General features: G+C 40.2%; 2 protein-coding genes, 1 long non-coding RNA gene and 1 pseudogene across 16 annotated transcripts; 3 read left to right on the top strand and 1 right to left on the bottom strand.

The window, feature by feature from the left end:
* The first annotated feature begins 26,489 nt into the window (after nucleotides 1-26,489).
* Nucleotides 26,490-58,916, top strand: MSL2 (MSL complex subunit 2). 2 transcript variants are annotated; one of them, XM_027587230.2, is made up of 3 exons: nucleotides 47,418-47,428; nucleotides 54,279-54,282; nucleotides 55,563-58,916. In XM_027587230.2, the coding sequence occupies exon 3, from the start codon at nucleotides 55,644-55,646 to the stop codon at nucleotides 57,153-57,155; it is 1,512 nt and encodes a 503-aa protein (XP_027443031.1). In that variant the 5' UTR covers nucleotides 47,418-47,428; nucleotides 54,279-54,282; nucleotides 55,563-55,643; the 3' UTR covers nucleotides 57,156-58,916. The 2 variants fall into 2 exon arrangements, with proteins under 2 accessions (XP_027443030.1, XP_027443031.1); XM_027587229.2 differs by lacking the exons at nucleotides 47,418-47,428; nucleotides 54,279-54,282 and adding an exon at nucleotides 26,490-27,344 and having other exon boundaries at nucleotides 55,564-58,916.
* Nucleotides 58,758-273,149, bottom strand: PPP2R3A (protein phosphatase 2 regulatory subunit B''alpha). Of its 11 annotated transcripts, none has more exons than XM_027587224.2 (16): nucleotides 272,985-273,149; nucleotides 272,404-272,499; nucleotides 224,990-227,426; nucleotides 187,902-188,168; nucleotides 180,547-180,650; nucleotides 169,196-169,298; nucleotides 141,687-141,761; nucleotides 132,911-132,997; nucleotides 128,913-129,069; nucleotides 126,371-126,419; nucleotides 125,664-125,753; nucleotides 87,529-87,704; nucleotides 86,637-86,755; nucleotides 84,720-84,826; nucleotides 82,719-82,763; nucleotides 62,865-62,955 (listed from the first exon to the last, which is right to left on the bottom strand). In XM_027587224.2, exons 3-15 carry the CDS (start codon nucleotides 226,982-226,984, stop codon nucleotides 82,730-82,732), a joined length of 3,363 nt encoding a protein of 1,120 aa, XP_027443025.1. In that variant the 5' UTR covers nucleotides 226,985-227,426; nucleotides 272,404-272,499; nucleotides 272,985-273,149; the 3' UTR covers nucleotides 62,865-62,955; nucleotides 82,719-82,729. The 11 variants fall into 11 exon arrangements, with proteins under 11 accessions (XP_027443024.1, XP_027443028.1, XP_027443025.1 ...); XM_027587218.2 differs by lacking the exons at nucleotides 62,865-62,955; nucleotides 82,719-82,763 and adding exons at nucleotides 80,391-81,082; nucleotides 243,333-243,518; XM_027587225.1 differs by lacking the exon at nucleotides 62,865-62,955 and adding an exon at nucleotides 80,998-81,082.
* LOC113918628 lies at nucleotides 229,162-229,836 on the top strand (annotated as a pseudogene).
* Nucleotides 273,150-273,151: 2 nt separating the features above from the next.
* Nucleotides 273,152-336,683, top strand: LOC113918629. 3 transcript variants are annotated; one of them, XR_003518627.1, is made up of 8 exons: nucleotides 273,152-273,286; nucleotides 273,425-273,576; nucleotides 283,031-283,227; nucleotides 283,559-283,786; nucleotides 284,422-284,530; nucleotides 305,405-305,600; nucleotides 332,468-332,590; nucleotides 335,380-336,683. It is a non-coding gene; the product is annotated as an uncharacterized LOC113918629 (long non-coding RNA). The 3 variants fall into 3 exon arrangements; XR_003518625.1 differs by lacking the exons at nucleotides 305,405-305,600; nucleotides 332,468-332,590; nucleotides 335,380-336,683 and adding an exon at nucleotides 285,765-286,185; XR_003518626.1 differs by lacking the exons at nucleotides 283,031-283,227; nucleotides 305,405-305,600; nucleotides 332,468-332,590; nucleotides 335,380-336,683 and adding an exon at nucleotides 285,765-286,185.
* Nucleotides 336,684-482,675: the final 145,992 nt, after the last annotated feature.

The raw sequence follows: 482,675 nt of genomic DNA, 5'->3' as shown, positions 1-482,675 counted from the left end.
GCCTACTTGTGCTCTCTCTCTCTATCAAATAAATAAAATCTTAAAAACAAACAAAAAAAACGCCTCATCAACCTAGAGAGATGGACAAAAGACTGGCCTGGTAGCACGGGAGAATTTGGGCAAGCTGGATGCGTCAAGGAGAGTATCTCTGAAAAAGTAACTAACTGCATGCCAGGAGTAGTGGCATAGTCAGATTCACACACAGTTGTATCCCCAACTTTTGGGGAATGGTGGTAAATGAGACTGCAAAGCAGTAACGGAGTTAGAATGTGAAGAATTTTACCACGTTCAGAAATTGGGGCTTCATATGGGCTCGGGGCCTTGAGATTCTTTGTCCTAAAGTGTTTTGCAGATCCCTCTCCTGTGGCACATCTCATACTGTGGTAAGATTGTTTCGCTCTGTTCTCAGCTAGATTCCCAAGCCAGAGAGGGCAGAGACTGTAGCCAGCTTGCTCACCACTGTAGCCCCTGCACATGGAACAGGGCCCAATACATAGAAGCCTTCAGAATGTATTTGTGGAATTGAATTGAGCTAGCAGATAAACAATTACATGTGGTTCAGGAGGTTTTTCTCCTACACCTGTGCATCCTTCCAGGCTCTGCTCAGGTATCATCTCCTCAACGCAGTCACTCTGATCCTCCTTCTGCCTAGGTTAGGGAAAGTATCTGTCCCTCAGGGAAGCAAGGAAGTTTTTCTTATTTAACTTTCAATAAACAGTGCTTAGCAGAATGCCCAGGAGGGATCCATAAACAACTGTTAGACTGAACCTAAGTGCTCCCTCTGACTAGTTCTCTTTCTCTACTTGCTCTTTCTTTCCCTTCCTCTCATTCTTCCTCCTCACTGTTCTAGTGCCCTACCACAGGTATCCTATATATGGTCCTATAGATCTATACTGTTACTCTTTACCTTGGGTGCAAGTCCCAGCCTAGGATGGGTGGCGGTGGGGTAGGAGGAGGGTTGAACTACCCAGTAACTGCCCTCTGGAATCCTAGCATGCTCCAGGCTGTTTTCCTGCCCCTACTCCTCCTTGCTGGATTGCTATACTTGAGTTATCTCTCCATTTTGAGACAGGAGTCACCCCCATCTGGCCATTCTATCCCAGTCAGCGATCACCATCAGCAAAGCTGGGTGAAATGGAAGGAAGGAGTAAATTTGGAAGAGGTCACACATATTTAGGAGAGTGTGTGATCTGAATCTTCTGAGAAGCAGCTGCCAAGAGAGGAATTAAATGTGCAAGGAATCAATTAGGGGAACAACCTGTGAGAGAAAATGGGGCAGCAGCTGGGAGAGGCTGGGAGAACTATCAGATTGCAATGCAAGTCTGAACCCCATTCAAGGAGAGAGGGAAGGAAGAAAGGTGACTGGGAGCTCCTTAGACTACCGTGCACTTTTAAGGCAAGTTCAGCGAGGCTATCAAGGAGTCCTACAGTCAAAATATTCCTGCCCCTGTTTGGCGGGGGGCAGCCCATGAGAGGTGTGGCCTCAGTACAAATTCAGCAATTAATTTCAGAACAGCTGGGGCCCTCAGTCAATTACCCTTAATGCAATCCAGCTGTCTTGTCACCTTAGCAAGTTTGGGGCGGTTGGAAGTAAGGGGTGTGAGAGAGGAAATTTTGCTGCCATCCACATGGGAAGAGAGGATTTTTAAGATGCTCCTTATGCATTATGGATGTTCTTCTTTCCTTAATGTTTTTTTTTATGAAAAAAAAGTGAAGTACTTTAAATTTACTTTTCTTTTCTCTGTACCTTGTCTCTTTGACTGCTAACATTGGGTCATAAGAACCCTGTCTTAAATTTCAGTTAAAACTGTTATTAAGAACTGGAACCTGGTTATCCCCACACCACACACATTTTCCAAGCCATCTTGGAAAATCCTCATCTTTTATGACTCCTTGGGCTCTGTGGTAAATGAGCAGAGCTCTTCTGTACCTTTTTCCAGAGGCACTTCCAGACCATTCTTCCACCCTTGCTGAGCTGCTCTTCTTTTGAAGTTTTGGCCATGTGTTGGTACACCTTTCAGCATTCTCTGACCTCCACAACACACTCTCCTCTCCCTTCTCCTGTGATTTCCACATCAGGCTCACTTTCCTACTCTTCCCTGCTGTATTATTCAGGGTTCTCCAGAGAAAAACAACCATTAGGATATATGTAGCTATATAAGGAGATTTATTACAAGAATTGGCTTATGTGGTTATGAAGGCTAAGAAGTCCCACAATCTGCTATCTGCAAGATGGACCAGAACAAGTAGCCAAGAAAAAAATAAATATATAAGAGGCATCCAAATTGGGAAGAAAGAAATAAAATTGTCACTATTTGCAGATGACATGAAAGTATATAGAGAAAACCCTAAAGACTACACTGAAAAACATTAGAACTAATAAACTCAGCAAAGTTGCAGGATAAAATCAATATACAAAAATCTGCTATGTTTCTATACACTTATAATGGACTATCAAAAATTAATAAAACAAACCCATTTACAATTGCATCAAAAAGAATAAATTATCTGAGGGGCACCTGGGTGACTCAGTCGGTTAAGCATCTGCCTTTGGCTCAAGGTCCTGGGATCGAGCCCCTCATGGGGTTCTCTGCTCAGTGGGAGTCTCCTTCTCCCTCTCCCTCTTCTCCTCCCCCACATTTGTGCTCTCTCTCTCTCTCTCTCTCAAATAAATAAATAAAATATTTAAATAAAATAAAATATCTGAAAATAAATTTTTTTCAAGTGCTCCACACCCAGCGTGGGGCTTGAGTTCTCAGCCAAGGGGATTGAGAGTTGTGTGCTGTACCAATGGAGTCAGCCAGGCACCCCTGAAAATAAATTTAACCAAGAAAAAAGACCTGTACACTTCAAACTATAAGACATGAATGTAAAATTGAAGAAGACGTAATAAGTGGACAGATATTCCAAGCTCAGAGGTTGGAAGAATTAATATTTTTTAAAGATTTTTTAAAATTTGTTTAAATTTATTCATTTGAAAGAGAGAGCAGAACAAGCAATATTATTAAAATTTCCATACTACTCAAAGCAATATACAGATTCAGTGCAATCCCTATCAAAATTCCAATGGCATTTTTCATAGAAATACAACAAACAATCCTAAATTGGTATAGAACCACAAAATAAAAACAAACCTAGCCAAAGCAATCTTGGCAAAAAAGAATAAAGCTAGAGACATCATATGCCTTGATTTCAAACTATATTACAAAGTTATAGTTCTCAAAACAGTATGGTATTGGAATAAACACAGACAAATAGCTCAATAAAACAGAATAAAGTGCCCAGAAGTAAGCCCCCACACATATGATCAATTAATTTATAACAAAGGAGCCAAGAATATACAATGGTAAAAGGACAACGTCTTCAACAAATGGTGTTGGGGAAATTAGACAGCCACGTGCAAAAGAATGAAACTGGACCACTATCAAATACCATACACAAAAATTAACTAAAAATTGATTAAATATTTGAATGTAAGATCTAAAATCGGAGGGGGAGACGAACCATGAGAGACTATGGACTCTGAGAAACAAACTGAAGGTTCTAGAGGGGAGGGGGAGTGGGGGGATGGGTTAGCCTGGTGATGGGTATTAAAGAGGGCACGTACTGAATGGATGTTATATGCAAACAATGAATCATGGAACACTACATCAAAAACTAATGATGTAATGTATGGTGAATAACATAACATAATAAAAAAAATAAAATAAAACCATAAAACTCCTAGAAAAAAACATAAGCAGTAAGCTTTTTGACAGAGGTCTTGGCAATTTTTTTAATTTGATGCCAAATGCAAAGGCAACAAAAGCAAAAGTAAATAAGTAGAACTACATCAAATTAAAAGGCTTCTGTGCCGCAAAGGACATGATCAACAAAATGAAGACAACCTACTACATGGGAGAAAATATTTGCAAATCATATATCTAATAAAGAGCTAATATTCAGAATATATGAAGAACTCATACAACTCAATAGCCAAAAAAAACACCCTAATCTTATTTTAAAATGAGATTTGAATAGACATTTTTCTAAAGACATACAGATGACCAACAAGTACAAGAAAAGATGCTCAACATCACTCATCATCAGGAAAATGCAAATCAAAACCACAATGAGGTATCATCTCCCACTTGTTAGAATGGCTAATATCAAATAGATAAGAGATAACAAGTGCTGGTGAGGATGTGGAGAAAAGTACACTGTTGGTGGGAGTGTAAACTGGTGAAGCCAGTATGGAGATTCCTCAAAAAAAATTAAAAATGGAACCACCATATGATACAGCAATTCCATCTGTGGGTATTTATCCAAAGAAAATGAAAATACCAACTCAGGAAGGTATATGCATCCCATGTTCATTGCAGCATTACTTATAATAGCCAAGACATGGAAACAACCTAAGTATCCATTGACAGATGAATCGATAAAGAAGTTGTGTAGAAATATTATTCAGCCATGAGAAAGAATGAAATCTTGCCATTTGTGACAACATGGATGGATCTTGAGGGCATTATACTAAGTGAAATGAGTTAAATAGAGAAAGTATGATCTGACTTATATGTGGAATCTAAAAAAAGAAAGAAAGAAAAATGAAAAGAAAGGAAAGAAACCAAGCTCATAGATACAGAGAATAGATTGGTGGTTTTCAGCAGTGGGGAGTGGGGAGCTGGGGAGTGGGTGGAACTGGCAAAGGGGGTCAAAAGGTAAAAATTTTCAGTTATAAAATAAGTAATTCATGGGGATGTAATGTACAGCATGATGACTATGGCTAATAAAACTGTATTGCATTACTGAAACTTGCCAGGAGAGTAAATCCTAAAAATTCTCAACACAAGAAAAAAATTTTGTGACTATGTGTGGTGACTAGACTTGTTACACTGATCATTTTGCAATATATACAAATATCAAATTAGTATGTTGTACACCTGAAACTAATGTCAATTATACCTCAATAAAAAAGTGCTCTATAATATTTATAGTTTATTGCATGTTTTTCATATATATCAATGAATATTAAAGGTTATGTGGTTTTATTTTTTAAAAAAGATAGAGGACCATGAAAGCCTCTGGTGCAATTTAGTCAGAGTCCAAAGGTTGGAGAAAGGACGGCTGGAGTGTTAATGGTATAAGTCTGCATCTGAGTCCAAAAGAATTAGAACTAGGAGCATGGATGTCCTAGGGCAGGAAAAGATGGATGACCACCACCATTCCTAAAGCCATCATGCTGACATGTTCTGACTCCCTGGCCTCAGAATTCCTCAGCTTTCTCAACATGAAGGGCCTTCAACTCTGTTCCACTTCAGCCACCAACACACTGGGCCTTGTAATCACTAAGAGTTACTACACTTCTAGGAGCTGGAACCTGGCGGTCTTCTCTACTAGTGTTCCTCCTACTGTCCCCACACCTTTTCTTCTCACTGCACCTAGTTCATCCCTTCAACATAACCCTTTAATTCCCTCAGTTTAAGTATTTAAACTCTGCCCCCTCTAGCACTCCTCTAAGCCTCTCTCAACCCCTTGAATTTCCATCAAGATCACCATGCCAAGGCCCAGCCCTTGTTTTGGATTGCTCTGATTTTATTCAGAGACACCCACAGTTGCTGGCACAAGTCACAAAAGTCATACCGGTTATATCAGTTTCCTAGAGCTGCTGCAACAAATGACCACAAAATTGGTGCCTTAAAACAACAGCAATTATTCTCACAGTTCTAGAGATCAGAAGTCCAACATCAAACGTTGGCAGGGCCACTCTCCCTTTTTAAAAGCTATAGACAATTCTTTCTTTCTTTCTTTCTTTCTTTCTTTCTTTTTCTTTCTTTCTTTCTTTTTCTTCCTTTCTTCCTTTCTTCCTTCCTTCCTTCCTTCCTTTCTTAAATTTCTTTATTTGATGGAGAGAGCGAGCGAGCACAAGCAGGGGGAGTGTCAGGCAGAGGGAGAAGCAGGCTCCCCGCTGAGCAAGGAGCCCACCGCAGGGCTCGATCCCAGGACCCTGGGATCATGACCTGAGCTAAAGGCCTACGCTTAACCAACAGAACCACCCAGGTGCCCTAGAGAGAATACTTTCTTGTCTCTTCCAGCTTCTAGTGGTTCCTGGTGTTCCTTAGCGTGGGGCTGCAGAACTCCAACCTCTCTTCCATCTTTACACAGCCTTCTTCCCTGTGTCTCCATGTTGGTGATCTCCCTCTCCTTTTTCACCATTCATTGGATTTAGGGCCTGCCCTAAATCCGGGATGGCTTTATTTTGAGATCATTAACTTGATTACATCTGCAGGACTATCCTATTAAGGTCACATTCACAGGTACCAGGAGTTAGGGACTAAAACCTATCTTTTTTGGGGGAGGGACACAATTCTCTACACTATACTAGATCACTGCTGATTCTTGCCATTCCTTGCTGTTCTCCTCGACCCCATCTCTGTGTGTCCAAATCTGTTATCCAATTCTGAACATCACCTCTTCCATGAAGCATTTCCACGATTTCCCCTTAGAAGCAACTTCTCTTGTCTCTAAACTCCCATCTGCCCCCCCATTTATAACTTTTATCAAATTCTAACTTAGAACATGCTTAAAAGCATCTTTTGTGGGTGCTATGTAAGAGAGGTTTACGCTTTCTCTGGTTACCTGGATTACAGAAAGTGCTGCCCTCGTGTCTTACCAGCAAACTTCACTTTGGAAACTTTGGTCAGGCTAGAATCATTTATGTTGCTCCTGCCATCACTGAACATGCTGCCACCCTGCCCCTCTACCTAAAGGTCCCTGTCTTTCTTAACCAACAGAGCTCTAGTGATTCTTCTTCCAATCAGTTCCCTACGTTCCTGCCTCTTAGCTTCTCCTTTTACCCTATCTTCTGCTCAGCAAGCTGCCCCTTCTCTACCTCCACCTCTCAGTCTCCTACCTTGTTCAGATCTGTGAAGCACAATTCTGCCCCTCAGGTCACCAGGTGCCTCCTTACTCTCTTCTCCACCAGTTCAGTACTTCCTCGGAGGCTTTCTCCAACCTTCTGTACCTGGCCAACTAGAAATCTTTCACTTTCTCCAAGAACACCCTTCACCTTCTTTGCTTTTCCTGAGGTATTAGTTCACTTCCTTCTTATACCCAACAGCTTTCAATCCCCCCAAAGTGCTGCATTCTTCTCTTTTTTCCCTAGTTTGTCCCTACTTCTATGAGTACCTGCTGGATATGTTGCATTACAATTACTTATTCAGGTTTTGCTGACCTCACCCTTCCCACTCACATTGCACTCAAATTCAGTTTGTAGTTATAGCCGGTAATGGGATTTGGATGTATGTGTTCAGAACTGTGATACACTGGGTACACCTAGCTGGCATGGTAGAAGATATGAAAAGGGATGGAGATTCAAAGAAACAGTCTCTGAGCTCACGAGAACAGTTCCAATATTGCCTTTTGAATATAGTGATTCTGCCACCCTTGAGGATGCCCTCTCCCTTTCCTACCTCAACCAAAAGAGTCTTAGTGATTTTCTCCATTTCTGGATACTGGATTTTGCATTCTGGATACTGTATATTGCATTTAAGCTAAAATGCAGCCATGATACTGCAAGTACTCTTTCTTTTTCTCTCACCCTCCTCCTTCCTAGTCGTCTTTCAACTGCTTAGAAATTCTAAGAGTCATGGTACTAGATCAAGAAATGTTTCTTTTAGGGTGTGTGTGTGTGGCTCAGTCAGTTGAGCGCCTGACTCTTGATTTTGGCTCAGGTCACAATCTCAACGTCCTGAGATTGAGCCCCTTATTGGGCTCAGCGCTGGGTGTGGAGCCTGCTTAGGATTCTCTCTCTCCCACTCCCTTTGCCCCTCCCCCACTGCTCATGTGCACATGGGCTCTTTCACTCTCTCTAAAATAATAATGCTTCTTTTAATTAGTGACTTCTCCTCCTAACTTCTTTTTCTTTTATAATTCCTGTTACAATTCTAAAAGGCTCTATGGATTATACTAATTTCACAATTATTTCTATTACAGTGGATGATTTTATTTTTTTTTAAGATTTTATTTATTTATTCATGAGAGAGAGAGAGAGAGAGAAGCAGAGGGAGAAGCAGGTTCCCAAGGAGCAGGGAGCCCAATGCGGGACTCAATCCCAGGAGCCTGGGATCATGACCTGAGCCAAAGGCAGACGCTTAACCATCTGAGCCACCCAGGCCCCAACAGTGGATGATTTTAATCATTTGGTATGAACTATGCTATTCTAAAGCAATTAAGATTAACATCTAGAAACTGGAAAAATTAACTATATATGACACTCTACTGGATTATAAGCTTGTGTAGAATAAGGATTTTATAATATATATTTCTATGTTTCTACTGCCCAATGGGTTCTGATACATGAAAGATATTCGATCACTGAATGAATTTTGTTTCTCCCTACTCCAGTTTCTCTGGAAAAATGAAATTATCTGACCCTCACCTCCATCACTAGAGGCAGCTTCTTTCTCATGGAGCTTAGGAAACCTAGTTTCCTGAAGGTATTGTGGACATTTGAGGCATACTTACTGGGGAACATCAAAAGTAATGAAGATCATCAAAGTATAGTTCATACCACACCCCTCCCCCCAAATTCCAACCTTATAATCAATGCAAGTGTGACCCTGAGTAAATGAGAGAAAGAAGAAAAGAAGGTTGGGAAGAAGCATCTTAGATTGCAGTGCAGTCTAAGGAAGGTCAGCAAGAGAACTGATTGCCACCGTGTACTCGGCTATCATGCATGGTTTGTTATTTTGTCAAGAACTTAGGAAAGAAGGAAGGACAGAGAGAAGGAGGGAAGAAAAGAGAGAGAAAAAAAGCAAGGAAGGAGGAAAGGGAAAGGACTAAGTATGTGTTGATATAGTCTTCACTTACAGAATCAAATGGTCATAGGCTAGAAAAAACCCTAGAAGGAAGCACTGCAGTAATTACAAGTTGGTGAAGCATTTCTCATGCAATGTAAAAACATGCTTTGATGCCATCAAAACTGAATTCCAAGTGACACAAGAGCATAACTGGGAAAATCAGTTCATCTCTGAGCTACAATTGCCGTATTTATAAATGGCAATAGTAATACCAACCCTATAGAATACTTGGAAGAATTAAATTAAGTATGATAGCAGATATAAAGTGCCTATCACAGTACCAGGTGTGCATCAGGTGCTTAATAAATAGTAATCCTACTGACTTCAGTTTGGGAGGAGAGTCCAGTGCAGATGGGAAGGATAGTGTAGATGGAAATTGATTCTAGATATCTAAAGAAGAAAATTAACTATTGGAAGGAAGAAATTGTCAAGAAAGCTGGAAGAAAAATGTTGAAAAGCAAGTAAATCTAGAGGGAGGGAAACACAGCCAAGGTCATACCACAAGAACAGTCTGGTTAGGACATCGATCTAAAAAAACAGTTGCTAGGCCTTGCTGTTACTACCCCTAGATTCTCAAGGCCATACCACCACTGTGAATGGTTTCTATATTGTCATGTATCTTTGCATTGCTTCCACATTCATAGTCTTGAGTGGGAATACATCAGATTCTTAGAGACAAAGTAACAGACCCCACAGTGTCACCTGAGAAGGATCTAACCCATTTGGTATCACGAGTCCCATAATAGGAGACTTCCTCTAAATGAAAGGGAGTTAAGACAGGAGTAGCCAAAAAAAAGGGACAATGATTTCTGTATTATTTAGGATAATGCTAGCAACTGTAACAAACAAACCCCTGCATTTCTATGACTTAACATAATAGAAGCTTACTATTCACTCATGAAACATTCCAGTGTAGGTGCTTCTTTGAATGGCGGGCAGCTTTCCTCCATGTAATGGTTCAGGGTCAGAGGCTTTTCCCATCTTGTGGCCTCATCATCCCTAGAGTCCTCTGTATTCAACTGGAGAGTATGAAGGAGAGTGGTAGAGGAAGAGTTCTATTTCTTAAAGACCCCAGCTACCCCCTGGATATGGGGTCAAGCTTGGGAATGTAGTCCCTGGCTGACCAGCCACCTTCTAGCAACGACTTCACGCTATAGAAGGTATGTGTGTGGCGGGGGGAGTGGGTGGAATCCACAAACTTTGGGTGGAGGGATAGCTGTCTATGCCACAGCCTCTGCTGGGTCAATGTGTGTGGTAAAATATATGGGGAGTGGGGCAGGGACCTGGGGATTAAAGGACCCTGAGAAGATGAGGAACCATTTTGAGTAGGTGCCTGGGGAGTGGGAAATGAGATAGTACACTGAGAAGCTGAAATAGGTGGGGAACATTAATTCTGGAGTGCAGGATTGTCTAAACAACTCAGCACCCTTGACAGCTCCTTTCCTATGATGGTTGAGCTGAGCTCCTTCTATGTACAGGGCACTTGGTGAAGTGCAGAGGTTAGCAAAGGTGACATAATGGTAACTATCTCCAGGACACTTCTAAACTAATCGGGAAGATATATACATAGAAACATAAGTTTTGTTTTCTTGGTAGCATTTGGGAAATGTCAGGTAGGTGGGAAGTACTATGAGTTCAAAGTGAGAACTTATCACTGACACCTGGGAGCTTAGGGCATGTGTTTAGTCCAGGTTCTCCAAGAAGCTGATGTCAAGATAGGATTGAATGTGTAAGAAATTTATTAGGGTAAATGCCTGTGAAAGAAAATGGGGAGGGAGCCAGGGGAGAAACAGAGAGACTTTAGACTGCAAACATAAGGTAAATCTGACCCTGAGTGAAGGAGAGAGGAAAAAATGGAAGGCAGGCTGAGGGAAAGCATCTTACACTGTAGAGCAGGTTAAGGAAAGTGGAGCAAGACCATCAAGGACTCCTTGAGCAAAGTCACTCGTCAGATGAGTCCCACATCTCTCAAGAAGGACCCACTGCAGTTTCCCTGCCACACTCAGGCATTGGCTCCGTGCAGCCTGCAAGATGTGTAGCCTCAGAGCGAACCAGCCATCAATTTCAGAGGACAGCAGCTGGGGCCCTTGGTCAATTACACTCCCTGCAGGTGGAGATCTGAGAGGTACATTCTCACGGCCACCATAGCCTACCCTTTGCCCCACGCAGATCTACCTCTTCCCACAGGTTTGGGAAGCAGTTCCTCCATGCTTCCTGTGGGCCTTTCTTCCCAAGGGGAAATTCAGAAAAGAGCGTTTAGTGGAATGAACTATAGCTTCTCTTGCGGCAGTTGATTTCAGGGCCATAACTCGTGCTCATTCTCTCCTTCCCTCACTATCCGTTCTCAAATCCCCTCACCTTGGCAGGTCTTGGTGACTTACCTGGTGATGTGACCCAAACTTTCACTCTGGAAGGGTCTGAGCCATTGGTAATCATACCTATCTTAGGCCAGAGTTGCTTCCTATGTCCATTCATGGTTACAACAAAGCAAGAGAATACCAGGAGGCACCAAAGTGGACTATCTGGCTTCTATATGTGTTCCTCCTTGTCCTCATTGTGCAAAAGCAGCCCTCCTGCTGACCAGGGTCAATTTTACCCTTACTAGATGGTAATTCTTCTCGCCTGTTGGTTCCTGGGCACATGGTGTTCAAAGTGTTCTGGCAGCGGCTGTGGCTTGTAATTCAATGGGATCTTTGCTATATCCCCTGGAAAAGGATGTTCTCTTTGAGGACTACGACCTCTAATCCTGCAGAGTCAAGAGTTGTGGGGACAGGAAGCACAAAATCCCTCAGTGGGGCATCTGGTGTGATATAAGTAGGGTCACTCCTGTTTCTATCTCTTGGTTCCCAGGCTCGTATATTCTTACTATTGAGGACATAGCAATATATAGAGGTCTGTGATTTAAAACATACACTGTGTCCTGTAGGGGCCTGCTCCTCCCTCCAGACTGCTGCCTCTGTGCTGTACTTCAGTGCTGTTAGGTCATTTTAGACCTGCCTTGACTGAGCATTTTAATGTCTCTGGGGCTCTGCTGCTCTAACAATTAGGTCTTCATCCTGCCACTCAGCTGTGCATTCCCTTCCCCTGACAGAGATAAAGGTCTCTTTGTAAGCTATCCCAAAGGCCCTGTGGCTCGCTCACTTAACCAAAAACTACTTATTAATGGCCCTCAGTCCTTCATGATTTCTCTGCAGGACATCAATACAACTTAGTAGTGATCACCCAGTTTTACTATCTTTGTACGAATTGTCCCTCCCCCCAACTCCATGTTTTTCAAATGCCTACATCATCACATCTGCCACAGCATTCCTCTCCACTGGGACATTTCCCCAGGTTAACACTAGTGAAATCTTTAGCAGTTGAGTTACCACCTTGTGCCAGAAACTATCTATGTCTCATCTACTAACCAGGGTGACATCCTCTTCTCCTGATGGGCAGTAGATGAGGCAGTCCAAATTCCTATCTTACCAACTTTCTTCTTGGGCCACTCCCAGTACCACTTGTGTTTGTCTGGGTCCCTAAGAAATGGATGCCAGACAAGATTAACTATGCAAGAAATATATTAGAGGAAATGCCTATAAGAGGAAAGGGGGAGGCAAATAAAGGAGGCTGGGAGAGCCAAGAGACTGCAATGCAAGTCTGACCCTGAGTGAAAAGAGGAAAGCAGGAAGGAAAGGAGGAGGGAAGGAAGGAAGTTTGGATGGAAGCATCTTATGCCCCATGCAATTCTAAGGCAAGTTTGACAAGGCTGTTTGCGGTTTCTCAGTCACTTGTCAGAGGACTCTGGTATCTCCCAGGAATGGGCCTGCCTTAGTATCTCTGCCACGCTCAGTCATTGGCTAGGAGCAGCCCATGGGAAGCAGAGTGCAAACACAGTGATGAATTTCAGAAGGTAGTAGCTAGGGCCTCCAGTCAATAATGCTCACTGCAATCAGTGATCTGAGAGGTGTATTCTCATAGCCACCACATTAATCTTCATGGAGGAGGCAAAATAGGATTAGGGCCTAGAAAATAGGTAGGATTTAGCTAAGTGGTGATGCGCAGAAGATACATCCAAAGATGATAGGTCAGCAGAGTGTACTATTGTGTTCTAGATAAAATAAATAGGGCATATTATCTACAGGGCACCTTATCTAAAAGGCTCATTTTAGCAGTGTCATGGGACAAAGTATTGGAAAAGTAGGTACTGATAGAATACCTTGAATACCAGAATACCTTGAATACCAGGGTAAGAAATTTAGATTCTATCCTATAAGCATTGGGAAGCCATGGATATTCAATCTACATTTTACCTAATCTCTCCGTAGCATTGAATACTAATGATCATTCTGCCCTGTTTTACTTCCCCCTTCCAAAAAAATTTTACCGGTTTCTTTGATATAACGCACTCCTAGTTTTCCTCCTATATCTTTAGCCACTCATTGTCAGTATCCTTTGTGCAGTCCTTCATGACTTGAAAGTGGGTGATTTGTCCAAGCAATATGAATGGAGTAGAGCAAAAATCTACAGGTAGAATTAATTAGTTATTTAGTTAATTAATCCATCCCGGCACATATTTCGTGATTATGCCACTCTCAAACCTCAACTCTTTAATGGCTTCTCAATGTTCATAAAATAAAGACAAACATTCTTAACATGGCCTATAAGACCCTGCACAACCTAGACCCTACTGATCTCTCTGACTCATCTAGTACCATCCCCCAATCTCTGCTCCAGCCACATTGGTCTCCTGTCAGCTCTTCAAAATGACCATGTTTCTCCTTCTGATGGGTCTTTGCCTTCACTGGTGCCTTCATCTCTCCCCTTTATAGTAGTTAATCTCTATTCATCCTCATATTTCAATTTGACACTTGTTGGATAAGCCTTCCCTGATTTCTATATCTAAATTAAATCCTTCTTTTATATGTCTCCTAGCACCATGCTCCTTTTATTTGTAATTATCACAGTTGTCATTTTATGTTTATTTGTGTGAATATTTGATTAATGTCAGTCTTACCAATCTCTCCAACTATGCTGCAAAGGCACATGAAGGTAAGGGCTGTGTCTATACTCTGATTCTTTTTATATCATTTCAGACAACAACTAAAACATACTTAGCATAGTACCTTAAATAATGAATGCATGAATGAATAAACAGTAGTTCCTGAGCAGGGGAGGGTGGTGATGTTTGTGCAAAATACAGTTTCAGATAGCTTAATAAGAGAATACTGGTTAAGATGAATCATAGGTCTGCGAGACTTAGACTACAGAGTCTGACTAGAAGTCAACTGTAAGTTAGAGGTAAAGATGGTATATTAGGGTATAAGCTAAGTTGCTGTATAAAAGAACTCCTAAATACAATGGCTTAAATTAAGTAAAGGTTTATTTCCCTCTCATGGATGTCTTCAAAATTTACCTGCAAGAATATGCACGAGTATTATTTAAATAGTGATAAATGAATAACCTCAATATCCAACAGTAGCAGTGTACTTAAGAAGATTGTGGCATTGCTATTCAATGGAACAGCATCACCCATTAAAAGTTGCAATTGTAAAACGGGGTCTCTCACACTTATGAGTATGTCAGAATTACCTGAAGGGCCTGTTAAAACAACCTACTGAGCTTATCCCAGAGTTTCTGATTCAGTAGGTCTGGAACAGTGAGCAAGAATTTGCATTTACAAGTGCTTAGGGGATGCTGATTCTGCCAGGGACACAATTTGAGAATCACTGTTGTAGGAAGAAATTTAACAACGTGGAAAAATGCTTATGGCATACTGTCAACTGAAAAAAGCAGACTCCAAATAGAATTATATTTGTGATCTCATTTTGGTGGAAAAATATATGTATTTATGTACACATCAAGAGAAGTCTCTTAAGACAAATTGTTAACAGGTTTTAGATGGTCTTTTTTGTGTTTGTAAGTTGTTTACAGTTAACATTTATAATAAAGTAGCTTGTTGGTTTCACTTTTTTTATTGTGGTAAAATACACATAATAGTTACCATCTTAACCATTTTTAAGTGTACAGTTCAGTGGTATTAAGTATATTCATACTGTTGTGCAACCACCACCACCACCCATCCCTATAACTCTTTTTTATCTTGTAAAACTGAAACTCTATACCCATTAGACAATAACTCTCTGACATCTCTTCAACCACTATCATACTTTCAGTCTTTATGAGTTTGACTCTTCTAAGTACTTCATATAAGTGGAATCACAATAATTGTGATAAGGTAACTTTTTTTAAAGTTTTTGTTTTGTTTTTTAGAGAGGAAGGTGGGAGAGGGGCGGAGGGAGAGGGAGAGAAAGAATTTTTTTTAAGATTTTATTTATTTATTTGACAGAGAGAGACACAGTGAGAGAGGGAACACAAGCAGGGGGAGTGGGAGAGGGAGAAGCAGGCTCTCCATTGAGCAGGGAGCCCAACGCGGGGCTCAATCCCAGGACCCTGGGATCATGACCTGAGCCAAAGGCAGACGCTTAACAACTGAGCCACCCAGGTGCCCTAGGAGAGAAAGAATCTTAAGCAGGTTCCATGCCCAGCGAGGAGCCCAACATGGGGCTTGATCTCATAACCCTGAGATCATGACCTGAGCCGAAATCAAGAGTTAAATGCTTAACCAACTGAGCCATCCAGGAGCTCCGGGTGATATGTTATTGTTTTCAGAAAAAAAAAATTGGTAAGACTTGAGGGGTCAAAGTGGTAACTCCAAGGTTATACGCTTTAGAGAAAGAGAGTGACAAAGGCATGGACAAGAGTAAAGTGAGATCTGGATATTGGAAAAATGATCATGAGTTTGGTTTTGGATACATAAATTTTAAGGGGACTGCAGGACATCTAGGTGAAAATGGAAGCAAGAAGCTAGAGATGCAAATCTGAAGCTCAGAAGAGATATCAAAGCAGAGATATTGATATAATAGTTATTTAAGAAAAAGGGATAGCTTGAACCATTTGAGTGAATGAGTTTCCAGAATGAGAGTATGAAATAAGAAGGGTTAATGCCTGTGTCCTGAATTCATTCACTTAACTACTCATTCATTCACTCAAAAATAAATGAACTTTAGCCTCTCAAAAAAACTTACAGTCTAATAAGTGAGACAGAGATGTAAATAGCTGATTTCAATTTAGGGGTATCTTAAATATCACACTGAAATAGGAAGAAATAATCTGCAAATGAGAAAGAGAAAGAATACACAGAAATAGGAAAACTCAGTACAAATCGCAGAACAAAGGAGAATGTTTTCAGAAGAGAGATGTAACAATGATAAAATTTTTTCAGACAGAGCAGTGAAGGATCAAGGTTTGGTAAATTAGGTTGATACTGTTGAATGCTACCTACCTTTCCTTTGCTCCAGAATTGGAGATCACAGCCCACAGCTAGGGACAATGAAGCTGAGGACCTCAATTTTTGCAACCATCTTCCTCAGGACCAAGAGACAACAATACTAGCCCTGTCGCCACTAGCCACCACCCCAACCCTCTCTCTCTTCCTAGTTCACAGAAAAAGAGGGAGGGGATGGAGAGCCAGACTCTAGCCTTGTGGCTGTGTGTTCCTCTCACAGGGAAGCCATGCTTTTTCTCCATCCTCAACATCAAGAAAGTCCGGGGATGGGGGGGGGGGGGTTGGGAAGGGAAGCTGATTTCCTGGTTGAATGTATTCTTGGGCAGGGGCCTCAATCTGAGCAAAGGGAAAGAAACTGGAGAGAGATATCAAGCGGGGATTGGGGCTAGGCTATGGAATAGCCTAAAGTCCCACTATTTTTTCATAGCAGAGATGAGTATTTCCTGTTAGATGGGCCCTGAAGAAAGTAACTGAGATTGAACCATTTGGCAATACCCCACTCAAGGGAGCTATCACCACCAAGAGGGGCCTAGCATCAAAAGACCACGGGATGGAGAGCTGAGAATGGGAACAGAAGAGGCCCTGGAAGTGGCCAAGCCAGAGCTATTCCCCCATGTGAGGGCACATGTGAGTGAACACTCAGAAGTAGTCCTAGGAAAATGCAAATGCATACCCAAAGAGACACCCTGCACTTGGATGCCTGCCGCTAAGAACTTCAGTTGCTAGTTAATGTTAACCAGAGAGGCGGTGAGAGCTGCAGTCCTTCTCATTTGAGCAGACAGTTATACAGGTCCACCAGATCATTTGTAGGGCCCAGGGCAAGAGTACAAATGGCAGCCCTCAGACCCACATACCATATGTCTCCAAATCTACAAGTTATAAATCAAACTAACAAACTTTTAAATAAAATATGTTTCAGCCTCTTACTCTAACAAATAAATTTGCAAAACAACATGAAAAATCAGGTTTGAATTTAGAATTTTTGAAATCCTCAGAATTTTACACCAGATTGTGGCAGAATTTGTCTTCCAACCATGAATCCTGGCTCACCTCCCTTCTCTTCCTACTCTGACTTTCTCATTTTTCCAGGATCCTGACGGGCTTAGCTCAAACCAAACATCCAACCTCTATTATCAATTGCTGTCTCTTGACCACTTCTCAGCTCTTGGGCAAATCTCCTTTGCTCTGTGGACCCCCCAACCTGACAGGAGGAGAGGCATTACCAGAGTTGGCCTTCTAGTCTGGGCCTAAGAGTGCCACTGCACTTGTCCCTTTTCCTCTCCTCCTTATACCAACAGGTCAGAGGAGTTATATCTTGAAGAGAAAAGAGAGAGGAAAGGCTGAAATTTTAAAGCATTTTGAAATTGTAGTTTGTGGCCGAAATTGCAAGTGGCATCAAGATTCTATTCTCTCCTTCTTCCTTAATAATAGAACTTCTTCTATTTTACCTGGCATGTCCATGCACCTATGAAAGGACTATATTTCCAGACTCCCTTCCATCTGGGCATGGCAAAGTGCCTAAGTTACGGGCCAAAGAAATGCGTTATGTGGGATCTTAAAAATTGGAGGCTGCTTAAAAGGCATTGATGCAGCTGGGAGGTGGGCCCTTTTGTTCTCCCTTCTTCTTTCCTATTGTCTGAAGTGTTGAAGCTTCAGTAGCTGTCTTGAACTGTAATGAACTTGAAGGTAGATGTATTTGGATGGTGAGTCACAAAGACAGAAACTGGGTCCTTGATGACGGTGAAACTGTCATGCCAGCTGTGCCTGGCCTACCTCCAGACTTTTTTTTTTTTTAAACACGACAGAAGTAAATTTCTGTTTTGTTTCAGCAGTGTTACTTCGGGTTTTCTATGATTTTAGCCAGACTTATGCCTGATTCAGTTTTAAACTAGACCAGACTTGATTAACCAGAAAGTGAAGGAATCTACCCAAAATGTAATACAAAGAAAGGAAGGGACATTTTAATATAACATTATTGAAAGTAATGATTGGACAATAAGTCAAACAGCAGGGCCCTCTGTGGTTTTGAAGAATATAGTTTCAGCAGAGTGGTGGAGAAGGAAATCTTATTTCAAGAGGTCAAGTATTAATGGTTAACTATAAAAAGAAAAAAAAAAAGAAAGAAGGTTGAATTCTACCAAAAGTTTGACAGGTTAGAGGAAAAGAGAAAAGATGTGAAATGTGGTTTTTGAAGCATATGGCATAGCTAGACAGAACGAGGGAATATAGCAAGAGGGGTGGCAGGCTGAAGAAGTAAAATTTGGGAAAACCATTGAGGAAAGTCCTGGAGGAAGCCAGAAATAGAAGGGAAGAATAAGAGATGGGGAATTATGGAATATTTTGATGTAGAGAAGATCTTGACTTTCTCCTAAAAATAGAGATAAGGTCCTCTGCAAAGAATTGGAAGGCAAGGTGAGATGGGTGTTTAAGGACATGGGAATGTAGACAAGATTTGGAATAGCCCCATACCACAGCTAAGAAAGGGTTAGACCTTTCAAATAAGATTTTAATAGTAAAAGGAGCTACTGTTTATGATGCCAGTACTGCTTATTATGCTAGATACTTTATGCACATTACATCACTAAAAATGAAAAATCTTCTCAGTTTGCTACCTACCTCTATGACTTCTCCTTCTCAGTCTCTTTTGTGCTGTTTGTTAAATATTGGTGGTCATCAGGGTTTCATTCTTAGTCTTCTCTTCTTATTCACACTGGGTAACCTGTATCTCTCCCATGATTTCTATTGCCGTGTGTATGCTGCTGACTCTCAAGTCTATAACTCAAAGCTAGACTCCTTTCCCCTAAACACACAGCACCAGACTCAATGTCCAGAACTGCCTACTGGACATTCACCTGGACGTCCCAGATGACTTTTAATTATAGATGTCCACAACTTGCTCTCATCATTTCCCTCCAAACCTATTTTTCCTGCTGAGTTCCCTGCTTCTGTGAATTTTTGGAATAGTTTTAAGAGTAGGGATTCTAGAACCAGACAGCCTGGATTCAATTCTCATCTCTATTAGATCTATGACTTTGAACCAACCAATAGACCTCTGTGATTCAGTTTCCTCACATGTGAAATGGGAATGGTAAGAATAGCATTTACTTCATAGGACTGTAGAGCAGAGTAATGAGTTAATATGTTAAAATACTTAGATCAGTGCCTGGCACATGGTAAGGCCATGGAAGTGTTCATTATCATTGCCACAGTTAGAGAACTTGGATATCATATCATCTTTGTCCCTCATTCTCACATCCCAACATGCCCCAAGTCCTATTGATTCAGTCTCGTTATCTCTCATCCCTCACTGCCACCACCTTAGTTTGATGCCCAAGATCAAGGGTCAGCATTTTTTTTTATGTAAAAGGGCAGAAAGTAAATATTTTAGGCTTTGCATGTCAAAACTACTCAAATCTCTTGTAGTTGTGCAAAAGATACCCTAGACAATTCAAAAATGGTTGAGCATGGCTGTGTTCCAATAAATATTTATGGACACTGAAAATTGAATTTCATATAATTTTCATGTGTCACAAAATGTTATTATTTTCATTTTTAAAAGCCATTTTAAAATGTAAAAAAAGCATTCTTATCTTGTGCACCATGCAAAAACAGGTAAGGTGCCAGATTTGGCCTTTGGACTAAAATTTGCCAAACTCTGGGCAAGATAAGATCATTTTTTGGTAAAATACTGCAGTAGCTTCTTAAATGGTCTCTCTGCTTCTAATCTTGCCCCTGCACACCAAGTCAATTTTTTATGATGCTCCATTAACCTCAGGATGACCCTGAGGTTCTTTGTAATCTGGTCTCTGTTTATTATTCCAACTCATTTCTCAACACTTTTCCTCTGTATTTACTGTATTTTCTACTCAACTACATGAAGTTTCCCAAATATGCAAACTTCTTCCTCTGGCCTTTTTATATGCTCTCCCTTCTGTTTAGAGACTCTTCCTAACCTTCTTTTGTTTCTCCCATTGGTCCCTCAGGTCCCATTTTATAAATCACTTCCATCATATTTTCCTGAGCTTCCATGTCTGGTTGTGTCCCTTCTCATGCTTATATAGGACCATATTGAAATACTGTCTCATTGCATTACAATCGCATATTCATTTTGGTCTTAACCTGTAGACTGGAACCGAGACTGTCTTTTTCACTTGTATATCCATACTGCCTGTGTTAGAAAGACATTTGATGAAGATATGACTCCCCGTGGTAATCCTTCAAGGAAAGTATTATTGTCCCTATTTTATAGATGAGAAAACTAAAGCTCAGAGAACATGAATATTTTTTCCCAAGTCTACACAGTATGTATTGGAATAAAGATTTGTTCATGCTTATTCCACTACCCCATGTTACCTCCCAAAGTTCAGGAATAACAAGGAAGATAATTGCCTCATAAAGTCTAGTTTTCTCAACATCAGATTAGAAATCTTCATGCCTGGTCCCTAGTCTGTCTGTGAGTTGTAAAGACCATTTTGAAAATCTTATTGTCCAGGAGTGTATATTTAGATATTTTTAAGGATCCTATTCTACCCAAGTGATGTACCCTTTTTGACATTGTTCCTGCAATCCTTTTCCCTGTCCCTAAGCAGCTCCCTTTCTCATTTTATATAGCAGCAATTCCAAACTCTCATCACTTACTTGATGAACTTTTCCTACTACCTTCCCTAATAGGAAAATGTTGAGCAAATTAAGAATTGAGGCTCCTTTAGTCCTACCTGCTTGACTCAACCTGCTTGACCAGGTTGTAGCGCTGAGCCCTGTAAAGTAAGTTGGTGACTAGCAACCCTCAGCTAGCACCATAGACCATATGGAACAGGTGGGAGTTGTAAAAAGATATACATTGTCCTAAGACAGATAGGGATTTTAGATAAAGGAGAAATAGACAGCCCCCAGGGACAAATGGGCCGTGTTCCAAAAATTCAATTTTAAATTGACTGTTTGGAATGCAGAACACATTTTCCCTTAGACACAATGCTATGAATAATTGCAGTTATTTTCCCAGGAAAGTCCACACAAGCTTGTTTAACCCATAATGTTGCAGAAATATCTGCTAAGACATTTTGGATTTACATCGAGTGCATCCCTTAAATCCTTACCACTCTGAATTATAAATTAGCTACATGCATAGCTGCCACTTCAACTAAACTGTGAACTCTTTGAGGGCTGGAAACTGTTGAATTATTCATTTTTGTATTCTGAATGCCTGGCATATAACTGACAATAAATGTTGGTTGCATAAATTAATGAACAAATTTAATAGGCATTTGAATAGATTTGAAAATGTGTTAGGGAATAAAAATAGTAACATTTAGTGGCTACCTTCATATGTGTCTGGCACTGTACTAGGCAGATGACCAATAAAGGAAACTGCTTTGTTTGGGCTAGAGGTAGGGATAAAAAAGCTGAAGGCAATTTAGTATTTGAGATATAAAATAAATGGGTGCTAGACTTGCTAAATAAATGTTTTGGATAATACAAATGGATAGATGTACTGATTTGAAAAAAGTCACAGAAAAGATATCACCAGGAGTTGATATCCAAAGGGAAGCATTTCTTTTTGGGGGGGGGGCTCTAAGACTGAGTGAGAAGGGGAGAGGTAGGACCACAGCTAAGGAGCAGAAGATGGAAGATAAGTTTTGATAACAGAAAGCAGTGGTCAGAGAAGAATGGAAGGATTGGTTTGGATTAGGCCCTGTTTTAATTTCACCTGGTTTATTGCTCCCTGTAAAGAGGTAATTGCTCTGGCCAGTCTCTGATTTGTTGTTAGTTTAAATTGAATTATTATCACTCTCCCAAAGATTGAGGTTAATCAGACTGATTTCTTTCCACAGTGACAGTCCGCGCTTGTTAAAATTTGGTAGGGATGGTGTCTTAGTTTGGGCTGCTGTAACACAATACTATAAACTGGGGGGCTTAATCAGCAAACAATTATTTCTTACAGTTGTGGATGCTTGAAATGTGAGATCAGGGTGCTGGCATGGTCACTTGGTGAAGGTTCTCTTCTGGGTTGAAGATGAGGTTGATTTCCCATTGTATCCTCACATAGCAGAGAGAGTGAGGGAGGTCTCTGGAGTCTCTTTTGTAAGGGCAGTAATCCCATTAATGAGGGCTCTATTCTCATGACCTAATTATCTCCCAAAGGCCTCCACCTCCTGATACCATCATGTAGGGGTTGGGATTTCAGTACATGAATTTGGGGAGCCAGTGAGGGCGCAAAAACATTCCATAACAGATGAGTATAATGCTGAAGGCAGTGGAGTGGGGAGATCCTAGGCGGTCAGGGAGATACGCAACCTGGGAAGGCGGGAGAGGAAACATCTCTGGATAGTTTTTGGTGGAGAAAGAAAAAGCGGAGGGGTGGCAGAGAAAGGAGGGTGAAAGAGATGGGCAAAGGGAGGCAAACAACGATTTCATAATTCTATAAAAGGCCCAACCACTCAGAAACTCCCTCTCACTTAATGCCAGCCTGATCTTTGTTCTTTGAAAGTGTAACTACAACTACTTCCGTATTTTCTTTATTGTCCCCAAAGTGCTTGAGTATAATCAATAAATACTTGTTGATTGATTATTCTGAGTGTTTCAAATCAATCCACACATCTGGTTTTTATTAAGGATCTTAGAATTGACATTGATCAAGCTGAGATAAGAACTGTCTTTAAATTTATAAGATATTTTGTGTTTCTCCCTAAGGAAAAGCAAACACTTGTCCATGCCTATTTTGAACCATACACTGTACTGGGGAATTTACTTATATAATTGCATTTCTAATAATTCATCATTGTTTTAACAATTACTGAATACCCATTATAAGTCAAGCCTTATGCTAGACAATGATGATAAAAGTCAAAGAGGGAGAAACTCTGACCTTCTAGCAGTTGCTAAACCAACAGTTGCCACGTAGTTTGAGAAGTGCAATGAAAGAGGCAAGCAGTTGCCAATTTTGGAAGACAGAAAAGGGGAGCTTTAACTCAAAATGGGTAGGAAATACAGACAATAAAAAGAAAACAAGTATTTGTTGTTTGTCTGAAATGAAAATTTAACTGGGTGCCAAGAGGAGCCTGAGGAGACATGACTAAATGTAATGATATCCTGGATGGGATGCTGGATCAGAAAAAGGACATTAAGAAAAAAACCCTGAAGAAATATGAATAAAATATGGATTTTACTTAATAATAATGTATTACTATTGTTAATTGCAACAAATGTACCATGCTAATGTAAGATGTTAATAATAGGGGAAATGGAATATATGAGAACTGTCTTACTCTGTGCAATAATTCTGAAAATTCAAAACTGTTCTCAAATAAAAAGCTTATTGGGGTGCCTGGGTGGCTCAGTTGTTAAGCATCTGCCTTCGGCTCAGGTCATGATCCCAGGGTCCTGGGATCCAGCCCCACATCAGGCTCCCTGCTCAGCGGGAAGCCTGCTTCTCCCTCTCCCACTCCCCCTGCTTGTGTTCCCTCTCTCACTGTCCCCCTCTTTCTGTCAAATAAATGAATAAAATCTTTTAAAAAAAAGTTTAAAAATTTTTAACTGGCATCTTGTATTTTTGTTAGATCTGGCAACCCTAACACTTTTACTTTTAAATAATAATTAAATATAAAATATGAAAAAAATTACATTGATAGTTTGAGATTTGAGTTACATATGATTTCTCCTAAATATTTGATCCAAATACTTCATTTTCTATAAACAGTTCATTGTTTTCTTTTTAGGCAAGGCTCCAGCAACCAAATAGTTATTACAGACAATATACTTCAATGTGGAGATGCTTTGCTTCTAAATGCCATAAACTTATCAATTGCAAGCAATTTCAGAGGCTAAAAAAACAAAACTGGTTTAAGTTTCTTTCTCTCTCTCTCACACACAGACCATCAATAAAATTAATCTCAATTTAGGTTGCAAACATCTCAAGTGTTTAAAAAAAAATTCAGTTATGAGAAAATCAGCAAGGTTAAGGCCCTAAAAGTAATCAGTTGCCTGGGGTGACTGCTAATTTATGTTGCCTGAATGGAAAACAGTACTGATTATTTTACTCTCCGTGTTACTCCTCTGGAAGAAAACAACCTGTGGTTTGTGGAACAAGAATTGAGTCTGGAACAAAAATAGAACTGTATAATATAACAGTTTTATTTGAAGGTGAGCTTAGAAAAGATCACTTATCAAACAAACGACCCAAGGAAGATGGGGCTTTTAAACAAGAGAATGAATTTGAGAATATTTGTTATTTTCCCGATACAAGACGACCAAATATACTTTGCACAACTTTAATTTCTGCTTTGCTGCCTAACAAAATTAGGAAGTTAGATTCCCATTGCTTAATACGTAAGTGCTGATAATATGCTAGCCCTTGTAAAGAAAATAAACCCGTCATCATATGGCACTAGAAATTATATATCAGAAGTTATTGGGTTCCCTTATCTTAGTTTCTACTCTAAATAGAAAGTCCCTAAAACTAACTGTATTTGTGCCAAAAGATATATATGTCATAAATTTCACTTTGCAAACATGTAGATCATTTATTTTGTGCAAAGAACTATGCTGAAGAGCTTTGGTGTGTCCAGAGGTAAAAACGGTTCCTATGCTGTTTCTATTTGTGCTACTCAAAAAAAGTTTTGTACTTTTAGAGACGAGGGGAATCATACGTTAAGTTAGGTTTTTGTTTATTTATATCGCAGTGTCCCTGGTCTCCTGCAAAAACATAAGGTGAAAGCTTCTTTATAAAAAGCAGATGAATACTTTCAAGGACTTGGGTCCGTTCTAAAGCAGGACCGTGGATTCTTCAAGAGCTCTGTTCACAAAGAAGGGTTAAGTCTGTCAAAGGAGCCAAAAAGGGGTGTTTTGCTTTTAAATCGGACAGTTTTCCCGTACGAGCTCGGTGAGGTCCTGGTCGGCGCCCCAGAAGGCTGGGCGGCTCGCGTAGATCCGACTCCAAGGACAAGAGGCCGCGAAAGAGCCCAGTTCTGATGGGCGGGAAAGGGGAGGTGGGTCCGAGCCCCAACGGTTACAGACGGCCTGCCAGGGTCTTAGTGACCTCAGGCTGCCATCGACGCTGGCCGCGACCCTAATCTAGGAACCGTCGCCCGCACGCCGGCTGGGCGCGTGGCCACGCTGATTGCTGTCGATCTTCCCGGCTCGGGCTGTGCAAGCAGGCCGCGGCAGCGCCCTTTCGGTACTTGGAAAGCGCCGTTCCAGGAGAAAGGCCGCGAGGGCGGGGCTTGGAGCCGTGCGGGACTATTTCCTCATACAGTGGTCAGTTAGGGCGAGGAAAGGCCACCAAGGCGGAGCGCTAGCCACATGGCGCGACCCCGCCGGGCCTCAGCGTTGGCGGGCACGGAGGACGCAGTGTAGCGCGAGAAGCTTAAAGCCCAAACTGTGGAAGGATGGGTCAGCTAGCGAACGTTTCGCCACAGCCCACACGCCTAAGAGGGAATTTGAGAACGTATGGGGGAGGGGCGGAGAGAACAGGCGGCTTGCACAGAGCATGCTCTAAGAGCCGTAAGTGGAGAGCCACGCATGCGCTGTGAAGCCGGGGTGGGTTGGCAGCAGGGAGGGGCTGGCGTGAGCGGGGTGCTGTGTTTATCCGGTTTTCTGGGTGGGCGGTCAAGGCGCACGCGTAAGGGCGAAAGGCGGTGGAGTTTGATATTGGAGTGCGCATGCGCGGAGCGAGCCGGTAGCTCTGGGAGGGTGTAGAGGGAGCTCTTAGAGGGGAAGCAGGGGAAAAGGGAAGCGAAGGGAAAGGAAAGGGCGGGGGGAGGGGTGAGAGTGTGCTCTGCGCATGCGTGCGGGCGCTAGCGACGACGGCGGCGGGGGAGTCTCGGGGATGACAGTGGCTTTGCCCGTTGGGGTAACGGTCGTCGTCGCCGGCAGGGCCTGAGGCGCCGCACAGTCCGCGGGATTTATTAAGGTCGCAGGAGCCCGGGCCCTACCGAGTTAAGAGTGGCGCGTGGAGTCAGGGTGAGGGCGGCGAGGCACGGGGGGAGGGGCCTGCGGCGGGGCCTTGCTGTGTGCTCTGGGCGGCGGCGGGGCCTGGCGGTGTGAGCGCTCGCCTCAGCTGCGGCCGGGCGGGAGCCGTGGGCGGCGGCGGCCGTCGTGCTTGGCCGAGGAGGTCTCCGTGTGTGCGGCGCGGAGAAGATGGCCGGGTAGTGAGGGGGCGGTGCTTGCGCCTGGTGACCTCGCAGTGAGCGACTGAGGAGCGAGGGGCGCCGCCGCGGCCCGACCGGGCCTGCTCCCCGCCCCCTCCCGCCGCCGCCGCCGCCGCCGCCGCCGCCGCCGCCTCCGGCCCGCGCACTTCCTCCCCGGCCCTCCCCAATCGGGTGGGGGACTCTCCTGCCCGCTTTGCCACCTCAGGGAACAGCGGGGTTGTAACCACCGGGGCGGAGAGCCAGGCGCAGTCCGGGCCCCGCGTCCGATATGGAGAGAGCGGCGGCGGCCTCCGCCAGCCGCAACTGCAACATTCGCCGCCGCCGCGTCTTGGTGCACTAGATTGAGGAAGTCGACGCCCGAGCCGTCCTCCTTGCCGTCGCCGCTACCTCTGCGCCGGGCGCTGTGATGGAGTAAGGGCCCTGCAGCCCGTGCGAAGCGTGCCCGCCCCTCGGACCGGGCCGGGGCCTGCTCCCGCGCCCGCCCAGCTCGCCCTGAGGAGGTGCCTCCGCGTCCGGAGATGCAGCGAAGGCCGCCCGCCGAGCCGCGGGGCTAGACTGAGCGCCGAGTCCCGGCCCGAGCGCCGAAGCCCCCGCGTTCTTCGCTCCGAGGCTGCCTGGGACAAACTCGAACGCTGGTTTCTATCTTTCTCTTTCTCTCTTTTTTTTTTTGTGTCTGCAAGTCTCAGGGACGGAGGAGGGGCGCCAAGGCCCCATGTGTGGGAGGATTGCTTCAGCTCCACAAACTTGCACGGATTTTGGTTACTACTTTGGCCAGTGGTTCTCTGATTTCCTCCGATTTGTTGCAAATTCGCCATTGTTCCCTGGCTGCTTACAAAGTTGGATCCGGAATTTCTTTTCAACCGGGAGCCAACGGTGTCGAAGTGTCTGCAATGAACCCCGTGAATGCTACTGCTCTCTACATTTCCGCGAGCCGCCTAGTGCTCAACTACGACCCCGGAGACCCCAAGGCGTTTACAGAGATTAACAGGCTCTTGCCTTACTTCCGACAGTCCCTCTCTTGCTGTGTTTGCGGTGAGACGCTTTTTATTGTTCCCTTTCAGTGCTTGTTTAAAAAAAATCTGGGCATTGGTAACAGGAGCGGTTTGGCGGTGTGGTGGTAGTTTTTATTAAGCTTTTGTTATTTGTGTATTAGTATACGGTCATTAGTTTCGTCAAAGGACTTTTTCCCGGCATTTCAGAAAGACAGCTCTTCTAAACCGTTTTGTACGGCGGCTTTAACGTTCAGAACTGTTAAATCGCCTCGGGTCAATTCCTTGCCATTTCTGTTGATGGTTTTATAAATGAGTGACGTATGCTTGCATATTGGTGCTTTTTTTTTTTCTTCAGCCTTTGCTACAAGAGCTGACAACACTTATCTTGGTGAAACGTGGTTAGGCCTGGTTAAAAAATGTACATGTGGCGTGTTTGCATTTCCCCAGACTGGTGTTATGTGTGGGTAGTGGTATAATCTGATACATCCACAGCCTGTGAACTCGGTGCAGAATTTTCCTCCGTGTTCTTCAACAAATGCTTTGACAGTTTGATTGTGAACAGTGAGCCCGGGAAGACTGATGGTACTCTTGTTTTTTAGCTGGTGGGATTTTTACAGGATTGTTCCTTGTTTTGTGGTTTTAATATGTTGTGGCCTAGTAGACGGTTATTTTAGATGGTTGGTTTTTTCCCCCCAAAATATTTTGTGCAGGGTAGGCTACTTTCAAGTTAGTTTTGAGAGGTGAAGGTATGCTAAATTGTCTAATGGAAGTGTCTCAAAGGTGCTAATAATTTGGATTAATTTTGTACTCATTATTACTTTTTAACTTTGCACCTTTTTTCAGAAAACCTGGACTGAAAACATTAATATGAGGGAAATGGCAACTGTCAAAAAAAAACCCAACACAACAGTGCTGTACTCCATTTCGTATTCTTATTTTGCCCCAAGTTTTGAGGTTTTGCTGATGCACTTGTTTAGTCAGAACTTGAGAAATTCAGGCAGGTTTTCACTTTAATCTTAATTAAAAGAAATTTTGTGGCTGTAGTGGCTGAAGGAGGATACGGTATTCATTTGAGAATCTTGCATCATTTTCTGAATAGCATTGGGGCAAGGCATTGAAGGGGGTGCAAAGGAGGTGGAGATTGTGTTTTTTGCATACCAGGTACTTAATCTTATAAACATTTAAGTAACTGTTAGAATGTGATTAAGTGCTGCTGTGACTGGTAACAGACACTTAACACCTTTAAAGGGAAGCATTTGCCCTGGGCAAATCACCACTGCCCTGGGCCTCAGTTTCTTAATGTGTAAAATGAGAGCTTTGGGTTAGATTCCAGATTTCCTTTCAGCTTAAATTTTAGTACTCCCTTACCCCACTTCCACTTTTTACGGAGTGCTTCTTTTTATGTCTTAACAGCTTTTGATATTTTTTGAACTGAGGAGATAGAGCTCCTATAACTTCCTTTTCAACAAACCTTTCTTTTGGGGGGGATTGCTACTCTTGTGATGTATGGGAAAGAGGGCAAAGGGCAGCCCATCCTAGCCTGCTAGAACAGCAATAGCGAGTGATGTCATTATCCAGGTAACACTCAAAGATCTGGTAAGTCTCCTTTTTACTAGGGGCATGGGAATTAACTGCCTAATTTAAGGGTGAAATGGTAGTTTTGAATCATGTAGATGCTTGGGATTTTAAGTTCTTATCAATAGCTTCAGGATAGTTGTGATCTAATTGAACATTTTTCCAAATTCTAACGTGGGTTTTAAAAAAATGAGATTAAAGATAAAGCTACATTTAAAAAAACCCAGTTGTAGCTTTTTTTTAAAAAGCCAATTTTGGCAACACAAGGGGAATTTTTCTGACAGTGGGACTTTGCCATTATTATTCCTTTTTGTTCAAGCTGCTACTGCATCCTATGGAAAAGATTTGTGGTTTCTACTTTTACCCTAATTATAATTGAGTAGATGGCATAAATTTCAGCAGTCTGGATGTAGGTTCAGGCCTACCCTCTCTGACCGACCGCCCCCCCATCTCTTTGTACATAAGTCTGTGGTTATCAGGAGATATTTGAATTCAGTTATTTGAATTCAGAGCCAGCATTTAATCATCTTTGTATCAGGTGTTGTCCTAGACTCACTTTTTTTCCTAGCTGAAAAGCATAAATACATTCAAATTAATAGGGCATGTGCAATCATATTTCATGAAGATAAATACGTAAAAGTTTAATTCTATCTTCGTGCTGTAAATAGGGAGTTTGTTTCATCAGGTCCTCTGAAGTCTGATCCAATCCTACCTTTTCAGTCTTACATTTAACTGCTCTCATATAATTTCTGTGCTTCAGCCAGGCTGATGTTTTTGCCTTTTCAAACATACATGCCCTGTGTCTACCTTCTCTTTTCCCCGCCTTTATTCTCTGAAGTCTCTTCTGCCTAAAAATACTTCTTTTCTCGATGGTGTAACTCATCGATTTCCTCCCTCCTCAGTGAATTCTTCCTTGCTCACTGCAGCAAAAAGTTACATTTGTCCTTTGAACCTCTAACCGTTTGTCCCAGTCATAGGCACTTAGAGCTCTTTGGGTGCTGCTTTCATATCTAATTCTTCTGATATCTTAGGGAAAATTTTCTATTTTTTTGTACATTTTTGTGTTCCTCCTGCCAGTCACTTGCCTGTTGGTGTTTGTGACAGACTCAGAGAAGGAAAATGAGACTCTACAAACTTTGCAGTTAAGTTCAAATCTTGTTTCTTCTACTTTAACTTTTTGGCTCAGTTTCCTTTACCTACAAAAGGGGATAATTATACCTTCAAGTTTGTTTCTCCACATTTGTATTATATGTGGGCTTATTTTTTAAGTGGGGAAAAGCCTGTTTAACCCATGAGATCAAGTCTATGGACTTGTTGTCTGGCACATATTAGGATGTGGTATCTGGCACATACTATGTGCTTAATATCCCACCCTTGTACAGATGTAGAGAAAGGTAGGAGGTGAGGGAAGAGACTGTACTATTGTCAGAACAATTATTGTCAAACCTAGATTATTCACTGGAACTATGGGTTTTGGATCATGGTTCTTTGAAATGTTAATTAGCTGATTATCACTGTTTATCAGTTCTTTTGTATATTTAAACTGTCTGAAACTTCTCGTGCATGGGATAGCAGTGCTCCAGAGAATTACTGTACTTTCTAGGTCACAGAAACAGTGACCAAGACAGTATTCCTGTGGGTACTATTTTTGTGTCCTTCCTTTCCCCTTGTTCTAAATGTTGGACTTTATCATTTATCAGAAAGTAGAATTTCTTTTGCTGGCATGAGATTTGATAAATTCTGCCCTAGGGATTTTAAGTTTTTCATTAAATTTTTAAGTCCTCAAACGATAGAACAAGTTTGGTATATAGAATCAAATCCTGTTAGAACTGGAAGGACATATTAAGTGGAAAAATATTAGTCTTTGAGATATTTGGAGTCCTGTAAGTTTATCATGTTTGAATCTCTACTAAGGCATATGGATATTTTTTTTGGTGTTTTAGTTAGAAACAAGGTGGTTCTGACTTGGGATTTATTGAATTGTTGTGAAACCTTTTGGACATCCAGTTTCTCATAACATGGGAAGTTGGGGTACCTGGGTGGCTCAGTCACTTAAGCATCTGCGTTAGGCTCAGGTCATGATCCCATAGTCCTGGGATTGAGCCCTGGGTCGTGGGGGAGCCTGCTTCTCCCTCTGCCTGCTGTTTCCCCTGCTTGTGCACTCTCTTAAATAAAATTTAAAAAAAAAAAATGGAAAGGGGCTGTAGATTAATGTTTCCCACTGACCTGGGGTTAACGTAGACTGATCAGGTTTTTGTTTTAAATGTTAAGGACTTAACAAAACCCTATCATCTTTTCTTACTATTTGTATTCTTATTTTCACTAGAAAGGAGGTAGTTTTTTGAGGGTGAGAGCCTTGCTTCTTCTCTTGTTCACTCTTTTTAGTCTTGTACCTGAGAGTTACTGGCTCAACAGGTATTTGTTGACAAGAGAAAGTCCCAAGGTGCAGATGTATTCTCAGAATAAAGCATATGCCTTAACTTTAAATAGATTAGCTCTATGAAAAATTACTTTTCATTTTCCTTTTTTTTCATTTGCCATTGTTTATGGACCCACATTGGAATTAGTGGGGTGTATGATCTCAAGAATCTTTTCTAGTCCTAGAATTCTGATTCTCCTCTTTTAGCAGAAGTACTTTTTGACTGAGCAAACGATTTATAATTAACATGAATGAAATGTGAACACATAGTTTGGAGTGACTTATTTTATTTTTTATTTTTTATTTTTTATTTTTATTTTTTTTAAAGATTTTATTTATTTAATTGACAGAGAGAGAGACAGAGAGAGAGGGAACACAAGCAGGGGGAGTGGGAGAGGGAGAAGCAGGCTTCCCGCCGAGCAGGGAGCCCGATGCGGGGCTCGATCCCAGGACCCTGGGATCATGACCTGAGCCGAAGGCAGTCGCTCAACCAACTGAGCCACCCAGGCGCCCCTGGAGTGACTTATTTTAAACTAATCTTTTAGATGGAAGCTAAAGTAGAAGGCCATTTGAACTTTTTAAAGATTTTACTTATTAGTACGTAAGAGAGCGAGCAGGAGTGGTGGAGGAGGTAGGGAGAGGAAGAAGCAGACTCCTGCTGAGCAGGGATCCTGAAGTGGGGCTGGATCCCAGGACCCCAAGATCATGACTTGAGCTGAAGGTAGATGCTTAACTGACTGAGCCACCCAGGCGCCCTTAAAAGGCTATTTGAATAATTGTACATAAATGTTATGTTAATGTTTTATACCTACATTTTTTCAAGTGTTTATTGATACTTAAGAATTTATTTTTTTGTACTTATCACTGTAATTAAAATTTTTCATTGCAGTGAACATAAAATTTAACTGCTCTAAAGTGTATAGTTCTGTAATGTTAAGTATATTTACATTGTTGTAAAACCAATTTTCACAACTTTTTCATCTTGCAAATCTGAAACTATATCCAACTACCCTCTGCAGCCCTGGTAACCACCATTCTACTTTCTGTCTGAATTTGATTATTCTAGATACTTCATATAAGTGGAATCATACAGTATAGGTCTTTCTGTGATTGGTTTATTTAATTTAGCCTAACGTCCTGAAGGTTCATCCATGTTGTAGCATGTGTAAGGGTTTCCTTCCTTTTTAAGGCTGAATAATATTCCATTGTGTGTGTCTGCCACAAATGTCCATTCATCAGTTAATGGACTTTTGGGTTGTTTCCACCTTTTGGCTCTTGTGAATATGCTGTAGTGAAGTGGGTGTGCACATAACTAAAGACCCTGCTTTCAGTTCTTTTGGGTGTATACTCAGAAATGGGATTGCTGGAATTGTGTACGGTATTTCCATTTTTAATTTTTTGAGGAACTTCCTTACTGTTTTCCATAGTGGTTACACCATTTTACAATCCCACCAGTAGTACAAGGGTTCCAGTTTCTCCACATCCTTGCTGGCACTTTTTTTTTTTTAATGGTAGACCATTCTTATGGGCATGAGGTGATGTCATTGTGGTTTTGATTTGCATTTCTCTAACGATGTTGATTATCTTCATATGCTTGCTGGCCATTGTATTATTTTTGGAGAATCACTATCATTTTTTATCTTGAGAACTTACTCGTTACGTTCTTAATCTGTTTTAAATGCTGGACTAGAAAGATGAACAAGACACATGGTCACTACCCATACGTTGTTCAGCGTTACAAAGAAGACCGAGAAGTAGATCAGCAATTATTGGGGGAAGTGCTGTGTTAGAGGCATTTATATTATACCAAAATCTCAAGCATCATAATAGAACGCTTGTAAGTTTATTGCATGTGTAAAAGTTGCAGAAATTAACCATAAATGAGTTTTCCCCTCCATATAACTTGCTTTTGAATAGCTCTTTGGATCAAAGTTTACGTGAACCTGATTGGTGTTAAGCAGTTTGGTTTACCGGGTTTTTTTCTTGGGACTTAAGTTCACCTGTTCTCTCTGGGAAGAATTCTCCAGGGAGCATTTATTTGGTAGGCTGGTAAGGAAGAACAGTAGTAATTTGAGAGAGTACATGAGAGGGGGGAGGGTTAAAGGGAGAAGCAGGCTCCTCGCTGAGCAGGGAGCCCAATGCGGGACTCGATCTCGGGACTCTGGGATCATGACCTGAACCTAAGGCAGTTGCTTAACCACCTGAGCCACCCAGGTGTCCCTGACTTTTCTCTTTTTAAAGATTAATATTTTTGTTCCCTTATCAGGAAATTAACTTAGATAAATTTAATTACTGTATATCTGGCCATTTTTCTTATTTTTTTCTTGCTCTGACTCAGTCCATAATATTTTAGCATAATTATTTTCATTCACTGCCTTTGTACTCCAGAAACTTCAAATCTGCAGAGTTAGAATATCTCGTTTTCTCAAGTTGTTTTAATCTGGTTTTCTAGCTAGTGTATTTTGTTTGCTGACTTTAGTTGTCAGCATTTGTCCATTTTCTTTATTGTTATAACGCATAGAAAATGTGCACTTAAAATGCTGTCTGGTCTCAAATTTGGAAATACATTTTCTGGCAAAGTTGAGTAGTTTTGAAATTCTTTATGTAACAATTAAAGGCATACCTAAAGTGGGGGTGGGTGGTCAGTGTATAACCTAAGGGCTTTTGAACTTCTGTCAATCCTGCTAAATGTCATTCCTGCTAAATGTCATTTCTTTGAAGTTTATGTCTATCTGATGTTCTGAAATTTGGGACTCTGGTCAGATTTAATATAGAAATCCAGGATCAGAAGGGAGCATTCTAATTCAGGCATCCTTGTGATTTCTGAATACTCTCTACAGTTAATCAGTTGGCTATCCGGCCTGTCACTGAACATATTCAGGATATGACATAGGATATCATATTCATCAGAAGCTGGGACTGTCTCAGGTATCCCTTTATGGTGTCATTGAGCTTACCAGCTCAATTTTTACATAGGTCTTACAAGGAAGATGTTACTAAATTACTCTTTATGATGAGAATTTCTGCCTAAAGCTTTAGGCAGAAAGGACCATAAATCAAACAGCCATCTCTTCACATCATATAATCTTTTCTGTATCATTCTTGAAAGTTAATCCAAGCCTTTCTGGAATATCTCTAGGGTAGGGTTCTAAATTAAATTCTACTCTACAAAATAACCGTATCATTGACAAGTTTTTAAAAACTTTCTTTCTAGAAAGTTCTTGCTTCCGCTTTGCCTAAGTCTCTTTTGTAATTGTCTGCCACTGATTTTTTTTTTTTTTTTTGTTCTCTGGAACAATTCAGGAAGCCTTTGATAAAATTTTAACCTTCTACTATTGGAAGACAGTTTTCATGTCTTTCCTGAGAAGATAAGCATCACTAAGTTACCTGTCCTGGAAGCATCCTGGTTTCAGTTTCTTCTAAAAGTGTGAACTTTTGTGTACATGCCCAGTATGGGTGGATGGGATTATCTGCCTTCAAAATTGGGATAAATTACTTGATTTCTTTTTGTTTTGTTTGTGAGATGAATGTGTTGGACTAGAGCAGATATTTGTTTGTGAATTTGGCTCCCAGACATTTTTTTTGCTTGGTTAAAAATTTACTGTGTTGGTGGTCAGCATTTTAAAGCCTAGAGTTCATGTAAAAATCCAAATTTTAGGTATCTCCTGGAAAATCATAAGGTCTGGCAACAGTGGATCTATGTTCCCTTGTGGCATGGCATCTCTGGCTGTAGTTGAGAGGAGGTTTGTCTTAGGGGTGGAGGTATGTCCTCTCCAGATTACCCTTGGTCCTACCTAACTTTTGTCACATTTACTTATTTTTTAAACTTTGGATGCTTGCTCCTATAGGCATTTGGATTTGTAATCCTCAGGAATGGAAGATTTTGTGAAGTCTCTTGTTGTGTCCGAGACACTGTCTTGAGCCATAGAATTCTATAATGTTGTTGGGATCTTGAATTAGTTTGTAAAACCTTACCTGGATCAGAATCAAGATTGCTTTATTTTGTTATGCAGTCAGAGAACATTTGTTGGTTCACAGTATTTCTGGTCAGTTAAAACATTTTCACAAGTTGGTTGATAGTGTTGTCCAAATCTATTCTTATGATTATCCATTTTGTCAATTTTTGAGAGGTGTTGAAATATCTTAATTATAATTATGGATTTGTCGGTTTATCTCTGGAGTTTTATCTGTTTTTGCTTCATGTGTTTTGAAGCTCTTTTGTTAGGTGCATACAACAATTTTGAATATGGAATATGGTTAAAATAAGTTCAATTTTTAATGTTCTGCTCTACTAATTCTGTCATCTGTTACTTCGGTGTTTGCTGTTCACTGATTTTTCTGCTCATTATGGGTCATATTTTTCTGCTTTTTTGCATGCCTAGTTAATTTTGACTCAAAGCCAGATACTGTAAATTTTACCTTGTTAATATTTTACCTTGTTGATGGATATTTTTGTAATGTAAGTATTCCTTGTTCTTGGGATGAGGTTAAATTACTTGGAAAGAGTTTGCTTGTTTTTGAGCTTTTGTTAGGTGGGACCAGACCTGCCTTTAGGGACTATTTTTTTCATACTACTAAGGCAAGAACCTTCTGATTGATTACTCTATTTGATTCATCCCTTGTGAATTAGGAATTTTCTTACTCTTAATGATGGTAATAGGTGCTGCCTCTGAGTTATTAGGGATTGTTCTCTTTGCTCCTTTCTGGGGGTTCTTTCTCCAGCTTGAGGTAATTTCCTCATATACATGTGCTAATTACTACTCAAAGGACTTGAAAGAGACCGGGTATAACTCTTAACTATAGAGAACAAACTGATGGTTACCAGCATGGAGGTGGGTGGGGGGATGGGTTAAATAGGTGATGGGGAGTAAGGAGTGCACTTGTGATGAGCACAGGGTAATGTATGGAAGTGTTGAATCACTATATTATACACCTGAAACTAGTATTACACTGTATGTTAACCAACTGGAATTAAAAAAAAAAAGACCTATATTATTTCTAGCTCTCTTTCCCTGTGCAGCTATCTTATCTCTAGTACTCTGGAGAAGTCAAGCTGTCTTGGCCTCCCAGCTTTGTCTTGTCAACTCAAAAATACAAGAATTCCAAACCCTAAATTACATTCTCAATTTTTTATTTTTTTTATTTTTTTATTTTGTTTTTATTTTTATTTTTTTAAAGATTTTATTTATTTGACAGAGACAATGCGAGAGAGGGAACACAAGCAGAGGGAGTGGGAGGAGAAGCAGGCTTCCTGCTGAGCAGGGAGCAGGTTGCGGGGCTCGATCCCAGCATCCTGGGATCAGGACCAGAGCCGAAGGCAGACATTTAACGACTGAGCCACCGGGGCGCCCCGCATTCTCAATTTCTTAATCTATGTTAGCATTAATGAGTTTCCAAACAAGATACATCATTTTATTTTTTTTATTTTTTTTTAAAGATTTTATTTATTTATTTGAGAGAGAGAATGAGAGATAGAAAGCACGAGAGGGAAGAGGGTCAGAGGGAGAAGCAGACTCTCTGCTGAGCAGGAAGCCCGATGCGGGACTCGATCCCGGGACTCCAGCATCATGACCTGAGCCGAAGGCAGTCGCTTAACCAACTGAGCCACCCAGGCGCCCAAGATACATCATTTTAGAGTAGTCACCAAAATGCATTTTTTTAACATAATTTAAATAAGATGTAGCCCTTGTTAGTTAGAAGTCAGAATTTGTAGGTTTTATTAAAATGAACTTTATAGTATAATCTTTAATAAAATGCTGATTACATTTTTTTCCTTAAAATTATTTCATCACATTTCCCACTTAAATGATTAGAAAAAATACCCAGGAGTTCTTGTTACTGTAAAAGACGGCATCAAGGCAGAAAAGGTGAAAAGTATCTTCAGTGGTTCCTAATTCTAATTCTGTTTGTGCATAAGAATTACATGAGGAGGTTTTTAAAAATGTATATTCCTGGGCAGTTTCTCCAGAAATTCTGGAGGAGGCCACATAGGTGATTCAGTATTAACCCTGGGATGACAGTAGTGCTGTCTTGGAATTCTCCTCGTGCCAGGTTAACAGGTGCACTTAAAAAAAGAACACGTGCCAATAAATATAAGCAATGCTGTGTTAAGCAAGTTTCATGACAGTATTCAGTTTTAAGACACTGACGTGTTTTGGGATCACTGTCCAAGAGAATATGAGGACAAACCTGTTTATGCCTTCTGGTTCAGTGGAACACTAGTTGGGAAATTTGGAACTGAATTTATATTGATTAATTTGATTAATGTTTGGTTGTTCAACTTAATTGTGACTAACTGACCAGCCTGTATTATCTTATTGGTAATAATTTAATATGAGACCAGTATTGCTTTGCTAAAATATGAAAATAATGGAATATTACAAAAGTGCTCTGTAACCACAAAACACTATAAAAGTCTCCCTTAAGTGATTATTAAGATAAATGACATCTGACTTTCTCTTTTAATTCTTATTAGAATATGAAACGAGGTATGACTTGAGCTCATGACTGTGTTGTGGTTCTGAGTGATTATACGTCATCCATTTAATAATCTATGGTGTGTTTGGTTTTTTTAGTTTATAATAGTAGTTGACTGGTGAAGCTTATTACCTTTATAAACTATGACATCTCCAAGAGCATCAGGAAGTATTTTTCATAGTTTTAGGTTAACCAAAGACAAAGTTAAACTGAAGTTTAACCACTCAGATGTTTGGTAAACAGCTTGGCTTGAGTAACATTCATACTTTTAAAAATGCAGTGTTTAACTGTTAATTTTCATTTCACAGCAAACTAGTTGTATTTCTTTTCCCAAACTGGAAACACAGAATTTGTGTTTTTTTCATCCCACCATTTCCCTGGCATACGTATATTTAGCTGTCACTGGTATCATTGTAGTAGTACTTTGTTACTTAAAATGATGTAATTGATATAATGAATTTTTTAATAATTACTTGGTCAGGTGGCCAAGATACTTCGTTCTGTATCACCATTTTTATTTTTTTAATTTTTTTAAAGATTTTATTTATTTGAGAGAGAGAGAATGAGAGATAGAGAGCATGAGAGGGAAGAGGGTCAGAGGGAGAAGCAGACTCCCTGCTGAGCAGGGAGCCCGATGTGGGACTCGATCCCGGGACTCCAGGATCATGACCTGAGCCGAAGGCAGTCGCTTAACCAACTGAGCCACCCAGGCGCCCTGTATCACCATTTTTAGTGACTTACGCATATCTGTCATACTATTTCCTTCCTTATTTTAAATAAAAATGTGTATTTTTCTGTCATACTAGGGGGCTAATGGTGGGCTGGTGGTCTAGGGCGTAGCAGCTTAAATACTGAGAGAACTAAAAATTTCTTTGAAACCTTCTTTGTCCTTTGAACCTGTTACTATTTTGAGGCATGTATTTGCTTTTTGGTTTACTACTAAAATAAATGTGTGGAAGTTTAAGGGAACATATTTAAGTGATGCTCAATCAAAAATTTAAAGACCTGGATTAGGAATCTGTACTAAGAGGAAAATGGTGCTGTCTTAGGAGAGTTGTTCTCTGGTCTCAGATTCATTTCTCTTTGACTTGAGCCCATTATTATTTATAGTAGCACTCATGCTCATGAATTTTGCCTAATGAAAAGATTTTTAAGAGGTTTAGCCTTCAACGTACGGCACAGGGTTTTTGCAAGACTAAAAACAGGCTTTTTAAGAAGAACAGTTGTAGGGACGCCTGGGTGGCTCAGTCAGTTGAGCATCTGCCTTCCTCTCAGGTCATGATCCCAGGATCCTGGAATCGAGTCCCACATTGGGCTCCTTGCTCTCAGCAGGGAGCCTGCTTCTCTCTGCCTGCCACTCCCACTGCTTGTGCTCTGTCTGTATTGATAAATAAAATCTTAAAAAAAAAACCTCAAAAAAAAAAGTTGTAATTGTCCAGAACAGTCAATTCCCTGTGCTTATTGCTAAGTGATACATATGATCTTTTTGTGGTATTGTCATTTTTGTTCTTAACTGAATTCAGAGATTTTTTTAAAAATTTTATTATGTTGTGTTGGACACCATACACTACATCATTAGTTTTTGATGTGGTGATCCATGATCCATTGTTTTCATATAACACCCAGTGCTCCATGCAGTACATGCCCTCCTTAATACCCATTACTGGGCTAACGAATCCCCCCTCCCCCCCTAAAACCCTGTTTGTCTCTCAGAGCCCATAGTCTCTCATGGTTCATCTCTCCCTCCAGTTCCACCCCCCCTCATTTTTCCCTTCCTTCTCCTAATGTCCTCCATGCTATTCCTTATGTTCCACAGCTAAGTGAAACCATATGATAATTGACCTCAGAGATTATTTTCTTGTATATATCTAGGAGATATCTTCTTAGTTATTGTTTGAAAACATATTTTACATCTTTAATTTTGGTGCTGTAATTCAGAGATGTAAAAAAGGTCTGAGAATCCTTTTTTAAATGGGAGTGGTAGGCTCAAGCACAGTGCTTGGCATATAGCTGAGCCTCAGAAATTATTTGCTTAAATGAGGAAAAGGAAATGCTTTCTTAAGTGAAGATAGCCAAAAACATTAACTCTTCATTTAAAAGGTGGAAAATGGAGGTACTTAAGATATTTAAATCAGTGGGTTGAATTATGGAAGGATTATTTTTGAGGCCCTATGTCAGACTTTTGACGCTGGTAGAAGTATATTCTCCCGCTCTATGTGTGCCTTGATACTGCTTTTGGAGACTGAATCCAGGCTAAACCATCTCATCCTTATTATAGGAATTTATTACATATTTACTTATACATATATGTTACATGTATTCACACATTTAAAATATACACAGAATTGCCAGTTAAGGTTTCTAATGCTGCAAATTCTTAGACCGGTATGTAATAGCCTGAGCTTTTTCATTGGAATCTCTTTACAGAGAAGATGGTACAATTTTATATAGCTTATGTGTTTGCTTGGAACATTTAAGGTTAACTTTAGAAATTGAAGTTGGTAAATGGAGAATCCAGGCAGGACTCTTGCAGCTCCAGTTTCTGTGCAGTAAGGATTTCCTGACCCTCACAAAACTATAGTTGAACATTCTCCCCTTTGACTTTCCCTGGCTCCCGTTCCCTCACTATCCATTATTGCCAGTATCCATTCCTGTTTCTTCTTTTCCCCAAAAGGTTTTACATCTTATGGTTAATTATTGATTCTCCTATGGCCCAATTTTAGTGATCATTCTTTTTGATAAGTGGAAGGAAACTAAAATTGTCTCTGTGCATGCCATGGACTTAATAGCAGAAGTAGGGATGGTGCTGGTATAAAGAACTCTAGGTTGGGAATCAATAGATTCTGCTTCTATTCCTTATTGCCAGTAACGAGCTATTAATCTTGTGAAAGTCTTATCTTGGTTAAAATGCAACAAGTTAATTTCCAAGGTCACTCCCAATTCTAATGTGCTTTTTATGATTCATTGTACATTTATTAGGTCCTTGCTTATGTGCCAACACTGGTTTAAAGATAAAGAGATAAACAAGTTTCTGGCCTTGAATAAGTGAGACCCAGTGAATGGTGGCAATATAATGTGATAAGTGTTGTAATATGTTGGAGAATGTGCTAAGTGCTTTTTTGAACAAACTGCAGGGTAAGAATCAAGGAAGGAAGAAGGACATTCTAGGAAGAGCAGTTCACAGAGGAATGAGTAAGCATTGCATGTTTTGGAATGGTCAGTGGTAGGTGAGAATGAGTATGAAGTTTGTATGGAATGGAATGGAGTATGGAGAAAGCTTAATGGTATGAAGTTTTGGGTGGGGAGGTTGGGTGGAGGCCAGATTCTGAAAGGCCTTATATGTCTTCCAAAGACTTTGGATTTTAAAGGCTGCTTGAAGGTCGTGTGTGTGTGTCTGTGTGTGTTTGGCAGTTTTTACGCCTTTATGAGGGGTTTTGAAAAGAAAGACATAAGCAAACTTGTGTTTTAGAAACATTATTTGTGATAGTGTGGAGGGTGGACTGATTGGAGCAGGTGATGTCGAGGCAGGAAGATGTTAGAAAACTTGGAATATTTGGGGTGAGAAATGATGAGGGTTCAACTAAGGTAGTAGTCATGGGAATAAAACTTGAAGGGTGACTTAGAGGCTATATGCTGGATGTGGAATTCTGGTGAAGAGTCTAGATAGTTGGTACAAAGCTTATCTAGTTTGATTTCTGGGTGAATAATGTCAGCATCCAAGAGAATAAGGGATACAGGAGGAGGAGCAGGTTTTTAGGTAGGGGTTTAGGGGAGGTATGTTTATTTTTGCTCATTGAGTTGTCTGTGGGTGATCAAAGGAGACATAAAATTTCTAGTAGGCAGTTAGATAAGTGGGTCTGGGGTCAGCAGAGATTTGAGCTGGAGGTAAAGATTCAGAAGTCACCAGTTTATAAATGGTAATTGAACCAATTTATGTGCAGATCACTCTGGAAGGAATGTGTGGAGCGATTTTTAACTTGGGGTGTCTTATCTTTCCAAAAAGGTTCATGATCCCCATGAGATTCTGTGCAACAGTTTGTGTCTTTGCATATGTGTATAATCAGATTCTCGAAGGGGTCTGTGACCCAAGATTACTGTGGAATACTGGAATAGAGTAAGAAGGATAGATCTTAATACAGAAACATGGGGAATACTGAAACTAAGGAGAAAGTAGAGGAAGAGGATATAAAAGAGGTGGAGGAGACAAGTGTTAGGGGAGAAGGAAGGAGAGCATTTTAAGGAAGAATGAGCAACCAGAAATGCACATTGGTTTGGGATTAGCAATTTTTACCGTCTATTAGAAGACTGAATCTAGGGAAATACTTTACAAATACCTGGAGGGTACATTGCTATCGGGAAGGAAGGTTGAAGGTGAAAGTAGAGGGTATGAATACAGTTAGGTGGGTAACTGAAGGGAGGATTGGAGCCAGAAGCAGTAGAGGAGGGAAGGATTATCTTGGAGGAAAGAGGAAAAGGGTATAAATGGGTGTGTAAGTGTGTGTTTGTGTGTGTGTGTGTGTGTTGGAGGGGAGTGGGTGTGGGGAGAATGGGAGGTGGGGAAAGAGGGAGAATATTTAAATATGTAAAGCCTTTGGTAATTTGGAAATGTGAAAATATGAGGGGAAGTGGAAACATGCAAGTATTGGATTTTATTTTGTAACTTAACATAGAAAATGTCAACATACAAAATAGAGCTCTAATATACCTATCACCTCAACAATTATATCCAACCTTAAGACTTTTGATGCATTCTTTATAGGTCTTGCTATAAAATCTTAGAATCATCAAATTTTAGAGCTGGAAAGAACCTAGATACTTAGTCTCTTTATAGCTTTAAGAAATAGAGGGCCAAGTCACTTTTAAAGGCACAGCATTATTATTACATTTTTTTTTTTTTACTCAAAATTGATGAGATTTGGACAGTTACAGAATTAACTAATTATAGTGGATGCCATGTATGCATTACTCAAATCCCCACTTCAGGATTGAAGGACTTCATTCTGTTAATTACTGGGAATGTTGCTGGGGCTGTCAAACCTCCCTGGGAATTGCCCTTGGCTTGAAGAGAGCCAAGCCAAGCTCACATCCCCTTGGGAGTAGCCTCCGTCTAAAGACTAGTCCATTAAAGACCTGGCTCCCTTGCCCCATCATGGGACATCTCTGAAGTGCCATCATAGTTCCTAGCTTCATTCACACCTTCCAGTGGGGTCATCTGAGGCCTTTGTTGTCATTATATTCCAGTCTAACTTGTTCTTCCTCTGCTCCTTCCTTTCTCTGCTTGCAATAGTCCTGAGTGTGCCCCAGGTAAACTCCCAGGACACTAAGCTCTCTCCGGAGAGTTTGAGTGCTGTGGAACCTGACTTGGAATATTGAACTTTAACATTTCTTTTGAGGGCGCCACATGATCCCAGGGTCCTGGGATGGAGTCCCGCATTAGGCTCCCTGCTGAGCAGGGGCATCTGCTTCTCCCTCTGCCCCTCCCCCCTGCTCTTGGGCTCATGCTCACTCTTTCTCTCTCTCTCTTTCAAAAATAAAATGTTTAAAAAAATAATAAAATTTCTTTTGATTTGTAATGGATCTGCTAAACTTTAAAGGATTAACATCTACCAGTTTTTCATGTTTCTGAGACATACCCAGGCAAATGTTGATAGAATCATGTAATAATATGATAAAAGAAATTTTATAGTGCCAAACATACAGAAAAAAAATTGATCATTAGGACATGTTTTAGGAGATAACAAAAAGGAATGAATACTTTCTTAAACATGTTGAACAATCTTGTCATTTAATTAGCTTCTTTCCCCTTGCCCTCTATCATTCATTGTGTTTCTGCTTTTTATTGCCTTTTGTAAATTAAAAGTTGACCCCCCCCATTCAAGGTCACACTCATGTTTTCATTGATTTTTTTCTTGAGAATATTTAAAATACGGCCACATTTTTTTTTCCTTTTTTGGTCATGCTGTAGAGAATGGAAACCTATAAAGTATATTTGAAATAAATATGATTAGATTGAGTCTTCATACAAAAGACTTGCCCTCATGGTTCAGGAAAAATGTGCCTAGCAGAATCCAAGACTGCATTCCTAAACAGAATATTTGATTTTCTGTCTGCAGCATTTGAGAGTGCCTTTTCAAGATCAAATGTGCCACCTGTCATCAGTCACATGTTTTGTCATTGCTATAAGTTACCATCCTGTTTTGGATCCAAGAGCTTCAGAGCAATGTGATTTGGCTGGCAACAAAATTCTTACTGCTTTTATTTTATTTTTTTTTTTTTTAAAGATTTTATTTATTGGGTTGCCTGGGTGGCTCAGTGGGTTAAGCATCTGCCTTCGGCTCAGGTCATGACCCCACGGTCCTGGGATCAAGCCCCACATCAGGCTCTCAGCTCCGTGGGGAGCCTGCTTCTCCCTCTCCCTCTGTTGCTCTCCCTGCTTGTGTTCTCTTTCTCCCTCCCTCTCTCTCCGACAGATAAATAAATAAAATATATATTTTTTTGTTGGAGAGAGAGTGAAAGAGCACAACTGGGGGGAGGGGCAGGCAGAGGGAGAAGCAGGCTCCCCACTCAGCAGGGAGCCTGATATGGGACTCTATCCCAAGACCCTGGGATCATGACCCAAGCCGAAGGCAGATGCTTAACCGACTGAGCCACCCAGGCATCCCTCTTACTGCTTTTAACAAAGCTTCTGTAGTCAAAAGTGATTGAGGGAAGGCTTTAGAGTCAGTAACTAACATAAGTGAACCTAGAAAATTCCTACTTAAGAACTTTTTTTTTGAGTACTTTAACCAGTACTTTAAGTACTATTAAGTTTCTTTAGTAATGATTTTAAGAAATTCTCATGGAATATAATGATTCCATTTTATCAAGCAAAGTTTTGTCATTTATTCTTTTCCTCCCTTTCCTTAGAACTTTAATATGATTTTCTGGTAGCTTTTTATTGTCTAATTGGTTTCAATATGGGTCCACTTGTTGGGAAGCAAATTTAGGTTGTTGTGGAAACATTTAATTAGTATATAGGAATGTATCTTTTATGATATCCTTTGTATATAGGAATGTATCTTTTATGATATCCTTTCTATTTTATGTTGCTTGCATTATCAGCAAAAGCAGAAAACTGCTTCCTGTCTTTTGTAGGATGCCACATATTTTACATCTGATGGGTTCTGTACTCTTTTTATTTTTCTCTTTCATTATTTTGGTAAAACTGGTTGAGAGATTATTACAAAGGTTGATCTCTCCCCCCACCCCAGATATTTTCCCATATATCTGTATATATTGTAACTATTTAAGTATTGTAAAATTTATGTGTCCTTGTGGATTCCTTGAGTGTTTAATACTCTCATTTCCAAGAATGCTTCTTGGAGAACTGTTATGATGGTTTTATTTTATTTTTTTATTTTTTAAAGATTTTATTTATTTGAGAGAGAGAATAAGAGACAGAGCATGAGAGGGAGGAGGGTCAGAGGGAGAAGCAGACTCCCTGCTGAGCAGGGAGCCCGATGTGGGACTCGATCCTGGGACTCCAGGATCATGAGCTGAAGGCAGTCGCGTAACCAACAGCGCCCCCGTTATGATGGTTTTAATCATTACCCATGGCCTGCCTATGTGCTTTTTTTACCTTCTGATAGTGGTATTTCAGGATGTTGTTCATGTGAGTCTTGGCTAATTTTTCCTGATCCTCAAGTGTCATCTGAGATACAAGTAAGATTTATGTAAAATTACTTGCATTATTTGAGGTTATTGATTAGGCAGTCTTTGTTGCTATAATAGAAGCATTTCAGGGGCGCTTGGGTGGCTCAGTGGGTTAAGTGTCTGCCTTCGGCTCAGGTCATGATCCCAGGGTACTGGGATCAAGCCCCTTCATCGGGCTCCCTGCTTAGGGGGAAGCCTGCTTCTTCCTCTCCCACTCCCCCTGCTTGTGTTCCCTCTCTCACTGTGTCTCTCTCTGTCAAATAAATAAAATTTTTTTAAAGATTTTATTTATTCATGAGAGAGAGAGAGAGAGAGAGGCAGAGGGAGAAGCAGGCTCCCAAGGAGCAGGGAGCCCAATGTGGGACTCGATCCCAGAACCCTGGGATCATGACCTGAGCCGAAGGCAGATGCTTACCTATCTGAGCCACCCAGGCACCCAAATAAATAAAATCTTAAAAAAAAAAAAAAAAGCCTTTCCAGGAGTGGGAATTCTGGAGAGGAGATGGTGGTAAATACAGAATGTGTTGGTTCTGATAAATGCTCTTTATGTGCATATGGCATTTTACTTAGAATTATACATTTTTGTCAAATGCCAAAATTAAGCCATTGAGATAGTTTAATAAACTGTTCTCCATTTTTAATTGTTTTCATTTTACTGAAATTACTTTCATTGGGATCATTTCTTTTCCATATAAACTCTAAAATGAGGATTAATGATTCTTCAGTTCCTTTGTTATTCGTCTAATTTGTCTATGTTACATTTTAACCTTTTGTAGCTTTTGCCATTGTAGATTTTATTTTATGATCATTATTACTGCCAGTTCCAGTATTTACAGGATGATTTTTTAGTCATTAACAAATTTTGCTAAACATTTGAGTCATTATCAGTTTTACTTTTTCTTGTGTCCCCTCTCTACACCCCCTACACTTAATTTCCTCCAGTAATCTGGTGAAAATATTAGTGGAGTTAAATGCTGTCACAGTTAAAATGGAGAAGCAGAAAGATCTTCCTTTGGACATGAGTAAGATCTGATTTACTTGGTAGTCTGTCATGTCAACATAAGATTTATAGTATGACTACTTTCACCATTGGTATTTTGAAGTGAATGGTTTGCCAGTTGCTTTTTAAAAAATTGGGATCAGTTATGTATTTCAGAGTTTGCCGAGAGAGTAATGATATTCTTGTTTGCTTATGCTAGGGAGAAGTGCATTTTCCTTGAATGTAGAAGAGGCGACCTGATTTGAGACCTCGTTACAGTTGGTTTGCTTATTTATTTTGGCGCTGTGGGTCTTTCTCTCAAACTTAAACTGCTCTGATGCAGTCAGTGGTTCTTGTCCGTGGTAGGGATAAAATGCATGGTAGCCAATCCAAGTACTAGCTTTGGTATACTAATACTGTAATGATTTGAACGATCTGTGTTAAATCCATTTAATAATGGGGAAGTTCTGTGGCTAAAAAGCATGTTTATTCAGAAAATATAATTTATAAAATGTGTTTTTGATAGCTGAATTAAAGCCCTTTTCTAGTGCTTTAAAAGTTAAAGCTAAATATGGTTTAAAAATTATTTAAAAATTGTTGATTTAGGTGTGATAATGGCATTGTGGGTTGCAGAAGAAAATGTACTTTGTAATGATTTATACTGATGTATATATAGAGGTGAATTGATGTCTGGGACTTGTTTGAAATACTTAAATGAAAGGGTAGATGAAGCAAATGTAGCATAATCTTGATAATTACTGAATCTGGGTGATATATATGGAGGGTAATTATACTATTTTCTCATTTTGTCTGTTTGAAATTTTATTATAGTAAAAAGTTTTACTGGGGCGCCTGGGTAGCTCAGTTGTTAAGCGTCTGCCTTTGGCTCAGGTCACGAGCCCTGCATCGGGCTCCCTGCTCGGCGGGAAGCCTGCTTCTCCCTCTCCCACTCCCCCTGCTTGTATTCCCTCTCTTGCTGTGTCTCTCTCTGTCAAATAAATAAAATCTTAAAAAAAAAAGTTTTACAAAATTAACATTAAAAAAATCTGATATTAAGTATCTTAGTAAATTAATTACCAGCAGCTGCGTATTCCCAGAATTGCCATTGTGGTAAACTAAAACTAAGACTTGGTCTCAAATTATAAGTGACTGATTGGGGATGGAAAAAGTTAATGAGAGAGAGAACAGATAAGGAATTAGTAACTTTTTTTAGGTGAGGAGTAAAAATATTTAGTGTTTAGTCTTTTTGGGTCAATATAGCATCATTTAATATTGTTTAAGGCACATAGTTTCAAATTCATTTAGTTACAAGACAACTTGTGTTATGTAAAGGAAGAAATTCCTGTGATACATTGCAGGCTAAGGATTCAAGGCAATGCAGTGAGAAATTATTTTGTTATAAATATTACATTTTATTATTAATTTATTTTTTAAAGATTAAAGTAGAGAGCCTGACACAGGGCTCGATTCCAGAACCCTGAGATCATGACTTGAGCCAAACGCAAACACTGAATTGACTAAGCCACTCAGGCACCCCTCACACTATACATTTGTAAAGTCTGAGATGTTTGGGTTTTTTTTTTTTTTTTTTTTTTTTTTTAAGAGAGTCCGTGCGCGGGGCCCTTGGGTGGCTCAGTTGTTAAGCGTCTGCCTTTGGCTCGGGTCATGATCCCGGGGTCCTGGGATCGAGCCCCGCATCGGGCTCCCTGCTCGGTGGGAGGCCTGCTTCTCCCTCTCCCACTCCCTCTGCTTGTGTTCCCTCTCGCTATATCTCTCTGTCAAATAAATAAATAAATAAATAAAATTGCATTAAAAAAGAGTCCGTGCGCTGGGGGGGTGGTGGTGGAGGGGTGTTGTTGGGCAGAGGGAGAGAGAATCCCTAATAGGTTCCACACCCAGTGGGGAGCCCCTTGCAGGGCTGATTCCAGAACCCTGAGGTCATGACCCCAGCAGAAATCAAGAGCTGTTTGCCCAACTGACTCAGCCACACAGGTGCCCCAAGATGTGTTTTTTTGAACAGGTATATTTTTTTGTACTTGGATGTGAAAGTATATGGAATATGATATAAGGTAAAACTAAACTTCTCCTCAAATACTCCCCAGTTTTTACAGTACAGTCTGCCAGTGAGTGACACACTTCCCCTTGACTCAGATTGCCCACCCATTTTATTTTCTAGGATAAGATGTATTTTTACAATTCTAGAAGTGTTATGTAACATTTCTTAATTTTGCAGGGAGGAGTTTCCTTAGGGACGGACATATAATAGATATAGGCTGACACCCAGCTGTTAAAGAAATCTATGAATCTTCTAGAGGGGAGGGGGGTGGGGGGATGGGTTAGCCTGGTGATGGGTATTAAAGAGGGCACATTCTGCGTGGAGCACTGGGTGTTATGCACAAACAATGAATCATGGAACACTACATCAAAAACTAATGATGTATGGTGATTAACATAACAAAAATTATAAAAAAAACAAAGGGCTACAATAAAAGCAGCAATATTGGGGTGCCTGGGTGGCTCAGTTGGTTAAGCGACTTCCTTCGGCTCAGGTCATGATCCCAGGGTCCTAGGATCGAGTCCCACATCAGGCTCCCTGCTCAGCAGGGAGTCTGCTTCTCCCTCTGACCCTCTTCCCTCTCATGCTCTCTATCTCTCATTCTCTCTCTCTCAAATACATAAATAAAATCTTTTTAAAAAAAAGCAGCAATACTGTTAAAAAAAAAATCTATGAATCTTTTACTTTCTCCCTCCTATCACTGGAGCTGCCTTTGTTATGAAGTGTAAAGAGAACCCTTTGGGAAGCCTTTGAGGGTTAAGATGGTTAGCTGAGTGCATAAAACAAGTTTGGTATAGGCATCTTTAATGGTGGGTTAAAGTTTCAAATATTTGTGTTGGGGAATGGTTGGGCAGTCCAACAGGTAATGAGACTGGGTGATTGAAATTCTTAAGAACTCAGTAGTGGGTGGAGTTATAAATTGATAAATGAGAGTTTTTGATGTGTTTTGTAGCCTCTTCATTTCTCAGTATTAGGCATACTCTACTAATACCTCAGAAATACAAAGATGTGTACGGTGTAAATCCTTTAAGATGCTTGGTAGTTTAGGGGAAGTTTTGGTTGAAGTGACTGGTGAAAAATCAGTGATAGAATGAAGGCAATCCTTACTTACCACTTAGTTTGTACAATTTGCAAATCATTAGGGGTTATAAAATGATGACATTCAAATTACATTGTTTCATTTATTAGCTGCATTTTTTCTGTAAAGAGAAACTTTTCATCCATGATTGGGTTACTTGGTGGTATAATTCATATATACTTAAATCAGAATAAACACTTGATGCTAGCTCTTTATTTACCACTTTTCAAACCAGTGAGCTGATTCACTGGCATCTTGAAATGGATTTTCCTTCCTTTTTTTCTTCTTCCCTTCCTCCTTTACATCCATCCATGAACTCAGAGATTTGAACTTTTTAGATATGCTTCATTCCATTGCATTTATGCACGCTCAGATTTTCTTATGTTTGGCCAGCAGGAGCCTCTTCTGGTTTGCTCCTAAGTCCCTTTAACACAGTCCTGATCTTTGATAGTTTCCTTGCTTTCTGGTATAACAAGGTAATCAAAACTCATCTAATTTATGTCACAGATCTGGAATCAGTTATTTGTCCAAGAATCTGTGATTCCTTTGAACAGGAAATTGTTTTTTGGTACATTATCTGAGTTCATTACTACTGGGGTTAGTCCCTTGCTTCCAGGCTTTTTCAGTGTGTTGTGCTAGGAAATACGCATATTTAAGATGAAAACATGAATTCATACTGACAAATCCAATTGAAATTCCGAACTACAGGATTTTTTGCTTAACGTTTTCTATCTTACAACTTCTTTCTTCCTACCAAAAAAAAAAAAAATCCAGATTTTCGAGGACATCGGCATTTACTTTATCTGACAGTAGACATCAACACCTTCATAGTAACTGACATTACCATCACCAGTGTCATTACTGAAAAACAAAACTAGGATGCTAGCTAGGATCAGTTTTCTGTGTCACAAAGTCATTTAAAATAGTTAATCTCGGGAAGCTTGGGTGGCTCAGTCGGTTAATTGTCTGCCTTCCGCTCAGGTCATGATCCCCAGGGTCCTGGGTTGGAGTCCTGCGTCAGGCTCCCCACTCAGTGGGGAGCCTGCTTCTCCCTCTGCCTGCTGCTCCCCTTTCTTGTGTTCTCTCTCTCTGACAAATAAATAAAATCTTTTTTAAAAAAATAGTTAATCTCTGGTTATACCATCAATTTTATATAAAATTAAAGTTACTTTGCTTTTCATTTTTATGGGTTTATTTATTTTTTAAAGATTTTATTTGAGAGAGAGCACAAGCAGGGGAGAGAGGCAGAGGGAGAGGGAGAAGCAGGCTTAGGGAGTCCGACATGGGGCTGGATCCTAGGACCCTGAGGCCAGGACCGGAGCCGAAGGCAGACCACCTGAGCCACCCAGGTGCCCCTAGGGGGTTTCTTTTAGAATTTTAGTTTGTTACATAATTATGTAAAATATTTATATGGTTTGAGAATTAAAAGCTGCAAAACAAGTTAAACTCAGAATAGTCAACCTAGTCCTTTCCTTTTTTACTTTGTTCAGTCTCTCCTTCCCAGTAAAGTATTTTTTTAAACTTAACGTTTTATTCATTTAAGTGCATACATATGGGGGCTCCTGGGTGGCTCAGTCGTTAAGCGTCTGCCTTAGGCTCAGGTCAGGATCCCAGGGTCCTGGGATCAAGCCCTGCATCGGGCTCCCTGCTCAGCGGAGACCCTGCTTCTCCCTCTCCCCCTGCTTGTGTTCCCTCTCTCGCTGTGTCTCTCTTTGTCAAATAAATAAAATCTTAAAAACAAAACAAAAAAGTGCATACATATGTATCTGTTTTTTCATATCCCCTACATCCTGCCTTAAATAAAGTCAAGGGTACTCTAAGAATTCCTGTATTAGGTAGAAGGTTGGATTACATAACTATTGGTGCTTAAGTTTTTTTTTTTTTTAAGATTTTAGAGTTTTGCAACCATCACCCTGATATGATATTAGAACATTTTCATCACTGCTGAAAGTTCCATTGTGCCCACTTAGAGTTCTGCCCCTGGTCCCAGCCCTAGGCAACAACTAGTTCTGCTTTTCTGTCATTTCTAGACATTTTATATAAATGAAATAATCCAATAATGTACTCTTTTGCATCTAGCTTCTTTCAGTTAGCATGCTTTTGAAGTTAATCATATTGTAGCATGTACCAATAGTTATTTTAATTGCTGAACAGTATTCCAAATATGAATATACTACATTTTATCTTCTCACCAGTTGATGGACATTTGGATTGTTTCCAGTTTTTGTTGTGAATAATGCAGCTATGCATATTTCACATATATTTATATGGACACATATTTTCATTTTTCTTTGAGATGAAAGCTCCTTTCCCTAGGAGAATTGCTGGTTTGTATAGTAAATGTATGTTTAACTTTCAAACTGTTTTCCAGTGTGATACACGCTTTTACATTCTCACCAGTAATACAGAAGGGTTCCAGTTTCTCCCCATTTTTGCCAACTCTTGGTATACTGTCTGTCCATTTTGAATTTATCCATTCTAATAGGTGTGTAAGTAGTGTGGTAAGGTTTTACTTTACTTAATGATATTGAGCATATTTTTAAATGCTTATTAGACACTCTTTTTGATGCAGTGTTTATTCAAATCTTCTGCCCACTTTTATTTATTTTTTCCCGAATCCTTTTATTTAGTTTTTTTTTTCAATTAACATATAATGCATTATTTGTTTCAGGGGTACCGGTCTATATCATCAGTTTTACACAATTCACAGCACTCACCATAGCACATACCCTCCCCAGTATCCATCACCCAGCCACCCCATCCCTCCCACCCCCCTCCACGCCAGCAATCCTCAGTTTGTTTCCTGAGATTATGAGTCTCTTATGTTTGTCTCCCTCTCTGGTTTCATCTTGTTTCATTTTTCCCTCCGTTCCCCTATGATCCTCTGTCTTGTTTCTCAAATTCCTCATATCAGTGAGATCATATGATACTTGCTTTCTCTGATTGACTTACTTTGCTTAGCATAATACCCTCTAGTTCCATCCACATTGTTGCAAATGGCAAGATCTCATTTTTTGATGGCTGCATAATATTCCGTGTGTATGTGTGTGTGTGTGTGTGTGTGTGTGTGTGTGTACACAGACACACCCCATTTTCTTTTTTTTTTTAAAGATTTTATTTTATTTGAGAGAGAGAATGAGATAGAGCATGAGATGGGGGAGGGTCCGAGGGAGAAGCTGACTCACTGCTGAGCAGGGAGCCCGACGCGAGACTCGATCCCAGGACTCCAGGATCATGACCTGAGCCGAAGGCAGTTGCTTAACCAACTGAGCCACCCAGGCACCCCAACACATCCCATTTTCTTTATCCGTTCATCTGTTGATGGACATCTAGGCTCTTTCCATAGTTTGGCTATTGTGGACATTGCTGCTATAATAAACATTGGGGTGCATGTGCCCCTTCGATCACTATGTTTGTATCTTTGGGTTAAATACTCAGTAGTTCTTTTGCCCACTTTTAAAATTGAGTTGTCTTTTTATTGATTTGTAGGAAGTGTTTTTAATATGTCATGTTATAAGCCCTTTATCAGATAAATGATTTGCAAATATTTTTTCCCATACTGTGGATTATCTTTTCATTTTCCTTTTTTTAAAAAAGATTTTATTTATTTATTTGATAGCGTGCACAAGCAGGCAGAGGGGTAGGCAGAGGGAGAAGCAGACTCCTCACGGAGCAGAGAGCCTGATGTGGGGCTTGATCTCAGGACCATGACTTGAGTCAAAGGCAGATGCTCAACCGACTGAACCACCCAGGCACCTTTATCTTTTTGTTTTCTTAATGGTGTCTTTTGAAGCACACATTTTTAATTTTGTGGAATCCATTTTATAATTTTTTCCCTTTCACAGATTGTGCATTGATGTCACATAAAACACTTTGCCCGGCCCAGAGTCATGATTTTTCTCCTGTGTTTTTCTTCTAGAATTTTAGGTCTTACATTTAGATGTCGGTGATCCGTTTTGAGTTAATGTTTGTGCATGTTGTTAGGTAAGAATCTAAGTAGTTGTTGGTTTTTTGTTTTTTGGCATTTGGATATCAAATTGTTCGACATGATGTGCGGAAAATACTCTCCCTGTTGAATTATCTGGGCACTCGTCACACACATCAGTAGACCATAAATGTAAGAATTTCTTTCTGGACTCTCTGTTCTGTTCCATTGATTTATATGCTTATCCTTTTGCCATTGCCACATTGTTTTGATTACTGTAACTTTAAAGAAGATTTTGAAATTTGGTAGTGAAATTCCTCCAAATTTGCTCTTTTAAAAAATTGTTCTGGCTATACTAGGTCCTCTGATTCCATAAGAATTTTAGAATCAGTCAGTTTCTTTAAAAAGACATCTGGGATTCTCAGAGATTACATTGAATTTATAGATCAACTTGGGGTAAATTATTGATATCTGCAGTTTCAGAACTGAGCTGTTTGCCTTCTTCAGCTGGTTAGCCTCTGAGAAGTCACTTTTCAGTGATCATGTTTCTGGAGCTCTGCATCATCCCTCTGCACTACTAAATGGAGTGAGCCCCCTTCCATCACAGCAGCTTCTGGTCTTCAGGGTAATACTGATGGAACAGATGGAAGGGGAGAATTGGGCAGCCCCAGACTAGAACACCACAGATTCTCACTGTTGTTACGTGAAAATGAGCAGTTTTTCAAACATATAAATGCTTCTCAAATGGTTTTGTCTTGGGTTGTGAAAATGACTTGCTTTGTCAAAAATTTTCAGGTTTATAGTTGCTTTTAAGGGAGAGGGTTTGCTGATTTCACTTGGCTGTAGCCCGAAGTGTCTTCTTTCCCATGCCTGAGTCTTTTTGTTTTTCTTTTAGAGAGAGAGAGAGCAAGGGCAGGAACACAAGCGGGGGAGTGGGAGAGGGAGAAGCAGGCTTCCTTCCTGCCAAGCAGGGAGCCCGATGCGGGGCTCGATCCCAGCACCCCGGGACCATGACCTGAGCCGAAGGCAGACGCTTAACGATCGAGCCACCCAGGCGCCCCCCATGCCTGAGTCTTAATTACATAATTTTGTTTGAGAAACAGGTGCTACTTTGGGTTTATTACTAACTGTTTGTCCTAATTTGGGAACCAAGAACAGTTGCTTCTTTGTGGAGTAGGGTGGAAATAGCAGTTGCATCTAGTTGCTCTCTCTTTTTGGTACATAATCTACACAGGTCATTTATAATTTGGGAGACCACTTTCACTTTTATATGATATTGCTGTACTTAGGATACTTGTGGTTTATGACTAGGGTCATTTTGTATTTTGTCAGAAGAATTTGAGTCTGATAGTGTGCCCTTTTTTCCTTTTGATATATTTATATATAATTCTTTTTTGTCATTGCATTTTGATTTTTTGTAGGAGAGTTTGAGTTTAATGTATTACTCCCTTTTCTCTTTCAATAAATGAACATAGTTCTTTTTCATCATAACATTTCAGTCTTTTCAGTTTTAGATTAGTATATATAATAAAATGGTTTGAAATTATACTTTTTTTGGTGAAGATGCCTTTGTACTGATTAATGCCCCTAAACTATGTTTAATGAGGGTAGGGACTAAGTGTCTCTTGCTCGTATCTTTTTCCCAGTGTTTAATACAAAATAAACAGCATGATTTTGTTCAGTATATTGTAGCATTACTGTGTTGTATTGTGTTAGGTTGAGGTTCCAAGGGTTTTAAGCCAAGTTTGTGCTTTTGGTGACTGATCTTCACCTCTTTATAGCATTTGGAGAAGAGGATAAAAAAGTGGACCAGAACATATGGTTTGGGAGAGAGATACAGAGTCAGGGAAGATTCTGGTTTGAGATGAAAGGGGAATATGGCATGGAAGTGAAGTACACTATTGAGTATTTTTCCATTTCCTTTAAGATACATTTTTTGTTATCTGGTCTGGTGAGTTTAACCCATCTTAGTTTTAAAAGATTACTTATAATCTCAACTTCAGTATATGAAATTGTATTTTTACTAAAATCTTTGCTTTCCTCCTTTTTCCCTCTTAGGACATTTGCTACAAGATCCTATTGCACCCACCAACTCCACCTGCCAACATTATGTCTGCAAACCTTGTAAAGGCAAGAAAATGATGATGAAACCTTCATGTAGCTGGTGCAAAGACTATGAGCAATTTGAGGAAAACAAGCAGTTAAGCATCCTAGTGAACTGCTACAAAAAACTATGCGAATATATAACACAGACTACATTGGCACGGGATATAATAGAAGCAGTCGACTGTTCTTCTGATATTTTGGCTTTGCTTAATGATGGATCATTGTTTTGTGAGGAGACGGAAAAACCCTCAGATTCATCCTTTACTTTGTGTTTAACACATTCCCCTTTACCTTCAACCTCAGAACCCACAACTGATCCTCAAGCTAGTTTATCTCCAATATCTGAAAGCACCCTCAGCATTGCTATTGGCAGTTCTGTTATCAATGGTTTGCCTACTTATAATGGGCTTTCAATAGATAGATTTGGTATAAATATTCCTTCACCTGAACATTCAAACACAATTGATGTATGTAACACTGTTGACATAAAAACTGAGGATCTGTCTGACAGCTTGCCACCTGTCTGTGACACAGTAGCCACTGACTTATGCTCCACAGGCATTGATATTTGCAGTTTCAGTGAAGATATAAAACCTGGTGACTCTCTGTTACTGAGTGTTGAGGAAGTGCTCCGCAGCTTAGAAACTGTTTCAAATACAGAGGTTTGTTGCCCTAATTTGCAGCCCAACTTGGAAGCCACTGTATCCAATGGACCTTTTCTGCAGCTTTCTTCCCAGTCTCTTAGCCATAATGTTTTTATGTCCACCAGTCCTGCACTTCATGGGTTATCATGTACAGCAGCAACTCCGAAAGTAGCAAAATTGAATAGAAAACGATCCAGATCAGAAAGTGACAGTGAGAAAGTTCAGCCACTTCCAATTTCTACCATTATCCGAGGCCCAACGTTGGGGGCATCTGCCCCTGTGACAGTGAAACGGGAGAGCAAAATTTCTCTTCAACCTATAGCAACTGTTCCCAATGGAGGCACAACACCCAAAATCAGCAAAACTGTACTTTTATCTACTAAAAGCATGAAAAAGAGTCATGAACATGGATCCAAGAAATCTCACTCTAAAACCAAGCCAGGTATTCTTAAAAAAGACAAAACCGTAAAGGAAAAGATTCCTAGTCACCATTTTATGCCAGGAAGTCCTACCAAGACTGTGTATAAAAAACCCCAGGAAAAGAAAGGTTGTAAATGTGGGCGTGCTACTCAAAATCCAAGTGTTCTTACATGCCGCGGCCAACGTTGCCCTTGCTACTCTAACCGCAAAGCCTGCTTAGATTGTATATGTCGTGGCTGCCAAAACTCCTATATGGCCAATGGGGAGAAGAAGCTGGAGGCATTTGCTGTGCCAGAAAAGGCCTTGGAGCAGACCAGGCTCACTTTGGGCATTAATGTGACTAGCATTGCTGTGCGCAATGCTAGTACCAGCACCAGTGTAATTAATGTCACAGGGTCCCCAGTAACAACGTTTTTAGCTGCCAGTACACATGATGATAAAAGTTTGGATGAAGCTATAGACATGAGATTCGACTGTTAAATCAGTGGGTCTTTAACCCTACCTCTGGTAGGGAAATAGCTACAGTTTTACGGCAGCTATGGTTTTGTTGGTTTAACTTGCCGGAGCTCCTGCATATAGATCACTTGTATCAAGTGTTTTCATTGCTAAGTTATATGTGTTAGTGTCGGGGAAATAGTTTGCAGATAATGGAGGAGTAACCCTACAACTATATGTCCTTAGTTCTTACAGAACCTCATAGTTTGAGAACAAATGCTGATGCAACTGATTTATACAAAATGAACTTTGGCAAGGAAAATAACATTAACCTCATTGTTTATGGTCATGCTTTGTGCATAATCAAAGTTTATGATTAAATGTAAGGAAGTGGTATCTAGTCAGTCCATAAAGATTGTGCTAATTTTTTGTGAAAAAGTAGCCATTAGTTCAGGGGACTCAGTGCCACCTTCAGATGCCATTGATGCTTCTCTGTTGAAAAGCTGATGTGTCTGGCTCAACCTTTGTGCTGACATAATACCATTTCTGATCATGAAAATTGGCTACTGGTGTATGTAGCAGTTCTTAAATCAGCAGTATTATGAAAGAAAATTTGCCCCTCATTAGAATGTTGAAATCTGTCTTTTAAAAAGTGAACTGAAATTCCGTCAAGATGCAGATGTTTAGCTGTTTATGACCCTTCTGAGTTTGAATAACTTTTAATAGTTAGTCTGACTCATTTCTAGGGAAAAAATTTCAAAATCCTTCACTTTTAGCAGTGTTCTAATTAGATAAATGAAGTGGAGAAGAGCAGTTTTATTCTGAAGGTAATTGAATTTAGACTATAGGATGTGACAGAATTTTAAAAATTATAAAAATTTTTATTTAGAAATTGGGATTTATTTAAAATAATTTTGAAATAATGCCCCCAAACTTACCCAGGTTTATGCATTATATTTATTGCTATTGGCTACTTAATTTGATTTTTTTTTTTTGTTACCTCTAATAGTTTCAGACTTTATTTTGAATAGGCTCCTTTTCTCTTTTTTGGGGTGCTATTCATTATGAAGGCTTCTTTATAGAGGCCAAATAAAAAATGCATTTTTATGAAGTCTGTGCATTTAGGTAGGTTTGAAGCTAGGAGGATTTTCTTTAGAATGCTCTTTTGCATGTAAAGCACAAACTTGTATTTCAGTTTAAATGCATGTCTTCCCTTTAATTTTTATGGGGAAGACAAGTGAGTCACAAACATTCTGTTGAAGGGAAATCTAGTCAGTTGCTTGAAAGAGCACAGCCCAAATAAAACAAGGACTGACTAGGTTGTAAAGAAATGACCTTATGATTTAAAAGAAGAATTGCTGCTTTGACAGTGCTTAAAGAAAAATACTGCTGGAAAATTTCTAATTTCTACTACATTCACCATCTCTCATGAGATCTGACATATGTTGAAGTTTATGTTTTGATTTGGCACACAGCATGTTCAATGATGGTTACTCACTTAGTACAAGACATGGAGAAGAAACCTTTGGACACAGAGCAGATGACACCTCCTTCTGTTTTGTAGTGTATCCTGGTGTCATTTTCTGTGAATGTGGTCAGGTAGAATTGTTTTTGTTGTTGTTGGGCTTTCTTTCTTTTTTTTTTTTCTTTTTTTTTTTTTTTTTTGTCTCTTTTGGTGGGGTGGGGGTGGGCTAAAGCCATAGGAAGAAAAATGTGATGTATGTGTCCAGTATGTACTATTTTGTTTTTGTTTTGCAAGAAGAGTTGAACTATTTTTGATAACAAGAGTAAATGGTGGAAAATGCTTCTTAGTTGTCTTGTCTCTTTATTTGCTTTCCAAGTTTTGGACTTTTATTTAATTCCTCTAAGTGTTAGCAGTGTCTTATGAAACATGTATTTGCCTAAAGTTTGTAACAGTTTTGTGTTGAACCCAGATGCCCTGCTATATAAACTTGTAAATCTGTTCTTTATTCACTAATGATCACTGCAAAAATGACTAGAAATGAGATTGTACACATGGATGATTAGGATATATTTTGCAAATCTCCCAAACTTTCCTAATATTATGATCTTAAAATTCAGAGTACTTTATTTCTTCCCAAGTTTGATAATTTTAGTTTTGTGTTTTTTTGATGCATGGGAGGTTGGCAATATAGACAAATTGGAAATCATTAGTATGTGAGGGCCTTGATTGTTATGTAATTAATATTGCCAGTGATTAATTCAGGTTGTTTTTAGCACAAGTTTCTCTTTTTTATGCTGGTATTCTCACTGCCACATTTTTGGAAACCTGTATTACACCTTAAATCTATCAATAAATATTAGTTTTCTAATTCTATGTTGTAGAATACTGAGGAGTTTGGGATAGTATGCTCTGAATGGCCTATATTATATACATTTGGGGAAGAATAATACAGTGCCTTGATTTTTGCATTGTTTTTCTTTATACCATGAGTTATTTAGGAATGCTGACCAGTGGCTAACTAGGGATGATTGAGAAGTTATTACTGCAGTAACTGGATTGGACTTTATCAGGATTTGAAACCATCAAAACAATAACAACTTTTAATATGACACATTTTCATTTGTTCTTTTGAGTCTTTGTTATTAACATACATCAAATGATAGAAGTGTTAGAACTTGGTGATTTATCTTTTTGGTTAGCTTCAGTAAGTCTACATTTCTGTGCAGAGCTATAATATGGTCCTGGGATAAAGAATTCCTTTTATTTTACTGTGATCTTAGTATTCTTGAAACAACTATATGGTGACCTTGCTGAAGAAAAGTAAAAGTTTTACAACAGATGAAAAATAAAATTTCCTTTCCCATATCATAGGTAACAAATATAAAATGTTTTAGAAAATACTAAGTTGAAAGTATAGAGTCAGAATCTAATACTTGAATGATAGTTTAACTTTTCTCCCTCCTTTCTAAAAAATTAGGTTTTAGGTACCCAAATAACAATCAATTACACATTCTTTTAAAGGAATACATTATATATAAGGCTAAAAGTACATAAGGCTAAAGTCCCTTTTGATCCCTGTGAACTTACCGTTCCCTGTATCTAGTCCTCTTCCTTATTCCTCTGAAGAAAATAACTTCTCAGTTATGAGGTTTGTGTTATCCTTCTAGAAATTCCTTTATGATTTTCCCAGTGGTTCAAAGAGTTATTCTTTGAAACTCAAGTTTGTTTACAATGTTACTCTTTCAAATATAAAAATGAGGTGCACGTGTGAATAAAACCAAAAGTGTGTAGTGATTACCTTAGTGAATGTGGTTCATATTTGACAACTTGTCTCTTTATTTAGTTTTGCAAAAAGGGAAAAACAAAAACAAGTTAAATCATGCAGGTTTCTCCACCCAAACACACTTTCATAACATTTCCAAAAGTTGAGCAATGACTTACCTCATTTGATCAATCTAGAATTTTATAAACACTTTGAATCATACACAATGACAGACAAAATGCAGGGAAAACACACATAATTTCATTAGTTTGAGTACGTTGGCAATTAATGTTTTGCTGTGAAACTCATTTTTCATTGAATAGCATTAACACTATGATAACCCTCAATTTTTATTAAGCAGCCTGGGATATTGTAAAAACTTGAAATTTCCAGTTGGGCAGTAATGATTTTATTCATTGAGATCTTTACCAGAAAGTCAAATATATACTGTCCTAGTTCCTTGGAATTCACATTTCTTGCATTCAACTCTTAAGAAAGGACTACAGTGAAACACTTGTGTCTGAAAATAAACTTTGGGTGACCTAAAATAGCTTTATCTTAAATGGAATGATATTGGTAGCTGTTACTTTTTATAGTAATTACAGACTTTTGAAACCAAATACAGACCAAAGTAAAAGCAAGAGGATTTCAGTAAGGAGATACAAGGTAAAAAGGTAAAAGCCAAGTAGTAGTTAAAAAAAAAAATCCAATGTATATTGGAAAATTAAATTTTTTTTGCTTTTTGCTGATGAGTCTTAAGAATAGTTTAGATCATTATGGATAAAAAAAACCTTTAAACCATATCTGGCTTCTAAGAAAAATTCTACCTTTTTAATATTTTAATCTGAAATTTAAGTAATTGCTCTCCTTGGTAAAGGGTGGATGGAATAGATGGTAAACTTCACATATCACAAATACTTTTAATCCTAATTTACTAGTGTGTTTGGGTTATTACATGTAGTGTTTCCTAAAAATTTAGTCATTTTTAAGCCTTTAGTTTGTGAAGTATTGGATGCCAAATTTTAATATTTATCACTTAATGTAACCATTAAGTGGAAGATTAATTCTGATATGAAAAGTAAAATAACAGGCAACAGATACTGAAAAAAAAACTATTACTGTACCACTTAATGGTACATTTCCTAAATTGCACTTATCTCTACTTTTTGCCTACCATAGCCCAAGGTTTATTTCATTTTTTGACTTTCACATCCGTAAGGGGGAACCAAAGCAGATTGGCAGGGGACACTATTCTGACATTTAGGACTTGTGGTTAAAGCAAAAAACCCAGGGGAAAGGGTGATGACTGGCACGGATGTTATAGTTTCTTGCAGGTTTCTTTCATTTACACTATTAGAAATGTCCATCCATTTTCATAGTTTATTTTCAGTTTTATCTTTAAGGATATTGTAGAATTTGGCTGCACTGTGGCTTGCTGAAAAAATGTAAAATTCTGTAATGAACACATCTACCACTATAGTACAGATGAAACAGGTTTCCTTTATGGATGGCATCACTATTTTCTTCCATTTTTGTGATAAATATTGAGGTGGTGGGATATTTGAAATAGTTCCTTTTCAATATGAAGGGATAATAGATTGAGGCCTTTACTGTGGCTTAGTCTAATATTCAGTGATGAATACATCTGGTAAGAATTTTTGTATATCACTGTCTTCAAGTAGGCCTTTTAATAGGAAGTACAGATAGGGTATCAACTAATTGGGAGATAAGTCATTCAGTAATTCTCCACAAATGTTAGATAAAAGGAAACTTTTTCAAGTATGAGTCAAATTCTGTACTTAGAAGTTTTTTCATCATGTTTTATATAAGATCCACAGGATGGGGAGAGATTATTCAGAACTTGCCAGCAAGGTTGGAAGGCCCAGTGGTTACAATACCTGAGGATGTAAAGTGACTAGTAGTTTGGCAGGTCATTGTGAAATTGTTATTAAGTAAGTTCAAGATCTTTGAACTCCAGTACACATATTTAAAAAGTCTCTGAGATGTTTTGGCAGTGCTTTTATTACCAGGGGTAAGTCACTTCTGGAGGCCCTTAACTGCTTTTTTAAGTTCCAGAATGTTTTTGACCAAGTTTTCTTCTGGGCTCCATAGGAGCCCTGAGGGGCCTCAGGGATGCTGGACAACAGAGGCAACTCCTGCTTTTGTGCAGAGAACTGTGCTTGGCACTGTCCCCGAGATATCCTTGGTACATTCAGGGGTGAAGAGTGCTGATTCACAGACTTTGGAAGGTGTATATCACTGATTTATTTGGAGGAAAAACTCTGCAAGAGGTTTGAGGCAAATTGGAGGAGTCCCCCAAATTGAGTATGTGTATCCAGACCTATTGCTTAAAAATGTTTTAAAGATCCTAGTGCAGATACACACTTGTAGAAATCAAAGCCTTTAAAAAGCAGTATGCAAACTGGAGCATCTCCACAAGAAAAAGACATTTAAAATACGTATCTCTCTTTCAAGACATTGGCAGCTACTCTTCATCCACTGACTGAAGCTTTCCACATTTCTCTGAAAGGCTTGAGGTTACTATTTTACTTTTATTGCCTTTGTTTCCAATTTCAGAGGGAGAGACAGGTTCCTCTGTTTCATAATCTTCAAAGGAGCTGAAAGAACAAACAAAAGTGAGTTACTGATTTTTTTTTTTTTAATGTCAATGTTTGGGTAGGAGTCAATATGGCAAACTAGGGACTGAAGACCGCCAGCTTGCAAAAAGTACCCTCAGTTGCTAAATGACAGCTATAAACAACTAAGCAGTGCTGGAGAAAATGCTTCCATCTAGAACAGAAAACATATTCTCCCTGTTCCTTAAAGCTCAAGTTCATGGTAGAATTTGTTGAAAATGTGCTGTATCTAGCTTTCCCTAGGAACACTGGTGGGAATGAGAACATATTATCGATGGGGCTAGATTGGGGAGGGTGTGAGGTCCATAAAGTACAAGCTTTATATGAATGCCTTGATTGAAGTGGCTTCCATGCAGAGTGGGGAACATTCTCACCCCACAAGTGGCTTTATAGCTTCCATGGTTTCCAAGAAGTACATTTATTTTACTTTTTTAAAAAGATTGATTTGACAGAGACAGTGAGAGAGGGAACACAAGCAGGGGGAGTGGGAGAAGCAGGCTTCCCGCAGAGCAGGGAGCCTGATGAGGGGCTCGATCCCAGAACCCTGGGATCACAACCTGAGCCGAAGGCAGATGCTCAACGACTGAGCCACCCAGGCGCCCCAAGAAGTACATTTAAATGTGCAAGTATATACATAGAGCAGATTAAAGCCCATTCATGGATTTCCTTACATTCTTTACAGAACTTCACAGCATATTTCCTTTGCTTATTCCCCTTAGAAGTTATTGATATCCCCTGAGTTCCATTATCTTCTAGGCTATGCCTGAGGGTGGCCTTAGGCAGGGACAAAAAAGTATTTTATCTAGTGGGAATGATGGCTGCTTGAAATATTAAATTGATAAATACGCTGAGGCTACATCTGGGCCCAGAAAAATATACATGATAATTACCAATGTCTTACAGTATCTGGTATCATCAGCTTAATCTTTTCATCCTTTGCGAGGACTTTACACAGTATCTGTGCAGAAATTTCTAGACATATAGTCCCTTCATCAAAAAAGATACCAAGGCTGTCTAATGAGGAAAAATATGTTGAGGCAGGTATGTCTAGTAGTAGAGGTAATACCTATTCAACTTGGTATTGAATAGAGTGTAGAGAATGTTAAAAAAAAAAAAAAAGCCTATCTGATGTTTGGAAAACTTATCCTTGAGTACCAATTTTTGATCCTATCAAAAATTATTTACAACTTCATTTTGCAGAAATAGTCCATTCTATACTTAATTTCTGTTTCCACTCTTCCCCCACCTCCTTGAGGCCTCTGTAACTGGCATCTGCTGGGTAAGGAGGCACTAGGGAGGGTACTGCTTTAATGTAAGTGAGGCAGGGTTGATGGCTGAGCCTCCCATTTCTGGAACAAAATTCTCAAAAGTTAGTTCTAGCAATGCAGTATCAGTTACTGTGACTGCTTATTTCCTGTCAAGAGTGGAAGACATTTTCTTCCTCTTGGTGCCCAAACTTACTGAGCTCTCAGGATCTTCTCAGTGCAGATCTGCGAGTAAGTTAGGCCTGAACTGAGACTCAATAAATATGTGAGCTTCTGTTCCAAGCATGAGCCAAATGCTAGGAATACAACGGTGAAAAAGAACTAGCCCCTTCCTCACAGAACTTGTACCCTAATGGAGGCCATCTGGAATAATGGTAAAGTGTTTAGCCTTAGAGCATGGGCTTTGGAAAAGTCAGGTTCCAATCTCAGTTTGATCACTTAATGTGATTTGGGGCATGTTACTTAACCCCTCTGCATCAGTTTCTTCAACTAATGAGTTAATAGCAGTTCCTACCCCTCATAAGGGTCAAGTGGAGATTAAATCATAAACTCTTGGAAAATGTTAGGTATTATTCTCATGATAGAGAAATGCTGAGGCTTACTGGAACAAGATGGTGACATCTAATTCTGCACTGGGGGGTAGGTTCACATATTTTGTGTGTCATTTGTGAATAAGATTTTTACGAGAGACTATTTTTTCCCACTGTAGCCTCATACCAGAAATGGGGTTTCTAGTAATGGATTTGATCCAGTCTAGTATAGAAAAGATATTCCAACACCCTGTGTGTTGGTTATAGTGGAATATGACCGTTATATCTTCTATACTTTAAGGGCACCAAGAGCAGTACTATGCACAGAGACTTTGGAGGAATCTTCTGGATTGAGGGAATTCATTCAGAACCTTTTATCAGTGTCCTGGAGACTTCTCCTACTCTATCTCAGTGTTTCTCAAATAGGGGTGATTTTTCCCTCCTGGGGGCATTTGGCAATGCCTGGATGCATATTTGATTGTCAGAACTGAGTAGGTCCTCCTGGCATCTAGTGGGTAGAGTTCAGGGATCCTACCTACATCCTACAATGTGCTAGATAACACCTCACAACAGAATTATCTAACTTAAAGCATCAGTGCTGTTGAGAAACCCTGCTCTAACTCTTGCCCCTTCAATGTCAGTGCATCCCAGGATTCTGGATTAAGGTGTTCTTGTTTTGTACTTTCCTGGACAGTCAGTCTTTCTTAGGGCTTTATTCATTGCTTGTTTACCTGTGGTTTCTAAATGTTCATGTCCAGCCTCAGCCTCTTTCTAACCTGGAGACTGCCATGTATCCAACTGCCTACTCTATGGCTCTTCCATTATGGCAGTATATACAAAGCTGAACTCATCCTTCCCACACACCTGGCTCTACCATAATCTACCCACTTAAAGCCAGAAATCCAGTGATCCCAAGTTTCTCTTCCCTCCTCGTTTGCCCTACCTTCAAATCTAGCCAGTCTCTTCTACCATTTACAACAATACATGGACACAATCTTGCCTCTCCCTCCCTATTGCCACTGGTTTAGTTCAGGGCACTATATTTTCATTGCTTGGATTATTGCATTGGTTTTCTAACAGCTGGTCTTCCTGCCTTCACTCTTGTCACATACTCTTTGCTGTTGCCATACCAGGCTATTTATCTTGTCAAAATGGGTTATGGTCTTGGGACTGAATGCCACTGTACATGTTCTTTGGTGGCTTGCAGTGCCTTTACCCTTTGGTTAACTTGTGTTCATCTTTTAATCTGAGATGGCATTTATTTTATTTTTTTTAAGATTTTATTTATTTGACAGAGACGGAACACAAGCAGGGGGAGTGGGAGAGGGAGAAGCAGGCTCCCCGCTGAGCAGGGAGCCTAACTGGGGCTTGGTCCCAAGACCCTGGGATCATGACCTGAGCCGAAGGCAAGATGTTTAACAACTGAGCCACCCAGGCACCCCCTGAGATGGCATTAAAAGGTTCTTGATTCCCAGTGCCTGAGTAACCATCTTTTTTTTAAAAATTCATTTACATAATCTCTACATCTGCTGTGGGGCTAAAACTCATGACCCTGAGATCCAAAGTCACATGCTTTTCCGACTGAGCCAGCCAGGTCCCACATCTATCTATCTATCTAATCTATCATCTGTCTGTCTATCTAAATTTTTAAGTAGGCTCCATGCCCAGCACGGAGCCCAAAGCAGTGTTTGAACTCATGACCCCAAGATCAAGACCTGAGCTGAGATCAAGAGTGAGACGCTTAATTGAGCCACCCAGGTGCCCCATTAAAATTTTTTTAAATTTAAATTCCAGGTAGCATACAATGTAATATTAGCTTCAGGTGTATAATATAGTGAGATTCATCACTTTTATACAACACCTGGTGCTCATCACGACACATGCACTCCTTAATCCCCACCACCATCTCTTATTTAGATGTCTGCAAGGATTTCCTTATTTTGTCTCCCTGCTTCTATTCTTGTATACCCCTACTGATCTGAAGATTACTATCTTCAAAAGATGTAAGTGGGATTATATTACCTGCTTGTTTAGCTCTTTTTCAATAGCTTCCTGAGGCCCTGTATGATCTGGCCCCTATGAATCTTTCCAGCCACATTTTCCTCTGTTTCTCATTATATTCCAGCCATAGTAGTCTTTTAAAATGTCCTCAACACATTGTCTCCTGCCTCAGAGCCACTGCATATATTTCTCCCTCTACCTAGAACATTTTTGCTCCCTGGTTTTTTCATAACTATTTCCTTCTCAACCTTTAGGTTCTCAACACCTCAGGAAATTTCCTCAGCACCCTAAATTTCAAGTCCTCTCTCCATTATTGGTTCACTCTGTTTCCTTCACAATTATATAATTGTCTTCCCCACTTGACTCTAAAGTGTCCATTTTCCAACTCACTAATTTCCTTGGGCTATATATAGTATAGTGCTAGGCACTAGGTGCTTAAAATGATGAATAAAAACTGATGTCCTAATGCTCTTTGTGAAGCGATGTGTCAAGTTGTCAGGGAAGGCTGGAGTACAGTGAGGGTGCAGAAGTCCTCTTGAAGTTGCTGAAGTCAGAACTGTAAGAGTCTAAACTTTATCCTGTTCTCTAGGAATTCCTGAGGGCACAAATGAAGATTATTTTATGAAGTATTCTATTAATTAAACTGGCTATTTTTGAATGAATAGCAGGGTCAGAGGATTGAAGCAGAACTCCTAGGATTCACAAATAGTTCACTAGAAAGCCTAGGTATCAAATTGAGAACAAATTATTTAACCTAGCATAAGGGAAAATAATGGGTATTTTTGCTAGCAATATGTTGCCTTTGGAAACCTGTTTCTCTTAAGTAGTTTTTCCCTCTATTGATGAGCAATTTCTGGGCAAAAGTATTAAGGCTGGTTCTGCATATTCCTTGAATGAACAGAAATAATGACTGGCACATATATGGTCTAAAAAAGGAATTATGTGGTTTCAGGGTATTTCTGGGAATTGTGGTTTGATTCCATTTTTGGGATTCTATTTGCAGGGGTAAAGGGATAGAGTATTTGATTCGGGGTTTGTGTCTGAGGAAATCTAGGACACCTGGTGGCCATAAGCATAGAATAAAATGTTAAACAGTTCTTTAATTTGGAGTCTATAATGCTTTAGAAATAGGAGAGGATGAGTCTTACCTTTATACTTTTAAATTCTAACTTGCTTATATAAAATAGATTAACTGAAATACTTTAGAAGTTGGATATTTGGTTCAGTGCATTTCCTTGTTGACTCCATTCAGTAACTAGAAAATCTTTTGTTTCAACTCTTGTTAAAGTTTCTTAGTAATGTACCATCCACTTTCTTGCCTCAGAAAGTTGATCTCATTTCATTTTTGATCTCTTGCAGTTCCCTAGGGTCATGAGCTATCAGTTGTTTATTCTTATTTAGTTTGAATGTAGATAGTATAAAAATTTGGGTTAAATATATTCTAATTATGAACTTGAAGGGAGGGATAGGGTTTCATTCATTTTTATTACTAACCACAGTGCCTGGCACTGAGTAAGTACCAGTGAATCTCTACTGAAATAAATTAAAATTGGGCTTTGACTTGTAACGTTGAATGCAGGAAAAATTAAAAACATATTAAATTCAGGTCCACAGAAAGGTGCTGTTTACTGAGCACTATAAAACATGATTCAGAACTATTTTACTTGTAAGATTATAACACGCTTTGGAATATTAATTGCTGTCATTCCTTCTTTTTCCCTTCTCATGCCCCAGTATCCATCCACAGTACCTCCTTCTCTCCATTATACCTGCTCCTCTGTTAAAGTCTCCCACCTTGTTGAGCACAGTCAGACTCCACCCCTTATTCCACACTTGACTCTTACTAGCTGCATTCCTGGAAGATCATCTGGTGGGTTTTGGGTTGGTCTTCTTTGCCTATAGCACCTTATTTTCCAGTGCTGATAGAAGTGTACAACTCTTACAAAGAGTAATTCACGTAAGTTTATATTTAATGTAAAGGAAAAAACTACTTTTAAAAACATTCAGGAGTAAACAGTTTTAAATTTTCTAAATGTCCAATAATAGAGAAATGGATGGGAGTTATTGCTTGAGAGAACACTTCTGAAGCATTGAAAAGTCTTGTTTTTGAACATGCTAGTAACATTAAGCATCAAAAAGAAATACATTGAAGTGTAAATAATGGTTATTTCTGGATGACTGAACCAAGGGTGATTTTAGTCTCTTTATATTTTCCAATTTTTCTGCAGCAAGCCTCTATTTCTCTACTAATCAGATAAAGGCTCTCAGAATAAAAAAATTGTTTTTAATCTAGGTTAACAAATGTAAAGCTGTTGGTAAAACACCAGAAAATCCTGTAAGAAATATTTTAAAATAATGTATTCTTTTTTTAAAAAAAGATTTTATTCATTTATTTGAGAGAAAGAGAGAGCACGAGAGGAGGTAGGGTCAGAGGGAGAAGCAGACTCCCACTGAGCAGGAGCCCCATGTGGGGCTCAGTCCTGGGACTCCGGGATCATGACCTGAGCCAAAGGCAGCCACTTAACCAACTGAGCCACCCAGGCACGCTGATAATGTAAAATATTCTTGACTAAATATGTGAAGTAAACAGATGGCAAATTGGCAGAAAGGTTTGTTTTTGATTATTGTAGGTTTCAGTTTCCTAAGGTAGCAACATGGAGGACTCTTTAGCCTGCTTTACATAATTTTCTTATTGCAGGAATTGTAAGAATGTTAATTATAAATAAATTTGGCATCCTAACCTGTTATCTTCATATAGGTGGCAGCTGAATTAATAATGTAACTGGCACCCTGTTTCCCCCAAGAGCATTCATTACCTTGAATTTATGCAAATGCTATTGTATGCTGTGATCATGTTGTATGCTAGATGTGATAATTCACAGTGTTTGCAGCCTCAATGTTTGCAGTCTTTGTCTGGAGTCATTGCTAGGCTACTATTGAAGGCTTTACTGAAGTACCGGCCTTGAATTAGGTGGTACAGGTACCTGACACAAAGGCTACCTATGATGTTTGTTAGATGGTAAAGTAAATAGAGAATTTCAAGTTGTTTTTGGAGGGTCAAGTTGTCTGGATTCCTGCAGTTATCCTAGTAGTGAGGGTGGCGGCTGGGACTGTTGCCTTCTGTGCCACTCAGTAAACATTTGCTAAGGATCTCCTACATCTCCTAACATTTTGCCAGGTGCTAGGATTAAATGATGAATAAAGCAGTGTTCTTTGGGGGCACCTGGGTGGCTCAGTTGGTTAAGCGTGCGACTCTTGATCTCAGTTCAGGTCTTGATCTCAGGGTCATGAGTTCAAGCCCCATGTTGGGCTCTGCGCTGGGCACTGGAGCCTACTTAAAACAAAAAACAAAAACAAAAACCAAAAAACCAACCAAACAAAAAGCCAGTGTTTTTGCCCTGGAAGAAGCCCAGGTTCTTGTGGAAACACAAACAGCTCCATTTTTCCCAGCATTTATATGCCAGACACCGTTGGATACATTATATATAAATTCTCGGTATAGCGCTGTTTGTGCATCATATTCACTGTGTGCCAGATGCGTGCCATGTACTGTGCCCTGGGAATGAAGGGAACAAGGTAGGCAGTGGGACGGTAATGTTGCAGCCGATTAAATTCCAGCTCAGAGAGGTTATCTAATGTGGCCAAGATCACAGAAGTGGTAGTAACAATAGCCAGTGTTTATTAATTACATAGGTACTATCCCTAAGGGCAAAGGATAAAGATACCATACACATCGTCTTAATTCTTTAAACAGCTCTGTGTGGCAGGTGGTACCCTCACTGTATAGGTAATGCTGAGGCTTGGATGCCTGGGACTACACAGCTAGTTAAGTGATAAAGCAAGGATCTGAAATTATTAGGTTTGTCAACTCCAAATTCCATGCTCTTAACCATGATGCTATGTTGTATCTCTTCCCATATAGGGAGTAGTAATAACAGTAATAGCTACTATTTATCACGTATCCACTATGTGCCAGGTGTTTAGATATATTATCTTAGATTGTCAAAACCACCTTGGAATGTAGTTGCTGGAGTCTTCTGAAACTGAGCCTCAGGAGTCAGATAACCTGCCCAGCTGGTGAGTAGGAGGTAGAACCGGATCTGTCTGGCTCCTTCTTAAGCCTCTGCTCTTTCCGTTGTACCACCGTTCTTCCTCCATTTCTAATATTTTGAGTCTTGTAATTTTTGTTTGACAGACTCACCCTGATGTATCTGTAATTATTCCTGAGATGAAGCCCTAGGTCGTAGAACCTTGGGATTCTGGGTCTGGCCTTGCTTTTGAATATATCAGTCAGCTATTAACTACAGGTAAACAGGTCTTCCTTTTCCTTTGACATTCTAGTACTCTATAGGCTCTGGCTGTTGTAAGCCTCCTCTCCCCTAAGGACCTCATCACTCACACGTGCGCTATGGAGGCCTTATCTTACCTCCTACAACGTGAGCAGAGGAGTGTCCAGCAGAAGCTTCTTATATACACTGGTCGAATTTCATTACAGCTGGTCTCTGTGTCTCCTCTCATGATCCCTCCCCTTTTCTGCTGTCTGCACCCCTTTGCCTCTCCTCTCTCTCTCCGGGCACACCGCTGCCTTCTCCGAGGGCCACAACAGGAAAGAACTTCTGCTTGAGCCAGTTATTTATTCTCTTTAGCTGCCATCAGTTTTTCTTCTTTTTAGACTAACTTCTAAGTGTTTACACCTGCTATCTCTATTTTCTCCTTCCTTTTATAGCAGGTTACAAAACAATACATAGTATAAATTCCATTTTTGTAAAACATGAAATGTCTAGAAGGGAAGACAGGCTGTCTCTGGATGGTGGATTTTAGATGAAGTCTTTTGTTTATCTGTGTTTTCTCCCTCTTCTGCTGTGAATACATACCACCTATGTATTACCTATTTAAACATATTACCTATGTAAACAGATAAGGGAGAAAACATCTTCCTATTTATCAAAGTAATACATGCTTGTTTTATGAACCTTATAAATTATAGACCAGTATAAAAAAGCAAATTACTTGCAATCCCACAGCCCAGAGTTAATGGTCTGTAGCCTTATCTTTTAGCTTGTATATCACAGATGTACACATATGTCATAATGAAATATTACAATTTTCTAACCCTGTCATGTTTTTGTGTAAACACAAAATTTCAATATCTGCAAAATATGACACATAGATACCATGACTTATTGAACCATTCTATTACTGTACATTTTTGTTACTTTGAATTTTTTAATTTTGGAATGACCAGTGACCAATGCCAATTGTTTGGATAGAACAATTCTATCTAAATTTCTGATTATTATTTACAAACCGGAATTGAGAGTCAAAGGGTATAAATTCACGCTGTTGCTACATACTGTCAAGTTACATTCCAGGGAGGCTGGGCCAATTTGTTTCTACCGGCAGTATCTGAAAGTGTTTGTCTTACTGCGTAGTGAGCCTAGAGTGAGTTGTTACTGCAGTGTGCTTCCTCTATGAGAGCAGTTAAGATAGAATACTACTTAGCCATCAAAAAAAAAGAATTTTTTTTGCCATTTGCAACAACGTGGATGTAACTAGAGGGTGTTATGCTAAGTGAAATAATCAGAGAAAGAATTATCATATGATCTCACTGATATGTGGAATTTAAGAACCAAAACAGGATCATAGAGGAAGAGAGGGAAAAATAAAACAAGATGAAATCAGAGAGGGAGACAAACCATAAGAGACTCTTAAGCATAGGAAACAAACAGGGTTGCTGGAGGGGAGAGGGGTGAGGGATGGGGTAACTGGGGGCTGGACATTAAGGAGGGCATGTGATGTAATGAGCACTGGGTATTATATAAGACTGATGAATTACTGACCTCTACCTCTGAAACCAATAATACTTTATATGTTAATTGAATTTAAATAAAAATAAATTAAAAAAATAAAGCCAAAAAAAATTTGTGTATGTGTGTGTGAGGGGGGTTGTTTCTCTTAAAACAGAAAGAAGCAAATCAAGTATTTCCAAGGATTTTTCTAGTGGATTCCAGGAGGCCAGATCTGCATACCTATTAAAGAGGCTGCATGAATGGTTCCAATTTGCCATATCAATGTCATAGGGCAGTGATTATTCATGTCCTTAAATTTAAAACATTGATTTTAAGTTATCAATAACCCTTTGAACGCTGAAAAAAAAAAAAGGTAAGATACTTTATTTTAATTGCATCTGTCTGTTTTCCCCGCTTAGGGATCCTGTGTTCACCAATATCCAATAATGCTTAGTATATAGTAGTAATACAAACATTTACTGAATTCATACTATCTTTTAACAAATTATCTTTTAAAAAATTGTTGCCAATTTCATAAGCTAAAAACTTTTTGACTCTTCTTTTTACAAGTTTTACTGAAATATAATTTACATGTAATTCACTGATCTTACGTGTTCAATGTGTTTTAGTAAATTTTTACAATTGTGCAACCAACACCACAATCTAATTTTATAACATTTTCATCCCTCCATATGCCCCTCCTCTCCTTTGTGCCTGTTTGTATTCACTCTCATTCCTGGAACTAGGCAACCACTGATCTGCTTTAAGGCTCTACAGTTTTGCCTTTTCTAGAAATTTCTTACAAATGGAATCATATAATATGTTAGTCCTTAGTGTTCGTCTTCTTTCACATAGAGTGGTATTTTTGAGAGACTCATCCATGTTGTTGCATGCATTATTAGTTCTTTTACTGAGGTATAACTGACATACAATGAATTGCTCATACTTGTAAAATTTGACTTTTTGTATGTACCTGTAAAAGTATTACAACATTCAAGATCATGAAAATATCCATTCCCCTGCCTCCCAACCAAAGTCTACTCATGTCCCTTATATAATCACTGTTCCCCTCCCCAGGTAACCACTATTTGCTGTCATGATAGATTAATTTGCATTTTCTAGAATTTTATTTTATTTTTTTTAAAGATTTTATTTATTTATTTGACAGAGAGACAGCGAAAGCAGGAACACAAGCAGGGGGAGCAGGAGAGGGAGAAGCAGGCTTCCTGCTGAGCAGGGAGCCCGATGTGGGACTCAAACCCAGGACCCCAGGATCATGACCTGAGCCGAAGGCAGATGCTTAACGACTGAGCCACCCAGGCGCCCAGCATTTTCTAGAATTTTAAATAAATGGAATCAAATGGGTTATTCTTTTTTGTCTAGCTTCTTTCACTCAGTTTATTTTGAGATCCATCCATACTGTGTTTATCAATAGTTCATTCCTTTTATTGCTGAGTATCATTCCATCTTATGGATATACTATATTTTATCAATTCACCAGTTTGATGGATATTTGGATTATTTTCAGTTTTGGGCAACTATGAATAATGCTGCTGTAAACATTCATGTACAAGTCTTTGGGTGAACATTTTTCTTGGGCAGATTCCTAGGAGTGGAATGGCTGATGCATATGATGAGTGCATGTTTACTTGTTAACAAATTGCCAAACTCTTCTAAAGAGGCTATATAATTTCACATACCCATCAGTCCAATGTATGAGGTTCCAGCTTCTCCACATCATGGTCAACTAGTGATTTTAGTTGGTCTAGTGGCTGTGTGGTATATCTCACTGTGGTTTTAATTTGCATTTTCCTAATGTCTAACAATACAGAACATCTTTTCATATAACTATTTGCTGTTCGAATCTCTAATTTAGTTGTATTTAGATCTTTTGTCTGTGTAAAAGTTAGGTTATTAGTCTTTTTATTATTGAGATGTAAGAATTCTTTACATATTTTGGACATAAGTCCTTTATCAGGATGTTTAGGGAATATTTCCTCTCAGTCTTTTCATTTTCTTAATGGTGCCTTTTGAAGAACAATAGTTTTTAATTCTGAAGGAAGCCCAATTTATTTTTATTCCTCTTGCTTAACTCAAGGTCACTATGACTTTCTCCTGTTTTATTCTAGAAGCTTTAGAGTTTCTGCTCTCACATTTAGGTCTTTTATCCATTTTGAGTTATTTTTGTATATGGTATAAGGTATGGATTGGGGGTCTTTTTTTTGGCATGTGGATATCCAATGATTTCAACATCATTTTTGAAGACTATTCTCCACTGGTTGAAAACTAATTGGCCATCCATATTAGGGTCTATTTCTAGAGTGTTTAATCTGTTTTTATACATGCCCGTGCTACAATGTCTTGCTTTATAGTAAATTTTGAAATCAGGCAGCCTAAGTCCTTCGAAAAATTTTGTTCCTTTAAAAAAAAGTGTGGGGCGCCTGGGTGGCTCAGTTGGTTAAGCGACTGCCTTCAGCTCAGGTCATGATCCTGGAGTCTCTGGATCGAGTCCCGCATCGGGCTCCCTGCTCAGTAGGGAGTCTGCTTCTCCCTCTAACCCTCCCCCCTCTCATGTGCTCTCTCTCTCTCAAAAAATCTTTAAAAAAAAAAAGTGTGGCTATTCTAGGTATTTTGCATTTCTACATAAATTTTAGGATCAGTTTGCTAATTACTACAACAAAAGCCTGCAGGGATTTTAATATGGAATTCGTTAAATCTGTAGATTTGTGGGAACTGACATTTCAACAGTTCTTAACTTTCTAATCCAATTTAGGTCAGCATTATTTTTGCAGTTTTCAGTGGGCAAGTATTATAGTTCTTTGGTTATATTTATTCCTAAATATTTTGTTCCTTTTGATGCTAATGTGAACAATTATTCTTTTTATTTGAATTTCCCTACTGGTGTTCACTGCTAGTATATGGAAATACAACTAATTTTTGTATATTGAACTTGTATTCTGAGATCTTGCTAACTACTAACTCATTAGTTCTGGTAGCTTTCAGGTAGATTCTGCTTCAGGTCTTCTATCTGAAGTATTTTCTGCTTCAAGGTTACATAATTTATGAATAGATAAGTTTCCCTGCTTCCTTTACAATCTGAATACTTCCAAAGTCTTTTCCTTGTCTTACTGCAAAACATAGGACCCTCAGTTACAATGTTGAGTAGAAATGATGAATAGAAACATCCCTACTTTGTTCTTGATCTCAGGGGGAAGGCATTCAGTTTTTCACTGTAAGTATGATGTTAACTCTAGATGCCTTTTATCTGGTTAAGGAAGTTCCCTTCTATCCTTACGTGGGTAAACGTTATTGTGAATCGATGTTGGAATTTGTCAAATGTTTTTTTGTGTGTCCATGGAGATGACTGTTTTTTGTCATTTATTAATATGGTGTATTAATAGATTTTTGGATATCAGTGAGCCAGCATTCTATTCCTAGGATAAACCCTACTTACAGTATATACTCTTTTTTATATGTTGCTGGATTTGATGTGCTAATATTTTGTAATAATTTTTATATTGATGCTCTTGAGGGATATTGGTTTGTAGTTTTCATTTCTTGTATATCTTTGTCTGGCTTTGGTATCAGGGTAGTATTGGCTTTATAAAACAAGTTTGGAAGTACTCCCTCCTGTTATTGTCTGAAAGTATTTGTGAAAGATTGGTATTATTTTTTTCCCCTTAACTATTTGACAGAATTTATCAGTGAAACCATCTGGACCTAGACTTTTATTTTGGTGGAGACCTTTAATAACCAATTCATTATCCTTACTTGATATAGTCTATTCTGATTTTCCGTTTCTTCTTGAATCAGTTTTGGTACTTTGAGTATTTCTAGGATTTTGTCCCATTTCATCTAAGGTGTGAAATTTATTGGGATAAAGTTGTTCATATTTCTTTATAATTAAGTTCTGTAGTGTCTATAGTGATGCCTCCTCCATTCCTGATTTTAATATATGCCTTTTTTTCCTTGATCCAGATAAAGATTTATCTTTAAAAAAATCTTTACAAAGAGCCAACTTTAGGTTTCATGAATTCTTTCATATTGTTTTCCTATTTTCTATTTCACGGATTTCTACTCTGATCTTTATTATTTCCTTATTTCTACTTATTTTGGGTCTGGTTTGCTCTTTTTCTAGCTTCTTAAAGTAGAAGCTTATATTATGATGTTAGACCTTTCTGAGGCTTCCTCTAAACACTGCTTTAACTGCACCTCATACGTTTTCGTATATTCTTTTATTTTCATTTATTTCAAGATAATTATAAAGTTCCCTGTGGTTTCTTTTTGACCCATGTGTCTTTAGAAGTATTATTTAATTTCCAAATATTGTGGGATTCCTAGATTCCTGATTCCTACTTTAATTCTATTATGGTCAGACACTTTATTTACTGTAATCCATTTGAGTTTATGGGATCTTACTCATTTATCATATGGTCATGTGCACTTGAAAAAAATGCATATTTTACTGTTGTTTTGTGGAGGGTTCTCTATTGAGTAAAGTACATTGTGTTGTTCAAGTCTTCTCTGTCCTTATTGTCTCTAGTTCTATCAGTTACTCAAAGAGGAGTGTTGAAATCTCCAACTGTCATTGTTGAACTGTCTGGCAATTTTTGTTTCATATATTTTGGGGGCTCTGTTAAATGTTTAAATACATTTAAAATTGTTAAAATTGGCTATTAACTATTTGCAAATATGTATGCAAACTATAACTATTTGCATTTTCACTATTGGTGAAGTGGGAATTTTCATGTTTATTTCCTGGGTGAGATTTCTGTCTTTTGACTGTTTTGGAAGTAGTCATTATTTACGTTCTTATAATTGATTTTAAAGAATCTGATTTATAAAAGAACACTACTGGTCATATGATGCAATCCAATTTGTTTGCCTTTTGGTTGTGATACATAATTTGTCACTTTTTAAATGTACTCAAATCTGTAAGTGATTTCCTCATAAATTTCTCCCATTTCCTTTAAGCTTTTAAAGTCTATTTACATGCAGACATTAGTGTAATATGTACTTTTTTCACTCACCACAGAGACATTTTACTGACTAGTCTTTTCTTGACACATTTAAGATACTATCTTTATTATATACATACCCTATATCTCACCATACCTTTCTTTCCCAAACTCACTGCTATTCTTGTATATATGTGAATTTTAGAATTAGCTTATCAAGTTCAGTGACATATTCTGGGGGATTATATCAATTTAATAAATTAATCTTAACATGGCAAATGATCATTTTATCTTTTGGTTAAATTTTGTGTTCATATATATTTCCCAATTCACCTTTTTTCTTGATATTAATGAATGGGATTTTTTCCCTATTGTATTTTTAGCTGGTTATTTCTGGGGTGTGGGATTAATAACCTTTATCATTAACAAGTTACTCTTAAGTTTGCTTAGTTTTAAGATTTTTTTCCAAACCAAAAAATGTACTAAATTTTATCATATGCCTTCAAAGAATCAGTTTGTATTTTGTTGTTGTTGTTGTTTTCATATTCAGTCTGTTGATGACAGATTTTACAGTTAAACCACTGAAGCAATCTTGGGATAAAACCCACTTACTTATGATGTATTCTTTAATATATTGGTAGTTTTGACAAGTTAACCTTCTGTGGTTCAGTTTTCCTATCTATAAAATGGGGATAACAGCATCTACGAAAAAGCGTTTTTGTGAGCACCCAGTGCATTAAAATACTTAGAACAGTGCTTGGCACATAGAATGTTTGTGTGTGTGTGTGTTTGTGTGTGTGTGTGTGTGTGTGTGTTTATAAATTAATAGATTTACTTTTGTTTAAATAAAATGGTTTAATTCTTCTATGTACTTGGGTCTATTTTGTCATCCTTTTTCATGCATTTTGAGAGGATAGCCTAATCAATTTATTTTAGTCTATAGGTTATAAATTTCCCCTTGTCCAGATCCCATAGGTTTTAATAAATATAATGCATAGTTCTAGAAAGATTATAATTTGTATTTTGACTTCTGCTTTAACACTTATTTTGAAATATATTAAGAATATTTTTTAGCTTTATTTTTAACTTTCTAGGTATATGCATTTTAGTTTTTAGTTAATTTCAGTTTACATTTTTAAGTTGTTGCAATTCCCTTCATGCCTTGATTAATAGGCACTTCTGTGATGGTTCCATGTGTATTTGTTGGGTACCAGGTACACTTTTGAGTACCTCTATGAAAGCCTACTAATTCTATGTTATTTTTTTGGCCTATTTGATTTGTTGGTTTTTACATGGCTGCGGATGCTAATTTTCCCTTGTATTTCTATCAGATTTATATACTGCATAAAGTTCATAACTTATTTTCATGGCCAACTGTTGAAATACTGAAAAGTCTCTTTTAAAGCTTTGAATTCTACTTGTCTCATTAATGTTACCATATCTGATTTACCCGTTACTATTCATTTGACTTTTACCTCTGTGTTAGGGATGAATCTAAATAATAGTATACAGTTCAGTTTTTAATCCAATGTGAATTTTGTGATTGATACTATATTTGGACTTATTCTGGCCATTTATTTTGTACTGTCTTTATCTTTGTGTCTCTTCTTTCTTACTGTAGTGGACATCTGTTGTTCCTTTACTGGCACAGCATTTCCCTTTTTTAAGGCCATATTTTCTAATTTCTCTTGGGAAAACATATGGTTTGGATGAACCTGAATCATGTACAAGCCTAGTTCTAGGCCTCACTTCTTCAGAATTGGTTCAGGGATTGGACCCAAACTAAGCCAATTAGAGTCAAAGAGACACAAATCCTAAGCTTCCGTTAGGACACAGGGGACAGGGATTTTCTCTTTTATTTGAACTTGAAGCTATCAGGTGATCATCTTGCTGCCACATATGAAAAACTTACTAAGAGTGAAAAGATGAAATGAAAGCATTATGAAAAAGATAAAGCCTGAGTCTCTAAAGTCAGTACTACCCCTGGACTTTACAGTTCTGTAAGCCAATTATTTTTTTTTGTTTGTTTGTTTATGGCAATTTGAGTCGAGGTTAGGTCACTTGCCACCAAAAGAATGCTGATTAACACATATGTCTTTTAGTAGATTGAGTTTTCTTTACTAATTTTTTTCCCACTTAATCTATTGTCTTTTTCTAAAAATTGATTAGAAAATTTTCCATTTCACTTTTATTCTCTTAGTGATTGACCTTATATTTTTAACACACACACTTTAACTCTAGTCATTGTTAGAGAAATATAAATTTATCAGTATCAATATTCTCCACTCTAATAAAGATTCATAGTATATTACCCTGACCTCCTTTTACTCTTAACAGTATAAATGTGATCAATACTTATTTAGTTCTAAGAATAAATTTTACTATTGTTGCTCATGATTACTTCTTGCATCCCTGTTTCCTCTAGAATCCATTTACCTTCTTGCTGAAGAATATCCCTTAATATTTCTTTTAGAGATAGATAGTCTGTGGATGGTAAACTTTTTGCATCTTTGGATGTCTGAAAATGAATTTATTGGGCCCTCACATATAAATAGGGATAGAGTTCTAGATTCAAAGTTATTTTTTTGCAGTATTTGAATGATATTGGTCCATTTCTTTTTCCATTCACTTTGTGGATAATCTGTTTTTGTCTCTGGTAGATTTTCAGTTCTTCCTTATACCTTTTATGTTCTGAAATTTCATTCTAGTACAGGATTGGCAAACTACAGTCTATGGGACAAATCTCTCTTTCCACCTTTTTTTGGTACAGCCCAGTGAACTAAGAATGGTTTTGCTTTTTTAAATTTGAAAAAAAAAATCAAAAGAATATTTCATGACGTGCAAATGATAGCAAGTTCATATCAGGGTGCATTAGTAAAATTTTATTGGAAAACAGCCACATTCATTTGCTTACATATTCTCTATGGCTACTGTCATACCACAATGCCAGAGCTAAACAGTTGTGACAGAACTGTAAAACCTAAAATATTCACTACCTGGCCAGAAAACTTTGCCGATTCCTGTGTATATTTATATTTTTAAACAGAATTCTGTGAGTTATCTGGCTATTATTTCTACTGGTTTCTGCAAGGATTTCTTACCCCAGTATCATAATCAATATCCCACATCAAAACCTTTTTAGCTGTGCCTTTTATTATTCAGCCCAGTGATTGTGTTTTCATTTAAATTTTTTTCTTTTAATTTCCAAGAAACTGGTCAGTCTCATTTCAGGAGTGCAATATTCTCTTACCTCTCTAAAAATGGTAAATACACTCAACTTGAGGTCTTGTTGTGATTGCTGTAGTCTCCTTCCAAGGGTTAGAAGTTCTTCCATTGAGTATTTTATTGATATTTGCAACTGCTTGATATTTGTCCACTTTTCTGTGTAGTTGGAAACAGACTTCTGCCTCTCTTTGCATTGGCTGCTTAGGAGGGGGCAATGTGAGGTTACTACTATTTTCAATGTGAGAATGAAGAGATGGATGGGCCATGCTGCTGGTGTGGTTATTTCGGTGGTCTTGCTTTCTCTCTGCTCCAAGATCCCACACTCTTGCTTTTTGTCTTTCCTTTAGGGGTAGGATGAGATATATAAGAGTTTGACCTACCTGGCTGCTGCTTCTGGTCTCCCTCTTGCTCTTGGTTTCAGTCAAATTCAGGTATGGATTCCCCCTTCAGTGCTGCTTCCTTTATTTGTAGCAATTATCTTCTCCATCCTCCTGCATAGAACCTAAGCTCTGGTTCCCTCTTCAAACTGACCCCATCTGTTTTCCTTCTTTTGGTCCACTGAAAATTTCTCTTCCTAAGTGGTACTCTGTATTTCTTATTTTTAAATGGCATGAGAGATTGAAACTATAGTATGCTTTCAGACTACCTCCTTAAATGAGAAGCTGGTCTGAATTGTAGTTACTATTTAGAAGTCCACTGTAGTTTTGTTTCTAGCCTAATACATATTTTGTACATGGTCTATGGACAAAACCCACAAAGGTATTTTATCTGTTTTCAGGAAATATTTTACTATGGCTGCAAATAATAGGCTCTAATTTCTTTTATATTCTTTTTGGAGTTTTTCTTTCAAAAATCTATCAGATGCATAGCTTTTTTTGAGTGTTCATTCTTTTTTAATTCACCCTTTGTTGTCATTCCAAAATGGAATCCTTTTCTAAGAGAGATCATTCCTTTTACATTCACTGATCTAAAAATACTTGCCTTAGTTCTGTCATCTTTATGCTTTGTGGTCTGTGTTTTTCTTTTGTGTGTATATGTTTTGTGATTGAATTAGAACACTTAGAGTCTGGCTTTGGTTTTTCAAGTGTTTAATTAGTATTCCTAAACCCTCGACTTACAGCTTTAAAGGATATCTACGGAGGCTTTGCCAATGAAATTTACACACAAATTTTCTTTCTCCTCTTTACCTCCCATTTTCAGTTTTTACTTCTAGGATGTTTTACATATATTTCTTCCTCTTCTCTACATTCCTCTAATACATTTAAGTTAGATCCCTGTTGTTTTCCTTACATATACCTAAATTTTCTTTCTTATTACTTTATTTTGTTCTTTGTTATTCCATCTTTCTTCATCTTTTAAGGCCTTTCTCCACATCTTTTTCTTTATGATAGTCAAGAAATATATATACACAAAATGATTTTTAATATTTACATGGAATTGCACTATGTATATGTAGGATAATTTTATCAATCTTCCTATTAGTGAAAAATTGGAGGCAATCTATTTATTCTAAACATCCACACATGCTCTTAACAGTAGTGATGCTGCTTCGTAAGTAAATTTAGTCTAAGTCCTACTATGGAAGCTCAATGCCAAAAAAATTTTAGATCATTCTTGTGAATCCACTTGCCTGTCTTCTCTTCTGATTCAGTGAGACTTAAAATAATCAGTGAATGATGAATGATTTTTATGGGTTTCAGGGTCAATGACATAAAAATTCAACCCCAGTTTTGTGGTAAGCATATTAAGGAAATCTTTAAAGAAAGTGGTTTGGCGATGGCTTCTTCAGTACTCTCCAAAAAGATATTGAAGAATTAATGGTATGGGTGTGAAATGTACAATCTCTGTAGAGGGCTATTTGACATTATGTACGGAGCTGGATATTTTATTTGATGTTTATCCTTCTAGATCTACTCTCTGCCTAGCTCTGTGCCCCAGGAGGCTGATCCAAATGGACCACATAATTCATTGTCTTACCTTCTGGTTTCTTATTGCAAGTCAATGGGAGGTGCCAGCAGGATACTAAGGGATATGAGGAAAATGAAATTGGGTATTTATTCTAATAGCTCTTAGCTGATTTGCCATAGTTTGACTAAATTCTGTTACTGAAGGTTACAAGTCCTGTCAGCTGACTCTCTCCATTGTACTTATTCTCTTTGGGTTCTGATGATGGTTTTATCTCCTTGTCCTTTCAGGCCCAGGGGTAGAAATGGCTCCCAACTGTTTCTAGTTCTGGGTGTCTGCATTATTTCTTGTGGGTTTCTCTAAAATCCTATGTTTTTGCAAGTATGCTGTTTGCTATACTTCTGGAAATTTGTCCTATATATGTATAAAATGACATGTATATAAGATTATTCACTAGAATGTTATATTTCTAATAGTGGCATAACTATTCTAATAATGGTGTAACTATACAGTAGAATATTGTGCAGCTGTAAAAATGTAGAACATTCATTAGATACATGTATGGAGTAATCTCCAGTTTATTGGTTTTTAAACTTTTTTTCATGCACTCAAGGCCCCCAAAATATTTGTGAAGCCTCATTTATACCTTAGCAATCATAAAATACAAGTGTTTTTGGTTTATGATGCTGTTTTCCCAATCTTTGTTGTGTTTTTTTAGGTTTAATTGTTACACAAAAAAATGTATGCATTTAATGAATACATCTTGATCAGTTTGGACATATGCATACATCTTTGATACCACAACCAAGGTACTAAACATACCCATCACCTCCAAAAATTTCCTTGTATTCCTGTGTGTATTTTGTAGGAAGACTTAACATGAGCTTTATCCTCTTAACATTTTAAAATGCATAATACCACATTTTTAACTATAGGTACAATGTTGTACAGCAGATCGCTAGAACTTATTCATCTTGTGTAAAAGAAACTTTATACAAGTGTGGAAAAAGCTAGGTACCAAACAATGAATGAATGTAATATGTTACATATGTGTAAGGGAAAAAAGAAATGTAAGAATGTATATGTGTATTTTTTTTTTTTTAAATGTAGGCTCCATGCCCAGCATGGAGCCCAACGTGGGGCTTGAACTCATGACCCTGAGATTGACACCTGAACTGAGATCAAGAGTTGAATGCTTAACTGACTGAGCCATCCAGGCGCCTCTGTATTTGCATGTATGTATGTGTATGTGTGTGTGTGTGTGTGTGTGTGTGTGTGTGTATGCATATATATGTGTGTATGTGTGTATATATACATATATATGAGATAGAGTGGGATAGAGAGTGTCTTTGGAAGGGTACATAAGAAAATGACCACAGTGATTGATTGCTTCTGGGAAGGAAAACTGGGCAGCAAGAAACTATACTATTTATCCTTTTGTTTCTTTGAATATTAAAACATACGAATGTATTACCTACTCAAAAATGTATTACATTAATAATAAGGATTAATTAAGAGCCTTAGAGGAACTGCTAAAGGAATCCTGAGAAGATGATGGAAAAAGCCAACAAATTATAAAGTTGCTGAAATCTTCTAAGCAGTGAAAGTCTTAGATAATTTCTTACCATGGTCCCTTTATGGAATTATGCCCTATTATAAATTCCATGTAGAAGTAACTTCTTGTTCAGGGTTGAATGCACAAAACCATATATGGTAAAGATCTGTTTTAAACATGATCATCTTTATTATTTGAAAAAGCTTCAGTTCTTTTAGCCTCATCCTGTATTTACAGGGCTTGTAGTATGACTCCACAATGATCTTAGCTTCCACTGAAAAGTACAACTCCATGAAAGGAAATGGGACATGAGAAGAGTTTTCAGGAAATTAGTGAAGAAGGGAAGAGAAGACTGCTGGGAAAAATATTCTTTCAACTAAAGTTGGTTATAATCACTCATTTTTATGATATTCAAAAATAAGGATTACTAGTTTGATTTTTTAGGGTGGTTTTAATATTCCTGATATGGTTACCCCTGTTAAAAAAAAGTTTTACAAGAACCAGGGAGACTCACTCACCCTTCCTGGAACTGTGCTTGGGCAGATTCCTCTGCAACAAGAGTCTCATATTCCTCAGCTGCAAACCTGTCCCAGTCAGAAGGCTCAGGCCCCTCATTCTCAACATCCTGATTGCAAAGAGGACAGGAAACAAAAATAATCAAAGACAAAGAATTGGAGATAGGTCTTCTTTATAGACAACATTTGTGATGACCTACCCAAAAATGGTTCATCTTAACGTGTAAAAAGAGGTGCTAAAGTAACACTCCTAAAGTGATTTCTGTGCCTCCAATCACAAAATTATAGTGAACCCCTGGGCAGCTAATTCTTGAGGCCTAGATTCTTTTGCCTTATAATCAGAGAACTTTCCCCGGGCCCTTCTCTCTGGCACTTTGCGTAGCAGCTATCTGGAGTGACTTGTGGTTTTTGCAAATGCCCACCTGAAATAATATACCATCCCTTCCTCTGACACATTTTTACTGCTTCTTTAAAAGCCAGCTCAGATACCATGTCATCTGTGCTATCTGGAAACAGCCCTTCTTCCCCAAATTGCTTCATTGCTACTTTTTGTTCTTTTTTTCTTTATTTGACCATATGTCTCTTCAACACAGTGTCTGGAATTTCTTGAGCACTTTCTGACTAAAAATGTTCTTTGCAGATCAGAACAAATCTTGATATACTGTCACCTCTTATAAAGTAAAATTTATAACACAAACAGAAGAAATGAAGGGGGGAAAGGCTATACATTTTCTTTTCCTTCTACAATATGGACAGGATCTTGGATTATATATTCCAGGTAAAATAGTTTTTCCATGATTAAAATGAGTTAGCACTGCCCTCAGATGTAAGGTTAATTATACCTAGAAGAATGCAAATACCTAAATATTGACCATACAATGTGTTATGATATTTAATCCATTTTAAGAACTCCTACCACATCCTTATAACATCTTTGAAACTGACACACATCTTAGATTTATAATGGCAATTTTTGTTTGCTTGTTTAAAAGTATATAAAATAATGGGCACCTTTGAGTCAATAAAACATAATTCTGACTTTAAGCTAGTGATAATGTGCCATGATATGCCCCAAGATCAGGTGCAGAATATTTGTTTTTAGAAGGTGATCTTTGTATTGTTACTACTATTTAGGGCAACATGTGGAAGAAAAAGAAAAGACTGTGCAAGTTTCCTGCAGTTATACTCCTGTAGGACCAATGGAAACAGTCCTTTTCTATCAACATAATTTTTACTTTTTAAACAAGGGAATAGAAGGGAAGTGTTGATATTCTGCACCCCCCCCCCCTCTTTTTGGACATAGACCATATGATGTTCAGGGATTTTTGAGGGTCCACAGATTTTTGTGTATGGGGAAGGGTGCTCATCTCTACTCAGGTATAGAATGACTTCACGGTGATAGTCATGCACAACAATCATTAACACTTGAAAAAATGTGTATATTATCTGAGGGTTGTCTATCATGGAGAATGTCTAGTTTTCATTATGATGGGGAAAGCTGTTTACCATGTCATCCTGGAAATGGGTGGTTTTAATATTCCTGATATGGTTATCCCTGTTAAAAAAAGTTTTACAGTTAGTTAACCCCAATATGCTTTCTAGTACAGATATGCCTATTGATATATTATTTTAAAATATGGAAGGACTTTTTTTTCAAACTTTTGTAACTAGTTTCTAATATATATGTAAGTACACAGGCCATACAGTTCACTCAATGATAGGCAGATGGAGGTTACCTAAACGTGAAGATTAGTTGTGGAGAGAGATGTGCTCTAGGTCCATTCTTCTCTTCTCAGTATGTGATGAAATGTTTTAAATGTTACCTCTTTAAACACAAGATTCCTATAGGCAGAGATCATTTTTATCTGTAGCACACAACCCCTGATACTGCAGCCCTCAAGCAGAAGTTAAAACCAGTACCTTCTGGACCGCAAAGGGATCTCTCTGTTCATGGTCTAAGTATTTCTCCAGATTAAAGAAAGTGTCATAAAAGATATGTGCCATTCTGCATCTCTTCAGATCTCGTAGCGTTATTTTGCCTACGTAAAAAAAAAAAAAATCTAGTAAATTTCAAGAAGTGCTTTGGCAAATGAAAAAAATCTTTTACTGAAGTTTAAAAGTATATGTATATGCTAATTTTATTATACAAGATCCCATTTTTTTGAGGTAAAGCTGACATAAAATTCACCATTTTAACCATTTTAGTGTATAATTCATGGCTTTTAGTACATTCACAATGTTGTGTAACCACCACTACTATTGCATTCCATAACATTTCTTCACCTCAAAAGGAAACTCCGTACCCATCAAGCAGACCTTCCCCAACTCCCCTTACCCCAAGCCCTGGGCAATCACTAATCTGCTTTCTGTTCCTAGGGACAATTTTTTTTTTTTTAATTAAAGATTTACTTATTTATTTGAGAGTGCAGTGGGCCGGGGCACAGGAAGGAGAGAGAATCTCAAGCAGACTCCGCTGAACATGGAGCCCCATGTAGGGCTTGCTCTCACGACCTTGAGATCATGACCTGAGCTGAAATCAAGAGCTGGATGCTTAACCAACTGAGCCACCCAGGCTCCCCTCTATGGAAAAATTGAGCCACCCAGGCGCCCCTCTATGGAAAAATTTCTTAAATAGGATTTGCCATCGATTGTTGGTTCCACACTAATAGTAAAGGAGAAATTTAGATATTTCTGTATTTGGGAAGCCAGTATGGAAGACTCTGGAAGTTAAATAATTTAGGACAATCCAGGATTAAATGCCCCACTCTGTTACGTAGGTGAAAAGTGCAAATGGCCTTTTACTCAATCTTACCATCAGTGGCTGGCTTCACCAGGTCAAGCATCTGGCAGAGCAAATCATGGAATGGCAAGGGCTCAATGCCCATGGCTTCCATCCGTTCACACTGCTCTTCATAGAAGTATTCTAGCTCATACATGGAGAGTACACCATCCCCATCCACATCCATGCAGCGGAACCAATACTCAATGCTAGGAGATAAGGATACTCATTAGCAATGGCCTGGTAAAGGTCCTTTATTCACCCAGATTTATTACCGCCCATGTTTCTTTTAAAATAAGTTAGGTATGTGTATATATACTTGAGACTTAGAGAAACACAGTTTTACAAAATTTGTTAGAAAAACTGGCAGATCCCTTCTTCCCTTCCCCAAAATCAGCTACTTTTAACACCTGATTATTTTTTTATCTTCATATTTTCAGATAAGATGCCTATATTACTTCTTCCTTACATTTCAGTTTTAAGAACTGTATATTATTTTCATACTATGAAAGATGAGGTTTTAGCTCTTTTACCTCTCATTCCACTTTACCTACATGCCCTTCTGGACCTCTTAATATAAATTACTTAACATTCAGAGTTTATAACTTTTTATTTTTCTTTATCTCTTATTTGCTTAGATTTCTGTGTACATGTTACTATTTAACGCCCATATCTGCCAATTTTCTACATCACAATTAGTCTCATCAGGGTTCTATCAACTGGATTTTCTTGATGAATTCTTTTTTGCTTCCTTCTGACCTACTCTAGCCTGGACTTCTTGCCCTCTAGGTTGGGTTCACAGTTTCATCCCAGGGATTCCTTTCAGCTTTCTCCCATTTCTTGTATTTCACACTTTCCTCATTCTTGGTTGACTTTGTTTGGTGTAACACACCTTTCAGTAGCTTCCTGAAAAAGGGAGCATGGCAGGTAACTTTTTTGAGATCTTGGATAGTTGAAAATATCTTTTATCTACCTTCTATCTTGGTTCCTAACTTGGTTCATATCTACCTCCTAACTTGGTTCATAGTTATAGAATGATACCTTAGTGATGCTTTTCCTTCAGAACTTTAAAGGCAATGATTCGCTGTCTCCTATCTATCCATTGTTTTTGAAAAGTCTAAAGCCATGCTGATATCTGATTCTTTGACTGTAATAACCTGTTTTTTTTTTTTTTTTTCTTTAAAGCCTATAAATGTTTCTCTGGGTCTCTGGTGTTTCAAAATATCATGATGAAGTATCCTGGTCTGGGTCTAATTTATCTATTTTATTGGGCTTTCTGAGAGCCTGCTCAATTTGGAAACTACTCTCCCTTAGTTCTTGGAAATCTTAAATTTATCATTTCTTCCCTGCCTCTTTTTACCCTTATCCATTCTTTTTCTGGAACTCCTGTTATTCACATCTGCATGGTCAAATATGGTAGCCACTATCCACATATGGCTAGTCCAATTTTGTTTTTAAAGATTTTATTTATTTGAGAGACAGTGAGAAAGAGAGCATGAGCAGGGGGGATGGGCAAAGGAGGAGGGAGAAGCAGATTCCCCACTGAGCAGGGAGCCCTGTGTGGGACTCAATCCCAGGATTCTGGGATCATGACCTGAGCTTCCAAAGGCAGAGGCTTAACCGACTGAGCCACCCAGGCACCCTGACTAGTCCAATTTGAGGTATCTTTAACTGCAAATACATAATAGATTTTGAAGACTTAATATGAAAAAAGTAAAACAATATTTTTATATTGATTACATGTTCAAATAACATTTCACATATATTGGGTTAAATAAGATACATAATTGCAGTTAATGTTTCTCTACATTTTTACTGTGGCTAAAATTTTTTTATAATTTTTTTAACATTTTAAGTAAAAATTGTATTTAAGATGTACAATGAGATAATATATAGTGAAACAATTATGACAGTAAAACCACTTAACATACCATCTTCTCACTTAGCATTTCTGGGGGGAAAGGGGATGAGAAGACCTGAAATCTACTCCCTTAGAAAATTTCCAGTATTCAGGACAGTATTATTAACTATAGTCACCATGTTGTATGTTTCATCCTAACTGCAACTTTGTACCCTTTGACTAGCACTTCCCCATTTCCTTCTCCCCTCAGCCCCTGCTAACCAAAATTCTACTCTATGCCTGTTTGTGTTTGACTATTTTTAGATTCTACATATAAGTGAGATCATGCAATATTTGTCTCTCTGTGCTTGCCTTATTTCACTTAGCATGATGTACTCCAGGTTCATGCACATCACTGCAAATGACAGGATTTCTTTCTTTTTAAAGGGTGAATAATATTCCATTGTGTGTGTACACACAGAACATACTTTATCCATTTATTCACTGAGGGACATTTAGGGTGATTCCATATCTTGGCTACTGTGAATAATGCTGCAATGAACATGGGAGTGTAGGTACCTCTTCATGATATTAATTTCAGAGCTCTGATTCAAGATGATGATGTAAGAAGATCCTGAGCTGACATCTTCCCACAGATACACCAAACTGACAGCTATATATGGAGCAATTTCCTCTGAAAAGAACCCTTAAAACTAGCTGACTCCTATACACTGGGCAAACAAGAAAAACCCCACATCTATGTCGGTAGGACAGGCTGAGACACAATCTCACTATAACTCCCACCTCTGTCACGGTGACACGCAATCAGGAAGGGAACTTAAAACCTGAACTTCTTCCAAGGAGTGAAGGGTTTGAATCTCACACTGAGCCACATAACTTTTAAGACCTGCAACTAAAAGATGACTCCCTAAAACATCTAGCTTTGGAAACCAACAGAGCTTGTGTCCATGAGACCCACAAGGCTATAGTGAAGTGAGAAATGGCTCTTAAAGGACTTGTGTGCTTGGACTCACCCACCCCAGGAACCAGTGCAGAAGCAGCCAATGGGCACCCAGACTTTCTGTGAAAGAGACTCATTTCCTTATCTTAAAGCCTTGGTCTAGGGGCAGGCATCTAATTTAACACACATCTAGGGATGTGTAACATGGAGCCCCATGTAGGGCTTGCTCTCACGACCTTGAGATCATGACCCCTGCTGGGGTACTCTATGGGGACAAAGGCTAGTGGATACCATCTTCACTTTCCCCTCTTTGCTGCACTACAGAGTGCCAGTATCTCCTGGAGGGAGATTTTACACACATCTGTTGCCCCTGTTTTTATGTCTGGAGCCCTTCCTGGTATGTGCAGTTGCCACCCAGGGGACACTCACTGATGAGCTGGCTCTCGTGGCCAGGAGGGCTTGTGTTCCTGGGCCCCATGGGACTGTAACAGTAGGAGACACAGTTTTTGACAGGCTACTATACCCAGGGTACCACACAGACATGAAAGTCCCCAGGCTTTCTGTGAAAGAGACCTATATGCTTGTGTTGGAATTTTAGCCCAAAAGGCAGGTTTCAGGTTTGGCACATATCTAGAAGCTTATGGAGTTATTTTCATGGAATGGAGGCCAGTGGATGCCATCTTTGTGCTCTCCCTTTGTCTTGCTCCAGCTTGCTGGTATCTTTTAGAAAGGACTGTATGCACTTGCATGGTGCCCCAATTTTGGGGACTGCTGCCCAGGAGACACTTCCAAATTCCTTAGCATTGATGTCAGTGGGGCTTATGTTTGTGGTTCCATAGGATTGTATATATATATGTGCATACTTTAAAAAGATGACAAGCCTACATTTAGGTCCTGAGAGCCTCCCCTTTGGGACACTGATAGCTCTTGGCACAACCTCAACTACTGGGAGCTGTTTAAAATAAAACAGGATGCTTGGACAACTGAAAGGTTTAAGAGACAACAGCTAGGGCAGGGTTGAACAATAAGATTCACTACTACATGAGGCTGCTATTCAAGACTTGGAAAAGTGACCATTTTATCTAATGCACAGAAACCAACACAGAGTCAAGCAAAATGAAGAAACAGAAAAATATGTTCTGAACTAAAAGCAAGATAAAAACCTCAGAAAAAAATCCTTAATAAGAGTGATTTACCTAATAAAGAGTTCAAAATAATGGTCACAAAGATGCCCACCGAACTTGGGAGATGAATGAATGAACCCAGTGAGAACTCAAAGAGATGGAAAATATAAGAATGTACCAAACAGAAGTCAAAGAGCAGAAGAATACAATAACTGAAGTGAAAAACACATGAGAGGATTTGATAACAAGACTAGATAAAGCAGAAGAAAGGATCAGTAAACTTGAATACAGGGCAGTGGAACTCAATCAGAATAGCCAAGGGAAAAAAGAATGTAAAAATGTGAAGATAGCTTAAGGGACTTATGGGACAATATTAAGTGAATCAGTATTCATATTATGGGGCTTCCAAAAGGAGAAGAAAGAGAGAAAGGGGAAGACAACTTATTTGAAGAAACAATGGCTAAAAATTTCCAAAACATGGGGAAGGAAACAGACACCCAGATCCAGGAAACCGAAAGAGTTCTGAATACTAGGAATCCAACAAAGCCCACACCAAGAACATTATAATTAAAGTGTCAAAAGTTAAAGACAAGGAGAGAATCTTAAAAGCAGCAAGAGGAAAATGACTTGTTATGTACAGAGGAGCCCCCATTAGACTACCAGCAGACTTTTCAGGAGAAACTTTGCAGGCCAGAAGAGAGTGGCATAATATATTTAGGTGCTGATAGAAATTTCCATCAGTATTACTCTACTTGACAAAGTTGTCATTCAGAATTGAAGGAGAGATGGAGTTTTCCAAACAAGCAAAACTAAAGAGTTCATCACAGCTAAACCAGCCTTACAAGAAATGTTAAAGAGACTACTCTTAAGCTGAAAAGAAAAGATGCTAATTAGTAACAAGAAAACAAAATAGAAGTCTCTCTGGTAAAGGTAAATATACAGTAAAAGTGATGGATTAAAAGACAAACGTAGTAAAAAGAACTATAAATTATTAGTCATGAGAAACACAAGATAAAAAGAAATAAAATGTGATATCAAAAACATAAAATGTAGGGGGCAGAGTAAAAATGTAGAGCTTTAGAATCTGTTCAAACTTATTATAATTTAAAATAGACTGTTTTTAGTATCAGCTGTTATATGGAAGCCACATGGTGATTACAGAGCAATAACCTTGGTAGATACATAAAAGATAGAGAGGAATCTAAGCATATCACTAAAGAAATTCATCAAATCACACAGGAAGAGAGCATGAAAAGAAAAAAGGAAAGAGAAACTACAAAACAGCAAGAAAACAATTAAGATGGCAGTATACTTGTCGATAATTTAAATATAAATGGGATACATTCCCTAATGAAAAGATGAATGGCTGAATGGATAAGAAAACAAGACCTATCCATATGCTGCCTAAAGAGAGACACTTTATTATTATTTTTGTTATTTTTTAAAGACTTTATTTATTTGACAGAGAGAGCAAGCAAGGGAAGCAGCAGGCAGAGGCAGAGGGAGAAGCAGGCTCCTGCTGAGCAAGGAGCCCAGTCAGGGCTCAATCCCAGGACCTGGGATTATGACCTGGGCCGAAGGCAGACATTCAACCGACTGAGCCACCCAGTCCCCCCTGAGAGACACTTTATTTTTTTTTTTAAAGATTTTATTTATTTGACACAGAGAGAGACAGTGAGAGAGGGAACACAAGCAGGGAGAGTGGGAAAGGGAGAAGCAGGCTTCCCGCCGAGCAGGAAGCCCGATGTGGGGCTCGATCCCAGGACCCTGAGATCATGACCTGAGCTGAAGGCAGTTGCTTAACCAACTGAGCCACCCAGGCGCCCCTGAGAGACACTTTAGATGTAAGGACATGCACAGAATAAAAGTAAAGGGATGGAAAAAGATATTCCATGCAAATGGATACCAAAAGAAAGCTGGAGTAGCTATACTTACTTTAGACAAAAGACCTTAAAACAAAGACTGTAATAAAAGACAAAGAGCATTGCATAATGATATAAAAGGGTCAATACAACAAGAGGACATATTCCTAAGTATTTATGCACTCAAAATACAGCAACACCTAAATGCACGAAGCAAGTATTACCAGACCTAAAATGGAGAAACAGCAATAAAATAAGAATAGGGGACTTTAGTATCCCACTTTCATCAGTGGATAGATCATCCAGAAAGAAAATCAATATGGAAACATTGACTTTAAATGACATGTTAAATAAGAAAGACTTAACAGATATATACCTATTATTTCATCCAAAAGTAAAAGAATAAACATTCTTCTCAGGTGTACAGGGAACATCTTCCATCATGTTAGGTCACAAAACAAGTCTCAATAAACTTAAGATTGAAATAATATCATCAAGCATCTTTTCTTGTTTTAAAAAAGAATTATTTTAGAGAGTGTGAGTGAGCAAGTAAGCAAGTAGGGGGGAGGGGCAGAGGAACAGAATCTTCAAGCAGACTCCCTGCTGAGATCATGACCTGAGCCAAAACTAAGAATCGGATGCTCAGCTGACTGAGCTACCCAGGCACTCCTCAAGCATCTTTCCTGACCATAATTGTATGAAACTAGACCAACTATTAGAAAAACCAAGAAATTCACAAATGCGTGGAGATTAATAATATGCTATTGAACAATCAATGGGTCAAAGAAGAAATCAAAAGAAAGCAAAAAATGCTTTGAGACAAATATAAAAATGAAAAACAACACACCAAAAACTTATGGGATACAGCAAAAGCAGTTTTAAGAGGGAAATTCATAGTGATAAAATGCCTACATAAAGAAAAAAAAAATTCAAATAAACTAACAACACCTCAAGGAATTAGAAAAAGAACAAATGGAGCCCAAAGTTAGTAGAATGAAGGAAATACCAAAGATTAGAGTGGAAAAAAATGAAACTGAGACTAAAAAATTAGAAAACATAAATGAAACTAAGAGCTGGTTCTTTGCAAAAACAAAATTGACAAACCTTTAGCTAGACTCACAAGGTAAGGAAGAAGACAGGACTCAAAATAATTACTTTAAATGTAAATGAAATACATTCTGTAATTAAAAGACAGAATGGCAGAAAGGGAAAGAAAACAAGACCCATCTATATGCTGCCTAAAGTGAGACACATTATATGTAATGATATGCACAGACTGAAAGTGATAATAGTTACAACCAATACCACAGAAATACAAACGATCAGGGCGCCTGGGTGGCTCAGTTGTTAAGCGTCTGCCTTCAGCTCAGGTCATGATCCCAGGGTCCTGGGACTGAGTCCCACATCAGGCTCCCTGCTCAGTGGGAGGCCTGCTTCTCCCTCTCCCACTCCCCCTGCTTGTGTTCCTGCTCTCACTCTCTCTCTCTGTCAAATTAATAAATAAAATCTTAAAAAAAAAAGATTGTTTAAAAAAAAAGAAATACAAACGATCATAAAAGGCTACTATGAACAATTATACATCAACAAATTTGGCAACCAGAGGGGATAAATTCCTAGAAACATAGAATATCCGAAGATTGAACCATGAAGAAATAGAAAATGTGAAGAGACTGAATACTTGTAAGGAGACTGAATCAGTATTCAAAACCTCCAACCAAATGAAAGTCCAGGACCAAATGGGTTCACTAGTGAATAATACCAAACATTGAAAAAGAATTAATGCTGGGGCACCTGGGTGGCTCAGTTGGTTAAGCATCTACCTTTGGCTCAGGTCATAGTCTTGGGGTCCTGGGATTGAGCCCCACATTGAGTTCCCTGCTCAGTGGGAAGCCTCCATCTCCCCTACCTGCTCCCCCGGCTTGTACTCGCTTGCTCTCTCTCAAATAAATAAATAAATAATAAATAAAATCTTAAAAAAAAAAAGAATACTAATCCTTTTCAAACTCTTCCAAAAAAAATAGAAGATTAGGGAATACTTCCAAACCCATTTTACGAGGCCAGTATTACCCTGATAATAAAACAAGGACATCACAAGAAAATTACAGGCCAATATTTCTGATGAACATATATTCAAAAATCCTCAACAAAATATTAGCAACTCAAATTCAACAATACATTAAAAGGATCATACACCATGATAAAGTGGGAATTATTCCAGGGATGCAAAGAAGGCTCAACGTACTGCAAATCAGTCAATGCAATGCACCACATTAATGAAATGAAGGATAAAAATCACATGGTCCTATCAATAGATGTAGAAAAAGCACTGGATAAAATTCAACATTCATGTATGATAAAAACTCTCAATAAAGTGGGTACAGAGGGGGGCACCTGGGTGGCTCAGTCATTAAGTGTCTGCCTTTGGCTCAGGTCATGAGCCCAGGGTCCTGGGATCGAGTCCCACACTGGGCTCCCTGCTCGGCAGGAAGCCTGCTTCTCCCTCTCCCACTCCCCCTGCTTGTGTTCCTGCTCTCGCTATCTCTCTCTCTGTCAAATAAATAAATGAAATCTTTTAAAAAAATAAAGTGGGTACAGAGGGATTTATTATATAATAAAGGCCATATATGACAAGCCCAAAAACTTATAAGATCTGAAACAAGACAAAAATACCCACTCTCACCATTTTTATTCAAGATAGTACTGGAAGCCCTAGCCAGAGCAATTAAGCAAGAAAAAGAAATAAAAGGATCCAAACTGGAAGGGGAAGAAGTAAAACTGTTAACTCTGAAATGACATATACAGAAAACCCTAAAGACTCCACCAAAAACCTGTTAGGATTAATAAACTCTGTATAGTTGCAGGATACAAAAATCAATAGGAAGTAGCAGAAAGGTAAATTAACAACCCCATTTACAGCTACATCCAAAAGAATATAATATCTGGGAAGAAGACACACATAAATGCAAAGACAGTTCACGTTCATGGATTGGAAGAATTAACATTGTTAATATTACTCAAAGCAATCTACAGATTCAGTGCAATCCCTATAAAAATTCCAATAGCATTTTTTACAGAAAGAGAACAAATAGTCCTAAAATTTGTATGGAATGACAAAAGACCACAAATAGCCAAAACAATATTGAGCAATGAGAAAAAAGCAGGAGACATTACACTACTTGATTTCAAAATATACTACAAAACTACAGTAATCAAAACAGTGTGGTATTGGCATAATAACAGACACACAGATCAATGAAACAGAATAGAGAGCCCAGAAATAAACCCATGCATATATGGTTAACTGACGTAGGACAAAGGAGCCAAGGACATAAAATGGAGAAAGGATAGTCTCTTCAATAAATGGTATTGGAAAAACTGACAGCCCATATGCAAAAGAATGAAACTGGACCACTGTCTTATACAATACACAAAAATCAACTCAAAATGTGTTAAAAACTTGAATATGGGGCACCTGGGTGGTTCACTTGGTTAAGTGCCTGCCTTTGGCTCAAGTCGCGATCCCAGGGTCCTGAGATTGAGCCCTGTGTCAGGCTCCCTGCTCAGCAGGGAGTCTGCTTCTCCCTCTCCCTTTTGCTCCTCCCCCTGTTCATGTTCTCTCTCTCTCTCAAATAAAAAATGAATAAAAAATCTTTAAAAAACTTGAATGTAATAAAACTATAAAGCTGCTAGAAGAAAATACTGGCAGTAAGCTTCTTGATACCATCTTGGGAATGATTTTTTTTGGATCTGACACCAAAAACAAAGGTAACAAAAGCAAAAATAAAGTGAGACTACATGAAACTAAAAAAGCTTCTGCACAACTGCTGGGTATTTACCACAAAGATACAAATGTAGGGACCCGAAGGGGTACGTGCACCCCAATGTTTATAGCAGCAATGTCCACAATAGCCAAACTGTGGAAAGAGCCAAGATGTCCATTGACGGATGAATGGATAAAGAAGATGTGGTATATATACACAATGGAATATTCTGCAGCCATCAAAAGGAATGAGATCTTGCCATTTGCAACGACGTGGATGGAACTGGAGGGTGTTATGCTGAGTGAAATAAGTCAATCAGAGAAAGACATGTATCATATGACCTCACTGATATGAGGAATTCTTAATCTCAGGAAACAAACTGAGTGTTACTGGAGTGGTTGGGGGTGGGAGGGATGGGGTGGCTGGGTGATAGACATTGGGGAGGGTATGTGCTACGGTGAGCGCTGTGAATTGTGCAAGACTGTTGAATCACAGATCTGTACTTCTGAAACAAATAATGCAACATATTTTAAGAAAAAAGAAAAAGAAGAAAATAGCAGGAGAGGAAGAATAAAGGGGAGTAAGTCAGAGGGGGAGACGAACCATGAGAGATGATGGACTCTGAAAAACAAACTGAGGGTTCTAGAGGGGAGGAGGTAGGGGGATGGGTTAGCCTGGTGATGGGTATTAAAGAGGGCACATTCTGCATGGAGCACTGGGTGTTAAGAACAAACAATGAATCATGGAACACCACATCAAAAACTAATGATGTAATATATGGTGATTAACAACAATAAAAAAAAAAGCTTCTGCACAGCAAAGGAAATCAACAAAATAAAAAGGCAACCTCCTGTATATCCAAAATATATAAAGAAATCATACAACTCAATAGCCCCCCAAAAAATCTGATTAAAAAATGGGCAGAGGATCTAAATAAACATTTTTCCAAAGACACACAGATGGCCAGTAGGTACATCAGAAGATGCATGCTCAACATGACTCAGGGATGCTCAACATTTCATCAGGGAAATGCAATGCAAAAATATGAGGTATCACTTCACACCTGTTAGAATGACGGTCATCAAAAAAGACTAGAAATGAAAAGTGTTAATGAGGATGTGGGAAAAAAAGGGAACCTATGTGTACTGTGGCGAGAAAGTAAATTGGTGCAGCTACAATGGAACACAATATTGAAGTTCCTCAGAAAATTATAAACAGAATTACTGTATGATCCAGCAATTCTACCTTTGGTTATTTATCTGAAGAAAATGAAAATAGTAATTTGAAAAGATATAACCACTCCCATGTTCAATGCCATGTGGCATTATTTACAATAGCTAAAATATGGAAAAAACCTAAGTGTCCATTGATGGATTAATAAAGGAAATGTGGTATATACACAATGAAATATTACTCAGCCTAAAAAAGGATCTGATTTTAAAAATTACATTTGTTCATAAATCAGTCATAATTTGAGAAGATAGATTCTTTGAGCCTCAGAAATTGTCCATTGGCTACCAGCATATTTTCCACTTTGGCACAGTAATAAAACCATATTCAGAAAGTGAAAAAAAAAAAAAGACTGATTTCACTGTCTTTGGATACATATCCAGAAGTGGGATTATGGGATGATATGGTAGTTCTATTTTTAATTTTTTGAGGAACTGCCATATTGTTTACCATAATGGTTGTACCAACTTATATTCCCATCAACAGTCTACCAGTTTCCCTTTTCTCCACATCCTTGCCAATACTTATTTTATGACAGACATTGTAATAGATGGGAGGTGATATTATGGTTTTGATTTGCATTTCCCTGATGGTTAGTGATGTTGAGCATCTTTTTTAAAAAAAATATTTACTCATTTATTTGAGAGAGAGAGTGTGCATGAGGATGAGGGACAAAGGGAGAGGGAGAGAGAATCTCAAGCAGACTCCATGCTGAGTGTGGAGGCTGACATGGGGCTTGAGCTCCAAACCCGGAGATCATGACCTGAGCCGAAACCAAGAGTCAGATGCTTAACCCAATGTGCCACCCAGGTGCCCTGATGTTGAGCATCTTCAATTTATCAGTTGGCTATTTGTTTTTTTAATAGAATTTGAAATTTTTAAAAAACTTATTTTTATTATTCAAAATTTTTTTAAAATTTAAATTTAGTTAACATATATGCATTATTAGTTCCAGGGGTAGAATTTAGTGATTCATCACTTGCATATAATACCAAGTGCTCATTATATCAAGTGCCCTGTTTAATGCCCATCACTCAATTACCCCATCGCCCCCACCCAACTCCCCTCCAGCAACCCTCAGTATATTTCCTATAGTTAAAGAGTCTCTTATGGTTTGTATCCCTGTTTTTATCTTATTTTCTTTTTTCTTCCCTTTCCCTGTGTTCATCTGTTTTGTTTCTTAAATTCTACATGAGTGAAATCATATGGGATTCGTCTTTCTCTGACTTTTGCTTAGCATAGTACCTTCTAGTTCCATCTACATAATTACAAATGGCAAGATTTCATTCTTTTTGATGGCTGAGTAATACTCCATTGTGTGTGTGTGTGCGTGTATGTACATATATATATATATACTACTTCTTTATCCATTCAGCTGTCTATGGACATCTGGACTCTTTACATACATATTTTGGCTATTGTGGACATTGCTGCTATAAACATTGGGGTGCATGTGCCCCTTCAAATCGCAACTTTTGTATCCTTTGGATAAATACCTAGTAGTGCAATTGCTGGACTGTAGGGTAGTTCTATTTTTAATTTTTTGAGGAACCTCTATACTGTTTTCCAGAGTGGTTGCAACAGCTTGTATTCACACCAACAGTCTAAGAGGGTTCCCCTTTCTACACATCCTCACCAACATCTATTGTTTCCTGAGTTGTTAGTTTTATATTCTGACCAGTGCGAGATGGTAGGTATCTCATTGTGGTTTCGATTTTTATTTCCCTGAGGCTGAGTGATGTTGAACATTTTTTCTTGTGTCTGTTAGCCATTTGTATGTCTTTGGGGGAAATGTCTCTTCATGACTTCTGCCCATTTCTTGACTGGATTTTTTATTTTTTGGGTGTTGAGTTTCATATGTTCTTTATAGGTTTTGGATACTAGTCCTTTATCAGATATGTCATTTGCAAATATCTTCTCCCATTCTATAGGGTGCCTTTCAGTTTTGTTAATTGTTTCCTTTGCTGTGCAAAAGCTTTTTATCCTGATGAAGTCCCAATAGTTCATTTTTGCTTTTGTTTCCCTTGTCCTTGGAGACATGTCTAGCAAGAAGTTGCTGTGGCCAAAGTCAAAGAGGTTACTGCCTGTGTTCTCCTCTAGGATTTTGATGGATTCCAGTCCCATATTTTGGTGTTTCATCCATTTTGAATTTATATATGTGTATGGTGTAAGAAAGTGGTCCAGTTTCATTCTTCTGCATGTTGCTGTCCAGTTTTCCCAACATAATTTGTTGAAGAGACTGTCTTTTTTCCATTGGACATTCTTTCCTGCTGTGTCAAAGATTAGTTTACCATAGATTTGAGGGTCCATTCTTGGGTTCTCTAGTCTGTTCCATTGATCTATGTGTCTGTTTTTGTGCCACTACCATATTGTCTTGATGATTGCAGCTTTGTAATACAGCTTAAGGTCTAGAACTGTGATGCCTCCAGCTTTGGTTTTCTTTTTCAACATTACTTTGGCTATTCAGGGACTTTTCTGGTTCCATACAAATTTTAGGATTGTTTGTTCCAGCTCTGTGAAAAATGCTGATGCTATTTTGATAGGGATTGCAGTCAATGTGTAGATTGCTTTGGGTAGCACAGACATTTTAACAATATTTGTTCCTCCAATCCATGAGCCTGGAATGTTTTTCTATTTCTTTGTGTCTTCCTCAATTTTTTTCATAAGTGTTCTGGAGTTTTCAGAATACAGATCTTTTACCTCTTTGATTAGGTTTATTCCTAAGTATCTTAACAGTTTTTGGTGCAATTGTAAATGGGATTACTTCCTTGATTTCTCTTTCTGCTGCTTTATTGTTAGTGTATAGATATGCGACAGACTTCTGTGTATTGATTTTATATCCTGTAACTTTGCTGAATTCCTCTATCAGTTCTAGCAATTTCTTGGTGGAGTCTTTGGGTTTTCTACATAGAGTATCATGTCTGTGAAGAGTGAAATTTTGACTTCTTTGTCGATTTGGATGCCTTTAATTTTTGTTTGTTGTCTGACTGCTAAGCCTAGGACTTCCAGTACTATGTTGAACAACAGTGGTGAGACTGGACATCCCTGTTGTGTTCCTGATCTTAGGGGAAAAGCTCTCAGTTTTTCCTCATTGAGGATGATATTCCCTGTGGGTCTTTTGTATATGGCCTTTATGATGTTGAGGTATGTTCCCTCTATCCCTATATTGTGGAGGTTTTTATTAAGGACGGATGCTGTATTTTGTCAAATGCTTTTTCTGCATCTATTGAGAAGATCATATGGTTCTTCTCCTTCCTTTATTAATGTGGTGTATCACACTGATTGATTTGCAGATATTGAACCAACCCTGTAGCCCAGGAATAAATCCCACTTGGTCATGGTGAATAATCCTTTTAATGTACTGTTGGATCCTGTTAGCCAGTATCTTGGTAAGAATTTTTTCATTCTTGTTCATCAGGGATATTGGTCTGTAACTCTTTTTTATAGTGGGGTCTTTGGTTTTTGGATCAAAGTAATGTTGGCCTCACAGAATGAGTTTGAAGTTTTTCTTCCATTTCTATTTTTTTGGGAAAGTTTCAGAAAAATAGGTATTAATTCTTTAAATGTTTGGTAGAATTCCCCTGGGAAGCCATCTGGCCCTGGACTCTCATTTGTTGGGGAGATTTTTGATTACTGATTCAATTTCTTTGCTGGTTATGGGTCTGTTCAGGTTTTCCTATTTCTTCCTGTTTCAGTTTTGGTAGTTCATAATGTTTCTAGGAATTTATCCATTTCTTTCAGATTGCCTAATTTGTTGGCATATAATTGCTCATAATACTCTTTAATTGTTTGTATTTCTTTGGTGTTGGTTGTGATTTCTCCTCTTTCATTCATGGTTTTATTTATTTGGGTCCTTTGTCTTTTCTTTTTGATTAAGTCTGGCTAGGGATTTATCAATCTTGTTAATTCTTTCAAAGGACCAGCTCCCAGCTTCATTGACCTTCTCTGTTTTTTTTTTTTTTTAATTTCTGTATCATTGATTTCTGCTCTAACTTTATTATTTCTCTTCTCCGGCTGGATTTAGGCTTTATTTGCTGTTCTTTTTCCAGTTCCTTTAGGTGTAAAGTTAGGTTGTGTATTTGAGACCTTTCTTGTTTCTTGAGGAAGGTCTGTATTGCTATATACTTCCCTCTTATGACTGCCTTTGCCGCCTCCCAAAGGTTTTGAACTGTCATGTTTTTATTTTCATTTGATTCCATGTAGTTTTAAAATTCTTTAATTTTCTTGTTGGCCCATTCATTTTTTAATAAGATGTTGTTTAATCTCTATGTATTTGTGATCCTTCCAATTTTTTCTTGTAGTTGACTTCAAGTTTCATCACACTGTGGTCTGAAAATATGCATGGTATGATCTCAATCTTTTGTACCAGTTGAGACCTGATTTGTTACCCAGTATTTGATCTATTCTGGAGAGTGCTCCATGTGTACTTGAAAAGAATGTGTATTCTGCTGCTTCAGGATGAAATGCTCTGAATGTACCTGTTAAGTCCATCTGGTCCAGTGTGCCATTCAAAGCTCTTGTTTCCTTGTTAATCTTCTGCTTAGATGATCTGTCCATTGCTGTAGTGGGGTGTTAAAGTCCCCTACTATTACTGTATTATTTTCTTTTATTTATTTATTTTTTTTTAAGATTTTATTTATTTATTTGAGAGAGAGAGAATGAGAGACAGAGAGCACGAGAGGGAAGAGGGTCAGAGGGAGAAGCAGACTCCCTGCCGAGGAGGGAGCCCGATGTGGGACTCGATCCCAGGACTCCAGGATCATGACCTGAGCTGAAGGCAGTCGCTTAACCAACTGAGCCACCCAGGCGCCCTATTACTGTATTATTTTCAATGAGTTTTCTTAATTTTATAATTAACTGATTCATATATTTGGGTACTCCCAAGTTAGGGGCATAAATATTTACAATTGCTAGAACTTCTTGTTGGATAGACCCCTTTATTATGGTATAGTGTCCTTCATCTCTTATTTCAGTCTTCAGTTTAAAATCTAGTTTGTCTGATAAAAGGATGGCTACTCCCATTTTTTTTTGATGTCCATTAGCATGATAAATTGTTCTTCACCCCCTCGCTTTCAATCTGGACGTGTCTTTGGGTCTAAAATGAATCTTGTAAGCAGCATATCGATGGGTCTTATTTTTTTTTTTAAGATTTTATTTATTTATTTGACAGAGACAGTGAGAGAGGGAACACAAGCAGGGGGAGTGGGAGAGGGAGAAGCAGGCTTCCCGCCAAGCAGGGAGCCCGATGTGGGACTCAATCCCAGGGCTCCGGGATCATGACCTGAGCCGAAGGCAGATGCTTAATGACTGAGCCACCCAGGCGCCCGGGTCTTATTTTTTTAATCCATTCTGATACCCTCTGTCTTTTGATTGGAGCAGTCTATTTACATTCAGAGTAATTATTGAAAATATGAATTTAGTGCCACTGTATTACCTGTAAAGCTGTTGTTTCTGTAGATTGTCTCTATTCCTTTATGGTCTTCGTTACTTTTGGGCTCTCTTTCCTTTCAAAGGGTCTCCTTTAATATTTATTTTAGGGCTGGTTTAGTGTTCACAAATTCTTTTAGTTTTTATTTGTCTTGGAAACTCTTAATCACTCCTTCTATTCTGAATGACAGCCTTGCTGGATAAAGTATTCTTGGCGGGAAATTTTTCCCATGTAGCACATGGAATATGTCATGAGGGTCTTTCTGGCCTGCCAGGTCTCTATGGACAGGTCGGCTGCCAACCTTATGTGTCTACCCTTGTAGATAAAGGACCTCTTGTTCTGATCTGCTTTCAGGATTTTCTCTTTATCTTTATAATTTGCAAGTTTCAGTATAATATGTTGAGGTGTTGACCTATTTTTATTGATTTTGAGGGGAGTTCTCTGTGCCTCTTGTGCTTGAATGCATTTCCTTCCACAGATTAGTGAAGTTCTCAGCTATAATTTGCTCAAATAAACCTTCTGCCTCTTCTTCCTGCTCCTTATCTTCTGGGACTCCTATAATATAGATATTATTTCCCTTTATGGAACTGCTGAGTTCCCTAAGTCTACCCTCATGATCTAAGAGTTTTCTCTCTTCTTTTCAATTTTATTTTCTGTATCATTGATTCATTCTTCTGCTTGTTCATTTTCATTTTTATGGCCTCCATTTGAGACTGTATCTTGGTAACAGCATTTTAAGTTTCAGCCTGACTAGATTTTAGTTATCTATAGTAAGGGATTCTCTAGTGTCTTCTACGCTTTTTTTCAAGTCCAGCTAGTACCCTTATAATCGTTTTAAATTCTAGTTCAGACATCTTACTTATATCCATATTGATTAAATCCCTGGCTGTGAATACTATCTCCTGTTTTTTCTTTTGGGGTGAATTTGTCTGTCTTGTCATTTTGTCCAGAAAAGGAAAGAAGAAAGAAAAAAAATACAGAACAACAAAAAACAAACAAACAAAAAAATTAGATCCTGGGTGTGTTCTGGTCTGCTTGTTAAAAGAAACTAGTTCCCAAAATAAAAAAGAATAACATATATTGTATACATATAGATAAAATAACATACAATGAAAGGAAACAAAAAATAAAATATATATATGAAGTATATGTAAAAATAATTTAGAAATAAAAAAATTGAAAAAAAGATTATAATTGAAAAAAGAAGACTAAAGGACTAAAGAATAAAAACACAAAGAATGTTATATACTGTTTTCCCCAAGAGATGAAGCTTTGCAGCCCTCTATGATCAGTTAAGTTGGCTCAAGTGAGTTGGTTTTGTTGGTGTTCCGGGGGAAGGGGCCTCTTGTTCTTATTCTCAGGTGGACTTGCCCTAGTGGAAATGTGCGTCCAAGTGTGCAGGGAGGCAGAGCTCTGGGCTCTGGGCTCCAGTAGGTGGTGCTGTTTTGCTCCCTGAAGGTTTTCAGCACTGAGGGGGTGGGACGAGGATGGCAGCGCTGGGCTTTCTGGCCCCAGAGCTGAAAATCTGCACCCCCTAGTCTTCAGTGAGCCCTCACAGAAGAGCAACCAGTCTTGTGTCCCTGGTTCCCATCAGAATTTGTGTTCATCCAGCCTATGACCAAGCATTTTTATCTCAGGCACATGACTAAGTTTCAAAACTCCAAATTTTAGGGATTGCTGTGGCTAGGACTGCATTGTCTTTCAGGAAGGGTCTTGTCTCACTTCTGCCTTTTGTTGGACCCATCCCAGGAAAAGTGATCATACAACTCTGCAGCGGCTCCCAGTTTATGGCAACACAGAGCAGAATGCCAGCACATAGACTCACTGTTCTCAGCCGGCTTCCCCACTCCTATACCTGAGAATTCTGCTGCACTTAGGCATGACCTGTTTGTCTTCTGACCTCAGGGAACCTCAGACCAGGCTGTCACACCTGGGATTCTGCCCCGCTTCACCACTTGACCACCTTTAAGCTAGGCATGTCCCCCACTGTAGCAGACTTCTAAAAGTTTCGATTTTGCACTTTGCTACTTATAATACTTTGAGGTAGGCTTCTTAAGCAGGCTCCCTCCCCTCTGTGGTATCCTTAGCTATATCACACTGGATTCAAGTCTCCGTACCTCCTATCTTCCAAATAGTGGTTGTTTTTCTACTTGTAGACTTGCAGCATTTGTTTTCTCAGATCCCTGATTGATTTCTTGGGTGTTCAAAATGATTCAATAACTATCTAGTTGTATTTGAGGTATGAAACAAACTTAGGGTCCCCCTAGTCCTCCGCCATCTTAACTTTTCTGTGGGCTATTTATGTCTTTTGAGAAATGTCTATTCAGGTCCTTTGCCCATTTTACTTTTATTTTTTATATTTTTTTCCTTTTTGCCCATTTTTATGTAAATTCTAGCTAGTTAACATATACTGCAATATTAGTTTCAAGTGTAGAATTTAGTGATTCATCACTTACACACAGCACCTGGTGCTCATCACAAGTGCCCTCTTTGATACCCATCACCTATTTAACCCATCCCCTTGCTCACCTCCCCTCCAGTAACCCTCAATTTGTTCTCTATAATCAAGAGTCTATTTCTTGGTTTGCCTCTTTCCACCCCCCATGTTTGTTTTGTTTTTTAAATTCCACTTAGGAGTACAATCATATGGTATTCTTCTTTCTCTGACTTATTTTGCTTAGCATAATACTCTCTAGGTCCATTCCAAGTCATTGCAGATGGCAAGATTTCATTCTTTTTATGGCTGAATAACATTACATTGTATAGCACATTTTCTTTATCTGTTCATCAGTTGATGCGATGGGCTCTTTTCATAATTTGGCTATCGCTGATAATGCTGCTATAAACATTGGGGTGCATGTGTCCCTTTGAATCAGTATTTTTGTATCCTGCCCATTTTTTTAATTGGGTTATTTGTTTTTCGGGTGTTGAATTTGATATGTGTAAGAGGGTTCCCCTTTCTCCACAGCCTCACCAGCACCTGTTGTTTCTGGTGTTATTAATTTTAGTCATTCTGATTGGTGTGAAGTGATATCTCATTATAGTTTTAATTTGTATTTTTCTGATGATGAGTGATGTTGAGCATCTTTTCATGTGTCTGTTAGCCATCTGTTTGGTCTTCTTTGGAAAAATGTCTATTTATTTCTTCTGCCCATTTTTAAACTAGACTATTTGTTTTTTGAGTGTTTGATACGTTCTTTATATATTTTGGATATTAACCCCTTGTCAGATATATCATTTGCAAATATCTTCTCCCATTCTGTCGATTGTCTTTTAGTTCTGTTGATTATTTCCTTCACTGTGCAGGTTTTTATTTTGATGAAGTCCCAATAGTTCATTTTTGCTTTCATTTCCCTTGCCTCAGTAGATGTATCTAGTAAGAAGTTGCTACAGCTGAGCTCAGAGAGGTTACCACCTGTGTTCTCCTCTAGGATTTTGATGGTTTCCTGTCTCACATTTAGGTCTTTCATCCATTTTGAATTTATGTGTATGGTGTAAGAAAGTGGTCTAGTTTCATTCTTCTGCATGTTGCTGTCCAGTTTCCCCAACACCCTTTGTTGAAGAGACTGTCTCTTTTCCATTGGATATCCTTTCCTGCTTTGTTGAAGACTAATTGACTATATAGTTGTGGGTTCATTTCTGGATTTTCTATTATGTTCCACTGATCTATGACCATGTTTTTGTGCCAGTACCATACTGCCTTGGTCACTACAGCTTTGTAATATAGCTTGAAGCCTGGAATTGTGATGCCTCCAGCTTTGCTTTTCTTTTTCAAGACTGCTTTGGCTATTTGGGATTCTTTTGTGGTTCCATACAAATTTTAGGATTGTTTCTTTCTAGTTCTATGAAAAATGCTGGTGGTATTTTGACAGGGATTGCATTAAGTGTGTAGATCGCTTTGGGTAGTATAGATATTTTAACAATATTTGTTCTTGCAATCCATGAGCATGGAATGTTTTTCCATTTCTTTGTGTCATCTTTAATTTCTTTCATCAGTGTTTTACAGTTTTAAGAGTACAGATCTTTTACCTCTTTGGTTAGGTTTATTCCTAGATATCTTATGGTTTTTGGTACAATTACAAATGGGATTGATTTCTTGATTTCTCATTCTGTTGCTTCATTATTGCATACATAGAAATGCAACAGATTTCTGTACGTTGATTTTGCCTTTCCCTATTTTTAAAAAAAGATTTACTTATTTGAGAGAGAGAGAGAGAGAGAGAGAGAGAGAGAGTGAGGGGTGGGGGAAGAGCCAGAGGGAGATGGAGAGGTAGAGAGATAATCTCCAGCCAACTCCCCACTGAGCAGGAAGCCTGATGTGGGACTCAGTCTCACAACCCTGAGATCATGATCTGAGCCAAAATCAAGAGTCAGATGCTTAACTGACTGAGACTCCCAAGCATCCCTGCATTTGCCCATTTTTAAAATTGAGTTATTTTCTTGTTACTGAATTGTTTGCATTCCTTATATATTTTGGATGCTGACTTCTTATCAGATGTATGGTTTGCAAATATTTCTCCCATTCTGTACGTTGTTTTTACTCTTGATTCTTTCCTACTAGACACTTTTTAGTTTGATACAATCCCATTGTCTAGTTTTGCATTTTTTTCACCTGTGCTTTCGGGTCATATAAAAAGAAATAAAATTGCACAGACCAATGTCAAGAAGCTTGTTCTCTGTGTTCTTCTAGTAGTTTCAGTTTCAGGCCTTACATATAACTTGTTAATCCATTTTGAGGGTTTTTTTTGTTTTGTTTTGTTTTAATGAAGTGAGATTAAGTGTCCAACTTAATTCTTCTGCATGGAGATAACCAGTTTTCTCAGCACCCTTTATTGAAGAGACTTTCCATGTGTGTTCATGGCACTGCTGTCAAAGGTCAATTGACCATAAATGCACGGATTTTTTTATAGGCTGTCTACCTGGCCTAATAGTCTATAGTTTTGTTTTTATGTCAGTACCATACTTTTTTGATTAGTGTAGCTTTGTAGTATATTTTGAAATCAGGTAATGTGATGCCTCTAGCTTTGTTCTTGTTGCTCAAAATTGCTTTTGCACTTGGCAGTCTTTTGTGGTCCCAGATGAGCTTTAGGATTGTTTTATCTACTTTTGTGAAAAAAATGTCATTGGAATTGTGAAAAGGGCTGCACTGATCTACAGACAGCTTTGGGGAGTATTTTAAGAATATTCTTCTAATCCATGAAGATGGGATATCTTTCCTTTTTTTTTTTTTTTGGTGTCCTCTTCAAATTCTTTCATCAAGATTTTATAGATTTCAGGGCACAGATCTTTGACCTCTTTGGTTAAATGTATTCCTATTTTTAAAAAAAATTTTTTGATGCTATTGTACATGAGATTGTTTTATTTTTTCCAGATACCTTATTAGCATGTACAAATGCAACTGATTTTTGTAGATTGATTCTGTATCCTGCAACTTCACTAAATTAGTTCATTAGTTCTCATAGTGTTTTGGTGGTCTTTAGGGTTTTATATATAAAACTGACCCTCGAACAACATGGGTTTGAACTGCACGGGTCCACTTATACATGGATTCTTCTCGGTAAGTACAGTACTGTAAATGTATATTCTCTTCCTTATAATTTTTTTTTAACTCTTTTCCCTCTAGCTTACTTCCTTCTAAAAATACAGTATATAATACATGTAACATACAAATGTTATGTTATCAGGAAGGCTTCTAGTCAACAGTAGGCTATTAGCAGTTAAGTTTTTGGGGAGTCAAAAGTTAAATGTGGATTTCTGACTGTGTAGGAGAGGTAAGAAACCTAACCCTGTTGTTACAGGGTCAACTGTATAAGATTATCTCCGCAAACAGAAAACTTTTCTTCTTCCTTTCTGATTTGGATGCCTTTTCTTTATCTTGCCTAAAAATTCTGGCTAGAACTTCCAGTTAAGTAAGTGGCAAGAGTGGGCATCCTTGTCTTATTCCTGATCTTAATGTGCTGTTGAATTTGGTTTGCTAGCATTTTGTTGAGGATTTCTGCATCTATGTTAATCAGGAATATTGGTGTATAATTTTCTTGTAGTGTCTTTGGCTCTGGTACAGGGTATTGTTGGCCTTGTAAAATGAGTTTGCAAGTGTTCCCTCCTCTTTAATTTTTGGGAAGAGTTTGGGAAGCACTGGCATTTATTCTTCTTTACCTATGAAACCATCAGGTCTTGGGCTTTTCTTTTTTGGAAGGTTTTTGATTGCTGATTCTATCTCCTTACTCATTAGTTTGTTCAGATATTCTATTTCTTCACAATTCAGTCTTGTTTGTATGTTTCTAGGAATTTTCCTATTCTTGTATGTTATCCATTTTATTTCGCATATAAATCTTCATTGTATCTGTGATCTGATTTCTGTGGAATCAATTGTATTATCTTCTCTTTCACTTATAATTTCTAAGTCTCTTTTTCTTAGTCTAAGACTTGTCAATTTTATCTTTTCAAAAAACAACTCTTTCATTGATCTTTTCTACTGTATTTCTAGTCTGTATTTCATTTATTTCTGCTATGATTTTTATTTTCTTCCTTCTGCTAATTTTAGGTTTAGTGTGTTCTTTTTCTAGTTTCTTGAGGTATAAAGCTAGGTTATTTCAGATCTTTTTTTCTTACTATAGACATTTATTAAACTTCCCTCTTAGAAGTTTAATTTTTGCTTTTTAATTAATGCTTTTGTTGCATCCCATAAGTTTTGATATGTTTTGTTTCCATTTTCATTTGTCTCAAGATACGTTTTGATTTCACTTCTGATTTCTTCTTTGACTAATTGATCACGAGTGTTTTCACTTTCCACATATTTGCAATTTTACTCCTGCTATTGATTTCTAGTTTTTTACCACTGTGGTTGGAAAAGATACTTGATATAATGCAATCTTCTTAAATGTACTGACTTGTTTTGTGGCCTAACATATGATCTATCCTGGAAAATTCTCCGTGCGTGCTTGAAATGAATGTGTATCTTGTTGTTGTTGGATGGACATATGCTCTGCATATGTCTATTAGGTTGATTTGGTCTGTAGTGCTGTTCAAGTCTGCTGTTTCCTAATTTTTCATCTGGATGATCTATCCATTGTTGCAAGTAGGCTACTGAGATCCCCTATTATTATATTGCTATTTTCCACCTCAGTTCTGTTAATATTTACTTCATACACTTAAGTGCTTCAATGTTGGGTGCACATATATTCACAGTTGTATCCTCTTGATAAATTGACCCCTTTATTATTATATAATGACATTCTTTGTCTCTTAAAGAGACAGTTTTTGACTTAAAGTCTATTTTGTCTGATATTAAGTAATGTCACCCTGCTCTCTTTTGGTTACCATTTGAATGGAAGATCTTTTCCCATCCCTTCACTTTTAGCTTATGTGTGTCCTCAGAAGTAAAATGAGTCCCTAGTAGGCAGCATATTATGGGATCGTGTTTTTTAATCCATTTAGCCACTGTGTCTTTTGATTGGCTATTTTGATCCATTTACATTTAAAGTAATTATTTATATATAAGGACTACTGCCATTTTTTAATTGGTTTCGAGTATTGTACAGTTTTGCTATTCTTTTCTTGCTTTCATCCCTTGTCATTTGCTAATTTTTTGTAGTGGTGTACTTTGATTACTTAATCTTTTGTGTATCTACTCTAGGTTTCTTTTTGGTTAACATGAAGCTTCCAATAAAACATAGTTATAACAATCTATTTTAAGTTGGTAATAACAACTTAAATCTGTATGGTTTAACTTCTCCTTCCCTAACATTTTGTTATTGGTGTCACAATTTATTTCTCTTCTATACTCTGTATCTAGCATCAAATTATCATAGATATAGTTATTTCTGATACTTTTGTCTTTTAACTTATATACCAGAGTTAAAAGTGATTTATGCACTACCATTACAGTATTAGAGTATTCTGAATTTGACTATAATCTTAGTTTTACAATGAGTTTTATACTTTCATATGTTTTCCTTTTAGTTGGCATTCTTTCAACTTGAACTCTCTTTAGCATTTCTTGTAAAGCAGGTTTACTGTCATGAACTCCCACAGATCTTGTTTGACTGAGAAAGTCTTTATCTCTTTTTTCTGGAGGACAGCCCTGCCGAGTATAGTGTTGGCAGTTTTGGCACTTTGAATATCATTGTTTCCTGGTCTGCAAGGTAGTCTGCTAAGAAATCCACTGCTAGGGATTCCTATGTACGTGATGAGTTGGTTTTCTCTTGCTGTTTTCAAAATTCTCTTTGACTTTTGAGAATTAGTTTATGATGTGGGTCTTTGTGAAGATCTCTTTATATTTTATGTTTGGGGTTCCTTGGACATCATGGATCTGGATGTTCATTTCCCTCTCCAGATTATAGATTAGTAGTTTTCTGTCATTATTTCTTTAAATAAGTTTCTCCCTTTTCTTTATCTGTTTCTTCTGGGACTCCCATTAATGTGAATATTGTTTCTTTTACGTGTCCCATAACTCTTCTAGGCTTTTTGCCCTCTTTTTCGTTTTTTTTCTTTTCCTTTTCTTTCCTCTGACTGGGTAATTTCAGTTGACCTGTCTCCATGCTCACTGATTCTTTCTTTTGCTTGATAGAGTCTGCTGGTGAAGCTGTCTGTGGAATTCTTCAGTGCAGGCATTGCATTCTTCAGCCCTAGAATTTCCTTTTGGCTTGTTTTTATGGTTTCTCTTTTTGCACTTCTCATTTTCTTCGTGTATTGTTTCCCTGAATTTGCTTAGTTCCTTGTTTTCTCTTGTAGTTCACTGAGATTCTTTAAGACAATTACTTTGAATTCTTTGTCACACAGTTTGCAGATCTCAATTTCTTTAGGGTCAGTTACTGGTATTTTATTTTATTTCTTTGGTGGTGTCACATTCCCTTGCTTATTCATGATCCTTGTGGCACTGCATTGGTGTCTCTGCATCTGAAAAAGTAGGCATCTCTTTCAGTCTTTAAAGACTGACTTTGGCAGGGAAGGCCCTTTCACAGTCTGTGTGTTCAAAAATTCTGGGCAAGCTGTCTCATGGGGTCTGTGGGTGAGTTTGTGGCTAGAATCCTCAGGAGGCCCAGGTCAGCAGGTGAGCAGGCTTGGGGGTCGACCTGGTACTAACTGGATCTTGAGCCAGAGTCTGCAAGGTGTGGTGTGGCCTGCTGCTGGGACGGGTCTATGATGCTAGAAGTATAGGTCTGTAGTGGTGGACCTAGATCCTGGGTCTCTTGGGCCTGGTCATTGTTTAGGTCTACTAGGTTTTGCTGGAGCCTGGGGATCTCGGGACTGATCTGGCACTAGGGCAAGCTTGGGGTTGCAGGGGCCAATCTGGTGCTGGACAATTATGGAGGATGGTCTATAGTAGCCTGCTTGGAGTCTGGTGTTGTGAAGTCTGGCTTGGTGCTGGAGTTTGGAGCCTGGGTCCATGAGGGCTGGCCTGGCATTAGGCTGGGCCTAGTGGCTGGGCCCACTGGTGCTAGCCTGGTATTAGTGTTCACCGGGGCCCTGCTGCTGGGGTCCACAGTCAAGCTGGGTGCTCACTTCACTCTCCTTCCCCCATGGGGAGGGTGTCTCTCCATAATGGGTTGCCTGGGCTTTAGAGATGGGGTGACACAGGTAATATAAGATTTTCCTTTCTACCTTCTTCACCTTTTCTTATTTCTGTGCTCCATCCAGGTGCTGCCATCTCTTAACTGGAATCCTTAGCTCTTGTGAAGGTATTTTTATGCACAGATAGTTGTTCATTGATGTTTCTGTGAGGGTACAAGCAATGGAAACTTCTATTCTGCCATCTTGCTGACATCAATCTCTTACAGCTAAATTTTAAAACTGCATACATGGCTTGCATATTTCAATTTCCAGTTATGTTCGGATTTTTTGGACTGGTTCTCTAATTTTTGTAACATTTCTCTTTTTTCTATTGTTTCATCTTTTTTTTGTGGTTCTTTCTGTGAGGTTTATTTAGCTTTACCTTCTAAACATTTTGTTTTTTATTTCTGTTATCATAGTTTTGATTTTCCAGGGTTCTTTTTTGCTTCCTTGAATGTTTCTTTTATAAAAAGTATCATTCTGTTCATGTTCTGTGAACGTAATTTCTTCTATTATAGTGTCTTGTTATTGCTGCTGTAGATTTCTTTTCCCTGAAGTTGTCTATTTCATCCATGTTACTTTTCCCCTCTTCTATTTGTTTGGTCTCTACCTTTTATGTAAGAGGTTTTACTGAGATATTTAAAGATCCTTTGTTCTCCACTCATATTTAAGAGTAGATGCTAAAGGGCGCCTGGGTGGCTCAGTTGGTTAAGCGACTGCCTTCGGCTCAGGTCATGATCCTGGAGTCCCGGGATCGAGTCCCGCATCGGGCTCCCTGCTCGGCAGGGAGTCTGCTTCTCCCTCTGACCCTCCCCCCTCTCATTCTCTCTCTCAAATAAATAAAATCTTTAAAAAAAAAAAAAGAAGAGATGCTAAAAAGCTGATTGGAAGTTCTGATCTATGGGTTTCTTTACTGTAAAATAATCTGGTTGGGTTTGTTCCTTGGAAGTGATCCAGTGTCAAACCTTCATAGTCTTTATTTTTGGGCTGATCAGATTCTCCACAAAAGCATCTTTTATCACCTGCATAGAGGTTCAGAACAGGTTGCCTGGATTCTGTAGGTTAAGTGAGGAATGAAGACAGGGCATCTCAGCATTCAGTATGCATTCTGTTTTCAGTATGGTACCCAGACCTTCAGTTGTGCTCCCCAGTCTAGAGGCCCTCTATTTTATAATCTCCCGGGAATAAAGTACCAGTCTTCTGCCTGGGCAGAGATGATTTGGAGGTCAACTGTTTATTCAAACAAACTTTCTATAAACTCTCCTGATTTTTGGTTTTACCTTTATTCCACCCACACACTTCCATGGTTCCCCAAGTCTTGAATGTTTGAAGGTTTTTGCTGGGTATATCCAGTTGCTTGGTCTTTATCTCTGTCAACTTGGGATTTACATAGTCTGCTAAGTTTATCTACTTTAAGTTTCCAAATATTTATCCCTTCTCTTTTTTCCTTTGTTAATAACAAATTTATTTTCTTTTTTCTTAAAAATTTTAAAAGTAATTTCTACACCCAACGTGGAGCTCAAACTCATGGCCTTGAGATCAAGAGTTGCATGCTCTACCAACTGAGCCAGCCAGGCACCCCATGAATTTATTCTTTACAAAAAATCTCTTCACTGTCATTTTAAAGTAATTTCAAGAGGGAACAAAAGTACTAGAAGTAAATTGCTATCTTCACTCAGTAGGTTATTCATACTATATTATCCCCCCTTTATCACTTAGCATTGTCACTTGGAGTAGCAAGTTTAGCCATGGCATCAATTAATCACAAAATATGAAGCCAATAGCATTAACTGGTGACAGGGACAAATATTTTCTAAAAAACCACTAATTCCTGGGGGCAAAATAAAACTTCTCACAATAAGGTTCTGGGAGACCCTTGGTTAAATTCTCATTTGTAGTCCTTGAGGCATATTAAGAACCTCCACATATTTAATGGTTTTAAAAAATATCTTTTGAGGAGAGAAAGGTGAAATTAACTAAGTTGTGACTATTATTTTCAAGTAAGTCACATGAAAACCTATGTGTATCTTTATTCAGAGAGAGAAATTTTCTACTATTGCAACAAATTAAATATTTAATACTTGCAAAGTTCTTTTGAGAAAACTATTTTTTTATAAATTGTATCAGCTCGATGTTTAATGTTACCATTAAAGAACAGAAGAGACATTCATTGGATCCAATGAACATGTAGTAATAGTTTGGCTGTGGTGAGATCCAGTCATATCACACTACTTTGAGTTTTGTAAGTTTCAAAAGAATACTACCCCATTTTGAAATATTTCCTGATTATGAGAAAAACCTTGTAGAGATTTCATGAGCAGAGGGTTATAATAAATGTGGCAATAGTCTCTAAGGTCTCTTTAGCCTTCAAATTCCTTATTACTTATCTTAAGATAATAAAAATTAGGACAGTAGAAAGAAAGTAACTCTTGGTTTTGACAAGTACCTAATAGGAGTGAAGTGAAAGGCAACTTATTTTACTGAGAAATACAAGCTACTTTAGTCAGTTGCATTTTAAGTTAAGAACTAAGATAAAAGAGTCTATACAATAAACAAAGCTAAAGCATACACTTTAGTAAGTCTTATAACCCATAAGACAGAAAGAAAGCTAGAAGGCAAAGAGACAGACATATTGCCTTGATATTTGCCAAAGCCACATGATAGCTGTCTTTATTTATTTATTTTTTAAAAAGATTTTATTTATTTGTCAGAGAGACAGAGACAGAGGGAGAGAGCAAGTACAAGTAGGGGGAGTGGCAGGCAGAGGGAGAAGCAGGCTTCCTGCTGAGCAAAGAGCCCGATGTGGGACTCGATCCCAGGACCCTGGGATCATGTCCTGAGCCGAAGGCAGACGCTTAACTGACTGAGCCACCCAGGTGTCCTGATCGCTGTCTTTAAATATTTGAGAATATCATGGGTAGATGAATCAGATATAATTCTGTATTAGAGAGCATAAAAAGGATCAATGTACAAAAGAAAGATGTTTTTAGACCTAGAGCTAGAAAAAGGAAACAATATACCTTTAGTAGACAGTTATTTGTCCCTGAAAGTTTAGAAGCAGGGGCTGGCTGGCTGGTTAAACACATACAGGAGGACATGTTCAGAGGGGACTTTCTTATTAGAAATACTAGATACTTTCTAAAATTTTTCTTTTCCAATAAAGATTTTTTCCCCTTACCAAAGGTGGTATTTTCTGAATTTCTAGAAGTAATGACTTTCTAGAAGTAATGACTATTTGTTGTCAGAAAACAGAAAAGCACACAAAAGGAATAACCATCCACAGAGAACCAGTGTTAAATTTTTACTATATTTGCCACAAATTTTTGGTTTTAAAGCATAATTATATTCATGACAAACTGTACTTGTACAACTGTACACATAAACAAGATTAGTTCCTCCCCCTGTCCTTGCGCTGAATGAAATAAAGTTCTGGACCAAACAGTTCTTACCCCTGATAATTCCTATAAGCTACTGAAGAAGAAAGTTATAGGAAACTCCATTATTGCTTAGGGATTAGTTAAATATATATTCCTTTGAATAATTAGTATAAATATTTTAGCACCTACAACTTCAAAGGCAGTGACTGGCCTACTTTCCTCACACATAAAGGTGAATGAGATAGTTGCCACTGCGGACACCTAGTCAGAAGACCAACGTAGAAGCAGAATGTGACTTAAAAACAAAACAAAACAAAACAAAATAAAACAAAACGAAACAACACAACTCCCTCCTCCCACAAAAAAGAACAAAAAAACCAACCCAGGACAGAAGGGTGGTTAAAGTGTATACCAAAAGAGGGCTGCAAGAGCCTGGATACTTTCCATATCTAACCCTGACAGAACCAGGCATAGGAAGGACTCAAGATTCTAATTTTATAAACAGTATTTTACAAAGCACTCATCCTAGTTTAGTGAGTATAGTATTATTTCTTTCAAGAAACTAATTTTTTCTACCCATGTCTTTCATCAGGCACAAACCTGAACCCTGCAAAGTGTTGCCTGTTATGTTTTATTACCTAAGAGTTTGATTTTGATGTATAGACATTTCCCTTATTACTTTAAAACAGTAAGGTGTAACTGCCTTCTGCTCACATTCTGCTTTAGTGAGGCAATGTGAAGCACTGACAGTACACACACTTATGCCTCGTAAGTACCAACAGGAGCCAAGGAAACATATCACCAAGTCAAAATTAGGAGTTTCTTTCATGATTGGCCTAAGTTTTAGTCTCTTATGCAATAAAGAATTTCAGGACACCAAGAGAACTAACTCTCTTTTAGGGATTCCATAGCCTAGCTGTTAAGAAGATAAACATGCAAACATGCTGTCTCATATAACAGACCATATGTCATAGTGATAAAGAGCCCAGGATTTGTAGTCATACGGACCTGGATTTGAATCTAAGCTAGGTCACTTACTGTGTGTGTAATCTCTCAGAGCTTCTGTTTCCTCAACTGCAAAATGGGACCACTAAATTGATAGTGATATGAGAATTAAATAAGCCACTGCATATAAAACACTTGCCAGCTGGCAAAAAATAAAGCCTCAACAATATGCTAGCTTATTAAACAGGAGAAAGGCAATATGCAAGGCAGAAAAGGAACACAAAAGAAAGCTTCGGACCCAAAAAATCTCTTTAGGTGATGTTCCTTTAAGTAGAGATCCATAACTGGGTCTCAAGATATGAAAAGTTGACCTGAGGAATTCTGCTTCTAGTAATGATGAACTAAATATTTTGGATTAACTCTCCCACTGACAAAATCTGGAGGAAAAATACTGTTTGAGGGCAGTGGACTAAATTAACAGGGCAGTGAAGAACTACGATGTCGAGATCCAATAGGAAATCCAGAGAGGAGGAGCCTAGCACTTGGGACCATCTTTCCTTTGGGGCATCTGCTGATTCTGGATGAGGGGGCCTGAGAAGTTGAGAAGCTGAGCATTGATTTGCTATTATTTTATTAATGATTTTTGGATCTGTCTTCATGAGGGAAGTTGGGCTGTAGTTTTATTTTTTATTTTTTGTATGTGTTTGGTTTTGGTATAAAGGTAATAACTGGCGACATAAAATGAGTTGGGAATTGTTCTCTCTTTTTCTGTTTTCTGGAAGAAGCAGTGTAGAACTTGGTATTTCATCTTCAAATGTTTGGAAGACTACAACAGTGAAATTATCTGAGCTGACAGATTTATTTTTCAGAAGGTTGTTAACTTTGAACTCAATATTCTTTAATAGATATAAGATGATTATTCAGGTTATGTATTTCTTCCTGGGTAAGTTTTGTTAGGTTGTGACTTTATTTTTTAAAGATTTATTTATTTGAGAGAGAGAGAGAGAGCGCACATGCAGGGGGAGGGTCAGAGGGAGAGAAGCTGAAGCAGACTCCCTACTGAGCATGGAGCCCAAAAGAGAGCTTGATCTCATGACCCTGAGACCACCACCCGAGCCAAAATCAAGAGTAGGATGCCTAACAGACTGAGCCACCCAGGCACCCCTAATTTGTGACTTTAAAGGAATCGGTCCAGTTCATTTAAGTCACCACCTTTATGTATAGTGTATATAATATTCATAGCACTCCTCTATCTTTTGATTATGTAATTCTCCTTGAGACATATTTTTGGACCCATGGGTTGTTTAGAAGTGTGTTGTTTAATTTCCAAGTGTGTGGAGACTTTCCAGTCATCTTTCTCTTATTTTTACATCAATTCCATTATGGTCAGACTATATTTTGTATTATTTCAACTTTTTCTTTTAAACAGCTGTGTTGAATAATATTTCACATATCACATAAATAATCCATTTAAAATGTGTAATTCAGTGGTTGTTAGTTCATCCACAGAGTTACATAACCATCACCACAATTAGTTTTCATTGCCTCCAAAGAGAAACTCCATACCCATTAGCACTCATTCCTCATTTTCTCCTAGGTCCCTCAGAGTCTAGGTGACCATTAACCTACTTTCTGTATCCATAGATTTGCCTGTATGGGACAACTCACATAAATGTAGTTATACAATATGTTGTCTTTTGTGACTGGTGTCTTATAATTTGAATAATGTTCTCAAGATTCAACCGTATTTTAGTATGCATCAGTAATTCATTTTTTTAACTGACAAATAATATTTGATTATATGGATATATCACATTTGTTTATTATCCATCCATTAGTTGATGGATACTTGGGTTGTTCCTATCTTTTGGCTATTATAATACTGCTATGAACATGGGTTGTCCAAGTTTTTGTGTGAATGTTTTCATTTCTCTTGGATATATTCCTAGGAATAGTACTGCTGGGTCATATGGTAGCTCTATGTTTAACTCTTTGAGGAGCTGTCAGAGTGTTTTCCATAGTGGCTGCAGCATTTTACATTACCACTAGCAGCATATGAAAGTTCTGATTTTTCCATATCCTTGTCAACATTTGTTATTATCTGACTTTTTGATTATAGCTACCCTAGTGGGTGTGAAGTGGTATCTCATTGTGGTTTAGATTTGCATTTCCCTGGTGACTAATCATACCAAGAATTCTGTTATGGGCTTATTGGCCATGTATATATCTTCTTTGGAGATATCTATTAGATATTTTGGTTATCTATTTAGATATTTTGCTCAGTTTTAAATTGAGTTGTATTACTTATATATTCTAGATACAAGTCGTTTGTCAGATCATCTACAAATATTTTCCCCCATGCTATAGCTGTCTTGCTTTCTTGATGTTGTCTTTTGAAGGATGTAAGATTTTAATTTTTTTCAAGTCCAATTCACCCATTTCTTCTTTTGTTTGTGCTTTTGGTGTCATATCTAAAAAAACCACAGCTATGAAAATTTACTCCTATATTTTCTTCTAAAAGTTTTATAGTTTCAGTTCTTACATTTAGGTCTGTGATCTACTTTAGCTAATTTTTGTTTGTGATGTGAGGTAGGGGTCCAAATTCACTCTTTTCCAAGTGGATATCCAACTCTCAGTACCATTTCTTAAAAGACTATTTTTTCCCCATTAGAATTATTTTGGCATCCTTGTTGAAAATCAATTAGCCATAATGTGAGGATTTATTTTTACTTCTAGACTCCTAATTCAACTCTGTTTATCTAAATGTCAATCTTTATGCCAGTATCACATTGTCTTGTTTACATTAGCTTTGTATATTTTGAAATCAGTAAGCGTGAATCCTATGGTTTTATTTTTTCTCAAGACTATTTTGGCTACTCTGATCCCTTTGTAGTTTCATATGAATTCAGGATTCAGCTTTTTCATTTCTACAAAAACAACAACAAAAAGTAACTGGGATTTTCTTAGGAGTTGCTTTGAATCTACAAATCTATTTGTGGAGTACTGACATTCTAACTATTTTAAACCTTCTGATCCATGAACATGGGATGCCTTCATTCATTTAGGTCTTCCTTAATTTCTTTCAACAATGTTTTGTAGTTCTCACAGTATAAGTTTTATACTTCTTTTGTTAAATTTATTCCTAGGTATTTTATTCTTTTTGCTTCTATTGTGACTGGAATTATTTCCTTATTTTTGGCTTTTCATTGTGAATAGAAACAGAACTGATTTCTTATAAATTTGTATTATATCCTGCAACTTACCTAATCTTTACTGAGTTCTAATAGTTTTTCAGTTGATTTCTTGGGATTTCCTATATTCAAATAGATAGTTTTCCTTCTTCCTTTCCAATTTGGATGCCTTTTTTTCTTTTCTTTTCTTTTCTTTTCTTTAACTTGCTTAATAGTCCTGGCTAGAACCTTCAGTACAATGTTGAAAGAACAGACATCTTTGTTTTTTTCCTGATCATAGGAAATAGCTTTCAATCTTTCACTATTCACTAGTTGTTAGCTGTGTGTTTTTCATAGATATCCTTTATCAGGTCAAAGAAATGCCCTTCCACTTTTAGTTTAAGTGTTTTTTTAATCAAGAAGAGCCACTGGACTTTTTCAACTGCTTTTTCTGAGACTACTAGGATGATCATGTGGTTTCTATCCTTTGTTCTATTAATACAGTATAATATATTGATTGATTTTTACATGGTAAACCAACTTTGCATTTTTGTCTGGTTGGGTATCCGGGTAATACTGGCCTCGTAGAACGAATCTGGAAGTCTTCTTTACTCCTTTATTCTTTGGAAGTTTGTAAAGAATTACTATTTTTTCAGATATACAATTTAGTGATTCATCACTTACATACAACACCCGGTGCTCATCACAGTTAAGTGTACTCCTTAACCTCCATCATATATTTGACCCATCCCCCCACCCACCTCCCCTCCAGTGACCATTGTTTTGTTCTCTATAGTTAAGAATCTGTTTCTCAGCCTGCCTCTCCCCAGTGCCCCACCCCCATGTTCATTTGTTTTGTTTCTAAAAATGTTTGGTAGCATTTTCCAGTGAAGTCATATCATCCTGGGATTGTTTTTCCTATCCAGAGTTTTTATTTCATTTGAACGAGTGTCCCTCTAGAAATTTGCTCATTTTGTCTAAGTTATCTAATTTGCTAGTATAAAGTATACTAACTTTATCTATATAAATATATATTATATTTATTATATTATATATAATTATAATTAACTATATAAATATATATTATATATACATAAATAAAAAAATCCTTTTTATTCCTATAAGGTCAGCATTCATGTTACCTCTGTTATTCTGACCTTACCAACTTGAGTGTTATCTCTTCTTTTCTTGATCAGTTTAGCTAAGGCCTTATTAATCTTTTTAAAACAATCTGATTTTTGGTTCCATTGAGTTTCTCTATTGTTTTACTATTCTCTGATTTATTCACTTCAATCTCTCTTCTTTCCTTCTTTGTGTTTGATATGCTTAATTTGCTCTTTTATCCCCCAGTGTCTTAAAGTAGGTTAGGTTATTGATTTGAGATATTTCTTGTTTTTTAGTATATGCATTTACAGCTATACATTTCTCTTAGCACTGCATGTAGCACTGCTACATCCCATGAGTTTTGGCATACTGTGTTTCCATTTTCATTCATCTTAAAGTTTTGGTACTTTCCCTTTCATTTTCATTCATTTCAAATTATTTCCTTTGATGTATTCTTCTTTTATCCTTTGGTTATTTAAGCAGTGTGTTGTTTATACATGTTTGCAAATTCCCAAATTCCTATCTGTTATTGTTAATTTTATTCCATTATGGTCAGAGAATATGCTTTGTATGATTTTACTTCTTTTTATATTGAGGCCGTTTTATGGCCTGCCACATGTTCTATCCTGGAGAATATTTCATGTGTACTTGTGAAGAATATATATTCTACTGTTCTTAGGTTGAGTGTTCTGTAGATATCTGTTAGTCTATTTGGTTTATAGTTTTGTTTGTAGTGTTGTTCATACTATTTCCTTGTTGATCTTCTTCCTGGTTGTTCATCCATTACTGAAAGAGGGGTGGGTATGGCAGTCTTCAACTATTATTGTTGAATTGTTTATTTTAATTCTGTCAGTTTTGTTTCATGTATTTTAGGGTTTGATGTTGTGGGGTGCATATATATAATTGTAGTGTCTTCCTGTTGGACCTATTATCAGATAAAATGTCCTTCTTCATCTCTAGTAACTATTTTTGTATTAAAGTCTACATTCTCTGATATTTATAAAGCCACTCCAAGTTTCTTGTGGTTGTTGTTTGCATGACATATCCCTATACTTCCTTTTCATTTTTTTCTCCCTATTGTATCTTTAAATCTAATATTTCCCATGTAGATAGCATATAATTATATATTGGTTTTTTAAATCCAGTTTGAAAATCTCTGCCTTTTAAAGGAATGTTTAATCCATTCACATTTATAAATCATTATTATTGACATAGTTAGACTTATGTCTGCCATTTACTTTTTGTTTTCTATCTGTCTTGGCATTTTTCTGTTTCTCCATTACTGCTTTCTTTTACATTAAGTGAATTATTTTCTAACTGTAACATTCTAGTTCTTTTAATTTTTTTTTCACTATATATTTTCAAGTTAATTTTCTAGTGGTTGCTCTAGGGGCTTGCCATACACATTTTTATTTTTTAATTTTATTATTTATTTATTTACTTACTTACTTGGTGCAAAAAGGCAGTTTTATTAAAGCATGGGAACAGGACATGTGAGCAGAAGGAGGGGCCGCCATATACATTTTAAACTTCTTAGAATCTACTGCAGATTCTAGTGAGACGCTGAAATGTTACTCCTATAACTTTCCTCCTTCTTCCCTCTTCTTGTGCTATTATTGCTATACAATGACATCTATATATATATTGCAAACCCAAAACTACACTGTTCTATTACTTTACTATACATATTGTATCTACATATATTACAAACCCCGAACTACACTGTTCTATTACTTTATGTAATTTATTCTTTTTAAAGACATTGAGAGAAGAAAATAAGTCTATGTTCATAGAGTTTGTTACCAATCTCCCTCATTATCATTTCTAGTTCTCTTCATTTGTCCTTGTGGGATAATAGGGGTTCCAGAAAGAGGAAAACATGGATGAGGATTATTTGAGGAAAGCTTTTCATAATTGAGGAAATAAGAGAGATAAAAGATTGAGATTGAGGGTTAACAGAACACTGAAAAGACAAGAATTGGAAAAACGCATAGTCTTCAAATCTTTGGAAATTCAGGTGATCTAACTGAAACAACCTAAGCTTTCAAAATAGTGGACTAATGGTAAATTACAAAGATGCATACTTACTGGCATGGAAATACACTGTTATGTGAAAAAGTGTGTTATAAATCTATACAGTATGATACCATTTAGCATAGTATATCTTTTGGTGCAGGGAAAAAGAGTGAAGGAGGAGGGAAAGGAGAAAGAGGAGAAAGAGTGGGTAGAGAGGGAAAGAGAGGAGGAGTGGAAGGATATATACCAATGTTAAATATGGGTCATGGAATTATGAATGAATTTTATATTAAGGCTTTGAATGTATTTTATATTTTTAAAATACTTAATGTGTATTTGTGATAAAACAATAAACTTAAAAAAACTAATCCAGCAGAAATGAGCAAAAGACTTGAAAAAGCAAGTTGCCTAAAATGAAATAAAACTGATTGAATACATATGAAAAAAATTCAGCCTCATTAGTAATCAAATGCAAAATAAAATAATACTGAATTTTTTATTTATCAAATTGGAAAATATTTTTAAGAGGAAAATACCCAGTGTTAGTAGGGGTTATAGGAAATACGCTCAGTACCTTGTTGATAAAAGTATAAAATCATGCAATTTTTGTAAAGAGCAAATTAATAATTTTTATAAATGCCCTTTAAAATGTCTATACTCTTTTAACCTAACAATTCCATTTTGGGGAATTTATGTTAATGAAAAAAGTAGTGGATGTTACAACCATTTAGCTGTAACTATTGTTTTGGAAAGCATTCCATAAAAATTTTGGAGTGTATGGTAATTAAGACTTAATCCAATGGAACTAGTCTAAATATCCAAAAAGTATGTAAAAACATATGAAAGAGACTGTAGAATATATACCAACTTTTAATAGTCTCTTATTCTGAATGTTAGAATTATTAGTATTAAAATTTGTTTGCTTCTGGTTATCCATGTTTTCTACATTATCTGTAATGGACAACAAATTATTCTTTGAAATGGAAAACAAAGTTATTTAAAAATAATCTAATAAGCTGCCCAAGAAATAGCTTAGTTTTATTTCTACTTCCTTGATTTCCAAGCCATGTATCCAACATTTAGATAACTTCTAGAACGAACATGCAGACAGCTGAGTCAGTTACACTAGCAAGCAGCACCAAGGACCGTAGCCTCTCTGTCCCTTGGTACTAAGCACTAACTATGTGCTAGGTACTGTGTTAACTAACACAAGCTGGGAATAAAAAGAAGAGAGGGCCCTAGATTTTTGGCTTAAACAAGAGACAGACTAATGGCAAGAAACAGATGTGTATGTTCACAGCTAAAAATCAAGGTATGTTTGAGAGTGCCAAGGGAAAGGAGAGATGATTCTAATTTGTCTGTACCAATCATCTACAATTTGCTTCTTTCCCTCTCTAATTTACTACTGAACCATCAAGATCATAAAACAATGAAAACTCATAATATATATTCCCATATAAAGCTTACTAGTCCTACTTAACTCTCAGGGCCAGCTCACATGTCACTTCACCTTTATCTCTGGGGATAAAAGCACCTGTCTTGATATGCTGTGACTATGGATTTAGTCTGAGAGGGCAGACACTAAGTCTAATTCATCTTGGTACCCCCAGGTCAAGATGGCATCCACTGTGTATACATCATGACTTTTTCAAGCTTTGTTCAAGGGTTTAACATTCCTGGCAAAGGAAACTTAGAAGTCATACCTGGCTGAATCACTAAACTCTACCTCTGAAACTAATAATACACTATATGTTAATTAATTGATTTTAAATAAAAAAAAAAGAAGTCAAAGTCATACCTGGTTGGGTTCCTTTTGTCCTCCTCAGAGATCAAAAACCAAACAAAGTCTGCATAGCTCATTCTTCCCTCTTTCTGAACTGTTTTTCCCCTGAAGAAAACACATGGTTATGAAGTTCCCTGGGCAATTACTCAGATAAATTTAGTAGGATGACAGACTAAACATAAAGCAACATCTTTCTTTGTAAATTAAGTCAAAGGAAATCAGAATGCTGGAAACCTAACAAAGGGCATCCCTTCCATTGCCTATATTGTTTGCAAAGGACTGGAGGGTGAAACCAGAAGACATTTGTAGATATGAAGAAAGAAGTCTGGTTTCCAATTTGAATGCAAATAATCACCAGGATCAAATACTGTTACCTGTATTTAGGTAAAGGATTGATGCCCGTAAATTAAAGAAATACTACTGTCTTGTATGAAGCCATGGTGTGCAGGAAGCTGTGCTAAAATGAGATTGTTAAAGTGTTACCTGTAATTCATTCATTTTTCTTCAAAGATTTTATTTATTTGAGAAAGAGAGAGAGCAGGAGTGGGGGGAGGGGCAAAGGGAGAGGGAGAAGCAGACTCCCTGCTGAGCAGGAAGCCCAACATGGGGCTGAATCCCAGGACCTGAGATCATGACCTGAGGTGAAGGCAGATGCTTAACCCACTGAGCCACCCAGGTTCCCCATCTGTAATTAATTTTTAAACTCAGATGCTTTTTCTTACCTTGTTACTGCCCCAGAGAATATCCTTTCAATAATTCTGTTTGATGAAGCTAAATGTAAACAAGAGGGTACAAAGCTAGTTAGAAACATGTTGCATAAAGGCAATACTTTTGGCAAATTTATTTTCAATAGCTACAAGCTAAAATATAATAGTCTTCCATAATGAGAAGTTATGAGTATTTAAATTTTTACCTACATATAATTTATATTTCTGAAAGAATCTGAGGTGGCATAATCAATTAATTAATCACTAAAAAAAGAACAGGCAAATGATTACGCCTGATAGCTGGGATGTATTAATGTAGCTGAGTGCCAAGTTAGTTCTGAACATCAGAACAGCTAAGACAAAAATGTACAGAATTTGTATTGATCTTGTTATCCAGTAGGACACCTTTTCCTTTAAAACAAGACAAATTTTATCCTTTCATGAAATTCAAGGGGAACTGACTGGCAGCTCCTAATATAAGGGACTTTGAGTAAAACAACGGAGAATGCTTTCAAGTAGAATTTCATAGAAGATACCTAAACATACCACATACTTTTCTAATACTCTTATTTTCTAAGAGTACACTGGTACCTCACTGTTGGTTCAAAATAACCAAAGGCTTTAGTTTTAACAAAAGGATATGCCAGTACAGGTCAAACCTAGGGATCTGGTGAGGACAGGAATGTTCTCCTGTTAAGAAATTGTTCTTTTAAGAAGTGCCCCACGTAATGGCATGTACACTATAATTTCAAAACAAGTGATGAGTCAGTAGGGAGTCAGTAGCTACCAGCATCTAATTCTTCTGCACAGAGTTAAAAGGTAAAATTAGTTTGGCTGAAGATATTGGGAATATGGGGGTCCGTACAGCCATGCCGGGCCACAAAGCTTATATAAGGACCTTCTAATACTCTGTTGAACATTGGTTTATGGGGTTAATAATTTGTACTAGATAGACAAATAGAGGGCTGTATAGGAAAGGCATGGAATTTAATTTCAAAGCTAAAGTCTTTAAATTTGGAAGGTTTAGCCTAAAATTGAAGATCATGCTGTCCCATTTAGGACAGGTTGGTGGACTGGCAATTACATGGTCTCAGTGACCCCTTCAACATGCAGGCCTAGATGCCTACTTTTCTGGACTTCATTATTTTAACATGCCTCTACTGAGGTGCTATGTGTATATATACAATATCTGGGGACTTAGTGAGAATTATGGTATATCAGTCAGCGTGCTTTAGAGCCTGTAAGGTTTTGCATGACCTCATGTTACACAGATGATCTGGCCACTGGTGATTAGAAGGTGCAGAGCTAATAAAGCTGACCTGATACACCTGTGAATATTTCCATTTTTATGCTATTCTGGTGATGGGAAGGTTGTGACTACTTGAAGAAGGGAGGCAGAGTACTAAACCAAGTGCTGCTTGTTTATCAATAAGTACACCTGAGTATTTTCCCTCAATACCTAGTTGGCACCTGAGAATTGAGAGGTAGAACTCTTTCTTATATATGGAAAGTTCTATGAAACTGGACATCATATAGAATGAATCTTTTCTTAAGATGTAAACGGTTAATTACAGATATACCAAATAATAGAAGTGAAATTCAATGCATTTGTTTAAGATTTGTACTCTGCTACATTTAAAAGGCTAAAGGCTGATTAAAAAAAAAAAAATCAGCAGTGCCTGAGAAGACATTTAATAGAACAGGGCGATCTTTTTATTATTATTTTTTAAAGATTTTATTTATTTATTTGACAGAGAGAGACATGGCGAGAGAGGGAATACAAGCAAGGGGAGTGGGAGAGGGAGAAGCAGGCTTCCCGCAGAGCAGGGAGCCCAATGTGGGGCTTGATCCCAGGACCCTGGGACCATGACCTGAGTCGAAGGCAGACGCTTAACGACTTGAGCCACCCAGGTGCCACCAGGGATGATCTTATGAGAAAAAAATGAGTCAATGTATTTTGGTGTTTGGTGAAGAATATTAAAATCATCAGGTAATAGTTTCTAAGTTTACAACTGGTAAAAATGAAGCAAAAGGGGTAATATCATGTGATATGTGATATTTTTGCTCTCTGATAAAAGAAAGCACACAAAATTCATCTGCAAGGAAAATACTTACTCTGGAACTAAACTCCAAAAAGTTAAGTTTTTATGATTCCTGGAAAACCGGCAAGTTAGAAACATTTTCATCCTTGGCTGTTCATAAACACTGGTAAAATGGGAAATTTATAAGGGTGTATATACATTCTCTTTCAAATAAACTTTACTTAGGTATGGATCTTATTCAATTCATCATTAGAAAATAAACATCACTATAAAGACTCAGCAATTAATCAAAACAAAGACTCTAATTGCTTACTTACTGTAAGTCCCTTATATACTTGCCTTCTAAATAAAAAATTGATACCTTCACCCATTCCCACTTAAAAATTCTTGGCTCTTTAAAGAGGACTTGATTAGATAAAGAATTTAAGAAATGGGAATTGCCCATTCATATAACAATTCATATAATTCTTGCCTTTTTCAAAATAGTTAAGTTTTAACATCTATAAAACACTTACCCTGGTCATTGTATCGAGATAAATCAGCCTGGCTGATGTAGAGGTCATGATCACTATCTAGTTCCCAGAATTTACAATAAATAACATAGAAATGTTCATAGGAGAAGTAATCTGTGATTTGGTTTATATCTTCCTCTTCTTCCAAAAGGGCTAAAGTCTGAAATAGTATGAAGAGAAAGATTAATTTATTTTATAATTATGAAAACCAGCTTTGGCCGTTATATAGTTTAGTAAAGTTTAATTTTAAATCGAACTAAAATTTTTGGTTTGGGTACCAAACCAGGAACTTTAATAGGCAACCTCTTCCAACCTTTAATCAAATGATCAATCTATAAGCATTTATGAGTTCTGTATTATGCTTAGCAAAGGGTTAGATGCAGGGGAGGATTTAAAAGAAGGAAAGGGAAGGACTGTTACCAAGGAGATTATAGCCCATCAGAGGTCCCCAGACCACCAAGCCAGAACAATTAGACAACAGGCTGAATTACACAGTCATAAACTGACACTGCTTGTAACTTTCCAAAATTATGAAGAGTGAGCATCTATTCTATTATGTAGAGTGGAAATCCACATATAGGGTTTGGTTTTGTAATGAGATCAAGTTTACCATGAAGGTGACTTATGTATAGCATTGTGCTGACGTGTGGTGGCCTGGAGTAGAAGTCATGGGGATGGAGCTGCAGGGCCCTGAGCTGGAAGTTAACCTGGGGCTCCCCTGACCCACTGTGTCCCCTTATGGAAAACACCAAAAACAATAATTTTGAACCCAGAATTCTTACAATTCTTATAATTATCATGTAAGTGGGCAGATAAATGAAGATGTTTTCAGAAATGAAAGATTCAGAAAGATAAAAAAAACCATAAAAAAACCTTCAGAAATAGAAAAAACAAAATGAGATGGCAGAAATCAGATCAGATGTATCAACAATCACAGCAAAGATAAATGAATTAAGTCTCCATATTAAAGTATTTAAAGTATTTTCAGATGGAGCATAAAAACAACCCCCCCAAAACATATCTAGGTATATGTTATCCATAAGAGATAAATCTAAAATAAAATTTAAAAGGAGGTTTAAAAAAAAAGGACAAATATATGCTAGCTAAATCTTAACAAAAAGAAAATGTGTCAATATTATTGGAAAATAAAATGGAATTCAAGGTGAAAAATATTATAAGGGACAGAGGTGACTATTTCATAATGCAAATAAATTACTTTGATAAAAAATTGTGTTCCAAAATGTAAATACTAGGAAACCAATATGCCTTGGCAAGCTGAGAACATAAATTATTACAGTAAAACTTCTTAATGGAAGATTCTGTTGCCAGTAAAAATTATAAAGACTATACAGAAACAAAGGAAAACCATGATGTGGTTAAGTGCAAAATATGGGATTTAAGACTATACATACTAAAAACTCTGTAAAATCCTAAAATCTGCACTTATATGAGACTAGAAGAACACATACAAGAATGCTATTAGTTGTATTAGGGTGATGAAATATGATTTTTCTCCTGTTTTCCAAACATGGCTGGTAATGGTTTGTTTTATAAAAAGCTCTTTAACATGTACAACGGAGAATATGTACAATAAGACAAATCTTGAGAAGGAGCTCTCATTCTCCCCTACGGGATTATCATAGAATGAGAAAGACAGATAACTTGTGCTTTTAGTGAATGTGAAAGTATGAACTAGTACAGGTTTTTAGGAGGCTAGGTTGGCAGGATCTATCAAACTGAAAACCACACTGGGGACACCTGGCTGGCTCAGTTGGTGGAGTTGTGCAACCCTTGATCTTGGGGTTGTGGGTTTGAGCTTCACGTTGGGTGTAGAGATTACTTAAAAATAAAAAATCTTAAAAAGAAAACAACCCTGAAAATGACTTAAACACCCTCTACAGGAGAATATGTAATTTAGTTATGGTAGAGCCATGCCATAGATTATGCTGCAGTTAAAAGAATGAGATAGATTTATATGCATGGAAATGAAAAGAATGTTAAGATAGGCTGTTAGCGAAAAAAAAAAAAACACAACAGAATGATCTCATATATTTTAAAAAAACACCTCAAAAAAGCAGCCATACAAAATAAAACTGTTTACTCCATGTATATACTCCATGTATATAAAGGAATATAAGGGAATAAAACCATAGATAATATGGATGGGTTCCCTCTGGGAAAGAGAATGAAATGGTAGGGTGAAGGGATAAATAGTGACTTCTGCTGATTATTCTGTATATGTTCATATTATCTGAATGCTTTATGAGCATATAAATCATGAGCATACATTCATGAATAATGTACTAAATAGGAAGAGCAGGAGAGAGATAAGGAAGAAGGGAAAGAATTAAATCATGCTCCAGGAAGAACACTTGAGTTCTGTTTCCAGTTCGGCCATTTACTTGCTGTGTGATCTTATCTAAGTCATTCAACCATACCTGCACCTCAAATTTTATCATCAATTAAAAAAATATGTATTACAATAATGCCAGAAACTGTTACAAACTAATGTGCTTCAGGAATGTGAGGGATTATCATTCTTAAGGCGTAAGGCCTCTTTACGGAATCACTGCCGTCTCAACCCATCCCATGTTACCTACTGAGAGAGGCAGGCACCAGGTGTTCCATAAATACGAACAATGACTGTGATGATTACTATTCATTTTAGAATAAAAAAGGTTTTTATACGGATTATGGGTTGCTAATTTTGCCAAGTCTTCATTACTTTGTCCCAGATGAAGACAGGGAAAAATAAAGAGTACATAAGGTTGTATTATTAGCCTAAGCTTCATTTAGTATGATTCATTGAAAATAAAATATTTTCTTTCCTTTCAAGTATGAACAATTCTTTCTTTAGGTTAATGGAAGCCTGAATAATCAGGCATGAAGATTACCTCGGTAAAAGGCTCCCACTAGTGGTCACTACTTTCTCTCTTATTTGGTAAAATAAAAAAAATAATTGAATGGAATGTATGCTTTCGTAAAAGGACTTTTTAGTATTTTTCTCCACTCCAGTAGAGCTGGATAAAGAGTTGTTGCTGAAAGGATCAAGTTGAAACCCCTCCATTCCTTTCACAAGGCCTTTCCACACCCAGCTCATCTCACCCCTCAGGCTGTATCACTGGTCACTCTGCAGAGCCACTGGCCACTTTATTTTTATTTTTTTTAAAGATTTTATTTATTTATTTGACAGAGAGAGAGAGACAGCAAGAGAGGGAACACAAGCAGGGGGAGTGGGAGAGGGAGAAGCAGGCTTCCTGCCGAGCAGGGAGCCCGATGTGGGGCTCGATCCCAGGACCCTGGGATCATGACCTGAGCCGAAGGCAGACGCTTAATGATTGAGCCACCCAGGCGCCCCTACCACTGGCCACTTTAGACTGTGGTCTTAGAGTGTAGACACTTTCATGCTTCTGGGCCTTTGCTTATGCTGCTCCTGTTATCTGGAATCCCCTTCTAAATTTTTACTTTGATAAACTTCTGATACCCTCCAAGGTCAAGATCACATGTCAGTCTTTCTGTGAGGCCTTCTCTGCATATTTGTTATCCGTTTTTGTGGAAATTTTCGTCAGGTGTGACTGTGCACTTTTCTTTTCGTCCATGTGCCTTGATATAAAAAAATCCCTCTTATTCTTCTTTGTTCTCCCCAACACATCCCAGGTATCTGGTAAATGCTTAATGACTGAAAGTAGTGAAAGTGCTTTGCATACAATAAGCACTCAAATATTTGTTAAATGAAATAAGAATATTATTTAACTTGTTATTTATTTTTTTACATTTTTTAAAAAAGATTTTATTTATTTACTTGTCAGAGAGAGAGCACAAGCAGGGAGAGCTGCAGGCAGAGGGAGAAGGAGACTCCCCACTGAGCAGGGAGCCCGATGCAGAACTTGATCCCAGGACTCTGGGATTATGACCTGAACTGAAGGCAGAAGCTTAACCCACTGAGCCACCAAGGTGTCCCTCACTTGTTCTTCATATATGAATTCCAATGAGAGACGTACTTGCAAAAAGTTGCTTTTTCTTATCTCTGTTGAAGTTATTTTTCCACTCCAAGATCTGTTGACTGTGTAGAATATTCTCTGAATAACCTGGTTCCAAAAGAAAACAAATCAAATAAAAATACTGAAGATATTTATTACTTCACCAAGGGCCATCTTATGAATGTATCTTGAACCAAGCTATGTTTTGGTTTCCTGATTATGGCAAGTGTAATTTCTTTTTTTTTTTTTTTTTTAAAGATTTTATTTATTTATTTGACAGAGAGAGACACAGCGAGAGAGGGAACACAAGCAGGGGGAATGGGAGAGGGAGAAGCAGGCTTCCCGCCAAGCAGGGAGCCCGATGTGGGGCTCGATCCCAGGACCCTGGGATCATGACCTGAGCCGAAGGCAGACGCTTAATGACTGAGCCACCCAGGCGCCCCGGCAAGTGTAATTTCTAATAAAAACTAACATCATATTTTAAAAATCACATCCATGTCCCCTATAATTCCAAGAACAATAAAAAGATACTCTTTGCTCATATGCCTGCATTTCCCAATTACCTACATGTCACTTTATTTACCTCTCATCTTATACAGTGATGCCTGATTCAAGCATTTATTGGGCTGGATGTTTTGGGAAGGCAAATGAGGTGGGAAATACACACTGGGTTGGCTTAACAATCGGTGGGTCATAGGAATGGCTGCCTGGTATGACTCAAGAGGACATTATTCTGGTTATTGTAGCCTTATTCATTGGACTCTTAAAGACTTCTAGTCTTCCAGACTCTTTCTGGAAACTCAAATACATCTGGGATAACTCATATACTGAGTCCTTACTTGGGCATGAGCAATTTTGTTATTAGCTAGTCTTTAAAGGGTTTAATAACAGATGTAAAACTCTGGAGAAGACCCTGGACAGGATGAGAGAGGAGGGAACGGGTAGCACATGCGTCTGAGATTGATGACATGTGTGTGGTGGTGTAGTGGAGGGTTGGAGAAGGAAGACAAGGCTGCTATCCTGGAGGGAGGAGGCTGTACTGTATTCTTAACAATTTTACCTGGGGTTATGCCTATGCATTTAATTTCTCTTTGACCCACTGGTTTTGTTTTTTTCCTCCAAAAGGAAGCAGTAGTGAGAAGAGCAATTTAAGCAGCTTTCTTAAAAACTATTTTAATTTTTTTTTGTTTCAAGGTTTTATTTAAATTCTAGTTAGTTAACATATAGGGTAATTACTGGTTTCAGGAGCAGAAATTAGTGATTCATCACTTATATATAACACCCAGTGCTCATCACAAGCAGCTTTTTTTGACACTTTGCCTTTGATTTTGACTATCTAATAGAAATCCTGTATCCTTGATGGTTTTATCATGGAAGAGGTTAGATCCTTTTTATTTATTTATTTTTAAGATTTTATTTATTTATTTGAGGAGGGGCAGAGAGAGAGAGAGAGTGAGAAACAGCATGAGAGGCTCGGGGGAGGGTCTGAGGGAGAAGCAGGTTCCCCGCTGAGCCCGGAGCCTGATGTGGGACTCGGTCCCAGGACTCCAGGATCATGACCTGAGCTGAAGGCAGTCACTTAACCAACTGAGCCACCCAGGCGCTCAAGGTTAAAGCCTTTTTAAGTTATTTTAGTACAAGAACATAAAAGGGAAGACATTTGGACATCTATCCATAGAGTAGGCCTAATGAGGGACTAAACCACCATTCCCCTTCTGGATTCCTTAGCAAAGAGAGTGATTCTCAAACAGAGCAGGGAAAAACCAGCCTCAGAATGAAGGCCCAGATTTCTGCTGCCCAGCTTACCTTATCCTATAGCAGTGCTAATTCCTGACCCTTCAGAATCTAGCTCAACTGCTAACTCCACAGGAAGTGTCAGAACAGGGACTGGGGTAGAGCTCTGTCTCATGTGCTCCAACTGTCAAGTGAGTCTCCTTCAGTTCATCTTATATTCTAAACATTGGTGCACCTGACCACCATCACCTCCAAACTCCAAGGTACCAGGTCTTTCTTGACTTGCATCCCAGTGCTTGATATGGTGCCCTGCATATCAGGTGGTTAATAATTGCTTAGTAAATTTTTTATTTGAGGAATAATTGACATATATTATATCAGTTTCTGGTGTAAGACATGATTTGATATTTGTATATATTGCAAAACAATCACTGTAATAAAAGTCTCCTTAACATCTGCCACCATACATAGTTATGGAATGTTTTTCTTGTGATAAGAACTTTTAAGATTTACTCTTAGCAACTTTCAAATATGCAATATGTTTGTATTACTATATTATATATAGCATTAATTATACACAGTATATATAGTATTAACTACAGTCACCATGTTCTCCTTTACATCCCCATGACTTAACTTATTCTATAACTGGAAGTTTGTACCTTTTGACTCCCTCTTCACCCATTTTGCCTATACCCAGGCCCTGCCTCTGGCAATCACCAATCTGTTTTCTTTATGTACGAGCCTTTTTTTTTTTTTTTTTAGACTCCACCTCCGAGAGAGCTCATATAGTATTTGTCTCTGAGGTCTGACTTACTTCATTTAGCATAATGTCTTCAAAGTCGATCAGTGTTGTTGCAAATGGCAAGATTTCATGGCCTAGGGGTACCAACGCCCAGCCACGTGCAGTTGAAAATCTACATATAACTTGACTCCCCCCAAATTTAATAATATCTAATTATCTAATAGCTTACTGTTGACTGGAAACCCTACCAATTATGTAAACAGTTGATTAACATATATTTCGTATGTTATATATGTACTATATACTGTATACTGTATTCTCACAATAAAGCTAGAGAAAAAATATTAAGAAAATCATAAGGAAGAGAAAGTTTATTTACAGTGCTATAAAAAAATCTGCATAAGTGGCCCATGTAGTTCAAACCCATGTTGTACAAGGGTCAACTGTATGTATATACCACATCTTTATCTATTCATTCATTTATGGGCACTTAGGTTGTTTCCATATTTTGGCTACTGCTAATAATGCTGCAATGAACACAGGGCGCACTGATCTTTTTAAGTTAATATTTTTGTTTTCTTTAGATAAATACCCTGCAGTGGAATTGCTGGATCATATGGTGGTTGTATTTTTAATTTTTGAGGAACCTCATATTGTTTCCCATAGTGGCTGCACCAATTTATATTCCCACCAATAGTGCACAGGAGTTCCTTTTTTTTCTACATCCTCCCTAACACTTGTTATTTTCTCGTCTTTTTGTTATTGCCATTCTGACTGGTGTGAGGTGATATCTCACTGCAGTTTTGATTTGCATTTTGCTGATGATGAGTGATGTTGAGCAACTTTTTATGTACCTGTTGGCCAACTGTATGTCTTCCTTAGAAAATTGCTTCATAAATTAAAGAGATTTGACACTTGTTAACAAAAACTTTCATGCTTTACCTGTGATAAGAGACATATGGGTTGGAATCATAGCTAGTTGAATAACTCTCTTCAGAGTTGAAAATAAAGAAAGGTCTCTAATTAGTATTTCACATAAATCAGTACTATTCTCTATGATTTACAGATAGCATATAAAATGTACAGAAAACATAAAACAGAGAGGGCTAACTATATTCAAGATTATTGTAAAAGATACTATGAATTTAGTAATTTTTACTCTTGAGGGAAAAATAAGATTAGAGTGTACATGTGACCATGATCTGAATGGCTGACTATCTGGTGGAAGAAGTGGCCGACTTGTTCTGTGTTGCACCAGAAAGCAGAACTAAAATTATTGGATAGATAGTGCATTAGGTTTGAGCAGGGACTAGCTGGTGTCTAATTTCTCCGTTGGCTCTAATCACTCAGACTCTGAGGTGCTTCAGGGCAGAGAATGTGTCCTACTTGACAGTGTATTCTTTTTTTTTTAATTTAAATCCAATTAATTAACATATAATGTATTATTGGTTTCAGATTTTTAAAATTTTATTTTTAAAATTTAAAGGCAATTAATTAACATAGGGTGTATTATTGGTTTCAGAGGTAGAGGTCAGTGATTCATCAGTCTTATATAACACCCAGTGCTCATCAGATCACGTGCCCTCCTTAATCAACAGTGTATTCTTAACACTAGCTTTGCAGAAGTTCATATAAAAAAGATGGAGGATTTTAAGTACAGAAATTACATATACGAAAACAAACGGTAAGAATACCATTTATCATAGTTCCATGGCTCCTCTCTCAAGTAAAAGTCAATTTCAAAACATATTATTACACCAAAATTTTCTATGTTGAACATGATTAAATTTTTATCCTTATTATTTGATTTTGAATATAAATTTATCTAAAGTCTAAGTTTCCTATTTTATTTTCCTATTTTATATTTATATATTCAAATATTTTATATTATTTATGAAGGTACCGTGTTACACTTAAAATGATAAAGCTTTAATCTGTATTTATTTTTGCTTATTTTGTTAATCATTTTTTGTGTTTTTCTTTGATAGAATTTTTAAAATTCACAAATGTTTTGACTGTTAAGCGTTTTCCACTTTTAGCCTCTGCTAACTTACTTATCTAATAATATGAAAAAAAGTACTTGTAGTCTGTTTTTCCATAGCCTAAATCTCTTTATTCAGTAGCCCCACTTCATCAGAACATTTATTGGTTTCCACATTACTGATTCAGCATTTTAGCTCATTGAGGTACGGCCACCATCTAGTGGTGAGAACATGTAGCTGCTTGGTTCTACATCTACCCTTGTTTCCTCCCCCCCAATTTTGTTCTACCACTTTTAGGTAAATAAAAAAGAAATTAATCACAGTTTTTAAAATAATAAAAAAAAATTAAGAATTAGTAATGGTAAGAATAATTGTTTACTACCAGTGAGTGGAACAAAATTTGACAATTTTTTACCGAGGGATCTCTGGTCAACTTGATAGTTTGAATTTTAAATCAGTTTCCTTTCTTTTTCCTTATATCTATTGAACTGGAAACCTCTAATTCACAAGTGTAGGTCACCAGAAATGTGAGCAAGTGTTTGGTAGCTCTGTCAGACAGGTTTTGACAAGTGGATTGGAGGTGGACACAAAAATAACAGATTGCTCATTGTAGGTAATTTATGCAGATGAGTATTCAAAGGCTGGAAGCATGGTTCTTCTACCTGGCAGGGAATGGTGAAAAGATCCTTGAGCCACTCTGGTTAATACAGCTCTGAAGAGTATTTCTCCGTGGTCATCTGCAGAATTTGGACTTAAAAAAAAAAAATCTAATATAAATTTCCTCCTTTCTCTATCAAGAGGTTTGGAGGAAAAGTCAAGCTGTTAGTGATGAGCAGTCTCCACCACAGTTTAGTCATCTCAGGAAATATCAGTACCTTGTCCTAACAATTAAATTCCTGGCATTTCAGCCTAAAGTGATGGCTTCGGGCCAATCAAGACACTGAATCTATCACTAACACCATCTGAGCAAGCCAGAGAAATGTCTTTGCTGCCAGCACCAGTGTCACAAAGAAGTATTTTCAATCTCGTTTATTTTAAAAACTCACATGAGCACCTCTTTCCTCAAAAGGCAGCATATGCCAGCTAGGATAAGCAGAGTCTTTTATTCACTGGCAACTTCTCTGCACGGCATGCAAAACTGCAAACTCAAGGGCTATAATTTGCTAGTATTTCCAATTTTCATTTTCATTCAGTATCAAAAGACTTATTTCTTAAAGGAGAATATGGAGTAAATTTTGGTGTATTCTCTTATTTGGGTAGTGATATTCTTTTTGCTGTGTGCATAGTTGGTGCTCTGTCTTTCCAGCCTGAAAATAGCTGACAAAATAATTAAATAAACAAATGGAAAGTCTTTTCCTATAGCATAGGTTTTTCAGTGATAAATAGAAAATAAAAGTTGCCCAACTTTTCACTATATGAGTGCCACACTAAAACTAATATTTGAGCCATACTTTGTGTCAGCAGTTTTTTCCAACTAGACAGAGTGAAAATACTGAATAACTCTAGCATGCAAACAAAAAAAATATATTAATTGTTTTTTACTACATGCCACTGAGATTATATAACATTCAATAGGGTCAAATGACAAATTAATTTCGCTTTTTCTGAGATATTTATCTTTAATTCTGAGGCTGATCTAAGTTTCTAAGAAACAGTGTGACCTTATCAGTTTTTGCTCTGAACAGGATAGAGAATGATGCCTCTGTCATTCACTTTTATGCCATTAACAACATTCATTAATTTCACACTAGAAAACTTATTTTGATTTGTTCTAGAAAAACTCACTGTACTCTGAAGTAATGCACAAGTTCCAATGATTTCATACCATTATTTGGCCAGATTTCACAACAGAAAAGGCAGTCCTTTAATAAAATTCTGTTTCCAGATATTCATTTGATACTTTTTATTTGCACTTTCCTTTTTCAGACGGTACTATGAGGTTATCACAATAGGTACACTTATCTTAGTACACAGAGATTCACATTCTGTATTCTCAATGGGATCTTGTTTACTATTTATGTTATGATGCTGTTTTGAATTGCCCTATTATCATTATTCCATTGCAAGTATTTTACAGTTTAGTAATTATTTCTGAGTAATGGATTTATTTTTGTGAATTGGGGATAAAGCAGAATAACAAGAGAGTGTACATTTTAAAAATATAGATAATATGCAAATGCCATGAAAATGTATCAGCAGAGATAATTAATGATATCCTGTTAATTGACCAATTTAGTTCTCTTTGTTTAATGATTAACATAGCAGAATTTCTAGGAAAATGTGAATTACATGTCAACAAAATTGTTTCATGGCTTTTCACTCTGAAATTATAAATTCCTGGGGACCATTTGCTAGATGACACAGACCATCATGGGTCCATGGTACTTCAACAAATGCCAAACTAGAAAGTGTAGAGAAAGAAAATTTATCTCTATTTTATAATTCTGTTTATTTAACATTTTTTCTAAGAATAAATTCCAATAAAAAGTTCCTCTATAGAGAGTATTTTCCGAATTGGTAGAAGGTTGGGCTGGATTATCTCTAAGGTCTTTCCTAGCTCTTAAGATTTTCCATTATGCTATTAGCATGCCCTGAGTTTATAGAACAGTCAACAATCAGAACGCAATAATTCCCTATGGAATTGAAGCCACAGTTAATGTGTAGAATTCTTAAGCATGAATAATTTCACTTATTTATTCAATAAATACAGTATACCCAATATGTGCTAGGCACTATTCCAGGTATTGGAGATACTGTAGTGAAAAATATAGACAAACTCCACTGCTCCAGTGGAGTTTCTATCATAGAGAAGGAGAAGTTAAAATTTAAAATATTAGATGATGTAAGAGCTGAGAAGAAAAATAAAGCAGAACAAATGAATAGAGGGTACAAGAGGGAGGAGAAGGGTGAAGAAGGCAAAGGGTGTTCAGGGAAGGCCTTACTAATAAGGAATATCTGAGTTGGATGAAGTAAATAAAGGAGGAAGTCATGTGGAAATCTGTAGAAAGAGCATTTCAGGCAGAGAAAAGAAGAAGTGAAAAGCACCTGAGGCAGAAGTGGAGGTGGTGTGTTCCAGGAACAGTGAGAATGCAGTCGTGATAAAGCACAGTAAGTGAGGAGCAGGGTAACGGGAGAGAAGAGAGCACAGAGGTTGTAAGGGGGCGTGTGTGTGTTGGGGGGGATTGTGGGGAGTCTTAGCAAGGACTTTGGCTTTTCCTCTGAGTGAGACGGAAACCACTGGAGGGTTTGAACAGAGGAGTGACTTGATCTGACTTACATTTTCAAAGGATTACTCTGCTTTGTGGAGACTACACTGTAGGCAATGAAGGTGTAAGCAGGGAGACCAGTTCGAAGTAATCCAAGTGAGAAACCACGGTGACTGCACCAGGGTGACTGTGGTGGCGGTAATTGAGTACAGTGGTGTGGTTAACAGGCAAAAATCACTTCTGAGATAGTCTTAGAAGACAGTGACACCTTCTGGCTCAAAGAAAGACTTACAAGGTTTTACAACAGAAGAGAGCCAATGTAAAAGCCAAGAATGAAGTTCTGAAAGGAGAAAAAGAATGGGAGTATTCTGTAACTTGACAGAACCTAATAAATTCATGGCCAACAAAAAGTACCCTAAGAATGAGAGCGTTTTCCTCAGAGGTGACTGCCCTGTAATCTTACTGGGGGATTGTGCACCAGACGCAAGGGCTAACTCACTTGACTGTGGCTGTGATGGAGGGGTTTGTCCTAGGGGGCTCATCTTTGGAATTTCTCCAAAGATAATGTGGGAGCTAGGGCAAAGAATGCTGGACATGGCTGCAATGTGCACTGCAGGTTGGTGTGCTCTGACTCATCATTCATGCCTTACCTGCGACTCGTCAAATGAGGCCATGCATGAGAAACAGGGAATGGAAGCACCTCACAAAATGGGAGATTGAGATTATGCTATGTTAAATTCTTATGTGATTTGTTTTCTGATTATATGTAAGCTATTTCTCATTATCATTTCCAGTTCTAAATTTGAGACACATCTTTTTCTGGAAAAGGCTTTTGAAAATTCTTTTCAGTATTATTTGTAAATGCTCAGTATCAACTGGGTATCAATATTAAAAACAAAGCAAAAAGTGTACCTCCTAAGACCAAACAGAATGAAAATATTACTCTAATTCTGTATACACTGGTAGTTATAAGAAGGAAAGTAGATATCAATAACTAATGCAATTTTATTTTACCTTCCTCCCACTTAAAATAATCATCATAGCCCAGGTTATCTTTTGCATAAAGATCTGAAAGCCTGGACAAAGGAGACTTATAGATCTATATTAAGGAAAAAGAAGACTCAGCCTACCGTGGTGATATAGCGGGAGTGGAATTCTGGAGCATCTTTCAGGAACGTGAGGCCAGGGTGTGTATCCACCACATCCTGAAGAAGATTAAAACCAAAACTAAATTAACAAACATACCAAAGAGCAAAATAAAAAAACTAACACGCCAACAAAGTTTTTCCTTCCTGTAGAATAAGTAGCTAGTTGAGCAAACCTGCAATTTTTAGAATACTGAACAATGCACTTAAAATTTAACACTTTATTACATTCAAATTTTATTACAAGCATACTTATGTGTGCTTTTTGATATGCTAGTATACTTTAATAAAGCATTAATTAAAATTTTAATTTAGCTGGCGCCTGGGTGGCTCAGTCGGTTAAGCATCTGCATTCGGCTCAGGTCATGATCCCAGGGTCCTGGGATCATGCCACATTGGGCTCCTGGCTCAGCAGGGAGCCTGCTTCTCCCTCTCCCTCTGCCTCTCCCCCTGCTCATGCTCTCTCTCTCTGTATCTCTGTGTATCAAATGAATAAATAAAATATTTTAAAAAATGCTTTAAATTCAATTTAGTTAACATATAGTGTATTATTAGTTTCAGGGGTAGAATTTAGTGATTCATCAGTTGCATATAACACCCAGTGCTCATTACATCAAGTGTCCTCCTTAATGCCCATCACCCAATTACCCCATCCTCCTATCCGCCTCCCCTTGAGCAACCCTGTTTGTTTCCTATAGTTAAGAGTCTTTTACAGTTTGCCTCCCTGTTTTTATCTTATCTTCCCTTCCCCTATGTTCATCTGTTTTGTTTTCCTTTTTTTTTTTTTTAAAGATTTTATTTATTTATTTGACAGAGACAGCGAGAGAGCACAAGCAGGGGGAGCAGTAGAAGGAGAGGGAGAAGCAGGCTCTCCGCCATGCAGGGAGCCCGATGCAGGGCTTGATCCCAGGACCCTGGGATCATGACCTGAGTCGAATGCAGACGTTTAACCATCTGAGCCACTCAGGTGCCCCAACTGTTTTGTTTCTTAAATTCCACATGTGAATGAAATCATATAGTATTTGTCTCTGACTGACTTATTTCACTTAGCATAATACCCTCTAATTCCATCCATGTCATTACAAATGGTAAGATTTCATTCTTTTTGATGGCTGAGTAGCATTCCACTGTGTGTGTGTGTGTGTGTGTGTGTGTGTGTGTGTGTGTGTGTGTGTGTGTGTGTGTGTGTGTGTGTGTGTGTGTGTGTACCACTTCTTCCTTATCTGTCAATGGACATCTGAGCTCTTTCCATATTTTGGCTACTGTGGACGTTGCTGCTATAAACATCGGGGTGCATGTACCCCTTTGAATCGGTATTTTTGTATCCTTTGGGTAAATACCTAGTAGTGCAATTGCTGGGTCGCAGGGTAGCTCTATTTTTAACTTTTTGAGGAACCTCCATACGTTTTCCAGAGTGGTTGCACTAGCTTGCATTCCCACCAACAGTGTAAGAGGGTTGCCCTTTCTCCGCATCCTCACCAACATCGGTTGCTTCCTGAGTTGTTAGTTTTCGCCATTTTGATCAGTATGAGGTGGTATCTCATTGTGGTTTTGATTTGTATTTCTCTGATGAGGAGTGATGTTGAGCATTTTTCCATGTGTCTGTTGGCCATTTGTATGTCTTCTTTGGAGAAATGTCTGTTTACGTCTTCTGCCCCTTTCTTGACTGGATTTTCTGTTTCTTGGGTGTTGTATTTGGTAAGTTTTTTATAGATTTTGGATACTAGCCCTTTATCTGATAAGTCATTTGCAAATATCTTCTCCCATTCCACAGGTTGCCTTTTGTTGATGCATTTAGTTCTTGTGCCTCACTGGTCTCTCCCAATCTTCAATAGTTACTTAGTCTTGTATTTCATAATCATGAAATACGCCTTTTTTTTTTTTTTTTTTGAGAGAGAGAGCATCAGTGGGGAGAGGGAGAGAGAGAATCCCAAGCAGGCTTCATGCTCAGCATGGAGCCTGATGCGAGGCTTGATCTCATGGCTTTGACATCATGACCTCAGCCGAAATCAAGAGTCAGATAACTTAACCAACTGAGCACCTAGGCACACCTCATGATTTTGACACTCTTAATGAGTTCTAGTCAGTTATTCTGTAGACTGTCTCTCAACATGGTTTTGTCTGATGTTTTCTCATGATTAGATTAAGATTATACATTTTTGGCAGGTATACCACATAAGTGGTATTGTGTGCTTTACAGTCATATAAGAGTATGTGATATCAGTATGTCTTTTATCTTGTAGAGTTAACTTTGATCACGCTTGGCTGAAATGGTGACTTCTGGGTTCACCACCATATAGTTATTATTCTCCCTTAATAATTAATAAATATTGTGGAGGGGGGATATACTTTGAAACTCTGCAAATTTTTGCCCACAGATTTCAGCATTTTTTAAAATAAAGATTTTATTTATTTGAGAGTGAGAGAGGTATCACAAGCAGGGGGGAAGGGCAGAGAAAGAGGGAGAAGCAGATGCCCCACTTAGCAGGGAGCCTGATGCTGGGCTCCATCCCAGGACCCTGAGATCATGACCTGAACGAAGGCAGACACTTAACTGACTGAGCCACCCAGGCGCCCCTGATTTCAGCAGTCATTTGTGGAACCTGACTGTGATATTTATACTGTGGTGCTTATCTAATAGTGATTTTGTATTTCTCTCATTCTTTCTACATTTAATAACTGGAATTCTTCTGTAAGGAAGAGCTGTTCCTCCTCTCTCACATATTTATATGTTCAATTCGTATCAGTACAGACTCATGGGTATTTATTTTATTCTAAGGGTTATAATCCAACACTATCATTATTTATTTTGTTGCTCAAATTGATCTTGCTCTGGCCATTGGAACTCTATCAGGTTGGCCTCTGTGTCCTCTTGACATGCCCTATCCTTTTGTGAGCACTTTTGTATTTTCTGGTATCACAAGATGGTACCATCTTATATTTTCATCGTTCCAGCCCTGGAATCTACCTCCCCCACCCCCACAAATAGCCCTGGTTCCTTTATTGGAAATGGTATTTAAAAAACACTTAGAAATCTGGATGCTAGGTGTGCTTATTACCATTAGGGTGTCATTGCTCCTGGACCCTCTTGGCAGGAAGAACTAGGAATACTTGTATGTACAGCAGTCCCCCTTATCTGCAGGGAATATGTTCCAAGACTCCTAGTGGACGCCTGAAATTGCAAACAGTTCTGAACCCTATATATATACAATGTTTTTTCCTAAACATATGATAAAGTTTAATTTATAAATTAGGCACAGTAAGAGATTAACAATAACAATATTAAAATAGAGTAATTACAATATACTATAATAAAAGTTATATGAATGTGATTTCTCTCTCAAAATATTTCGTTGTACTGTACTCACCCTTTTACTTCTTGTGATGATATGAGATGAGAAATGTCTACATGATGAGATGAAGTGAGGTGAATGGAGTAGGCATTGTGAGGTAGCCTTGGGTTACTATTGATCTTCTAATGTTATGTCAGAAGGAGGATCATCTGCTTCTAGACTGCAGTTGACCATGAATAACTGAAACTGCATACACAGGTGGGGGGAACTCCTTTATACTAATCCAAGCATACACATTTTTATTTCTATTTCTATATTTATCTGTACATACTAAAAACTATGTAATCATGTAGAGAATGGATTCTAATACTATACACAAGGTTCAGTCTAAACTTCTCCCTTTCCTTTGTAACTTTAACAGAATCACCAACCTATATCCCATTGAGAAACAAATTTACTAAACAGAGTATAGTATTAGTGTATAGTTCCTTTTGTCTCTGGTCTTACAGTATCCAGTTAAAATAGTACTTTCCAAGGTTACTCAGGTTAGCTCTCTCCTGTTGTTCCTTTATTCTCCTTAATGCAGTTAGAGTACAGTTCAGTTCATTTGTTACTGTTGATTATTTTATTCTGAGTTTCTTTCCCACAGGTCCAGGTTGATTTTAATTCATTACTTATTTCTTGGAGGGAGAGTATTTGCACATTATTATGGTTCTAAGAGTCAAAGCTAATGTAGAACTGACATCTTAACAATATTGAGTTCTCCTACCCATAAAGAAGACCTCTCTCTCCATTTATATAAATCTTATTTTAAGTTCTCTCAGCAATGTTTTGCTGTACTTTGTGTGCAGGTCTTGCACATCTTTTATCAGATTCATCTGATAAAAGGGGTGGTATTTAATATTCGGGGGTGGTATTATAAATGGTATTTTTCAAATTTCAATTTTGAATTGTTTGTTGCTAGTATATAGAAGAAAATTGATTTTGTAGACTAATCATGTTATCTGTAAACTTGCTAAGCATTTAATATTCGGGGGTGGTATTATAAATGGTATTTTTCAAATTTCAATTTTGAATTGTTTGTTGCTAGTATATAGAAGAAAATTGATTTTGTAGACTAATCATGTTATCTGTAAACTTGCTAAGCTCACTTATTAAATACAGCTTTAGCAGCATCTCATGAATTTTGACATGCTGTGTTTTCACTTTCATTCAGTTCAAGATATTTCTTAATTTTCCTTTTGACTTCTCTGACTCATGGGTTATTTAAAAGTGTTATTTAGTTATCAAATACTTGAAAAATTTTCAGAGATCTTTTATTATTTCTACTTTAATTCCATTCAAGTCAAAGAGATACTTTAAGAGCTAACTTTTAAATTTTTATTGAGATTTTCTATGGCCCAGAATATGGTCTATCTTGGTAAATATTCTGTGTACATGTTAAAGGAATGTGTATTCTACTGTTGTTTGATAAAGTGTAATATAAATGTCAATTCGGTCAAGTTGGTTGATAGTGTTGTTCAAGTGTTCTACATCCTTACTGATCTTTTCTCAACTTGTTCATTATTGAGAACAGCACATGGAAATCTACAATTATGACTTGAATGTATCCTTGAAGTTCTATCAGATTTTGCTTCACACATTTTGAAAGTCTGTTACAAGGTGCACAAACATTTGGAATTGTCATGTTATGGGTGCCTGGGTGGCTCAGTCGGTTAAGCATCTGCCTTCGGCTCAGGTCATGATCCTGGAGTCCCAGGATCGAGTCCGGCATCGGGCTCCCTGCTCAGCAGGGAGTCTGCTTCTCCCTCTGACCCTCTTCCCTCTTGTGCTTTCTATCTCTCATTCTCTCTCTCTCAAATAAAATCTTTAAAAAAAATTGTCATGTTATTATATTCTTTTTTTTTTTAAGACTTTATTTATTTGACAGAGAGACAGCGAGAGAGAGAACAGAAACAGGGGGAGTCGGAGAGGGAGAAGCAGGCCTCCTGCCGAGCAGGGAGCCCGATGCGGGACTTGATCCCGGGACTCCAGGATCATGACCTGAGCTGAAGGCAGTCACTTAACTGACTGAGCCACCCAGGCGCCCCATGTTGTTATATTCTTTATGAATTGTTATATTCTTGATGAATTGATCCCTTTATCATTTTTGTTACATTCTTCATGAATTGTTATATTCTTGATGAACTGACCCCTTTATCTTTACCTAGCAATATTATGTGCTTTAAAAACTACTTTGTCTGATATTAATATAGCCACCCAGTTTTCTTTTCTTTTTGCAGCAAAAAACCCCATATAACATAAAATTCATCCAACAATTTCTGAGTGTACAGTAAAATACTGTCAACAACTTGCACACTGTTGTACAACAGACCCCTCCCACCCCAATCCCGAATGATCGAAACTCCCTTCCCACCAAACAACAACTCCCCATACAACCTCCCCCCAGGCTCTGGCAACTGCCTCTCTTCTTCCTAGGAGTTTGACTACTTTAGATACTTCATATAAGTGGAATAGTACAGTATCTGTCTTTTTGTGACTGGCTTATTTCACTTAGCATAATGTCCTCAAAGTTTATCCATGTTGTTGCATGTAACAGAGTTTCCTTTTGTTTTAAAGGCAGAATAATATTCCATTATATGTATATACCACATTTTCTTTATCTGTCCATCTACTGATGGACATTTAGGTTGCTTTTACTTCTTGGCTATTGTGAATAATGTTCAATGAACATGGGAATACAAATATCTCTTTGAGATTGTTTTCCATTCTTCTGGATATATACCCCACAGTAGTATTGCTGGGTCATATGGTAGCTCTATTTTAAATTTTTTGAGGAACTTCCATACCATTTTCCATAGAAGTTATACCCTTTTACATTCCAGCCATCAGTGTGTAAACGTTCCAATTTCTCCACATCCTCACCAACACTTCTTTTTTTTAAACAGTATCCATTCTAACAGGTGTGAGGTGGTATTTCACTGTGACTTGATTTGCATTCCCCTGCTTATTTATTTATTTTTACTGATGTTGAACATCTCCTCATATGCTTGTTAGACATTTCATCTTTGGAGAAATGTCTATTCAAGTCCCTGACCATTTAAAAATCTGGTTATTTTTATTGCTGTTCTTATTGAGTTGTAGTTCTTTATATATTCTAGATATTGACACCTTATCAGGTGTGTTTGCAAGTATTTTTTTCCATTCTATAGACTGCCTTTTACTACGCTCTTTCCTTTGCTGTCCAGAAGTTTTAAAGTTTGATATAGTCCCTTTTGTCTAGTTTTGATTTTGCTGCCTCTGCTTTTTTGGTCGTATCCATTGCCCAAACCAAAGGCCATGACGATTTCCCCCTCTGTTTTCTTCTAGGAATTTTATAGTTTCAGGTCTTCGGATTAGGTCTTTAATCCCTTTTGAGTTCATTTTTGTATATGGTGTGTACAAAATATCCAATTTTCCCAACACCATTTGTTGACGAGACCATCCTTTCCCTACTGTGTAATCTTGGCACCTATGCTGCAAATCACTGGTGTATATATGCAAGAATCTGTAGCTTTGTAATTTACTTGGAAGTTATGATGTGTGAAGCTTCCAGCTTTGTTCTCCTTTCTCAGGACTGTTTTGGCTATTCTAGGCCCTTTGAAATTCCATATGAATTTTATAATTGTTTTTTATATTTCTGCAAAAAACGCCATTGGTATTTTAAACTTTACTGGGGAATAAGCAATATACAAAAAATTGTACGTATTTAATATATACAGATTGATGAATTTGGACATATGTGTATATCCAGGAAACCATCACCACGATTAAGGTAATAACATACTCAGCACCTCCAAGTTTCCTTGTGCCTTTTTTTTTTCTTTGATCTGTTTGTTTGTTTTGGTAAGAATACTTAACATGAGATCTACCCTCTTAACAAATTTTAAGTTGCACAATATAGCACTGTTAACTATATGCACTACATTGTACAACAGATATCTAGAACTTATTTGTCTTATGTAACTAAAACTATATCCATTGAACAACATCTTCATGATTCAACTTATATGAGGTATCCCAAATAGACTCACAGAAGCAGAGAACAGAATGGGGTTGCCAGGGGATGGGAGAAGGGGACCATTTGGATTTTGACAGAACTTGAACTGATCTATATAGACTGTTCTGGGTTGACTGGGCATTTAACAATGTTAAGTCTTTCAATCCATGAACACAATATGTCTTTCCATTTATTTGTAAGAGCTTTCTTTTGATTAGTGTTAGCATGCTGTATCTTTTTTCTTCTTTTACTTTTAATTTATTTGTGTCTTTATAATTAAAGTACATTTCTTTCAGGCAACATATATTTGGGTCTTGCTTTTTTGTCTAATCTTTGCCTTTTGAGAGTATTCACATCACTTATATTTAATGTGTTATTGGTATTGATATGGTTAGGTTTAGGTCTATCATCTTGTTTGTCCCATCCATTCTTTGTTCCCCTTTTTTCTTCCTTTCCTGCCTCCTTTTGAGTTTACTGAGTATTCTTTATAACTTCTATTTTATTTAAACTGTTTTTGGCCTTTTAGCTATAACTGTTATTTCAGTGGTTGTGTCAGAGAGTACAGCACATATCTTTAACTTACTACAACCTATTTCCAAGTAGTATTAGACCACTTCATGGATAATATGTGAACCATACAATAGTATACTTCCATTTTTCTTCTCCTGGCCTTTATGCTATTGTTGTCAAATTGTACTTAGGCATATGTTATAATCATCACAAAACACTGTTGATAGTTTTGTTTAAACAGTTATCTTCTGAAGAGATCCGAATAATAAAAAATTATATACATTTATCCATTTAGTTACCATTTCTGGAGCTTTTCTTTCCTTTATGTAAATTTGTATTTCTATCTGGCATTATTTTCTTCCTTGACTGAACAACTTTCCCCCCAACCCAAACACATTTCTTGTACTGCATTTCTGCTGGTGATATTCTTTCAGCTTTTCTATGTCCAAAAAAATCTTTAATTCACCTTCATTTTTGAAAGATATTTTCACTGGGTATGATGCTCTAAGTTGATAGCCTATTTTCTTTGAGTACTTTAAAGATGTTGCTCCAATGTTTCTGACTTGGACTATTTCCAACATGAAATCTACTGTTATCTTCATCTTTGTTCCACTTTATGAAATGTGACTATTTTCTCTGGCTGCTATTCAAATTTTCTCTTTATTACTGGTTTTGAACAAATTTATTGTGGAGGTGACTTGGTATAGTATTTTTTTGTGTTTCTTGTCTTTGAGCTTATTGATTATCTTGGGTTTGAGCTTATGGTTTTTATCAAATATAGAAAATCCGGGGCTATTATCTCATCAAATAATTTTTCTGTCCCCCTGCAATGCAATTCCAGCACTAACTATCCAGAATTGGTACTGATTTCACAGGTTAGGGGCACAGTCCTTCACAAGACTTGTCTCACTCCAGACACCAGCCATTAACTCCGGGGTTCCTAGGCCATCCACATTTTTGACCAACTGACTATAAATTTGGGGGTTTCCACCGTCCCCTTAGGTTTAACAATTTGCCTGAGAGACCCACAGAAATGAGGCAAGTGCTACATTATGATTACTATTCTATTATAAAGGCTACAAGTCAGGACCAGCCAAACAAGAGATGCAGAGGAAAAAGTGGGAAGGTCTGAGACACAAAGCTTCTATTCTTAGGGCATGGCACCCTCCCAGCTCCTCATTGTGCTTCAGTGTCCAGAGATTTTATTGGGTTTCATTAGGTAGGCATGCTTGATTAAATCACTGTCCATATGACTGAATTCAATTTCCAGGCTCCATCTCCTCCTTGGAGGTCAGGTTGGTAACACCTGGCTGAAAAACCTAACCTCTAATCATGTGGTTGGCCTTTTTGGCACAATAAGTCCCCACTCTGAAACTATCCAGGGACCCACCATTAATGAGTCACCTCGTTAATAAAAACTCAGGCATGGTCCCAGGAGCCTGCTGTGAAAAACAAAGATGTTCTTATCATTTGGGAAATTCTAAGGGTTTAACAGCTCCGTCCTAGGAACTTGGGACAAAGAGGTGACAAATTCTTTATTTTAAATCCCCCCACCTCTCCCATTAGTTTGCTTTAAGTTATGTCCCAAAGCTCATGGATGCTCTTTATATTTTTCTTCCTTTCTTTGTGTCTCCATTTCTCATTTTTTTTTTAAAGATTTTATTTATTTATTCATGAGAGACAGAGATAGAGAGAGAGAGAGAGAGAGGCAGGGGGAGAAGCAGGCTCCCACGGAGCAGGGAGCCTGATGCGGGACTTGATCCCAGGACCCTGGGATCATGACCTGAGCCGAAGGCAGACGCCTAACCATCTGAGCCACCCAGGCGCCCTCCATTTCTCATTTTGGATAGTTTCTATTCTGTCTTCAAATTCACTAGTCATTTCACTTGCAATGTTTAATCTGCTGTTAATCCAATCTGGTGTATTTTGCACCCCAGACACCTTAGTTTTCAGCTCTACGAGTTCAACTTGGGTTTTTTAAAATATATGTCTTCCATGTCTTAACTTTTTGGGTAGATGGAATTCAGCTATGAAAGCTGTTTTAATGTACTCGTCTAATTCTAACATCTGGGTCAGTTTCAACTGATCTTTTTTTTCCGTATTATCTGTTGTATTTTTCTGCTTCTTTGCATGCCTGATGACATCAACTATTACAAATTTCACCTGGTTGAATGCTGGATATTTTTATGTTCTTATAAATATTCTCAAACTTTGTTCTGGAATGCTGTTAAGTCACTTGAAAACCCTTTTATCCTTGTAGGTCTTGCTTTCTAAATTGGTTAGGCAGGACCTAGCAATGCTTAATTTAGGGTTAATTATTCTCCATTACTGAAGCAAGACTCCCAAGAGTACTCCACCCAAAGTCCTGTGCACTATGAAGTTTTCCAGTCTGGCTGGTAGGGACAAATACTATCCCTGGGCCTGTGTGACTGACAGGTACTATACTGCTCCCTCTAATCATGGATAGTACTTTCTTTAGCTTTGGTTACTTTCCCCACATACATCTGTTGATCAGTATTCTGCTGAATACTCGTTGAGGAGTTCTAAAGATGTCTGGAGCTTTCTCGCTGGTACTCTGTCCCAAGTATTCTAGCCACCCTGGTCATCTAGCTCTTCACCTCTGCCTCCTAAAATCAGGGAGTCTGATGGACTCTGCCTGGAGTCCCCATTCCCACACTGTGGCTTGGGAACTCTCCCAAGGCAGTAACCTGAGACAATCATAAGGCTGACCTTGTTTGCTTTCTGTCTCTCAGCAATCACTATCTTTTGTTGCCAGATATCCAGCATCTTGAAAACCACTGTTTTGTATTTCTTGCCTGATTTTTTTTTTTAACTGAAGTATAGCTGACATACACTATTATATTAGTTTCAGGTGTACAGCAGTGATTCAACATTTATATATATTACAAATGACCACAGTAAGTCTAGTTATCATCTGCCACCATACAAAGTTATTAAAACATTATTGACTATATTCCCTATGCTGTACTTTACATCACTGGGACTTAACTTATTTTGTAACTGGAAGTTTGTACATCTTAATCCTGTTCACCTATTTTGCCAATCTCTCCAACCACCTGCCCTCTGGCAACCACCAGTTTGTTCATTATGAGTATGTTTGTTTTGTTTTTTAGAGACCACATATAAGTGAAATCATTTTCTTTGTCTGACATTTCACTCTCCAGGTCCATCTGTGTTGTTGTAAATGGCAAGATTCCATTCCTTTTTATGGCTGAGTAATATTCAATTGTTCATATATACTACATCTTGTTTACTCACTCATCTATTGATGGACACTAGGTTGCTTCCATATGTTGGCTATTGTAAATAATGCTGCAGTGAACATAGGAATGCATATATCTTTTTGAATTAGAGTTTTCATTTTCTTTGGAAAAATACCCAGAAGTGGAATCACTGGATCGTATGGTATTTCTATTTTTAATTTTTTAAGGAAACTCCATATTGTTTTCCATGATGGCAGCACCAATTTACATTTACTAATTTACCACCAATAGTGCCCAGGGTTCTGTTTTCTCCATATCCTTGTCAACACTTGTTATTTCTTATCTTTTTGATACTAGCCATTCTGGCAGGTGTGAGGTGGTATCTCATTATGGTTTTGATTTGCATTTTCCTAATGAATGATGTTGAGCATCTTTTCATGTGTCTGTTGGCCATCTGTATGTCTTTTTTGGAAAAGTGTCTTTTCAGGTCCTCTGCCCATTTTTTAAAAAAAGATTTTATTTATTTATTTGAGAGAGAGAGAGAGCAGGCACGAGAAGAGAGAGAACATGAACGGGGTGAGGGGCAGAGGGAGAAGCAGACTCCCCACTGAGCAGGGAGCCTGATGTGGGGCTCAATCCTAGGACTCTGGGATCATGACCTGAGCCAAAGGCAGATGCTTAACCAACTGAGCCACCCAGGCACCCCCCATTTTTTTATTGATTAATTTATTTGATAGAGAGAGTGAGAGAGCACAGGCAGGGGGAGCGGCAGAAGGAGAGGGAGAAGCAGGCTCCCTGCGGAGCAGGGAACCCGATGCAGGACTCAATCCCAGGACCCTGAGATCATGACCTGACCCAAAGGCAGCTGCTTAACCGACTGAGCCACTCAAGTGCCCACCCCCCCTTTTTTTAAATGGGTGTTGAGTTGTAGGAGTTCTTTATATATTTTGAATATTAACCTTCTATTGGACATATCATTTGCAAATATCTTCTCCCATTCAGTAGGTCGCCTTTTCATTTTGTTGAATGGTTTCCTTTGATGGTTTCCTTCACAGTGTAAAGCTTTTTACTTTGATATAGTCCCAACTATTTCTGCATTTGTTGCCCTTGCTTGAGGAGACAGATCCAAAATAATACTGCTAAGATTTATGTCCAAGAATTTACTGCTTATGTTTTCTTTTAGGAGTTTTATACTCTCATGACTTACATTTAGGTTTTTAATCCATTTGGGGTTTATTTTTGTATATGGTACAAGATAGTCTAACTTCATTCTTTTGCATGTAGCAAAACTTATTTTCATTGGTTTTCTTTCATTTTTTGATCTCTATTTCATTTATTTCCACTCTTATCTTTATTATTTCCTTCCTTCTACTAACTTTGTTTTTTGTTCTTTTTCTAGTTTCTTTAGGTGTAAAGTTATAATGTTCATTTGAAATTTTTCGTTTCTTAGGACAGGCCTATATCATAAACTTCCATCTTAGAACTGCTTTTGCCCTGTGCAACAGATTTCTGACGTTGTGTTTCCATTTTCATTTGTCTCAAGGTATTTTTAAATTTCCTCTTTGATTTCCTCACTGACTCGTTATTTAGTAGCAAGGTGCTTAGCCTGCATGTGTTTGTATTTTTTAAGTCTGTATGTGTCTTCGGATCTGTAGTGAGTCTCTTGTGGGCTGCATATAGATGGGTCTTATAACTTTTTCTTGTAATTGATTTCTAGTTTCATACCATTGTGGTTGGAAAAAATGCTTGATATGATTTCAATTTTCCTAAATTTACTGAGACTCGTTTTGTGGCCTAATGTGATCTATCCTGAAGAATGTTCCATGTGCACTTGAATAGAATGTGTATTCTGTTTTTTGATGGAATGTTCTGTGTTTATCTGTTAAGTCCATCTGGTCTAATGTGTTGCTTAAGGTCACTGCTTGCTTATTGATTTTCTGTCTGGATGATCTATCCATTGATATAAGTGGGGTGTTAAAATCCCCTACTATTTTTAAGAGAAATTAGAGCAAGAAAAGAAGATGGCAGTGGAGTAGGAGAATCCTAGGCTTGTCTCATCCCACGAACACAACTAGATAACTACTAAATCATCCTAAATACCCCAGAAAGTGACCTGAAGATTGGCAGAACTCCACAACTAAAGGGAGAGAGGAGGCCACATCGAAGATGGTAGGAAGTGCAGAGACATGGTTTCAGGGAGAAGCAGATCGCAGGTACTGCAGAGGGGAGGGAGCCGTGGTTGCAGAGAAGGGTGAGAGAGAGAGGAGCACACTGGAGAATGCACAAGGAGAATGTTTCCTCAAAGCCATTGGCTTGGAAGACGAAGAGGGGCTAAATTCTGTGAGTTCTTACAAGAGTGGGACTCAAACCCTGGAGTTTTAAAGGCCAGAGGGCTTGGCTAGGATAGAGGCCAATAGAAAATGTACTGCTCCTGGAGAGAAAGCAGACAAACAACCTGAGGGTACACAGCATGGAAAGAGTGATCTGAAGAACACCTGGGCCACACATTGGGGAGATTATTCACTCTTCTCGGAGCATGTACTTGAGAGGCAGCATTCATGGAGACACCTCTTCAGGAACGAAGGAGCTGGCTGGCACCATTTTTCTCCCCTGCCCCTCAGCATAACACAGAGGCACCTGTGGGAAGCAGGAAAGTGCTACTACTGGCTGCCTAACTTGCTTACACGAAGCCCCACTCCCCTTTGCTTCTGGTGGGACTTGCCCCTCGGTCAACTTGCCTCAGTCCAGCACAGCAAGCCCCTCCCCCAGGAGACCAGTACAAACCCCTGCCCAAACCATATCTCCTGACCAGAGAGTTCTACAGAGCCTCAGTTCTGGTGGAATTGGTGTCAGGTCTCATTGCAAAAGCAGACCAGAGCACACCTAGTTAAAACTCACCACATTCAGGCCCAGGACCAAACACTGCCCAGAGCAGGCAAGGAGAGCCTCTGCAGGCAACTGGCCTGAAGGACAGAGCAGCCAGAACACAACAGCAGAGCACACGCAGCACATACTGGAGACACTCCCTGAAGCACCAGGCTCTGGGCACTACATGACCTCTTCTTCATAAGGCCATTATTTTCAGGAGCAAGAGATATAATTGGCATCTGACTGTTGATCTTAGCTCTGGTCTTGATCTCAGGGTCGTGAGTTCAAGCCCCATGTGGAGCCCACTTAAAAGAAAATCTTACAAGCAGTAACACAAAATAAGTCCTTAACTTACCAGGGAAAACCCATAAGTTCACTGGAGATTTCTCAACAGAAACTTGGCAAGCCAGAAGGGAGTGGCAAGATATACTCAAGGTGCTGAATGGGAAAAATCTGCGTCCAAGAATATTCAGCAAGGCTACCATTCCGGATAGATGGAGAGATAGAGTTTCCCAGACAAACAAAAACTAAAGGAGTTTGTGACCACTAAACCAGCTCTGCAAGAAATATTAGAGGGGACTCTGAGTGGGGAAGAAAGGCCAAAAGTGACAAAGACTAAAAAGGAACGGAGAAAACCTCCAGAAACACTGACTTTACAGGAAATACAATGGCACTAATTCTTACCTATCAATAATTACTCTGAATGTAAATGGACTAAATGCTCCAATCAAAAGACACAGGGTGTTAGAATGGATAAAAAAACAAGCCCCATCTATACGCTGCCTACAAGAGACTCATTTTAGACTAAAACACCTCCAGATTGAAAGTGAGGGGATGGAGAAACATTTATCATGCAAACGGACATCAAAAGAAAGCCGGAAAAAAAAAAAAAAGCAGGAGTAGCCATATTTATATCAGACAAACTAGATTTTAAACCAAAGACTGTAACAAGAGATAAAGAAGGGCACTACACATAATAAAGGGGTCTATCGAACAAGAAGGTCTAACAAATGTAAATGTTTATGCCCCCAACATGGGAGCACCCAAATATATAAGACAATTAATAACAAACATAAAAGGAACTCATTCATAATAATCAATAATTGTAGGAGACTTTAACATCCCACTTATGTCAATGGACAGATCATCTAAGCAGAAAATCAACAAAGAAACAATGGCTTTGAATGACACACTGGACCAGATGGACTTAACAGATATATTCAGAACATTCCATCCTAAAGCAGCAGAATACACATTCTTTTCAAGGGCAAATGGGACATTCTCCAGAACAATTACATACTAGGTTACAAATAAAGTGTCAACAAGTCCAAAAAGATTGAGATCATACCATGCATATTTTCCAATCACAATGCTATGAAACTTGAAGTTAATCACAAGAAAAAATTTGGAAAGACCACAAATACATGGAGGTTAAAGAACATCTTACTAAAGAATGAATGGGTCAACCAGGAAATTAAAGAAGAAATAAAAAAATACATGAAACAAATGAAGATGAAAACATGAAGGTCCAAAACCTTTGGGATGCAGCAAAAGGAGTAATAAGAAGGAAGTATATAGCAATACAGGCCTACCTTAAGAAGCAAGAAAAATCTCAAATACACAACCTAACCTTACACCTAAAGGAGCTAGGGAAACAACAATAAATGAAACTTAAAGTCAGCAGAAGAAGGGCAAAATAAGGATTAGAGCAGAAATGAATGATATAGAAACAAACAAACAAAAAGCCCACTAGAATAGATCAGTGAAACCAGGAGCTGGTTCTTTGAAAAAGTTGATAAAGTTGATAATCCCCTATCCAGACTTATCAAAAAGAGGAAGAGAAAGGACCAAAATAAATAAAATCACCCATGAGAGAGGAGAAATAACAACCAACACCACAGAAATACAATTATAAGAGAATAATATGAAAAACTGTATGCCAACATATTGGGCAATCTGGCAGAAATAAATTCCTAGGAACATATAAAGTTAATAATACCTATTCTTCTCAAACTATTAAAAAAATAGAAATGGAAGGAAAACTTCCAAACTCATTCTATAAGGTCAGCATTACCCCAATTCCAAAACCAGGCAAATACCCCACTAAAAAAGAGAATATCCCTGATGAATATGGATGCAAAAATTCTCAACTAAATACTAGCAAATCAAATCCCACAGTACATTAAAAGTAATCATTCACCACGATCAAGTGGCATTTATTCCTGGGTTGCAAGGGTGATTCAATATTTGCAAATCAATCAACGTGATAGACCACATTAATAAAAGAAAGGACAAGAACCATATGATCCTCTCAATAAATGCAGAAAAGCATTTGACAAAGTACAGCACCCATTCTTGATAAAAAGCCTCAACGAAGTAGGGGTAGAGGGAACATACCTCCTAACATAATAAAGGCCACATATGAAAAACCCACAGCTAGTGTCATCTTCAATGGGGAAAAACTGAGAGCTCTTCCTCTAGAGTCAGGAATAAGAAAGGGATGTCTACCCTCATCACTGTTATTTAACACAGTACTAGAAGTCCTAGCCACAGCAATCAGACAACAAAAAGAAATAAAAGGCATCCAAATTGGCAAGGAAGAAGTCAAACTTTCACTATTTTCAGATGACATGATACTCTATGTGGAAAACCCAAAAGACTCCACCAAAAAATTGCTAGAATGGATACATGAATTCAGTAAAGCTGCAGGATACAAAATCAACACACAGAAATCTGTTGCATTTCTATATATTGCCAGAGAAATCAAGAAATCAATACCATTTATAACTGCACCAAAAACCGTAAGATACCTAGGAATAAACCTAACTAAAGAGGTGAAAGATCTGTACCCTGAAAACTATAAAACATTGATGAAAGAAATTGAAGAGGACACAAAGAAATGGAAAGATACTCCATGCTCATGGATTGCAAGAACAAATATTGTTCAAATGTCTACACTACCCAAAGCAATCTACACATTTAATGAAATCTGTATCAAAATACCACCAGCATTTTTCACAGAGCTAGAAACAAACAATCCTAAAATTTGTATGGAACCACAAAAGACTCCAAATAGCCAAAGCAATCTAACAAGAAAAGCAAAGCTGGAGGCATCAAAATTTCAGACTTCAAATCATATTAACAAAGCAGAGTGTGGTCCTGGCACAAAAACAGGCACATAGATCGGTGGAACAGAACAGAAAATCCAGAAATGAACCCACAACTGTATGGTCAATTAATCTTTGACAAAGCAGGAAAGAATATCCAATGGAAAAAAGACAGTCTCTTCAACAAATGGTGTTGGGAAAACTGGACAGCAACATGCAGAAGAATGAAACTGGACCACTTTCTTACACCATACACATACATAAATTCAAAATGGATGAAAAGACCTAAATGTGAGACAGGAAACCATCAAAATACTAGAGGAGAACGCAGGCAGTAACCTCTGTGACATCAGCTGTAGCAACTTCTTACTACATACGTCTCCTGAGGCAAGGGAAACAAAAGCAAAAATGAACTATTGGGTCTTCATAAAGATTAAAAGCTTCTACACAGTGGGGGAAAAAATAAACAAATCTAAAAGGCAACCTATGGAATGGGAGAAGATATTTGCAAATGACATGTCTGCTAAAGGGTTAGTATCCAAAATCTATAAGGCACTTATAAAACTCAACACACAAAAAAACAAATAACCCAATTAAAAAATGGGCAGGAGACATGAACAACATTTTTCCAAAGAAGACCAAACAGATGGCCAACAGGCACATGAAAAGATGCTCAACATCACTTATCATCAAGGAACTACAAATCCAAACTACAGAGAGATATCACTTCACACCTGTCAGAATGGATAAAATTAACAACACAAGAAACAACAGGTATTGGCGAAGATGTGGAGAAAGGGGAACCCTCTTGCTCTGTTGATGGGAATGCAAATTGGTGCAGGCACTCTGGAAAATAATATGGAGGTTCCTCAAACAGTTAAGAATAGAGCTACCCTACCATCCTGCAATTGTATTACTAAGTATTTACCTAAAGGATACAAAAACAGTAATTCAAAGGGATACATGCACCCTAATGTTTATAGCAGAATTACCTACAATAGCTAAATTATGGAAACAGCCAAGTGTCCATCGACTGATGAATGGATAAAGAAAATGTGGTGTATATATACAATGGAATATTACTCAGTCACAGAAAGAATGAAATCTTTCCATTTGCAATGACATGGATGGAGCTAGATTGTATTATGCTAAGTGAAATAAGTGAGTCAGAGAAAGACAAATACCGTATGATTTCACTCATATGCAGAATTTAAGAAACAAAACAAACGAGCAAAGGAAAAAAAAAGAGGTAAACAAGAAACAGACTCTTTAAAAAAAAAAAGATTTTATTTATTTGAGAGAGAGAGAGCACAAGTGGGGGGAGAAGTAGAGCGAGAGGGAGAAGCAGACTCCCCACTAAGCAGGGAGCCCGACAGGGGACTTGATCCGGGAACTCCAGAATCATGACCTGAGCCAAGGCAGACACTTAACCAACTGAGCCACCCAGGTGCCCCAGGAAACAGACTCTTAACTGTACAGAACAAACTGATGGTTACCAGAGGGGAGCTGGTTGGGTGAAATAGGTGATGGGGATTAAGGAGTGCACTTGCTTTGATGAGCACAGGGTATTGTATGAAGTGTTGAATCACTATATTTTACACCTGAATATCATATTATACTGTATGTTAACTAATGGGAATTTATTTTTTAAATTTTTTAAAAAATATTTTATTTATTTATTTGAGAGAGAGAGAGACATAGCCAGAGAGGGAACACAAGCAGGGGGAGTGGGAGAGGGAGAAGCAGGCTTCCTGCTGAGCAGGGAACCCAATGCACAGCTCGATCCCAGGACCCTGGGATCATGACCTCAGCCGAAGGCAGACGCTTAACAACTGAGCCACCCAGGCGCCTCACCTAACGGGAATTTAAATAAAAGCTTAAAATAATAAAACCCCCTAATTTTATATTACTGTCAATTCTTCCCTCTGTGTCTGTCAATATTTGCTTCATCTATTTATATATTATCCTATGTTAGGTACATAGATATTTATAGTTGTTATATTCCTATTGGATTGATCTTTTTATCATGATGTAATGCCTTTTTTTTTTTTTTTTTTTTTTTTAGAGAAAGAGCATGTATGTGTGTGTGGGAGGGGGGACAGAGGGAGAGAGAGAGAATCTTAAGCAGATTTGACACTCAGTGCAGAGCCTGACATGGGGCTCAACCTCATGACCCTGGGATCATGACCTGGGCTAAAGTCAGGAGTCAGATGCTTAACCAACTGAGTCACCCAGGTGCCCCCCAGTCTTTGTTTTAAAGTCTGTTTTGTCTGATGATAAGTATGGCTATTCCAGCTTTTTTTTTTTTTCTCTCCAGCTTTTTGTTTCTATTTGCTTGGGATATCTTTTTCTATCCCTTCACTTACAAGTCAATCTCTTGTAGGCAGCATATAAGTAGGTCTTGCTTTTTTATCCTTTCAGTTACCCCATGTCTTTTGATTGGAGCATTTAGTCCATTTACATTTAAAGTAAATATTGACAGGTATGTACTTCTGCCATTCTTTTTTTTTTTTTTTTTAAAGATTTTATTTATTTATTTGACAGAGAGAGAGAGAGAGAGAGAGAGTGCACAAGCAGGGGGAGTGGCAGGCAGAGGGAGAGGAAGAAGCAGGCTCTCTGCTGAGGAGGGAGCATGATGCGGGGCTCTATCCCAGGACTCTGGGATCATGACCCGAACTGAAAGTAGATGCTTAACCGACTGAGCCACCCAGGCATCCCTACTTACTGCCATTCTGTTAATTGTTTTCTGTTTTTTTTTTTTTTTCCTAATTCTTTGTTCCTTTCTTCTTGTCTTGCTGTCTTCCCTTGTGATTGGATGACTTTCAAGTTTATGGTCACTTAAGTCCTAACACATTCTAAAAGCACTACATTATTAATCTACCCCCCACCCATGTTTTAAATGTATTTGATGTTTTATTTTATAACTTTTTATTTTGTGTATCCCTTAACAAATTATTGTATATGTAGCTGATTTTACTACTTGTCCTTTAACCTTCATACTAGCTTTACAAGTGGTTGAGCCACTACCTTTACTGTATGTTCACTTTTACCAGTGAGATATTTTTTCTTTCATAATTTTCTTCTACTTATGGCCTCCCCCACCGCCACACACACACACACTTAAAGAGGTCCTCTGAACAATTCTTGTAAGGCTGGTTTATTGGTGATTAATTTCTTTAACTTTTACTTGTCCAGGAAACTTGATCTCTCCTTCAATTCTGAAATATCCTTGCTAGGTAAAGTACTCTTGGTTGTGTTTTTTTTTTTTTTTTTCCTTGTAGCACTTTAAATATATCATGCCACTCCCTTCTGACCTGCAAAATTTTTGCTGAAAAATCAGCTCATAGTCTTATGGGTGTTCCCTTGTAGGTAACTAGTAGCTTTTCCCTTGCTGCTTTTAAGATTCTCTTTACCTCTAATTTTTGACATTTTAATTATTATGTAACTTGTGTGGACCTCTTTGGGGCTCTCTGTGGTTCCTCGACCCAGATGTCTGTTTTCTTCCCCAGGCTAAATAAGTTTTCAGTTATTATTATTATTATTTTTAAAGATTTTATTTATTTATTTGACAGAGAAAGAGAAACAGCTAGAGAGGGAACACAAGCAGGGGGAGTGGGAGAGGGAGAAGCAGGCTCCTGGCTGAGCAGGAAGCCTGATGTGGGGCTCGATCCCAGGACCCCGGGATCATAAGCCAAAGGCAGATGCCTAATGACTGAGCCACCCAGGTGCCCTTCAGTTATTATTTCTTCAAATATGTTTTCTGCTACTTTCTCTTTCTTCTCCTTCTACGACCCCTCTAATGCAAATGTTGGTATGCCTGATGTTATCTAAGAGGTCCCTTAAACTATCCTCATTTTAAAATTTTTCATTCTGCTGTTCAGCTTGAATGATTTCCACTACCCTGTTCTGTAGATCACTGATCTATTCTTCTGCATTCTCTAACTGCTATTGATTCCCTCTAGTGTATTTTTCATTTCAGTTATTGTTCTTCAGCTGATTGGTTCTTTTTAACATTTTCTATCTCTTGTTGAAGTTTTCACTGTGTTCATTCATTCTTCTCTGTAGTTCAATGAGCATTTTTAGGACCATTATTTTGAACTCCCTATTAGGTATATTGTTTTAGTTCTTTTTCTGAGGTTTAGTTCTTTCCTGAGGTTGTTTTCTGTCTTGTTCTTTCATTCCTATCTCCTCATTTTGTCTGACTCTATTTGTTTCTATGTTTTAGGTGAATCGGCTACATCTGGTCATGAAACAGTGGCCTTATGTAGAAAGCATCCTGTGGGGCCCAGAAGCAAAATCTACCCTAATCACCAGAACCAGGGTCTCCAGGGATGACTGTAGGCTGCATGTTCCCTCCTTTTGTGGCTGGGCCACAACTGCTGTGGGTAGGGCTGCCCCTGACCCTCTGGGTAGGAGTAGTTTTTGGAGGGTATGGGTCCAGGCTAAAGCCACTCACTAGGTGTGGTGTAGTGGAAACTGCTTTGGAGGTGGGTACCAGTCCTAGCCTAGGATGCCTGCTGGGTGTAGCATAGTGGCAGCCACTTTGGAGGGGGCCTGCTGGGGCAGGTTTGCAAGGGAACACCAGAATGGGGTGAGTGGTGCTACCAAGGAAGATGGAGAGTGTCAGAACTGGTATCCACCCACACTGGGCCAGCTAGGCAGGAAGGCAAGAAAAATGGAGCCTGCCAGTGCTTCCATTCCTGGAGAAAGTTCCTACTTTCTTATTGGTCCAACATCATGTCCCTTGAGCATTCAAAGGAGAACTGAAGTTAAATGGACTTTCTTTTCTTATTCTCCATCAGTTGTTTGTAATCATGCCATATTTCAGTTTGCTTCAAGCTTAGATCATGACTGTCTTACACAGTTTTTTTTTTTCTTTTGATTTTCTTGGAGTTTTGAATTGCTTTTTTAAAACTTGTTCATATAGAATGCTGTGCTACAAGCATACCCTCCCAGTTTCCTTGTTCTCAAATATAATAGTAGTGCATGGAATAGCTCCACCCTCCCTATTCCCCTTTATGGAGAACTTCTTCCCAGAGAAATCCCATCACCTTTTCTATTCTGGACTGGCTGTTCTTCAGTTGCCATCTAAGGTCTTCCCTTCACTGATTCTCTGGATTGAATCCACTGTTCCATGGATCTCATGTATTCCTCTTTCTTGGTTTAATTTTTTTTGAAGATTTATTTATTTTAGAGAGAGAAAGAGCAAGAGAGAGAGCAGGTGCACGTGCATGCATGTGGGGGGGGCAGGGGCAGAGGGAGATGGGAGAGAAAATCCCAAGTGGACTCTCCGCTGAGCGTCTAATCTGATTTGGGGCTCGATCGCACAACCCTGAGATCATGACCTGAGCCTAAACCAAGAGTCAGGCACTTAACCTACTGTGCCACTCAGGTGCCCCTTGGTTTACTTAATTTGATACAGTATCTGTTCAAGTAACTCTCTAGAAAATAGGGAGATAAACTTTCTGAGTTTTTATTTATTTATTTTTAAGGTTTTATTTATTTATTTGACAGAGAGAGACAGCGAGGGAGGGAACACAAGCAGGGGGAGTGGGAGAGGGAGAAGCAGGCTCTCCACTGAGCAGGGAGCCTGATGCGGGACTCGATCCCAGGACCCTGGGATCATGACCTGAGCCGAAGGCAGACGCTTAATGACTGAGCCACCCAGACGCCCCAACTTTCTGAGTTTTTAAATGTCTTTATTATAATCTCATATCTGACTGACAGCTTGGCAGGATATTGGAAATCTGATTTCAAATCCATTTCCCTGGAGTTACTAATGAGAATCTAATACCACCCCAATTTTTGTTCTTATTAAAGGGACCTGTTTTTTTTAAAAAAAACAAAAAAGGGACTTGGTTTTTCTCTCTGGACGCTTTTAGTATCTTGTTTTCATCAGCGTTTTTCTAAAAATTTGAGATGATATGTTTATGTATGTTTCTTTCTTTTACTCATTGTACTTGGTTTTTTCAATCAAAAGACTTGTATTTTGTATCATTATCTTTAAATCTGTGGGCAGGACTGGAGGGAGCATGAGAGGCTGGTGTGGGAGTGTCAAATTCTATTTTTTTTAAGTTTTTACTTATTTATTTGAGAGAGAGAGAGAGAGAGAGCATGAGCAGGGGCAGGGGAGAGGGAGAAGCAGACTCCCTGCTGAGCAGGGAGCCCGATGCGGGGCTCGATCCCAGGACCCCGGGATCATGACCTGAGCCCAAGGCAGACGCTCAACCAACTGAGCCACCCAGAGGCCCCTCAAATTATATTTTTTATTATATGCTGGTTACACAAGCATGTCCCCAAGGAGGGAAACAGGGATCCTAAGGAATCCTACCAGGTTCTAGCTCTTTGTACCCATCTTATCATCCCAGTCCCTTGAATTCTCTCCATTCTGTATTATTTCTGTGATGATTTCCTTCTCTCTCTTCTTTCTTCTCCAGAATCCAGTTAGTTGTTGAAATTCTTGAATTAGTCCTCTATGTCTCCTCCTTCCCTCCTTCTCCCTCTCTCTGGCTTTCTTTCCCTTCCTGTGAGATATCCTAAACATTAGTTTCCAAGCCTTATGATGAAATTTTAAATTTTGGTACTTACATTTAAAAAAAATTTTTTTAAGTAGGCTCCATGCTGGGTGTGGAGCCCAATGTGGGGCTTAAACTCACAACCCTGAGATCAAGAGTAGGATGCTTAACCAACTGAGCCACCCAGGACTCCCCCACATTTTAAAATTGTAACAGCTCTTTCTGGTATTAGCTTTCTGTTTTCATAATATTCTGGTCTTATTTTATATAATCCATCTGAATATAGTAATTATTGTTTACAAAGACTTAATTTTTTAGAACAGTTTTAAAGAAAAATTGGTAAGACAGTATAGAGTTCCCATATACCCTGCATTACATTAGCATTTGTTATAGTTAATAAATCAATATTGATACATTATTATGTATTGATACTATTATGAGAGACCATACTTTATTTACTTAGTTTCTGCCTAGTATCTTTTTTCTGTTCCAGGATCTCATATTCCATTTAGCTGTCACATCTCCTTAGGCTCCTTTTGGCTGTAACAATTTTGCAAACTTTCCTTGTTTCTGATGACCTTGATAGTTCTGAGGACTACTGGCCAGGTATATCTAGGATGTTTCTCTATTGGAATTTGTCTTAGCACGCTTTATTGTTTGTTATTTTGCTTATGCTTGTGAGTAAATGCTAGGATGCACTTTACTTTTGGGAACCAAGTAGGGAGTCAACTGTTCCATTGTTCTACATACCAACCTTCCATGAATCCTCATTTCTAATACTTCCCATTAGAACTGCCAACCCTGAGTTTACAGCTGCTCTGGGATCCTGCTGAGAGAATGAGAAGAGTAGCTCATGTCTCTACTGTAGCCCATAAACAGCTCCTCATTCTGGGCTGTGGTTTCCTTAGCCTGCTTCTACTTTCTATTTTTAAGAAATTGGAAATCACTTGACATTAATTTTTTTCCATTCTTCTCTACCATTCCATTTATTTTCATGTGTTTATTCCCTTTAAATTCCTATACTTTCACTTTAGAGGAGTTTGGGACAGAATGGGAGGAGAATGTATCTATTCAGTCAACTTTTACTTGAAGACTCCACAAATCTTGTTAAAGAAAAATAGAATTTCTCCTATATAAATGAAATATAAATGTCTACTAACTCATAATTATAGTTTTGTTATTGTTTGTAATTCTTTTGATATGGACTTAATTTATATTCCTGTCAGTGGTTTTATTAAACTTCTAATAAAACTCAGTCAGGAATAGGGTGCCCAGAGGAAAAAGAATTTACCCATATGAACCTTTCATGAAGGGACTACATGTAAAGTCATGGGCAGGTAAAGGGAAAACACAGGGAATGGTGAGGCACCAGGAACAAGTAACAGAAGGATACCCTTACAATCTCTAGAGCCAGAGGGACAAGGCAAGGAACAAAGTTATAGGAGCAAGGTAGGCACTCGAACTATGGAGAAGAGGCCATCCAGCAGAAGCTGTAGTATACAGAGACAGTTGCTGTGCTGAAGCAGACTGGGGAAGAAATGCCCACTCCTGGCAGTACAATCCACTGGCCAGACCCAACCAGAAGCTAGCCAGGGAAGGGGACCCAAAAGATGCAGTTTGTAAGAGTCAGAGCAGGGCCAGAATGGATTGTGGGGGTAAAGGTAAGGGGTGGAGAGAGAACTGCTATTAAAATCTAATGTTTTTAAACAGACATTTCTCCAAAGAGACATGCACATGGCCAACAGACACATGAAAAGACACTCAACATCATCAATCATCAGGGAAATGCAAAGTAAAACCTAAGTGAGATATTGTCTCACACCTGTCAGAATGGCTAAAATAAAAAAGATAAGCAATAACAAGTGTTGGTGGGGATGTAGAGAAAAGGGAATCCTTGTGCACTGTTGGTGAGAATGCCAAATGGTGCAGCCACTGTGGAAAACAATATGGAGGTTCCTCAAAAAGTTAAAAATAGAACTATCATATGATCTAGTAATTCCACTTCTGGGTATTTACCCAAAGAATATGAAAACACTAATTCAAAAAGATATATGCATCCCTATGTTTATTGCAGCGTTATTTATAATAGCCAAATTATGGGAGCAGCCCAAGTGTCCATCAGTAGATGAATGGATAAAGAAGAAGTGGTATATATATATATGTGTGTGTGTGTGTATACATATATATGTATATATGTATACACACACACACACACACACACACACACACAATGGAATATTATTCAGCCATAAAAAGAATGAAATCTTGCCATTTGGAACTACATGGATGGACTTAGAGGGTATATTGCTAAGTGAAATAAGTCAGTCACAGAATGACAAATACCACATGATTTCACTCATGTGTAATTTTTAAAAAAAGATTATTTTGAGAGAGAGTGCACGTGCATACTAGAAAGCATGGGGTGGGGGATGCAGAGGGAGAGGGAGAGAGATTCCCAAACAGACTCTGTGTTGAATGCGGAGCCCAAGTTGGGGCTCGATCCTACAACCCAGGATCACAACCCAAGCTGAAACCAAGAGTTGGACACTTAACCAACTATGCTACCCAGGCGCCCCTCCTATGTGGAGTTTAAGAAACAAAACAAATGAACAAAGAAAAAAAAGACTACCATAACATAATAAATTAAAATAAAATTATATATATATAAAATATAAAAGAGAAGGAGAAAGAGACAAATAAAAGAGACTTAACTACAGAGAACAAACTGGTGGTTGCCAGAGGGGAGATAGGTGGGGGATGGGTGAAACAGATAAAGAGACTTAAGTCTACACTTACTGTGATGAGCACTGAGTACACAATTGTTGAATCACTATATTATACACCTGAAACTAATATAACACTGTATGTTAACTATACTGGAATTAAAATGAAAAAAATAAATAAAAATAAATAAAAAATAAATAAAATTACACAGCTTATAACAACAAAAACCTAATGTTTTAGTAACAATATAGTTCAAATACTGAATATTTGTGATTTGACAAAACCTAAGTAGGAATATGTAATGTTGGATGTTATGTATTGTATTAGACATAGAATAGTGATAACCATAGGGTGGCAGTGACTGGGAGGGAGCATGAAGAGCTTTGGGGGTACTGGTGAGGTTTGTTTCTTGATCTGGGTGCTAGTTACCCAGATGTGCTTACATTGTGAAAATTCATTGATTGGTGGGTACACTTATGACTTGTGTTTTTCTGTGTGTGTATGTTATATTTCAACAAGAAAATTACAAAAAAAAAATGATGGTAGCCATGAATACAACTAAAACAAAACCCAAACCAAAAAACTATGTCAATGTTATTTTTCTCTCTTTAGGCATCCTCACTAACAAGTCAACAAGGATTTATTAGAACAACTAAAACAATGACGAGCATTCAACAGACAGGAAAGGCAAACCTTAGCTTCAAGGAATTTGTGATCTGCTTAGGAAAACCAAATATTCAGACATGAAATTAAGAATATTAACAAGTAATATATCAGGCTATGAAGAATGCTACAGTAAAAACAGATCCAGTATTGGCGTGTAAGTGATTCTTACTGGAAGGCCTAGATATGAATACTCCTCAAGTGGGCTCTTTTTGTTGGAGATAGGTCATCTAGGCCAAGCAGACCAAACATCTGGTTTCAGAAGGTGTTTCAGTGTTTGCTGTGGTTGGGCAAGGGGGAGGCTGAGTGGTGCCCCCTCCTCTGCTTCAGTGGGAATAGCCCTGTCTTATCTGTTTTAAACTATGTGTTCTGTGCTAATTTTCATTTAACAAAAGGATTTTGTTCCTAAAACAAGCTTGAAAACCACTCTTCTAGAAATCTGACTTCTAGATTTGTATATCTCAACTGACATATCTTACAGTGGAAAAAATTTTAAAAACCTCTGCAACTCTAAAAAATAAAACCCACTTTTAGAAGGAAGTGAAAATTACCTGAAGTAAAGGGATAAAATCCTCCTGTTCTAGAGAATTGCAGCTGGGCTTTGCTAGAAGACAGATAAACTTGGAGGCATCATCATGATGGTCATTCAGCAACCTGTAAGAGACAACTGCTTAGGAAGACAGCTACTGTGAACAACGTCTACAATATCAACAGTTGGTAATTTCAGCCTGAACTGAAGGCCATTTAGATCCAGAATCAAGTTCTCTCTTTTCAATGATATTTTAAAAAGGGCATTTTTCCATGCTCTTGATTTTGTCAAAGGGACACCTCCATAAAAGCTCAACAACAAAACACCTTATTATTTTTGTAAAATGCTTCTGGGGCTGATACCACAGAGTCAACAGAACAATGCAGGTCAAAATACACTTGAGGGAGAATGCCCATTCAGGTTTAGCACAGGACATTCAGACCCAGAACTCCAGAGTTACCTACCAGCTAGCCAGGAGAGACTCCATCAGTTGGACTACTATGCACCACATAAAATAAAAACAGCTGTTCTCCCAGGTTGGCAGACATATTCAGGGCCAACCAGATAGGGGGCTTTTGAAACTAGATTTTGAAGGACCAGGCTGAAAAAAAAAGAACTGAATGCCCTTTTAAGTCTTTAAACTCTAAGAATCCCTCATGTCCAGCTAATTACTGGACATTTCCACTTAGTGACTGTACTCTGATAACAAAGTCAAAATATCAAAAACCAAATTTAAAATCTTCCTTTCACAGTCAGTCCTTTTCGGACATCGATTTTTGTTAAAGGTGGCACCATCCTTTAGTTATCTGGGCTTGAAATTTTGAAGTCATTTTAAACTTCTTTCTCTTCCTTATTTTCTCCACATCCAATTAGTCTCCACACTTTCTTGATTCTCTAATCATGTGCAGAATGCTAGCTGGGTGCCACGTACTTTGTCTGGAGCTTACGGTCTAGTGAGAGTGCTACACCAATGCTACTACCGTGTGACTGCCACGACCGAAATAATAAGCACGGGTGTCACCGAAGGGCACAGGAGGGCAGTGAGACTCCCTAAAAAGGGAAAGTAGGAAAGAAGTGTGCTGTGGGTCAAGAGGGTTGCATGTACAAATGCCTAGTGTGAGAGTGCATGGAATACTTTGGCACTTACAAACACAGGGATGGTAAGAGAAGGGGACGTGAACATATAGGAGTGGATCTTGGAGGTCCTTTTATGTTAGGTCAGGGAGCCTGGACTTTAGCCTACTCCACAGAAAAATTTTAACTTGGACAGTGACAAGATCAGATGTGCTTTTCAGAAATATCAAGCAAAAATCCAACCAACCTGAGCATAGACAGTGGCAGTGGCAGATGAAGAAAAAGGTACAAATCTGGTTGAAATGAAAAGGACATGGTAGTTGATGGGTGTGCAGGAGTGAAAGGAAGGAAGAAGTCCATGATGACTCCTAGGTTTCTAGCCTGGATCTCTAAGTGGTTGGAATACAAGATTGGAATACCATACCGGAGTCCTCAGGAATATTCCCTCAAAATGTTTTATTGAACCATTCCCTCTTTTCTATTTCTAGTGTACCTTCAAGTCTGGGGTCTTACTACTTCATGCTGAGACTGATGGAAGGGAAAAGGGTCAAAACAGAGTTCAGTATTCATCCAACCTTAAAACGCAGACAATTCATTCTTAAACATCCTTTGATTATATAATTCCCCTTTTCAAAAATGTTCAGTAGCTCTCTCTACCACTTATATGAGTAAGTCTAAATGCCTAAGTTGAACATTTGAGGCCCTCTGTAATTAGGTGGGAGCCTGCCTACCTATCTTACTACTTTGCTAAAGGAAACTTCCACTCCAGGCAGATGGCCTGATCCACTATTCTCTAAGTATGTCATATGCATTCTTGCCTCTCTGACATTTCTCATGCAAGTCTACTCTCTTAGAATACCACCCCTCCCAACTTTGCTATCTGAATGCTGGCTATTCTTTAAGGTCCAGCTAATAAACCCACCTCTTCAAAAAGCCTTCTCTCAGAACTAAATTCTTTACTGATCTTTGTACTGTTTAATTTAATATACCAGTGTAGTGTTAGTTTTCTTTTATTTTTCTGGCATTTAAAGGGCAGACACAGTTATGAATAGGTCTTTTCTTCCTTAGCACCCAGCACAGTGACTTTCACACAGAAGATTCTCAAAAAACGTTTGTGACTTAACAGATATATACTTAAACTGAATTCATTTGTGATTATTACAGCTACAGTATAATTTGTATATTAATTCTCCCTATCATTCTTCAGCATACTCAAGGCCCCTAGAATTAAATACGTATACATTTCAGAAAAAGATTAATACGTAATAAGTTCTAAAAAATGATTGGGATGATCAGAATAAAAAGGTGGTGAGATCTTTGGAAAGGAAAGGAGCACTTTTATAAAGGAAGCATGGCACAGATGAGAGATACTGAGAAGAAAAAGGCAAATCAAGAATAGCTCTTTCCTGGGCGCCTGGGTGGCTCAGTTGGTTAAGCATCTGCCTTCGGCTCAGGTCATGATCCCAGGGTCCTGGGATTGAGTCCCACATCGGGCTCCCTGCTTGGAGGGAAGCCTGCTTCTCCCTCTCCCACTCCCCCTGCTTGTGTTCCCTCTCTCTGTGTGTCTCTCTCTGTCAAATAAATAAATAAAATCTTTTAAATAAAAAAAAAAAACAGAATAGCTCTTTCCTGACATGTATATATGACCTCACTGATATGAGGAATTCTTTTTTTTACTTTAAATTTTTTATTGTTATGTTAATCACCATACATTACATCGTTAGTTTTTGATGTACTGTTCCATGATTCATTGTTTGTGCATAACACCCAGTGCTCCACGCAGAATGTGCCCTCTTTAATACCCATCACCAGGCTAACCCATCCCACCACCCCCCTCCCCTCTAGAACCCTCAGTTTGTTTCTCAGAGTCCCTTGTCTCTCATGGTTCGTTTCCCCCTCCGATTTACTCCCCTTCATTCTTCCCCTCCTGCTATCTTCTTTTATTTCTTAACATATATTGCATTTATTTCAGAGGTACAGATCTGTGATTCAACAGTCTTGCACAATTCACAGCGCTCACCATAGCACATACCCTCCCCAGTGTCTATCACCCAGCCACCCCCTCCCACCCCCCACCACTCCAGCAACTCTCAGGTTGTTTCCTGAGATTAAGAATTCCTCATATCAGTGAGGTCATATGATACATGTCTTTCTGATTGACTTATTTCACTCAGCATAACACCCTCCAGTTCCAACCACGTCATTGCAAATGGCAAGATCTCATTCCTTTGGATGGCTGCATAATATTCCATTGTGTATATATACCACCTCTTCTTTATCCATTCATCTGTCGATGGACATCTTGGCTCTTTCCAGTTTGGCTATTGTGGACATTGCTGCTATAAACATTGGGGTGCACGTACCCCTTCGGATCCCTACATTTGTATCTTTGGGGTAAATACCCAGTAATGCAATTGCTGGATCGTATGGTAGCTCTATTTTCAACTGTTTGAGGAACCTCCATACTGTTTTCCAGAGTGGTTGCACCAGCTTGCATTCCCACCAACAGTGTAGGAGGGTTCCCCTTTCTCCACATCCCAGCCAACATCTGTCGTTTCCTGACTTGTTAATTTTAGCCATTCTGACTGGTGTGAGGTGGTATCTCATGGAGGTTTTGATTTGGATTTCCCTGATGCCGAGCGATGTGGAGCACTTTTTCATGTGTCTGTTGGCCATTTGGATGTCTTCTTTGGAAAACTGTCTGTTCATGTCTTCTGCCCATTGCTTGATTGGATTATTTGTTCTTTGGGTGTTGAGTTTGAGAAGTTCTTTACAGATTTTGGATACTAGCCCTTTATCTGGTATGTCATTTGCAAATATTTTCTCCCATTCTGTCGGTTGTCTTTTGGTTTTGTGGACTGTTTCTTTTGCTGTGCAAAAGCTTTTTATCTTGATGAAATCCCAATAGTTCATTTTTGCCCTGGCTTCCCGTTCCTTTGGCGATGTTTCTAGGAAGAAGTTGCTGAGGCTGAGGTCGAAGAGGTTGCTGCCTGTGTTCTCCTTTAGGATGTTGATGGACTCCTGTCTCACGTTTAGGTCTTTCAACCATTTGGAGTGTATTTTTGTGTGTGGTGTAAGGAAATGGTCCAGTTTCATTCTTCTGCATGTGGCTGTCCAATTTTCCCAACACAATTTGTTGAAGAGACTGTCTTTTTGCCACTGGACATTCTTTCCTGCTTTGTCAAAGATGAGTTGACCATAGAGTTGAGGGTCCATTTCTGGGCTCTCAATTCTGTTCCATCGATCTATGTGTCTGTTTTTGTGCCAGTACCATACTGTGTCTTGATGATGACAGTTTTGTAATAGAGCTGGAAGTCCGGAATCGTGATGCCGCCAGCTTTTCTTTTCTTTTTCAACATTCCTCTGGCTATTCGGGGTCTCTTCTGGTTCCATACAATTTTTAGGACTATTTGTTCCATTTCTTTGAAAAAAGTGGATGGTATTTTGATGGGGATTGCATTGAATGTGTAGATGGCTCTAGGTAGCATTGACATCTTCACAGTGTTTGTTCTTCCAATCCACGAGCACGGAACGTTTTTCCATTTCTTTGTGTCTTCCTCAATTTCTTTCATGAGTATTTTATAGTTTTCTGAGTACAGATCCTTTGCCTCTTTGGTTGGATTTATTCCTAGGTATCTTATGGTTTTGGGTGCCATTGTAAATGGGATCGACTCCTTAATTTCTCTCTCTTCTGTCTTGTTGTTGGTGTATAGGAATGCCACTGATTTCTGTGCATTGATTTTATATACTGCCACTTTACTGAATTCCTGTATCAATTCTAGCAGTTTTGGGGTGGAGTCTTTTGGGTTTTCCACATAAAGTATCATATCATCTGCAAAGAGTGAGAGTTTGACTTCCTCTTTGCCGATTTGGATGCCTTTGATTTTTTTTTTTAATTTTTTTATTGTTATGTTAATCACCATATATTACATCATTAGTTTTTTGGTGCAGTGTTCCATGATTCATTGTTTGTTCATAACACCCAGTGCTCCATGCAGAACGTGCCCTCCTCAATACCCATCACCAGGCTAACCCATCCCCCTACCCCCTCCCCTGATTTCTTTTTGTTGTCTGATTGCTGTGGCTAGGACTTCTAATACTATGTTGAATAGCAGTGGTGATAGTGGGCATCCCTGCCGCGTTCCTGACCTTAGGGGAAAAGCTCTTAGCTTTTTCCCATTGAGAATGATATTCGCTGTAGGTTTTTCATAGATGGCTTTTATGATATTGAGGTATGTACCCTCTATCCCTATACTCTGAAGACTTTTGATCAAGAAAGGATGCTGTACTTTGTCAAATGCTTTTTCTGCCTCTATTGAGAGGATCATGTGATTCTTGTTCTTTCTTTTGTTAATATATTGTATCACGTTGATTGATTTGCGGATGTTGAACCAACCCTGCAACCCAGGGATAAATCCCACTTGGTCATGGTGAATAATCCTTTTAATGTACTGTTGGATCCTATTGGCTAGTATTTTGGTGAGAATTTTTGCATCCATGTTCATCAAGGATATTGGTCTGTAATTCTCCTTTTTTATGGGGTCTTTGCCTGGTTTTGGGATCAAGGTAATGGTGGCCTCATAAAATGAGTTTGGAAGTTTTCCTTCCATTTCTATTTTTTGGAACAGTTTCAGGAGAATAGGTATTAATTCTTCTTGAAATGTTTGGTAGAATTCCCCTGGGAAGCCATCTGGCCCTGGGCTGTTTGTTGGGAGATTTTTGATGACTGCTTCAATTTCCTTAGTGGTTATAGGTCTGTTTAGGTTTTCTATTTCTTCCTGGTTCAATTTTGGTAGTTGATACATCTCTAGGAATGCACCCATTTCTTCCAGGTTACCTAATTTGCTGGCATATAGTTGCTCATAATATGTTCTTATAACTGTTTGTATTTCTTTGGTGTTGGTTGTGATCTCTCCTCTTTCATTCATGATTTTGTTCATTTGGGTCATTTCTCTTTTCTTTTTGATAAGTCTGGCCAGGGGTTTATCAATCTTGTTAATTCTTTCAAAGAACCGGCTCCTAGTTTTGGTGATCTGTTCTACTGTTCTTTTGGTTTCTAGTTCATTGATTTCTGCTCTGATCTTTATTATTTCTCTTCTCCTGCTGGGTTTAGGCTTTAGTTGCTGTTTTTTCTCTAGCTCCTTTAGGTGTAGGGTTAGGTTGTGTATTTGAGACCTTTCTTGTTTCTTGAGAAAGGCTTGTATTGCTATATACTTCCCTCTTAGGACTGCCTTTGCTGTATCCCAAAGATTTTGAACAGCTGTGTTTTCATTTTCATTGGTTTCCATGAATTTTTTTAATTCTTCTTTAATTTCCTGGTTGAGCCATTCATTCTTTAGTAGGATGCTCTTTAGCCTCCATGTATTTGAGTTCTTTCCGACTTTCCTCTTGTGATTGAATTCTAGTTTCAAAGCACTGTGGTCTGAAAATATGCAGGGAATAATCCCAATCTTTTGGTACCGGTTGAGACCTGATTTGTGACCTAGGATGTGATCTATTCTGGAGAATGTTCCATGGGCACTAGAGAAGAATGTGTATTCCGTTGCTTTGGGATGGAATGTTCTGAATATGTCTGTGAAGTCCATTTGGTCAAGTGTGTCATTTAAAGTCTTTATTTCCTTGTTGATCTTTTGCTTCGATGTTCTGTCCATTTCAGTCAGGGGGGTGTTAAAGTCCCCCAGTATTACTGTATTGTTCCAATGTGTTTCTTTGCTTTTGTTATTAATTGCCTTATATAATTGGCTGCTCCCCTGTTAGGGGCATAGATATTTACAATTGTTAGATCTTCTTGTTGGATAGACCCTTTAAGCAGGATATAGTGTCGTCCTGATATGAGGAATTCTTAATCTCAGGAAACAAACTGAGGGTTACTGGACTGGTGGGGGGTGGGAGGGATGGGGTGGCTGGGTGATAGACACTGGGGAGGGTATGTGCTATGGTGAGTGCTATGAATTGTGTAAGACTGTTGAATCACAGACCTGTACCTCTGAAACAAATAATACATTATATGTTAAAAAAAAAAAAAAGAAGATAGTAGGAAGGGGGAAAATGAAGGGGGAGAAATCGGAGGGGGAGACGAACCATGAGAGACTATGGACTCTGAGAAAGAAACTGAGGGCTCTAGAGGGGAGGGGGTTGGAGGGATGGGTTAGCCTGGTGATGGGTATTAAGGAGGGCACGTATTGAATGGAGCACTGGGTGTTATACGCAAGCAATGAATCATGGAACGCTACATCAAAAACTAATGATGTAATGTATGGTGATCAACACAACATAAAAAAAGAAAGAATAGCTCTCTCCTATCAGAAGCATGAAAAAGAAAGAAAAGGTGGATTACGATTTTCAGGCAATGATAAGTGGCTGGTGAACTCTATATGGAAGAGAAAAGGAGATAAATAAGAGTTGTGAAAGGTGAAGAACGTAAACATAGCTATTCTAAACTGGTATCTTCCAGAGCCCTTAAAAAAAGACTGTTTTGTTAATAGACAAATGAAATGCTAACATTAAAATGTAAGGGAAAATAAAGCATAAAGAAGCTGGAAAAATATTACTGACTGTTTGAGAGGAGCCCTGTCACAAAGCTGGTAATCTAGCAACTCAAAAAGTTGTGGAACATCTTTCCCCTAAAAATGTCCGGACTGCAAGAAAACAGATGTCAGAGTACAGATAGGAAACAGGCAATGGGCAGGGGAAGGAGGGAGAGTGTAGGCAGGGGAACAAGAGCCTGTTAAGTTGTTTATCTTCAAACCATTAGGAGGAAGGCTAGGAAGCCTCCACCCCATGAGCACTGGGATAGCAAGGAAATTATTTCTTGTTATTTGGTGACTTTTACATTTGACTTTACTTTTCAAGATTATATAGAGCCTATTATTGGAGCAAGTCAGCTTGTATGTATATACCACTATGTTTTAATTCTGTGTTTATCTGCCAGTTATTTTTTGTATTTGAAAATTAAATGTACCATACTTGCACCCAAGTCATTTTATGCAAAGGGTAAAATTTGTTAAAAAATTGCAAAAATAAACACATATCTTCTTCAAGGTCAGTATAACTCAAACCATCATGCTTAGCTGCTTAGTCTCCCCAAATAGGCATACTAGGGTGTCCCTTAAAGCACCCTTGCTTTTATTTTATTTTTTATTTAGTATTTTTAAAAGATTTTATTTATTAATTTGACAGAGAGAGAGAGAGAGAGAGAGAGAGAGAGAGAGAGAGAGAGAGTGAGCACAAGCAGGGGGAGCAGCAGGCAGAGGGAGAGGGAGAAGCAGACTCCTTGCCGAGCCGGGAGCCCAATGCGGGACTCCATCCCAGGACCCTGGGATCATGACCTGAACCAAAGGCAGACACTTATCCGACTGAGCCACCCAGGCGCCCCATAAAGCTTTTTTAAAAGGCATTTTAAAAACCAAGAAACAGACTCTTAACTATAGAGAACAAACTGATGGTTACCAGGGGAGAGGCGGGTGGAGGATGGGGGAAATAGGTGGTGGGGATTAAGGAGTGCACTTGTTGCGATGAGCACCGGGAGACATATGGAAGAGCTGAATCACTATATTGTACACCTGAAACTAATATTACAGTGTATGTTAACAAACTGAAATTTAAATAAAAACTAAACTAAAAGGCAGTTTAAGAGCACAGAAAGGAGCTCCCACTAGAGGGCGCTCCAATCATTTTAGTATGGGGCCATAAGCTAAAGCTTCACTATAGAGACGTACAGTTACACTCACAGAAATTTTTTCCAAATGAGGAAAGATAGGGACAGGTGCCCATGCTATATGACTTCATAAGCAGTTTCCTGTAGTTACCTAAAATGCAGACTTGTGTTTCATGTCTTTTTTCCTCTTTTGCCTTTTGTAGAAATATCTTTTCCCTAGAGATAAAATCAACAGGGTCCATCTCAATAAAAGAACACGCTGTGTGGCGGCCATGCTGCTTCCGCCCACCGACATAAATGTCCGCCCTATGTTAGTGACTTACAGTCTTAAGGAAAAAAACACCCTGGCTGTTACTCTATTATTATGCCATTAACTGCAGGTAAATCAAGCTCGTTAGCAGTTGTCCTTTGCTATAGTCAGCCTCAGGCTCACAAACGTAGGGGCCTAGAATACTCAAAAAGTAGTTACAGTTCTTCTCTCTGGCTCTAATCTCTTCTAGAAGAGACTACTTTCTTTTTTTCAATCCCCTAGCTTGTTCAAAGTTTTCTCTTAAACAATTGTTAAGAATTCTAACTCACTTCTTGCTGCTTTCACGGATGGTTAGATGACCAACAATGCTGATCTCAATGGCTAAAGACACCTCTGACAAGAGCTGTGCAGTATCTCTTCTGTTTCCTCCTCTGGTTCATACTGAAGCTAAGGCCTTTTCACCGCCTGACACTTACCGGGGTGAAAGAAGCTAGCTGAATGAAAGAACACATACACATTTCAAGTTCTTGAATTCCGCTACTGTTACACACTGATTTAAAATAATAATTAATAATAGATAATTGGACCACCCAGCTGAAGTCTTGACTTTATGGGTGGGAAGAGGAGAGGGAATCCAAGCTGACTTCTCTATGGTTCAGGCCCTAGGCTCTATTTTCTTCCTGTAGGTTCTAGGGTGCCAGAAATACCAGTGATAAATACCCTAAGGGCAAATGCCAATTCTTTTGCTGGTTCATCCTTGTTAATTAGTGTTTATACTATTTCTAGCCTCTAAAGAATTCCCTTACTTTTATGACTGCTTATTCACACACACATTTTTTTTTTAAGGCATTTCTTAAGATTTTAACCAGCAGTTTTCTACTTGCTATAGGAAAGGTGGGATGGTGATCACAGCACTGACTTTGAAGTGTCACCTAGATGGTGTAAGAAGAATGATTCTCCTACGGTCCTTTCGGTTCTTGGTATTCAGACAACTTAGAACTATTCCTTGTAACAAAATCACTAAAATTTACCTGGAAAATGTGAAGCATTTTAACTTTTAGCTTTGGTGTCTTTCTTTAAAATAAGTTCATTAACTGGTAAAAGTTCTACATACTCTAATCACTGTAGTTCTAATATAATGCAGGAAGAATTCGGTGAACTCAACTTGCTGCTAGATTTTTAAAAATAAGAATAAATTTATTAATCAATAACTATGTTCTCAAGCATTATACTATTAAGGGCTTTTAGGTGGCATGAAGGGATTAGAAGGAATCTGTATGCTTAATTCTGCTATTATATGTTGATTTTAAATGATAAAAGGTGAACAGCATTTCCCAACAGTTTACCAGGAAGGGTATTTAGCACAAAAAAGGTGAGGAGAACATATGTAAAAAAAAGGCTGGTCAGTTGAAAGAGGTAGGAGAAGCAAGCTGTGACATTCTCTTAAAATGTATAAATATATCAAGAAATAACTCATAAAGAAGAAAGGGAGAAGAAAGAAAAGAAAGAAGAAATTCAAAAAAACTCATCAGAGGTGAAACAGGTAAAGAGGATTAAGAGTACACTTATGGAGGCGCCCGGGTGGCTCAGTCATTTAAGCAGTTAAGCGTCTGCCTTTGGCTCAGGTCATGATCCCAGGGTCCTGGGATGGAGCCCTGAGTCAGTTCCCTGCTTATCTGGAAGTCTGTTTTTCCCTCTCCCTCTGCCCCCCTTCCACCCCCCCCCCCCCCGCTCATGCTCTCTCACTCTCAGAATAAATAAAAATCTTAAAAAAAAAAAAAAGAGTACACTAAGGATGAGCACTGAATAATGTACAGAATTGTTGAACCACTATATTGTACACATGAAACTAATATAACACTGTAGGTTAATTATACTGGAATTTAAAAAAAGGGGGGTATGTCAGGATGTACATATTTCTTTGTTTCTTAACTGGAGCTTTCCAAGAATGATGATTAAAGTCTACTAGAATTCAGTTATTTTTAATAAATCAACTAGATATAATTTTAATGGGCTCATGAGGATGGAAGCTGTATTTCTCAGATGACACATGTGGTCTGCTCCCCTTAAAGGAGAGTCTTTACTTTTATGTCACTGTTACCAGAGTCAAATCCTAAGACCCAAATTTAACAAGCAAAACTAAGAAACTGTCAAACAGTTACTAGAAAGGTATCTTTGAAGATCTCTTTTACTGATTAAAGACTTGTAAGGTAAAGACTATGGGAAAAATTCGTGTGTGGTTATGAATAGTTGCAAATCACTGAATTTTACTTGTTGAAATAAAGGGCAAAGGAAAATTAATAAATGAGTAAAATAAATGACCTTCATAAAGCACGTTGTGAGAACCAGACAATGCTTTGCCCAGCCCTGGAGTGACTGCTCGTATACTTACTTTCTCCACATGGCAATGAATGACGGTGCTGACACCAATCCCGTCCTCTCTCCCCCGGCAGCCCTGAACATGGGGGCTTTCCAATAGAGAGGACAGCCACAGAGCTGCAAATAAAACACAAATACAGCGTAAGCCAAGGGGTGGTGAAAAGATGACAGAGCCAAACAACGGGCCTTTGTGGCTTTTACCCTTCGTGCCACAGTGGACAGAGGGTCCTGGAAGGAGCAAAACTGAGGCAGAGGCAAATATACAAGCCACAGGAGATTCAGAGAGAGACACAGGGGAAACAAGAGGATTACATGTTTAATGAAGGGAAGGGAAATCCATTTACCTTTTCTCCAAGTTCATTTACAGTGATGTGTCTTTCCCTTTCCTGATAGTTAAAGCAACCAGTTTCCCTTCCTACCACTCTCACATCATATATTTTCTGCCTTCTAAAAAGAATGACTGAATGTCTTGGTCGTATATGCCCTTCCTTCCTACTGCATAAAGATACAGCCACATTTATTACTTGGTCACTTGGTGTTAATACACTCTCCCACCCATCTCCCTTTCTCTTCTTTGCCTATTATGTTATTAAGCCCCAGGGTCAGGAAGAACCAGAAAAGCCTAGATTGTTCAAGAAAATAGCTATCTACTTAAATGGTTACAACAGGTATAAGATTAAAGATAAAAATCAAAATGCTATCATTTATTTATACATTAGAAACTACCACAAATGGCTACATATTATAAAAGCCTTAGGAGGAACTGGGAATGAATATACAACTACAATACTCTAAAAGGTGTTTTTTTCCTTCAATAAAAAGCACTTTCAATTAATTATACTCTCACAAGAAAGAGTTCTTAGCAAATTTATCTGCTTTTTTCCTACAGGGAAAACTCTTTTGAGTGATAATAGTTATCTAAATAATAGTAGAGAAATAGTCTCCAAATGTTCCCAATTTTGTACATGCATGTAAAACATATTCCCAAATTTGAAACCCTTCGAAGGAGTCGTATCTTGCTTTTAAGTAGGTAGTCTTATTATTCGTATTAGACACAGGATCTGCTGAGCCTTCATCATGCTACAGAGGGAAGCTTTTCCTTTGCAGGCTCACTAGAAGTGAATCTATATTAGGTTCTGGTGAAGCTGCTCCTGGTGTGAGGCCTCAGTGCATGGGGAATCTCCACAGAAGCGTGAGGAGTACCTGGTCTGAGGTTATGAGTCTGAGTTATGCTGAGAGAACACCCAAAGGCGTTCTGGATTCAGATTCTGAGATGAGGATCTGGAAGGTGAGATCCCAGCCAAGGGAGGTAAGTACAGGGCAGAAATAATAGCTGCTCCTGCTGGGGCCCTAAAGCATGTTCTGCAAATAGGGTGGAACTCAAGATTTCTCAAGTCCAGAGGTCAAATACCTCTACTGAGGTCAAGAATGAGGGAAAGGTGTTGCTTAGCAACCAAATGGACTTTGTTTATTGTGTAAATTATGATTGCCAAAGTACAAAGCTCACAATTAATATATTTTGGGTGGTAAACTGTCAAATCCACTTTCCAATCCCAATCCTCCCTTTCATGCAGAATGGTAGTTTGCCAAGAAAATGCTCTTCGATGTGACAGGCAACTGGCAACTGCTAGGAAAGCTTGAAAGAATAGTCTGTATTGTAGAGGTAGGAGTATAGAGCCCCAAACAGAGAAAGTAAGTACAGGGAGAGATTGGAACTGGCTTGCCAAAGTGCTTGAAACTCCCACCATTATAGTCACTCATGGATTTTTCAGAATTGGAAGGACTCAGGAATCTTCCAGCTCAACCTGGGGAAGTGGTCACCAGCCTTAGCTGAAACACTTCCAGGGACTGCATGCTTACCACATCCCGTGGGGCTACGTCCACTATTAAACAACTTTCATTCCCTTGGATTATAGTCTTTTCTCTAGAAGACTCCTGTTAAAATGCATACATATCAGATCCTAAGGAGTAGTAAGTTGGTAAGAGACTGACACATACATTTATTATGACTCAAAGGCAAAATCCTAAGAGATGAGGTATAGAATGGATAGGTTTTAAAATAGATTGGGGGGGGGGCACCTCAGTGGGCACAGTCAGTTAAGCATCCAACTCTTGCTTTCGGCTGAGGTCATGATCTCAGGGCAATGAGATCGAGCCCTGCATCAGGCTCTGGGCTCAACGTGGAGTCCGCTTAAGGCTGTCTCTTTGTCTCCCTCTGCCCCTCCCCGCCTACTCTCTCAAAAAATAAATAAATCTTTAAAAAAATAAAATAGATAGGAAAGGGCTGGCCTATTTTTCTCATAGTGGGGTACCCTAAATAGCCACATGTTAGGCAGCATGAGGGTATTAGCCCTTGGAGAAAATGCCAAAGGAAAAAAATGCAATGCAGATATTACATTTTGGCTATTTAAAAAAAATGTATGGCTGGCTGTATCTGCTTGAAACCAAAGAATTAAGATAAAGGGTGTCAGGAGATCAATAAGAACCTAAAAAAGTAAATGATATTAAGCTGAGGGCAACAGAATAGAGACTTCAATAACAGGAGAGAACAAGCCAGTGTCAAGACTTTTTACAAAGGAAAAGAATGGACGACAAGTGGTGATATGGAGGGAGATACAGAAAATGGGTTTAGGAAACTCAGAGGGGGAGGCAAAAGTCAGTCTATGGTAATCAAAGTTGCTGGAGCAAGGACAATCTAACACCTATAATTTGACCTAGGATGGCCCAACAACATAAAGAATTGAAAGCAAGATTATCTAATGAGTCACACAGGAGGAGGAGATGATTATCCAATATCTGCAATGTTCTTTAACATTTTAAAATGCCTTATGCCTGTTATTTCATTAGATCATCACATGATCCCCATGCAGAAGAGGGCAGGTATTTTCAGCCCATTCTACAGATGAAGAAATAAAGGTACAGAGAAGCTGCCTTACAAGACACAGGCATGATAGGTCAAGGCAGTGCCACCTCAGCCAGAAGAGAGAAGCGGATGGTCTCTGTACAGTTCAGAAGAGACTTTCACTCTTCTTCCTCAATTTTCTGCTAGAGGCTAAAACTCTGTGGTGAGTCTTCTGGCTCTGAAGACAAATGCTTTTCTTACTGTTCCTCAGTGTATGTTCCTCCACTGCTTTTCTCTCTCTTAGATTCATTCTCTATATTAATTTCTTCGCCATCATCACTTAAAGCTGTGGGAAAAAGTACACACTACACCCTGAGAATTTAATCAGATATGGGTATTAATCTCTCCAGGGCTGTTTGAGGTCAAAGAAGAATGAGCTAAACTTCAGCAAGAGATGCAGATTTCATAAACACAGCGTTTTCTCTGCACTTCAAAAAACAGATCCCAGTCTCTACAGCTACACAAGCTGGCCTTCCCAACAGCTTTATAGACTACAAGAATTCAGAGAAGTGTTCATTTATTGCTCCAACTACCTCTCCCTTCATTGTCCCTTAAAGGCTCTTTCTTCTTTACCTACAACCAATTTGTCATGAGAAAACAGACACATGCAGTGCAGATGCTACAGGCACACAGTTTACCCTGTGGCAGAGAAGACCGATGTGCATAGTAAAAAATATCTGAAAATAGGGTTGCTTAGTGAGTGTTAATAGACAGCCATAGCCAAGTAAAAGCTGGGTTAAATGGGGATTAGCTAAATGCCAGAAATGACGACATAAATCTGTCGAATGCTAGAGGACCACTGAACCATGGAGCAGGGCAGGGCTACCATGAGACAGGGGCAGAAGGGCCACAGCAGGAGGGTGGATATAAGGCTGTGGAAAGGCAGAAGACAATAGGATCCTTAGGTAGCAGCTGGGAAAATTCAGAGGAGGAAGGTTGACCTATAGGACTTGTTTTCCAGACAGAACAAGCTGTAGGTCTCTGACAGGTACAAATCGCTTGGATTGGCTCTCCAGATGTAGTGTGCCCAGCACAGCACCAGGAACTATTATGTCTCTTAATCTGGACAGTTTCTCCTTGTCTGCCTGCCTGAAGCAGTCCATGAAACTGCCTGTTTCTCTCACACAGACTGTTGGCATGTTAGAAATAACCCTGTTTGGCATTTATGCAGTTGACATGTTATCTCTAAATGCAGATTTCATTCAGCCTTACTAATTCTGTCTCTTAGATTTAGATTCATAGTTCCACCCCATTCAGATAATTTACCATCTTGGCTCATACAGTTGCCATCTCTCAAAACTTTGGGTGAGAAAATGCCAATGCCCTGAAAGAACCTGTAATTTATTTGGGTGGATACTGACTGGAAGTTAGCTAATAGTATGTTAGCATATGTTCAGGGGAGATAACATATGGTATAAACAGCACAATGCCAGGAGTTAGAGGACCAGTCTCCTGACATGTACTAGTTCTCTGACTTCAGGTTAAATACTCACAGAACTTCAGTTTCCTTACGTCTAAAACAGAGAGGAAATAGGTGAGCTCTTATTTCTGCAATGAGAGTTTACTTTTCATTAGAAATATCTAAGGGATCAACAAGCAAGTTCTAAGATGGGGGGAGGGGTGAAGAAGGTGGGAATAAAAAAGAACTCCTTTTTGTTTCTCCTAAAATCTAATTTGCAAATGAACTATTGGGACCTCATCAAGATAAAAAGTTTTGCACAGCGAAGGAAACAGTTGACAAAACCAGAAGAAACCAACAGAATGGGAGAAGATATTTGCAAATGACATATCAGATAAAGGGCTAGTATTCAAAATCTATAAAGAATTTACCAAACTCAACACCCAAAGAACAAATAATCCAATCAAGAAAGACATGAACAGACATTGCTCCAAAGAAGATCCAAATGGCCAACAGACAATGAAAAAATGCTCAGCATCACTCGGCATCAGGGAAATGCAAATCAAAACCACAAGGAGATACCACCTCACACCAGTCAGAATGGCTAAAATTAACAAATCAGGAAATGACAGGTGTTGGGGGGGATGTGGAAAAAGGGGAACCCTCCTACACTGTTGGTGGGAATGCAAACTGGTACAGCCACTCTGGAAAACAGAGGGGAGGTTCTTCAAAAAGTTGAAAATAGAGCTACCCTACGACCCAACAATTGCACTACTGGGTTATTTATCCCAAAGATACAGATGTAGTGATCTGAAGGGGCACCTACACCCCAATGTTTATAGCAGCAATGTCCACAGTAGCCAAACTATGGGAAGAGCCCAGATGTCCATCGACAGACGAATGGATAAAGAAGATGTGGCATATATATACAATGGAATACTACTGAGCCATCAAAAAAATGAAATCTTGCCATTTGCAACGATGTGGATGGAACTAGAGGGTATTATGCTATGTGAAATAAGTCAATCAGAGGAAGACAATTATCATATGATTTCACTTATATGTGTAATTTAAAAACAAAACAGAGGATCATAGGGGAAGAGAGGAAAAAAAAAGATGAAATCAGAGGGAGACAAACCATAAGAGACTCTTAATCATAGGAAACAAACTGAGGGTTGCTGGAGGGGAGAGAGGTGGGGGGGGATGGACATGAAGGAGGGCACATGATGTAATGAGCACTGGGTATTATATAAGACTGATGAATCACTGACCTCTACCTCAGAAACCAATAATATATGTTCAATAATGGAATTTAAATTAAAACAAAAAGAAAACAAAAGAAAATAGTGAATTATTATTCATTTTCATAGTGAATAAGAAGTAAAGAATCTATCTGCTTTACTTTTTCTAATTGTGGTGTTTTGCTTAACACAATGTGCTCAATAATTTGATTAAAGAGAAGAATGTAAAACAAAAAAACCAAAAACACCCAGCAGCAACAAATGTTCTGAACGCAGGTAGAGGAGAGGGCAGGGCATGACTGGGACTTCTCCAAAAACAAGATGGAAGGTAAGTCTTAAAGGATGGGTGAAGTGGGGGTTGGCAGGAATGGAAGCCCATTTTGGAGGGAAGAACTGGGAGAGCCCAAATGCAGAGGCAGTCCTGTGGGAGGGCAAATAGGTCAGGCTTAGGCAGGGAACAGTAGTTTGGGTTTTATCCTCAAGATCAGTAGTGTCCAAACTTTAAAATATTATTCCTGAGGGACATCTGGGTAGCTCAGTCGGTTAAGCATCTGCCTTCGGCTCAGGTCATGATCCCAGGGTCCTGGGATCGAGTCCCACATCAGGCTCCTTGCTCAGCAGGGAGCCTGCTTCTCCCTCTGCCTGCTCTACCTGCCGCGCCCTCTGCTTGTGCTCTCTCTGACAAATAAATAAAATCTTTAAAAAAAATAAAATATAATTCCTGAAAGCAGGGGAACTGTGAAAGTGCGCACGGGGTCTCAGGAGCTTCCACTTGGTCTCCTACTTGCCCACATGCAACCCTTAGTCTACTAAACCCCTCTGCCTCTTGAAGCACAGCCTGAACCACTGCTAAATCTCGAGATATGATCTGACTCTTCAATTTACACGCATGATAAAAATAAAACCCAAACAAAACAAAGCAAAGTGCTGCTATAGGTGGTGAGCTGGGGAATATTGCTGAGCTGGGGAATGGCATGATCAAATATAATCTGATGCTCATGCTTAGTATTAATTGTTCTAGGAGATTGGAGATGTAGCATCCAGTTACTGAAGATGTTCAGTAGTCCTGGCACGAAAGGCTAAGATCCTAAATTAGAAGCAGTTGAGTATATTGGAAAGTACCAAAGACTTGGTTCCTAGCAGCAAATCCATTTATTTCTGAGTAGAATTAGTGTTGAGCTGGCCCAATGGTTCCTTGTCTGGTTTCAGGGCAGAGTTATGATCAATGGGTGAGAACAAAAAAAGACATTCATATTCAATACAAGGGAAATTTTTCTAACAAGTGAGGCTATTTCATTTTTTTTTAAGACTTTATTTATTTATTTGTCAGAGAGAGAGTGCACAAGCAGAGGGAGCAGCAGAGGGAGAGGGAGAAGCAGGCTCCCCGCTGAGCAAGAAGCCCTATGTGGGACTTGATCCCAGGACCCCGGGATCATGACCTGAGCTGAAGGCAGATGCCCAACTGACTGAGCCATCTGGGCGTCCCCAGTGAGGCTATTTCATAATGGAACAGGTTGCTTGGCAAGATAGTGAGCTTCCTGTCACTGAAAGCATTCAAGCAGAGAATGAATTTATGTGTTGATGATGTCATGGATGCAATTCCTATATTAAATGGGAGGATGGACTGGAAGAACACTAAGGTTTTATTCGAACTTAGGAGTTCCAGGAAATGGGACCATAGATGATGTATCAGGATCAAATAAATTTTTTCAACAAGGGAAAAAACCTAGCCTTGCTTAAAAACAGAGAGCAAAGAGGCAGTGAAGAGAGAGACATTGGGATTGTTAGTGAAAGAGAGATTATACATCATTTAGTAGTTATATTACCTTTGCAATTTTTCCCATTTCATAGATGTCTGCTTTCTGATCTTCAATATCCATGAAAGCAGTTTCAATTTTGCTTAGAGTCTGTTCATAGTTACTGCAGGCATCGGGGAGTCCTTCAGGAAAATAGAACTGTGGAATGTTTACAGACAATGGTGCATTCACAACATTATTCACATGAGGAACTGGAGAGAGAGGTCGGGGACTACTTGGAAAGGTGGCTGTAGGTGGAAGAGGTGTCCCAGGTTTCTTTTCTGGTTTATTTTGAATCTGGAAGGAAAATGTGATTATGAGACACAAACATTCTAAACAGTATATATTTCTTGAAAGTCCTCACCAGTAATAAGTAATAAGAATAGAGACAGTAGAGATCAAGAGCTCATTCAACTCTACAAGGTGATAAGTTTGCTTCTAGGGAATGCCTATCCATAAAAAATAAATACATTATCTGTCAATACAGAGTTTATGCAGACTTATGCTTTAAAAATCCTATAGTACATCTTTCCATCAATTATGAGCCAGACATTTAAGAGCAATGTTAGCTGACATATTAAGGATCTTCAAGTGTATTCTTAATCTGCTGGAATTGGATTAGTAAATTCTTTTTGAAGACTGTTCTTCATCTTTCTGCACATTTCTACCTCTACTTCAACAGGTACATAGAATAAGTTCTTTTAAAATGCATAAATCTAAAATATATTGGGGGGTGTTCTTTCACCTTCTTCTCTCTAGTTTGACTTTGTCTAGGTAAAATCACTGTCAGTACCTGATGCAGAGGAAGTCTTTGTTAGGAAAATTAAAGCATTTTACTTTTGGTAAGTCTTCTACCAGGTTGATTTACTTGCCCCTGGGGGGATGCCATTTTTTTCTATAATACACATTTCTCTCATTTTTGGTACACTGCAGTAACAGGCAAGGATCGTGCTTATTAATTTCATCACAGTCCAACTTCCTTCAGAGTTTAACTCATTTATAGTTTATATCATTCCTTTTTCCAAAAAGGATTTGATGTGGTATGCCATCAAGAGACAGAAGAAAGGACAGTATATGGGGGGCGGGGCAGGTAATGAGGAGATTAAGATTATCCATGATTCAGGGAAAGGGGATGGGAGGTACACTAACATTAAGGCAGAAGTCTACTTTACCAATGAAGACTAAATTTAGTTCTGGGATTCCTAGCAGAAAAAGCAAAAAGGATTCTATGAAGATTTTCATAGTTTTAATTTCTTTTCTTAATTTTGATCAAATTATCTATCAAGGCTCATGAGCATGGCACTGTGTTAGATACTACATAAAGTATGAAAGAGGGACAGGGCTGTTGATCACTATGAACACAAAATATTACTCAAATGTTCATTTCCTTAAATTATCCTAATACCATTCCTAAAGTTTGAACAGTGATTTACCTCTAAGTAGTAGATCTGAATATCATATTACTGATACCTAATAGTAGATCTGAAATAGTAGATCTGATTATCATTTTGACATATGGGCTCATAATATATCTTTAAACTCAGGATGAAAATCTTGGCTACCCTTGAAAAGCATGAGTATTACAGGAAGATAAGCTTCATTCACATAAATATGTGATGAATAGGATTTAATCTTCTTTTGTCACACATGGCCCATTTCTCAGGTTAATATCTGACACTAATACATACCGTAGAGTCTGCTCATATATTAATACTACTGGGGATATAAAGTCCAGTTGGTAATACCAAGATTTTGCTGCACTATCAAGATGTCACCCCTGTAAAGTAATAGTCAAGGAAAACATGGCACAGACAGAAGTGAGGCTAATGAAGTATGAAAAACTTAAAACAGTGAAGGCTTACTAGTTCTGTGACCTCAGGAAAGTTACTTAACCTTTTAGAATTCAGTAATAAAACAGATTATAACTCCTACTTCTTGGAAGGTTGTTGTAAAGATTAAAGGAAATTACAGGATGTAACTAATGTAGGTAAAATGTTCAGAACAGTGCTAGGCACAGATATGTCCTTATTTAAGAAAATGAGCCGCAAGGCCAAAGGATGAGGTTCTCAAAAAGGTTAAACGTAATTTGGCGTGGTCCTTCAGATTCAACAAGAAATAAAATAATCATTTATATTTGTAAAACAATTTAAAGTTTACAAATCACTTTTGATTTAACAAATTGATAATCTGTATGTAAAGATTTCTTTGTTTTAATGCTAAGCTATAAATATTATTACAGAGTCCCATGAGTCAATAACAGTAGAAATTGTTGTGAAACTTCTACAAGAAGGCATCTAATTCTTAAGGGGCTTTATGTTTATATATAAATAGGTCATTTATATTAGTGTCATCCCCTTTCTATTATTCTATGCTGAAACAGGTCTGTGAGACTACAAGTATACAATCATAAAAATTATTTTTTTGTTTCCCCAAAATGTTTTCCATGGTGTGACATCCAGGCAGTTATACCCATAGGATTAAGACCACTGGTGCCAGTGGGGATGAAACCCAATAGTCTAGTGAACACACACTAGTGGAAAAGGTTTAGAGCAAGACCTTCTATGGCCTTCTCTATACTACACAAGGCCTTCTACTCTACACTTTTGCTTCAACAGAAATAAGTAACAATTGAGAACAAACCCTGGTTATCTGTCAAAGTTTTTATTTAAATGGGCATTCAATTATATAATCTACTTTGCTTTCCTGAGTGTACTTCTTAACATTAAGCAATTCACTGTAGGCAAGTATTTATCAATTCATTGGTTAATCCCATATTTAACAAAATTGATGTTAATATTTAAAAGGGAAAAAAAAGAATGCATTTATTTTGCACTTTTACGTGTTATCAATTACTTTCCACTGACTTCAACAGAAGACACATAATTTAGTTTAATAAAACTGGCCCTTTAAAATGCTATAGAGTAACAGTTATATAAAATTTGGCAGATTTACCAGCAAGTTCAGCATCTGCTCATTTTGAATAAAACTGTTTCATTCAAATTTAGAAACAGCGTTAAAATAGAACTAGCTGGAGAAAGTGTCTCAATTCTCCCTTTCAATTTTAGTCTATAAACAAACATAGTATCATTTAGTATCCTTACACTATTATGTCACTGTAGCATTTCCAATATTTGACCATTTTTTACCTGTTTTTAAAAATAAGCAATTTCATATGGTTCACTCAATCTGAAATTACTCCGGGTCAGAATAACTAAGAAACTACAGTTTCTTGCTGGATCTGGGTGGCCATCATTTGTATGACCCTTGATTTGTATTGTATTCAAGGTGATGCAAATTGTTTGGTAAAACACTGGCCCTACATTATAAGCAAGTAAGCATGGATTCTGCAAAGTTGTCATCACAGGCAGAAATGACTCAATACCACAGCTTGCTGAGGGAGGACATTCTTTCACAACCCAGAAATTGTCATCCTTTGTTACCTACATACATTATATCACACCCACACAACTGTCTATATATGAAATTAGCTCTTCCTGCAAAAAAAGATTACCAGGACTGATACTTTAAAAACAACTCATTACAGATGTATGTATGTTAATACAAACATAGTCTATTGATTCAAAGTGCAAAGACAGCTTTTAGCACAGAAATTCTAGTTTCTCAAAGATACTTCTATTTAAAATTTGTAAACTGTACGGTATTTGTTGAGGTGTATTTATTGTCTCTAAAACTGGATTCCCTCTCTACAAGAGAAAAATGTGAGTACTGTACTTCAGGTCCAGAAGGTCTATTTTTAAACCTGTTGGAATCTCTCTACAAATAGCTTTCTGCAAATAGCTGAATAGAGGACACAGATTAATTCCTTGATCTAATATCAAGTGAGCTGTAAAACTATTTGTAAGTTAGTTCACTGGGTGGTTTTATTAGTAATAAAAATATTTTAAAAGAAACACCCAAGTTCCAAACCTGTGTTTGCTGAAATGACTTCAGCCGCTTCTTAAACCGTGACGGGAGAACAAAATCACAGCCCCTTGCCAGGAAAGCTAACTCTCCCCTTAAATCCGGGTCCCTTCGTAGAGATGTTTCCTTGATCATCATCTTTGAAAAGTGGATGTTTACTTAGCCACTGTCCAGTACACTTCTGAAGATGGTCAGATTTAAAAAGCTGTCAATCTTGTCAGGTAGAGAGGTATTTTCTTCTTATCTCCAAAAGAAATTAAGTTCAGGCATTGTGCTTTCCCAGTCTCCAGGGACCACAATCCATGCTTGTACTGACATGCAACTGGTTCCCAAATATAGCCAGTGGCTCCCAATATCTGCTCATAATTTTCAAGTTAGAAACACGCCTGCAATGGGCCTGTTGCTCCCTGTAGAGAGCGTTATGTCAAATTGACCTGCACATGTTGAGAATACAGAGCCTTCTGGGAAAGGAAGCACCCACTACTCTAGCACCAAAGTTAGAAACATTACAGCTGGACCTAAAAATAGCAACTTCTCAGATAATGCTAACTTCTTAAACTCAGAGTATGTGAGGTGTCAATCCACATAAATCAGTTTCCCCTCAAACAATTAGAAAAAGAACATGTAGAGCATTTTTGGTTTTGCCATTTAGTATTTTATGAAAAAAGAACAAGCTACACTTCAAATTTGAATCTATCATTTTAAGAAAAGTTTTTTTTTTTATTTCTTATTTGAAGGGAAGCAAATATACAAAACCCTCTAGATATAACCAGCTAAAATACGGAGAAAAACTTTCATCCTCAAATGTAATATAGAAAGAGGTCTGTTCATCTTATATTTTAAAATCAAATCCTTTTTTTTGGCTTGTGTGCAGAAGACTATCTTAGTTATCCAACATACTTCGTTGAAGTGATTCTGGATCTAGACACATTTGAAAATTTATTGTCAAAGTGTGGGTTAAGAAAGTAGAACAACTGGGGGCACCTGAATGGTTCAGTTAGTTGGGTGTCGGACCCTTGATTCAGCTCCAGTCATGATCTCGGGGTCATGGGGTCGAGGGCTCTTTTCTCAGTGCAGTCTGCTTAAGATTCTCTCTCCCCCTCTCTTTCTGCCCCTCCCCCCACTCGCATACTCTCTGTCTCTCTCAAAATAAATAAATAAAATCTTTAAAAAAAAGAAAGTGGAACAACTGAATGCCATAAGAAAGCAGCTTTTATATACATGTAGGTGAAATTTGGCGACAGTAAAGGTACAAAAGATGAGCAAATAGCAATGACATAATGTCTTGAATTTGTGAGACTTTCTTCTTCAAGGAGCTTTAAAGAAATCATCTCAGATTTAAAAAATACTCTATTGTTTTATTATATACTAAACATCTGCCTCATGTAGTCATTTACAAATAAAACTTCAAACATCCTCTTCAATCTTTATTTTCGATCACATTATTCAATCAATATTTATTCTCTATTTCTAGAAAATATAAACCAAATATCATTACCAAATAAACCCCCAAACCAAAAATAACTCACAACTCTCTTCTACTGAACTTTTGTCGAATTTAGTGGGAATTAAATTCTTTGGATTTCCATTGTTTCCTACAACTTTTTTTTTTTTTTTAAAGATTTTATTTATTTGTCAGAGAGAGAGAGCACAAGCAGTGGGGAGCGGCAGGCAGAGGGAGAAGCAGGCTCCCTGCTGAGCAAGGAGCCCAGTGCAGGACTCAATCCCAGGACCCTGGGACCATGACCTGAGCAGAAGGCAGATGCTTAACTGACTAAGCCACCCAGGCACCCTGATTTATCTTTTTTTTAAATTGATTTCAAGACATTCTGACAACACTTCATAATGTGTACATTGGGTTTATATGTCTAAACCTATGGTTTTCAAGTTTTTTTCTTTTTGAGCTGTGGAATTCTCCACGCATACAAAATCTTACACGAAAGCTTTCAATATATAGTATGATTGACAGAAGATTATGATCGAAACCACTGGTCTAATTCTTTAACTTGGGCTCTTCCATTTTCCCCAACACTGGGCTTACATGTTAACTCTGAGCTCTAGCGTTCCCTGATTTTTTTCCTACACTCCTGGCCTAGAATGATCTTTTCCTCCTTCATTATTTACCTCCAAATTAAAACATCAAAAAAAATCCGTTATGAATGGCATTAGGTCTTAGGTTTATGACTTAATGCTTTTTCAATTAAACTACATCTTAAATTTATTCCCCTTGTTCTTCCCAAGCAATGTGTGGCCTTAGGGGGGAGACTTTTCATCCCTTTCCTGAGAATGCTCCTTCTCAAATCATATACACTCTAACCATCCTTCAAAATCCAATTCAAATTTTACCTATTTCATGAAAATTTACCTTCCCTATGTAAGCCCCCTTTACTACAATTCTCTTAATGAAATACCATTACTCTTAAATCACCTCCACTTAACCTATTCTCTGGTTTAGCCAATGATCTCCATTTCTCTTGTAAAAGAGAGAACCAGACACCTGGAACACACTGATCCATGACTAACAATTTAGTTTCTGTTATTCTCTCATATTTCTTATCACAGTAGTTGCTTGCTAAGAGTTGGTTGTGCCTGTATCCACTTGTTTATGTTGTACTTTTCATAGTAATTACTCATTTCAATTACATATTACATAAACTAATGAAATATGAATGTGGAAAAAAACTGTTGTTTCTAAAATTCCTAAAATTGAAAATAAAACGTCTATGTGGAATTGTTTTATAAAGATTCAGTAAAAGGGGGTGGCTGGGAGGCTCAGTCAGGTGGGCAGCTGACTCTTGGTTTTGGCTCAGGTCACGATCTCCCAGTCCTAGGATCTCTCCCAGTCCTAGGATGGAGCTATGAGGGGGCTGGCACTCAGTGGAGTCTGTTTGAGATTCTCTCTCCCTCTTTCCATACTCTGGCCCTCCCCGGTGTGTGCATAGGCACATGTGTGTGCATGCACCGGTGCACTCTCTCTCTCAAATAAATAAAATCTTTTAAAAAAAGATTCAGTAAAGGCAAGCTGTTATTAAAAGTTTTTTGCTGTAAAATTAGGTATGGGTGAGATAAAGGACAAAGTAATTAAAATCTAGGAGGAGTCTACATTCAAATTGCTTCACTACTGACTTAAGTTCCTTCTTCACTTTAAAGAAACTGAAACTGGAAATCAGTCAACAAATATACTGAATGTGATTTATTAAAGAAAGCTGTTATGGAATTCCAATTTCCAATGACACTCAAAGAAAAGCCTTTGGCCTTCTATCAAAAGATCCAAATAAATTAATAGTTTAAGATAAAAATTTTAATATATACATAGAGTTTATGATTCCCTACTATCAATCCCAATTGTGTTCAAGTAAAAGGGCTTCTACTGCAGTATTTTATAATCTGATAATTATTTTCTAAAGAGTCTAAACTCTAGGGATGCCTGGGTGGCTCAGTTGGTTGGGCGTCTGCCTTCAGCTGAGGTCATGATCCCAGGGTCCTGGGATCGAGTCCCACATTGGGCTCCTTGCTCAGCGAGGAGACTGCTTCTCCCTCTGCCTGCCACTCCCACTGCTTGTGCTCGCTCTCTCTCTCTAATAAATAAAATCTTTAAAAAAAGAGTCTAAACTCTTGAAGGTAAGGTCAATTTTACAGTCACTCAACAAGTATTTTCCTGGCCACTTATATACAGACACTTCACTAAGTGTTGAGGGCATGGGAATAATAAATAAATGGTCTCTTCTTTTCCTTACCATACCTAGCACAATGCTGATCTGGAGCAAAGGACAACAAATACTTTTCTTACATTCACTTTCCGTAAGTCTCTGAAGTTTCCAAGTCAGAACAGTAGTTTAAAAAGAGCCTGCTCTGCTACACTCTTAAGAAAACATTTCTCCATTTCTTTTGATGATGAAGTGAGCTCTAAGTTTTTGTTTATCTAACTGCTTTCCAAAGAAATCAGAGGGAGAAAAGACCAGGCCCCCTAAAGGGGCTTAGGAAAGAACTGGTCTGTGGCAATAAGTTATTGACCAAAAAAAGACTATCATGAGGTTGGTTTATTTGCTTTTTACTTATTTACTTGTGCTTCTATGGAAGTCAATGTGCTTGGTTCTAGAAAGGATCTCAGAATGACTTAGTTTCAAGAAGTATATAACTGGAACATAGTTGCAAAGAACAGGGTTTTTAGAGTGACCTCTTTTTTACTAGGAAAAAATCAAGTATAAGGAATTTCACTACTGACGCAAACATGACCTATGATCTACACTCTTAGCTACTTCGATCATAGAGAAAGTACAATTCATGGGGCTGGGTGTTTCTGGGTGAGAGTTTTCCCCTGGAGGGGCTAACCAGCATGAAGAATAGAAAACTATTAACACACAGTTTATAAATTTAGTTTGAGACCATGGAAAGGCTGGAACTGTGGGCAGTTATAATGGAGTCAACCGTAAGGGTCTTCCCAATGTCCTTCTGGAATAAACCAGGAGATCTTTTCTCCTGCCTTCTGCAGCATATATGAAATCCATCCAAATAAGATAACTAGCCAACAGTAGGTGCTTCCTGCTCAATGACCTGCATCTCTTCTTGGCTTGCAGATCACTCTGCATACCCTGAAGACAAACGTCTGTTCTGTCTGGAGAATGTGCTCAACCTGGGTCTTCAAGGCAACTGTGTTAAGATCCAGCTGCCTAGACTGGGGTTCCTTGTATGTTCCATATATGTTCCCCTAGAGCAAACATGCTTGAGCAAGGATGATAATCTTTCTCAAAGAGAACCAGCTGTGGTGGGTTCCTGGGTACAGAGTTTTACAAGTTCCTTGGCAGGATTAAATGGAAGAGAGGCTAGCCTCTGCTGTGACCTGAAAAAGTGAAGGATTTTTTTAAGAATAGCTTTCTAAGAAAAGCAAATAAAGGTGTTTCCTTACCATGTCCTGAAAGGACCTAAAGAACTGAGGAGTGAGTCTAGAAAGAGGCTGTACCCTCAAGGAAGGTGAGACTGGGAAGGATAAAGGAGAATAAAGCTGTGTGTGACACCCAACACATTCCATTTTTATAGACTTCATTCTTTGAGGCTTAGTTTCAAACTCAGGATTGATTCTCTAGAGCTTTCTGAATCCTCTTATAATTCCCTGCCGTTGATCCTTTTAGTGAAGACAATGGTGATATACAATATTAATTCTTTCTCTCTCTGGAAAGAATCAGCACTATGGGATGTTTTGAGAAAAAAAAAATGGGTTGATTACACAGGATAGAGAAAAATTTGAACAACTGCCTGAAGAAGTAAATCACTTATTTCGACTTGTAGAAAACTGTTCAACAGTTAATACCGTTATAGGCAATGTGTTGGGCCAAAATAAGTCTAGCCTTTATTTTATAAACAAACTTGTCCAGTCATTCACCAGCCTCAGCTGAAGATGGCTATGAAGACTGAGATATCTGATACCATCAACCAAGGCTTTAGAGTGAAGAAGGCTTATGGGGTAAAACAGGCAGCAAAGCTGTAAAAATCTAAGTGACAGAAATACATAGCACAGCAAACCTGGGAAATGAGCTCAGTTGTGTTGAATGTTAGAATAAGGTCCAGAAAGACAGGAGAGTCACTGTGAAGTGACACCAAAGATTCTGCTCAAAAGATGCTATAAGGAAAAAAAAAGTTACATATTTAAGAGGAAGCTCTGCTACATCAGGAGGGTACTTCTGATTTAAAAAAGGAAGCTGGCTGTTTTGAAAAACTTAAAACTATTAAATCAAAAGCCTTTCTCTGTCCACACAAAAACTTGTACATGAATGTTCATAGCAGAGTTATTCATAATAACCAAAAAAGTGGAAACCCAAATGTCCATCAGCTGATGAATGGATAAACAAAATGCGGTATACTCATACAACTGAATGTTATTTAACCATTCAAAGGAATGAACCACTGATACATGCTACATGATGAACCCTGAAAACATTCTGTTAAGTGAAAGAAGCCAGATATAAAAGACTGCATATTGTATGATTCCATTTGCATGAAATGTCCAGAATAGACAAATCCATATAGACAGAAAGTAGATTAGTGGTTGCCAGGGTCTGAGGGGAGGAGGGAATGGGGAGTGACTGCTAATGAATACAGGTTTTTGGGGGTGATGAAAATGTTCTGGAATTAGTGCTGATGGCTGCACAACCCTGCTGAATACACTAAAACCTACTGAATTATGCACTTCAAAAGGGTGAATTTTATACTATGTGAATTATATCTCAAAAAAAAAAAAGCCTTTCTCAACTTGGCTCTAATTGGCATAGTTAAAAGAGGTAGTAACTTGGAATCATAGACTTTGCTTAAAATACCACTGCAAACAAGCTTTAAGAGAAGAAATTGATTATAAGCTAATTAGCTAATTACTCTTAATCCTAAATTTTGATATCCTCCTTTAGGCTCTAACTTGGTGTTTTCACATTAATAGCTTGTTTTGTGTAACTGATGTTATTTTACTCTTAAAGAATGAACACTGAGGTGGGGGAAGAAGGTTGGGTGGTGGTGGTTATCTGTGGCTTCTTTGCTCCTGACCTGCTCCTTGAGCCTTAAGTTTATGGGTTGCAGCAAAATAGGAGATCTAATAAGCATTTTGTGTTTTGCTTCAGTTGCCTCCAAATGACAGGAACACACTCCACGAGAATAACAGAAAGAACCTACAAATCAAATCTTTTTGCACCTCAGTATTCCTAATACTTAGAGGTAGATGTTCTTTTAGGATGTGGGGCAAGAGGAGATAATTCAGAGTCTAAAATTATTAGGCATAATAATTCTTGGCTCTCTCTGTCCTCCTTAGTCTGCTTTTCTTCTTCCCACTTTCAGGAATTACTTCAATTAGAGATTGCCCATTATAGAGCACAAGAATTCAGTTTTAGCCTATAAATATGTCAGACAACTAAAGTTAGAAGGAATACAGGGTTTCCAATCCACTGACATTACCACATTACATGTCAATGAACACACAGTAGTTCTATAAAATACCTTGCCCCAGCGTCTTTGTTGGGTGTGTGTGCGTGTGTGCACGTGTGTGCGACTTCTCAGTAATTCTGGGTGAGGGCTCAATTCACAGATGTCAAATGAGAAGGCTGGAATTGATGGTCAAAACTCTAGTGATAAGCATTATATTGCAAATATAACAGCTGATGGAACTGTGCTTCTTAGATGCCAAGTGCCTTTTGGATGCCTTGTTTTAAAGCTGGGAGATGTAGCATGTTTATCTGCTAATGGAAAGACCTAGTAAAGGGGAAAAATTGATGAATGGGGGAGAAAAAAGGGCAATCAGGGAGGAAAGTCCCTGGGTTATTGGGAGAAGATGGGACCTACAGCACCAGTACAGGGGTTAGCCTTACATGGGTGCCCAGATCATTCACATATAGTAACAGAAAGAAAGGGAGAGAGTATATAGGAACTAATATGTTTAGGTGGCTAGCTAAAGATCCCCCTTCTGATTGGATCACTTTTCTTAGTAAATAGGAAGCAAGGTCATTAGCCGAGGGTGAGAATGGAAGAGATGTTAGAAAACAGAGAAGGTATGAGTCATTTGCAGAGTAGGAAAGTGAGGGAATAGGGAGCTGTAATAGGACTGCCAGACAACTCTGAAGGCCCACTGGAGGTTGGTGGTCATGAATTTAGTGCAAAGACCACTCAGTATTATTGTGTGATTTTCTACAGCCAAGGTTAGTTACACAAATAAAAGCTCAAAGCAGACAGAGAACACAATTTAATGTAAGCTGCGGTTTTTCCAGGTGAGTACTATGAAGTGAGGGTAAGGTAAAGAAGCTGAAAGTATATTCAGGAGGGTGATTTTAATGATGAACTATGGCAGTGGTTCTCAAACAAGATCATGCACCAGAATTACCGGAAGAGCTTGTTAAACCACTGATTGTTGGGTCCCATCCTCAGAGTTTCGATTTAGTAAGTGAGGGCTGGAGCCAGAAAATATGTATTTCTATCAAGCTCCCAGGTGATGCTGATGCTGTTGCATGGAAATCATACTTTTAAAACCACTAACCTAAACATAGAACTAGAAAATGAGTAGCTGAAGAAGGACAGAGGACAAATTCATTGGAGAGATCAAAGAACTGATAAGTTTGTATATTGGATGCTTCATCTACTGAAAACTCACAAGAATTGTAGCAAAAATAGTACTGGGAAATGTCATAGAGCCAGACAGAAAACCTTCAAAAAATAAGGGAGGGGTGCCTGGGTGGCTCAGTCAGTTAAGCGTCTGCCTTCGGCTCAGATCATGATTCCAGGCTCCTGGGGTCGAGCCCCGCACTGGGCTCCCTGCTCCTCTGCCTGCTGCTCCCCCTGCTTGTGCGCTCACACGCTCTCTCTCTGACAAATAAATAAATAAAATCTAAAAAAAAAAAAAAAGAAAGAAAGAAGGGAAATGACCTGGAGGTAGTAGATGACTGCAACCAGGAGGGATACTGGGTGGTGAGTCTGATGACATTAGTTCAAGTTGGAGGGGGTAGTTTCAGGGAGGTAGGAAAAAGAAGTTTGGAAGTAGCAATAAAAAGTAAGAGCACTCCCTGCCCCTTCTAGACCCAGCGGGCGAGGGGGTGAACTGGGAAAGAAAAAAAGCTGACATTTTACATGGCTATCCTGAGGGAGAGATGGATTTCAGTTAGAACAAGGAGGTAAAGGGAATGTTTAGAAGCAGTCTGATGACCTAGGAGATTCTGCCAGTGAATGATGAGTTCCAGAGGGCATGGGGAAAAGATTTTAGGAGTTGGGAGGGTTGGATATGGACTGAGAAGAGAGGATGTACAAGCATAGAGTGAGGAGAAGAGTGATGATCTGGATTCCTGGACTTCTTATGGTGATTGGTGCAAACAGCGATGAAGAACCAATTAGATTAGTCCTGCTGGTCTTAAGGCAGAGAGGGGTAAAGCTGTGAGTATTGGGCAGGCCTATGAGGGAGGCCTGAGGGCATAACAGGAGCAAGTTCTGGGAGCTCCTTTTCATTCCTGCCAAGGGTGGTGTGGAAGCTACAGAGGGACCACACTCATCAAGAGCATCTGGATATCTAGGACTCACATTTTACTAGAATTCTAGGTGAACATGCATAATTTGGAACATGTTTACCCCCCAATTTTCTTGTGTGCACACAAATATATTAAGAAAAAGGGATCACACTGGTACATCTGTTTTGCAATTTACATTTTTAATTACCCATTTTATCTTGAACATTTTTTCTACATCAGTATATACATATCTACAAATTCTTTTGAATACAAGTGGGGACATATCTGAGATGGCTGATGCTGATTCATTAGAAAAAATGGAGATGCAAAAGGACCTGACCTCAGAAGCCACGAAAGGTAGAGGGGGAAACACAGGCTGAACTCATTTTGCAAATTCATATTTGCTACTGGCCAGGTCCCATTACTTTTATTAATCTGCATTGTGGTTAAATGCAATAGGAGAAAGGATGGTTTCCAACTGTCTTGCTGAGTGTTTTCATTTCTATCCAAACATTCCCAGCACTGAACCAAAGAAGCCATCAGCACCTATAAAGCTAGGGGAGAATAAACATTTTCCCTCAATAATATGACTGTTTAATCTCAATGAAGACATGGATATCAACCCAGAAAGTAAAGACAGAGAAGCATTTATTTTAAACGCTCCAGAACAAACTTAATAAGGTTCCTAAAGTGTGCTTTGCTAAAATCTTAAATTTATTTTCATAATTATTATACATTTAAATATAGATATAATTATATAATATCTAAACTTTGAGAAAACCAAAATGTTAGATCATTAAGCTAGGAAGGCACTTTATTCCCCCCTGGAATGATATCTCAGACACAAATTCCTGATCAGGGTCAGAAGGAAGCAGAGTTCTAGTAACAGCACAAATCCTGCCTACCCCGAAAGATTTCTCTGACCCTCGTGGGCATCCCAAAGCAACAACAACAACAACAAAAACAAATAAAAAACAAAACAAAAAACCCCAGTTGTACTGAAAAACTAAATGGCCAGAAAAATTATTTTCCAACCTAAATTCATGGGGATGAAGATGGAACTTTTAAGAATGGAAAAAGGACAATTAGACAATGAGATGTATAGGTATTCCTGAAAGAGAAAGGACAGATTTTCAGAATTTAAACAGTTAGTATATGGAAGTTCTACATTAGGGCCTGGAGGTGCAATGGTGAAAAAGAGAGCACCCTCTCCTCAAAATGTCAATTGTCTATAATCAAGAGATTTCCATCCTGCAATAAAGGACAATGATCTATACTCTTAATGGGGTTCTCTCTTCTTACCAGGAAAGGTGACAGGACCTTCCCTAGAACACCACAGATATTTGGGTGTTAAAAGCTAGAGAAATAAAGAGGCCAGAGGCTGAATGTGATATTGAACCTTGCTGGGGCACCACCCTCATGTCCTAGAAGGGCACCCTGACCTCAGGTCCTCTTGTATCCATCCTTGAGAATCAAAGGACAGAGAAAGAGCTAGCTAGTGCTCAGGCAAGGGGCAGTTTCCATTTGAGGAGGCAAAGCAAGCAATAATCCATCATTGGATTATTCATTCACTTACTTGTTTATTCATTCAACAAACAGTTATTTAATGCTACTGTTTGCTAAATAAAGGCCAACAGAAGGTAGTGGCTAAAACACAGAAACCTGAGACGGATTCACAAATCTCCCCGCAAATTCTTACTTTAAGTTTTATTAGGTGTCCATTTGGGAGCTGGAGATCACATTTTTGGAGACTGAAGCGGAAAAAGAGAAGGCAAGGTATGAATTAGGTTGTCAGATAGATTATCTGCTTAAATTCTGACTTTAAGACTCCAGAAAGCTGATAGGAAACAGGTTAGAGTGGATTCTACTAACTTAGAATTCAGAATAATATAAGCAGAGCAACCTGATATTTCCCTTCATACTCTCTAGGAAGGAAAGGTCTGATAAACCAATTTTGGTCACCCTTGATCATTAAGATTAGGTTACCAAAGAGTTTAGCTGTGAGGGAAATAATGGCTTCGTGATATATCCATCTAGTCTCCCTTACTGGATTCCCCTGAGACCAAATGCTTACATATGTTAAGATAGATGGATAGGATTAAGGTACATTTTTGATGTCTTGGAATGGAATGGAACAGAATGGAATGGAATGGAATGGAATGGAAAGGAAAGGAATGGAATGGGATAGAATGGAACTGGTCCAAGCCACTGTGAGAAGTAAAACTCTCATCTTACTATCATTGACACTGATAACACCAAGAGCTAGCACCTTAAGTAAATTAGTTGAATAAGAGTATCCATATCCAAATGCTATCTCCTCCAGAGAAACTTCCTTGAATTCCACAAGCTGGGATGTTATTTCTCCCTCCTCTGAGTTCCTGTAGGACTTCATCTGTCTTTCTCTTCCAGAATCTATTCTTTCTACTTTGAATCACATAAATAGCTCACCTCCTCTATTAGACTGTGGGCTCCACAAAGGCTTTTCATGTCTGATTCATTTTTATCTCCTTCTGTGTGCTGTACACACTTATACTATTTAGAAACTATTTTATGCACTTAAAGCATTTTAGCAACTTCCTTTTTGCATACCAATTATGTATTAACTATATTGAAATACATTTCTGGCCCAAGAAAGAGCCACTCCTGCTTGAGTGCCATGTCAAGCAAACTCAAACTTAGATACCATGTCCCTGCAAAAGTTCTGCTTGACCATAAACGCAGTATATTCATGCAGCCAATTCTCCAATGCCAAGCCAACTCTGAGCCTTCTCACCCCAGACAAGGTTGACTATGTGGCCCCAGCCAATCAGATGTTTTCTATTTGCCTCTTTCTTGTTCTTTACTCTTTATTCTATAAAAGCTTTTTGCCTTATGTCCCATTTTGCAGTTCTCTGAGACTGTCCACTTCATAAAGTCTTAAAGTTTGTATCACCTAAATTGTCTTCTTTAATCATTTTTAACAGTTTCTGGTGACAAGGGATGAGATCCAAGGCTGACTGCTAACTGGCTATGGGACAAGTCATACAGGCAAGGCACCGCTGAACGTTTGAGTTCACTGTTCCTCTCATCGCTACTGAGAGCTGGGGTAAGTCACTCTCAGATCTGAGCTCCATTCCCCTGTGGGCAGCTCTCTGGTCCAAACAAACTTTATTTAAAAAGTATTTATGTATATATTGTTCCTGGAAAGGTTCAGGGATTGAAATTTCCAGGAGGGTTCTGGGATAGTTATATCAGGAGTTCACAATGGGTGGCAGCTGTTAGGGGACTCACAAAGTCTTTTTTTTTTTTTTTTTTTTTTTTTTTTTTTTTTTAAAGATTTTATTTATTCATTCATGAGAGACAGAGGGATAGAGAGAGAGAGAGAGAGAGAGAGAGAAGCAGAGGGAGAAGCAGGCTCCCAAGGAGCAGGGAGCCCGATGCGGGACTCGATCCCAGGACCCTGGGATCATGACCTGAGCCGAAGGCAGACGCTTAACCATCTGAGCCACCCAGGCGCCCGGGACTCACAAAGTCTTGAGGCAAGTTCACAGTATAAACTGCTGGGGGACTTGGGAAAATAAATTGAGAAGAAATTTGAACTGTTTTGACTATCAAAATAAAAATTTAAGTAGGCATAAGTCAGACTATTAAAGTCATCAGAGTGTCCACCACTATAAAGAAATCTTCTGGTGAAGGGAATACTAAATCTACTGCTAATGAGAACCTGAGAAACCAAAGCCACAAAATTGGTGGGCACAGGTCAAGCACTTAAAATCTGTTAGAGCACACATCACCTAACCCTAAGACTCTTGTGCTAGGATAAGTTGCTCATGGAACAGGTTAGATTGACACTAGGTCACCTGCCAACCTCAAGAAAACTGTGCAACAAGGTTCAGTGTAAAATACCACAAAGTACCCAACCGAGCAGCACATTCCTCTTAGGTATTAATTTGGCACCAAGAGATCCAGAATTAGCTAAATAAATGGGATCCTCATTTCGAAGAATTAAGCATGCAACCTTTCAACACACCTGTCTATTTTCTAAGAACTGTGGTCCTGGAAGCTGTAGGTATCTACAAAAAGGGCAACATCTTATGAAGACAACCTAGAATTACAACGGTCACTTAGACAAGATCATTCATTTAAGAAGTTCACTTAAAAGCAAGGGTTCTCAAATCAAACAAACAGAACGGGATGCCTATTTTAATTGGCATGTGGGAGCCTCCAAAAGACTTCAAAATTCCAAAATAGCTCCATTGAAAGATTCATTGCAAAGGGTTAATGAAAAATTAAAGACACAAGAAGTACCCAAAACAAAAGCAACTCCTACTGCTCCCCTCTATCCTCCTTTATTTGAATACTCTCTCTAGTAATCCTGTCTGGATTGTCTTTCCACTCTGAAGAGAATACAAGAGGGTAAACAAAAGTCTGCCAAGTTAGTGGCCTTAAAACTGCAACAGCTCCAAGGCCAAAGACCTAAAACACCTGGGCCTCCCCCATTATACCATCATAGGGGTCCATCATAAAAACACCAGCCCAGAAACTGGTGTCTCATTTGCAATCAATGGTGATCAGAAAAAAGATTGTCCTCAGAGGTCTTGTCAAATTTCCTACACCAACTCAAATGCTCCTGTATCTGCTGCTGAAGGAGAATCCCCATATGGGACCCTCCCAGAGTTAATGGGACTCTGAGGGATCCTCTAGTAGACTGCTACCAGTTACTCCCTTAAGCATTCTAAGGAAAAACTAAAATTAAAGAAAAACCTTGCTAAATTCTGGTAGATACTAGAACTATACTCTACTTTAAATCCCCATTTGCTCCTGAGCCTGCATCTAAGAAAGATCTTAGGAAAACTGGCAGAAGTCAGCAAAGGGTGAGAACTCTTACCACAGTCATTTCTGGATCTCTGTAGTGTTCAGTAGAGAAAGGAAGGTAAAATTTCACTCTGTCCCCTCCTCCTTTCTTCTCCTTTTTTTTAAAAGATTTTATTTATTTATTTGTCAGAGAGAGGGAGAAAGACAGACAGACAGAGAGGACACAGGCAGGGGGAGTGGCAGGCAGAGGGAGAAACAGGCTCTCTGCTGAGCAAGGAGCCCCATGCGGGACTCGATCCCAGGACCCAAACTGAACGCAGACACTTAACTGACTGAGCCACCCAGGCACCCATCCCCTCCTTTCTAAAGGCATACTCTTGTGAATTTGGTTTTGGGGTACCCACTGGTTGTCAATCCTTTCTCTCATTTGTCTTCAGAACTTGGCTTAGCTTTCGCCTGTCTTGCACACACAGGTTGTCTGTTACTGCGTATGCAAGCAGGTCAACCATCAGACTGGAAGCCCAATAAATGGCTGGAAAAAATACGGGTTGCACTCCATTTGTGGCTAGGGTTCTATCAACTGCCGCAAGCTCTTAGGGGGAGTTGTCTTTCTTTTAGCTATCATTGGGAGTGGCTCTGGATCTTGGGAGGGTAGTATCTTTTGCACCCTCTTGGGGAAGCCTCTTGCATCCAAGAGGTTGTTCAGTATTGCCAGGAATATTTACTGTTTGTCCCAGCTGAAACCTGACAAGATATTTGAAAACATTTTTTAAGTAGCTCTAAGGTCAGAAGTTGGCCAAATTGGAAGCTGATATTCAGAGCCTGATAGAACTTGTCTTTAGACCTTCTCCCCTAGGCTAAATGAAACTATGTACCTAGAGGGAAAGGAAAACATTCCAAAGACAATCAGCTCTCAATCTAGAACACAGAAATCTTTTGACATCTGGCTTAACTGAAGATCTCCCTGATACAAAGTAGCAAACTGAAGATAATGTAGTTGGACGGGTGTGTCAATACCTTAATTATTTAGGTTACAACTCAATTCTTTGAGAAATTAAAAGCAAGTGTCCTACAAATGGAACCTTTACAAGAACAGAAAAAGCCCATCTGTGCTTTTCACCAATTCTCAAAGCTCCCCTATTTATCTCAAAATCATAATGTAAAAATTCTGGCCTTAGGAAACAAGTCCTTTTTGGAGGAACTTGCATTCTTTCTCTGCCTTTGAGATGCAGCTGTTCTATCTGGTCTTTTCTAGGAACCAAGGTAATTCTTATAAGAAGGAGGCGGTGGGGGGTGGGGTGGGGAGGAAAGGCTATTGGGAAACTCAGTGAATGAAAAATCTTCAAAGTCTTCTCCACAAATATTAGCCGTCTGTGCAGGTAACCTTAAAATTTATCCCTTCTGCCAGAAACACAATTGGACCCAATTGTTCTTTTAAAAAACTAGTGAGTTGGGGCGCCTGGGTGGCTCAGTTGGTTAAGCGACTGCCTTCGGCTCAGGTCATGATCCTGGAGTCCCAGGATCGAGTCCCGCATCGGGCTCCCTGCTCAGCAGGGAGTCTGCTTCTCCCTCTGACCCTCCCCTGTCTCATGCTCTATCTCATTCTCTCAAATAAATAAATAAAATCTTAAAAAATAAAATAAAAAACTAGTGAGTTTTGCATTATCATACCTGTCTCATGGCTAAATTTTTTAAAACAAAACCTGTAAGATCCCTATTTGTGTCTAGCTGTATGTTTATGTATTTCTACAGTTATATGTTATAGATGGTTGATATTTTTCTACTTCCGACAGTATTGCGAAAATTAATTTGTAAAGAAGCTCTATTGGTTAAAAAAAACTTAAGTGTTTATATGAATCAAGAATATACTCTCAGAAATAAAGAAACTAACCCAAATGTTTTTCAAGTTCACATGATCTAGGATAATCTCTGGGGGGAAAACTAGTTTAAGTTTGTTGGTTTAACTAAAACAGGCATGTCTTTAGAACTGTCAATATTAAATATAATGCAGACATACAACTTTTATTCTTCCTAGGTTTACTAAAAGTCAAAAGAGCTCATGCTATCTCTGTTAAAATCTGTCAACAAGAAAGATAATTTAAGATGATGGCTGTTTAATGCCTCATGAAATTTTCATAATTGTTAAGAACAAGTAAATTAAATAGATGTAAGTGAAAGTTATAAATGGACTTTTCATTAATATTTATGCTTTACAGTATGTCTATTTAAAAATACTTTCCAAAATCTATTTGGTAACTTGAAACCTTAAAATTATACTGAATTAAGTTAAATTATAGATATTCACTGAATATCTAGATCATTTCCAAGTAAATTACTGAAACATTATTTACATTATAAACATTTTTTTACATTATTTATATCATAAACAGGTTTATCTATTTTTGGCTTCCTTTTACAGAGTAACTAAAATAATTGGGTCTATTAGTAAACACATGTTGTGCCACATTGAAAAATTTACTGTAGGAAGAATATACTTCTAGAAATTATGAAGTGTGCTTATGAATTTGCTAGGTCACAGTCCACTATTGCTTATTTCTTAGTTTTTATCAGGAATTAAAGGTTCTAAGGGTTAGGAACTTTAATCAGTATACATAATTAAAATTACTGAAATAATACGGGTAAAAGAAAACAACTATATTAAAAATTGGTAAGGAAAGTAGAATGTGTCTTTTGGATAGGGTATGTAGGACATGAGGTTTTGTTGTTGTTTTTGTTTTGGCAAAGGAAAAAAGAAAGTAATTTTGTTCAAAAGTAAAATAATTGTTCCAGAGTAAGAAAAAAAAATTAGGACAAAATCTGAATGGATATAAAAGAGTTGTAGAAAGTGTATGGAAAAGGAATCCTGGGAAAGGAACTTTATGTGTGGTCAATCTAGCTAAGATTGGAATGGATTTATTTAAGTTAAAAAAATGAGTTAAAAAGTTTTAATATCTTTGATGCACTGATGCAAAACTAGAATTTGGTTTTCTCTCTGTTAAAAGGACAAAGTGTTTTCTTAGATTACTGGTCTGCTCTTAATAAAAAAAAAAATTTAAATGGTTTTTCTTTCCCTTTAAGTAATCTGCCTAGTCAGCAAAAAACTTTTTTTACCAAAATAATTTACTATGTTTCTCATTGTCTTTATCAGTCTTTGATTACTTAAGAAAACCCAGTCTTCTCAATATTAAAAGGGCTGTTTTGTTCACAACCATGTAACCTTATGTATTCACCTTTAAAATCTACTGTCACTTTGGTTAAATAGACAAATATTATTTCATAATGACCTGTGATCCTATTTAATGTTCAAACCTTCTAACATCTTGATAACTTCCCCAAATCAAATTCTAAATGGAGTCTTTTTTACCTCAAAGTGACTTTAAGATTTGCCAGAGTCCCTTGAAAATCTCAAAGGAGTTGTCTCTCACCTTGTAAAAAAGACATGTTAAACTAATTGGGTTTATTTGGTATGTTAAATCACACAGGAAACATTGTCAAATATGTAATAAACCTTCTTAGGTTGTATTTGTATGGATGCATGCTATTAATATAAGTGTTCTAGAAATTTTATGAAATTCCTAAAAATCTGATATGTCCTGGTATAATATTACCAGTCATAATTCCAGTTATCTTAAAATGTTATATGTCACAGAAATAACCAAATTTCCTTGTCAATTCTAATATAGTGAATTCTCAGATCTTTAACCGTGGGCATTTTTAAGTCTTTTGTCATTTATGGATAGTTGTTGTTTTACTCTATTGCTTTTTTAAGGGTGGGATTCATGGAAAGGACCCTATCAGTACTCTGAACCACCAACAATGCTGCCAAATTACAAGGTATCAAACCTTGGGTGCCTATTTCACAACTGAAGAAGGCTCCACCAAACATCTGGTCCTATGCAAATGCCAGAGACCTCAAAATCCAACTGACTAGGAAAAAGTAGCTGACATGGAAGCAGACTGCTTCCTCCCAAGACATCAGATCAAGATTGTTTCTTCTTTCCCTCTCCAACCATCTTTTTCCTAAATCTTATACCATGAAGGTATTTATGATTCTTTTGTCCAACTTTTTCCTTGTCTAAGCCTGAAAAGATAATGACATTGTTCACATATTTCAGGCCACTGCTAAGGGAGGTAATCCAAACTCCAACTGCCTGTTAAATTTGCAAAGATGCTGATAATCCTGTAGTTCTTTCTGCCCATTACAAATTTTTCCCGGATTTCCAATGCAAGTTTTTCTGAAACAAGCTCACTGGATAAACATTTCCGGGGACATGGAGACACAATTACACAAAATATATAAACATGCCAACTGGCTTAAAGAAATATCTACCCTTTGGAGATAATTTCTTGACTTATTTGATTCTAGTTGGTTTGGGTTATGGGTACCCTGGCTCATTTGCACTGTCCAAACTATGGGATTGTTTTGTTGCCAATTATTATATTATATTCATATGTTATTTATATAAATATTATATATATTTTTAGAGATTTTTTAAAAAGATTTTATTTATTATTTGAGAGAGGGAGAGAGAGATGCTTAACCGACTGAGCCACCCAGGTGCCCCCAATATTGTAATATATTATAATAATTTTCTCCCTAATATACTGCATTCTCTCAAAAGTTTAAATGCATGTGGAGAGCCCTTGACCAGCTGACAGATGGTCTCTCTCAGACTGGAACGACAAAAGAGAACAGAAGAACAAAACAAGCTCCTAGAATAGGAGCCTGACATCATCTCTTGTGAAAACTATACCAAGACCTGAAGAGGTGATAGTAACTGAAAGACTGGTTTTTTGATCAAATCTCTAGAATGGTAAAAAGGATGATCAAACAAGGGGACTGTGGAGATAAATGTTTAGGCCCAAGATAGAGCTGTTCCTGCCAGGGGTGCCACCCAGCAAAGCAAAACTTAGATAACCGTGTCCCTATAAATGCTCTGCTTGACCAGAAACACAGTATATTCACATAGCCAATTCTCGAATGCCAAGTCAACTCTCGGCCTTTTCATGCCAGACAAGGCTATATGGCCCCAGCCAATCAGATGTTTTCTATTTAACTTTCTTTGTTCTTTATTCTTTAGCTTATAAAAGCTTTTTGCCTTATGCCCCATTTTGCAGTTCTCTGAAAGGAGACTGTCCACTGCATGAAGTGTTAAATAAAGTTTGTTTGTATCACCTAAATTGTCTTCTTTAATCACTTTTTGACGACTATAAGTGATCTCTACTTCATTATTGAAATAGGTCACACTTGGCAATACTTTGATGGTAGTTTTACTCTTTATTATTGAAATTAATAAAGCTATTTCTTAAAAACATTGAAATTTTAATTTGTGCTTTTTAGTAATTCACACAGGTTTTCCCCAGAATTAGTTGAAATTTTTAAGGTTTCACTAGACTTAAATATTATAGTAGAGCTTTAAAAAAAAATCTTCCTCTTTATTTACTTTAAATTCTTCTTTCATTAAAGAATCCTGCCCTGTCAAAACAGGAGAGGGAAAAGATGGTGGAGGAGTAGGGGACCCTATTCCAACTGGTCCTGGAATTGAGCTGGATATCTATCAGACCACTCTGAACACCCACGAAATCAGCCTGAGATGTAAGAAGATAGATCTGGATCTCTACAGACAGAATATTGCAGGCGTTTGGTTTCAAGGTATTAAGTGGGGAGCCGTGATTCCGTGGGCAGATATCGGAGGATAAATGGAAGGGGAAGGGAGCCTGGCCGTGGGTATCCTACATCGCTGGTGAGCAATAGCCTCCCCAGCAGACCCGTAGCAGCTGGGAAAGGACTTTAGGACAGACCCCGAAATGAAACCCGGAGGGTGGGGCCGCGTGTGCGAACTGGGGGTGGCTGGCGGTTTTAGAAGCACAAAGGGCAGAGACATGCCCCAACCTGTAGGGGAGGGCTGGGAGCGCTGCTGAGGGGAGCACAACCCAGGACACTGCAGTTTACAGCAGCACAGACAGACAGAAATGGAGATAGTGTGGCCTTGGAGAGCTCACCGATGAACAGACTGCAATCTCTCTGCTCTGAGGCAGAGGGCTGGAAATGGTCTCTTCTGCTCTGACTCTCGGAAAAGATGCGGAAAGCTGCCAGGGAAAAGCGGCCAGAGAACAAAAGCCCCCCAAAACCAGTTTTCACTGAGCCCATCCCCCACCACAGGGGGCAGGGCAACTCTGCCCAAACAGGGCTGCCTAATAGCATGGCAGGCCCCTCCCCCAGAAGACAGGCTGGGAAAACAATAGGCCAGCAACCCTAAGGTCCCTATAAAATAGGTGCATCTTGCTTGGGTTGTGGTCAATAATTTGGACTCTATACATTCCCTCAACCACCCCTCAACAGAATGACTAGGAGGAGGAACCCCCCAAATAGGAAAGACTCAGAGACTATGACTTATGCCACAGATTTACAAATGGATTCAGATATAACCAAGATGTCGGAGATGGAATTCAGGATAGCAATTGTGAAGACGACAGCTAGAATGGAGAAACTGATTAATGGCAACACAGAATCTCTAAGGGCAGAAATGAAAGCTGAATTGGCAGAACTTAAAAATGCTATCAATGAGATCCAACCTTATCTAGATAATCTAACAGCTAGGGTAAGTGAGGCAGAAGAACGAATTAGTGATTTAGAAGACTAATTAATAGACAAGAAGGGAAAAGAAGAGGCCAGGGAAAAACAACTCAGAATCCATAAAAAGAGAATCAGAGAAATAAGTGACACCAAGAACTGTTCCAATGTCAGAATTACTGGGATCCCGGAGGGGGTGGAGAGAGAGAGAGAGGACTAGAAGATATGTTTGAGCAAATCGTAGCTGAGAACTTCCCTAATCTGGGGAATGAAACAAACATTCGTGTCCTAGAGGCAGAGAGGACCCCTCCCAAGATCAAGGAAAACAGGCCAACGCCCCGGCATGTAATAGTAAAACACACAAATCTTAGAACCAAGGAGACCATCTTAAGGGCAGTCGGGGGAAGAGATTCCTTACGTACAGTGGGAGGAACATCAGAATAACGTCAGACCTATCCACAGAGACCTGGCAAGCCAGAAAGGGCTGGCAAGATATATTCAGGGTACTAAACAAGAAAAACATGCAGCCAAGAATACTTAATCCAGCAAGGCTGTCATTTAGAATGGATGGAGAGATGCAGAACTTCCAAGACCAGCAGAAATTGAAAGAATATGTGACCACTAAGCTGGCCCTGCAAGAAATATTAAGGAGGGGTTCTATAAAAGGAGAAAGACCCCAAGAGTGATATAGAACAGAAATTTACAGGGACAATCTATAAAAACAAGGTCTTCACAAGCAACATGATGACAATAAATTCATACCTTTCAATAATCACTCTCAATGTGAATGGCCTAAATGTTCCCATAAAATGGCAAAGAATTGCAGATTGGATAAAAAGACAGGACCCATCCATATGCTGTCTAGAAGAGACTCATTTTGAACCTAAAGATACATCCAGACTGAAAGTGAAGGGATGGAGATCCATCTTCCATGCCAACGGACCTCAAAAGAAAGCTGGGGTAGCAATTCTTATATCAGACAAATTAGATTTTAAACTAAAGACTGTAGTTAGAGACACAGAAGGACACTATATCATTCTTAAAGGGTCTATCCAACAAGAAGATCTAACAATTGTAAATATCTATGCCCCCAACATGGGAGCAGCCACCTACATAAGCCAACTGTTAACCAAAATAAAGAGTCATATTGATAACAATACATTAATTGTAGGAGACCTCAATACTCCACTCTCAGCAACAGACAGATCATCTAAGCAGAAAATCAACAAAGAAACAAGGGCTTTGAATGACACACTGGACCAGATGGACCTCATAGACATATATACAGAACATTCCACCCTAAAACAACAGAATACTCATTCTTCTCGAGCACACATGGAACCTTCTCCAGAATAGACCACATACTGGGTCACAAATCAGGTCTCAACCAATACCAAAAGATTGAGATTATTCCCTGCAATATTTCTCAGACCATAATGCTTTAAAACTGGAACTCAATCACAAGAAAAAATTTAGAAGAAATTCAAACACTTGGAAGCTAAAGCCCACTCTGCTCAAGAATGTTTGGGTCAACCAGGAAATCAAAGAAGAACTTAAACAATTGATGGAAACCAATGAGAATGAAAACACATCGGTCCAAAACCTATGGAATACTGCAAAGGCGGTCCTAAGGGGGAAATACATAGCCATCCAAGCCTCACTCAAAAAAATAGAAAAATCCCAAATTCACCAACTAACTTTACACCTTAAAGAACTAGAGAAAAAGCAACAAACGATGCCTAACCCACACATTAGAAGAAAAATACTTAAGATTAGAGCAGAGATCAATGAATTAGAAACCAGAAACACAGTACAGATCAACGAAACTAGAAGCTGGTTTTTTGAAAGAATTAATAAGATCGATAAGCCTCTGGCCAGACTCACCCAAAAGAAAAAAGAAAGGACCCAAATTAATAAAATTATGAATGAAAGGGGAGAGATCACGGAAACAATTATTAGAAAATATTATCAACAACGATATGCCAATAAATTGAGCAACCTGGATGAAATGGATGCCTTTCTGTAAACCTATAAACTCCCAAGACTGAAACAGGAAGAAATCTGAATAGGCCAATAACCAGTAACGAAATTGAAGCGGTGATCAAAAACCTCCCAATGTATCATATGACCTCACTGATATGAGGAATTCTTAATTTCAGGAAACAAACTGAGGGTTGCTGGAGTGGTGGGGGGTGGGAGGGAGGGGGTGGCTGGGTGATAGACACTGGGGAGGGTATGTGCTATGGTGAGCACTGTAAATTGTGCAAGACTGTTGAATCACAGATCTGTACCTCTGAAACAAATAATGCAATATATGTTAAAAAAAAAAAAAAGAAGAAGAAGATAGCAGGAGGGGAAGAATGAAGGGGAGTAAGTCGGAGGGGGAGACGAACCATGAGAGATGATGGACTCTGAAAAACAAACTGAGGGTTCTAGAGGGGAGGGGGGTGGGGGGATGGGTTAGCCTGGTGATGGGTATTAAAGAGGGCACATTCTGCGTGGAGCACTGGGTGTTATGCACAAACAATGAATCATGGAACACTACACATCAAAAGCTAATGATGTATGGTGATTAACATAACAATAAAAAAAACCTCCCAAAAAACAAGAGTCCAGGACCTGATGGATTCCCTGGGGAATTCTACCAAACATTCAAAGAAGAAATAATACCTATTCTCCTGAAGCTGTTTCAAAATATAGAAACAGAAGGAAAGCTTCCAGACTCATTCTATGAGGCCAGCATTACCTTAATCCCCACACCAGGCAAAGACCCCATCAAAAAGGAGAATTGCAGACCAATATCCTTGATGAACATGGATTCCAAAATCCTCAACAAAATCCTAGCTAATAGGATCCAACACTACATTAAAAGGATCATCCACCACGACCAAGTGGGATTTATCCTCGGGATGTAAGGGTGGTTCAACATTCTCAAATCAATCAATGTGATAGAACACATTAATACGAGGAGAGAGAAGAACCATATGGTCCTCTCAATTGATGCAGAAAAAGCATTTCACAAAATACAACATCCTTTCCTGATTAAAACCCTTCAGAGTATAGGGATAGAGGGAACATTCCTGAAGTTCACAAAATTCATCTATGAAAACCCACAGCAAGTATCATCCTCAATGGGGAAAAGCTAAGAGGCTTTCCCTTAAGATCAGGAACACAACAAGGATGCCCACTCTCACCACTATTGTTCAACATAGTACTAGAAGTCCTAGCAACAGCAATCAGACAACAAAAAAGAAATAAAAGGTATTCAAATTGGCAAAGAGTAAGTCAAACTCCCTCTCTTTGCAGATGACAGGATAGTTTATGTGGAAAATCCAAAAGACTCCATCCCCCAAATTACTAGAACTCATACAGCAATTCAGTAATGTGGAAGGATACAAAATCAATGCACAGAAATCAGTTGCTTTCTTATACACTAACAATGCAACTGTAGAAAGAGAAATTAGAGAAACAATTCCATTTACAATAGCACCAAAAACCGTTAAGATACCTCAGAATAAACCTAACCAAAAGGGTAAAGGATCTATAGGAACTACAGAACACTCATGAAAGAAACTGAAGACACAAAAAGATGGAAAAACATTCCATGCTCATGGATCGGAAGAATAAATATTGTTAAAATGTCTATGCTACCCAGAGCAATCTATACATTCAATGCCATCCTGATCAAAATTCCAATGACGTTTTTCAAAGTGCTGGAACAAACAATCCTAAAATTTGTATGGAAGCAGAAAAGACCCTGAATTGCCAAGGAAATGTTGAAAAAGAAAAACAAAGCTGGGGGCATCACGTTGCCCGATTTCAAGCTATATTACAAAGCAGTGATCACCAAGACAACATGGTACTGGCACAAAAACAGATATATAGACCAATGGAACAGAATAGAGAGCCCAGATATGGACCCTCAACTCTATGGTCAAATAATCTTCGACAAAGCAGGAAAAAATATGCAATGGATAAAAGGCAGTCTCTTCAATAAATGGTGCTGGGAAAACTGGACAGCTATATATAGAAGAATGAAACTCGACCATTCTCTAACACCATACACAAAGATAAACTCAAAATGGATGAAAGACCTCAATGTGAGATAGGAATCCATCAAAATCCTAGAGGAGAACATAGGCAGTAACCTCTTCGACATCGGCCACAGCAACTTCTTTCAAGATTCATCTCCAAAGGCTAGTGAAACAAAAGCAAAAATGAACTTTTGGGACTTCATCAAGATAAAAAGCTTCTGCACAGCAAAGGAAACAGTCAACAAAACAAGAGGGAACACGCAGAATGGGAGAAGATATTTGCAAATGACACTACAGATAAAGGGCTGGTATCCAAGATTTATAAAGGAACTTCTCAAACTCAACACCCAAAAAACAAATAATCAAGTCAAAAAATGGGCAGAAGACATGAACAGACATTTCTCCAAAGAAGACATACAAATGGCTAACAGACACATGAAAAATTGTTCATCATCATTAGCCATCAGGGAAATTCAAATCAAAACCACAATGAGATACCACTTTACACCAGTTAGAATGGCAAAAATTGACAGGACAAGAAACAACAAATGTTGGAGAGGTCGTGGAGAAAGGGGAACTCTCTTACACTGTTGGTGGGAATGCAAGTTGGTACAGTCACTTTGGAAAACAGTGTGGAGGTGCCTCAAAAAATTAAAAATAGGGCGCCTGGGTGGCTCAGTTGGTTAAGCGACTGCCTTCGGCTCAGGTCATGATCCTGGAGTCCTGGGATCGAGTCCTGCATCGGGCTCCCTGCTCAGCAGAGAGTCTGCTTCTCCCTCTGACCCTCCCCCCTCTCATGTGCTCTCTCTCTCATTCTGTCTCAAATAAATAAATAAAATCTTAAAAAAAAAATTAAAAATAGAGCTACCCTATGACCCAGCAATTGCACTACTGGGGATTTACCCCAAAGACACAGATGTAGTGAAAAGAAGGGCCATATGCACCCCAATGTTCATAGCAGCAATGTCCGCAATAGCCAAACTGTGGAAAGAGCCGAGATGCCCTTCAACAGATGAATGGATAAAGAAGATGTGGTCCGTATATACCATGGAATATTACTCAGCCATCAGAAAGGATGAATACCCAACTTTTACGTCAACAGGGATGGGACTGGAGGAGATTAATGCTAAGTGAAGTAAGTCAAACAGAGAAAGTCAATTATCATATGGTTTCACTTATTTGTGGAACATAATAACATAGAGGACATTAGAAAAAAGGGATAAATGAAGGGGGCGGGAATCAGAGGGAGAGACGAAACATGAGAGGCTATGGACTCTGAGAAACAAACTGAGGGGCCTAGAGGGGAGAGGGGTGTGGGATGGGTCAGCCTGGTGATGGGTATTAAAGAGGGCATGTACTGCATGGCGCACTGGGTGTTATATGAAAACAATGAATCGTGGATCACTACAACAAAAGTAATGATGTATTGTATGGTGACTAACATAATAAAATAAAATTTAAAAAAAGAACAGAAATTTTTTCCTGGCTTTTTTTAACCAAAATTAAGGAGAGATAATTTTCAAGGGAGGCTGTTTTATTATTTTAACTTGTGAATAACATCTAACAGGCTATTGCTCCATTTGGCTAAAAACAGACCAAAAATGACTATAGTAACATTTCCTATGGTAATAAAACATAGAATTAAGATATCATTTATAGGGATGCCTGGGTGGCTCAGTCGGTTAAGTGTCTGCCTTTGGCTTAGGTCATGATCCCAGGGTCCTGGGATCAAGTCCCACATCGGTCCTCGTGCTCAGCGGGGAGCCTGCTTCTCCCTCTGCCTGCCGCTCCCCCTGCTTGTGCTTTCTCTCTCTCTGACAAATAAATAAAATCTTAAAAAAAAAGGTATCATTTATAATGTGAATTACCAAAGCAGTATAGTTTCTAAGTGTTTTTAAAAAACTGTGTTATTGGGCACCTGGGTGGCTCAGTTGGTTAAGCAACTGCCTTCATGTCATGATCCTGGCTCAGGTCATGATCCTGGAGTCCCGGGATTGAGTCCCGCATTGGGCTCCCTGCTCAGCAGTGAGTCTGCTTCTCCCTCTGACCCTCTTCCCTCTTGTGCTCTCTACCTCTCATTCTCTCCCTCTCAAATAAATAAAATGTTTTTAAAAAACTGTATTATTTATGTCAAAACATGTTTTCAGTCATTCATTCATTCAAAATAATGAAACCTCTGAATGCTCCCACACATCCCCCTTTCCCTCCTCCACAGGCTGTTCTCTTCTTATTCAACTCATTTTCAGGCCCATCTTCAGCTATTCTAGAACCTCGTTGTTTGATGTCACCTAGAGGCTTTGTGAAGAAAGCATGTACTAAAAGTTCATTCGCTAGTCAACGGTATCAGTAACCTGACAGTGAGAAAGGGATGAAAAGGAAACTGTTTCAAGTGGGAAAATCAGAGATGGGTCGTGACTGGGGGCAGGGGGAAGGGAAGAGAAGCTATGAAGATCAAAACCCATGATCAGAACTCATGATGAAGAATTTCCAAATACTGGGCTTATTTATTTTGCTATTTCTATAGGTATACTATTTGACTGTTGACAATCACTGGTAGTTTTTACTGTTGATATTTAATGTTTCCAAGATTTCCAATGCCTTTAACAAAATATCACACTGAACCTCATCAAAAATCTTTTGCTGATCTACCATCAAATAATATCTAGCTGAAGAGCCCACAAACTTTTTCTATAAATGGCCAGATAGTAGATATTTCAGACTTTAAGGTCTCTAACTACTCAACTTAGTAGGTAGAGGACAAAAGCAGCCAGATCATATATAAACAAATGGGTGTGGCTGTGTTCTAATAAAACTATTTACAAACACAGGTCACAGGTCAGATTTAGTCCTTGGGAAACAGGTTGTTGACTCCTGATCTAGACCAGTATCTAGATATCAATCTCTCAATATCATACTAGTATTTTCTATTTGATTATCTCTCCCAATATAGGTTTGAGTTTTATTTCTGGACAAAAAAAAGTCTGGGACAACAAATACTGGTAACTCCTGAGAAATTATTTTGAAACAATGTTAAAATACTAATGACACATACTATCATCAAGTCAATCTTTCTTCTCAGTCACCAACGCACTTCCTATATGCCCCACTACATAAAGCTTTTAATTGAAATGTTTTGGACAACTGGTAGATTTGACTGTCTAAAAGGTTGGAAAAAAAAAAAGAGCCTAATTTAACATTTATTATCCTTTTAAAAATGTATTATTCTTAAAAAAAAAATACTGTGGGACTTCTCTACTTAAAAACCTTCTTTAGCTCCTCACTCTAAAGGTTTAGAATACCATACAGGTCATTCTTAAGTTGGCCCCAATCTACCACTCAAATTTTATTTCCTACTACTTTTTGTTCACTCCCTCACTATAAGAATAAAAACACAGGGGGCGCCTGGGTGGCTTAGATGGTTAAACATCTGCCTTCGGCTTAGGTCATGATCCCAGGGTCCTGGGATCAAGCCCCGCATGGGGCTCCTGGCTCAGCAGGGAGCCTGCTTCTCCCTCTCCCTCTGCCTCTCCCCCTGCTCATGCTCTCTCTCTCTCTTTGTATCTCTGTGTCTCAAATGAATAAATTAAAAGAAAATAAAAATTTAAAAAAATAAAAACATGACACATAATACTATATAAAAACTTGTAGGAGATAAACACCAAATTCAGGGCAGTGGTTACTTCTGGAAAGGGGAAGGGATACTAGGTTAGGGACCCCTGGGATTTCAACTACATCTGAGATGATTTTTTTTAAAAACAATGATAATGATAATTAAAAAAATACTAAATAAAGATATGAAGCAAATATGATAAAATGTTAATATTTGACAAAGGTATGTGGTAGGTAATAAGACGTGCTTTTTCTGTCATTCACTACACTTTTCTATTTAAAACAGGGATTGATAAAATAAACTCTGTGGGCCAAATGTGGCCCACTACCTGTTTTTTAAGGCTGGGGCTAAGAATAGTTTTACATTTTTTCTTTTTTTAAGATTTTATTTATTTATTTGAAAGAGAGAGAGAGAGAGAGCACAAGCAGGGGGAAGAGCAGAGGGAAAGGGAGAAGCAGGCTCCCCACTGTGGAGGGAGCCTGATGTGGGGCTTGATCCCAGGACCCTGGGATCATGACCTGAGCCGAAGGCAGACACTTAACTAACTGAGCCACCCAGGCGCCCCTGGTTTTACATTATTAAAGCGTTGTTAAAAAAAAAAAAATACAAAGAAGACTATGTGACAGAGAACTTGTGACCTTGCAAAGCCTTAGATATTTATATCTGGCCCTTTATAGAAAACATCTGCCAATTCCTGATTTAAAAAATTTCATAAGAAGCAAAGAAAGATTAAAAAAAAAGAATAAGCAGGAAGGCAACTGAGTCAAGAAAAATGGTTTTATTTTCTTGCATTAAGTATCTTCAGTAATTAAACATTTTATATTACCTTTCTCTCTCTCTTTTTTTAAAGATTTTGTTTATTTGAGAGAGAGAAAGGATGAGAGATAGAGAGCACGAGAGGGGGCAGGGTCAGAGGGAGAAGAAGACTCCCTGCTGAGCAGGGAGCCTGATGCGGGACTCGATCCCGGGATTCCAGGATCATGACCTGAGCTGAAGGCAGTTGCTTAACCAACTGAGCCACCCAGGCGCCCATTACCTTTCTCTTTAAATTAGCTTTTCACAACTATTTTTTCAACTTTATTTTATTTATTCATGAAAGACAGAGAGAGAGAGAGAGAGAGAGAGGGAGAGAGAGAGAGGCAGAGGGAGAAACAGGCTCCCAAGGAGCAGGGAGCCTGACGCGGGACTCGATCCCAGGACCCCGGGACCATGACCTGAGCCGAAGGCAGACGCTTAACCATCTGAGCCACCCAGGCGCCCCCATTTTTTCAATTTTTATCAAGAAGAAATCTCATCAAATTTTATTCTTCTCTGGGGCGCTGGGTAAAAAAATTTTTTAAATTTTATTCTATTTAAAAAATTTTATTCTAGGGGTGCCTGGGTGGCTCAGTCATTAAGCATCTGCCTTCGGCTCAGGTCATGATCTCAGGGTCCTGGGATCGAGCCCTGCATTGGGCTCCCTGCTTCGCAGGAAGCCTGCTTCTCCCTCTCCCACTCCTCTGCTTGTGTTTCCTCTCTCACTGCGCTCTCCCTGGTCAAATAAATAAATATCTTTAAAAAAAATAAAAAAATTTTATTCTATTCTATTCTATGATAAGGGGACTTATTTAAAAGAGTGATGGGAGAGTCTTAAATTTTGTGTTTAAATTCAATTTAGTCGGGTCACCTGGGTGGCTCAGTCGGTTAAGCTCCTGCCTTTGGCTCAGGTCATGATCCTGGGGTCCTGGGATCGAGCCCCGCATTGGGCTCCCTGCTCAGCGGGGAGCCTACTTCTCCTTCCCCTCCCCGCTCATGCTCTCTCTCCCTATCTCTGTTGCTATCTCTCTCAAATAAAAAAAAATTATTAAAAAAATAAATTCAATTTAGTTAACATATACTGTATTATTAGTTTCAGGAGTAGAATTTAATGGTTCATCAGTTGCATATAACACCCAGTGCTCATTACATCAAGTGCTCTCCTTAATGCCCTTCATCCAGTTACCCCATCCTCCACCTACCTCCCCTCCAGCAACCCTCAGTTTGTTTCCTAGAGTTAAGAGTCTTTTATGGCTTGCCTCCCTCTCTGTTTTCATCTTATTTTATTTTTTCTTCCCTTCCCCTATGTTCATCTGTTTTGTTTCTTAAATTGCACATGAGTGAAATCATACGGTATTTGTCTTTCTCTGACTTATTTTGCTTAGCATAATTCCCTTCAGTTCCATCCACGTCATTGCAAATGGCAAGATTTCACTCTTTTTGATGGCTGAATAGAACTCCATTACATATATATACCACTTCTTTATCCATTCATCTGTCAATGGACATCTGGGCTCTTTCCATATTTCGGCTATTGTGGACATTGCTGCTATAAACATCAGGGTGCATGTGCCCTTTTGAATCACTTTTTTTGTATCCTTTGGATAAATACTTGGTAGTGCAATTGCTGGGTAGTTCTGTTTTTAACTTTTTGAGGAATCTCCATACTGTTTTCCAGAGTGGCTGCATCAGTTTGCATTCCCACCAACAGTGTAAGAGGGTTCCCCTCTCTATGGGCGAGTCTTTTAATACAATTTTGATCTCAGTCCATACTTGTCAAAAAATTGGAAAGCAATAGAGCCCAGTGTGGGATTTTTAGTTGGGCGTACTTAGATTGGGAAGGTTAGAGGGGGGACATGCTCACGAGCTGTCAGCCAGGGACATAGGAGAGATGCTACAAAGGATTTACTCTTGGCCTCAGGCTCACATTTTCTACTTTCTGCAGCTCATTTCCTTTAGAAGAATTTTTCTCCCCTTTTTTCAGAGAAAATAATGGGGGAGGAGGGTTAAATAAAATTCAAAACACTATATTACACTAAGTTTCTGCTTATAATGGTTGTTAGATGTTGGAATAGGTCAGCAGAAAAGGTGAACATTTTTTTTTTTTAAGATTTTATTTATTTTTTTGTCAGAGAGAGAGAGCACAAGCAGGGGGAGCGGCAGGCAGAACAGGTAGAGGGAGAAGCAGGCTCTCCGCCAAGCAAGGAGCCCGATGTGGGACTCGATCCCAGACCCTGAGATCATGACCTGAGCCGAAGGCAGACGCTTAACCGACTGAGCCACCCAGGCGTCCCTGAACTTTTTTTTTTTTTTTAATGAGCAGACAGGTTATTGAGGGGAAAATTGTGAGACAATACACCTAAATGTCTTAGGTGTATTGTCTTAGTTCACAAGAACAGTTAGTTCTTATGTTATTACATTTTGAGATTGCTGTATTGTATTTTCTTTATAAAATATTAAGCACATCAGTATTGCCTGTGTATGTGAAAGCATTTTTTTTTCTTTTTGTAACTAATTTCCAGTTTCTTGCCCCCAGTATTGACCAAATTAACTAAAGTTATTACCAACTGTGAATCAATGAATGAGGAGACTCACAGAAATGCTCAGTGAATGTTTGAGAATATTTAGACCCAAATCATCATTTTGTAACCTTAAGTATGTATAGTTTTAAACTTAAGTACTTGTCACTGGTAACTAAAAATGTGCACAGCACAGCCACAAGATAAATACAATGTAAAAATTATTCATCTGATCACAATATACCTTAAATGAAAATATTAATGAGTATGTTAATATTAACACTAACTTACTCTTTAACTTGCCCACATATATGCCATCTTAATATCTAATTTTTAAAAATTGACTATATTAAAGATATACAAAAAGGCATAAAAATAATATGAAAAATACTTATGATCCACCACCAGATTATGAAATTACGAATTACTAACACTGCTGAGGTCCCCTGTACATCCTTCCTCAGTTCCACCTCTCTTCTTTCCCTGGGGATTAATCATTGTTCTGGACATTATATTTGGTGTATCCATGTATTTCTTCATACTTTTTGCACGATGTACATATCTCTAAATAATTCATATTATTTTACAACTTGTTTTGTTAATTGGCTTTATGTATGAATTCATACGTGTTGACATATATGGTACATCATTCATGTGGTAGAAACAGTGCTCACCAAGTATATTCTATGTGCTTCCCTATGTTTCTTAGCTTTGGGGCTGGAATCACTGGACTGTGAGTGCAAAGGAAGTGTGTCACAGGTGGGAATAAGGCAGTGAAAAGCAACATCTCTTACTTTCCCTTCCTTGGTGAATTCATAAACCATATTCCAGATGGAGCAATGGGAAAGTTGTAGGAACATGGAGCACCTATCACCCTGAGCCCCTGAGTGAGGTGGAGCAGAGCCTATCGCCAACCCATGTTAGAGATATAAAATGAACAAGAAATAACTATTGTGCTAAGACATACACACAAGTGGGAAGATAACTGCCTTTCTGGGATTATTAAGGCAAAACTATCAGTAGCAGGGTAGAGTCAAAGCCTTTTGAAAATACTACTATCCTCTGACCCTAGATTGGTATTTATTCCCACTTGCATGAAGAAGCATATCGCATACACTAGTCTTTACCTTCTTTGAAGACCCTATTGCACTAAAAATACTTTTTTTTTTTTTTAAAGATTTTATTTATTTATTTGAGAGAGAGAGAATGAGAGATAGAGAGCACGAGAGGGAAGAGGGTCAGAGGGAGTAGCAGACTCCCTGCTGAGCAGGGAGCCCGATGCGGGACTCGATCCCGGGACTCCAGGATCATGACCTGAGCCGAAGGCAGTCGCTTAACCAACTGAGCCACCCAGGCGCCCACTAAAAATACTTTCATAGAAGGGCCTACACGTTCATGAACTGCTTCCGGTATGTTAGTTTGGTTTCCCCAACTAGATTTTAAGGTCTTTAAGAAATCACGTCCTCTCTTTTTTTTGTACCCCACACTGCACCTTATAGTTTACACATGCATGTATTAATGCCTGGTCTACTGATTGACTGGGGAGGATGAGGCTAATATTAAATGCCTAATTGTGTGAGGAACCTTGCTTTTATTTCACATAAGTTATCTTGATCCTTATTATTTCCATTATATAGGTGAGGATATTAAGGCTAAGTAACTTTCCTCTAGTCACAGAACTAGGAAGAAGATAAAACATGTGAGGAGGGCAGTTGAAACCAGTCTGCCTGACTCTAGAGCCCTTGCTTTTGTTTTTTTTCACTGAACTGAGTGAAAAAAAAGTCTAAGGCAGGAACTTTAGTGGAACATAAAATGACCAACAGAAATAGTTTTTCTTTATAAGTTTTGCACACATTAAAACATTTCTTTGGATACTTCTTAGGACTCAAGATTGCTGGGTCTTACCTTGATCACCTCTGGAGTCTGTTGAATCAAAACCACTGAAGTAGTATCTTTGGCTTTATCACCAATAGGACTTCTGCAGACTGATAAATTGGCTTGGGAGGAAGTTGTCAAGGTTTCCTGTAGAATCTGCATCATTTCCTTTTCTTGTGATAGGCTCCCTCTGCCTGATTTGCATTCAACTAGTTCTTGAGCAAAGTCTTCAATGCTTTCTAGAATTCGCAGTAGGAGGACTCTATCCTCTTCCTCTATTTTGTGTCCATTGGTTTCAATAATCCTTGTTAGACAAGAAGGGGAGACTTTTTCGGTGGGTGAAGAGACTTTAGATTTAGGCTCAAGATCTATAGGAAGCTGACCAGTCAACGGACTATGACTATTTACAGAGTTAGAGCTTTTACCTTTGGCAAGTGGCTCCCTTAGAGAGGTCTCCATTTTCTGTGAAAATGATTCCAAATCCATTAACAATTTATCTATCTCTTCCTGACTGTTAGAATTCATAAAATCTCTGTGGTCTCCCTCTTCAACTTTAGGAACTTTTGATTTAAGATCTTCCTCAGGTAGGTTAACAATTGGTTTCTCAAATATCTTACCACTTCCATTTTGTACTGAGGCAGGACATTTTTTAAGAGGAGTACCACAGTCTAAAAATTCTGCTCTATCTTCATTTACCTTTAACAACTTCTGACTGGGTCCATTCTCTGTCATTTGTCCTTTATCTAATGCTTTCTTTCCATCTGACTCTTCTTCAATATACAGGGTTTCCATTAGGTCACCAGAAGAAACATTTTCTAAAGAGTTCATGGTTAATGACTGTGATTGAAGCTGGGCATCTTTTAGAGTTCTGGGATCATTTATCTCAGGGTTATATAAGGGATTTATAGAGTTGTTTGGAATGGATTTTACTGGGTCTGTTTTCTTAGAACTGTGTTTGTCATCTTGCAGTGCTATAGTTTGAAACTGTCCAGAGTCAGGGGCTGAGAGCTGGACAACATCTTCATATTTAGGGGGCTGTTCAGTGCCAAATACTGGGGAAAAGGGAGTCAGTTGTAAACTGGGCATATTACTGACCAGTTCTGTTAAATCTATAGCCTCATTATTCCCAGGCTGCATGAATTCAAATGGTAGCTTTTTCAGATAGGATGCTAACCTGGTCATTACAGTCACATAGACAGCATCAGAGCTAGAAATTGCATCGTTGCCATTTCCTTCATTGATGCTACTCCCTGACTTTTTCTTTATGCATTGTTTTATGATATCTGTACATTTTTTCAAATCCTCAGAGCATTTCAGCAAGATGTCCAAGCACATTTTTATGTCTGTTCCAGAAGAAAAATTATCTATTTTATGTTTTTCCAAAATCTGAGTAACCAGGTCTTCTTCAGAGAAGTTGTGAAGAAGCACTGAAGTTAGGTTTGTATCAAGCGAGTTTCTATGGGACAAAGATTTTTCCTCAACTGAGGCACTCCGGAGTAAACCAAAGGATGGGGAGCTCCCATCATTGTTATAATGGCCACAGAGCAAGTCAAAATCGACTGACCTCCTATTAAATGAGTCAGACTTAACTTTTCTTCCCTTTTTGTAGGCTGCATGGTTAGAGTTTTTGAGCTTTTCAAAGGAAAATTCTTTTATTTTCCCGCTGGCAAAACTGATTGCTTCTCCTGCAATGTCCTTTAAATTACAGGTGTTCTGAAAGGTAGACCCTTTCTTAACCCTGGGTATGCCTGTTAGGGCCTGCTGGTGATAGTCACCCTCAGCTGAGGAAAACCCATTTTCATGGGGTAGAAACATAGAGTCCAGATCCGCATCTTTGAACTGAGACACAGGGATGTGCAAGAGGTCTGCACAAACACTATGATGTACCACAATGCAGTCAACTCCATGTGTAAAGGTGTGGCAGGTTCCAGTGCAATAATGTATAGCTTGCTCAAAACGCCGGTCTATCACCACACTGCTGTAGTGGTTCACAGTACTGACCACAAGTCTGTAAGTTGCTGCCATAATATCAAATCCACTCAGTGATGTGAATTGGAATTTTCTAGAACTTATTTCAAGTAAATTCTACTCACTTACACTCTGCTGAAAATATACTTGATGACAAAGTTCAGTGGTTTCTTGCAAATATAATGACCTTTCCCACAAAGAAAAACCATTTAAATTTGAGGTTTGGTAACTGTCAGGATACAGTAGCTATTGCACATGTGTGCTTGTATTAGAAAGTCTAATAATTTAATAATCGTGCTCTTTAGTTTTATTTAGTAATATCATGATACTGTAGGATTTTTATAATATAAAATCCTCTTTTAGTTCTTCAGCAGTTCTTTGATGCAGAAATTTATTGTCATTAATTTACTGTCACAAATCTCAGTTGGCAGTATAGAAGTACTGTGATAACTGAGTCCTCCAAAGAATTAAATGATCCATTTTTTTGTGAATGAGAAACCTGTAATGAAAAAAGAAAACAATTTTAAAAATGATTTCTTAATCCTGAGAGAACCTTTTATTTCTTTTGCATCCCATATGTAGTTAGTCACCAAGCCTTATTCTTTGCCACATTACTGCTTACCTTTGATTTATGTCTTCGTATCATCACACCCTACACTTCTTACTACCTGTAGTATTATTACCTTAACTTTGCCTTGTTACAACTGCCTCCCAGTTGGTATTTCTTACTCTACCCTCCTTGTTACCTTACATGACACCAACAAGCTTAGATTCAGAGATTTTTTTTTAAGCCCTCACAGTTCAAGAATTCACAGTGCTGATCTCCATCAGACACCATGCATCCTACCTCCTTTGACTTATTTTCAAGACTTTCAACTTCTGTTCCCATCCATCTACAACCTTATTTTGTGCTACTACCCTGCACCAAACTTTTGCTTCCATCAACTTAATCTTCTCAGAAGTTGCCAACATATAGCGCTTGTTCTTGATTCTACAATTTCCTCTATACTTGGAAATTATTATCCCATCATCTTCTCTTTTCTTACTAAGAGAAATGACTGTCATTACTGCTCTTGATCCTATTCTCTCAGATACTACCACATGCAGAGCTCTCTCGTTACCAAGTGGATAGAATTTACTTAATCATCCTCTTACTTAAAAAAAAAAAGGCTTAAAACCATGCTGTAGTTGCTTTCTAAAAAGGTTCAATCTACTCACTCAAGAAATATTGAGTGCCTACTATGTGCCAGGCACTTGTTAAGTGCTAAGGATACGGCAGTGAATAAAATAAAGTCTCTGTTCTTATTGAGCTGATAATCTAGTTGGATAAAGGAAAACAACATGCATGTAAACATATAACTTAGATGGTGACATGTGCTATGGAGAAAAATCAAGCAGGGCAGGGGTTCAGAAAGAATGAGAGGGACTGTGTTATAAAGGGGGGTCGGGGGGGCGTCTGGGTGGCTCAGGTCATGATCCCAGGCTCCTGGGATCAAGCCCCGCATTGGGCTCCTTGCTCTGCAGGAAGCCTGCTTTTCCCTCTCCCACTCCCCCTGCTTGTGTTCCTTCTCTCACTGTGTCTCTGTCAAATAAATAAAACCTTAAAAAAAAGGGGGGGAGGTCAGGGAAGATCTCCCTGACATTCGAACACAGACCTGAAAGAATAAAGGGAACAGGCTGAGGAGGTATTTTGGGCTAAATCATCTCAGGCACAATAGCCATAGGTGCAAAGGCCCTGAGGTGGGATGTACTATAAGAAAGACAAGGAGGCTAAAGTGACTGGGACAGAGAAAGCAAGTGGGGCAGTGTGGGAGGTGAGGTCAGAAAGGAAAGGTGGGAGTTTAAATCATGCAGGATCTGTAGATTTACGATGAATTTGGCTTTATCCTGAGTGAGCTGGGAAATAACTGATGGCAACCGAGCAGAGGAATGACATGATCAGACTTATATTTTAAACTGGTAATTCCGGCTGCTATGTTCAGAAGAGACTGTGAAGGATCAAGATAAAAAGCAGAGAAGCAAATTACGGGCTACTGCAATAAATCGGGCAAGAAGGCTTGGGGGCTCGGACCAGGATAGTAATAATGGAGAAGTTTAGATACTGTATATATGTCAAAGGTAGAGCCAGTAGGATTTGCTGAACGATAGGTGTGCAATACTACTAAATCAAGAATGATGCAGCAATCAGTTCGTGGGGAACCAACGTAGGCCTCAGGCAATCTGAACAGGATAACATGGATAGCAGACCAAATCATACAACTTACATCAACAATATGAATGACAAAATTAAAAAAGGAGAGTTGAAGAGATCCCTGTATGACCTGTTTTCTCAGTTTGGCCACGTTGTAGATCTGTAGTTTTAAAGACCATGAAGATGAGGGGGCAAGCCTTTGTTATTTTTAAGGAAGCGGGCTCATCCACAAATGCCTTGAGACAGTTACAAGGATTTCCATTTTATGGTAAACCAATGTGAATCCAGTATGCAAAAACAGATTCTGATATAATATCTAAAATGTGTGGCACTTTTGCTGACAAAGAAAAGAAGGAAAAGAAAAAAGTGAAAACTGTGGAACAGACTGTGACCACTGCAAACAAAAAGCCTGGTCAGGGAACACCAAATGCAGCAAATACCCAAGGAAATTCATCACCAAATCCTCAGGTCCCTGATTACCCTCCAAACTATATTTTATTCCTCAATAATTTACCAGAAGAGACTAATGAGATAATGTTATCCATGCTGTTTAAATCAGTTTCTTGGCTTCAAGGAAGTATGTTTGGTACCTGGGAGTCATGAGATTGCTTTTGTTGAATTTGAAAATGACGGACAGGCTGGAGCTGCCAGGGATGCTTTACAGGGATTTAAAATCACACCGTCCCATGCCATGAAGATCACCTATGCCAAGAAATAACATATGGGATAGTTGTCTTTAAAGGACTTGGTGTTACTTATAGTGTTTGTTTTGATAACATTTGGTCAAGCCATTTTTTAATAGTTGGGATGAGGGGTAGTGAAAGTGAAATTTTTGTGAATGATTTTAAAAAATACCTAGTCTTTCTTTAGCCTTAGTGAACTATGAAATATGAAGGCCTCAATTTTGTATAATAAACTTTTATTTTTATTCTTTAAAAAAAAAGGATGATGCAGTAAAGCAATGAAAGGAAGGAGATTATGACTGAAAAGGAGAGCATCAGTTTCACTACACCATTGATAGCAATGGCATTTTAACAATAAAAATCTTTACCCCCCTTAATGAGAAACAGAACTTTATTCTTTTCACTTTTATTTCTTCAAGGCTAGAAAACTGTTTGTTTGTTTTTTTTTCTTATTTGTTATATTTCTTTTCTGGTACATTGTCTCTTCATATCCTTTGCTCACTTAGGTATTAGAGACTTAATGACTACATACACAATTAATTCATGAAGAACCCTTTCTTTTGTTGAATTCTTATGCTAGAGTACATTTCCTGGCCTTCTGGATCCAATGATTACTCTGTTTTTATGCCAGTCCTACCCTTTTGTAATTACTGTTGTCTTATTAAGTTTTACTATCTGGTTTTCCTTCCCTTATCCCTAATTATGATTTTTTTTTTACACTCCAAATGTTCTTTGATGGTCTTCCAGACGACTTTTTGAATAGTCAAGTTTTAAGAAAAATGCTATTGGAATTTGATTCCAATTGCAATAAACTTATGAATTACTTTGAAAAAACACTGGTATCATTTTAATATCAGATTTCTCTACCCAGGAAGATATAAATCTTAATTCTCTCTTATTTCTCTCTTTGTGGTTTTCCTCAGTGGGTCACCCCCCCCATTCTTCTTGTCCTTCATTGTCTTAACTTTGTTGCTATATGAATGGATCTGGAGTTACTGTGTCATTCTCCACTTCCTCACCTTCAAATCTCAGATGGTGGCTTATATAAAACTCTAAAACCTAGATCTCATGAAGGATGAAGATGAAGCAGAAAGAAGTTTTACACTAAAGGAAGTGCCCAGTAATTCTTAACTTAAAATGCAAAGAAGCCAAAGAGGAACTAGGTGTTATGGGACAAAATCCTAGAACATGGCAATAGAAGGAATTACCTTTCCAAAAGATGCACAAAAGACAGGGAAGAAATAGCACCAAACATGAAAAACTATACACCTTTTCAGAAATCCAAGATTTTGAAAGAACTTTTCAGTAAGGATAAAAGGAAAGAAAAATAAAGGATATTACTAAGAAAGTATATCAGGATAACTATGTGAGAGATACTAGGACTATATCCTAATACCGTTGATAATATAGGAGATAAAACTGGTGCAGAGGCAAAATATATGAGTGTTAGAAAACTTAAATATCCAGACACCTATGAAAACATGTGATAAATTCCTAAATTAACATAAAGACTATTTTATTTCTCTGAAATTTGAGAAATTAAAGAAGTATTTCTCTAAGCTTGGATATAACCAAAACAGCCAGTTTATAAGGTAACATGACAGAAAATACAAGTATTAGTGTGATATTAGAATTTGAAATAGTCAAGGAAGAGAGAACACTGGCCAAAGACAGACATGTGCTTTTAGACCACAGCTGCCCTATAAAACATGCTGTGTTGATGGAAATATTCTCTATCTGTTCTGATATGATTGCCATTAGCCACATGAGGCTATTGAGCCCTTTAAATTTGGCTAGTGTAATTGAAGAGCTGAATTTTAATTTTATTACTAATATAACATAATAAAAAAAAAAGCCTGAATTTATTTCAGTAAAAAAAAATTTTGAAATTTTGAAATTGTTTTAGACTCACACAGAAGTTGCAAAAGTGGTAGAGAGAGTTCCTGTGTACTCTTCCCCCAGTTTCCTCCAAAGATAACATCCTACATCACATCACCACAGTACAATGAGCAAAACCAGGAATTGACATTGGTACTATTAACTGAACTACAGACTTTATTCAGATTTCACCAGTTTTACTTGCACTCACTCCTTCCTTCCTCCCTTCCTTCTATAATAACTACCACCACAATCAGGATACAGAACTGTCCCCCATCACCCCCCAAAACCCCTCCTATTACCCTATGACTTTATATACCCTGTGACTATAAAGTTACAGTCACCCTAATCCTAACCCTGACAATCACGGATCTATTTTCCATCATTATAGTTTTGTTATTTCAAAAATGTTTTACGTATGGAACCATAAAGTATATAAACTTTTGATATTTTCTTCTCTCACTTAATAGAATGATTCTGAGGCATTCACTTCACCACATGTATCAACAGTTCATTACTTTTTATTGCTGAGTTGTATTCCATTGTGTGGATATACCACAGTTTGTTCACCCATTCACTCGTTCAAGGATATTTATGCTGTCTCCATTTTCTGGCTATTACAAATAAAGCTGTTGTGAATACTGGTGCACAGGTTTTTGTGTGAAATAGTTTTCATTTCTCTAGCATAAATATAAGTCTGTTGGGTTGTATGTTAATTATATATATATATTTTTTTGTTGTTGTTGTTTGTTTAAGATTTTATTTTTTTAGAGAGACAGACAGGGAGCATGAGTTGGGGGAGGGACAGAGGGAGAGAGAGAGGGACAAGCAGACTCCACTGAGCGGGAAGCCCCACACAGGGCTTAATCCCAGAACCCTGAGATCATGACCTGAGCCAAAGTCAGACACTTAACCAAGTGAGTGACCCAGGCACCCCTTAAGTATATCTTTATAAGAAACTGCCAAACTATTCACCTGAGTAACTGTACCATTTTACATTCCCGCCAGGACAAGAGATATGGTTGGTTTCACATCCTTTTCAGCATTTGGCATTGTCAGTATTTTCCATTTTAGCCATTCTAATAGGTGTGTGCTGTTATCTCATTGTGGTTTTAACTTACATTTTCTTAATGTCTAATGATGTCAAACATCTTTTCTTGTGCTTACTGACCAGCCCCATATCTTCTTTGGAGAAGTGCTGTTTAAATTTTTTGCCCATTCTAATTAATTAATTATAACTTAAAAAGCTGCATGTGGCTAGTAGCCACTATATTACAGTGTAGTTCCAGATAATAGGAATGTAGCTTTCAGAAATGTAAGACTTTAAAAGAAAACATGAAGGAAAAAAAGGAGGTATGGCAAAAATGAAGATTGGTAGGTTTTAAAAATGCAATCTGATGAATTTGCCATAAGTAACCTTACTGAGAAAAAAAAGTGGGAAGAAGAGTTAAAGAACTAATTGCAAATTTAGGTCTCTAAGTTAAAGTTTTGAAGGGACATAACTGGAAGAGGGAGGAAGCATATAACAAAGCCAAACCCCAAGGGGTGGCACCAATTTCAACGAGAAGCTTACAGTCTAAAATGATTTGAGCTTTTTATAAAAATGCCAAAGAGACCAAGATTACTTCCCCAGTATTTGGTTCAGATCTGTGAGTGTCAAATTCTGCCTTTTTTGTTCGGACCATGATTAACTGATGCCCAACTGTCTAGCTGGAATCCTAGACATGGAATCTAATCCAACTAGTCTCAATCAGAGATAGATCATAGTCTATCTAATTCAGAACCACCACACTATCTTGTGTTTCTAAGTGAAAGCCAGGCTACATGGGTTGAATCCCCACCCTGCCACTTACAGCTGTGTGGTCTTACATAAGCTGGCTAACTTCTGTCAGCCTCTTTCACCTGTAAAACAGAGATAATAACACTACCCATCTCACAAGGATTAAGTGAACATGTCAATGTCAAATGCTTAGAATAAGGCTTACGACACAAGAAATGTTCAATCGCTGTTACTGGTATAATTCATTCATCAAACATTTTCTAATTTGAGCCAGGCCCAAAATAATTCATTATGATGGCCCTGAGTGTACTTCCTGTGTGAGGGCAATGAGAGAAGCAAGCACAGTGGGAATCAGGAGCACTAGGGCAGGGCTTCCGTTGTCCCCCATTTGCTCTCACAATTAATACACATTCTTTTCAGAAAAGTTAGAAAATGTTCATAAGTAAAAACATTTTAATTACCCATTCAAAAATAAGCAGTTAATGTTTTTATGGGTATGTATCCTGACATTTTCTTATGAAAATTTATAAATGTATATTTTTTACAAAAGTGTGACCATACTATGTATTTTAAAACTTACATCAAACTAGCAGTATCTCATGAATATACTTCCATGTCAGAACAGATCTAGATCATTTTTTTTTTTTAGATTTATTTATTTCAGAGAGAGAGAGAAAACGCATGAGTGGAAGGGGCAGAGGGGAGAGGGAGACAGAATCTGAAGCAGACTCTGTGCTGAGCATGGAGCCCGACTAGAGCTTGATCTCACCACCATGAGTTCACAACCTGAGCCAAAACCAAGACTTGGATGCTTAACTGACTGTGCCACCCAAGAGCCCCAGATCGAAATCATTTTTAATGGACATACAATATTTTACCATATGGATAAAATAATTCAGCCATCTACCACTGATATACAATTAGGTTACTTATTATTTTTTTTGTTTTAAAATAAACAGTGATAAGCAGTCTTACACATATGTTTTTCAGAGTTGTCTAGTTATATTCTTAGGATATATTCCACATAGTAGAATGCTGAGTCAAAAGGGGTAGTGTATGTATGCATACACATTTTAAAGATTCTTAGATATGTAAGGTCAGTCTTTCCTCCAGAAAAATGACAAATTTCTACTTCCAATATCAGGATAGGATCAGATCCATTTCCCCATGTTCTCCTTGAATGATACCACTCTTTAAATCTTTGCTAATTTGATAGATGAAAAAAAGGAGGTGCATTATTTTAAATTGTGCCTAAACATTGTTTTATTTACCTCACAGACATTTTGTGTTCATTTGTGAAGCCTTTCTTCACGCTGTTGGCCTATTTTGAAAGAGAACATCCAAATTTGACTGAAGAGTCAGGAAAGATTTCCCCAAAGTAAGGAATGTATGTACCTAGTTTTGAAGGACCAATGAAAATTAAACAAAAAGGAAGGGAAGGGGGCGCCTGGGTGGCTCAATCGGTTAAGCGTCGTCTGCCTTTGGCTCAGGTCACGATCCCAGGGTCCTGAGATCAAGGCCCTGCTCCACGGGGAACCTGCTTCTCTCTCTCCCTCTGCCGCTCCCCCTGCTTGTGCTCTCTCTCTCTGTGTCAAATAGATAAATAAAATCTTAAAAAAAAAAAAAGGGAAGAATAGGCAGAAGGGAACATACAGGTGAAGGCTCAGAGGCCTAACATGGCACAGCTTTCAGAACTACAAGCAGTTCCAGTTGATTTCACTGGGGGGAGTAGAAAGCAAGAGGAGAGGACACCAGGAGAGCAGCAGGAACTAGACCACAGACTGGCCTGTGTGCTAAATTAAGAGCCTGGACTTAATTCTGAAAACTACAGTAAAACAAAGACCTTTTAGGCTGGGGAATAACAGGATGAAATTTATATTTTAGAAAGATCATTCTAGCAGCTGAATGGAGGCATGGAAGTCAATTAGGAGACTACTGTAATAATCCATGCAAGAAGTGGTAAGAAGCAAAACCAAGTAGGTGGCAGTAATTAACAAAGAGGAGGGCACTGATTAGATAGTCGAAGAGGAAGAATTCACAGAATAGGAGAAAGTGAAAGGGAAGAATCTTGGGTTTCAGGCTTGGGTTTTGGGGGACTAGTGTTGCTATGCCCAACACAGAATTTTTGTTTTTGTTTTAAGGAAAGTGGCCATACAAAACAGAGAGTGTTATTCTGAATGTGTTGTTTGAAGAGGTACCTGTGGAATATCCAAGTGGTGATGACTGGATGAAATGTGAATACAAGCACCTGGAGGTCAGCAGAAAGAATTGGGTTGATGATGCAGCCCTGAGGTTACTCAGGGTGAGTGCACAAAGTGAGAAGAGCTCTGGGCTGAGGCATAGGGCTCACTGGCATTTCTGGGTTAAACAGAGGAACAGAATTCTTAGAGGGAACCTAAGAAGGAAGAGCCAAAAAGGTAACATGGAAACCAGGAGAAAACAGTTTCAAAGAGGCTGAAGGAGAGACTCAAAATGGAGGTCACTAGTGTTGGATACTGCAGAGAGGTGAAGGCAAAACAAAAATTACCCATTGGGTTTGCTAATATGAAGGTCACTGGTAACCTTAGCAAGTGGAATTTCAAAGGAATCCCAGACTATGGAATAGTCCCAAAGACAGTGTATGCATAAGAGTGATATAGAATTAAAAATACCTGTCAACATTAAGTCTAAAAGAACTCCTTCAATAAGTAAAAAAAGTTCTAAATGATAAAAAAGCATTGTATAATAGTTTGAACTTTTTTTGTCTTAATGGCACATGAAATGAGTGTTTCACCATTTTTAAAAAAACTCATTTGAGAGTGAGAGAGAGAGAGAGAGAGAATGAACACAAGCAGGGGGGAGGGTCAGAGGGAGAAGGAGAAGAAGACTCCCTGCTGAGCAGAGTGACCGATGTGGGGTTCAATCCCAGGACCCCAGATCATGACCTGAGCCACAGGCAGACGCTTAACTAACTGAGACACCCAGGCGCCCCTCACCATCTTTGACTTGATGAAATATGCAGTACAATTTTTCAGTCTAAACATCTGTTGTTTAGAGAGAATAGATTTCTCAGGAAATTACAGTTAATTATTCTGCATATTTACATTTATTCCACCTCAGGTCTTGTTATATGCTGCTTGCCCACTTCCCAGGCCTTTTGTCTCTCTTTTCATCCCTACAAACTGCCTAAGTGGTTCACATACAATTTCAGAGTTCATTCAGCACTTACTATTTCTTCCACTTTAAGCAGTTTACAATTAGTCTAACAAGTATTTTCCAGTGGTTCCAGGTAGTCCTCCACAGAAAACTGCTATATAGCCATTTCTGATGAAGATTTGTTGTGAAACAAAGTTACAGAAGCAGCAGACAAGAAAAGTTAGGAGGGAGAGAACTGGATTTTGAAAGATAAGAGCCTTACCAAGTGAAGAAGGGATTAAACTACACCTTACAAGCAAAAAGGAATTCTACAAAGGCACAGAGATATGAAAAGGGCTTGGGTGTGTTTGGAGAATTGTAAGGAGCTTGATATTGCTGAAGTTAAAAATGTACAGGATGGGTTTTACAGTTTTAAGGTATCCTCCAAACAGTAAGAATAAAAATAGGAATTTAAACTCCATATTCAAAGAACCTAAGAGACACCTGTAGCCCCAAATCACAATATATGAAGATAGAAAGCAGAAGCAGGAATGATACATAAACGACTTACAAGAGTAGAGGAGGAAGGCATACTAATGGCAAGCAAACCAATTCACCCTGCATAACCCAATAAAGGCCTAGGTTTGGAAATGGGCTAGGATAGAAGACTGAACATACGGGGATTGTTTGAAAAAGTCTGCAAAGGAATAGCCCTCCCTACTCGCACTCCACAAACTCAGAACCAGAAAAGCACCAACCTCGGGGGCAGACAGAGAAGGTGGTAAAGACTGAAATTTGAGTAAAAGTCTATACTCTGAATAAGCCCACTTTCCCCAGCCCAGATCCAGGTCACTAAAAACCTCTAGCTCCCATTCCCCAATGTGGATTAAAGAATCCTTTACTAGAGATTAGAAATCCCATCTAATCACATGATCCCCTTACAGTGAAACCCACTAATTGACATATTCTACTCACAAACGGAGAGCTTCCTCTCAGCTTTTTAGAGCCTCACTTTTATTTTATTTTAAAGATGTTATTTATTTATGAGACAGAGCGTGCACCAGCATGAATGAGGCGGGGGGGGGGGGAGGCCAGGGGGTGTGGCGGGGCAGAGGGAGAGAGAGAAGTAAACTACCTGCAGGGGGGGCTCCATCCCAGGACCCTGGGATCATGACCCCAGGGGAAGGCAGACGCTTAACCTACTGAGCCACCCAGGTGCCCCCTCACTTTTATTTTAAGTCAATTTTATTTGGGCACTCGGGTGGCTCAGTCGGTTAAGTGACCACAACTCTTGATCTCAGCTCAGGTCCTGGGATGGAGCCCCAGAGTCAGGCTCACTGCTCAGTGGGTAGTCTGCTTCTCCCTCCCCCCCACCCCACTTGTGCATGCGCATGCACAGGCGCATGCTCTCTCTCTCTGTCAAATCCATAAATCTCAAGAAAAAAAGAGTTAAATCAACTTTATTGATGTGTAATTTACATATAATAAAAATGTACATATTAAGTATAAAATTCATCGAGACTTAAGAACCATGTAACCACTGCCCTAAAAAAGACAACATTTATGATACCCTAAAACTATCCTTGTGCCCTTTCCCAATCAATTCCCCTAACCTACGGTGTTTGACAACCACTGATCTGATTCCTATCACCATAGATTAGTTTTGCCAGTTGCAGATCTTCATATGAATGTAATCATACAATATATATACTTTTGAGTTTGGTTTCTCTCACTTAGCACAATGGTTTTGATATTCATCCATGTTAATGCATGGATTAATTGTATATTCCTTTTTACTGCTTAGTAGGTATTTTACTAAATGAATGTATCAAAATTTATCTTCTCTGTTCACCAGTTGATTATAATTTGAGTCATTTCTGGTTTGGGTTGTTAATGAATTAAAAGCTGCTATGAACATTCAAGTAAAAGTCTTTGTGGGTATATATTCATTTTTTTCTGGGTAATTAATAGTGGAATTGCTGAGTCATGGCAAGTGTATGTTTAATTTTATAAAAACATGCAGAACTGTTTCCCAAAGTGGTTCTACCATTTCATATTTTCATCAACAACACCTGAGAGCTGTAGTGGCTCTAAATCCTTTTGGATATTTGTCAGTTACTTTACTTTTACCCATTTTAGTGCATATGAAGTGCTATCTCACTGTGAATTTAATTTCCATTTCCCTGATGACAATGATATTGAGAATTTTTTCATACGCTTTTTAACAATTGATACATATCTTCTTTTGTGAAGCATTTATTCAACTCATTCAGGCTGTCTTTGATTACTGTTCTAAAAATTCATTTGTGTATTTTAGCTATAAATATTACCTCGTGGTCTTTAGCTTTCCTTTCATTTTCTTGGCAGTAACTTTTGAAAAGTAGGAGGTCTTAATTTTACTACTTTTAAATTTTTAATAATCCTAAATTTTAATAATCCAATGAATCAATTTTTCTTCTGTAGTTAATAGGCTGAATTTGAAGATCACCCAGCACCATTTGTTCAAAAGACTATCCTGTCCCCATGTTGGAGCCTTTGATGAAAAACAACCATATATAGAGGTTTATTTCCGCATTCCCTACTCTTTTATCTTTATACACCAATACCATTCTGTCTTAATTATTGTATTTTACATAAGTCTTAAAATACCTTTGACCCTTGAACAACATGGGTTTGATCTATGTGGGTCCACTTAATATGCAGATATTTTTTCTTTAAAGATTTTATTTTTATTTATTCAGAGAGAGAGAGAGAGAGCATGTGAGGAGGAGGGAAGGAGAGAGAGAACCTCTAGCAGACTCCCCACCAGGCACAGAGCTCAACACAGGGCTTGATCCCACAACCCTGAGATCCTGACCTGAGCCAAAATTTAGAGTCGGACACTTAACCAACTGAGCCACCCAGGCGCCCCTGCAGATATTTTTCAACAATATAGTGGAAAAAATGTTGATAATTTGTGACAATAGGAAAACCCTCACCAATGAACCACAAAGTCTAGAAATACTGAAAAAACTAAGAAAAAGTTAGGTATGTCATGAATGCATAAAATAACATGTAGGTACTAGTCTACTTTATCATTTACTACCATAAAACATCCACAAATCAATTATAAAACATTAAAATTTATCAAAACTTACATACACAAACACAAACCATACATGGTGTTATTCCCAGTCAAGAGAAAAATAAACATAAATATGCAGTATTAAATCATAATTTCATAAAATTAACTATAGTACATACTGTACTGTAATAATTTTGTAGTCACCTCCTGTTGCTATTGCAGAGAGCTCAAGTGTTACAAGTATCCACTTGAAACACCATGTGACACTAATAATATCCATGAGAGTAGTTCCTCTCTCCAGTAAATTGCATACTGCAGTAAAAAAGGATCTCTATTAGTTCTTGCTATTAGTAAAGTTTTTGGAAAACCAAAAGTTATACTCAGATTTTCAACTGCATGGGGGGTTGATGCCCCTAATCCCTATGCTATTCTAGGGCCAACTGTAATAATGTAAATCCTTTTTTTTTTCTTTTTCAGAATTGTTTTGGCTATTCTAAGTCCTTTGCACGTCCATGTCAATTTTGGAATCAATTAGCCAATCTTCACAAATAAAACCTGCTGGGATTCTGACTGAAATTTCATTGAATCTAAATCTCCATTTGTTAACTCAACACCCAAAGAACAAATAATCCAGTTAAGAAATAGGCAGAAGACATGAACAGACATTGTTCCAAAGAAGACATCCAAATGGCCAACAAACACATGAAAATATGCTCAACATTACTCGGCATCAGGGAAATATAAATCAAAAACACAAGGAGACACCACCTCACACCAGTCAGAATGGCTAAAATTAACAAGTCAGTAAATGACAGATGTTGGCGAGGATGCGGAGAAAGGGGAACCCTCTTACACCATTGGTGGGAATGCAAGCTGGTGCAGCCACTCTGGAAAACAGTATGGAGGTTCCTCAAAAAGTTGAAAACAGAGCTATCCTATGACCCAGCAATTGCACTCCTAGGGATTTACCCCAAAGATATAAATGTAGTGCTCTAAGGGGCACCTGCCCCCCCCCAATGCTTCTAACAGCAAGGTCCACAATAGCCAAACTATGGAAAGAGCCCAGATGTCCATCGACAGATGAATGGATAAAGAAGATGTGATATATACACACACACACACACACACACACACACACACACAAAGGAGTACTATTCAGCTATCAAAAAAAAAGAAATCTTGCCATTTGCAACGATGTGGATGGAACTAGAGGGCATTATGCTAAGTGAAATAAGTCAGTCAGAGAAAGACATGTATCATATGATCTCACTCAGGTGAGGATCATAGGGGAAGAGGAAAAAATAAAACAAGATGAAATCAGAAAGGGAGACAAACCATAACAGACTCTTAAGCATAGGAAGCAAACTGAGGGTTGCTGGAGGGAAGGAGGGTAGGGGGATGGGGTAACTGGGTGATGGACATTAAGGAGGACACGTGATGTAATGAGTGCTGGGTATTAATATAAGACTGATGAATCACTGACCTCTACCTCTGAAACTAATAATACATTTTATATTAACGGAATTTAAATAAAAATTAAAAGAATTAATAAATCTCCATTTGTTGACAACAATATCAAGTCTCTAATCCATGTAACCCATGAACATAATACAGCTCTCCGTTTATTTAGATGCTCTTTAATTTCCTTCAGCAATGTTTATGGGCCTTTCATTAAATTTATTCCCAAGTAATTCATGTTTTTTGATGCTAATGCAAACGATACTGTTGCTTTAATTTCATTTTTCATTTGTTTGTTGCTGACAGGTAGAAACATAGTTGATTTATATATATTGATCTTGTCACTTGCCACTCCATTAAATCCACTTATTATGGTAATTTTTGGGTAAATTCCTTTGGATTTTCTACATAAACAGTCATGCTGTCTGAGAACAGAGATTGTTTTAGTTTTTCCTTTCCAATATTTACTGCCTTATTGCCTACTACACTAGCTAGGATCTCCAGAACAATATTGAATAGAAGTGGTTGGTTCAGAAATCCTTGCCTTATACCCAATCTTAGGGAAAAGTATTCTATCTTTCACCATTAAGTATGATTAAGCTGCAGGTTTTTTGATGCTCTACCAGATTGAAAAGTTCTCTTCCATTATTAGTTTGTTAAGAGTTTTAAAAAATCTCACATGGTCGTTTAATTTGGTCATATACTTATTCTGCATTTATTGAGATGATCACATAATTTTTACCCTTTATTTTGTTAATGTGGTGAAAAGGGGGTGAGAGAACTGAAATTTATATTAGGAAGGCGAGACACAATGTTTAAAATAAATGAATGATGAATTTGCAATATATGCATTCATAAATATTGAGGCAAATAATGAAAGAAATAGTTAAGAAAAAATTCACATCTCCGAGGAGCAGGCCAACTTGGGAGTGGAAACTGATATTTTTTAGAAGTCTCAAGCACTGACACTTTAATATGAGAATTAATATGCAATATTTGATAACAAATATTTAAAATTAAAAACAGGTTCTAGAGATGTGAAGATGGGGCTAGGGTGATTATTGTGTGCTACGGCCAGGGAGCAAGGGCATAGGGGAGATAAATGCAGCTTCAGGCATGGGTTGTTTTGGTGGGGTATCCAGAAGGTATTTCCCATGCAGATGGATATACTTGGCAGGGAAAAGACAGGAGTTGAGATAAAGATTTGGGAATAAGCACCAGATTTTGTGGTTTGTGCTCAAGACTGATCATGCACATGGTAAAAAAAACAGTCAAGGGCAAAACTCTGAGGAAGGCTGTCATGTATGGGGTAGGGAAGAGAAGGATGCAAGCAAGGAGACAGAGAATGAATTTTCAAAGGGCAGGAAGAAAACCAGCCCAGAAAACACAGAAGTCAAGGGAAAAAAGTATTTCATTCTTTCAACAGGCTGAATTCCAAAGACTGTGTACCAACGAACAGAGTTATACTTTTCTTTTACAGGTGTTTCTCCCTAATTTCAGGAGAGATTTGGGAAGTTAAAACTTTAAACAACATACATGTAATGATGGAAAACAGAGAATGGTGTTACACATATTTTTTATGTTGCTATTTATGTGTTCTATTTCAGGAAACATCTGCAGCAGAGAGTATGAGGTACAGAACTTCCACTGCTTATCTCAACTGCTGAAAGGGTTCAAGAAGAAAATGAGCAACAGAAATCACAGACACAAAAGAAAATTGGCTAAATATCCATGCCACTTAGATGGGACATGTGAAGACGCAGAAGAGGAAAAATTATAGAAAAATGCCTAAAAATTTATTTAACAGAGTACACAAGGTGTGATGATTCAGAAGTAATGAGTCATTTAGAAATAATAAAACTATCAGTTTGCCTGGAAAACACAGGCACTCTTTGGCGGATGACTCAGTATGGAAACTGACCCCAAGAGAACAATTTAGAGGCATACAAAAACATATACCACTGAACTACTTTACTTGTAGGAGATAAAAGGAGACGTGGAATATTTTATTTGTTGTGTTCACTTCAAAAACAGGTGAGAAAATAAATTAAGAAATTTCTTAGAAGGGAAGATATTTCTGATGCTCAAAGAAGCCGTATACGTGAATATGAAAGAACAAATTAATGCTTTAGGTTTAGGGCTAATGTCTTAATAATGAGACTCAAAGTAAGATAAGAACATCTCAGCAGCAGACCTAATTTGAGCATATGGGAATTAGAAAGAGCTTAAAAATTTACCTTTATTTTTACTCCAGTGGAGGAAAGGTAATGTGGCTGAGGGGAAAAGCACCAGGTGGGTGGTCAGGAGCTCCCCATCCCAGCTTTGCTTTGTACTGACCAGCTCAGGAAGTTGGTCAAGTTGCTTCCTTTACTGGGATTTGACCTTCTCTTCTAGAAAAACAGGACAAAAGCTGGCCCCGGGGTCTAGAAAACATGAGGAAAACCAAATTTTTTTCTTGTTTTGAATTAGGAAATAGCTATATTTTATAAAAGCTATTTTGTATTATTTGATGCAGGAAGAAGCACAGTGAACTGGCTACTAATTTTTAATGCATGTAATTTGCAAAGCTACCGATTTCCCTGAGTAGTGGCCCTGAAAGGAAAATTTATAAGCTAAAGTTTTAACCTCTTTATAATTTTTAAAAATTCTCTATTATATATTCTAAAACATCAACAATAGTTCTGTCTGTTGGTAGTATTTTAAGTTCCTTTAATTCAAATATTTTCCTTTCTAAGTCTTTTTCTTATTTTGGAGGAGGTCATATAAAAATCAAATCACATCCAACACATAAAAATCATTTGACATTTTAGAAGAACATAAATTCAATACAATTCAAGAGCCAGGTATTCTTCAAGATGGGGAAACTAAGAATTCAGTGATTTTGCCTCGAACAGCTTATAACACGAGTAGGCAGAGAAAGAAGATACCTAACCTTTGTATCAAGAAAGGCATCCCAGAGAGGAAGATTGCCGGGCACAGTCCCAGAGCAGAGCAGTAGTTGGCTACAGGAAGAAAGGGAAAAATGCCTTGTGGACAAAAGGGAGCAAGGCGTGGGAAGTGGCATGAGATGTCTGAGAAGCTACCAGGAGTTTGGCATTATTTCAGGGTCAAGTTTGAAGACAGGCTTTGAGGCACCACAGCTGAAGGGATGTAGAGGCAACAGAGAGCCCTTGAGAGGTTGAGGGAATGAAGGGACAAGGTCAGATTTACATTGTAGGCCTATCACTTGGTGAAGCACTGGGGAGGACAGACTTGGAGAAGCAAGACCAAAGCTAGGCAGATCAGGGAGAAGGCCTCTGCAGAGTCTGGAAGAGAAATCAGTGAGGCTATAAATGGAAGGCAGCTCAGAAGCTTAAATGACTAACCCATGATCACAAATCTATAAGCAGGATCTGAACATAAGTTTTTTACCTTTAAATCCCATGATTTTCTACATCCCTGTCTAAGCACAAATTCTCGTCAAAGTTGACAAGAGATCTTAAGTTCATTTTTATTAAGTAAATTATGGATCTTAAGAGACTTTAATCATTAATGCATATTAAGTACCCCAAATGTTCAGGGCATTACAGAAAACAAACAAAGCTCCTGTCTTGTAGGAACTTATGGGATAAAAGAAATGAGACAAAAAGAATAGATCAATTTATTCAATGGGTATTTATTGAGGCACTCCTGGGCCCTGATGAAGATCACATTCTAGTGACAGTTCCTTTTAGAACATAATTTTTACATCTCCCTTTCTTTCCCTGAGAAGTTTATTTTGGTACAAGTTAGCAGAGAGGCTCTTCAGAGCCAAGTGGGCAATTCTAGAAGATGACCAGGAACATGGGGTAAAATAAATGGAAACATGGGTTGGGGGAACTTTGCTTGAATGGGATGATAAGAGAATAGGAAAAAATCCCAAAGGATGGAATGGCTGGAAAAAAGCTGGGGAGGGGCCTGGAATTGCCTTCCATGCAATTTGGATTTGACAGATCAAAGTTGTTGCTTACTTTTTTAACAACAGTTTTAACTTTATAAAACTAATTACTATAGAAATAAAACATACCTGCTGCAAAAAGAGAGAGAGGGTGCACATGATTAACACAAAGAGGGGGGAAAAAAGGATCACACCTAGAGGGAGTATCAATGTGAACATTTTTGTAAATGTCCTTTTTTGGCTTTAGACATACATATACAAGTGAACAGACACAAGGATTTTTGTGAATTTTTGTTTTTTAGAAACAAAAGTGAGACTTAATTATAGTTTATTACCTGTTTATTACTTAATATAGGGAAACATCTTTTTATAAAAACAAAACCTACATCATACATCTTATATACATTGTCTGGATATACCAAATTTACTTATTCAATTCTCTATTAAGGCAGTTAGGATGTATGATAAGGTACAGAAAGGAAGCAAGCAAATGATAAAATAGACTTTAGCTGTAGCAGCATTCTGAATATTCCAAAGGTGGAAAGAGATAAGACATATGGGAGCTCATGAGACTTTAGTGTTCCAGACAAAAGATGAATAATGTCTGAATCTGGAATTCTTTGTGGATGAAAAATTTCCAAAAGGGGAACAACAACAACAAAAAAAAAGAGACTGCAACCCAACACACACTAAAAATGAAGTAATTTCAAATCTTCACATCTGCAGAACAGATAAAATGTCAAAGAAAGCACTCAGACAACTTAAAACAGTGGGGGGACTGCCAGGGAAAAACCAATCGCCATTCTAGTGGTCATCCATAACCACAGCTTTCCAAGGAGGTGACAGAGTCCTCCAAATTGTGCTCTAATAGACAGTGCACTGAGCCTTTCTTGTGAGATGCTGGGGGCCTTAAGACGTCATGTATCCTCTCTGGGCCTCCATTTTCTCATGTTCAGGCAGGCTCTGTAAGTTGCAAACTATACTTGTCAGAGTTCCCTCAAAAGCTGCCAATACTAGGCATTTCCCACTGCAACCAGAATAGCTCTGCTTTCATCTGTTTTATATATTGGATCTCCAAAAAATATTTTATTTGGGGAAAAAAAAAAAGAGTTCCACAGCTAAAAAATACACTTAACATCACAGGATTAAAGAAACATAACATTCGGGGCACCTGGTTGCCACAGTTGGTTAGGTGTCCAATTCTTGGTCTCAGCTCAGGTTGTGAGATGGAGCTCTACGTTGGGCTCCCCGCTCAGTGTGGAGTCTGCTTGGGTTTCTCTCTCTCCTTCTCCCTCCCTCTTGCACTCTCTCTAAAATAAATAAATAAATCTTTTTGAAAAAAGAAACATAACATTCACCCTTCGGATTATGTATTAATCACAAATGTAAAACTGTAAATTGATAATGGAGGGATATGAAAGTCATCACCTCACACATAGCATCACTAACTGTGGGACAAAAAAATAGTATGCACCTCTCTTAATATGATGAATGTGAAGATGAAAGTATCACAGGGTTTTCTTGCCAGAAATATTTAGCTTTAACTAACCTTTTAGATCTAATGTCCAGGAAATACAGGCAGTAGAGAAATATGTTACTACCATGAGGAAGTGAGAAATTCAAGATATGGATCATTTTAAAGACAGTTGGTCTGGTCTCTTCAATAAATCAGTATCATGAGAGGAAATGTGTGGAGATGAGTCAGGGGGAAAAGGGGCTGGAAGAAACACCAACTACAAAGTAGGCTCTGAGGTGGGAGCACCTCAGAGTGCAGAGTTAAGAATGCCACTGTGACTAGACTCTGACTTTTGCTAGGTGAGATGGGGAGCTACTGAAGAACTCTGAGCAGAAAAATGACATGATCTGACTTACTTTTTAACAAGATCATTCTAGTTGGTTACTCTGATAAGAACAGACTACAGGGGATTAGGAGAGAAAGCAGGGACACCAAAAAGGAGGCAAATATTCCTGGAAAAATCCAGGCAAAACACAATGCTGGCTTGGGCCAGGTGGTAGCAGGGGAAGAGTGAGAAATAGATTCTGGATATAATTTGAAACAAGAGTCAATGGAACAGATGTGTGGGCTTTGTGGAAAAGAGGGAAGTCAAGATGAGTTTATGAGTTGATTTTAAAAACTGTTGTTGTTTTGTCTTTGTTTCTGCTTGAACAACTAGAAGACTGACATTAATTGAGACTGGGAAGACTGCAGGAAGAACAGATTTGTTGGTAGGAGAGGGAGTGGTGGTGGTATGGTCAGTAGTTCAGTTTGGGATGTTATTTTTGAGATGCCTGTTAGATACTCAGGTAAAGATATGCAGAATGTTGTTGGAGAATCAAGCGTAGACTTTAGGGGAGAGACTCAGGCTGATGCAAATTTGAGTCATATTTAAAGCCTTAAGCCTAGAGGAGATGATCAAGGGAGAGAATATAGAAAAAAAAGAGAAAGAAATATATAGAAATATTTATTTTATAATAAATCATATTCTGTAAGATTCTATACAATTCTGTATTTTATGTAGGGATATAGAAAAAAATATCCAAAGCCTGAGCCCTGGGGTATTCAAACATGCAGAGCAGGACTATACAATGGAACTTTCTGTGATGATGAAATATTTATATATCTGTGCCATTCAACAGGGAGCCACTATCCACATGTGGCTACTGAGCACTTGAAATATGGCTAATGCAACTGAAAAATTGAAAATTTAATTTAAATAAGTACACGTAGCTAATGGCTACAGTACTGGATAGTATAGACCTAGAGTTTGGGGAAGTTACGAGGAATCAGCAGAGAAGACTGAAAAGAAGTGGCCAGAGAGGGAGGGTCCATGGATCTCCCATGTTTCTGCATACGTTGCAAGTGGAGGCACTGACTATCTTGACAGTCAGTGATACGATATTAGAAGCCAAGTGAAGAGGGTGTTTCAAGGAGAAGAGAGTGATCAATTCTGCTCCTGAGTGTTAAGTCAGATAATTGAGAAACGACAGATGTAGACATCATTAGTAACTGGTAAGAGCAGTTTTGATGGAATTGTGGGGGCAGAAATCTGTTTGGCTTGGGTAAAAAAAAGAAATGCAAAGAGAAAAAGTAGCAACGAAGTACAGACAACTCTTGCAAGTTTTGCCGGGAAGTTTAAATGAAAATAGACATAGGAGAAAGTGGTGTCCATGAAGATTATTTTGTGTTTTTTTTTTAAGATTTATTTATTTGAGGGAGAGAAAGAGAGAGCGAGCGAGAGAGAGAGCACAAGCAGGGTGAGGGGCAGACGGAGAAGCAGGCTTCCTGCGGAGCAGGGAGCCCGATGCGGGACTCGATCCCAGGATCCTGGGATCATGACCTGAACCGAAGGCAGACGCTTAACGACTGAGCCATTCAGACGCCCGACAAGGATTATTTTGAAGAGGGGAGAAATAAAAGCATATTTTCTCATGTATACGACAGTGATTAAGAAGAGGGGAAAACTGATATGAGAGAAAGAATTATGAAGCACTTAGGCTGATTCTTTCACAGCAATGAGAAAGAGAGTATATGAATACTGCTGCAGATAGTGGGCAGCTGGAGTGCTAAAAGCCTGTGAAAGCTCTTTTTTTCCTGTTTCTTTTCTGAAATAGAAAGCAAGGTCATCAGTTGAAAGTGACAAATGGGGAGGGGATGGTGAAGACACGAAGAGACTGAAGACATGCAACAGTCATTTAGGAGGAGATGAAATAGAAAATGACTGGAAATCTAGTATGATTGCCAGGCAACATTATGGGCCCACTTGAATGGTCATTAATTGAATGCAAGCTCAGCAGCATGGTTTCACAGGAATGGACTAGGCAAAGACCTGGATTTAATCAGTACTATAGTCTAGCCAGGCAAGGCTTGCTGAAGTGAGAGAAAGGCAAAGGAATTAAGGATGTATGCAAGGGACATACGGTAACAACTGATGATGGAATCTAAGCCTCTACCCTATCTCCTGGAATCCTAACCCTTCCACTGAGCCCTGTGCGACTCCTGGGTGGATAGCAGCAAAAACCTCCTATCCCGGACCTCTTCTTGAAAGCCTTCCTTTTCCTTCTTATTCAAACTGAAACTGGGCGCTGGGCTTTCCCCTGAGGACGCTGATTTCCCTGTAGCCCTCTCTTTTTCTCTTCCATACCCTTCAGACAGGAGGCCTGGTAAGTGCCTTTCTGCTTCCTCATTCCAACTTCCAGTGCATTCTCCCTCCACCCTCTCCCCAAAATCCCCTGCTTTGAGTCATGTATCATTAGGCTCTACCACCCACTGTCCTTCCTTATTGTGGTATTTAAGTCTCCCTTTTATTCCTTGATGAGTTTAGCTTTTGGCTCACTGTCACTCCAATACTATTTCTGTTATATTCTAACTGATTTCTACATCAAATAGATAATCCATCTGATATCCTGGCCTCTCGGTTTCTTGACCTTTCCTCCACAATGATAATTTTGTTGATACTGTTTTCTACCCTGATTCAGCCACTTTTTCCCATGGTCATACCTTAAGCCTTTAGAACATCTAAAAGTATATTTTAATAACCATATACCCAAAGGAGTATCTTTTACCAAAAATTTACTCTGAGTTCAGAGTAAGACCACCACTCTGCAGGCCCCCACTGACAGAGTCGAGGGAATGGTCATACATCAGGCACAAGACTACCTCTGGAGCAATTCATGCTACCGTTAACAACAGGTTAACAAGGAGCTCAAGAAAGTAAGAACTAGGTATGCTTCCTCTTTTTGGCCTCTTGGGCTTGTATTCCTTAGATGAGAGGGAGAGGAATGTGTGAAGGGCAGGGGTAGAGGCAGAGGCATGCTGCTATGGTGACTGACCCTTCTTATACTGGGTTAAAGGGAAGATTAATACTATTACGTTATCATTTTTAAAGTACTTCTATGCAAGGTATTGTACTGAGCACTTAAATGCATTACCTAATTTAATTCTTATGCCAACACTGAGGTTAATGTTATCTGCATTCCACAGATGAAGAAACCGAGGCTAAGAGAAGTTAAAAAAAACGGATCTGGGCCCAGGTTTCTTGAACATTAAAACCCCTCTGTCCCATACCGTATCCATATCAAGACTAAAGGAGCTGGGCTGGTCAGTACCTGAGTCCCTGCCATAATCCCAGATTTCCCAATTTCTAGGAAAAGTATTATCTCGAAATCTTAGTAGGCATTAAGAAGAAGAAAGGAAGAACAGAAGGAAGGAAGGAAGGATGGAAGGAAGGATACAGAACACTGAAGTTACTGTAGTAACCTGAATAGAAAAAACAAGGGTTTTTTTTAGCCCTAATTTTGTTTTTTAGGAAGCTTGAAAACCAAATAAATTTATTAGCGAGTGATGAAATTGTGACACATAAAATAGGCATATAAAAGAAAATCACAACAGATAAAGTTAATGGAGTAAAATTTAAGTCAGACTCATAAAACCAATGAATAACATTAATGCTACCTATCTGAACTTCAGACTGTAAGTACATTACCAGACTATAAGTATATTACTGTAAGTATATTACCAAACTTTATAAGCATAATTAAGACAGTGAGCTTGTTCAACAATAAAACTGATTGAGACATAATTAAAAGAATATTCACAAAAGGCATCATATCCAGAATAGAACTACATACAAGACATGCCATAATGCCACAAATAAAGCATAATTTTTTTTTTTCAGAACAAGTGACCTGTGAGATTAAATCAACAGGAGGGAAATGGAAAATGCAGAAGATTCTAAATGTGGAAGAGCTGCAAATATAAGGGGAAGAAAAAAAATTTAACTTAAAAACATAAGAGTGAAATAGATTTGGAGAAAACACATAAATACAAAGACACAGTGCAAAGATTCTCTGAATAGAAGAAACGTGGAAATAATTTCCATTTATTCATAAAGTATTTATTAGGCATTTATAGCACTGCTATAGTTTCTCAGGAAGGAGATGATAGGATTTGGGTGGCAGTGTGATAAATCAGGGATGAAGCAGAGATGAGTCAGAAAGCCACTGCAATTTACTCATCCTCATCTCTGCCACATGTAGCCAGTACACAGCATAAAAGAGGATTCAACAATTTTTTTTTATGTATGAACTGTCAGATGCTGTGGAGTGCCCCAAAATTCAACTGGGGCAGGGGAACAGGGCAAAACCCCAATGGAAATATCTCCAGGTAAAAAGGATACACAGATTCTTCTGAGCTGACAACTTTCAGTTTTTACATGCATTCCTTTGGGTCGCACATGTGTCCCTCAACAGAACCCACTGTTTCCCCATTTCTTAGTTTTTGTCCTGGATACACCTTGGGATCTTATTTCTTGGCTCCACTGATACCCTCTAAATAATCAACCTTGACATATCTTAGGTGAGATCTTATCACAAACAAAATCATTAATTTATTTTTGCACTGATCCAATGAATCTCTGAGCTTGCCCTCTGAAAGAGCTCATAAATCACTGTCTGCCTACAAGTCAGTTTCAGGCAAAAGGCTGTAGTCCTGTGGGCTCAAGAGTAGTACCTAAATAAAAAAACACCCTTGAGGCACAAGTCTGAATCACCACCTCTAGTGAGGTTCTATGGCTATGATTTCAGCAGAAAATTTTTCATTCGATATCATGATAGGAGTGTTGGGGCGGGGATGGGGGCAGCTGGGGAAGACGATACTGAGATCAGATGGGAAAGCAAAGCTGAGAGCAAGGTTCAACTGCAAGAAGCCAAAGAGAGACATAATAGGAGTCTAAACCAACAGTCCAACAGCAGCTATGGAGGTTGAGCAAAGAGTCAGAAATTTGAGAGCAGGAGGGCTGAGGATAAACAGAAAGCTATCTGCTATAATAGAGCAAGTGAGGTTATTGCTTTTTATTTGCTGGTCATACATCTGGTATGTCAGACTGAGCTGACAAGTCCAAGTCTAGGGTCAGGGAAGCCACCAAGCCTACCTCATCAACTTGTTATTTGGCCTCAGGTACCCTGACGAGTATGATAAGACCCCTGAGACATTCCCAACGTTTTTATTCAGCTGACATTCTGCATGTAGTACTGAGGGATCCCTGTATCCTGAAGATCAGGCCCAAGCAAGGGTTGCTATTAATTACTTATTGTACAGACAACCCAACAGCCCAGTACGTACACAACCAGAATACATTATTGCGGCATTGTACAGGTATCTTGGTAGGTGTTTAGAAGTCCATAAAAGTGGAATGGCTATCTGCCATAAATGTAGGCCATATCTGGAATATAAACTCATTCAGTAAGGCCTGTCAACCCAATCTCCAATCTCTCTCAATTTTGACTTTCTCACTGCTAGAACCTGGTCCAAATGACCATCTCTCACCTGCAACTACTGTCATGGCCTTCGCTTCGTCTCTGCTTCCACTCTTGCCTTTCCATACCCTAATCATTCTCCAAACAGCACAAGAATCATAAAAATCAGGGTGAATTGCTCTTCTGTTTAAAATGCTCCACTTCGAACAAAATCTAAACTCCTCGACCACAGCCTAAAATAGCTCCAGAATCTGCCTACCATTTCCTCGACTTCATCTTGTCCTGCCTGGCCTTTTTTCAGTTCCTCCAACAGCCTGTACCTCGCCTTTGACCAAGCTCATCTCATTACTTTCTACTCCATTATCCAGTTTACTGTCTGTATAGCACCTATCATTACCTGAAACTGTTTTACTGTTTACACATACTGTATTATCCTTGCAATAGAATGAACACTCCACAAAAGCAAGGACCTTGTTGCCTTGTTCACCACTGTCTCTCAACACCAGAATAGTGCCCGGCATAGAGAAAGCACTTAATGAGGAAGAGAAGGAAGAAGAGGGGAGGCAATTTGCTAATATGCTACCATTTCTGTTTTCCTTGGCCAAGACCTGGACTAGGAAAAAAGTCACCTTTTATAACCAGTTTAAGGAGGGACTGATTCAATTCATCCTACCTAGGATGAAGTAGCCCTCTTGGACATTTCTGATAACTGCTCAGCTTAATCTTGCATTTTACCTGAAGAAAAGGTTTAGCATATGCTTTGAACCTAAGACCAGCACTCCTGGCCTCCATCACAAATGCCCTAGTACCGAGAGGCAAAGTACAAAAAACAATCCACTAAAAGTGCATGACCCAGCACTCCCTCCCAACATACACACTCAGAAAGACAGCAAACAAGAGGCTTAATCATGCTTGTACTAGAACTAGGCAAGTTCTTTTAAAAAGTCTACACATCAAATTGATCTCTGGCTCACCCAGTAAGGACGGCCCTGGATCACCATGATCTCCAAACTTATAGCTAACCTACACCCAAATCCCCGGAGAATGCGTTTCTGCATAGGTATTTGCTTACCCAAGAATCTCAGAACATTTTGTCAACCAGGTCTTGGAAAAGCGACACATTCATACTGATAACTGGAGACCATTAAGAATTTCTGCTGGTAGCACTGTCACTCAGTACACCTACCTGTGGTGGTGCTTCTCCTATGAATGCCCTTGCTACTACTCTATGGTGCTATGCATGAAGGGGTCAAGACAAACCAATTCCCACTATACGGGACTAGGACATTTGATTATCAGTGGTTAACAAGCTAGGTGATATGAATGGAAATTAAAAGGTATCCCCAGTTTTGTTTGTCATCCACCAAAATAGACTTTTATCATGACTGTAGCCAGGTAATGGGCTTTGGCCCAAGGTATATCTTGACAGTCATTACAGTACAGGTAGTATGGAGATGTTTGGTTATATTCCTCAAGTTAGTCATTTACTGCATCTCATCTCCTAGGGTTCCCATTCCTGTTGGGTAGTAATCATCTGCAAAGATTACTGGGGTAACGAAGCTGCCTAGGGCTACAGAATGGGCAGTTGTTCATGTTGTAGACTGGCCTAATCTTCCTTTCCTATTATACTGCTGCCATTCTTCTCTTGGAGGGATAGATATTTTACACTTCTCTCTCTTTTTTTTTTTCCCCAGAGCTCAGGGAACCAATTAATTCCTTTTAAAACAAGTCTTTTCTCTTCTATAACTGAATAAGAGATGTCATTACTTTTTAGAGATCTACCTTGTCTAGAGGCTCAATGGGGCAACTCTATGCATCATATACTTTCCATTCCTGGTTAAATTTAGTTGGGACACTGACTTAAGGCAAACCAATTACATTTTCTCTCCTGGGGATTTGTAACTGAAGCACGGAAACACTGTCATTAGCTAAGAGCTCTAGGTCTTAAAGGTCCTATAGATTTGATGACTAAGGCCACTGTTTTGGGGCATCCATGATAAGCAACACGGTAGGAGAAGCTGGTGTTAAGTAGAGCAGACATAATACAGAGAGAGAGACATGCATGTTTCATTTCCCTGTATATTTTTACTATAAACACCTTTTACTTGGATATTTATTCCTTAAAACCAATTTCTCTGACATGCAAACATACATCTTCACTGATTCTATTCATACAACTTCATCCTCTATTTTTCTTTCAGCTCTTGCTTTCATAATACTTTATTTCCTTCCATTCTTGGTCACTCTCTTCATTAAATCTGTAGTCAAAAAAACCTCCATCATATGTAAATGAACACTTACCATGGTTTTTAGGTGCTCAGAATCTTTTGAACATTCTAATCTTTGATTATAATGAAGGAAGGCAGTTGAGCAATACACATGCCCATCTGCCCACTCTTAAGACCAAAGCAACAACATGGATCGAAAGGGGGAAATTATTACACTCTTGAAAGTGAGCAGCAATGCTATGCCCTTCAGTTAAAGGGCCTCATCCTATGATACATCCTGTCCCTCTACACCTTTTCCAGGCTGAACATTCTAAACCTAGGCCCAATCTGACATCAATCAGCATAATTTCAGTAATCAGGTCTACAGTGCAGATCAGTGCTTTTTTGACTAATGAACAAAAAGTAATACTGCTACCCTTAGTAATTTTTAAAAATCATTTAAAAAGTTTGTATGACACGATAAAGCAAATTTAAGTAAAAATATTCTATCTTAGATCAATATATTATTAAAAGATTTGTTATAAAGTTCACATAGCAAAGTCTTTGTACTGATAACATCTAAGGACAAATTTTGATTTCTACTCACTGAGGAACTGTTTTGTCATGTAAAGAAAATCATATGTTGTCCAATGAAATTACCAAGAAGTTAAAAGATGGATTTCCAACCAACCAAATGTATTAAATTTTTTTTAAAGATTTTATTTATTTATTTGAGAGAGAGAATGAGAGAGAGAGAGAGAGAGAGAGCATGAGAGGGGGGAGGGTCAGAGGGAGAAGCGGACTCCCCGCTGAGCGGGGAGCCCGATGTGGGACTCGATCCCAGGACTCCAGGATCATGACCTGAGCTGAAGGCAGTCGCTTAACCAACTGAGCCACCCAGGCGCCCCCAACCAAATGTATTAAATTAAAGGATGGGGACTTAGCACCAAATGTATGTTGAAATGTAGGCTGAAATTTAATTTGCATTATAGCATCCAAAATAAACAAACTGATTTTTTAAACCTGATACTTGGGATTCTTCCATAAGTTGGAGGTTTAGTTTTTAAATGTCAAGGTAGGAGAAATGGTTTCATGCTACTCTTTGAGAGAAGTTCTCAGCAAACAGTACACTGTAGATCTTTATTACCAATAAATGAAAAGCCAAATTGGATAGAATAACCCCATATTTTTTCTTTGTCATATTTTCAAGTGTTTAAATTTCTCCTTTTTAGAATTTTAAATACCTAAACAGAGGATGATCAATCATAATAAAATAAACATCCAGCTGTCTACAATACCAGCATATAGTAAGCTGAAAAATTTTAAAGCAAACCTCTTCCTTATTTAATACCACATGAAGTCTTTCAATTGACAATCCATCTTAATTTGATTAGGCCCCTTCTATATTTCATGAGATTCAACAGCATAATCTTTACCTTGCTATTTATATTTACTGAACCAATCTGAAATTACTTTCTCTAGAGTGACCTTAAGAACAGGAAATAGCAAATGCCAATTATATGCATGTATGAATACAGGTATACCTTTAAACATAAGGTATGCCTGGCTAATGTTTCTAAACTTATAATAATTTTTTTAATTTTTTATTTATTTGAGCAAGAGAGAACATGAGCGGGGGGGGAGGGAGGTGGGGGGAGGAGCATCGGGAGAGGAGGAGGGGGCTATAATAATTTTTTTCAAAAAAACTTTTATTTTGAAATAGTTATAATTTCCAGAAGAACTGCAAAGATAAAACAGAGAATTCCCTTATTCCCTTTACCCAGCTTCCTTTAATCATGTAGTTTGTTTAGTATTAGAGACATCTTGATGTTTTATAAAAATTTTGATCAGATGAATACAGCTTATGTATTCCATAAAGGACATCTTGAAATAGTTCTTCAGAATTATTTTTCATGCTCCTCACTAATTTATGATGTTTTGACATGTGTTTCACACATGTTCCACTTTTAAGCAACAGCCAATTATGAGTACAAATTAAACTTGCGACTAAGAACAACAACTAAAAACAGCATAATGGTCCTCTTCAAAGTCTTCCAAAAAAAATAGAAGAGGAGAAAATGCTTCCAAATTCATTTTACAGGACTATCATTATCTGGATACCAAAACTAGCCAAGGACATTACAAGAAAAGAAAATTATAGGCCAATATCGCTGATAAACATAGATACAAAAATCCTCAACAAAGTATCAGCAAACCAAATTCAACAATACAACAAAAGGATCATATACCATGATTAAGTGGGATCTTTTCCAAGGATGCAAGGATGGTTCAACATCCATAAATCAATCAATGTAATATACCATATTAACAAAATGAAGGATAAAAATCTTATAATCATCTTAGTAGATGCATGAAAAGCATCTGACAAAATAAAACATCCATTCATGATAAAAACTCTCAACAAAGTGGGTGTAGAGAGAATGTACCTTAACAAAAGAAAGCCCATGTATGACAAGCCCACAGCTAACATCATACTCAACAAGAACAGGAACAAGACAAGAATGAGCACTCTTACCACTTTTATTCAGCATAGCATTAAAAGTCTTAGGGCAATTAGGCAAGAAAAATATTTTTTTTAAAAGATTTTATTTATTTATTTGAAAGAGAGGGAGAGATAGTAAGAAAGAGCATGAGTGAGATGGAGGGGAAAAGGAAGAGGGAGAAGCAGACTCCCCCCCCGAGCAAGGAGCCCAATGCGGGGCTCTATCCCAGGTCCCCAGGATCATGACCTGAGCTGAAGGCAGACGCTTAATGACTGAGCCACCCAGGCGCCCCTGGAATAAGAAATTTTATAAAAGGTATCCAAATCAGAAAGGAAGAAGTAAAACTGTCTCTATTCGCAGATGATACATCACATATATAGAAAACTCTAAAAACTCCACCGAAAAACTGTTAGAATAAATGAACTCAGTAAAGTTGCAGGATACAAAAATCAATATACAAAACTCAGTTGTGTTTTTATACACTAATAATAAGCTATGAGAAAGAGAAATTAAGAAAACAATCCCATTTACAACTGCATCAAAAAAGAATAAAATACCTAGGAATTAATTTAACTAAGGAGGTGAAAGACCTGTACACTGTAAACTGTAAGACACCAATGAAAGAAATTGAAGACACAAATAAATATAAAGATATTCTATGCTCATATACTGGAAGACTTAATATCTTCAAAATGTCAATAACTACCAAAAGCAATCTACAGATGAATGCAATCCCTATCAAAATTCCAATGGTGTTTTTCATAGAAATAGAAAAACAATTCCAAAATTTGTATGGAATCACAAAAGACTGTAAACGGCCAAAGCAATCTTGAATGAGAACAAATCAGGAGGCATTACTCCCTGATTTCAAACTGTATTATAAAGCTACTGTAATCAAAACAGTGTAGTATTAGAATAAAAACAGATACATAAATTAATGGAACAGAGCCCAGAAATAAACCCATACATGGCCAATTAATTAAGGCAAAGGAGTCAAGAATAAACAGTGGGGGAAAGGACAGTCTCTTCAATAAATGGTGCTGGGAAAACTGAACAAACCACATGCACAAGAGTAACTGTATCAATATCTTACACCACACACAAAAATCAACTCAAAATGGATTGAAGATTGAATGTAAAACCTGAAACTATAAAACTCCTAGAAGAAAACACAGGCAATAAGCTCTCTGACATTGGTTTTGGTGAAGATTTTTTAGATTTGACACCAAAAGCAAAGGCAATAAAAGCAAAAATAAGCAAGTGGGACTACATCAAACTAAAAACTTTTATTGTACAGCAAAGGAAACCATCAACAAAATGAAAAGGAAACCCAGAAAATATTTGCAAATTATATATCTGATAATGGGCTAACATATATAAAGAACTCCTACAGCTCAATAGCAAAAAACACCAATTAAAAAATGGGCAGAAGATCTGAATAGACATTTTCCCAAAGACAATGTAGAGATGGCCAACAAGTACATGAAAAGGTGCTAAACATCACTAATCATCAGGAGAATGTAAGTCAAAATCACAATGAGCTATCACTTCACACCCGTTAGAGCGGCTATTATAAAAAGACAAGAAATAAGTGTAGGTGAGGATGTGGAGAGAAGGGAACACTTGTGCACTGTTGGTGGGAAAGTAAATTGGTGCAGCCATTGTGAAGAAAGTATGGAGGTTCTTCAAAAATTTACAAATATGACTACCATATGACCTAGCAATTCCACTTCTGGGTATTTATCTGAAGGAAACGAAAACACTAACTCAAAAAGATATCTATATCCCCATGTTCATTGCAGCATTATTTACAATAGCCAAGCCATGGAAACAACCTATGTATGTGTGTCCATCAATGGATAAATGAATAGAGAAAATGTAGTGTGTACATACGTACACACACACACACACACACACACACACACATAATGAAGTATTATTCAACCATAAAAAGAAGGAAATCTTGCCATCTGCAACAATATGGATGGCCCTTGAGGGCATTATGCTGAATGCAGTAGGTTAGACAAAGACAAATACTGTGTGATCTCACTTAATGTGAGATCTAAAAAAAACCTCACAAAAAGCAAAAACCCAAACTCATAGATGGGGAGAACAGACTGGTGGTTGACAGAGGTGGAGGGCAGGGGATGGGGAAAAATGGGTGAAAGTAGTTAAAAGGTACAAACTTCTAGTCATAAAATAAGTCAGTCCTGGGTATGTAATGTATAGCATGGTGACTACTGTTAATAATATTGTATATCTGAAAGGTGATGACACTAAATCTTAGAAGTTCTTATCTCAAGAAAAAAACTGTAACTATATGGTAATGGATGTTAACTAGACATTGTGGTGATGATTTCACAATACGTATATCAAGTCATTATGTTGTACATCTGAAACTAATATGGTGTTATATGTCAATTAAATTTCAATAAAAAAATAAAAACACTGTAATGGTCACAAGCCACCGAAACAGATGCTAAACTGACAACTACTGGAGATCATAATCACATTCAACTAGTATCTCCTAACCACTGTTCACATCACATCACTCAAATTGCTGTTTTTAAGTGGGAAAAGCATTTAAATAATTAATTTATTAATTCCCAAAAGCAGTTAATACTGCCCTTATTATTATTATTAATATCAATTATTACTGTCTTAAATGATATGAATTAATTCTAAGATCAATTTATAAGCTAACTCTAAAATTTCACACAGAAGAGAAAATGTGCAAGAGTCAAGACAACTTTGGGCGGGGGGGGGCGTGGGGGGGGGCAAAAACAAAAAAATGTTTCCCTTAACTGAGCAGTGGGTAACAAATGTTCATTGTATTGTTATACTCTTCACCTTACACATTTTGCAAATATTGTGCTATAGCTATTTAACATTTAATTTCTAAAAAAGAAGAAAGAAGACCTTGCCTCACCAAAAACCACAGTATAAAGCTATAGTAATTAAAAGTATATTATTGGCCACGTTCTGCATGGAGCACTGGGTATTATGCACAATGAATCATGGAACACTACATCAAAAACTAATGATGTAATGTATGGTGATTAACATAACAATAAAAAATTAAAAATAAATAAATAAAGTATATTATTGGCAAAGAACCAAAGATCAATGAAACTAAACAGAGTTCTAAAACCAATCTATGCATATATGGCAATTTATTAACTGATAATTTGACATGCTACTTGTTATAAAGATTATTCCAAATGAATGGCCAACTAAACAAGATTCCTCTGTTACACTATACATAAAAATAAACTCCAGATGAATTAGAGACCTAAATTTTGTATAAAAGTAGAAAAAATGAAAGATTCTATGTTTTGATTTTCAGGGCAGGAAAAAGTGTTGATTTAAGTTAATAAAAAAAAAAAGTCAGTAAAATCAAAAGCCATAAAGGCAAAGAAAGGTAAATTTGAGATCAAAATTACAGACTATTACAAACAAAGGGAGAGGATTTAGACTGGAGGAAACTGTACCATTTTTATAATAAAGATGAGCATCTAGGACACAAAGAACTCCTATAAATAAATATTTGTTACGCCACATATAACAGAAAAACCAAAAAGAAGAGTGCTTAAACAAGATAGAAGTTAAATTTCTCGCTCAGGCAAAAGAAGTTGAGGGTCGATGCAGCGGCTCCACCAACGGCTCAGAGACCCAGGTTTTCTGGCTCACTGAGCTGCAATGACAGTCCTCATTTACTAGGATGGCTATTAGAGCTCCAGTCATTGTATCTGTGTTCCAATATAAGATGGGTAAGGAATGAAGAAGAGAGTGCCTTCTCCCTTTAAGGAGATTTCAGAAAGTTATACCAAACACTTCTGCTTATATATCATCAGCTGAAACTCACATGGTTATACTTAGCTCTAAGGAGGCCAGGGAAAGTTGTCTTCCAGATGGGCAGCAATGGGCCTGGCTAAAAGCTGGGGTTCCCATTACTAAAGATGAAGGAAGAATGGATCATAGGTAATTAGCATTCTTTGTTGTGCAATCCAAAAAAACAGAAAAAGAAATACAAATGGTCAAAAACTCAAGAGAAGATATTCAGTCACAGGGAAATAAAAGCAAAAACAAGGACACGTGAGGTGTTTGTTTTAAAGGAGACATGAGTTTTTAAAACTTTTAAAAGAGGCGAAATTTGTAAATTGGTAGAAGGCATGAGGATTTTTAGCCTTATGTTAATTTTTTTACAAAGAGAATGTATTCAATTATTACTAGTATAAGTAAAAAATAATGGAAATATTTTATTTATTGAAAAACTGGAACACATTACTGCTTTTAATTATATTATAGATAATATTAGTATAGACACCTTGTGAACCAATTCACAGCATCTATTAAAATTTTGGTTATTTGATCATATGATCCAGCAATTCCATCTTTCAGAATCTATGCAATACAAACAGCATACATTTGCGTTAAGTACAAAGATGTTCATCACAGTAATGTTTAAAAGAGGGAAAAATCAGAAACAACCCAAGTGTTCATTATTATGGGACATTATTTTTCTTCATAGCACTATTACCACTATCTGAAATTACATTATTTATCTACTTGTTTGTCATCTAGGGAATTAGCTCATCTAGGAAAAGGGCCAAGGCAAGGAGAATATATTTATATAATACTTGTTGGTTATAAATTCATTAGAAATAATGCACTGTCTTTTAAAACAGCAAATCAAAACAAGCACCATGCCAGCCTTTAATAACAATAACCGGTGAGAAGGCCTGCAGGTTTGCAGATAGGCTGAGAAACAATGAGCCAAATGAAGCCTCTGAACTTGCTATCTAGGGAAACTATCACTGGATGTGATGTTTGCCCTTTTCTTTAGAGTCTGAAGCATCTCACGGTAGAATCAACACACTCTACCGTATATAACTCGTAACTGCCTTTAATTCATGGTTCCCAATACTGCTACCAGCACACCAAATGAGCCTCCTCTGCTCACTGAGCAGGGCCTACCATGGGGAAGGGGTTCCAACCCAACTGCCAGAATAACAAGACATCATGTTGAAGGAAGACAAATGCTGACATCTGAGCTACAGTGCTTGAGGGAAGGCTTGACACTAATAGGAGCACTGTGTTCATCAGTAGTCACAGCAGCAGTATTATAGGGCTCCACCCCCAAGACTGTAAAATAAGGACTGTGCCTATGATCCACAAAATGGAAAGGATAAGTGTGCCCTTGCTATGATTTCTAAGTCCTTAATGACATCTCCATTCACAGCCGCTAATCTCTGCTTTTTATTTCTAACCTCGTAGACAAGCAGTTTTCAAACCGCTTTTTTAACTGAAGGGATTCTGTTCAAATATAAGCTTAAAGATTAAGTAAATGGGGGGGGGGAGGGATAGCTTTAGCACTCAGTCTCAGGGGGTAGGGTAGCAGGAGCACCCAGACTACTGAGAAGCAGGATTTGAAAGGGAAGGAGATAGGGAGTGCTTGAGAAAGTGAACTTCAGCAAAGACCCGACGGAAGTGAGGGAGTGGGCTTTGTAGATATTGGGGGAAAGCAAAGGCCCTAGGGCAGGAACTTAGCTGGTTTATTGGAGAAGGAACAAGGTGCCTTTTGTAACTTGGACAAAGTAAGCACAGGGGTGAACAACAGAAGATGAGGTCAGAGAGATAAGTGGGGGTTTAGATTATATAGGGCCTTGTATACAAGGTAAGCATAAAGCTTCTGAGCTAAGAACTTACTTTTAACAGGGTCCCTCTAGCTGCTGCATTGAGAACAGGCTGTAGGAGAGCAAGGACAAAAGCAGGGAAAAAAGAATTAGGCTATGGCAATTATTCAGGTGAGATATGGTCGTGGTTTGGAGAAGGCAGAAGCTGGAGAGAGAGTGGCATTGCGACCAATTCTATTTTTTTTTTTTTTTTTTTGGTGACCAATTCTAGATACATTCTGAAAGTAAAGCCAACAGGGTTTGCTGACAGACTGAATATAGGAAGAAAGATGACAGTCAAGGATGACTCCAAGGTTTTTGGCCTGGGCTACTAGAAGAAGGGAGCTGCTATTTACTGAGATGGGACAGGCTACAAGAAGGGTGGGTTTTGGAGGGGAAAAATGAATTCAGTTTTGAGATGTCTATTAGATATTAGAGTATGAGATTCAGAGGAGAGGTCTAACTTGGAGATAAAATCTGGTAGTCCTTGGTATGTGGTTGTTGGCGTATAGATGGTATTTAAAGTGATGAGACTGGGTGAAATGCAAGGAAATAGTGTTGATAAGGAAGAACTGAGGTTTGAGAAGTAAGCAGCATCCCAACTTTTAGTGATCGGGAAGATGATGACGTACTAGCAAGAAGACTGAGACAGAATCCTCTAGTAAGGTGGGGGTAATCCAGAGAAAGTAGTGTTCTGGAAGCTAAGGGAAAAAAGCATTTCAAAGAAAGAGGAACAATCACTGTGCAAAATACTGCTGAAAGGTCAAGTAAAAGAAAGACTGAGGACTGACTCACTTGATGGATTAGCAATGTGGAGGTCTTGGTCGGGGTGGGGAGGTAAAGGCCTGATCAGCAAGGACTCAAGACGGACTGGTGGAAAGGAACTGGACTCAGTGAGTTAGACAACTGTAGAAAGGAACAGATTTAGAAGGGGATGCAGGGCCGAGAGTTTGTTCTCGTACGTTAAGGCATTATATCTCTAGTATTTAGTACAGTGGCTGGCACTTAGTGGCAACTCAAGAAATATTTGTTGATTGAACTAAGCAAGATCACTAACCATTGAACCAGGAAAAGTCTTAGTTCTAGACATTTAAAAGCTGATAGAGTGAAATGTGATGATTCTTAGTTCAGTAAAAAGAACTGCCTTTATTTTCCTACTATGCCTGAAAACTCTTTAGTTTTAAAGACTAAAAAAATTAAATTAAATTAAAACTATGACTTACACACCTAGAACACCTAAATTTGAGAGGAATAGCAACAGAATCTGACAAACACATGCCCTACAAGAAAATATACTTTCAATTTTGGACAAGTACAATCTCTCCAACTACCTCCTGCATCAGGGCCATATGACTTTGTGCTCAAGGGTACAATATGGTCCCCAATCCTCTATGTCATGACTCACTATGCACTAGATGGAAGACTTCTGGTGGTTGTTGAAGGACACTAACTTACAGGGGCCTTATACAAATGAAATATATATATATATGATATATACAATATATAATAATCATTAAAATAATCATTTGTTCAGTCATTTTTACTGTTCAACATACATCTTCTCTTTTTAATCTTACAACTTTGTGAAGCAAGTATTCACTTTCATTTCACAAATGAGAAAACACAGCGTCTGCATAAGAACACACATCTCGGGATGTCTGGGTGGCTCAATCATTAAGCGTCTGCCTCTGGCTCAGGTCATGATCCCCGGGTCCTGGGATCGAGCCTTGCGTTGGGCTCCCTGCTTGGCGGGAGCCTGCTTCTCCCTCTCCCACTCCCCCTACTTGTGTTTCCTCTCTGTCTGTAAGATTAAATAAAATCTTAAAAAAAAAAAACAAAACACATCTCTTTCAACAAATGGTGCTGGGACAACTGGATAACCACATGCAAAAGAATGGAGTTGGACCCTATGTCACATACAAAAATTAACTCAAAACTGATCAAAGACCTAAATATAAGAACTAAAATATAGACTCTTAGAAGAGAACACAGGGGTAAACCGACATGATCTAGGACTTGGCAATGGATTCTTAGATAGGACACCAAAAGTAAAAACAACAAAAGAAAAGAATAGAAATTTGACTTCATCAGAATTAAAAGCCTGTGTGCCAAGGACACTATCAAGAAAGTGAAAAAGCAGCCTACAGTATTGCAAATAATATATCTGACAAGGGTCTAGTATCCATAAAGAACCCTTAACAACTACTTAACAAAAAGACAAGCTATCCAATTAAAAAATGGACAAAGGACTTGAATAGACATCTTTCCAAAGAAGATAAACAGATGACCAAAAAGGACATGAAAAGACGCTCAACATCTTTCATTAGTCATTAAGAAAATAGGAATCAAAATCATGAGATATTACTTCACACCCACTAGGATAGTTATAACCAAAAAAACCCCCCGAGGGTGGCGGGAGGGGGGGTTAAATAGGTGATGGGGGTTAAGGAGTGTACTTGTGATGAGCACTGAGTAATGAACAGAACGGTTGAATCACTATATTGTACACCTGAAATAATCTAACACTGTATGTTTACTGACTGGAATTAAAATAAAAACTTAAAAAAAAACAACCACCAGTGGGGCACCTGGGTGGCTCAGTTGGTAAAGTGTCCGAATGATTTCTGCTTGGGTCATGATCTCAGGGTTGTGAGACTGAGCCCCGCATCAGGCTCGGTGCTGGAAATGGAGCCTGGTTAAGATTCTCCCTCTCCCTCTCCTCCTCTTCCCCTCTCTTGCTCTCATTCACTCTTTAAAAAACAACAAGCAGGAAATAACAAGTATGGACAAGGATGTTGAGAAACTAGAACTTCAGAACATTGCTAGTGGAAATGTACAATAGTGCAGATGCTATGGAAAACAGTTTGGTGGTTTCTCAAAAAGTTAAACATAGAATTATCTATGGCCCAGCAATTCCACTCCTATGTATGTACACAAAAGAACTGAAACAGGTATTCAAGCAAAAAATTATACACGAATGCTCTTAGTAGCACTATTTACAATAGCCAAAAGGAATAAACAACCCAAACACCCATCAACTGATGAATGGATAAACAAAATATAGTATATTCATACAATTGAATTATTACTCAAAGAAAGGAATGATTATTATTCAAAGAAAGGAACACATGTTACAACATGAATGCACCTTGTAAAAAATTATGCTAAGTGAAAAAAGCCAGTCACAATAAATCACATTTGTGTGATTCCACTTATATGAAATGTCCAGAATAGGCAACTCCATAGAGACAGAAGCAGATTGGTGGTTTTCAGGGAACAGGGGGAGAGAGGAATGGGGAGTGACTGTTTAATGGGTACAGGATTTCCTTTTGGGGTGACAAAAATGTTCTGTAATTAATGGTGATGGTTGCACAACACTGTGAATGTACTGAAAGTCCTGCATTGTATACTTTAAAATGGTTAAACTGATTAATTTAATGTTATATGAACTTTAACTCAATTTAAAAAAAAATCACACACAAAAATCACACAGCTGACATTTGACGGATCAAGACTTGGCATCCAAGAACTGACTGCAAGTCTTCTGCCCACTCAACCACCCTATTTCTTCTGCAAACCAAAGAAGCTCTGGCCCACCTTGGCAATGAACTTTTCCCTCCATCTACCTCTATCTTACCTCTATCTACTTTATTTATGATGGTGGAATTCCTACAATTGCCCAAGCACATAGAAGTTTCTAGACTAAGTATTTTCTTATCATAGACTCCCAGTATAAACCTTTGTAGACCAAGGGCTGTTACTTATATCATAAAGGCATCCTTTATACAGAAGTCAACCATCATCCACCTAACGGATGAACTAATAGCAGCTATGAAGGCTAATCCCTCACAGGATGACACTTTTATTTGCAAAGAGTATAGCAATGTGGCTTATGCATTCAACTAACAAACCCCACTGCTCAGTAATATATCTTTGGCATTTTCCAACCCCTATGGTTTCTGTTCTGCTGTAGATCACAACTCTTTAAACCTCTTATGCCAGGTTAAGGTTGCCAATGAGGCAGAAATGAGACAGATGGGTAGAGGTCATGGGCATGACAACCCACTCTGGACAGCCACTCTAATCCAAGGTCTTCAAGGTAACTACATTCCAGCATTCACACAACCTTTTGGAAACCAGGTTGTTCAGTGTTCTCTTTGAGCTCAATGAGGGTCTCCTCCAACTTCTATCCATACCCTTTAATCAGCATCAATGATAAAGATTTCAAAGTACGAGAAATTTTACATATATGCAACTGGAAAACCAGCTATAATATCAAGTTAAATGGAAAAAAATACAGCTGCTAAAACTGCTCCTGAGAATCTGAAAGCTAGATACATATTCCCTGACATAGCCAAGTATTCCATTTTCAACATGACAACAATTTGATCTTTGTTCATCAGTTCAGTGGTAGGATGATGTCAGGGTCACTGAAGCCCTGCTGGCCTTTAGGAGCCCTGTGGCTTTTCAGATAAGAAAGAGACTAAGGGCCTAATCACTAACATCTGAGTCTCAAAGGTCCTGGCAAAATATCTCCTCAGTGGAAAGCACAAAGTTTCCAAAACAAATACAAGCAAGACCCCTCTGAAATGTGGGGGGGGGGGGGAAGGGTAACCAGTTACCTCCCTCAAGAGTCAGAAGCATTTGGGTAACCAACACAGACTGTACCTACCATACATATAAGACACATGACCTTCCCTCATCACTCCCCTTCTAGGGTGAACTCAAAGGATTTCCCCAACATTTACCCTTTCCATTTCCTTACTTTCTACCCACTTCAATCTGCTTTCTGCCTCTTCCAATCTAAAATGGTTTTGCTGAGGTCAAAGACTCCATCTTGCCAAATTCAACTGATCATTTTCAATCTACATCTTTACTTGGTAACTCTTTGATTTTTAAATATGCCTTTTATGACACAACTTAAACTGGAATTAGATTCTAAAGTAAACACCTAAGACAAAAGTCAAGCATAGATTAAATTACTCCTGAATCCTTTAAATGGCCCATTAAATAAAGCATAGCTGTTTTTTTGTATACATAACTCTAGGCAGTTATGAACAGCATACACATATACAGGTATACACAAAACAAACAGTAAGTATACATGCAAAATAAACTTTGTTCTCTCTCACCTAATTAAAAACATCTTCAAGTGTATTGGGTTAAGTTTGCATATCTTAGCTGCAAGCAAGATCCCACTCCACTGTACCTTTCTGGCCACTTCTCATCCCTTATCCTGGAGCCACCCTCCTCTACTCAAATTTGAAACACTGGGCCTGAGCTTTCTTCTCTTCTTAATCTCTGTCAATGGTCTCAACACAACTTCCACTGCTCAGTGGAATCACCTGAGGAGTTTTTAAAACTCCCAGGCTGCAATTTAGAACAAGTAAACAGCAATAGAAGTTTCTGGTGTGGATATGAGCAACAGTATTTTTAAATTATCCAATATTTCCAATGTGCAGCCAAGATGAGAATCACAGTTCTATATTCTCTTCCTAGAGCAGGGATTCCACACTCAAATGCCTACAGGGTCAGAGAAGTAAATAAACAAAGCAGGCCTGGGCACCTGGGCGCCTGGGCGGCTCAGTTGGTTAAGCGACTGCCTTCGGCTCAGGTCGTGATCCTGGAGTCCCGGGATCAAGTCCCGCATCGGGCTCCCTGCTCGGCAGGGAGTCTGCTTCTCCCTCTGACCTTCCTCTCTCTCATGCTCTCTACCATTCTCTCTCCCTCTCAATAAATAAAAATCTTTAAAAAAACAAAACAAAAACAAAGCAGGCCAGGCATAAGTTTTAGGGAGTGGTGGACTCTCTGGTCAATTAGAAAGCAGCTGGGGTCAGTGGTGACTTAGCTCCAATCAACTGTTGCCATACAGGAAAGCCAGCTCAGTAGTGCTACATCTTCTCACTTTTAAAGAAAAGGCCCAAATCTAGATTTTCATGGGAAATCTTCAGATTTTAAATTATTGGCAACTCAAAATTAAGCAACAAAAAACACTCCATGGGAAAAACAAAACACATCTGTAAGCCAGATTCAGCTGTGGGCTACAGATTCCCAACCTCTGCTCTGGGTAATTCCATCCACACCCTTCAATTCACACCTAAATATGGGTCCCCAGTTCAGCCCACTCCTCTGGGCTCTGGATTTGAATTATCAAAAGCTTAAGTGCAATCTCCACTCAGAGGTCTCACCAGTGTGAGACCAGGGCAATTTATACCCACTTCAAAACTATCCTTCCAGTGTTCTCTACCTCAGATAACAACCCCCCCACTCACCTGGTTGGACAAGCCTGGGAGTCATCCTACTCACTTATTTCTCCCTCAATCATTGAGTCCTTTCAATTATGCCTCTTAAATGTATCTCCTGTATTCATCTCCATCTCCTCTGCTACCACCATGGTCCCAGCTACCATCTTTTCTCTTTTACCTCTCCACTGTGTATTAGTTGGCTCAGGCTGCCATAATAAAATACCATAGCCTGGATTGCTTAAACAACAGAAATGTATTTTCTCACAGTTCTGGAGGGCAGAAGCCCCAAGTCAAAGTATGGCAAGGTCAGTTTCTCTTCCTGGCTTGCAGATAGCCACCTTCTCACTGTGAGCTCACATGGCCTTTCCAACTTCCTCTACTTATAAGGCCACCAATTCTATTGAGTTGGGGCCACACCCTGTTGACCCTGTTTAACCCTAATTACCTACCAAAGATTCTATTTCCAAGTTTAGTCACATAGGGGTAAGGGCTTCAAAATTCAACTGTGGGGGGGGACAAAATGCAGCCTACAGCACACAGTAACCTTAATTAGGGTCAGTTGTTTCCCACAAGCACTCATTTCTCTCCAAACCATTCTCTCCAACATGACCATACTGATCCTTTTACACACCAATATTTATGTGCATATGTACATATTAGACCCAATGATTCCATTTCTAGGAATTTATCCTACAGATATATTCACACACATGAACTGGCAATATGCCTGTACTATTCCTTATAGTAAATTATTAGAAACAATTTAAATGTCCACCAATAAAGGAATGGTTAAATAATCTGTGGTTATATCCATACAATGGAATACTATACGGTCATTCAAAAGAACAAGGAAACTATATATTGAAATGGAAAGATTTCCAAGACATTGTTGCAAACACTAATAGTGTGTACAGGAGTGCTTGGATTACACAGTCGAATAAGCCGCTGCCTTTCACTCAGGTCATGGTCCCAGGGTCTTGGGATTGAGCCCCATGTTGGGCTTCCTGCTCAGCAGGGAGCCTATTTCTCCCTCTCCACACCCCTCCCCCTGCTCATGTGCTATCTTTCTCTGAATAAAATCTTTTTTAAAAAAAGAATAGCGCATACAGTATGCTACCATTTGTGTAAACAAGAGGAGGAACTAAGAATATGCATTTCCTTGAATGCCGACAAAAAAAATGTCTAGAACGATACACAAAACTAGTACTAGTGGTTATCCCTTTGGAAAGTGTGGGGAAAATGGCAGCTGGGGAGGGAAGTAGGATCCACTGCAGACATTCTGATTTAATGGGCCAGGCACTAGTACTGTTTTAAGTTCCTCTTGTGATTCTGATGAATAGGCTGGACTGAGAACTGCTGCTCAAAGAAAGCCTTTACCAACTTTTCCAGATTCATTTTCTCACCCTGTTCCTATCACTCTCCATGTTCCAGCCACATTGGCCTCTGAGTTCCCAGAAAAGGTCCTATTCCTTCTGCCTGAAATACTGTCCCCCTATGCTTTACTTTGTAACTTCTATTTATCCTTCAATGTCCACCTCACTTTAAAGGTCATTTCCCAAGGAAACTTTTCCTAGTTCCCAAACTAGGTCAAGACCCTTGTTTTATGTACTCAGAGTACCCTTATTTCTCCCAGAATTTATTACAATTGCAATGAGGTATCTGTATCATTATACATGTGTGCATCTGTCACTCTCTTTAGACTATAATGTCCAGGAGTGCAAAGACCACACAGCTGCTTTTACCACTACATTCCCAGACCTGAACTAGCCATCTGGCTGGCAAAGTATGCCCTTCCTCAGATGAACGACTGTTCTGCCCTCAACCTTAGGACAGCAGAGAAAATCAACACATAAGCAAATGAAGACAATGCAGGGTCACTGGTGTTATGGCAAGAGCTTATTTAGGACAGTGGTTCTCAACTGGGGGTGATTTTGGCTCTCTCAGAGGATATCTGGCAATATCTGGAGGCATTTTGGATTGTCACAACTGTGTAGATTGTGTATTTGTTATAATTGTGTGTGGGGGGAGGTACCACGGGTATCTATTTAGTAGAGGTCAGGAACGCTGCTAAACATCCTGTAATGACCATGATAGCCCTCCACAACAAAAAATTACCTGGTCCAAAATGTCAACAGTACCAGAGATGAACACCCCTAATTTAAAGAACGGTAATACCCAAAAGGGATCAACTCTACCCCAGGCGGTGGGGTGGGTTTTTTTGAGGGGTAAGGTGTGTGTGTGTGGGGGGGAAGATGTTAAGAAAAGCTTTAGCTGTGTATTGAAAGGTGACAGGGACTAAATCAGTAGAGACTATGCTTGCCAAAGGTAATGAGCCTATGAAAAGTTTAAAAGCAAAGTCATGGTTTGAACAAGTGCCCCCCTCAAGTACTCCATACTCCAAAATTACTCATCTCGTTTATTCCCCTTGCTGAAACAAAACTCTCACTCTCTTAGCACAGCAGGTTTCAGCTAAACATTAAGGTAAAATTAATTTAGACTAAGATAAAGTCAGATAACCCCTTCACTGTCCGGAATGTCAACTACATTTTAAAATATGCAAATACTTAAGAATACAAATAAATCTTTAACTTACTAATATTCAGGTTGTTAGTGGATACAACTATTTTTGAACTAAACAGCCAGGTTGGTCCTGATAAAGACTTCTTCAAAGCTTTCTATTTTTAAAAAAACTTTGTTTCCCCTGTCCTCAATTTCTGAGCTCCCAGATTTATAAAAGATCCAAGTTTCCCCACACCATCTCAAGTTCTTCCGTCAGAGAGGATAGGAGAGCCATTTGGATGCAAAAATATGAACAGATTTTATGTATAAATTAGGAGTGGTCCATAGATTTTTTAAAAGGCTTTCACTAAAAGTCATGGATATTTCTGAAAGGAATGAAATTGAGATAATTTTAATGGTATCACCAAGAAAGAAAACAGTGCTGCTGCCTACTGAGCAGGATCCACATGCCCTGACCTAGTATGGCAATTCTTAGGGTCTCAGCACTGGGTGCTCTGTTTACAAGAAACTGAGGCCTGAGACTAATAAAGAACAAAGAAAAATGCCTGGCACCAAAGGTTTGGGGGGATGCTTTGTACACATAAATGATTTCAGAAGGAACACGTCTTCAGATTTTGGAAGGCACTACAAATCACTTTTTTGCTTACGTGTTAAGAATTTCTTTTTCGTGTTTTCAGACCATTTCCTAATAAGAAAATACATTATAATTTACAAACAGCAATTTATCCTCCCTTACATTTGCTGACCACTAAAACTGGGTAAAATTTCCTTAAGCTTTACCAGAGTTGGGGGGATTGGGAATAATGTGAGCACAACAGAGTTCAGATGCAACATCAGCTCCAAGCCCGGCCAGCTGGTTTCCATCGAGAGGTCCCCCGGGAAAAAGCCCCTCCGAGGCGGCGGCCAGGGTCGGCGCGGGAGAGACCCACTGAGGTGGTTCGAGGGCGGCCGCACCGCAGGGCCGGGGTGTGCCCGGCCTCCGTTTACCTTTGTTTCAGGTACTCCTGCTTTCAGCCAGGCCGGGGATCCCGCCCGAGGCCCCAAGCTGGTGACACATCCTTCTTTGGCCAAGTCGGGCTGAGGCTGGGCAGGGGGCGGGGAAGGAAAATAAAGCCTCAGCGCCTAACGACGTGACTCTCAGTTCTTCCAAAACGTTGGCATTTGTTTTTCTGCCAAGCTTTCCTGTTAACAAGTTCCCGAGGGCTGTGCGGGCGAACTGGCCTGGGAGCCCCAAAAGTGGGAGGGACAAGGCCGTCCCCCGCCTTCCTTGCTCCGTGGGTGCCCCCGGGGCAGGCGGTTTCCACACCTCCCGGGCTGCCACGGCCCGGGACCGAGCTGGGCGTGCACAGGAGCCCGCGCCACCCCAAACCCCGACTCCCACGGCTCTGCCCGCTGGCCCAGCGCCGCGCTGCCCCTCTGGCCCCGCCGGCCAGGTCGGTCCCCGCCCCCAGGCCCCGGCCCCGCCCGCTCGGGCCTCCGCGCGCCGCCCTCCCGGCCTCGCCACCACCCTCTCGCAGGGCCGGAGGCACCCGGGCTCCAGGCCGCGAGGCGGGCGTCCCCGCGCCTACCTCAGCGCCCGCGGCTCCTCCTCCAGCTGCTGCCTCGGCTCGCGGACGGCGCTCGCCACCAGGACTCCCGGGGGCGCGGGATCTGGGCTGCGAGTGGGGCGTGTGAGGAGCTGAGGCCCGAACGCGCCCCGCCCAGCCGCCAGTCCGTCACCTCCTCCTCCTTGGGCCCACCCTCCGCCGCGGGCTTGGCGCCCCGCCCCGCCCCGCCCGCCAGGCTCCGCCCACCCCGCCGTCCGGATCCGGGAAGGGGGCCTCCAGGGGCGCCACGAGAGCCGCGGTGTCCGCTGCCCGTGGGGTCTTCGGTATGGCGGCCCCGTGGTGACAGGATTTGTGGTCTTTACAACCGTCTGTCGAATGCGAATCTCTTGCTCGGATTTGTTATTACTGTGGTTTTATTGCCATTGTCATTTTGTAATCGTTGCTATTGTTACCTTCATTAGTTCTTTAACCCTCATGGAGCCGACCGCTTGATTCTGTTGAGGGGGGAGATGGCAGACACCTAGCCCTTGCTACTGACCGACACTCCTGGTCACTCCGATACTCCCAGTGGCCCGCACCTGTGCCACATTTCCTTGTGAAGTGAACAAGTTGCGTAAGTTTTGAAGGAAGAGATTTATTTTTAAGTGTTATTGTGAAATTTAAGACAAATTGAGAAAGCCATACAAATCCAAAGCGCAGCTTAATGAATTATTCTGACACACACCCTTATAACCACTCCCCAGATTTAACGCTATGTAAAGTGGGTGAAAACAAAAGTTCATCCATAGCAGGGAAGATGGCGGCTGGGAACGGCGTCCCAAAATTATCCTCCTGGTGACTACCACAGGAAGTCAAAGGCCACCTGCCCATTATCATGCCCTCCCCAAGAACAAATGGAAATTACCCCAGAATTAGGAACCTCCAATCAGGACGTATTTGTAAAATTCTTAATTAAAAATAGTAATCAATAAATACATAAGCAAATGAATAACTTAATAAATAAGTCAATCAGGAGATTGAACAGTATGAGTAAGGAGCACCTCGGAGCCAAGGATTAGGTTTTCTATGAGGAGAGGTCCTGGGCACCTGGGCTGTCCTCACTCGTTGTTACCAGCACCTAGCACAACATGGAATAGGTGCTGTGTGTATATTTATATTGCAAGGAAACAGACTTTGCTTAATGAAAAGTTCATCTAAGTTCAATTTTTCCAGTAGCTAAACTGATGTGTTCTCTGAGAGGTCTCAATGCTTTGGGAAGAGGCCATAACGCTTTAAAACTTTCCAGTTTTAAAAAAAATAAACCCTTTTAAATGCATTACAGTATCATATTTAAGACTTAGAGCAGTACTATGAGAAAGGCAGGGCAGGACAGAAGGACTTTGCAAAGGTCACAGTGCAATGCATACCTGTAAGAAGAGGAAGTACATAGTGAACTATAAAACAGTTTCAGTACTGCTGACCCTGCCAATCCCTGCTGGATTCCTGGTTTGTCTTGACAATTTTATTGCCTGAATTTTTACGTAAGGACTCCTTTGGTTCCTTTGCCAACATTTATATGCAATATGACTTAAATTTATAAAGGACAGAGCGCCTAACTGGAAATTTGATTTAATAGGATAGAGTCAGCCTCTCTGTCATGGGCACCTTGGTGAACTGGGGCTAGAGAGCTGCCAATTTGCTACCATTTATTGAGCACCTTGGCTCTGTGGTTGGTGGTGGGAATACAAAGAATAGAAAATTAATAAGACAACTTTTGCTCTCAAGGGTCTATAGCCAATTAGGGAGAAAGATTTGGAGATAAATGAGGGTTTAATTTATTTGGACGGTAGGGGAACAGTCCTGAGCACAATTGATTCTATTAGGAGTAGGGAGAGGATAGAGCAAGGCTTCTCAAACACAGAACATCTGATTTTTTAAAATTGTGAAAAAACATCAAATATTACAAAAGTAAAGAGAATAATATAATGAACTACTATGTATTCATTACTCAGTTTCAATAGTTATCATCCCTCGACCAATTTGTTCTATCTGAAACTCACCTTTTCATTCCCTCCTTGGATTATTTTGAAGCAAATCATAAGCAGTATATTATTTTACCTGTAAGTACTTTACTATGTGTCTCTAAACAATACAATTTTTTATAACAGCCACAAAATCATTATAATATCTTTAAAAATTAACAATTTCTTAACATCTAGTCATGTGTTCAAATTTTCCCAATTTTCTTATAAATGTCTTATATAGTTCATTTCTTCAAGTCAGGATACAAACAAGGTCATCACATTGCATTTGGTTAAAATCTCTTAAACTTTTTTCTTTCCTTGCGTTTTATATGTTGACGGAATTGATTGCTTGTCCTGTGGAGTTCCCCACATTCTGCACTTTACTGATTGTATCCCTGTGTGTTAACATGTTTCTCTACCCCTTTTCTTCTCATAAACTGATAATAGAACTAGAGATTTGATCATATTTAATAAAATACAACCCATAATAAAAAGTTAATTGTTCAAAATCAGACCCAGAACTTTCACAGATGTTAGAATTGGCAGACAAGGACATGAAAACAGTTAACTGTAACTGTATTCCAAATGTTCAAAAAGTTAAGAGACATGAGAGATATAAAAAAAGAGCCAAATTGTAACTCTAGAGATGAAGGCTATAATGTCTGAATAAAAATGCACTGGATAGGATTAATGGCAAATTAGACATTGCCAAAGAAAAGATTAGTGATCTTGAAGTCATACCAAAAGGCAAAAACTGGGTTAAAAAGACGACACAAGATGCTGCTTATGAGGAATGCACTTCAAATGCATAGACACAAATAGGTTAAAAGCAAAAGAATAGAAAGAGATTTACTATGCAAACAAAAGAAAACTAGTCAAAAGAAAATATTTCAGATAAAGAATATTACAAGAGTAAAGTCATTTCATATTATAAAGGGGTCAATTCATCAAGAGGACATAAAAATTGTAAGTCTTTATGCATTTAATAATTCATGAAGGAAAAATAGATATGAGCGAGGAGAAATAGACAAATCTACAATCAATAGTTGTAGATTTCAATACCTTCCTCCCAGTAATTGATAGGACAAATTGACAGAAAATCAGCAAAGATAGAGAAGACTTAAATAACACTATCTGGCAACTTCACCTAATTGACAATTGTATGACACTCCTTCCAATAACAGAATTCACATACTTTTCCAGTTGCACACAAAATATCTATCAAGATAGACCAGATTTTGTGCCCTAAAACAAATCTCAATAAATTTAAAAGAATTCAAGTCATACAAAGTATGGTCTCTGACCACAATGGAATTATATTAGAAACCAATAATGTATAGAATTCAGTGTATTCCCTTCTTCTTCCCCTAATTCCCCAACCTGTTCCTCATCACTTGTTCCTTTCTTAACTTAGGTCAAGATCCCAATATCCACTCAGTTATTTAGGCCAGAAATCCTTAACACCTCTTGCTCCTCATCTCTCTTATGGAACAAATCTCCAAGTTTTGATTTTTCTTTCAAATTGTTTCTCAAATCTGGTTGCTCCTCTCTGCCTCTATTACTGCTTCCTCAGTTATCGGTAGTTCAGGTAATCACCATGTCTCTCTGTGGGCATGCTAGCCACCTAACTGGTATCTCTGCCCCCCATCTTGTCCCCTTTAACCCACTCTCCACATGTGGCTGAACATAGTGAACAGTCTGTCACATTCTTATAGTTTCCCAGCACCTGCTGCATAACTTTCCTTTATTTGGGGAATCTCTACTGTTAGGAGTCCTGACTCTCAAGGTGGAAGCCAGAACTCCCTTTCCCCACATCCTTTGTAGCTAGGGGAGGGTATGTGACCTAGGCTCACTCAGATGCACCACACAAGATTTTAATAAGAGCACAATGTGAAGAAGCAGGACATCCACAACAGAATAAAGTCGTTGGGTATCTGTGCAAGAGACTCCAGAGATACTGTTTCCCTATAGGGGTAATGTGGTTATTCTAGGAAATCTGAAAAGTCCGAAGCTTGTGTTTGATTTTCTTTCTTTTCTTTTTGTTTTCTCCTTCCCTCCTTCCTTCTGTCCTTCCTTCCTTCCCACCTTTCTTCCTGTAACAGCTTTTTCAAGGCCTAATTCACATACCATATAATTCACCTATTTAAAATTTACAATTCAATGGTTTTTGTTATATTCACAGAGATGTATAATCATCATCAAAATCAATTTTAGAACATTTTCATCAACCCCAAAAGAAACTCCATATTGTTAAGCCACTCTCATTTCCACCCAACCTTCCTCCTGGCCATAGGCAACCAACTGATCTACTTTCTGTATTGATAAGTATTCTGGACATTTCATATAAATAGAATCATATAACATGTACCTTTTGTATCCGGCTTCTTTCATATATGTGGCATAATATTTTCAGGGTTCATCCATGTTGTATTGATTTGTGTATCAGTACTTTATTCCTTTTTATTGCTGAATAATAATCTATTGGATGGCCATACTATAGTTCATTTATTCATTTACCTCCTAATGACCATCTGAGTTGCTTCTGGTTTTTGCTATCACAAATAAGGCTACTATGAACATCCATGTATAAGTCTTTGTATGGATATATGCCTTTATATCTCTTGGTTATATATCTAGCAGTGGAATTGCTGGGTCATATGGTAACTCTGTGTATAAAGTGTTTGATTTTCTTTGCTTGAATGTTAATGAGCTGGTTCTGTGAGAACCAGAATGTGGGAGAAGTTGATTCTTTATTTCATCATTTGAGTTTTTTAATGTACAAGGCAAGCTTTTGTATACTGAAAGAAAAAAGACCCAAAAACACGTAGAGCTACTTTTGTTTAATAAATGTCAAATTTATCAAAGGTATCCAGTTTTAAAATCTAGTTTTTCTCAGACCTTTAAGTTTAACTTTAAACTTTATGGTTTTATTTATAAATGTATCCAAGTATAACTTAAAATTAGCTTATAAATATGGTAGATTAAGTTCCCTAAACATTTATTATTAACTCGATTAAATTCTTGGATTTTTCAAACTACAGCTACAAATGTAATATATTTGATCTTTAAAGCACTTCAAACATTCAAAAAGCAAGCTTACAATTCTAATAAACCAATATTCCTAAGCACTTAAACTCTATTTACAAACCTAATAACTCAGAAGTTATAGATTTAGTACCTCAGATTCTCTGAAAAATTCAGACACAGCTTACAAACATAATCGATTTAACTTTTACATGTCTCAAATTGAAATCCCCAGTCTACTGTCAATTAAGTACCTTTAAACATTTAAAATTAAAATCACAAGTCTAAATTCAACATTTCAAGTACCCCCCGTCAAATAAAATATATCCAAATTGCAAAGGGGATTAAAAAATAACTTATTCTAGAACTCAACACAGAAAGTGTTAAATCTTAGGTTTGAGTCACTTCTTCACTCTTATTTAGAGACTGTAAGATTGGCTGGTAAATTCAGCAAAAGTAAGGAATCATAAGTAATAGTTCATACATAGTTCAACATTTTCAGTTAAATGTTAAGAAGATATAAATGTTTAGTTTAGAACGTGTAAGTATGCTTCATTTTCCATACTCTTTCTTCGAGTATGAGTCTGTTAATTGGAGTTCCAAAACATCTTTGTTGCATAAACCACTCTCATTTAGTATCCTTCATGATTTCTAGTTTGGATTATGTGAAAATGGAGCAAAAACTTTAAGCCACTTGCAAAGCAATGTAAGTGTGGATTGATTTTTAGATTTTTATATTTCCTTGCAATCTTTCATTAACTTAAACTTACAGTTTAAGAATATTTTTAGGGGCACCTGGGTGGCTCAGTGGGTTAAGCATCTGCCTTCAGCTCAGGTCATGATCCTAGGGTCCTGGGATCCAGTCTGCATCAGGCTCCCTGCTCAGCGGGGAGCCTGCTTCTCCCTCTCCCTCAACCCCTCCCCCCTGCTTGTGTTCTCTCTCTCTCAAATAAATAAATAAATAAATAAATAATTTTTTAAAGAACTTTTTTAGGAGCACGTGGGTGGCTCAATCAGTTAAGCATCCCACTTGTGATTTTTGGCTTAAGTCATGATCTCATGGGTCGTGAGATGAAGCCCCACATCCGGCTCCGTGCTCAGAGAGGAGTCTGCTTGAGATTCTCTCTCTCCCCCTCTCTCTCTCTAAAATAAATAAATATGTAAAAAAAATTTTTTTTAGTAATTTTCCATTAGCTAGTCTTTCTAAAGCATTCATCCTAATTTTCATAGAAACAATAACCCTTCCTTTCCACACTTAGATTTCATGGTCTTTTGTCATATTTAATTATATTAGATAATTATAATAGCAAACACAACTAACATCTGTAGATTTGGAAACAAATGCAACTGATTCTTGGTATGTGTCGTGCTCAACTAGTGGGAGCAGAAAATGCCAGTACACTAGAGAGGGACTAGCTGTAAGTGCCCAGCTATAAGTGTCCTGGGTACCAACTGGTATATTTTACAGAGGGAATGGGAAATGTTGGTTAATCTAGTAATTGAACTAAGTGGAAGTTGGTTTTAAAGGCTTCTTCATTTTTCATGTTTTTAAAAATTAAGTTACAATTTACATACAAAACATACCCTTTTTGAGTGTAGAGTGTACAGTCCTATGAGTTTTGACAAACACTTGCTGACATATACCCACGACTACCATGATCAAGATAGAGAATATTTCTATCACCCCTTGAAATTCCCTTCTGCTACTCCTTTGTATTCAATCCCTCCACATCTTTTCCTCCAACCCCAGCTCCTGGAAGCCACTGATCTCTGTATAACTCTCTGGAGATTCATCCAAGTGTTGTGTATCATTAGTTTGTTCCTTTGTATTGCTGAGTACTATCCCATGTTATGGATGTACCACAATTTATTTGACTATTCACCTGTTGAAGGATATCTAGATTATTTCCAGTTCAGGGTCATCATGGAAAAAAAAAAGTTACTAGAAACATTTGTATACAGGTTTTTGTGTGAACATATTTTTCATTTATCTGAAAGTGATATGTCATTATTGTTTAAATTTTCATTTCTCTAATGGTTAATAACACTGAACATTTTTCATGTACTTATTTATCACCTGTATATTCTTTTTGGTGAAACGTCTGTTCGTGTCTTTGGCTTATTTTCTAATTAGATTCTTTGTGTTTTCACTGCTGAGTTTGAGATTTCTTTGTATATTCTAGGTACTAGTTTTTTGTCAAAATGTGGTTTGCAAGTATTTTCTCCCACTCTCTAGTAGTTTGTGTTTTCATTCTCTTAATAGAGTTTTTGCAAAGCAAAAATTCTAATTTTGATGAGGTCCAGTTTAGCAATTTTTCCTTTTATGGATCATGTTGTAGTGTTAAGTCAAAGAACTATTTGCCTAGTCCTAGATCCTGAAGATTTTCTATTATTTTTTACAGAAGTTTTACAGTTTTACATTTTACATTACATCCATGATTCATTTGAGTTAATTTTTTTACAAAAATACATTAGGTTTATGTTGATTTTCTTCCTTCCTTCTTTCCTTTCTTCCTTCCCTTCCTTTCCTGTCCTTTCCTTTCCTTTCCTTTCCTTTCCTTTCCTTTCCTTTCCTTTCCTTCTTTCCTTCTTCCCTTTTCTTTCTTTGCCTTTGGATGTCCAATTGCTATAGAACCATTTGTTGAAATGGTTATCCTTCCTGTATTGACTAGCTTTTGAATGTTTGTCAGAAATCAGTTTGGCATCCAACAATAGCAAACAGTACACCTGATCCCCAGATTGTGGTTTCTAATACCATGCTCTGGTAAGAGGAACAGGGTTCCTTAGAGAAATAGTTTATCCTAGAACTAGGGAAGAAAATATATAAGATGATCCAGGAGCATTTTGTAATATCAGAAAGTAAGGAAGTGATTAAAGAAAAACCAAAAACACCTGGATAGGGATATGTCAAATGTGCACAGAACCCAACTAGAAGAGCTCCTAATGACCAAGGTTAGAACAATTTGAATAAAAAATAAATAAAGTAGAATTAGATTATAGTCCAAGGTACAAAATAAATATCCATGAACCCATACTGAGATAAATGATTGAATAATAAATAAATAGGAGAGAATAGACAAGTCTCCTACTCAGAATTCCAAATGATTGATGCAGATACTTTGTCCTCAAGGAGAGGAACATAAATCCCTAGTTAGGGATGGGCTGTCCATAGTGACTTTCTTCCAAAGACTATAGTCTGAAAATAGGGGAAAAGTAACTTTATAGTAGAGAAATCTGACAAACACTACCTCAGCCCAACTCAATATCAAAATCATAAATCATGTTGATAAATATTGACTCTTAAAATGATGTGGTAACAATGGCACTTTACTTCTGTAATCTTCCAATAACCAATCACTCCAGTCCTACCATGAGGAAAACATCAGACACATTCTAAAAGTGGGGCATCCTACAAAGCATATGACCAGTACTCCGCAAAGCTGTCAAGGTCACGAAAAAAGGAAAGTCTGAGAAATTGTCATAGATAAGAGGAGCCTAAGGAGACATGAAAACTAAAAACAAAGGGAATCTGAATACACTGACACTGAATACACTATTAATTATAATGTATCAATATTTATTGTTTAATTGTAATAGATGTACTATACTAATATAAGATGTTAATAATGAGGGATACTGGCTAGAGTATATGAGAACTTTTTGTACTATCTGCTTAATTTTTCTATAAATCAAAAACTGCTTAAAAATAAGTCTATTTTAAAAAATTATTTGGGCATATTTGTTTGGCTCTGACTCTGGGTTCTCTACTCTGTTCCATTAATCCATTTGGCTATTCCTTTGCCAATAACTCACTGCTTTGATTACTGTGTGGTATTGTCAGAGAGATAGCTATCTAGTGGGTTTAGGGGTGCCTGGGTGGCTCAGTTGGTGAAGTGTCCAACCCTTGATCTTGGCTCAGACCTTGATCTCAGGGTCGTGAGTTCATGCTCTATGATTGCGTCAAGACCAGCATGGAGCCCACATTAAAATAAATATATAAATAAAATGATTGGGTGGGTTTTGCCCTATTTTTAAGAGAGTTATTTGTTTTCTTATTATTGCATTTTGAGAATGTGCCAGTGTGCTAGAGAGAGACCCACTGGCTGCAAGTGTTCAGTGTGCCTTAAGACCAGTTGGTAGGTTAGAAGGTATGGAGAAGGTTAGTTAATATAATAATTTAAGTGAAAATTGGTTATAAGAGCTTCTATTATTTTTATTTCTAGGTTTCTTCCCAGAGTGGAAAGGATGCTTACCCAACTGAGTTACCATTAGTGACTTGGAGAAGATGAGACACTATTATATATTTATAGATTTGAGTTATTTGTTAGTGGTTAGGGCACTGGGCCCTGGATCTAGGTTCACCATCTAGAATTATTCCTACACTCTGACAAGTTGGATCCCTTCTTATATAGTTGGGCTTTTTACCAAAAGAATCCCTAAATACATGCCTTTCAGCTGGAATTTAACTTGTTTCATTCCTTAGTGAATTGCATAGTCCCTAGGCACACCTAAGGTTATATCTTGACCCCTCTCCACCTTTTTTCCCCAAAACCTTTTTCAAACATTTTTGGATTTGGATTGATAGGATTCTGCACCACCCCCCACCCCCTCTAGACTGCAACTGCTTAATGAAAGAGTTCTTAATGTTTTTGCATCCATAGACCCCTTTGGCAGTTTGATGAAGCCTATGGATCTCTTCTTAGAATAATGTTCTAAAATCTATTTCATAAAATACATAGGATCACAAAGGAAACCAATTATTGAAATATGTTATCAAAATATTAAAACAAATGTGTAGAACAATTTATATATGCTTCTTTTTTAACAGATTAAATATCAAGATCTCATGACAAATTTAATTACTATCATAATTTCACAGTAATGGTGAACAAAAATGATAGTTCAAGGTATTTGCAACAACCATAAAGATTATTAATTGAAAATACCCATAAATTCTACTAGTGACAAAGTCATCAGTACTACTAAGATTGCTGTGGTTTATTGCCTCCATTTATAATTGAAGGAAATGTTACATTACAGGTTAGTGAAAATAAAGATGCGATTTTTTTTCTCCATCTGAGTTTATGGCGCAGTGGAATTCCATTTCTGTACTGTGAGATTCTTCATGCTTTTCGCATTTTTTAAAACTTGTCTCATCTACCACCATTTTCTGTTCATTTTTATTAATCCCTCTGGGACGAATATTAGAAGGAGACTGAAGGAAGTGAGGGAAATTGGTGAGTACAGACTTGATTCCTGCCACAGATGCCTGTCACTTGGCCCATCCCCCTTCCGTTACTCCCACACTCAATGCTCTGCCTCCCAGGCCCAGCCAGCTGTTGCAAGCAACTCCCCAACTGTGAAAACCAGCCTTAGTCCTGGAGGGTGTAGAATCTGCATTGGTTTTTGTGGATTTATCTGCAATATCTGCCCACAGCTAGCTGTTTTCTCTTCCTTGTGATCCCAAAATTTGTCATGTTGGAAAAGTTGCTTCAGACATCCTGAATCTGGGCAGGCCCTTTGGAATGTGTGAGAATTCACATTGTTTCCCTGTTTCAACCTCTATAGATCCTTGAAGGCAAAGTAGAACTACATATTACCAATAAAGCAGAATATTGAAGACTTGGTATGGAAAATGAGCGCTCCAGGATATAAACAATATATCCCCAGCATTGTGAAGCTAAACAATGCAGGCAATTATTTTGCTAAAGTGGGGACAACTGGTTAGACTCTGCAACATTCTTCTCTCTTCAGTTCCAATGCCTGGAGACAGGCAGTACAGTGGGACTCTCAGTGGTGAGTACAAATGTTTTCTGCCTTTGGTGGCACTGCTGTTTTTACAGTGTCTTTCTTGCCCTGGGACTCTTGTTGATTTCTGCCTTAGAGGTCGAGGGCAGAGATGTTCTAGTTCTCTTGACGAGTTCCCAGGGGACTGGGAGTGGACTGGATGCTAGCCAGGGCCATTTATTCTTGAAGAAATTAGAAACCAGTGGGAGAGTGCTCTGTTTTTTCAGAAGGAGTGAGAAATAAACTAGCATGTGACAGGGCAAGGAAGTTTATCTTCACCTAGACAAACTTATTTTTATAGGTCTATAGAGGTGATAAAAATGAAGGCCAGGAGAGCAGGAATGGCTGGTAGTAAAATGAGAGAGAGAGAGGGAGGGAGTGTGTGTGTGTGTGTGTGTGTATGTGTGTGAGAGAGAGACAGAGAGAGAGAGAGAGAAAGAGGGAGGGAGGGAGGGAGAGGAGAGAGAGGTTTCTATCCAGCAAAGGTTTTCATGTAGAGTTGGGATTCTCCCCCCTTATTTTCTCTCAGTTCTTTAAAAAAAAAAATTAAGAAAATTTAGAATATATAAAGCATACAGAAAAGTAGAGTTAATGATATAATAAACATCCATGTACCCACCATACAAATGGGACAAACATTCCAGACACCTGGAGGTAGAAGGAAGCACTGATGAGCCAATGAAGATGCCCCAAGGAGAAGAGGTCCACGTTAACCATCTTTCTGGTCCAGAGAATGTGAAGCCACCCAGTCAGGTAAGAACTAATATATCTCCTTCTTTCCTTCACCGACAAGTCCTTACCAGGTGGGGGGAGAATAAAACAGCAGGTATTAAGTGGGTGAGGAAGACCGATAGAGAGAGCAGACAGCAGAAGGCCTACTTCTTTTGTCTGTTGCCGGCTGCCAAGCCTGGGCTGGTGGAGGGGGAGATTTACCACTAAGTGAAATTGTGAGTTTTGATTATCTCAGGGGATGATGCATTGTAATTGCTAAACTGAGATGGTGTTTGTGACTTAAAATGACTGTGGGACTTGTCCATTATTTAAGAGTGAGCAGAAAAGCCATGAGACTCAGAGCATTCAGGAGCAGGGAAGGTGACTTCCACTGAATTCATGTTTGGAAACGGGGGGAGACAAAGTCAAGCTGAGTTTGACTGCCAGGAGTCATGCTTGTTCTACATACCACATGGAAAACATTTAACCAAACTTAAGATGCCCCTCATACTAAGGCAAACTATAATTTTAGGTGCTACCAGGAAAGAAAAAAATCGCTATCTATGATACATCAAAATTAAGGCAAAAATCTATGAGGCACAAAAAAGCAAATCTTAAGACAGGGTTAGTATTACTGATTTCTTCCTCTTGCCTCAGGCTTCAATATGTCCTGGCATGGCACTGCCACTGATTTTAGTTAAAATTTCGATGTTTTGCTCATCATGGCTTTTTGGCATTAATTTTGTTTTTAAAAATGTTCGTTAAAATATATTTATCCTGGAGTGCCTGGGTGGCTCAGTCAGTTGAGTGTCCCATTCTTGGTTTCGGCTCAGGTCATGATCTCAGAGTCCTGGGATTGAGCCCTACTTCAGCCTCTGCACTCTGTGGGGAGTCTGCTTGGATTCTCTCTCTCTCTCTCTCTCCTGCTCTCTGCCCCTCCCCCTGCTCACACACATGTGCTCTCTTTCTCTCTCAAATGAATAAATACATCTTTTAAAAAAATGTATATGGGGCGCCTGGGTGGGTCATTTGGTTAAGTGTTTAAGTGTCTGCCTTCGGCTCAGGTCATGATCTTGGGGTCCTCGGATCAAGCCCCAAGCCAGGCTCCCTGCTCAGCAGGGGAGTCTGCTTCTCTCTCTCCCTCTGCCCCTCCCCTCTGCCTCCCCCGCCTGCTCATGTTCCATGCTCTCTCTCTTTCTCTCTCAAATAAATTAATAAAATCTTTTAAAAAATAAAAAATAAAAATAACGTATATATATTTATCTTGATTTTTGAGGTTTTTTGGCGCCCAATTAAAATATTCATCCCAGGCAAGTGCTTCACTCACCTCACCCACATCACACAGTTCGTTTGGGAGATAGAAATGGGAGTAGAAAAAAAAAGGAAGAAAGAAGACGAGGAGAAAGACAGGAGGAGGAGGAGAAGAAAACAAAGAAAAGAAAGAAAGAAAGATCCTTTTGTTTATTTTCTTGTCCCTGTAATTGCAAATGGGAGAAATAGTTTGATAAATTTCTCTAACAGGGATCTCTTTAAAGTTCTTGCTGTAAAATATCAGAGATGGTCTGATGGATAGCCTCAGATAACACTGAGGAGGGGAGCTCTAATCTTCTTGAGAAGACTCCAATTTACTGCCTGGATGACAAAAGTCCACAATAACTGGCTAAATTGGTGCTTTCAACGCTGTTGATATTAAAGTATGAAGCAAAATTCTTGTTGTGTTTATTTCCTCATTCCTGCCATTTAAGGAAATTCCCTGTAGTACCAATGAAAGCATAAAAAGGAGATTTATGATCCTGTGTGTAATGGTAATACCTGGTACACAGCTCTCTGCCATTTTCATCACCTCGCTTAATTTTCATATTTCTCATTCAGTGCTCAAAACCACCACAGGGAGTGGGCAAGGAAGGTATTGCCCCATTTTATGGACAAGGCATCAGCCTCATTTTCCAGATGAGGCTGGCCCAAGTCACATGACAAATTGCTACAGAATGGAAACCAGATCCTTGATCTTTCTACTTCAAGGACAGTGTCTTTCCAGCACAGTGTTGTGTGCCACTGAAGACAAGTGGAGAAACTTCTAAGTGCCCGCATTTGAGGGATTGCAGCTATAATCTGAGCTGGTTAGCAGCTGATCTCCCTGAGGCTATATCCAGTCTCCTAATGCTGTTTCATATTAAACAGGTTTGAGAGTGAGTCACTTGGCTGGCGCAAACCAGTAAAGTGATTGCTTCAGCCCTGCTTGGAAACTCTAAGTCCTCCCTTTGCCTGGGGGTAGCAAACTCAATGCAAACCTCAGCTATAATATTGCAGCAGCTCTGGGGCTGACTTTGTGTTTCACATGTATAATTTCAGGCTTCATTTAGCATTCATCCGTTTTCCCCTTCCATGCTTACGAGATTTGGTACTGAGTTCTCTTATGCTAACACCTCAGTCTACACACATTTTCCTTTGTTTAGGTGATACCGGAGTAGAAAAGAAGATACGTCCTGCCCAGGGAGCTCTCAGTTGAAAAAGGAAGCCCTCAGTGAGCCCAAGTGGGCCTCTGCCCAACACTCTGGTGAGCATAGGAGGTGATAGAATTCTGATCAGTTTGAGGAGAGAATTTGGATTTTTTTTGCTTCTTCTAGTCCAACACTGAGGCATAGGTTGCTCTTGGTCATTGATTTGGGAGCTAAAAAAAAAAAAAAATCCCCTCCTAAGCTTCAGTGGAGAGAACATCTGGCTATCCTTGAGCTAGGTGGCCTCTCTCATTTGCCACCCCATGCCCTATATAGCTGTAGAACACAGCACTTGCAAGGTTTTATTGTTTTATTTTATGTTAAATGACTGTTCTTCTGTTTGACTCTGAGCACCTGGAGGGCAGGGACCATGTCTTATTTTGTAAACTCCAAAAAGCGGGGTCATCTTGTAAGCAGTTTTATCATCATGTGGCATCCAAGAGTAAAACACAATTCTAGTCACAAAAAAGTCTCCAAGAGACCATGGGCAGAAATTACAATCTCTCTCTCTCTTTCTCTCCCACCATGCTATTCTGGCCTTTAATGATCTGTCTCTCCAAATCCACAAATCCATTCATTGACCCACCTGTTCCTAATTTTCTCACCACCTCAACTCCATCCTCACTCATGTGTTTTCTGTTTCTCTGTTCCCCCTCCTCCAGATCTCTGCTCTCTACTCCTCCAGTCATCTGTGCCTCAATTCTTTATCATATGGTCTCCCTTGACGTCTTCCAGTTTTTCTCTTCTTTCCATTCTCCTGATCAGCACAACAAGGCTCCACAAATTTAATACATGAGCTCCTTAAAGGGGCTAGGAGTGTTGGTAGAAGGACAGCAGGTGGCTGTGAATACCTCTACATTAATATATTTGTCCTTGTCTCCTCAGCACCTAGCTCTGCATTTAGCACATATCAGGTTTTCAGTAAATGATCCATGAATGAATGAAGATTAACCTTTACCCAAATGTATCATCAGAGCTGTTTATGAGTGCCACACCTTTCAAAAGGAGACTGGCAGATCAGTAGTTTTTGTTTTACAACATTTTGGCTCTTTTAAACCTGCAGGCAGAGGTGCCATGCTCTCTGTAGCCATCTTCCATCAGGGAGGGGGTAATTCCTCCCAAGCTCTCTTGTGCCTGGGTACCCAGGTCACAGATGCCATGTAGAAAGCCTTGTCCTTGTGTGTCTGCCGGGTGGATGGGGCCTGCTTCATACCTTGATCCTGCCAGTCTGTTTCCTGAGACTGGACTTGTGCTCCTATCCTTCTTGTGCCTCAGTGGACAGAAGGCCTCAATGAGCTTCTTTTACACAGAGCCCCTTACTGTTGGTCCAGTTCTTTTGAGTGGGCTCTTTCCCATGACCCCTCAACCCCTGTCCTGTAACAGGGCTCAGCCTGTTACATTTGGCTCAGATTTTTGTCTTTTGTTATTGATCCCCTACTGGGTCTCCCTTTTCCCTCATCTCTAGCATTTTTGCCCTCCATTCCTATTCTTCATTACAATCTCCTAGCAACCATTTGCCTAAGTCTTTACTGGATGCAAACTTTGACAGTTGTGTCATCATAACATTCTTGGAATCAGCTTTAGAGGGTCACAGCTCAAAGCGGAGAAGGAAGAGGGAAAGGTGCCTGTCATCCTAACAGCAAGGCCTACCTGTTATGGTCAAGGCTTCCTGCAGAGATGTGATTTGAAGGTTAGCATTAATACATTTTGGCAAGAATATTGCATATAAACGGCTTTTTATAGTTCGATGTTAAGATACGTTTCTACGTTATATGGTAAAAGAAGAAAGGTGATACAAGATGGATGGAGAGTTAGGTTGAAATGGAAATAATTCCCTGAAAACATTATGACAATTCTTTGAGAAGGCATTAGGATAGGGCTGATGGAAAACACATTTGTTGGATAATAAAGTTTTAAATTGTTCCCAGATAGGATATTCTAAGTTCTACTGCTCCAACACTGCTCAAAATCCAACTGGGAGGTGATGTTAGCATCTTGGACTTTATCAGAATCCAAGTAGAGTTTCCCTACAGGCTTCTGATGTGCTTTTTGTTCAGACCTGTTAGTCATTAAATATTAGCCAGCACCTGGGAAAATCTTAAGATTATCTGGATAATGGGAACACTAGTAGAAGTGTTATTTTATTAATATTTATTTTATACAGAGCGCTGTTCATTATTTTTAGTGTTCCTGAGTTTACAGATAAGCTTGCCTCTTCTCAGGTGTTGCCTTCTCTGACTGGTTCAGTGGAAGACAGTGGTGAAATGCTAGTTTAATGAGCAGCACCTAAGTAGGTGAGATAGTGAGAGCAGATGGGAGATAGATTAGAATAGAATCAGGGAACCCATGGCTTAGTACTCTAAATGAGGCTAAAGAGTAGTTGTTTTTGTTTGTTTTTCTTAAAAGAGAGAACTAGAAAGTGGTCTGGTAATGGTTTTTCGTGGGGTATTAGAGTTTAAGTTAGCAGAGTTGAAACAGTTGTGGGTAATGATCACATTCAGGGCAAAGCCACAGGAGTGGCTGGTGAAAGGGAAAGGAGGTAGAGGTCACCAGCAACCTTGGCAGGACTGGGAAGGAGAGTTTCACTGAGCTCCAGTGAATATGGAACGAGCGACCAAGAGAAGAACAGATGAAAACCAGGGGTACAGCAAAGGGTGGAGAATTTTTATAACTGAATGAAGAACAAGGGTTTGGATGTGGTAATGTGGAGCCAGAAGAGAAACCAGGCCCCTTTTCCCATAGCTCTGGGGTGTGTGAAGAATGGAAGGATAAGCATCCTCAGCCCAGGGTGCTACAGGAAAGGCAGGGTCCTTCAACAAGGGTCATGTTTCAGTTAAGACAGGAGAAGAGGGACACCTGGGTGGCTCAGCCGGTTAAGCGTCTACCTTCGGCTCAGGTCATGATCCCAGGGGCCTGGGATCGAGTCCTGCATCAGGCTCCCAGCTCAGCAGGAAGTCTGCTTCTCCCTCTCCCTCTGCCTGCAGCTCTCCCTGCTTGTCCTCTCTCTCTCTCTCTCTGACAAATAAATAAAATCTTGAAAAAAAAAAAAAAAAAGACAGGAGGATAAAGGAGCCCAGTAGGCTCTTACCTCATAGGAAAGGGAGTTTATCAATGGATGAGGGCTCCAGAAGGCCAGCAGAAAGGGTTGGGTTATGGGAAGGAAAACATAAGAGGCTGAGCCAAGGGGAAGATGGAGGTGATGGTACCAGGGAAAGACAGTCCATAGGAGGGGCTGCCATTCAGGGTGGACGTGAACCATGCCAGTGGTGGAGAGGTCATAAGACACCATTAACTAGTCTAGAGAACCTGTCTGGGACTCCAGCATAAGGGATTTCTAAGCCCCTGCAGAGAGGGTGCCAGGTGGTGTCCGAGGCTAGATGCTGTCCACTCTCACGGTCTAGTCAGCAATGAGAGGCCTCTGCCTGGAGCTGGAAAGGGATACAACATGGCTGTAAGTTGTTTGGTGCTTCAGCATGAGCCAGCCTCAAGTAAGGAAGGTAGAATTGGTGGACCTGGGGTAAGTACCAAGTAGACAGCTTTGAGCACTCCTGGTGACCTCTCCACCCAGACCTTGGTTCTTACACATTCTCAACATTGTGTCCCCCTAAGTGAATTCTCATGGGTTCTTTCCAGACCTGGTTCTTACTCTTGGAAAATGCAGCAGCTTGTCCTTCTTTTGATCTCTTTCAGGTGACAGACTGGTCCTCCCTCAGCCCTCTCTCTCCCTGAACTCCTAGCTCAAAGATATCTTTCTCCCTTCTCTCCAGGAGGAGGACAAACACAAAGCAGCTCTTTGTTTTGGACTTGAAAACTCAGTGTTTCTTTTCACCTAATTAGAAGAAAGTATTTTTCCATTCACTACATTTCTTACTGGAATTTGCTAACTGAAGCTGAGTAGGCTTAGTTTGCATGTAAGGTTTGTTCATTAATTAACAGCCTCCACTTCTTATCAGGACTTAATATCTAACCGAGCACTGGCTAAACCAGAAAGAGGGCTCAAAATTGCTGGTAGATTCTGCTGTGATGGGACAGAACCTTCAAGGTGGTGTAGCACTCTGTTTTCTCTGCTGGAGGCTATTCTGAAGACTGAGACCCTCCAAGGCATATACCCTGAAATGTCTGGGGATCCTTGACAAAGATCAGGGATAGCTACCATTGGCCCATTTCTCATAATGATGAAGTGAGACAAATGACTCGGGATTCTAAGAGAAAGAAAATATTCAAAAGAGGTTGTTTTTAAATTTTTTTTTCCCAGTAAGTCCTTTTTATTTTCTACTCTAGAAAACACTAAATAATTGCTAGCTATTGTCTCACTGTTTTCTCTGCTATTTGGTGGTGATAGGCAGATTTTTGCTTCCAAGGTTTTTGTTCCCTGATAATACTCTTGTGCTTATGCTATATTACAATTGGCAAAAAAGGTTTTGCAGATGTACTTAAGGTGACTAATCAATTGACCATAAATAGGGAGATTATGTGAGTGGATCCAGTGTAATTATGTGAACCCTTCAAAGCTGAGGGCTGACAATCAGCAAGCAAGCAGAGACCTCAGTTCTACAACAGCAAGGAAATGAATTTGGCTGACAACCTGAATAAACTTGGAAGCAGATTCTTCCCCAAAGCCTCCAGAAAGGAATGAAGCCCTGCCCACACTTAGACTTGGGCCTAGTGAGGCCCTAAACAGAGAACCCTGTTGACCTACGCTGTACCTGGACTCTGACCTACAGAAACTGAGAGAGTAAATGTGGGTTCTAACCTTCAAGGTTTACAGTAATTTGTGGCAGTAATAGAATATGGTTACACATGGGCTTTCTGTTTTTTTGTCCAGAAGGTATGAGCAGTGGAGACCCTCCTTTCTTAGGAGGAACTAATGAAGCAAGGGTCTTCATGGCAAGGTTCTATGGGCAAACTTGGTCACTGTGTTCAAAGGGGTGAAGTGGCTTGGCCTCTTGTTTTATAATCTAAATCTGTGCAGTTCAATATGGTAGTCACTAGCCACAGATGGCTTAAATTGAAATTTAAATAAATGGAAATTAAATAAAATTAAAAATTCTGTTCCTCAGTTTATTAGCTACATTTTAAGTGTTCAACATCCATATGTGACTAATGGCTACCGAATTGGAAAGCACAGACAGAATATTTCCTTTATTGCAGAAACTTCTATTGGATGGTTCTGGTTTAGATGAGTAACAGCAATGACATTTGATTGCAATTTTCTCATTTGGAACACTGAGGATTCTCTTACTCTCTAGTAGAACTATTACAAAGCAGAATGCATGCAAATTTCTTCCATCTGAAGCAAGAAATGAACTTTGTGAAAACTTTCATGTCTCTACTTTCTTCCCGTATCACTTGCATAAATAGCCTCCTGGGGATAGAAAACCCTAGACTTGCAGTAGAATACTCTGGGAATACCAGAGACAGGGTATCAGGCCTCACATTTTTCCAGATGAAGTACGGGGTTACAATGTGGTAAATGGTATGGGGAGCCTGGGTTGCTTAGTAGGTTAAGTGTCTGCCTGGGATCAAATCCCACATCCGGCTCCTTGCTCAGCAGGGGTCTGCTTCTCCCTCTCCCTCTATGCTCTCTGTCTCTCTCTCTCAAGTAAATAAATTAAAACAAAACAAAACAAAATCTTTAAAAAAAATGGCAAATGGCCAAGAAGTCCCCTGGCCTGTGCTACAGGATTCTCCACGGGTATCCTGTTACCATAAGACAAAGGTAGCTGCTGGGGCAGGCCACTAATGATACCCCGGAAGTAAACAAACCCAAATAGGCTTTAACTGTTAGACTTGACTCTTCACGTTGGTTTTCAATGCCCCAAAGTGACACTAATCTATAAGAGTGAAAAGAGGCTTATTCTCTCATAAAACTGCAGCATTTAGCCTCTGGATCAGACTTCTGCTTCAGGCTCAAACAACAAAAGTTGAGCCATAAGACTTCCTGGTCCGCCTTGTTTGTAACTTGTCATGGACTAAAGCTTGCAGGTGAAGTAGTTGGAGAGGTGTGGCACAGACACAGGAAAGAGTCTGGCTCTGGGATTAGAAGAGCCAAGTCTGAATCCTGTATCCATACTGTTGTATTACCCTGAGCTAGTTAACAAAAATTTACGAGGCTTTTTTCATTTGTGATTCTTCGGGTTGTTGGAGGGTTTTCATGTGGATTAAAGGAGAGAGATGTACAGATTGTCCGGCAAACTCGAGTTGCTCAGGGAACAGTAGCTAAGGTTGTCCCTTACACATGTGTCAGCCCCAGATTGTATCAGGAAAAACCAGTCACATGTGTGGTCTTGTCACCATTCTCACCTCAATCAGTGCTCCTAGAGCCATATCCTCAACCCAGTCATTTCAACAATTGCACTCCCCGCCACCACAAAAAAAATTCAAACGTCCTACTCCCTCACCTACCCAATATATTCCTTTGAACATCAGATACCCTTCTATTCCTTCATGTTACCAATACCTCCGACTGATTATTTCATTAAGATAGAAGCAACCAGAAAAATCTCCCACAGGCTCCTACCACCACACTTACAAACCTTCTGGCATAGACTCTGCCTTTCTTCCTGCTTATGGGTGAATTGTTTGTGCTTTTATGTAAGTCAGTCTCACCACCTCTGCACTGGATCCAGCCCCTCTTCCCTACTCTAGAACTTCATTCCTGCAATTGTTCATCTCTCCTCCATCATTAATTTTTCCCTTTTCACTGGATCATTTCCATTGCATCAGAAATACTATAATATTTCTCATACATAAAAAAATCCCTCCTTGGGGCTCCTGGGTGGCTCAGTTGGTTGAGCGACTGCCTTCGGCTCAGGTCATGATCCTGGAGGCCTGGGATTGAGTCCTGCATCGGGGCTCCCTGCTCAGCGGGGAGTCTGCTTCTCCCTCTGACCCTACCCCCTCTCATCCCCTCTCTCTCTCTCAAATAAATAAATAAAATCTAAAAAAAAAAATCCTTCCTAGACCCCTGTCCTTCTTCAACTGGTAACTTTTTTTCTCTGCTCCCCTTTATAGTGTCCTCCACTGCTATTTTCTCATCTCCCTGAATTCTAATGCTAGAGCATCTCAGGGTTTAGTCCTCAGAACTCTACTCTTACCTAAGTCTGTTGATCCTACCCCAAGAGGATCAACAGACTTCCATGACTTTAAATACCTTCTGTATGCTGCAAATGTCTATGCTCTGCCTGAATCTCTCCCCTGAACTACAGACTCATATCTCACTGCCTAGTGAACATCTCCACTGGATATCGAATAGGCATCTTAAACTTCATATGTTCAAAAATGTAGATTTTCAGGTCCCAGCTTCCAAATCTGCTCCTCCCTGACTCAGAAATGAAATTCCATTCTTCCATTTGCTCTTGCTAAAAATCTTGGTTGTATCTTGATCCCTCTTTTCCTATCACATACCTTACCTAGTCCATCAAAAAGCAAAGAGAGAGGCACCTGGATGGCTCAGTCAACTAGGCATCTGACACTTGATCTCAGTTCAGGTCTTGATTTCAGAGTCATGAGTTCAAGCCCCACGTTGGGCTCCATGCTGGGCGTGGAGCAAGCAATGGGAGATTGGAGGAGGGGAAGGTGGCAGCAGAGTAGGAGGACCCTAGACTTGCCTCCTCCCATGAATGCAACTAGATAACTATCAAATCATCCTAAATACCCCAAAAATTGAAGAAAAAAAAACACCTGAGGACTGGCAGAACAAACCCTAGAACTAAAGGTAGAGAAGAGGCCACATTGAAGAAGGTGGATTGAAGATTATTAGATAATAATCTAAGGCAATATCCCAGTTTTGTAAACTAAGGTATAAGCTTGGTATGATTTATATATATGCTAGACATGTCAGCTATGTTTTCTGATATGCCTATAGACCCTGCTGAATGGCTGCCCTACATTCACCTGTCACAACTCAACTGATGTAGAAGTGAGCAACTAAAAAAAAAAATCAGATAATCATAAATATGCCAGTGACCTATTACATATAAAAAAAAAAAACTGAAAAAAAAAAGCAAAGGGAGATCAAGAGTCCCCAAAAGCTATTTAATTAAGACCAGAGAAAAGTCCCAAACCACCAACCAATACTCCTCTCTAGTGACCAGAATTATGACATAAACTACGTATATTCACCCTTAATTCAGCAAATATATCTGGAGCATTTATCATGTTCCAGGCAATGTTCTAGGAACTAGAGATATAGCAATAGACAAAAACAGGTAAAATTCATGGAGCTTACCTTCTACTGGGGAAAGACAGAAAACTTGTCAGATGGTTAAGGAAGAATTCTTAAGGGTAGAGGGACAGGAAGTGATTGAAGGATGCTGTTTTAGACAGGGTGGTCATGGAAGCTTCCACAATAAGGGAACAGTTAAGCATAGACATTTAAGCATTGAGCACAGCGAGCCATGCGGATATCTGGGGATAAATTATTCAGGTAGGAGAGGTATGTGCAGAGGTCCTGAGGCAAAGGTGATCTTGGAGTGTCCCAGGAGATGGAAAGAAGCATCTGTAGTTAGAGTGGAATGAGTGAGGTGGGAAGTGGTGGGAAATAAGATCAGAGAGCTGGGGTGAGATCACATAGGCCTTGCAGCCCAAGAAAGGGATTTGGGGTTTTATTCCAACAGGTAGGAAGTCAATGGAGGATTTTGAGCTGAGGTATATCATGATCTGACTCACATTTTAAAAGGAGCAGTCTGACAGGTGGATAAAGAATGGACTATATCGGGGAGAGGGTGGACACCGGGAGACTAGTTGGGGGGCTTGTTCCATTAACCCAGGTGTAGGAAGATGGAGCTTGACTTAGTTACTGTGGAGATGGCAGGAAGTACTGGATTTAGAATTCATTTTGAAAGTAGAGATGACAGGGTTTGCTGGTAACATGGTAGATGCATAATTTATATTTGTTAAGTGAAGAGATACACAGAGTATTCTGGCTTGAGGCAGGACTTCTCCCTGGTGTAGATGAAATATTCCTGTCATTGACAGCCCCCCACCCCCTTTGTTCTCTTTCCATGCTCATTTTCAACTGTCTGATGATTAATACTTTGTTCCACATGCCCTGACTCTAGGGAGGGGTGTCCTGAACATTGAACACTAGGGTCACTGGAGAATATCTACAGCTCTAACATAATGAATTGGAATTCTGGATTATTTGTAATTCTCTTGTCAGTTTTCCTCAATCTGACCATCTCTCTTTGTGCTGATAAAGTTGAGCTCCAAATTTGAAAACATGAGACCCAAACTCTGCAACATGGTTGTCCCACATGGTCCTTACACTCTGTTGGGCCCATTCTGAGCCATTAATTGGACTCTCTTTTTGAGAAGTTTTTCTCATTTTAGCAATTGCAGGTTTCTTATTACTCTTCAAATTCATATTCAATTTTTAATATGTGGAATTAATATAATTGGGTAGGAACTCAGTTACCATTGTTGGAAGACTTACAGAATTGTTCTTTACTCCCAGGTCCTTTTCTTTAATTCCAAGGGCAACAATAATGCCCTACCAGGACCAGGACAGGGGTGGGGCAAGTGCATTGCCTAGGGAACATTTAAGGAAGCAGTCACCTGAGGGCCATATAAGTGCAGGGTGGCACCTGAGAATGGGGGCCTCCTGAAGGGCAGTTCTGGGCACCTCCATGGCCTCACCCTAGTTCTGGCCCTGATGTCTACAGAGAAACATTTTGGTTTATTAACCGGGCAACTGTAACATCAAGAGCAGGACCTGTTCCTCACTGTTTGGCCATGACTATGCAACAGAAAGCTGCTCTCCAAGAAAGTAAATGGCATGGAAAGAAGCCATGTTCTCTGGGAAGCTCTGCCAATTTAGAAATTAAAACCAGTAGGAAAATGGTGACAAACATTATGGAGGTTTGCTTCATAATCAACTCAACAAGCTACTGGCATTACATTTGCTGAGGGCTACCTGATCTGGTAATCATATCTATAGCATTTCTATTGTGTTTGCAGTTCCTCAGATACAGTGTTTAAAAAACGGTTGTTCTTTACTATCTTCTGTGCCTTGTTTTGACATATTACAAAAATTAACAGAACAAATAATGGCTGCAGTGTGAATGCTTTGGACAATCAGGTAAGGGCTTATTTTTAAGGTTGGGTTAACAAATTCCATTTTCAAAAAGAGCCCAAATTGACTGAGTGATTCTAAATTAGCTCTTTAGTTTTTGCCCTTAATCACTGATAATGCCACTATTAATTTCAATTACTTAGAGGCAACATTAATACATGTGAAACAAGAATGGCAATAAAGGAATAAATTACTTGTTGCAAGGCAGAATGACATTTTGACTGGCACAGAGATTTTTTTTCTTTCACACACTTTGTGCTTTGACATTTCACTTGGCACAAACATTTCACAAATTCTTGACCTAATCTGATGTACTGTTGTTTAGCAATTGCTGATATGACATATTTTAACCTCAAGCTACTGGATTCCAAATGTTACCTTTTCCTGTCAATCAGGGTTGGATGACCCCCAAAAAACAATCCAAGAAAAAGTCTATGTACCTAGGAGGTTAAGGATATTTTCCCAGAATGGAGAAAGAGCAGGTTGAAGTAGGAAGAGGTATCATTCAGGGCAGTTGTGGGGTGGAAAGAGAGCAGAAGACAGAGCCCCAGGGAACCCCAACATCTTGAGAGAGACAACATCCTCAAACACAAAATATCTAGGAATAAACCTAACAAGACATAGGTAGGGCACATATGACAAAAATGTAAAACTTAGGGATAGAAGAGATTTAAAAAATTGATAAATACATTATCTTTCTAAAATGGAAGGCTGTATTATATAAAAATGTCATTTCTTCTCAAATTACTTTTTAGGTATAACTTGACTCACTGCCTGTGGGTATCGGGAAGAGGTCACATTCATAATTAATACCCAGATTTTGCTAGCTCATATGTTTCTCTTGACATCTTCTGCGTCCCAGGTCTTTACTCAAGAACAAGCCAACTCACAATGCTCTGCTCTGTTCTCCTTTTTCAGGGTTGTAACAGAAATCCTGTCAGTTTCAAGTAATACAACAACTCCAACAGTGATTTAAATGATAAATACATTTAATTGTTTCCCATCATCATTCCAGTGGTAGGCAGTTCCAGGAGTGACACACACTGGCTTTCTCAAAATCATCAAGGACCTAGGTTCTGTTTCCACTTTCGCCAACCTGGGAAACTTTCTCTTATTCTTAGACTGTTGCCTTGTGGATGCAAGTCAGAAGAACCATAGCTTCAAGCATAATGTCCACACGTAACCATGTTCAAGGCAGGAGGAAGGAGCAGGAATGCAAGGGATGTGTACTTTTTTTTTTTTTATTCTGGCAAGACATATTTTTCTAGAACTTACTCCCAGCAGACTTCCCCTTACATCTCACTGTCCAAAGCTGGGTCATATTGCCCACCTCTAGATTAATCACTGTCCAAGGGGGACTGCAACTGCATGATGGGTTTTGATCAAACATGATTCCTCCATGGATGGGATGAATTCATTCATCCATGGCCGGGAACATGGCCGACAGAACAAAACTGTTCTGTTAGCCCTGGAGAAGGGGACATGACTGTTGCGTAGGCAGCCAGCAGAATTTGCCCAAAGATGCAATACCCACAGGCATTTGAGAGAGGCCTCTCACAAGACCACTGCTCTGCTGGCTGCCCCAGACTTTTTTGATCTGTAAGGCACAGTTACTCTCCCTAGTGGCTGCTCCCCGTCCTCAGAGTATTGAAGCTGCTCGGCTGCCTGCAACAAATAGGGGCAGAGTGGCATTCTCAGCAATGTGCATCATGTTGCCTGCATCCCACAGCATTAATCTTTGTGTCTGGTCTTGCCCAGGTGCTCATGGAAATAGCTCCTGCCTCAGTGTCCTCTTCCATGTGACTTTGTGGCAGATCCTGCTGGTGAGCTCACTCAACATCCATTCTCATCTCCCTTTTCCACCTGCATTCTAGAAGCTGGAGGCTAAACATCTTTTACAGCTTCCTTTGCTAAGAAAGGCAGTCATTTCTGTGACAGTTTTGGGTTCTGCTATGTGAGCAGAAACTTGCTAGGGGTTTCTGGGAAAACCTTCACTTTGCTGATACAGGTCCTGGCTTCAGCTTTGATCACAGTGCTACAAGTTTAACATGATCCTAGTCAAAGTATTAATAGTATTATTCAGGGGGATGATAACACAATTATTCTAGAGTTTACCTGGAAGAATACAGAAATGAGAATAGCTAGAATATTAGCTTTAATAGGGCAGGGATTATATAAAAGCAACTTGCTTTTTGTTTCTTCCAATGCTTTTATGCTTTGAAAAAGACTTCCTAATTCCGAAATCCTTTAAATATTTATCTTTTTCCTGTTTTTTCTGGTGCCTGGGTGGTGTAGTCGGCTAAGATTTGGACTCATGGTTTCAGCTCAGGTCATGATCTCAGGGTGGTGAGATTGAGCCCCGCGTGGGGCTCTGCACTCAGTCTGGAGTCTGCTTGGCTTTCTCTCTCCCTCTCCTTCTGACCCTCCCCCACTCCCTGCATGTGCACCCTCTCTCTCTCTGAAATAAATAATCTTAAAAAAAACCCCAGAAAACTGTGTACAGAAATCACTATATGCAAACGTATGAGGCAAGCGATAAAACTGGGAAGTCTCCCGGTTTCATCTGGTGATGAAACAGGAACATGGTATCAAAGAGTAGGGGCAAGAGTCAGTGTTATACTGAAGTATGGGGTCCCCTTTATACCACAGGCTGATGATATTACTATTTCCATTTATCATCACCATCATCATCATCATCATCATCATCTCCATTTTGTCATTGACTACATTAGGAAGTTATAGTTGCCCCAAATCAAGTGGGCACTGAAGTGCCCAAAATCAAGTGTACTGAAGCCCCAATCCAGATGTCTCTGATGATAAAAAGCCAGTTACTCTTTCTACCACACCCCACTGCTGATGAAAAGTTAAATGAGAAAGGTTAACTTTCCAAATGAATTAGACATAATCAGAGGAGTGGGGCAGAAGACAGTGATTTGAAAGACATGAAGAGCAGGAGGGATATATAATAAAGGGGAAAGATGGAAATGCTACTTAACCAAACACAATGTCCAAATTGGGTCTAGGATCACTGGGGGTGGGCAAGTAGGAAGAATGGACTCCAAATCCATGTTGCCTGTGACCTGGACAAAATTCCTGGTCATACATAGCCAAGGAAACATATGGTGGAAAGTGCACAGAACTTTAACATTAGACAGATATTTGTTTATCTCCTTTCATCACTTACTAATTACATGTCAAAATAAGGATAAAACTGAATCCTTAAGTAATACAACCACAGCCTCCATCAGATTGCAGTTTTTTCTTCTCCAAGGATACTGAGGTTGGGGCTCTTGCTCCCAGTATTTGGCATCCTCCTAAATTGCATTCCCAGACCCCAATGGTATAGTCCCAGAACTATATTTAAAGATGTAGGTGTAGCAGTGAAACTGGTTTGTTGCCAACAAGACCCCAGTAAACATAATTTTATTCAGGTTGCAGGTATCCACCCAAACTCGATGCATTAAATACTCCACACTGTTTTTCCTAGATTGATATCGCATAAGGATTGCACAATTGCACCACAGCCATCCAGAGAATAGAATTTTTTATTATTATGTTATGTTAATCACCATACATTACATCATGAGTTTTTGATGCGGTGTTCCATAATTCATTTCTTGCGTAAAACACCCAGTGCTCCATGCAGTACATGCCCTCTTTAATACCCATCACCAGGCTAACCCATCCTCCTACCCACCACCCCTCTAGACCCTCAGTTTGTTTCTCAGAGTCCATAGTCTCTCACGGTTCACAGAGAATAGTATTTTTTTATAGGTATATTATATTTAAACCGGAGTGTGTATCGACAAATGTAAAACTCAATTAAATAAAAATGATTATGCTCACAATGGATAACTTCTATCAGTATTATTCATATGGCTGAATAATAAAATCCACAATGGAATAGTTCCATTTAAAACTAATGTTGTTCAATTTATGGCCAGCTTTTCAAAATCTTAACTTCAATCATTTTCTTACTTAACATAATTATAGCCATAAATAATTGGAATTGATTAAATTTGAAAATGAAAAATTCAATTTATGAAAGGTTATAAAGCACAGTAAAATATAGCAAATTTCTATTTATGAGTATATATCAGATAGCACATGAAAATTAGCTTATATTGTTTGCAAAGGAATTCTTTTTTTTCAGTTTTATTGAAAAATAATTGACATATATCACTGTAGGAATTCAAGGCATACAGCATGATGGCTTGATCTACATATCTTGTGAAATTATTACCACAATAAGTAGAGTTAACATCCATCTTCTCATATAGATACAATAAGAAGAAAAGAAGGAAGAAAAAAATTTCTCCTTGTGGTGAGAACTCTTAGGATTTACTCTTTTAACTTTTCTAAACATTGTTCAGCCGTGTTAGCTATAGACATCATGTACGTTCCACCCCTAGTAATTATTTGTTTTACAATTGGAAGTTTGTATCTTTTGATAATCTTCCTCCATTCCCCCTCCATCCTCTGCCTCTGGTAACCACAAGTCTGATCTCTTATTCTGTGAATTTGTTTTGCTTTGTTTTTAGATTCCACATATAAGTGAAATCATAACAGTCTTTGTCTTTCTCTAAATGACTTATTTCACTTAGCACAATGCCCTCAAGTTTCATCCTTGTTACAAATGGTAGGATTTCCTTGTTTTTCTTTTTATGGCTGAATAATATTCCATTGTATGTATATATATCACCACTTCTTTATCCATTCATCTATCAGTGGACACTTAGATTGTTTTCATGTCTTGGCTATTGTAAATAATGCTGCTGTGAACATGGGAGTGCATCTATCTTTTTGAATTAGTGTTCTCATTTGCTTTGGATATTTCCCAGAAATGAAATTGCTGGCATAAAATTATATGCAGTTTTCTTTTTAATTTTTTGAGGATCCTCCATACTGTTTTCTTAGTGGCTGTACCTGTTTACAGTCCCACCAACAGTGTGCAAGGGTTCCCTTTTTTCCATATCCTCGCCAACACTTGTTATTTCTTATCTTTTCGATGATAACCATTCTAACAGGTATGAAGTGATATCTCACTGTGGCTTTAATTTGTATTTCCCTAATGACTAGTGATATTGAGCATCATTTTTCTTTTTTTAAAAGATTTTATTTATTTGTTTGAGAGAGAGAGAGAGAGCGGGGGCAGGGCAGAGGGAGAGAATCTTAAGCAGACTCCCCGCTGAGTGTGGAGCCCAACATGGGGCTCCATCTCATGACCCTGAGATCATGACCTGAGCTGAAATCAAGAGTCAGATGCTTAACTGATTGAGCCACCCAGGTACCCCAATATTGAGCATTTTTTCATGTACCTGTTGACCTTTTGTAGATCTTCAGAGGAATATCTATTCCGGTCCACAAAGAAATTCTTTGTACAAGTAATAAGATAATAAAACACCAACTTATCAAACAGATCAATAGACAGAACTGAAGATTATCACAATGATTATTTCCATAAGTAAAAATGACTGATATGAGAGTGCCTGGGTGGCTTAGTTGGTTAAGCATCTGACTCTTGATTTCAGCTCAGATCATGATCTCAGGGTCTTGAGATTGAGCCCTGCGTTGGGCTCCTTGGTGGGCATGGTGCTTAAGCTTAAGATTCTCCCTCTCCCTCTGCCCCTCCTCACTCTCTCTCTCAAAAAAAATGATATGAGAATTTATATTACTTATCCTTTCCTGATATCTAATAATGAACAAGAACACTCCATTAAAAATGGCCACATTCTTTTCCTAGTTTAGTATATTTGCTTATTATTTTACGATAGCTCTGAGCTATAGCTTTGATGTCTGTAAAAGCTATAATTTTGCTACAAACCTTGAAATTAATCTAGAAACAATTTAATGTCCAATTTTTCAATGCACAGTTAAAGAAACAAGTAGGTAAAACTAATCAAAATGCCTTGGTGTAGATATATTTAAAGAGTATGGAGAAAACATATTTTCACTTCAGATGGTTCTTAAACATTTATAATACCACATTTATATAAGAGACACACATACCAAGGCTGTTCCTAGTACATAGTAGGTGCTTAGAAAATATTTGTTGAATAAGTGATTAACACACTTTACCAAATAAGTAAGCACACACTACCATGTCATAGACACACTTTCTGAAAATTATAGGTTTTTAAGCATTAAAAGGTATTCAAATGATGTGTGGCATATTTACTGGAGGGGGTCAGGTACAAAGTCCTCAGAGAAATGTTCCTTCACATCTGTTTTGTTTGTTGCACAGCATGTCGATTTTTAACTATCTTTCCCAGACCCCCTTCCGTTTCTGCACCTGTGAACGTACACTCAAATATTATTAGAAAGGTTCCATCCTTCCCCTAGGGAAGCCACCCTTTTCACTTCTTATTTTAGGAAGAATCTCTGTTGGATTAGATGAGGCTTGTACTATTTTCTCTGGCTTTTCAAAACTTCTTATAAAACTTCTTTTTCTGGGCTCCCAGACCTGAAAGAACACTAGATACTGAATTCTACTTTCATTTTCAGTTTATTCTACTGTTTTTTAGTGGGTTGTAACATTTGGATTGCCTACATTCATTTTAAGTCTCCCCCAAATCCATGTAATTTTGTCTCACGCCTCATTCCACATGTTTAGCGACTATCTAATCAATTGTATGTTTGAGGACATAGAAGGCATCAGTCCTGCAGGGAGTATCATTGGGGAACACCAGGGATCCCTGAGCAAAACAGGCTCTGTGGTGGCTGGGGTAGGGATGGGGTACAATGAGCAGGGCTAGAGTGCCTAAGGATTCAGCCTTGCAGAGCTCACACCAATTGATTGAATAGAATTTACTCAGGACTTTTATTTTTGCGGGGGGGAGGGATGGTGGGTAGGCATGGGAGGTGTCACAGAATGGAATACTTGGCCTCTTTTTTTTTTAAGATTTTATTTATTTATTTGACAAAGAGAGAGATAGCAAGAGCAGGAACACAAGCAGGGGGAGTGGGAGAGGGAGAAGCAGGCTTCCCTCTGAGCAGGGAGCTGATGTGGGGCTTGATCCCAGGACTCTGAGATCATGACCTGAGCTGAAGGCAGATGCTTAATGACTGAGTCACCCAGGTGCCCCGAATACTTGGCTTCTGACTCTCAGCTTCTTGCCTCTTGAGGCTTTGGGAATACCCAAGTAAGTACAGACACTGCAGTTCCTCTCTACCTAGTCTGCAGGTTGCAGATGCTAGATTACCTATCCATTTTCCCTGTCCCGTTCCCAACAGGCCCATTGTTGGGTAGGAACCCCTCTCTCCTCACCTACTCTGCCACAGCCTACTGCTCAGGGGAAGCCTGATCCCTGTTTGGTTCCAAGTCTGGGCCTGATTGGTCTAATGGGACTCTCATCCCCTTTGTCAGAGATTGAGTAACAAATGGGCATGAGACCCAATTTGAGCCAATGAAGTGTGAGGAGAGGTTTGCTGGGACTTCGAGGAGGGACTTCCTCAATTTCTAGCAGAGCTCCTGGCAGCAGCTGACTCTCTTCCAACAGCAGTTGTTACAGATGAGGTCAAACTGGGGGCAGCAATCTTACCTCCAGCTGAGGGGTAAACCAAAGCATAGAGGAGGGCACTGCTAGAAGGCAGAGGAGGTGAATGCTTCCCTACTTTTTAATCCATGATTTGGGAAGGCAGTGTTTGTCTTTTTTCCTACTTCCCTTCTCTCCATGAAGAGGGACTTCTAAAAATAATTGTAAAATATGTACAACATAAAATTTTGCCATTTTAATTGTTTTAAGTGTTCAGTTCATTAGCATTAAGTGCATTTGCATTGTTGTGCAATCATTCCTCTATTCATCTCCAGAACTTTTCCATCATCCCAAACTAAACACTCAACACCTATTAAACATGAAGAGGATCTTCTAATCTGGCTGGATTCCAGGCTATGGGCTCTTGTTTGCTAGAGGAGGTCACAGTGTGCTTGAATGTCAAACACATAGGGGTGGCTTTCTTTCTGGCTTTTCCTTCCACCTACATAGCAGGAGGGATGAGCTATGTCAAGGCCTGCCTCCATAGGGGAGGCCTGGAAGTCTTTGTCCCTCCACTTCTTTTTTTATGAGAAAGTACTGAGAGAGGGCTGGTGGCTGGTTAGACACCCCCCCCCCCCAATCATTTGTTGTTTATTTGAACTTCAAATTTAACCTGTCTCCTATATTTTTATTTGCTAAATCTTGTATGCCTAGGTACGGAGAAGGCAGCCCATTGACTTGGGAGGCTTTGAAGGACCCTGACAGCAGCAGTGGACACCAATGCCTGGCCATAAGGATGAAGCAATAGACTAGCAGAGACTAGCATGGAGATAGGACACTCTAGTGACACTCCATTTCCTCATTCCAGTTGCCAGGATGGAACCTAAACTGGACCTCACATCCCACCTGACCTCTGATTGTGTTGGGTGTTGGAGGATGAGAACACAGAGAGAATCCTGAACTGGTTGAGTATTAACCCGAAGGGAGCCAAGAGAAAAAACCTAAAGGCGACTGAATTACCCTGCACTGGCAAGATGAAGCGGAAATGAGCCCTTAGCACCAAGGTCAGTTACAGCATAATAATGTCACGTTTTCCACATCTGAGTGAGTGAGTGAAAATTCGTACCTGCTACAGATAAAAGATGAGACTGATGAGATTGTCTTGGAGGTCTCCTCTGTAGCAATAGTTTCATAGCTGTAGAGCTGAGACTTGAGGCTCTTGAAGGATAAGTAAGACACGGATTAGGTGAGGATGAGAGCATTTCAGAAGCCCCTGTTGAGTGCCTGGTTCCAGGAGACCCAGCAAAAGGGAACGGGTGGGAAGAGGTGTGAGGAAAATCATGACCATTGTGTGTGTGTTTTCAGTTTGCTGCTTCTTAAACATTTGAAGTTGAGAACTGGCTAGAGTTAAAGATTATCAACAGTGAGAGGCAGGCAATTTGCTCTGATTAAGCTGATTTAAGAGCTGTTTCTTTTGTTTTTTAATTATTGAAGTATAGTTGACATTCAATAAGAACTGTTTTCTTTTCTTGTTTTTTAAAGATTTTATTTACTTATTTGTCAGAGAGAGAGAGAGTACAAGCAGGAGGAGCAGCAGGTAGAAGGAGAAACAGGTTCCCTGGTATCATGACCTGAGCCAAAGGCAGACGCCCAACTGAGTGAGCCACCCAGACGTCCCAATAAGAGCTGTTTTCTTAAGGGAACTATGAAAGGATTTTCTAGGGAATGAACTGGTGAACAAGCACATTTTAACAGGGAGAGCCACAAAGGATGCAGAAAGTCTGAAAGCCAAGGGAATTGTTGCAGGGTGTGCTATGCTTAGCTTCCTGCCTAAGCAAGCAGTACACGCCGCAGGCACAGTGGGTTCTGTCTGCTTGCAGAGAGGGTGGAAGGCTTGGTTGGGTCTCCCCCAACTCTGCAGAGGAGATCTGGGGCCAAGGGTGCAGCTTTGTGCTCTGCCTAGCAGCGCCACGCTCATCAACAGCGAGAGAGCACAGCAGTGGCAGGGTACCGGCTGGAGCAGGAGCCCACAAGGCCGTTCCCGCCCAGTGAGGAAGAGGTGAGTCATGGCATTGGTGACCAACTCCCTTCAGGGGAACCCCGTGGGCTGACACAGGGAGCAGGAGCGAATTGTCAGGCTGGAGCACACAGGCAAGCAGGATGTGGCTGACACTCACCAGTATATATCAGTACTATTGATCAATAGTCACACCTATAGATTTATATAGGAAGGAGTGAGCGCTGCTAGTAGAACCCTGCCACATATATATCTTTATTGGCTTTGAAGGCCCTTATAAAATACATGGAAGGCTAAGAGGAGAGGTGTGCAGAAGCTATAAACATGTCACCTTCCATTTTAAAGGTTGCCCCTTGTGAAGAATAATGAAGAATGAAAATTGAAGTATTGGCTACTCCCACTGTTAACTAGCAGGCTTTGGTTTTTAGATTGTGGCTTTTGATACCAGCCCTTCTGGCAGAGATTACTGAGTGCGCTGCATAAATCTGGGCAGACTTGTTTGACAGGAAACACCTACCTACTTGAGAGATTCCACCCAAAATTGGAAGGAGTCGGGGGAGGGGAATAAAACCATGAAAGCTGCTATCACACAGCACAAAAGGAATATGAAAACAGAGACATTTTTAGGTGGAAGCATCCAGTAAATGGGTTCGAGATCTGTACACTATAGATCAGGTACAGAATCTGAGAAACAAAATATAGTCGACATTTTTAGACCGTGAGGTGAACATAATCCCATGGAGATGGGGTGCAGTGAGAACTAATGTCTGGCCCGGGCCTGTCATACCTGTGAGGAGAGTGTCAGGAAGGCTAGAGCTCAGAACAAGCCAAAGCTTGTGGTTTAAAAAAAAAAAGGCCAAAGACAAGCAAAAGTTTTTTAAAAAGCTATGTTAGGGGCAAGTAGAGCATGGAAGGTGTAGGCCTGCTGTTTGGGAAATTTAGTGCAATGTTTGTAGATGATAAAGACCCGGGAGAATGACACGGAGTGTAGCTTCTGTCTCCTCCAGCAAAAGAATGTTTTTCAAAATCCACAGAGCCCAACTAATAGAGGAGAAGGAAAGATAGGGGAAGTGATCCAGCCTCCAAATACTTACTTGCTAGGGATGTGCTTGCTGAAAAATTGTTGTTAGCTAATTGGGTGCAAAAATGAAGAACGATGAGGAGAAGAGATCTTTACACAAAGGGATTCAAGTACTCATTTTAGAAGATCCCCTTTATGTGGGCTATCCCCTCCCAGCACTCCAGGAGTATCTGCTAGGCTTAATGGGCTGGCCTTGCCCTGCCACCTGCAAACCCTCTTAATGCCAGGTTACAGAGAAAAGGCATAAGAAAGTTAAGCCAGCAGATTACAGATCAAGGTCAAAAGCCCTGCCGACTTCCCATTTGCAAAGGTAGGTGCATGGGGCAGAAAATGTGGAGGGGCAATAGGAGGTCCTCTGGTGCTAGGGTAGGGGAGGGAGCGACCATATCATTCTCTGCTAAGCTGACACCTGTTCTCAGCAGGTGATTTAATCACTAATCTCTTAAAATAGCAGCTTGTTTCCTAAGCATTCTGGGTTCCTAGTAAAAACAGCTCTTCAGTGATTTCTTTTAAAGAGTCATAACTAGTCATAGCATGAAATATTGAGAAAATATTTTGGATAGCATGAAGAATTTAAAAAGTCAACTTTAACCTCATTTTCTAGAGATAGCCTCTGTTAACATTTTCTTTTATAATGCCTGTAATTTTCCCTGTTGATAGCAGGGCATACATAGGATAAAAACTTGGAATATAAAGAAAAGCTTAAGGAATTAAATGAAAACCACTTGTAATGCCACCACTGCTGATATTTTGATAGTTTTCCTTCTAGTCTTTTTTCTTTGCATACACATATATACATAATACATAGATACGTTTTTTTAATAAAATGAATCATGCCATACATACAGTTTTGTATCCTATTTTTTGCACTTGAAATTATATCCTGAGCATTTTCCTTATCATTAAGTGCTATTTAAGAGCATGATTATAATTGTCATCTGCTATTTTACTGTGCTCCAATTCATCTAACCATTACTTGGCTTGTTTCCAGTTCCTCAACATTTGAAAATAATGCCATCATAAACATCCTTGTATGAAAATCTTCGCTTAGGATCCATTTCTAAAGGTTGAATTACTAGGTCTGAAACCAGGGACATTTTTGAGGCTTTCGGTACATAATGCTGCCTTGTACTCCAGGAAGGTTCTATCACTTCGCTCTGTCCAGCTCCCACCCCAAGGGGCAAGTGAGCCCCCCTCATTTCTTGTCACCTTGTCTTAGACTTGCAGTTTCTGTCAGACGCTTCAAGGCCTCCCTGCTTTGTGCAATCCCATTGCACCACTGCCATCTTGTGTTCTTCCTCTGTGGCTTTTCTAGGGAGAGAAGACATTCTGGTCCTTGGAATATTTGAAATGCTCTCCCTGGAGTTCTCCAAAGACTTTTCCTGCTCTGTACTGTTTTTTTTTTTTTTTATTATTATTATGTTATGGTAATCACCGTACATTACATCATGAGTTTTTGATGTAGTGTTCCATGATTCATTTCTTGCGTATAACACCCAGTGCTCCACGCAGAACGTGCCCTCCTTAATACCCATCACCCGGCTAACCCATCCCCCCACCCCCCTCCCCTCTAGAACCCTCAGTTGGTTTCTCAGAGTCCATCGTCTGCTCTGTAGCTATTTTTATGTTTGCTATGAGGTGATATGTATTTCCCTCAGTTTGGTGAGCTCGGTAACTGTCCTTCTGGACCCAGCTCAGACCTTGTCTCCGCTGCAAAGCCTCCTTTGACATTCCAAGCTGGTTTAGGAGCCACTTGGCTTTTACTCTCCTCAGTCCTTCTCATGTCAAAGCACTTGTCACAGTGTGCTATGTGCTCAGCTGCCTCCCCTCCAGATGAGAGCTCCATGAGGGTAAGCCCATGTCTTTATTTTATTATTTAAATTCAATTAGCCAGCATATAGAACATCATTAGTTTCGGAGGTAGAGTTCAGTGATTCATCAGTTGCATATAACACCCAGTGCTCATCACATTAAGTGCCCTCCTTAATGCCCATCATCCAGTTACCCCATCCCCCCACCTCCCCTTCAGCAACCCTCAGTTTCTTTCCCACAGTTAAGAGTTTCTCCTGGTTTGTCCCCCTCTCTGATTTCTTCCCATTCCATTTTTCTCTCCTTTCCCCTATGATCCTCTGTGCTATTTCTTATATTCCTCATATAACCGAAACCATACAGTAATGGTTAATTCCCTGATTGACTTATTTTGCTCAGCATAATCCCCTCCAGTTCCATCCATGTCAATGTAAATGGTAAGATTTCATCCTTTCTGATGGCTGAATAATACTCCATAGTATATATATATGCCACATCTTCTTTATCCATTCATCTGTCGATGGACATCTGGGCTCTTCCCATAGTTTGGCTACGGTGGACATTGCTGCTATAAACATTGGGGTGCAGGTCCCTTTTCAGATCACTACATCTGTATCTTTGGGGCAAATACCTAGTAGGGCACATGTCTGTTTTCACTGTATCTTCAGCGCCTGACACTGCATCTGGCAGGTGTGGATATTCAATAAATGCTGAATAAGTGCTTACCTTATTTTAAAAATTCTTGAAGATTCATCTTTATTTCCAAACCCTGTAGTCCATCCCATTCTCCCTAAATGTTTACTAAGAGTTTTTCTGATTATATAAAGATGTAGTTCTATTTATTTTATTTTATCTTATTTTTCCAGCTTTGAGATATAATTGATACATAACATTGTGTAAGTTTAAGGTATATGACATGATGACTTGATATACATATATATTGTGTAATAGTTCCACAATAGGTTAGTTAACACATCTATCACTTCATATAGTTGTCTTCTATGTGTGTGTGTTTGGTGAGAACGTTTAAGATCTACTCTCTTATCAACTTTAAAGTATATAGTACAGTACGGTTAATTATAGTTACCGAGTTGTACATGAGATCCTCAGGACTTATTCATCTTATAACTGGAAGTTTTTACCCTCTGACCAACATCTCCCCATTTCCTCTAACCTTCCCTCACTCCCCAGCACTGACGACCACCATTCTATTCTCTATTTCCACGAGTTCGACTTTTCTGGATTTCACATATAAGTGAGATCATACTGTATTTGCTTTTCTCTTTCTGACTGATTTCACTTAGCACAAAGCCCTCAAGTTTCATCCATATTGTTGCAAATGACAGGAATTTCTTTTTTATGGCTGAATAATATTCCATTGTATATACATACCATATTTTCTTTATTCATCCATCAATGGACCCTTAGGTTGTTTCCATATCTTGATTATTGTAAATAATGCTTCAATGAACATGAGAGGGCAGATATCTCTTTGAGATAGTGATTTCATTTCCTTCAGATAATACCCAGAAATGGGATTGCTGGATCATATGGTAGTTCTATTTACAGTTTTTTGAGGAACCTCCATATTGTTTTCCATAGTGGCTATACTAATTTATGTTCCACCAACAATGCATTCCCCTTTCTCCACATTTTTGCCAACACTTGTTATTTCTTGTCTTTTTGAGGATAGTCATTCTAATAGGTATGAAGTGATACCTCACTGTGATTTTAATTTGCATTTCCCTGATGATGACTGATGTTGAGCACTTTTTCATGTACCTGTTGGCCATCTGTATGTCTTCTTTGGAAAACTGTCTATTCTGGTCCTTTGCCCATTTTAAAGTTGGATTATTATTTTTGCCATTGAGTTGTAGGTGTTCTTTATATATTTTGGGTATTAACCCCATTAGCAGATATATGATTTGCAATTATTTTGTCCCATTCTGTAGATTGCCTTTTCATTATGTTGATCAACCATTTCTTCTGTTCTGCAGAAGCTTTTCAGTTTGATGTAGTCCCACTTGTTTAGTTTTGCTTTTATTGCTTGTGTTTTATGTGTCATATGAAAAAAACATTGCTGAAACCAATGTCAGGGAATTTTTTCTTTATATTTTCTTCTAGGAGTTTCATAGTCTTGGGTCTTACATTTAAGTCCTTAATCCATTTCGAGTTAATTTTTGTCAGTGGAGTAAATTATGGGTCTAGTTTCATTCTTTTGAATGTGATTATCCAGTTTCCTTAGCGCCATTTATTGAAGAGACTATCTTTTTTTTTTTTAAGATTTTATTTATTTATTTGACAGAGAGACAGAGCGCACAAGCAGGCAGAGTGGCCAGCAGAGGGAGAGGGAGAAGCAGGCTCCCCGCCGAGCAAGGAGCCTGATGTGCGGCCTGATTGCAGGGCCCCAGGATCATGACCCAAGCCAAAGGCAGAAGCCCAACTGACTGAGCCACCCAGGGTCCCCAAAGAGACTATCTCTTCCACACTGGGTATTCTTGGCTCCCTTGTCAAAGATTAGTTGCTTGTATATACATGAGTTTATTTCTGGGCTCTCAATTCTGTTCCATCAGTCTATGTGCCTGATTTTATGCTAGAACCATATGATTTTGATGACTAACTATAGCTTTGAGGTATAGTTTGAAATCAGGAAGTGTGATACCTCCAGATTTATTCTTCTTTCTCAAGATTGCTTTGGATGTTTAGGGTCTTTTGTGATTCCATACAAGTTTTAGAATCATTTTTTTTTCTATTTCTTTAAAAAATGCAGTTGAAATTTTGATAGGGATTGCATTGAATCTATAGATGGGTTTGGATACCAGTTACTGTATTGGTTTGGGTACCTTGCATTAAATCTATAGATGGTAATCCTTGCTTGAGAGAGAACCTAGAGTTGATTTGAGGCACCCCCCCGCCAAAAGCAACAAGAGAAGGAAAAGGAATGAGGAAATGAGACAGAGGAGAAATAGATCAGAATATAAATTATAATTTACATTTCTGTATGATTTTATAGTTCACAGTGTTCTGTCATACACTTGTGGCAACTCTAAGCCCCCTCCTGAAAAAGATGAACCTTCATGCCAGATGCCGTGATGGCACTCTGTATCATCTTCCAGAGTACCTCTCACAGTTGCTGGTATATAATTATTAGTGATCACTAATATATCCCCAATACCTAGCACAGTGCTCAGTGCATTGTAGCTATTTAGTAATTGTTTACGAACTCTGAGAAAAAGCATTATTATCTATATCATATAGATATATCATTAGAGAGTTGGTACTTCAATCTAGGGAGCTGGATTCTAACTTTGGTGCTCTTTCCAGTAGACATCAGCTAATGTAGGGCATTTTTTTTTCCTCATGGGAAAAATATGAAAGTGGGAAAAAAATGGAAGGGGAGAATAACAGGGAAAGAAGAGAAGGAAGAGGGGAAGAAGAAATCATAGAGATGGAGAGAAGTGGTTTGAAACTGATACCTTGATGAGGAAGTGAGGATAAATACAGACTCACCAAAGATGGACTTTTCTGAGCAGGACTGCCCGACACCCAGGAGTGGATGTGTGATGAGGTGGATCACAACTATAATTTCCATGCTGGATTCATACACATGCACAAATGATCAAGAAGTGTGTCCTGCCTGTGATCTTACTAGAGTAAGTACTGTAGCAGGCAGTCTGCTAAGGAGCAGGAGAACCAAAGGCCAAGGTTTAGTCAGGTAACAATATTGGGTGTCATCACTACCTTGAAAGCTCATTCCAATTCTCCTGTTGATAAGCAGGAGAAAGGGAGACCAGACTAATAGATGACATGGAACAGGATTAGGTAACCAAGTACAGATCTAAGCTCCTAGGGCTGGATTTTGAAGTAGAAAGTGATATGGGTAAGGTTCATCCCTCTAATGTGCTTCTTATATGGCAGAATGGGCCACCAGCAGGACTCTGGCAGATACTTAGGCTTCCACTTGCTGTGTTTCAGGGCCCCAGTATGGGTGAGACAGATCCCAATATTTGGGCGTTAGGATATGGTCTCACATTTGCTTCCTCTAAGGCAGACAGGGAAATCTTGTAACTGTCCTCCCCATAGCAGGGCACCTCTGGGGGAGATCACTTTGTGTTTACTCATGTGCCTCCAAAATCTTCTCATTTTCCTCATGAGCCATGATGTACAAGAGGTCATGAAACACTGCCCTAGCCAAAACTCTTGTAGGGAGGGAAGATTAAGTGTGAATATGGACATGTCTCTGTCTGGGAAACTTCTCATTACCTAGTCCCAAGATTTATTAAAAGGGGCAGATGGATCTAGTCAAGTTCACTGGGAAGCACCTCTGTAGGTACAAGAGATTAATGGCTTTCAAATCTGTTAGGCCAGTGGTTCTTCAGATTTAATGATTAGAGTCTCCTGGCAGGCACATTAAAACAGTTTCCTGGGCCGTTTCCCCTGAGACTGGAATTCAGTAGTTTGGACTAGGGCTCATGCACACATTTTTGATGAGCTCCCAGGTGACACAATGCTTCTGGTCCGAGGCCCCTACTTTGAAGTCACTCCAGAAAAAGATGGGAGAAAAGCAGGGGGAGGAGAGGTGGAGATAGACTACCAGACTCTCTAGGGTGTTCATTTGTGTATGGGATAACTGTGTGTGTGTGTGTGTGTGTGTGTGTGTGTGTGTGTGTGTAGGGGTTGTTTTGGCTTTGCACGCATTGCTTCTTGCTCTCCCCTACACAATAAGGAAACTCGTTCCTTGGAGTTTAGAGGGGCAGAAAATGGAGACTAGGGGATGGAGAGAGAGCTGGAGTGCTGAGAAGAAAGAGAGAAGGTGGAAGCACAGGAAGCTCAGGACCTAGCGATAGAAAAGTTTTCCAGGCAGTTTGGGGCGGGGGGCGGGGAGGGCACATGTGAGAGCAGATGTGGGGCATGAGTGAAGTACATGGGAGGGGAAAGAGGAGTTCTCTGAGTGCCATGGCCCTCCAGGTGCCAGGGTATGAATGGAGGCCACGCAATGGTGTCTGAGAAATGCAAGAAAGAACTCAAGTTATCTTGAAATTAATTTTTTATTGCTGGATGGCATGTGTCTTAGGGTATGAAGCTGCTCTGAGTCTTTGGCTTCATTATGGTTACAATAGCATGATAGTTCTGAAATATCGTATGTGGGAGACTGGGGGGCCCAGGGCCCAGCAGGTCCCTCCTCCTGATTAAGTCCCTTCCCTGTTTCTCGCTGGGCCAACTGTTGCAATATTTCTCTGCTGATACTCTGTCTTGAGGCCTGGTTCCTGCAATCCCTCCACACACAGCCATTAGGCTAATAAGCCTAAACTAGAACTCTGAATGTAATAGCTACCCTTCAGTGACTTCTGCCCAAAGCCCTAGTGTTAGGACAGGCTCCCATTTCCCCTCCTAGCCTCTGGAGAGATTATTACATGTTCCACTGACTATTGATTTTAACCAAAATACCTTTCAAGGCAGTCAAGACCTCAGATTTCTTATTTCTATGGATGCTTCCACAATCCTTTCCAGCCACATGTACCTCACACACCACACCTCTGTTCCTTGGACATGTACTTACAGTTTCCCACCTCCATGCCTTTGGACATGCTATTCCTGCCAGCTAGAATGCATTCCTTATCCTCTCTGCCTAGAAAGATACGGGGATTTTTAGTACTTCCTTGGCTACATTCTTCAAGGTGTAGCTCAAATGCCTCATCTTCTAGGATTCTTCTCTGATCATCTCAACTCATCCTTCCCACCATGGATCGTTCTTTGTACTTTCCTGTACTATAAACTCTGCTTATATTGTGATTGTCTGTGTAGTCTTGTCTGTCTACCTCAACCTGTGTCATCCAAAATGGTGGCCACTAGACACATGTGGTATTTAAATTAGTTAAAATGAAATGAAATACAAAGTTCTGTTTCTCAGTGTCATTAGCCACGTTTCAAGTGCTCAGTAGCCCACGTAGGTAGTGATTACTGTATTGGATAGCACAGATAGAGAACCTTGCACCATCACAGAAAGTTCTAGTGGACAATGATGGGACCGTGTATCATTCACTCCCTCTCATGTTTATTGAAAAAAAATTAATTGCATTGAACCAATTAAAATTTTATTGGTTGTTTTGTATTGATTTTCCACCCAGCACTGGAGCTTCATTTTTTCAGCTTCTAAAAGGCTTGCTTTCTCTTTTGAGGATGGGCTATGTTCTGTTGAAGTGAAGCCCCATCTCCCTTTTCTGTGGGTTGCCTTCATTTCAGAGCCTTTCTGAGAGTTTTTTGGTGCACCATCTTCCCCTGAGAGGTGGCCCAGGTCACTTCCCATGGCTTAGCCCTTGAACAGCATTCATTTGTAATGAGGCCTCTGCCTTGGAGGGAAGAGCAGAGTTTCAGGAGAGGCTGCCTATCCTAGACAGACCTCACGCCTGCAGGGGGCAAAAGACATGGACACAAGGACTCCTATGACAATCAGCAATGGCATTTTGAGTGATCTTTCTCATTAACTTCTTTCAAGACAATTGTCTGTGGAAGAGGCTTCCGGGAAGCACCCACAAGGCCAGAGTGACCACAAGAGGGCACCAGTGCACCTTAAACAGCCTTTACCTCCCAAAACCTTGGGAACATTTCCTTGCGATGCAAGGGCAGGACACACACATCAGATGAGAAGGGAACAGAAAAAAAGAAAAAAAAATCATCACATTGTTCTGTCTAACTGGAAGGCCTGCTTACCATATATTTATGCATACAGGACCTCCTTAAATATAGGAATCATAAGAACGTTAGACAATAATAGGCAGACAAGAGATTAGATTGAAAATACTTCAAGTAAGAACGTGAATAGGTCAGTAGACTTTAAAACGGAATAAACCTCACTTCGAAGCGAGGTAGCTATGGAAACATTACCGAAATCATTCTGTTACTTCATGGCTGCAGTGGTTTCTGCAGCCAGAAAATGCTGTCAAGGGAGGACAGAATATTATTTTCTTTTTTTCCCCCTCCAGTTTCATTGAGAAATAATTGACATATAAGTTTAAGGCATACAGCATGATGGCTTCATTTACATATATTGTGAAATGGTTCTTATAGTTTTCTTATAAATAATACAACACAGGATCCTATATGCAAAGTTGCAAGAAATTAGATTTCAGAGGTAGAGATGTTTCGATAAAAACACCAACAGCTTTAATTTGGTTTCTGATAACTTAGCTCTGGGTTTGCATTTGTTAAATTTTTCTCTATTTCTGTTTTCTGTTGTAGAAAGAGAGCTGGTGAGAGATTTATTTCCATATCTCTGAATATATTATATATACACGTATGTGTGCACATTAAGCATGGCTGATAGAAGTCACCTTCATCCCTGGTATGACCCGTGTGAGGGCAACTGAACTATATGTAGCACTTAGACAAGGGGTTTACTTTTTTGTCGTGGGTAGGCCTGAAGCTATGCTGCCTCAAGCCCCTGGGTTCTGCCACTGACTCTCCAAGACCCTAGAACCTCTGTATATGCTCTCAAGCTTCCGGGCAAACCGCAGTGACCGCAGAAAAGTCATTATCATGGCTGTTCACTGACCATGCTCATCATGTAGGTGGAGGTGTGGGGAAACAAAGTAGGTTGATATAAGAGGGTTAGGTGTTTGGAAAGCAGGGTAAATGTGATAAGATTTGGTAAATGTCATGGTGGTGGGTACTTGGGACCAAGAGTGAAATTTTGGCATTATTATGAGGTCATTCAGCTGGGGGCCCAGCATGCCTCTCTCCTGGCCTGATGAGCACCTCTTCTCCCCAGAATTCCAAGGGAACTGTATATAAAAGGAACACTAATAAATTGGAAACCAAATACTCAATTTGACAATGTAGCATGCTCTAGTTGGAAACTGCATTTTCCACGTGCCTGAGGTCTCAAGACTAAGAAGTGGGATTTCCTAGGTTCACATGAGCCTAAGTATTGGATTATTACTTCTACTAGCCTGGCCACATAGAGAAAGGAAGTCAGAGAGGTGGAAGTGTGTAGCAATATACAGAGCAGGCCATGACTTAAATGGCATGTGTGGAGAAAGAAGAAAGGAAAAGAGCGGAGGAGCCCTGCATAATTATTTAAAAAGACAGTGGTCAATAACCTGAGGGTGGGAGTGGTGTAGGAATTTTGTACAGTCAAACTTGTCTTAGGGAAAGAAATCTTAGGTTCCTCCTAAGAAGTGGATTGAGTAACTTCAGTGAGCATCAGAATTACCTAGAGGCCTTATTTGAAACACAAGTTGCTGGGCACCACCCCAGAGTTTTTGATTCAGTAGGTCTGGAGTAAGGCCGATGAATCTATTAACAAATTACTGGGAATCCTGATGTCTCTGGTTCAGGGACCGTACTTTGGGAAAACCATGGCTCTAGAGCATTGTAAGTGGTTTAGGTAAAGTAACAACAACGTGGGTATGATATGGATTTAATTCTGTCCCTGAAACAGAAACCTAACAAAGGGCTTATTACTTAAAAAAATTTGTAATTCACACATCATACAATTCCCCCATTTCAGGTACATAATTCAATGGTTTTTAGTATGTTCACAGTATGTGTACCTCTGTTAGATAAATTTCATCACCCCAAAAAGGAACCCAGGACTTATTAGCAATCACTCCCCATTCTTCCCCACTCCTCCAGCCATAGGCAACCACTGAACACTGTCTTTTTCTTTTTTTTAGGATTTATTTATTTATTTTAGAGAGAGAGCACAAGTGTGGGGAGGGCCAGAGGGAGAGGGAGAGAGAGAAACAGACGCCCTGCTGAGCATGAAGCCGGATTTAGGGCTTGATCCCATGACCTGAGTCGAAATCAAGAATCAGACGCCCAGGGATGCCTGGGTGGCTCAGTCAGTTAAGCTTGTGCCTTTGGCTCAGGTCATGACCCTGGGGTCCTGGGATGGATTCCCGCATCAGGCTCCCTGCTCAGAGGGGAGCCGCAGGGAGCCTGCTTCTTCCTCTGCCTGCATCTCCCCCTGCTTGTGCTCTCTCTTTCTCTCTGACAAATAAATAAATAAAATCTTAAAAAAGAAAAAAGAATCAGATGCCCAATCAGCTGAGCCACCCAGGCTCCCCACTTTCTGTCTTTATAGATTTGCCTATTTTGGACATTTCCTGTAAATGGAATCACACAATATGTGGTCTTTTACAACGGGCTTCTTTTACTTAGTTTAATGTTTTGAAAGTTCATCCATGTTGTAGCATATACCAGTACTTCATTCCTTTGTATTGCCTAGTAATATTTCACTGTATGTTTACAATCCATATTTTATTTATCCATTCATTAGTTGACTGATGTTTGTGTTTTTTCTACTTTTTGGCTATTATGAATAGTGCTGCTATGAACATTCGTGTACAGGTTTTTGTGTGGATATATGGTTTCATCTTTCTTAGCTCTATACCTAGGAATGGATTTGCTATGTTATAGGATAACTCTATATTTAGCACTCTGAGGAATTTCCAAAGTGGCTAAAATTTTACATTTCACATGCCCATCGGCAGTGAGGGTCCAGTTTCTCCACATCCTCACCAGCCCTTGTCTTTTGATTATAGCTACTCTAGTGGGCCATACGTGGTATCTCATGTTGTTGTGATTTGTATTTCCCTGATGGCTAATAATGTTGAGCATCCTTTCATGTGCTTATTAGCTATTTGTATATCTTCTTTGGAGAAATGTCTATTCTTAGCCTTAGACCATTTTAAAATTGCGTTATTAGCCTTTTTATTATTGAGTTGTAGGAGTTCTTTATTTCTAGATATAAGTTCTTTATCACAGATATGACTTGAAAACATTTCTCTCATTATGTGTGGGTTCTTTTCACTTTTTTTTTTAAATTTTTCTTTTTTCTTTTTTTAAAAGATTTTATTTATTTATTTGACAAAGAAAGAGACAGCCAGAGAGAGAACACAAGCAGGGGAAGCAAGAGAGGGAGAAGCAGGCTTCCCACTGAGCAGAGAGCCGGATACAGGGCTTGATTCTAGGACCCTGAGATCATGACCTGAGCTGAAGACAGACACTTAATGACTGAGCCACCGGGGCGCCCCATCTTTTCACTTTCTTGACGGTGTCTTTTTTTTTTTAAGATTTTTTTTTCATTTATTTGAGAGAGAGAGAGAGTGGGAGAGCGAGCACAAGAGAGAGAGCACGAGGCAGGGGGCAGAGAGAGAGCGAGAAGCAGGCTCCCTGCCAGGCAGGGAGCCCAATGTGGGACTTGATCCCAGGACCCCAGGATCATGACCTGAGCTGAAGGCAGATGCTTAACCAACTGAGCCACCCAGGTGCCCTGACAGTGTCCTTTGAAGAATGAAGTTTTAAAAATTTTTATGAAGTCTGATTTATCTGTTTTTAATTTTAGCAATTTGCTTTTGGTGTCACATCTAAGAAACCAATGCTTAATCCAATGTCACAAATATTTACTTCTACGTTTTCTTCTAAGAGTTTTATAGTTTTAGCTTACATTTATGCCTATGATCAATTTGAAGTTAATTTTTGTGTATGGTGTGAGGAAGGGGTCCAACTTCATTCTTTGCATGTGGATGTCCAGTCATCATTATTTAAAAAAAATGGTAAATAAAAAAAATTAGAGCAACAAAAAGGCTTCCTTTTTTGTGGTAACTTTGAAAATATTAATGTGGTTTGAACAGTATTTATTTCTATGGCTTTGCTCATACCTGACCAAATATACTCATTCATGCAATAAATACAGAGCATCTGCTTTGTGCCAAGCATATCTAAGTTGCTGGTGATATAGCAATAAATAAAGCAAAGTCTTTGCCTATAAGCAGCCTACGTGCTAGTGAGGAAGATGGGTATAAATGAATAAATGCATAAGTATATAATATACAGTGGTAGTGATAAATATTATGAAGAAAATGCAGAGTAAGAGGGTAGAAGTTGGGGTGCCTGGTGGCTCAGCCAGTTAAGTGACCGACTCTTGATTTCAGCTTGGGTCATGATCTCAGGATCGTGGGATCGAGTCCCACATTGGGCTCCCTGATCGGTGGGGAGTTTGGGATTCTCTCTCTCCCTCTCCCACTACCCCCCCCACCTCATGCTTGCTCTCTCTCTCTCTCTCTCAAATAAATAAATAAAATCTTTTTTAAAAAAGAGGGAAGAAGTTATGTGGGAGTTGGGGAGAAAATGCTATTTTATATTGAGTAGGAAAGTTAGGGAATGCCTCTCTAAAGTGACCACATTTATTCAGTAATCCTAAAGTAAGGGAGCAAGCCATGGAAATATCTGGAGGAAGTGTTCCAGGCAAAGGGAAGAGAAAATGCAAATGTCATGGAGCAAAAGTATTCTTGGAATCTTCTAAGCAAGGCAGTGAGGCTAGAGTGTGATGTCTGAGGGGAAGATGGGTAGAAAATAATATTGGAGAGGTAGTCAGGGACTAGACCCCTGGGAAAACCAGACTGCCCAAGAGCTTTCTGATCTTTTGCCTGGCAAAGCATTTTGACATACAATATTTGCATTGGCCTTGACCAAAAGTCAATACCATTCTTTCTGTCTCTTTGAATCTAGTACCTGCCTCAAAACTTTTAGTAAACAAGTTAAGAATAAAGAACACAAATAATTATATGAACATAAGTCTAAGGCACAGATTTCCTTGAAAATAAACAAAAATCAAATTAATTCAAAGAAAAAAGTAATTCAAAAAAGAAACTTTCAGAGTCCTTATTTTGTTTTCCTATGTGATTTCCATTATTCAAACCTTCTCCCCTTTCTTTGTTTAAGGTTTGTGGCCAGGTCTGCTGGCTGCCTACCAAAAATCTCTTTTCTCCAATTGAGCAATAGGAAGAGCTGCTCAGCCATGGACTACATTTTCTCAAATTCCCTTGCAGTAGCTGGGGTCATGTGACCAGTTTTCACCAATGGAAGAGGAGTGGAAGCAATGTGTACCACTTCTAAGCTGTGGCCTTTAAGAGGCAGGTGGACCTTTTGTAGCTCTTTCCCTTTCACCAGCTGAATGCAGAGACTACAGGGGATGATGGGGTTCCAGAGGATAGTGTAGCCACAAATTGGAAGGAGACTGAATCCCTGAATCAGTATATGATGAAAAGCTTCCTGCTGATTCAGAAATTCTTGTCTTGAATAATTATGTGGGCAAATTAATATTTCTTTTTGTGTTTGAGCTATTACATTTGTGAATATGTTTGTGACAGCAATTTAGCCGACTGTAACTAATGTAAACTCAACTTGGACAGAAAAGACAAAAAATAAACTACTTGGAAAGCTAGACCAAAGGGAACTAGGATTGAGAACAAGTTTAGATTGGGATCTAAGAAAGAGGCATCTGGACAGAGGAAGTTCGTGATTGAATGGCTGCTTCTCTCTGGCCATATGCACTGATATTGTGTGGGAAAAGAGCTTTTCATCTTTGTTGTGCCCTTGGCAGTGGAGGTGAAGGGGTGGTGTGGGTGGTGGTGAAAGTGTGGCAGTGGTAATGGGGCAGGGAATGACTCTTGAATGTGTCTTCAGGAGCACCAGGACAAGTTGGTAGAGATGACGCCTGACCTGGGGAGGGTCACTGGGCCCTGAGTATATCTATCATCTCTGTTCTGCCAGTGAGCTGCAGACCTCTCCACAGACCATAAACAGGAACTTATTGATTCAATAAAACACTGACTTCTTTTTTTTTTAATTTATTTATTTTAAGGAGAGAGAGAGAGAGAGAGAGTGTGAGTCGGGGGAGGGGGAGAGGGAGAGGGTGGGGAGAGAGAATATCAACAGACTCCCCGCTAACCTTGGAGCCTAACTTGGGGCTCAATCTGATGACCCTGATATCATGACCTGAGCTGATGTCAAGAGTTAGCCACTTAACTGACTGAGCCACCCAGGTGCCCCTGACTTCTTCTTCTTTTTTTTTTTTTTTAAGATTTTTATTTATTTATTTGTCAGGGAGAGGGAGAGAGAGAGAGCACAAGCAGGGGGAGAAGCAGCAGGCTCCCCATGGAGCAGGGAGCCTGATATGGGACTCAATCCCAGGACCCCGAGATCATGACCTAAGTGGAAGGCAGATGCCTAGCTGACTGAGCCACCCAGGCGTCCCCTGACTTCTTTTTTTTTTTAACTAAAAGAATAAAGATCTTTATTAGGCACATAAGTAGCGTTCAATAATCTTCAAATTCACCTCATGAAAACCTAGCCACAATCAATCAAACTTAACAGTTCATTCTTGCACAATTCATGGGTTAGGGTGAAACTCCCATCAACTTACATTACATTAAGACACTGAGATACCTTCTGAGCTCTTGAGGACAGGGAATGAAGAGCTATACCTCATTTCTGATCACTAGTGAGAACTCCAGCTGTTTACGGAAGAAGAAGTTATTTGTATGAGGCAAGGAGAATTCTGGGCTGATGGCACTGGCCATAAGGTCACATGGTTACTAGTGAATCTCTTTGCTGAGAAAAGTAGATGAAGGTACATTAACTTTGGGTAAGTCGAGAAAGTAAGAGGTATGGTGAATTTAGGTGAGTGCAGTAAATGGTGCTGGCCAAATTTTGTCAAGTGGTTTGGTAATTTAAGGATGAGAAATCTGCCTGTAACCTCACTTGGATTTATACTTGCATTTTCTATTCCTTTTGTTTCTTTTTCCCTAAAATTTTTTAAAGTCAAAAATTGAAAAACTTTTTTCACTTTTACCTTAGCTGGACCAAGAGAAAAAAATACTTATTAAAGTTTAAGCCAAGACAGGAAGAGCAAACTGCCACTGAAAGCAATTGTGGTGCTCTCAGAGGCCATCTCTCTTAGAGGAGTGAGGGGCTGGGATAAATGAGGATAGCTGTCTTTCCTCGAGGGCATTAGGATGGAGATGGGTGGTCTTCCTTCCCTCCTGGAATTTTCCTTCACTAATTTCCATGTGTGTGTGTGTATGTGTGTGTGGTTGTTAACTTTTTATTTGGAAATAATTTTAAACCTATAACACAGTTGCAAGAACAAGAATAGAACATAGAACGTCCATGAAGTCTTTCCCCATATTCACCTATTGTTAACATTTTGCTGGATTTGCTTTATCATTTGTGTGTGCTTGTGCACTAACACACACATACACGCACATAATTTTTTTCTGAACGATTTAAATGATGTTGTATACATCATTGCCTTTACCTCTAAATACCTCAGTGCATATTTCCTAAGACTAAAAATAGCCTTTTGACCACAATACAATTTATTTACATTACAATATAATTCATAACACAATTTAACATTATGCAGTACTTGGAGCTAATCTAGCTCTATATTCCAGTTTTTTCAGTTGACCCAATAATGTTCTTTATAGCATTTTTCCCCCTTTCAGTAATGGGTCCAGTCTAGGATCAGGCATTATATTTAGTTATTATTATGTCTTTTTCGTCACTTTTAACTTGGAACATTTCTATAGCGTTTCTTTGTCTTTGAAGACATTGGTATTTTTTTTCCAAAATTTATTTAAATTCAAGTTAGTTCACATAGAGTGTAGTATTAGTTTCAGTGGTAGAATTTAGTGATTCATCAGTTGCATATAACACCTAGTGCTCATTACATCATGTGCCCTCCTTAATGCCCATCACCCAGTTACCCCATCCCCCCACCCAACTCCCCTCCAGCAGCCCTCAGTTTGTTTCCTAGAGTTAAAAGTCTCTTATGGCTTGCCTCCTTTTCTGTTGAAGACATTGGTATTTTTGAAGAATTCAGTACTTAAAAAAAAAAAGGAATGTTTTTCATTTTGGGTTTGTCTGATGTTTCCTGACAGTCTGATGCATTCCAGGCATAACCTTCAGCTAGTACTACATCTGGAGGTACACGTAGTCTGACTGCCTCTTTTTGGTGATGCTAATTTTGTTCACCCACCTTTAAGGAAACCCTTTAAGACCATTCAGATATTGTGCTCACCATCAATATTCCCCTCCAGATTTAGCAACCATTGATGATTCTTGCTTGAACCAATCTTTGCCCTGATGGTTACAAAATGATGATTTCCCAATTCCAATAATCCCCAAATTTACAAGTTGGCATTTGGCATTCCCTGTGATTTTGATTCTGTTAGAAGAGCAACTTTCCTCATAGAACTCAGAAAGAACTTATTCCCATAATGTACAAATTTGAATTCTATTTTTGTACATAGGAATAGGATGTTTTACCCTTATATCTGACAACCTACTAAAATAAGATATCGTAGAAAAACTTTTCTCAATCTGGCTTAAAAATATTATATTCTGTTGAAATATTGTGTAGGTAGAAGGAGGATTGTGAATGAATTGGGAGGTCTTTAGGCCTTATTAAAGGGGCACCTGGGTGGCTCAGTTGGTTAAGCGTCTGCCTTTGGTTCAGGTGGTGATCTTGGGGTCCTGGGATGGAGCCCTGTGTTAGTCTCCCAGCTCAGTGGGGAGCCTGCTTCTCCCTCTTCCTCTGCCACTCCTCCTGCTTGTGCACATGCTCTCTCTCTCAAATGAATAAATAAAACCTAAAAAACAAACAAACAAAAACAACCAAGTAAGAAAATAAACAATTGACTACTGTGGACAGAAAGCCTGGTTGAAGAAGGCCTTCCCCTTTGTGTCAAATTACCTCTTTCTTACATGAAAAGGAGAAAAGCTACTGTGTGTGTGTGTGTGTGTGTGTGTGTGTGTGTGTGTGTGTGTTCGTTCTGCACCATGTATACTATGTGACTTGACTCTAATTTCTCTTCTTGGCTGTTGGCAAATGGCATGGAGTGGAAGGTCAGCCTCTCATGAGAAGAACAGAGTGATTAGACAGCAAGACTGTTAATTAAAATGCTAAGACCACAGTGGGGCACCGTCTTACTGATAAGCTGTGTGAAGGTAGCTAAAATTGGGAAAAGCTAGAGAGAAACCATGTGGAATATTTTTGGTGCCAAAATCTCTAATACCCTGAAGAAAAAAAAAAGCCAAGTGTCAACCCCAAAAAGGATTTAAACTCTAAGGAAAGACACAGGGTGAATTCAAGTTTAAGCTGTGAGTGAGTGCCAGGATTAGATTAAGTGGTGAATGATGACTGCTAAAGGTAGCAACAAGGTATATGCATTTCTTTAAATCTTGCTCTAAATGCTGTAATAAATTTTTGTCTATAATAATTTGAAATGAATTGTTATGCTTTGTTAACTTAATGAAGTATTCTATTTCTATAGAAAAAGTATGGAGGTGTGGAAAAGCATGTTAACTTCTTTCTCAATTGTGGGAAATGTTTTGTTCCAATCTAGTGACATCCAAGACTGCGTCTGCCCTAGGAGCAGCCAGCAAAAATGGTAGTCATAGTTATGAGGGGGAAGAATCCATATGTGCAAACTCCAAAACCCAAACCTACAGAAAGCTAGCAAGCAAGTTTTTGGAGGAATGAGAGACAATGAGAAGGGCCACAAAGGTGCCCAGAGCCCGTGGAGCCAGAAATCCTGCCCTGAATCTCTGATAGGTGGCTGGAACTCTGGAGACAGGGAGATGACTTTTGGCCTAGACATCAACTGAAAAGTTGGTGAGACCTTGAATACACCAGCTTTTTTGTCTAGATGCTTCTTATCCACACCACAGGGCCAAATGCTGCCATTTCCAAACTCCTCTGTCCCGTTCCTGTTCTTGCTGATGTCACATGGTCTAAACTATTAAGGACCAGGATGGGGGCCCTGTTAAGAGAGTTTTCCCCTTAGTGTCAGAAAATGGTAAACTGATTTCCAGAAGAGATGCCTTGGAAACTTGATATACATTGCAAAGGGTGAAGGCAAAGCCCTTCCTAATCAAAAAGAAAGATGTTTGGAAGACAGGCAGGGGCATGCAAGTGTAGGGTGAAAGCACTAGAAACAACAGCATTGGGAGTGAATGCCAGCCCCCCATTTCCAAGCTGCTTGTTCGTGGTATTAGTTACCTAAACTCGCCGAACATCAGTTTTGTCATTCTCACCATAGGAATTAAAAGTCCTTACTTCTTGGTGTTGCAAGGAGTAAATTTAATAATTTATATTTAATAATTTATATAAATCTCTTGGTATGAAGTTTGGAACACAGTGAGCATTAAGTAAATGGTAGCCAATGTTGGTAGCTATTATTGTCAGGCCTAACTTACGGTGCCAGATATGGAAATGCCTGTGCAATCTGCCTCCAGCCTACCTACTTATCTTGTCTCCTGCCATTCACTCATTCCTTCATCCCTGTAGTACATATTCACCATGAACATGCACCAGACTCCATCCCGGTCTATGCCTGTTTCTTCTCCTCATTCTTACCTTTCTTCTTACCATGCTTCAGAACGAATGCCCCTTCCCGTGCTGTCATCTCATCTGGAGGTTCAGTGTAAGTCCAATTTCCTCCCTGAAGCATTTTAGCTATTTCTGCTCACTTCAGGCTCTACCCTTTTCTGAATCATTACTGGAATTACTATTTGTGTTTATAGAGATTAGTGCTGGGTTATATAGAAAAGAACTTTCTGTGATGACTGAAATATCCTATACATGTGTTGTCCAATAACAGTAGCCACTAAGTGTATGTGGCTATTGAGCATTTTAAATGTGGCTTGTGTGGTTGAAGAAGTTAATTTTTAATTTTATTTAATCTTAATTAATTAAACTTTACATTTGAATGCCCACCTTGGCCCAATGAGTCAACCATCTACTCTGACAAAAGCTCTTGTGAGAGGTAATACTTGTGTGTTCCACTGGTGTCCTTGGGTCTTCCCGAGTTGTCCCCTTTTGCCCATAAAGAAATCAAAGGATGGATTTAGGGGAAGACAAAAGATAGGGGATAGAGGGGCAGTGCTCTGTCAGAGGGGGTTGGCATGAGCTAGGCTGAAGTTGGGGTGATTGGGACCCAGTCTGATGCCTCCTATCTTTTATGAGTAATCCTGTAGAATTGGCTGCACTGTTCAGCAGGATGTACAGGAGTCCCACCCTGGTGATATGGCAGGCCTTGCACCTTTACATGTGAGGGAGGTTTCTTGTGGAGTCCCTGGAGTCAGTGCGGGGGCATCCCACTTGGCCTGGACCAGGCCTCTACTTGGCGCATCCTTCCTGACCTAACCCTTCCCTGAGAATCCTCACACTGCCACTCAGCTCTGGCTCCTGATTTCAGACTCCTCAGAGCTGCTTCAGACTACTCTGTCTATCTTGAGTCTATTCTTCTGTTTCCCAACAGTCCATGAACTTTTAGAGATCACGGGCCATGTCGAGAAGATGATGAATGCTATGGACACTCTTAGAAAAATGCACATGGCCACATTCATATGTAGTTTCGCATACTGTTTCAGCATGGTCACAGATGCCTTGAAACCCAGGCCTAGGTCTGAGACCCTTGGTTAAGAACACTTTCTTTCATCTGACCTTAGAAGTTCCATATACTGTTCCTTCCTCTCTCAGCTCAGCTCTAACTAATTCTATACTCACTGGGTAATGTTTTGATGACTGGTTCAAGGCTCTAGTCACCTTAATAACAGGAACCGTACTCTAAATAGCTATGAGGAGTATTTCAGTCGCTATAAATATCTATCCTCATTGGTAGATTAATAGATTGGCATTATGGCTTATAAATCCTCCCTCCCCCCTTGCCAAAGAGTTTTGAGAGCCTGATTATATCTAGGTGAGATAGTAAAATTCATAAAACATTAGTGCTGAGCTTCAGATTCTAGACCGAGAGTGCCCTCCCTCCCCCTCCCCTCATCATTTCCAGTTAATTAGAGGTTTCCAGCTTCAAACCTGTCATGTAGTATCATTTCTACCCTCAGTTGAACTTTGAATTTGCACTTCTCTAACTCATCTGGCCTTGCTTCTGATCTGATCTGATCCCCTATCTCCTAGAACACAAAATTGTTGAATTAGAGGACACCTTGAGACCCAGGGAGGGAAGTGGTTGGTCCAAGTTTCCATAGCTATAACCCAGCTGACTCCTATTCCAGTTCAGTCTCTCAATTTCTCCATGCTCTATGGGTGATTTGTCCTTGAGTTTTGGATAAAATGACTTAGGAAATAGAGCCTGTATCATATGTGTAGGGAGACCTCATTGTGTGCCTTGGATATATTCTTGCAAATGTGATAATAAAGTGAATTTCACTAAATCATGTATTTTATCATGTCTTTCAAAGATTAGAGATGTATTCCTTCTGTAAAACCTTTCAAGTTTGGGTATACACTTGGATATAATGGAAAAAACCACGCACTTAGAGGGAAAAGAATTTTCTGATGAAATATTAAAATACTGTTCAGAATAAACCAACAAATATAAAGTGTGAGACAACAATCTTTTGTTTAGAGGAAGATACTGCTTTTCTATTTCTTTAAATTTAATACGTATTTCTTTCTATCCACAGGTAAATATTCCTTTTGAAAAGCTCAAACTTCTATTTCTTCCTTTTGAAGGGCTTATCTTGCATGATCACTATTAATTGTTTATTTAAGCCTCGATTAACTTGCTGCAATGTTTGCTTAGTATCTTGTGTAAATTCTTTATCATTAAGAGTCAGTTTTCCTGATGACATTATTAAGATTTATTATTTCTGGAAGTATGAATTTCCCTGTAGTGAGGTTTCTATAAATGGAATACACAAAGAAAGAAGCCGTCATTTTGGTTTTTACTAGGCATAAGATAGTTTTTTTTTCTAATTTAATTAAAAAACTCAAAAAGGCTGTATGAGATAACATAAAATTTTGGGTTTGGTAGAAAGAAAATCTAATGTCAGTTTTCTTTCCTCAGCCCCTTGCCATGATCATCTTCCCTCTGGCCGACTGGATCCCAGTCCTGCGGCCAGCGCATCGTGTACCATAGGTGATTCGGGAGGAAAGGAAGAGCTTAAACAAATGAGCTTCAGAGACACTCTTTAAACTTTATATTAATTAATCATTCCAGCCTGCTCCTCCATTAAACTTTTAACTACAGCAGCTAATAGGAGGCAAACGGATGGGTTTGAATTTTATCTCCTCTTGTTTTCTCTGCTCACTCTCTGGAAAAGGGGCTAATGAGCAGTGAAATGGCCGGGTGTGCTACGTCAGAGCAGGGGAGGGCCTGCCTGTGGAGTCGGCCTGCTGTGTAATGGGCTCCTGAATTATTGCAAGGTGCCCTGTGGTTTTATGAAGGTGTCTGAAATGGCCAGGATCCAATGTGGAGGGGAGTAAGGAGAAAAGATGGTGTTCCCATTGGCATGGTGTCCACTTTGTCCATTGGATTGGAGCTGTACCCCTAAAAGAGTCTCCTTAGAGAAAAAAATAATAGAAGGCAAATGTTGGTTTGCAAAAATGTAACAAACCTGTTCATGTTTACAATACAGATGCTGACACTGTTTAATCTAATAACAAGCTGTTGCCCAAGCATCTTTCAGAGGGTAATTAAAAGGCTCCTAGATGCACCGAAACCAATTATATTAAAATTTTATTTGTAGGGAGTCCTCAAGACTTAAGGTAAAAAAATCAGAATTCATAACCAAGCTGAAGAAGTCTTCCTGCCATTGACAACAGGGATGTTGCTGAGGAGATCCCAATTAGAGACCAGGGCTCAGTTACAAAGGTGAGGACCTCAAATCAGCTTTCCTCTGAACCAACCCTGCATTACTTTAATGAGGAAGTACGGAAGGAAAAAGTTCACTATTGCAACATTACTAAGTAGAAATTAGAAGAAAAGCCTGGTTATTCTTTTGGGAAAAAAGGCCACAGAAATGGCATGGGCCTACCTGAAGGAGTTTCAGTACCAGCAAGGATAGGAAAGCCAAAGTACAGAGGATTCTGAGAAGATGCGTTTTTCTGGAGGGCTGTATTCTTCAGGCACCATGAATGAATCAGGTCGTGTTTGCTCTTTGCCCCCAGATCCACCAGGTCAATCTGGTTGTCCCAGCTGAATTAGAGAAGAAGTGCATCAGGATATCCAGCTGCTCATTCTGAGACTGCCACCGACTGGCTGTGTGTGGTCACTTTCCTGCTCTGAGCATCAGTTTTCTAGGATCTGTAAAGAGAAAAGAACACTTTTAGGCCTAAAAAGGATAAATCCTGGGTGGCTCAGTCAGTTAAGCATCTGCCTGTGGCTCAGGTCTTGATCTCAGAGTCCTGGGATCGAGCCCTGCATCGGGCTCCTTGCTCAGCGGGGCGTCTGCTTCTACTTCTCCCTCTCCCTCTCCCTCTGCCCCTCCCCCTCCCCATTGCTCCATGCTCTCTCTCAAATAAATAAATAGAAACTTAAAAAAAATAAAAAGGGTAAATCCTGCTGTAATAATACTTGGGATTCAGAAAATGCTTACTCCTCTAACCCCCAGGGATCTGGAGAATGCTATCAATCCTTGAAACCCTCTGTCATTCACAGGTACTAGTTTCTTCTTATTGTAGTTGGAGTTATGGAGGGTCAGGGGGGTTAAGTGGCAGGCACAGGTGATCTTTTCACCTTTCAGAGGAGGATGGAGAACTGTGATGCTGACTTTAGCCCTGACCTTAAGCCATTCAGGCCAGAATTGTATGGAAAATGAGAGTCTGAAGGAGTTTGATGTTTGGTGTTTTCCTTAATTAACTACATCAAATCAACTCAGTCATATGGGTCTTTTGCTTACCCAAACGACTCACTAGGTCTCTTGGCCTTTTGTTCTTTGACCAGAGTTCATCAACAGTAGCTGTAGCCAAAGAAACCATGGTGGGAATGATGATGCCATCCTTTGCTATATCTGTGGGGAGCAGGGTGTGTGAAGTGAGGGCCTGCGTATGTGGGGAGACCTCATGTGTCACAAACTTCCTTTCTGGGGGGACTTCTTGACACTCATTCTCCACAGTTCCGGCTGGGGCCATCTCTAATGTCTGTGTGAAAAGACGCACTGGGCTGAAAAACCGGGGCTCTTCACCTAGATTGTCTTTGCCTGGTAGCCCTCCTCCATGTTTCTTGGCCCCACCTGTGGTGACGGCCACAAGTCAACATTCTCACTCTGGCTCTCTGCCTCACAAATGACTCTGAAGGTCCCTGAGAGAACCTCATGTATGATCAGCACATAGGCATGGGTGCTTTCACTACAGTCTCTCTCCACCTCTGACTCATAGGATGCTGAATTTTGTTATTGCTGCACTAGATCTTGCTATAGGTCCTTCAACCTGGAATTGAGGACCATTGAGTGTGTCACCTCTGACTGCAATCTATTACTCAGAGCCAAGCTTCTGTAGCTCCGTTCTCTCTTTTCTCAGCATAGGACTTACTCTAGAGGGTCCTTAGTTCTCCATATGAATAGACCCCTCATGTTTGAGTCTTCAGGCTCACCCCCATGAATTCAAGATATGGAGTCAAAGCTAGACTACAAGCTCTTGATAGGGGGGTCCATGATACCCAATGACAGAAGGGAGAACCTTCAGTTACCTCGCTGCTCCTCACACTGTTAAGTTCTCCTATTATGGGAGAGTAGGGAAGGAGGTCCCCAATTCCGTGGCCTTGCTGCTCTCCCATAATACAACCTAGGCTCCCTTTGACCAAAGTGAGAGGTGGAGAATGTGCCTTTTGTTTTGAGGCTCTCATTTTTTTCTGCTTCTGCAATCCTTTAATGCCTGAGGGGTGATGTGTCCCTAATCTCCACCCATCTGCCAGGATTCTCAATGGTGCTACCTGACCTGGCATGACTGCCATAGACAGGACCCTGTGCTGTGAGCCTTTTCTCTTCTTTTCTTTCCCATCAAATTTTACCCATGCAGGGTGCCATTCCATCAAGAGCTGACCTTTTCTGGAAAATGAGAAACCACTTTATGCTGAGATGTCCAATAATGATAACAACTTTGTCCTATTTCTTCAGTTGGCTGGTCCTGATGGAATGTGGTCAGAGCTGACAGGTGATACCCACCTTTTGGGTTTCAGGATTGAAGACCAAGAGCCTTGCCATGAGCATGAAAAGGACAGCTCACCTGGGAATGTGTGGTGCCCCTCTCTGTTGAGACAACTGACAGGCAATCCTTCACTTACCTCTTCACCATTCTCCAGCAATCCTTATAAACAAAACTTATGGTTGGATGACTGTTTAGACCCCAGACCATGCTACCTCCCTGAAAAAGGCAATTTTTCCTGGTGATATTTAAGATAATACACCATTGTCTGTCTGTCTTTTAGAGTAAAGAAGGCTGACAGAAGAAATCAAGTATGGGATTCATTCAGTAGACAACAGAGGAGCTGAAGGTGGATATAAGAGAATTAAGATGGTGACCCATGAAGCCATGGAGGAAGGAGAAGTAGGTGAGCATGCAAGCAGACAGAGGAGAGCATTGGAAATATTTGACCCCAGCAATTTTGGGGATATCTGGGTTATGGGCATAGAGAAGGTTAAGAAGTAAGGCAAGTGGGTGGAAGGAAAGGTACTGAGTGGGTTGGAATGAATGTTCTCCTTGAAGGAGCCACGGTTAGGATCATTGTTGGGAGTAAGATCTAGGGCAATGGTATTCCTGTGGAAGCTCTGGATGCTTACACCCACAGTTGTCCGTGTTGAGCAGATGGAAGAAGGGATGACTGAAAAGATGAATGAATACTGCCAGGATACTCTCTGAGCTTACAAAGACTCATTGGGTGAGTCAGAGTTATTAATATAAATAGTTACAGTGGCAACAATATGTCCCAGTGACAGTCCTATTTTAAAAATTAACTTTAAAATCTATTTTAAAATGTTGTTCTAAATTCTATGTATGTTCTCTTTTGCATTCCTTTGAGGACTTGAGTCTGTTATTTACAGTGTTTATTACTTTTAAGCATATGGGAATACATATGATGTCTGTCCACTTTTTTCTAAAGCTAGTAAACATACTGGGAACAGGACCAGTATGATCATATTCACTCTGCCATTGACCTTGTGCAGACTCTCCAAGGTCAGTAAGGTGTTTGGATTTTTGTCAGAATTGACTTGTTTTCAGCAGGAGCTGGGTCTCCTGCCTACTAACATTTGTAATCTTTCCCTACTATGTAGCCTGCTGTAAAATTACTAGTATAGTTTCCCCAGGCAATGACTCTGTGATTTTCTACTTTTTTATTGATCAATAAACAGTTTTAAACCAAAAAATCCCATAGTGAGAATAGAAACTTATTTGGTACTTGTAACTACCTGCCTTGGAGAAGAAAGAGGGATTGGAAAGATAAGAGCCTCAGGCTCCTGCTTCCTTTTTGATGCCAACACTGCTAGAAAAATGCAGCCACAGGTGAATAAAAGAACAGTTGTCTACACTATGCTAAATAACTGATTGTTTCCCCTGGAAACTGACCCATTGTTTCCATGACCCCTGGATATATGCATCACCCTCTGTAAACATCAAGAAGGTTTTGACTGTGGCATTCACTGCTGTTTTCCTCTTGCCAAGCACAGTACCTGGCATAGAGTTAGTGTCCAGGAAACATTTGTAGAATAAATGAATAAATACTATAGCGATCAGGCTTGGGAATAAGAGGGTAAATTTATCCCTCTGTTGTATTGAGATTGTTTTCCAGTAACTTCCTTGCATAAGTCTGATCTCTCCAGCTTCACTTAAGGGGAGACCCTAAGCCCTATGTGTTTTCTATTCTTTGTGGCAACAAATGTAGTTTTATGATCATAGAACTACCTCTAGGTAGTCATGACTATGTCTCCAATGATTATCGCTTTTTGTCATCCTGTTTGTCTCCTTTCGGTTTTGTTTTTGGATGAGCAGAATTTTGAAATAAATTTAGAAAGTAAAGCACTATTTTTTTTTTAGTAAAACCAAATCAATAACCACTTAAGGATAACAGAAAATTTGTGATTTGAATTTGAAAACTGCCACATTTTGAAGCCTGGGAGAGGTTTCCTCTCACATTTGTTGATATCATTTGTTTTATTCAGGGAGTGTTGGGAGGTAGGATGAAGTGAAAGCGTGCTTTTTGGGGAAGCAGTGTTGTGTCATTTTGCTTCCCTGATGAGAAATGTTGAGAAACAGTCGACTTCTTGTTTTCCTATTTTCCATGGCAACATCACGTGACCTGTTGTCTGTATAGTGTTCATAACCAGGGATGGCAAATTCAGTGATGACATGGAAAAGATAACAGGAAAAAAGGAAGGACATAGAGCTAGTTTATAGTTCATCAAATGTTCCTCAAATAAAAAATTCACCAAACAGGGAATCATGAACAGTGGGACCTATAAGGACCTTGGGAATCTCTATTTCAGTCTGCTCATTTTACACACAAGGAAACATCCAGAGCAGCTCATGACGGTCTGAAGTCACATGGTGAGTGAGGGGCAGAGCCCTCCCACGCTGGACCCTGGCCATGATTGCGAATAAGGATCTCAACCCGATTGTCCTCTATAGTGACACCCACAGGAAACGAATATATGTTCCAGTTACAGAGGGGAGTTAAAGTGGCGATATCCCTCTGTGCCTTTGCTGGTCATTGTCTCCCAGGTGGCTTCTGCAGGTTGCCTGGTTCCTTGGACCCCAGTGAGGCCCTTTCTAGGGCATTGACAGGAAGCCTGGGGATGCAGCTGGGAGTGAGGTTCACTGCCATGAGACTCACCAGGAAGGTTGTCCAGCTCTGCGTGTCATGGCTCCAGCCCAGCAGACTCAGTAGCAGTGAGGCATAAGGTCTTTTGCTCAGCCAACTGATGAAAACTCTGTCCTTTTCAAAATGTCCTAGAAAGCCAAAATAACTCCTATTTCCCACGTGACATTAGAGCAGATTTATGCCCCTTTAAGAACAAATGTGGTGTAAAAAGATGAAGGGAGAGAGGGCCTAAAGTTTTACATATGGCACCAAGGTAATCCTAGCCGAGTTGGCTTCTCTAAGGAGAGCGCCTGCAGGGTATAATTAGAACAGAGATAGCCATCCCGACAGATCTATACTTGAGCAAATCGTGGCTAAGACAAAATTGGAACCAAGGCTAAATTTATCAATAACAGGGTTTAAAAAAAGGAAAAGAAGACAAATGAAGTTGAAATTTCTCCTTGTTTATTTTAATGTGCAGAACATTTTCTAGCTGATTTATGCCACAACTTCAGTATATTTTTCATTTTTTATTTATTTTTCAGTTAATTGGATTTCCAGGCATTGCAGCCAGCCACAGCAATTGATCCCTGAAAAGATGGATTTATTGCTTAGACAGGCAGAATTCTGACAATCTTCAGAGGATGGAAAATAAAAGAAAACAGCCCATACACAGAGCACGGTGGGTCACCATCAGGTCAGACCAGCAAGATATGTTACAGCTGGCAGGTTTATCCTGGAACTTCAGGACGAGTAATCTTCTCACTAAATGGGCAGCACCAGGACCCAGTAGAATATTTTGTAGGATATTGTCAGTGATCCATGCTTAGGAAGAAACATAGTCTAGGATGGAGACCCCAAGGTAGATGTTAGGTCCCAGACCGATTGGACCCATGGTTGGAAAATTGAGTAAATTTGAAATAGCTCACACCTTTGGTGGTTTTATCTGGAATGAGACCTTATTCTGCCTGGTGGGTGACTCTGTTGGAATGCCATAATGGCTCATGGTGCAGAACTAATATGGAACTCATGCCTTCACTACTGTTTGCAGAGGGTCCTGGAAATTTGTCAGTTGAGAAGCACCAGAACACTGCTCTCAGCTCTGCAAAAGTCTGACATCCATCTGACCATTCACCCATCCATCCATGTAATAATTTTTTAGTGAGTCCCTACTATAGGCTAAGAACTTTGTTTGGTGGTGAGCATAGAGGAACGGATAATAAAAAAATAGAGTTCCTATGCTTCTGAAACTTACAGCCTTTTGGGCAAACAACTACAAGTTTGCTGAGAGTTAGCAAAGAGGGGTTTAGGGAGCTGCAGGAGTGTATTACAGGTGGACCTACCCTGGTAGGGGCTGGGGAGGGCTTCTAGGAGAAAATGCTGTGAGCTGAGACCTGAGAGACTGGATATCCCAATGGACAATGGTCAGACCAAATGTAAAATAGAACTCTGACTCACCATCTGCAGCAACTAGCCAACCCATCATCTACAGCAACCAAGCTAGGCAGCTAGCCTGCTATCTGTAAGTCAAGCTATAGAAAAACCACCATCTCTAGCAACCAGCCCAGGAAAGCTAAACAATAACCCCAGTAACAATTGGCTGGGACTTGATTAATAAGTAACAGTTTCTCTCATTTCTATCCCTACTTCCAACTTAGGATCAACCAGAGAAAGCCCAATATGTACCCTTAACCAATCACACAGGCCACTTCTAGTTAACCCACCTAAGGTTTCTCATACCGATAGCTTCTAGTCAGGGTACACCTGAAGCCTTCTCTTTTTGCATTATGAAACTTTCCCACTCCTCTGCCTGCCTTTGAGTCTGCCAAAAGTCAGGTGATCGTGGCTGACTCCCTTGATGTAGCAAGCTCTGAGTAAATACACTTTGCTTGTTCTCATTTGGTTGGTCTTTGTTTATTCCACAAACCTGAATGAAGAATGAGCATGTGTGGGCAGGGCAGTAGTGGGGAAAAGAGTATTCCAGGAGAGGGAACAGCACATGCAAAGACCCTCAGACAAGGATTAAGGTATATTCTTCAACCTGGAGAGTCAAACATGACCAAAATGTGGAGGATGAGGGAGAGACTGGCATGAGCTGTAGCTGGGGATAAGGTTTGGGGTGAGATCATGTAGGGCCTTGTGAGCTGTGTTGATGATTTTGGCCTTTATCCTAACCAGAGCCTCATTTATAACCGATGCATGGGGTTTTAACTGCTCTGTAGCCCCCATCTGCTGCTCTTTATGTGAGCTCCTAGTTCTTATCTGAGGGCCTACCTGCTTTGAGACCTCCTTGTTTTCTGTTAGTCCTGTTTTTGTGAGGCAGATGTGCAGGCAAAGAGATATTGCTGTGTAAGTCCCTGCTCATTGTCAGACCAGCTGCCTTGACCTTCTGGGCAGAGGTGAAGTAAGCCCTACCTTGTCCAAGCTCCTTTCTGGGACTGTGCCCAGCAGAGCCTAGGGAGAAAGGTCAATGTAGCAGAGACTAAGAATTATCCCCATATCTGTTCTCACCTTCATCTACAGTGATAGAACATATGGCCAATGAGATTAGAGATATTTCCCAGTCTTCTGTGCAGCTCAGTAATAGGCTTTTTGTCAAGGTCAGGCCAATGGGATGTGAGGAGAAGTGATATATGCATTCCGGGACATGCACTCAAAAGGAACAGGGCATGCCCTTCCCTCCTTGCTGGCTGGATTGTAGAGGTGGTACTGGGGAGCCATTTAAGACCATGTGTACCAGGGATGGCAGAGCAACCAGAAAAAGTGCCATGATTGATGGGGACTGCTTATATCTGGAAGTTTAGGCAAGATAGAAGTAAATGTTATCTTTTCTAAGTCACTGTTATTTCATTCCCTGCAACCACAGGTGACCTATATCTTAATTCAGCAGTTCTCAAAGTATAGACCCAGAACCCATGGGAGGGATCTCTGAGACTCTTTCATGAGGCTCACAAGGTCAGAACTACTTCATAACAATATTGAAACTTTATTTGCCTTTTTCACTCTCATTCTTTCACAAGCATAGAGCTGAGTTTTCCAGAGGCTACATGATGAGCAATATCATAACAGATTGAATGCAGAAGCTGATACACTAATATAAGCCAGATATTAAAGAGGTTTGCAAGAGTAAAAAAAAAAAAAAATCAGTGCCACTCTTCTCAATAAAAGTTTTTTTGAAAATATAGTTTTTAAAAAAAGTATCTGTTTACATGTTTTTTTAAACAAGTTAATGAAGAAACATTTAAAAACTTCTCCATTTTACTTTGTAATGGTAAATATGGAAAGATATAATCCACTTATACAAAAGCACTTTGGGGTTGTCAACAACTTTTAAGAGTGTAAAGAAGTCCAAAATGTTGGAGAACCACTGCCCTAACTAATAGAGGTAGCTTGACCTTTCCTGTTGATGAGCAGTTACCAGCTCTGTGTCCCATGCACCTCTTATTTTGAGGGTCATCTCAGGTAGTCATCCTCTTTCCTCTTTCTGCACCATTTCTGATCCCTTCTCTCTTGGTGTCCTTTGACTATCCAGGAATTGACTTCATTTTATATAGAATTGACTGGATATTTCATACACCCACTCAATAATGAAGCCCTTAATATGCGCTAGTGATTGAGCTTGGTGTGGGGGTCAAGGACAACCAGAAGAACATGGTTGTTTCTTTGGTTTGGCTCATAGTCTAGCAGTGGAAAGAGGCACTCATCAGCACAATAGTAGATTGTATAGGGCAGGGAGGTGATGCACGGAAGGGGATGATCAGCTCTTCCTAGGGGGAAGTGGGGACAGTGGATCAGGAAAGTTTTAGGGCAGAGGTGACTTTGAGGGAACATGAAAAAAGAAATATGAAGAAGCAAATTTATATTCGGGGAGTGTAAGGAGGGGGAAGAACACCTAGGCAGAAGAGAGAGCAGGGGCAAAGGCACTGTGACTCCATGGGGCAGGGTGTTTTTAGAAAAGTCCAAGTGGTTTGTTATGGGATGAGGAGCTGGAAAGGGGCCAGAACCCATTAAGTAATGATAAACAGCTTGGCTTTTATTCTTAAGACAGTAGGAAATCATGGAATAATTTTAGGCATATTTACCTTTAGAACTGTAGCAAAGGTTCTTCAACATGTTTGGGGGCTCTGTTCACTTGCTTCCAAGAGATGCTGCTATGCTTGGCATGACTGGTAGGTGAGGTCTCTCTAGAGAGACCTCATAACAGTCCATTAACAACCCCTCCATTTTTGAGCGAGGGTGGGACAAAGGATCCTGAGTATGGATGTCAAGTTATGTGTCCTTTTGATTGCTCCGTCTGTGCGGTGCCCCAGGCATCAGGGCCTATACTCTAGAGAGGGAGGGGCTATACAATAATTAGAAAGAGCTATTTTTAACTGTAATTATGACAACTTAGAAGTTATAACTCATTATAACTTTGTTTGTAACTAATTATAATATTTTTGACACTTAATATAGGCACTCTTTATGCATGCAGCATGAATTAATGCATGTAATCCTCACAGTAACCCCTTAAGGTAGGTCCTGTATTATCCCCCTTTTTATGATAGGGTATTGAGGCACAGAGAGTTTATGGGATTAAGCACTGCAGCCTGGACCCTGAGGCTGCACTCTGGACTAGGACCCTGCAGTGCCTTCTGTCAGGAGCAGGGTACTCCATGTAACAGGCTGGAGGACCTGTAAGAGGCTGGGAGGTCCTGCAGGGTAAGTTCATTACTGAAAGAACTTTTACTTTCTCACCAAGGTCAGAGTGACTGGAGAATGCATGTGTTAGAAGCCTGACCAGCAATTTCAACATTACCTGGGAACTTGTTAGAAAGGCAAATTCTTGGGCCTTGCCCCAGACCTACTGAATCAGAAACTCTAAAGTTGGGGCCCAGCAGACTGTTTTTTAGCAATCCCTCTGCGTGGTTCTGATGCATAGTAAAATTTGATAACTGCTTGATTAGGGATAAATCCCTGGGTGGGGCTGGCGAGGGTATGGGGGGAGGGGTCGAGAATAATTGAAAGGAAAGACTCGGAGCCAAAAGCTCTTTTCTGAAGCCGTTGCCATCACCAGAGTAAGAAATCAGAGCCTAAGATCAAATCCTCAACCTCGGCTGCACTTTAGAATCATCTGGGGAACTATTAAAACATATCAGTGCACTGGCTTCACCCCAAGCCCATTAGATCAGAATCTCTGGGGGGATAGAACCCTGCCATCAGTTTTTTTAAGAAAAATTTCCTCAGGTGATACTAATGTGCGGCCAGGGTTAAGAATCAGTGGTTCTCAAACTTGAAGATGCGTCAAAATCTCCTGGAGGGCTTGTTAAACGAAGCTATTGAACTCCACTCCCAGAGTTTTTGATTCAGTAGGTCTGGGCTGGCACCTGAAGATCTCTATCTCTCACAAGTTCCCAGATGATGCTGATACTGCTGGTCCAGGGACCATAGTTTGGGAATCACTGTCTTACATTTTCACCAATAGCCCAAACAAGGTTAAGCAGAACAGAAGCTCTGGGAACCAAACCTAGAACAGGAGATGGAGGGTGCCCTCCTTCCGCAGTTAGCTGGTCCAAGCCAATGTGCCAATGTGATGTGATTTATCTTGCTGAAGACGTGAAAAATTTTAGTTAATTTCCTAGATATTTTTGCCTGCTAGATGTGCCTATTACTTAAAGTTTTAGACTAAAATTTGTTTTTCCCCAATTACAGTGGCTGCTTGAGATCTGATAAAGAAAGCCTAATTTTCAGACTTTCTTGGTTTTGCTCCTTAAAGGATTTCCCCTACATGTGAAGTTGCAGAAAGCAAGTGCTCTGAGGGGAATGCTAAGGTTTGAGTTATCATTTGAGATCTGTAGTCAGAAATCAGGCTTTTAGAATGTTCATAGTTATGGGGTATTCAATATAGTACTCATTGCTCAAACAACTTCTGAAAATAGTCCAAGGCAATTTAACTTTTATTCCCTCTATAGAGCTTGTCACCATTTATTAATCTTAATTTCCCTCAGCATCGCATATCAGATGAGAGACCGATTTTTCTCCTCCGTTTCCATAACATTAATATATAAATGGCAGAGTGTGACACTCATAAACAGCTACGGAGGAGTGGGGTGCTATTTCTAAGAAGGGAAACCTAGACTAAGCACCACATGAAGGCTTTTTCCTTAAAAATGCCCAAAACAAAGCCAAAAAAACATGCAGGTGCACCTTGAAGTACAGAATAGAAAGATTAAGAGGCATTGGCTGTGAAATGAATAATATTATGTAAAATGAATAACACTCTTTCAGAGACTTCCATTATAAAACTGAAGCAGCACTGGGGAGGTAGAGGCGGAAGGCTGTGCAGGTGGAGATGTTGGCAGAAATCTTTGTACTTTGAACACTAATGCAACACACAGAAGAATCCAAAGCATGTTCTCTGCTTGGTTTGTGGCTCCAGGAGGGAATTCAATTTTATTACTTTAGATATCTATTTGGCATCAGTTATGTGCTAGGCTCTGGGCTACAGGTGGTAGGGACACCAAGATGGATGAGGTACAATCTCAGCCTTCAAGCAGCTGGTCGAGAGGATCAGCCGTAAGCCCAAGTCCCATGAGACATGTGCTGAGGAACGGTGTAAACAAAGTGGTAGGCCACATAACCGGGGGCAGAAGGGGGATTAGGAAGGCATTGAACGGAGTTTTGAAAGACAGGATTCTTATCAGGGAGCAGTACTGATTCACTGTACATTTCCAAAGTGTTCACTGAGACCCTACCTTATGTCAGGCACTACACCGGGTTCTGGGGATGTAAACGTGAATAAGATTTGTTCTTGATCTCAAGGAGTGGAGAAAACAGGCAAGGTAAATTATAGTAGGGCAAAGGCTTCCTGGAGAAAGTGATGTCTAGGCTGAGTCCTAAAGGGTGTGTGTGGGTTAACCAGAAAAAGACGGAAGGAAGCAGAGAAGGGAAAGTGCACTATTCAGGGAGGGAACAACAGGTGTGAAACCTTGAAGAGAGAGCGTACCAAACATTTGTGGAACTGCAAGGCCCCGGGATGGCCAAAGCATAGAGTGTTAGAGCACAGAGAACAGGAGATGAGGCTGATGTGGCATGGGGGCCAGATCAAAAAGGGCCTAGCTTTTAGACATTTGCCCATGCAAAGGGTTTAGGCTTTTTCTATAAATCATGGGGAACCATTAGAGGATTTTAATATGGGCACTGTCTGACCAGATTTAAAGTTTAGAGAGACTGGCATGGAAGAGGATTTGGCAGAAGGCAAGGCCAGATGCAGGTGATGGTTTAGGAACTTATGGCAGGAGGACAGGTGTGACATGATGGATGTTGGTAGAGTGGGTGGAAAGAAGGTTTAGGTTAACAAACCAGAGCCAATAGGACTTGTTGACTGAGAGGGTGTGTGGTAGGAGAGAATAAAAAATGACTCCACGTTTTTTGGTATGGGCCAACATGGGTGGTAGCACCATTAGAAAGTTAGAAAACAAAGTAAGAGCAGGCATCAGCTGAGAGATGAGACTAGATGAAGAGTTAAGGGCACATTGAGTTTGAGGTGCTTGTGGAACATTCAGATCAAGAGACCAAAATTCACAGTTGAAATCATGAATCAGGATAGAGATCTAGATAGTGATTGAGGCCGTGAGAGTAGAAGAGATCACCTAAGTTGAGAATGTAGAATGAGACGAAACAAGAAAAGATGTCTTCTGTTACCATTGCTTTTTAACACTATATTGATGATTCTAGACAGTTCAATAAGGTAAGAAAAGGATATTAGAGGTATAGGGATTAGAAAGAAGGAAATAAAACAGTCGTTATTTATAGATCATATGATAATTTACATAGAAAACCCAAATTACTCTACAGACACATTATTAGAAAAAATAAGAGAGTTTAGTAAGGTGGCTGGGTATCAGATTAATATGAAAATCAGTTACATTCCTCCAAACAAGTGAACACTATAAAACAAAATTAAAGAGAAAAAAATCTATAAAATATCAAGTATCTGGGAGGAATCTAACATTAGATGTGAAAGATTTCTAGAGAGAAAATGACAAAACCTTATTAAGAAATGTTAAAGGAGAACCAGGGGTACCTGGGTGGCTCAGTTGGTTAAGTGTCCCAGTGTCTGACTCTTGGTTTCAGCTCAGGTCATGATCTCAGGGTCGTGAGTCGAGCCCCAGGGCAGGCTCTGCACTCAGCGTAGAGTCTGCTTGTGATTCTTTCTCCCGCCCTGCCCTCCAGTTCTTCTCCTTGCTCACACTAGCTTGTGCACTCTCTCACAAATAAACAAATAAATAAAATCCTTAAAAAAGGAAGACCCAGATAAGAGAGAAAGATACCTTGTTCATGGAAAAGACTTAATATCATAAAGGTTTCAATTATCTGTAGAGTGGCTCAGTCGTTAAGCATGCCTTCAGCTGAGGTCATGATCCCAGGGTCCTGGGATCGAGCCCTGCATCGGGCTCCCTGCTCAGCGGGAAGCCTGCTTCTCCCTCTCCCACTCCCCCTGCCTGTGTTCCCTCTCTCACTGTGTCTCTCTCTGTCAAATAAATGAATAAAATCTTTAAAAAAAAAAAACAACCCAGGGTTTTTCATGGTATTTGATAAAATGATTCCAAAATTCACATGAAGGGGTAGAGGGCCTAGAGTAGTCAGATTATATCTGAAAAGCAAGAGCAGGGAGGAAGGATAATGTGGATTGGTATAGGGATAGACAAATAGACCAGGGGAATAGATTAGAGAACCATAGATGAAACCTTGGGGGTGTGACAGATGTGACATATCAGAACAGTAAGAAAAAAAGAGTGATCAATAAATGGAGCTGGAAAAAAATAGTTATCCATTATTCATGGAAAAAGATGACATCGGATTCTTTCCTCATACTATATCAACTACAAATAGATTAAAAATTTAAAGATACCTTAAATAAAATTGGGGGCGCCTGGGTGGCTCAGTCGTTAAGCGTCTGCCTTCGGCTCAGGTCATGATCCCAGGGTTCTGGGATCGAGCCCTGCATCGGGCTCCCTGCTCAGCTGGAAGCCTGCTTCTCCCTCTCCCACTCCCCCTGCTTGTGTTCCCTCTCTCGATGTCTCTCTCTCTGTCTGTCAAATAAATAAAAAATTTTTTAAAAAAGATACCTTAAAGAAAATTGAAAGACAAGTTATAAACTTAGGTAAAATACTCATTATATACAGAACTGCAAAGGAGTAACATTAAAAAATATAAAGAACTACAAATCAAAAAGAGAAGTGCACATACACACACATACACACACACAAACACCAGCAGAAAAATGAGAAAAATACATGAACAGAAAAAAATCACCATATGACCAATAAACTTTTGTAAAGCCATGTTCAACATTATTAGTGAACAGAGTAATGCAAATTAGAACCATGATGAGATATCATTTTATAGCTATTTAATTGGGTAAAAATTAAAATGTCTGACAATGCCAAGTAGGCTTGCAATAACTTTGGAAAAGAGTTTGACATTATCTCCTGAAGTTGAACATGCAATCAATTCAGAAAAGAGTTTAACATTGTCTAATAAAGTTGAATATTCATATTTCCTAAAACCCATCAATTAATTTCCTAGGTATATATCAAAGAGAAACTGTTGTACATGTACAACAAGATACAAGAATGATCATAGCAGCATTGTTTATAAGAGCAAAAACCTGGAAATGACCTAAATGCTCAACATTAGGAGAGTGGGAGGACAAATGGTAACATATTCACATGATATGATATTATCTGCTTTATCCAAAAACAAATGAACCACAGTAACCTGCAACAATATGGATGACTCTAAATATCATGTTAAAGAAAAAAAATAGTTTTCCAAAGGTTACAGTATGATACCCCTTTTAAAAAAATAAAGTTAAAAACATGTATATATACGTTTTTATATATGTTTTTATATATATATTTTTTAATTTTTTTATTGTTGTTAATCACCATATATTACATCATTAGTTTTTGATGTAGTGTTCCATGATTCATTGTTTGTTCATAACACCCAGTGCTTCATGCAGAATGTGCCCTCTTTAATACCCATCACCAGGCTAACCCATCCCCCCACCCCCTCCCCTCTAGAACCCTCAGTTTGTTTTTCAGAGTCCATCATCTCTCATGGTTCGTCTCCCCCTCTGACTTACTCCCCGTCATTCTTCCTCTCCTGCTATCTTCTTCTTTTTCTTTTTTCTTAAAATATGTTGCGTTATTTGTTTCAGAAGTACAGATCTGTGATTCAACAGTCTTGCACAATTCACAGCGCTCACCATAGCACATACCCTCCCCAATGTCTATCACCCAGGCACCCCATCCCTCCCACCCCCAACCACTCCAGCAACACTCAGTTTGTTTCCTGAGATTAAGAATTCCTCATATCAGTGAGGTCATATGATACATGTCTTTCTCTGATTGACTTATTTCACTCAGCATAACACCCTCCAGTTCCAGCCACGTCATTGCAAATGGCAAGATCTCATTCCTTTGGATGGCTGCATAATATTCCATTGTGTATATATACCACTTCTTCTTTATCCATTCATCTGTCGATGGACATCTTGGCTCTTTCCACAGTTTGGCTATTGTGGACATTGCTGCTATAAACTTTGGGGTGCACGTACCCCTTCGGGTCCCTACATTTGTGTCTTTGGGGTAAATACCCAGTAGTGCAATTGCTGGATCGAATGGTAGCTCTAATTTCAACTGTTTGAGGAACCTCCCTACTGTTTTCCAGAGTGGCTGTACCAGTTTGCATTCCCACCGACAGTGTAGGAGGGTTCCCCTTTCTCCGCATCCCTGCCAACATCTGTCGTTTCCTGACTTGTTAATTTTAGCCATTCTGACGGGTGTGAGGTGGTATCTCATTGAGGTTTTGATTTGGATTTCCCTGATGCCGAGCAATGTTGAACACTTTTTCATGTGCCTGTTGGCCATTTGGATGTCTTCTTTGGAAAAATGTCTGTTCATGTCTTCTGCCCATTTCTTGATTGGATTATTTGTTCTTTGGGTGTTGAGTTTGATAAGTTCTTTATAGATTTTGGATACTAGCCCTTTATCTGATATGTCATTTGCAAATATTTTCTCCCATTCTGTCGGTTGTCTTTTGGTTTTGTGGACTGTTTCTTTTGCTGTGCAAAATATGTATATAAAAAAATATAAAAAAACATATTTATATATGTATAAATTTTATACATGTACATCTACATATACATGTTTACATATACATTGTATATATAATTTATATTATATATGTACAAATATAATACATATAAATGCAATAAAACTATATACAAAGGAAAGGAATGGAATGAAATTGGGATTCAAAAGGATGCTTATCTCAAGTGGGGAAAGGAAACAAGAAGATGGAATGAGGAGTGGGGAGAAGCATATGGTTAGATGTAGATCCCCATCAAGATTCCAGTTTTTTTTTTTGGATGGTACATTCATGAATGCTTCACACATTATTTGAAATAACTAAATAGAAGTGGCTTAGGCATGGACCAATGGTGAGAGGATCATCAATCAAGGATTCTGATGAATCCAATTCTGTACATCTGGGTCCAATTAGAGAAAAATAATTTTCTTGAACAAATGAATGAATGAATAGAAAATCATCAGTGACAGTGATCAGAGAGAAACCTGATATAGGCAGATCTTTACTACACTAGTGAATTCTATAACGGAACGTACTTACTTGACAGGGTATCTCTTTAGGGAATTATAAGTGAACTCACGGAAATTTTGGAAAAACAAGTTATTAGGGTAGGTTTTGCCTTGTCAAAAAATGTTTCTGAGTTATTCCTAAAAATTATACCCTTTGCCATCCCTTTATAACTTTAGGGATGCAGTCCTTTTATGCTTTCCTCTTACTTTTTTTCTGTGTTTTAAAGTGAGCAGCTATTGGATGATTTGCAATTGAATGATATGATCTAAGTCTCATGGACGAAAGGAGACATATTTAAAGCACAAGATTTCTATGTGAAATTGTTTAAAATAGCTAGAGCATCCAGAGAATTAAAAAACCCCATATTACTAATATGATACTTTCAGAGTATTTTAAATTTTATGCAAATTATTTTCCTCCTATTATTATCAAGGAAAATTTCATCCGACTTGAATTCTATCCCCAGAGTTTTATTAGAATCTTTCTCTCTCATCCTGAATCTTGTGATGTTGCAGTTAGACTGTTTACTTTGAACCACCCACTGTGGCCTGCCCACTTCATGTGACCAGCAGAGACCCCAGTAATGGATTTTCCAGTTACCTGGAAGTGCAGGTAACTGTGCTTGACTGTTGACCCAACTTTATGAGAACAATTCAGAAATGGTTTTCTTGTAACTCAGCAACACCTGCCCTTTACCTGCCCTAAAGAGTTGTTCAAAATGATGAGGGATAGAAATGAAAACTCTTCTGAGGGAAGCATCCTTGAACATCCATCATGTCATTTGTCCCCACAGCTTCCTTTCAAGTAGGAACTTTTCTTCTCACAAACTCTAATGAGTTTATTCACACACTCTTACCTCTTAATTTTCCAATCTTGAGGCAGAAATGTGTTAGGAAGTGGGAACCATGCTGTGTGTGGTGGGATCAAAACACCCTCCTGGGCCTGGACATTCTCATAGCTATATACTCCTTGGTTCCGAGCTCTTCTCTTCTTCCATTAAAAAAAACAAAAACAAAAACAAAACAGTCAATCACCAGCTGGTAGTTTCCATTTTTCTAGAATTGTGCCCGGACATTTTGGGCTTGAGGTAGAATTATATCCTTTAGTTAATTTCCTTCCTTTTACCAGTTAGTAAAGTTTCTGAGGCAGAGCCATAAAACATAAGGATCTTAACAGAGCATAACACAGGTGCTCTGACCTCACTTTCGCAAATCACCAAATTTCTGCTAGGAAATTTTTTAAACCATACTTAAATTTCATTTCAAATGTTCTCTTGTAAAGGATAAAATTTCTTTCAGATGATGACAATGGAAATTTCATTTCCAAGGTAGATAAAATTCTCCACTAGATAGTAAGCCCCTGGAGGAAAAGTTGTGCTTCATATGACTGTCTCCTTGGAGCCTAGCACCTGGCATGGTATATAGTAAATTTAGAGACTGGAGGTAAGATTTTGGGCTAATGTGATGATTTGATAGCCTGGGTATTCAAATCATGCCCTATCAATCTTCCCTGTCTTCCCAAAAAGTCTTCCTGGGAAGCTAATTAAACGCGCTCCTCAGGCAAGCATCCTAACTCCCAATTTAGTACTCTGTGATAAAACTGGGAAGGAGACATGACGTAGGTCTGAGGAGAAAGTGGGCCTCTCACCTCTCTATCAGCCCCTAACCAGAATGTTTGGGCCATGATGCTCAGGCATGCCTGTGAAGAGAAACAAAGAACAGAGAAATGTGGCTTGTTCCAAGAGGATCTCTGAAACAGCTTCCAGCCAGCCCTCAGAGTAGAAGAGGAAGGCTTAATAATGGCGGCTGACCCACTTCTAGCACCAGCACCTACCTGGATCTGAGGCAGAAGGGCAAGCACTATACCTGGGTGCTGACTTTTAGAGCAAAGTAATCTTGTCTGCTGATAAAAAGTGGCCCCACTGACTGTCCTGATGAATCAAGATTAGCAATTCCTCCTGTTTAAGGGGAGAGCTAGTAAGAGGAGCAGTTGAATAGGAACAGAGGTGGTGGAGTCCCCTCTCCCATGGTGAGTACTCAATACATGTTTGTTAAAAGAATGAATGAAGTCAGGGAGTGTTGCTAAGGCGTTATTACTATGAGAAATATCATTTGCATGCAAATTTTACATTATAAGCAACTAGGAACCTCTAGCAAGGAGGCTGATGGGAAGGGCCAATATGTTGCTTTTCTGAAGAGGATGTGGATGGAGAGGAACACCACTGGTATTCAGCAGAAGCCTGAAGGAGAATCTAGGCTTTAGTTATATTATGTTTAAGACTATGATGTCAGGTAGATAAGTTCTGCAGGACACCATAGAAACAGAAATGAATTTTCATGTGAAAGTTCAGAAATACTGGATTTCCTCTTCTCTTTCTCAGTCTAGTCCCCTTTTCCCCACAAATGGAAGAAAGAAAATCCAGGCCCTAGTTTCTAGGAGATGCCAAACTGAGCCAGAGCTAGTTGTAATGTTTGGCTTCCACATTTCAAAAGCTAATAGAAACTGGAGACAAATTGGGAAATAATATGCACACTTGCACAAAAAATTTGCAAAGTACTTGGAATGGGAAGTTATACCATCCAAAGGAGAGGGTAGGGTTAGCTCCATCTATTTGAGAAAGTCTTTATCTCAGTAAAAACACAGTAGAGGAAAAGTCTGAAGTTGCATCAAGTTAAATTTAAGGTTGGAAGAACTTTCTGACATAAGGATTATAAAAAATCAGAAAATCCACATGCATATCTCTGCTCCGAAGCATGGTGCCTATGAGATGATAAAAAATGTTTTCTCACTGAATGACCAGGTCACGGAATTGTCATTCTTAAAGACCTTTATGACCAGCACATGATGCCTTGCATTTTTGATGGAATAATGAAAATTGGCCAGTTGGATTTCTCACATCCCTTCTAGCTCCTTAATTCTACAAATGGCCCAAATTGGTTGATTGTTTACTCCAGGAGACCCTAAAGGGTATCTATAAGCCATAGGTAATCTCATCTTTGCAGCATGAATCCACACTCCCACGCTGGTTTTCCACCAGAAACATTTAGACTTTCATCTCTATTGGAAAATTGCTGTCATTGTTTCCTTTCTATAGTGCTGTTATTTATTCTAATCACTGAGGCTGTGTTTCTCAGGTCCCTCTGATACACATCAATTTGAGTTGTACATGTGCAGCTAGGAGGGGAGAATGAACCTCTAAGCTGTAGTCAAATTGGTTTCCTAAATGATGCTGTGCGTTTTAACTGGAATTTGTATAGTATTCTAGTGGAAAAAAAAAAAGGTGGGGGTGGAGGGAAGGGTTCCTTTGGTTTTCAGGCTGTTAACTGTAATTAGCCTGGTTTCTGAGATGTAATTATCTTGCAATCTCAAAGCAAACACCCTAGAGGAAATTGCACCGTTAAAGACAGCATGACATTAAAAATAAATTATTACCCCGGTGCCTGCTATTGCTGCTTATGCTTTGTGATTTGTCAGGGGTTCCGTTAGCAAGAGCTTGTTTAGGGCTGGAGGTATGCAGCCATGTTGCCACTGTTTGTACTAGACGGGAGGGAGGCGTGGTTTGTTTAGTTATAAGATGGTGATTGTCCCACTCACCAAAATGGCTCAGAGGTCAAGGAAAGAGGGCTCTGGGAATCCTCCTTAGCAGTGGACATTGATGAGTGAGTAGAATGGAGCACCATAATCCAAAGATCAGGGGATTCAAGCTATCCACAAAGAAACATTAACTTGTTAGGAGGTAACTGAGAGGAAACAAGCAAAATCCCGGCTATTTTGGGGACAAACATGAATCATTATCACTGACCAATCCCAGAGGAGAGGCTGGAAAGACCATACCATGGGATTTGAAGTCAGAGATTTGTGGGTTTGAACATAGGATTGTGCAGGTGGTGTGCTCCACAAAAGCTCCCCACTGAGGGAACAAGAGGAGGCTGACATCCCACCAGTGTTCCCTGGCCAAGCTTCATGTCCAATGGGCTGCACCCACCTGGAGGACGCACACATTTTCCCCATTTGTCTACTCCATGGGAATGCTTTACAAAATTTATCTGGCCAGAGTAGTTTGCAAGGATGCTATATAGGCCACTCTGCTCTGTGTGACCTTGATTGAATTACTTTTTCTCTCTGCAATACAGCTTTCTCATGATTAAGAGGGATGATAACAACAACAAACAACAACAACAATAATACTATTCAGGATTATTTTGTGACTTAAAACTCAATCTGTAAAGCATGTGCTCAACAGATGGCAGGAGTTTTCATGATAATGATGATGACCAAGGTGATCATTATCATCAAGTGGTTACCCAAACTGGAACTTGTACCAAGTCCTGAGCCAGCCACAGGTACCTGTGAGAAGCATGAGAACTTGGATCCCTCTTTCACAGAGCTGAGGGTTTGGTTGGAGGGATAGGCCACAGACAGTGATAGGTAATTCATTGTACCATACTTTTGTGTGAGTTCTGTAGGGTGAAACTTCACAACCCCTGTAGCAATTTATCTTTGCTGTTAATTTAGTGCTGGGGATGGTTTATATATATATATATATATCAGAAGGAAAAAGGGGCATGGAATCCTACAGAATTTGGAGTTGAAGATATGATAGTATAGAAAGGGAAGATATAGCCATAGTGAGGCACAGTAGGGTGAGAGTATGATGTGGGGGCTATCAATAATTCAAAGAAGGCTTGGACTAACTGGAAAATTTTTCTTTTCTTCCAGTGGACCAACCTGATTTGGGTTAGAAATAATTGGATAACTGAAATCCATAGTTTTTTTTTTTTATTGCAAAAACTTCATTTTAGCCCACATCAATTTTCCCTTTTAAATTTCATTCATACCTCTGATGTTTCACTAAATGAATTATGAAATGGAAGGCAAATTAAGTCTACCCAGGTTTATATTTTACCTCAGGAATATAAAGTTAAATTTGCTCAGAGCTATTAATTGTGGGTTATTAACAAAATATACAAAAAATACCCACCCTGGTTTTATAAGCTTTAACCAGAATGGAATGTATGCCCAAAGATAATTTCCTAAGTTGCTATAAGTCTGAGAGTGACTTCACCACATTGGTCCAATAGATGCCTTATTTGATTCTTAAAAACTAAGGGCAGAAGGAAAGTTCACAATTTCCCTTTCGAAAAATTTTGTGTCAGTATTTAATAGTTTGGAAAAGAACTGTTTGGTTTCAAGCCTAAAACTTTTTTTTCTTCTTTTTTTGGTAGGTTCTTTGAAAAGGGAAACTCTTTGTAAACAAAAAAGTGAATTTACTCACTTTCTAAACTAATATTAATAAGTAATGCTGCTTATCCAATAATGCGAACAACAGTGCAAATTATAAGCTATTCTTTTCAGAAGTTAGAGGGAATATATGTGGGGATTTCCATTTATGGCAAGTTGGTGAACTGATTACCCTGAAAAGCTTCTTCTGACAACAACAACAAAACTAGAATATTGAATAAAACGGAATGAACACCCTTTTAAATGCATAGCAGAACTTACAGGAGGTTAGGAAAGGAAAGACTTGGGGACCAAAACATGAAAAGGAACTTGAAAATTAGAGTGGCAAGCAGGCATTCAGTTCAGCTGCCCTGGAATGTGTTGCCAGTCTCAAAAGCAGTGGCTTCAGATTAAAGACCACAAGGAATTAAAGCCCTGGGCATTCTTGCAGCAGGATGTTTGAACTGAAACTCCCTCTCCCAAATAAAGCCCTCAAAGGGCTGCACTCTCAGTAAAATGGTGGCTGAAAACCTACTGGCAAAAAATAAAACAAAACAAAATTAAGAACCCTCTGAGGATACCCAGCTGGCTTTACTTATCAGGGAAAAATGTCTCATGAGAATTCATAAGGATCATCCTATTGTCCTTACTTGCATGATCCAGAAAATCCAAACAAAGAAATTCACATGAAATTGGTTCCAGACTAGTAGCACCTATGGGGCAACACTCTGGAAGGACATTGCTTAAATTCAGATTGCACAAGATTTCTGCAGCTAACGCCCTGCCAAACCGAAGATCATGACTCAAAATTACAACATATGCAAGGAGCCAATCTACCACAGATGGACAACCTACCACAAGGGACAAAAGAATTAAGTCCCTAAGGCTTCAGATGATGGAATTACTGACATATTCTCTAAATTAGTTTGTTTAAATTGATTAAAGACACAAAAGAAAATAAAAAATATGATAAAGAAATAGAACCTATGTAATTATCAGCCAGTTTCATAAAGAATAGAACTTCTAGAGGTTGAAACATAAAACTGAAACTAAAAACTCAAGACAGGGTAAGCAGCAGATTACACCTTCACTCTCAACACAGCACACTGAGATATTTAGTCAGGGTGAGAGACTAACTCTGGTTTATATAAAGGCGATTGTTTGTATTGAAGTCATATTTGAAGCAAACCTTTAAGATGGAGAAGACCTAAGACTTCCTTCCAAAGACTTAGTTTACATCCCTGCTTGCCTTCTTACTGTTTGCGTATAAGTGCCACACTTATACCCCTCTAACTTTATTTTTTAAGTAAAAAAGGAGTTTAGAACTTTTTTTTTTTGAAGATTTTATTTATTTGACAGAGAGAGAGAGCACAAGCAGAGGGAGTGGCAGGCAGAGAGAGATGGAGAAGCAGCCTCCCCGCTGAGCAAGGAGCCCAATGCAGAGCTCGATCCCAGGACCCTGGGATCATGACCTGAGCCAAAGTCAGAGCCACCCAGGTGCCCCATTTTCATCTACTTTAAATATCATATGACTTCATCCAGATTCATGGTGGACCTGCAGTGGATTACAAATGGCTGCAAATTCTTTGATACTCCTTTCATCAAGAGATGAAGTCCATTTTCTTGCCCTTGAATCTGGGCTGGCTTGTGACCACTGGAGTATGGGTGTAAGAGACATTGGGCAGTTCTAGATCTACAGTCTAAGGGGACTGGTAGCTTCTGCCTTGGTCTTTTGGAGCCCTGAGCCACCATGCAAGAAGCTTGACCATCCAGAGATCACTATGTTGTGGAGAACCTGGAGGATAAAACTCCATGTGGAGAGAGAGGTCAAGGGACACAGAGATGTCACACGTGAGTGAAGAAACTATCTTGCAAGTGGATCATCCTGTTCCAGCGGCCCAAGCTGAATTAGCTGACAATATGTGGATCAGAAGGGAACCGCCCACGTGAGCTCTTCTTGCATTCCTCATGTATTATACCAAATAACAGCGGAACAAGAAGGCTGTTTCGGGTCACTCAGTTTTGTGGTAATATGTTACCCAGCAATAGGGAATCAGAACAAGGCTGCTTCTTTCAAAGACTAACAATACAGGGACCCAGGATCCCACTGTTAGGACTGCCCATCACCACTTGCCTTCTTTTGTCTTTTCTACTATTTTTTATTCTCACTCTCTTTGTTCTTCAAATTTTACCCTCATTACAAACACAGCTCAAAACATTTTCTCCGTGGTTTTGTTTTTGCCTCAGTCTACTGAAGTGTCTTCCATTCTTCTCACCGCTTGTACTTCAAGTCTTATTTATTGCAATCTTATTATATCACCCCAGTGGAATGAATCAGAATTTGTGGAAAAAATTATAGATTTTTTTGCTTACAATATAGACATTTTTAAAGGAATGTGGTTTTTGCTTGCAGATAACACAGCAATCCACACTGCTAAATGCTTTTAAGCTGACATTCGTCTAAGCCTTCTTTAATGAACAGATAACTCATTTATAATTAGCAGTGCCAATTAATTGGCATGCAAACAATTAAAGTGATTAAAGTGCTAAAGTTCTTAAGAACAGTTTTTCCTAAGTAGGTTATAGACAAACCCTCCCTGACCCTGCATCTTGTTTACATGATTAAATTGCTGAGGAAGCCTTTCTGTACAGACAGCACATGAGGAAATTGTAACTCAACCTTGGTCTGAGAGCCCTGATCTGGAATAAGTGAGCCCCATCTATACAGAATTTATTGTGCTCTGATTTTCAAATCAACACTGTTTAAAAAAGTTTAAATTATATATGTTTGTTGGTCTCCTGCCCCCTCTTCAACCACTACCCAGGGCCTCAGTAAACTTGAAGCTCTCAAAATCCCATCCAGGTCACTTTTCTGTTCTAGTTCTTATATCTATCTTATACCCTAGAAAATGGATAGAAGGCTGTGAGGTTTTACTTTAAATGGCTGTGACTTAGTTCTCACAGAATGGAACAGAAATGACATTGTGTGATTTCTGAGGCTAAACCAAAAAAGACATTGCTGTTCCTGCCTTGCCTGCTTGGACACCTGCTTTTGAGGCTCTGAGCTGCCATGTTAAATTGTTGGACCCCCTTGAGGCTGCCACTTCATAAGGAAACCCAGGTCACATGAAGGACCTGTAGAGGTGTTTGGTTCACAGCTTCAGCTGGGATCCCAGGTAGCAGCCAGCATCGACACCCGACATGACTGAAAATGCCTGAGGATGGTTCCAGACCCCAGCCATTGAGTCACCTCCAACCTTCAAGTCTTCCCAGCCAAAGCCCCCGACGTGCTGGAGCAGAGACAAACCGCCTCTGCGGTGCTCTGTCCAAATTTCTGACTCACAAATACTGTGAGCATAATAAAATGGTCACTGTTTTATTCCACTAAATTTGATTTGGTTTATTACATAGCAGTAGTCATTGGAAGAAAGGCTTTTTCTTTCTTGACTTAAGGCTCTATAAAATGTCCACCTCCTATTTTTTCCCATTCATATGCTTTTTTGTTTTCCATTTTACCCTTAAATGTCTTACTCTACACTTTTTTTTTTTAAGATTTTATTTATTTATTTGACAGATAAAGACACAGTGAGAGAGGGAACACAAGCAGGGGGAGTGGGAGAGGGAGAAGCAGGCTTCCCACTGAGCGGGGAGCCCGCTGTGGGACTCGACCCCAGGACTCTGGGATCATGACCCGAGCCAAAGGCAAACGCTCAACGACTGAGCCACCCAGGCGCCCACTCTACACTTTTTTTTAAAGATTTTATTTATTTATCAAGAGAGAGAAAGAATGACAGAGAGCATGAGAGGGAGGAGGGTCAGAGGGAGAAGCAGACTCCCCGCTGAGCAGGGAGCCCGATGTGGGACTCGATCCAGGGACTCCAGGATCATGACCTAAGCCGAAGGCAGTCGCTCAGCCAACTGAGCCACCCAGGTGCCCCTTACTCTACACTTTTTAATGAAACTTCCCTCAACCTCTGTTGGAAGTAACTGGAATTCAAATCTTCTCTGGCAAGTTATTAACCCCCTGAGTCTCAGTTGCCTTGATGATGAGAGAATCACACCTATCTTATGGGTTTGTTGTGAAAATTAGAGATATTATGGAAAGAGCACCTGGCATTTACTAGATAAATGGTACTTAGTGGGGCACCTGGGTGGCTGGTCATGGTCCCGGGTCCTGGAATCGAGCCCCGCATCAGGCTCCCTGCTCGACGGGAAGCCTGCTTCTCCCTCTCCCACTCCCCCTGCTTGTGTTCCCTCTCTCGCTGTGTCTCACTCTGTCAAATAAATAAAATCTTTAAAAATAAATAAATAAATAATAAATGGTACTTAGTATTAGAAGTTTTCAGAGACAAGTTTGTAATCCCAAACCTCAGTTTCCCATTTTTCCAACTCACATTGTTCTAATTGAGAGCACATAGTGTTCTCAGAGGGACTTTGTGTGTGTGTTTGGGGGGCACACAAGTATGACTGCATACTCTCATGGTCCATCCATCACTGCATGAGTCTGGAACACAATAGCAACAACTGAATCAAAGCAAACCAACCCCCAAACAACCCTGAACTCTCATCATGGCTATATATGTCTAAGGAAATATGCAAATCATAGAGATAAGATATCAAACAGAACTTGCTGGGTGGGATGATCTGTGACACAGGCTCAAGTCTGTCCACCCTTTCCCTGGCTGGAGGTATCTTTGCTTTCTGGAAGGTACATTCTCTGTAGCAGAGACTGGGCATTTTAATGGTCTGAGGACAATTTTAAAGGCTGTGGATGTTCTGTTCAGAAAAATGAACACACCCATACCCTCACAACACCTTGCATGCCATTTTAGAGTGTCCGTAGTCACTATAAATAATAGATACTGGAGCCTGCTGAAGAAGCCTATGGGAACTAGAGTGCTTGGCTTTGTGATCCTGGGATAGACTATAATCCTAACTCAATCAGGGAGGGCTGCCTTAAGTGCTACCTTGTAAGGAAGGAAGCCCATGTCTGTTGAACATCTGCTGTGGATCAGGGCTTTATAAAATTTATCTAATCCTCAGGAGAAAGGGCATGTTAGGTATTTTATTTTATTTATTTTATTTTATTTTTTTAAAGATTTTATTTATTTATTTGAGAGAGAGAGAGAATGAGAGATAGAAAGCATGAGAGGGAAGAGGGTCAGAGGGAGAAGCAGACTCCCTGCTGAGCAGGAAGCCCGATGCAGGACTCAATCCCGGGACTCCAGGATCATGACCTGAGCCGAAGGCAGTCGCTTAACCAACTGAGCCACCCAGGCGCCCGGCATGTTAGGTATTTTAGCTCTGTTGTATGACAAGGTTGAGAGAAGTTAAGTGACTTTTCCAAGGTCTCAAAGCGAGTAAGTTAGTGGGGCCCAGATTTGAGAGATGCCAGCATCCAATGGTTTTCTGTTATTTTCTGTTTGTGTCTTGGGGTGTAGGGATCTGCTTCTCCAGACAGATCATGACTGGGGAGCTTGCTAGACCTAGGCTTGCTCTTTTAATTTCTATCCCCTACTCCCCCAACCCATCCCACCCCAATCCCTGCCTACCTGTGGCCCTTTTGGCTACCAGAGTATGGTGTGGGGTGGCTTTGCTGCTGGCTAGGCTTAAGAGAAGAAATAAAAGAGAGTGGTATGAGCAGGGGCCCCAGTCAGTGTGCTTGAGTTGGAATCCACTGAACCCCCCCACACAAAAGCCAAAATCCCAACATTTACCTAACTCCTTTGTTTTACAAAGAGCTTTTTCATTTGATAATAAGATAGGCATGCAAGGCCTTTCTATCTCCATTTACAACAGTGGATACAGGATCATTTTCAAGGAAATTGTCTTAGGTCTTCTGATTCTGGTTCCTGGTCTTTTTCCATTATCTTCTATCTCCCTCCTTTGGAAAACAAAGGTAAGAAATGCCATTCTGGGAAACTGAAGCTACAAGAATGAAAACACAATGGCTTGGGGCAATAAGTCATAAGTCACTGTGATTGGGAGATGGCCTTCCCTGCTCATGCTCTGGGAAGCAGCTGTCACAAATGTAGCTAATGTAGAACAAGTAGTAATCTGGGAAATTGTAACATGAGATCACATAATGGCAGTGGCTTTTGAAAGATAAGGTAACTGATAAGGAATATTGAGAAAGGAACACAGGAGACTAAGACTTTGAAAGATTTCCTCTAATGTTGCCTGAAAAGAGCGTGATGTGACTTTGGATGACCGGTACTGGTTCCTCAGACTGAGGAATATCCCTCCAGTGGAGTAGGGCAATTCATCAAGCAACCAGAGCTAGAGAGTGATTCTCTGAAAGAACATCCAGCTGCCCTGGTTCATCTTCTCAGCTCACCCAGCAGAGAACTTGCAGTTTGGCCTCCTGAGTGCTGATGACCAGCATGGGTTCTCTCAGTGAGGACCCTCCTCCAGACAGCTAATATGGAATATTGGTCTATCAATCACTCTCCGGTGAGTTCAGCTCCTACGATTTAGTCTCCTTTGATCACCTCCGCTGAAACTGATAAAGACCCTGATCCTGCTCAGATGTTGAGCGGATTATGGGCTTTGGTTCCCTCCTTTGGTGCAGTCATACATGGGAGGCCCTGAAAAAGACAGAGTCTTTCTCACTGTGTGGCCTTGATAGTTTATGGAGACCATAATCTTGTTTTGTCCAGGAACCCAGCATGTCCATCTAGTCCTAAAACTTCAAAGAACAGATGTTTCAAAGGATGTGTTTGAGCAAGAATCTTACAGAAGGATTTTTAAACACAGCCTTATTGTGAGGATCTCAAACTTACTCAGGTTAGTGCCCCAAAACAGAGATGGAACAAGCTTTCCTACTCCCAGGCTAGATGAATGGGAGGCCCCTTTGGGCCTAGAGTGTCTTGAGGCTTTGAGGGAAGGGACTCACATGGGTCACCTGACAGGACACAGCAATATCTCAGGAGGCAGCATGATAGTATATCTTTTGGGCAACAACTGGTCAGGCCCTGGGGCAGATGAAGAGGAATACAGCACAGTAGGAGGAGAGGGGTAAGTTCTCACTGGTCTGAAGGCTGGGAAGTTGGTTGGTGAGGATGCCAGTAGATTTGGCTTCTGGGTGCTCCTTGTAGAGATCCTTCCCACCTTCACCTAGCTTTGGAAGTGCCCCTTCTCCATGGTGGACAATTCCCTGTGATGTTGGGTTGGAGGAGTAGGTCCCTATTCAGTGGATGTGGTGCTCTGAGATTCCATCATAAAGAGGTCACTCGGTGACCCAGTGAGCAGACTCAGGATTCTGTCTTGCTGGGACTCAGCAACCCAGACAGATAAGAGAATAGCAGAAGCTGAGTGGCCTGGCTCCTAAGGCAACACATTACATATTGTCTTGTTGGCATAGCAGTGTTTGATGAACCCTGGTGTAGTGGGGGTAGGAAGTATCTTACCTGGTGGCTGAAGGTGGGTAAAAATAGGAGATACCTAAGTCAGATGGTATCTGTGTCAAGGCTCCACTCCTTTTATAGGGATTAAACAAGATAATATACAATACAGTCTCTATACTATGTCTGATAAGTACTTAACAGTGGCAACCACTGCCATCATCATCACCATCTTGAATAGTACTTTACACTTAATTTCATGTTGTGTTCAGTAAGTCGGTTAATTGGCTATAAGTTATAGAATTTACAATTGTACTCTGTCCCATGTTGGTCCATGGTAAAGGCTGGACTCTTAGTGGAGTCTCAGAGTTGGAAGAGCCCATGAAAAACCAAGGGTCATATCCTCAAGGTCAGGGCCAGGTAGGTATCATGCATATGTTAATCAGGATGGTATAGGATAATAAGGAAGCTGGGGACTGTGTCAACCTGGAGAGCATATATCACATCTAAGGGCAGTGGCATCTCAACTCTAGCTGGTTGTTGCCATGAAAAGATGTGGGCTCAGAAATTCTAGCTCTTCTGATTATTTATGAAAGACATGAATCCAGATCTAAGATGAAATTTTACAGTTTTTAAAATATGGTAAGCCAAACAAAATGTGTCTGTAGGCTGTATGGGATCTGTCAGCTGTCAGTCTGGGATACTCTTCTCTGAAGCGGGAATCCCATATATGGCCCTCCTGCCCCATGGTCATCCAGTGAAGCCCGCATAGGATGGTCTGATTGTCTTGTTTAAGTCCTACCTCTCTGGTAGTGTGACAAGTCCCCAAAGTTGCAAATCTGGAACAGGGCTGAGTCAATAGGGCTATAACTGCAGCCACCTGCTATTGCGTACCTGCTGTTTCAACAATTGAATTGGACACAGACTCTTGCCCTCCACCCAACATCACCCACCCCAGGTCTGAACTCATCTTGAGATATTGGGGGAGTTAGTGTTCCTCTTGTTTGCACCTTGCTGTGGATGCAAGCTGAGCCTTAACCTTGTAAAACCTATGGAAAAGAGGAGTCAACTTGAAGCAGCAAACCCTGGGCAATACTAAAACATAAATGCAGGACTGGCTACACAGATCTGCAACCAATGCCATTGCACAAGCCCCATACTCAGAAGGACTTCACCCTTGATTTAATACTCTGCTTTTGCTATCTTGAAATCCTCAGAATTTTCCAACAAGGGGGCCTGTGTTTTCATTTTGCATTAAGCTCCACAAATTATGTAGCTGTCCTGTATAAATGTGATCAGAATTGGAAGCATACCACGTAAGTGGATTTTTTTTTTTTTTTGGAAGCTCCTACAACTTGATTAGTTTGCACTTTTATGTGAGTTGAGGTAATGCCCATGGAAACCACGGAGCAGGAAAATACTTTCCTGACAATTATAAAAGATGAGGAGGACCTCTCCTGCCTTGTGGTAAGTGGAGAGGGTAGGGAAAGAGTCAATTTCCAGTGATGAGACCACCTCGCACGGCTTTTCTTCCTTATCTCAGGTGCTGGATCTGCATTAGCTGTTAGGCAAAGGAGATGCAGATGGGCATGGAATTAATTGTGGGAATAGCTGTTGGGTTAGCATTAGAGGAATCTGGAGAACAGACAACATCCAATGGGTAGGAGAGCCAGGAGACTCAATTGTTTTTCCTGATCATTTGCGGGTCAGCAAAACTCCAGAGCTGCTGAGGAATGAGTGTGTGCTGGGCATTAAAACAGCTTTACTAACGTACTTGAGTTAACACCATGAGATCATAATACAGGGCACTGAAAAGTTACTAAAAGGTTCTCACTGAACCTCTTGTAGAGATTCTTTGGTGCTGGAACTATAATTAATTCCATTTCTATTGCTACCTTACTCATTTTACATATGGTCTGCTGCAGAGATCTCAACTGCGCTTTGGGTACAGTGGAAGAGTCCAATAGGGCAAACATTAAAAATGAGGGCTTCATCTTCAGACTTTGGCATTACGCTTTTGGCAAAGGATTCAGAGGCTATGGAACTTGCTCTTAGCAAGGGAGTAATCAGAATTTGAGGGGATCTGTTGTATTAATGCCCTCCCTAAGTCACAGAGGGTTGCATATCAAGAAATTTCTCTGTAAACTTGACAAACTAGATAGCAAGGCCAACTAATGATGACCAGAACAACACACCAATCTAGGGCTCAACCAATAAAAGCAAATGTTTCCCCTGGATAATTACCCCTCCCTTCTGCAAACTAACACCCAAATCTCTAGAATTATATTAACTGGATAGACGAATTTAGGGGAGAATTGACATCTTGATTATAGCAAATTCTCCTATCCAGAAACATAGGATGTTTCTCAACTGATTCTAATTTTTATGTCTTTTTGTGAACATTTATGATCCTTTTTATTTAGTCCTGCATATTTCTTGTTAACTTTGTCTCTGGATATTTCATATTTTTCAATGCTATTTTGAATGTCATCTTTTTTTCAATATATTTTCTAACTAGTTCACTAGTTCTTACTGGTATATTGGAAAGCTATGTTTGCATATTTATTTTATAATTACCCCTGATCTCTCTTATTAAATCTTATGGCTTTATGTCTTTTTTTTTGGTAACTGATCATGTAATATGCAATATGTAGCATTAACTGCAAGTGCATTCTTCAGTGTCAGTTGCAGAAATCACTAATTGACATCCCATCAAGGCTGGGTGAAATAAATCCTTCACAATCTGCACTCCATTGGGAGACAATTCTATGTGGGTTTGTACAGCAATCAGCCTTGGAAGATAGAGATAGTGTCTCTTGCCAAGCAAAGGAGGTAGAGATAGTATCTCCCTCATGAGCAAAGGGAAGGTATGTTGTGAAGGATCAAAGATTCAGATTATTTAAGTTTAGACTTCTTCTGTAACGTATCTCATTGCATGTGCTGGTGTCCTCTGGTCCTCTTCGCATCACCTGGTAGGAGTTGGGATTTAGGGAATGGTGCAAAATGCTGATACTCTGGTTACTATTACTGTGAGTAATAAGTAGTCCTTCATCTCCGACCCAAGAGTCTTGTGTTTTCTACCAGCATCTTACCATAAGAGTACCAAAGAGTGTAAAAAGGACAGTGGGCATGTGATAGGTCAGAAAAGGCCTGGGTGAGCAGATTGACAAAATGGAGGAGGACAGAAGAACATGACCATGCCAGTAGGGTCTATGAGAGATCACTCTATCCCTAGGGGTACCACAGAAAGTTTTTTTTTCCTTAATATGAAACAGGATTCAGCCCTGACTACTTCCTGCCTTTTTTAATAGAGTAGTTTTGTTGACTTGTCCTCGATCTTGCTAGGGGTCCCATGAGTACAGGCCCGGCTGCCATGAGGGGCTTTAGGAAAACTTGTTATCTCCTTCCACCTCTTGTTTTTGTGTCCTTTTATAATTCTCATGGGCCTCTTTCCCTAATGAAAACCTGTTTGCATGGAAGAACCCATTAATGGTTAGTTACACCCTAGTGTTGATTTACATTGTTGGAGTATTATCTCTCTTAGAGAACATTCTTTGAACCACACCTGCATCTTGGGAAGGAATGACTCTTCCATGTGGCAGACATGTACAGCATTTTAGAGCAGCAGTGATATTTGGAAGGATTTTTCTGATGCCCTTGACATTATACCATGTCAGCAGCAACTCTACTGCATCTCTCTGACTGGCAGGGGTGCTGATGGCTAGCTCCTTGGAGCCCCTCCCCACTATGAACAATCCTCACTATTCTAAAATAAAGTTTCACTAACCTAAAACTGCAAAGAAAATAAATCTAGGTATATGTCACCTTTTAGAGTCTTTTGCAAATCTCCACCTGCTAAAACTTCAGATCTTAATTTTCATGCTAAGGGGCTCTTTTCAGAAACTTGTAGAACATCTGAAGGAAGAGAGAATTTTTAAGAGAACTTCATGCCAATTAACTTGGCCCATTTGTAAGAAATGGGAATGATTATCTCAGAGATTAATTAGGATTGCTAAAGGTGATGGTGGACTAGAACCTAAATGCGCCCATAAATTCTTCTCCCTTGGTTTAGAATGAACATATCATGGGCAAAAGGGCAGAGGTTATTAAAGTGAATGAGGTCGTTGCCTTTTACAGGGTGATGGCGCCCTTTCATTCTGCCACAGCTGGTAAGAGAGAGGAGGAGAAATTGTCACTGCCTTCACATTTGGATCATATAGTGCATTCCCTAATGTAATATGAAATATCATCCTAATGAATTAGTCTTAAACACAATGCTTATCAGAATAATGAAGAGAGTGCCTGCAAGTCCAGTACTGCCCCTGCCAATGACATCAGAAACTGTCCAGTGAGAGTAGTTATCATCCAGTGCCTCATCTCAAAGGATTTAATGGTCTGAAAGAAGTGGGGAAGAATGAGTTCATCCCTTAGTCAGAAATGCTTCTGAAACTAATGAATTTTTATTTTTGAATATGGAGGGAAAAATACTGTTCACTGGTTCATAAAAGCTCTCAAACTTCTTGGCTTGAAGTGAGGGATTCTGGAACAACCCAGGGACTGGGTCTTTCTAGCTCAAGGAGCCCCTCAGATTGTATAGTACCTGGGACAGCATCCAAAGGATAGGCTTGTGAGGATTCAGTTCCCACTCTTGTCTCCTGCCCCGGGTAAACATTTCAGAAAGTGTTGTTTCTTTGCAGTGACTGTACAGAAGGAACCATCCTCCAAGGGGGGTACCATCTTTCCCTAGCTTTCTTGACATGTTGGATTGCTTGCTACATGCATCCCTTGCCTACTAACAGAACTGATTTTGTTTGGGTTTCCAGCTGTCAGGCACTGGGCCTCTCCTCACCCTAAGGAGGTCAATCTCCAATCTAATCTCTCTAATGAGAGATTAGAATTATGAGATATAATTCATAAAGCATATGAATTATATTTTGCTTTCCAGTTATCGTTTTAGGAATAAGCATGTGATAGAATTCTGGCCAATGAGATAGATGTGAAATGTGTGGTGTGGGGGCTGGGGATTGCTTCTGGGAATGTTCCCTTACTCTTTAAAAGAGGCACAAGAAAAGGATGTTCTCCCTAGGGCTTTGGGCATTGTTGTGTGAGGACATGATGCTTGGAGCTGCTGCAGTCGTCTTGCCACCATGAGAATTCAAGCCTGAAGACAAAGGGCGGTGTGCTGAGGATGGCAGAGCCAAAAGATAGAAAGAAACTGAGCTGCTGATAACATGATTGGGCCACTGAATGAAGGTGAATATGCTCCTGTTCCAAAGTGCTCTTAATGTGATTTGCTCTCATTTATTCAAAAGTGTCTTCCAATTCATGGAACTTGCACAGAGTCACGATCTTTGTCACCCTTTTCCCTATTTCCTCACCTCACCCTCTTTTATTAAGACTTATTTCTTAATAAATAAATTGACACTTGCAAGCTCAGACATCCACATAGATCCCACAACCGCTGCCCCTCTGAGGACATGCATGTGACTGGGGTTCTCCAAAACTCCTCGATGGATCACAAAGGAATACCTTTAAAGGGGTCCCCTGATAAATGCCAGAGCCACTCTTCCTTTAGAGTGGAACAAGACATTAATGGAACTGCAGAGTGCTCTTGGGTGGAGCGGATCAAGGTAGCCCATTTTCTCTTGTCTACCCATCTGGTCCTCTGACTGGCGGCATCTTGTCTCATGCTGCAGGATTCTGCTTGCCTGGGAGAGGGGTGTCAGATCCCTGTAAGGAGGGGAAGACCTCAGGAATTTTTATCTCCTAGAGCTCTTTGCCTTTTTTCCCCCAAACTGGAAAAACGGGAAATAAATCCCCCACATATTTATGAATTTCTTTTCTTCCCTAGTCTTCACATCTCTAAATATATCAAACATGATAATTTTATGAGCAACCAAGTTATACATAATACATTTTATGTTCTTAAATGTATCAAGTGATTTTAGATGTGCACACGATGCTAAAAAACAAGAACAGACAGTGCTCAATTTGTAAATTAATTTGGGAGTATAACTTTTTTTTTTTAAGTGGGTTGCTTGAATTCAGAATGCTTTTTCTTGTAGAAACAATGATGGTTAAGTTCCAAATCTGGACACAAAAGCCCACATATTCCACAATGTGCTGCAGCCTTGTCGTTTACTAACCATACTGACATAGTTAACGCTTACTGAGCCTCTCTTATGTGGCTGACTCTTTACTCCTTCTTTATATATTATCTTGGTGATTTAATTCTCACAGCTCTGTGTCAAAGGAAACCAAAGCTCAGACAGCTTAAGTAACTTGCCCAAGGGCACACAGCACATACATGGTAAAACCAGGACCCTGTGGTCTCTCTGGCCCCAGCACTGGTTGTTTTCACACTCTCCCTGCCCTCCTGATGGGTCTCAATCACCATCAGCAGCAATGTTTCTATGAAACATTTTTTCTATGAAAAAATGTGTTCCAAATTCCAATTGCAATGCTAAGAGCACATAGTTCAGATCTGACAGCTAAAATCCCCCTTTGCCCTTCAATTTCCCTATTTTTCTCCTCAATAACAGAGGGACAGAGAGAGAGACAAAGAGAGAGAGAGAGACAGAGAGACAGAGAGAATGAAATCAGTATGAGAGGTTGGCCCAGAATGAAGGGCTCTTACTGTCATTTGCCAGGCAGCCTGTCTCCATCTCTGGCCGTGCTCATCCACTGTCTCCCCCATCCCCATCAGGTAGCTGAGCTGGAGATAATGCAAACACTCCTCATTACATTTCTGTTGCTTTTACCACCTGTTTAGAGCCCAGCTACTGACACAGGTTTGATAAAAGGGTTTGGGGACTATTTAAATCCCAGCTTGGACCAGGACTTAACTTTGTAAGCATCCAGTAAAATGTGCCTTTAAAACAGTGAGATTTTTTGCCCACCCCTCTCCTGCAGCTGGTATCTCACCTGAGGAGGACCATCATAACCTTCCTTACACCTCATCTCCTGTTTCTAGACCTGCCATACCTCCTCCCGCCAGGTTAATCTCTTCTTTCCTGAATGCTTCTGAAAGTGTTGGGAATCTTGTAAAATCAGCCAAGCTGTCTCAATGCCTCCTGTTGGCTTGCGTTTCACCCAATATACTAACAACTTATTTATTTCTTATTTAAAAAAATCTTCCAGTCAAGTTTCATAGTTTCCTTTGATAGCAAGTTCCAGCCCACCCCTTTTCTTTAAGAGCAAGTCCTAATTTATTCTGCTATCCTGTAATTATCGTCTCATGCATTCTTTACTGCTACCCGGGAAGACCTTAAACTACCCTTCTTGCCTGTGGTTACTATTAATATTACATTAAGGATTCATAATTTAGTTTGTGGAATATTTTGGACCTCTGCTCTTTTGCCTTTCATTCCTGGATTTCCCCTAATTTCACTGTTCTTCAGTGCCCCTACCCAAGGAGAAAGAAAGTTGCCTCAACACTCATGGACACTCATTCTCCATGGACTCTCATTCTCCCATCTTCACAAATAAAGGGGAGTTGGCTTTGTAAAGTGGAAATGACATGAAAAACAAAATAGACAAACATTATCAAAATAATCGACACTGAAAATATACACAATCCAATGAGTTCTTGGCTAAGAAATTATCCCGGATTTTTAGGAAATAAAGAATGATTTTAAATTATTGCCAATATGAGTGAAAAGTGTTCCCTTTGGGAGCTAAGTATCCACGGTCTCTGAAGACCTTCACTGCCATTAGTTGATTAATTAATTCATTAACACATCGTAGAGCACAGGATATTGACTCCATATGGCACTGAGCAGGCAGTTTGATTTCCTTAGAAAAAAATTCTCTTATACGAGAGCACAGAAATAGTAAATAATTAAGCTCTAAGCTGCCTTGTTGTGATCTTTTATTGATCAAGGTAGAGATTTGAGAGGAGGCAAGCTTCAGGCATTCACTCCAACCAGACTTTATTTGCCCCATGATGACATGTTACCGTGAGACGCCTGTTCCTATTATAAAGACTTTAAGGAAGAAAACAAGTCCACAACATGTTTATGGCTCATGTTACTTCTGTCTGAGGTTAATCGCCCCAGTCTTGAAGACTGAAGCATTTTCTGGTGGACTCCCAAGAGGACAAAGGAAGTGATATGACGAGTGTGCTGCCTGCTGCCTTCTGAGTCCTGGCTTCATTAAGCTGGGTTTTAATACCTTTTTTTTTCTTTTAATAAAGCTATTAGGACAATGACTTACAATTGTGCAGTTCAGTGAGACCTCCAGGGCGTGAAGGTGGGGGCTGAGCTTGGATCAATGGCAGAGAAAGTGGTCTGAGCCATTCTGCTGGTGGGATTTTGCTGCTTCCCTCCCAAGGGCACTGTGTTGTCCCCTGTCCCTGCTCACCAGCCACAAGCCAGCCAACTGCCCCTTTGCCCAAGGTGTGCAGGTGGATGCAGGTGGGAGGGAGAGCCATTGAGGTGGGATCAGCAGCTGCCTCAGTGTCCCAAACCTTTCCTCCTCTTTCTGTTTGCTGCCTCCCATGTGTCCCTTCAGGTTCTACCTTCCCTCTCTCCTTCTGTCCTCAGCAGAGTTCCCTGAAGGAATTAACTGCCCCTACTGTCTGGACCTCCCTCAGCCCCCTCCCACTCCTGGCACCTCCCTTTCAGGGCTTTTCTACCTTCCTTGTACCTGCTCCTTGGTGACGAAACTCATCTCACTACTGTGGGGGTAAGGTAAGTGATGTATCTTCCTGCCGGGAGGCTTTGAAAATTGTCTACCAGTCTCTCCTAATAGCTCCTCCTTTGGCTTTTGTGACAACTCTTGATGGTGTTTTCCCATTTATTCCTTGTGGCAGTCATCAAGATGCAGCATTCAGATTGCCTTTGAGAAAGGACTTACTGTCTACATCTCAGGATTCCCTACATCTTTGGGCCAAGGTCTCACTCTTCTTGGGTGGCCCCTGGCCAATGACTGACCAAGGTTGTGGTATAAGGGCCCAGACACTCCCCTCCAGTGTGGGGCTCTCCAGCGTGAATCTTTGCTCCAGAACTCCCCACGGGGAGTAGGGTCTGCATCAGTCTGACCCCCTACCTACCCAATCCTGCTTCTTTCCTTTTCCTTTCACAGCTGTTGCTCCCAGCAAAACTTCTGCTCTCCCCCGTCTCCATGTTTGTTTCCTTGGGGATCCAAGTGACATATTCCTTATAAACTCCTTTGTTGCCATTACTTTTTTACCAGCTTCCTAAATGATGGTGTTTCAAAGATGCTGGTCTAGGTCCTTTTCTCCTCTCAATTTACCCGTTGTTTTTGGGTCATCATCTTATTCTCCTCCATGTCTTTCACTCTCCTCCCAACACTAGAAAGAAACTCTACATCTTTCAGGTCATAGCTCTCCTCAATCTTTAAGTCTGTGTGTATCTGTTTTGCTGATATCTTGCAGGCATCTCAGACTTTTTTTTTTTTTTAAGATTTTATTTATATATTTGACAGAGAGAGAGAGAGTGAGAGCAGGAACACAAGCAGGGGGAGTGGGAGAGGGAGAAGCAGGCTTCCCGCCGATCAGGGAGCCTGATGTGGGGCTCAATCCCATGACCTGAGCCAAAGGCAGACGCTTAACGACTGAGCCACCCAGGCGCCCCTGGCATCTCAAACTTAACATGTTCTAAGAAGAACTCAGGAAGCCCAAACCTTATCTCCTGGCCAAAAATAAAATAAAATAAAAATAAATAAATAAATAAATAAATAAATAAATAAATAAATAAATAAAAATCCTCCCATATTTTCTGTCTTAGGAAGTATCTCCTACGTGTTGCTGATGTCTCTGTGCCAGAAGCCTTGCTGCTGTTCTCCGTTGCTCTGTTGCTTTGCCGCCCACAGCCTGTGTCTAGATCCCCCAGGACCTGCTGTAAGACAGCTGTCTCCATTCCTGCTGGAGCTGCCTTTGTGCTGGCTGGGATCATTGCAACTGCCTCCTGACGAGTCTTTCTGTCCCAAATCCTACCACATTCAATCCATCCTTGAATCTATTGTCAGAGTGATCTTAAATTACAAATCTGGTATCCTTCCCCCAATCAACCCCTTGTAATAGCTTTCCTCCTGCCCCTCCAGATAAATCTAAACATCGCAAAATGTTTTTGGGAAGAGGATCTCAAAGAGCAGACCTTGGAATGTCAGCATCAGCATTACCTGGGAACTTACTAGAAATGCAAATTCTCAGACCCCAGCTCAGACCTACTGAATCAGAAGTAAACTCTTCAGGTGAAGCACACTACAGTGTGCGTTATCAGTGGCTTAGGAAGTCATCCACATTTCTAGTTTCCTCATTTGTCCGCATATCTCTTCCGCTTCTGCTTTGATCACACTGAGCAGCTTGTCTGACTAATATGGGGCTCCCTCTGCTAACTCCTGACTCATCTTCAGGAATCAGTACGTGTGTCACTTCCTCCAGGGAGCCTTCCCTGACACTTCTCTAGCTGAGTTAGGTACCCCTTCTCAGTGCTCTCCCAGTCTCCTATGCTTTACTCTATCATAGCCCTTATATTATTGTGTTATGATTGCCTTTTTACCAGACTGCATCTCCCACGAGACTGTGAGCTTGTTCAGAAGAGAGATTGTCTTTCATCTCTGACTCTCCGGGGCCTGGCTCAGTGCCAGGCCCAGAGAAGGGGCACAGTAATGATGTCCTGATGGAGGAATATCAAGCTCCAGCTTTTGCTGGGGTTGCTGGGCTGGAGTGACACTGTCAGCTGCCTGCAGCAGGTGTATTCTGCATCCTCCTGTGCCCATGGACATCTGCCCTAAAATAGTGGGACTAGATTTTGATCTCATCCTACTTGTTTCATTTTAGCCCTGGGGAGCTGGATGCTGGTGTGTGCTAATTGGATGATGGCATTGGGTCTGACTGGCCTTGTAAATGTGTGCATAGGCAGTGAGCAGAGCATAGTTCAAACAGAATCATCCTGGAAATGCTTTGATTTTCCCAGCTAAGCAGTCTGACCCTGTACTCCCGGGACTTGGATAACTCTGCCATGCTGTTGGTGAGGGCCTGCCTTGGGGTCAGCTCTGCAGTGGGGGCCACTGTTGCTGCTGCACCATTTTCTCAGACTGTTTGACCCGGCAAGGACTTAATTTCTCCATCTTTGCTGTGGGCATCATCCAAATCAGTCGCTTGGTCACCGACTGCTCCAGGCACAAGCCTTTCTGAATGAGTCACATCCCTGGAGGTTCCAATTTGAAAGCACAGAGCATGAGGCATGCAGCTTGAAGTGCATCAGTCAGAGTTGGAGGCTGAGGGGAGCCCAAAGGAACAACTGTTCAGGTTGCAGATGCAGACAAAAAAACAGTGCAGAGAAAGGTTACTTCCTGGTCTGAAAAGAGCGTTGCCTCTCCCCTCTCCTCCCTCCCGTTGTGGCAGTTCCCTCCACTTCTAGCAGTAGGAAGAGGAGGTCCAGGAGACAGACTGGGAAGGGTTTGAGCTTGATGGAGCAGCTTTGCGGAGGCTGAACCCTTGTGAGCTGGATCCTCATGCTGCATCTGTCAACGGGACAGCTTTCTCCCATCAGTCACCCCTCAGACCAAATGCATCACTTTAAGGCAGTGGTCTTTAATCTTTTTGGCGGGATCAGGGACCCTTTTGAGAATCCAAGAACATGATGGCTATTCTTCCCAGAAAAAGGAAGAGTTCCCCATAGGTACATATTTGTTGGTCTCATTTCAGGTGATTTGTGAAATCCCTGAGGTTTATCCACTAACCTGTAGGAGTCTATTGACCACCCATAAGGAACCCCTGCTGTTCCTTGCTTCTGATCTTTTTATACCAAAATCCCATCCTCTGTAGGCTTTGCTCCTGAAGCCCCAGGCAGAACTACTCCCTCCTCAGTGCTCACATGGCCCATAGCCCTTGCTGCACAACCAAACACAAAGTTCTATGACCAAAATCTCCAGAGTCTGTCTGACCCAGTTGCTACCCTGGGTTCTTGTCCTGGCTTCCCCATTTACTTGCTTTTGTGGCCTGGTAGACTGATGAAGGCCACATGCCAGGCCTCAGCTTCCTTGCTGGTGAAGTGAGCATGATCACAGGATCTGGCCCACAGGGTTGCTGTGAGTATTCAGTAAGAGCCTGCATGTCAGGGCCCTATGTGGAGATGGGCACTAAGGGTGAATGCAGGGATGGAGCCCTTTGTTCTCTGTGTCACTGGTGCCCGGCACGGGGGTCCACGCATAGTAGATATTCCCTTAACATTGGTTAAAGAGAAGGAATGACTAGGTTAAGACAGAGATACCTCACACCTGTGGGAGTTAGCTAACTGTGACCAGGCAGGCGGCAGTAAAGGGGAGTGGCTTTGCCTTCAGTGTTCCCATCCTGCATAGGCTCCTGGATTTCCCCTAAAGCTGGAGAGCTGGGCACTCAACCTCAGACCTGGCAGGTGTGGGTTACATGAGATATGTGGAAAGTGAAGCACAGTCAGACGCTGGCCATGGAGTCAGAACTCGGTTCAAAACTAGCCTCTGACACTCATTGGACTTTCGGCAAACAATCTTTCCGGGTATCAGTTTTTCCAAGTGAAATGGAGGACTATCTACACCGATCTCATAAGATTCTTGTGCAGATCAGATTAAATCAGGTTTGGCACATAGAAGATGCTGAAGTAGTGGAAGCCATAGTCATTGTAAACTAGAAGGCTGAACAAATGTGACTTATGAAAATCGGTGTGTCATTGTTCATTTTGGGGTTAGGACCAGCCTGGTGCTAGGCACAGAGGCAGGGGGAAATGCCCCAATATCAGGCTCTAAGTTGAGACTACTTGAATTCAAATCCCAGCTTTACCACTTATTAGCTACGTGGCCTTGGGTAAGTCAATGAACCTCCCTGAGTCCCAGTTTCTTCATCTGTGAAGTGGAAATAGTACTACCTACCACATAGAGTTGCTTTTATTGCGAAGATCAAGTGAGAGAATGTATAAATTGCATTTAGGGTGGTGTGTGGCACATAACGCATGCTCAGTAAATGGTAGCTTTATTACCATTATTCTCTGAGGGAGGGCAAGAGGGGCATCCACACCCTGACCCCTACCTCAGCCTGGCAGAGATCTCACCAGGTGGCAGAGGCCAGCCTTAGCTTTTTGAAGAATTATTTTATTTTTGTTCTATAGCTATGTTTAGACAATGTAATGGCAGCCTGAAGGTGGCCCGGCCTGGCTTTGGCCAGGAGAAAGACTAAGGCCCCATACACTCCAAGGGCTATGGGGACCCCAGATAATTCCCAGCAGCATGCTGCTTAGAGCTTCCTCTGTTGGAGATGCTCTCCGCACATTTCCTGGACAACCGGTTTATCCCCTCCCCAGCCCCTGGAGTCCCTGTCAGCTGAGGTTTCCAGGAGCGTGTCCACACTGTCATAGATAGGAGAAGGCCATCTCGGGCTACCTGAGGTGGAGGCCTTGTGGATCCAGCACTCTATGCAGCCCAGCTCCTCCAGGAGAGCCCCCCGGGCCTGGGGAGGCTGCTGAGCTTCGTTCATATTCATCATCACTTGGAGCTGCACCTTTTCTCCAGGCTGTATGGGGATGTGCATCACCATGGAAACGCTAGAGGTGAAATCACTCAAGTGTTGGCAAGCGGAGTTTCTCTCTGGAGCTTGGAAAAATGGAGAGCAGGCTCACCGTGTCACAGAAAGGAAAGATGCCCTTAAAACAACTCAAACATTCTCAATTCCATTTGGGGACTTTCCCTTTAAATAAAGACTGAACAATAAATGAAAGAGAAATGTTTTCAGTTTCTAGATCGGCTACCCCAGAGAGTCCGCTTGCGATGGACATGCCAATCCTTTCTGGCTTTCCTAAACTGCTGTCTCTTGTAGAGCGGATAACACATTCTGTCTGGAAGGGAATGGGGTGACATCTCGAAGTTGATATTTTAAACTGATGAAGCTGGAGCCTAGAAGTGTGGATCCCTGTGCCTGTTGGCCATTTCTGGTCCTTTGCCTGAGTTTTGGGCCCAGGACACATTTTCTATGTGAGGATCTGATAGGCTCTTGGAGGCTAAGCTCACTGAGGGTGTTTGTTTGGGTGGGGGTGGGGACAGTTTCCAAGATAGCTGTGCCCATCCCTGCTCCCAAACCGCCCTCAGACTTTGGAGGGTCTGCACCAGTTCCTGGAAGCTACTGTGGGCAGGGAGAGACCACACAGCTCTAATTGCCTGGACTGACATAGGGGAGGAGAAGCAGGATATGGGTAAGTGCAGGTGGTGCTGGGGGGCCGTTGGGCACCAGGATAGCTCTGGGAGGCTTTGGCTAACTTGGGGGTTTAAGCATGTCCATGGCCTACAGGGGGCCATCAGTGAGAGCTGCTTGAATTCTAGCTCAGCCTCAGAGTTACATGATTCTTTTTTGCTGATTCTCCTGCTTTGGGTAAAAAGAGCACTGATAATACTTCCTCTCCCTCCAGCAAGGGCAGTTTTGAACACATTGTGTAAAAGATTGGCTTCATTCATTCGTTAGACAAGTATTCGCTGAATGCCTGTCATGTGTCAGGCACTGTGCTGGGGCCTGAGGATATAGCCTTCTTGGAAATAGTTATGGACAAGTTACGGATGGCAGAATGAATATATGGTCACAGATAAAGCCTTTTTTTTTTTTTTTTTTTAGCTAAAGACCAGTGCTTTCAGTAAATGACTCTATTGTAACAGTTCTAACTTTTCTGTTTTTACCAGAGACTTTGATTTCTATGTCAAAGGAGGTAGAGAGAGAGAGACAGACACATACACACAGAGAGAGACAGACAGACAGACACATACACACAAACACACACACACCCTAATTGGCCTTGAAACTAAGGTCTGTATTTCACTTTGCCAGGTGAGAAGAGACAGGCCAATTGAAATGTAATCTAATCTCTTCCATTCTGTGCTACTAAGATTATCCTTAACTTCTCTGTGCCTTAGTTACTCCATAAATGTCAGTCAGAACAGAGTATCCTGTGTGACAGAGGTCCTAACGTAGGAGGAGCAAAGGCTTAGAGCTTTTGGCCTGTGGGGTCAGGGACACCTCTCCTGGTGTCTGATTCAGGGCTTCCTATAGCACAGCTCCAGGGGGTATCACTTACCTCGATTACATCATGGATGGTGCTTCTGGGGCTGTGCAACTAGACGGCCCTGGTGCAGGTGGTTCTGCAGGGTGGCTTTTGGAGGTAAGTGGGGACTAAACTCTAGGAGGTAGGCAGGAGGAGGTGGTGTGATCCAAAGGGGCTTAGGAGGTCCCAAGTGAGTTGGTATAGGTGTGGTGAGTGATGTGTTGTTGACATGGCAGAACGGCATTGGCAGACATTAAAGTGACAAGCCAAGTAATGATGGACAGGAGCCAACAGGAAAGATAAGCAAGACTCATGGAGATAGGATCACTGCCTTTGGGAGGCTTCTAGAAAAGCCTCAAAAGAGAGAGGTCTGAGGTGCTACCATTTTGCAGGTGGGGGCTATTGGTCTACAGTCTTGGAGACAAACTTGTAAAATGGCCATCTGTATGATTCACTATTAGTGGGGCCCTGGGTCATATGGGCTTCCCATGTGGTATATAGTTCTCAGGGGGATTATTGTTTTAGAAAAGGACACTTGTTTCCTTATTGAGGGCCTCAGGGAGGGAATTGCAAAAATCTGAGAGGATCAGAAGGAACATGTGAACTCTGCCTCCACTGAGCCGCCTGGCTTCTCTCTGCTTCTAGCAGAGGCTGACAAAGAGTCAGCCGCACTATTTCCTTTCTTCCTGGGCACACACCTTGATTACATTTCCCAGCCTCCCTTGCATTTAAGTGTAACCATGGGACCGAGTTCCTGCAAATGGAATGTGAGCCGAAGTGATGTATACCATTTCCAGGCCTGGTGAAAAAACATCCCGAGGACAGTCTCCATGATCTTTCCCTTTCTGCTGGCTAGATATAGATGAGCGTGGTGACCTTAGAAGCCATATGTTGAAGGCAGAGGAGGCACAAGACGGAAATAGCCAGGGTCCCTAAATCACCGCTCAGAGGAGAACTGCTTGTCAGTTGGGATCATCCATTTAGGACTTTACCAAGTATGAAATAGGTCTATCAGGTCTGAAACATCATACATATTTGGGCTTGTTTGTTGCAGTGGCAAGCTGTTAGCACTGGGTTTTTCCCACAGTTGGGTTTGACTATTCAGAATGAGGAGTCCACTTCTGGTCCAATCAGGTGTGGTAAAAGGATTATGTAGAACAAACTATGGTTATCTCTGTGTAAGAAATGGCCTAAGGCTTCTCTCAGCAGAGGCTACTGTGGGGAAATTTCTCTTGGAAGGGGACTGTGAGCACGGCAGCTACCTTGACTTGCTGCCTAATGCTGCTAGGAAAAGAACTGACAGAATACTAGGTAACCAAAATCTACCTTCTAGTAACTTCCCCTCTTATTCTCAACAGTAGCTTACTCCATCCTCTGTTGTCATGGTTTCATGGGTTCTCTTCTGACTTTGCTCCTTTAATGGCATGGTTCCTAAAACATGGGTTTTGGAGTTACACAGACATCAGCTCAAATCCAACAATATCCACATACTGGCCTTGGGATCATGAACACATTCTCCCTGAATCCTAACCTCATCATCAGTAAAATGGAGATAGAGGCACTTCTAGGGTTGTTGTGAGTACTGAATGAAATCCCGTGTCCAAAGCACCCACCAGTGTGCCCCACAGAGTAGACTCCTACTCAGCAGTAGCTGTGATTCTGTTGTGTGTGATATTGTGATTTCAGACCTTTCATTATCCTGGTTAGTGGCTCCGAACATGTTGAGGTTGGTTCAAATCCCATGGAACTTGAATCAGAATACAGTTCTGCAGTTGGTATGGGACTGAGAGTAGTGCAGGAGGCCACTGCTTCTTGCGATGTGGGTACCATAATCACACTCCTTCCCACTGGTTAGCAGGTCCAACGAGTCGTTGGTCATGGAGCTTGTTCTCAGTTCACCTTCAGACCATCAGGACAGTCGCATTGTATTAACACACTGAGATCCACTTAAGACATCACTCTCCAATGTGAGGGTGATCTGGCTGTGACATCTGTCACCCCATTGATCGCCAGTGTTGATTGGGCTGATGTGGCAGGCTAGGCAAGTGGCCCCTTCCTCCCTCACCACCCCATGTGTCTCCCTCCTGAAGCTGTGTGCTTGCTCGAAGAGGAAGGCCTTCCCTGGTAAAGGAGGACTGTTCTTTGGTCAAGGGTATCTGAGTAGCTGTCCTCCCTTGCTAGAACCTCTGAACAAACTCTCAAGGTCCATTTTTGGAGAACATAGGATTTTATTTTATTATTTTAAAAAAAGAAGACATTACTCTTTGTCTTGGGCTTTGAGGTCTTAGGGCAGTTGCCATGAAACTGCCAGCCGGGAGGTGTTTGGGGAGCCCGCCTGGCATAGTCTAAAGGATCCTGGAAAGGATTTCATAGAACAATATTCTTCCCCTTTCTTGGATCATGGGTCTTCTGGAGAATTTGATGAAAGTCCTGGATCTTCTCTCTAGACATGTCTCCACATGCACATAGATACTGTTTTGCATGCTATTTGGGATGGCTCCAAGGAGAGTCAGCTCTTGGCTGGCAAGCTTAGGTTGGGAACATGCCTGCCATTTTGGGGGAGCTGTGAACTCTTCCTGGAGAGGGAGCTCCAGGCAGCTTCCCCTCCAGTGACCTCAGCAAAGTGGGAACGATCCAAGCACTTTTCTCATCAAGCTCAAATCAGCTATGTGAAACCTCAGAGGGACCCTCTCCAAGTCCTCCTTGGCATCTCAGTCTGAAAAATCCTACTGGTTCTGAACGTTAATCAGAGTCATCGGGAGTCTGCTGCTGTTATGTGGGACTTAATCGGTTCTTTGGAGGAAAGTGAGTCACTGTCTAGGAGAGTAGGCTGCGGGGCAGGAATGCACAGAGGGAAAGGAAAATGAAACTGCACACGGACAAGATCAAGTATGCCCTTACTGCTTCCCCAAGACTGCAACCTGAGCGGAGCCTGCTTTTGCTGATGGGGTTTCAAGAGGTTTTCAGAAGCATGGAGACAAAGGAGGCCTCCTCCTCCTCCCTGTCTTTGTTTTTCTCCCTCCTTTTCTGCATGTGGAACCACATCTAGTGGAGGGGGAAGGGGACAGGTTATCCACTTGACTGTCAGAGCTTATCACTGCTGACCTTATCAAAACAGAATCAATGTGCTCTCCTCCCAGCAGACCAGAAAAACCACAAGGAGTTTGAACCAAAGCAATTTGAAGTGCAGAATCATAGGAAGCAGAAGACAGCCTGTAAACTGTCAGGTCTCTGAATCCTCCCCTGCCCTTCCTCAGAGTCAGACCAGAGCAGTTGCCTCACTAGAATTCTGGTGCAGAATCGGCTCCTGATGAAGGGAGAAATCCAGAGCAACCTTTGTGAACCAAGCCCCTTGGGGCTGGCTGGCTCTCTGTGCCCGAGGGGAGGTACAGAGTACCTCCGGAGAGCTCAGAGTACCTCCTGGCATGGGAAGGGAGGCCTGTGGGCTGCGGGTAGAGCCCAGGACAGTGACCTCTGCCCTCCCCAGGACCTTTCAGCAGGCTCTTGGGAAGGCCCTCTCCTGGCCAGGCCCTGGAGTAGAAGTTCCAGGCTCCCCCTGGACCCTTGGAAAAGTCCTGCTGTGGCACCGATTTAGTGCCAAGTGGCCTCCATGATGCCACCATCACTCTCCTCCTCTTGTTTCTTCATTCCGTTTTATTTTTTTCTCCAGACATGCTTTCTATTCCTTTTCTCTTTCTACTTTCCCTCCTTTTTTTTTTTTTTCAGGAGGGAGAAGACCAGAAAGAAGGAATGAAGGAGAGAACGACTGTGGGTGGAAAAGGAAAGGGGAGTTAGATGAGGTCACCTGGTGCCCAGCAGAAGTGTCTGCCTTCCCAGAGAAGACACGGTCTCCCCCTGTGCCTGGTTTTGGATTGGGGTTGGGGGGACCCAGATCCTTCACAACATCCGAGGCTATTCCCTGGTGTCAGCAGGACCTGAACTAGACGTCTTCCATCCATTCTCTGGCCTTCTCAGCTCTTCTGAAAACAAACTAGTGTCTTAAGTATATTCCCTCAAGACGTCAACTCCCTAAACATGTCTCCATCTCCTATCTTGGCCATTCCCTCCATCTCAGAGTTCATAGCAGTGGACGCCAGTGTGGCTCAGGTGCCCAGAATTGGCAGAGCCATCAGGCATCCTCATCACACTTTACTATAATTTCCCAACTAATCTTTCTCCCACAGCAGAGAGGAACTTGAGTGCAGTGACTGTCTGATTCATCCTTGTGTCCAGAGCCTATCCCAGAAGATGGGCAGAGTGGAGCTCAGGGACTGGCATTTCTGTGCTTATCATGAAGGTAGGCCTACCTCAACCAGAGTTTACACTGACCCCCCGTGGACAGACATCACGGTCAGTCCTTGTGTGGCTTTGTAGCTTTGTTGTTGGGCAAGAACATGGCCAACAGAGCTGACCACTTCACTGGCCTCCCTATACTCATACACTGTCATGCTTTTGCATGTCTGGTGCCCTCTGCCTGGAATGCATCCTTCTCCAGGCAGAATTAATTGACCTATTTTCTGAATTCCCAAAGGACTTTGTACTCAGGTGGTTTTTTTGTTTTGTTTTGTTTTGTTTTTTAAATAGTGCTGATCACATTGTGCTTTATTGGTTGTTTGCATGGCTGTCTCCTCCTAGGCAGGCATTCATCTACCCCAAGATTACTTGTCAAGCATCTTTTTCAGGTGTGGGGACATAAGGGACAGTGGAAGCAAGACTCTGCCCCTTGTGGAGCCAAATGGAAGGATGGATGGCCTAGACAATGCCAGGCACAGAGTCAGTTCATATCAAATGTTCATGGATTGGAATTGGAGATGTGGTATCCAGAGAAGCTGGGCAGGGAAGGGGGCCAGAAACAGGAGATGGGGACACATTAAGAAAGTTGATTTCTTATTGTTATCATTCAGAGAGTCTAGAACCAGGAGGGGAGAAAAGTGAGCAGAAACAAAGAAATCCTGTGGGCTGAGCAGGGTTGGGGCAGAAAGGGCAGCAGATTAGGTGCTGCAAGGACAGCATTGATGAGTAGACTGCCACCAGCGGTGCTCATCCCGAGGTGTGGTTGCAAGTGTTCTGCCAGCCGTTTGTATCTGCCATCACTGCGGATGGTCACAGTTAGGAGATGCTGGGGGAGGGGCGCGTTCTCAGGAAAGTGTGCAAGGAAGCAGCAGTGGCAGGTGGGCCCCGGTGCTGAAGGTATTAATTGAGAAGTGTGTAATGCTCCTGCTTTTTAAAAATCCCATGGGTAAATGGAGGGAAAGAGCAAGGATGAGCATCACAGGTTTGCATTCTCCCATCTAGGGAAGGAGGAAGAAGGTGGGGGGCAGAAGGGAGTGGCACCCTGGGCCCCTGGGGTCAGTACCAATGCGCAGAGTCCATGCCTACGGCGGGCGCCCGAGTGAGGCTTCCGGTTCCCCGTGCGGTTCACACGCCCCAGCGGCAGGCGACCGGGCCAGCTGTCCAGCTGTCAGGATTTCCCCCACAGAGCAGCGGGGAGCCAGCCCCCCTGTGGAGCAGAGGAGCACCAGCCCCGATCTTTCTTCCCGGCGAACCCCTTCCCAAAGAAGGGGGCTTCCTCGGCCTGGACATGGTGGGAAATTCCCCATCAACCCGCGGGCAGGGGAGCAGAAACCAACACGCCAGCACCAGCCACAGATGGCCGCAGCTTCTAAATAAGCATTTCATTAGCTTGGAGCCCAGGGAAAACTCGGTGCGAGTTATAAGGAAAAATAAACGGGTAAGGAGAGCCTGATTTTAAATCCTGCTAGTTATGTTCAGCACGTCCATAAACATAAGCAGAGCTCTCTTTTTGAAGGGCCACTGTTAATTAGCTGCGGCGCCCATTCGAGCATTTTGTCTAGTTCTAACGTGGTTATGCCGTGCTGGGGAAGAGGCTTACAGTTCCACATACCCTTTTTATGCCTCCTCCTGTCATGCTGAAATTGGCTCCCTCACTCGGTAACTGTGCTTTATGTAGGAGCTGAACGGGAATAGCTCGTGTTACTCGTGTTTATACTTGCTGCCTGCCCCTGGAAGGCCAATTATGCCTCATTCCTCCTTCCTGAGGTTGGTGCTCCATTCCGATTGGAGTAGACACTCGATTCCATTTGCACAAGCTGTGTGTTCTATTTCTCCCTTTTTTTTCCCCCACTAAGGAATGCTTGGGAGTGCTTTGTGCCCTCTGTCTAACCCCCGATGGCGTGCACCCAGTTCTTCACCTTTTCATGGAAAAGTCCTTTTCTGCTCTGTCCAATATGATAACCATTAGCCACTTGAAATGTGGCTAGTGTGACAGAACTGAGTTTTGAATTTTATTTATTTAAATTTATCTAAATTTAAATAGCTCACATGGGTAGCAGTTACCATATTGAACAGTGCAGTGCCAGAGCTTGCATTTTGCTGGTGCAAGTGCTCAAGGAAACCCCAGGAGCTCATAATGGGATTAGCAGGAGTCCTGCTGCCCATTGCCCCAACCCCAGGCATCCAGTGTCCCCTTATCTCCCCTGACAGGCTTGTCCTGCTCAAGGAGGGATTGAGACTGTGATTCAGCAGACCTCCTGAATGCCGCCGTGGAAAGAGATGTTGGCAGGTAACAGGGCTGGCTGTGTGGGGCACTTGAGACCTGGGTTTGAGTCCCAGCTGCACCACCGATAACCTTGCTGAACCCCATCTGCAGGATGGGGACAAAAGGCTTTGTTGTGGGGAGAAATGATGGCCACAGAGCTCCCAGGCATCTTCTGTCCTGCTTCCTTAGGTGCTCATCGTCTTGGGCTTATATTAGGTGTGAGACCAGGTGACCTTAAAAAACTTTTAAAAAAGCTGAAGGGCCTCTTATTTCTAGCCTGATTCTGGGTGCAAAGATTCCTGGTTTCTGAGTAGGTCTGGTTGGTTTGGATCTTCTGAGATGCTCTTGGAGAGACCCAGGGATCCTCATTATTATAATAGCTACTGCTTTTGAGCACCTACTGAGTGTAAGCTCTGATATAGTGGTTTGCAATCTTGGCATCATTTAATCTTTGTCACGGCACTGTGAGATAGATATTATTCCCATCTGCTGGATAAGGAAACTGAGACTCAGAGAGGTTAATAATGAGTCCAAGATTTCACATTTGGTAAGTGTGAGAGTTGGGTTTCAGGTGGCCTGTTCACTTCCATTTCCATCTTTCCACCACGCATCACTGTCCCCGTAGAAAGAAATCTAAGAATCCAGGCTAAGCAATTCCCTAGAGTAGCACCATCTGTTAGAAAGCTTTCCGTGATGACAGAAAAGTCCTTTTCTGCTCTGTCCAATATGATAACCATTAGCCACTTGAAATGTGGCTAGTGTGACAGAACTGAGTTTTGAATTTTATTTATTTAAATTTATCTAAATTTAAATAGCTCACATGGGTAGCAGTTACCATATTGAACAGTGCAGTGCTAGAGCTTGCATTTTGCTGGTGCAAGTGCTCAAGGAAACCCCAGGAGCTCATAATGGATGGCCCCGCTCAAGCTCCTCCTACCCTCCCCCACATATGGACACACACTTAGTGGCTACCTTCCCATATAGTTCTGTATAGTTCATATAGCAGACCGTATGTGGGATGTGGGATGTCACCTTCTGCTCTTTGTGATATGGCCAGGACCCTGGGGGCTTTGGTTGGACAAAGGACTGGATGGTTCTCCATCTTGTATTTTCTGTTCCCAGCTTCCCTTTAACTTTTGGTTTCTGAGCTTCAGTCTCAGACTCTCCAGTTTCCTATTTGGTTCTGTCTATAGCTAGGATTGGCCATCCTGTTAGCCCTCTACATGTAGTTGGTGCTTGGGGGCATAGGCTCTTTTCACATTCTTGGCAGTTTGGGCATCACGCTTTTACTTTCTCTTTAAAGCATCTTTTTTCCCCTGATTGTAAGAGTAGTGCATGTTGATTATAGAAAATGTAGAAAATACAGGTGCCTGGGTGGCTCAGTCAGTTAAATGTCTGACTTCAGGGGTCCTGGGATCGAGCTCCACATCGGGCTTCTCACTCAGCAGGGAGTCTGCTTCTCCCTCTCCCCCTGCTTTTCTCTCTCTCTCTCAAATAAATAATTAAAATCTTAAAAAAAAAGAAAATATAGAAAATATAGAAAAAAAAAAAACCTAGAAAGCCATACTAGTATTTAGACATTATCACTTTTATAACTTGAGATTTTTTGGGACGCCTGGGTGGCTCAGTCAGTTAAGAGTCTACCTTCAGCTCAGGTCAAGATTCCAGGGTCCTGGGATCAAGTGCTGCTTCAGGCTCCTTGCTCAGCAGGAAGCCTGCTTCTCCCTCTGCCTGCCGTTCCCCCCTGCTTGTGCTCGCTCTCTCTTTTCCTCTCTGACAAATAAATAAATAAATAAAATAAAATCTTAAAAAATATATATGTATATAATTTGAGATTTTTTCCTTCGAGTTATGTGTAGTTTTTATATAAGGAAAATACCATTTGTAATTTCAATTTTTATTTATTGTTAGATGGTGAATATTTTGTCATGAAATATACTTAAAAAAACTTGGTTTTAAACAGATATAAAGCATTTTCTTGCGCAAATATATTATAGTTTATTTAACCATTCTCTGAGGGGAACATTTAGGTTATTTCCAATGTTTTGCTATTAGAGATAACACTAATGAGCATCCTTAGAGCTGATTCAGATAATTCTTTGTATATATCTACAATCAATTCACTAGAGCAGACTCCTAGAATTGCAATTGAGAGGTCAAAGGACAGATGTTTTATAGCTCTGGGTGTTGCCACAATTGCTTCCAGGAAGGCTTACCAACTTTTATTTCCACCTATAGGGCATGAGAGTGCCCTCTCATAGGGTATGATCTGAGCAAATGCCTACCTCTCGTATTCATCACTGTATTTTTTTAAATATTGGAATTAGAAAGGTGTTTCACTTACTTTTGCTGTGTAACAACTTATCCTAAACTTAAAACAACCACTTAATTTCATTCACAATTTTGTGGGGCAGGAATCTAGGAAGGGTTTGGCTGGGTAGTTCTTCCATGGGGTCTCTGACGTGGTTACTGTCAGAAGTTGGCTGGGGCTGGAATCATCTGAAGGCTTGGTAAGTCTGGAGGTCCAAGATGGCTCACTCACATGGTTGCATTTGGTGCTTACTGCTGCCTAGGAGCTCGCCTGGGGCTGCCAGCTGGAGTGCCCACATGTGTTTTCTCTAGCATGATGTTCTCAGGGTAGTAAAACTCCTTACATGGAGTTTTCCAAGTGAGTGTTCCAAGAGATCCAAGTAGAAGCTGTCCGGCCTAGCTTGGAAGTCATATAGCATCACTTTTACCATCCTCTGCTAGTTGAAGCAGTCATAATTTTGTGCAGATTCAAGTGGAGGGGATATAGACTCTACCTTTTAATGGGAGAAATGTCAAAGACTTGAGGCCATTTTTAAACACTATCATACAAGATGTCTTACATATAAGCATGCCTGCATGGTAAGCATGCTTGCATGACATATTTACCATTAATGGTACTCAAGTTTTCAAAGGACCTGTGTCCAAGAAGGTACTTAAAGGCCATGCTGGGTATGAATGATAGCTGTTAAGGGCCTTGTGTTGGGTTAATGTATATGAAAGTGTGAGCAAAGATGAGTAGGCTAGGAGTTCAGTCAATGTGAACAATAGTCAAGGGTCCAGAGTTTGGGATTAAATTCTATCATTGAGCTGAAATTGGCTGACTGCTGAATCCCAGGCATCTCTGACATCAGGAAGGGGGTTCAGAGAGCCCAGTCAGGTAGGAAGACTCAGTTTTTGATGCTTCTGCTGGGGAGCAACGTGGGAACCCAGCAGTGAGCCTGGCATCTGTGACCAGCTGAGAAGCAGTTAATCCATTGCATTCACAAGCGGTTAATCCATTGCGCTCACATGCATTCACATGGTGGAATCTCATCCCTAGCACTAGGACGGAAGAACAAAAGGTGGTGCATCTGGCTTCCTGTTCTGACCTCTGAATTTTAGTGAACTGACTTTTGTTTTAGGAGTCTGAATGTCAAGGCCCAATTTGATCAACTTTTGGCAAGGTAGTAAGAAAAGGAGAAATCTCAGAGAGCCCTGGGAGTTACATGCTTTTGTTGGTCACTAAGTGTAGCTTGGGGCATCCCTGTCATCATCTCATAAGAGGTACCACCCTTGACTCCATTGTCTTTACGTGCCCTAATCCAGCTTTGTTCCCAACCAGACAGAGAGCCCAGCCTCCTCCTTGGGCTCATGGGACAAGGATCCTTTTCCCAAGATGGATGACTGTTTGAGATTCTTTGAGTCCATAATTCCCTGAATATTTTCCTCCAGAGTCACCCAGACATTGGTTAGGAATGAGGTTTACATCCTATCAATCACCTCTCATATCCACAGAGCATACAAGGGGTCAGTGTGGACCAGAATCTTCTAGGGGTCTTTTCAGAATGCATATGGCCAGGTGCTACCCTGGTTTTGGGGAATTCGATTTCTAGAGAGTGGGGAAGGGATTTTGACATGTTTATTTTGAAACAAGTCTCTGACAATTAAGATGCCACCCTTCCCAAAGAGCCTTAGTTTATAAGGTGTTTTATTTTGCATCTGTTGTCTCTGTTGATTCTTGCAAAAGTCAAGACACGTGTTAGTACCCCTATTTCACAGAAAAGGAAACTGAAGCACAGAGAGATTAAGTGATAATCTCAGAGCTACATCTGACCAAAGAATTTCTGACTCTTCTAGAAATAATTCAGCAAGTTATTTTCTATGAAGACCTCATGGCCATTTCCTTAGCTGTGGCATTCCTGGGGTTACTGGTGGAGTGATTGGCAGATGTTTGATTGGTAGCTTTATGGGCCATAAGGTCTGGAACAAGAAGCCTCTGAGCTTCAACTGAGCCACTTGCTGTGTACACAGGGACATCTCCTATCTGATTAGCTTGCAAGTTTAGGTTGAATTTGGGTTGTGAAGGTGACACCTTTTCTAGTGGGAATGCTGAGGCCATCAAGGATGCACCGGCACATCTCCAAAAGCAACAGCTAGGCTCCACTCCCCTGAATGTAGGCTGGTGGTGAAAAAACAACAAAACAAACCTTACTTTACATTTCAAAGTGCAACTAGGGGAGGGAGCCTGGCCTGCTCCTTGGAAGTGAATCTGGGCAGAAGCCAGCTCTTAAAGACCAGGGTATATTGTTCTGATAGAAAGTACAAGGGGCTATCTGGAATAAGAGGCTTCATCCATTGCCAGCAGGAATGGGGGTTGCTAAATAAATATCCCCCCCAGTCCTGCAATTGTAATTTCTTCACTTGGGAGGAGACAAGTGAAGGTGAGAACCACATTGTGTAAGAGTTAAGAGACATTGGAGACCCCAGGTCAGCTTCCACGATTTACAGCATGGAAGTCAGGCTCCGAGAGAAGAGCCCTGTCTAAAGTCACCCAGTGTATAAGTGGCAACAATAGAATTGGATCCTAGGGCTCCTCCTGCCTAATTTGGACTTGTCCCATCATGTACCTTGCAGCAATCCAGAGCTCCAAATACTTGAGCCTGGGAGAGAGGGTTACTCTTAATTCAATCATGTCTTCTCCAGTACACAGAGCCCAGAACTCAAAGCAGAGTCTGGCATTTTCTCACTTCTAATGTCATAAGTTTTCAGTTTTGAGCCTCTTTTTAGTGCCATCCCATCTCTCCTCCTTTGGTGGGAGGCTGAGCTGTAAGTTCAAATAGGATGTCTTACAATTGGCCTGTTGAGCTTTGAGTGCATGGAGAAGTACATAAACCACTTTTCTTGCCACAAAGCTAAAATTACCTCTGTAAGGTCCCAATGTTCTTAGTTAGAATGTAAAGCAATAGCTATTATTGGTCACACATATTTCCAGTTTTGTTTTCTGGATGAGTTTGAGTAACCAAACAGATCTTCCGATAGGGACAGAGGACAGGTAAGTTTGATGGCTGCAGGTAGATTGTGAAAGATGTGAACCATGAACATTGTCTGGAGAAGATACACTTATGTGGGAGTTTCATGAGCCCTCAGGGATAACATAAAGGCACTAAGAGCCTGAAGTGAAGGAAAGGAGGGAGGGAGAACCACGAAAGAATGGGAATGGCAGGGAGTAACAGCACCAAAGTCTTCCTTATCCTAGTTCAAAATGTGCTGGGATTCATCACTGCTGCTATGGGGTTTCCCGCCAGGCAACATGGCCTTTAGGCTTTCAGGTCAGTGTTCAGAGAATCTGGTTCTCCTTTGGTTGAAGAGTACATCTACTATGTCTGTATCCTAGGAATCTAATATCAAGCCAAGTGACTCTCTGGAAGGATCCTCTGAGGATGTTTAGTGAAGTCCCTTCATTGGATAGGTGAGGTCCTGAGGGACTGTGTGATCTGCTCCAGGCTGCTATGGGGGCATTGAGCCCAAGGTCCCTTTGCCTTCATTTTTGTCTCTCTTTCATAACAGACCCTAAAAGTTGCCACATACTGCTGTTTGTAGTTAGTGATAGAGACCTGGAGCCTTGGCTTTGGCTTCTAATATCCCTGAATTGGCAGATGTTGGGCAAGATAGAGACTTCTCATATCTTGCTTGGGTCAAACAATCAGGTGTGCTCAAAGGTATCTTCACTCTGAATGAATATTTCCTGGACAGGTGCATTACCTGGTGAACAAAATGAGTGAGGAAAGGGAAAGAAGGAAGGGAAATATGGTTGTATATCTTACAAATTAGATGAGGATAGAATTTTTTTTTTTTTTTTTTTTTTTTTTACAGCTCTCTTTCCCAGAGGGAGTTCTTGATGTGTGGGATATCCTGCTTAGAGGGAAAGCCCAACCTGTCCACTCATCCTCATGCTTGATTATCTGACACCTTTGATAGAGACCAACAATAATAATTTACATTTACTTAGTACACATTGCCAAGAAACTAAAAAACATTATAAATGTCATGGGCTGTGACAGGCACTATTATCCTGAGAGAGATATTGCAACAAATCATTCAATAATTAATTTACAAATACCAGAAGACTGGAGGGTACTGGATGAAAACCAACATGACTGTGCAGGGAACCAATCATATCAGACCAATTTAATTTCCTCCAATGTCAGAATGACAGGTCTGGAAGATAAGGCAAAAGCAATAGACGTAAAATATCCTGACTTCAGTAAGCCTTTTAGCTCTGTTCCAGATGATGTCCTCATAAACATGCTATGAAAATATGGTGTAGCCTCTGCTATTGTTATTTAGTCTTTGATTTATCATGGTTCCCTTTCCCTAAAGAGTTTGAGTGAAGTGCTCTGCAGAAAAATAGCTGTTACTGGGGAGAGTACTGGGAGGGCCTCACTCAGGACCCAGGTCTGGAATGAGTCTTGTTCAGTAATATGATTACAGAGATAATTCATGGTGACATATGTATGTACTTCAACATTTACAAAGTGCTCAGAGTTGGATCTCAAACCCAAGTCTTTCGATTCCAAACTCAGGTTATTTCCCACTTTCCCGTAACTGCCTTGAAAGGAACTATTCACTCAACTATGCCAGAGGAACTATTTTCTTTCCAGGACAGTGATGAAAAGGCAGGACAGTAATATTTACAGTGGAGATTGGGGGCAGCTAATTTCCTGAGGATAGATAGCCCCCAGCCCTGTGGCCTCCAGATCCTTCCCATAGCGATTCCCTCCATGGACTAACAGAGTGGGGGATGGGTCTGCTGGTGAGCCCAAAGCACATGTGATGCTGGGAGTTTGGTTCAGGTGAGGGCAGAGTGACCAGGGTAGAGAAGGCTCTGCTTTCTCAGAGACTGGGTGGGCGTGGGAGATGGAATTCCACAACCCCCTGAGAGGCTCAGCTATTAACAGAGCCCAAAAGACTCTTCAGAGAGCTACTGACCAAATGCCAGATACATGTGGTCTCTGCAAGTGCCACCTGATCTTGCTGACCAGTGGTGCAGGGTGGGAGAAGACTGCCCCTCTGTCCTGTAAGAGGGGACAGTTGGGGCAGAGCCACTTTCTTCCCCCACTGAAGAGATGGGGCTGGTAATCATTTGACAGCTCATTTACTGCCAGCCTACTAGAAGGCAAAAATCCACCATCTTTTTGATGGCTTCTTGTTCGAGAGACCCTCCACAGCCCAAACTGTCTGAGTGCCCAGGGAACATACAATCATGAGTAGAAAAAGAAAACTCATCAGCCACTTAAGGGAATTTAGTAAACAACTAGAACAGTGGCTTTTACTTAGGTAGCACAAAATGATGAGGTAGAAGAGAGCTTTAGTAGAATAGAAGGAAGACCTCTCAAGGAAAACTAGAGGAAACACTGATTTTCTAAAGCAACAAAAAGCAATTTCTTAATTCAAAACATTGGTTGGTAAACTGTACAGGGGGCTGGTTGCTGCTGGGAACCAAATTAGCATTCTGGATGATCATATGGGATAAACAACTCAAAGATATGGAGATAAAAACAAAGATATGGAGATCACGGACAAAAAGCTAAGAAATATAACCAAGAAATATAATCTGGACAAACCCAAACAAACCAACAGTTCTAGAAGGGTGGATGGAGAAATAATTAAAGAAATCACAGAAGAAACATTTCCTGACTAAAGAAAGACATGGTCTTGAGTATGGATGGGCTCACTGAGGATTCCAGGATAGTTGCAAACAGACATCAATCAGATGGCATCACTGAGCTCCAAAGGAAATGAGAAAATTTTGCAGGCTGTTGATGGAAAAAGTGGGTTGTTTCCAAAGGAAAGAGCTTTAGACTCATTTGCAATACGGGAAGCCAGAAGTCTGTGGAAAAATATTTACCAACAATGAAAGAAAAGGATTATGATCTAAGAATTCTATTACCAGTCAGGGTGATGATCATCTTTTAGCACATTCTGGACATATAAGGTACCAGTGAGCATGCCACCACATTCTACATGCAAGGTCAAAATTGGAAGAGACCTTAAATATTATTGTAGCTAACCCCCCATCAATAATATTTATTTTTCCTTTGTGAATGTGTGTGTGTTCCTGATGTGATAAAGGCAGGTACTCATAAGGGCAGGGAGTAGAGAGAATGTCAGGAAGGCTGTTAAAACCATTATGTGGGTTCTAATGCTTATTTGCATTTAGATGTGTTTATTGAAGAATTGAGTTGGCCATAATAAACATAATCTGAGGTCTATATGAGAGGGCTCCAGGGAAACCAATTTGGTTGCAATGGAATTTCCCAATGGGAGAAATGAGACAGTGCTGTATGGCTGGAGGTCCCTCAGAAGTTCCCACCTATGGTTGGCAAATAAAAACATAGGATACCTTGTTAAATCTGAATTTCATGTTAGCAGAGTGATTTTTTTCAGTATGAGCATGTCCCAAATATTGCAAGAGCATCCTGTATTTTACCTGGTGACTTGATTCCCACCTGAACTCCCGAACTGGAACCACAGAGAGGTACATTTTTCAGGGACTTTGGTATGTCAGCTACAGATGGATGCTTAAAACTGGAGTTTCAGTGGGAGGAAACGAGGAGACCTTGAAGCAAAAGATGGGATTAGTGTCCATGTGGGCTCTGGCGGAGTGGTTTCTGAATGGCAGCTTGTCTCTCTCTAGGTTTGAAACATATTTGAATGGGTCCTTGCCTTTGTGACATTTAAAAATCTCATTATAAAGATTGTGTGTGTGTGTGCACGTGCAAGATCATATGATGATAAAGGCTAACTTTCACTGAGCATTTACCACGCCAGGCACTATGCTAAGCACTTTAGCTCATTTATCCTTTAAAGCAATGATCCTCATTTTATAGATATAGAAAAAAATGCTGAGTTTAAGTAGCTTGCTTAAGGTAATACACAGATAGAGGGTGGAGCCAGGACTTGAACCCAGGTTTGCCTCTGCCTGGGAGCTGAGCTCGTGCCCTCTCATACTACCATACTACCTCACCGCCAGGTGCAGCAAGCGAAAACAAAACAAAACAAAAGCCCAAAAGGCATAGTGCTGACACTGTCTGAGGCCTTGAGGCATTGGACGGAATCAGGGTGGGGGAGGTCAGTGTGGGCCAGATTAGCCAGGGAAGGCTCTCCGGAAAAAGAAACTCAGAAACAGAGTTCTCACAGATGGGTCTGGATTTGGGATGGTGAACCGAGTGGTGAGAACATCAACCTGGGCCAGTGGAAGGAGGGCGCCTGGTGGGGTGGGTGGCCAGGGTAGGGGTGGGGTGGGTTGTGAGGGGGCATCCCAGCAAGTCAGAGGAGGCAGCAGGAGTTGAGTTGGTCTGTGAGGGAGAATGTTTGTGCATGGTTTGGCACACAGAGTGACCACGGGAGAGGTTCCCCCTAAGGAGGAAGAGGAGGGCAGGGGTGCGTCATGGGTGAGGAGCGGGGTGAATCGCCATGGTGGAATTGAGGTGGGGTGGGTGACATACAGGCTGCTGTAAACTTAAGGTCAATGGGAAGCCAGTAAAGGGTTTTAAGATGAGAGGTGGTGGCGGTGGGGTTGGATGGGTAGGTTCCAGCAGTGTTTAGGAGGCAAATGGGTAGGAGTTAGTGGTAGAAATAGGTGCGGGGAGTGGGTGAAGGGAGCATGCCTGGCAGGGCCACCTGGCAGTGCCCCTGAGTGGAGGGAACCAGTAAGTGGACCAGAATGGTGATGCAGGGAGGGAGCCTTGTTGACTTCAGTGTTGGGGAAGCTGTTGCCCCCCAGTGAGGGGAGGTGAGTGATGCTGCCTCCCCTCCTGCAGGGCACAGGCAGGTGCCCAGGTTAGAAATAGAGCTCCACACGAACCTGGAAAGAATGCTCACAGTAGTGGCAGGCAGTTCCAGCATGGGTCTGTGTGCCTTGGGATCTCCTGGTCAGCTCCAGGAGCCTGTGAGCAGATCACCCCGAGAAGCTTCTCCACCCCCTGGATGGTGCAGAGCCCATGCAGAGACATGGGAAAGGTAGGTTTAGGGCTGGCTGCCTCTGAGGGCAGCTCATTTGACATTATGCCTCTCAGGAAGTATTTGCCCTACACCCTGGTTTTACCTAAAACCCACATAGCCTTCCAGATCACCCAGCACCCCACAGGCCAGGAGCAGTCTTCAACCCTGACTGTGGATAAGCCAAGTCATTGCCACACAAGGCGGCTGAAATAAAATGTGTAATTGTGCTCCAAGCCACCTTAATTGTTTATTAATTACTCCATAAATCATAGTGACACCTGTGTTTATGCTCCTGTTAATTCACTCTCGTGAGGTGAGGGTTGGAAGCACATGTCCAAAGAATAACTATCCCCATAACTGTGGACACAGAGGAACCCAAAATGGGATAGGGACACCAGGGCTCTCAGTGCTTCGCCCTCCCTCTTAGCCTCAACTGCATTCCCAGCCACTTTTGGCCAAGTCTGTAGCCCTGAAAGGGCTACTCCTAAGGAGTACTAATAATACCCATTAAAGGAGCCTTGGGCAGGGGAGGGGGCTAAGCACTCCACTTGCTCGTCCAGAAGCCAGTGAAGAGACAGGTCATTGTATTCATTGTACAGGTGAGAAACTGAAACTCGGAGATTCTATGGGAGCCTCAGGGTCACACAGCCAGTTAAGAGACCATGTCCGAGTTTGAACTTGGCTTTGTCTGACTCCCAAGTGATGTGGCCTTTGTGGGAGGGTCAGAGAACAGCCTTGGGAGGAGAAGGGAGCTTTCCGGTTAATTATCTCTGACACCTCATTCATATCTTTCACATTTATCCAAGGAAAGGCAAGCTGTTTTCTTTTTTTTTTTAAGATGATTTTCCCTCTTTTTTTTTTTAAAGATTTTATTTTATTTATTGACAGAGAGAGAGAGAGAGAGAAAGAGAGTACAAGCAGGGGGAGCTGCAGGCAGAGGGAGAGGGAGAAGCAGGCTTCCCGCTGAGCAGGGAGCCCGATGCGGGGCTCGATTCCAGGACCCTGGGATCACGACCTGAGCCGAAGGCAGACGCTTAATGACTGAGCCACCCAGGCCCCCAAGGCAAGCTGTTTTCTAAATGATAATACCCTAACGGTTTTCTTGAGGGTCTTATCTGAGATGGAAGCAGAATTCATCCAGGTGTTTGGGCTGTAGTGTTCCGGCGCCCTACCACTTAGACTGGTCATGGCTGGTGTCCCCCTCTAACTGACCTCCATCCCAGACAGGCACCAGCTCTGGTCCCTCGGAGCCCTTCTCTGTGCACATCTGTCTGCAACCATCAGCGACCGAGCGCCAGGCCCTGGAGTGTGCACCATTGTTCCAGATGGCTAACAGAACTTTATTGCCACAGTCGTTCTTAATGCAGCCATTCCACAGCCCCTGTCTGGAAGGAGGCTCCGCTCCTGCCATGGTGCGGCATTCCCTGGCTGCTGGGGGCTGGGCTGCTGCTGGCTAGCCCCCTCTCCTGGGCGCAGATGCTGTGAGCTGGCTCTTTGGAAGACACGTAAAGCCATAAAACCCAGCTTGAGGGGTACCCTTTCCCCGTGTTTGAGATCAGGACTTTGAAGTGAGGAGGGAGTGCTCCACGCAGTGGCTGGGGGAGGTTCTCTGCCCTGGGTCCTGAACATGCTGGAAGGTGGGGGAAGAAGGCCAGTAGGGAGTGAGAGGTCACCACATCCTGTCCCAGTCAGAGCTGACCCTCCCTCAGAGCCCAGCGTTAAGAGACCTTCCCTGACCAGCCAATCCTGTATTCTCTCTGTTTTACAATCTGTTATTTTCCTTCCAAGCACTTTTCTCCATTTGTGATGATAAACTTATTTACAGGTCTGTTTGTTTAATGTCTCTCTCAGACACTGGTCTCTGCAGGGGTGATGTCTCTTTTGCTCAGCAGTATACCAGGTGTCCGCATGGTGCCTGATGTACAACAAGGACCCGGTAAGTATTCACTGAATGAATAACCAAATGAATATTATTACTGAGCCATGGTCACTCTGTCCTCAAGAACAATTCTCTCAGGTTCTACTGATAGGATGTCTCCTGATGCGCTTGCTAGCAGGTGTTTTTTTTTTTTTTTTAAGATTTTATTTATTTATCTGACAGAGAGACACACAGTGAGAGGGGGAGCACAAACAGGGGGAGTGGGAGAGGGAGAAGCAGGCTTCCCGCAGAGCAGGGATCCTGATGTGGGGCTCGATCCCAGAACCCTGGGACCATGAGCTGAGCCGAAGGTAGACGCTTAACGACTGAGCCACCCAGGCACCACTAGCGGGTGTTTTAAGATTGGAAGGGAGAAGGAAGAACACCAAGTTGCTTTCGGGGACAATAGAGTAGTTAGATCTGGGGCCCTGAAGTCTGAGGCTCAGATGCCCAACTCTGTGCCTTGCACACAGAAGGCACTGAACACATCACACAATGAATGATTGAATGAGAAAGATTAGGAAGGCTAGAAGCAATGTCCTTGCGGATAGCAAAGTGAGTCTACGGGAGAGAGAACTGCCAGTGTCTGCCAAAAAGGGAGTAGGAACGTGTGAGCACTACCTCATATTTGTGAGTTAATTTCACCTCAGCAGGAAGGAGATCATTAAACTTCCCAACCTTCCTTCTCCCTCCTATGCTCTGGACCGAGAGCCCCGGCTAATGGTTTAGTGTCTTTCAGCAGGGAGGCAGTTAGGGTGCCCGACCATCTCTCTGGGCTCTAGGTGTGGTGGGACTGGAGGACATTACAGTCGGTGCCGAGGTACAAAGGAAGCCCTTGGTCTTGCAGGAGCCATCAGCCGAGCTACCCTCCCTCAAGAGAAGGAGCTTACAGGGAGTTTAGGGGGCAGAAAATGCCTCATCCCCTGGACCATTGTTCCACGGGGGCCGGCTGGACCCATGGGCTGTGTTGGCCTTGGTGAGCAGGGCCTCAGACTGACGGGAGACTGCTGGCAGTCCAGGGAACACAGCCAGGATGGCAGAGAAACTACCCAGTAAAATGAAAGGCCTGCAGGGAAAGGCCTGGTCGAGTTTGCTGGACTATATCTATGGTATTCAGACTCCGTGGTTCTTATGGGGGCAGGAGAGGCTTCCCAAGCAGGGAGGGGGCTTGACCTTGTCTCCAAGATTAGCCAGGATGATCAGAGGGGCAGGGGGAGGGGGAGTGCAGCCTGAGGACAGAACAGAGGAAGGGGACACCGGGGCTCAGGGCAGTGGAGGCACAGAGAAGATCCATCAAGAGGAGGCCTGTGTGCACCCCAGGAAGGGCTGTGGAGATGGACCGTGCAGGAGCCTGGAACTATGCTGTTCTCCCTGCAGGTTGGAAATGCACAACCCCGACGATGCAGGCGTGGAGAGGGCAGGACTGAGAGAGGCAAGGAGGCGGTCAGAGCCTCCAGCCAGAGCAAACCATGCGCCCTGCTGAGAACTGAGAGATACAAACCAAGGCCATAGGCTGGGAAGCCAGAAAAATTCCCACACTGGAGAATTAGTTTGGGTTGGTAAAACACAGGAAAGATGTGATCATGTGATCATTTGAACTTAACCAGGGATTCACTGAGTTTTGTCAAATTAACCTCATATTTTGGTCAGAGCTAGTAATGCAATCTCCGGATGGATAGGTCAGTAGAAGTGGCATCCCTGTGTGACCTGTCTTGAGCAAGTCAGAGACTTTGCAGTCTCATGTTATGTCTGTGATTAAGATGGTAAAATGTGTGCTGCATGTAAGTCTCTCTCTCTCTTTTTTAAGATTTATTTATTTATTTTAGAAAGAGTGCATGCACAAGTGGGGGGAGGGGCAGAGGAAGAGAGAGAGTCTCAAACAGACACCCCGCTGAGCATGGAGCCTGATGCAGGGCTTGATCTCATGACCCTGAGATGACCTGAGCCCGTATCAAGAGTCGGGACGCTCAACCGACTGAGCCACCCAGGTGCCCCTGCTGCATCTAATTCTATCACTGAGGGAGCCTTGATGGTGGAAGTGGGGCAGGGGCCAGGTTAAGTGTGAGCATATAATTTATCATCTAAATGGGTTCACTTTTTGAGAGCGAAAGGAGACTTGTATCAGCTGGGTCCTCCAGCAAGCATGCACTGAGAAAGAGTTAGGAGGGCAAATGTTTCAGTGGGGACTAAGACCTATGAAAAGAAGAGGAAGGGGAAGTGGGATTGGGTGGGGGACCTGTGAAATTATAATGCAGACCTGTCCAAGTCTCTGTCATTCCAATGGGGAACTCTGGGGAAAATAGTGACCATTAAAAGAGTCCTGTGTTGAGTGGGAAGAGCAGGGCTCTTGTACCACCACCTTGCTTAGTCATTGGCCAGAGTGTCTTTGGTTCAGAAGCTGAAGTGGTCCTGGAGGATGTAACCACTCTAGACTGCCGGGTAACTGCTCCTCGCAGGGGATCAGCAAGTCCTTCCTTGAGTGGGCATCTGAGATGTGCCTGGTACAGGGCACTATTAACAATTACGGTGGGACAATAGGAGTAAACCAGGATTATGCCTGGAAAATCAGGACGTGTGGCCACTGTATTTCCAGAGTACATTTTATAGGATCCACTCTTTGATTCTATCTTACTCTATCATGGTCTTGTCCTGTTAGTTTTTTTCTAATTGCTTGTCTGGAATAAAATAACTAACATTCACTGCATGCTTATTTACATGCCAGGCATGAGCTGAGTGCCTTATGTGAATTCATTAATTTAATTCTCCTAACAATCTCATGAAGTAGATACTATTATTACTATGTACTTTATACTTATATATTTATTATAACCATAGTCCTATATATAATATGTAATATATAATATATATGTATATAGTATAATTATATAATTATGAATACTGATACTGTAACATCATCCATTTTACAGGTGAGGAAACTGATGCACAGGGAAGGTTATGTGGCTGGTTCAAGGTCATCCTATAAGTCATAGAGCTAGGCTTTAAGCAAAGATATTTGCTTGCTTCCAGGGCTAGCAGTTTTAAATACTTCACTAGTTACAGAATTTTGAGCTAGCAGAGACTATAGAGGTCATCTTATTGGGATCCAGAGAAGTTACAGAACTTTCCTCCAGTTATGTAGAAGATTAAGACTAGTGTCTGGCTCTCTGACTCCTGAGTCCAGGGTTTTTTCCCTGCTGCACACCTCAGGCGTGCTTACTGAATTTGCGATAATAGAAAGTTGGAAAGGAAAATTCTGCAATTGAAAACACAATAGCGATTCGAAGTGATTTTGACAGTCTAGAAACAAGTTGAAACCAATAAGATGAAAGTTAATAGAGATATATGTAAGCTTTTATATTTAGGTTCAAAAGCACCAATTGCACAAATGCCAGGTGGGGAAGACTTTGTTTGCATGCAGTTTATCAGTAATGAGATCAATCAGAGGTGACAGGAGGTGAGAATGAAGGGACATGATTTCAGGCTGTATTAATAACATGACATTCAGATCACAGGAAACAAGGGTGTGTACCCTTTCACTCGTATCTGGGAAGTTGAGTATTGAGCTTTCTTCTGGCCACCATATTTTAACAGGGATGGACACTGTAGTGGCTTGAATCGCGTCCCTTCAAAAAGATATGCCCAAGTCCTAACCTCTGGTACCTATGACCTCACTTGGAAGTAGAGTCTTTGCAGATGTAAGTAAGCTAAGAATCTTGGGATAAGATCATCCTGGATTTAGGGTGAGCTCTAAATCTAATGACTGATGTCCTTGTAAGAGAAAGGTAAGAAAGATTTGAGAGGTGGAGAGACAAGGGAAGAAGGTCATGTGAAGACAGAGGCAGAATTGGAGTTATACTACCACATCCAAGGAATACCAGGAGCCACCAGAAGCTGGAAGAGGCAAGGAAAGATTTTTCCTAGAGCCTTTGGAGGGAGTGTGGCCTGGCAGACTCCTTGATTTTGGACTTCTGGCTTCCACAACACTGAGACAAGAAATTTCTGTTGTTTCAAGCCCCGCCCCCCCAATATGTGGTAATTTGTTAGAGCAGCCCTAGGAAACTAATACAGACGCTAAGTCAAGAACCCCTAGAAAAGGGTGCCCTGAGGACAGGGCCTCGACACTGTGGTGTATGAAAAGTGGTTGGAGGCCCCGAGTGGAATTAGGGTCAAATGGCCATGTAACTGACAGGGCTGCACTCTAACATTTGCCAGGGCTGGGCGGGTGGGGCCACCTGCAGGCCACCCTCAGAAATCCTACAGAGCCTGGGAATCCGAGCTCAGGGCTGCCAGCCTGTTCCTACACCAGGAAGTATAATTAAGTTAAAGAAAGTTGTCGTTGTCACCTTCCCCCAAAGTATCCTGGGACCCTTCCACTGTCCCATCCAAGGACCTTTTGTTTTGTCATCATCTTGAGTAATGACAGAGCCCCCAAGGACTTGGCAGAGCACACTCAAGGGCTCTCTTGGGAACCCCACAAATCCCCACAGATATGGGAGAGGGTCCTTTGCAGGGGGCTGGCATTCCCAGGAAAGAGGGTGGGGCAAGTGTGTCTGGGGCTTTGGGGTTCCCCTTTTTGGGTAATACTTTCTTAACTTCGTCTTACTTTGGCTTCAGGGCACCACCTTGCCTGGTTTAAGTGATGGGATTGACTCAGTGAGATGGTGAACACGCAGGGTAGGTAGAACTTTGGGGGAGGTGGGCAGGATGAGGTCAGTTAGGAGAGTGTTGAGTTTGAGGCTTGGCGGGGGGGTTCTTCAACTGGAAACCTTTCTGAAAGGTTAGGAGCTCAAGACCGAGGGGGACTAGATGTAGTGAGTGTTACTGATATACACGTGGTAGTTGAAGCTGATGGTCCAAGGAGACTGGGAAGTGAGGTCTGTAGACCAGCAGCACTGACATCTCCTTATTAGAAAAGCAGAATCTTGGGTCCCACCCCAGGCCTCTCAAATCAGTCTGCATTTTAACAAGGTCCCCAGGGGATTCATTTGCACATTAAAGTCCAAGAGGTGCTGCTCTGGGCCAGTGGTTCTTTCCCTCAACTCCAAAAACTCATTAGAATCCCCAGTCCCTGGGCTCTGACTCAGTTTTTTGTCAGTGGTGTGACCCAGGCTTAAAAAAAAAATTTTTTTTAACAGCTTCACGGGTGATTATAATGTGCAGCCACAGTTGGGGTAAATCTGTTGTCCTAAAACTGCAGAGTACAGTAGAATCACCTGCAGAGCCTGTTAAAACCAGATTGTTGGGCTCCCCTTTCAGAGTTTCTGATTCTGTAGGTCTGGGGTGGGGCCTAAGATTCTGCATTTCTAACAAATCTCCAGCCCGTGCTGATGCTGTTGGTCCCTGGCCCACACTTTGAGACGCACTCATAGGGTGAGGCAAAGCCAGCAGGAAGCAAACCAGGAAAATGGGGTCTCCTTCTTATCTTTTCCACCAAACTCTTTATGCCTTGAGGATTTTCCTTATCTTGTTTCTGCCTTCCTATGTGGTGCAGTCTAACAGCACTCCGGATTCCCAACAAGCACTACTTGGAAATTTTGTACGTGCTCGCGTCACGTCCTCCTTTCAGGGGCTGTCCCCTGCTTTTAGGAGAAAGCCCAAACTCCTTAGCTCAGTACAAGGCTGACTGAGCTCCTTCCCTCCTCTCTCCCAGCACCCCTTGCTACAGGAATCACAACCGACTCGGCAATCCTCAGTTAACTTTGCTCTTCCATACTTCCGTGCATCTGCCTGTGTCTTGAGCCCTCCTCCTCTTCTTCAACTCCCAGCTCCTACTTGGCAAGACTAGATTAGAATCCCCTCTGGGCAGGAGTCACTATCTCTTTGATATCTCGTTCTACTCCACCCTTTGCCACCTCCAACTTCTGACTCAGTTCCAACATCAGCTCCCTCCCTCAAGCCTGCCCTGAGCCCCGAGCTGAGCTGAGGGTCAGCCCCTCCCGTGTTCTACTTCCTGTCATAATACTCATCACCTCACTTCACAGTAGTCAATTTAATTATCTGCCTCCCTCACTATATGTGGGCTTCCTTTCAACAAGAGAACTAGGTTTCATGTGATTTTTGCATCTCCAGCTCTGAGTACAATGTCTGGCACAGAGCAGGCACCCGATTCTTGTTTGTTGAATGAAAAAATGCAGGAACCAGTGAGTGAATGGATATAAATGCAGACATATTTGCGAACCAAACCCTCCTTCCTCTAGCCCACAGTATCTATCAGCTGTGCCCTTCCTTAGGCTGTCTTCTCCTTCCTCAGGAGGAGACAAAAACTCCCCTCTAGTCACCGTCCCATGAGAGAGCACCAGTGGGCCACCTCCCCACTACCGGCAATAGGTTGTTGGTCTTGATTTCCTTGGCCAGCCATGTGGCCACCTCTCTCTAGACCAAAGGCACACAAACACGTTCTCTCTGTAGTTTGGCAGTTCCTAGTTCAGCAACGGAGAGCCAGCAAGGTGAAGGGCAGAGGGTAGAAGTGTCTCTTTCAGCTCCAGTATGTATTCCTGGCTCCAAGGGTCCAACCCAAACAGATTTTAAGAGGAAAGCTCAGCCTTTTAACACCACCAGGTGGCTGAGAGTCAGTAACTCCCCGGGCCCATAAGGCTCATAGCATGTGGTGGCTTGAGCCGGCTATGAACTGGGGCGCCAGCTGATGGGCTCTTGAATACCTCCAACAAAGGAGACCACCTGGAGAAGGGCAGGGCAAAGGCGTCAGGAGCGAGCCATCAGGCGGCTACAGTCCTGCCACACTGCCAAAAACATGCCCATCTTCACCACTGACACGGACACCTCTTTCCGGTTTAACGAAACCTCTCATGCCTTTTCTTTCTCTGTCCTGCTGAGAAGCTCAAAGGGAAGTAGCATGGGTAGTGGTCAAATCCCCAGTCCACAGATGAGGGACCTGAGAGTCAAAGCATGGGTAGGACTTACCCATAGTCCCACAGTGTGTGAAGGTGCAGTTGGATTTGAACCCAGCCTGGTCCGGCTCCAGCCTGTTCACCACCCTCAATATGCTGCCTCTAAAATAATGTTAAAATATGTATAAACCATACAGGGTGAAGTGCAAATTATTCCTTCTGTGGAAGTGCAAAATAGCCAAGTGGTGACGGGAACTTGGCAAGGATAGAGTGGGATGAGTCAGGGACAGCTTTGTGAGGTAGGAGAGCTGTTCTGTGGGACTGAGAGGGGGGGAGGCATGGAGGCAGGGAGCAAGGGGGAGAGAATTCTAGCGGGAGAATCGTGGGCCTGGAGGGGGATGGCACACCACGTGGCCCTCCTACAGAGGTGGGCTGTGGATGGAAGCAATGAGACAGGGAGCAGAACAGAGCTGGATAGGCCTTGTCCTGATCAGCTGATCTCCAATGCCAGAGCTGTGTATGTGTGCATGTGCACATATGGGCCATTGTTACGTGTGAGAATGTGGATATGTGTGATGTTCGTGTGTAGGGGAGTATGTAATGTGTTCACGTGGGGTACTAGGTATGCCAGAAAATTACCAGTTGTAAGGTTTCTAATAATCTTTTTTACCTGTGGATAAGCACTGTCTACTCTCCTTACCCCCCCATCCCCACAACACACACACACAGACACCCTGCTCAGTATTAACCCTGTATTCCTTTTAGTCTTAGCTATGTAGGATTATGGAATTTATTTAACCGAGTTAAGTGAAAACGGACATTTTAGCACACACTTAACTCAGAGGCATGGCTGCATTTAAGCACTCAGGGCTGTTGGGATGTGCCTTTTTGGCCTCTCAGCTCTGCCACCCTTGCTGTTGGATCACATGCAGGTTCTGTCCTTGTGATGGTGTGTGGTAGGTCCTGGGATGGTATGCCCAGGTTTATATTCTACCAGCTTCCAGCCCAGTGAAAAGAGAACTATTTACCTACAGTTTCAACATAAAACCCAAAATGAATCTCATTGGCTGGATTTGGATCACATATGTGTCCATCTCTGGACCAATCACTGTATCCTTGGGATAGAAAACTTTAATTGGCTGCCCAGGTCACATGCTCATCTCTGAGCCATGGGTGAGGTGAAGCCCTGGTGAGAACGGACCAGTTCCCAAAGGACCATCGGGATGCTGGTGCCAGAGGGGTCAGTGGATGTAGAACCTGCCTCCTCCTGTTGAATAAGCGCTTCCAATTTGTGTGAAGTGGGCCTTGCCTCAGAGAGGGAACTGAGCTCTGCATGATTATTATCTCTCTGTGTCAGTGCCTGGGCCAGGGGCTGTCTGACACTATGTCTTTAATCTTCACAATCTCCTTGCGAATTGGGTACCAGTGCACATATAACTTACAGATGAGGACATGGTATTCAGAGGAGTAGAGGGACCTGGTTGAGTCATGCATCTGGAAAGTGACAAGGCAGAAATGCACAGCCCTTGGGCCACTGCTTCCCATAAGGCAATCATGCCCCAGTTGAGGACAAACCTTGGGGTGTCTTGTGGCAATATCGCAAGCATCGGATTCAGACTGCATTTCTAGAACCAGTTCTTTTCCTCACTGGTCGAGTCCCAGGTTCCTAAGCTGCAAAATGAGAATGATGAAGTCTGTCCTGCTGAGATCTCAGAGTTGTCCCATCAATCAAATGAGATTGAGGGCTTTGGAAATGGTCGAGAGCTGAATACATGTAACGTGTGCTGGTAACCAGGGCTGGTTGTTAAAATAATGGTGTATTTCTGTGTTGGGTAGTAATTAGCTTCTGCCCCTGCCCACCTTACCACCATTCTGGACCCTCCCAGGGTCCTTTTGCTTGGAACTCTTGTCGCCTCCCCATGATCCAGCAACCAAAGGAGCAACATTTGACTTTTGTCACAGAAGAGGAGGTCACCTAGAGAAATAATTGCAACTTCAACTGCTCCCATCTCCCATTCCTTCTTATGGGCGCAGAACGGCTACGGTAGCCCTCCTTTCCCCCCTGGGGACCTGCCTTCTCCTTCCCTAACTCCAACGTTCACCATGAAGCAGGAATGAAAGTAATGCCTCCCGCTGCTTTTATGGGTGCCTTGTGGGGTTTCTCACATCCTCAGCTTCCCCCGGGCTCTGTCGATTGGTTTTGGGTCACAGCTGAAGTGGCAAGGGTGGGGGAAGGCTCCGAGAAGTCTCCCAGGATGGAAAACAGTTCAATTTTGTTTAACCTGGTGTTTCTGAACTCTGACTAGTGGTGTAAGCTGATGGTTAGGAGCACAGGGTTGGGAGCCAGACTGTCTGGAATAAACTTGTACTCCTCCAAAGTGATCTTGGACAAGTTACTAATGTTACCTGTGCTTCAGTTTTCTCATCTGTGAAATGGAAATGTTAATGGCACCTACTCGAGGGGTTGAGGTTGTTGAGAGGATTAAATTAAAGGATGTTTGTGGATCACCTTAAAATAATTTCTGGCTTATAGTTAGCTACTATTAATTTTTTAAATTGGATATATATATCTCATATATATGTAATATATGTACATACATACATAAATATATATGTACACACACACACACATATATATATGTAATACCTATTTTCATTCTCTGGAATGAGTATTATGAGTATTATGGTACTTTTGAAATGCTGGTGTGGAGGAATCCTGGACAGAGCAGGAAGTATAGGATGTGTTCACTGTATACTTCCCTGGTTTTAAATATTCCTTCTTGTGATTAGATTATGCAATTTGGGTTTCAGCTTGGACACTTTAGTGGTCATCTGTTTAGGACAGGAATAGTTCTTAAATAATCTTGCAGGTGATTTTTTTTTTTTAAGATTTTTATTTTTTGACACAGAGAGAGCACAATCAGGGGAAGCAGCTGCAGAGGCAGAGGGAGAAACAGGCTCCCCGCCGAGCAGGGAGCCCGATGCGGGGCTCGATCCCAGGACCCTGGGATCATGACCTGAGCCGAAGGCAGATGCTTAACTGACTGTGCCACCCGGGTGTGCCCTATAGGTGATTCTTATCAAGCTATTCTCTCTCTTAAGAACCTGCCATGGCTCTCCATTCCCTTTCCTATGGAGCCTGAAGCTCCTCAGCCCTGCACTGAATTGCCCCATCTGCCTCCTCCCAGGCCTGCATTATCAGGATACTTCTGCATCCTCTGCCAGCACACTCTCAGGTACAGCCTAGAATAGGGCCTGGGTCTTGTTTCTCACTCTTATTTCCACCTGTGATGTCCTTCCACCTATTCTCATCAAAACCAGGTTTGCACCTGCAAAACCCAACACGAAGCTCCACTGTAAGGCTGCACCCAAGTGTTCTAGGAAGGACAGATGGGGCTTTGGCCTCAGTCTTGTGCGTGCCACTGGGAATGGGTTCACGTGCAGCCATGTGACTTTTGCAATATTTTCAGTGGATGTTCTTTTCTCAATTAGACAGTAAGTCCCTGGCTACCCCTCCTCCCCACCAGAGCAGGGTCCAGGCTTCTATTTCTTTTACAGCTAGCTAGCTCTTTGCACCCTGTAGGTGCTGCTCAAGGGAGGTCTGAGGGGCAGCTGCAGAGTTGAGGATGCAGGCCAGGATCAGATGGACTTTCTATGGCCAGAACCCATTAGAAAGCATCACTTCTATTTCCTTGCTCTACGGGGGCAGAAATTAGAGCCCAGAGAAATGGGCCTTGGCGTCACACAGTGGGGACTCTAGGATGAGATCGACCTTCCACCTGGTGTCCCCTCCCTGACAGCGTGCCTGGCCACAACCCATCCACCGCCTGAACTCTCAGCAGAGACATCTGCCTTCGGGTGCCCCCCAGCACACCCCATCATTCTTCAGTCTCTTTATGGGCTGCCACTAGAGGATTAGGGTGACAGAGGGCAGTGGTTTCTGGTGAAGGCTGCCTTTAAATCCCAGCTCCGTCACCCAGCTATGTGCTCTTCCTTGGGCAAGTACTCAACCCCTTTAAGTCTCAAGCCTTCACCTGGAAAATAGAGACGATGGTAATGGTATCCACCTCAAAAGGATGTTGCATGAATTCATTTAGATCCTCTGTGTGAAGGGACTAGTACCATGCTTGGCAGAAAGACTTATCAATATGGGCTATTATTTTATGTATGACTTGACTCAAGGCCATGGGTTCTGGAAAGAGCTCATCTTAGAACTCCCTCCTCTCTGAGGTCTCCCAGACTTCTCGATGTGGAGAATTTTCCAGGTTCTCCTCAGGGCTTGCAGAGCACATTATACTCACATTTGTGGATGTTTATCAGCATGTTCTGCAGTCACCTGTCCACGGGCCTGTTTCCTCCACCGTCACGTCAGGGATAAATGCTTGCAGAAATAAATATATTGAAAATGGTCTCTCCTGCCCTACTCCTCTATTTTTAAATTTAAATTTAATTTATTCATTTTTAAAACGGGCAATTCCTTCCCATGGTTCAAAATCCGCAGTAAATATACAGTAAAAATCCTCCCTTCTTCACCTTTCTCTTCCCCAGCGGCAAACAACATTATAATTTTTAAATTGTGTATCCTTCCGGAGTTCCCATTTGTGTGTGTGTGTGTGTGTGCGTGCAAAGATATGTAAATAGCCTGTCATTATTCTTTTTGCTTCTCCATTTCTGATGACAATTCTGTGTTACTGATGTGGCTATATAGCCCAGGTCCTGGAGCCAGATGGCCCGCTGCAAGCCCCGGTTCTACCACCGCCTGCCTGTGTGATCCTGGGCAGGCTACTTAATTCCTCTGTGCTTTGTTTCTTCATCTGTAAAACAGATGATGTAGCAGAGCTGTCCCACAGGAGTGTTATGAGAAGATGTGAGCAAAGCATTGGGAATGGTGCGTGCCCAGAGTAGGGGCCAGTGATGTCAGCTCTTATTATGGGCTGCCTTTCATTCAGCACTGACCACAAACCAGGACCATGCTACCTCCTTTATGCCCATTTATCTCCTCAATCACCTAACAACCCTGTGAGACAAGGACTGTTATCTCCGTCACGCGGACTCAGACTCAGGTAGAGCTGGTATCTGGTATCTGGCCTGGCTGGGCTCCTCGGGCAGTAAATGTCAGAGATGAGATCGGAGGCTGACCTGCAAGAGCCTGTGCTGTCTTTTGGAGCTGCTTGTTTATGTCCTCTTCCTAGGGCCATATTCTGTACACAGTAGGTGCTCAGTAAAAGCTTGGGTCCCTCTCCTTCAAGGATTTTGGTTTATGTTTCGAGGTCCTCGTTTCTGAGCAGGATCTTTGAAGCTCTTGGTATGTCCTCGTTTGACCTCTTAGTTCAGCCCAGGGCCTTATGTTTAGAATCTGCAGTTCCTGCCTGGCACATCTCTGAGGGAATCTGCCTCCCAATTATTTTTCTTTTTTCCCCTTATATTTATATCAGCAGAAACGAAGGAGAGAAAAACCAGCCTTTAACTAGGATTTTATTACCCATTGACCTCAGCCATCTCCATCTATCTCTCCCCAGCTCTGCCCATTAGTTGTCAGGGCAACGTGGTGTAACTCCCGGGCTGCTGCAGTTGGCTGGGTTTCATTCTCCCCAGCTGCCCCCGTTGGCTGGCCACGGCCGCTCTGAGTACTTGCTCCAGAAGCATTGTCAGGCACGGCCCTGGAAAAGTAAATCAGGAGAATGAGATGTGTTTGCAGGAAGAGAAGGATAACTGCCCAGCCCTTCATTCCCAGAGAGTAATTACAGCTTTAAGTATGGTTCATGGGTCATTGCTAGAAATCATGAAGTTGAACACGGCGCAGAACTGCACATGTGGGAATGGCTGAATTTGAAGTTGCTCAGCCTTATCTGGGCTGAAGCTTTGCTCTGGCCTGTCTTGAATCCCTATTGCTCTTCTGGACCCGATGTCTTGATCCCAGCCCCGCCTTGTTCTCCCCCTCCCTGTCTCTGACCTCCCTGGAAGAAGGGGAAGCAATTTTCTGCATTTATCTCCTCCTCACTTTGGCACATTTCTTGGCCATGCCCGAGTGTCATCATTCCCTTCCAAATTGCCCATCCTGCCTCCTCCTACTCACCTCTCCTAACCTCTTTCCTTTTCCAGAATTTTAAAATATTTCCCAATGTTTCACTCTCCATTAGCAACAGCTCTGCCCTCACAGATGCACAGACCTCCTCTACTTTCACTTGGCTCCACTGTCGCTAGAGCTACCTTCCTCAGCCCTTTAAGTGTATACTGACATCTTGTCTGAGTCCAGCCCTGAGGAGACACAGTTCTTGTCATGGGGAAGCTCACAATTGAGCACTGGGACAAAAATGTAACCAAGGCACAGTGTCTGTACTGGGATAGCAGTAGGCACAGACCTGCAGAAGCACCAGTGAGGTTGGTGGAAAGACAGATCAATTGAGAAAACAGAACAAGGACAAGAAGGCTTGGTTGGGCTGATTCAGGAAATGACATCCTCAGAGACTTTTGCACTTAGTGTGTACTGTCAAGGTCAGGCAACTTCTTTTTTTTTTTAAGATTTATTTATTTATTTGAGAGAGAGGGGGGTGGGAGGGGCAGAGGGAGAGGGAAAACCTCAAGCAGACTCCCCACTGAGCACGGAACCCATCCAGGGCTCCATCTCACCACCCTGGGATCACAACCTGAGCTGAAATCAAGAGTCAGATACTTAACTGACTGAACCACCCAGGCGCCCCAAGCTCAGGCAATTTCTTTTAGCTGCCACCCTATATCTAATTCTGCCATCAGAATCGGGAGGTGTGATGGACTTAACTCTGATTCTGTTTATCTTTTCTCAACTCTATGTTCGGTTATTTCATGTTTGTGGCTTGAAGTTGACTATAGTGGGAGCATTCCGGTCATGGAAATCAGCAAACATTACAAAATGAGGCTTTTTGTTGTTGTTGTTGAGAGCTGGTTTATCAGCATACCTCTGGGGCATCACAGAGAAGGTAACATTTTCCTAGGGACTCAAAAGATGGGCAGCAGATTTTCATGCTCATCAGGATGATGCTGTACTTCTAGTTTTCCTGTCACCTGTCACTCTACCAGGATCTCTGGTGAGTACTTCCTTTCAGCACGCCCACTCTAGCACTCCAGCCCTCTACCTTACACTATACTATTTTTCTGGGCAGACTCCTAGAATATATTTACCTAATCTAATACAAAGATTTCTATTTTAATTCCATTATGTTCAGACAATATACGTTGTATGATTTTAATAGTTTCAAATGTTTTGAAGCCTGTCTATGGCCTATAATATTATCCGTCTTGGTAACTTTTTTGTATGTACTCAGAAGCTGTTGGTTGGAGAGTCCTATTCATGTTAGGTCAAGTTTGTTGATAATATTGTTCAAGTCTCTATTTCCTTACTGATGTTTTGTCTGCTTCTATCTGTTGCTGAGAGAAAGCTATGAAAATCTCTGACTCTCATTGTGGATTTGTCTATTTTCTTTTGTATTTCCAATATTTTTTGCTTTGTCTATTTTGAAGCTATGTTATCAGGTGAATAAATGTTTTGGCTTGTCATTTCTTCTTGATGAATTGACTTCTTTATTATAGAATGATCGTGCTCATCTCTGGTTATATTATTTGCTCTAAGATATACTCTATGAATATCATACCCCAGCTTACTTTTTATTACAGTTAGTATGATATATATATCCTTTTCCTTTTTAAAAAATTTTTAACTTGTCTTTATTTTTATTTTTTAAAGATTTATTTATTTATTTTAGAGAGAGAGCAAGTGTGAGTGAGGGGAAGGGGTAGAGGGAGACAGAAAGGGAGAGAGAATCTCCAGCAGACTGCTCGCTGAGCACAGAGCCTGATGCAAGTTTCAATCCCAGGACTCCAAGATCATGACCTGAGCTGAAACCAAGAGTCAGATGTTTAACTGATTGAACCATCCAGGCGCCCTAATTGTCTTTATTTTTAGAGTAGGTTTTTTTTTTTTTGTAGGCTGTTATAGTTGGGTCTTGATACTTTTATCTGAACTGATGATCTTTGCCTTTGGGGTTTTCAGCCCATCCATATTTAATATGATTAGTGATATGGTTTTCTCTCTGGGTTTCATTTTGGATAATTTCTATTTCTATATGTTCAAGTTCACTAATATTTACTTCTGCCACATCTAATCTGCTATTAATCCCATCCAGCATTATTATTTTAAAAAAATCTCAGACAGTGATGTTTTCATCTCCAGAAGTTTTATTTGGATCTTTTAAAATATCTTCCCCCTTTAACCTTTTCCTTAGCTTTTTGGATATGAAATACAATTATAACAACTCTGAAATATAGTTATATGAAATACAATTATAACAACTCTTTTAATGTCCATCTAAGTTAATTCTGCTTTAGTTCTGGGTCATTTCGATTGATTGTTTTTCTCATTATTATAAGTTATATTTTCTTGCTTCTTTGCATTCTTGGTTATTTTTTATTGGCTTTAGACATTGTAACAAATTTTACCCTGTTAGATGTTGATATTTTTATACTTATGTAAATATTCTTAGCTTTACCTGAGATGTAGTTAAATTGCTTGGACACAGTTTGATTGTTCTTGATTTTAAGATTTGTCAGACAAAACCAGAGCAACATTTAACCTACGGCTAATTTTTTCCCACTGCTAAGGCAAGATTTCTGAGTACTTTACCAAACATTTCATAAATGTGAGGTTTTCCGGTCTGGCTGGTCTGTTCAGGCACTCTTCCTGGCCCTGTGTGACTACCAAATACTGCCCCTCTAATCTTTTTCGAAGGCTCATTCCCCAGCCTCAGGTGGTATTCTCACATGCATTTGCTGCTTAGTCCTCTGATGAACACTCATGGCCAAGCTTCTGCATCTCCAACACTCTCTTTTTGCTGCTCCCTTCTCTCTGGTGCTATAAACTCTGACTGCCTTAGTCTCCAGGACTTAAGCTCTGTGTCCTCAACTCAAGGAGTCTGGTGGACATCACTTGTTCTCTCTGCGCTGTAGCCTGGAAACTCTCAAAACGAAAGTTTGGGTACTCATGGGTCTTCTCTTTTTTTCTTTATGGTCTCACAGGGACCACTGACTTTCACTGTCTGATGTCCAAAGTCTTGAAAACTGTGATTTTATATATTTTGTCTGGTTTTTAGTTGTTTCAAGCTGGGGGGTAATCTGGTTTATTTTGACTGGAAGCATAACTTCTCCATTATGTTATTTTGATAGCTTTCCTTTTATAACCACTAGTTCTTGTTTCATTTGTATCTGCTCTTATTTCATAACATCCTGGTTCTTTGTCTAAATGCTATTTTAAAAATCACTTTAAGGACTTTAAATATAGGAGATGCTTTATTATATTTACTTTCTCAGGCAGAAGAGCTTAAATTCTTTGATTTTCCCCCTTATATTTCATACTGTTGGTATTCCTCATATATGTAGTAAACTTAGGTTGTAAGTTAGTCTCTGTGGGTGATTTCTCCTTCATATATTTGGGGTTGTGACAGTCTCTGGGTGGGAAGGTTGTGTTGTTTTCTTAATCCTGACAGTTTTGGGAGGATTGATCTTGTCCAGAGCATGCAAGGGTCACTCTGGTGGATACTCACCTGTGTGGATAATTCTGTTCTATTCCTTGATCATAGGGGTGACTTTTCAAGGCATAGTTCCAGCCCTTTGTCATATGAATCTCAGTGACTAGTTTCTGACTTCATATAGGAGTCATGCCTATAATGGTCCATCTCCAAACTTGTATTGTCATGGTGAGGTGGTTTTGGCCCCCATATATGCTATGGCTGCTATTTTATTATTTGGTTTAGAGATCCTCTTAAGAGTTGGCATTGACCCTAGGTTTCTATCATGGCATTGTGTTTATCAACTATATCTATATATCTGCATATATATAGATATAATTTCTATCATTTCTGCATTCAGATAATGAAGAGAGGTTTTCAGTGCTTGCTCAATCTGCCACCATAAATATAAGCCCTCTTTAGTGTTTGTGTCAGAAAGGATGACCATTCTTTAAATGGATTCAACTGTAGTGTTTGAAATTTGAGTATTTCTGGTTGGCTTTTTAACTGCCAGATCATTTTTTCTCTTACATACATTTCATTACCCCGAAAGCCCCCAATGTCTCCCTGCTTCTTTGACTCATCTGTCCGGCTTACAGTGCCCACCATTTTCTGTCCCTGCCCTATCTACCTCACTTGGGTGACCAATAGGCAATTTTAAGTAATCATCTCCATATGGTTATCTATCCCTAAGCAGTGAAAGTCTTAACGTCCTCGTTGAGGCTGGCTACTGCATTTCAGACATGCTTATTCTTGTTAGAGCTACCATTTGCTTATATATGTAAATAAAAAAAAAAAGAAAGAAAGAAAAACCTTTTCCTCCAGACTTTTACTATGCTTGGCAACCCACCTTAAAAAAAAAAAAATCCTATCTGGCAGCTCCGCAGTCCTGCTCTTCTACTACCACCCCCCTTCCCCACCCATTCAGTGAAAGTGGGACTGAAGACAAGTGAATCTGACTGACTTTAGGGCTGTCTCCCGTTGCGGGGCTACTCAGAAAATGATGGCCCAAGTCTTCTTTTACCAGAGTCGGGTTCTACGAGGCCAGACTCAAAAGTCAGCGGCACAGGCAAAGCTTTGCTGGGGCTCCAGCTGAAGGGAAACACAGAACCAGCAGAGAGTAGTTAGATTGGCCTCTGGGAACAGAGTGGAAGCCCTGCTTATGGAAAGTTCCCGCTCAGGTTTCCACTCGGACCAACAGGATAATTAAGAAAACGGGGTGGGGGGGGAAGTGCTTCAATTTGCTTCGTTGGAAGGGCCTCATCCTGATTGGTTGGAAAAACCTCATCCTAATTGGTCAGGAGGGCCTCATCCTGATTGGTCGATATTGGCAGGCAACTCAGCTCATTGGTGCTCTTTGGAGCCGCCGTCCTCTCTTTTCAGTCCGCTTATGGGTCCGCGTTCCGGCTGCGCTGTGGTTCAGATCCGTGAGGTAGGCGGTTTGACACTAACAGCCAACAGAAAGCACCGTAGGTGCGTCATGTTTTCCACTATGGGACTTGTTCTCATGGTCCCTTGACTGTTTCACTTCGTCCTTTTTGAAATCTATGGCCAGAGGAGACAGCCACTGTTCTCACAGCTTCGCTTTCTATTCTAGGTGGGTTCTAGAAGAATGTCTCCATAGAATGGTTGCTAATTCTTCCAAATCATGTGTTTAAAAAAATATAAGAGAGGTAAAACATCATTAAAGCAAATTCATAGTAGGTTCCAGTCAGCGACTCCTTCCAGCTAGCTGAGCATTATAGAATAGCCTCTGGTTTAGTTTGAAACTTGTCATTTATTTTCTCGCCCAAGGATTGTCTGCTCAGCTCCCAAGTAATACTGAATCTCTCTTTGGTGTTTAAAATCATACTTTTAGTGTTCTTTTTATTCATTGGGAAATGGATTCTTTTCCCTCCAGATTTTGAAGGTAAATGCTTGGGTGGGACAGTGATGTGGGGCCATCAGTTGAGAGGCTATAAGAATTCCAGAGAGGAGCATGAGTTGGATTCAATCATATATTGATTTTTAGCCCAGTAAATTGTGGCTGCTTGGTTGCAAGGTAACAAGTACGCTGTGCTTTTCAGAAAGAGATGTGATCAGCTTTTAAACAATAAAGAGGAGCACTGCTGAGCAGAGTGATTCGATTTAAATCCGCATGAAAGCCAGTGGTGAGTTTAAGATAAACAAAGCAACATTAAAAGCCATCGCCACACCCAGAGCCCAATGTCAACTATAAAACAGAGATGGGAATTTAAGCCATCCAAGGTGAATTTTAAAGAAATCGAATCCCTTTGAGGATAACAGACTAGATTTAGCCAAAATACCTCAGTGGCTATGCATTTAGTCATCCCTTTTCCAGGCATGCAGGAAGAATCCAGTATCAAAAAGACCCTCTGATGGGCAGCCACTGAACACAGTGAACAGGAGGCATCATTTTCCTCTAGAAAGAGTGCTAGTCTTTGCAACCAAGAGGGCACAGATTTTCTCGCTGGGGTTCCTTCTCCTCTTGACTCTGTGTCTTGTCTCATGTGTCCTAAATGCTTCTCCTCAGACCCCTTTGGGTTTCCAAAGCTGTGTGTTTCAGCTAAAACCTCACCCTTTCTGAGCAGAGAAACTGAGTTCATACTCCTGAGATTTCTGTGTGGTGATTTCTGCTGCTGGTGATGCTCCTTGGAGAATCTGACATTGTGCTCCTAGCTTTAAGCTTATGGGGTTGTGTTGTGTTTTCTGTGTTCTATTTCTTGATGATGGAGAGCCCTGAGCCTCCCAGTATTTGTGGGTTTAAGGTTTCCTGGGATCAGCATGCTGAAATGTGCGTCTGGCCACTGGTAGACAGAGGAGGCATAGGGGCAGGCTTTCCTAAAGCCAAGCCTGTCCTGTGGGGCAGTGCCTCTCTTTTCCCAGCTCAGGAAAATGCTATTTGTGTGTGTCTGGATAAGATTTTGAGACTCTAATCCATGCCTTTGTTTTTCTTCTTGCATTTCCTCTATTCCTTCTCCCTCCTCCTACTCGCTCTGTGTTCATTGCCTCAAGGAATGCATGGGGCAGAGTAAAAGGCAAAACAGTTTCTTCCAGGACTTTGTTCTAGAAGCTTAATTCTTTTTTTTTTTTTAATTTTTTTCTTTTTAGATTTTATTTATTTATTTGAGAGAGAAAGAGAGACAGAGATAGTGAGAGACAGCACAGGTGGGGAGGAGAGGGAGAGCAGGCTCCCTGCAGAGCAAGGAGCCCAATGCGGGGCTCGATCCCAGGACCCCGGGATCATGACCTGAGCCGAAAGCAGTCGCTTAACCGACTGAGCCACCCAGGCGCCCCTAGAAGCTTAATTCTTAAAGGGAGAAGATAGTTTAAAAGTTTCTTGAAAAACGTTCAGGAAGAAGTTCCCACCTCAACTGCAATCTAGAACTTAGTTCCCCAGGCTGGAGAATGGGAGGGAAAGAGGTTCATGGAGGCCAGACAACAAAGAGCTGGACTCAGCTTCCTGGCCATGCTCTGGGGAGACTGTGAGGCTCAGCAAAAGCAGCTTTGTGGTATAGATTGGACCACCGGCCACATTTCAGAAAAAGGTTCATCTACCATGCATGAAACAGAAATAGAGAGCTGCGGGCGCCTGGGTGGCTCAGTTGGTTAAGCGACTGCCTTCGGCTCAGGTCATGATCCTGGAGTCCCGGGATCGAGTCCCACGTTGGGCTCCCTGCTCGGCAGGGAGTCCGCTTCTCCCTCTGACCCTCTTCCCTCTCGTGCTCTCTATCTCTCATTCTCTCTCTCAAATAAATAAATAAAATCTTAAAAAAAAAAAAGAAATAGCTGCAAGTGATGAAAGAGCCACGTGGACAGGGACAGTAACCATGTCACTAGTAATATGATATACAGATGACCAAGGGTCAGGTGGGACTCTCCCTCTTCAGTTATCTTGGCCATGGGATAAGAATTTAGAAATAAATTTTGTTACAACCTAGGGGAGTGGGAAATAGTTCCCAGGAGTGGGAAGTAGTTCCAGGGACTGAGGTTTACTTAGTGTTTGAGAAGCCAAATCCTATCTTTTTCCTCCTGAGCACATAGGAAGACCACATCTCCATGTCTCTTGTGTTTAAGGTTGGACAAATGACTAGTTCTGACCAATGAGCTGTGAGTTGAAGTGACATAAATCATTTCTATACTGAAGTGGAGAAAAGCCCGTCGTTGACCCTCCAGCTTCTTCTTCTGCCACGTGTTGAGATGACAAGTGTCCCATGACATACCTTCCACAGCCTGGGTCCCTGAGTGATTGTGGAGAGCACACGCTCCCCGCTGACCTGTGCTAGGGCATGTAGCGTAAATGAGAAGTGAGCCAATGTAGGGTTAAGTCATTGAGATTTCAGGGTTAATTTGTTCCTTACAGCAAAATCCAAACTAATCTGACTAACCTGGTAGAAAAGCTAGAAATTAAGTTAAATTGCAGAAAATAGAGTACGATTTTCTATACCTGTGAATTTGTGGATTGAGATTCGTGCCTGCCAGCAGGGCATTTGTTGTCCGTGCATCTAATCTGGTCACGTGGCAGGTTTTGACCTTCTCTAGATCTGGGACTGTAATGAAGTCATTGGTCACCAGTCCCAGGCCCCAACATGGAGCAAGAGAAGATGTGTGAAAGCATCTAGAAAGTACAGTGTCTCACCTGTACTGAAGATGCATCACCAGAATATCAGGTCTCCTTCCTTTGACGTGATGAATGGGGAAGCAAATGGAAAGCAGAGCAAACATAAGAAAGAGCTGTCCTTTACTTGCTGAGTACCATCTAGTGCCAGCCCCTGTGCTGGACCCAGGACACAGAGGAACCAGGGGCTGCCCTTAACGTCAAGTCTAAGGGCACAAGGAGACAGATGTGTTGTCACAGTGGTAGCACAGCACACAAGAAAATAGGACCAGAGTGCTGGAAAGAGCAGAGGAAGGAATTGGAGAAAGTGTGTTACGAAATCAAGATGGAAAGGAAATAAGATCATTTACAACGTGTGTTTGAAATGCTTTGCCTACAGTATCTCACTTAATTTTCATAATGATTCTGTGAGGCAAGTGCCAGTGACCCCCTGATGAGGTGGATGATGTGGGAAAAACGTTATTAGGGTTCAAAGCTGATGGTCAAGAAAGAATTCTTGAGATGTCTTTGGTGCAAAAAGGTGATTTTATGAAAGCCCGGCGACAGGACCCGTGGGCTGGAAGAGCCGCACCGGGGTCCTGAGGAGTGGCCCAGGATATACTTTCAAGGTGGGAGGGGGTTAGGGACAGCGTAAGTCTCCAAGGAATTTTGGAAGCAAGGTTTCCAGGACCTTGAGCGGGCTAGCTATTGTTGGGAAAAGGTCATTTATTACCATCTAATAAAACCTGAGTCATGAGACCCTTCAGATGTATATCCGTGGGCCATATGCTTGGGGGATGATTGTCAACACTATCTTGGGGCGGGGCGGTTAGAGATAAAGGAAGTTTCCAAAGGAATTTTTATACATTAAAGTAGACTTACCGGATTGGGGGGGGGGGTCAGATTAGAATTGCCTTTTGCCCTTAGCAAAGTATTAACATCAAGGCAGTTGAGTTCCTAGAGGAATGTCACTCTGCCTGTTTCAGGGACTTCTCAGTGGGCTCTAGGTAGTAAGAAAATTTAATAATTTTTCTTCTGCTTTTGTTTCCCACATCAGTGGGGGCCATACCCAAGGCAGATGGTGCTGGGGAGATGTGTCCCCTGGCAGGAAGGCTAAGGGAGGAGCCCATGGGGCTGAGCACAGGGCCCTGGGAAGAGGCTCCTTTGTCCAGAATTAAAGAGAGAGGGTGGAGTTGCTGGGCTAAGGCCTGGAAGCTAGAGAAGGGACTCTGAATGAGACAAACAAGAAAGAAGGTTGCATGTAGTAGAGAGTCATGGCATCTGGGAGGCAGGCAGGAATGGGCAGGAAGCTGAGAGCTGGAGAGTGGGAGAACCGTCCTGGATGACAATCTGAGAACAGGGGTCACGCCCCCCACTGGTTTTTCTGCACTGGCTGCAGTGCAACCTGTGGGTCTCTGATCTTATTACAGGAGGAAGAATGGAGGGTGGGGCAGACAAGGATGAATCATATAGGTGCTGCCTACATGGTTGGGTCTGCGGGGCCCAGCCAGTTGGGGACAGTCTCTGAACCATCTCTGAACCAGTAGATCCCCCTTCTTCCATGTTCCCTGCGTCCCCCCGCCAGTATGAGATAGCTACATTTGATTGTCATGTTTGACCTGCTATGGTGGTGCTGGCATGAAAGGATTATGTAGGGGTGGTGGGTGGTCCCTGTAATGCAGGCATTGACTTCTTTTAGAACTCACTAAGAATCTATCTGGGCTCTTGCTTGGAGGGTGATACACACTCTCAGTTGCCTCTCCTTTTATTTCATTTTAGTGGGAGCTATGAAGGATATAGTCCTGCCTGGTTTGGAGACAGCCTCTTTTGAAGTTTTATGGTATAGGTCAGGAAGTACCCCTCTTGCTGCCTAGCCCAACAAGAGGGTCTGGGAGAGGGAGTGGGAGGATATTGAGACAGGGCCAAGGTTCCCTGCTTTCATAGGTCCCTTAGAAATTATGTCAGAGAACTGGGCTTGGGTTCTTGCTAGGCCATTGCCTAGCTGAGTGATGTTTTGGGACACTAATGAGCCCCTTTAAGTGCTAGGCTATCATTCATTCCTTCTTTCAGTCCTTAGAATGAAGTTCAAACTCCTTGCCATGTCCTGCACAGTCTTTCATGATTTGGCCTCTGCCCACTTCTTGGTGACGTCTGTCACTGGGGCATCTCCTTCCTTATTTTGGTCCTGGGGCCTTTGTTCTTGCTGTTTTCTTTCTCAGAAAATACCATCTCCTGATGTGTGCATGGCCTGTTTTCTCTCTTCATGCAGCCATAGAGCTATTATATTCATTTTCTTGGAGTGTGAGCAGGCTTGTTTGAGAAGAGGGCATCCTGAGACATAGTCTCCCCCACCTGCCTTTTTGTAGGGATGTGTGTCCACTCTCAGTGTGTCTGTGCCCTCCTTGAGCTCCCTCTGGCCCCTGCGTTCATGCTGTCCATCAAGTCAGGAGCAGAAGTGAGGAGGGCATGACCTGTGGGTCTGGCGGGGGCAGGGGTGGGATGCGGAGGGCCCAGAAGGCAGGCTGCTCAAGGGGAAGTGCATCAGAACTGCACTAGGGAAGTGGCAACTCCAAGGGAGAGGGAGGCACTGTCTGCCAGGCAGAATTAAGTTCCTTGTCTGATACTAAATATTTCCTTCCCTTGGTTATTTGTCATGGAGAAAGCTCAGCAGGTGATTATCATGTTACTACTTAGCCATCAATTAACAGAAGTCTACCCCTTTGGGTCATTTCTCATAAATCAATTTTCCCATTCCCTTCATTATTTGCTTGTTTTCTTTTAACAGCCTCTCTTGCACTGTTATTTATGGAGCCCTATCATCCAAGGGCGAGCACCACTCTTGCTCTGAATCCAGGAAAAGCCTTTTGTGGAAATTTAAAGGACGGGTGAAGGAAAATTACACAAGTGAGGAGTGCTTAGATTAAACGTTTCTGAGTCAGGGTTATATGCTTTTCCTCCCCAGCCCCATCCCACAAATGTGAGGGGCAAAGGGCTCTGGGGTGGGAGTGGGCGAGTCATTGCATGGGGCATGGTTTGTGTTTTCCCACTTGAATTTCATTGTGTTGTTTCCTCTTCATATTTATTACCACTTAAGGTTCATTTACATTCTCTCTCTGTCCACAGTGATCAGAGCAACACCTTCCAAATTAGCATCATTTGCAAGTTTCATTAACATTCTGTTTACTCTCCCTCTTTCAGATCATTAATAAAGATGACCCCTGTGCACCCTACTTCCCCCCCAACTCCATACATTTCCATTTGTCATCACTCTTTGTTTGCAGACTTTGAGCCGGTTTTAAATTTATGTGGCAGCGCTCCTTACTAAGCCAATTTGAATTAATTTTGAGTGTAACACTTTATACCACTATATCAAATGCTTTTCTTATAGCTGCATGCATTCTATCAATAGTCTTCCCACCACCTTTCTATTTGGTATTCAGGTTGAAAGCTCCCAATTCTGCTTGGCATTTTAGTTCTTTAAAAGTCACTGTATCTTCTGTACTGACTAGGGACTTTCTCCTAATTTTTCGGTTATTTTGAAATGATTGATGTTACGAAAGAAAGGATTTTGAGAGCTATTTATGGCAATCAATAGCTTTCATCTTTCTTTCCCACATCTGCTATTGTGGTTGAGTAAGTAATTTTGGTGAAATCCCTTCACATTCTCAGATGCATGAGATCTGGACCTCCTATTTTGAAGGGCTACAGATTTCCCAAATATTCTTTCCCTTTGTTTGAAACCATTTGAGTATCTTTTTTTTTTTTTAAAGCTGTACACAAATTTTGAAGATATTTGTAATGCCTGGCATATATATCATCAATTCTCTAGAAATGTTTTTTGAGTTAATGAAATGAATATAATAACTACATCTGTCAGTCATTCGTGCTTCTCCCTAATCTGTGCTGTTACTTCCTTCTGTGAAATAGTGAACAGTTAAAAAAAGATCAGGGCTGCGAGTGGAAGATAGCGCTATTGTCATTAGTACTATGGTCCTTCGTTTATTTATTTCACACATATTTATTGAGGCTTTACCTTGACTAGACATTGTTCTATGCTCTGAGGATATTGCAATGAACAGAAAGAATCTTTTCTTCTTATACAGTTTGATAGATCGACAGTGAGCAAACATACAGATATGTAATATATCATCAGATTGTGATAAGTGTTATGAAGAAAAATAAGGAGGGACAAAGAAAGATAGAGAGATTTTGCAACATTCAGAGGCTAAATTTTATATTTGGAAAGATGTACAATTCCAGAAGTTCCATGGGTAGAAATAATGACTAACACAGAACTTACAGTTTCATCGTAACAGATAGGTAGCCAGGTCCTACTGGAGACCTGTGCGGACAGATGTGTCCGTGTTGGACCAGGACCTTGACTCTCATAGCTCCTGGGATCCTCTCAGTTCAGGTGTCTATGACAAGACAGATCTGAGGAGTGTTATCCTTCTGAACTCTATGAAGATGAGCTAAGACCTGGTGGAGAACACTGAGTTTGCCCTATGGACTGCACAAGGCACAGATTACCAAATGGTCAACTTAGTATGAAGGTACATGCAGGGGGCCATAGAGAGCATCCAGATCCAGCAAAGAAAATCTAGGTAGGAGTCTGCAAGTCTGCAGTGGGTCTGCAGTGGCCACAAGTTGGGCTGAGGATAAAAGTGTTGGGAGGACCTTGGCTTCTTCATGAGTTCTGGCTTGCAGAGCACCCCTACTGGCTGTCTGAGCCATTACTAACAGGGATCTTTGTCCTTAAGTGAGGTCACTTAATGTAGTAGATTTCATAGTGACCTTCATTGTTTTGTTTTTTTTAAGTTCATGCATTTACCCCATTTTTTCATTTTTTTCTTCATAACATCTTTTCATGGAAAAATGATGTTCCAAAATGCCCAAATGACTAAGTCACTTTCATAGTGGAAACTTTAAGATGGTACTCTTCCTCCCACAGGATAGAGTTCACATGCTTAGCCCAGATCTCCCAGCCTCCCAGCCTGGTCCCTTCCCAGCTATCAGGCCTCATCACCTGCTCCTCCCTGCAGTTCTGCCTTTGGGGTCTGAGAGCACCAAATTACCTATGCTCCTCGCTTGCTCTAGATTATGTCCCACCTGTCTGTCCTGCTCCTGACATTTCTTCTGAATGGAGTGTTCTCTTCCTCTCCTTACCTGCCAACTCCTGTTTAGCTCTTATTCTGGATGCCTTAATTCAGCACCCTGGATATCTCCCTACCCTCATTCTTTAAAAATCACCTGCAGGTTTCTAGCACGATAGGGACAGTGTCTTACTCATTTTTCATCTACATGACCTACAGGCACAGAACTGGCATTCAAGAAATGTTTGTTAAACTGAACTGAACTGAAGATGGGGGAGAAATGAGTGGTTATCAATTCCATTTTGCTGTTGAAGAGACTGGGGGAGGGTAAAAGAAGAGCCTACCTGGGAGGGTGAGTGGCATGACCAAAGTCATCCAGGGCAAGCTGAATGGGACCAACAGCGAGTGCAAGGCAGTGAATACCTAATCTACCTAATCTGGGCCGATTTCGCAGGTGATTTCAAAGCACTGTGAACTTTCAGTGCTCAGCCAGTCTCTCAGCACATCACTTTTGTTCAAAATATTTCTGATTTACAACTAATGATTTTTGGTGGTTATCATAGTTATCAGATGGCCAATTTTTGTTGCTAGAGTTTATTCTTTTTGTGAAAGTTCTTATTCATTTTCAAGTTAAATAAGATCTGACTTTTATCCCCAAAGGAACTTATATTTCAAACCCCTGATTTGAGCAGGATTTTGGTTTGAATTTGGGTTTGACTCATCTCTTTGATTAAAGGCTTATCTTCTAAATAACTTGTCTTAATAGTTACTCTTTCCCTTTCCAGACCTTCTAAATTTAGATAAATGAGACCAATTATCGCTTCCAGAATGTTCAGTTTCTACTCCAGTCCTAGAATTTGTTCTCTAAGAGATGTTGATTTCCTTCCTGTGGGATCATTTAAATTTTGTGGTTTCTCAGTGAGTGTCCTCACCCAAGGGGAGGAGGGCCGTAGGTGGGGCCTGCTGGCTGCTGGTTCACCAGGAGCCACAAGGGTGCGCATTTGGCCTCCTGGGAGCGTGGACATGGCCCACGGGCCCTTGCGGGCTGTGGGCAGAGGGCTGTCCTGCGGCAAGGCAGCTGGTGCCTGAACAAGTCCACTAGCGCATCGTGTCTGTGCATACCCAGGTAAGGGAGAGGGACCTCTGAAAATGTGCTGTAGAGACATGAAACCTGCAGGGGGAGGAGATTTTTTTCAATTCTTTTTCTTTTTTGTCATTTCCAGAGATGATCTTGAATCAATGATGGGGAAATATGGAACATCATTCATATATCACTTCAGTATATATTTAATAGCCACCTGCTGTGGGCCAGGCACCAAGCCACACTGCGCATATGGGGTGAGCAAGAAGAGGTGCCCCCTGCCCTGATCCTGCCGTCAAGGTGAGGAGGAGTTTGCTGCTCGCAGTCGGGGGTGGCAGTGGGGGGTGGTTACACTCAAAATTCTCTTCTGCTGCTGAGAGAATTGTTTCCAGCAAGGTTTTAGAGCTTGGGAGGTCAGCCCTGGTACTACTTATGATATTGTAAGCCCTAGAGGTGGGAGAAGGAACCAGAGGGCTTCCTTCCTCAGATGCCTGCCTGCCTCTCTCACAGAGTTCCAGCCCCATCAACCTGACTGCTCACTCGCCTTCACACCCAGACCCTCCCCACAAAATGTGAGCCTGTGACTCTGGATCCCCAAGGCCCCAGCAGACAGAATTCATTTTGGGTGGACACAGTCAGCATAAGACTGACTCCAAGTCTTATAGAATCTGAGATTGTTCCAGTGTGGTGGGGCTGAAGGTTTACTCTGCTTGATCCAAAGACACGAGGTTCACTAGCAGTAAGGTAAATAGATTTAGATGAAGAGTGACTATTTACTTGCTTGAAAGTAGAGTCATCAGAGTGGTCCAGAAGTCTGCATTTCTCTCCAAACAATATGGGGTGACTACAGCATAAGCACAGACCAGCTTTGCTCAGAGAAGGAGCTCTTAGCTGGGATCCTGGGGCTGATCCCAGCTTTAGAGGGTTTCTGAGTGCCATCCAATCGTATATGAATTTTTTTGTGTGAGTGCGAGCATATGTGCATTTTTTTCTGAGAAGAGGGTCTGTGGTTTTCATCAGATTTCTGACAGGGTGTGGAGTCTGGAGTGAAGGGGACTTGATTCCATTCCTTGGTTCCTTCCTCTTTTACCAGCTGGGTTGGGGGAGTCATTTGGACTCTATCTTGATCTATAATAGGGTGAAATAACAGCACTTCTTTCAGAGGGCTGTTCTAAGTCAAAAATGAGAAAACGTAGGTAAACTATGAGGTTTGCAAACCATAGACTACTATACAAATGCCTGGGATGACAGGCGGTTCCCCCACTTTTCCCTCCCCTCATTTTTCCCTCCCCACAACCTGGCTAACTTCTAACTGTTCTTCAAGAACCAGTTCCAGGAGCACTTCCAAAAAGCCTTTCCTAGGTGTCCAGCTTGCTCCATCTGGGTAAGATGCTGCTTCTCTGTGCTCCCATCACCCCACCCCCTTAGCTGACCTCTAATAACACATTTTACTGTATTGCAGTCATTTACTGTATTGCAGTCATTTACTGACCTTCTACCCAGATTGCATGCTCCTTGAAGACAGGGATGGTGACTTGGTTGTTCTCCCTGCATGGCACAGTTTTAATGTCATTTTGTTCAATCGATAAAATGTTAGTTATTTTTAAATTGTGCTTTAATGAGCTAACTACTAATCATTTTTATCTATTCATCAAAGGCAGACTTAGTTCTTTTTACTATGTGTAAATGAAAGTGATAAAATGGAATCCTTTAAGAGCATCTTACCACTGTCTATTAGGTTGGCCTTCTAGCAAATTAGTCTGAATTAATGAGCGTGCGTCTTCCTCTGTTGAGGGAAGCAGGGAATAAGGCAGTTGCATGCTGCGGTGTCAGGCTAGCGTCATTGTGCCTGGCTGCAGTGACCGTCCTCCTTGTTCGCAGAGCAGCCCTCGCCCCTCTAGCCTGTTACCTGTGGTGGTGCTGCCCATAGATAGAGATGGATAGGTCTGGGCTGGGAGCTACATAACACTGAGAAAGCACCCTGGCTGGCTTCACCTAGGCAGCGTGTTGCAGGGGCAATAGGCCGCTCCCCCCACCTGCCTCTTGGCCCCTTTCTCAGGTACTGCCACCCTCTTAATTACCTTCCACCCATTTCCTTTGCTATTTGCTGGCAGGTTACTCCAGGAGCCATGAAGATCTGTCTTCCCAGGCTCTTCTCGGCCTCTCCAGGGCTCTCCTCTATTTTGTCTCCTGCTCCCGTTTTAGGAAGGACCCATGTTTTCCATCCTACCTGCTTTTATTTCTGTTACTGGAGGGGAAAAGGAATTATGTGCTTCCCACTGGCTTCAGCTCAGCTGGTACTAGACGTTGTGTAGACTGATGTAACGTTACCAAAGAGGAAATTATTAAAAGGATGAGACTAATTTTCTAATTTACACCTGGAAAGCAAATCTGATGGTGCTTGCACAGATCTTTAATGAAATAACATTGTTTAAGAAGTTTCCAGAGAAATTCATCACTAATTGATTTTTGAACTGTGGAAAAAGATAACACAGAGAGATGAGATATTAGTCTCCGTCTGGCCTGACTCCCCCGCAAGCTTTCTCTTTGCCTAGTTCTCTTTCCCATGGAAAATCAATAGCAGCTTCCTGAACTGGCCTTGTGGACAGTGGGGCCCACAGAAGGGCCCATGTTTGGATGTGATTTGTTTTCTTTCTGCTTTGGTGTTTCTTGGTTTGGATCCTGCTGTGAGGTCTTGGTGAAAGCCGTGGGTTTCCACAGTGGAGCTGGGAGATTCATTTTGTGACTTGAGTAAAAGGCAGTGAGTCGGAGAGCAGCAGGTTGGGTGTCCTTGAAAGAGGCAGTTCTGTAGTGGGGATGGGGCACAGCCCTTCCTTCATCCCCAGGGGCTTCCCAGCCTCCCTCACCCCCAGGATGCATTACTTATATATATATATATATATATATATATATATATATATACACATATATATTCTTTGAGAGGGACCACTGACATTATCTCATTTTTATGTTAAATTTAAACAAAAGCAATTTTTAAATTTTGTTTTAAAAATTGACCTGGATGTTTATAGCAGCATTATCAATAACAGCCAAATTATGGAAGGAGCCCAAATGTCCCCTGACTGATAAATGGATAAAGAAGATGTGGGATGTGTACATGCAGTGGAATATTACTCAGCCATCAAAAAGAATGAAATCTTGCCATTTGCAGTGACGTGGATGGAGCTAGAGTATATTATACTAAGTGAAATAAGTCAGAGAAAGACAAATACCATATGATCTCATTCATATGTGGAATTTAAGAAACAAAACAGATGATTACAGGGGAAGGAAAAAAAGAAAAAAGAGAGGGAGGCAGACCATAAGAGACTTAATGATAGGGAATAAATTGAGGATGTTGGAGGGATGTGGGCAAGGGATGGGCTAGATGAGTGATGGGCATTAAGGAGGGCACTTGTTGTGTTGAGCACTTGGTATTATATATAAGTGATGAATCAGTAAATTCCTGAAATCAGTATTATACTCTGTGTTTTAACTAGAATTTAAATAAGAACTTGAAATTTAAAAAAAATTCAGAATTGACCTGAAACATGTAAGCCCATTAAAAACTTGAGTGCCAGCTCTGCAGAGCCAGCGCCATGATAAGTGGCCTAGCCCCTCGCCTAGCTTGCCATATTTATCTGTCCTTCCTCTGTAGAGTTTCATATGCTACTGCTCCTGAGTGCTGGCTTCTGGGCAAGCCAGAGAGGAGGGCTTCTCTTCTTATCTCCGAGTGGATGCACACATGAGTTGTCTCTGAATTTAAAGGAATTATGTACATCGGTAGGGCCCTAGATCTCAGAAGAAGGAGTCTTGACTTAAGGGGCCTTTCTCCAAGTGTGGCTTGCAAATGCATCAAGGCAGGTTGACTCAACTTGAGGCATCATCCATAAATCCAGGCAGGGCCTCTGTTGGGGATGCAGCACAACCTCATTTTGCCCTCAAAGAGTTCACAGCTAGTGAGGTGGAAGAGTCATGTTAGGGGGGTGGGAGGGCTCAGAACGCTATGAAGTCCTTGAAGGCAGATGCCTTGCTCAATCCTGGAGGGCCCAGGAAGACTTCCTGGTGAGGGCCTGTCTGGGCTGAGCCTGGAAGGACGGACAGTTATGGGATGACACTCTTTAACCCTTTCCCCCAGGGAGCCTAATACATCCCCCAGTGGCCCCCACCTTAGCCTTTAATATGGGGAAATCTTATTTATTATATTGGGAGTATTCTTTGTATGAGTTTTCTACCTTTCTTGTCAACCTATATGTAACTCTACTCTGTACTCACTCCCCATACAAACTCTCATCTTTGCTCTTACTCGGGGATCTGCTGGACTAGTTCTCAGCAAAATAACAGTTCTAGAGTTCACTCTTGAATTGCTGTTTCCATTTTAACATTCCTAAAGAGGTTAATATAAGGGCAGGGGATTTCAGACCCAAAGGCAGGTAGATGGAGGAGGCATTGTTAATATGGACATTTCCTTGACTCTTCAAATTATGTTTCAAGGAACCAACTCTGGTTACTGGAAGGTTAGCTTTAGTTTGGATGGTCTGCATGTTGGATGCCTCTTGGAAACCTGGCTGGTTGTGTGAGTGGAGTTGGGGAGCACTGTCTGGCCCACAAAGGTCAGTGTGGAAGCCTTGTTCTGCCAAGGTGATGTTGACTGAGCTAAGAACACTAGATTCAAGGACCATCTCTACTACTGACCATTTTGGACAAGGTCTTGTCCCCTCAGTTCCTGCCTCTGTAAATCTCAAGGATGGCTCCACCATTCTGGGAATGTCTGTAATGGATATATAATCACTGTATTAGGGTTCTCTAGAGAAACAGAACTAGTGGGATATCTATGTATCTACATCTGTATCTATATATGTATCTCACAGAAATTGGCTAATATGGTTATGGAGGTTGAGAAGTCCACATTCTGCTGTCTACAGAATGGAGAACCAGGGAAAGCCTTGGTATAATTCAGTCTATGTCCAAAAGCCTGAAAACTAAAAACTCTAATGTCTGAGGGCAGACATTACTACTAGCTCAAGAAGAGAGAGAATTCATGGTTCTTTTGCCTTTTTGTTCATTCAGCAGATTGGATGAAGCCCACCCACGTTGGTGAGGACGGCCCACATTCTTTACACAGTCTACTGGATCAAATGCTAATCTTTTCCAGAAGCATCTCACATACACACCCAGAAGTAATGTTTTACCAGGTATCTGGGTATCCCTTAAGCCATTAACCATCACACTCATTCTTATTCTCAGGGCAATTTATGGAAACCCACTAGTGTCCTCCTAGGGAGTACATTTTATCAAGGTTGTACCCACAACCTTATATCACAACCTTTTTAGTTTGTGAAATAATGTTAGTAACTATGATGTTAGTAACAACCTGAAATTGTATGGGATTTTTCTAGTTTTATACCCATGATCACTCTGGGTCTCCAGGTCATCCATATAAGGTGGCATATATTGAGCACTTACTCTATGTACATTAGATGTATCACCTTTTTCAACCCTTCAACAGTTCTGTGAGGCAAATATTAATATTATCTAAATATTTCAAAAGAGGAATCTGAAGCTCAGAGAGGTAAGGTGTTTCGCCTAAGGTCACGCAGCTGGTAGAAGTCTTTGGGGGAGAGTTTCATTCCAGAGCAGCAGTGTGCCCACTTGCATCTTCTATGAGCCCCTGTAATTCCAGTGACCTCTGAGCTGAGTATGCAGTGACAAGGGGGTGGAAGGGCTGTTGTGCTTTTAGCTCTGAACACCCCATAAGAACAGGTCACTGCAAAATTCCTATGTAGTTTGGCCACAAGGCAGCATGACCTAGCAGAGATGAATGAGCCTAGGGAAGGGATGCTATTCAGTGGAGCAGGGAGCTAAGGGTCTAAACTGGAGAGAAAGCATGAAGAGAGAAAATGAAAGCAGCTATGGTGTTTGGTGGAGAGCAGTACAAGGAATGGAGCTTTTAGAGCAACTGACGACAGGTCTGAATCGCTGAGAGAATGGCTTCAGAGGCAACGAAAGCTCCAACGAATCCTAAGGAAGAGAGAAGGAGAAAATAATTGTTACTTCTTAAACAGCATAAAAGGAAATCAAAAGGGGACTTAAGGTCAGTGTCAAATATTTGGAAGGCAGTGGTGAGCTCTTATAGAATTCCAGTGAAGGCAGCATACAGAGGACTCTGGTTACATTAGTGCTTTGTAGCAGGTGGAAGTTTGGTTAGCCTCTGGGAAGGATTTCTTGGATGCAAGGTGTTTTTAACACTGTAACAGATGTAGTCAAGCTACTGGTAGTCAAGAGGGTATCTGTCAAGCCACTTGGGTAGCCAGAACTCTTGGACACTTTTCCTACGTTTGGAGAATTTCTTGCCTTCTGAGTCTGTGCTTCCCAAGAGAGAAGCCAGAAATGGGCTTTCCCAGTTTCCCTTGAATTAAGGTCCTCCCAACCAGATGCACCTGTGCCAGGTTTCAGTTGGGAGGCCACTGAGGTTAGGAAGCTGGGGTGTCAGGAGGAGTCCCTTCTGACCAGGGACTGGGCAGAGACATTGAGCATCCAGGGGCAGCTGTGGCAGGCTTTCTGGTAGAAACACAGGGCACAATGTTGTTGCTGGAACCTGTGGTTTCTATGCCAGTGGGGATGCTGGCAAGGACCCCATGGGAACAATCTGGAGGGTGGCAAGATTTGTCTATTGTTCCTGGTTTCAGGGCCTCTCAGAGATGCTGAATATCCTTTAATAAATTTCTTTTCCACTTAGATCAGCTACCCAGGGTTCTTTTATTTGCAATTAAGAACCTTGACTGGTGTAACAGGTAACTGAGAGAGCTTGTAGAGTCTCCGAGACTTTTAGGAATAGGAAAAGTGCTCAGCTGTCACTTCAGCATTATCAGAATTTGTCTCAATCAGGGTTCTTGGTTGCAAACAACAAAATCAACTCTAGGTTTTTAAAGCAGAAAAGGAATCTATCAGCGGTTCTGAGATTCAATGGGTAGCCAGAGAACCAGCTTGAAATATGGGCAGAAACCAAGAGCTTGAGTCAGAACCCTGTTATGACAGGGCAACTGGGCCAGGGTACAGTCTTTGCTGCACCAGGATACCACTTGACCTTCCATTAGACACCCCTAAAGCTGCTAGGAATAAACCTGACTGTCCCAGCATCTTCATACCACTCACCCTAGCTGCTGGGTTGAGAGTTCAATTGTCTGCACTTCCAGGGAGTTGAGACAGGCAGAATCTCCCCTCTTTGGGCTTCTGAAGTGGGAGGCTGGTCATTATACTCCACCAGTATTACACACAAAGCAGCATTACCTCAAAGAGAAGCGGCATTAGATAGAATAATAGTAGATGTCATACTAGGGCACTATCCTTAGCTCCTGGTGCTATGAGGTATTGAACTACAAGACATAAATGGAGGACAAACTCTTAACAGATGAAGACATCTTCATGCTGCAAAAATCAACAAAGTAGCAAAACCCCATTTTTTCATCCCAATTTTATTGTTTATTACATATTCTTCTTTTTTTTTTTAAACATTCTATTCCTTTGTCTTCATACCAAAATAACTGCTGGGACAATGGGATCCAGTGCTCTAAGATCCATCCATTCATCCGTCCATCCACTAAACTCTGGGCATGCCCAAGACAGGTGCTGGTGATGCAGACATGAATGAATAAGGCAGTTTCTACTTTAAGTAGCTCAGTCAGTGGGGGAGCTGCTACAAAGCAGACAATTACATGATAAGGTATGTTAGATTTTTTTTGTTGTTGCAATGTAACAAAGTACCCTAAATTTAGTGGTTTAAAGTTAACTCACAGTTTTGTAGGTCAGAGGTCCACAATATATCTGCTCAGGTTGAAATCCAGGTGTTGGCTGGACTAAGTTCCTGTCTGGAGAAACTGTGGAAAAAATCCACTTCCAAGCTTATCTTTGTTGTTGGCAGAATAAAGTTCCTTGAGGTTGTAGGACTAGAGTTCCCATTCCCATGTTGGCTGTCAGTTGGAGACTATTCTCAGTTCCTAGAGGCTGCTTCTAGGTCTTTGCTGTAGGCCCCCTGATCCCCATCTCAGAAATGGAGAACCTCCTCTTTGGGTTGAATCCCTCTTTTGCTTTGAATCTCTGACTTCCTCTTTTTTGAGGAAACTGCTTTTAAAGGGCTCTTGTGTTCAGGTCAGGACTACCTGGTTAATCCCTCTATTTTAAAATCAACCATATAGCATATACAATATGGCATTATGGGAGTGAAATCCATCATAATCACGGTCCCAGAGGTTATGCAGGGTGTGTACATGGGGGCTTGGGCTTGGGTAGGAGTAGAATGGGAAATCTTATAGGGCCATCTTAGAATCCTGCCTGCCACACAAGGTGAGAAATGCAAAGTGGAGGTATACACAAGGAATGCTGGGAATACAGGGAGGGGTGTTGATCCTAGTTTTGGGGGTGGGGAAATTTGGAAAGTCTTTTTGGAGGAGTGTCTCTGCACTGAATTAAAGTTTGATAAGGACTTAGCCCTGCGAAGTGAGGATTGGGCATAGGACCATCCCAGCTAGAAGGAATGACTTTTGTGAGACCAGAGGTGTGACATAGTACAGTGTATTTGATAATAACAAGGTTGTGTTACTAGACAGTAAATAGTTTCCAAGGAAGGTAGTAGTCAGACAAGGACCTGGAAAGGCCCAGAAGGATCAGGTCAAAGAGGGCTTTACTATTCTGATCTGGGGGAGTCAGATATTTGGGCCCCAGCCTGGAATTTATGATTTGGGATAGGGCCTGAGAATTTGCCTTTCTAACAAGTTCCCAGGTGCTGCTGATGGTGCTGGTTCAAGACTGCACCCTGAGAATTGCTGCTCTGGAGAATGAATGGGAACAGAGCAAGACTGTGGGCCCAGTAGGGGGTCATGGTTCCAGGCCAGCAGGAGATGTGAAGGCTCTGGCCAGGCTCAGAGCTAGGGAGGTGAGGGTGGACATAGTGTGGAGGGAATGGGATTTGGGAAAAGCCTTAGGAAGCCATGCTGGGGTGTGGGTGTAAGAGGCAGGGTCACATTAGGGCTGACCCCCACGACAGAGCTAGAAGGGATCTGAGCAGTTATCAGGTCTAGTCGTCCCATTCCTCTGATGGCACTGTGATGCCCAGAGAGAGCAAATGACCTCTTCAAGAGCACATGGAGTTGGTGTTGACACCGGCACGTGGGACCCGGATACTCTGGCCTCCATGACGGGCAGCTCCCAGGCCTCCCGGCATCTCCTTGTCAGCCTCATTCCTGTGGCTCCTGGCTTCCCTTGCCTGCTCCTTGGCCAACCAGGCTTCCTGTAAAGGTCACTGCTGCCCATGTACAAGAGGAACAGCATCCTTCCCCTGGACACCAACGTGTAAGGGATCCTGAAAGAGAGGTCAAACTTATCAAAGGTGTTTTAAGTCCTCTAACTGATTTCCTTTCAGCCCTGGGCTCTTGGTTGCAGGAGAATTTTCATGGCTGAGAGAACCTACTAGTGACAAATTTGCTGAAGCGTGGAGACGAGATTGGGAAATTACAGCACGGTCCTTGGATTTCCAAAGGGACAGACACCAAAAGCGGACATTCCTTTTCACACACAAAATGTTGGTGTGCACACGCATGCAGTGGAGATCAATCCTAACCCCCAAAGACCCCTTTGTCTCACCGAAGCGCTTATTAAATGAATCTGTGTTTCCACTGGCAGCTCAGAGTCATCTAGAAAGGGAACACAATGCCATGTCAGTCAGTATTTGTTACTGTCAGAGGCTTCCTCGCAGTTGGCCCCACGTTTATTGTCTTTCTGGGGCTGTTTTATCCATTTACTGTGGGCAAAGTCATTAATCTTCCTCCTGGCTCGGGTGCTGTGCATCCCTGACAGCCGGGATCCCGGCTTCCTGGGCTGCTAGGTAGGGGCACCTCCGAGCCTCCGCCTTGTGGTGCTGGCGCTTTGACTAGAGTGAGGAGTGAGCAGAGCCATAAAGAGCATTGAGAGGAGGAGGGGTGCAGATGTCTGTGGCTCTCGAAGGCACTGGGGATCTGCGGCAAAGGTTATTCTGTTTTTGAATCATCTACAGTGCACCCTGACACCAAAATACACTTAGTCCTATGCAGAGTCACTTGATAAAGAGGCTAATGAAGTGGAAAGATGTCAGCAGAGCTAAGCGGGCCAGGCTCTCGGGGATGCACCATGATTCAACCTTCTGTTTCCATGGAAACCAGAGAGGCTTGGCTTCTTTCTCCCTCTCCTTCATTTTGGAAGGTCTCTCCTTGGTAACCTTGACCCTTTCACATTGGCAGGCAGAGATAAGGAATTCCATTTTCTCTTATCTGGTCATGGTTGGCTGGTAGACACTGATGGGTCTGTGATGGGGGAGGGGTGCTGGCCAGGGGCTCTGGAGTGCCTTAATTCAAATGCATGAAGTGGAGGGTGGGAGGCGATAGAAGAAGAACACAGTTAATTAAGGTTGATATTGCAGAGAAGGTTGTTTTCTGAATAATAAATTCTATGGGCTTCAAAAACAAGTCCAATTAAAGGAGTGCAAAAAGGAGAGACGTTGAAGGGCAGAGGAGGACAGGTTTGGTCAGGGGCTGTTTTTTTGGGGGGGTGGGGGATATTGGCTGCACCTAAGGGGACCTTTCTATGCTGGGATCTTGCTACTCGGAACAAATACTATTTGATGATAGCTTGTGACATTGCTGCCCATAATAACGCCCTTTGCTTTGAGCATCGGGGTCATTTGTGGCCTCAGCTAATGCAGAAGGGCTTTGAAGTTGATCCAGATGGGAGAGCTGGCTTTAGGTTGCTATCAAGGAGAGGGATTTTTTTTTCAATTTAGGCTCATAAATGTTTCTCCTGGGCAGGTGCCTTCTCCAGCCATGTTGTACATTACTTTTCATTTCAAGTGCCCCCTGTATTCTTATGCTCTCTGTGTCTTCTGGAATAAATTATTGATTGAGAAAAATCTATTTATCCCTGGCTGGTCAAAGCTTTGTGCTCCTTGGTGTTGGTCATCCATTCTTGGATCAGACAGAGGAGGGTATGGCCAAAGGCATGTGGTGCTAATATAGTAGCCCCCCTGATCCATCCCCTCCCCTCAATAGCAACTATGGCATAAGTTTTTAGAGAAGGAGGTAGAATCACGTTCCCCAAAACATCTTTGCTATAAGACTCCTAACTTAACCTTCAACTTACAACCTCAGAGAATGAGTGTATATTTTTAAAAATTATTATTGTAAAGGTAAAAATCTTAGCATGTCTTCTTCCTGTAGAGTAAGAACCTTATTTTACAACTGGGAATCAGGAAACATATCCACAGGTGTATGAAGGAGCTGAACGAGATCTCATTTGGCTTGGCTCCCCAGGAGGAAGCTCTCTACTATTAATGGTGGGCTCTCAGCATTCTCCTAATCCACCCATTCTTATCACATTCTAATTGGTGGTCCCACTTGGAGCTAGGGTAAACTGGGAAAAGGGCTGGGGGGAGTGACATTCCCTCTTCTCCAGCTAGTTGAAAAATGGCTTAGAGGAGCACTGAAAGCAGAAGGGCTTTTTCCTAGCTTCACCTAGACTGTGGGCAGACTTCCTGTGTATGATTCATCAGTAATGGACTGGTCAAATAAATCATACTACGTCTATAATGGAATACAACACAGCTACACAAAACCATGAAGAAACTGGAAGGATATGGAAAACTTTCCAGGGTTGATTATGAAGTGAAAAAAAGCCAGAGCAGAGCACTGTGTGTATTAGGTTTTGACTCCTATTAGAAAATGGAGAAAAGCAAAAATGTATCTTTATATATGCTTGCATTTACATAAAGAAACTCAGGTAGTACACGCAATAAATAACTACAAAATAAAAATAAAAATGAAATAAATGACTTATGGAAGAATGGGGTTGAGAAGTGGGTGAATGGGTTAAAGGACTGAGAGAGTATATACATTAATTTTCAATTTAATTTTTGAACCATGTAACATTTATTAGCTAGCTATTTGAAAATTGAATTATAAAAAACATACAGTTAAAATTACAAAATGGAAAATGAAAATATAGAAAAGGGCAGAAAAACCAGTGAAATCTCCTTTAAAATATTTTTGCTTATATTCTTACTTTGGGAATTCTTTCTTTCCTTTCTTGCTCCCTCTTGTTTGTTTCCTTCTTTTTTGCCTTGTTAGAGAAGGGATTTGAGATGACTTGGTGAAGAAAAAGAACATATAACACAAAACTGATTTTTAAAAGTTTTCTGATTCACCCCTAGCGTGCCCATGTGAAAGGGGCAACAAAGTTCCCCCCTCCCCACGAAGCAACTATAAAACTGGATAACACTATCAAAAAACAACCATTTAGCTTACTGGTAATAGAGCAAAGCATTTATTCATGAAAACAATTGAATTTTGGTTAAGAATGGTAGAAGTCTGTGGTATTCTTGCATGGGGCTGCTCCCATCCCCCCTCCACCTCTACAAGTACTTTACTAATTGTAGGTAAGGAAGGCTATAAAAACCAGTTGTTTGCTGCCACTTCCAGAAGAGGCTTACTTGATTTGGACCGTTGTCAATTAAAGTGGTGATCTTGGCAGCAAGAAAACAGGGAAGGCTAGTGGCTTTGATAGTCTAAGTTTGTGGGTCTCTTTGGGGCATGCAATGAACTAACGGATTGGTTAGAAATTTAACAGGAAGTTTTGGGAGTGAGACAACCATAATAGGCTTGATATCTTCTCTGCATACCCTGGGTTAACTGAGGCTGTGCATATGAACAGAAGAAACGGGAGTGAGCCTAAGCCATCTGCACATCCCTAGCCAGTAGAGCCTGGGCTCATGTACTGAGGAGTATGTGAGACAACCTGAGAGGGCCTGGCAGAAAGTAAACTCCAGTAGAGACTTGAAAATGTCCTGAATTTTGAATGAGCTCCCTAGCTCACACGCTGATCCATCAGCAGAGAATGGAAGCCTTTCTGGCTCAAGGTATTTGAGCACAACCTGTAATTGAAGAGACATTAGAGTGAACTTTAGGAAGCTAGGCTTAAAAATGAAAATAGAAAAATCTGAACAAAACTGAGCAGAAACATCAGGAACCAGACACTATGGAGAAGACAGACCTCACAGACCTAGTCTAGGCAAGTTACTCAACAGAGAAGCAGACAAATCAATGATAGCAACAGTATCTTCAGGGGTGGGTGGGTGGGGAGAAATCAGAATCCAGAATTGCTACAATATATGATCTAAAATGTCCGAGATTCAATAAAAAATTATGACACATGCCAATAATCAAGAAAATCTGACTTATAGTATGGAAAAATAAAGCAGTCAATAGAAACTGAGTTTTTTCAGATGTTGTATTTGATGGATGAAGACTTCAAATTAGGTATTTTAAATACTTTAAAATAACTAAAAGAAATCACAATCAAAGAATTAAAAGTAGAATAACAAGGATTTAGTGAAAAGTGAATCTCAAGAAAAATATGGCAATTAAAAAAATTCTTATTTGAAAAGTATAATAACAAGTAAAATTTCACTAGAGTGGCTAAATAGCAGAAGACTGAATCCCGCAAATTGGAGGTAAATCGACAGAAATTACCCAAACTGAATTAACAGGGAGAAAAAAGGTCAAAGACGAATGAATACAACCTCTGTGACCTGTGAGCCAGTATCAAGTGTATCAACATATATGTAATGGTTATCTCAGAAAGAGAGGAAATAATGGTCAAAAACTTCCCAAATTTGATGAAAAACATTAATTTACAGTTTCAAGAAGCTTGGTAAAACCCAAGCATAACAAAAACAAAGAAATACACAAATAGACAACATCATTGTGATACTGTTGAAAGCCAGAGAAAAGAGGAAATATTGAAAACAAAAACAGAAAAGCAATTTCTCATGTACAGAGAAGCAATATGATCACTAACTTTTCATTGGAAACAATGGAGTCTGAAGATAGTGGAATGACATATTCAAAATATTGAAAGAAAGAAAAGGTTTCTAAATCTAACAAAAGTATTCTTTAAAAATGAAGGTGAAATAAAAACATTCCCAGATAAACCAATATTGAGAGAATTTGTTGCTAGCAAACCTGCCTTACAAAAAGTACTAAAAGAAATACTTTGGGCTGAAAGGAAGTGACAGCAGAGAGCAACTTGAATTCACAGAAAGAAAGGAAGAGCTCTGCAAAATGGCAAATGTTGGAAAATTAAATGACATACTCCTAAATAACCCATTGGTCAAAAAAGCAGTCAGAAAAGGACATTAGAAAGTATCTTGAACTGGATTAAAATAGAAAGACAATGTATCAAGGTTTATAGGATGAAAATAAAGCAGCACTTACAGAGAAATATGTAGCTCAAAATGCCTGTATGAAAGAAGAAAGGTCTTAAGTCAATAACCTAAGCTTCTCCATTAAGAAATTAGAAAAAAAGGTAGAGTAAAACTAAACCCAAAGCAAACAGAAGGGAGTAAATAATAAAGAGCAAAGTGGAAACCAATGGAATAGAAAATAAAAAATAAATGGGACGCTTGGGTGGCTCAATCAGGTTAAGTGTCTGCCTTTGGCTCAGGGCATAATCCCAAGGTCCTGGGATCGAGTCCTGTGTCCAGCTCCCTGCTCCGCAGGGAGTCTGCTTCTCCCTCTGCCCCTCCTCCCACTCATTCTCTCAGTCTCTCTCTCTCTCTCTCAAGTAAATAAATCTTAAAGAAAAAGAGAAGATAAAAAGTAAATGAAAAAAAGTTGGTTCTTTGAAAAGATTAAAGAAGTTGAGAAAAATCTGTATTGGTTTTCTATTGCTGCTGTAACAAGTTTCCACAGGTCTAGTGGCTTAAAAAACATAATTTCATTTATCTTATAGTTCTGGAGATCGGAAGTCTGACATGGATCTCAAGTTGTTGGCAGGGTGAATTCCTTTCTGGAGACTCTAGAGAGAATCCATTTCCTTTCTTTTTTCAGCTCCAGAGGCCATAAACTTTCCTTGGCTCATGGCCCCTTTCCTGCATCTTTAAGGCCAACAACGTCAGGCCAGCTTCTTCTCACACTGCCATCTCTCTGTCTCTTCTTTTCATGCCTCCTACTACTTTTTAAGGACTCTTGTGATTACATTTGGTTTACTAGGATAATCCAGGATAATCTTCCTATCTTAAAGTCAGCTGATTAAAGACATCTGTAATTCCATTTGCAACCTTAATTCCTCTTTGCCCTGTAACATAATATATTAATGAGTTCCAGGGATTAAGATGTGGACATACTTGGAGGACCATTATTCTGCCTACTGCAAGCCTTTAGGTTGACTGATCAAGAAAATAAGAGAGGAAACACAAAATCATGAATAAAAGAAGTGAAATCACTACTGACCAAACAGAAACTAAAAGAACTGTCATTAAGGGGAGTAGTATGAATGACTTAATGCCAGAAAATTTAACAACAAAGATGAAATTAAGAAACCCTGCGAAAGACACAAATTATGAAAATTGACTTAAATAGAAAATCTGAGTAGGCTGGTAATAAGTAAAGAAATAGAATTAGTAATTTAAAATCTTTCACAAAGAAAACCCTAAGTCCAGATGATTTCTTTGATGAATTCAGTCCAATATTTAAAGAATTCAACCCTTTAAAAAAATAGAGAAGATAGGAATAATTCCTAACTCACTATATGAGGCAAATATTACCATAATACCAAAGCCAGAGAAAGACATAAAAAGACTTCTATCTCCTGTGAACATAAATAAAAACTTGTAAACAAATATTAACAAACTGAATTCAGCAGTATATAAAAAGCATTATACACCATGACCAGATAGTATTTATCTAAGGTATGCAAAGTTTAACGGCTAAAAAATCCATTAATGTAATACATGATAGTAATAGAATATAAGACAAAAACTAGATGATTATCTCAATAGCGGTGGAAATATCATTTGACAAAAATTCAGCACCCTTTCATGATCAAAATACTAAACAAAATAAGGGAATTTCCTCCACCTTATAATGGGAATCTATAAAATACTTAACAGCTAACTCCATATTAAATGCTGAAAGACTGAATTCTTTCCTCATAAAATTGGGAATAAGGAAAAGATGTCCACTCTTGCTACATGTGTTCAATGTTGTACTGGAGGTTTTAACTAGTATAATAAGGCAAAATTAATGAATGAATAAATGAATGAGTGAGTGAGTGAATGAAGGCATTTATTTTGGAAAGGTAAAAGTAAAACTGTCTTTAGTCACAGATGGTATGATCTCATATATAGAAATTCCTAAGGAATCCACACAGAAACTACTAAAACTGTTAAACAGGTTTAGCAAGGTTGCAGGATATAAGATCAATGTATAAAAATTAGTTGTGTTTCCAAATATCTTAGCAACAAACCAAAAAATGAAAATCTTAATATCATTCACGGAAGAACCAAAAAGGTTAAAGTACTTAGGAATACATTTAGCAAAGGAGTGTAATATTTGTTCAATGAAAATTACAAAGCATTTCTTAGAGAAATTAAAGCATATCTAAATAAATGGAGAAAAGTTCCATGTTTAGGAATTGGAAGACTCAAGATTGTTAGCATCTTAATTCTCCCCAAATTGACCTATGGATTTAATGCAGTCTCAATAACCCAGCAGAATTATGGGGAAATTGACCAGCGAATCCTAAAATTTACATGGAAATACAATTTTGAAAAAAAAAAACCAAGATTGGAGGGCTTACTTGATTTGTAAACTTAATATATAGGTACAATAATCAGAATACTGTGGTATTGATATAAGGATAGGCATATAGATCAATGGGACAGAATTGAGTCTCTTTACATTCTAGTCAATCGATTTTTCAAAAAAGGTGTCAAGATAATTTAATGGGAAGAAGAATAGTCTTTTTACCAAATGGTGCTGGGACAGCTGAATATCCATCTGGAAAAATAAAAATGAGCTTAGACATTTACCTTACATCATACATAAGAATTAACTGAAATGATCAAAGACCTGAATGTAAGAGATAAGCTGGAAAACTTCTGGAAGAAACATAGAATGTTTTTGTGATGTTAAGTTAGGCAAAGTGTCCTTAGATATGATATCAAAAGCTTAAGGCTAAAAAGAACAAAAATGAAAAATTGGATTTCATTAAAATTAAAACCTTTTCCATTTCAAAAGATACCATTAAGAAAATTCAAGGACAAGCTACAGACTTGGAGAAAGTATTTGCATATTATATATTTGATAAAGGGCTTCTATCTAGAATATGTAAAGAACTCCTAAAACTCAGTAATGGGCAGACAAGCCAATTAAAAAATGGACAAAACACTTTAATAGATACTTCACTAAATAGTACATACCCATGGAAAAGGTTATCAACATTATTCATCAGGGAAGTGCAAATTAGAAATACAATGTGTTACCCGTACACCATCACTAGAACAGCTAAAATTAAGAAAGCAGATGATATGAAGTGTTGGCCAGCATGTGGAGAACCTAGAACCCTCATACATTGCTGGTGGAAATTTTAAGTGATATAGCTACTTTGGAAAATGCTTCAGCATTTTAAAAGGTTAAAAAAGAAAAAAAAAAACCCAAATGTACCCTGTGACTCATCATTTCTATTTCTAGGACTCTACCCAAGAGAATGAAAACATGTGTCTGTACAAAGACTCATGAGAATGTTCATAGCAATATTATTCATAATAGCCTCAAACTGGAAACAATCCAAATGTTTATCAACTGGTTAGCAAGGAATGGTTAAACAGAAGTGGTATATTCCTACAATGGTATACTATTCAGCAATGAAAAGAAATGATGTACGATGTGGATGTTATGTTGTACGCTACAACATAGATAAACCTTCAGACTGTTAAGTGAAAGAAGCCAGTTGCCAAGGACTTCATGTTGTATGATTTCATTCATATGGAATGTCCAGTTAGGCAAATTTATATGGGCAGAAGGCTGATCAGTGGTAAACTGGAGTTGAGGGTGGAATGGGCATTGACTAAAAAAGAATTTGAAGGAATTTCTTTGGGTAATGAAAATGTTCTAAAGCCAGTTGGTGGTGATGGTTGCATAACTCTATAAAGTTATTAAATGTTATTGAGTTGTATGCTTACAGTGGGTTGGTTGTGTGGTATGCAAATTATACCTATAAAGCTGTTTTCTTTTTTTTATAAAGATTTTATTTATTTATTTGAGAGAGAGAATGAGATAGAGAGAGCATGAGAGGGGGTAGGGTCAGAGGGAGAAGCAGACTCCCTGCTGGCCCAATGCGGGACTCGATCCCAGGAGCCTGGGATCATGACCTGAGCCAAAGGCAGTCGCTTAACCAACTGAGCCACCCAGGCGCCCATAAAGCTGTTTTCTTTAAAGAATTGCTGTCAAAGAAAGAATCAGGGTAGAGGAAATGAGATAGTGCTATACAAAATGTGTTTTGTGAAAGCCTCTATCTCAGTTAACCAAATGTGTTATAGTTTCTACTAGTCAGAACATGATCAAAGATCTGTAAAATCAAAGCCATTGAGAAACAACTATTCTTGCTATTGAATCCTGAGATAAATTTCTTTGGCTGAATATTCATTTATTCATAAATATTCATTGTGCCTGTGTTATGTGCGAAGCACTGTGTTAGGTTCTGGTTATATAGGAGTGAACAAAACAGTCATGGTTCTTACCTTCTTGGGGTTTTGAGTCTAGTGGTTCCTCCTAGGTATGGTTCCTTAAGCATTTTGAAAACATGAGTTGGATTTTTGTATTTTTAACTTTATATTTTGTTTTTTTTTTACTTAATATTATATCAGAAGCATCTAATCTTATCTTTAAAAGCTCTTCATAAACTTTATTTTTATTTGCTGCAGCCTTTACTGCAACATGCCTTGATGTTGAACATTTAAATTGTTTCCAGTTTATTGTTATTATACATAATGCTCCAAAGAATTTCTTTGCAAATGAATCTTTGTTTTCCTTCTTTTTTTTTTTTTTTTTCCCTCAACTAGAATCTCAAAAGAGATACTGGATCAATGTTAGAAATAAAGATCTTGATATATAAGGTCTTGATACTTATTGCCAAATTGTTTTCTGGAGAGGTGGTATCTGTTTGCAATTCCACTAGCAAGGTAGAGGGCTTGTTATTTTCCAAGACATCGGGCTAGGTTGGAGGATGAACCACAGTCCATAGAAGTGAGCCATGCCCTTAGCTATGAGGAGTGGGCCCTGGTCATAGGCATTTAGTGCTCTCAGAAGAAACCTCAGGGGCGCCTGGGTGGCTCAGATGGTTAAGCGTCTGCCTTCGGCTCAGGTCATGATCCCAGGGTCCTGGGATCGAGTCCCGCATCGGGCTCCCTGCTCCTTGGGAGCCTGCTTCTCCCTCTGCTTCTCTCCCTCTCTCTCTTCCTCTGTCCCTCATGAATAAATAAATAAAATATTAAAAAAAAAAAAAAAAGAAGAAACCTCAGAACACAAATTCCTTACCAAAGGCTGAGTTAATTCCTGGCTGAGCTCTGTTCTCTCTCAGGCTACAGAAGAGTGGCTAGACCAACAAGACCCAGGCCTTAAATGAAACTCAGAGTGGGGGAAGGCAAACCATCCCCAATAAGAAGGGAAGAGTGTTATGGACAGAGCAGCCCACATTAAGCACAAGAAGATGGAAAGAAATGACAGAGCAGCAAGGCAAACATACCACAGGAAAATCAGTTAGAAAGTCAGTTAGAAAGTCAGGTGTGGGTATGGAAAAGTCAGGTGAAATCTGGAAGAAACATAAATATGGAGATAGAAGTAGCTTCCACATGAATGTTTTCCTTTAGAGAATAAATTAGTAGGAATATAAATGTGATAAAACAAGAGCTGAAAGATGAGATGATAAAACTATAGAATGAGTTATAAAAGGAGACCGCAGACCTAGGGAATGAATTGAAATAAAGTAACATAAAATAGGAATAGAATAGACATAGCTAAAAACTGAATTAATGGAGTGAAGGGAAAGCTGGAGATGATCATACTGAATACAGAGGGAAGAGAAAAAAGAGATTAAATAGTTAGAAGAGGAAGTGAGGCAAAGATGATTCAAAATAAGGTAATGGGTCCCTGCCATAGACAATGCAACAGAGGAAGAATTCAAAGATACAAACCTGCAGATCTGCATGTGGCCGGGCATACCACATGCCAAGAGAAACAGATTGAGAATGACCGCCATCAAGAATTTTTCTAGGTTAGGGCGCCTGGGTGGCTCAGTTGGTTAAGCAACTGCCTTTGGCTCAGGTCATGATCCTGGAGTCCCGGGACTGAGTCCCGCAGCGGGCTCCCTGCTCGGCGGGGAGTCTGCTTCTCCCTCTGACCCTCGCCTCTCTCATGCTCTCTCTATCTCATTCTCTCTCTCAAATAAATAAATAAAATCTTTAAAAAAAAGAATTTTTCTAGGTTAAATTATTGAATTCATAAAATAAAGAAGGAATTCCTCAGGCATCTAGGCACAGAATAGTCCTTGCCAGTGCGAAAGATTTGGCTGTTCTCCAATACACCATAGTAACACAAAGATAATGGAGCAATGTTTATAAAGTTCTGAGGTTTGGAAAGTGAGACCTAAGGAAAGTCTATGCAGCCAAGGAGATGCCCATATATGAAGCAGTCTTGAATATGAACTCGCAGCCGGACTTGAGCACTCACTTTATCTGCTTGCATGAAACCAGAGCTCATTGCTGATGGGATCAGGTTTGGTCAGGTGAGCAATAGAATAGAATGGAATAGAATGCTATGATTACAGACTTTGGCAAAGTAAAGCCAACCTAAATGGCAGATGTTGCAAGGTGGGGCAGGGGAGGGAAAGCTGGAGGAAATGTGAGACTATTATCATCCCCACACTGTTTGGAGCAGTGAGTTAGTCAAGATTATTTAAAATTCTAGTTAAAAAATATGACTGTAATCTCTTAATGGTTTTCATAATACTTAAAATTTTTCTTTAACCTTAGAGTAATTTTTTTTAAAGATTTATTTATTTATTTTAGAGAGAGAGAGAGAGAGAGAGAATGAGAGCACATGTAAGCAGGGGGAAGGGCAGAGGGAGAAGGAGAGAGAGAATCCCAAGCAGACTGCCTGTTGAGCATGGGGCCGGACATGGGGCTCCATCCCACGACCCTGAGGTCATGACCTGAGCTGAAAGCAAGAGTCAGACACTCACCTGACTGAGCCACCCAGGTGTCCCTAACCTTAGAGTAATTTTTAAGAAGTTAATATCTCTCAGGGGTGAAGAAACATTTGATGTACTGTAGATCTTTCAAATTTTCTCCAGTTTCTCTTCTGTTAAGTTCAAGAAAATAATTAAATTTACAAATTAAATCACAAATTTTAATTTACATACAGTCATCTCATTTTTAGAACTCTCTGGCTGTCTCTCTCCCCATCTTTCCTTTTTTTCCTTTCCCAACATCTGTATAAATATAAATATAAATAAAAATGCAAGGATGATCACAATGTATTAACACTGATTATTTCTGATTGGTGAGATTCCCAGTGATTTGTTGATTTATTTTTTGTACTTTTCTGTATGTCTTGCATTTTAAAATAATGAGTATGAATCATTATATAACATTTATTGTTGTTCCAAAATGTTATACATGTTCTTTGCAGAAAATTTGAAACATACAGATAAGAAAAGGAAAAAATCTGACATCCAAATATATCTAGATATGGTGGCCTGTTCTGTTGGTGGTTGCCAATGAGCATTGCTTCTGGGTATTCATGCCTTTGTGTAGACCCTTCCCACATTGACTCTGGGCTTGGTCATGTGTGATCATTAATTTTATTTGTCAACTTGGCTAGGCTGTGGTGCCTAGTTGTTTGATCAAACACAAGTCTTGCTGATGCTGTGGAGGTATTTTTTTTAAAGATACGATTAATGTTTAAATCATATCAGACTTTGAGTAAAGCAGATTACTCTTTTATATTGTGGGTGGGCCTCATCTAATCAGTTGCAGGCCTTCTTAAGAGAACAAAGACTAAGGTTTTCCAAAGAAGGAATTCTCCTCAAGATCTGCCTGAGTTTCTAGCCTGCTGCTTTGTGGAATTCAGACTCAAGACTGTAGCAGCCACTCTTACCTTAGTTTCCAGTCTGTCAGCCTACCCTAAGATTTCAAGTCTGTGTGTGTTTGTGTGTGTGTGCGTGTGCGTGCATGAGTACACATGTACACACACGTACCCTTTTGGTTCCGTTTTTCTGGATAGCTGTAATATACCATGTGACTATCTTTGGCTAATGGAATATTAGCAAATATAACACTAGCATAGACTTAACAAATGCTTGCATGTTTGGGGTTATTCTTTTGGAACACTTCCTCTTGGAGTGCTTAACTACCATGTGAAGAAATCTGTATGCTCTGTTGGAGAGAGAGACAGAGAGAAACGGAGGTTCGGGCAACCCCTGACTGTTCCAGCCATCCCATCTGGGTTACCAGACAGGTGTTGGAAGACCTCTTAGATGTCCAGTCTCAGTTGTGCCACCAGGTGATTTGCAGCTGCTTCATGAGAGACCTCAGGAGAGACAAGCAGAAAAACTCTCCAGACCAGAATCATGAACAAACAAATTATTGTTTTAAGTCACTAATTTTTGGGGTAGTTTGTTATTTAGTAATGTATAACTTAATATAACTATAGTTACCATTTTGGCACATGGAATTTTGGTCTTTTAATATAATTTGAACATTTTAATAAAATTGGAATCATACTCTATAATTTTACATCATGTGTTTTTGGTGCCATTAAGAGTAGTTTCCCGTGTTTCTAAAAGGTTTTTTTTTTTTTTTAACCTCAGTTTTAGCAGATGCATAGTGTTTTTTTTTTTTACTGTTTCTGTTATTGCACATTTTGATCATTTTTATTAATATAATATTTAAAATTTAATACAATAATATAACCATTTTGCTACTGTAAACAATACTATGATAAATGTTCTTGTATATATTACCAGAACCACCCATCTAAGTGGCTTCTATATTCCAGACTTGTGAAAACTGTGTGAGATAATAATGTTTATTATTTTAAGCCACAAAGTAATGGTATAATTTCTTATGCAGCCACTGGTAGTAACTAATAAAGACCCCGTTGGGACTTTTGGGTTTCTCATCTTCGAAATAGGAAAACCTGCCACATGTTTGCTTCCTTGTAACCCAGCTATTAACACTGACTGACTCTACCAGTATTTATGGAGGGAGAATTTGGACAAATATACCACATACAGACTTCTTGGGCCTTTTCCTTCACAACAGGGTCTTCACGCCCATGTCCTGACAACTCATTACTACTCCAGCCCTAGTTTTTAACCTGCACAGATATCAGGCTCTTATCTCCAACTGTGCACCTCCTATCATCTCCTCTTGGATGTTCCTCAACTCCTGCTGTAATCTTTTCCTCTCTTATTTGTCTTCACTGAGAGGTGGGGCTAGGTTCAATGTGGTATAGGGATATGACACTGTTTTAGTTATCTGTTGCTGTGTAACTGATATCGTTTTGCAATGTTGTGGAGGCCTAGAGCCAAAGAATTCTTGAGACATCTTTGGTCAAAAAGGTGATTTTATTAAAGCATGGAGACAAGACCATTGGGCAGAAAGAGCTGCTGCACCGGGGTTGTGAGGAATGGCTGATTATATATTTGGGAGCTGGGGGCGGGTAAGGAAAAGGGAGGTGTCCAAGAGGACATTCATATGCTAAAGAAGACTCTCAGGATACTGGAGGTCTAGCTATTGTCAAGCTTAAGTTGTTTTTCCCTCTAGCAAACCATTAACATTAAGACAGTTGGGAGCTTCTTAGAGGAATATTACATTCTTCCTATCACAAGTCCTTTTCAATGGGCTGCAGATCATAAAGAAATTTAATTTTGTTTACATTCCCTTCTACCTCTGTTTCCCACATCACTCATGGAGGGGAGGGTGATGTTAGGGTTCCAGGAAATTGTATCTGTGGGTCTCTGGAAGTTAGACTATTGATAAGAATGCTTTTTTCTTGTAAATCACTAAGCCATCTGTAAACTGATGGAGACTCCTGTCCTGCTGAATGTGATCTCTATCAGTTAACCATTTGTTTTTCCCTTCCCTTAGCTTTAGGGCAGTCAGGAGTACCTGAGGAATGTCACACATATCCCACCAGGGAGTGGGGTGGGGGGTTGCTGGGTGTCAGCTTGTGCTTTGCCCTTAGCTTGCCTTCTGCTCCTTCATCATAACAATTTACCCCAAAACTTAGTGGCTTAAAACAATAAGTGTTATTTGCCCAGGTTCTGAGACTCAGGAGTCTGGGAGTGGATTATCTGTTTGTTTTTAGCTCAGCGTCTGTCTTGCTGTTACAGTCAAGATCTTGTCTGGGACTGAAGTACTGCGAAGACTTGCATGGGGCTGAGTGGCCTGCTTCCAAGGTATCTCACTCCCTTGGGTGTTGGCCAGAGGCTTCAGGTTTTTGCTACCTGTAGGAGGGAGTCCTCCATTCCTCACCACATGGACTTTAATAAGGGGTTGCGTAAGAGTCTTTGCAATGTGGTAGCTAGCTTCCGCTGGAGGAAGTGATCCAGGAGCAAGGCAGAAACCACAATGTCTTTGATGGTCTAGCCTTGAAAGTCGCATGCTGTCACTTCGCCCATAGTTTCTTGGTCATACAGACCAACCCTGAAACAAAGTGGAAGGGACTTATGTAAAGCTGTGAATATTGGGGTAGAATAGGGGTCTTTCGGAGCCATCTTGGAGATTGGTGATCACAGACATCTTGGAGATTGGTGATCACAGACAGACACAGATGTTGGGCCAGTGGTTTTGAGATTGAGACAACTGGGGCTCCTACAGGGCTTCCAGGTCAGTTGTGCCAGGATAAAGTGTTTGAGGCCAGATCACTTAATTGAGATAGGATAAAATGAGAAGGAGGGGGCAAGATGAGAGCCACAGTGGCATAAGGGGCCGCCAAGTGAGTAGCTTTGTATATTTAACCTAAATGTGTGTGTATGAGAGTTTCCTATGGAAAGGCCCAAACTGAGAATGACCTTAAGAGGGGTCTGTGTAATCTTGGCCATCACCACTGCAGGGACTCACTGCTGCCTCACTCACTTCTTGCTTCAGCCCTGCCCAGCTAACTATTTGCAGTTCATAGCTATATCCTGCCTCTGTCTGGACTTTTCCCATGTTGTTCTCTGCATGGGGAGCACTGTCTTGATTTGAGATGGCCCAGACACACACCTTGAGACAAGGATTTTTAGTGCAAATAGATGATTTAGACGATCCTGTGAGATACTGGTAGATGAGGGAAATACATTGGTAAGACGTAGGGAAGTAAAAGCAGTCAAGCAAGTTACCTCTATGGGCGACTGTCTCAGTCCCTCTGGAGAACTCTGGGAAATAGTGTAGAGCAGTGAAGAACTGGCCTCTGAGTTATCTTACCTGAGAGATGAGATTCCACCACCGTCCCTGTGTCATTGGTTGAGGGCTGCTCTCAGGAGGAGTTAATTCTCTAGCACTTTGGCCTGCCACTGGCGTAGGTGGGAGGAAGCCTTAGGCCGCAGAATTGCAGGTGCTGACAGTTGGCAGTTGGAAGCTGGGCTTGCAGGGACGTGTTAAGTGCCAAGGAGATATGGGAGGGGAACAGCTAGCATTTTCTGTGAGTACCTTTAGAATTCAAGTTAAGTATCACCTCCTTTGAGAAGCGCTCCATGGCCCCTCCTTTTCTCTCGCCCAGTGGGTTGGGTGCCTCTCTGCTTTGCTCCCATGCCACCCATCCCTCACTGCATTGTCACTGTCTGCATCTGTCCTGATAAACTCTGAGCTCACTAGAGATAGGGGCCAGCTCTCCCATCTCAGTGTCTCTGTGGTGCCTAGAAGACAACATGGCCCGGAATCTGGCACATGGTGCGTGCTCAGTAAGTCTTGAGTGAATGAACGAATGAGGAATTCTCTTCATCATCTGGAATAACGTTGGTTATGCTCTATGTATTCCTGCGTTTAAAAACTTTAACATAAATTATTACCATCTCTATTCTAGTGGGCTTATTTTTAATGGGAATAATTTCCTACGGAGGGGTCTTCCAGGTGCAGGAAAAGCACTAACGTGTTTATGGTGTACCAGCTGGCACACCGGGCCCTGGCTGATTCACTGCTGAGCGTTCCCCTGGATTCCTGGAGCAAAGCTGGGGAAGGGGCACGAGTGGCTGCCATGCAGCAGTTTTCCGCCTAGAAAACTGTCATGCGGGATGAGGTTGAGGGAGGAGGAGTGGCAAGGTTTCTGCACAGACCAAGAGTGCCCCAGAGATCCCATCTAGTCTCATTTTAGGTGGTCATGATTTACTCATTGTCATAGTCACTTTGCACTCTGGGAAGGATGCACTGTCTCTGTGTCGTGCGCAGTAGTGATGATTTGGCTATTATTATGGATAATAATTGTGTTTGCTGTCTGTGCTGCTTGGGCTTCTTCGGGAGCATTGTTACCACTGTTATAATTTTAAATATTTTAATTAATGATACTTTGCTGTGATCCTGCCTTGAGGCTCCTTAAGCAAAATGAGCAATTAAGAAAAAACCCACAAAAAGCAAATGAATGAAAATAAAAGAAAGGACATTTAAAAAATCATTCTGTTCTTATGATGTTTTGGGCTTGAAAAATGTATTCAGCTGTCTGCTGCAGGCAAGAGAAAATTCTCACTACTTCCGCCTGTTATCTTTTGCTCCCATAGTCATCCGTCTCCTGTAGCTGCTGAGTGACATGGAATATACATAAAGTATCACCAAGAAGAACAGGAGAGGAGGAAAAGGGAAAAACCGCGCCCAGCAAACCTGGAGCCTGGTGCTTTTAAAAGTATGTCATTATCCTTGATTGTCACCATCCATCATTGTTATCGATTACTTTTATACTTCGCCAGTACTGTAGATATCACTGGTAAGATACCAAAGAACTGGTGTCTCTATCAGCTCTTTCATTCCAGTTTTGGTGTATGTGCTGCTGAAGTGAGCACTCTGCATCTTGCAGTGTAGTAACTGGAAATGGTTCTGGCTGAGCAGTCACAAGCCTCGGAATGGTCTGTGAGGCTGATGGGTGAATGCATGAGAGAGGCTGGTAGGGTGAGGTAATCTGAACTGTTAATGTGTTATTTGCACGACGTAGGAGATATGAAGGACTAAGGGGTGAAATTTCTCTCTGCATCTCATTACCGTATGATCTCTCTGGCCAGGTCAGGATTCCAAACTCAGGACGCTTGCTTGGCCTGCACAGCTTTGACTTCCAGAGTGTTTTTAAGAGGTTTGAATTAGTAGCCAATATTTAGCAATGGAGGCATTAAACATGAAAATCTAGTTTCCAGTCTTTTTGAAAGTTCAGAAGATCTGCCAGCCCCAACCCACGTGGCAGTACTGGGCGGGTGCCCTCTCTTTGGTGTGCTGGCACCAGCTCCTGCCAGCATGTGTGAGAGAGAGCGAGCATGCGCACAGCCTCTCAGCTCTGCGTTCCGTGTCTTCACAGTGGTAGCTTGATATCATTGAGATCAGCCATAGTGGGGATATTTATACCATGAACACTAGCAAATGCTACAAGTCAGTTTTGGTTTTTTTCTCTTTCTCTCAGAGAGCCCATTGTTAAACGCTTACCAGCATGGCACTTGGCTACCTATTTAGATGGAAGTGGTGTGCGGTCTTCAAACCCACAGCTCCCCATTGTCGATGGACAATGAGGCCAGATTGCCTGCCTCATCCCCTGGGTTGGGATCCCAACTCTAGGATCTTCTCACACCGCTTCTTTGTGTACCAGGGTCCTGTGAGGAAGACTTCCTATCCCGGGCCTTTGTTTGCAAGAATAGGCTCATCAGAACAAGTGCCTGAAGGGGAGAAGGTGAGGGTTGGCTTCGAGCTGGGGGAGGCAGCGGCCTGATCTCTGAGGGTGAAAGACTTCTGTGAGCCTGGAAAGGGAAGGGTTCATTCTGCAAGGGGGAAGATATATGCCTTGTTTTTGTGGCAGACATCCAGCCCCTATTGACACAGTAATCCCATTTGTATGCAGCCTGGGAGTGGCAGGAAAGTTAGTCAAGGAGGCAGGGAAGTCACAGGCTACGGAACAGACCACTGGAGCTCTGGGGCTGGGAGCACAGGAGAGATGTCCACTGGCTGGACTGACTCCATGGGCATGGGACTTGTGCAGTTGCACTTCCTTTAATGCTCTGCTGACACTGTCTTGAAATTCTTAATCATTGTTGAACCACGGGTCTGCATTTTTATTTTGTACTGACTGGGCTCTACAGTTAGGTAGCTCGCTCTGTCTCCTGTGAACAGACAACAGGGGACCCAATTGCTCTGGACTGCATAACCTCTCACGGGACTTCCAGGGCAACCCCAAGAAGCTGGAGAGAGGTCCTTCACAAGTTCCCACTGACCCCCGAGGGTGGGGCTCAATTGGATTTATGTGGTTAGAAACACTAAGAAACGTGGTTTTTGAATGGGTGCAGAGCTGTCTTACGGCACTATGTTGATTTTTCCCCCCTTGGGTGAACTGGGGGCACAGTGCCAAATTCTGGTGAATATGACAAGGTCTCTTCCCAAAGGAAGAGTCTAGTGGGAGACGTGCAGAGGTGACCTTTTTTTTTATTTATTTGACAGAGAGAAAGACACAGTGAGGGAGGGAACCAAGCCACAAGCAGGGGGAGTAGGAGAGGGAGAAGCAGGCTTCCCGCGGAGCAGGGAACCCGACGCGCGGCTCCATCCCAGGACTCTGGGATCATGACCTGAGCAGAAGGCAGATGCTTAACGACTGAGCCACCCAGGCGCCCTGCAGAAGTGACCTCTTACCCCATGTAGCACATTAGGGCTGAAATCTGTAAAATGTGCCATTGGGGTACAGAAACAGGAGCAGCTGGTTCTGCCCTGATCCTTCAGGGGAATTTCTGTCAAGGCCCTGAAAGTGTGTAAGAACTCTCTGGGTGGAGAGGTGAGAAGATGGAAGACAGATGCTTGACTAGAACCCTCTTGCTTAGGGGTCTGCTGTGTTTTGTTGGTGCTGCAACTTAGCAGTAGTGAGGTCCATCTAACAGCCTCTCTCCCACCTCCCCTGTCTTGTGCTGTGGCTATGATGAGGTCAGAAAACCATTCTGGAGGCTGGTTCAAACGATCAGATCTTTCTTGATTATATGGCGGGAGAACATTTGGAAATACTAGCAGATGTGTTCTCCCTAGTACATTCCTTGCCTGGTGACCCTTCCTCTGTCTGGGTAGCATCCTTGCCTCAGAGAAGGGAGGTGACAGCAGAAGCCTTGGCCGGGCTTGGGCTGAAAAAAAACTGAGACTATGAAGGGCCCAGGGAATAGTGAAGTCAGAGGGAGTCACAGACAGGTTTTCTGAACCCTTGGATTAGTTGGGGTTTTCCTAGAGGAAGGGAGTGTCAGAAGGAGAGGAGAAGGGATGGGATGGTAGGGGGTCCCAGGAACATGGGGCTCCGTGGCCACCCTTCCTCAAATTACCCTGGGAAGAGGAAGGAAAGTGATTGAAGTTGAAGACAGTGATTCTCAGTCCTATTAAAACTTAACGACTCCTTTATGTAGTAAATATCTTGTGAAGTCCTCTTTACTATCTTGAAGTAAAATGTAATTCATGGGTAATATAACTCCCATCATTGTGACAACCAATTAATACATCCACATATTTCCAAAATACCCCATGGGGAATGGGACTCGTCCTGGTTGAGAGCTACTAGTCTAGGGATTTTCTTTCTTGGACAGAAACCAGGGAAAAGCAAAACCCCAGATCAGGAATAGCTGTGAGGTGGGTTGGGGAGGGCCTAGGGCAGCTGGCAGAGAGCATCCTTCCATGAGGGTCCTCAGAGCTGCAAAACACAGATGTGGGGGTGGGATAGGGCCACACAGAGTGTCCTGGGCATCACTGTGAAGTGGATGTGGCAGGGGTGCTGGGAGATCAAAGGAGCCTTGTGTTGGGAGTGAAGAATGGCCCAGTGATGACCTGCATGGCCTGAGCATTCAAACCTGAAGGAGCCTGGATGTCTCCGCAGATGCCAGCATAGGTATACAGCGGCACCCCAGCCCCATCCTGCTTAAAGCTCATTGTTGGAAACAGAATCATAATTTTCCACACATGGAGTTTGTGGATGGACATTCTTATTTGCTACAATTCTGTTCAGAAGAATCCCTCACTTGATTGGGTTCAGCCTCCCCCCACCTCCCCTACTGTGGAGGGGTAACCACAGCTTATGATCCATTGCCTTAGCACAGATCTCTGCTGCTTAAAATCCAACTATGCCTGTCTCTTGGAAGATGAAGAATCTGGTGCAGAATAAAGATAGTCTGTGGGTTTTATGAAACATGAAAAAGAAGAGATCTCAAATGTAGATACTTGGAAGGTAAATATTGCCCCTTTGGGGGACAATAATCACATAATCTTACTTTCTGCCTTTGCTAGGAAATGAGGGTGGTGGTGGTGGTGAATATATTTGCTGTATTGACAACAGAATGGGATTTAGAGGGAGAGAACCCTTCATTTGAATCTTGGTTTAGTTTCTCAGGTCGCTCACTTAACTTCTTTGGAACTCAGTTTCTTTATCTGTAGAATGGATGTGAGAATCAGATGTGGTAACATAGAGAGCTCTTTGTCATCTGTAAGGTCATGGTTGTTAATTATTGTCATGAAAATCACAGCAGGAGCAGCTAAGTTTTGCCATCCAGTGACCAGATAGGGGTAAGTAGATTGCCTTTAGTCTCAGTGGTTTCTGCCTCAGATAATTACTACTTAAGAGTTCTTTGATTGGCACTTGCAGCTGAAAGAACGTCTTTGAAATCAATTTAATCATCTGTGAGTAAACTGAGAGATATATTTCATTATACAGTTGAGTGAAATGTAAACTACCATTTGCATATAGACTATATCTGTAGAAGTTGAATTCCAATCATTAATTCCCTCACATTGACTCTTGGTTAGTTTTCAAGTTGGCTATGTATTTGTTAAAGGCTTGTTTGAAACCCATTCATCTTCCAGCCAGCCAGCCATCCAACCAGTAAAAGCACAGTTGTTGAAGTATTTAATTTGACCAACTACCTGGGAGAGGTCCTGTGGGGATGCAGCCATGAATCAGGTATAACAATGTTGTGAAGGCTTTCAGCCTCCTGGATTCTTGACTATTTGCTTTCTCTGTTTTTGATGCTACCTCTTGCATCTTCATTAAAGATTGTATACTTTATTTAGTTCAGCTGTTTAATTTGTAATTCCTAACTTTTCTTTTTTTTCGAGGGATGGACGAAAGATCATTTGTTTGGTAGAGTGGTATCAGGAAGACTGTGCCTTCAAAAGTAAAGTAACTGATACCTGGCAAGGTATATCCTGTTTATTTTATAGATTTATCAAAGTAAAATTGAGAATTAAAAAAGAAAAAAACAAAGTGTTAGAAAAATATACTCTGGGGGAGGAAAAGATCTTCTAAAATAAACCAGAAACCCATAATCTAAAGAAGAAAACATTGACATATTTGATGAGATAAATATTTAAAACTTTTATATGTAAGATGGTACCATAAACAAAATCTAAAGACAACAAAACACTGGGGGGAGGGGATAAAACCCCCAACCCATATGATAGACAGAAGGTTAGTATTTCAAGGGCTGTACAGAATGTTAAGAAAAAGTCATATAGCCATTGGAAGGAAGGGAAAAGGCAAGTCATACCTGAGGAAACAAACATGGTAAGTAAACATATGAAAAGATGTACAGCCCTACTGGAAATCTGGAGAGTGCAAATTAAAAGAATGGGGTACCATCTTCACTCAGTTGATCAGCAAAACAAAATGATTGAGAATTGCTGAAGCTTGGGGTGATGTGGGGAAATGGGCTCTTTCATCCACTGTTTGTAGGAATGTGAATAGTTATAACATTTTTGGGAAGTAATTTCAACATAATTTAAAAATAAAAAAGTACATATCCTTTGATCCAATAAGCCCACAATTTCAGAGAAATAAAAGTACTAGTACATCGGAAGAAATACACAAAGGTACCTATTGCAGCAGTGATTGTATAAAATAGGGACAGGGAGTTGGGGAACGTGGACATTCATCAGTTCAGGGACGATTGAATACTGTACAATACGGAATATTATAAAGCCACTAAAAAGCATGACTTGGATTTATATTTATTGCCTGAAAAGGATCCACATTGTAGGGAAAAATTAGGTCAAACAGTAAATGCACATATATAATTAAGGCCTAGAAGGAGCTATGGAAACAAATACCTCAAACTCCTGACACTGATTACTTAAGGGGGTGAATTTGAGGGCAAGAGAAGGCTAAGAATTGGCATTTTTGTATGTTTCTGTTTTGTTTGAATTGTTGCACAATTAATGCTTCCATTGAGGTAGAAGTGAAATTAAAGAAAATAAAAAGGGAGAGAAGGAGGGTGGAAGGGAGAGAGGCAGAGGGGGGGAGAGAGAGAGATAGAACAGGTTAGAACATTAACATTTTAGACTGTAGTCTCGTGGGGGAGAAAACAGTTGATTTCCCCAACCACTAGCAAAAGCAGTCATAAGTCAAAGGCAGTAAGAGCGAACAGAAATGCCGCTGTAGAGTTTGGCTCCTTAACCTGACGTCGTTATTCTTATAAATTAGAGATATGGGCTGTTTTTGGGTTAATGCTCCGTATTATAGTAGTGAGACTCTTTCAGTCTCTCTTTTACAATGAAGAATTTGTGCCCTGATTTTTTATTGTTGTTAACGTCTTAGCAATTTTATTTGTTGAAGGCTTTTTTGAGATCCTGGTTGTTTAAAAAGAAAAGAAAATAAGAAAAGATAAATAAGCCCGAGAATAGGGGGAAAATACTATTTGTGTCCCTCAGTAGTTTGAAGGTTGCTGTAGTTCATCTTCAGATACTGAGAGTCATGAAAGATTTATTTAACCACATTTCTCTTAAGGTCGAAGGAGTTGAGATGATCACTCTCTCATCCAGGCTTCCTTTCTTCACCCAGGTCCTCTTATTTATTTCTCTCTTTTCCTGAACCGAAATTTGAGCTGCTGTGAGAGATTTTTAGTCAGTTCCCCATATTTGAAACCACTTTCAACAATGCCATCCATCTCCTCCCCCTGCAAGTGGCATTATCTCCATATCCTTGGAGATGAGCCGCCTCCTTCCCCTTTTATCACTCTGAGCTGTACACGTTTGGTTACAAATGCCCCGATAATGTTCTCGTTGGTCTCTCACAAGTGAAATAACAGATAACCATTCTCCCAGTGATGGTGATGCTGTCATCCTGCACCCAGATAACCAGGAAAGAAGGTATCCACTTCCATTGCGTGTTGTGATTAAGATCTCACTGGTGAAGATACAAGTGAGATTGCCTTTATAAAATAATATCTGTGCTCAGATCATTTTACTCAGTTCAGATAGCAGCTAACATCATTTCTTGGGGCCCTCCTCCTGTAATAATCTGCATTGGCTTTCAAACATGTATGCTTACCACCTGCCCTACTGGTGAGATAAGAATAAAAGTATTAGATGGCATATTATATTGTGCCGCATTTTTCATATTACTCATACGAATGAGATAACAGCTGCAGGATAGTCTTTTTTGTTCTTGGTTGAACTCCCAATCACTGTGCTACAGAAACAAGGATAGCCTTCCATCTCAGCAGTGTGGGCTCTGGTCTGTGGGTACTGCCCTCTCCTAAGTCCACCTTCCTAGATTGCCTGATGTGAATTAACAGGGGACAAATCCTTTCATCCTAAGCCAGATTTAGGCTAAATGTACAGTTATCTAAAGGAGGTAATCCACAGAGTGTTTTCCCAAATTTTAGTTATCAAGTCTCATTTTTTAATGATATTTGTTGTACTGGGGTATCACCAATAATATTACTTAATACTTTCCTTGAAATTATTTTAATTTTAACTGCTAATCTCAGCCTTATCTTAACCAGTAAGAGTGATGAAATCACAAGTTTGCTATGCTGCTTTTATTTTATTATATCTAACTGATATTAAAATAGACATGTAAACCATTAATGTTGTTTTCTGTGCACCATCTAAAGTAATTCTGAGCGATACCCATGGATGTTTAAGAAACATCCTGTTCAAAAAACACCATTAGAATAGTTCTCACTAAAGTATACACTGCACAGATCATTTGTTGGTGGCTGCTTTTGTGAGCAATCTCATGCCTGGAAAAGGTAGAGAGGAAAAGGTATAGATAGAAGAAGGGTTCAGAAGGGAGACATCGGAGGGAAATGAAGTCCTGTCTAAGGCACCGTCTCATCCTGGTCAGACTTGGATGAGTAAGATGGAGCCAGGGCCACCTTGACTATCACCTTTCTAGGTTATTGGTATCTCTCTCTGCCATAACACATTTTCAGGCACCGCGACTCTGGGACGAGGCTTCTTCTACCTCTTGCCCTTTCTATACCGGCTCACATCATGGACTCCCTCAGAGAGAACTAACCTTCACGGGGGATTTCCCAGTCAACACCACGCACAGGTTTGTGCTCAACACATTAGTGTCTGGACTGTGGTCAGGAGCACCGATCAACTAGCATCATGAAGAGGAGGCAAGGATGGTACAGGTTGGCAAGTGCCAAGTGTTGGAGGGTTAAGTGTTCTGTTAAGATTAGCTTATTTATCCAAGAAAAATGGGTCCATTATAAAGTCACTTTATATGTATTTATATATGTTGTTTTAAATACAAAAACAAAAAACAATATAAGAGGTTATGGCTGGAAAACATTAACTTAGAGGTAGCAGAGGCCTCTGACAGCTGTCAGAGATGCTTCTGTTCCAAGCTTTTCTAGGTACCTGTAATCCCTGGCTCGGAGAGCTCTGTTGTAGTAACCCCTTCTGTGACAGTCTTCAGCTCTACACTTCCCAGTTATTACCCTGAACAAGACTACCAGACTTCATGGTGATGATCGAACCTGCTCTGGCCAGTTTGTTAGAGTTCTGCCTTTTTATGGCCAGATGATGACCTCTGGCTGACTGTCCCAAACATGGCCCTAAATGCCAGTGTAGGGCTACTTTAGACATGTGCCTTTTCTCTTGCAGAGCTTTCAGGAAGACTGCATGGATATGGAGCTGAATAGGACATACAGGTGTTTGATAGGCAGATGAGTAGGAAAGAGTTAATCTCCAAACCAACCAAGATTTAGCTGTGGGCCTGCCAAGCATCCAGGCTGAGCTTGTGGGAGCACCACAAGGGAGTGGTTAATCAGACATCAGTTTCCAGGTGTGTGCATGACCCGACTGATGACCAAAGATTGAACTAAATGTCTGGGAACAGTTCATGTGTGCAAGCCTGAGGCTCACAGGAGACAACAATCAATCCCTGCTTCATCCTTTAATCCATATTCATTGCCAACAACAATCTAGCAAAATTCAGTGGGGCTTTTTTGGTACTCTGGTTAAATAAAGCAGGAAGACATCTGTAGTGTTTTGTAAATAACATTTTGCCCAGTTGTTCAGCACTGATTAGCCCATGTTTGCCCTTCACTTTCCCAAATTAACTTTTGCCATCATCTTGCATGCCCATGAAACTTGGTTCCCCCAGGCTGCTGATTGCTGCTTTTGCCTAAACTCACTGATTGTACCTGTGTCCAGTGACCACCTCCCTGAACAGTTTTGCCTCTGGTTCTCTCAGTGCCTCTTTCTCTCTAGCTTCCTTCTCTACCTTTGCTAATAGAAAAAGGAAAAAAGAATTACTTCAAGAATTTACATGTTTAGTAAAAATAGAATATCCTTCTTTCTAATTTCTTGAACAGAAATTGTTCCTTTTTGCCCCATTAAAGAAAGAGAAAAGGAAGGAAGGAAGAAGAAAGGAAGGAAGTAAATAAAGGACTGAGTGATGACAGAGGAACATTTAGGATTGAATCTTTTCCCAATTAAAAAAAAATTGAACATTTATGTGTAATGTAGATTATTACAAAGGTAATAGAACCACATTACAAAAATGTTGGCATGAAGGAAAAGAAAACTCCATAATACTAGTAATATTACAGAATTGCCATTAGCAAGTTGGTATATTTCCTGCTAGTCTCTGCTAAGCACCCACTTTTAAAATCTCATTGAAATCGTACTGAATATGCAAGATTTTTCTCTTCTTTTTTCACTTAACATTCAGCCATGAGAATTTTTCATTGAGCTGTGCCACCTTTATAACCATAGTTTTTAATGACAGCATGGTTTCCTTCAGTGAAAAAAAAAGTTACATAACCACTCCTTGATTGTTTTGATATTTAGATTGTTTGCAATTGAAAATTTTTCACTATTATCATTGAAATGATACTGTTCAAGGTTATGTTCTCACCTACCCCTACTTTTGCATTATTTTATTAGGTTTTATTTCCAGAAGTCAGATAACCAGACAAAACCAATGGACATTTTAGGGGGCTGATTCATCATTTGAAGTTGGGTTCTTTTTTTTTTTTAAGATTTATTTATTTATTTGAGAGTGTGTGTGCAAGTGGAGGGAGGGACAAAGGGGGAGAGAATCTTTAGGCAGACTCCCCACTGAGCGCAGGGCCCAGTGTGGGGCTCAATCTCATGACCCATGAGATCATGACCTGAGCTGAAACCAAGAGTTGGATACCTAACCAACTGAGCCACCCGGACACCCCTGAAGTTGGGTTCTAAAAGCCCATGTGCCCACTGAGTCTTCACCACTCATCTTAGAGGGCCCGTCATACACCCTCACTGGATTCTCCCACTTGTTTTTGCTCCTCCCACAAAGGTGGGTTTCTCGTTTCTCTTATAATGGGGAAGAGCCTCCCATCACAGATTTCTTACCATTTGTCCCCAGTTTGAAGCCAAAGAAGCTTCATATGTCTTGTGAATGGTCCCCATGATGTAGCAGATGCCTTTAAAAGAGCTGGTTGTCAGCCCTTCACCCTTGCTAAAGTTTGGCCTCTGTTGAAGACAGCTGGGTAATGATGAGAAGAAGGGTTGTGGACCAACCAGGGTCCTAGGAGGGGGATTGAGAAAGTGGATCCCCACAAGTGAATGACTATAATATACCCAAAAATAATTTATTGAGTACACAGTCCCCAACTTATGATGATTTGACCTGGGGTTTTTTGACTTTACCATGGTGTGAAAGTGATTCATTCATTCAGTAGAAATTGTACTTCAAATTTTGAATTTCGATCTTTTCCTGGACTAGTGATATGTGGTAGGACACTCTTTTGTGATGCTGGGCAACAGCAGTGAGCTGCTGCTCCCATGCAATCATGAGGGTGAATAACCAATACACTTACAACCATTTGCACCCATATAACCATTCTGTTTCTCACTTTCAGTACAGTACTCAATAGACTACATGAGATATGCAATGCTTTATTGTGAAATAGGCTTTGTGTTAGATGATTTTGCCCAACTTAAGCTAATGAAAGTGTTCTGAGCACATTTAAGTTGGCTAGGCTAAGCTATGATGTTTGGTAGGTAAGATGTACTAAACGCACTTTTGACTTAAATTGTTTTCAATGATGGGTTTACCGAGACGTAACTCATGGTAAGTTGAGGAAGATCTATGTTTTTATGTGTTTTAGCCACTGTGACAGATGTTGGATATATAGATATAAATGCTACCATGAAAGGGCTTACAGCTTGTTGGGGAAATGACAGGCCTGTGAATAACTGTTACAGAGACAGAAGGAGGGACAAGAAGGAATCAGGATAAGTTAGCAGTCAAAATCCTCACTGAAGAATCTTTGCACATCAGGCCCGGTGTTTCCAAGCTTTGTTTTTGTATGATCAGGGAAGCAGGGGAGGACAGAGTGGGAAGTCGCTTGTGGCAGCTTCACTGAACTAAGACAAATACTGTTTGCAGGAGAAGATAAGACCCCGTGTGGAGGAATTTGAATAAAGCATTTCCCTACTCACTGACCATTCCTGACAAGGTGTGCATATGTGTTCAGGTGGGGCAGATACCTTGAGCACAAGTTGATAGCTTTCACTCTGGAGTTCCAGAGATTGAACAGTCATGTTGTCCTACCCTGGGAAAATTTCTGACCTAAGAATGGGCTTATAATGAATGGCTGACTCTCAGAGTCAGATTAATTGAGAGATGACAAGAGTGGAATACTAAGGAAAACTAGGCATTATTTATACCTGGGTATATATGGTTCTTTAGATCTTCCTACATAGTGTGTCTCTTTTTCTTGTCTCTTATAGAGTACTTAATTAAAATTGTAGAGTTTTAAAATAGAAAGTGACCTTAATCACCTCAGAGGACTCTCAGTAATATGACAGACTACGGTAATAGATGTGATCATTCCCCTTTAACTTCAAATACATAGAAATGCCGGATAAAAGGAAAATGTAATGGACTTTTGGTGAAATTGCATTGCCAAACTTGAAAGAAAGAAGATCATCTCAGATGTAGGGGAAGGAGAGGGAAATGAATGCTCTTGTAGTGGGTGGGTGAGGGAGAGCTGATGAAGGGGACTCGTGGGAGTTTAGTGTCCACATGAGACTTGAACTGGGCCTATAGTGCCCCGTGAGGAACAGTTATGTGGCCTCCAGATCATAGGAAATGGAGGCAGGAGGAATCCTATACACAGCCTGGAAAGTCACAGAGCTGCCCGCTCATAAAATGTGGACCAGAAAATTGCACCCATTTGCCAGGGAAAGCAAATGGAAGCTTGTCATTTGCCCAGAGATTTAGGCAGAAAGAAAAAAAAATCATTTAAGAAACCTAATCCCTGGGCCTGAACTATGTAGGGGTATGTGATCCAAATTTACGCTACCCGTCTGGTGTGGGACACCCAAGCTGAGAATTTATCATAAACCTGGTTCAAGGACCATTGAAACCCTATAGGCTCCAGTAAAAGCAAATATAAAACTTCTCAGCAGGAATCCTTTCACAATCCAGGGCACACAGAATTCCATAGACCTAATACCCCTGATGAAGAGAGGCTCACAATAAGAAACAGACAAACCTCATGAATCAAATCATCACACATCGGGGGCAGGAGATACCACAACAGGAATCCTTATTCACTACTGGCAAGAATGTCAAATGGTAAAACTACACCAGGGAGCAATTTAGCAAGATCTACTACATCTGAAGATGAGCAAACACTATACCCAGAAAGCTCGTGTATAGGTGTATGCTCTAGAAAATTGTCACATGTATATAAGATGTGCCCAAATATCTTCACTGCCTCATTGCTTATAAAAGCAAATTATAATGATGACTGAAAAAAAACCCAAATACTGAATCAGAATGGGAATGGATAAGTAAAGGATGATTTATTCATATATTAGAATACTATCAACTCATTAAAATGAATGAACATATCCAAATGTATAAATCTTAAAAACATGATGTTGAGTGAGAAAGCCAAGTTTCTCAAGGATAAGTATAGCGTACCATTTATGTAAATTGTAAAAATATAAATAAATATTATATATTATTTATGAACATGTGCAAATGTAGTAAAAGTATAAAAACAGAAAAAACATGTCAATCTAAGAAAAGTGGTTTCCTTTTGTGTGGGAGGGAAGGCAAAGGACTTGATTTAAATCTAGGTCTGACTCTTCAACCAGTAAAATACTAAAAGTATTCCATATGGACTCCCTGTAAACCAATACATTTAATTTTTTACTATGAAAAAAGAAATCCCCCCCAATTTTTTGTCATACAGATCTTTTTTAAAGAAAGAAATAATGCATTACAGATCTCTTGTAGCCCCATTTATGTATCAGTCCTATTCCATCTCCTCTCTTGGTTGTGTCTGTGTGATGTGCTGCCTCTTCACATGCAAACCAAGGCCAAATCATACATTCAATCACTCCCAACATACCAGGAAGGAAATGGTGGAGGCAAAAGAATATAGCCACAATAAGATACTTCTTACAGGGAATAGGGAAAATAATGCTGTTGGCACTGGTGAATGTCATGTCCCATACCCTCCTGGGTGAGCATTCACAGGACGCCCTGATGTGGTAGTGGTGGGAGTTCCCTGTTGGGCAGAAATGGCTCTATCCTTGTTCTGTTTTGAAAGCATTCCCCATATCTGCTGTTCTCTACCACCACATATGAGATGGGCAGTGGGATGTATTTTGTTTTTCTTCTAGGAGCTATATTTATTGTCATAGCACACTTCCTGTTGTAGGGAGTCCAGGGCGCTGGGACTGACCTTAGGGCTTGGGCAATCACAGGACTTTTTTTTCAGGACTTGGAAGTTGGACCAATTAAGCCAGTCAGTTAGCTTTCCAGAACCTTCAAGGGATATTAAACAAAGCCAGAGATCTTATGGAGTCATGGTCCATGAATTTTGACCCTGTTTTTATAGTATCTGTCTCTTAGCAACAGGCTCAAGAGCTCTGTGCAAGCTCCTAGCCCTGGGTTAAGTACTTCCATCTTGTCCTCTCAAACAATGGGTTGAGGCAAGGCTGATGTGCCCTCACTCTGGAGCTCTTTACAATGGGGGTAATTTGTATTTTTTGAACAGCAAGTGAACTATAGGAGGTGTTGGAAGGGGCCTGGGCCATTAGGCTCACTCCACTTTCCTGGTTTCTTCTGGGTCTCAATCTTAATTGTTTTTGTGCTTCCCACCTAACTACCTTTTCTTACACTAACTTTAGCTTTGGGAAGATAGTATCTGACTCTTAGCCCTCTTTGATTGCTGGCCACTGTCTCTTAGCAAGACTCTGTCGCCTTCCCTTTCTGCTCTACTGAAATAACAACTCACTCTGGCATCATGGTATTTTTTTCTTCTAAGCTGAATCCAAAAATATAACATGTGACAGTTTAACCAGCTCTTTTGCAATCCCATAAAAAGGATTACCAACTTGAATGTGGGGAGGAGGGATCCTCATTGAATCTTAGTCCACCTAAATCCAGGTGGTCTGTCAATCATTACATCCCATGTAGGTCTGTCACTCATTACATCCCACTCCTAGTACTGACTTACATATCAGTTAGGACCATTTTGGTTGTAAATGAAAGAAAAACAATTCAAGGGAGCGTGGGTGGCTCAGCCGGTTAAGTGTCTGCCTTCAGCTCAGGTCATGATCCCAAGGTCCTGGGATAGAGTCCCACATCCGATTGGGCTCCCTGCTCAGAGGGGAGTCGGCTTCTTCCTCTGCTTCTGCCCCTCCCCCCTGCTTGTGCGTGCTCTCTTTCTCTCTCTCTCTCCCTCTCTTGCTCTCTCTCAAAATAAATAAATAAAATCTTAGAACAACAACAACAACAAAAAACAATTCAAAAGAGCTTTTACAAAAAGCCCAGGGAAGGTATTGGCCCATGTTTAGTAAGTACAAGGGGTATAGGTAGCCTTTGGTGAGCCTGGATCTAGAGATTCAAAATAGCATCATCAGGACTCTGTTTTCTCTACCTCTTGGCTCATTTTGTCCTCGGAGTTGGCCTCATTTTTTTAAAAATAATTTTTTATTGTTATGTTAATCACCATACATTACATCATTAGTTTTTGATGTAGTGTTCCATGATTCATTGTTTGTGCATAACACCCAGTGCTCCACGCAGAACGTGCCCTCTTTAATACCCATCACCAGGCTTAACCCATCCCCCCACCCCTCTCCCCTCTAGAACCCTCAGTTTGTTTTTCAGAGTCCATCGTCTCTAATGGTCCGTCTCCCCCTCCGACTTACTCCCCTTCATTCTTCCCCTCCTGCTATCTTCTTCTTTTTTTTTTTTTTAACATATATTGCATTATTTGTTTCAGAAGTACAGATCTGTGACTCATCAGTCTTGTACAATTCACAGTGCTCACCATAGCACATACCCTCCCCAATGTCTATCACCAAGCCACCCAATCCCTCCCACCCCCCACCACTCCAGCAACCCTCAGTTTGTTTCCTGAGATTAAGAATTCCTCATATCAGTGAGGTCATATGATACATGTCTTTCTCTGATTGACTTCTTTCACTCAGCATAACACCCTCCAGTTCCATCCACGTCATTGCAAATGGCAAGATCTCATTCCTTTGGATGGCTGCATAATATTCCATTGTGTATATATACCACCTCTTCTTTATCCATTCATCTGTCGATGGACATCTTGGCTCTTTCCACAGTTTGGCTATCGTGGACATGGCTGCTATAAACATTGGGGTGCATGTACCCCTTCGGATCCCTACATTTGTATCTCTGGGGTAAATACCCAGTAGTGCAATTGCTGGATCGTATGGTAGCTCTATTTTCAACTGTTTGAGGAACCTCCATACTGTTTTCCAGAGTGGTTGCACCAGCTTGCATTCCCACCAACGGTGTAGGAGGGTTCCCCTTTCTCCGCATCCCCGTCAACATGTCGTTTCCTGACTTGCTAATTTTAGCCATTCTGACTGGTGTGAGGTGGTATCTCATGGAGGTTTTGATTTGGATTTCCCTGATGCCGAGCACTTTTTCATGTGTTTATTGGCCATTTGGATGTCTTCTTTGGAAAAATGTCTGTTCATGTCTTCTGCCCATTTCTTGATTGGATTATTTGTTCTTTGGGTGTTGAGTTTGATAAGTTCTTTATAGATTTTGGATACTAGCCCTTTATCTGACATGTCATTTGTAAATATTTTCTCCCATTCTGTCGGTTGTCTTTTGGTTTTGTGGACTGTTTCTTTTGCTGTGCAAAAGCTTTTTATCTTGATGAAATCCCAATAGTTCATTTTTGCCCTTGCTTCCCTTGCCTTTGGCGATGTTTCTAGGAAGAAGTTGCTGTGGCTGAGGTCGAAGAGGTTGCTGCCTGTGTTCTCCTTTAGGATTTTGATGGACTCCTGTCTCACGTTTAGGTCTTTCAACCATCTGGAGTCTATTTTTGTGTGTGGTGTAAGGAAATGGTCCAGTTTCATTCTTCTGCATGTGGCTGTCCAATTTTCCCAACACCATTTGTTGAAGAGACTGTCTTTTTTCTATTGGACATTCTTTCCTGCTTTGTCGAAGATTAGTTGACCATAGAGTTGAGGGTCCATTTCTGGGCTCTGTATTCTGTTCCATTGATCTATGTGTCTGTTTTTGTGCCAGTACCATACTGTCTTGATGATGACAGCTTTGTAATAGAGCTGGAAGTCCGGAATTGTGATATGAGTTGGCCTCATTCTTAAGCAGACTCTCCATGTGGTGGAAAGATGGTCACCTATTGTTCTTGGCTTACATTGTTTTCATAGCTGGTATTACAGCAACAGAATGCCTTTTTCTTTTTTAAGATTTTATTTATTTATCTGAGAGACAGAGAGAGAGAGAGAGAGAGAGAGAAAGAGAGCATGAGCAGGGGGGTGCAGATGGAGAGGGAGAAGCAGACTCCCCACTGAGCAGGGGGCCTGATGTGGTACCCAATCCCAGGACCCTGGGATCATGACCTGAGCTGAAGGCAGATGCTTAACTGACTGAGTGACCCAGGCACCCCAGAATGCCTCTTTCTAACAATTCCACCCAAAGTCCTGGCTTGTGTCAGGTTGGCCCTGTGCCCATGACTGTGGCCAGGGTCTGGGATTCCCTGATTGACCTGGTACAGGCTATGGGCAGGTGGTGTCAGTACCACTTGAAACACAAGGAATAAAATGAGTACAGGGATGGTTCCTCAAAGAGATCCTAGGCAGACAAAATAAGGGTCTTCTAACAGGAGTGTTCTGAATCATTTGCATGGTCTCTTTGTCAGAGACCTTTGGAAGATTTCTTTGTATTTACAATGGGTAATTTTTTAATGCATTTTAGTGAAAGACATTGGTACTTATGTTTTTTTAATTTTTTTAAAATGTTTTATTGTTATGGTACTTATGTTTAAAATCAAATTGTCACCAAGTGATCCCCTTAAGCGAAAGTGTTTAACTTTTAATGTAGTGGCTCTCAAACTAGATTTTTAGAGTATCCATTGACTTTGGGAATACACATACTCTTTAAAAAATTTTTTTAATGGGGATTAAGTCATATATTATTCACATTTGGGAAATGCTTCATACCCTCTCAATGATGTATGGTAGAGTGCCATATGGAAATATATGGTTCTCAGTTGTTTCCTAATAAGATCTCTTTCTGACAGCCCTACATTTTGTGGATCTCCCACAACATAGTAATTGTATTTATATTACCTTAAGAAAAATACATGTGACAACAATTACTATGTAGTCAGCATTTTATTAAACCCAGTAGCACTGGTAACACTTAAAAGGTAACTGTATACATAGGAGCTGGCCTGATAATTTAATCAGGCTGCAGAAAATGCTTGGGCATGTGTGAAGTTTTTTGGACTCCTCCTGGGATGGTACTTATGAGAACTGGGTCTGTAGGTTAGGGACTGCTGGAGTAGTGAGTGCTTAAGAATATGGTTCAGTCCCAGCTTTACCACTTGTGAGCTATTTGACTTTGGGTGGGTGAGTTATTTAATCTCTTTAAGATTTCAGTTTCCCCAAATGGGAACTGGCACTAACCCCACCTGTTCTCCTAAGGTTGCTGTGAGGATTACAGATAATATAGGTAAAGCACCTGGCAGAGTCCTTGACACATGGTTAGGCATTGTGTTTTTTGCCCCTTTATATTCCCAGCACGTAGCAGGGTCTTGACTGAGGCAGGATATGTTTATTGAGTGAATAAATAAATAATTGGAAAATTAAATACAATAATATATTTTTAAAGAATTTATTTATTTATTAGAGAGAGAGAACACGTGCAAGAAGGTGCTTGTGTGAATTGGGGGAGGGGCAGGGGGAGAGGGAGAGAATCTCAAGCACACTGTGCTGAGCATGGAGCCGGATGCAGGGCTTGATCTCACGACCTTGAGATCATGACCTGAGCTGAAATCAAGAATCAGATGCTTAACTGACTGAGCCACCCAGGAACCCCTTAAATACAATAATATATCTAAAGAGTCTAGCCTAGTGGCCGCAACATGGTTAGTACTCCTTAAATGAGCCTTCTCTCCATTGTCCAGGCTTGGGCATATAATCCTCAAACTTCAGTGTACTCAAGAATCTCCTGCAGGGCTTGGCTTATTAATACAGATTGGTAGCTCCATACCAGGTTTCTGATTTAGTAGGTCTGGGTGGGACCTGGGAAGTAGTATTGAGTATTATTTTATTTTATTTATTTATTTTTTAAAGATTTTATTTATTTATTTGAGAGAGAGAGAATGAGAGATAGCACGAGAGGGAAGAGGGTCAGAGGGAGGAGCAGACTCCCTGCCGAGCAGGGAGCCCGATGTGGGACTCGATCCCGGGACTCCGGGATCATGACCTGAGCTGAAGGCAGTCGCTTAACCAACTGAGCCACCCAGGCGCCCTTGAGTATTATTTTAAAGCACCTCTTCACCAAGGCTCTCTAATATGAGGTCCAAATCATGGGCCCTACCACTGGGCTTACATGACTGACTCAAGGCACTGTGGTTGTCTGTGTGTTGTCAGCTGGTAGTGCTATAGGAATCGTCTTCAATAGTAAATAATCAACATCACTAAATCTGGCCTTATATTTCTAAATTGATTATGTAGATGTCACACACCATTCAAATCAGTTAGTCAATTGAGGCTTTTCACAGACAGTATTATTTCTTCCAGGCCGGTGAGTGCTTGCAAGTCTCTTGGACAGTCCTTTTGTTTTACTCACTCTGTGTGTGTGTGCGTGTGCGTGTGTGCGTGCATGTGCATCTGTGCTCCAAAATGTAGTCAACTTGTCTTGAGTTTTTTTCTTATAATCCATTATATAATCAAGGAATTAATTTACGGGAGTCATAAGGGTAGGGAGGGGAGAGTTTTTGCTTTTCATTTTTAGAAATCAACCACCTTGGGGCACCTCATGCTTGTGCTCTCTTCCCTCTCTCTCCCTCCCTCTCTCAAATAAACAAATCTTAAAAAAAGAAAAAAAGAAATCAACCACCTTTTCTTAGTTATAAATCCTTCTAAGACTTAAATCTGTAGTCACAAGCTCATTAAAAGCAAGTTACAATTAAAAGCATGTTTGTGTGTTTCCTTCCCTCTTGGTGTCTATGTCTGATGCTCGTTTTTTCCTTATGAACTTTAATACATGTTTAATATGAATCTTAATGATTTGATTACAATGGCATAATTACATAATTGGAATGTATTGCGCATGGTGGTGGAAGGAGTCTGGAAGGTGCTCAGTGAGTGACGTTACATAAACAGAATAATAATGATGGTGAGATTGGTAGTGAGACTAATGAGAAAATGATTAGAAAAACTTGGAAGGAATGGACACTTGTGGAACTGAGAGGGTAGCATTTCTTTTGCTTTAACGATTAGTATTTATTTCACCTTTGAGACTGAGGCTTCTGAGAATCAGTATTATTAGAATGAGGTGGGTTCTGATGGTGGGCTTTTTGGAGGCTGCTTTGGAGATTTGTTATGGGTCCAAGCTCTACCTGTATGGGCATAAAGCAAGCCAGACTTGTTAGCAAGCTCTAACACACTGCTTCTTAAGATGATTCAGGCAGAAGCAAGCTCAAGTCTCTCTCTTACCACTGTCCTCGCTTTGGAATGCTTTATGTGGCATATTTGTGCATCATCAGAACATTGAAAGTGCCATTAATGTGGAATGGAACCATCTTCCCCTCCCTAGTGCAATTCCACCCTCTCTCGCTGGTAACATATTGCTGCTGAAGAGGACTGGCACTTAGCCAATCGTTTTGTGCTCCCAGTTAATGACCACCATTACTGTGTCATTTGGGCTAGAGAAACATGTCCACTGCCTAGAGCTCTTCCCATAGTAATTGGTCTGTGCAGTGTCATCCTTATTTGATGTTTACTGTGTGTTGCTCTAATCACAATGATTATTTCCCCAACTTATTTTTACTGTTAATACAAAACGTATCTGCTCATTGATTCAACAAACACCTGTATTTATTAAATACCTATATAAGTGCTAGTTGCTGTGTGTGATACAGAAAAATAGAAGACATAGCATTTATGGTTTAGAAGCTGAAGCTTAGACAAGGCTTTCATGGAAAGTTAAATATTATAAGTCTCTACATGGTGCATAAGAGAAATGATTTGGAATATTTTCACTGAAGAATACTGAGATGAACTTGACCTGCCCTTCTAGGGAATTTTGGAAGACAATCTGGCAATATCTAGTAAAGAAAAAAAATGGATACATTCTGATCCAGCTTTTTCATTTCTTGGTTTGTACCCCAGATGGACATTCATGTGCACAGAAAGGGCATATACAATTATGGTAATTGTAGTATTGTTTATAATATCATAATACTATAAACAACCTAAATGTACAATAGGGGAGTATATACATAAACTGAGGTTAAAGCTGTACAATGAAGATTATACAGAGGTTAAGAAGAATGAGGTAGTTCTATCAATAGATCTTTAGGATACACTTTGAAGGGTCTGTTTCTTTTCACTTACTCATGAATTAGGGTTGAATTTTTTCAGAGGCTTTTCTGTATCTGTTCAGATGATCATATTGATTTGTTTTATTCTGTTAGTATGTGGATAATAAATATTATTTCACTTTTTTCTGTATTTTCTATTTATGTTTCTCTCTATGCTTCTGTCTGAATATTTTCAATGGATCCATCTTTTAGATTACTAATTCTTCTTTTGCCAAGGTGGAAGACTGAAACCAAGCCCCCACACAGCTTAATCCCTGACTGAATTGAATCCTTGGATTTAGCCCTTCATGCATCTCAACTGAAAGGAGCTTCCTCTGTGCAGAGATCCTGGTACTTTATCTCCCTTGCTCTCTCTGCTTGATGAGCTTGCCCAAAGCTCTGCTTACCTTCTTAGCTTCTTTGGTGCCCCTTTTCTGCCCGGTTTCCCTTCTTCAGGAAGCAGCGAATCTGTGAGTGGAAAAGTTGTGCCTGATGTTGGCTTCACTCTGCATTTCTTTTCTCTCTGGGTTTCTGGAATCGGATGTCCTGGCTGTCTTGGTATTCTTGAGCTCCAGTTTAATCCCCCCATGTCCGTGACACCACATAAAGGTCGTTCAGGTTCTCTGGTACTTAGCAGCTGCTTTCTGTTTGACCTGCAGTATTACTTATGAAATGGCAAGGGCCTTGAGGGGAAAAGCAGGGTAGAATATTAGAACTCACCTCAATGATTTTCCCTTCATTCTAGGATCTTGGGCCTTTAAGTCCTAGGGCATGATGGGTCTCTGGTGCTTAAAACAGATTTTTCTTTCCTTCCTCCTTTTTTTTTTTCCAGTTGTTCTTGGCAGGAGGGTTGCTGTGTTACAACAGAAGCAGATGTCTCTTTAAGTATCAATCTAATGTGGGTTTAAGATAAAGCCTGGAATTCTGGGTGAGGCCCAGCTCAGGGACACACTCCTCATGATATAGGACCCAGCTATATTCTGTGGTAGCCACAGCTGTGTTGTTGGCTAGTCATGTTCCCTTCAAAGTAAGTGTCTCGAGGCTCTTCTCAGGGAGCAGGCCTTGGCTCACGCCACTGAGGGAGCTGCCTCTCTGAGAAGAGGCTGTGGTTCACGTGAGCTTGTACCTGAGCTTTGTGCTAGAGTCCTAGGGTCTGAGTCCTCTATTTGCTCAGCCTTCAGGGCAAAGCTTAGCAAAATGTCTACACATTTCACTGGGGGAATTCTGTGTTTCAAGGTGTATCTCTCTACAAAATCTTTATCAAGATTTTAAATTCATCAAGATTTTATTCTCTTCTGTTCTTAAATGTCAGATATTAGCTGACATCATTTCCTGATTTGTAGTCATTTAATTCAGTCCTTGGACTCTAAGATCTTTTCTTTTAATTCAGGCTCGCTGTGTTGGACCCTCAGAGAATCACAACTATGTAGAGGGGTGGGTGAATGTGAGCATGGCCAGAGGGGGGCCAATATAGGTCATGGGCCTGCAAACAGTTGGCTGAGAAAGTGATGCTTGATCTGCATCTTGAGTGAAGTCCCTTCTAGTATATGGTGGTAGGACTAAGCGTGAGAGATGAAGGGGTAGATCTACACATTCTGTATAAGATGGGGAAATTCAGAGATATACCATTGGGTCAATTTGCAGCTTAGGACCTCAGTTTTAAGAACGGTTTTCTTTAGAGTTGGAAGAGCAACTGTGGGCCTGGATGTGTCTGGGATCAAAGCTGCTGCAGGCTTACACCAACTTCCATCCTTAGCTCCTGCACTTTATTATCATCTTAAAAACCAACCTTGGATAAACTGTAGCCTATTCTCTGAGAAGGGTTACTTTTCTCCTAGTTGACATGTAGGACCAATGTGAGTCTGGATATGTGGGATTTTTGGAGAGCTCTAGTATTGAGCATCACAAGGTGTTGAAGATGCACAAACAAGGAGGGTCTCCCCCAGAAAAATCTTTTTCCTGGAGTGGAAGTGGTAGTGATGAGCCCTGAGTTTCCCTGGTTGTGCTTGGAGGGGGTCTCAGTTGAGAGAGGACTGACAAGTGTGGTCCCCAGGAAAGAGTGTTTCTATTTCCTATGTGAGCCTTATTTGTAATACCTATTTTGGAGCTCAACTACGTACAACCAGTGCCTTGTCTTCTCTGTCAGCCAGATGAACACCATGATATTAATAAGATCTCCTGTGATTCTAGAGGCCAGACATGCTTTTCTTTTTTAAAATTTATTCCGGAACCCCAAGGACTATTACTACTGAAAAGAGAGTATTGGCATTAATAGTAACTCAGGAAGACAAGGCACTGACTTTCATTGAATGCTGCCTATATGCCAGGTGTGTATTAGGCACTTTATGTGAGTTGCCTTGTTAAACAAGCCTAGGTCTTTGACTTGTATGCTTTGTGTCCGTACCATCTTGCTTCACGCTTGTCTTAAATATTGCCTTAAAAGAGCTCTGTGTTCTGCTTTTTTCAAAACTGTGTTTTTCAGATACCTGTGTCTGCAAAATTGTAAGCCGGCTTCAGCTGTCTTCCTGTCCCCCCCTGAGCCTGGCATGGACTGGGTACTCTGTAAGCCTTAAATGAGTGCTCTATGAATGAATAGATCTCCAGGGAAATGGAGCTGACAGTGACAGAGAACTCCATCCCTCTGCCTCCCAGCTCCCTGGCCCTTCTGATCCCAATTAGGTTGTGTCTGCAAAGATAAGCATACCAGGGAGGATCTCAGCCAAGTTTCTCCTGGGCACATTCTACCTGTGTTAATGTTTGGAGCCATCACGGAAAAGTTATCCTATTCATGTGAAAATCACAAACACTTAAACCGGGAAGGTAGTTAAATGACAAAATTTAGACCTTGTCATTAACAGTAAAGTGACTTCCATTGCCTAAAGAAGGTACTCTCAAACTTGGTCATCAGATTGGAGGACAAAAATGAGGCTTTTTAATAAAATAAGCTTCTGGATTAATCTGATTAATTGGGTCTGGGAGGGGGCCAAAGAATCTGTGTTTTCAAAAATGGTGCCTAACAGATTCTAGACGATTCTGATGATCAACCTGATTTGGGCCATGGTGTAAGGTAAAGCTCCGCAGCATGGCAGGCAAAGACCTCTGTAAGGTGGATCTACTTGCCCACGTCTGTAGACTCATCTTCTGTATCCCTCTTCTCTTCTACCAGCACACACACACACACACACACACACACACACACACACACACACACACACGTACAGTTAGTTCTCTTGCTTCCCTGTGCCTTTGCTTAGGATATACTTCCATTCCTCCAACTCAGCTTCCCTTCCTCAAACTTAATGGTTAGTTTTATGTGTCAGTTTGGCTAGGCGATAGTACCTAGTTATTTGATTAAACTAATCAAGGTTTTCCTGTGAAGGTATTTTGTAGATATGGTTAACATCTACGATCAGTTGGCTTTAAGTAAAGGAGATTATCCTTGGTAATCTGGATGGGCCCCTTCCCATCAGTTGAAAGATCTTAAGAGCAAACCATGTTTCCTTGAGGAAGAAGAAATTCTGTTTGTGGACCTTGAGTTTGTGTAATTAGGTTGTCATCAAATTTTAAAAATTAAGTTGCCAATTTTATTAAATGATTTTGGAGAGTTAAAAAATTAAATATATATATATAAATATTTAATTTATTCTAGTAATTATATTCAATTGCCAATAATAATACCTAATAACTAATAGCTAACATTTCTTGAGTATTTACCATATGCCAGGCTTTCTTCCAGTGGGCATTAACTCATTTAATCTTTCCACAGTCCTGTAGGTAGATACCCTTATTTCCATTTTATAGATGGAAAAAACTGAGGTATAGACACATGAACTAAGATCAGGATTTATACCCAAGCAGCCTGACTCCAGAGCCCATAGTCTTAGCCACTGTAATTTTAAATAATATACTTATACGTTTATTTCTTATTGCATCTTCTTTCCTCAGTGTCTTTGAGAGTAATTTCAACTATACTCCTTTCTAGAATAATTTCAGATAGGGTAAGTTACTTACTAGAAAATCCATTTGCTTTACTTCTTCAAAATTCTAAACTAAACGTTAGTTAAAATGACAGAGATGTATGGTCCTAATGCTTCTGTTTTTGAAAATTGCTCTAAAACTTTTGGCTAGCCCTGTACTTAGAAACTTGTACTTATTTTGCTTTATTTCTATCTTCATAATTTATTGGAAAAAGCTTGTTATGTTTACTTTTTGCTCTGTTTTGTAGTAGCATTTGGCTGAAAGCAATACAATTCTGGTCTGACTGTATTAATTTATATTTTGTGGTCCTGAGTAGGAGAGGTTCCAGTGGAACTTTTCAACCTACAGACCAACATGGCATCCAACCCAGTCATTAGTTAATCCCCAAAGACCATGTGTGAGATCCATAGGCCAAGTGACTTGGCACCTGAAGACCCAGAAGAAGAAAACAACGAACACCCTAGATTCTGTGTACCAGTTTTGCTTGTAGGCTTGGAAGCCAGTCGCACATGAACTCAGTGCCTAGGAAGCAGGACTTGCATGCAGGTAGCCCCTGTTCTCCCCCCACAACCCAATTCAGGATGGGACAATGACTTGAGGTGCTCCCTGCATCGGTCCCCCAGCCTGGCTTTGTTCTAAGCTGCCGTGACCTGTGCACTGGCCTTTGTAAGGTTGCCACCCCAACTTGGAGTGTTGGGGCATCATCCTGACTATGACCCAGATTTATGAGGCAGACGTTAAAAAGGACAGCCTGGCACGCATACCAGGTTTGACTCCTAGGAGTGTTGGGTGGGTTCTTCATCTGTAAAAACAGAACTTATGTTCAGTTGTCTGGATGTTAGGTCTAAGTTAGGTTAATGCTGTGGTATATCCTGGGTTACCACTGAGCAACAGAGAGAAGCACAAAGGGTGGGTGTCTCACTCAGCCTGCGGAAGGGTATCAGAGAGGTCTTCCTGGAGGAAATTATACCTAAACAGAGTCTTAAGAATAACAATTACAATTGGCCCGGCTCCAGATGGGTGTGGGGGGGCGGGGGAAGGTGGGCTGTGTGGTCAGAAAGGGGATGGTGCAGCCTGAGTGAGATAGGGAAGGACCTGGTGTAAAAACTATAATGATGCTCACACGAGAAAGCTATGCCTGGGTTTGCGGGCTGGAGGGCAAAAGTGTGAGGCAAAGAATAATGCGGGTGGGATTGGAGAAGCACTCAGAGCTCTGAAAGACAAGGCAAGTAGAGGGGCTAGAAACACTCTTAAATTCATTTTTTAGTTCTGGTAGAGGTGCATTTACTGTTTATTTAGAATCTTCAAATGTCAGCATTAGAGGGACCTGAGCAATGCTTTTCTCTGACAAATAGAAAAAACGAAGGCCCCAGAGGTCCCCTTGTGAAGGTGACGCTGTCATTAGCGGCAGATCACGATGCACAGATGCTTGCCTCCTCGTAGACCAGTCTCACCTTGTCCATTTTCCCTGGTCCTTTCCCCACTCAGACATGGCCTCTACCACTCTTCATGTTCCCAGTCTCTGTTGTGTCTGTGTAGTTTATTGACAGCTCCGACAGCTCATGTTTGGTATTCTTTTTGTTTCTCTCCTCTTGTTTCATCAAAGTAATACTTGGTCTTGGTTTTAAGAGTCAGATAGTGTCATGATGCTTGTAATGAAACACAGCAGTGGAAGCCCCCTAAGGGGAGTCTTTCTGAGGCATAAATTGGCTGTTAGCCTAGTGATATGCCTTTGTCTCAGAAGGGGGGTGCCAGGAGGAAGCTGGTGAGTGGCACCTCAGATCTGAGTGGAAGACGGTTTTAGGGGCCAGCCTCTGGGGCTAGACTTTCTGGGTTCAAATCCTGACCTGCCACTTTGTAGTTATGGGACCTTGGGCAAGTTGCCGTTGACCTGTGCTCCTGGGGCTTGGTGCTGTCTGCACTGTGCAGGTGCTACAGGGGACACAACGAGGGCCCTCAAGGAGCTCTCAGGCCACAAGTGGGAGGGAAGTAGGAGGCAAACATAGAGAAGGCCCTTGACAAATGGAGAGAATACCAGTACCACTACCGGGAGTTTCAGGAACCAGGGTCCCAGTGCCAGCACTACTATGTTCTAGCTGTGACCCCTTAGAGACGTCAGCTTGTCCAAGCTCAGTTTTACTTCTGAAAAATAAGGTAATAATAACTCCCTCCTTCATTGTATCGTTGTGAAGGTTAATAAGATATGCAGATGAAAGGAGGAGGAGGTAAAGGAATTCACCACAGCCCTGTGAAACAAGAAAGGGATCTATCCCTAGACAGATTCTGAAAAATTCCTGGGAGATAGAAAGCAGATGGAATTAGACTACAGAAACATAAGGGCAGGAAAAAACCACAGCTCCCAACATGGACAATAGAAAACTACTGTGGAAGTAATACAAATTCCAGAAATATTTAAAGCTCAGACTCAACAAATAGAGATCAGGAGGGGTTTGGGGCAACCAGCAGCTTAATTAATAAAACTTAGTATTTGGAACAGCTGAGCCTACCAGGTCCCTTTCCTTCCCCACACCTACTGAGCAGAGAGCATGGGTGATGTTTAGATGCAGGATAAAAAAAGGGGAGAGACAACCCAGAGAAGCAGAACAGAGCTGGAAGTTACCCGACATCTAAGGAGAAAAGAAAGAAAAAAAAGAGGGTGCCTGATTCATGCATTTGCTGCCGGAATAAACTCTGAACACAGTTGTCTTGAAGCTGAAGGAGTCCTGACCCAGGAAACTCAGATGGACAGTTGAGCCAGAGCAGGGGAGAAATGACGCCAGATGACTTACGTTCCTGGGGGATGTTAATGAGCTACTAGCTTGCAATTCCTGCCCTCTCCTTCCCTCTCCCCACTCCCCTCCAGTCTCACCAAGTCACCCAAGGCAGCTGGAATCGGTACTTACATACTCAAGCAAATAGGAGTTTTAAATTCAAGTGCAAACAGTAGTTAAGAATGTCCAAATATTTAAGAAAACAAGCATCATTAAAAAGAAGAACCAAAGTCAACAAATAAAAGAACTAATGTCTTTGGGAAGGCAGAAATAACTTTGAGGAAAGTGTAGTTATTAAGATATGAGGGCCTTGTACTCCATCAATTAAGAACAAGTAGAATGAAAAAGAATTAATTAGGATTCCATGATCACCACCTATTTTTGAAAATTTAACAGATGTGCTGAAGAGCAGAATGGATACTGATAAAAAATGAATTAATGAATTAGAGAGTAAAAAAAAAAAAAAAAAAAAAAGAAAAAGGGAGACCAGAGAGTGTGGAAGAGAAGAAGTAAAAAGACAACATGAGAACTGAAAAAAATCATAAATATTGAGATCGAAAGGATTCACAGAGAGACGTGCAAAATTAATGACCAAAAACTCACAACTTGATACTGGCAAAATTGTAGGAGCTCAAGAATAAAAGAAAATGTTGGAAGCTTCTGGAGAGAAAAAAGAATAGTTTACCTATAAAGGAACAAGATTCAGGTGGGCATTACACTTTGCTAATCTTAGAAGCTCAAAGTCAATGGTATCATCTTCTAGTTTCTAAGGGGAAATCATTTTGAAATTACAGTTGTATGCTGTGCAGATGGCTGTGGTCACGTTGTCTCCTGGCCCACCTCTAATTTCCCCCTGAGGCCACAGTGGACATTTCTCTGCGAGCTCACGGACCTCCTGCTAACAGCCTCCCTCCTCAAACTCAAGTTGTAGTTTTTCTTCTTTTTGCCCCATGGCCACCCTGATGCTCTGCTTCAAGAGTGAGGTAAAGTTAATGCCCTTGGGGGCAAGCCTCTACCCCTCTTATCAGTTGGTGATGGGAGCTGGTAGAAAACCACCCAGCCCAGTGTTCTGCAGGGTGACGATTCTAGAAGGTAATTCTACACAGTTCTCAAGTGGTCCTGGTAGAATGGAGCCTCTGACTTCAGGACCTTCCTGAGTAACATACCCTTATACTTACCAGGAATTCCTCCCTTTCCTGAGATCATTCTACCCTCCTTCCTTCTGCAGGGGATCACCTGGCAAGTAAACTACCTACACCCAAATCCTGGAGGAACACACACATATAACTTAGCTACATCCACGTATAAGGGTAACGTGAAGACATGCTCAGATATGAAGGCCTGCGAGTTTTTCCGCACATATTCACGTAGATTGTCTCCCTTCCCCTACACCAACAGGTTGAGTCAGCCCTGCCCTCTCCATACTGGCACCATTTTGGAGATGGGAAGGGGAAGAAATATTTTTTTTTAAAGATTTTATTTATTCATTTGAGACAGAGATAGAGAGAGAGAGAGCATGAGCAGGGTTGAGGCAGAGGGAGAAGCAGTCTCCCAGCCGAGCCAGGAGCCAGACGTGGGGCTCAATCCCAGGACTCTGAGATCATGACCTGAGCTGAAGGCAGATGCTTAACCATCTGAGCCACCCAGGTGCCCCAAGGGGAAGAAATATTAACGTGGAACATGTCCTCCCCAAGGCCAGTCAGCCACAAGCAGAACAGTGGAAAAACGTGTAAATTGGCTGATTTTGAGCTTTTCTCATCTCCCCCACAGCAACCCTGCTGTCCCACCTTGAGGAGAACTTTGTGGGAGATCAGAGGGTGCTTCTCTGAGGGAGTGTCATCAGCCTTTCAGGCAAAGCAGCTCTTCCTTGTGCAGGACTGCCCCAGGCATTGCAGGACAGTTAGTAACCCAGCCCTTCCCGAAATGCTGGTAGTGCCTCCAGTCATTGTAACAACCAGAACATTCCCCACCTCCATTTTTAAAATTGTCTCTTGGGAGATGGGACCTATCTCCCAGGAATAGTAAATAATCATTTAAATAATTATTCAAATTATTAAGATAATACTAATTTGAATAATAATTCAAAAGCAATAGCTGGAGTAACTGAGGACTGCACCCTCTCCTGAGAGAGGGCTGGGAGTCAGATGCTCACCCTGTGTTTGTGTTTCCAGTGTGCACACAATCGCAGAAGAGGCTCGGGCCCTGAGTGTACTGCAGCTCTGCTTTACAAAGGAGATGTATGACAGGGCAGGGGTGTGTCGGGATGATGCCAGGTATGACAGTCTTTCCTTCCCTCAAGGGACCAGGGGAAGGGGCAGAGGGGTTTCTAATGAAAGGGGCAGGCATCAGTGTCTCCAGCTAGTTCATTTCTCGTCTTCCAGATTATAATAAACATTTATCCATGCTTTCATTGAACAGATATTTTTGTTCTTACCTTGTACAATTATAGGTATTGTAAATTATCATGACACACTGTATTCCTGGCTGTGTTGGCAATTGAGGTGTTATAAGAAATTACTCTAGCTAACTGTAAGTTTAGCCTTGTGATTGGTCACAAATTGTTTGACCCTCTTCCCCTTGAAACATGGGTTCCATGTTCCCTTCCTCTTTAGTCGAGTTGCTTCAACCTATGGAGTACAGTGGTAGACAAACTGTGACTTCTGAGGCTAGCTCAGAAAGGGCCATGTAGTTTCTTCCCTGTTTACTGGAGTCCCGAGACACCACATAAGCTGTACTACTCTGGAGCATCCTGTGGGATTGGCCATGTGTAGACAGACCCTCAGGTCAATAGCCCTGGCTGAGTCCAGCTTCCCATCCATCCACACCAAGGTGCCAGGGGATGTGAGTTAACCCTCTTAGACCCTCCAGGACCTTCTCCAGCTGACACCACCCAGTGACCTGTCAACACTTTGTGCAACAGAAGGATCCACCCAGCAAACCCTGCCCAGATCCCTAACCTTCAAAATCATTAAGTATAATAAAATGCTCCTTGTTTCAAGCCGCTGAGTTTTGAGGTAATTTGTTATGCAGCAAGAGAAAGTTGGAAAAACTGTGGAAATAGATTTTAGGTGTTTGCCTAGAGACTACTCTAAATCCCTACTGGCCTTTCTTTGTAGGTGGTGGTCATGGACGTGTACCACTTGGATCTCCTTCAAGGGAACCCGCTGTGGGGAGTATAGATAACTGATGAACTCTGCCCCTGTGAATAGTTGAGCTCTGTCCCTGTGAATGCAAACTTAGTAGACTAGAGGGGGTGCCCTCCTTCAGGATGCAGTGTTGGGTGCTATGGTTCATCCCATTAACCTTCCTCTTGTAAGTTTTGTCTTATAGAGAACCAGGAGGACCATGGTATAAGTCATGAACAATGGTGCCCATGGGACATGCCATTCAGATTTCCCGCATGTGAACTTACTTTCGGGAATATAGCTGATTGACAGCTTCCAGCTGCTGCCTTGTAAATACTGAGTCCATGCCTCTCCTGCACCAGTCCTAACCAATGAATGAGCATGGCAGGCTCATTCCTATCAAATGTGGAATTGTGGAACAGGAATTACAGAATTGTGCCAGTCCATTCTTGTCCAACATGGAGTTCCTCTGATGGGCAGCTTTGCATCATTTAAACTTTTCTTGATGATTTAATGACATTGTCATGAACATCAAACAAAGTCACAAACTTCTTCCGTCCATCAGAGGCTTCCCCTATTTCTGATGTCTTAAACCTTCCTCCATTCCAACCAATAAGATTTTCTTTCTTAAGAGATTGGGAATTTGTTGGTGTTTGTTTCTGGAATTGAAAGGTCATGGTATAAAAGGGTCTGGAGAGGCTATTTGAGGGCACGTCATGATGGGTAGAAAGAATGGCTTTGAATTCAGACACAATACAATGGGGGATGAGGCAGTGAGGGACATAGAAATATCTGAGACTCACGGTTATACACAGACATCAGCTTCCTTTTGTTAGTATGTTATCTGCTCATTTCTATCCTTTTAAAAACTTTCAAACTTCTTGTCCTTATGTTTTCTGTGCCACTTGAAAAAGCACAGAGCTCATTAAAAAATCCACTTTGGTAATTTTTGCCCTTTAACTGATAAATGTAATCTGATTATGTCTGTAGTCATTACTGATATATTAGGATTTATTTTTACATACCATTTATCCCATTTTTTTGGCATCAGTTTCCCCTTTTTACCTTATTTAGTATTGAATTCTTTCATTCCTTCTCCCACCAAATTTAAATTGTTTATTACTGTACTTTTAGTGGTTACTTTTAAATTTTAACATGCAATTCTTGCCTTAGCAAAGCCTTATAGTTAATCAGGAGTGCTACCTTCTTCCTTAACACAAGGCTCACAGAATGCTTGGCCTGATATTCCCCCCGATTTTACATATTGTTCAGTACCGTGGCTCAACATTATTTATTTTTTAACCCTCCCATCACTTGTTATTATTGCTTCATACTGTTAATGTGAGTTTTGATTTATAGCCATGCTTACCAATTCCTTTGCTCACTATTTTCTTAAATCCCATTCCTTCTGGGTTCAATTTCCTACTTCCTGTAGTTATACCCTTTAGAATTACCTTCAGTGAGGGACTGTGAGTGTCAAACTCTCTAATTCATCCTTATTTATTTCACCCTCATTTGTGAATGGAAGTTGAGGAAAAGAAAAAAAGAAAAAAGCAGCTCCTGACATCTGGGACTGATCTAACTTCGCAGTTAGGCCTCCATATTATTACAAACTGATCTGATGCTTACAGCTAAGCCTTGTTTTCTCTTGTTGGACATAAACAGTCTCACAGAACCTCCTTTCAGACAAGGTCACTGTGTAACCCACTACATACCAAACATCGCACTCTCTTGCTGAGGTAATTATTGAGATACACAATCATAGAATTGCTTTCTGATAACACCCCATTCAGAATGAATCCTCTGGTTCCTTAGACCCTCTCCAAAATTATCCAACCAAAGCCTAAATCCTGTAATCGATTATTTCTAGCGCCCTCTTATTGAAACACACTATGGTTATTGCTCACTGCAATAAGTAATAAACCCAGTATGTTCAACTGCCTATATGCTCCCTGAGGTCTTTGGCTAAAGGGCATTGACAAAGTTTAACATGGTCCAAAATGTTAGATTAATAGTTATTTTTCCTCTAGAACTTTGAAGATCCTATTCTGTTGTCTCTGACATGTAGTGTTGCTGTTGGGAAATGTCAGAGTATTTTTCCTTGCTTCTGTAAGATGACCTGCCTTCTCTTTCTGGTTGTCTTAAGATCTTTATTTCTTTTGTTCTACACTTTCACTTTGATGTGTCCGCCTGTAGATTCATTTTTTTAAATTTCGCTTGAGATAAATTATGCTTCCGGAATCTGAGGTTTAATGTATTTTATCAGTTCTAGAACTTTTAAAGCTATGATCTTCTTGAGTATTGCCTTTCCCCATTCTCTCTCCTTTCAGGCATGCTACTCTTTCTAGAGCTATATTAGGTCTTCCCATTTTATCTCCATTTCTCTTAACTTCTGATATTTCCACTTGTCAGTTCCTCTTATTTATTCTTATTCTCTACTGCTTTATTTTCTAGGTCAGTAATACTCTCTTCTGCTGTGTTTAATTTCTGGTAAATCTGTCTAATATGTTTCATTTCAAGATATTCTGTTTTCTGATTTTAGAATTCATTTATACTTAATTCTTTGTAATAGATTGCAATATTCTGATGAATGTATGTTGATGTTCTCTTTCTCCAGAGAGGACTTACCTTACCTTCTGAGAGGAAATAAAGTGGTGGCTTATCATGTTAAGAAAATCAAGGACTGTCCTTAGTTGTGACTGAATTGCAAGTATTTTTTTTTTATTAAAAGTGCACTGGGTAATAAAATCTTTTTTAAAAAGTGCACTGGGTGTTATATGCAACTGATGAATTATTGAACACTACATCTGAAACTAATATACTGTATGTTGGTTAATTGAATTTAAATAAAAATAAATAAAAGTAATAAACTTAAATGAGTAAATTAACCACAAATTACTCACTTAAATTTTTAATTATTAGAGAAAATGCCATTGTAAGTAATATTAAAGAAATATGCTAAATATTTAGGTATATATTGATGTCTTTTTATCTTATCCTAAACACATTCACTGTCTAGATAATTTGAAGTTTTCTATAATGCTAAATAGTAATTGATTTATGTTCACTCAGAATAGTCATTTATTCACTAATTCAGTCGAGTATATATTGACCTCTAGTACCATACAATCCTCAAGACACTCAAAGTTTAGAGAAGGAAATGACATATACACAATTACATTTCAGGGTAAAATTCAGTTAGTGCCAAAAGGCAGGTTTTTCAACTTCTCTCCTTTCCTTTTTCCCACCATTGGCATTACCCAGACATATATAAGGTAGACGGTAGCATACGGGTAATTCTATGGTATAGCTATCAGTCCACCATTGCTTTTGCACTTAGGAGAATATACTGGACCACAAATGGTGCAGAGACCATTTGGGGATGCTGCTTATCTCACAATCATTATCTCCCTTCTGGGAATGGCCTGATAAAATAAAGAGGGGCCTCCAGAGGCCACATTTGTACAATGTGGCTCTAGGTGTCCCCCTCTCTGCTCTCTGGATGAAGCCAGTCTGCAGGGAGAGAGAAGAAAGCCAAAGACTTCAGCATGCAAAAGGAAGAAGAGAGTCCCGGCAGTGTTTACTTCCCATAGTTAAATAGCCCGGTGTAGTGTTTTAAAAACATGTCTGCAAATTGTTTTGACACTCTTTCCACTGAGAAGTAGGGTATATTTCTCCTTTCCTTGAATTTGAGTGGCCTTGTGACTTGCTTATAACCAACAGAGTATAGCGGATGAGGCATTGTGTCTTGTAACAGTAGGTCATGGAAGGTGATACAACTTCAAGCTCATCAGCTGGAACAATTGCACTAGAGCCTTGAGCCACCATGTGAGTTCCATTACCATGAGATGGCTATGTTATGAGGAAGCTCAGGCCATATGGAAAGGCCATGTGCAGATGCTCTGGTTGACAGACTCAGCTGAGGTCCCAGATAACAGCTAACCACCCAGGCATGTGAGTGAGTAAATCTCTAGTTAATTCTACTCCCCAACCCTCCAGTCATCCCCAGCCATTGAGCACCGCACCCCCCCCCCCCCCCGCCCCAGCCACAGCTGATGCCTCAGACATCATGGAATAGAGCCATTCCCACATGCCCTGTCCAAATTCCTGACTCACCTAATTCGTGAGCATGATGAAATGGTTGTTTTAAGTCACTAAGTTTGGGGATGTTACATGACGATAGTATATTCAATATTCAATAACTTTCTAATAAGTCTCCCTTTTGGCCTAAGCTGGTTTGAGTTAGATTTTTGTCTTTTCCAATCAACAAGACCCGATTAATACAGCAAAGGAGTAAAATGATGTTACTGTGGAAATAACCACAATATTTTAAGAAAACACATACATTTGGTACTTTCATAGGAGTAGCAAAATACTTTCTACTCTCCAATAAATGACAGTACCTAATGACACATGATAACACAGATTGAGAACCCCTGCCTCAAAGAAGAGACCAAAAAAACAGTTTTGTGGGGCAGTGGAGTATGGGGAGAGTGATTAAATCCTGTGTGCCTGGTGGGAAGGGCTGTGTGTTTGTGGTCCAAGCAGTTAGAGTACCAAGTCCTTGCCACATGCCAGCTTGGCTTTGTGTTCATGCTCTTGCTTTTGTCCTACCTTGCTGGTTCCAGCTCTACAAGGGGCCTAGACTCCAGGAGGTTGGCCCAGCACACAGAACACTTTTTGGCCTCTGCTGCTGCTCTCTGGATTACCTGCTACCTGCATGTAGCTTCCATTCCTTAGATGGCTTCCAAATTGTTCTTTCACCTCTGATCCTTCCTTGTGCTGAAAAGAAGACAGGATGGAGAAAAAGATCATGCTGTATCTCTTTTCCATACTGTGCAAACTTGTCTCCAATCTGCTGATGATCTCCTCTAATAAGGACAATTTTCTTATGGGAGCATGCATATGGGAGTACGAGGCACCTTTGAGTCCACTAGTAACTGTTTGCATGGACCACTCAGGGTGGCTAATGAAGTTAGCCATGGAGCAGCTTAGGTTTCCCCAAAGCCAGAGTCTTTGGCAGTGTTTTTGTTCTGATCTCGGTAAAAACATTTTCAGTCCCCATAGTCAGCCTTTAAACCCGACAGTGTGACAGTTGGTGTCCAGTCTTGAGTGTGGCCCTGAGCTGCCCTGCAGGCTATGAGGGTATGCCAGCTTAGCTTCCCTTATTGAAACCCCCAACCCACTGTGCTCCTCTGGTTGGGGTTTCTTTCTCCGTCTTTTTTTTGTAGCAGGTTTCTCCAATTCTCATTTCCACTGTTACTCTGATCCATGACTTATCGACCTATTTCTCCTCCCTTTTGTCCATTTGCTTTTTAATTTTTCATTTCTAAATCTTTTTCTGGGTCCTTGTGTCCTTAGTTTAGAAAATGACCTCAGTGGCCTTGAACAGATTTCACTTGTCAAGGGGGTAAAGGCCTATAGAAGAGAGGCAGAGAAATGAATCTCCTCCTACCTGGAGGTTTCTCCAGGCTTGCAGACTCCCTCAGGCTCTGAACTATGGAAACAAATCACATCTTGGCACAGGCTCCCAGTTCCACACACAGGTGAGTGGTGATGGTAGCTTAGGGAACACACCAGCTTGCTGTGCCCCAAATTCTAAGAGCCAAAGGCTCCAATATATGGGCACTGG

The sequence above is a fragment of the Zalophus californianus genome, chromosome 1, assembly GCF_009762305.2.
Source record: "Zalophus californianus isolate mZalCal1 chromosome 1, mZalCal1.pri.v2, whole genome shotgun sequence".
NCBI lineage: Eukaryota > Metazoa > Chordata > Mammalia > Carnivora > Otariidae > Zalophus > Zalophus californianus.
Note: the sequence above shows the minus strand (reverse complement) of the source record. Positions and strands in the feature narration are given on the sequence as shown.

What these genes read in the sequence shown, in the direction of transcription:
- MSL2 (XM_027587229.2), top strand. Translation starts at nt 27,203, where the DNA reads ATGAACCCCGTGAATGCTACTGCTCTCTACATTTCCGCGAGCCGCCTA. An exon ending in CCTCTCTTGCTGTGTTTGCG is followed by an intron (nt 27,345 to 55,563) that starts GTGAGACGCTTT and finishes TTTCCCTCTTAG; the next exon opens with GACATTTGCTACAAGATCCT.
- PPP2R3A (XM_027587218.2), bottom strand. Translation starts at nt 226,984, where the DNA reads ATGGCAGCAACTTACAGACTTGTGGTCAGTACTGTGAACCACTACAGC. An exon ending in AAATGGGAAAAATTGCAAAG is followed by an intron (nt 180,651 to 187,901) that starts GTAATATAACTA and finishes TTTTATTTGCAG; the next exon opens with CTCTGTGGCTGTCCTCTCTA. An exon ending in TTCATTGCCATGTGGAGAAA is followed by an intron (nt 169,299 to 180,546) that starts GTAAGTATACGA and finishes TGTCTCTTACAG; the next exon opens with GTTGCTGAATGACCATCATG.